The 507,744-nt window shown below is 41.2% G+C and overlaps 5 protein-coding genes and 2 non-coding genes across 17 annotated transcripts in view; 1 reads left to right on the forward strand and 6 right to left on the reverse strand.

The window, feature by feature from the left end:
* The window catches only part of SLCO5A1 (solute carrier organic anion transporter family member 5A1), a 148,026-nt gene extending 139,862 nt beyond the window's left edge, over positions 1 to 8,164 (reverse strand). For both annotated transcript variants that reach the window (XM_043483662.1, XM_043483661.1), the window contains exons 1-2: positions 8,010 to 8,164; positions 4,966 to 6,352 (exon numbers count right to left, since the gene is read on the reverse strand). In XM_043483662.1, coding sequence (XP_043339597.1) covers positions 4,966 to 5,866 — 901 coding nt within the window. In that variant the 5' untranslated portion in view covers positions 5,867 to 6,352; positions 8,010 to 8,164. The remainder of the gene's footprint in view (positions 1 to 4,965; positions 6,353 to 8,009) is intronic.
* A 45,889-nt stretch (positions 8,165 to 54,053) lies between these two features.
* Positions 54,054 to 54,568, forward strand: LOC122451106 (40S ribosomal protein S20-like). Its single transcript, XM_043483663.1, has one exon. The coding sequence runs from the start codon at positions 54,172 to 54,174 to the stop codon at positions 54,529 to 54,531; it is 360 nt and encodes a 119-aa protein (XP_043339598.1). The 5' UTR covers positions 54,054 to 54,171; the 3' UTR covers positions 54,532 to 54,568.
* A 23,715-nt stretch (positions 54,569 to 78,283) lies between these two features.
* On the reverse strand, positions 78,284 to 78,799 carry LOC122451131 (U6 snRNA-associated Sm-like protein LSm5). Its single transcript, XM_043483710.1, has one exon. It carries the CDS (start codon positions 78,786 to 78,788, stop codon positions 78,513 to 78,515), a length of 276 nt encoding a protein of 91 aa, XP_043339645.1. The 5' UTR covers positions 78,789 to 78,799; the 3' UTR covers positions 78,284 to 78,512.
* Positions 78,800 to 81,565: 2,766 nt separating this feature from the next.
* Positions 81,566 to 81,638, reverse strand: TRNAG-UCC. The gene has a single exon. It is a non-coding gene; the product is annotated as a tRNA-Gly (tRNA).
* A 74,191-nt stretch (positions 81,639 to 155,829) lies between these two features.
* PRDM14 (PR/SET domain 14) lies at positions 155,830 to 175,215 on the reverse strand. The gene is made up of 8 exons (XM_043483892.1): positions 175,153 to 175,215; positions 174,011 to 174,735; positions 173,180 to 173,233; positions 172,921 to 173,078; positions 171,698 to 171,968; positions 166,688 to 166,890; positions 161,772 to 161,873; positions 155,830 to 156,061 (listed from the first exon to the last, which is right to left on the reverse strand). The coding sequence occupies exons 2-8, from the start codon at positions 174,708 to 174,710 to the stop codon at positions 155,834 to 155,836; spliced, it is 1,716 nt and encodes a 571-aa protein (XP_043339827.1). The 5' UTR covers positions 174,711 to 174,735; positions 175,153 to 175,215; the 3' UTR covers positions 155,830 to 155,833.
* Positions 175,216 to 203,697: 28,482 nt separating this feature from the next.
* Positions 203,698 to 487,378, reverse strand: NCOA2 (nuclear receptor coactivator 2). Of its 10 annotated transcripts, none has more exons than XM_043483409.1 (24): positions 487,141 to 487,290; positions 383,548 to 383,604; positions 366,946 to 366,995; positions 300,222 to 300,326; positions 297,506 to 297,678; positions 263,325 to 263,428; positions 258,778 to 258,955; positions 256,236 to 256,424; positions 253,538 to 253,639; positions 253,098 to 253,241; positions 249,464 to 249,611; positions 246,184 to 247,453; positions 239,192 to 239,402; positions 236,417 to 236,623; positions 233,248 to 233,463; positions 230,050 to 230,179; positions 221,974 to 222,139; positions 218,983 to 219,261; positions 218,035 to 218,112; positions 216,136 to 216,373; positions 213,798 to 213,975; positions 212,800 to 212,998; positions 208,595 to 208,684; positions 203,698 to 207,555 (listed from the first exon to the last, which is right to left on the reverse strand). In XM_043483409.1, exons 4-24 carry the CDS (start codon positions 300,305 to 300,307, stop codon positions 207,544 to 207,546), a joined length of 4,398 nt encoding a protein of 1,465 aa, XP_043339344.1. In that variant the 5' UTR covers positions 300,308 to 300,326; positions 366,946 to 366,995; positions 383,548 to 383,604; positions 487,141 to 487,290; the 3' UTR covers positions 203,698 to 207,543. The 10 variants fall into 10 exon arrangements, with proteins under 10 accessions (XP_043339344.1, XP_043339345.1, XP_043339341.1 ...); XM_043483410.1 differs by lacking the exon at positions 487,141 to 487,290 and adding an exon at positions 486,743 to 486,873; XM_043483406.1 differs by lacking the exons at positions 366,946 to 366,995; positions 487,141 to 487,290 and adding an exon at positions 487,355 to 487,378.
* Positions 487,379 to 497,954: 10,576 nt separating this feature from the next.
* Positions 497,955 to 498,060, reverse strand: LOC122451524. Its single transcript, XR_006272428.1, has one exon. It is a non-coding gene; the product is annotated as a U6 spliceosomal RNA (small nuclear RNA).
* Between the last annotated feature and the right edge of the window lie 9,684 nt (positions 498,061 to 507,744).

The raw sequence follows: 507,744 nt of genomic DNA on the forward strand, positions 1-507,744 counted from the left end.
ACCGGGCTCTGCGACAAACGAGAGGGGTAAGAGGGGGTGGAAAGTGGGAGGGAGGTTCAAGAGAGAGGGGACATATGTATACCTATGCGGATTCGTGTTGATGTATGACAGAAACCAACACAATATGGCAAAGCAATTATCCTTCAATCAACAATAAATAAATTAAAAAAAAAATATCACCGTGTAGGAAACAAATGGAGTAAGCCCTAAGTGCAAACAGAAGCTGGAGAAGTTAAGGAATTTGTCTAAAGTCTCCTGACCAATTATATTTGGGGGATTTGTCTAAAGTCTCCTGACCAAACTGTGTTTTAGTCTGGTAGAGCCAGACTAAAATATAAATCAGCTGCCTCCTCATCTGGTGCTCTTTCTAAGGCACTGTGCAGACTCTGACCCTTGTCTGGGGTCTGAAGTGACAGCGGACACACCAGGGACACACCGCTTGGCCAATGGCTGCTGGCCCATGGCCAATCATCACCTATCCTGAAAATCATTCAGCTGGAATTGTGGCTTTCTATTTTAGAAAAGCATCCTTTTTTTTTTCTCCTTTTTTAACCTGGTTGGTTAGTCATTCTTTCTTGTTTCCCTGTTTGATTCATGAATTTTGTGCCTTGCAAAAGGTCACATTTTCTCCCTCCTTAAGATCCAATCTCCAATCGTGATGCAGTTGCTAGCCTTACTTCTTCCTACGTACAAAGTTTTCTCTATGCTTGCAGGAGGAGTTAGGGCACTGAATGTGTGTAAAGACTGCTGGGTCACATCTACAACCACATTGCTTCTACATGGAAAGCTGCCAGTATGTTAACACCAAAACTTTCAAAAGATTAAGGTATACATTTAACATTCCATTTCAATGATTTCTTCTTTAATTCAGATTTTGTTTCCGACTGCAATTACTAACCTGCTACCTGCTTTTATTTTCCCGCCCCCTTCTTCTATGGTTGTTATCAGTTAGAAAGACTGACCAAAAAGTTAAGAAATGGGTGGGGAGTGGACAAGGTAATATGGAAGAAGAGGTCTGCAGAAAATCACAATACACACCTAGTTATTTATTATTAATAGGAAAACTTCCATGTCATAATGGGTTAACGCTGCTCACGTGCTAAGAAGATAGTGTGTGTGCTTAGTCACTCAATCATGTCTGACTCTTTGTGACCCCATGAACTGCAGCCCACCATGGGGGCTCCTCTGTCCATGGGGACTCTCCAGACAAGAATACTGGAGTGGGTTGCCATGCCCTCCTCCAGGGGATCTTTCCAACCCAGGGACTGAACCCAGGTCTCCCACATTACAGGCGGATTCTTTACCGTCTGAGCCACCAGGGAAGAAGACAGCAGTCTCCCTGATTTAAATTTGTACGGAGGTAACCTGTAAAAGCTGCTTTAAAGGTCTAAAGAATGGTCTTGTTTTGATTATGTCTTGAGGACGTTAAGCCAGTTCTGCATCCTTCTGCACCACCCAGAACCCTACTGAATGTGACCCATCCTTTGGTTTCAGTGGACTTGCAGAAGTTCAAGGGCTCTGGGGTCAGACGGTGTGGGTTTGACACCCATAACCAAGTCACTTAAGTTCTCTGGGCCTTAGTTTCCTCATTCATAAAAAAGAGGAAACAATTCCCATGTCCTAAGGCCATTGAGAACATTAGATGAAATAACACAGGTAAGATTCCTGGTACTAAAACCACTGGAGCTTTTATCAAGATCCATTTAATACAAAGCAGAACTCCTATGAGTTACATCAAGAATGTATCTGAAGGCAGGCATCAAGAGGTTTTCCCAAAAAATTATTATTAGTCAATATCTAAATGAAGAAGAGGCAGAGAAGATAGGGGGAGGGTGGGAGCAAATCCCATCTGTGGGACTTTCTGCCCCTTTCACATGTCACTTTAGGTATTACCTTAAACTGGAAATATTTCTTCATTACATCGAAGACACCTCAGATGCTGGGCTTGTGTCTCATTTTTTGGTCTTCCCACAAGGAGCACAGTTGCTCAACACTGAATATGCACTTGCTATTTTCCTTCTTGGTGAAAGTGTCGCTCAGTTGTGTCCGATTCTTTGAGACCCCATGACTAGCCTACCAGGCTCCTCTGTCCATGGGATTCTCCAGGCAAGAATACTGGAGTGGGTTGTCATTGCCTTCTCCAGAGGATCTTCCCAACACAGGGATCAAACCCGGTTCGCCCTCATTACAGGCAGATTCTTTACCATCTGAGCCACCAGAAGTCCCTCCCTTCTTGGGGGGGTAACCACCACCAGAAAAGTTAAATCTCAGGGCTCTGACAGCAGATATTCTCTGTGTGGGACTCTGCCTGTGTTTTTCATGAAGCAGATTTGTGTCAGTGGTAGCTAGAAGTGGGTGGGACACCCAAGTTTTCAAAATAAATGGAGGAAAAGATCAGAAAGAATAAAGAAAACAATTGGGATGTTTACAGGGTCAAGATGTCACTCTAAAAACTGCTGGTTGTTTTCAAAGAGAGAAATGTATGTTTACAGTGGAAAGGCCTGACAATCAACCAACTCAACTAAGTGATTAAACTCAACAACACTAGTGAATGGCCAGGTGCATCTAATAGAAAACACACACCACGACCTATGAAGGAGCCTGGCCAAAAACATTTTGCCTGAACTGAATTACACATTTAGACTGAACTTCCAGTTTACAAGAAATATAGAACATGGAGGAACGAGTTAAGTGCACCACAAGGAAATAATCAGATAACTCTAGAATGTAGCATATTCCACAAATTAGCCTTGTCACTTCAAAACGTCTGTGTAGTAGAAACAGAAAAAAAAAGTTGACACACTTTTATAGTTTATCAAATGCTAAGAAAGCAAACAACCAAATGCAATGATTGAATGAATCCTGATTGGCTCGTGGTTTGAAAAAATACACAGCTAAAAAAGACACTGGGTGGACAATGAAGATTTGAATGTGGACTGGACTTTGATAATCAAATGGAATAGTTACTAACTTTCTTAGGGTATTTAAGCTCCTGAGTTATATAAGAGAATGTCCTTATTTTCAGAAGACACGTGCTAAAGCTTAAAGGGACCCACGATTACTTTAAAAAGTCTTAACCTCCTACCCCATATATACATATATATATGTATGTATGAAAAGTGAAAGTCAAGTCGCTCAGTCGTGTCTGACTCTTTGCAACCCCATGGACTGTAGCCTATCAGGCTTCTCCATCCATAGCATTTTCCAGGCAAGAATACTAGAGTTGATTGCCATTTCCTTCTCCAGGAGATCTTCCCAACCCAGGGATTGAACCTGGGTCTCCCGCACTGTAGGCAGATGCTTTACCGTCTGAGCCACTGGGGAAGTCATATGTATGTGTGTGTATATATATACATAGTCTACACAAACACACACAGGTTGATACAGCAAACATGACTATAATGAACAATTATTGAATCTAGGTGGTTGGATATACTGATGTTCACTATACTATTATTTCAACTTTTCTATACATTTGAAAATTTTGTCATAATAAACGTTAGAAAACATGGAGGCAAAAGTAACAAGCAAGGGACTCCCCTGGTGGTTCAGTGGTTAAGAACCCACTTTGCAATGCAGGGAATGTATGTTCAAACCCTGGTGGAGGAACTAAGATTCTGCAGTGCTCCCCAACAAGAGAAGCCAGCACAGTGAGAAGCCCACATGCACCACAACCAAGACTCACCACGGGCCAAAAGTAAAAATTAAAAAGAAAAACAGTAACAAGCAAACTATTCCTCCCCGCCTGAATAAAAATGTCTTTCTCTTGCATTTCATAATAAAGTGAAGTTGCTCAGTCGTGTCCAACTCTTTGCAACCCCATGGACTGTAGCCCACTAGGCTCCTCTGTCCATGGAATTTTCCAGGCAAGAATCCTGGAGTGGGTTGCCATTTCCTTCTCCAGGGGATCTTCCCAACCCAGGGATCTAACCCAGGTCTCCCGCATTGCAGGCAGATGCTTCACACTCTGAGCCACCAGAGAAGCCCAAAGAAGACATTAGCAGAGGATACAAATTATAAAACCCTTTATTTGGGCCAGTTACTGGGGACTACAAAGGGCTCCAACATCCTCTAAGGACAAGAGTTGTCCTGAGGAAAAAGCATAGCCCTCTTCGCTGAGTATCACTTTCACTTCCCTTTCACTGTCCACCAGCTATTACTATTTCAGAAAATAGTAATCATTATTCTCCCAACTCCATGGAACGAAGGGTCTTCAAAACAACAATAAAAACAGCTTTGGATAAACTTTACAACCTGTGAGGTTGCTTCTGCATAAAGATAACCTAGCCATTCGATATCACTTAAGTTTTTTTTCTTGATAGTGACGCAGAGAATATATAAGAAATACAGATACAGAGACAATACAGCCTGTTTCCTGTAGTCTGGGTACTTGCTGCTGTTGGAGGCAGGAAGAAGTAGCAGTGGATGAAAGCTGTCAATGACCTCACTTCACACACCAGTCACTTCTATTCCTTCCTGAGCCCTTTGAGAAGATAAACTTGATAAACTAGAGCTTTTCCAAAGACAGGCAGCAAGAAAGAGAAGCACTACTCCACAAAGTCTGTATTACTTGGGAAAAGCCCAGTGTGAAGTGTGAGTCTGAAAAGTCACAGAACTCTCAACTGTTTAATTCCAGAACTGAAAACACACCACAGGGAGGCTTAAAAACCAAAAAGCAAAGAGAAGCTTACTGCTTAAAGTATACATATATAAAATATGTAACACCATATATTCTCTATAATATCTGCTGCTGCTAAGTGGCTTCAGTGGTGTACGACTCTGGGCGACCCCATAGACAGCAGCCCACCAGGCTCCGCCGTCCCTGGGGTTCTCCAGGCAAGAACACTGGAGTGGGTTGCCATTTCCTTCTCCCCTATAATATCTACCACCCACTAAAATGTGAAAGAAAGTTCTTCTTTTCCATTTTTGAGTCCAAGCTCACGTGAGAGGACAGGAAAGGCTTACCTAGGTACAAGGATGCGTTTTCTTTCTTGACATTGTCATCTAAGTAGGTTGGTCCCAGGGTATAAATAGGTGTGGAGCCCATTCCAATGAGAATCTGTGCGCACACGAATAAAGCCACGTAGACCCAGTGGTCGTTGCCACCCGAGTCCTTCAGGCAGGCGGGAGGCTCCATCTTGACCGAGGAGTTGCCGTTTTGACACAAGCCGTAGTTGGAGGCGGAGGCGTTCAACTCTTGGATCTGGTAGGGCGGCGAGACGAAGTGAGGTAAGGCGAAGAGGGCAGCCCCCACGGCGATGAGGAGACCCCCCACGGCCAGCCACAGGGGCCGCCGGCCCCGGCCGCCGAAGTAGCTGACGAACACCACCACCACCAGGCTCCCAATGTCAAAGCAGCTGACCAGCAGCCCCGACTCGGAGCTCTTCAGACTGTAGCGCCTTTCGATGGTGGTGATGACGCTGCTCAGGTACCCGGAGACCATCAACGCCTGGATGAAGGTCAGAAAGCACATGCAAACCAAGAAGCAACGGGAATCGGTGAGGACCACGTAGAGGCACCTTCTGCCCTGGAGCATGGCCAGGGCGGAGGATACCGACATGGTTTTGCCGATTTCCACCCCGTGGCGACGTTCCGTCAGTCCTGCCGTCTCTGCCGAAGTAGACGGGGCGGAGGGGCTGGGGGCCGGCGGGTAGGGGTCTGACTTCAACTCCTGATGGCTGGGGGCGGGCTCGGAGCCTTCTTCACTCTCGGGACTCAGGTCTGGCGGGCAGGAGGCGCTGTTCAGGGCGGGTAAACTCTGGGACCTGAAGGACTCGGGTTCGCAGTTCTCTTGGACAGCTCCTACCCTGGCGCGCGCTTCCTGCGGCTCTCCCCCCTGGGGCTCCAGCCCAGCGCCTCGGTCCATGGCTCTCAGAATTCAGATTCCGTCGCCGATCGCACTCAAGGACTCCGGAGCTTTGCATCCACCAGCACGAGGGGCTGAAGCCGGGCCCAGGCAGTCGTGCCCACCAGGGACCGGGGCTGGCGATGCAGAGTCGCGCTGTAGGGCATCCTCACCAGCAGGGAGGTGCCCAGTGCATCCTGACCGCAGACGTGGCCCCGAGGCTCCGCAGCCGCGTGCCCCGGAGGGCAGGGGTCCGCGCGGTCCTGCGATGAGCCCAACTTAGGGTCCACCCCGGGCTGGGAGCGCGCAGCAGGATCCTAGCGCGTCCCGGGCTCATCCCCTCCGCCGCTGCCGCTCCGCCTGCCGACCCGAGCGCGTACGCCGGGTGCCCAGCGTGGGGGCGGTTAGCGCTGCTGCCGGGGCCGCATCCTGCCGGGCTGGCTGGGCCAGAGGGGCCCGGTCCTCGCCGCCTCGGCTCGCGACACCCTCGGGTGCAAAGGTGCCAACCTGCAAAGCAGAAGAGAGCGCGGTCAGCGAAGGGCGGCTGAGGCTGGCGTCCCGGCGCCCCCGGCGGACAGCGCTGGGGGACTCGGACGGTCCCAAGTGGGACCGAGGGATGAGCGAGGAACGAAGCCCTGGAGGAGGATTAGGCTGTAGGCAGCAGCCTCTAGAGCCCAAACAATAAGCAGCGGGCGGTCGGCAGAGACCCTCCCTCATTGTCTACGGCGGACCTGCCCCCGTCCCGCCCCTTTTGCCTTAAACAGCGCATCTGCTTTTATATGTTAATAATTATCCACCTGGCAGCTCTGACTCACAAACAGCGTCTTTTATTCCAGTGAACTAATTGCAACCTTTTGGTACTCCTACTCCATTACTCAAAATAGAAGAGGCCCAAAAGAACAAAGGAAAGTTTCTTTCCTTTTTTTTTTTTTTTTTTTACAAGCACGATGCACTCCTAGTCCCTATTTTTTTAAAAGAAAAAAGGGGGAAAGCGAGGTGTGTAGAAACGTGTGTACACACTTGTGTGCAGGCACGTGTGCGCCGACTGGATGCGAATCAGTCTTCTCCATCCATTAGAGACAGACACGCATTCAAAGCCCAAGGCAGCAGCAAAAAGGTCAGCGTGCCTGCCTCTTTATTCCCAACACTAAAAATAACACCCCTGCCCCCCAGCCGCCAGGGAGAACTATTCAATTACAAATACCAGGGGCGTTCGAGGCTGCGGCCCACGCCAAGTCCCAGAGCGCTGCGTCAAGCGAAACCGAAAATCAGTTTGCTTTGCGGAGGGGTGGGGAAGCCACAACCAAACAATGAGACGCGGGAGCGCTGTCACGGCACGCTGGGAGCCCACGGAGCCGGCTCGGCACGCGCGGGCCGGCAGAGAGGTGTGCTATTTACATCCAGCGCACCCAGCGAGCGTGGGCTCGGGGTGCGCGCGCGCCCACACACACATACACACACATACATACACCGGCGTGTCTGTGTAGACACCCCTCGCGCGATCCGGCAACCAGCTTGAATATAACGCGAGTCGAAAACAGGTGTGTCCCCAGGGTAAGCCTACGCCCCTTATCTCGGGACTCCCACTCTATTCCTCCCGCCCCTGAGGGGTTGGGGGTGGGGGAGAGGTGATGTGCACCAGGTGGGAGAGGAGAGCCGGACTTCGCTGCATTGTTTCAAGCGACGCGTTTTTGTGATGGTGCTGAGAAAAGAAAGGAGGAAGGGTAGAGGGAGAAAGGCAGAGAGCTTGGGATCCAGAGGCGGCCGCTCCGGCGTCTCCCTCGGCTCGGCTGGGCCAGCCCAGCTCCCAGATTCCCGGCCTGCCAGCCACTCAGAGCCAGGGCTTCCCCGCCGCCTTCTTGCCGAGGAGCCTTCCCGGGGAACCCCACCGGCGGCGGCGTACAAAGTCGGGGAATCCCGGAAAACTCGCTTCCCCGCGCCCGGGGGAGCGCGCACCCGCACCGCAGCGCACCCGCACCCCAGCGGAGCCTTGGAAGGGCACACAGACCCAGGCGGGCGGCTCTCGGAGCCGGCGTGGGGGCCCGGGGACGACATCTGCGCGCGCGCATACACACACACAGACACACACACGGCCCCGCAGGAGGATAGGACCGCCGGAGACAGCTCGCCGAGCTGCAGGGTCGCACGAGCCGCCGCTACTCACTCGTGAGTCGGCCGGTCAGTCTGGCTGGCTGGGAATGGAGTGGGGGAAGGTGGGGACCTTGGAGGCGCGAGAGTAGTTGGGAGCCTCCTGGGGAGGCAGCCTCGGTCCAGCCGCGAGGAAATCAGTGAATGAGTCTGTGACCCCAGCCTCTGGAAACAAGACACACGCGCACAGACGCGCCCGGAGCCGAGCGGCAGAGGGCGCAGGCGCGCGGGCAGCCGCCCAGCCCAGCCCGGAGGCGGCGAGCCACCGGGCTGCCTTTTTCACCTGAAAGGCGGGGGAGCGCGAGGGGCCCAGGGAGCGGGTCTCCAGAAGTCAGCTACTCAGGCAGAGAGCCCACTCGGAATAAAGAAGCTGAAATTTCTGTTGGTTTATTCCGTGCTGTGGGCACCCACCATGTCTCAGGGACCATAGCAGGTAGATTCTGGGGACCAAAGATGAACAGGACAGGATCCCTGGACCGAGGAAACCTCTGTTTTGTGGAAGCAATACCCTGTAAGTAGCCTAAAACGACACAGTAAATTCTATAAAGGGTGACACTGAAGAACCATTATTATATATCGATTATCCATTATTAACCCATTAGGCCTTCATTTCCAGACAGCAGGAAAGGCATGTACAAAGGCCCTGGGGCACGATGCTGCAAAGAAATCCTGAGTCTCAGGGTGATTGCATTGATGGGGCAGAGAGCTGGCCAGCAAGAGTGGCACACTAGGAAAGGTCAGCAAGGGCTTTATAGGTCCTGCGCTGTCAGCACCGAGGGGCCAGTGACATTCAACTTCAGTTATCAGACACTGGTGGGTGAATGGAGGCCATGTGTGCGTGGAGGCAAGGAGGCAATCTCAGCAATCTCTGAGCAAAATGTGATGTGGTGGTGGTGGAGCATGGACAGGAAGGAACTCCTTGAGAACACTGACAAGGCAGAAGTAGCCAGACTTAGAAGCCGATGTTAACCAGAGTTTGAGATTGAAGTCCAAGGAGAACACAAGCAGAGAAACATGCTCTTGGGGTAAGATGTTTCTCCTTTAAGATACCTTGGCTTTGAAATGCCTCTGGGAAATCTGAGTGTATACACATCCCATAAACCACCAGACATATAACACACAGGCAGTTGGGATTAGGGAAGTGAATTAGGAGGCAACAGCCAGACACGGCATGAGGTGGGTGAGTAAGGAGATCAGAGGAGAGGTAGGCTAAGGACAGGGCCCTGGGGACAGGGTGATCTAAGAGCTTGAGAGGGGAAAAGCTAAGAAAGGAGATTAGAAGCAAGGGTCAGAGAGATCTGTGAAGAATCAGAAAAGAGGGACCAAAAAAAAAGAAAAACAGAAAAGAGAGACCATCACAGAAGCCAGAGGAGAAAAGAACTTTTAAGAAGGGAGTGCTCAGATGCAGGAAAGGCTGCCGAGATGCCAAATAGGGTGATAACGGAAAAGAGCCCATGGGCTGTAGCAAGTGGGAGGACACTGCAGAACTCTGACAGAGGCAGAAGTAACCTAACGAGGGGAGGGGATTGTTCTACATTTACTGGTGACCACACTGACCATCCTGCCATGCCAAAGCCACTTCACTCGCCCCTGGCCTTATCCAGTGAGAGCGCGGGATCCACTTCACAGTGTGATGAGGAAAAGTGGAAAGAGACTACATAACATGGTAAAGGCACATAGCTAGTCTCGGGATGATAAAAAGTCCATGCTCCATAATACTTCGTTCCCCAGGGATGGCGAAAATGAGCTTTTAATCTGTTTTAACAATCGTTTTACTCCAAAATCGATTTTTTTTTTAATTTTCAGATAGAGAAATAAGCTTCCACTGTTTCTCATAGTGCTTTGCATGGCAATTTTAAAGGTCCAAAGATATTACATTATTAATTCTCTCAGGAGAGCCCATTTCATACTGGAAAGCCACATGGGATAGTGAAAAGAGTATAGAATCAACTTGAAATTTTTATCCCAGCTCAGTTATCACAGCCATGAACAATTTATTCAATCGTTATTTGTTTGTCTTGATTTCCTCAGCCAGAAAGTGAGAACAGTATTACACTGAGAGTGCCTGAGAAGGACACAAACATACCTTGAAATGTTTGAGATGTACATACTTTGAAAATGTGCTGTCAAGTCAGTCTTTCTTTTGCTAAGAAAAAAATCCATGCTCTAAAATCCATGCTCTTAACTCTGACTCTATCCTCTCTCCTTTTCAATCATATAGCAGCTTAACTTTTCAGTACATCTTGCATCTTTTAATTATCTCACATGAGCCCAACAACCACTGTATGTACAGCTGATCCTTAGAGAACAAAATATGAAGTCAGCTGACACCAAAAGAACAGTTAGTGCATGCTCTAAGTCCTCATCGAGACAGCCCTGGTCTGGCAACTGCCAAACTGACTGATCAAACAGGACAGACATTGATTCCTCATTCCCTGTCCCTCTCCCGTCTTCTTGAGATCTCCATCAAGCCCACAGTCACTTTTCCACAAACAGGATATATGACTCCAGTTGACACCCTTGCCCGTGATCTTACCTATGTGGCACTTCCTGTACCTTATCACGCCTCTGAGCTTATTCTGGATCCAAACAGAATCAACCTGCCTCCTTTTATGTCCTTCCAGGCTCTGAGGCCCAATCTCTCATTTTAGCCTCAGCCCCAGACTCGAGTAGTTCCACAGCAAATTCAATCTGGGACCAAATCGCATCAGGTGCCAGCAGAGGGCTTCCCTGCTGAAAGTCAAAGAATTGTGTCCCTGCCACATGCTGTTTGCTGCTGCTGCTAAGTTGCTTCAGTCGTGTCTGATTCTGTGCGACCCCACAGACGGCAGCCCACCAGGCTCCCCCATCCCTGGGATTCTCCAGGCAACAACGGGTTGCCATTTCCTTCTCCAATGCATGAAAGTGAAAAGTGAAAGGGAAGTCGCTCAGTCGTGTCCGACTCTTAGCAACCTCATGGACTGCAGCCTACCAGGCTCCTCCGTCCATGGGATTTTCCAGGCAAGAGTACTGGAGTGGGTTGCCATTGCCTTCTCCGGCCACATGCTGTTTATTCATAGTCAATTACCGTAGTTACACCAGAAACAGGTTTTCTTATTGCTACTGCTGCTGCTGCTAAGTCGCTTCAGTCGTGTCTGACTCTGAGCGACCCCATAGGCGGCAGCCCACCAGGCTCCCCCATCCCTGGGATTCTCCAGGCAAGAACACTGGAGTGGGTTGCCATTTCCTTCTCCAATGCATGAAAGTGAAAAGGGAAAGTGAAGTCGCTCAGTCGTGTCCAACTCTTAGTGACCCCATGGACCGCAGCCTACCAGGCTCCTCCATCCATGGGATTTTCCAGACAAGAGGACTGGAGTGGGGTGCCATTGCCTTCTCCAATAGTTGCCACTACTCTAATTGAATTAGGTATTGGTTCTTGAAGAGGGGTAAGTTGTATTTCAAAGGTAACCTTTCATACATACATATAAATTCAATTCAATGTATTTCAATATATATAATAAAAATACAGCTTTGTTGACAGACCCTGAAGAAGTATACAGATCATTGACTTCTGGGATATAATTAAATTACATCTCTATTCTTTTAATTTTTTAATTTTTTGGCCACACAACTTGCAGGATCTTACTTCCTTGATCAGGGATTGATCCTGCACCCTCAGCAGTGAAAGCACAGAGACCTAATGACTGGACCACCAGGAATTCCCCAGATCTCCATTCTTGATTCAAAAAAGTAGTTTACAGTATGACTGATTTCCTCATTTTCTTTTCTTATTTAATTTAATGGGTTTTTATTGAAATATGATTGACATGTAACATTGTATTCATTTTAGATGTACAATCTATTGATTTAATATAGTATGTATCTATTGCAAAATGATCATGGCAATAAGTCTACCTTAGTTACAAATTTCTTTTCCTGTGGTAAGGAGGTACTGTCTTAGCAACTTTCAAATATCCAATATAGTGTGTATGTGTGTATGCTTAGTCACTCCGTCGTGTCCAACTCTTTGCGACCCCATGGACTGTAACCCACTAGGCTCCTCTGTCCATGAGGATGCTCCAGGCAAGAATATTGGAGTGGGTTGCCATGCCCTTCTCCAGGGGATCTTCTCAACTCAGTTATCAAACCCAGGTCTCTCGCATTGCAGGCAGATTCTTTACCATCTGAGCCAACATGGTATTATTGATTATAAGGTTATAAGGTCGCCTCTTAACAGAACTTGGCATTTATACCGTTCATGCTCAGTCGCTAAGTTGTGACCAACTCTTTGCGACTCCCTGGACTGTAGCCCGCCAGGCTCCTCTGTCCATGGGATTTCCCAGGCGAGGATACTGGAGTGGGTTGCCATTTCCTTCTCCAGGGAGTCCTCCCAAACCAAAGATCAAACCCACATCTCCTGCATTGACAGGGGATTCTTTAACACTGAGTCACCAGGAAAGCCCATTTATACCCTTACTGAGAAGTAAATTTCAATCTAGGGAAACAGAAGATGCACAGATCTAGCCCTGGGTCACAGTGATTCAGGCAATCACTCCAGCCCTGAGATTTGAGTATGGTGACACACCATATCACTTTGTTTGTTTTTATTCTGCTGAGTCTTTGTTGAAGAACACTGGGCTGTTTGTTGAGGCACACAGGCTCTCTAGTTGCATGGGCAGGCTTAGATCCCCCACGGCATGGGGGATCTTAGTTCCTTGACCAGGGACTGAACCCGAATCCCCTGCATTGGAAGGAGGATTTCTAACCACTAAACCACCAGGGAAGTCCCCAGCATATCAGTTTTAGGCCTGCAAGTCCCCAACCCAAGAAACCATAGTTTGACGAACACTTGGACACCTGGTTACACTCTGAAGGAGCCAGGAAACCAGGCAGTCCCTCTGGGAATTAGCCAGGACAAGGAAACAATACTATCAACTAGAACCTTCTAGAACCTGCCACCTCCCTTAATAAAAATATGCCAGACACACCAAGGCTAGTAATGAGAAAATTCCCTGAGAAGAAGAGACATTTGTCTGCAGAGATTCGCATTTCCTTCAAAGATTTTTGTCATCACCTCCACTGCCACCTGGGCCTGGGAAAGGAAAGAGATGGCAGAAGCGATCTGCTATGGCCCTCAGCCCCTCTGCACATTCTCTGCAGATGTGTCAAAAATGCAAGACCCTGACCACTCTTCAGCTAGGTCATTTCTCAGGATTGTATTTGCAGCTGGCAACCTTGGAGGGCAAGGCAACCTTCCCAGCTGGACAAAGAGCAGGCTCAGTTCTTTCTTCAGGGCAGCCCCCCAGGCTCAATCCTCCTTCCTAAATGCACAAGAAAGCATCCACAGTGGACCCTCTATCACCCCATGAGACTTAGGCACACAAGGGACTGGAACACACATCTCTCACATAAGTCACAACAGTATTTTTTTGAATGGGTCTCTTAGAATAAAGGAAATAAAAGCAAAAATAAATAAATGGAACCTAATTAAACTTAAAAGCTTTTTTGCACAGCAAAGGAAACCATCAACAAAATGAAAAGACAACCTACTGAATGGGACAAAAGTTTTTGCATATGACACAACTGATGGAGATTATTATTCAACATATAGAAACACATCATAGAACTCAACATCAAAAAAAATTTTTTAATGGGCGGAAGAAGTGAATAGACATTTTTCCAGAAAGGAAATGCAAATGGTCAACAAGCACATGAAAAGATACGCAACATCACTCACTGTCAGTGAAATGCAAATCAAAACCACCATGAAATATCACCTTAAACCTGTCAAAATGACTATCTTCAAAGAGAATACAAATAACAAATGTTGGCAAGGACACAGAGAAAAGGGAACTCTCGTATGCTGTTGCTGGGAATGTAAATTGGTCCAGCCACTGTGGAAAACAGTACAGAGGTTTCTCAAAAAACTAAAAATAGAACTACCATATGACCCAGCAATTCTACTCCTGGTTATATATCTGAAAAAAGTACTAATTTGAAAAGATACATGCACCCCAATGCCCATGGCAGCATTATTTATAATTGCCAAGGTATGGTAGTGTCCACCAACAGATGAATACACACACACACACACACACACACACACACAATGGAATATTACTTGGCCATAAAAAAGGAAATTATTCCATTTGCAGCAGTCCATTTGGATGGACTTGAAGGGCAGTATACCAAGTGAAAGAAGTAAGACAAAGACAAATACTATATGATATGACTTATATGTGAAATGTAAAGATACAAGAAACCAGTGAATATAACAAAAAAAGCAGATTTACAGATAAAAAAAATAAACCTACAATTACTAGTGGGAAGCAGGAAGGGGGAGGGGCAATAAACAGGTGGAGGAATTAGAGGAACAGCCTATTAGGTAAAACATAAGCTACATACATATATTGTACAACACGGGGAATAACTGTCAATAGGGTATAACCTTAAAAACTATGAATCACTATATTGTACACTTGTAACTTATATAATACTATACAGCAACTATATTTTACTTTAAAAAAAATGAAAAGATGAAGCATGCCTGTAGTTAAATATTTAAATGTATTAAAGGATGAAGCAGTCTAAAGACAAACAGTAATGCTTTTGAATAAAAACACAAAACAAGCTGCTCATAGAGCCATCATCTCAATAATGACTGGGATTCAGGTTTTTACGAGATTGCCTAACCTTTCAGTCACTAGCAGTGGTTTCATTCCCAACTCATGACTCCTCCCTAGCCTTCTCTGTATTCCTGTCCTTTACTCGGGAACTTGAGCATCACAGAACAAGCTGACCACGAAGCCCACCCCTCAGGATGCTGCTGCCCGCCTGCCACCACATCCCAGCCCAAGGTTGAGAATAAATGGTCAGCCGTGGGGAGAGACCTGGCTTCACTGCCTCGGAGTCAGTCTTGTAGAGAGAGACCAGGTCAACCCTGGCGTCCTGAGAACCCAAATCACAGTCACCATATAGTAGGATTCTTTTAATAAAAACTCAGAAATGTAGGGGACTCTGCAGAATGACTGGGAGCTCAGAGCTGTCTTTCAAACATTATTTCCTTAATACAAAGAGCTCTTCACAGAATTCACTCAAATCTCCTTCTCTCCTCTGTATCCTCTTTTGTTGATGACATTTTTGATAATTATCTGATTGCAGAAAAACTACACAAATCCAGGTTGACGAGTTATATTAAAAAAAAAAAAAAAGCAAATCTTTTATTTTGTATTGGGGAATAGCAGGGAATAATGTGATCGTTCAGGTGAACAGTAAAGGGACTCAGTCATACACACACACGTATCCATCCTCCCCCCAAACTCCCCTTCCATCCAGGCACCACACGACATTGAGCAGAGTTCCCTGGGCTCTACAGGAGGCCCTTGATGGCTATCCATTTTAAATATAAAGTGCTATATTATTTTTAACTATTACTATTGTTTTGGGCACATGCATGCAGGTGCCTGTATCTCGGGCCTGACTTTTATCCTCCACTCGCTTTGGATGTTGATGATACCCTGATAATTGTTCTTATTTTCTTGGTTGTAACTAATGAATACCAAATGACCCAATACAAGTAGAATGCACCACTTGGACCATCAGGGGAATGATTTTAAAGGATTTAGTGTTCTGCGTGGGGGCTACATAACTTGTCATCAAGGAATAGGATTTAAATGACAAATGAATTATGTTATGTCATCCCCTCTGTGAAAATGAGAGCAGTTAGAGTCTAAATTTAGTTTGCCCAAAGAGAGGAATGACCAGGCGAATAGGCATGTACACAATGGAAATATAACAGCTAAACATCATGATCTTTCTTCCTTCCTTTAGCTGATTTTGTTTGTGAAATTTCACACTAGAGGAAAAATGTGATTTTTCAAAGAGAATAGAACTGTTGTGAAAGTTTGCACATTTCAGTTTCTCCTCTGGAGTTTAAAATATACCTTTCTCTTACTCCACACCAGGAGACCACAGGTTTTTCTGCCATCTAGCACTTCTTCCATTCTGTTTTTTCAAGGAAAATAAGATTGTTTCTCTTCCACCCTCAGTAATGTCAAAACATGCTTTTAGAATGGAGACTCATACAAGTCATGGTGTGCCCTATGGTTCTTAAACTGTTATTTAAATACTGTCATGCCTAGAGAACAGACTGGTGGTTGCCAAGGGGGCAGGGGGAGGGAAGGGATGAACTGGGAGGTTGGGGTTAGCAGATTTCAACTTTCATATACAGAACGGATAAAAAACAAGATCTTCATATATAACACAGAGAACTGTATTCCATATCCTTTGATAAACCCTAATGGAAAAGAATATTTTTAAAAAAGAAGGAAAGGGGGAACAGAGAGAGTAGCATTGACATATATACACTCAGTTCAGTCGCTCAGTCGTGTCCGACTCTTTGCGACCCCATGAATGCAGCACGCCAGGCCTTCCTGTCCATCACCAACTCTTGGAGTCTACTCAAACTCATGTCCATCGAGTCGGTGATGCCATCCAGCCATCTCTTCCTCTGTCGTCCCCTTCTCCTCCTGGCGCTAATCCCTCCCAGCATCAGGGTCTTTTCCAATCAGCTCTTCGCATGAGGCGGCCATGTATACACTACCATGTATCAGACAGGCGGCGGGTGGGAGCTGCTGAATGGCACAGGGCACTCAGCTCAGCGCTCCGTGTTACCCGGGAAGGGTGGGATGGGGACGGGGGAGGCTCCCGAGGGAGGGGATGTATGTATACATGTGACTGATTCGTGATGTTGTACAGCAGAAGCTAACACAACATTGTAAAGTAATTATATTCCAATTAAAAAAAAAGGAATGCTGTCTTTTAGGTTATAAGCATTGGTAAAGAGGGTATCAGTTAAAATATTTAATTCCATAATGCATTGTTAAAAAAAATATGTATCATGGTTTTAAAAAATACTTGATAAAAGAAAGAATGTATATGTATGTATAACTGAATCACTTTGATGTACAGCAGGAATTAATCCACTGTAAAGCAACTATACATGAATAAATAATTTAAAAATAAATACTGTCACAGGCTAAATTGTGTCCTCTCCAAAATCCACAGGTTGAAGCCATAACCCCCTATTCCTCATCCTGTGACTGTATTTGTTAATAGGCTCTCTAAAGAGGTAATGAAATTAAAATGAGGTCATTAGGGTGAGCTCTTCTCCAATATTACTGGTGCCATTTTAAGAACAGGAAATTTGGACACAAACAGGTATAGCAGGAAGACCAAGTGAAGACATGGAAAACCTGGATAGCTCATCTACCAGCCAAGAAGAAAGGCCTCGGGAGAAACCAACCCTCTTGACACCTTGACCTCCAGCTTCCAGCCTCCAGCCTCCAAAGTCATGAGACAATGAATTTCTATTGTTTGAGCCAATTCATGCTCCTTTGTTATGGCAACCCTAGCAAACTAATACAAATATTGATGAAAAGAAAATCAAATATTTAAAAATGATAATAAATAACTTAGTTTAAGGTTTATTCTTAAAAGAATTTTTCAAAATTCTAAACATTTCTCACAGTAAGAAAAAATAAAAACTTTCATAATTCACTTCTCAGAATAAATTCGAAGGAGATGACTTTAAAAAAAAAAAAACCCTATGGTGCCTGTTAGTCAAAGAATATGGTCTATTAGAGTGCATTTTAATGCATGAGAAATGTCACACGATTGATAGGAAAAACTACTGTGATTGGGACATGTTAAAAAATAAAAGCAGTTTATATCAAAGTAATCTAATCCGTGAGGCTTCCCTGGTGGCTCAATGGTAAAGACCCTGCCTGCCAATGCAGGAGATGCAGAATCCCTGGGTCAGGAAGATCCCCTGGAGAAGGAAATGGCAACCCACTCCTGTATTCTTGCATGGGAAATCCCATGAACAGAGGAGCCTGGTTGGCTACGGTCCATGGGGTTAGAAAAAAGTCAGACACGACTGAGCCACTAAACAACAATGTAATCCATAAGTGAGCAATTTAGAAGAAGAAAATAAGTCAAAAGATAAACCCAACTGGAAAAGAAATGAAATATACTGTGTCTAAAATAGAAATGCTAATCACAAATCTGACAACATTCCTAAGATCTGGAAAGCATATAAGAAAGCATAAGGGACTTCCCTGGTGGTCCAGTGGCTAAGACTCCACGGTCCCAAGGCAGGGGATCCAGGTTTGATCCCTAGTCAGGGAACTAGATCCCACATGCTGCAACTAAGAATTCTCATGCCACAACTAAGACCTTGAGCAGCCAAATAAATAAATATAAAAAAGAAAAAGCATATCTCTTGGGGAAAAGTAACAATCCTTTGATTAAAAAGTGATAATATCCAGCAAATTTGGAAAACTCAGCAGTGGCCACACTGGAAAAGGTCAGTTTTCATTCCAATCCCAAAAAAAGGCAATGCCAAAGAATGCTCAAACTACCACACAATTGCACTCATCTCACACACTAGTCAAGTAATGCTCAAAATTCTCCAAGCCAGGCTTCAATAGTATGTGAACCGTGAACTTTCAGATGTTCAAGCTGAATTTAGAAAAGGCAGAGGAACTGAAGAAGGAATTCATAGGGCCAGGACTCCATCTCAGGCCTATCTGTGCTGATCATGCTCGGCTGCCTCTCCAGTGGACTCTGAATCTCTGCTTAGTGCCTGTGGGAATGACAATGGAAGGATAAGACCCCCTCTGGACAGGGGAATCTTGAAGATCACATCCAGGTTACTCACTGCCTAAGAGGAAACATACTGTAATCACCCCTGTCTCCGGACAGGTCATAAAATTTTTCCGTATCTATCGGGATGTAATCACAGGCTTATCGATTATTAACTGGTTGGAACGTGACCACAAGCTTATTGATTATTAACTGTTTGGAATGTAACTGCGGGCTTATTGATTGTTAACTGTTTGAACACATAACACGTGAATGATGGGGTTATTGTAGTTGTATTTACCCTACCTTTGTTTATGTAAGTTTCAATGGAATTGGGGTGGTGGGTTTGGACACGTACACATGGGGAATAAAAGATTTTCACAAATGCTGGTTGGGGTCCTTGGCTAAGAGGAGACTCTGCCTTGGGTCCGCCGGTGTAATAAACTGCACTCCACTATCTGCATTGTCCTTCTGAGTGAGTTTGCTTCCCGGAAAGCAACAGAACCAGAGATCAAATTGCCAACATCTGTTAGATCATCAAAAAAGCAAGAGAGTTCCAGAAAAACATCTACTTCTGCTTTATTGACTATGCCCAAGCCTTTGACTGTGTGAATCACAATAAACTGTGGAAAATTCTGAAAGAGATGGGAATACCAGACCACCTGACCTGCCTCTTGAGAAATCTGTATGCAGGTCAAGAAGCAACAGTTGGAACTAGACGTGGAACAACAGACTGGTTCCAAATCAGGAAAGGAGTACTTCAAGGCTGTATATTGTCACCCTGCTTATTTACCTTATATGCAGAGTACATCATGCAAAATGCTGGGCTGGATGAAGCACAAGCTGGAATCAAGATTGCCAGAAGAACTGTCAACCTCAGATATGTAGATGACACTAGTCTTATGGCAGAAAGTAAAGAAAAACTAAAGAGCCTCTTGATCAAAGTGAAAGAAGAGAGTGAAAAAGTTGGCTTAAAGCTCAACATTCAGAAAACTAAGATCATGGCATCTGGCCCATCACTTCATGGCAAATAGATGGGGAAACAGTGAGAGACTTTGTATTTTTGGGCTCCAAAATCACTGCAGATGGTGACTGAAGCCATGAAATTAACAGATGCTTGCTCCTTGGAAGAAAAGTTATGACCAACCTAGACAGCATATTAAAAAGCAGAAACATTACTTTGCCAACAAAAGTCCGTCTAGTTGAGGCTATGGTTTTTCCAGTAGTCATGTATGGATGTGAGAGTTGGACCATAAAGAAAGCTGACAGACGAAGAATTGATGCTTTTGAACTGTGGTGTTGGAGAAGACTCTTGAGAGTCCCTTGGACTGCAAGGAGATCCAACCAGTCCATCCTAAAGGAGATTAGTCCTGGGTGTTCATTGGAAGGACTGATGCTGAAGCTCAAACTCCAGTACTTTGGCCACCTCATGCGAAGAACTAACTCTTTTGAAAAGATCCTGATGCTGGAAAAGATTGAAGGTAGGAGGAGAAGGGGACGACAGAGGATGAGATGGTTGGATGGCATCACTTACTCAATGGACATGATTTTGAGTAGACTCTGGGAGTTGCTGATGGACAGGGAGGCGTGGCATGCTGCAGTCCATTGGGTCGCAAAGAAATGGACATGACTCAGTTGAACTGAACTGAACATTATCCATGTGTCCATGTGTATCCTCATGTTAGGCTTCTCAAACAGGGGCTGTGTGTCCCCAGGAGCACTGGGCCCCCTGCCAGTGGTAAAGCCACTCAGCAAGGAAGAGACTTTAATTGGGGAGCTGACTGACCAAAAAGATGGCAGGTTAGCACCTCAAAATAATCATCTTATCAGGGTCTGGATGCCAGGTTTTTTTATAGATCAGAGATGGGGGGAAGTGAGGAAGCAAAGTAAAAAGGCTATTAATCTTGCAGACATCTCCTAGAATGGCAAGCCTCAGGCAGGGGATGTGTTAATTTCTTCCTTCCTGCCATCTGAGGTGGACAGCGTTTTAACAAAGGCACTTTAGTTTAATAGTCAGGCAGAGGGGCCAGACTCTCTGAGGCAGGCCATTCGGTATAACAAAAGCAACAAAAAGTCAGTCAAAGAAACAGTTCCACCATGGGGTCAGAATTGGCTTCTTGTCTGCAACACCATCATGGTAAACAGTCCCCTCAAATTACCCAGGAGAGTTGGCAACTTTTGGAACCCTGATTACCTCCAGGCCTACCTTTAATTTCTAAAGATGGTTAGTTTCAGGTATCAGTAAAAAAATAAATAAATAAAAGCAAGAATGATGCAATCCATACTAAAGTGTTAATGATTGATAGCATAATCCCTCAGGCACTGTTTTGTTTGGAAAAACAGATGTGTGGACAATTTAAGAGAACTTCAAACTGCATGGTTGCGGTATTTTTTCCCCCAGGACCTTCTAAATAAAATAAATACACACCTCTTGAGGATAAAACTTGAGGTACCAGATAAAGGTACTTCTTAATCTTTTCAACAAAAGTGCCCTGGTGGAAAGGAGTGGCCCCAGATCCCTGGGAGACTGGAATGCCAGTAGCCCTAAGTAACCTTTTGCAAGTACCACATTTCTTAAAAAGGTCCTGCATTATTAGGGAGAAAAAAAAAATCTGAATTTTCTTTCAATCCCGTAAGACACCTGTTTGTCACATTTTCAAAACTCAATAAATATATTTTCTAGGATGATGCCCCCTGATGAGGAACTAAGATTCCACATGCCATGGAGCAACTAAGCCTGTGACCCAACTACAGAGCCTGAGCTAAAGCCGGTGCTCCACAACCAGAGAGTCCCTGCCACAATTAAAGATCCTGCCCGGCGGGACTAAGACCTGATGCAGCCAATAAATAATTTTTAAAGGATTTAGAAAATATGGATGGTATTGAAGGAGGGAACAGGCAGAACAGGCTCTATCTTGAAAGCAGGACTCCATCTTGGGCCGGACTGTGGACTTTCAGCTATCTGCCCAGTATCTATGGAAATGACCTACCAACTGGAAAACCAGGACCCTGAGAGGAAGAGCCCCAGGGCACCTGCCTAGACTCTTCGCCTAAAAGAACACCCCAATTATCTGTGTAACCAAATAGATTATTCGGTTAATCATACATTCTATTATGCTTATGGCGGAATGACCACAGGCCTATTGATAATTGTCCACTGTTAACTACCTAGGCTTAAGACACATGAATCCCAGCTTAGCTTTGATTGTATCTTTCTTTTCCTTTGTTCAGACTAGTTTCAGGGAATTTGGGGAGGTGGGTTTGGGCACATATATAAAGTTTTCACAAAAACTGGTTGGGGTCCTTGGCTAAGAGGAGACTCTGCCTTGGGCCTGCTAGTGTAATAAACTGCATTCCACTATCTGCATTGTCCTTCTGAGTGAGTTTGTTTCCCAGAACATGTAGCTACAACAGTATGTTTCTGTTTAAGGTTAGAAGAACATTACTGATGCTAAAGGTGAATAAAATGAAAATATCGAAGGCTGCACTGAAGGCAAAAAGAGATTGAAGGCAAAATGAGAAGAGGGCAACAGAGGATGGGATGGTTAGATAGCACCACCGATTCAATGGACATGAGTTTGAGCAAACTCCAGGAGTTGGTGATGGACAGGGAAGCCTGGTGTGCTGCAATCCCTGGGGCCTCAAAGAGTCGGACAAGACTGAGCGACTGAACAACAACAAATGCTACACTGAGGCAGTATAGTTAGCTCCTTGTGTGGCAGATGATTACATTTTTAATATCTACTTATTTATTTGGCTGCACCGGGTTGTAGTTGCAGGATTTAGTTCCCTGACCACCACCAAAGTCCCCATATGGCTACATTTGACCAAAACTCTTTCTGCAACCATCTTCCAGCCCCACTTTCAGGAACTTTCCCAGCCCAGGGACCAGAGGAGCAGGCCAATGTGGTGAAGAACCACACTCTTCTGCAAGTGACTGCTCCAAGCGTAGGTGTGGGGTCAGTAGGGCAACCAGAATCCTTCCCTGGGCTTGTATGAATGGAAGCATGGAGAGAAAACCACCTTTCCTTTTGCATCAGCAAGTTGGAATGTTAAGTCTGGTACTACCTGAGGCCATGCTCCACAGCACATGAAAATTCCAACCTGCAGTGGTGGGGAATGAAGCCTTGCATGGTGAAGACTGATGGAGAGAGAGAGAGTTCTGACGGTAACAGCCGAGTACCTCCTATGAGTTATTTCTGAGCTGAGTGTTTTATGTCCTTCCCTTCTATGTGAGGCAATACATTTCCCCATTTACTAGAGTGATTTGAATTTAGTTTCTGTCACTTGCAACCAAAAGAATCCTGACTAATGTTATGGACTAAATTCTGTATACTGTCACTGTGTTTCTTTGATATGCAGAGTACATCAATGTGAAACGCCAGGCTGGATGAAGCACAAGTTGGAATCAAAACTCTTTTGAGAGTCCCTTGGACAACAAGGAGATCAAACCAGTCAATCCTCAAAGAAATCAACCCTGATTATTCATTGGAAGTGAAGAAGGAATTCATAGGGCCAGGACTCCATCTCAGGCCTATCTGTGCTGATCATGCTCGGCTGCCTCTCCAGTGGACTCTGAACTCTCTGCTTAGTGCCTGTGGGAATGACAATGGAAGGATAAGACCCCCTCTGGACAGGGGAATCTTGAAGATCACATCCAGGTTACTCATTGCCTAAGAGGAAACATACTGTAATCACCCCTGTCTCCAGACAGGTCATAAATTTTTTCCGCATCTATTGAGATGTAATCACAGGCTTATCGATTATTAACTGGTTGGAACGTGACCACAAGCTTATTGATATTAACTGTTTGGAATGTAACTGCGGGCTTATTGATTATTAACTGTTTGAACACATAACACATGAATGATGGGGTTATTGTAGTTGTATTTACCCTACCTTTGTTTATGTAAGTCTCAAGGGAATTGGGGTGGTGGGTTTGGACACGTACACATGGGGTATAAAAGATTTTCACAAATGCTGGTTGGGGTCCTTGGCTAAAAGGAGACTCTGCCTTGGGCCCGCTGGTGTAATAAACTGCACTCCACTATCTGCATTGTCCCTCTGAGTGAGTTTGTTTCCCGGAGAGCGTGGCTATAACAGAAGGACTGATGCTGAAGCTAAAGCACCAATACTTTGACCACCTGATGCAAAGAGCCGACACATTGGAAAAGACCCTGATGCTGGGAAAGATTGAGGGCAGGAAGAGAAGGGGACGACAGAGGATGAGATGGTTGATGGCATCACCGACTCAATGGACACGAGTTTGAGCAAACTCTGGAAGATAGTGAAGGACAGGGAAGCCTGGTATGCTGCAGTCCATGGGGTCACAGAGTCGGACAACAACAACAAATTCTGTCCCCTTTAAGAAAATGCATGTGTTGAAGTCCTAGCACCCAGAATGTGACCTTACTTGGAAATAATGTCTTTCCTGGAGACTCAGATGGTAATGAATCTGCCTGCAGTGCAGGAGACCCAGGTTCGATCCCTCAGTTGGGAAGATCCCCTGGAGAAAGGAATGGCTATCCATTCCAGTATTCTTGCCTGGGAAATCCCATGGACAGAGGAGCCTGGCGGGCTACAGTCCATGGGGTAGCAAAAGAGTCAGAGGCGACTAAGCAACTAAGACTAACAAGTTAAAATAAGAGCATTCAGGTGGGCCCTAATTCAGTAAGACTTATGTCCTTATACAAAGGTGACATTTGGAGACAGACACACAAAGAGAAAACAGCATGTGAAGAATGGAATCAGGCTGCCAGGAGTCAAGCAACCACTGAAGGAAGCAAAGAGAAAAACTGATAACAGAGCCTTCCCTCACAGCCTTCAGAAGAACCAGCCTGGCCGACACCTTAACTCAGACTGCTAGCCTCTAGAACTGTGAGACAATCAGTTTCAGATCTTGAAGTCACTTGGTCTGAAGCACTCTGTTACAGCAGACCTGGTAAATTAATACACCCCCATAACGAGGGCATGGTAGAAACAATTCATACCTAGAGTTGGACAAGATGATGTCCAACGTCTTCCAAATCAGATATGTATAGTTAGCCCACAAGAACCAAAAGTAGAGTCTCTTTTCACTGCAAATGGCAGATGTATAGCTGCTAACTCAGAGACTGCTTTTACAGCCTTCCAAAGGGCCCCACACCTAACCCTCTTGGTCAACCAGGCAGCATTTATTGAAGATGTCTTTATATTCATCCAGTATAAGCAATAAGGAAGAAAAATTATAGAGAGACAATTTTGGAGATGCTTATGAATTATATGGAAAAAATATAATAGACGTGCATAAAGCCACTTCATGCTTCGGTCCATGGGGTCGCAAAGAGTCAGACATGACTTAGGGACTGAACAACAACAACAACATAAACCAAGTTATCAGAGAGCAGTTCATCATCTCTAGGGAAGTGTCTCTGAAGATCCCCAGTACCCCAGTCATGACCCGAACAGAGGCTACAGGAGCCTCATTCCCAAGCATTTTGTTTCCTTTATGTAGAATAAAAATGAACCTCCTAAAAGTAAGAGGAGGTCTTTGTTTAAATTGTTCCTGTGGCCTACATAGTTCTCCAAATATGAAACCTAACTTTAAAAACATGAGAAAAAAATTAAACCAATACCAAGTTTATCTTTTTAACTAGTTTCTGGTTTCCAGGTTATTGGCTTGGGAGACTCCATTAGTCCAACAAGGTTTACATCCCTCACTTGGAATTTGGATGACTCAGTCAAATTCACCTTTGCTAGCTTAAGTAGTAAGGAATTTATTAGAGAGTATTAGCCACCTTATGGAATCTCCAGGAGGGTCAGGAGAGCAGATTTGAGTATTACACAGCCAGAAACATCTAGGAGAATTACAGGACTGTCCCAGCAAGAACTCCAGTGCTGCCAATTCAAGTGACTTGGCACCTCTGATATTAAGGAACAGAACCCTGAAACTCAACCGGAACTGCCCTCAGAAGAACCAAGTACCTCCTCCCCTATCTCCTGTAGGCGCACCTCGCTTTCCTGCCTGGCCACTAGCCACCCTGAGTTACTCCCCCATCCATGTCCCTTGCCAGTGTCCTAGTTCAGCAAAACCAAACGCCTCTGGGTCCCCAGCTGCAAGAGGGTCCAGGGCATGCAGATAGATAATAGCTTCCCAACTCCTTTCCTAAAGGAAAGCATACAAGACGGGTGAACCAATCCACTGTATCTCCCACAAAATTGCCTTCAGAACTAGTTTGTCAACTGTAGGAGAAAACTGTATTTCTGTTTTCTATGTGTGTTCGCTTTGACCGAACACACACACACACACACAAACACTCTTAGTAGATTTGATCAGACACTTCATTTGTATTATTGGCTCTGAAAATCTTTTTAGTCTCCAAAGATGATAGTCCATTCCTCAATTTTGATAGTTTCAACCATAAAGCTATTCAAAAGTGTGTGCTGTAAGATCTGAAACTTTTACCAAAAGATTCCACAAAAGGTTTGGGCAAGAGTGGCAATACTGAAAACAAGTTTTAGCATCCCCAAAATCCTACCCTGGTGGCTCAGATGGTAAAGAATCCGCCTGCAATATGGGAGACCTGGGTTCGATCCCTGGGTTGGGAAGATTCCCTGGAGGAGGGCATGGAACCCATTCCAGTATTGCCTAGAGAATCCCCATGAACAGAGGAGCCTGGCGGGTTATAGACCACGGGGTCGCAACGAGTCAGACTTCACTAAACAACTAAGCAAAGCACAAAATCTTACGTGGAATGGGGACAGCACTCAGAATGGAAGCATTCTAAAATATTTGCTGATGAATCAATCCTATTAGTAATAGACATTCTTCATTGGTGTTACCCTCCAGCCTCCTCCAAGGAAGGCTGCCAAAACACCTGGCAGAGAGCAAAGCTCATCACCATTTGACTTCCTGCCAGAATTCTTACAACCATCAACCTTTCAAAAGAAGCCTCTGGCTAATGGGTCTTGCAGACAAGACTGCGATGACTCAGTACTTTGATGGAAGGCCTCTCATAAAACAAGCAGGCTTTTAAAAAATCACATTATCATTTTCCCCTTTAGTTGAATTGGCCTCTTTTTAAGATTCTAATGACCTAAAATCAAGTTTTAATTTATACATTCCATTGTATATTCTTAGACAGTATTTAGAGCTTGTGCAATTTTGCTCTGTCGGTACAAAGTTCTGGACAATATCCAAACCCTTACTTAAAGTTCAGACTTAGTTCTCCTTTATAGATGCACAGGTAAATGGTTTTACTTCTCATCCTTGTTGTTGTTGTTTAGTCACTAAGTTGTGTCCGACTCTGCAACCCCATGGACTATAGCCTGCCAGTCTCCTCTGTCCATGGGATTCTCTAGGCAAGAATACTGGAGTGGATTGCCATTTCCTCCTCCTGGTCCCAACCCAGGTATTGAACCCACGTCTCCTGCATTAGCAGGTGGATTCTTCACTGCTGAGCCACAAGGAAACCCTTTAACCCTTAGTGTGCATATATTCATTCCTATAAATGCCCATCAGTTTTATGTTGGGAGGAATGAGGCCTATTCAAACCATAATACCTTAAATGATTCAGGAACCATTTTGCAAATATGAATTTATTTGTAAATGACAGTGCATGTCTACCCCCAGGTGGTGTCAGGTCAGCCAGGACCCAGACGGATGAAAACAAGGGACCACAACTACTGACCACTTCATGGGACTGGCTGAGTCATTTCGTTGGTCTCTCAATGACACAAGCCTGTTTCACCTTGTGCATTCTTCTGATTTCACTTAGCACATCCTGGCAGTGTTACTCTACCTCCAATGCCCACTGTAGATTCTCAGTATATCCTGGCCACAAGAGCTCTAAAGAAAAGACAGGCCTCAGTCGGGTAGGCTGTAAATCCCATAAAGTTAAACTTCGGGTCTCTTACTTGCACGACTCCTAACCGTAACCTGGGAGGGTCCCTATACATGGGTTCTCATGTTCCTATGTTTTTATAAAGTTTCCAAAGGGAAGGTGTTTTAACTGTAATCCATGAAGATCTTGGTCTCTCTCCAGTGCGACTTCCTCTCCTGTCTGTTAGCACTGAAACTGCCATGGGCATTCATGGGACCCATGCAAGGGGAGATAAGGCTGGGGCATCATTTTGTTCAGGCTTCACAGGTGGCTCAGTGATAAAGAATCTGCCTGCCACTGCAGGAGATGCAGTTTCGATCCCTGAGTCAGGAAGATCCCCGAGAGAAGGGAATGGCAACCTACTCCAGTACTTTTGCCTATGAAATCCCACAGACAGAGGAGCCTGGCAGGCTACAGTCCCTGGGGTTGCAAAGAGTTGGACACGACTGAGCATCTGAGTATAAGGAAGTATGGAGGCTGAGAGGTCTCGGGATCTACAGTCAGCAAACTAGAGACCCAGGAAAGCAGGTGGAAGAAGTTCTAGATTGAAAGCCAGCAAGTTCAAGACCCAAGAAAAGTTGACTTTTCGGTTCAATCCAAAGGTAGGAAAAGACCCACATCCAGCTCAAACAGTGAAATGGAAAGAGTCCCCTCTTTCCAGCCTTTTCATTCTGTTCGGATCTTCAATTGATTGAATGAGGTCACCCACACTGTGTGTGTATGTATGTGCTGTATGCTTGGTCATGTCCAACTCTTTGTGATCCCATGGACTTTAACCCGCCAGGCTCCTCTGTCCATGGAATTTTTCAGGCAAGAGTACTGGAGTGGGTTGCCATGCCTTCCTCCAGGGGATCTTCCAGGCCCTACATTGGAGACACCAGTTGGCTTTACTCAGCCTACCAATTCAAATGTTACTCTTACCCAGAAACAGTCTCACAGACACACCCAGAAAAATGTTTAGCCAAATGTCTGAGCACCCCATGACCCAGTCAAGTTGACACCTGAAATTAACATCATGTGTACCAAGCCAGAAACCCTGTCAAATCTTACAGCTCACTTGTGACGGGTTCTTACCGGGGATTTCCCCAGATTTGACAGCAATCCTAAAACTTGCATCACATTATCAATAATGAACTGTAAAGCTGAAACAAACTTCTCTGAATTATCAATAATAAAAATAAGTTAACCAGTCACAAAAGAAAAAACTGAGTTTTCTTTTTATTCTCTATTCAGAAAATATGCTAAAATTACTGTCAAATGAAGAAGCAATCAGAGTATGCAGTCAAGAAACTTGGAAGAAAGAGTCCCCTGGTGGTCTAGTGGTTAGGATTCGGGTGTGCTCACTGCCACGGCCTGGGTTCAATCCCTGGTCAGAGACTGGTATTCCTTCAAGCTGCCTGACATGGCCAAAATTTAAAAGAAAAAAGTATCAAAGATGTTTGTCTAGGGACTTCACTGGTGGTCCTGTAGTTAAGAACCCGATTGCAACGTGGGGGATGGAGGCTCTGTCCCTGGTAGTGGAACTAAGATCTCACATGCCCAACCACAACAAAAGATCCCACATAATGCTCAAAGATCTCACATGACCCAACTAAGACCTGATGCAGCCAAATAAATGAATATTAAAAAACAAGATGTTTGTCTAGCAGTTGATTAATACAAAGGATTATGTTACTATTATAATACAACATTGTAAATGAAGTATATTTCCATTTTAAAAATAAAAATATTACGTTATTTTTCTGCCTATAGTAATTGCTAGCTTTTTAAAATTTATAATTTGTTGGGATTTCTTTTGAAGTCTAAGTCAATGTCCTCTTTCACATCTAATTTTTTTTAAGATTTTCAGACTTATTATTTTTTTAATTTCATGTATTTACTCAATGAAAACTTATTGAGCAGCTATTATGTATTTGGTATTATTGTGGTCCTGGTAACAAGGGTAAACAGCTGTTTGGGGACTTAGATATAAAATACAAATTTGGAATGTACTTGGGTTAAATCTGATAGAAGAGCAGTTTGTCTTGGTATTGTGGCTTTGAAAACAAATACAAATACAAAGACAAATACAAAGACTATTTTAGGTGATCCTCCTCCTTGCCCATGTCTTAAGAAAGAACATTGTGAAACTTGGTAACTGTGATTTCTAAACTGTTCACATTTTGGGCCAATTTATAATATTGAAACAAAAGTATTTATCTGCTTCTAAAGCAGATGATCACCAACTCAATAGACATGAATTTGAGCAAACTCAGGGAGATAGTGAAGGACAGGGCACCCAGGCATGCTGCAGTCCCTGGGATGGCAAAGAGACAGACACAACTTAGCGACTGAACAACAACAAAGCAGTTGAAGTAGCTAAAATGGCCCACATCTAATTTTGTGTTCGTAATTTTGTATTATTTTTATTAAAGGTTGTTTCTAATGTTGCCTAAGGAAACATGACCCTTGGCTGGTCTACATCATTTCACAGAATAAACATTTTCAAGCTCTTAAGGCCCTTAGGGGGCCTCCCTGGTGGCTCAGACGGTCAAGAATCTGCCTGCGATGCAGGACACCTGGGTTCGATCCCTTGGTCGGGAAGATCCCCAGAAGAGGGGAAAGGCTATCCACTCAGGCAAGAATACTGTTGCCTGCAGAATCCCATGGACAGAGGAACCTAGTAGGCTGCAGTCCATGGGGTCGCAAAGAGTTGGACACGGCTGAGTAACTAACTCTTTTACTTCTTTCACAAGGCCCTTGGAGATCTTTCTGGTCAAGTTACCTCAACTCCAGCACATTTGGGGTGGGGGGGTGGGGCCCATCCACATGGGCTTGTGGGATCTTAGTTCCCTGACCAGGGATTAAACCCAGGACATGCAGTCAAAGTGTAGAGTCCTAACCTCTGGATCCCCAGGGAACTTCTCAGATTTGAACTTAGATCAGGAGACTCCTCAGCCCCCAGACCAGACTTCTGGTGCAGTCCTAATTTAATCATAGGAATGGCCCTATAATATTATTGTGGATTAGCAGTAGTGCCTACTCACAAAGAGTTGCTGGCCAGGGAGTCCAAGAGATTAATGGTTTGAAATCCTTGGGTAGAAACCTACTGTTTTCATTCTGCTGTGGCAGAGGCATTAAGCCCATTGAATGGTTTAGAGACACAAGGTAAAGAATGGAGGTTATAATCAGACTTAAAACTACTGTGTTGACTTAAATGTCAAGGTCATGCCAGACTAAAAGCTCCTAAATATAGATGCTCTATTTTAAGCAAAATAATCCTTTCTGTTTCCATCCCTTTATGTAAAGTTTGCCCTACATTTTTATTTTTTTTAAGACTTTCTTTAGGCCCTATTATTTAGATAGCAAAAGTCAGGAATGCATCCTAGGACTTTAATTTGCATTTAAATGCTCAAGCGAGAAATCACATCCACCTCTTCTTCTCTGGATTTCCATGGTTGGGAAATCATTGGACCCGAATGATCTTAATATCCCTACTGGCATAAAAATTTGTTTCATTTGGTAAAATAATATAAACCTATCATTTCCTTAGTGTTATCTTATTATGACTTAGTATTTAATGAGAGTCTACAATGGGTAAGCACAGTTATTTGGGTTTTTTAATAGCTGTTATTTTTTAAATGGCTTCAAATGGTTTCTGATACATGGCAATATTTTAATATATGTCACATTTTATTAATTTAATCTCATACTGTTTCATTTCACAGTCTTAGAATCTTGTGTTTTTATGCCTTGCTTCCATATGAGATTTTTTGTTTTTTTAATTAGACTGTGCCATGTGGTTTTTGGGATCTTAATTCCCCCACCAGGGATCAAACCTGAGTCCCAGCAGTGAAAGCACCGAGTCCTAACAACTGGACCACTGGGAATTCTCATCCAATGAGACTGTAAGCTTTGCACCTCAGCTTTGCATCTATTAAAGTATTAAGCAGGTGTAAGATTAAAGTATTAATCTTACATGTATAGGTGGTCTATAAATATTTGCCAGACTAAATGAGCAAAAGCCCAAATTACTTAAATTCTAATAATAAAATACTCTCTGAAGGCAATTTTTAAAGTCAAAGGGAAGTGTAATCTATGGTTACAGAGACATCATTACTGTCTTAGTCCATCTGGGCTGCTATAACAGAATACCATAGACTGGGTGGCTTATAAACTATAGAAACCCCTGGTGAAGGAAATAGCAACCCACTCCAGTATTCTTGCCTGGGAAATCCCATGGACAGAGAAGCCTTCCAATGCAGGAGATGCAGGTTCCATCCCTGGTCAGGGAACTAAGATCCACATGCCGCAACTAAGACCCGACGCAGCCAAATAAATAAATATTTAAACTCTGGGGTAAGTTTTGTCCTACCAGCATTATCTGTCACCCCACTCTTTACTTAAATAACTCATTATCACTGTTTTTAAAAAAATATTTTATTTATTTGGCGGCATTGGGTCCTGGTTGCAGCATGCAGGTTTGTCTCTAGCTGCAGTGTGCAGGCTTAGCTGCCCAGCAGTTTGTGGGATCAGTTCCCCCACCTGGGATCCAACTCTTGTCCCCTGCATTGTAAGGCAGATTCTTAACCACTGGACCACCAGGAAAGTCCCCCACTGACATTCTTTAAGATGAAGCTCAGCAGTCACCTCCTCTCTGAAGCTTTTTCTAACAAGAACTCTCCCAGCAACCACAAAGAGCTGACCACATCCTACTTATTTCTCCAACATGCACTACAGGTACTTTGAAAACACCTTATTGTCTCATTCATTGTCAGTCCATTTCATCTTTTTAGAATAAAACTCCTTGAGAAGCTGATTCATCTTTATATTCACAGTACCTAACTCAGAACTTGACATGCATGAGATGCATAATATTTATTGAATGAATAAATAAACTAGAGTAGAGTGAGGTGAGATTCTAAAGACTGTACTAGATTAAAATCTTACATAGTCAAAAAAAAAAAAATCTTACATAGTCAAATTACTTCTTACATCTCTAAACTGATTCTAAAGGACAGCATACATTTTTTTGGATCTACCAAATCACCTTTTAGGAAGCCAGTTTTTTCCTAACACTAGAACAAATAACCTAATTTTTATTTAAACTACAAACAAAATATTTAGCTTGCATTTCTGCTATATGCATAGCTGCATATTGTAAAAAAAAAAAAAAAAAAGAACAGTAAGGACTTTGTGGGGTGGGAGTGAGGATGGTGGTGTTGGTACCAAGTATGCATATTTGAATTCAGCTAAAAGCATGTAATATAAAATTCCATCATGAATCTCTTACTTACACAAAACAGATACCAGCATAAACTATAAATCCAATGCAGAGCAAAGACTGTCAATAAAGTAGCACTGCTTAAATGATGGGTCCATTTTGATAACCGTAAGTTTCTTTCCTATGTCTGTAAGTCTATTTCTATTCTGTAAATTCATTTGTATTATTTTTTTAGATTCTTCATAAAAGTGATATCATATAATACTTCTGAGTCTTACTTCACTTAGTATGATGATCTCCAGGTCCATCCACGTTGCTGCAAATGGCATCATTTCATTCTTTTTTATGGCTCTGCCATGGCATCTTAATATAAGGTGTGAATTTAACATAAGTCCATCTTAACAGAAATTCTAGAAGACCTGAGAAGAGAAGCAGCTTGGGAGCAGGGAGAGAAGAGAAATCTGAGTTAATTTCTCAGATTAACATTAGAAACTTCCCAAGTCAGGGCAGACCAATTGCAGCAGTGACAGGAAACAGTGCTTGTTAGAACTAGGGTGGCTTCCCCAGTGAATAATCAAATGAAGCTGGTTGATAAGTAAGTAATAGGAACTCAGGAAAGCTAAAGTGAAATTTGTATATAGGCCTGATGCTGGCTGAAGCTAAGTTAGCAAATTAAGTTCTGGGAGAAGCAAGATGGGAAAAAGAAATCTGGCAGGGACCAGGGAACCAGGCATTGAATATCTAAGATGTAGAGACCAAGGTCAGCCTCCTGGATCTGGCTTACAGAAACTGCCTGCCAACATGGTGAGGCAGTCTGGGCTCTCAAAACAATAAGGCCTCAGGACTTCCCTGGTAGTCTGGTGGTTAAGACTCCAAGCTTCCACTGCAGGAGGCACAGGTTCGATACCTGGTCAGGGAAGTTCTGCATGACGTAGCAAGAAATAAATATATAAAATTAAAACTGCTCTGAAAATAAAGTATATTTTTAGAATAAGGCCCTGAGAAATGAGATTCAGTGATGGGAAAAACCAAGTTGAGAAGAAAAAGGTTGCATGAAGGCATGGAATAGAGCCAGGAAAGATTAGACTAGGGTACCATGCTCTATGGCCAGGTTGACCAGGAGACAGCATGGTAGTTTTGGATGAGATGAAAGTTAGCTCTGCCTAAATCAGGGAGGTACATGGAGTAGGAGACAAACTCGGGCAACCAGCTTGATTGTCAGAGACAGTCCCCGAATCTATAGTAACGGATCCCCTTTGTCCAAACTCCTACAGAAAAGCAGGGAGATTAAGATGCCCTGGGGAATTTCAACCATTAGGTGTTGATCAAGGACACAAGGATAAAGGAGATGCTGGAGCAGCCAGAAGGAGAAAATGAAAATCAGTTGATTAACAAGTCGTAAAAGACTACAGCAGAGAGAAGGAAGCTTCAGAAAGACACTCACCATATTTTTAAACGGGAGGGGACAAGGGAATCAATGAAAACACAGGACAATATCCTCTGAAGCAGGCGGTTAGGAGGACAGGGGAGACAAAAGAGATTCAGCTCAACCTCATTCATCGTGCCCATTCTTGTGAGCAGTGCTCACAGGAGGTCTGATGAAGGAAAAAACTGAAACTACTGGCTAAAATGGACTCTGGGGGATTCTCAGTTAACATTCATTAGCATGGAAAACCAAGAACTGGTTGAACAGCACAGTAAGCAGTGAAGTAATGAACAGTCTCAAAATCATTTTTCTGGGGCAGGTGGACTGTCCAAGCAGCTGTGAGGATCAGTTTTTTTAATCATGTGAAGAGAAAACACTAATGATAGAGCAGCAAAGGAAAACGATCTCTCTCGGCTGTTGTTAAAGGACTCAGGGTGCCCTTTGGCTCTGTCTAGTTTCAGAAATTATACACTCAGGATAACTGTGAAGCTCCAAACAAAGAAGCCCTATTTTCCATTCTTCATCTACTCTTACTCCAATCTGGAGAGACAAAAATAGACCGCTGTTATAATACTGGTCATAACAGGGGAGAGAATGCCTCCGGCAAGAACATCAAGGGAAAAAATACATTACCTTCGGATTATAAAAATCACCCTCAGTGGTTTATACAGCATAGACAGAAGGAAAATCCTAGTTTAACACACCAGCAAGTGGGACTGTTTTTTTAAACAAAGCTTTTTAATGAGACAAGTGAATGAAGCTTCATTAAGATAGAAATACCCCCACATGATTCACTCTTCATTTTAATTAAGAACACTGTAAGCAGTTTTCACTTATTTTTCAGAATAATGACTCTGCTTTGTGGACTATTATTTTTCAGAATAATGATTCTGCTTTGTGGACTACTATAGTAATCTCCCAAGTGAAAAGAAAAATGGTGAAAAGATTTTACACAAACTCTTAGGTCCACGTGTGAAGCAGTTTATCATAGACATTTAGACATGTGAATAAATAGTAAGAGTTGCAAAGCTGACACGTACTATTCTGCTCTTATCTTAGTTAGTGCAACCAGAGAACTAAATTAAGAAGATTTTGAACGAAGGTTTCAAGTTTTCATATATGGCCAACCAATACCTGACAAGGGAGCCAAGAACACTCAGTGGGAATAGATGTGTGTGCATGCTCAGTCACTTCAGTCATATCCAACTCTTTGTGACTCTGGACTGTAACCCGCCAGGCTCCGTTATCTGTGGGATTCTCCAGGCAAGAATACTGGAGTGGGTTGCCATGTGCTCCTCTTGGGGATCTTCCCGGCCCAGGGATCGAACCTGCAACTCCAACATCTTCTGCACTGCAGACAGATTCTTTACCCACTGAGCCACCTAGGCAGCCTGGGGGAAAGATGGTCTCTTCAATAAATGGTGATGAAAAAACTCAATATTCACATGAAAAGAATGAAACTGGACCCCTATCTTACACCACTCACAAAAATTAACTCAAAATAGGAGACTTCCCTGGCAGTCCAGTGGTTAAGACTTCGCCTTTCAATGCAGGGGGTGCAAGTTCAATTCCTGGTTGGGGAGCTAAGATCCCAACATGCCTGGAGGACAAGAAACTGAAACATAAAACAGAAACATGATTGAAACAAATTCAATAAGGATTTAAAAAATGGTCCACATCCAAAAAAAAAAAAATAACTCAAGATGGATTAAGGATTTAAATGTAAAACCTGAAGGTTTAAGATTCCTGGAAGAACACAGAAGAAAAAAGGCTCCTTGACATTGGTCTTGGAAATGATTTTTGGCTATGACACCAAAAGCGTGAGTAACAAAAGCAAAAATAAACAAGTGGGTCTACGTCACACTAAAAATGTTCTGCATAGCAGAAGAAACAATCAACAAAATGAAAAGGCAACTTATAGAATGGGAGAAAGTATTTGTAAACCACATATCTGATAAGAGGTTAACATCCAAAATATGAAAGAAACTTATACAACCCAATAGCAAATATAAATAAATTTGACTTTAAAAAGAACAAAAGACTTAAGCAAACATGTCTCCAAAAGAAGACATACAATTGCCAAAAGGTATGTAAAAAGAGTCAACATCACTGATCATCAAGGTAATACAAATCAAAACCAACCACAATGACACATCATCTCACACTTGTTAAAGTGACTATAATCAAAAAGACAAAATATGTGGTGATTGATTTTAACTATAGTTATTGTGGGCTTCCCTGATAGCTCAGTTGGTAAAGAATCCACCTGCAATTCAGGAGACTCCAGTTCAATTCCTGGGTCGGGAAGATCTGCTGGAGAAGGGATAGGCTGCCCACTCCAGTATTCTTGGGCTTCCCTTGTGGCTCAGCTGGTAAAGAATCCATCTGCAGTGGGGGAGACCTGGGTTCGATCCCTAGGTTGGGAAGATCCCCTGGAAAAGGGAAAGGCTATCCACTCCAGTATTCTGGCCTGGAGAATTCCATGGACTGTATAGTCCATGGCTCACAAAGAGTCACAAGTAGTTATTGTAGTAAATATTTCACAATATAAACATATACTGAATTTTGTTGTACACCTGAAACCAATGTAACATTTTATTAATATAATAATTATATCTCAATTTTTTAAATGAAGGGAAAAAAAGACAAGAGATAACAAGTGCTGGTAAAATGTAGAAAAAAGGAAACACTTATGCACTGTCAGTGGGAATGTAAGTTGGTGCAGACACTATGGAAAACAGTATGGATATTCCTCAAAAACTTAACAATAGAACTACCAATTGACTTCCAAGTATATTGGTGGTTAGCGGTTTAGTCATTAAGTCATGTCCGACTCTTGCAACCCCATGAACTGTAGCCCACCAGGCTCCTCTGTCCATGGGATTTCCCAGGCAAGAATACTGGAGTGGGTTACCATGCCTTCCTCCAGGGGACCTTTCCGACCCAGGGATCAGACCCAGGTCTCTGCATTGCAGGCAGATTCTTTACTGACTGAGCTGCCAGGGAAGCCATATCCAAAGGAAATTAAATTACAATCTCAAACAGATAGCTGCACTCTCATATTCATTGTTGCATTGTTTATAATATTCAAGACATGGAAACAGCCTAAGTGTCTATCAACAAGTGAATAGATAAAGAAAATGTGGTGTATACAGTGGAATATCACTTAGCCATAAAAAAAGAATGAAATCCTGCCATTTGTGACAATATAGATGGACCTTGAGAGCATTATGCTATGTGAAATTAATCAGACAGAGAAAGACAAATGTTATATGCTATCAATTATATGTGGGATCTAAAAAAAATAACCAAGAGTAGGTTGGTTGGCTGTTGGGGCAGGGATGTCAGGGAAGGTTGCCAAAGAATAAAAATTTGCAGTTATAAAATGAACAATTTCTGGGGATCTAATGAGCAACATGATGGCTGTAGTTAACAGTATGGTATTAAACACTTGAAAGTAGCCAATCTTAAAAGTCCTCATCACCAAAAAAAGCGGGGGGATAACTATGTGAGAAGACAGATGTATTAACTAATCTTACTGTGGTAATCATTTCTCAATATACACACATATCAAATCACTACATTGCACACCTTCTTCTGGAGAAGGAAATGGTAGCCTACACCAGTATCCTTGCCTGGAGAATCCCATGGACAGAGAAGCCTGATGGGCTACAGTCCATAGGGTTGCAAAGATTTGGACATGACTCAACAATGAATGGGCATGCCTTAAACTTATCCAACATTATATATCAATTATATCTCAATAAAGCTGGAAATAATCTTTTAAATAAAGATTCACAAAGATTTTAAACAAGTTCTTTAGGGTTCTAGAACATTTAACATAACTGTTAACTAACCTACTGTCAGAGGAATAACTAGCCAGAGTCCAACAAGTTGATATATGCAAAAACATCTGTGAACATGCTGTATTGATACAAGGCCCCACTGTTCAGGTTTTGTTTTTTGTTTGGGGGGAGGGATGGTGTGTATCAATATATATTATATTTATTTTTAAAATTCTTTTACAGTATTACAGAATTATAATAACAAAAAGTGTATATGTGTAAGGTGTCAACATGATGTTTTAACATTAAGGCCCCACTATTACTAATATCAGGGCTTTAAAATTTTTTCTAGAATATTGGAATTAAAGAAGAAATAGAGGAAATTCCCTGGCAGTCCAGTGGTTAGGACGCTGCACTTTCACTGCAGTGGGCACGAGTTCAACCCCTAATCAGGGAACCAAGATCCCACAAGCCTCACAGTGCAGCCAAGAAGAAAAAATAGGGATTCCCAAGAAGTGAGGTGTATCCTATATCGTCATCTTTCAGTAACTAATGGCCACCCAAAAATATATTCTCCCATTTAATGAAGAAGAAATATAGGACAAGAAAAATGCACTCAAACTAAGATGTGACTAGACTCATTATGTAACTATCTTTCTAAAAATAAGAAATAAAAATGAGCTCATTGTATTTTCTACAGATTATTTAGATGCCCAAGATGTTGGTTACATCAAAAAGAGCTTTAAGCTTTAAATAAAAAAATATTACATTGTGTATTTATTTGGAATTATGAATCTGGTCACCTCCCACTTTCCAAAGAAAAATATTTAAAGAAAGATTGAGTGTGGGGAATTCCTTGGCTCTCCAATGATTAGACTTTGTGTTCTCAAGACTGAGGGCTGTGGTTCAATCACTGATTGGGAATCTAAGATTCCACAAGTTGTACAGTGTGGTGAAAAAAAAAATAAATGAAATATTTAAAAATAAAAAGATTGGGTATGAGGAGATCCCTAACCTCCTCCACTTCCAATAGAAATAGTCTATTAGACAGATTTAGACATGGAGTAAATTATCTCCACACTGCTGCTAACTATATTTGTTGAGTATAAAAGGTCATAACTGGGACTTCCTTGGTGGTCCAGTGGCTAAGAGTCCATGCTCCCAATGTAGGGGGCTTAGGTTAGATTCCTGGTTAGGGAACTAGATCCCACACACTGCAACTAAGACATGGCACAGTTTAATAAAAAAAAAAAAATTGTAAATAAAAGGTCACATCTTGGGTTTCCCTGGTAGCTCAGCTGGTAAAGAATCCACCTGCAATGCAGGAGACCTGGGTTCGACCCCTGGGTTGGGAAGATCCCCTGGAGGAGAGAATGGAAATCCACTCATGGCTCAGGAAAATAAATAAATAAATAAATATTTTAAAAATAAAATGTCACATCTAAGAGAGGAGAGGAAGAGGAGGAAAAGGAGAGAGTGAGAAGAGAGGAGAGAAATGGTGTATGTAGGACAGAAGCACAATCATATTGAAATAAGAGGCCAGGAAACAGCAGGCAGCTTTCCAACCATGGCATCAGTGGTGGTTAGGGACAGACATAAAAGCCATTGGGAATTAACTAGTTTCAAGACAACAAATGGAACTCTGGCATACAGTTGTCGTTGGCCGGAGAACTGACTCAGCCTTCCAAGTACTGGGGAGGATTTGATTCTTGCCCGCAAACAACTTCCAGTGACCTTGGGAGGAAATGAATCAGGATTCTGGGCACTGATGCAGAATCATCCTTAAAAAGGCTCATTCCTTTTTAAGAAATTACCAAATTGATCAGAATTTGACCCAGCCAGTGGTTTATCTTCTAATTTTAAGTGACAAAAGATGTGACCAGTAATTAGAATTGATTATAGCTAAACATGGACCTAACATTCCAGGTTCCTATGCAATATTGCTCTTTACAGCATCAGACTTTACTTTCATCACCAGTCACAGCCACAACTCGGTGTTGTTTTTGCTTTAGCTCCCTCTCTTCATTCAAAACATCTACTTATGCTTTATTGACTACGCCAAAGCCTTTAACTGTGTAGATCACAACAAACTGTGGAAAATTCTTCAAGAGATAGGAATACTAGACCACCTGACCTTACTCCCCAAAAATCTGTATGCAGGTCAAGAAGCAACAGTTAGAACTGGACATGGAACAACAGACTGGTTTCAAATCGGGAAAGGAGTATGTCAAGGCTATATATTGTCACCCTCTTTATTTAAATTATATGCAGAGTACATCATGCGAAATGCCAGGCTGGATGAAGCACAAGCTGGAATCAAGACTGCCAGAAGAAATATCAATAACCTCAGAAAGGCAGATGACACCACCCTTATGGCAGAAAGTGAAGAATAACTAAAGAGCCTCTTGATCAAAGTGAAAGAGGAGAGTGAAAAAGTTAACTAAAAACTCAACATTCAGAAAATTAAGATCGTGGCCTCCAGTCCCATCACTTCATGGCAAATAGATGAGGAAACAACGAAAACAGTGACATTTTATTTTGGGGGGGCTCCAAAATCACTACAGATGGTGACTGCAGCCATGAAATTAAAAGACGCTTACTCCTTGCTTCCAAGGAGTAAGCTATGACCAACCTAGACAGCATATTAAAAAGCAGAGACATTACTTTGCCAACAAAGGTCCGTCTAGTAAAAGCTATGGTTTTTCCAGTAGTCATGTATGGATGTGAGAGTTGGACTATAAAGAAAGCTGAATGCCGAAGAATTGATGCTTTTGAACTGTGGTGTTGGAGAAGACTCTTGAGAGTCCCTTGGACTGCAAGGAGATCCAACCAGTCCATCCTAAAGGAGATCAGTCCTGAATATTCATTGAAAGGACTGATACTGAAGCTGAAACTCCAATACTTTGGCCACCTGATGCGAAGAACTGACTCATTGGAAAAGACCCTAATGCTGGGAAAGACTGAAAGCAGGAGGAGAAGGGGAAGACGGAGGATGAGATGGTTGGATGGCATCACCGACTCCATGGACATGAGTTTGAGTAGGCTCCGGGAGCTGGTGATGGACAGGGAGGCCTGGCGTGCTGCAGTCCATGGGGTCGCAAAGAGTAGGACACGATTGAGCAACTGAAATGACTGAAACATGAATATGGACATACCTAGGAGGGAATTTGCAAAATAAAAAGTTCTCTTGGAGCTACACGGGGCTTTTTTCTTTGAAAATGTTGTTACATTATTTTTGCCATTTCAAAAGCAAAGTACACGAAAGAAAAAAATGCAATCACACAAAAAAGTCAAAACAACAAAACAATGATCTGTGAGAAAATATTTACAACTTTACATCACAAAGAACTAATATATGAAAAGTTCTTCAAATTTGAGATAAAAGACAAAATTCCAGGGGACTTCCCTGGTGGTCCAGTGGCTAAGACTCTGTGCTCCCAATGCAGGGGGCCAGGGTTCAATCCCTGGTCAGGGAACTTGATCCCACATGCTGCAGCTAAGGCCGGGAATAGCCAAATAAATAAATAAAATAAATAAATATATTAAAAAAAAAAAAAAAAAGACAAAATTCCTATAGGAAAAAAAAAGCTTAAACAGTTTTCAGAAAAAAAGTTCATTTGCTTGTTAACATGTGAAAAAGATGCTTAACTTCTACTCAAAAGAAGAGAAATATAAACTAAAACTATACTGAGGTATAATTTCTCACATATCAGATGGGCAAAAATCCAAAAGCTTGGCAATCTACAGTCCTGGTGACGTTGTGGGGAAACCAGCAGTTTCACACATTGCTGGTGGGAGTAAATTACAGAAACACTTCCCGTTAGACCCAGCAATCTCACTTCTAGGAACCTATCCCATAGATAGATTAACACTAAACAACAGTTTCACAGATTTAGTCATTATAGAATTGTTTGTAATAGCAAAATATTGGAAACACTCAAATGTTCATAGTAAGGAACTGATTAAATAAACTACCCACACAATAAAGTATATTCAGTCATGAAAAAGAATAAGTAAGATTTCTATGTACTGATAAGGAGTGATTTGAGTGGTTTCCAGTATACATTAAGTGAAAGAAATGTACCACAGTATATATCAAATGCTACATCTTATGTAAAAAAGGAGATCAAATAGGAAATATGTATATATGCACATACATATGTGTGCTTTTTTTATTTAGTACTAAAAGATTTATTTTGTTTTATGTTTCTGATTTCAAACATTTGGAAGAAAATGTCCTTTTTAAAATCTGCATTTTCCATATTTTGCAAAAAGAATTCATGCAAACAGGCAGCCTCAAGTTTCTGTTGTCATTATACCCCCACAACCAAGGACTGTCAATTGTAAGCAGTATGTCTCATAAAAAGTTTCATTTAGTTAACAAAAAAGTAACAATAGGTGCACACAGAATTTCATTTTGTATCATTTCATTTTAGATTCCACTTATAAAGGGTGTCATACAATAATTCTTCTGTGTCTGACTTACTTCACTCAGTATGACACTCTCTAGGTCCATCCATTTTGCTGAAAATGACATTATTTCTTTCCTTTTAATGGCTGAGTAATATCCTATTGTATATAATTTTAAATTTAGCTTATTTTTCCAAAAACTCTGGGAAGATAAACCAGAAATGAATACTAAAAAGAGTTAGCAAGTTGGCACAGGGAGATGGAGAGTAGGTAACAGGAAAAAGGAGAGAAATGGAAGCCAAACTTTCTTGAATAGAACTTTTTACACACAGTTTTGTTTTCTGACCCATGTAAATGTTTTGACTGTTAGAAAAACAGATTAAATCAAAGAGATAGCAACCCTAACATTGAGAAGAAAAAGAAACAAACTAATTCTATATCAAATGAGTATCATATTGACACAAAGCAAAAATTAAATTCAAGTGACTTTTATCTATTTATCTTCAATTTAATTTTTTTATCTCTTGGTCCTAAGACATGTGGGATCTTAGTTCCCCGACTGGGGATTGAACCCGTGTCCCCTGCATTGGAAGCACAGAGTCTTAACCACTGGACCAACCACTAGGTAAGTCCCTCAAGTAACTTTTGGAGCATACATTTGGCCTATATATTTCTTACTGGGTTATATTACCACAAATAATTTTTAAATTGAAATAAATAGATATTAAGCAAATATGATAAAATGCTAGCCATTATTAAAGATGATGGATATACGAACTCTTATACTTTCAATTTTTTTGCATATTAGAAAATTCCCATAATAGTTCTGAATTTTTAAGAAAAGCAAAAATATCAACTATGAGGGGGAAAGAGAGAAGGAAAGAGAAAGAATTAAATCAAGAAAGAGAAGAAAAAGAAGAATGGTCCCTCTGTTTTCAATACTAATCTCTGTGAGACTTAAGATTTCTGCTATAAAGATTGCCTATGCTCCCTGGGGAGCAGATGGTCCCCAGCTCCCACCTGCGGACGCTGTACACATCCAGGCAAGAGCATCTCCATGTAGGACCACAGGAGGAGGCTGTGCAGGTTTTGCGATGCACAAAAGTAACATAATAGACGCTGACGATTTTTACATTTATTATTACAGTTTCCAAAAGAGAGACTCTATGAGCTCACCGGGGTCCTGTAAATTAAGTTGAGATTAAGAGAAAAGGAAGTGAACAAATATTCAGGTCCTAAAGGATTAAAGCTTGGAGAAAATGATACAGCACTGTTTTGGTTAACCAAGTTGTGTGTGTGTGCGCGCTAAATCACTTCAGTTGTGTCCCACTCTTTGTGACCCTGTGGACTATACCTGCCAGGCTCCTCCGTTCATGGGATTCTCCAGGCAAGAATACTGGAGTGGGTTGCCATGCCCTTCTCTAGGGGATCTTCCCAACCCAGGAATGGAACCCAGGTCTTCTGTTGCAAGAGGATTCTTTACTGTCTGAGCCACTAGGAAAGCATGCAAACCAAGTTGCTTTGTGCTTAAAGAAAAAAAAAAAAATCCTACAGGAATATTTTATATGATTTCATATTATTGTTATTCCTGTTTCTTAAGAAAATAAAAAGCACTTCTAAAGAGCTGTGTTTAATAAATAATTGATGTTCTTCATATCAGCTCTAATGTTTAAAATGACAGGTCCATACTGTATAGCAGTGGGAACTCTACTCAATACTCTGTAATGGTCTGTATGGGAAAAGAATCTGAAAAAGAGTGGCTGTTTGTATTTGTATAACAGATTCACTCAGCTGTACACCTGAAACTAACGTAACATTGTAAATCAATTATACGCCAATAAAATTATTTTAAATAAATAAATAAAATTACAAGTCCAGACTAATCACGTTTAAGCTTCCCTGATAGGTTTTTCCAGTAGTCATATATGGATGTGAGAGTTGGACTATAAAGAAAGTTGAGGGCCGAAGAATTGATGCTTTTGAACTGTGGTGTTGGAGAAGACTCTTGAGAGTCCCTTGGACTGCAAGGAGACCAAACCAGTCCATCCTAAGGAAATTGGTCCTGAATATTCATTGGAAGGACTGATGCTGAAGCTGAGACTCCAATACGTTGGCCACCTGATGTGAAGAACTGACTCATGGGAAAAGACCCTGATGCTGGGAAAGACTGAAGGCAGGAGGAGAAGGGGATGACAGAGGATGAGATGGTTGGAGGGCATCGCTGACTCCATGGACATGAGTTTATGTAAACACCAGGGGTTGGTGATAGACAGGGAAGCCTGGCGTGCTGCAGTCCATGGGGTTGCAAAGAGCAGGATGTGACTGAACTAAACTGATGTAAACAGGTAAACTGATGTAAACTGATGTAAACAGGTAAAGAACCTGCCTGCAAAGTGGGAGACTTGGGTTCAGTCCCTGGGTTGGGAAGATCCCCTGGAGAAGGGAAAGGTTATCCACTTCAGTATTCTGGCCTGGAGAATTCCATGGACTGCCGGGAGCCAGCACACGAGATCCCACCCAAGACAAGGTCATGAGGAGAAGACCTGACAAGCAAGGCAGATCAGGACTTCAGGGATTTCGAAAAGCTGCCCCGGCACTCACCTTAAAGATGATCTCTGTCTTTCTGATGCTTGCTATATTAGACTACTCCCTAATTTCTGTGACACGGGTAGAAGGCCTTCCCCGATCTCTTTCCAAACAGAATCAACCTAGAACTTTAATTAATATGTCCGCCGGACGGTGGTATCCTATGAAAGGAGTGTTTCAATTTAGACCCCTTTGCTGGCATTCTAGCCTGCTTGGCAAATGCGTACTAATGCACATAACTGCTCACAACACCTTAATCATAAACAGCATAAAGAACCTGATCACATAAAGGCCCTAATAGGCACAGAGCCGTTCGGGAGGTGAGGAAGCCCTATTAGAGAACATAAAAATATTATTCTAAAAGTGGTTAAAGTTAAAGATTTAGAAAAATAAGAGTTTACAATTGTTCATTTTAACCAGGAATGCTAAACAGGGGCTGCCTCACTGGAGCTGCAGAGTCTTTGTGTGGTAAACCTTTTAGATAAATTTAACTGATAACTTCTGCAAAAGGACTGACCTTTGTGTTCATTAAAGAATAGATTGCAGAAAACAGCTTTGCATTCACCTAGGTCATAAAATGTCAATAGGCCCCAAGGCCAGAAGATAATGTACAAGACTCTCACAAAGAAGTATGCAGAAAACACCCTGGTTTCATGAAGGATGAGCCGATGTAATATTAAACTATCTTCCCCTTAAAAATGTACTAACTTAGAATGTAAAAGCTACGGTAAAAAAAAATAAAGATTTGCCAGACTCTGCTGCACATCCCCAGTCTGGTCTCTCTCTCTCTCTTTCTCTCGCCGACGCCGTTCATCCTGAGGGTACCCCTGGATCCTGCCAAGGCTAGACCCCGGCAATGGACTGTATAGTCCACTGGGTCAAAGAGTCGGACATGACTGAGTGACTTTCACTTGCACTTTTCAAACTGTTTTGAAATGTCCTGATGTGCTTGCCGTTCAAACAGCATTAGCCATTTTGAAGAACATGTGATGCCACTGGGATTAAATTTATCAGCTGTAAAAAGGATGCTGATTCAGCATAGGTTTATAGAAGTTGACTATAATTTCTCTTCCCAGCTCCCACACTTTTAATCTGGGAGTTGACCTGATTTATGATAGAAACAGTTCAGAAGGCAACATAAACACAGGAGGAAAAAAGCAATGGGAAAAATCACTAAAAACCTGCATTACTGACAAAACTACAGCAGCAGCCATAAAGTGACTTGGGAATACAAAGTGTCTGGAAGTACTATGTGCATTTAGTCAAAGTAAATTTCATAAACAATAAATGATATCCCCAAATATTTCACCGGCTTAACAAATTTTTAATGAAAGAAAACATCCTAGGTTTCTCTAGCAGGATTAAACCTATGAATAAACCGTATATTAGACAAACCTTCTTCACTTTAAACAGCCTCTTCTTGAATACCTCTTTATTGTTACCAGTTTAAGAATGAAATCAACCAACCTAGAAAAGGATAAAATCCCCACCCCACTCACCATACATTTGAGCCTGAAGGCTTTTGGCAAAAGATTCCCAGAAATCTGTTCAGCTGACCCAGAGATTAACCCATTTATAAATGCATCCAGCCATCAGTGAGTATGCTTTTTGTTCATTTAATGAATACTGGTCTAATGCAAATCTTTATGTAGTGAAAAATAAAGGACCCATTTAATCCCACTCAGGACTTTTTGTTTTGCTCCTTAGTACAAGATTGCCATGGATATGCCAATGTTACTTCCAGAATGACAGATTCCTACAGAACAATTCAAACATACTAATGATGATAGCAGGGTGACAAAGAACTCCAAGCACTTTGCTCCAACCCCATTCACTAGAACTCTTAAAGTCAAAAAAAAAAAAGGTGAAAGATGCAGTCTGAATGCACAATTGAGAATTGCCAAAACCATGTGGTTCTAAGAAAGATAATTTCTTAAATAAAAAGTTAATATTGAATTGCAATTCCATAAGACTGGAGCCATCAAAAAAAGTAAGATCCTCGACTTCATATTTTACCCCGTTTACATTTTCAGTGTTTAGCAAGGTGCCTGTCACATGGTAGGAGGCTGAAACAACAAATAAATGAGTTGATGTTCTAGACTGTAATGGGTGGTGATGCCCTCCTCCAGGGGATCTTCCTGACTCAGGGATTGAACCCAAGTCTCTCATGTCTCTTGCATTAGCAGGTGGGTTCTTTACCATTAGCACCACCTGGGAAGCCCTTGGTCCCTGGTAGGGGAACTAAAAGTCCACATGCCACTCAGTGTAGCAAGAAAAAAAAAAAAAAGCAGCAGCAGCATCTGTGCCAACTGTCCCCTCCCAGAAGGACCACACCCTCAGGCTCCTCCCAACCTTGCCCAGAGTAGCCAGGAATCCTTGTTTGCTGAGTCACCAGCAAGTCCCATTCCAGGGCAGGGAGCCTGACTAGGAACGCCTGCAAATCCCACTCCTTCTCAGACGCACTTGCCCAGTCCAGGGAAGCCACTCCCTGGCAGGGAACAGTGGCTTCTGTCTGCCCTGAGCCATAGAATAATGTCAGTGGTGGCACGTTTTCTATGTTCAGCAGACTCTCGATGACTAAGTTTCCTTTTCTGGGACAAGGATAGTTAAGACTTTGCAGAAAGCCAGTATTTGCTTTCTAATATTATTCAGTTTTAGTACTATATGCCTATTAAACTTCCAAATTCAAAAACAGTCTTCTCCAAGACTTCCAAGGCAGTCCAGTGGTTAAGACTCCATGCTTCCACTATAGGGGGCACAGGTTCCATCCCTGGTCGGGGAACTAAGGCCCCACATGCTGCAGGGCGACCAAAAGAGAAAAAACAAAAATTGTTTTCTCCAATATTCCTTATTTTATTTCTCCAAACACATTTAGAGTTCCGAGAAAAGAAAAAAAATTTTTTTCATAAAACTTAGTTCAGTTCAGTTCAGTCGCTCAGTCGTGCCCGACTCTTTGCGACCCCATGAACTGTGGCATGCCAGGCCTCCCTGACCATCACCAACTCCCGGAGTCCACCCAAACCCATGTCCATCAAGACAGTGATGCCATCCAGCCATCTTATCCTCTGTCATCCCCTTCTCCTCCTGCCCTCAATCTTTCCCAGCATCAGGGTCTTTTCAAATAAGTCAGCTCTTCACATCAGGTGGCCAAAGTATTGGAGTTTCAGCTTCAACATCAGTCCTTCCAATGAACACCCAGGACTGATCTCCTTTAGGATGGATTGGTTGGATCTCCTTGCAGTCCAAGGGACTCTCAAGAGTCTTCTCCAACACCACAGCTCAAAAGCGTCAATTCTTCGGCACTCAGCTTTCTTTATAGTCCAACTCTCACATCCATACATGACCACTGGACAAACCATAGCCTTGACCAGACAGACCTTTGTTGGTATCCTGCAACTCAGTAATTATCGAACATCTTTGAGGGGCTTCCCTTGTGGATCAGCTGGTAAAGAATCTATCTGCAATGCGGGAGACCTGAGTTCAGCCCCTGGGTTGGGAAGATCCCCTGGAGAAGCGAATGGCTACCCACTCCAGTATTCTTGTCTGGAGAATCCCATGGAGCATCTTTAAAAGGCCGATTCAGTGACTGATCTTTCAACCCTCTTAAGTAACCAAATCTAAAGATAATGCCAGTTTGTGTTCATTTGTGGAATTAATAATCCTACACGAACCAGATTCCCTAAATATTTAATAATGTTCACAGACTATGTACCCACACACCCTGGGGTACCACAGGGAACTCACAGAACTTCTTCAATTTTCAAGAGACGCTTGACATCCACCAGACATGACACAACCTGCTAACCTAAGGCAGATCACAGAAAAATATAAATTTTTCTTTCAACTTACATATTTTTTTTTCAAATTGGACAGCAAGGAGATCAAACCAGTCAATCCTAAAGGAAATCAACCCTGAATATTCATTCGAAGGACTGAAGCTCCATTACTTTGGCCACCTGATGTGAAGAGCCGACTCAGTAGAAAAGACTCTGATGCTGGGAAAGATTGAAGGCAGGAGGAAAAGGGGACGACAGAGGATGAGATGGCTGGGTGGCATCACTGATTCAATGAACATGGGTTTGAGCAAGCTCCAGGAGATGGTGAAGGACAGAGAGGCCTGGCGTGCTACAGTCCATGGGGTTGCAAAGAGTCAGACTAAGCAACTGAACAACAACAGTTGCTTGGGCCTAATTACCTAGTGAATGAAACTGGGACATCATGGGCACTGTAAACTGTGAAGGTTTGGGAAACTCAGGCCTACGAGTTTGCCCTTGAAATGTCAGCTTTAGGTATCACATGTTTTATTTTACAATATGCATGTGGTAGTATGCCTAACACATTATATTGTGTGTGTAAATTTTTCTACATAAATAGGTACCGGACTTCAGCAGTTTTACATGTTTTCATGCTTCACCCTTATTATCAACAGTTGACTAATGACTGAATGTTATGTGTGCCCCGAAATTCATATGTTGAAGCCCTGGCCCCAGTGTATTTGAAGGTATATTTGCCTTTGAGAAGGTAATTAGGTTTAGATGAGGTCTTGAGAGTGGGGTCCCCTTGATGAGATTAGCACCCTTATAAAAAGAGGAAGAGACACCATCGAGTTTGCCGCCTCCCCTCCACCTCCACACCCTCTGCTCTGCCACAGGAGGACACAGGAAGAAAGCAGTGGTCTGCAAGCCAGGAAGAGCACTTTCACCAGAAAGGAAACCCCTTGATGGACTTGATCTCTGGCTTCACAGCCTCCAGAACTGTGAGAAAATAAACGTCCGCTGTAATAAGCCAGCCAGTCTGTGGTATTTTGTCACGGCAGCCTGAGCTGACAAAGACATAACATTCTAAAGGAACATAAGAAGAAAATCACGAGAATATGTACAGAGTGGGTCATTGTGAGATGAAGAATGATTGCAAATCAAAGGGACTCCTTTTGCCAAACTAAGTCAATATTCCCTTTACCTAGATGAAGGGAAAACAGAACAAGTCAACCTGATGGAATTGACCAGGACTTCATCCAAGGAGTGATAGGAAGGTGGCAGGGAGGCAGAGGTGGACAACACCATTCCAAGCTGCATGGGCAGAGGTCAAGCCTGTTTTGTTCACAACTGGATTCCAGCGCTTAGCATAGCCCCTGACACACGGTATACACCCAGAAATACCTGCTAAATGAACAACTCTAGCTGGGAGGTTCACAGGGGTATAAGAAGTAAATGCGTTTAAGTAGAAGATAATACTATTAAACATTATTTGAGAGCTGTTTTGTGATTTGTTCTCATTGGTATGTATTTCTTTATTTTTTAAATTGTTTGGCCATGCAGCAAGTGAGATCTTAGTTCCCTAATTAGGGACTGAACCCTGCCCCCTGCATCGGCACAGAGTATTAACCATTGGACTGCCAGGGAAGACCCAGGGTATGTATTTCTGATAACACTCATACTGCTCTGTTTTCAAGGTGTGGTTCGTGACAATTACCACAGACTCAGCTTGGCTTCCTGGTCCCCTCTACAACCTCCCCAACCAGAAGCAGGTTCAAAGTTACCAGAGTTTGGGAACTGCTGATCTAATGGGTTTCTAAATAGTTTAAGTTCCATTTAGACAATTTCGATATGTCATCCAGGATTTATGTAAACTCTGTGCTTCTAGTTCATACAAATCATTAAGAAATTGATGACTTTTGGCAGAGCTTCATAAACACCTGGGAACTCTTTTTTAAGTAACTCATTTTTATTATGAATAAAATGTTCGCTGATAATGGAAAATCTGGAAAATACAGATAAACAATAAGAAGGAAAAAATAATCAAAGATGACCACTGCTAACTTTTTGGAATATACTTGTTAAGTAATTATAAGCAGATATAAAATTTCATTCTTATAAAATTAGAATCTTGTTATATATAGTATGCAGTAAACTAAGTTTTTTTTTCACAAGTCAGTATTTCTTGAACATTTTCCTATGTCAATAAATATTCTTCCATAACATCCTTTTGATGGCTCCATAGTATTTCTTTATATGTGCTGTGCTGTGCTTAGTCACTCAGTCATGTCTGCCCCTTTGAAACCCCATGGACTATAGCCCGCCAGCCTCCTCTGTCCATGGGGATTCTCCAGCTAAGAATACTGGAGTGGGCTGCCAATCCCTTCTCTAGGGGAATTTCCCAATCCAGGAATCTGGGGTCTCCTGCATCGCAGGCAGATTCTTTACCAGCTGAGCTACCTGGGAAGCCCCCATTCCTTATTATATAATAACTCCTAAATGTATTTTTTATCCCAGAAGTTCTCAACCCTACCAGCATATTAGAATTACTGCCCAATCCCTGCCTCAGAACAGTTAATTATGAATCTGGGGGAAGAGGTCCAGCCACCAGTATTTTTTTTAAGCTTCCCAAGAGATTCTAATACGAAGGCAGGATTAAGAAAACAATGATTAATTAAACATTCAGAATTTTTCCAATTTTATGCTTGGACATCAATAAGCACCTTATAGCTAAATCTTTGTCACATTCATAATTATTTCCTTCAAACATCTAAAATGTTTAACATCTGCTAACAGCAAAACTTAAAGAATATTACTGACCACTGCCTAAACACAGGTATATAGGTGTTCACTGCAAAATTCTTTCAACTTTTCTCTATATTTAAAAAGTTCAAACTAAAATGTTAAGGGGAAATTCCTTGGTGGTTCAGTGGCTAAGACTTCGTGCTTTCACTGATGAGGGCCCAGTTTCCACCCCTGGTTGGAGATCTAAAATCTCACAAGTCCCCTGGACATGGCCAAAAAAAGAAAAAATGTTGAGAAAAAATAACATTTAGGGTTTTCCTAAGCAGCCTGAGGTGACCTCTAAAAATGATGCACTATTCACTTGATCCAGAAAATCCCACAAAATCATGCAAATCAAGAGGTTCAAATCTTCCTATTCACTTTAAGAACATTCAGGAAACTGCCCAGGCCACTAAGGGTATGCATAACTGAAAAGCCACCTCGTATCTGAAGGATGGGCTTCCCAGGGTGTTCAGTGTTCAAGAGTCAACCTGCCAATACAGGAAACACAAGCGATGTGGGTTCAATCCCTGGGTCAGGAAGATCCCCTGCAGGAGGCAATGGCAACCCACTCCAGTACTCTTGCCTGGAGAATTCCATGGACAGAGAAGCCTAGCGGGCTACAATCCCTGGGATCACAAAGAGTCAGACACTGCTGAACGACTGAGCACACACACACACATACCTGAAGGATGTCACTTTAAAGAAGCAAAGTGTGCCCTTCGGTCGTTACAATGCTGGAGTTGGTAGGTGTGCGCTGGCCAAACAGTGGCGCTGGACACAGGGTCAGTGGCCCACAAAGAGTGTTGAATTTTTACTGCACGTGCTCAAAAATGCAGAGAGTAATGCTGACCTTAAGGGCTTCAGTGTAGACTCTCTGGTCATTGAGCACATCCTTGTGAACCAAGCCCCCAAGGGGCAGCTCAGGACTTATAGAGCTCATGGTCAGATCAACCCTTACGTGAGCTCTCCCTGCCACTTGGAGGCGATCCTCACTGAAAAAGAACAGATTATTCCTAAACTGGAAGGGGAGGTTGCACAGAAGAAAAAGATATCCCAGAAGAAACTGAAGTATATAAACATGGCCCAGGAATAAATGCCACAAAAAAATAAATGCAAAGAAAAGTAAAAAAAAAAAAAATAATAATAATAACATTTAGAAGTTTCTTAATTAGTAAAAAAAACATATAAGTAATGGTAAATGTTATCCTAATAGTAAGTAACTGGACCTCTAATTCTCCACAACAAAATTTTTAAAATCACAAACATGCTCTTTCTTTTTTTTTCTTTAAACTGTTCATTCTGATTAACAGAATTAACAGAATCGGCTAATTCTAATTAGCCGATGAACAAAGTTGTGATGGTTTCAGGTGAACAACAAAGGGACTCAGCCAAGCACATACATGTATCCATTCTCCCCCAAACTCCCCTCCCATCCAGGCTACCCCATAACACCAAGCAGAGTTCCATGTGCTATACAGAAGGTCCTTGTTGTTATTCATTTTAAATATAGCAGTATGTACAGGCAACCATAATTTCGTTCTCTAGGACTATGAGTCTCTTTCTGTTTTGTTAGCAAGTTCATCCGTATGTCTTTTTAGATTCCACATATAAGGGATGTCACATGCTATTTCTCCTTCTCTGACTTACTTCACTCAGTATGACAATGTCTAGGCCCATCCATGTTGCTGCTAATGGCATTATTTCATTCTTTTTAATGGCTGAGTAATATTCCATTATATATATGTATATGTATATACACATGCACACACACATACATCACATCTTTTTTATCCATTCCTCTGTTGATGGACATTTAGGTTACTTCCATGTCTTGGCTTAAAATAGCAAACAAGCTCTTGACATTACACTTGCAGAATTAGCATCTCCACAGTGGACAGAAAGCCCAAAATGATAGCAAATTCTTCAAGGGAAGGAGTGGTTTTTGCAACTCTGAAGCCTTCACCAGAGAAAATGCTAAGTGGGAAAGTTCAGTCTGTGGATGGTTGCCTCAGAACTCTGCAGATTAACTCTACCATCCAAGGAACCCACCACCCCGGCTCAGTAGACAGAAGATCCACGGTGAACTGTAATCACAGATCTTGCACAGACAACAGTCCACAGGCCAAATGAAATGCAATTAACAGATGTATAATGAAGGCAGTTTCAAAGTCAGGAAGGTTTTCCTAGAAGAGGTTGGTTTGAGTCTGGCCACTTGCACCCTCCCTAAGACCTGCGCCCTCTGTCACCTAAACAAGTGCCCAACAACATTAACAGTGAACCCTGAAGTCAAAGATATTCCAGGTCATTTCTAACAAAAACAAACAGTTCAGTACTTCCCTGGTGGTCCAGTGGTTAAGAATCTGCCTGCCAATGCAGAGGACATAGGTTCAATCCCTGGTCTGGGAAGATTCCACATGCCGTAAAGCAACCAAGCCCGCGCGCCACAGCTGCTGAACCGGTGCTCCAGAGGCCGTGCTCCACGAAGAGAGGAGCCACCACAGTGAGGAGCCCGAGTGCAACTAGAGAGCAGCCCCGGCTCTCCACATCGAGAGAAAGCCCACTCGCAGCAGCAAACACCCAGCATAGCCAAAAACAAATTAATTAATTAAAAAAGAAAAAGAGCTCTTTGAGGAAGACGCGGTCGCCGCTGCAGCGGAGCTCAGTGCCGCCCGCTCTTGTTCCTGACTCACCGCTGTTCGCTCTCGCCGAGGAACAAGTCAGTCAGGAAGCCGCGCCGCAGCCATGGCCTTTAAAGACACCGGCAAGACTCCCGTGGAGCCAGAGGTGGCCATTCACCGGATTAAGATCACCCTCACCAGCCGCAGCGTGAAGTCTCTGGAGAAGGTGTGTGCTGACTTGATCAGAGGCGCGAAGGAAAAGAATCTCAAAGTGAAAGGACCAGTTCGGATGCCTACCAAGACTCTGAGAATAACTACAAGGAAAACTCCTTGTGGTGAAGGTTCTAAGACTTGGGATCGATTCCAAATGAGGATCCACAAGCGACTCATTGACCTGCACAGCCCCTCTGAAATTGTCAAGCAGATCACTTCCATCAGTATTGAGCCAGGAGTCGAGGTGGAAGTCACCATTGCCGATGCCTAAATCAATCTTTTTAATAAATCGATAATCAGTTGTTAAATCTTGTTGACTTTTATTCATAATACTGACAAGTCTTAGAAATAGAGTTGTGTTATGGAATTGATTCCACTTTTTAAGTAGAATAATCAGAATTACATGGAGAGCCTGTGGTGGTTGACCCTGTTTCCATTGTTTTCCAGGTGCCAATAAGCTAGTTTACACATGACAGCATTTGAAAACAGAATTGTGTTAACTGCCACGTGAGATCTTGCTGTTGATGAATATTGGGATTTTTGAACATGTGTGTGGGTTTAACTTTGGAACTGTCAGAGGTGCCTGGGATGATTCTAGTGTGACCAGCTGTGGTTAGAAACCTAGTGTGATAAAAGGCAAGGAACTCAGAAGCTAGATCTTAATATCTAGCCCTGACTCTTGCCCATTTGTCATAACTCCTTTTAAACTTGGCAAATTTCAGTAAGTTGTGGAAACTTTTATAGATACTGGTTCCTTAATTATATTTTAGATGAGAAAATATACAATAAAATATAAAACAATTCTAGTACTTAGATTTAGGTTGTATCTATAGATACATGTTTTATATATACTCCTTGGAATCACTTTTCAGTTAATATATATAGGTCATTCAGTATGAAGCTAAGTTAAGCATTTATATGTTTAGGGCTGAAAAACACATCTTAGGTCAGATTGCATTTATCCAAACCTCCATTGGCATGATACTGGATAACACTGCCTAGCTCCAGGACCCTGCTTATACATTGTATTCCCATTGTGTAGACATAGAAATTGGTTTTTGAGTTTTAATTTGCCTAATGTTATGAGCCTTAATAGCACAGCTGAATCTTAGTGTGCCCCTGGGTTGAGGATCCATCTTGATGTCCCATTGAAAGGTTGAAGTTTTTGCTGTTTATAATTGGGTTGCTATCCTAAACAAATGTATGTCTATTCTGCAAAAGTGTATGACAGGTATATAAGCATTTTAGAAATAATAAAATTTGCCATTCTTAGGATTGCAAAAAACAAAATAAATAAATAAATAAAAAAGAAAAAGAAAGAAACAGGAGTTCAAGTTTAACATCAGACGCAGTGGAATTCAAGTCAAAAGTTGGTCACACTTTGTCTTGACAAAAATGTTACCCACATAGAAGATAGAATCATCATCTTACACCTTTAAAAAAAACTGAAGTGTATGGCATCCGATGGGCTTGCCTGGTGGCTCAGCGGTAAAGAATTTGCCTGCCAATGCAAGAGACACAGTTTCAACCCCTGGGTTGGGAAGATCCCCTGGAGAAAGAAATGGCACCCCACTCCAGTATTCTTGGCTGGAAAATCCCATGGACAGAGGAGCCTACAGAGGACAGAGGAGCCCGAACTGTAGTCGGGCTACAGTTCATGGGGTTGCAAAGAATAGGACACAACTGAGCAAATAAACAATAACAACATGGCATTCGAAGATAAAAAAGCAAAATTGTTAGAAACATATGGGAAAGTGAGGAGTCCCACTACCTCACAGGGGCTATCTGATATGTACAAAACTTAGGAAACTGCATTCTTAGAGGACTATCTTAAAGGAATGTATTTTTGTCCTAAGTATGTAAGGGTCACAGGACTATCAAGTTTGAACCAGATATTTAACAAATCTACTCACGCTTTGACAAGATGGAGATACAAAATGCTGTACTCTCTTAACAGATTCAAGGGTTTCCCTTGTGGCTCAGTGGTAAAGAATCCGCCTGCCAATGCAGGAGACATGGGTTTGATCCTTTGGTCAGGAAGATCCCCCAGAGAAGAAAATGACAACCCACTCCAGTATTCTTGCCTGGGAAATCCCATGGACAGAGGAGCCTGGCAAGCTATAGTCCATGGGGTGGAAAAGAGTCAGACACAATTTAGCAACTAAAAAACAGCAGATTGAAAGAAGAGGAGGGAGGAAGGAGGGGAAGAGGAAAAAGAAGACAGGAAGGGAGAAAAGAAAGAAATGAAATCAATCTGTACTGAGTAGCCAGTAAAACACTAGGTGCCTTCACAAGCCTTAGTTCAAAGCTGCATACCCTTTAAGTCAGGAATAGTCTCCCTGACATTACTCACCAGCAGGGCTGGATTCTTTTTAAAGCCTTAAATCTTTGAACACGAATTAATTTGTCCCCTAAATCCAGGTCTCTCTTAAACAAATGATGTTAATGCCCAAAGGGGGGTTATGAGATCAAGATCTGTGTGCAGAGTTAAATTCCTCCTGCCTCCATTCCAAAATAGATGTCCAAGTAGCTAGCCTTCAAATCTGCTTAAAGGGAGACTTTCCCTTTAACTTTCTATTTCCTGTGTGTGGAACTAGACAGCAGAACAGACACCAAACACCCACTGAAAGTCTGCTGAGTGGTTACAGAGCAGCAATCTTAGGAACTTTCATTGCCTACATTGTATGTTTCTATCTTCCTAGTTTGTATCCAGTAAGAATTAGTTAAAGGAACTAGAAATGTTGGCCCTTTGAAACAGGTGGACATGACTGATACATTTTGATGTTTGAGACGCTGAGATGCTGAGGAGAGATTAGCTCTGGTCTGTGCACACCCAGTTGAGAAGGAAATGGCAACCCACTCCAGTATTCTTGCCTGGAGAATCCCATGGACAGAGGAGCCTGGCGGGCTACAGTCCATAGGGTCACAAAGAGTCAGATACAACTGAAGTGACTGAGCACACATACATGCACACATGTACACATCCAGAGGACAGGCTAGGATGTGGAGGTGGCGGTGAAGCTTCTAGCCTTTAGGATGCTCCCACAACGGGATGGGCTGCCCGGTGAGACGGTGTGTATCCCCCCAGGGAACTATTCCTGCAGAAACTAGAAGACCATCTGTCATGGATGCTGTAACTGGGATTTCTGTCAAAACCGGAAAGGTGAACTAGATCAGTGGTTCCTAAATACCCATGCAGCTAGGACAAACTTTGATCCAAGATAAAACAGTAAAATAAATAAATAAATAAGGAACAATGTCAATATTTTCCCCAACCCTACCTTTATTGAATTTCAAAGTTACTCTTAAGTCTGAGACTACACAAAATTAATCATCCCTAAGCAGAGACATCACTTTGCTGACAAAGGTCCATCTAGTCAAAGCTATGGTTTTTCCAGTAGTCATGTCTGGATGTGAGAGTTGGACCAAAAAGAAAGCTGAGCACCAAAGAGTTGATGCTTTTGAACTGTGGTGTTGGAGACAACTCTTGAGAGTCCCTTGGACAGCAAGGAGATCAAACCAGTCAATCCTAAAGGAAATCAATCCTGAATCTTGATTGGAAGGACTGATGCTGAAGCTGAAGCTCCAAAACTTTAGCCATCTGAGGCAAAGAGCTGGCACTGGAAAAGACCCTGACGCTGGAAAAGATTGAAGGCAGGAGAAGGGGGAGACAGAGGACAAGATGGTTGGATGGCATCACTGACTCAATGGACCTGAGTTTCAGAAAGCTCTGGGAGATGGTAAAGAACAGGGAAGCCTGGCATGCTACAGTCCATGGGGTCGCAAAGAGTTGGACGCAACTGAGCAACTGAAAAACACCTTTTCACTGTGAGAACCTCCACTTTTCTATGAAATGGTGGTTGTTCGAGATGATGGTAGTTGTTACTTTTGATTTTGTGACTCTCAAGGCAAAGGTACAAATAGCATCACTAGGCTGGTTGCCCAAAATTTTTCTTCTACATTAATAGTTCACAGAATTCAGAAGTTAAGGAAGTACTAAACTAGAAAAACCCCAAGATGTCATCAGTGTACCAACGCTCCCTCTGCTTTCACTCTTTGCCTTCAGTTCACTCTCCACGCAGCTACCAGAACAATTCAAGACGTAAATTAGCTTATAACCTTCCCCCCTTGATGGGCTTCCCTAATGGCTCAGTGAGTAAAGAATCTGCCTGCAATGCAGGAGACATCAGAGACTCAGGTTCAATCCCTGTTTGAGGAAGATCCCCTGGAAGAAGAGATGGCAACCCACTCCAGTATTTAGCCTGGATAATCCCATGGACAGAGGAGCCTGGTGGGCTACAGTCCATGGGGTCTCCAAGAGTTGGACACGACTAAAGCAACTTAACTATTTTGTTGTATTTTGTTTCACAGTGAGAGAGGGATCATGGTAGTGTTTGCCTCTTGAGAAGAAGTGGAAGCAATGCTCCAACAGAAGGAAAACATAAAATGGCCAATGTCTCAGAATAGATCACAGACCAAGAAATGATGGTAATAATGATAATACTTATAATTCTAGCTAGGACGTAGATTATTCAGTCCCAGGCCCTCTGTTAAGTTGCTTAATCCTCACCACAACCCTACAAGGAAGATACTATTATTATTCTCATTTTTATTTTGTATTTATTTTGGCTGCATTGGGTTTTAGTTGCGGCACACAGGATCTTCATTGGCGCGTACCAGCTTCTCTCTAGTATCAGTACACAGGCTTAGATGCCCCTTGGCATGTGGGATCTTAGACCCACACCCAGGCATCAAATCCACATTCCCCTGCATTGGAAGGAGAATTCTTAACCACTGGCCCACCAGGGAAGTCCCTTATTCTCATTTTACAGATGAGAAAAACTGACCAATTTAGCTGCAAGTCAACTGTAGAAAAACAAACAAAACAAAAGCCATGACTCTAACATGTTTCTTGCACCTACTGACTTTCATTGGTTGATTTAATGCTCGTTCCAATTTTTTTTTTCCCCTCTCTGTAGCATCTTCTCAGCATGCTTTAGAAAGTGGAGACTGGAGAAATCTTCATTCTTTTCTGACGCAAAGATTAATTCCAGTGACACATATAATCTGCCGTGTCCTACCATTTTCCATAATGCAATGACAATTTTTAACTTTTGTGAGACAAGTTATGCAAATGAGCACAGCCAAAGAGAATGCACAAAACAGGATGCGAGAGCAAAGGAAAATGGAACAATGGTGGCCCTTCCTCTTCTCTTACGGCAGCAACCTGCTGAAAAGAGGCCTCTTGGACAGGCAGAGGGTCAGGATTTTGCACAGCTGCTCCGGATCCGGCTCCAAGCTCTCACTCCCTCTAGGCAAGAGGCCAAGAGCTTCCTTTAATTGACTCCCGCCTGCCCCCATTCATTAACATATGGCCCTCCAACACTGCAATTTGGGAAAGTGCCTCTCCACTCAGAAGGGTGGAGAGTCCCGCCTGGATGTTTAGGAGGCGGCAGGGAGCAGCAATATGGCGAGCTGGCACCTCCGTTCACAGCGCTACTGGTATATGCCTACATGCAATGAGAAGAAAGATATTCCCAGATTAGCTGGCTCATTGACACCTGAAGCAAGATGAGAAGGTGAGGGGGGACAGGAGACACATACTCAGATAGTGTGAAAGACATACTTATCCATTTATCTAAATAATATTAGGAGAATCTCATCCAAAAGAAAAGCAAAGCACTGGGCCTTGACAATCCCACAAAGAAGGCCACAGCAACGGAGCAGAGGGTGCTGACGCGTCCTACGGTCCTAACAGTCACGAAGGGTAGAGGCCAACATTTGACTCTGAGCTCAGGCTGAATCTGAGAGTTTAAGAACTGAGTTTCAGATCAGTTTCTAAATGGCCAGTTTTACTGTATCGGCATTTAGAGCCAAGAAATACATGCCTTTTATAGAACGCGCTTGTGTTCCAGAAAGACGCTGTGCACATCAGCTTCAAATTACTGACCGGCTTTTGTTTCCCAGGGATTCCACATACCATTCTCAGGTGACTTCTGTCCTTTAAAAGACAAGCCATGCGTTTATTCTAAAAAGTAAATGGTTGGGGTGATGGTTGCCTAACTATGTGAAGGTACTTAATGCCACTGAACTAAACACATTTAGAAATGGTTAACCTGGTCAATTTTGTGTTACGTCTATTTTACCACAATTTAAAAAATTTTAACTCGGAAGAAAATGTAAATGAAGACATATTTGAAAGTTTCATCTTTCATGGCAAGGTAAGGAAGCATAATAATGCTGACAATTGTAATTTTCATCAATATATTTCAATTTTAAATGACAAAACAGCAAACAAGGAAGAGTGTTAATAAAACAAATGTGAAATGTTTTGTTTTCAGGCATAATGTCTGCACAGGAAACCACAATTTTTCACCAGCACAGAATGGAGGTTTTTTGGACTGAAGGTTGGACTTAAAACATTGACAGATCTAAAAGTCTTTGAGGAATTTTAACAAATCAGAAATCAAATCTCTTAAAGCCCTGATAAGAAACACTGTACATAAATTAAATTATGAATCATTTTACAAAAATTCCTTAAAAGTTGTCAGATTTCCTTGAGATCATCAATGGAACAGAATAGTCTAGAAATAAACCCAAATTCATTCAGGAATTAAAGATTGACTTTCAAATAAGCAAGGAAAAGAAAGATTAACCAACAAATAATATTGTGTTAAATGAGTAGCCATCTGAAAAAAAAAGAAATAAAGTAAGTGATCCCTACCTTATTTATATACCAAACTAAATTCTAAATGAATCAAAGATTTCAATGTAAACACACACACACATATGCACACAAAAGTATGAGAAGAAAACAAGGAAGATTTTAAAAAATAATCTCAGAATTGGGGAAGCTTTAGTAAGATACAACATCCAAAAGCTGTGAAAAAATATATCAATTAAATCAAAAGGAAGGATAAAATATGAAAAAAATTTGCAACAAATATCACAGACAATAAACAAGTAATTCATTAATGTACAATGAATGCCTAAAATCAGTAAGAAAAAGATCAGTCACCAAAAATAGGTTACAAAGTAGATAAACAGATTATACAAAAGAAATACAAAGGTCTTTTGTACATAAAAACACATGTTCAATTTTACATATAAGAAAAATAATTATAACTACAATGAGATAATATTATGACTTTCATATTGGCAAATACCAAAAATCTGATGACACACCATGTTGGTGAGACAATGAGCAAACTAGCAATTTACCATCTTGATGGTAAAAATATAAATTTATATGACTTCTTTGGAGGCGCTATATGGAAATATTTATCAAAACGTTTAATGCATATTCTGTTTGGTCTCAACATTCCAGATTTAGAAATTGATCCAATAGTTACACTCACACCTATAAGAAATAATATTTATACAAGAATTTTCACTGAAACAACAAAATGTCTGGCTAAAGAATTGCTTAGGAAATGGATATTGTGTAGATCATTAAACAAATTAGGCAGTTCTGTCTATAATATAATAATAAGTGTAATTTAAAAAGCACGGTACAGGACTTCCCTGATGGTCCAAGACTCCAAGCTTCCAATGAAAGGGGCTCAGGTTCAATCCCCGGTCCTGGTACTAAGGTCCCACATGCAAGATGCAGGTGCAAGCCATCCTTTGAGTGTGTGTGTAATATTTAAAAAGATAAACACACACACACACACACATACACACATACCCTTAAATGGGCTGTAAAAGCCTCTGAAATGATATCCAAGGAACAGTGTATCATTTCCAGGGCTTCTGTGAACAAGAAATGAACAGCTAAGGAAATAAGAGAAAAGCTTCCTTTTTAAGCATGAATTCTCAGGCTTTTTTTTTAATTTTTGGCTGCACCCTTTGGCATGAGAGATCTTAGTTTCCGATCAGGGTTCAAAAGCCCGTCCTTGGCACTGGAGGGCAGAGTCTTAACCACTGGACCACCAGGGAAGTCCCTCTCAGGCTTTTTTAATATCTGTATCATCATCAGGTACACAGACTCCCAAAAAATTATTTTAAAGGAAAAATCCATCAATATAAATGTCTTACATGCTAACACTGATTAATTAGCTCCAGATTTGATGGCTGAATTGATATTTTTAGAAAAAAAACTAAAACACAACCCCCACTCCTGACAATACAGGATAAAAAAGAATGAAAACACAGTTTAAAAAAAAAGAGAGGAGTCATGAGAGGCTTCCCTGGTGGCTCAGTGGCAGAGTCCACCTGCCAATGAACTGGCCATGGATTTGATCTGTGGTCCGGGAAGATTCCATGTGCCTCGGAGCGACTAAGCCTGTGTACCACAACTACTGAAGCCCCCGCTCCACAACAAGAAAAACCACCGCAGTGAGAAGCCCCTGTTTGCGGAAACTGGAGAAGACCCATGAAGAGCAACAAAGACCCAGCACAGCCATGAATAAATAAAGTAAAATAAATTTTTTTTAAAAAAGAGGAGTCATGAAAAAAAATTTTAAGAGCAAAGATAAATAAGTAGAATTAAACTCTTCTTTTGTCAAGTGTCTCAAATCCACCAGGATTTTACAAAGCCCTTGGAGCAGGGAGGACAACACGATAATAATCCACATTTAGGAAGTGGAAACTTTTTAAACTGTTTTCAGGTAGAAGTGGTGCACGATTAGGTTTAAAAGCCAGCTCTCAGGTTGTTCTCTCCACCAATCCCTGGGCTATCACCCCAATATAAATATGTGCAGACATCATTCTAATCCCAGGCATGTACTGTTATCAACAATCGGAATTCATCTGGATAGGCAGGCACTGTGGGAAGCAGCTAACAACCCTTCCAATGTGTCCATTAAGAATATTAGCTTTACCTTTTACAGGAAATGTTTTCTGCTGAGGCCAGCCTGCTGGCCATAACCAAGCTCACGTGGAGCCCAGACCTCTGTGCTGTGTCCTGGGAAAGCAAAGGAGACCCAGACAGGTCCCCCAAGATGGGCTGCAGAGCCAAGACTGCCAGGGCTGCTTGCGTCCCCTCCACGTCACCTGCATGCCCCACAACAGTGGGACAGACAGCAGGGAGATGGGACGGAATTACATTCTTGAAAGAGCAGTGGAAAGCACTTGAAATGGTTCAGGCCCAAAGATAAAAGCTCTCGGAGAAAAGAATTTTAATTCTCCCCAGAACACTTTCAAGAGATTATCATACTATAATTATCCATAATTCACTGCTGCGAAGTCTGCTTAGACTCCTCTTTATTGACATGCATGACATAGTGGTATACACGATGGAAATAAAACACAAGACCTGGGGTTATAAGACCGTTCCCCTACCTACTCTCCCAGGTTTATTCACTCCTCACTCCTCTCCTGCAGGAATTCTTCCCACCTCTTCACCTTGCTTGTCCTGTTCCCGGAGTGAGATGCTCTATTTCCATGCTATTGAAGCGTTTTATTGAAACGCTTCCCATCCTTCAAGGCCCATTTCAAATACTAGTCCCTTCCCCAAACCTCCTCTAATTACCTGAGTCTCATGAGATGATAGCTCTGAATTCTAAGACATTTAATATTTTGTATTAAATATATACCTCCATTTTATATATGCATATACACATATATACACAGACACATGTGTATGTATATATCATTTTAAAAGGCAATTAAACATAACAATTAACCATAATAGGCAATTGAACATAATAGTTACGATGGCCTTGGGGTCCTGGAGTTGGAATCCCTGCGCCATCTTTACTGTGTGACCTTGAGGAATTTATTTAACCTCTCTGAGTCACAGTTATAAGACCCAAGTTTAAGAACTATCCATCTCCAAAAATAAAGGAAAGAAGAAAAACTACTATTCATCAATTCATTCATTTGCTCATCAAGTATTTACTAAGAGTCAGTTATGTGACAGGACCCAGAGAACAAAATGAACACAATCTCACCTCCATAAGGATCTAATATTCAAGCAAGATAAGCATGATCTAGATATAGTCTAAGTGGAATCCCACTCATCATAAAATAGCCCACAAATAACCAATAAACAATTTCAAAGGGAAATGACTTTACTGGGTTTCCCAGAACACTTTTAATGATGTTCTCTAGATATGGTAAAGCTATGAGTATGATGATTATTTTGTGAATGCAATTGTTTAAATTTTTAGTGAAATGAGCATATATCCTAGATCCCTAATTTTTTTAATGTTTGTTTCTTTAATTATGATGAGTAATTTATGTTTAACATAAACATTTCTATCTAGGTATCATATAATGTTTTTATACTAATAACACATATCATATGTGAAATAGATCACCAGTCCAGGTTCGATGCATGAGACAGGGTGTTCAGGGCTGGTGTACTGGGATGACCCTGAGGGATGGGATGGGGAGGGAGGTGGGATGGAGGGTCAGGATGGGGAACATATGTACACCCATGGCTGATTCATGTGAATGTATGTCAAAACCCACAATACTGTAAAGTAATTAGCCTCCAATTAAAATAAATTTTTTAAAAATTGGTAAAAAAAAAAAAAAGATATATATATTCAACTTTCTTCTACAGCTAAGGATATTACCAGACTTCAGCCATGGTCCTAGACATACATATGCTGCATCTAAAAGACTACACTCCTGGACATATATCTGGAGAAAAACATGGTCTGGAAGTGTACATGCACCCAAATGTTCATTGCAGCACTGTTTACAATAGCCAAGACTCTCTATCAACCTAAATGTCCATCAAGAGAGAAACAGATAAAGAAGATATGGTACATATATACTATCACTCAGCCACTGAAAAGAATGAAATAATGCCATTTGCAGCAACATAGATGGACATACAGATTGTCATACTGTGTGAAGTAAGTCAAATAGAGAAAAACAGAATATTGTTTACAAGTGGAATCTAAAATAGAACACTAATGAACTTACTTACAAAACAGAAACAGATTCACAGACTTGGAGAAAGAATTTATGGTTACCTGAGGGGTATACCTGCCTCAGGGTATCCTTAAAATTGTTTGAATTTATTTTTAATAAATTTAATGTGTGTTTTTTAGAGTGGCTTGTTTTATTAACACTCAGCAAATATTTGAGTGCTCACTAAACAACGCTCTAAGTGCTAAAAGACAGAATTGGAGATGGGGTGATTTCGAATATTTCAGAAAATGGGTTCCTAATTAATAAAAGTTTTGCCGTAACTACCTCACCAACAATACAATTATTGTATTTGTCTATCTTTTTGACAGCAACATAAAAATACTTCCTCTTATTAGGAGAGCAGCCTGTCTGCCTTTTTCTTGCTTTGTAAAACTTTGCCAGGTTGCAGCTATGCAGGATCCTTTCCTACCTAGCAACTGACAAATAACAACAAAAAAAGAAGAAGAAAAAAACCTTTGCCATTGGCCAGATCTCTTTTTGGAAACAGGCATACATATATTCACTAATGTCAATTTTAGCTACCGGAAACACAGCTTAACAGAGAAGAATATAACTTCTTTTTTTAAGCTTTTCTTTTTTATTGACATATAGTTGACTTACAATATTGTTACTTTCATTACAACATAGTAACTCGTTATTTTTATAAAGCCAACTCATTGGGAAAGCCCCTGATGCTGAGAAAGATCGAGGGCAGGAGGAGAAGGGGATGACAGAGGACGACATGGTTGGATGGCATCACTGACTCAATGGACATGAGTTTGAGCAAACTCTGGAAGATAGCAAAGGACAGGGAAGTCTGGCATGCTGCAGTCCATGGGGTCACAAAAAGTCGGACACGACTGAGTGACTGAGTGACAACATACACCATACAAAGTTATTATAATATTATTGACGATGTTCTTTGTGCTGTACATTACACCCCTATGACTGATTTGTTTTATAACTGGTAGATTGTCATTTTTAATGTTTGTGTTTTTTAAATTTATTTTATTGAAGTAAAGTTGATTTACAATGCTGTATTAATTTCTACTGTACAGCAAAGTGATTTGGTTATACTTTCTTTTTCATATTCTTTTCCAATAGAGTTTGTTGCAGCAACATAGCTTTTTAGAGCACTTTTTTTTTTTAAGAGCACTTTAGCGTCTAACCTGTATGAATGCCCCAGAAGAGAGCATCACAGTCTCTAAAGGAAGAGGAAGAAAGAGAACTTAGTAACACATTCACCCCTCTAATTAACAAGACCTTCTGCTGATCAAGTTCATGTAGCTTCCAGTGGGACTGCTGTTGACAGATTGGAAAAAAACACATTTTAGTGTGAAGTTTTGTTTAAAAACAGTGATTACATGAGAGAGCTTGCGGAGACGAGCCCCCAGGTGTGCCCAGGTTCAGAGAGTGAACCGGCAGCAGTACTTTCAATCTTTTCTAAAGTTCTCGAAGTAATTTTACTCATCTCACATTCATCCTCTCAACAACGCTACATCAAGCTAGCATGATTCACCAAGAGACCTGGCCATAGAAGGATTTAGTGACTTACCCAAGGTCATAGTGAGTTTTCAACAAGTCCAGGAATCAAGTCCAGCTTTCCAGTCTCTGCGGGCTAATTCCCCTCACATGTTGGAAAACATTCTTTCCCTCACCCCGTCTCTCACCCTCTTCTATTCTGAGAGTGTTGATGCCCATGCTGAAAATAGAATCCCACACCACTGCCAAAAACTCCTCCCTTCCCTGACCGAGGGGAGTCGGAAGAGAACAACGGTCCATCAGGCTCCTCTCCCAGGTCCCCCCAGTCAGGCTGCCAGGTTTAGCAAAACAATAATGTTGACTTCCAATTAGATCTAAATTTCAAACAATGAATAGTTGTACAGTACAAGTATGGCCGGTGCAAAATTTGGGACAGACTTATGCTAAACATTTATTTGGTATTTATCTAAAATTTAAATTTAACTGGATGTCCTTTATTGAGGCTGCCAGGCCCCTCTGTCCATGGAATTCTCCAGGCAAGAATACTGGAGTGGGTAGCAATTCCTTTCTCCAGGGGATCTTCCCAACCCAGGGAATCGAACCCAGGCCTCCTGCATTGCAGGTAGATTCTTTATCATTTGAGCCATCAGGGAAAGCCCCCCTGTGTTGTACCTGACAATCCTACACCTACTCATCCCCTTGTGTCCACACACAGGAACACATCAAGGACAGGAAACTCACCCAGGACATAAGAAACAATATGCAGATGTTTAGCAAGGTTGGTCTCAATTATGCCAAATGGTTTTCTACTTCAAAGCTCAGCTAATTAGACTCATAGGTATTTTATAATAAGCTTTATAAAAGATTTGTTTTAATTTTTGTCTGCACTGGGTCTTCATTGCTGCATGCAGGCTTTCTCTACTTGCAGCAAGTCGGGGCTACCCTTCATTGCAGTGCTCAGGCTTCTCACTGCCACGGCTTCTCTTGTTTCGGACACAGGCTCTAGGCGCATGGGCTCCTGTAATTGCTGCTTGTGGGTTGTGGTGCATGGGCTTAGCTGCTCCTCAGCACGTGGGATCTTAGTTCCCCAACCAGGGATAAAACCTGTGACCCTTGCATTGACAGGCAGATTCTTAACCATTAGATCACCAGTGAAGTCCTATAATAAGCTTTTTTCAAAAATAATAAATAAATGCAATAATATTTATGGAGCTTTTTTCTTAACTGCAAAGTTAAGATGTGTGCATTTTCCAAAGATGACTCCAACAGTGTCTTCCACCTTGCTTTTTCCCAATGTGACCAAGAGATGGAGTCTGTGTCCCTTCTCCCTTGAATAGGGATGGCCGGTGACTCTTGACTCAGTAGAAGTAAGAGTGAGACCACACTACTCCCAAAGCCAAATCAGAAAAGGCAGCGTCTGCCTTGCTCACTCTACCATGCACACTTGGGCGTGGTACACTTGGTTCACACTTGGTACATGGTACACACTTGGCCTCTGCTACACTGAGGCTGCCATGCTGGGAGGGAGAGGACGGCCACACAGAGAGGCCACCCGAAGGCCCTCCAGGAGACAGGTCGGTCATCAGAGCATCCCAGGGGTCAGGCATGTGAGCCAAGGAGACCTCAGGTGATTCCGGCCCCTAGCTGTTCAGTCACCCCCAGATGTGGTGTGAAATGTGTTGGAGCAAAGCCAATCTGACCTTTCCAGATTGTTGACACAAACATAGTAAAACTACTCTTGCTTTATGCCAAAAGTTTACCATGGTCTGTAATGCAGCAATAACAACTAAAACGTAACACGTGCTCCTCACAAAAAAATCGAAAAACCTGTAATTCTCTATGTAAAGACAACTGCTTCCAAATTTTGAGCCATGTGCTTCCAGTATTTTCCTAAGGCTATATGCACATTTTTCTTCTTACATGTAGCACGGGTCTGATTTTTTGGCTTCAACAGTATCACTTGGAAAAAAACTCCATCTCACGGAACAATTCTGGTCTTTGATAATAATAACTGTAATAGCTATTACTGCACAATTTAGGTTGCTTCTAATTTTTTATTAGAAACACAGCTGCCTAAACATTCCTATATAAACACAGCTTTCAATTCATCTAAGATTTTCCTAGAAGTCTTAGGTCAGAAGGCTTGGATATTTTTAAAAGATTTTGATACATACAAACTTGCCTCCAGAAACAACCATTTTTAAAAATATTTGTTTATTTATTTATGGCTGTGCTGGGTCTTCGTTGCTAGTTGCATCCGCGGGGGCTACTCTTCCTGTGGTGTGCAGGCTTCTCATTGCCGTGGCTTCTCTTGTTGCGGAGCACAGGCTCAAGGCACATGGGCTTCAGTAGCTGCAGCTCTAGAGAGCTGGCTCAGTAGGTGTGGCCCACCGGCTTAGCTGTTCCTCAGTATGTGGGATCTTCCTAGACCAGGGATCTAACCCATGTCCCCTGCATTAACAGGCAGATCCCTATCCACTGTACCAGAAAGAAGTTCGCTATTCTTCTCATTAATGAGTTTTATCATTTTCTGCCACCAGCAGTAATGTATGATAGCTTCATTTTCATATCCTCACCAGCAACAAATATTCTGATTATTTTAAATTCTGCCAATTTTATGAAGCAAAATGACCCTTCATGGTTATAACACTACAGAGTGAATGTTTTCTCATATTTATTAGTCATTTGCATTTCTTTTTGGCATGAATTGCCTTATGGTCTTTGCCCATCTTTCTACTGGAATATTTGCTGTCTCTTAATGATTTATAAAAGCTCTTTGGCTATTAATTACATTAATCCTCTGTCATATATGTCCAAAAATGTTTGTTAGTGCTTTGCCTTTTGTTGAATATATATTTCAAATGCCAAATCTATTTGAAAGATAAAATAGCATCTATAAAATAGTATTTTTGTGTCCTTGGCTATTTCCTGAAATTGTCAGTTTATTATTGCTAGAGGCATATTTATTAATGTTTATGCAGTTCAAGGGGAGAAACTAAATGCAAGAAATGGACTTGAGCCAAAAAAGCACACATATTGAAACCAAATATTAGAATTCCAGCTGAAATAAAAAGGGAAGTGGCCAAGAACAAATACGTTAATAATAAAACTTATTAGTAGTATAGCAATAATCAACATGTACTTTATATATATTTAATAGTTTATATATGTTTTCTCATATAATTATCACAATAACCATTTAGAGAGGTACTATTTATATTTCTAATTTTTTTGGCCATGCTGCATGGCATTCGAGATCCTACTTCCCTGACCAGGGATTGAACCTGTGTCCCCTGCAGTAGAAGCGGAGTCTTAATCTGGACCATCAAGGAGGTCTCAATATTTCTAATTTATAATTGAGGAAATAAGGCTTAGCAGGGGTCAAATGACTGGTAAATACTACACTCTGAGGCCTGCCTCCTGCCTCAGCCGGAGTGTTAAACGGTAACTAAATATTACCACCTCCTCTCGTCCACTTACTTAACCTCTCCAAGCCTTCCTTGGTCTTTTGAAGATTAAATTACATCATGCTTATACAGTGAATAGCACAGTGCCCAGCACATGATATATCCTCAATAAAAGCTGGTCATAAAAGACAAGTGTTCACAACCATGTGGAGAAGTTGGAACCCTTTTACACAGTTGGGCAAAAGGGTGCAGCCACTATAGAAAACTGTATGGAGGATCCTCAAAAAAATCAAAATAGAATTACCATATGATCCAGCAATCCCACCTCTGAGTATTTATATAAAAAGAAAAACTGAAATCAGGATCTTGAAGAGATATTAGCCCTCCCATGTTCGCTGCAATACTATTGACTATGAATGACGAAGATGTGGAAGCAATCTAACTGTCCATTGATGGAAGAATGGATAAACTATGTTATACCCAGTGTTCATTGCAGCACTATTTACAATAGCCAAGACATGGAAGCAAATTAAATGTTCATCAACAATGAATGGACAAAGAAAGTGTTGTACATATAAATGATGGAATATTACTCAGCCATTAAAAAGAAGGAAATAATGCTATCTGCAGCAACATGGATGGACCTGGAAATTATCACATGAAGTGAAGTCAGAGAAAGACAAGTATCATATGATATTGCTCATATGAAGAATCTTAAAAAAAGAAGATACAAATGAAGTTATTGACAAAACAGAAACAGACTCACACACTTAAAGAACCAACTATGGTTACCAGGAGGTAGAGGTCAGAAGGGAGAGATAGACTGGGAGTTTGGGATTGACATGTACACAATGCAATGTTTAAAACAGATAACCAACAAGGACCTACTGTACAGTACAGGGAATGTGGCTCAATATTCTGTAATAAACTAAATGGGGAAAGAATTTGAAAAAAATAGATACATGTATATGTAAAACTGAATCATTTTGCTATATGCTTGAAACTAAAACAACATTGTTGATCAATTATACTCCAATATAAAATAAAAATTAAAAAAGACAACTATGCTATATACATGCATGCATGCATGGTCAGTTGCTCAGTTGTGTCCAACTCTTTGAGACCCAACGGACTATAGCCCACCAGGCTCCTCTGGCCATGGAATTTTCCAGGCAAGAATACTGGAGTGGGTTGCCATTTCCTTCTCAGGGGATCTTTTTGACCCAGGGATCAAAACAAAACATACATATACTAGATTATTCACCCTTAAAGAAGAAGAAAATCCTATCTCATGCTACACCATGAATGAAGCTTGAAAACCTTATGATCAGTGAAATAAGCCAGTCATGGAAAAATATAAAATACTGCATGACTATGCTTACATGAGGTTCTGAAGTAGTCAAATCCATAGAATCAAAGAGTGGAATAGTGATTGCTAGGTAGAGGGGGGGGAAAGGAAGTTACTAACCGACAGGTAGACAGTTTCAGTTGAGTGAGACAGTAAGCTGTGGAGCTCTGCTATACAGTAATGTATCTGTATGTATCTATACAACAATGGCTACTGTATTATGCATTTAAAATTTTGGGAAGAGGGCAGATCAACTATTAAGTATTCTTATCACAATGAAATTAAATTAAATCAATACAGAGTAGCCTATATGGGACTTCCCTGGTGGTCCAGTGGCTAAGACTCCATGCTCCTAATGCAGGGGGCCCAGGGTCTGATCCCTGGTCAGGGAGCCAGATCCCACAAGCTGAAACTGAAGATCCTGCATGCCACAAATAAGACTCGGCACAGGCAAATAAATAATTATTTTTAAATAATTAGTAACCTTAAGAGTTAAAAAAGAAAATCTGTCATCCTCTTCATTGTCACATGATAATGTCACCAGAAGAGTGGCACCAGCATTTAAACACACCTTTCTACACCGATAGACATTTTTGCCTAATCATGCCCCACCATGAAATTTTAATGCTACAGGTGTGCTATTATGTACTGTGTCCCTTTGGAGGACCACACACCAACGTACTATCTGCTGAAGTAGCGTAGATATTTTTGTCCCCAGGTACCACCCCCTCATCCCAGCAAGAATTGGTTATCATCCCTTGATTTTTCATTTTTGTTTTTGGCCAAATCATATGGCTTGCAAGATCTTAGTTTCCCAACCAGGGATTGAACCCAGGCCAGGCAGGGAAAGTGCTGAGTCCTAACCACTGCACCACCAGGGAAATCCCAGCTGTCAGCTGCTTGGAGTGACACTGTCCTCACCATCCTTCCAAGCCTCCTTCTTTGAGAATGCCTGATTTGTGTTCACCAGAAAAACTGCTGATGAACATGTCTTGCATATCCTTCGATACGTATATCCCAACATGGTTCATCTGAATAACACTGCTGCACAAACCTCAGCAGATGCAGGGCAGTCCACTTAAAACCCAGCCTAATTCAGACAGTTAGAAGCTTCATTAAAACAAATATATAAATGAAGGCAGAATTACTGATCACCTATTTTTCTACCACTTTCAAAGAGGAAAGAGTTGTCACTGATAATTTTTGAAAAGAGGAAACCGGACAAATGATCTTGTCTGGACTAAATCGATATGAAGTTTCATGTGCTTTACCCACCACTGTATAATGTATAATTGATCAAATGATGAAAACTGACAGAAAAGTGATGGCACACAATAGCTGGCAGTTATTAAATCACTGGCTAATGAGTCTTCTGTGATGCACTGCAGATCATATCAAATTCTCTCTGCCTTTTATATTTCAATTTAAACAATCCAATGTTCTGCTCAAGGTCAGAAAGATTCTGTGCTCATTAACTGTGGTGAGGTGGGATTTTTGCTGAGTATTAGAAAATACTAATGATCATTTAACAACTAAAACAGGATAATCCACAGCTGAAAATAGCATCCACAACCAGCTTGGAAAGGGTTCTATGGAAGAAAATGTACTCGGGCAAACAACAGGGACTTGCCACTTTGCCAGAATATTCTTCTTCCTGGTGTGTGTTTTGGACCAACTATTCCTTACATACCAAACACAGCCCTAAACCATCCTCAAATTCTCTCTCTAATGAATTGTGCTTTGGTAGTGAGCCCTCTGTCTACAGTGAGGCAATGGTAACAGAAATAACTGGTTAGGCTCAGATGTCTCAGTCCTGCCTCACTCTTTGCGACCCCGTGGATTGTAGCCCTTAGGTTGCTCTGTCCATGGCATTCTCCAGGCAAGAATACTGGAGTAGGTTGCCATGCTCTCCTCCAGGAGATTTCCGGCGCCTAGAGATTGAACCAGTGTCTCCTGCATTGGAGTGGATTCTTTACTGCCGAGCCACTCTAGAAGCCCCGGAAAGGCACTCCTATTTGTTGTAAGAGTGCTGGTGAGAATATTGGTCACTATATAATCTGATGTCCTCTACAAGACAGGAGAAATGTATCTTTCCTTTCGGCCCCAGGAATGGTTTTCTCCCTCAGTTTCCAGTTTATTTTTAGATACAAACTATGAACAATAGACACCCCCGCTCCCTATCTGCAGATTTGATCTCTGTATTTTCAACTGTTCAAAAGAGACATGCCCAATGGGCCTCAAGTTTAACTCACAGTCACTGCAGAGCTGGGGCGTGGCGGGTGGGGCTGGGATGGATCCGAGACTCGCTAACAAAGGGGTCTGACACCCCAAAGGGCATTAGCCCAGTTTGGCTGTGGGCTGACTCACAGCTTACTCCACCACACTGTCCTGTCCCACCACGCTTTCCCGGCCTCCTGGGGGTTGCTAGAAAACTCGGAGCCTTCTAACGTGAGTTAGAATTCACAGCATCGATTCTGGGTTCAGTAACTTCAGAGCTTCCAGGTGCCCTTCCGAAGGGCGGAGGGTCTGCCCTTTGTCATTTCACCCTGAAAGGACCCCTGAGCTAGGCTTGAGACAGGACAGAAGACAGCAGGATGGACCGCAGGGCCGCTCCACGACCGGAAGTGCTCCCTTCCAGGAAAGAGTTCGTCCTGGAAGAGAGCAGGGATGAGTGAAAACAAAACAGAAGTGGAAATACTCACCTTTCACCCAGATGAACGGGTGGAGGTGGGGGATGGAGGGGGGTTCATGGGGAAGAGTCATCTTTCCGAAGAGAAAGTGTCGATTCCAGCAGTTTCGAAAATCACTTCTGAGTATTTCCAGCAGAGGGCGCTCGGGTATAGGAAAAAAGAACAGCAAAGCACTCTGCAAAGAATTGACTCATCAGAAAAGACCCTGATGCTGGGAAAGATTGAAGGCAGGAGGAGAAGGGGACCACAGGGGATGAGATGGTTGGATGACATCACCGACTGGATGAACATGAGTTTGAGCAAGCTCCCAGAGTTGGTGATGGACAGGGAAGCCTGGCGTGCTGCAGTCCATGGGGTCGCAAAGCGTCGGACACGACTGAGCGACTGAACTGAACTGAAAGCGCTCTGCCTCTTGGGGAAACCCCAAGCCCAGACTGGTTGCCCACCCAGCTCCGGAATTTCTGTGTAGAAGGCACTTGGGGTAACAACATGGGTGGCAGCTGGGAGGGATTCGAGAGTGTGTTTATATATAAAAGGGGGAAGTGGAGTGAAATCGCCCCTAGAAATCCTTGGGGCTTCAACAGCCCTTAGAACAGTTTCTGAAAATAGGAAAAATAGTTCCAGCAATCAGATCTATTGTACTACTAATAATTTTCCCTGATACTCCTATCAGTGTCTTTCTGTACTTTGGACTTCCGCTTAATAAGTTCATTTTAAGTGCCTTCTATGGGTAACCAGGATGTCACATGCTGTGGAGACTTGAAACGTGTAAATCCAGTTCCAGTCCACAATGAGTATATAGTCTAAAAGGGGAGATGAGACAAAGACACAAATCATAGTATTCTGCAAGTCAGAATAGGGCCAACACCATCAGAAAGGCACCAGTAGTTAAGTGACAGTAGGAAAGGAAAGTTTGTGGGTGGATCATGCAGGGGTTGTGGGTTCGATCCCTGGTCTGGGAGCTAAGATCTCACATGCTTCTCCACCAAAAAACAAAACATAAAAACAGAAGTAATGTCGTGACAAATTCAACAAAGACTTGAAAAAAAAAATGGTCCACATTTTACAAAAATCTTTTTAAAAAAAATCATCAGTTAGCCTTGGAGAACTTGATACTAGACCTTCTATGTCTTTAATCCTCATGACAACCATATTATTATCCTCAGATGAAGAAACCAAGCCCGTAGTCACCCATTAAGGGTCCTCGTGGTCAGGATCTCAACCTGAGTTCTGTCCAAGTGAAAAGCCTGTGTTGTTCCCACTTCTCCATCCTGCCTCTCTGGTGTAACACTCTTAGTCATTGTATTTTACTAAAAGACGATGTTTTGAAAGAAAAAGTATTTAAAAGCCAAAGGAAAAAAGCCTCTGCAAACTGTAGGTCTTTGAGGAAGAAGGAAGGGATTTTTAAGATGGTCCTGACGACATATCCAAGAGGCACACGACCTCTTCTCTCTTCCTAGGTATACCTTTCCCCTCTGGAAAACTGCTGGTTACCAGTGTTTTTTGAATGTGTGCTTAGTAAAGCTCAGTCATGTCTGACTCTTTGCGACCCCATGGACAGTAGCCCGCCAGGCTCCCCTCTCCATGGGATTCTCCAGGCAAGAATACTGGAGTGGGTAGCCATGAACAATCATTTTCAGGTGACTTGAGATGAATATCTGAGACCTTTGTCCTTCCTGAAAACCAAGCGTCTTAATAGGAAAATGTCGCGTCGCTTTTCCACAAATCCTGTAGGTGACGCCCATGCACTGGTTTCTGCTGAAGGAAATCAGTGTCGATGTTTCAGGAGTCCTGGTAGGCAAATAAGAGTAGCTCCTTTCATTCCAAGAGAGAAAAGAAAAAAAAAGGAAGAAGTACAGCCTTGCTCCCTGTAACTTCTCCTAGGAAAAAAGTCTCCTTTTTAACAAGGCTTATGTTCACCTGGAGAGACTATAATGGAGAAGTGCCAGCTTCCAGACACCTGAGTCTGACACATATGACCTTGAGTAGACAGAAACCCAACCCTTCTTATGGTTGGGTGTCTCATCCAGACAGTCTCCAAAGTCCCTTCTAACTCATAAATGTTATTTTGTTGCCCCACCCCCACCCCCTGCCTCCGGTCCTGCCAAAAAGAATCTTAAACAGTTCCTAAAGGAAAAAAAAAAAAAAATTGAAAGGAATTTGTAAACTCACACTTGAAAAGGACTATGAAAAAAAAAAAAGAAAAGGACTATGAGGGTGATCCAGGCCAAAATGCCATTCATTCCTGGAATCCTCTGTGGTATCTCCCTCAGAAGGTGGTTGTCCTCCAGGACTCAGCAGTCCACTAATTCACAGGACCCCCTGTATGACCACTGGAAAGTTCTTAATTCTGTTTCCATGCTGGCCATAAGCCTATGTTCTTGAGTAAGTCTCATCCCACCAGTCAGCTCTCCATTTACCAGGAAGCAGCAACCATGCCCCACCACCCACCACCTACTTCTTATACTCACATATAGGCATTCCCCCTCCAGTCTGTCTATATCCCTTTTAATCCTGAATGAAATGCTCTTAGGTAAGTCTAAATTAAGTGAAGTAGAACAAAGCTGTCAACTTCCTTGTTCCAAATACTGTACCTACCTCTATTATTTTACATTATTAATAGCCTCATTGCACTATAGACTCCTAAACAACTCCAGCCAACTAAATCATCTAAAGCTGCATGGTCCAATATGGCAGCCATAAGCCAATCAAGATCGATATTGATATTGAGAAATATCAATAACCTCAGATATGCAGATGACACCACCCTTATGGCAGAAAGCAAAGAGGAACTAAAGAGTCTCTTGATCAAAGTGAAAGAGGAGAGTGAAAAAGTTGGCTTAAAACTCAACATTCAGAAAACTAGGATCATGGTATCCAGTCCCATCACTTCATGGCAAATAGATGGGGAAACAATGGAAATAGTGAGAGACTTTATTTTGGGGGGGTTCCAAAATCACTGCAGATGGTGACTGCGGCCATGAAATTAAAAGACGCTTACTCCTTGGAAGAAAAGTTATGACCAATCCAGATAGCATATTAAAAAGCAGAGACATTACTTTGCCAACAAAGGTCCATCTAGTCAAAGCTATGGTTTTCCCAGTAGTCATGTATGGATGGGAGAGTTGGACTATAAAGAAAGCTGAGAGACGAAGAATTGATGCTTTTGAACTGTGGTGCTGGAGAAGACTCTTGAGCATCCTTTGGACTACAAGGAGATCCAACCAGTCCATCCTAAAGGAAATCAGTCCTGAATATTCATTGGATGGACTGATGCTAAAGCTGAAACTCCAATACTTTGGCTCCCTGATGTGAAGAACTGACTCATTTGAAAAGACCATGATGCTGGGAAAGATTGAAGGCAGGAGGAGAAGGGGACAACAGAGGATGAGATGGTTGGATGGCATCACTGACTTGATGGACATGAGTTTGAGCAAGCTTCAGGAGTTGGTGATGGATAGGGAAGCCTGGCATGGTACAGTCCATGGGGTCATGAAGAGTCGGACACGACTGAGTGACTGCACTGAACTGAACTGATGTTTGAAATAACTTGGATATGTGAATCTACTTTTCCAACAGTAAGTCTTATGAAATCTAAGGACAGATTCAGTATTTCCAGTGAATTTAACTTCTGGATTGAGATATGCCCTAAGTGTAAAATGCACACTGGATTTCAAAGATTTTGTATAAAAATGTCAAGGTATCAATAATTTTTATATTGATTAGTTGTTGAAAGGATATTTTTAATAAATTTGGTTCAATAAAACATATTATCAAAACTAATTTTGTCTGATTCTTTTTATTATTAGATCTACTGGAAAATGTAAAATCATATCTATGGTTTGTAATTTTCTTTTTTTTAGTTCTACCAGTTTATTGCTACCAACCCATCTCCCTCCACCCTCGTGCACACAGGCTCAGTCATGTAACCCCATGGACTGCAGCCCACCAGGCTCCTCTGTCCATGGCCTTTTCCAGGCAAGAATACTGGAGTGGGTTGCCATTTCCTTCTCCATATCTATGGCTTGTAATTTTCTATTAGACCATACTGCTCCAAATTACTCAAAACAACTGCCTGTCTATAAGTCTTTCCCATGCAACTTTGTCCAGTTGAGCTTTCAAATTCCAGTGTTAAAATTTATATTAACCTCTTTTTTTTTTTTTTTTTGAGTGAAAGTAATTACAAGCTTTGTTTCACTGGTTATTGCAGTACAATAAATAAAATGACAGTTAACAAAAACACATTTGTTTTTGTCTTCAAAGAACAAACTGTTCTTTTCCCAATATAATCATGATTAACTTACAAAAGTGGGCATTTACAATGCATCTTCAAAGCATTTCCCTTTAACGGGAAACTTGGCTTCACAGAATACCAACATTAAAAGGTAAAAAAAAAACACTTCTATTCTGTTGTCATTATAAAACAAAACAGAACCTAGCATAAGTCAAGGAAATCCTTTCATACTTCAGGTCCTTCTCCTCCAGGAACCAGCATTGTTATATTATTTCCATTTAGCAAAATTTGATCTAGTTTAGTAATTCTTCTTCCTTCTGGTGTGATTTCAAATTCAGTGACATCTTCCAATACCATATTGACAAAGTCATCAAATCCCAGAAGTGTGCCAACAATCTCCTTATCACTCTTTATCACAATGTGAATTCTTGATCCTATACACTTGTCCACAAGCTCTAGAGGAAGCAGCTGCGACGGGCTAGTGGTCGCGTTAGCCGCCATGCCTACGCCGGAAGTGCTAAAATTTATATTAACCTCTTTTATATTTCTTTCTTAGATCTGACTTGCTATCCTAGCCAGGCAATATGATCTTTTGGAATTTCGATCCCATATATTTACTGTCCCCTTCAACTTCATGTTATCCACAAATCTCATAAGTAAACTTCATTTATATTTATCCAAGTCTTTGGTTAAAATATTGACAAAGTCAAGGCTGAAACATTATTAGAGATCACTTTTCATCTCAGAAACAGCACATTAACTAAACATTACTTTGGATGTGCTTTTTTAAAAAACTAAATAATAACTTTTCTAGTTGTAATAGAGGTCAGGGCTTTCCCATCTTCTATCGTATTGCCCCATCTGCCCATTTCCTGTCAGAGAGTTGCTGGGCAGAAAGCTCAGGGCAGTCAGAGGGGCCTGGGTCAAAGTCGGGGTCAGGGTGAGCCTGGGGTTGGGGACCAGGCATCTAAGCAGACTAACCCCAGCCGTGGCTGAGACAAGGGAGGCTGCAGACCAGGAGAGCAGTGCAACCCAAACAGGGCTGGGCTTTCTGACGATCAGGTAAGAAGTGCTGGGTCTCTGAGGCCAGAACAATGGAATTAAGACCTCCAAGTAAGCTTACTTCCTGGGTGAATATTCAGAGCCAGCCAGCCTTCCCCTCTCTCTCTCATTTCCCCGATCTCCCTTGTCTTAGAGTCAGAGGACCTTAGAGGACTCAGACATTCAAACTTCTGGTCTGTTCTACAACATCCTCAAAAAATTGACAATTTAAGCCATCTGCATGCCTGCTCAGTTGCTAAGTCGTGTCTGACTATAGCCCACCAGGCTCCTCTATCCATGGGATTTTCCAGGCAAGGATACTAGAGTGGGTTACCATTTCCTATTCCAGGAATAATAAAAACTCACTAATTCTCCACCCAGGGATCAAACCTGTATCTCCTGCGTCTCCTGCATTAGTGGGTGGATTCCTTATCATTGCACCACCTGGGAAGTTCTTAACCCATCTGGTCACTGTTAAAACATCTCCACCAGTAGGGGCCTCACTATTTCATTGCAAAAAATAAAATTACTAAGGAGTCCTTCCTTAAATTAAGTGGAAATCTGAGTCCTTATAACTTCAATTTGCTGGTCTTATTTCTGCCTTCTGAATAAACCTAGTTCTTTTTCAACATAGCAGTTATAGTTATGTCTATATAGCTATCTATACATGTCTATATATCTATATCTATCTATTCTAATCAGAACAGTAAGGGATCCTCTCAATTCTTTTCATACCCAGGCGTTCCCTAGCACTTCAGTCATTCTTCTCCGACTTGGTTTCAGATCACATCACCATCCCAGGTGCCCTGGTCCCACACTCTCTAGGGAGTCCATCGATGTCCCTCATAAAGTCCAACACCCAGTACTGAGCACAGTACCCCTGCTGGGTATCACTTCACCTCTCTCCTCTATATTTCCTCTAACATAGACAAATGATTTGAGGCACTCATATTGTGGACACATTGCATTGTGTGAAAGTGCAACTTTCATTGCACTCAAATGCATACATGATTTTATGTAACGTTATTCACCACCTACGTGTTCCCCGCATCTATACCAGACAATGCCGATCAGCATGGCACACTGTTCCCTGGAACTCAGCAGTGTCCTCAGATTCCTTCTTCTTTTTTTTTTTAAATTAAGTTTATTTATTTTTTACTTGAAGGATAATGGCTTTATAGAATTTTGTTGTTTTCTGTTAAACCTCAACATGAATCAGCCATAGGTATACATATACCCCCTCCCTCTTGAACTTCCCTCCCATTTCCCTCCCCATCCCACCCCTCAGATTCCTTCTTAACACTATCTCTGGTCAGCCACTGAAAGCTAATACACAGGTGCAGCCAAGTTAAATCTCCCCTACCCTGTACCTCTGTGGCTGACTTTTATTTGACAAGCCAAAGGCCTTTACATTTATCTTTCATTGAATTTGTTGATATTAGATTTGGCCGATCAAGTCCAGTTTCATCATCTGTATAGCATAGTGCTTAACAGAACATCTGTGACTCCATCCAAATATTTCCTCCTTCATCTCATTTTTCTTTTAGCATTGCTCCCTAATGGTTACTGGAAATTATCTATTTTATTATCTGATGTATTTATTGAATGGACTTTTTATGTTCTCTCTTTAGTTTCAAAGTATTTCCATTTCACATCAAATTAGCTGCTTTGTAAAATTCACATGGCACTGCTTTTTATGTCCATTTCAATTATAAGCTTTTATTGGGAATCCATGGGGTGAAAGCAGTAGCCATCAATATGATCCAAAGTGCAGTGTTCACAACTCTTAAGCTAGCCTGATCCTTTTTTTTCCCTCAAAGCACAGCTTGCAGGCTTGCAGGATCTTAGTTCCCCAACGAGGTATTGAATCCAGACCCTTAGCATTAAAAGGTCGAGTCCTAACCACTGGACCTTCAGGGAATTCCCTGAACTAGCCTGATCCTTAATGTATCACAATAATTTCTTCCCAGGATCAGTAGGCTCCGTGATCTTCAACTAACACTTTCCTGTTTCATTCAAGCCATTAGGGCAGAAGACTTGAATCCTTTAAGAGCATAAACTGGTACCACGCTTGAGTTTTTCCTTTGCTCGGGCTTTCAAAGGACCTTGGGGCCTGCAGATGGAATCTTCTGGTTTTGAACATTTTTAAAATTTATTTTCATTTATTTGTTCATTTGGCTGTTCTGAGTCTTAGTTGTGGCATCCGGGATTTTTATTTGCAGCATGTGGGTTCTAAATTCCCTGACCAGAGATCGAACCTGGGCCCCCTGCATTGGACGTGCAGAGTCTTAGCCACTGGACCACCAGGGAAGTCCCTGATTTTGAATTTTGCCCAACTAGCCACATACACACACACTCAGCAGAGGTAGACAAAGAATCATAACCAGGATCATCTCCTTCCTACAAAATAGACAATAGGGGTTTAATATTCAGTAACAGAAGGTTCTTCTTAGGACCAAGCCAGATCTTTTCAAGATCTCTATTTCAGAATACAAATCTTAGGTCCCTGAAGCAGTATTGCAGTCAAATGATGTCCTTGTGGCTAAGAATGTAGATTTTAGGGACTTCCCTGGTGGTCCAGTGGCTAAGAGTCCAGGCTCCCAATGCAGGGGGCCTGGGTTTGATCCTTGGTCAGGGAACTAGATCCCATATGCCATAGCTGAGAGTTCACTCATTGCAACTAAAGATCCTGTGTGTCGAAACCAGTGCAGCCAAATAAAGTAAATAAATAAATATCTTTACCAAAAAAAAAGTAGATTTTACACACCATTACAGACTCTGTACCACAGAAGGTCAGAATGCATTAAGTAGATGTTGAGTCATCAACCAGCCTTGCTCCCCCATAGACATGCAAACCAGATATTCTAGGAAACAGAATATGATTCACATAATTCCTTCTCCTCCCCCTGTCCTTTACCCAGCCACCGTATTATTGGAGACATGATACTCTGCTAGACAATCTCTACTCTCATTGAAATTACCCAAAGACAACAGTGTGATGAAGTGGTTTGAGCACAGAAGCTGCAAAAAGAGATCCATTTTCCAATCCAACTAGGAGGTTAATGATTATATGTCACTTTGGAAAATCATCACCTCTTTGTCGAAATGAAAACTAAGTCCAAATGCATGTTGCTTTGTGTAGGGTCAGACTCTCTCACCTTTAGGGGGAGAGGTCAAGGCCTCCTTCCCATCGGTACCCCCACCCCTATAAAGGAGCTCTAACAGAGGACAAAACAGCTTCTCCAAGATGCATAATTCAGAAGCACTAGAGAAATTTCCATGGGAGGAAAAATATAGCTCAAAAGGTCCTATGTCCACAAACAAGTGTATGTGAGAGGGACTCTGGGGCCCCTAAAGCTTGTGGGCTTAGCAGGAACCCCTCACCCTGTGGGGCCCAGGCTGATGGAAGCAAGCCCAGAGCAGGTAGATTCCAGCTGGCTCTTTCTGAGTCTTAGGACAGGAAGAAGAATGAAGCCTGAGGTGCTCCTTCTATCTGCCTCAGCTTATCAACAAGAGACACCGGATAGAGATGTGGAGCAAACTTGTAGGAAGAATATATATATATATATTATATGTATGTATGTATATATATATATATATATATATATACACACACACACATATACACATACACACACATATATACATATACACATATACACATACACATACAAAAACACATATACATATTATTGTTGTTGAGTCATGTCCTACTCTTTTATGACCCCATGGACTGTATAGCCCACCAGGCTCCTCTGTCCATGGGATTGCCCAGGCAAGAATACTGGAGTGGGTTGCCATGCCCTTCTCTAGTGGATCTTCCCAACCCAGGGATAAAACCCAGTTCTCCCTGAAACTCATTCCAGTATTCTTGCCTGGAGAATCCTATGGACAGAGGAGCCTGGCAGGCTATAGCTTATAGGGTCGCAAAGAGATGGACAAGTCTGAAGCAACTAAGCACGCATGCATATATATATAATTTAGGCCAATAAACCAAGCATCTCAGTAGGGGCTGGGAAGGGCCTTGGACTGCGGGCCTATGGAAACCTGTCTTCCAAATGATGGGCCTTCTGGAAGCAGACGGTACTGTGAGAGTAAGGAACAGAGGCCCTTAGTCAGGTGAGCTGGGTTTCTGTCTAGGCTCAGCCTCAGACCACTGTGTGACCTTGAGCCTCTGAAACCTCCTATAAAATGAGGATAACAACAGAATCCACCTCAGAGGGGTAAAACTGGAAAGGTTTGAAGCACATAAAGAGATTATCAGCGAGTGAGTGCAGAATGAAGAAGGGAAGGGAGAACCACCTCAGTATTCTTGCCTTGAGAACCCCATGAACAGTATGAAAAGGCAGAAAGATAGGACACTGAAAGATGAAGTCCCCAGGTTGGTAGGTGCCCAATATGCTACTGGAGAAGAGTGGAGAAATAACTCCGGAAAGAATGAAGAAACAGAGCCAAAGCAAAAACAACACCCAGTTGTGGATGTGACTGGTGATGGAAGCAAGTCAAATGCTGTAAACAGCGATATTGCATAGGAACCTGGAATGTTAGGTCCAGGAATCAAGGCAAATTGGAAGTGATCAAACAGGAGATGGCAAGAGTGAACATCAACATTTTAGGAATCAGTGAACTAAAATGGACTGGAATGAGTGAATTTAACTCAGATGACCATTATATCTACTCCTATGGGCAAGAATCCCTTAGAAGAAATGCAGTAGCCATCATAATCAACAAGAGTCTGAGATGCAGTACTTAGATGCAATCTCAAAAAATGAGAGAATGATCTCTGTTCGTTTCCATGGCAAACCATTCAGTATCACAGAAATCCAAGTCTATGCCCCAACCAATCGTGCTAAAGAAGCTGAAGTTGAACGGTTCTATGAAGACCTACAAGACCTTCTAGAACTAACACCAAAAAAGATGTCCTTTTCATTATAGAGGACTGGAATGCAAAACTAGGAAGTCAAGAGATACCTGGAGTAATAGGCAAATTTGGCCTTGGAGTACAAAATGAAGCAGGTCAAAGGCTAACAGAGTTTTGCCAAGAGAACACACTAGTCATAGCAAACACCCTCTTCCAACAACACAAGAGAAGACTCTACACATGGACATCACCAGATGGTCAATACCGAAATCAGATTGATTATTCTTTGCAGCCAAAGATGGAGAAGCTCTATATAGTCAGCAAAAAACAAGATCAGGAGCTGACTGTGGCTCAGATCATGAACTACTTATTGCCAAATTCAGATGTAAATTGAAGAAAGTACAGAAAACCACTAGACCATTCAGGTATGACCTAAATCAATCCCTTATGATTATTCAGTGGAAGTGACAAATATATTCAAGGGATTAGATCTGATAGACAGAGTGTCTGAAGAACTATGGATGGAGGTCCGGGACATTGTACAGGAGGCAGTGATCAAGACAATCCCCAAGAAAGAGAAATGCAAAAAGGCAAAATGGTTGTCTGAGGTGGCCTTACAAATAGCTCTGAAAAGAAGAGAAGCAAAATCAAAGGAGAAAAGGAAAGATATACCCATTTGAATGCAGAGTTCCAAAGAATAGCAAGGAGAGATAAGAAACCCTTCCTCAGTGATCAATGCAAGGAAATAGAGGAAAACAATAGAATGGGAAAGACCAGAGATCTCTTCAAGAAAATCAGAGATAAAAAAAAAAAAAGAAAAGAAAATCTGAGATACCAAGGGAACATTTCATGCAAAGATGGGCATAATAAAGGACAGAAATGGTATGCACCTAACAGAAGCAGAAGATATTAAGAAGAGGTGGCAAGAATACACAGAAGAACTAAACAAAAAAGATCTTCATGACCCAGATAACCATGATGGTGTGATCACTCACCTAGAGCCAGACATCCTGGAATGTGAAGTCACATGGGCCTTAGGAAGCATCACTATGAACAAAGCTAGTGGAGGTGATGGAATTCCAGTTCAGCTGTTTCAAATCCTAAAAGATGATGCTGTGAAAGTGCTGCACTCAATATGGGCAGCAAATTTGGAAAAGTCAGCAGTGGCCACAGGACTGGAAAAGGTCAGTTTTCATTCCAATCCCAAAGAAAGGCAATGCCAAAGAATGTTCAAATTACCGCACAATTGCACTCATCATACATGCTAGCAAAGTAATGCTCAAAATTCTCCAAGCCAGGCTTTAACTGTACATGAATCGTGAACTTCCAGATGTTCAAGCTGGATTTAGAAAAAGCAGAGGAACCAGAGATCAAATTGCCAACATCCATTGGATCATTGAAAAAGCAAGAGAGTTCCAGAAAAAACATCTACTATTGCTTTATTGACTATGCCAAAGCCTTTGGCTGTGTAGATCACAACAAACTGTGGAAAATTCTTCAAGAGATGGGAATACCAGAACACCTGACCTTCCTCCTGAGAAATCTGTATGTAGGTCAAGAAGCAACAGTTAGAACTGGATATGGAATATCAGACTGGTTCCAAATCAGGAAAGGAGTATGTCAAGGCTGTATACTGTCACCCTGCTTATTTAACTTATATGCAGAGTACATTGTTCGAAATGCCAGGCTGGATGAAGCACAAGCTGGAATCAAGACTGCTGGGAGAAATATCAATAACCTTATATACGCAGATGACACTACCCTTATGGCAGAAAGCGAAGAGGAACTAAAGAGCCTCTTGATGAGTGAAAGTGAAAGAGGAGAGTGAAAAAGCTGGCTTAAAACTCGACATTCAAAAAACTAGGATCATGGCATCTGGTCCCATCACTTCATGGCAAATAGACGGGGAAACAATTGGAACAGTGAGAGAGACTTTATTTGTTTGGGCTCCAAAATCACTGCAGATGGTGACTGCAGCCATGAAATTAAAATACTCACTCCTTGGAAGAAAAGTTATGACCAACCCAGACAGCATATTAAAAAGCAGAGACATTAAAAATAAATAAATAAAAAATAAAAAGCAGAGACATTACTTTGCCAACAAAGTTCCGTCTAGTCAAAGCTATGGTTTTTCCAGTAGTCACATATGGATGTGAGAGCTGGACTATAAAGAAAACTGAAAAAAAAAAAAAAGAAAAAAAAGAAAAAAAAAGAAAACTGAGTGCCGAAGAATTGATGCTTTTGAACTGTGGTGTTGGAGAAGACTCTTGAGAGTCCCTTGGACTGCAAGGAGATCCAACCAGTCCATCCTATAGGAGATCAGTCCTGAATAATCATTGGAAGGACTGAAGCTGAAGCTGAAATTTCAGTACTTTGGCCCCCTGATGCGAAGAACTGACTCATTGGAAAAGACCCTGATGCTGGAAAAGATCGAAGGTGGGAGGAGAAGGGGACGACACAAGATGAGATGGTTGGATGGCATCACCAATCGATGGACATGAGTTTGAGTAAGCTCCAGCAGTTGGTGATGGACAGGGAAGCCTGGCGTGCTGCAGTCCATGGGATTGCAAAGAGTCAGACACAACTGAGCCACTGAACTTAACTGAATGGAGGGCAGAATAAGAGCTCCATAAATATTAGCCATTTGATGATAACGAATGTTTCAAGTTGAGGTTAAAACACATTGATTTGGTGGCAGTGTAATCAGAAACTTTAATATTATAAATACCCACAGGGAACCTCAGAAAAAGGAGAGCGTGAGAAGCCAGACTCCCTCGGGCAGCCCACAGAAAGACTATCTCCTAATGGAGAAAGCTTCTGGTAAGCTTCTACTAAATATCTTACTATTGGTTGCATCAATTTCTACCTCCACCCCCAGCAGCAGCAGCTCAGAACCTAGCAAGGAATAAACACTAGATGGTGGTGATTAAAAAAAAAAAAAGTGGAAAATTTATACAAAATCCCTGACCTCATGGTGCTTCTGTTCTGCTGCATGGGGAGAGACAACAGATAAATAAACCTATACAAATTAGATTAAATGGGGTGAGTATCATGAAGAAAAGCAGAGCAAGGTAAGAGAATAGAAGGCACTGGGGTTTCGGATGTAGCAGCTAGAAAGTCTTCTCAGAGGAGACAGCATCTGAGCAGAGAACTGACTGAAGGGAGGAGCAAACTGGGCATGGGGGAAAGGAGCGGGACACGGGAGAGCTTGTGCAAAGGTCCTGAGGCACAGCCTCGGTAGTCAGTGCGTGAGGAGGCTTGTGGGCAGGAGACACGCAAGCGGGCTTGATTAAAAAAGCAACTCACTCCCACACACCTTCACTGGGTGCATGCATGCTAAGTAGCTCCAGTCATGTCCAACTCTTTGAGACCCTATGGACTATAGCCCTCCAGGCTCCCCTGTCCATGGGATTCTCTAGGCAAGAATACTGGAGTGGGTTGCCGTGCCCTCCTCCAGGGGATCTTCCCAACCCAGGGATCAAACCTGTGTCTCTTAAATCTTCTGCATTGGTGGTTTCTTTACCACTAACGCCACCTGGGGAGCCCAGTGTTCCCCCCATCTTTTTTTTTTGATAATGCTCATCCCCTTCTAACAAGCTATAGGTTACTTATGTAGCTTTTTTTTTTTTTTTTTACCAACTCCCCTTGCCAGAATGCAAGAAATCTCATTAGCCTGTTTTACTGATCCATCCCAAGCATCCAGTGCACAGAGCACAGAACATACAGTGAGTACTTGCAGAATGAAGGAGTGACATGCCTTCCAAGATAAACAAGGGGTTAGTTCGAAGGACAATGGAACTTTGGGGAGATTTTGCTCAGGAAAATGACGTAATCAGATTTTTTTTCTTAATGAGAGGCAGAGGATTTTATTTATTCATTTATTTTTATTTTCTATTTGCGCTGGGTCTTTCTTGCTGTTCGAGGGCTTTCTCTAGTTGTGGCGAGTGGAGACTACTCTTCATTGCAGTGCATAGGCTTCTCACTGTGGTATCTTCTCTTGTTGCAGAGCACAGGCTCTAGGGCACACAGGCTTCAGCAGTGGTGGCTCATGGGCCCTAGAACACAGGCTCAATAGTTGTGGTGCACAGACTTAGTTGCTCCACCACATATGGGATCTTCCCACACCAGGGATCAAACCCATGTCCCCCTGTGTTGACAAGTGGATTCTTACCCAGTGTACCACCACAGAAGTCCTCAAGTTTCTGCTTTTGATTGCTTTGGCTACTGTGAGAAAAAAAAGACCAGTGGATGGATGGATAGATGGATATATAACTGAATGAATCCCAGAGTCCATAACTCCTGCTTTTGCAGGAGAGGATTTTTCAGGTGCAATTCAAGCAGGATGCTGCTCTGCTAACACTGAAATTGAACATTATCCTCACTACATCCAGCTTCTACCCTATAGCTCTGAGGGATCCTGGGAGAAAACAGACCAGAGAACTGCAGGGCAGAGCAGTGGGGAGAACCTCACAGGAAGGGGTATGGGGCTTCCAAACGCTAGCAAATATCAACTCTTTAGAACTCTGGCAAGCACAGAGAGACGGTTTCTGTGGCTGGTGTCAGAACAGAAAATGGGAAGTTGCAGACGGGGAGCCAGGAAAGGACCAAGGCAGCCAGGCGATCCAGGCTCAACCAAAAGACACGCCCCACTGAGGGTGCACCAGCTTCTTCTTGAGGAAATAAATGGAGGTTCATGCCAGAGCCAGGCTATAAGGTATTTGCTGTATAGAAACTCATGTTTAAGCCAATGGATTCCCTCAGTTGTGTGGTCCAGCCATTCTCTATCAACCTTTTTATGTTGTTGTAAGATCCTGAATTAAAGAGCTTCTTCAGGTATTGATAAAGTTAACAATCTCATGGGGTGAAGACTACTGAAAATTTCTGTCGTCTGACATCCAGAGTACAGCACCCCTTACAGGATGATCTGGGGGTGTCACTGTGTCCCACACACTTGCATTTCTATTTCAGATTACTTTTATTTTGTAACTTTACTGATTTACAGTGTGGGTTTTATAGCAAAGACTCATGGATATCCCATATGAGACCAGATTCACTTTTTTCCACATTTAATTTTCAAGTGCACAGAATGACTGTTCACCTCATTCCATATCAACACTTGCCCTAATCTGTAGAAAGACAAGGAATGAATGTTCACATATACAGGAAAGAGCGGATGAAGATTTTTCCTCTTCAAAATGCATCTTAAGTCTGTCTTTGCCTCCTTGCTTCTGGCTTCCTCTCGTGGCTTCTAGAATCCCAGGTAAGTGATATTTTACATTTCCTAAAACCTTTTAAAAGCTTGAAGTTTGGTAAATGAGACAGGATTGTCTTTCTCCTTTGGAAGAAGAAATTGCCATCCTGTCTTTTACCTAAATCATTTTATGGGCCATTAATTGAATAGATAATGTTTCTCAGCAAAGGCTGAAGGGTCATTTACCATTTTCAACTTGACAACTACCCGTAATCACAAGAGAGCAATCAGAGAGGTGACACTGAGCTTTTATGAAGAGCACAGACCTGGCTGGCACCGGAAACTTGAATGTTTTAGTCTCTTTTTCTGCAATACACAGGAGATGAGTGACATGATTTCCAATTTCTTCACTATAATGAATCTTTGTTTTAATGGGAAATTCTGGACATCAGAAAGTCAACCAATATAATGCTTTGGTTTTAGAAAACCAGAGGATATGTTTTGCTCTTTGTGATTCAAGAAATAGTTAGACCAAAGGCCAAAGATCCCCGAGTGCCGCAACTACTGAGACTACCCACTCCGGAGCCCACGCAACACAGCGAGAGCCCAGGTGATGCAAGGAAAGATGTCACATGACACAATGAAGATCCTGCTTGCCGCAACTAAGACCCAACACCACTACCAAATCAATCAATAAAATAAGTAAATACTTGGGAAATAAAGGCCAAAGATCTCATCCCAAATACCTATCCCTTGTGCCCTCGACTGTCACTATCTTTTTGGTAGAGTCACGGGGGACACTGAACTGCTTTGTTAGCCAGGGTCAAAACAGACCTGGACCTCTCAGAAAACGACTCTGCAGTGATTAGATAACTAGAATCGAGGAGTGATAGTGACTCTCCTTTTTCGTTTTAACTGAAATATAGTTACGCTTTAATTTATAGTTAATACTTTAATTATAGTTCATGAGCTCCAATACTTTGGCTACCTGCTGCTAACAGCCAACTCGTTGGATAAAACCCTGATGATGGAAAAGATTGAAGGCAAAAGGAGAAGGGGGCAGCAGAGGACAAGATGGTTAGATAGCATCACTGACTCAATGGACATGAATCTGAGCAAATTCTGGGAGATAGTGAAAGACAGGGGAGCCCGGCATGCTGCAGTCCATGAGGCTGCAAAAGTCAGACATGACTAAGCAGCTGAACAATAACAATAGTTAATTAAAAAAAAAAAAAAAATAGTTAATTTACAATATTGTGTGAGTTTCAGGTGTACTGCAAAGTGATTCAGTTAGGTTGGTAGAAAGACAGATATATATTCTTTTTCTAATTCTTTTTCATTGTGGTTATTACGAGATATTGAATATAGTTTCCTGTGCTATACAGTAGGTCCTCATTGTTTATGTACGACTTTCCTTTGAAAAGAAGTCAAACAGGAAAAGGGGGGTTTTAGTCAAAATGCTGAGTTATTGGGATAAAACACAATTTTTTCAAATTGTGTTCTATTTCAAATCACCCTCCAGCACCCCTTCCCTTACCGTTACCCCCACTCCCATAACTTCTGATGGTCTGACAAGACCATGCTTCATTGCATCATAGGAGTCACTAAGGAGGCTTCCTGATGATCCAGTGGCTAAGACTCAAAATGCAGGGGGCCTGGGTTTGATCCCTGGTCAGGGAACTAGATCCCTGTGTGGCAACTAAGACTTGGCACTGCCAAATAAATAAATAAATATTTTAAAAAGAAAATTTAAAAAGGAGTCAATAAGAGCAGAGGGCTTTGACCACCACTGACACGGTCAGTCTCTTCCATCACAGGGGAACAAGCACAGCCTTTTTTTGTTTAATCATGATAAAATATACATAACTTAAAATGTATCATTTCAACCATTTTTTAAGTATACATTTCACAGACACAAGTACATTCATGTTGTTGTGCAACCATTTCCCATCACCAGAACTTTTCATCTTTCCAAACTCAAACTCTGTACCTATTAAACGCTAGCTCCGCATTCTCCCTCCCCTAGTCCTTGGCAGCCAATATTCTACTTATGTCTCTAAAAAATTGTCTGTTCTAGAGACCTCATATAAAAGGAATCATACCATATTTTTTTCCTTTTGTGACTGGCTTACTTCACTTAGCATGTCTCCAAGGTTCACCCATGTTGTAGCAGGTATCAGAACTGATTCCCTTTTTAGGGTGACTAATACTCCATTGTAGTCATAGACCAGATTTTGTTTGTTCATTCATTCATCAGTGGACATCTGAGTTGTTTCTACCTCTGGCTATTGTGAATGATGCTGCTGTCAACAAATATCTGATTTAGCTCCTATTTTCACTTCCTTGGGGTGTTGACCCAGAAGTGGAATTACTGGGTCATATAGAAACTGTTTAATTTTTTTTGTTTTGTCTTGTTTAATTTTTCTAAGGAGCCACCAGCTGTTTTTCTGAGCAGCTGCACCACTGTATCTTCCCACCAGGAATAACACCTTTTTTTATTTTTGGCTGTGCTGCATCTCTGTTGCTGTGCGCAGGTTTCTCCAGTTGTGGCAAGTGGGGGCTCCTCTCCAGCTGTGGTATGCAGGTTGCTCATTGTGGCGGCTTCTCCTGTTGCAGCGCACAGGCTCTAGGCCGTGCAGGCTTCAGTAGTTGCAGCTCACAGGCTAGTAGTTGTGGTGTCGGGGCTTAGTTGCCATGGGGCATGTGGGATCTTTCCAGTTCAGGGATCCAACCCATATCCCCTGCATTGGCAGGCAGTTTCTTTACCACTAAGCCAGCAGGAAAGCCCTCAATAACGTCGTTATGTCTACTTATCAAGGTATCACCAACATCTTTGGTTCCAAAGATCGCCACTTTAAATTCCGCCTTGTTGTCTGTGAAGTAAGCGTTCAAAGACACAGAGAAAAGAAATGACCCTGTAAAGGGACTTGTGAAATTTTCCCCACAGGAGGACTTGCTCAGGGATCAGCATGTGATTGGCTCAGGTGAAGAGACAGTCTCGTCTTGTGTTACACAGCTCAGGAGGAGGAGGAAGAGGAATCCTTCAGGTGACAGCATAAAGCCTGTGGACACACACTGTCTCCATCTAACTTCTGTTTGTGACTCAGATGGTAAAGAATCTGCCTGCAATGCAGGAGACCCAGGTTCGATCCCTGCGTTGGGAAGACCTCCCTGGAGAAGGGAATGGCAACCCACTCCAGTATTTTGCTTAGGAAATCCCTGGACAGAGAAGCCTGGAGGGCTACAGTCCATGCAGCTGCAAAGAGTTGGACACAAGAGAGAGCCTAACACTTGCACTTTCTTTCAACTTCATCTCCTTCTAGATGTCGGCAAGGGCGCTGATACAAAGTCATGAGCAAAACTCACAGAATAAAGTAGGGGATGGGCATCGTTACTGGAAGAGGGGATTAGATTATGATGGAGGACTCAAACTGGCCTGAGACCCACTGGACGGGTAAACATTTCCCATCAGAGCCTGGGAGGGAGGAGAGGATCCTGGGGAAAGTTCCTATCAGTGCTTAAAGAATGAGGACTTATCCAGAGCAAAAGCCCCAGTCAGATTTTTAAGAATTTACACTTCCTTCAACTGACCTGTGTTTTCTCTTAGGAATCTTAAACCCAGGGGTAGAGACTGAGAATAAAACCCATTAGCCAAGGGAGAGACTTGGAGCCTGATAAAAGTTGAGTTGTGTTATCTAACATGCTACTGGAGAACAGAGGAGAAATAACTCCAGAAAGAATGAGGAGATGGAGCCAAAGCAAAAACAACACCCAGTTGTGGATGTGACTGGTGACGAAAGTAAAGTCTGATGCTGTAAGAACAATATTGCATAGGAACCTGGAATGTTAGGTCCAGGAATCAAGGCAAATTGGAAGTGGTCAAACAGGAGATGGCAAGAGTGAACATCACCATTTTAGGAATTAGTGAACTAAAATGGACTGGAATGAGTGAATTTAACTCAGATGACCATTACATCTACTCCTATGGGCAAGAATCCCTTAGAAGAAATGGAGTAGCCATCATAGTCAACAAAAGAGTCCGGAATGCAGTAGTTGGATGCAACCTCAAAAACAACAGAATGATCTCTGTTCGTTTCCATGGCAAACCATTCAATATCACAGTAATCCAAGTCTATGTACCGACCAGTAATGCTGAAGAAACTGAAGTTGAACGGTTCTATGAAGACCTACAAGACCTTCTAGAACTAGCACCAAAAAATGATGTCCTTTTCATTATAGAGGACTGGAATGCAAAACTAGGAAGTCAAGAGATACCTGGACTAACAGGCAAGTTTGGCCTTGGAGTACAAAATGAAGCAGGTCAAAGGCTAACAGAGTTTTGCCAAGAGAACACACTAGTCATAGCAAACATCCTCTTCCAACAACACAAGAGAAGGACTCTACACATGGACAGCACCAGATGGTCAATACAGAAATCAGATTGATTATATTCTTTGCAGCCAAAGATGAAGAAGCTCTATACAATCAGCAAAAACAAGACCAGGAGCTGACTGTGGCTCGGATCATGAACTCCTTACTGCCAAATTCAGACTTAAATTGAAGAAAGTAGGGAAAACCACTAGACCATTCAGGTATGACCTAAATCAAATCCCTTAGAATTATACAGTGGAAGTGACAAATAGATTCAAGGGATTAGATCTGATAGACAGAGTGCCTGAAAAACTATGGTTGGAGGTTTGTGACACTGTACAGGAGGCAGTGATCAAGACCATCTCCAGAAAAAGAAATGCAAAAAGGCAAAATGGTTGTCCGAGGAGGCCTTACAAATAGCTGAGAAAAGAAGAGAAGCTAAAGGCAAAGGAGAAAAGGAAAGATATTCCCATTTGAATGCAGAGTTCCAAAGAATAGCAAGGAGAAATAAGAAACTCTTTCTAGATATCAATGCAAACAAATAGAGGAAAACAATAGAATGGGAAAGACCAGAGATCTCGTCAAGAAAATCAGAGCTACCAAGGGAATATTACATGCAAAGATGGGCACCATAAAGGAAAGAAATGGTATGGACCTAACAGAAGCAGAAGATATTAAGAAGAGGTGGCAAGAATACACAGAACTAAACAAAAAAGATCTTCATGACCCAGATAACCACAATGGTGTGGTCACTCACCTAGAGCCAGACATCCTGGAATGCCAAGTCACATGGGCCTTAGGAAGCATCACTATGAACAAAGCTAGTGGGGGTGATGAAATTCCAGGTGAGCTATTTCAAATCCTAAAAGATGATGCTGTGAAAGTGCTGCACTCAATATGGCAGCAAATTTGGAAAAGTCAGCAGTGGCCACAGGACTGGAAAAGGTCAGTTTTCATTCCAATCCCAAAGAAAGGCAATGCCAAAGAATGCTCAAACTACCATATAATTGCACTCATCTCACACGCTAGTAAAGTAATGCTCAAAATTCTCCAAGCCAGGCTTTAACTGTACATGAATCGTGAACTTCCAGATGTTCAAGCTGGATTTAGAAAAGGCAGAGGAACCAGAGATCAAACTGCCAACATCCGCTGGATCATCAAAAAAGCAAGAGAGTTCCAGAAAAACTTCTGCTTTATCGACTACGCCAAAGCCTTTGACTGTGTAGATCACAACAAACTGTGGAAAATTCTTCAAGAGATGGGAATACCAGACCAGCTGACCTGCCTCCTGAGAAATCTGTATGCAGGTCAAGAAGCAACAGTTAGAACTTGACATGGAAAAACAGACTGGTTCCAAATCAGGAAAGGAGTACATCAAGGCTGTGTATTGACATCCTGCTTATTTAACTAAAATGCAGAGTACATCATGGGAAGTGCTGGGCTGGATGAAGCACAAGCTGGAATCAAGGTTTCCGGGAGAAATATCAATAACTTCAGATATGCAGATGACACCACCCTTATGGCAGAAAGCAAAGAAGAACTAAAGAACCTCTTGATGAAAGTGAAAGAGGAGAGTGAAAAAGTTGGCTTAAAACTCAACATTCAGAAAACTAGGATCATGGCATCTGGTCCCATCACTTCATGGCAAATAGAGGGGAAACAGTAACAGACTTTACTTTCTTGGGCTCCAAAATTACTGCAGATGGTGACTGCAGCCATGAAAGTAAAAGATGCTTGTTCCTTGGAAGAAAAGCCATGACCAACCTAAACAGCATATTAGAAAGCAGAGATATTACTTTGCCAACAAAGGTCCGTCTAGTCAAAGCTATGATTTTTCCAGTAGTCATGTATGGATGTGAGAGTTGGACCGTAAAGATAGCTGAGCACCAAAGAACTGATGCTTTTGAGCTGTGGTGTTGGAGAAAACTCTTGAGCGTCCCTTGGACTGCAAGGAGATCCAACCAGTCCACCCTAAAGGAAATCAGTCTTGAATATTCATTGGAAGGACTGATGTTGAAGCTGAAACTCCAATACTTTGGCCACCTGATGTGAAGCACCGACTCACTGGAAAGGACCCTGATGCTGGGAAAGATTGAAGGCAGGAGGAGAAGGGGACAACAGAGGATGAGATGGTTGGATGGCATCACTGACTCAATGGGCTTGAGTTTGGGTAAGTTCCAGGAGGAGGAGATGGACGGGTTAGCCTGGCGTGTTGTAGTCCATGGGGTTGCAAAGAGTCGGACAAGACTGAGCGACTGAGCTGACTGTGTCATCTAAAAAGTTATCGAAGTAGGAACCTTCTCTTGCTTGGAACCTCTGAACCTTGTTTGGAAATAGTCTTTGCAGATGTAATCAAGGTTGCATAAGGTCATTAAAGTGGTCCCTAATCCAGGTCTGATGCTAAAGGTGAAGCTCCGGTACTTTGGCCACCTGATTCAAAGAACTGACTCACTGGAAAAGACCCTGATGCTGGCAAAGATGGAAGACCAAAGGAGAAGGGGGTGGCAGAGGATGAGATGATTGGATGGCATCATTGACTCAATGACATGGGTCTGAGCAAACTCCGGGAGATAGTGAAGGACAGGGAAGCCTGGTGTGCCACAGTCCATGGGGTCACAAAGAGTCAGACTCGATTTAGCAACTAAACAACAACAATCCACTGAAGGGGAGCCAGTCATGTGACAGTAGATAAAGAGAAGGAAATTACACAAAGGAGGGCCCCTCCCTAGAGGTTTCTGAGAGAGCATGCCTCTGCCAACATCTCCATTTCAGACTTGCAGACACCAGAACTGTGAGAGAATCAGTTTCTTCTGTTTTGGACTTCCCGGGTGGTTCAGGGGTTAAGGCTCCGAGCTTCCAATATAGGGGACTCAGGGAAGATCCCCCATGCCACTTGGTGCGGCCAAAAAAAAAATCTGCCATCTTTTAACCCACCCAGATCATGGGACTTGGTTCTAGCAGCCCAAGGGAAATAACACAAAGCCCAACACAAAGCCCAACACAAATCCCAACACCTAGAAGCCACATCCTGTAACACACATTCACAACATATTGTTTCCATATTTGTTATGAGAGCAGTTGAGTTAGGAGGTTTTTTTAGGAAATGATCTTCTGTCATAATTTCAGATAACCTTAAATATTAATGGGCCTTAAAATCATAATCTTAGTTAATAACTGGTCCCCCCTCATAAGGTTTTCTTTTGGGTACAGAGACATCTTTTCTTCCATTCTTTTTCTTTCTTCCTTTCTTTTTACTGTTAACACTTTAGTTTTTTGTTAAACTTTTTATTTTATGCTGGCGTATGGCCGATTAACAATGTTGTGATAGTTTCAGGTGGACGGCAAAGGGACTTGCCACGTAGATAACATGTATCCATTCTCCCCCAAACTTCTCTCCCATCCAAGCTGCCCCGAACACTGAGCAAAGTTCCATGTGCAGTAGGATCTTGTTGGTTATCCATTTAAAATAGAGCAGTGTGTACAGGTCCATTCCAAACTTCCTGTCTATCCCTTCCCAGCAGTGAGAGCACCAAGTCCTAACCTCTGAACCCTCAGGAAATTGCCTTGATTTACTTTCATATGAAAATTGTAAGCCCCATTTTGTTTAGGGGTTCCTGAATCAGATTCATACAAATTAAAGTCAGGAGTGATTTAACATCATCAGAAGAAAGTGAATGAATTCTACACCCATTTTTATTTCTTTTGAAGAGACAACTTTGCTGGAGGACAATACAAATGGGGTTTCAGAAGCTCATTAGGCTTCCTAAAATTCCCACCCACCATCCCCCTTTCCTCCAGTAGTCAGTTAGTCAGGTCAGTTGCTCAGTCATGTCCAACTCTTTGCGACCCCATGGACTGCAGCACACCAGGCTTCCCTATCCATCACCAACTCCTGGAGCTTACTCAAACTCATGTCCATCAATTGGTAATGCCATCCAACTATCTCAGCTTCTGTCGTCCCCTTCTCTGCCCACCTTCAATCTTTCCCAGCATCAGGGTCATTTCCAATGAGTCAGTTCTTCTCATCAGGTGGCCAAAGTATTAGGAGTTTCAGCTTCAGCATCAGTCCTTCCAATGAATATTCAGGACTGATTTCCTTTAGGGTGGACTGGTTGGATCTCCTTGCAGTCCAAGAGACACTCAAGAGTTTTCTCCAACGCCACAGTTCAAAAACATCAATTCTTTGGTGCTCAGCTTTCTTTACAGTCCAACTCTCACATCCATACATGACTACTGGAAATACCATAGCTATGACTAGATGGACTTTTGTTGGCAAAGTGATATCTCTGCTTTTTAATATGCTATCTAGGTTGGTCATAACTTTCCTTTCAAGGAGTAAGCATCTTTTAATTTCATGGCTGCAATCATCATCTGCAGTGATTTTGGAGCCCAGAAAATTAAAATCAGCCACTGTTTTCACTGTTTCCCCATCTATTTGCCATGAAGTGATGGGACCAGGTGCCATGATCTTAGTTTTCTGAATGTTGAGTTTTAAGCCAACTTTTCACTCTCCTCTTTCACACTTTGATCAAGAGGCTCTTTAGTTCCTCTTTGCTCTCTGCTAAGGGTGGCATCATCTGAGTATCTGAGGTTATTGATATTTCTCCCAGCAATCTCGATTCTAGCTTGTGCTTCATCCATCCTGGCATTTCCTATGATGTACTCTGCATATAAGTTAAATAAGCAGAGTGACAATATACAGCCTTGACTACTCCTTTCCTGATTTGGAACCAGTCTGTTGTTCGGAACCAGTAGTCAGGGAGGGTCTAACAACCTGTTCTTTGCCTTAACAGCTCCTTGAACAGAAAAAAAGGTGAATCTCTGCAGTTCTGTATGTGAAAATAGCATCACAGGTGTTATCACCTGTCTTTTTCTTCTGTGTCATCTGCTTCTTTAACGCAGAAAAGAAATTAAAAATACAGTGAGTGCCAAAGGCATGAAGCATCTATCTAATGAGATATCTGATGAGTTCACTGCTGGGGGTAACTGCAATTAATTGATTAACAGCCTTTGAATTCCATATGATTGGTGAGAAAATACTACAGGACTATAAAATTCCCAGGTGGCTCTAGTGGTAAAGAATACGCCTGCCAATGCAGGAGACATAAGAGATGCAGGTTCGATCCCTGAGTCGGGAAGATCCCCTGGAGGAGGGCATGGCAACCCACTCCAGTATTCTTGCCTGGAGAATCCCATGGACAGAGGAGCCTGGTGGACTACAGTCCATAGGGTCCCAAAGAGTCAGACACAACTATAGCGACTTACCACGCATGCACACACATATCTGGAAGGAACTACAGAATTACCAATGGTAGTAAAAGACCCAGAAGGAGAAATTCACAAAGAATTAGGGGCCAATCCAACATTGATCTCACACTGTGAGTATGTGCAGGGCATTCCAGCCTGATACACTGGACACTCCATGCAGGCCCTGCCACAAACAAGAGACAACATGCCCGTCCCCAGACAAATACTCAGGAAATGATGGTTGTTATCATCTCCCTTGAAAAATACATCTCTCCTGGAAGTTTCCACAAATTCATGAATGTTTAAGTGTAACTTTCATATCTAACAATGTGTGTGTGTATGTGTGTGTGTGTGTGTCCACGCTCAGTCATGCCTGACTCTTTGCAGCCGTATGGCCTGTAGCCTGCCAGGCTCATCTGTCCATGGAATTTTCCAGGCAAGAATTCTGGAATGGGTTGCCATTCCCTACTCCAGCGGATCTTCCCAGTCCAGAGATCAAACCCAAGTTTCCTGCAGTTCCTACACTGGCAGGTAGATTTTGACCACTGAACCACCTGGGAAGCATCTAATGACATACAGACAAAATAACAATAAGCAGCTTACTTCCTTTGACTGCTTGCTAGATTTCAAAGACAATACTGGGGATTTTGCATTAGGAGGTTCAGATGGTAAAGAGTTTGCCTGCAATGCGGGAGATCTGGGTTCGATCCCTGGGTTGAGAAGATCTCCTGGAGAAGGAAATAGCAACCCATTCTAGTATTCTTGCCTGGAAATCCCATCGACAGAGAAGCCTGGCAAGCTACAGTCCATGGGGTCGCAAAGAGTCAGACACGACTGACAAGTTCACTTTCTTTCCTTAATTCTCAGAGCATTTCTCTCATCCAGTTTTATGTTTATTATTCCCATTTTACAGATGAAAAAACTGAAGCATTGGGAGGTTAATTGACTTGCTCAAGGTCATACAAACAGTGTAAGCATGAGGGGGGATGGGAAGAAGGCCAAGGCCAAGCACAAGGCTATGAAAAGAATGACAAAGCCTGCTTTCTGTGTCCTCCACCTCCTCCTCTTGCCCATTAGAAAATTTCTATACAAGTAAAATGTCATTGAGATTTCCTGACACAGATTTCCTGAAACCACTGTTTCATGGTCCTAATAAATGATTGACAAAATGACATAAGGAGAGGGAATTCCCTGATGGTCCAGCGGTTAGGACTTGGTGGTTTCATTGCCAGGGTTCAATTGACCAGGGGTTCAATTGACCAGGGGTTCAATTGACCAGGCGTTCAATCCCTAATCAGGGAACTAAGATCCCACAAGGTGTGCATCGTGGCCAAAAATAATAATAATAATAATAAGTAGAAAGAAAACTTCTCTTGTAAATTTAGGACATTATTTGATGTTTAGCTTGCCTCTTTACATAAAGTAACAAAAAAGTAAACTGTGAATGATTAGACTATATCTGGCACACCATAATTAGTAAGTATTAACATTAGATGAAGAATAAATTATCTAAATGTTTCACTTAACTGTTCCCAGTCAAATCCACAAATGGTGCAATTTGGTGTCTTACGGTGCTATTTTTTAAATCTCGATTTACCCTCATTTTTTAAAACTGAGGGTTTTTTTCCATTGATATACAATATCATGTAAGTTTCAGGTGTCCAACATATTGATCCACAGGTTTTAAAGATTAAACTCCATTTATAGCTATTATAAAATATTGGTTATATTCCCTATGTGTACAATAGACCCTTGTAGCTTATTTACTTTATTCACAGTAGTTTGCACTTCTTAATCCCCTCCCTCTATTTTGCCCTTCCCCTACCCTCTCCCCACTGGTAACCACTAGCTAGTTCTCTACCTCGGTAAGTCTGTTTCTTTTGTGTAATATTCACTAGCTTGTTTCACGGTGCTATTTGAACTAGAGATTATATTGCAACTCCTAATAAACATTTACAACCCCACATAATTTCTATTTCTTTTCCTTCAGTGGCTTTACTACTTGAATGACTAGTAACGTAGCGTAAAGATTTTTTAATTGCTTCTTTTTCTTGCATATTTATTTGCATTCCTAAATTTACTTAACAAAAGGTTTTCTTATTTGCATAGATCAATCTTGAATGCAAAGCCTATAGAATATACTTGCAAGCAGACAATAGCTCTGCGGGGTTAAGGTATTAGAGCATGACTACCTTTGATTGTTAAGAAGATGGGCTAAGTGCTTCTTTTTAACCTAAATAGAGACCCCACGAACACAAAGAACAAAAGTCAGTCACGAGTCCCTGTAACACCTTTACACAGTTAAATGAAAAACTCTGAAAACTCCTAAAAGTCTTTTAAAACTTACCTAAAAAACAAAAAACATCGCTGTCACTCATTGCTACTAACCTCATGGCAGCCACTGCAATTATTTTAACACTCACTAAATAGATTTATTAGGTCATGGTGTTTGGGCCAGGTCTTTGCTAAAGGAACACACAGTCCAATCTGTAGATTATTAACCAAGAGGGTCTATAAGCCCTAACATCTACTGTGACCTTTTTATTTTTTCATGAGACATTCATCAATGAATGGATTAATAGGACCACAAAGGAAAAGTGAAGCATTTGTCTGCAATAGTTCATCCTCTAAAAGAATGATTAACTGACAGAGTCTGTTGAATGCCAAAATCTAACATCTAAATTTTATTCTTTAGCTGATGCAGGTTAAGAAAGCAGTTATAAAATAACCATTTTTATCAGGGGAAAGCATGCCAGGAACTCAAGAGTCAGGGGTTACCATTCCCAATTAATTATCCAGGAAATTTATGAATTTAGTCTTTTATTCATAATATAGCCTAGTTTTCTGATTAAAGTGGGAGTGCTAGTGATTATGGGACTAAAAACAAGATTGAGGCTGTGGGGTTAAAATATTTCACACATGGTTCTGTAATATATGAGTTTTGTTTGATGTGCACACAGTACTTCTGTAACTATACAAAACAAGAATTTTTAAATTAAAAAAAATTTTTTTGGACAAAATGTTGACCTTCACCATTTCTTTCGAGAAAGCAAATGGAATGTATGCAGGATGCAGGTTCTCTTTCAATACATCTAGTCTGCGAAATGTGTAGTTACTATTGTCCCTTTCAAAATTTCTCTGAAGTACACCTTCCCGGGTATCTGATTTTTCCAACTTCTCCTCTCCAGACTCCTCCAAATGTTGTGTTTGTCAGAAGCATCCTTTCTGGTGGTTTTTTTTTTAACTGTACGATGTACAAAGCTGAATGTTAACACTCTTATCTCTCCTCAATGGATAAAAACCAAGTCTGTAAAACTTCAAAGAAGACATAAAGGAGAAGTAGTTTTGAAAACAGAACTGTGACTTGATTACATTATTTTTTCTGATTGCCTGTGTCCAGTTACTTGTGACTTTAATTTACATCTAATTTCCTGTTTTGATTATTACACCATATTTACACAGAGGCTTTAGAAAGTATGGAAAACACCGCTCAATGTGTACCATCAATTAAGATGAATCTCCAATACTTATTTTCCCCTCTCTGAAATGAATTTGAATTTTTCTACCTAAAGAAAAGATCCTGAAAAGAATACTGGAAAAAAAAAAGAATACTGGGCTTTTCCTTTTGACTAAACTTTTTTCTTCATGTTACATGTGCACACTTCACACCGTAAAAAAATAATTCATTTTCACAAACACTCTTTCCTGTATCTGACCTGTCAACCTGACCCGGCTCTTCATGAGTGTGTGGGAACAAGTGGAAATGTTTGTCCATAAATGCATACTAGGTTCCCATCCATTCTCTTGCTGATGGTTGTATTCCAAGAAGCCAGATATAGAAAGTAGCAATGGGATGGGGTGAATTGGGATATTGAGATTGACATATATAAACTATTGATATTATATGTGAAATAGATGACTAATGAGAACCTACTGTATAGCAGAGCGAACTCTACTCAATGCTCTGTGGTGACTTAAATGGGAAAGAAATCCAAAAAAGAAGACACACATATACGTATAGTTGATTCACTTTGCTGTATAGCAGAAAACTAAACATCATTGTAAAGCAATTATGTTGTTGTTTAGTCGCTAAGTCCAGTCAGATTCTTTTCAACCCCCGTGGACTCGGCCAGACTCCTCTGTACATGGAATTTTCCAGGCAAGAATACTAGAGTGGGTTGACATTTCCTTCTCCAGGAGATCTTCCCCACCCAGAGATCAAACCTACATCTCCTTGGAATGTAACCGCGGGCTTATTGATTATTAACTGTTTGAACACATAACACGTGAATGATGGGGTTATTGTGATTGTATTTACCCTTCCTTTGTAAGCCTCAAGGGATTTGGGGTGGTGGGTTTGGACACGTACACATGGGGTATAAAAGATTTTCACAAATGCTGGTCGGGGCCCTTGGCTAAGAGGAGACTCTGCCTTGGGCCCGCCAGTGTAATAAACTGCACTCCACTAAAAAAAAAAAACAAAAAACCTACATCTCCTTAGTTCTTTACCACTGAGCCATCTGGGAAGCCCAAAAGCAATTATATACCAACAAAAATTTTTAAAAAGCATCCTTGTCATAATAGACTGAAACTGTAGGAGCCCATAAACAAATTGCTGATAGATGTTCGTAAACAGTTTTTTTCATTCTGCGTTTCTCTCCATGAATTTTTTAATTGCACGCACACACACACACACACACAGAGTACTGTGCTAAAGTTAAGTGAGCGTTTTGTCCCCTTGCCAGAGGGAAGCTAAGATGCTAGGACGTAATGAGTTTTATTAACGTTCATAATGTCTGCAAAGCAGCTCAGCCTAAGTATCGTATCCCTTTTTAGTCTCTCCCCGAAGACCTACTTACAGGAGCAAGCGCATCGGTGCCTAATTGATCTGCAAAATGCCGGCTGCTGCAACCTCTTCCAGGCACTCGCACGGTTCCTGTACCGTCTCTACCGCCTGCTACGAACCTACAGAGACAGGCTCAGCGCTGCACTGGGATCAGCCAGACCAGACCCGTTCCCCCAGCGTGCGCAGAGCTCATCTGTCTCCAATTGGGATACGGCCCCCGCAAGCCACACACACACTAGGTTAGAATAGCTGCGAGGTTCTCTGGCTGGGACACAAAAACGTCCTAAGTCATTCTCATGATGTGATGGGGGAAAAAAAAGAATTGAAAGCAAAAATGTAATGAAACTTCGAAAACTGAGAAATTGGCTTTTTTTTTTTTTCGATAATTTCGGTGCTTAAGAAAAAGCGGAATTAAAGAGACATTCCTGGGATTCAGCTCTGGGGTGGGGCCGTTGTTGGCTCTCTAATAAGTGACCTTCAGTTAGTACCTTTAATTGAGAAGTCTGGGTCTCTTTTTTGGTACAGATGTGGCTCCATCCTTAGTCTATCAATCGTGACGGCTAATCCCTTCACTGTAGTGAATACAGTTTCCAAGAAGCCACTGGAACTAGAATCAGAGGTTGTCAGAGTGGGAGTTCTCAGATCAGCAGCCCAAGTCTCTGGCAGCTTCTGGGATCCGATTAAAAATGCAAATAATCAGGCTCCACCCAAGATTTTCTGAAACTTGAACTCTGGGGAGTGGTCCCAACCACCCATGATTTAACAAACACTCCCAAGAGAGCCTGAGGCAGGCCTGGATTCCCTGTCTGTTTCCCAAACTGTGTGCCCTGTCTGACTCTTTGTGACCTCATGGACTGCAGCCCATCAGGCCCTCTGTCCATGGGATTTTTCAGGCAAGAATACTGGAGTGGGTTGCCATTCCCTCATCCAGGAGATCTTCCCAACCTGGGGATTGAACCTGCATCTCCTGTGTCCTGCGTTGCAGGTGAATTCTTTACCCACTGAGCCATCAAGGAAGCCTTTCCCAAACTATCCTGGTAATCAAAAAAGAAAAAAAAAAAAATCACCCAGGGCCTTGATTAAACTAAAGATTTCTGGAACCTTCCCTACAGATTCATCCAGTGGAGATTCATTCTGCTCTGGGGTCTGAGCATCTGTTGTAATCAGCAGAGGGGGTTTACTTTTTCTCCTGGGGCAAGTCTGGGGAGCCCTGGATTGAGCTCAGTCTCTATGATTACCTTCCAGGACTGGTTCTTCATGTGTGCTTGAGTGGAACAGTATTTTGAAATAGGGACAGAGAACAGAGGGGAGATTGCAGTGTAGAGGGTGAGGATTAGAACCTGAACTGGAGATGGAGGAAGCTGAAGAGACACTATATGCCCTCAGTGAGGATACCCTTACCAGGAGAGCATGTCCACCTGGGCACATGGCCCCAGGTGAGGAGGTAAGGAAACATGGAAATCAGACACTGGTTAGACTTTGGCTAGGAAGTGAAATGTCTTCCAGGCAAGGAGACAAGGAAAGTAGTGTGTAATTGACCACTTCCTCAGTAGAATTTTCTCAAATCAGGATCCATAATTTAGAGGACTGGGGGCAAGCAGCCTTGTACATTCAGTTGTACATTCACTCCACGTGTACGTTCGACTGTTTTCCACGTGGATGCTGGGAACCATGCCAGTGAGCACAGGGAGAGAAAAAAAAACACCTGGGAATTCCCTGATGGTCCAATGGTTATGACTTCAAGCTTCCACTGAAGAGGCCTGAGTTCCATCCCTGAACAGGGAACTAAGATCCCACAATCCACATAACAGGGTCAAAAAAAAAAAAAAATCAGCCCAGGAGGACCCCAGTCCTCTGCTGACAATTATACCCCTCAGGTTCTTTCTTTCAGTAGCTTTTCAGTCTTACATCCCTTAAGTATGCAAGAATTAAGTCTTATCTATCTCAAGAATTCTGCCCCTTCACAGATTAGCTTAGGGCACAGACAGGACTTAGGGCCGATGCCCAAGTAGAAGAGTGCCTATATTTTAGGCTGTTTAAGAGAGCCCTTAGGGCTGTCTTGTTTGTTTAAATTGGATAGGGAAAAAAATTGGATAGGGAACTGGGTTAGAGGGTATAAAGATAAATAATAAATGAGTGACAGCTCAAGACCACAATTAGGCCAAGGTTAATAAGCCTGAATCCCAGTGGGTAAAGAATCTCTCTTTGGAAGGAGTCACTCCATAAAAGTGTCTCACTGATGTACTTATTGGTATTTCTTTCATTAAAAAAAAAAAATTATTTTCTAGAGGAGAGGGAAGGGTGGAGGGACAAATTAGAGGCATTGGATTAATGGATTAAAAACTACTACATATAAAATAGATAAGCATCAAAGATACACTATATAGCACAGGGAATTATACCCATTATCTTGTAGTAACCTTGGAAGACATCACTAACTCAATGGACAGGAGTCTGAGCAAATTCTAGGAGATAGTGAAGGACAAGGAAACCTGGCATGCTGCAGTCGATGGTACTGCAAAGAGTCGGACACGACTTAGCAATTGAACAACAACAGCAATTAAATATAATTTCTAAAATAAAAATACAAACATTTTAGAAAATTGCTTGGCAGTCCAGTGGTTGCGACTTGGTGCTCTCACTGCCAGAGCCCAGGTTCAATCCCTGGTCAGGGAACTATATGTATGTATAAACATTTTAATGGTACTTGTCAAAAAGCTTTTACTGATTAGGTTGTATAATTCAAAAAACTGGAAATCACGAACCTAGGTTCATTGGAAGGACTGATGCTGAAGCTGAAGCTCCAATACTCTGACTACCTCATTAGAAGTCGCCAAGAGCCAACTCATTGGAAAAGACCCTGATGCAGGGAAAGATTGAGGGCAGGAAAAGAAGGGGGTGACAGAGGATGAGATGGTTGGATGGCATTACTGACTCAATGGACATGAGTTTGAGCAAACTCTGGGAGATAATGAAGGACAGGGAAGCCTGGCGTGAAGCAGTACCTGAGATCGCAAAGAGTCAGACATGACTGAGCTACTGAACAACAGACCCTGGTTTAGACTTGGAGTTAATTCAGGAGGGCTTTGCCCCTTAGGTGCATTGCCTGCCTAAATCAGATGTTCAGTGGGTACTTCTTCTACACTTTCTGTAATAGGCACTGCTGCTGCTGCTGCTAAATCACTTCAGTCGTGTCCAACTCTATGCAACCCCATAGACAGCAGCCCACCAGGCTCCCCCATCCCTGGGATTCTCCAAGAACATTGGAGTGGGTTGCCACACAGGAGGTGTTAAAACATCCAGCTTAAAAATGTCCAGGCTAAAATTATCTGACCTTTCTTTACATCATAGAATCATGGAGCTAAATTCTCCCACTGGCTGTAGCAGATCCAGAATGTTTTCCACGAGGAAAATGCATCCTTGGCCCCACTGGCTTTCTCTGCATCCTCTCAGGGTAGGGAGTGATCTTCCCTCCAGGGCTGGGTCTGCATCTCCATGAAATGAGAGGCTGTGAGTTCTCTCAACTGCTTGAATGGACCTTAAACCCAATGGCTCTGCTGCTAATCACACCCACCCATGAGGTCTGCTCTCCTGGCACTTGTTAGGGACCCAAACTCCAACTCAATGCCCCTAACAAATAGCCAGAGGCTGGTTCAGAGAAATAGGATCCATTTAGAGAATTTTCCAAAATATTCGGAGACTCCCAGTTCTGATCTGACCGTCTGACATTTTCTTCATCCCCAGAGCTGCTGAGAATAGCGAATGGAGACCATAACCTTTTGGGCCTAGTGTTGGTGATCTTGGGCTTACCAGGTGGTTCAGTGGCAAAGAATCTACCTGCCAATGCAAGAGATGCAGGAGACACGCGTTTGAGCCCTGGGTCAGAAAGAGTCCTTGGAGAAGGAAATGGCAGCCCACTCCAGTATTCTTGCCTGAAAATTTCCATGGGCAGAGAAGCTTGGCGGGCTACAGTCCATGGGGTCGCAGAGTTGAACACAACTGAGCACACACACACTAATATTGGTGTTTTTGCTATCAACCGATGTAGAGCGATGTTCTGAGAAGGAGCTCTAAAAATCTAATTATTTCATTTTTATGCAAATATCCTTGGGGATGCCAGAGGAAGGACATTCAGGTGAAGGTCAGAGCAGCGTATGCAGGCTTGGGGAGGGGCTGCCTGGATGCTTAAGGAATAATGGCCAGAAGTCAGGGTGACCCAGGGTGAGAGTGGGAGAAAGGGGCAGGCGTAAGGTCAGAGGGCATGGGGCAGGTTTTGTAAAAATAGCAAAACAAAGAACAGCTTATATACAGACATCGGGGAAAGTTTTAAGAATTGGTGCTATGCTGGAAAGTCATTAAAAAGTCTTTCTAGTGCTTTCCTTTTGTGGTCATCGCTGAAGCACTAGTGGTCAAAGTGAGTTTGAATCCCTTCATGACTTCTGACAAAGCAAGAACATTTAACAGGCATTTTAAAGAAGATTGTCTTTTCATCCTTCCAAAGAGCTGAGACAGGCATAATGTTTGATCCACGCCCAATGGGGAGGAGATGAAGTTCAGGTTGGGCAAAGGCTCTACAGAGGGCAGCAAATTGGCAGAGTAGGGCAGGTTTACAGAAATAAATCAGCTACAGAGACCAAGTGCTGCAGGAGATGTTACAGGCACAGCTGTCCATGGATCAGAGGGAGTGCTTTCACGCAGAAGGTGGTTAACATCACCCCACCTCACCTGGGCAAAGACCTCCGAAAGCTCTTGAACATAAAGCCACATCAAGCCATAAAACGTAGAGGGCGCCGCCAAGGAAGAAACAATTGAAAAGATGCAGGAATAGGGTAATCTTATACACAACTCTCTCACAGATGCTTTTGAACTGTGGTGTTGGAGACGGCTCTTGGACTGCAAGGAGAGTCCCTTGGACTACAAAGAGATCCAACCAGTCCATCCTAAAGGAAATCAGTCCTGAATATTCATTGGAAGGACTGATGCTGCAGCTGAAACTCCAGTACTTTGGCCACCTGATGCAAAGAACTGACTCATTGGAAAAGACCCTCATGCTGGGAAAGACTGAAGGCAGGTGGAGAAGGGGATGACAGAGGATAAGATGGTTGGATGGCCACCGACTCGATGGACATGAGTTTGAGCAAGCTCTGAGAGTTAGTGATGGACAGGGAAGCCTGGCATGCTGCAGTCCTTGGGGGTCGCAAAGAGTCAGACATGACTGAGTGACTGAACTGATACACAACTGTCATTGGAAACTGTTAAAACAGGGACTTCCCTGGTAGTCCAGTGGTGAAGACTCCATGCTTTCAATGGAACCCAACTCAATGTTATGTGGCAGCCTGGATGAGCGGGGAGTTTGGGGAAGAAATAGAAACATGTATGTGTGTGGCTGAGTCCCTTCTATGTTCACCTGAAACTATCACAACATTGTTATTCAGCTGTACCTCAATACAAAGTTAAAATCAATAACAAGAAAACTTTGCATGCTTCCACTGCAGGGGCATAGTTTCGATCCCTGCCCAGGGAACTAAGATCCCACATGCTGCACACACACACACAAAAAGTGTGGGAGCGTATTCTGAAACAGGTTTTGAACTGCTTCCTACAGTTCCAAAGCAATCCTTCCTGATGAACCTGCTCCATGAGACAGCGTGATGAGAAATGCATGTGTGTATCGAACAGAAAACAGAGTGGAGGAAAGAGCTATAGATCAATCATCCATGAAGCAACAGGAGTGAATCTGAAGTCATTAAACATGTTATGCAATAGCTTGAAGCTGTCAAGGGATTTGTGAGTTCACTCCTAACTGAAAAGTGGCTTGTTAAGTGACTTTTCCATCGATGTAACAAGAGGGAGTCACTACTTATCTTCTTTTGGAAAAACAAAAGAAAATGTAAAAGAAAATCTGAGTCCCACTATGACCTTTCCTCCATGCTCTTTTCCTAAACATATTCATTTTCCAGCGTGTTGCTATGTCAACCAGAAGAAAGAAATGGTTAGGTGAGCTCATAAACTCACCTGTAACAATTTGCTTTCTGTGGTTATGAAGTCATCCAAATGATCTACTATGTTGTGGGACTATTAAAAATTGTATTATTTTGTAATCTGTGTATTTTTTTTTCTTTCTTTGTTTTTGTTCTTCTTTGACCATGCTGCACAGATTATGAGATCTTAGTTCCCTGACCAGGGATTGAACCCAACTCCAGCAGTGGAAGCTGAGAGTCCTAACCATTGGACTGCCAGGGAATTCCCTGTAATTATATTTCTTAATCCAAAGACAAAAAAAATTAGTTTAGGATTTTCACTGAACTGAGTAGATAATATAATGGAGCATCATTCTTCTAGAAAAACTAGAGCCCAGTAGGATATGCAGGGTGATGGTTTCACTGTTCTAGATTCTGAAGAAACTGAAAAGAAAAAAAAAAAAAAAGCAAGCCTGTAGGTTTCCTCTGATCTTGTGGGGCCCTAAAGCTTTAGGATGGAGTCACTTAAATTTAAAACAACTTTGTTCATGTCACTAACCATAACTGTCACCAGCACCATCTCTGGATATTCACAAAGACCTTGCCTGATGAAACTCTGGACCTCCTTCTCAAAGTAACCTTGTTAAGTGTATAGAGTACAGAATATTACCCCACAAAACCAATGATATTAAAGAAAACCCTATTCAAGTAGAGACTGTGAACAGAATCAGGGGATCCATGAAGTTGGGTAGGATAATAAATACATTTTTAGTTTCACCAATCTCTAACTGAAATTTATCACTCTCTCAAATGACAAGTGTAGGAAAAGACAGTAGTATAATCATCACTGGAGACTAAGGAAAACCACAGTTTTTTAAAATATCATATTATCATTGTTGTATTCATCTTGACATGTAATTTATATATAAATAATATATATCTAAGTAGATGTGTGCATAATACCTTGAAATTTCTGTGATTAGATCTGCTGCTAAATCTTGTTAAGAATTAAATAGGACTTTCCTGGTGGTTCACTGGCTAAGACTCTGCACTCCCAATGCAGGGGTCCTGGGACTGATCTCTGGTCTGGGAACTAGATCTCACATGTCACAGCTAAGACTCAGTGTGGCCAAATAAATAATCAAAAAAAATTTTTTTAATGGGTGGATCTTAAACTTAAAAAAGAATTAAATAGAAAAGACAATGACTATTTCTTAAAAAGAAAATATATTTAGGTAATCCTGCTGCTGCTGCTAAGTCGCTTCAGTCGTGTCCGACTCTGTGTGGCCCCATAAACAGCCTACTAGTTAACAACTTAGAGGATAAGTTCTTTAACATAGATTAGGTTTTAGAATTTTTATCATATGAAATGCAAGATATTCTAAAGGCTAGTATTCAGGCATCTAGCTCTGTTGTTTTAGAATGTAACTGAAAGTTACAATTTTTAAAAAATCCATAAAAGATTCTTTTTCTTCTGAGGCTGTCACTAAATGTCACTTAACTGTTGAAAACACTTCACTACCCACAGGGGTGATGTGATTCCAGGCTCTAAGCTTCAAATCCACTTTTAGTGGAATTATGTAGCATTTCTCAATAATCCACACTAATTCATAAATCAAATAAGGAAAAACTGCAATGAGAGAACTTTAAAACTTCTAAAAAAGTATCAGTTAGGCAAATAGCTTTTTTTTTTTTTTGGTAAATTGCTTTTGATTTCAAATTGCTTTCTCTTCTCTCTGAGAAGTAAAGGAGGCATACAAACTAAAGATAAAGTTACATTTGTAATTCACTTGAAAGTAAATTGTCTTAATAAACTAATCAGAACAGATCAGCTGGTTTTTCCTTGGAACTACTCAAAAATGGTTTCTTTTCAATCCGAAGAGAAACTGTCTTATTAGATGAAGGTACCATGTAGAGAATAAGATGCGATCAGAAAAAGAAATGTCCTATAAGAGATTTAAGGAGTCGCCTTCAGGAGTCTGATAACAGAGACACTATCCTAGGTAAATCAGATCATTGTCTGAACTGAAAATACTAGTAAGGAAAATGAATTATTTGCTCTAAAGATGCTCAGCTCTCAAAGATTCTTCTTTAAAAAAGAACAGAGAATTTCACTGCTGAAGTAGTAATCGTTTTTTTTTTTTAAAGTTTAAAGGAAAATATAAAAGCAAACTGGCTCATAGCATTAGGAGAAAGTATCTTTTCTTCTCTTAATATTTTCTCCTAAGAAAGTATATTTTCTTCTCTTAACCAGCTCCAAACCTGGGTGGTGCTCTGTTAATAGAAGATATTAAGAAGAGGTGGCAAGAATACCAAGAACTATACAAAAATAATCTTCATGACCCAGATAACCACGATGGTGTGATCACTCACCTAGAGCCAGACATCCTGGAATGTGAAGTCAAGTGGGCCTTAGGAAGCATCACTACTTCAGGTGATGCTAGTGGAGGTGATGGAATTCAAGTTGAGCTATTTCAGATCCTAAAAGATGATGCTGTGGAAGTGCTGCACTCAATATGCCAGCAAATCTGGAAAACTCAGCAGTGGCCACAGGACTGGAAAAGGTCAGTTTTCATTCCAATCCCAAAGAAAGGCAATGCCAAAGAATGCTCAAATTACCTCACAATTGCACTCATCTCACACACTAGCAAAGTAATACTCACAATTCTCCAAGCCAGGCTTCAACAGAACTGTGAACTTCCAGATGTTCAAGCTGGATTTAGAAAAAGCAGAGGAACCAGAGCATATTGCCAACATCCGCTGGATCATCAAAAAAGCAAGAGAGTTTCAGAAAAACATCTATTTTTGCTTTATTGACTACACCAAAGTCTTTGACTGTGTGGATCACAACAAACTGTGGAAAATTCTTCAAGAGATGGGAATACCAGAACACCTGACCTTCCTCCTGAGAAATCTGTAGGCAGGTCAAGAAGCAATAGTTAGAACTGGACATGGAATATCAGACTGGCTCCAAATTGAGAAAGGAGTACATCAAGGCTGTATATTGTCACCCTGCTTATTTAACTTATATGCAGAGTACATCGTTCGAAATGCTGGGCTGGATGAAGCACAAGCTAGAATCAAGATTGCCGGGAGAAATATCAATAACCTTAGATATGCAGATGATACCACCCTTATGGCATAAAGTGAAGAACTAAAGAGCCTCTTGATGAAAGTGAAAGAGGAGAGTGGAAAAGTTGGCTTAAAGCTCAACATTCAGAAAACTAAGATCACGGCGTCCAGTCCCATCACTTCATGGCAAATAGATGGGGAAACAGTGGAAACAGTGGCTGACTTTATTTTTGGGGGTTCCAAAATCACTACAGATGGTGATTGCAGCCATGAAATTAAAAGACGCTTGCTCCTTGGAAGAAAAGTTATGACCAACCTAGACAGCATATTAAAAAGCAGAGACATTCCTTTGCCAACAAAGGTCCATCTAGTCAAGGCTATCATTTTTCCAATAGTCATGTATGGATGTGAGTTGGACTATTAAAAAAGCTGAGCACCAAAGAATTGATGCCTTTGAACTGTGGTGTTGGAGAAAACTCTTGAGAGTCCCTTGGACTGCAAGGATATCCAACCAGCCCATCCTAAAGGAGATCAGCCCTGAATATTCATTGTAAGGATTGATGCTGAAGGTGAAGTTCCAATGCTTTGGCCACCTGATGCAAAGAACTGACTCATAGAAAAAGACCCTGATGCTGGGAAAGATTGAAAGTGGGAGGAGAAGGGGATGACAGAGGTTGAGATGGTTGGGGAAGGCATTACCAACTCGATGGACATGAGTTTGAGTAAGCTCCGGGAGTTGGTGATGGACAGAGAAGCTTGGCATGCTGCAGTCCATGGGGTCGAAAAGAGTCAGACACGACTGAGCGACTGAACTGAACTGAATACCTTGAGGAAACAGTGTGTAGTACTTCACCCCAAAATCACTGTGATAATTACCTTCCTGATGTTCATTTGGGTAAAAATTATCCTTCATTAGATTTATGTTTTCAGATGTTGGGATACTAAATTAGACAGTTGTCTTACTAATAAGCCACTTTGGGTATTATCTGTGACTACCCTACTCAAACCAGTGGTTCAGAAAAAGTGGCTAACAGGGGAGATGTTTGTGGGTATTTGCTAATATCGGTGGTAAGATCAAGGATCCAGGACAGTTCAGGACAGGACAGTTCTGAAAGATGCAATTAAAATGTCACTTTCATAAATAACAAAGGAAAAAAAAAATCTTCCTAACAAGAACTTCTGAACACTGAAGTTCAGCTTCCCTATGCTCTGGGAGATGACTATGTTGGTTTCCCAGGACGCAGTAACAAAAGTCCTACAAAGTGGCAAGCCTAAAGCAAAAGAAATGTATTCTCTCACTGATCTAGGGGTGAAAAGTTTCAAATCAAGGGTGCTGCACTCTTCTGGAAGCATCTAGGGGAGAATCCCAGTCTCTCCCAGCATCTCATGGCTCCAAACATCACTCCAGTCTTTGCTTCTTCTTCATCTGACCTTCTTTGCCTTCTCTTGTCTCTTAGAAGACACTTGTCACTGGACTTAGACCTCACCTGGATAGTCCAGGATGATTTCATTATGAGATCCTTACCTTGTTTACATCTGCAAAGACGCGTTTTTCCAAATAAGGCCACAGTCACAGGTTGTGGAAGTTAGAACAGGGCATATATTTTGTGGGGTCTTCCTGTAACCCACTCTAACTACTGAGTCAACATTTACTCCTTTGGATGATAATAGCTCATCCTCTCAAGAAAGTGATGACACATCACAGCAAAAAAACAAAGGCATCAGGGAGACATGAGGGCAAATGCCTCATTTACACATTGACTTTGAGATTCTGGGTAGATCTTTCATGGTTATCTGTTAGAAAGCCAACTCCTATGGGGTAACAATAATTGGAGCAAGCCACAATAACTATAAGCTAATATATTTTTCTCCTTTCTCTTTTCCTTCCAGTTGACTTTTACTTAAATTTTTATTTTTAGTTGGAGGATACTTGCTTCACCATGATTTGTTGGTTTCTGCAGTACAACAACATGAATCAGCCATAAGTATACATATATCTCCTCCCTCTGACCAAATGTTAATTTAAATGAAGAATCTTTGGTAAAATCTCTTTCCTAGGCTTATCCTTTGTAGCACCTTTTTAGACTCCTGTCCTTTTGTGAGTCTCTGCCCTAAAGGCCTAAAGGCAACCACTCTCTGAGCACTGAATTGCATTTCAACTGATCATCAGGTTTTCATGAAGAATAGACATGATATTTGATCAGTTTCACTCTCTAAATCCAACCCTGTAACTACCACTCAGCCTCTGGACATGCTGCCTTCCATCCCTTCAAACCTTCTGATTGTGTCTCTATTCAGTAATGCTTTCATTTGCCCACAACCATGTGTTCATTAGAAAGCCAAAGTGACAGAGTTGCTTAGCCAGAGGATGTCTGTATTCAGAGTTCAAGCTTAAGTCAATACTATTTGCATGTGTGCTCAAGTCACTCAGTTGTGTTTGACTCTTTGTGACCCCATGGACTGTAGCTCGCCAGGCTCCTCTGCCCAGGGGATTCTCCAGGCAAGAATACTGGAGTGTGTTGCCATTTCCTTCTGCAAGGGATCTTCTTGACCCAGGGATGGAACCCGGGTCTCCCTCATTGCAGGCAGATGCTTTTACATTCTGAACTACCAGGGAAGCCCCAACAGTGATACATAAGTAAAAGTACATTTAAAATTGTAAAAAAAAAAAAATTATTTTTGGCTATAATTTTATAGATAGTAAATAATACCTTATTAATGTGATATTTTGATGGATCATAAGATTTTCCTGGCTCACTTTTCTGTAAGTAAAGGCTGATTTCAAAATGTATACTCTGATTTTCAACTGGTGTAACTGAAAGTCACTCCTCACATATGCAAAATCACAAGCAATTTTTTATAATTTTTCTTTTTAGAAGGACTTTTCTACTGATGTGATGCTTAAGTATCACATGGAAAGTATTCTTATCCATCAAACAACAATCTTTGAATTTAATTTCTATGTCTAAGCCTGAGGACATTGGCTTTGCAATGTTACAGCAGTTTCAAAACCAGAGACCCTAAATTCACTGAAGAATTCCGGGAACTCCCGATATGCTTTACTGTACTGTCCACATGTACGATTTTGTTTTGTAATAATTTACTGATAAAGTTTGCAGGCCAGCGAGGTGTCTCAGGAATGGGCTCTGGGGACAGAAGTACCGGGCACCCCCCCTACTCCAGCTTCTGCTGTTGACGCCACGGGCACAGCCACTAATCAGGGCTGAAGGCCGCGCCTTTGCGACCCTCGCCTCCAGGGCCTGCCCCCCATCCCCGGGCTGGCCCCACCTTAGCGCATGCGCACTGGGTGCCAACCCAACCGCTCAGGGACCCGCTCTTGCCCGCGGGCGGGAGTCCCCACCCAGCTGCCGGGTTTATCGCCACCGTTGCACCATCGGCCTCTACTTACAAAACACAAGTTCCAAGATAAAATTACTGAGAATTTCAAGACTGCAACAGCCTCAAAGCATTAAACCAAGCTCGAGGGCCCTTCTGAGAGGGGGGCGGGAGGTCTCACCACGCCCATGAAATGTCTTGGTTGCATCCGTGATGTTAGCAGGACAATGTGATGCTTGCACCCAGCCTTCACTCTAGAAACGCGTTTTAATATAAGGTGGATTTCAGATGAAACCAAGGAAACTGGGTACTTTTGTCTTTAAAGGTGATGGGATTATACCACTGTTGGGCTGTGTGCTCTTGCGTGAGTGGTTCAACCTCTCTGGGTCTCCGTTTCTTCATTTGTAAAAGATTATAGCATTGTACCATTGTACCTGGTGGCTCAGATGGTAAAAGAATCTGCCTGCAATGCAGGAGACTAGGGTTCAATGTGGGAAAGATCCCCTGGAGTAGGAAATGGCAACCCACTCCAGCATTCTTGGCTGGAGCATTCCATGGACAGAGGAGCCTGGCGGGCTATAGTCCAAGGGGTTGCAAAGAGTCAGGTAAGACTGAGTTACTAACACTTCAAAAGCATTGTACCAGTGTTAATTTCCTGGTTTTTCTCATTGTACCTTGGTTATATAAGAGATGAGCATTATGGAGAAGGAAATGGCAACCCACTCCAGTACTCTTGCCTGGAAAATCCCATGGACGGAGGAGCCTGGTAGGCAGCAGTCCACGGGGTTTCTAAGAGTCGGACATGACTGAGCGACTTCACTTTCACTAATACATAATGTTAAGTTTTGAATTTGAAGATTGTATGTAATATAGGTGCCTATTTATAGTACTTTAGTAATTTATAGTATATCAGAAGGATTTTATTAACATTTCTGGATGTATTGCAGTAGCCAACATAAGTTGCATGCCCTCCTGAAGATGGTTTACTCTGAAATGTAACTTTAAATAAACATTATTCCAAGAAAAAAAAAAAAAAAGATAGGAGCATTAGGGAAAGCTACCTGAATGGTTGATGGGAATTATTTACATTATTTTTGCAGCTTTTCTGGAAATAGAAAATTGTCTCAGCAGTGGATGATGTGGAAGGCAAGGAGCCCCTCTCACCCCGTGGTAGAACCAGAATGCACAGGCCCTGACAAGGCCTGACTTCTACTCAAGGTTTGGTTGTGAGCTAGTTGTATTCTGTCCTGAACACATTGCTTAACTTTTTTCTTTTTTAATTTTTTATTTTATACTGGAGTGCAGTTGGTCAACAGTGCTGTGATACTTTAAGGTGTACAGACACTGCTTAACTTCTAACCCCTTACCTTCCTGGGTAAGGAATGTAGAATGTGGTATTGACTTAGATTCTTTTTTCATTTCTGCTCCTCTGTCCATGGAATTCTCTAGGCAAGAATACTGGGATGGGTAGCCATTCCCTTCTCCAGGGGATCTTCCCAACCCAGGGATTGAACCAGGGTCTCCTGCATTGCAGGCAGATGCTTTTCTGTCTGAGGCACTGAATTAGATTTTTTTTTTTTCTTTCTTTTTTTTTTTTTTTAACTTTCAACCCCAAGGCATGTTGAACCTTAGTTCCCAACCAGAGATGGAATCCATACCCCCTTCATTGGAAGGCAGGGTGTTAACCACTGGACCAGTGGGAAAGTCCCTTGAATAAGATTCTTAATGTCCTTTTTAGCATAAGAACAATTGAAGGGCCTCTAGGGTCTCATTTACCTCTTTAGCTCTTCCTTATTTTGATTTTTTTTTTTTTAACTCATGCTTCTAAGTCTTCCTCACTGGAGGAGGAAATGGCAACCTGCTCCAGTATTCTTGCCTGGAAAATTCCATGGACAGAGGAGCCTGGTGGGTTAAAGTTCATTGGGTCGCAAAGAGTTGGACACGACGGAGCGACTGAGCATACACATAAGCTTCCCTAGCTGTGTTTTCCTTTTATTTTTGTTCCACTCGGTATATCTTGAGAGCATTTGAAGTTAACACTTAGGGACTTGCCTGGTGGTCCAGTGGCTGACTCTGAGCTCCCAATGCAAGGGGGCCCCAGGTTCAATCCTTGGTTGGGAAACTAGATCCCACATGCTGCAACTAACCTTGCATGCCAAAACTGAAGATCCTGTGTGCCACAACTAAGACCTGATGCAGCCAAATAAATAAAATGAAATTTAAAAACTTAGTACTTAAAAATATCCAGCAGTACATTTACAGAAGCACAGCAACCTTTACTGTGGGAGGAAGCGCAATTTCCAGCATATCCTATTGAAAGAAGGTGATGGTCGCCCAGCCATTTCAGCTCAATTCCTGTCCCTCATCCTTGGTGGCAAACTGAAGTCACCTGGGATTCTTCTAAAACTACTAGTGCTCCAGGGCCAGCTCCAGGAGGTTCTGATTTAATAGATTTGTGTGTGATTAGACCAGAATCCACTTTTTATATTTGGTGCATTTGTCATTTCAAAACCATGGCATCACTGACATTATCATCAATTGTATTGAAGCATAATTCAATCTTTTCAAAAAACATAAAATGCTCATGTCATATGACCCCCTATCAAGTATGGTGCAAATTTTATTTGGTACGATGTGTACATTATTGCATGATACAAGAACATGCAATAATGTATACAATGTACCAACTGGAAATTGGTGTCCTTATTGATACTTTTGTTCATATAATGTATGCATAAATACATTTGAGATTATAAACTACAGTGTGACAGGGAGCTAAATTTTTTTGTTACAGCTTTAAGTTAATAAATATCTTTTTCATATGCCATGCAATTCATCCATTTAAGATATACAATTCAGTGGTTTTTAGTATATTGGCTGAGTTGTCAGGGACCTAAAATTTACCCCTTGTTATACAAGACAGCAGGTGTGAAAGACCCAATAATTTCCATTTGATCATGATAAGATTTTTAGCTTTATTTTTTTTTTTCTCTTGCTGTATTATTCTATAAAGCCTGCTTAAAGGAAAGAAGCTAATTACTGGTGATAAACTCATCTTTAATGAAAAGAAATGTCATTAAGGAGAAAAAAAAATGCCAGTTTTCTCTCAGTACTCATTCATCCTCCCTGAAAGGACACAGAACACTTCCAAACTGTGATGATTAGATCCAAAATTTATATGCTCTGCTTTATATACTCTTTGATTAATCCATAACAACCAATTACCATTGCTTACCTTTATTATTAGATTTTCCCAGCACCATTACACTCCTGACTAATGAAAATGCTAAGAGTCTATTAAGAACATGCACAATATCATTCTAGCTAATGCCAAATGGTTAATTGTCTTCAAATTTGAAGGCATGGTCTTACGATATATGTAATCAGTCTATATATGAGTCTATATAAAGCACTTAGAAGAACATTGAACACAAAGTATGTGTTCAATGAGGAGAGTGATCATATCATCTAGAAACCAGGACGCTTTTGAGAGTGAAAGGGGCTGTGCAATTTAATTAGCTCTGATTATTATATACTATCTATTTTGCATAATTCAAATGGTAATACAAACAAATGGCTGTTCTTCATAATATTAATTTATAATTAAATTTTGGAAAGAAATTGCATATAGACTTTTTAAGATTTTCCATTACAATGAAGGTGTGTGTGTATGTGTGTTCAGTCACTCAGTTGTGTCTGAGTCTTTGCAACCCAGTGAACTGCAGCCCACCAGGCTCCTCTGTCCATGGAATTTTCCAGGCAAGAATACTGGAGTGGGTTGCCATTTCTTCCTCCAGGGGATTTTCCCCACCTCGGGATCAAACCCGAGTCTCCTGCATTCACAGGCGGATTCTCTACCACTGAGACACCTAGGAAGCCAGAATGAAGGTACATGTAGATAAACAAAACAAACTGTCCTCTTTGGCTACCACTTTTGAATCACACTGTTCCCCTCATCAAGTCCACAATAGTCACAATACACATTAGTTATCAAACAGCCAATGGATATATGTGTAGAAGCCTCATCAGTTCCCCTTGAGCCAAATGTGCAGATCACTTGGTCTGCAGATGCCAAGCTCTTAAACATTTGGATTTCTTGGGCAATTAATCTGTCACTTTTCGACATGTGATCAATTTTCTAATAATTGAACTTTAAGAGAAATGGGTAGACAATGACTCTTTGTACTCGAGCTGTAAGGAAGCAAAAAGCAAATTAATTTTCCAGGTCATGGGAGCTTCCACCATCAGCACTTCCAGTCATTTTAGGTAGAAATCTTACCAGATGTGTGAGCCTCTTAATAATGGTTTCCAAGACAGCCCAGGTCCTTCTTTTAGGAAATCTCATTTCATGACCAGAAAATATACAGCTACTAGTCAGCCCCGTGCTTTGTACGTTCAAGGAAGAAAGAATATGAGTGCTGTGTTTACTCTCCATGCCAAGAATGAGCATCAGGCAGAATCACCTCCTTATGAATCCTTGACATGGCTGCCTCTGTATAGTCAGGGAAGAAGCCTCTGGAGTTAATATCTCACAAGTTGCTTCTTTATGATTTTCTAGCCTAGAAGTTATGTCCTTTTTTCCTGCTGTGACTCCTAATAGAAGCTGTTCATCTTCACAGCACGTGTCCAAGAAACCCCAGAGTGAGGCACCCATCTTGGCTGGCCACTTATAATTTCACCCTTTTCCCTCACACTCAAGAAAGCATATGAGAGGGACTTCCTTGGCAGTCCAGTGGCTAAGAATTCAGCTTCCAATGCCAGGGACGTGGGTTTGATCCCTGGTCAGAGAACTAAGATCATATGTGCCAAGGAACAACTGAGCCCACAAGCTACAAGTAGAGAGCCCGCACATCACAACTAAGCCAGTGACCACAATGAAGATCCAGCACAGCCCCCCCCAAAAAACACACACACAAAAGAAACCATATTGGAAAGCAAGATAGTAAGAGACATATTTAGCACTTCCCTGGTAGCTCAGAAATGCTAGGCTGGATGAAGCACAAGCTGGAATCAAGATTGCCGGGAGAAATATCAATAACCTCAGACATACAGATGACACCACCCTTATGGCAGAAAGTGAAGAAGAACTAAAGAGCCTCTTGATCAAAGTGAAAGAGGAGAGTGAAAAAGTTGGTTTAAAGCTCAACATTCAGAAAACTAAGATCATGGCATCTGGTTCCATCACTTCATGGCAAATAGATAGGCAAACAGTGGAAACTGTGGCAGACTTTATTTTTGGGGTTTTCAAAATCTCTGCAGATGGTGACTGCGGCCATGAAATTAAAAGACGCTTACTCCTTGGAAGAAAAGCTATGACCAACCTAGACAGCATATTAAAAAGCAGAGACATTACTTTGCCAACAAAGGTCCGTCTAGTCAAGGCTATGGTTTTTCCAGTAGTCATGTATGGATGTGAGAGTTGGACTATAAAGCTGAGCACTGAAGAATTAATGTTTTTGAACTGTGTTGGAGAAGACTCTTGAGAGTCCCTTGGACTGCAAGGAGATCCAGCCAGTCCTTCCTAAAGGAGATCAGTCCTGAGTGTTCATTGGAAGGACTGATGTTGAAGCCAAAGTTCCAATACTTTGGCCACCTGATGCGAAGAACTGACTCATTGGAAAAGACCCTGGAAAAGATTGAAGGTGGGAGGAAAAGGGGACGACAGAGGATGAGATGGTTGGATGGCATCACCGACTCAATGGACATGAGTTTGAGTAAACTCCGGGCATTGGTGATGGACAGGGAGGCCTGGTATGCTGCAGTTCATGGGGTCTCAAAGAGTCGGACATGACTAAGTGACTGAACTGAACTGAACTGGTGGCTTAGGTAGTAAAGAATCTGCCTGCAATGCAGGAGACCCAGGGTCGATCCCTGGGTCAGGAAGATCCCCTGGAGAAGGGAATGGCTACCCACTCCAGTATTCTTGCCTTGAGAATCCCCATAGACAGAGGAGCCTGGCGGGTTACAGTCCATGGGATCGCAAAGAGGGAACAACGCTTTCACTTTTTTTATTTCAAGAGAGATATTATCGTATAGATAATCTCAAATCTCTGATTTTCTTTTTAGGCTAAACAACTTGGGTGTATTTGCAAACTCTGATAAGTTGTTGAAGAAAGACAAATATTTGTGAATTACCTTACAACTTATTATGACCCATTAGTGTGTGTGCTCTTTTTTCCTCAATGGGTCTGCAATGAGGCCACTCTTCCGCTTTCTTTCTAAAATAGTCATTCATTACTTGTTGATTCATTTGTTGTTCTTTCCATGAGCATTTAATGAATATTTACTGTGCTACATACTAGACTTACCAGGTGGCACCAGTGGTAAAGAACCTGCCTGCCAATGCAGGAGATATAAGAGACATGGGTTTGATCCCTCGGTCAGGAAGATACCCTGGAGGAGGACACAGCAACCCACTCCAGTGTTCTTGCCTGGAGAATCTCATGGACAGAGGAGCCTGGTGGGCTACAACAGTCCATGGAGTTGCAAAGAGTTGGACACAACTGAAGCGACTTAGCACCCATACTGAGGAACATGATGTATGAGACCAAAAATCCTGTGCTGCCAACGAGCTCCTATCTAACAAGAGAAATTAGATATGTCAGCAAAAGAAACGGAGATGAAAGTATGAACACATAGACTTGGGTACTGTATCTGATGGATGGACAGATGGCTGACAGCTGAGGATAACTGCTAGGTAGAGATACATATGAGACATCCGAAGGGTCTCTGACTCTCCTGCAGTAGAGAGGTGGTCAGGGAGCTGAGTGTGGGTGAAATGGACCACTCTGCCAGCCAGGCAAGGGCAGGCAGGCCTTCCAGGCAGCACCACAGCCGCGCTCTGTAACCAGCCCTCAGGCCTGGAGCGTCAGTGTCAGTAAATTGACTTACGCCTCAGTGTAGTCTGAAGAGGTAAGAAAGTTTTGATAAATCTGGTGGGATAAGGGTTATAAATTGGATTTCTTTTTTTTTTTTAAGAGTGAAGCCAGGAGACTGCGATAATTTAGAGGAGTGGGATGGGCTGGGAGGTGGGAGGGAGACTCAAGAGGGAGAGGACATATGTATACCTGTGGCTGATTCATGTTAATGGATGGCAGAAACCAACACAATACTGTAAAGCAATTATCCTTCAATTAAAAATAAATATATTTTTTTAAAAAGAAGGAAAAAAAAGGAGTAATAAAGGCATCTGAAGAGATGTGGAAAAAAAGAGTGAAGCCAAGAGAAGATAGAGACTTGGGAGGATTATGAGGGAAAGTGAAAGGGTGTTAGAGATTAGAGGTTCCCCTACTCTGAGTCCTCACTGTCTCATCCCCTGTTCACTTACATACTTTTTCTCCCAGCCCCTCAGCTCCTAGAAGCAGCCAGCTTAATTAAATCTTATTAGTTTTGATCTAAAACCATGGTGATTATTGAATTCCCTAAAATTTCAGGGTTGCAAAAGTACTTCCTTTGCCAAAAGGCTTGTATGTGAATATTCTGACTAGCATTGTTCATGATAGCCAAAAACTTAACTCATGGTATATCTATACCATTGAATATTCTCCATCATAAAAAGGAACAAACCACTGACACTTGCAATAATATGGATGAACCTCAAAAACATTTATTCAGGAAACGAAATCAGATACGTATTGTATGATATATGTATCTACCTATTTTTATGGAATTTCTAAAAAAGGAAAATCTGTAGAGAAACAAAGCATTTTAGTGATCATCTGTGTCTGAAGGTAAGAGTGGGGCTCGATTGCAGATGAGTCAGTGGGGACTTTTGGGGTGACGGGAATATTCTAAAATTGAATTATCGGATTGGTTGCACAAATCTAAATGTATTAGAAATAATTTAACTATGCACTTACCACAGGTAAATTTTATAGTAGGTAATAAATTATACCTCATTTTTAAAATGTACTATCCACTTCCCTATTCTTTTAAGAAAATATATCGAACATTATTAAACTCTTGTCTTCAGAGTCATTGCATAAATATATAGTTATCGGTATAGTGGAATGGTTAGGTGCTAACCTGTGTGATCCTTAGCAAGTTACAAAATCTCCAAAGCCGTCAGATTCCTCACGTGTAAAATGAGAACAGGGACTTCCCTGGTGGTCCAGAGGCTAAGACTCCAAGTTCTCAGTGCAGGGGGCCAGAGTTCGGTCCCCGGTCAGGGTACTAGATTCCACACGCCACAACTAAGAGCTGTCACAGCCAAATAAATAAATAAATAAATTTTTTTTTAAAATGAGGAATCACTTCACATCATTCGAATGGCTATCACCAAAAGGCACACAAATAACAAATGCTGGCGAGGATGTAGAAAAAAGGGAACCATGATACACTGTTGGTGGGAATATAAATTGGTGCAACTAGTATGGAGGTTTCTCAAAAAACTAAAAATAGAACCACCATCTGACCCAGAAATTCCACTCCTGGGCATATATCTGAAAAAAATAAGAACACTTATTCCAAAAGAAACATGTACCCCATTGTTCACAGCAGGATTATTTACAACTGCCAAGATATGGAAGCAACCTAAGAGGTCGTCAATAAATGAATGAACAAAAAAAATGTGATATTTATCTACAATGGTAACTACTCAGCCATAAAAAAAGAAAGAAATTTTGCCAGGTACAGCAACATGGATGGATTTGGAGGGCAGTATGCTAAGGGAAATAAGTCAGACAGAAAAAGATAACTACTGTATGACATGACTTACATGTGGAATCTAAAAAATACAATATAACATAAAAGGAGCAGACTCACATATGCAGAGAACAATTACCAGTGGGCAGGGAGGAGTATTACAGGCCTGGGGAAGTGGATGGTACCCACTATTGGGCATCAAGATATGTTACAAGGATGCACTGTACAACACTGGGAATATAGCCAATCTTTTGTAATAATTATAAGTGGACTGTAACCTTTAAAAACTGTCTAAAAATGTAAACATAAAAAAGTAAATTAACATTAAAAAGTTTAAAATAATCACCATATAATTTTATTTTTTCATTATCAATTCAAAACAGACTTATTAGTTTGAATCTAAATGGGAACCATATCAATAAAACTTGGAAATTAGGAAAGCTCTCCACAAGGCAAGAGACCAGAATATAAAAGAAAGACTTGTATTTAATGTTTACAACCCAGCCATTTTCTCCCACATAAGAGCTTTCAACATAGTGGACTCATGACTTCTTGGCTACACTAGCCCAACCAACTCAACTGCACAGAGAATTGTTTGGGGAGAAAAACAAAATGGAGGCTACTGAGCTAATTATTGTTTATTCTTATGCTATAAGATCAGCTTAAGTTTGGGCCAGTGAGATACAAGAAGTTTGCTAAGAAAACTCCCACAGAAATCCAGCCAATCGTTTAGTCAATGATATTGTGGTGCCATCTACATAATAGAGCGTCGTGGTTAAGAACATGGGTTTGGGAGGCAGACAGAACAGGGTAAGATCCTGGCCCTGCCTTCTTCACTCTGCAGCCATCATGAGCAAATGACTTCACTTTGCTTCCTCACCTATAAAATGGGACAACTGCAGTGGCTACGTTGTGATGATACAGGTGTTGTGTGCAGCGCTTAGAAAACCTGTTCAGTTAGTGTTATGCTCTGAGCTAAGTACAACAGGTAAATAACAACAGTGGACTAGACAGACATGGCCCCAGCCTGGAAGAAACCTTTGCCCTCACAGTATGGAACTAAGATCCTACATGCTGAGTGGCAGGGCCAAGAAAACAGTAAAATAAAACACACACATGCACACAAAACAAAAAATCCATGGGATTATGAAAAGGAGGGCAGAGTTGGTGTCGATAGGCAGAAAAGGGAGAGATTTGTGGTATAGAGGGAGGGTTTGGAGTTGTTGATGGTGAGGTTAATGATAAAAATGGTGATAATTTTATTGTCCCTGTTGTTGTTTGAGATAGGGAGACTAGAGAATGTTTTAAGCGAAAGAAGGAGGGAGAAGCCACTGATTCTGAGGAGGGAGGAATACACAGAGAAGTCTAACCCGAAGCATGAGACTCCCTCTGATAGAACAAAGGGCAAATATTCCCTTTTCCTAGAGGGCAGGAGGACAGATGAGAGCACAGTGTAATTTAAGCATAGAGCGGGCAAGAACGTGAAGGTCTTCTCTTCTTTTTTCTTGCAGTTTTATATTCTATTTTTTTTAACATTACTTTTTGAGATTATGATTTTTTCATCATGATAATTTTGATGACTGAACGATATTCTGTAGCATGAATATATCATAATCTTTTAAAGACTGCAGCATAATTTACAATGTTCTTAGTTTCAAGTGTACTGAAAACAGATTCAGCTATACATATATATATTAATATATCCTTTTTCAGATTCTTTCCCATTAGAGGTTATCTCAAGATATTGAGTAGAGTTCCCTGTGCTATACAGTAGGTCCTCGTTGTTGAACTATTTTATATATAGCAGTGAAAGTGGAAAAGTTAATCAATCAGTCATGTCCGACTCTTTGCGACCCCATGGACTGTAGCCTGCCAGACAACTCTGTCCATGGAATGCTCTAGGCAAGAATACTGGAATGGATTGCCATTCGCTCCTCCAGGGGAATCTTCCCAACCCAGGGATTGAACCTGGGTCTCCTGCACTGCAGGCAAATTCTTTACCATCTGAGCCACCAGGGAAGTCCAATATATAATAGCCTGTATATGTTAATAAAAAACTCCTAATTTACCCCCCCCCCAACTCTATCCCTCAAGGCTCTCTCTTCGGATGGCTCTGTTTTCTCTATGAAACTGTAGATCAGGCAAAATTGCTGATGGCATTAGAAAGATAGGAAGGCTCTTCAGAAGCTTGGAGGTTTGAAATATTCCTTCTAATGAGTGAGAAAGCAAGCTCACCAAGCCAGGGAAGGGGTGGCCAGGCAGAGCTGAGGGTTCACGCGAGGCTGGACATAGCAAGCTCTGAGTAGTATTCAAGAACTTTCTCTCCAGCAGCCCAGGGAGAGGTTGTAGAAGGCAGAATCGGAAGAACCCAATGTTTGGGTTTTTCCTGGTGAATGTGACGAAAGGACAAAGGGGAAAGGGATCGGGCAGGAGAGTGGTTAGAGTTTAGAGGAAATTCAAACCAGACCAGGGAAAAGCAAAAACAGAAGTAGAGATTGAGAAAAAGTGATTGGGGGAGGGTCTAGAGACTCTGGTATTTTACTTTCTGATTTCAGAGGGTAGAGTTCACAACCTGTCAGCAAGAACTCTCTGAAATTGGATGAGAGGGTGGTAGGCCCCTGAGATAAAGAGTTATTTGAAATGGAGGGGGTTTGCTCTTAAATGAGCACATATTAAATGTCAGGCATTATGCTATGAATTGTACACACGGACATAGGAAGGTACTTCACCTTCAAAATAAACCTAAAAGGGATTATTATTTCCATTAAACAAAAATTGTGCTCAGGAAGGCTATTTGCCCATAAGCTACATAGTTTGCCAAAGAGTCCCTTGGATTCAAACTCTGTTCTTACCCTCAGCCCCAAATCTTAGCATTATTCCCAAACTGTTCCAGAAGTCATTTGTTAGAAATAATTCAGGAGAAGGAAATGGTAACCCACTCCAGTATTCTTGCCTGGAAAAGTCCATGGACAGAGGAGCCTGGCAGGCTGCAGTCCATGGGGTTACATGACTGAGCATGTGTGCACAAGGGTGGAGGGAGATGGGTTGGTAGCAATAAAGTGGTAGAACTAAAAAAAAAAAAAAGAAATAATTCAACTCCTTCACATATTTTTTAAACTAGCTTTTAAAAAATTATTTAAAAATTCAAGTCCTAAAAATGGGTATGTTTAAAAAGAAAAGTAAATCTCCACTACTCGAAGTTTCTTAAATTATCCTTCTAGAAATTTCCCTGCATAGATAGGCATATGTGTGTTGTATATACATACATTTACATAAGATGTGCCAGATAAAGTTCTTCACCCTCTTTTTCAAATGTAGCAATATTTCTTGGGAATATTTGCTATAGCACACCTTTTCCCTTTCAGACAAGCCTAATATTCCTGAAAAATTAGTTGCTCAGTCTTGACCGACTCTTTTCAATGCTATGAACTGTAGTCCGCCAGGCTCCTCTGTCCATGGAATTCTCTAGGCAAGAATACTGGAGTGGGTAGCCATTCCCTTCTCCAGAGGCTCTTCCTGACCCCAGGATCAAATCTGGGCCTCCCACATTGCAGGCAGATTCTTTTCACTGTCTGAGCCACCAGGGAAGCCCAATATTCCTGAGGAAGCATAAATTATTTAACCCTATAACAGATTTTAGGTTACTTCCCTTATTTTTCAATTACAAGTAAAGTAGCAATGATTACCCTCCTATACATGCTTTTTTCCATCTCGAATTGAATTTGGGAGTAAGAATGCTAATTACCTCAACACTAATATTGCCGTTATTTTTGAACTTGACAATGCCACATGGCATGTGGGATCTTAGTTCCCCAACCAGGGATAGAACCTGCACCCCCTGCATTAGAAGCCTGGAGTCTTAACCACTGACTGCCACGGAAGTACCTCTTCAACATTATTTAATGACTAAATTGTATTCTACCTCAGTGATTTGAAATGCCCCCTTTTCTCCTATACTGTTCTAAATTCCGAAAGGAATTTTCCTCTATTTCTGTATGCCCTGTTCTCTTTGATCTATATATTCATGCATCATTACTAAATAAACTGTTACACTTTGTAGTTTTATAAAACATTTTGATATCTGTTATGTCTAGGACTCCCTCATTCCTTTATTTATTTTCAAAATTTCCCCAGGGAAATTCCATTTCATTGAATAGATGGACTAATTTAGAGATAGGTCTCATTCACACTTTAGCAAGACAGTAAGAACTAGAGGGGCTCAAGGAATCAGAGATTTGAGAGAGCGAGAGGGGTGGGGCTCAGGAGAAAGAGGGAACATTCAGATGTTAATTAGCTCAATGAGCCCACACAGATGCTAGAGGTCCTGAAAGAGGAGAGGGAAGAGAGAGAGAAAGAGCAAGACAGGGAAGAAGAGGCTTTCACTCCCTGTCCCAGAGATCTGGCTTCTGTTCTCCCCGTTCCCCTGTCTGGGTCTTGACAAAGACACTGGAATTCTGGTTCCTAAACACAATGGACTCTCAGGGCCCTGGGCTAGTCCCCAACATGTACTATAGCAGTGCTTTTGCTGAACCCTCGTTAAGTTGTAAGGCCAGAACCAGTTTGAATGACTGCAAACCTCAGCTCCTTTTTGAGTTTAGTTCATCTCCCCAGGCCAAAAGAGTCCATCCAGTCTGCAGGTGGGTGATGTCTAGACCACACATGAGAATCTCTGCCTTGGCCTTCAAGCATCCTCCACTCCTTTACATGTTCTCCCTCTCCTTAACATCCTCCCCACATTGTCTCTCTTCCTTTCCCATTTGAGTTTCAGAATGGTACAATGAAGTATTGGGGGGAAAGAGGGGTGTGGGAGACAGGCTGAGGGAGACCCAAAGGGAAGAAAAGATTCCCTGAGAATTACCAAGTTGCCATACTACATAATCTCCTTGAGTATATAGCTCTCTACACTTTGTAAGGTCCACGGTACAGTGGTTCACGGTACGCAATGTCTGGAAGCAGAGGTCTCAGTACCTGATGGATAATCAACTACTGAATGGTTTGTTGCTTCTAAATCAAAATTGTGGTAGCCATTAATAACAGCCATAAGTTATCCTAAGGAATTCATTTCTGCAGAACTTGGCAAAGACAAAGTTTGCTATAAATAAGTATAGTTTCATTGACATTTGGTCGAGGGCAAGTAAATTACCCAATGAGGTGATTTATACATTCATTCAACTTAACTCTGATAGGAAGCTGAGCAGCGGTGCTCTGGTCATTGGGTCTGATTTATGTCAAGAAAGTGTACAAAAGAAAATGGAGGTTCTCTATCTCACTCTTGCTCTCTCCCGATCTCCTGTTACTATATAACAGGCATCCTTTTCCTTTAATTACCTTCTTCATGGCTTGAGAGCTTTGATGACTTGATTAAGCCTTGCAGTGCAGTTCCAGTCCCTACCCAGCTGATTAATTAGCCCAAACCTTATTAACTTCCTAATTCTGATCAATAAGGCACTGATGCTAAACTGTGCAAGGGCAAACTAAGGAGGCAATTTTATTGCAAGACACAGAGTCCCTATTGGTTTTTTTAATCATCTTTTTTTGTTTAATCTTACTTTTTAATGCCAACCAGGTTGGAATATGGTAATTCAATAACAGTCCTATGCAGACTACCCACTTTCCAGTCATAACCACTTTGGTTGCTGCACCAGCACTATTTGATGGCACAACTGGGGGAACTTTGCTTAAAAATGCAGGGTCTCTGTTATTCAAGATATTGGATAAGAGTTGCTTACGGCCAGAGAAAGAATATGATGATAACTGATGCAGTCATTTCTTTTCTGCAGGAAAATGACAAAATACGTAGCAAATCTTCCAATATCCTACACCAACACTATTCAATAGAAATATTTTGAATTTTCTAGAAGGCATATTGAAAAAATTAAAAATTAACTAGTGAAATGAACTTCCCTCCCCACTTGCGCTACTGCCCCTGGTAACCACTATTCTATTGTTTCTTTGAGTTCAGCTTATTAAATTATACATATATAAGTAAGATCATACAACATTTGTCTTTTTCTGTCTGATTTATTTCACTTAACATAATGTGTCCTCAAGGTCCATCCATGCTGTTACAAATGGCTCAATTTCCTTCTTATTATGGCCAAATGATATCCCATTGTATGTGTGTGTATATGGTTGGTTGGTCGGTTGGTTTAGTCGCTAAGACCGTGTCTGGTCGCTCTTACGACCCCATGGTGGCCCGCCAGGCTCCTCTGTCTTTGAGATTCTCCAGGCTCTTGCCTGGAGTGGGCTGCCATTTCCTTCTCCGGGGGATCTTCCCGACCCAGGGATCGAACTCGGATCTCCTGCATTGCAGGCAGATTCTTTACCAACTGAGTTACAAAGGAAGCCCATATGTGTATATATACCACATTTTTAAAACCCATTGGTTCATCAGTGGGAGATATAGGTCAAAGGAGACAAGCTTCCAGTTAAAAGATGAATAAATTCAGAGGTTCTAAAATGTACAGCATGATCCAGGGAACCCCACTTTGAGAACCACTGTGGAACTCGGACTGATTTCAACCCATCTCCTTCAGGATATAGAGATCTGTGCAGATGTGACATCCCCTGCCACCAAGGCAGGCTTGTGACTTCGCATCAATTCTGTTTCCCACAGTCACTTTTAGAGCCTGGTCTAGCTTCAACCTTCCAATTGTCCCCCAAATCACATGAAATTCTGAAGTTTAAAAAAAAGACTACGGACTTCACTGGTAATCCAGTGGTAAAGAATCCACCTTCCAAAAAAAAAAAAGAATCCGCCTTCCAATTTGATCCCTGGTCAGGGAACTAAGATCCCACATGCCACTGGGCAGCTAAGCCTGCATGCCACAACTGGAGAAGACTCCCAACCACAATGAAGACCCAGCATAGCCAAAAATATTTTGAAAGAAACTAATAAAGAATAAAATAGATTTTATTTTGAACTTTGAAATCATTTCAGCTCTTTGCATGAGCTGATATGTTGAACTACTTAGCTTGGTGGTGGTCTGTCTCTTTCCACTTTGAAGGGCAGGGTTACAACCTCCTGAAACCTCTGAGAAAGGCTTTACTCACTCCCCTGCTCCTATCCCTCCTCTGCCATTTCGGGTGACTCTTCCCTCTTTCCCCTCATGCCCTCCTCACCTTCCCCTCCCCCCCACCCCCCACCGCCTCGCAGCATTTCTCTCCGGGTTATTTGAGATGCTGTATCTCAGGGCTTGAAGTCCTAAAACTTCCCACTGCATAAAACATAACTGTCGGGACTTGCCTCATGGTCCAGTGGCTGAGACTCCACACTCCCGATGTAGGGGGCCAAGGTTTCATCTCTGGTCAGGGAACTAAGATCCTACATGCAACAACTAAGTGTTCATATGGGTCAACTAAAGATCCTGCATGCTGCAATTAAGACTCAGCAAAATCAAATAAATATAAATATGTACAAAGACATAACTCTCAATTTTTAGGTTGTGACTATTTAAGTCGACAGGCCCTTCCTTCCTATTCTGAAGATTGGGAAAAAAATGATATATTCAAAAACATAATCTTTCTGGGATTTCCCTGGCAGTCCAGTGGTTAAGACTTCACCTTCCAATCAGGGGATGTGGGTTTGAACCCTGGTCAGAGAGCTAAGATTCCACATACATTGTGGCCAAAAAAGCCAAACATGAAACAGAAGCACTATTGTAAAAAAAAATTCAACAAAGACTTTAAAAATGGCCTACATCAAAAAAAAAAAAAAAACAAAACACATAATCTTTCCACTTTGAAAAAGCAACAGAAAAGCTCTTCGTAAAAGACGGGTGATGCTGAGACAGGTCATTAGGGTTTATCAACAGCTATGCATTGCTCTCTCCCAGGTGCAAAGCACTAAGCAAAACTGCTTCAGGTAAAGATGACCATCCTTAGAATAACTCAGAAATATGTTTGGCCCACCAACTCCCATCCTCCTTCCAAATGTTCTCCCCACTTTCCAGCCTGATAGTCACCTCAGGACCTTTGTCAACAAGGCCAGAGGGGCAATCAAAAGTGCCACTCTGGAGTCATGCTTTAAAACTCTTCACTGGTCTTCACAGCTTACAAACCCCTGTCTAATTCTTTTTTTACATGTAATTTATTTATTTTTTTTTTTCCCTCCCTCCCGTAATTTATTTTTAAATACTTATTTTTTATTTATTTGGTTGCACCCAGCTCTTTGTTGCAGTATGTGGGATCTAGCTCCCTGACCAGGGATCAAACCCCTGACCCCCTGCATTGGGAGCTCAAAGTCTTAGCCACCGGACCACTAAGGAAGACCCTCCCCTCCTTAATTCCTGTTTTTTGTCTTTCCCATTCCCAACCATCTATTTTTGGAACTGCTAATACTTTTAGACTTTATCAAGGCAATCCCAAACTCTGTCATTAACAAATGTGTGACCTCAGGCAAGTTTCAGAATTCTCAGCACCTTGGTTGTTAACAGCTTTAAAATGAGACTCAGCATCTTTCTTGGCACCCAAGCAAATGGAGATGAACATTCCCAGAGGTGCTGAAAATTTTGCCTCCCATGGACCCATCCCACAGCCAAGTCTTCAAACTGGAGTGTAACCACCCCTGCAGTGCCCAGAGACTTTTCAGACATCCGTGACCTTGGATGGTCTTAAAGTAATTTAAGTTCCACATCCTTTACTTCCATGGTTATGGAGCTTCCCAATAGCCTGACAAAGGAAAATGCTACTCTTACTCAATGCAAACTAAACTCTGATCATTGCTCCAGGACATAAAGCTTTCCTGGGGCCCCAGAAAGGGAGCTTTTTAAATGACTACTCCAGTCACCTATCTTGCATTTCCTTATATGCTCCTGTCTAGTCATACTTCTATTAAAAGAAAAGCATAGCCTTAGGGCTTCCCTAGTAGTTCAGATGGTAAAGAATCTGTCTGCAAGACAGGAGACCCTGGTTTGATTCCTGGGTCATGAAGATCCCCTGGAGAAGGGATAGGCTACCCACTCCAGTATTCTTGCCTGCAGAATTCTATGCACGGAGGAGCCTGGCAGGCTGCAGTCCATGGGATCGCAGAGTCAGTGAGCGACTTTCACTTCACTTCATAGCCTTAGAAATATGGTGTTTTGGTCTGCTTTGGGTACTTTGATTTTAAATCTAGGTAGACTAAACGGTAGGATAAAGAAAATGTTTGTTTGACTTTGCTTCTTCCAGATCATTTGTCACAGAATGCTTCACTCCTGATAGACAGTCCAAGAGAGTAAGGAAAGGAAGCATTAAAAGGGATGTTAAATGCTAAAAAAACCTCTGATCATTTAAATACAAGCAATTCTTAGATAGTGCATGTGTGCTCAGTTGCTCAGTCATGTCCAACTCTTTGTGACCCCGTGGGCTATCGCCTGCCAGGCTCCTCTATCCATGGAATTTTCCAGGCAAGAATACTGGAGTGGGTTGCCATTTCCCTCTCCAGGAGATCTTCCCCACCCAGGGGTCAAACCTGCATCTCCTGCAATGCAGACAGATTCTTTACTGCTGAGCCACCAGGGAAGCCCTCTTAGATACTGTGCAGAAGTTAAAAATAATGATAGTTCTCTAGAAACTGACAAGAAAGGTACATCCAGACTTTCGGTAAAAATGAAAAACCCAACTGCTACACAGTTATGTGCAACGTGATCCAATAAGTTTTTTAATGACTCTGCAAAATAAAAGTGTATGTTGCCAATAGGGTCTCTATATGCATGTAAATGCATTGACAGATTTCCTGAGAAAACACACTAACGTGTTAAGGAGAAGGGAGCTGGTAATGATGTGAGAAGGGCGAAGGAGACTATTGCTTTACCTGTACTGAGTAATTCTCAGTGAGAATGTTACAAGAATTATTTGTGTAAATAAAGTAATATTTAGAACAGAAAAATAAATACAAGCAATTCTTTTTCAGTTATTTTCCATACTCAATCCTGGACTCAACACTGTGGGAACACATTTAGATATCAAGTTTAACATGTGAACACCCTAGAGAAGGAAATGGCAACCTACTCCTGTTTTCTTGCCTGAAAAATTTCACGGACAGAGGAACCTGGCAGGTTGCAGTCCATGGGGTTGCAGAGTCGGACACAACTGAAGTGACTGGGCAAAGCACTTCAGCAAATATATATTGGGCTTGGTCACTGGGGATATGAAATACTAGGGATATAAAACAAAACGCTGTCATACCTCGGGAAAAAAAATGTGAACAGAATACCCATGGTTTTCCAAGATTAATTTATGGAAAGCGTTAGTCTCTTAGTCCTCAGTCATACCTGACTCTTTGTGACCCTATGGACTGTAGCCTGCCAGGCTCCTTTGTCTATGAGATTCTGCAGGCAAGAATACTGGAGTGTGTTGTCATGCCCTCCTCCGGGGCATCTTCCCTACTCAGGGATCGAACCCAAGACTCCTGCATCTTCTGCACTGCAGGTAGATTCTTTACCCACTGAGTCACCTGGGATTTCAAAACAGCAAAACTCCATAAATTGGGTAACAAGCTTGGCAGGGCTGTGAGGGTACCCTCTTACATTGCCGGGGGGAGTGTAAACTGGCACAGTCCCCTCTGGACCACAATTTGGCAATATCTGTCAGTGTTACACATATTTAACCACATCTGGCATGCATCCAGCTGTCCTTGCACACAAGCGAACGGAGGATGGGCAAGACCATTCACCTGTCTTTTGCTGCCTCAATTATGTTAGCAAACACTGGAAAAAAACAATCCATCGGTCGGAGATAAATGAAATAAACTATGTCATATCCATACAATGGAGTACTACGCAGCTCCAAAAAAGAACGAGAAACCTCTGTGTTCTGATTGGAAAAGGTTTTGAAGACATGTTGATAAACAAGAAAAGTTCACATAGAAGAAAATGTTGAGGAAATAAGACATACATCTGTATTTGTGGAAAGAAACTCTGGAAAGACATCTCAGAAGCTGGTAAAAATGGTTGCTCATGAGAAGTGAAAAGATACTTCACCATATATATTTACCGTATATGTACTTTGTTTTATTTTTAAGTTATGTGAATGTCTTACCTAGTCAAAAAATTTTAAAATTAAAAGGACTCTGCAGTGGGATGCCTGTGTGGAGTTGCAGCTCTAACTTGGGCAGATTACTCTTCTCTCTGTGTTTCAGTTTCCTCATCTGAACAAGAAGTTGAGACGATAACAAAAGCCACCATGAAGTATTTAGAACAGGGCCTGGCACATCAAATTTTTTGAAGGTAAAATTTTAGTCAGGGTGTTTCAAGTTTTAGAAATAAAATATAATCCTATTTTCAGAAAGGGCTTGATATCCATCAATGAGTGAAAAAAAGTACTACTATATTTGAACTAGTAGTGTTCTAAGTATTTAGAAAATACTGAATTCACATTAAAAGCCTGTGTGATAGGAATTATTATCTCAGAAGTTTGTTGCCCCAAATCATACAATTAATTACATCTGTTTCTAACGCCCATGCTCTTAATTACTACACCACTTGCCTGTCAGAAAAGAGGTAGGTTCTTCAATTTGTAAAAGCAAGTAGAATTTCAAATACAATAGCTTAAAAATCTCCAAGCCTAATTACCATATTGGGCAGCATTGTAAGGCTAATACTCTGCTTACAAAGCAATTATGACTGAATGGGGGTGGGGTAGGGTGGGAAGTAGAAAATGTGGGCTTTGCTTTTCAAGTAGTGAGTGCTGTCTTTAAAAACAGCAGAGCAACTGTCAATAGCAAGGGAAAAATTGACGTGGAAAATAACAGAAAAACTATTACCTTAAAGAGAATCTCAGCCAGAAAAATACTTTCAAACTTCAAATGAACTCCTAGTAGTAAATGTAAAATGAAAATGTTATACTGTTCCTGCTTTGATAATCAGGTACCCTCAAGTGGAACATAGAAAATTCCAGTTCTTCTGTTTTAAAATTTGCAGCTATAAGAACTCACAAGAATTGTATTAACAGTTTCACTTACGGGATGCTTTTAGCGAATAGGCATTGTCCTCTTTTCTTCTACTACTCTGCATGAAGTGTAACCTGAAATTAAAGATTTCACAATGAGAGCTTCCTGAAGACTGAGCTCTTACTTAGATTATGTTCATGTTCCTCTTGATTGCTCTTCGTGGCCTAGTCAAATAAACCAAAAAAACCTCATGTGACAATATCTGAAATTAAGGCAGTGATTTTTTTATCCAAAGGATATGCAGCCCTCATCCTATCCAGTTGCTCGGGCTTTCACCTCGTTTGGTCTGGCACAGAAATTAAGTTCATTTTACAGCTCATCACACTCAGCATATGCTCCAACAAATGGATTCCTGTGTCCAGAGACCAGTAAAATCCCTGTCTCCCTTGGGGATTCTGCTATAGCATTTGTTCGAGGACATTAATGGATGTCCTAACCAGTCCATGGTTTCTAAAGCAATGACAACTCAAGGTCATACTCTCAAAATGAGACGTGTTCAATATAAAGACTACAAAAAAATTGTACGTGAGTAGCACATATAGACATTTTTGGTGATGTCAATCAAACATATTGCTTCTTTTTCCAATATGAAATTTAATGGGAACTCTTATTTTAAGAGGCATTTTAAAAATCAACAAATCAATCTCTCATAAGAAGCCTTTTGCATAAGAACCCAATGTTTGCTCAGAGGCATTGAAGGGAAGCCTAACTAGAAATGTGTACCCAGTGAGTGATGAAAAAATGGTCAAGATGATAAACTCTCAAAACTTATGCCCCAAGCTCCCCAAAAGGTTCCATTATGATCTCCATCAAACTATTTCAAATGGAAGTTCAGCAACTCTGTCTTTTAGGCAAAATATTTTTAATAACCTGGAGTTTATTGTTCCATAAACTAAACTGCAGACAGAAGAATGGATGTACTTCAGTACAGGAGTTGGGATTTTAAAATGGAAAATGTTTAGAATAAAGGGACACTTCCCAAGACAAATGGGAAAGAAAAATACAACTTGGAATTTGAGAGAGTGAGCCAAAAAGTCTGCATGGCAAATCATAGAACATATTATAAAACCAAACACCACACTTGTCTCGTGGAAAGGTAGGCCAGTGGATTAAGGCAATGCTGAGTATGAAAGATACACTAACAGAAATATACCAAAAGCAAAAAGAAATGTTCATTTGACTGAACTGGAAGGAAGTAGATGATTTTACCCTATGTATAGCTTGAGCTAATAAATATGAATAGAATTTTTTTACACAGTTTATGGACACACTTCTAATCAACTTAATTATTACTGTCTAGATTTAACTCAATGTCCATATTGTATATTATAAAACCATAAAAGGGCACCCGCATGTGGATTTTTCATGTATGATTTTCAATTACTACAAATCAAACCAGCATGAGATCCAAAGTTAAAAATAGTTACAAATATAGGACTGCCCTGGTGGTCCAGTGGCTAAGACTTCTTGCTTCCAACTCAGGAAGCCTGGGTTCAATTCCTGGTCAGGGAACTGGGTCCCACGTGCCGCAGCTAAGACCTGACACAACCAAATAAATTAAGGAAAAAGTGTAACAAACATGTGATAGTGAGCTTATCAAAACACCATCACTCAGTCCCGTTGAACTGTCTTAGATTTCTGGGTGTCCAAGCTCTCCCGTCCTCTGGAGAAACAGTAGCAGCCACCAGTACATTGTCCTGCATCTCAGACCCCCTCACTACCCCCTCCCTTGGTGGATGGAGGTTCCTAGTAAAATTCAGAACAGGGTTATCTGAACAGAAAGGGACAAAAATTTTATATATATACATATATGTATACACACACACACACACACAGTTTGGGAACTACTGAAATGGCAACAATTATCAGACTCACTGTTTTCTCCATCTCTCATTAAGAGTGTAATAAAAGACAAAAAAAAGGAAAGGAAAGAATGAAAAAAAGTAGATCTATCAGGTAAATGCTAATAAAAAGAAAGCAGATATAATAAATATTATCAGACAAATTAGGACAATCAAGGCTTAAAGTACAAAAAGGGCTAAGGGGAATATTCTATATTCATAAAAGGTATGATCCACCAAGAATAAATAACAGCCAGGCAACTTTACATACCTAGTAACACATATTTAAAATAAGTAAAGTAAAACCCGATAGCAAGAGAAAGTTATTGACAAACCCACAATGGAATGGGAGATTTTAACCTATCACTCAAAAATCAACAGATCAAATGCATACAAAAAATATGCATGCAGATGATTAAGTAACACAATCCAATTAACAGACTTCAATTCATAAACATGCATTTTTTTACCCAACAAAAAATTACACATCCTTTTCAGACACTCACAGTATATTTTGCAACTATTAGCCATGTATTAATTAGGCAGGTAAAAATTTCAATGAATTCCTCAAATTAGAAGTTTACATAGGCCACATTCATTGACTATAATGTACTGAAATTTGAAATTAGAAGTTAACCAAAAAGAGCATCCTTTCCAGAAAACTTTTTTAGTATGTCTTGGGAGGTCTGAGATTTTTGCGAAGTTTTCCTCCGCTCCACACCTTGTTTCCGCCCAGGTTTTGTTTGCTTGCTTTACTATTGTCTTATTTTGAACTCTGACACTGTCCATGTCCGTGATCTTTGTTCAGGGCGCTGGATAACTTCCTGCGCTGACCAGTCACCGCTGCTAAAGCCCCCACTTCTGCGGGGCAGGGAGCCGTGAGGCATGTGGGATGGGAGTTCCTGAGCTCAGAGGGGGGCAAAAACTCTGTGCACACCCACGTGTCCAGGGGCCAGTGGCTGCAACGAGTGGCAGCGACCTCACCCCAAGAGGCGGATGCTACGGACCACGCAGTCCAGTGGAGCCAGAACCAGCCGGGAGATTCCAGCACCCACGGAGGTGAACAGAGATGCCATCAGATCGCGGCCGAGAGCCAGGCGGTCCCCGTAAGATGCTGAAAACTCAGGCCTCGTACAGGATGGAACCCGGGAAAGAAAGAAAGAAAACCCGAGCTTTACATCCGGCCCGGCCCATAGCGCCGTTTTGACGATGCCCTTGCCTGGAGCCCCAAACACCCCAGGAGGACCCTCATTCAGCCTGTGCAGACTTCTCCCAGGGTCGGCCCTGCACTGGGATGAGCCTGGGGTCCCTGCGGTGCTCACGTTTCTTATTGTTCTTCCTTTCCTGAATTACTTACAATTACATCATGCGATCAATCAGAGCGTAAGGAACTTTCCTTCTAGGTCTGCTTATTGTCCTGCAGGAATTGTCCTGCTTATCTTACTCGAATTGTACACTATGATTAAAAAAGAAAAAAAGAAACCGGTCGCCCCATCTCCGTGTGCAGGTAGAGAGCCCCGAGTTAGACCTTTCCTCAAAAGGCGGGTCTCTAGCTGCCGCCTGGGTGGCTCCCCAAAGTTAGGAGACAAGCGGCCCAGCCTCCAGGGTTAGGGCGGTGAGGGGGTGGGGGGCGGGCCGGGTGCAGCCTGGAAGCGGGTGTAGGAGCTCGGATGCCCGTGGCTGCGCGCGGAGCGGGGAGAGGATCCGCGCCCCGCCCCCTCCCCGGTTCGCACTGCAGGATGCGCGCTGACCCCGGCCTCGCTTGCTCGCCCGCCCCGTCTCTGGCCCCAGACGGGCGGCTGGGCTTTCCACTCACCCGGGCTCGGCGGCTTCGGCAGCCGCGGGTGGAGGGGAGGGGGAAGAAGTACGGTGTGGGGTTGGGGAGGGAGAGGAGAAAGGAAGAAGGGGGAGGTTGCGGCTCCCCATGGCCAGAGGCTCAGTTGAGGGTCACCTGTCGTCAGGGCCATTGTCACGACCCCCCGCCACCCCCCGCCACGCCCAAGCAGGGGATGGGGAGGGGCCGGTCACCTGGGACGGACATCCATCCATAAATTCGGTCTGGAGCCCCGCCTGCCCCTGATCCCTTCCAGAACTCCCAGCCTCACTCTAGATTCCTGGTCTCTTGGCCGGGTTAGTCCTCCCTGATGGGGAGACCTCTGGTAGTCCAGGTGAAACCAGGGCCACGCTTTACCCAGGAGGGCTCAGAGTAATAATTATTGGTGGAGGAGACGGGGGAAGAGAGGAGGCAGCTAGAGAAAAAAATTGGGCAAGTATTAACAATAGCTGCTGCTGCAGTCTCCACCCCTGCAGCACACCTGGGCCCACCTGAACCTTACCATTTTCTTACCTGTGTTTGGTCCATTTGTTCCCCTCTAGAAACTGATTCGAATGTAAAACAATCCGGCATGTAGGCAAATCCCTACACGGATGCTCAGCGCAGCTATTTTTAATATTGAGAAATTAGAAGCTACTTAAACGATCAACACTAATTCTAAATCATGGCTCATCCTTTCAGTGGGATTTAACGTGCCCGTTTAAAGTCATTTTTACGGACGGCTACTTTTGGTAAGCAGTGTTCATTATACAGTAAGTGGAGAAGGCGCAGTTTACAAAACAGTTTCTGTTGAATAACGACGTACAGACGTAACCTGGATGGACTGAGACTGGAAAACGGTTACCTGTAAGTGGCTGGATGCGGAGTATCAATTTCCCCCAAAGATGAGAGAAAACAATTACTTCAAAAATCTCGATTCTACTCTTCAGATCCTCTCCCGGTCTTCCTCGCTCCAGGCAGTGGAGTTCTAAGAAGTGGTGGCGTCTGAGGCGGCTGCAGAACATCTCCGGCGCCCCCGCGCAGCCCTTTCCAGCAGAGAACTTAGGCTTCCAAAATACACCCCCGGAAGGGCCCGGGAGGGGTGGAGCCGGCTGGCCTGGGGTCCGGCTGCCTCCGCTCCCGTCTCGCCCCTGGCGCCTTTCCTCCCAGTTTGCTGAATTTGGGACGTGATGGGAAATGACAAGGCCAACGAAACGTCCTCCAATTTGGTGTTTCGGTAGAGCCCGAGAACAAATTTTCCCCCATTCCCTCGGAGATCTCCACCTCGTTGATCTCTTGCGTTCCCACACCTAGAAATCACCCCGAAGGTGATCATTTGCTGGTGGGAGGGACCACGGCAGGCGGGAAAGAAGGATCTCCGAGATTCGGAGCAACTCCCACCCAAGTCCAGAAAACCAGGGAGAGGTGGAACCCAGAGTGGCCACTGGCCACTCCTGGAGACCCAGACAGGAGACGGTGCCCTGGCCATCTGTCCTCAGGTCTCTGGGAACAGTGATGTGTTCCTCATAATCTACCACGTGCCCCCACCCCCAAAAATAAACAATTAGTCTCTCTTTCCACCTCCATTGCCCCACCGGAGGCTGCTGTTTCTTGAGTTTTCAAATTCTTACCAGCTTCGCACAGCAATTTGGCCTCTCCAAACAGGGCCCAAAAAGGAAGGGCTGACAATAACCAATGTTAAGGGAGATTGCACCTTCCTTGCATGTTTGTTTATCTTATCCATGATAAAAATAGTTCAACCGCTTCATTTAATAGACAAGGAAACTGAAGCCCAGTGGACTGACAAGCCAGTCCTGGGGGGCAGGATAGCTTCAGCAAATAAAGACAACCCTGAAAGAATTTAAATAAGGCCTGCTAGGAGGGCTTCCGGGCTAATCCCCCCTGCCTAGTTACTAACTTCTGGCAAATGGTAGTTTCTACCCATCTGTAAGCTCTGTACAGATACATACCTGCTATACAGAGTCTGGGTTCTTTTTTGGCTTCACATTGTGAGCTTTGCCCAATGTCATGCAGTAGGTTTATAGAAAGAATGTTAAACATCCTTTGAAAAAAGTTAAATTTTATTGAACCACCCAACACTCCATTGTATCCACATGCCACCAGCCCTGTTACTGGACATTTATGTTATCATGGTTTTCATTGTCAAAAAACAGTGCTGCAAAGAACACACTGGTTCATAAATCTTTGCATTTCTAACTCTCTACAGAATGGATTTGTAGAATTACAGACATTTTTTAAAAGGCTTGAGACTTCCCTGGTGGTCCAGTAGTTAAAACTCTGCGCTCCCAATGTAGGTGGCACAAGTTTGATTCCTGGTCAGGGAATTAAAATCTCACATCCTTCAAGGTGTGGCCAATTAAAAAAAAAACCAAACACTTTCAGTGCCCAGTGCCTAACTATCTTCTAAGCGCCAGATTATACACTGTATGTAGCAGAATGGGTATGCATTGGCTCTGATCACTGGCAAACGTGAATTTGCTGTGAGTGTATAAAAATGACAAGGTGTAGAAGCAGCCTGCTGGTGGCCATATGAGATCTTGCAGAAGCATCCCAGGATAGAGTAACTTCTTCAAGCTTACCTTGAACACGTCTTATGTTCCCACCAGACTGCCATCCTTCGCCCAACCCCTCCTCCTCCCCAACAGATTTCACCTGGCACATCTGGGCTGTCACCTCTCCACCTCCCATCACAGGGCAAAAGTTCATCATGACTCTTCCCTCCTCGTGTTCACACCCACTGTGCTTTCCCACTTGTTTTTTTGGTTCTGTGTCCTTGTCCTCCCCTCTCCATACCCTGGAGAGGCGGTCACATACCCTGGGTGTCTGCTCTCACTCTTTGGTTCCACATGCACATGTTAAGTCACTTCAGTCTTTGCAACCCTATGGATAGTAGCCCACCAGACTCCTAAGTCCATGGGATTCTCTAGGCAAGTACTGGAGTGGGTTGCCATGCCCTCCTCCAGGGGATCTTCCCCACCCAGGGATCAAACCTGTGTCTCTTAACATCTCCTGAATTGGCAGGCAGGTTCTTTACCACTAGTACCACCTGGGAAGCCACAGTAATGACAATAAAGGGATGGTCAGATCTCATCTTTCCTGTGCTCATCCATTCATTCAATAAATATTGAACCGCCCTGGAACTATGTTTCCAAACACACTTCTTCCAAACACAGAAGAAAATAACAATGATGCTTATCTCTAGCATTTATTGAACACATACTAACTGCCTTAGACATTAAGGATAAGGTTCAGTTCAGTTCAGTTTAGTCACTTAGCCGTGTCCGACTCTTTGCAACCCCATGAACTGCAGCACGCCAGGCCTCCCTGTTCATCACCAACTCCCACGATTTACCCAAACTCATGTCCATTGAGTGGGTGATGCCATCCAACCATCTCATCCTCTGTTGTCCCCTTCTCCTCCCGCCTTCAATCTTTCCCAGCATCAGGGTCTTTCCCAATGAATCAGCTCTTCCCATCAGGTGGCCGAAGTATTGGAGCTTCAGTTTCAGCATCAGTCCTTCCAATGAATATTCAGGACTGATCTCCTTTAAGATGGACTGGTTGGATCTCCTTGCAGTCCAAGGGACTTTCAAGAGTCTTCTCCAACACCACAGTTCAAAAGCATCAACTCTTTGGCACTCAGCTTTCTTTATAGTCCAACTCTCACATCCATACATGACTATTAGAAAGGATAAGGTTAGGTACATGATTTTACTTAATCCTTATATAACTCAATCAGGTAAGTGCTATTATTTCCTGTATTTCACAGATAGTCTACAGAAACTAAAGGTCACATAACTGGTTAAATGGTGGTGTTTAGATCCAAATCTAGGTGGCCAGCACTCAAAGCTAGATTCAAGATGGGTGGGGAGTGCTCCAGGCAGAAGGCAGACAATCAGTGAAGGCCTTGAGGCAGAATGTAATCTGACTTGTTAGAGAGACTTTCTGAAAGCTAGCGGCTGAAGCAGAGTCCTAAGGGAGATTGTGTTTCAGATAGAGGCTGGAGACCTTGTAGGTTAAGGTTAAAATTTTTGGACTGTAACTTGGAAGCTATTAAAAGGCCTCTAGCAAAGAAGTGATTTATATTTTGAAAAGATGCCTCTGGCTAGGAAGGAAGGGATTTGGAGGGGCAAGAATAGATGTTAGAGCTATTGTGTCAGTTGGGGTGGAGATGATGGGCCTCAGGCTTCTGAGATGCAATGTATGAACTGGAGGTGAGGTGTGACTGCCAGGTAGGAACCTGGATAGGAGGTAGTGGGGCCATTCCTAAGATAGGGATCTGGTGGGCTGTCAGACTTGTAGGAAAATCTTTAGTTTAGTTGGACATTTGGCAAAATCAGTTGCCTCCAGGGCACACGGCACACAGTAGTAGGAAGTCAGGTCAAAATGTAGGATGGAGATGTCTATTTAAAGAATCTGCCTGCCAATGCAGGAGCCACCGGGGGCAAGGGTTTGATCTCTGTGTCGGGAGGATCCCCTGGAAGAGGAAATGGCAACCCACTCCAGTATTCTTGCGTGGGAAATCTCAGAGACAGAGGAGCCTGGTGGGCTATAAATACTCAGCACCTAATTTGGATATCTCAGCATCTGTGTGTCTTAGGGACTCGATGGTTGGCGACAGTTTTTCTGGAGTAAAAGTACTGCCCCAATGAGACTCATCTTCGAGGGATCTAGGAAAAGAGCTGGGACTTTGCACACTGGGGTTTTGGGAAGATTAGGGCCCAGAACTTAACAATTAAACAACCACTGGGAGTTCAGGACACTGCAGAGACAGTGTGTAGTGAGAAGAGAAGGCAGGTCTCAGAGGAAACAGAAGTGTCCAGGATCCGAGAGGCACCCGGGTTTCACATGCAGATTCACATCCAATGGAGGTTAGAATAGCCCCGGGGGTCAGGCTTGTAAATTGGGAATGGAAGTAACTATACCCCTCTCTCGGCTCTCCCAATCTGTGGGCTGACTGGCCATCCACCTCTTGCCCCTGTTTAGTTTCAGCAGAACACAATTCTGAAGTGACTTTAAGGGCTCTCTTTGTCATTTCTTTCAAATTTTTACATTTATGTCTCACATAACAAAAGAAAAGGGAGGAGGGCAGAATTTAATGAAAGAACACTTACATGTCATTGTATCCCCTTCCATTACTCCCATTTCTTTCCATGTGCACAGAACAGCCGTGCAATTGAACATTTAAAAACGTCTCTCAGGAAATTCCCTGGTGGTCCAGTGGTTAAGACTTCATCTTCTAATGTAGGGGGTGCAGGTTCAGTCCCTGGTCAGGGAACTAAGACCCCACATGCCTCAGGTCCAGAAAGAAAACCAAAAACATAAAACAGAAGCAACGTTGTAACAAATTCAATAAAGACTTTAAAAATGGTCCATGTCCAGAAAAATCTTTAAGAAAACGTTCATCGAACTGCACTAACAGAAACAGTGAATCCAGTTCTGGTCCCTAATCTTCCCAAAACCCCAGTGTGCAAAGTCCCAGCTCTTTTCCTAGATCCCTCAAAGATGAGTCTCATTGGGGCAGTACTTTTTCTCCCAAAAAAACTGTCGCCAACCATCGAGTCCCTAAGACACACAGGTGCTGAGATATCCAAATTAGGTGCTGAGATACCCAAATTAGGTGCTGAGTATTTATTTCATGAAGGAAGGATGGGAGGAAGGAAAGGAAAGTGGGAAAGAGGGAGAAGAGTCTTGCATAAAAGAGCTCACAGTTTGGTGGTGAAGATCTTTCAATGACTGAAGGATATTTGGTTAAAGGTGATGGTGTACTTATTTCCTACAAACATGGTTGAAGATGGATCTTGATGAGCTTTGGATCACATAGGTGTGCAAATATGAAATGTTTTATATGAGGCGAATAACAGAATATAAGGGCAGGGGGTTTGTGTTTGAAATGAAAAAATACACTTCAGTTATCCTGTATGCTCTCAAAATAGTGTGTGCTGCATGGTAGCAATTCAAGGCAATTTCAGCATGTCTGGTTTTTAGCAGGCTTATCAACCAATCATTAAGGGAGTGAACGTTACACCCAGGGAATGCTGATGGCAGTATTAGCTATAAATAAATAAGCTAGCCATAAATAGATAAGCTAATATGTATAATACCTAAATGAATAGACTTTCCTCTTGTTTCATGGCCTGAAAAGAGCGCAGCTTTTCATTAGACGAATCATTTGAAAATGTGGAAGCTGATACTGCCGCAGCTCAGCGCTCTCTGCCCATTGATAATGGCCTCTGGACCAGCAGTGGGGGTGGGAGACCAATGTCCATTTACTTTTGCCAAGATTGTTATTGAGTGAAACCTTTAATGGGGACATTTACGAGCCCACTCAGCTAAGAGCTCAGGGCGGCCTTAGAATAGTCTTTCCCTCCACCTTGATGGCTCTTAGAGAATCAATACAGGTAATATGTCAGTCGGTGGTCGGCTGTCCCATAAATAGAAAGGTAGAGCTGAAATGGAAACTGACAGGTAGCCACTTAGAGAGAGGGTCTGGGGTAAACACTCCGAAAGTGAAGCTCCTCTCGGGAGTAGGGGAGTGTCCAGCCCTGCATCACAGTCAAGCCTGCGATCAGATAGGCAGAGATTGGGAAGAAAGGCTTAGCTAGCAGGAAAAGCCACTTACAGCTTAGGAAAGGCCTTCTATCGGGGTAATCCCTTTAGAGCCCCAGAACTCATGTTGGGTTGTCTATCTGTAGTAGCTATAGTTGGTCTCATTTGAAAAAAAAAAAAAAAAAAAAACTGTGGTAAAATACACAGAACAAAATTTCCCATTGTAACCTTGCTTTTTTTTTTTTGGCCAGGCCACTCATATTTTGTGAGATGTTAGTTCCCCAGCCAAGGATGGAAACTGTGCCCTCTGCAGTGGAATTGCAAAGTTCTAACCAGTGGAATTGCAAAGTTCTAACCGCTGGATTGCCAGGTAATTTCCCCACCTTCACCATTTCTAACTGTACAGTTCAGGGACATTAAGTACATTCACACTGTGGTACAGCCCTTACCACCCACTTCTAAAGCCCTGCATCTGGCAAAACTGAAGCTCTGTACCCATGACACATTCATTCTCTGTTCCTCACCACCCCAAAACCACCATTCTACTTTCAGTTTGTTTCATTCAGCATCATGTCCTCAGGATTCACCCACATTGTAGCAAGTTGGAATTTCTTCCTTTTTAAGGTGGAATCTTGTTCCATTAGATATTAGATATACAGACCAACTTTATTTATCTGCCCATCAGTTCACAGACACGGGTTGCTTCCACCTTTTGGCTACTGTGTGGTCTCACTTTTGACCCCAAAATCACACAGTCATCTTCTTTCCTGAACTGAAGTGGAAGTCGTTCAGTTGCATCCAACTCTTTGTAACCCCATGGACTGTACATGGAATTCTCCAGGCCAGAATATGGAAGTGGGTAGCCATTCCCTTCTCCACGGTATCTGCCCAACTCAGGGATCAAACCCAGGTCTCCCACATTGCAGGCAGATTCTTTACCAGCTGAACCACCAGGGAAGCCCAAGAATACTGGAGTGGGTAGCCTATCCCTTCTCCAGCGGATCTTCTGAACCCAGGAATTGAACCGGGGTCTCCTGCATTGCAGGAGGCCTCTACCAGCTGAGCTAACAGGTAAGCCCATCTTCTTTCCTAGATAGCAATTAAAAAACAAAAACAGGGCACTTCTCTGGTGATCCAGTGGTTAAGACTCCATGCTGTCTATGCAGGGGGCATGGGTTTGATCCCTGGTCAAGGAACTAAGATCCTTGCAGTATGGCCAAAATATTAAAAACAAAAAAAAACACTCAGAAAACCTTCCTGGAATTCGTAGAAAAATAATGTTTAGTTTGGAGTACCCCAAGCCTCCTCTCCTTCCACCCTCCACACTGAGGGTACATAGGCAAGAGGGTGATTCTTATCTTCAGGTAGGTCTGAGAAACTCGGACTTCCACTCAATAGGAACCCCTTTGCTACTGATCAGCCCCTTTTATTTTGAGTTAGAACATTGCAAGCTCAATGAATGGATGGCTGGTTGTATTAGTATTTCTTTCAAAATAGGAATTCTCAGTCTTGCAGTTTGTCATCTATTATGAGAAACTTAGAGACCAGGCACTATCTCGGATTGAATTAAGTATACAGTTGTAACCACAAACCTACTCTTCTCATTTGACACCTGAAATCAGTTTGAAAACCTGGACTGATAGACCAATTGATGGATGACAGATGGGTTGTAAGATTAGGTGTCCCAGAGAAAATTTCTCATTCTGCATTTAAGCATTTCTGTAATTAAGATAATTCACATGTAGACTTCCAATTTTTAATGTCTCTTGATATTGTGTATTTGCTATTTGTAATGTGCTGCAGTCCATGGAATCACAGAGTTGGACATGACTTAGCAAGTGAACAACAACAAATTTAGATTAAACGCACCCAGTTCTTCCTTTGTATTTCCTCTCCCTCAAATCCTGCCACTCCTTGAAAACAGCAATGGCATACACATCCCCAGGTAACTAGTAGAAGACTTTTCAATTTGTAAGTTGACCAAAGTTGCCAAATTTGGCTCTTTGTAAGTTGCCAAAGTTCCTGACTGGCCCTGTTCAAGGTTCTTCTCCCTGGAAATGCCCCTGGGCATTTGTGAGTCATCAGACTCAGGACCCCCAGGGTGCCCAGATCTGTGGACAGCCTAAGGGGACCTATATTCCAGCACTAGCCTTTCCAGGCCCTTCCTCTTTGGCAAATGGAAAAGACTGGAATCCTAAATCATGCCTGCCTTGCAGACTACCCAGCCCTGGGCTTCTAGTCACCACTGAAGGTTTCAGGCCCTCCAGTTACAGGAATGGGCTTTCCTACTGGTGCAATGGTAAAGAACCGGGAGGATCCCCTGGAGAAGGAAATGGCAACCCACTCCAGTATTCTTGCTTGGGAAACCCCATGGACAGAGGAGCCTGGAGGGCTACAGCCCATGGGGTTGCAAAAGAGTTGGACTTGACTTAGCAACTAAACAACAAGCTATGTATTACATTATCCACTAAAAATGGGCAGGGTGTCTTCCAAGGTTCTTGCTTAGAGGGAGGCTGCTCTGTTTCCCTTAAACATCAAATCTCTTCAGTCCCAAAGCCCCCTGGGGGCAAGCCCAGGGCAGTCTATTCCTGTAACTTTATGTGCATTCGTGCTCAGTCGTGTCTGACTATTTGCGACTCTGTGGACTATGAGCCATGAGGCTCCTCTGTCCATGGGATTTCCCAGGCAAGAATACTGGAGTGGGTTGCCGTTTCCTTCTCCAGGGATCTTTCTGACCCAGCGACTGAACCTGCATCTCCTTCCTTGCAGATGGATCCTGTACCAGTAAGCCACCTGGGCTCTCCTAGTGGAAGAGAATTTTTAATGGAAGGAGTTTCCAAATCAAATGGAAGAGAATTTGGCTCCGGCATCTTTAAGTCAGATAACTAGGGAGAGGGGAATTCACCAGCATGGCTCGGCCTCCCTTCCCTGCTTCAGGCCTTCACAGTCCTGTGGCCATTGGAGGTTGAGAAAATCTTTCCAAAAGAAAAGAGAAGAAAAATCCTTCTGTCGTGAAAAACAAGCTGTCTTCTGCCTCAGTCACCTTGCTACGTCAAATTGGTTAAGAGTGGGGGGAGAAATCACATATTTGGCCATAAAATTGTACCTGGTATTTTTACTAGCATTTAAAAAATAATCAATAGATGTCAAATAAAACACAGCGTAGAAGCAAATGGAAAAACACTTGGCATTTTAAAACAGTTTGTAAAATCAAGAATGGAATTCCAGTCCTTTTGGTATATATTGTTAGCAAACAGATTTCAACGAAAACTGCTGTGCTGTGCTTAGTCGCTCAGCTGGGTCCAACTCTTGCAAACCCACAGACTGTAGCCTGCCAGACTCCTCTGTCCAAGGGATTCTCCAGGCAAGAATACTGGAGTGGGTTGCCATTCCCTTCTCCATTCAATGCAAACTAGTATGCTATAAATAAATCCAGAACAAATAAATAAATAAATAAATAAATAAATCCGGAACAAATTACACAAATTGACAGATGGAATCCAGAACAAATTATACAAATTGATAGACAGAATTTACATAATGTGAAAACAATTTATCCCACATTTTAAGATAATGAAAAAGATGAAAAAGAATGATGGTGAAAGAATACTTTATCCTGAGACAATCTTCTCCATAGACCTTTTTCACTCTAGTTGTAATTAGGGCTAAGTATCATTTCAAAATATTATAATTCAAGGAGTTCCTGGGCAGTCCCAGTGTTTAAAACTCTGCATTTCTACTGCAGGGGGCCCAGGTTTGAACCCTGATCAGGGAACTAAGATCTCACATGCTGAGTGGCATGGCCACACACACACACACACACAAATTATAATTTATTTTTGTTAAAGTTACTTTAAGCCCACAAAACAATAAAGTTTAAATTCTTTTCAGCAATAAAAGGAAGCATCATGTACTTTATTTCCTGAATACAGAACTTCTTTTAAAAATGGAGAAGAGGTGGGAGAGGGGTTCAGGGTGGGGAACACATGTAAATCCATGGCTGATTCATGTCAATGTATGGCAAAAACCACTACAATATTGTAAAGTAATTAGCCTCCAACTAATAAAAATAAATGGAAAAAAAATAGAGAAGACTATTTGTTTCTGATTCCCATACTTTATATAGGGATTATCAATGAGGAAAAAGTTTATTTCTATTTTATAGTATTTTTAACACTTTTTCTTTCAAAGTAAATTTGGCCATTCTATTTTGATACACATTTAACGTATGGCTGTGAGAGTTGGACTGTAAATGTACATCACATGTATGGATGTGAGAGTTGGACTATAAAGAAAGCTGAGCACTGAAGAAGTGATGCTTTTGAACTGTGGTGTTGGAGAAGACTCTTGAGAGTCCCTTAGACTGCAAGGAGATCCAACCTGTCAATCCTAAAGGAAATCAGTCCTGAATATTCATTGGAAGGACTGATGCTGAAGCTGAAACTCCAATACGTTGGCCAGCTGATGCGAAGCACAGACTCATTGGAAAAGACCCTGATGCTGGGAAAGAATGAAGACAGGAGGAGAAGGGGATGACAGAGGATGAGATCATTGAATGGCATCATTGACTCGAAGGACATGAGTCTGAACTAAGCTTCAGGAGTTGGTGATGGACAGGGAAGCCTGGTGTGCTGAAGTCCACGGGGTTGCAAAGAGTCAGACAAAACTGAGTGACTGAACTGAACTGATTTTGATACATATCAATCAACAAAAAAGTCCTGTGATATATTTGAGTTACATGTTTCTATGGAAAGAATTCAAAATATGAATTTGTTCTCCTTAATTTTGGATCTAGTCCATAAGGTAGCAGCATAAGGCATTCTGAAAACACATAGAACTACTGGGTCTTAGTTGCTGTATGTAGGATCTAGTTCCCCAACCAGGGTTCAAACCCAGGCCCCCTGCATTGGGAGTGCCTGGAGTCTTAGTCACTTGACCACTAGGGAAGTCCCAGTATTTGTGATTTTATCTCTATCATACTGTGAATGGTAGTTTCTTTCTTTTTTTTTTTTTGAATGGTAGTTTCTTGAAACCCCAATCTGCCTTGTTCTCTGTGGGTACAAACCAAGCTATGACTTTACGGCCATAACCCTATGAGCCTACCTACTGCAGGCCCTATAGAGTCCCAAACATCTGTCCACTTTGATAGCACTGTTCATTGCAGCCTCCAACTTCTCAAGTCCTAGAAGAGCACCCCGAGGGCCCATTAAGAGCTCCATCAATATCATGGATACCACTTTGAGCCTTATTGTTTTCCCAGGGTTCAGATGTCCCTTTTTATACATTTTTTCCTATAATAAATTAACAGATAATATTTATCATCAAATAAAGACTCAGATAGGAAAAGGAATATAAGCACAGAGATTATCTCATAAGGTCTCTGAATTCCATCAATCAGGTTCATAGCTGTAGAAAAGGTTCCATGTTTCCAACAGTAAAATGACAACTGCGTTCTATGGGTTTCCATTATTCTCAGGAAGAGCACTATTTTGCCTGCCATCTGCATTCTAATGGTTCCTCTTAATGAACCACTTTGTGATTTTACCAAGTCACTAAGCTACTCGGTTTTACCCATTGCTATGTTGCAGGGACTGTGAAGATAGATCACATAAAGCAATGGTTTCTGAACTTTAATATGATAACTGGGTGCCACCCTCAGAATTTCTGATTTAGTAGATATTCAGCAGGGGTAGAGAATTTGCTTTTATAACAAATTTCCAGGCAATTCTGATGCAGCTCGTCCATGAACCACTGAAAGAAAGCATATTTATCTATAATGGAATTTGCATAGTTCTTCCCCCCTTTTGCCTTCATTGACAGGTTAAGAAAAAAGAAATAGATTTAATAAGTATTATACAGAAGGCAGGTTGTTTCATTTTACTTAATTCTCACAACATCCTACAACATAATTATTACCTTATTTTATGGATAAGTCTGTTAAACCTTAAGCATTAAATGGCCTGCCCAGGATTATACAGTGGGGACATGGTGCACAAATGTAAGTTTGGCCAACTCCAAAATCTAGTCTATGCTCTGAGTTCCAACAATGTCTGGCCAACACAATTATGTTAGCTGAAAGTTTTAATACTTTCTACAGAGTGGTTTGTCTTCTACTTTAATTCTTAGTCCATTAAAAAAAAAATTCTTATTGCTTTAAGCTAATCTAAATTATCTTTAGAAATCTGAGTGTACTTTTAAACACAAGAGGGCTTAAGGTAATTACTAATAGGAAGATGTTATGAATTGACTGTATTTTCCAAACAGTGATATAGGTAACGTGATCAATATGACCAAAATTTGTAGAAAAAAGCTTGGATTAATTAAAAAAGGTCCAAAGCATTCCAGTTAGTGTAGGCATGCATGATCCGTATACTAAGGCATTACTTAACATGCATGCATTTTGGAATTAGTGCTAGAAAATAGGAATTTTTTTTTTTTAACCTTTCTCTGCTACTCTTCCAGTTCAAAGAACAGAGTAGTTAATTTGAATTATTCAACTAGTGAAACATTGGCATCACACCAGTTCCTGATGTCTTGCTTTACTACTTGGTTTTAAAATAATGTTCAAATCCATACGGACCGAGAAATATATTTTGAACTAGCAGGCAAAGAAAGGCTGCCTAATTACAGGCTGAGCCCCCTGATCTTTTCAAATGATCATTGTTCTGACTTAATTAACACGAACTAAAACAGTCCTGAAACAACAGGGCACACTCCCATTAGGATAAATTACTCAGAGACCTACTCACCGCAGCCAAGCATTCCCCAGAGAAAAATCTGTCACTGCTTTTTCCACCTGCACTACATCTCTTTTCAAAGGGCTCTGCTGCAGCTGGGAGACCCTCTGAAGGGACATCTGCTCTGTATTGAAATCTCTACATTTGGAAGAGATGTGGACCATGAATAAAGGGTGGAGAAAAACCCATGGTCGATAGAGCCATGACCTAGAGGCTGAGTAGCATGCTTGCCTATGATACAGTTTTATTCTGGTCTCCCATTTTCCATGTGAATATTTAAAAGTTTGCTGTTGCTGGCCCCAAAAGAGGGAAGAATGGATATAGTCAGCAGAAAAATGCTATTTCCTTAGCAGGGTTCATAAGCTGAGCATCACTAGTTCACTAAGAGCCTGGGTTTTGGAGTCAGGCCAACCTAGTTTTGCCCCTTAAGAGGCAAATGCTGGACCACTTCCTTCTTCCTTCAGCCTTGATTTCCTTATCCATCAGGTGGTAAACTCAGTGCTGCCATGTCATAGGCTTCATGATCCACAGATGTTGGCCATTTGGACCCATGTCAGTCAATAAATAAAATAAAAGATTATTCTCAGGACTGCCCTGGTGGTCCAGTGGTTAAGAATCCATCTTGCAATGCAGGAGACACAGGTTTGATTCCCTGGTCAAGAGAGGGAGCCCACATGCGACAGAGCAACTCAGCCCACACACAACTGAGGCCTGACACAGCCAAGTAAACAAATAATTATTTACAAAGAAAGCAAGAAAAGATTATTCTCCACAAGCTTGCATTAGTCTTGTGACAATGTCTGCAAAGGAGCTACAGTTGTCTCTTCATCAGGAATGAAATCATGTTTAAACCTAGAGCAATACAAATACATTTATTTATTTCTTAGCCTATTGCAATTTTTAGCCATTCTTCACTTGGTAATAACATTTCTCTTGAAAGTCCCTTGGACAGCAAGATCAAACCAGTCAATCCTAAAGGAAATCAACCCTAAATATTCACAGGAAGGACTGATGCTGAAGCTTCATTACTTTGGCCACCTGACGCAAAGAGCAGACTCATTGGAAAAGACTGTGATGCTGGGAAAGATTGAGGGCGGGAGGAGAAGTGGGTGACAGAGGATGAGATGGTTGAATGGCATCTCTGACTCAATGGACATGAGTTTGAGCAGACTGTGGGAGATAGTGAAGGACAGGGAAGCCTGGCGCACAGCAGTCCATGGGGCTGAAAAGACTGGGACGTGACTTAGCGACTGAACAGCAACAATAACTTTTCTTCCCCAATTGTTAAAGGTCACAGATGGTGAATGAGTACTTTCTGTGTCCTCCAAGTAATTCTGTTTGGTGCTAAACAAACTATTAACAGACATTTGTCAGTTGACAAGGGAGTGGTAGAAACTAAGGGTTTAAAAAATGAATTCAGGGGACTTTCCTGCTGGTTCAGTGGTTAAGAATCCACCTTCCAATGCAGGGGACACGAGTCCCATACTTGGTGGAGGAACTAAGATCCCACGTGCCACAGGGCAACTAAGTCCAAGAGCTGCAATGAAGACTCAGTGCAGCAAAAAAAGAGTTCAAATAAAACGGGAGCTTAGAGTTCATGTCTGAACACATACTAATGAAGCTCTGGCTTGAATGGATTTTTAAAGAATTTATTCTGTTAAGAAACATAACAGGGGATGGCCACAGACATATTACAATCAGGAGCTGAGACAAATAGTAGAGAAAAATCCTTTTTTTTTTTTTTCAATCAAGAAACCAAAGACTCTGCTTCCTAGTCCCTGAAATGAAATAGTCCCTTTCAGGGCTGATGCTGTGTTTCCAGACCTTTAAGCACTGTTAAACATCAGCCTTTCACTCCTTCTAGGTGAATTCACCCAAACTCCATTCTTGTTAGAAACCGTGAAAAATCATTCCTGCCAAAGCTGTTAAAACTACAGACTTAATAAATCTGGTAAATTCTACTGCTTGGTCAGTTCCATTATTCTGTTTCTCATCTCAATATAACTACCACTGGTTTGTGAGATATACCCATGAACACGAGAAACATCAGGACACATCTAGAGGCCTTGTCCTCAGACATTCTGAGGGTTAGCAGTCTTCATGAGACTTCATGTGGGACTGGAAGGCTTCTTGATCTGAGAAGGTTTTTCCACAGGTGTTACAGGGAGAGCCGTCATCCTCCTTGTGCGAGCGCCGGACATGGCTGTCGTGAGCAGCGTGCGATGCAAAAGATTTACCACAATACTTGCATTTGAAGGGTTTCTCCCCGGAGTGCTGCCTGATATGCGTGCGGAGTATACTAGAGGCAGTGAATTTCTGCAGAGAACAGAAAGCAGAGGAAAAAATAAAATACCATCCACCTGTGAAACAAAGGAGTTAATTTCATTGTGACCGATCCTTGGTGTTGTTTAGTTGCAAAGTTGTGTCCTACTCTTTTGCAACGCCATGGACTGTAGCCTACCAGGCTCCTCTGTCCCTGGGATTCTCCAGGCAGGAATACTAGAATGGGTTACCATTTCCTCTTCCAGGGGATCTTCATGACCCAGGGGTTGAATCCACATTTCCTACACTGGCAGGCGGATCCTTTACCCCTGAGCCACCTCAGAAGCCCCTACTGATCCTGAAATCACCCTTTAGTTCTCCAGTCAACAAATCCTGGGCTTTAATGCTATAAGGCACTCTTGGTCACCAGGAGTAGCCTTAATAAGGAGATGATGGACATGCCACTGGTTACGACAGTGGTCCTTCAATGGCTAAGATCACCTGGGTATCTAGTAAAAAATGCAGGTTGACCTGAGAAGTATGCTCTTTTGGGTAAGAAGGCAGCTGCATTTAAGCAGGTGGTACTGAGATCACACTCCAGGATGATCTGCATTATGGAAGGAACTGCTAACATTGGCCACTGTCTTTGCATACATGGGTACCTTATTGGTTTCTTTCTTCTTCTTTTTTTTTTTTTTAGTTAAACCTTTAGAGTAATAGTGATTCATATGCAGGTAGAAGAAACAATAGAGACTCTGGGTACCCTTTACCCAGTTTCCCCAATGGTTGCATCTTACAACTATAGGATAATATCACAGGCAGGATGTAGTCACTGAAAGAGTCAAGAAAATTAGAGATACCACGGGAACATTTCATGCAAAGAAGGGCACAATAAAGGACAGAAATGGTATGGACCTAGCAGAAGCAGAAGATATTAAGAAGAGGTGGCAAGAATACACAGAAGAACTAAACAAAAAAGATCTTCATGTCCCAGATAACCACAATGATGTGATCACTCACCTAGAGCTAGACATCCTGGGATGTGAAGTCAAGTGGGCCCTAGGAAGCATCACTACGAACAAAGCTAGTGGAGCTGACAGAATTCCAGTTGAGTTATTTCAAATCCTATAAGATGATGCTGTGAAAGTGCTGCACTCAAAATGCCAGCAAATTTGGAAAACTCAGCAGTGGCCACAGGACTAGAAAAGGTCAGTTTTCATTCCAATCCCAAAGAAAGGCAATGCCAAAGAATGCTCAAACTACCACACAATTGCACTCATTTCACATGTTAGTAAAGTAATGCTCAAAATTCTCCAAGCCAGGCTTCAACAGTACGTGAACCCAGAACTTCCAGATATTCAAGCTGGATTTAGAAAAGGCAGAGGAACCAGAGATCAATTGCCAACATCCACTGGGTCATCGAAAAAGCAAGAGAATTCCAGAAAAACATCTATTTCTGCTTTACTGATTATGCCAAAGTCTTTGACTGTGTGGATCACAACAAACTGTGGAAAATTCTTCAAGAGATGGGAATACCAGAACACCTGACCTTCCTCCTGAGAAATCTGTATGCAGGTCAAGAAGCAACAGTTAGAACTGGACATGGAACATCAGACTGGTTCCAAATTGGGACAGGAATACATCAAGGCTGTATATTGTCACCCTGCTTATTCAACTTCTATGCAGAGTACATCATGTGAAATGTTGGGCTGGATGAAGCACAAGCCCGAAATAAGATTTCTGGGAGAAATATCAATAACCTCAGATACACAGATGATGCCACCCTTATGGCAGAAAGTAAAGAGGAACTAAAGAGCCCCTTGATAAAAGTGAAAGAGGAGAGTGAAAAAGCTGGCTTAAAACTCAACATTCAAAAAACTAAGATCATGGCATCTGTTCCCATCACTTGATGGCAAATAGATGGGGAAACAATGAAAACAGTGAGAGACTTCATTTCGGGGGACTCTAAAAATCACTTCAAATGGTGACTGCAGCCATGAAATTAAAAGACACTTCCTCCTTGGAAGAAAAGTTATGACCAGACTAGACAGCATATTAAAAAGCAGAGACATTACTTCATTACTTTGCCAACAAAGGTCCATCTAGTCAAAGCTATGGTTTTTCCAGTTGTCATGTATGGATGTTAGAGTTGGACTATAAAGAAAGCTGAGCACTGAAGAATTGATGCTTTTGAACTGTGGTGTAGGAGAAGACTCTTGAGAGTCCTTTGGACTGCAAGGAGATCCAACCAGTCCATCCTAAAGGAAATCAGTTCTGAATATTCATTGGAAGGACTGATGTTGAAGCTGAAACTCCAATACTTTGGCCACCTGATGCGAAGCAGTGACTCACTGCAAAGACCCTGATGCTGGGCAAGATTGAAGGTGGGCGGAGAAGGGAACAACAGAGGATGAGATGGCTGGATGTCATCACCGACTCAATGGACATGAGTTTGAGTAAGCTCCAGGAGTTGGTGATGGACAGGGAAACATGGCATGCTGCAGCCCACGAGGTTGCAAAGGGTCAGATGTGACTGAGCGACTGGACTGAACTGAACTGAACAGAACATTTCCATCACAAGGACCCTCATGTTGCCCTGTGACAGGCACATATAGTTCCCTTCCACTCCTACTTTTAAGCCATTGCAACCACTAATCTGTTCTCCATTTCTGTAATCTTATTATTTTGAGTATGTTATGTACATGGAAGCATAGAGTATAACCTTTTGGGATCGGCGGTTCTCCACAGAATTTTTTTTGCAGATTCACACAAGTTGTTTCATGTACAACAGCTCATCCTTTATTTAAAAACTATTTATTTATTTTTGGCTGTGCTGGGTCTTCGTTGCTGCGAGGCCCTTTTCTGTCGTTGTGGAGAGTGGGAGTGCAACTACTCTCTAGTTGCGGTGCTCAGGCTTTCCACTGCAGTCTAATCTGGTTGTGAAGCACAGGCTTTAGGTGCATGGATTTCAGTAGTTGTGGTATGTAGGCTCGCTAGTTGCAGCTTCTCGGCTATATAGCACAGACTCAATATTTCGGGCACACAGGCTTAGTTGCTCCGCAACATATGGGATCTTCCTGGATCACGGATCGTTCCCATGTCTCCTACACTGGCAGGTGGATTTTTTACCACTGGACCACCAGAGAAGTCCCAGCTCACCCATTTTGATCGCTGAGAAGAATTCCATGGTGTGGATGTTCCAGTCTGTTTAATCACCTACCCATGGAATGGTATCGGAGTTATTTCCAGTTTGAGGTTTCTATGAATAAAGCTGCTATTAATATTTGTGTACAGGTTTTGGCATTGAACACACAAACTTTCACTGCTCTGGGATAAATGCCCAGGAGAGCAATTGCGGGGTTGAATGGTTGTTACAAGTTTAGTTCTTAAACTACCAAACAGTTTTCCAGAGTAGTTCTACTATTTTAGGTTCACAAGTGCTTTGCTGTTTTTACATGGCCATTACGTTTCTTTCCCTTACTTATAACCTTTCCTCTAATTCATTTCAATACTCTGCTCTGATCTTTGTCACTTTCAAAGTGACATCTCTCTATTTATTAGAGATGTAATGACCCCAATTTGGGAGTCTGCTGACAGTGATACAAAACACCAGGTTAAACCAGTGACCTTGGAGTTTCAGGACTGGGTCCATGTGGGGTTGGACCACTGCTCAGTAAGAAGCACAAGGTGTAGGTGCCTAGGACACCCAGATAAGGACAGTGTCCTTCAGCTTAGGTGACAGGAGTCTAACTAGAAGTCAGAACCTCAGGGCTTCCCTCTGGCTCAATGGTAAAGAGTTCTATCTGCCAAATGCAGGAGACGTAGGTGTGATTGCTGGTCTGGGAAGATCCCACATGCCTAGGAGTAACTAAGCCTGTGTGCCACAATTATTGAGCCTGCTCTCTAGAGCCTGGAAGTTGCAATTACTGAGCCCATGGGCTGCGACTACCGAAGCTTGTGAGCCCTAGAGCCTGTGCTCTGCAACAAGAGAAGCCACTGAAAGCAGCAGCCTGTGCACCACAGCTAGAGAGTAGGTCCTGCTTGCCACAACTAGAGAAAAGCCTGTGTAGCCATGAAGACCCAGCAGAGCCAAAAATAACTAACTAGCTAAAAAAAAAAAAAAAAAAAAATTGGAACATCAAACAGCTCATTTATGACCCAAGTGCATTGAGTCACCCCTTTGGGCATCTCTCATTTCCAGATTAGCCAGAAATTCAAGGTGAGGATCAGAATTAGAACGCCAGGAAGAGGAGGGGTGGTGGGATATTTTGAGCCTGCTCTGGAAATCTGGCAGGAGAACATTGATCCCTCAGGATAGAGTCCTTGTCCAGACAAATCCAGAGCCACCCTCTTTAGGTCTGTGCTAGCTGCACATTGTCTAGTTATGTCTTAGCCCCAATTTGCTACACTGATTATTTCCATTCTATTGACATAGTTTCTTTGGTGGTATCCATTTCCCTAAGCCAGGCAGTTTTATTCCTGTTTTATTCCTCTTTGGGAAGTTTAAAAGTCACCCTGCTGCTGCTAAGTCGCTTCAGTCGTGTCTGACTCTGTGCGACCCCGTAGACGGCAGCCCACCAAGCTCCCCCATCCCTGGGATTCTCCAGGCAAGAATACTGGAGTGGGTTGCCATTTCCTTCTCCAATGCATGAAAGTGAAAAGTGAAAGTGAAGTTACTCAGTCGTGTCTGACTCTTAGTGACCCCATGGACTGCAGCCTACAGGGCTCCTCCATCCATGGGATTTTCCAGGCAAAGTGACCCCATGGACTGCAGCCTACAGGGCTCCTCCATCCATGGGATTTTCCAGGCAAGAGTAGTGGAGTGGGGTGCCATTGCCTTCTCTGAAAAGTCACCCTAATAGAGACTATATTTCTTTCATGGCTACATTATTTTAAAAAAATAAATGGCTTGATGACAGAAATAGCAGATTCCAGTGTATCCAATAAGAATTTCTAAAACGATGGAAATGTTACGTCTGTGCCAATGTGGTGGTCGCCAGCCATCAATGGTGGGACTGTTGAGCACTTGAAATGTGGCTAGTGCCACCGCATTACTAAATTTTATTTCATTTTTAGTAAATTAAATAGCCACATATGGTTAATGGGTCACTACACATTGGACAGCCCAGATGTACCTCATCGAAATAGGACATGAGATGTTTTGGTATAATATTTTTAAAGCGTGGTCAAACTTTTGTTCCTAACCCAGCAACCCCTAACCACGATATATTTGTCTCTTCAGTTTTATAACTTAGTATTCTGTTTAACAAGATTAGATGCTACTTCAGCAAAAGTGCTCTGGCAACCAAGATCAGCAAAATTTAAGAATCTGTACTTAAAAAAAAAAAAGGCAGTCTGTACTTCATGTCTGTTATCCTTGTAATCCTATAAATTTAGGGTCCATTTCATAACAAATGCCTTAAGTGACAATTTGGCAATAGTAGGTTGTATCCGATCATTGTAAGCAAACATGAACATAATCTGGGGTGGAAACTGGGGATGGGCTAATGAATTAATTTACCAGGGACTCATTATAAGCCAGGGTTTGTTCTATAAGTTCTTATCCATGGACACCCAAACAGGTCTCAAGGCAGATTCCTTAAAAGAAGGTTCCACTGAGACTTCCCCGGCAGTTTAGCGGTTAAGACTCTGCCCTTCCACTGCAGGGAGGTGAGATTGACCCCTGGTCGGGGAACTAAGATCCCACATGCTGTGTGCGGTGCACTGTGTGGAGTGGGGAAAAAAAAAAGAAGGTTCCATTTACCTTAGTGCAATACACACAGTGGTAGGGTCTGTCTCCAGAGTGGACTCTCATATGTTTGTTTAGACTGGAAGATTGAGAGAAACACTTCCCGCATGTAGAACACTAAGACAGAAAAGAAAAATAGAGTTGAAACCACAGTTTCCCCCTAAGAAGTTAACTTCGCCATTATGTTTATCTCGGGCGGTGGTGACGGTGGGGGAGAACTACTCTATTTATCCTGTGCACATCTGTAGGCAGAGGATCGAGCAGACGCAGGCTGAGGGTCTAGTTGAGACAGGTGAGGGCATCATAGGATTCTGGGGAAGAATCCGACACCACATTCTGGTCCAGAGCCTACTCAACGCTGTGGCTCCAAGCAATTACTCGAAAGGCTTTGGGTGTCAGCTGCCTAGATATCCAACCCTGGTGTGTAACAGAGGCCTGAGTCTGTCCTGCTCTGTCAACAGGTAGCTGGGTGACCAGAACAAATCAGTTAAACTCGGAGTCTTTGCTCAATTTTCCTCATGGGTAAAATACTTGCCCTGCCTTTCTCACAAGGCTGGGAGGAAATTGCAAGCCCTCAGCCATGAATTCGCCAAGTATTTATGGAGAACCTCTCCACACTCTGCAAGAAGACAAGGAGTAACAATCTCGTGGGAGCGGGGACAGATATGTAGACCAAAGTGGCTACAGGTGACAGATGACGCAAAACACGTACCTACCGAAAAAAAGGGCAATTTTGGGTGAGAGCATGCAGTATAGCCAGCCTCCTGCTATAGGAATGACAGGCAGGAACAGTTCCTGTCATTTCTCTGTGTTCTTGGTTCTGATGACTCCTGTCCAATCTTCTCAGGAATTCTGAACCAGGTAAAAGAAACTACTGGGTTTCTGGACTCTCTTCCGCAGGTGTCCTGATGGGCACACATGGGAGCCTGGGTATTTTTATTATTTTTATTTACTTATTTATTTTAACAATTTTTATTGGAGTAGAGTTGCTTTACACTGTTGTGTTAGTTTCTGATGCACAGCAATATGAATCAGTCACACGTGTGTGTGTGTGTGTGTATATATGTATATACACACACACTCTTTTTTGGATTTCTTTCCCATTTAGGTCACCCCAGAGCACTGAGTTCCCTGTGCTACACAGTAGGTTTTCATAAGTATCTATTTTATACATAGTAGTGTATAGTGTTAATCCCAATCTCCCAGTCCACCCCCCTTCTACTTTGGTATCCATGTCTGCTTTGCAAAAATAGGTTTATCTGAACCATTTTTCTAGAGTCCACATATAAGTGATATTATGTTTGTTTTTCTCTTTCTGACTTGCTTCAGTCTATTTGACTGTCTCTAGGTCTATCCACGTCTCTGCAAATGAACCTAGGTATTTTTAGATGGTGGGATTTGGGGGTGGATTTTAAAAATCTTCTCTAGTTTTTCTTTACTACTTGAAGTTTTAATAAGGAGCATGTATTGACATTGAAAGTGAAGGTCGCTCAGTCATGTCCAAGTCTGTGACCCCATGAACTACACAGTCCAGGGAATTCTCCAAGACTATAATACTGGAGTGGGTAGCCTTTCCCTTCTCCAGGAGATCTTCCCAACCCAGGGATGGAACCTAGATCTCCCACATTGCAGGCGGATTCTTTACCAGCTGAGCCACAAGGGAAGCCCATGTTGTCATTACTAAAGCAAAAATAGTCAGATGTTAAAGTTAACATTGCAAAAAGAACAGATCAAAAAAAAAAAAAAAGAACAGATCAATTTTAAATGAAAGAGAAGCAATTAGAACATGAATCTGTTCTTGGAAATTAAAAATAAACAATGAAAATGTACAGAATAGAAACACTGTATTCAATAGGCTCAGCTGACTGCTAAAGACTAAAACATGACATAAAAATGAAGGCTGAGAACTCTCAGAGAATGCTGATGAAAAAAATTAAAGGTTAATAAGTACAAAGAAGTAGATTCAACCTAACATTTGGCTAAAAGAAGAGAACAAAAATGGAAGATAGATAATAGCCAAGGAAAGTACAAAAGAGGGCCTTCCTTGGTGGTCCAGTGGTTAGGACGTCAAGCTTCCACAGCAGGGGTGAGGGTTCAGTCCCTATTTGGGGAACTAAGATTCTGTAGGCTGAAAAAGAAACCAAATGAAAAAGAAACCCGGAAAGTGCAGGAGAATTCCTCTGAGTTTAGGATCTGTGCCTTCAGATGGAAAGAATACTTTGTCTTTTACTGACTACAAAGTAGGCAGGGGTGAAAAAAAAAAAAAAAAAGGAAGGAAAGAAGAAAGAAACATTTAACACATTCTGTTAAAATGTCAGACATAAACTGACAAACCACAAGACAAATACAAACTAGCCAAGAAAATATATCTTATTTTTTCGATTACTGTTTATCTGAATCACTGAACCACCAGGGAAGGTCTCAGAAAATATAGTTTAAAATGTAAACCTCATAAATAACAAAAATGCAAAGCCAAGCAAGATACCACTTTCCATCTACAAAAATGTGAACGTAAGAAGGATAATATTATTGTAGGAGAGCTGGGGTTACTGACTACATACACTGTAAGCCCAGCTGGTTGGACTGTCTGGAAAGGTGTGTGGTACCTTAATTCAAGTGCCTTAAAATTGTACCTTTGACTCAATCTTTTTACTTTTAGGACTTTACCACAAATAAATAATCAGAAATGAAAAACAGAGTGATTTATATATAATATTGTTCACCGCAGCCATATTGTGGGAAATGCACAAAACAGTGGATTTGTTAAGTACATAAAATCAGTATGACCCCAAGTGTATTAAAAATACATACAAATATAGAAAAAAAAATTATATGTAAAATAACTTTGGGCCATAGCATATCTAGTGGTCTCTGTTTACTTTTTATCTCCAGTGTATATTATTTGCTCATGTTAAAAAATAAAAACTGCAAATAAAAAATAAAATTTTAAGTTTACCAAGTGAAGACATAAAAATCATGCTTGGCCTTATTCTCTATCACACTTCCAGAGAGACTGCAGTTTAATGGTTTCTTTCCAATTGTGCTTCCATTTCTATGTAAACATTATATACAGTGTACATGATATTCTGAGTGACATCATTCCATAAATATCTTGCAACTTGTTTGTGCTTAATAAGCCAAAATTTATATAACCAATTCCCTATTGATTTACATGTAGAATATTGGATAGTATAACTTTTTACTCTGCCAATCTATAGCTGAGAATAAAGGCTGAATTCCAAAGAACTGATGCTTTTGAATTGTGGTGCTGGAGAAGACTCTCGAGAGTCCCTTGGACTGCAAGGAGATCAAACCAGTCCATCCTAAAGGAGATCAACCCTGAATATTCACTGGATGGACTAATGCTGAAGGTGAAGCTCCAATACTTTGGCCACCTGATGCAAAGAGTAGACTCATTGGAAAAGACCCTGATGCTGATGCTGGGAAAGCCTGAGGGCAGGAGGAGAAGGGGGCGACAGAGGATGAGATGGTTGGATGGTATCATTGAGTCAATGGACATGAATTTGAGCAAACTCCAGGAGATAGTGAAGACAGGGAAGCCTGGTATGCTGCAATCTATGGGGTTGCAAAGAGTTGGACATGACTGAGCAACTGAGCAACAATAGGTAGGAAATGATTTCACTGTCTTAATAATTTAAAATATTCTTAGATTTACAAAAACAATTTGAGATAATTGTAAAACTGCTCAGATTTTACAGCTGTATATAACACAGTGATTGTAATATTTCCAGAAGCTTCGCTGTGAAGAGAAGAGCAGTTTTATTTCTTCAAATGAAGTAAAGTGGGGCTGGTAGGAGTCCTGATAGCACTGATGTCTGATCTGAATCTGTCGGTCTGTACCCAAGCCCCATCCTCTTTATCCTAATTAAGACCAGTGGTAGTCAGCACTCTCTTGCACCAAGGCTGGCAGAGCCACCACGCATCCAGAATGGTAGACAATGGCTTCCTAATGCACTAGTGTTTTTTTCTTCCTTACAAAGTCCCTGGCATGGGACAGAAGCCATCCATCCTTTGGACCATGCCTGTAATTATCAATATAATATGCCTGCACATTGGACCTAGAGATTATCATACTAAGCAAAGTAAGTCAGAAACTGGAAGACAAACACCATATGATATCACTACTAGGTGGAATCTAAAACATGACACAAATGAAGTTATCTACAAGACAGAAACAGGCTCACAGACAGAGGTCCTTATAGTTGCCAATGGAGAAGAGGGTGGGGGAGGGAAGGATTGGGAGTTTGGGAATAGCAGATGCAACCTAGTATATATAGGATGGATAGACAACACAGTCCTATTGTATGGCAAGGGGAACTATATTCAATATCCTGTGATAAACCATAATGGAAAATAATATGAAAACGAATGTATACATGTGTATAACTGAGTCACTTTGCTGTATGGCAGAAATTAATACAACATTGTAAATCAACTATGCTTCAATAAAACATTAAAAAAAAAAATGCCTGAACACATTATGGAACAAGGTGTAGTTACCTAAAACCACACGCCAAGGTCCTTCTCAACTGGGATGTCTCAACCCCCGCCCCAACCCCCAATCAACCCCACCTGGAAATAAACCAGATACTTCCACAGTCCTAGGTTCTGCTCACAGCCACCTGTCTACAAGGCCTTTAATGGCCCACATGTAGGACACCCTTCTTCTGCCCCTGTCTACCATGCATCCGCCAGCTTGAATACCCAGACATCGTATCTTGGTCCATGGACCATCACACTTGGTCCATGTCTGCCCTTTCACAGCACTGTCACCTCCTTCAGAGACCCTGTCCCATCCTCCCATCCCAGTAACTTGCACCCAGGAGGCCCTCGGGGTGCAACCAGGGGTTTGGGGAAGAAGCGTGAAGGCAGAGTGCTGGAGAGAGATGGGTCGCTGCCCTAACTCTTACCTTGTGAGGCCGATGCTTCTCATGAACGTGAAGGATGTGGATCCGGAGCCGGTCTCTCTTCTCAAAGGATCGTTTGCATAAAGAACAGGGAAATTTCCTGTCACCCTTGTCCACACAGGGCGTGTACTTTAGATGCTTGTCTCTGTAGTATTTGTAGGTAAATACTTTGCCACATCTTTCACACCTGTACCCTTCTGCAGACTCTGTCAAACACAGGGGAAAAATTTTTAAACAAATACCTAAGTCAAAATAATAGAATAAACCCTCTTGGGCCCAAACATCAGGCTTTGACAGTGACTGACTCACATCACTTCCCCCCACAGTGGATTATTTTTAATACCGATTTCTCATTTGTTTCATGAACACCTCAGCCCACAATCTTTAATAGATGATGACTTTCGTGGGGGCAAGGTAGCATGTGGGATCTTAGTTCCCCGACCAGGGATCGAACTGGCGTCCCCTGCAGTGGAAGTGCAGTCTTAACCACTGGACTGCCAGGCAGGTCTCTGATAACAACTTTTTGAAAAGCATAACCATAAAGCCACTGTCATACCTAATTGTCAAAACCTTATTCCTTAATAGATAGAAACACATATATATTTGTTTATAATACATATACACGCACTTATGTTTGTTTATTTTTCAGTCAGTTGGTTCAGTGTAGGATTCAAAGTCTACATGTTGTCCACAGTTACTATGTCCCTTCAATATCTTAATCTATAGGTTCCTTTTCCTTTTTGTTCCTGAAATATATTTATTGAAGACGCCCTTCACTCCAACCCTATTTATGAGCAGGTCAGTCCTATAGTTACTTCCTAACTGGCCTGTGTTACAAGGTTCATGCACCAAATATCTACTGTATTTGTGATTTTCAGATCAGACTGAGCTACAAGTTCAAGCAGTTCACCCTTTTTGGGCCTTGATGGGCACCCAGAGCTTCTTCCCAGGCTTCACTGAGTGCTGCTCCATTGGACCCCATTTACAAAGACTTAGGTACCCTGTTAGCTAACAATTCATTTCTCTGAGCTTTTGGGGAAGATTCCAGAACTAACATGGGGTTATTTTGATGGCTAATTTAACCCTAACACTTACCGAGTTCAAACCAACAAGTGACACTATCACTGCGTGACAGATAAGACTGAGAAAGGTAAATCCGTTTTCATCAGAGGAAGAGAAAGTGGGGGAGAGGTTAGAGAAGGCGCAGCCAAATCTACCAAAGGAGATGCCAGGCTCAGGGGTGTCTATGTGCTGGGGTGGGGAGGGGGAGGACTGGGGCCACCTACAAAAGCCTTCCTGCTGAGGACACTCTGGATTCCAGAGGATCAAGTGGTTTTGACTATGAATGCATCAATGAAACCTCATTGCCTCTGCCCCAGGGAGGCAGAGAGCAGCCAGGACTGAGTATTATGCAAGAGTGTGTAGGTGGAAATTATTTAGTTAGTTTGGGGACAGCAGGAAAGCTATCCACTGGGGGCTTTGTTAGTCAATAACTGTGTCCTAGGCACATTTAACAGGTGGCTAAGGAAAGAAACCATTTTATTAAGTAAACAAGCAGGAAGGCAGCCACCAGCCCCAGGATGATCCACAGCTCAGTCCCGTCTATCGCTTTCATTGAGGTGCTAATACTCTCAGAACGTCCCCGCTGGGACGGTTTTTGCTCGGAGCTAGAATTTTCATTGGTTAGAAATACCTGGGCTTCCTGCTTCCGGGGTGGGAAAGGGGTTGTATAAAAGACACGGTCAGCGGGTCTTTACAAATTAAAGCCCGAAGGCACACCAAAATTCAGAATAGGGGCTCAATAGTCAATTTGCATAAGAACCACCACTTAGGCAGAAAAGACACAGCACCCTTACTAATTAGGCTTCAGCCGCCTATGTTTTCGGCTCAGGTTCTTGGAAATTTTATCTTAACCTAATTTTGTCCTGTTTCCTTTCCTTCCTCTTCCCTCCCATCTCAATTTTTTTAAGCCAAATGGTTTCCTAAAACTGAAATTGATGCTTTCTGCTCCACCTAGACAACTCTTTAGATAGAGTTTGCTAGTGATTAAGAACTGTCTACACATTCCACACCCCCACCCCCCAAAACACACACTGGGAGGGTCTGCAAACGCAAGATAACCCGCCCACATAGGGCCCCGACCCTTACCTCCCATTCAAGACCTTAAAGGGGAAGGCTCCCACCAAGTCTCAAGGAAAGGCTTGGATAAAACAAAAACAAAAAGTTTCTTTTGAGAGGATAGAAGAATGTTGACTTTTCTTTCCTTCTAATTCTATTCCCAACCACTCTCATTAACAGAAAACCATGAATTTATCCATTAGTCTTCCCAACCAACTGAGCTGTTTACAAGTTCTCTGTCACAAGTTATCATAAATACATATGATTATATGTAATAAGCATCAGATATAATTTGGTTCAGAAGTGTAATACAGGGACTTCCCTGGTGGTCCAGTGGCTAGGACTCTACGCTCCCAATGCCTGGGACCTGGGTTCGGGCCCTAGGTGAGGGCACTAGATCCCAAGTTCTGCTAAAGAACCTGCATGCCACAACTATGATCCAGTGAAGCCAAATAAATATTTAAAAAAAGAAAGAAGTGTAGTACAGGTGGGGTCACTATACCAGGTACTACACCTGCTGGGGTTTCTCCCCACCCCACTGACCATTGCAAGCCCTTAGCCCTGTTGCTTATGATTGTGATTTCTGATGTCATGCTAATATACCATCATTTACTTAATAATTATTCTACTATTGGGCACTTGTTTGTGACTTTTCACAAATAAGAATGATGCTGTATTAAAAATCCCTGTGGACAAAGCTTTTCCTATTGGAGTATTTCCTAAAGATAAATTTCCAGAAGAGTATTACTGATACATCAAAGGTTATGAACGTTTTAATAGCTCTGATACATAGTGCTGAATAACTTTTCAAAAAGATAATGATTCTATTTTGTGAGTTGTCAAGCATGTATCTTTCTCAAATCCATTTTGCACTTCTGTTTCAACAGTGCTTGGGACCTTTTGGGAAGTGACTAAAAAGGCTTGCTTTGGTGCCAAGTATGGGGCAACTGTGAAGTCCAGGCCCCAGAGAATTCTGCCAGCTCACCCCTCACCCTCATCCCCACACCATCCATAAGCTGGGGTACTGAGAAGACAGCTCAACAGCCCCTCATTATTTGGGCTCTAGAAAGAGATTGTTCATCGTTCACCTCTTAATCCTTGGTGAACATATTCTTGCCCTTGCCTTCACTATTCCCCAAGCCTGGATTGTCTTGCCTCTCCCTGACTAAACTGTGGTGAGCATGCGTGCATGCTTAATCATATCTCTCTGCTATCCCATGGACTGTAGTCCTCCAGGCTCCTCTGTCCCTGGAATTTCCCAGGCAGGAATACTACAGTGAGTTGCCATTTCCTACTCCAGGGGATCTTCCTAACCTGGGGATGAAACTTGAGTCTCCCGCATTGGCAGGCAAATTCTTTACCACTATGCCACCTGGGAAGCCCAAAACTCATCCCTTATTTCACCACATCCCTAAGCAGTTTTCCCCAATCTAGTCTAGTCTTCCACCTTCCTTCAATACAGGTGGGAATTCAGAGCAGGAGCTATTAAGGTGTTTACGGTTGTCTCCTGCCCTGAAGGGTCTTAGTCTAGCAGGGAGACATGCATGCAGACCATCACTGCAGTGTGATGAATGCAATTCACATTCTCTTTTCCCTGCTACTTATGACATCTGTCCTAACAGAACAGGATGATGGTCTTCTACCTGGTAACACATATTAATTTGCATTTGTCTGGTCCCACCTATGAGATCACTGGTTCCCAGGCTTTTGTGGTTATAAAAATCAACGGCCCAGAAAGCTTTTTTAAAATGCAAATCCCTAGCGAGTGGGTTGATGGTACTCCAGCTCCCTGCTACTGAAATCTGGTCCAGGGAACAGCAGCAGCAGCATCCCCTAGTAGCTTGATAGAAATGCAAAATCTCCCAGCCTGGAATGAGAATCTGCACCTTCAGAAAGGGCCCCACATGTTAACACAATGCTAAAACTGGAGAGCAAGAGTCTAGCTCCATACTCCTCTAAGTGGACTGAGACCCAGTAAGAAAAACATTTTATATTTGAGACCCAGTTCACACACATCCATGTGAAACAAAAGCCTCACCAAATAATGCTTAAGTGAGATTCATATCAATATTTTCTATTCTATTTTATTCTTATTCTTTTTTCTTCTTTAATGCTGATCTCTACCACCAAATTGATTTCCCACCCTATTAACATTGCAAGCCACCATTTGAAAAACAGTGCTCTCTGTATGGCTGAGACCCTTTGCTGTCCACCTGAAACTCACAACATTGTTAATCAGCTATGCTATTGCTGTTTAGTCACTGAGTTGTGTCCAGCTCTTTTCAACCCCATGGACTGTAGCTCGTCAAGCTTCTCTGTCAAGGGGATTTTTCAGGCAAGAATACTGGAGTGGGCTGCCATTTCCTTCTCCTGGGGATCTTCCCCACTCAGGGATTGAACCTGTGTCTCCTACATTGCAGGCAGATTCTTTACCACTCAGATTCCCTGAGCTACCAGGGAAGATCTAACCAGTCATACTCCAATACAAAATAAAAAGCTTAATTTAAAAAAAAAATTTAATGAAAAAAACAGTGAGTTCCTGAGTTGTGTGAGCCTCTGCAGAGATGAATCAGAAGCTGGCTCATCTAAGGCAGGGGTTGCACCCATTTATTTCACTTTTATTTTACTCTCTGGGAGCAGGTGAAAGGGTAGAAGAAAAGGTATCATGTTGAATAGAAGTAGCGTCAGCAGCTTTGGAAAAAGGAGGGCATCTTCCTTCATCTGGGCAAGACTCATGTGGCTAGAGACGCCCTTGAGTTTGGGGTTGTACGTTAGAGCTGGGAGGCAGATTTCCACAAGCAAGTGGAGAAGCTGCAGGAAGGTGCTGGTCTGGGCAAAGAGCCCAGTCCTTTGACTAAGAGAACCTCACTGGATGAGACAAAGGTGTGCACTCACCTTCGGAGGACCCAGACACCTGCTTCCCCTGCTTGAGGACCTGCAGGCTCACAGGAATGTCCAGAAACTTCTCATAGCAATCTCCATACCACACGAGGAGCTCCTGGTTCTGGTAGATCTCCTTGCAGCTCTCGTAGAAGATCTGCCCTTGACATTGTACTGCCACCAGGTTCTGCTCCGATGGGAAACGGGCACAGTTGACATAGGACATCCAGTTCCCTGCACCTCCTTTCCCATCAATAAAGTGGCTTAACTGACCATCTTCGAAGATCTAAATGGAATCAAACAAACTTTAGAAATGTACCTTTTATTTTTCTTTTGGTTTGACATAGAAAATAAATTTACTTATTAAAAACGTATAATTCAAATCTCACACTTGATCTATTTGAATATATTTATTATCCATATTATTAAGCCTAAATGGGTTTATTACCTGAAAGATATCTGTCTAGGTGGTGTGACATTTTTAAAAGGTTTTTACTTTTCTCACCTCTTGATTCCCAAGTTTCTAGGGTTAGCATATACTAATTTCATAAACAGAAGCAAAAGGAACAGGAGGTTACTTTTAATTCTATCAGTTCAAGACAACCAATTCGTTTGGTCTTTTATCTCAAATGAGTTTTCGTGGGTATTGATGGAGATATAATTTAATTCTTTCTCTCCAGTGGGTAATTCTGCAGTCTTCAATGCTTTGGTATTACAAACAGATCCTGGGAAGTCTGATTTCAGATTATTTTCCTAAAGTATATTCCTCAAAATTCAAGGCAAGGGAGGATAATTTGATACAGTCTGACAAACTGCAATCCTACCATCATGCCTCATACAGAGTTAAGAGTAGCTGTTTTTAAAAATCCCCATTAGACAAATAATAGCAAAAATTTCAAATCTGGTCTTTGTCCTTTTGGGCATATTCTTAGCATCAGGCGGTAATATTTAAAGTATTTATCTATAAATATAACCTAGGGTATTGGGCTCTTTGTATTGGGGGCTAATCTTCAGATGAAAATGCCTTAAGGCACTGAAAAGATACACTGACTCCATGTGGAGGTGCTATCCCTAGCAGCTCCGCAGTTGCCTTCTCTTCTCTTTATGTTGCAAAACAGACAGCACAGGACAGCTGATGACTGCGGAGAGGGTCCCCTCTCCCAGAGGGGCAGAGGCCAGGCTTTATCCCCAGCGACCCTCCTCCCCACTTTCCGACAACCCATCAGAAACAAATTTACCTCCCACATCAGGGAATTGTCTCCGTGTGTCTTGACTTCGCTGGTGTTGACCACTTTACCCTGGAAGGGCCCAAACCTGACTCCTTTGGCCACAAGACTACTGCAGAACACCCCAAAATGTGCGACTTCACCAAACTTCGTCTGCCGGAGGCAGAGACCTAGCGGGAGACCCAGGGTAGGAAAGAAAGCCAGTGAAGAAACCGACTGTTTTTGCTGCTGGTAAAAAAAAAAAAAAATCCAAGCCAGGAGCCCTGCCTACCTTCTGGTAGCTGAAGGGAGTCCTTATCCAGAGTCTGAGGAAGAGAATCAGCCCCTAGAAAAAGCCAGGATTAAATTCTTATTTTTTTTTAATTCTTATTTTTTTAAATAAAAGGAGTTATAAAACGCCTTCATAAGGCGTCTTCCTCCCCACTCTCTAGAGCTTACCATTTGACCCTTCCAGGCTTCCGGCTCCTTTTACATATGCAGTGTCTCATTTTAGACTCAAAAGGACCCTAGTTGGTTAGGTGGTAATTAACCCCCGTTAGCAAATTCAAGGAACTTGAGAATCAGAGGTAATGCTGATTTTGACTAAGGTCAGATGGCTGGAGGGAGACTCCCAGAGTGAATGGCAGCTGGCTCTCACTGAGACAACTTGGGCATCCTGGTAGAATCTGACCCCACCTGATCAGCCCACACACAGCATGAGCTATTTCTCTTAAGACAACCTTGTTGTTTAATCGTTAAGTCGTGTCTGACTCTGCGACCCCATGGACTGTAGCCCGCCAGGCTCCTCCGTCCATGGGATTTTCCAGGCAAGAACACTGGAGTGGGTTGTCATTGCCTTCTCCAGAGGATCTTCCCCATTCAGGGATGGAACCCGCGTCTCCTGCATTGGCACCGGGGAAGCAAAACAACCTTAAGAGTCATGCAGGTAGGGTTTCGGAGGTGAGCCTGGCCTCCGCAGTTCTATCTTCTGATGGAAGCACCCCCCCCCCCCACCTTTGGCACTAGCACACCCTCGGATCCACCGCGAAGCGCCCCTTCCGCCTCCTGCTCCCACCTCTCTTCCCGTTGCCCCGGGCTCCCGCATCATGGGGCCCGCCTTTACCGGAGCTGTCGGTGGGGATCAGGAGGCCCGAGATCGCGTGGTGCAGGTGGGCTGAGTGCTGCGGGCTGGGGATGACCCCGTACAGAACCAAGTGCAGATCTTCCTGGGTGAAGTGGTAGCGGCGAGAAGCATTCTCCTCTCGGTTCACGAGTTTGGGGCCATCCTCAGAGGGCTCGCTGGGGGACCCCGATAACAGCTGCGAGGGCTTCGGCCTCTCAGGTAACAACGAAGTATCCACGGGGGGCGGCGGAACGAAAGTCTCAGGTCCCCAACACTGGCCACCGTCGCTCCGGCCGGCGGTGTGTACCAAGCCCTCGCTGGCGGCGCCGGTAAACTCGCGACTGCCGTTCTGGAAGTGCGGCCCCTCCCTGGGGAGGTGGGGAACTGGGTACCAGGTCGGCAGCTTGCTGTACCAGGGCAGGTCGCACAGAGGTTCCCTCGGCAGGGCCAGGCCCGGGCTCAGCAAGGGAGGCGCGGTCCGGAAGCCGAAGGGGGTCAGAGCCGGGGACGCGGCCAGGGCCTCCAGCGGCCGGAAAGGCTGGAAGCCCTCCTCCGCGGCGGTCAGCGTGTTCCCGTAGAGGCCGTAAGCCGGGAAAGGCGTGTAGTAGGCAGTCAGGTGTTGGGGGCTGCCCTGGAGCCAGTCGGGCGGGTAGTATCCCTTGTCCTGGGGTCCGGTCTCCCCCGGCTGCCGCAGGGCCATCCCCGGGCCACGGCGCTCGGCGGGTCTGCGGAAAAGCAAGCGCGGCCGGGTGAGGGGCGCGGGGCGCTGCAAGACGGCTCCTGCGCGCCCAGCCTCCCCCGCCCGAGTCCAAGGAAACTGGATAAACTTCCCACTTCGGTTCCTCAAGACCTACCCCGCACAAAAACAGCAATTAAAAACACCGCCCCCCTCCCAAACAAAATAGAAACGAAAATCTGCCGGGATTCTGTCCGACACCGAGTTCCGGGTAAGTGTCGCCTTCGCGCTCCCTCTACAGACACACCTTGACCGGGCAGCGCTCGTTTCCAACACCCACGCTCGACGCCCGCCCCAAACCCGGCTCCTGCAAAATGTGCTTCAAGTTCCCTCCTCCGCCCTCTTCCCTGTCCTCCACACTCTCTTTTCCAGGATGGGTCGGAGCCGCAGGACCTCCCCCTCTCACCGGGGCGGGGGCCGAGTGCTAGACCGCGCCTGGGGGCGGGGGGCAGCTCCGGGCGCTCCCGAGTCTCTAGCAGAAAGGGCAGGGCCGAAAGCCCAATCGGATCGCGTAGGAGTCGCGCTCCCCTAGCCCGGCTGCAGGTCCCGGGAGGCCGCTCCGCTGCGAGGCCCGGGTCTGACCCCGAGGACCCCGGCGGTGCCGGCTGCGAAGAGGAGGAGGTGGAAGAAGTGAGTGCCACTTTATTGGCTCCCCTCTCAACTCCGGAGCCAGCGCGGGCTCCCCACGTGCGCCGAGTCCCGCCACATCCCCCAGGTCCCTTGGGAAACTCGCCACCTCGCCCGGGGACTTAGGGATCCTGGGGTGGCCTCTCGGGAGCAGGCGACGAGAACAAGCCCCAGGTCAGGTGGGAGAGAACTGGCTCCAGCCCCCGCGCCGCTGCCGTCCCCACCCGAAAAGGACTGCTTTTTAATGGGCAGAAGTTCACCAAGCCTGGAGGCCGGAGCAGCTTCAGGGCAGGCGGGTCTCGAGGGCAAGATCAATGAGCCCAATAAGGAAACCAAGCGAGGTCGTGACTCAGAAATTAAAGAACACGGGGTCAGGAGAAGAGGTCAGCCACGACGAAGGCATTTACGCGTCCCCTTCTGAGACTCCCCAAAGGCGCTCGGCTCACCCCGAGGACCTGCAACTTGGGGTTGAAAGCCGCTTAAGCGAGTTAAAAAAACAACTCCGAGAGAGCAGAACGACCTGCGCCAGAGACTACTGCCTGCGCTTTCCGACCACCCCGGCGGGCGATAGCCCAGGGCCACAGCTGCACGCGGGGCTCCGCACCCACCTTGGAGAGCGCGCAGCTGGGCTAGCGGACGCGCCGGGTCCGCGGAGGGGCGGCGCGGGTTCAGGATCCGTAGGCTTCGGGCGGGCCCGCAGGGCTGAGCCGGGTTTAAGAGGGCGGCGGGCGGGCGGGGCAGCGGGACCCGTAGAGCGCTAGGGTGGGGAAGGGACGCGGCCCTCGCGGGTCCCCGGGGCGCGGCTCCTCCCCGCCCACCACGGCCATTGGCCGGCGCTGGGCGCGCCCCGCTCCCAGGGGGTCGCGCACTTAACTCTTCACTTCTCCAAACCTCCCCGGGACCCCGGCGGAGAGCGCTCGCCGCCCGCTTTCTGGGGCGGGCACCGGTGCGGCTCCAGGCTGACTGTTGTTCAGTCGCTTAGTCGTATCCGACTCTGCAACCCCAAGGACTGCAGCACGCCAGGCTCCTGTCCATCACTATCTCCTGGAGTTTGCTCAAACTCAAGTCCATTGAGTAGGTTATACCATCCAACCATCTCTTCCTCTGTTGCCTCCTTCTCCTCCTGCCCTCAATCTTTCCAGCATCAGGGAAAGATAAGCCGGCTCTTCACATCAGGTGGAAGTATTGGAGCTTCAGCTTCAGCATCAGTCCTTCCAGTGACTATTCAGGGTTGATTTCCTTTAGGATCGACTGGTTTGATCTCCCTGCAATCCAAGGGACTGTAAAGAGTCTTCTCCTAGGAGCAGCAATAACCGTGGGCAAGTGTGGCCGGGGTCCCAAGACAGGCCCCTGTGCGCTTACATCCACCTGCACCCGCGCCCGTAAGGCTGGGACTCGAGTCCCGGGGTTGCGCCCATGCCTCTCGGCTTCCAGTTCCCAAAAGCCGAGCCTGGCCGAAAGCGGCGTCCAACCCCCAAGACCCGATGGACATTTGTCCCTGACACCTCGTGGGGAGCGGGCATCGCCCCCTCAGGGCTCAGATCCGGATGGTCTCGGCGCCTGTGCCGCTCCCGCGGTTTGGAGGGCGGGGGAGATTACTGAACCGTCTCGGGGCTTTTTACCTCTCCAGCGTCTTTCACTGTCGGAGAACCGGCCCGCGCGCCGCCCGGCGGTCCCTACCCCCGGGGAAGGCACGCCACCTCCGACGCGCGGGGCTTTTCAGACCCAAACCCGGCGCTCAAAGACCGCATTTTTATTCTTCTCGCCGGCTGTTGAGGGAGAGAAAGGAACACTTAGACCCATTCACATTCACACGGGGAAGCATCTAGGGTGGGGGAAACCTTGGTCAGTCCCGGTGACCTTGGGTCAGGTTCCTCGCCGCCCCAGCCGCGGCTTCCTCTTGGCAAAATGGGGCGAGCCTCTAGGCGCGGCGGTGCGGGCTGGAAGGAGAGACGGAGACCCTAATGCCCGGCTTGGCCTCGACTGTCACTAAACCTGGAGGGAAGGAAAGGAGGCGGCATCCATCCGGCCGAGAGAGGCCACCAGAGGTCCTAAAGTCGGTGGAGAGAGGAGGCCTGCGGTGGAGCAGGGCTTCCTCTGTGACCCACCCCACTTACCAGAGCAGCAGCGATGCGGCTGGCGCCCTCTGCTCGAGCCCCGGGGACCTGACCCTGTAGCCTTCGCCGCCCGCGAGGCAGTGCGGGGGGCGGGAGGGCGGGGAGGAAGGCTAGCTCGGGGCCCCGGGTCTTCGAGGGCGCAGGCTGTGCGCGCCCGGCTACTTCTCCAAGCCGCCTGCCACGCCCACGTTAGGGGCCAGGTCACCTCGCCAGCGCGATGCGGTCGGTGTCGCCCGCGCAGCCCCGGGTCCAGACCCGTTTCCCAGTCGCCAGGACCATCTGAGAGGCGGGCGGCGTGGGGTTTTCTCAACAGGGCTGGGATGACAAGGAGCCCAGGATTTCCTTCTCTCCTGGTTCTATACTCTCTGCCTCACCTGAGTTCTTAAGATCTTGGCTGATAGGTGAAAGACATCCGTCGGATCTTGTCCGAGGAGCCTCTGGGGAGGATATTGTACTTGGAAAGGCAGAATAAATTCTGCCGTCTTCCTTCCGGAGGCAAGCACATCCCAGGACCCCCACGACCTCCCTCCATTTACTGTGTCTTCCTTCCTCCCAGACCTCACTCTAGAATTTAAAGACTGATGAGCGTGTACTTGGGTGGTCCCTGGATGTTAGGTCCTCAAGGGACCATTTTTTTAGTGCAGTTGCTCACCGGTGGTAGCTTTAATTTAACCTTGGCAACGTGAACCTTACCTTATAAGTGAACCTTATAAGTCTTGTTCTGCAAAGATTCTAGATTTTTAAATATTTAAAAAATGTATTTTAAATTATAAGCTTGCCTGTTTACATAGTTTAGAGATATTGATAAAAATAAAAAAAATCCCCACCCACCCCTCATCCCTATTCTGCAGAGGTAAAACTGACCAGTGGTTTGATTTATTCCCTACCTCCATTATTTTTTTAAAAGACACCAGACTTTTATTTGTGTTTATATACGGAGGATTAAAAAAAAACAAACAAACCTGGGATTAACTTTTCTCATTAACTGTTAGTTTTGTTACTAACAGTATATTTGTGCTGTTGTTAGTTAGTCCCTAAGTCATGTCTGACTCTTTTGCGACCCCATAGACTGTAGCCAGCCAGGCTCCTCTGTCCATGGGATTTCCCAGGCAAGGATCCTAGAGTGGATTGTCATTTCTTCCTCCTGGGGATCTTGCTGATGCAGGAATCAAACCAAGTTTCCTGCATTAGGAGGCAAATTCTTTTATCACTGAGCCCCCCAGGGAACCTTATAATAGTTGCATGGTGCAGAAGTTCATTTTATGAGTACACCCTTAATTTTTCAGTATCCTCTTACAAAGGTACTTAAGTTGTGACCAGTTTTTCAACACTTCGAGCTGTTACTTCTGGGAACGTTGCTATAGAGATACGTATTTGTACTACTGCCTGCAGAATAAATACCCAGGTGCTAAATCCTTGGATCAACAGGTATCAACAGTGAACATTTTTATAGGTACATGAAGCCATTACCAATTTATGCCTCCATCAACAATGGGTGTGAGTGCCCTGTGTCTCCACACCCTCAACCTAACACTGAATATTGCCAGTCCATTAAAGCAGGGGTCCCCAGCCTCTGGGATCTAATGTCTGATGATCTGAGGTGGAGATGATGTAATAATAGAAATAAAGTGCACAATAAATGTAATGTTTTGAGTCATCCAGAACTGTTCCCCCGCACCTTTCCCCCGCCAGTGGAAAGATTTTCTTTCAGGGAACTGGTCCGTGGTGCCAAAAAGGTTGGGGACCACTGTGTTTAAAGCTGCCATCTCTCACATGGAAAAGTCTATCTTATTCGAATTTGCTTTTTAGTCATTTACCCAACAAAATCCCTGAACACCTTGCTGTCGATGTGCTGGTCACAGAGAATACAATTGTGAGCAAACCAGCTCTGTCCAACCCTGGTCCCCTAAGGGGTCTTATGATGATGATACATATTTGTGTGAATACTTGATGAATGTGTAACTATGAGCTGTGATCCAACGAGAGCAAAGAAGAAAGTATAAAGAAGCAATGTAAGAGAAGAGGAGCATGTCCTGACTTGGGCTGAGAGGACAGGGATGGTTCCCCTGCTCCAGAAAGTGTGAAAGATCTGAAATTAACTAGGTGATGAGAGCAACTGGTCATCACATGTGATTCCAGGTCAGTGGAACACTTGGTGCCAAGGCTCTGACACCTGGAAGGCATGTGACTCACAACAGTTCATGCTAATCCTGAGAGTTTTGAGGCAAGAATTGCAAGTTGGCTGTTCCCTCCTCCTTGGAATTCCTCTTATTCTCTGTTAGAGTTTTCCCTGCCCACAGTGGGGCAGTTGGTCTTCCAGCATCTTTTTTGTTCAAAATGACCCTTTTTATGGAAAGGCATAGAGAACATCTGGGGCTATTCCGGGTGTTTAATTTGAAAACTCACTAACTTGATTAGAGTCTAACTGTTTTTCTTCTCTAACCTCCAATGCTATACATCTATCCCACTCTAGCCATGAAGTATCAATTCTCTGACTTTTGGCTTAAGGCTGTTCATTAAAAAATGAGGATGATGTGACAAGAGTGTCTATTGATCTACCCCCAAATTGTTGCCTAGAGGTAATTTCTAAAATCCTCAGTGAATTTGCTTAAAAAAATTGAATTGATGTCCAGTCAGTCTTCACTCAAAATAAAACAGGTGTTGCCTTCAGTAAGGACTGTACCATGTTTTGTGCTTTCTTTAGTCCCTGTTCTGTTTGACCGACCCCAGGAATACACAGACTGATTTCAAGGTCCTTTCAATCAACTCTTCCTATTCAGCCATGAGCATCTGAAGGAACTGTTAATACATGTGCTGGATGACAGAGTACCTGAAGAACTATGGACGGAGGTTCGTGACATTGTACAAGAGACAGGGATCAAGACCATCCCCAAGAAAAAGAAATGCAAAAAAGCAAAATGGCTGTCTGAGGAAGCCTTACAAATAGCTATGAAAATAAGAGAAACGAAAAGCGAAGGAGAAAAGGAAAGATATGCCCATTTGAATGTAGAGTTCAAAAGAATAGCAAGGAAAGATAAGAGAGACTTCCTCAGTGATCAGTGTAAAGAAATAGAGGAAAACAATAGAATGGGAAAGACTAGAGATCTCTTCAAGAAAATTAGAGATACCAAGGGAACATTTCATGCTAACATGGGCACAATATAGGACAGAAATGGTAGGGACCTAAAAGGAGCAGAAGATAGTAAGAAGAGGTGGCAAGAATACACAGAAGAACTATACAAAAAAGATCTTCATGACCCAGATAACCACAATGGTGTGATCACTCACCTAGAGCCAGACATTCTGGAATGTGAAATCACGTGGGCCTTAGGAAGCATCACTACAAAAAAAGCTAGTAGAGGTGATGGAATTCCAGCTGAGCTATTTCAAATCCTACAAGATGATGCTGTGAAAGTGCTGCACTCAGTATACCAGCAAATATGGAAAACTCAGCAGTGGCCACAGGACTGAAAAAGGTCAGTTTTCATTCCAATTCCAAAGAAAGGCAATGCCAAAGAATGCTCAAACTACCGCACAATTGCACTCATCTCAGATGCTAGTAAAGTAATGCTCAAAATTCTCCAAGCCAGGCTTCAACAGTACGTGTACCTAGAACTTCCAGATATTCAAGCTGGATTTAGAAAAGGCAGAGGAACCAGAGATCAAATTGCCAATATCCGTTAGATCATTGAAAAAGCAAGAAAGTTCAAGAAAAGCATCTATTTCTGCTTTATTGACTATGCCAAAGCCTTTGACTGTGTGGATCACAACAATATATGGAAAATTCTTAAAGAGATGGGAATAACAGACCACCTCACCTGTCTCCTGAGAAATCTGTATGCAGGTCAAGAAGCAACAGTTAGAACTGGACATGGAACAACAGACTGGTTACAAATTAGAAAAGGAGTACGTCAAGGCTGTATATTGTCACCCTGCTTATTTAACTTATGTGCAGAGTACAACATGAGAAATGCCTTGCTGGATGAAGCACAAGCTGGAGTCAAGATTGCCAGGAGAAATATCAATAACCTCAGATATGCAGATGACACTATCCTTATGGCAGAAAGTGAAGAAGAACTAAAGAGCCTCTTGATAAAAGTGAAAGAGGAGAGTGAAAAAACCTGGCTTAAAACTCAGCATTCAGAAAACTAAGATCATGGCATCTGTTCCCATCACTTCATGGCAAATAGATGGGGAAACAGTGAGAGACTTTATTTTTGGGGCTCCAAAATCACTGCAGATGGTGACTGCAGCCATGAAATTAAAAGATGCTTGTTCCTTGGAAGAAAAGCTATGACCAACATAGACTGCATATTAAAAAGCAGAGACATTACTTTGTCAACAAAGGTCCATTTAGTCAAAGCTATGGTTTTCCAATTAGTCTTGTATGGATGTGAGAGTTGGACTATAAAAAAAGCTGAGCGCCGAAGAATTGATGGTTTTGAACTGTGGTGGTGGAGAAGATTCTTGAGAGTCTTTTGGACTGCAAGGAGATCCAACCAGTCCATCCTAAAGGAAATCAGTCATGAATATTCCCTGGAAGGACTGATGCTGAAGCTCCAATACTTTGGCCATCTGTTGCGAAGAACTGACTCATTGGAAATGACCTTAATGCTGGGAAAGATTGAAAGCAGGAGGAGAAGGGGACGACAGAGGATGAGATGGTTGGATGGCATCACCGACTCCATGGACATGAGTCTGAGTAAACTCCGGGATTTGGTGATGGACAGGTGGTCTGGCGTGCTGCAGTCCATGGGGTCGCAAAGAGTCAGACATGACTGAGTGACTGAACTGACTGACTGAGATGATGGAGGTCAAGGAGACTGGGATTATGGCTTCCTTGTACCAGCTTAAATTCTGAAGTTCTTCATATTAGTCATAAAAGACTGACCACTGAATATGAAATTAAAGATTTAATTACATTTGCTGCCCCCTCCCGCTTTCCCTCTTTGTTTTTTTTCTTTCTTTCTTTTTTTTTTTTAAATTTTGACCACATCCTGAGGCATGTTGGATTTTAGTTCCCTCTCCAGGAATGAAATCCATGTCCCCTGCCTTGGAAGGCAGAGTCTTAACCACTGGACCACCAGAGAATTCTTGCTCCTTTGTTTTAAGTTGCTTCAAGGATGAACAATTTTGGTCCTATTGGAAGCTCCTCAAAGTGGTCACTTGGTAAACCGTATCACTTTTGTAAGATATGCACAAGAATTTAGATTGTACCGAGAATAGAATATATTGGTACGTAAGGAACAAGTTTTGATCTTGCTGGACCTGTGGTCTTGGACCCAGCAAGACGACCCCATGCAAATTGATAATGATCTGGGAGAAGTTTTGCTTGTGCACAGCCCCCAGCTGTCTCTGATCACAGACCTAACAACTGCAGCCCCTGAAGACTGAAGCATTGGAGAGTTTTTTTTCCCCTCATAAACCAATTCTCAGGGACATAAAGCTGAGTTGAAAGGATATCAGACTTCACAGGGTTTTTAGATGATTAGACAAGGCAAATTTCATCTACTGAGGGACATTGGCAGGACAAGATTTTAAGCTGGCCAGTCCTCTGGACCTGGTGGGCTTCTGTTCATTGTATATTCTTTGCTCTTTACCCCCTTTTAGTTAACGACATCTTGTAAGACAGGAAAAGCTAACTTTAGATCAAGAGTATCATTTCACTAAGAGTTTTTAGAAACATAGATCTAATCAGAAAATGGAAATTGCAGTGGGTGATACCTAGTTTTCCTGATAGATTGAGGAACATCAAGACATTGGCCTTCAGACCTACTATGTGATTTGCCTCTTTTTTTGGGTCAGGAACCTCAGGTGGAGAGACGCAGGATGAGTCATTAGGTGCCTAAATTCAGGGTCTGGGTGTGTGGTCGGGAGTTGCAGCTAAATCTCCTTGGGGCTTCCAAATTGTGGAAGGCTTCTTCCTCAAATAAAGCAACTTGTGAGAACGCCCCACATGTAATCCTAAAATAGCTTCTCATTAGGGGAAATAAGTGAACAATTTTTTTTTTTTTTTGGTATTTTGGGTTTGGAAGTTTGTAGGATGGGATATCAGAAATGGAATGACTTTGATTAATTGATTTCTCAAGGCCATGGTTGATATAAGTGAGGTGAGGTTCTAACTGAAGAAAGAAGTGATACTCAAAACACAAAACTTTGCACACAGTTGTACGCAAGTAACTAAAAGGGTTGTTCAGATTCAGTATTGTACAACTAATGAGGGTTGGGATTCACAATCACAGTAGTCAAAGCTATAAGTCAAAAAAGTTATAGTCATAAATGCTTTATATATATATACATATATATATCTGTATATATATGTATATATATATAAACTTGAGGCTATTTTTTTTTAAATTATTTACTTATATATTCATGGCTGTGCTGGGTCTTCATTCCTTTCAGTGGGCTTTCTCTAGTTTCGGCGAGCAGAGTCTGCTCTCTAGTTGCGGTACACGGGCTTCTCATTGCATTGGCTGCATTTGTCGTGGATCACAGGCTCTAGGTGCTTGGGCTCAGTAGTTGCTGCTCGTGGGCTCTAGAGCGCAAGCTCAGTAGTTGTGGCTCACAAGTTTAGTTGCTCCGTGGCATGTGGAATCTTCTTGGACCAGGGATTGAACTCTTGAGTCCCCTGCATTGGCAGAAGGATTCTTATTCACTGCACCACCAGGGAATTCCATAAATGCTTTTAATATTCAAATAGGAGAGAAAATAAAATAAGAATTCAAGATAAGAATCTAGAAAAAGAACAATTAAATACCCTTAATGAAATCAGGAAGAAAGAATTCATAAAAAATAAAAACCAACTTCACAGATTGAAAAACTAAAAATAATTGATATATAAATCTGAGAGTTGCTTCTTTGAAAAGATCATTAGAATAGACAAATTTCTGGCAAGAATGATGAAGGGGAAAGGGGGGGAAATATACAGCAGTGGGAATGAGAAAGAAAATATAACCATAGATAAAGATAAGACTGAAATAACTATTAGAGGAGTCCATGTTAATAATTATGTCAGGGGAAGGCAGATAAAGATAGAGAACTTTCAGAGCCTGCTCTCACATTTGTAGGGATAAAGATGGCCAATAAATGGGACACCAAAATCCAACCATATATTAAAAATTTATCATAGAGGACTCTCCTCACGTCCTTGAAGGGTTAATTGCCACCGGAATTGCCCTTCTACTGTGAACAATAGAAACAGGACAAAGTATTTAAATCAACTGCTTTGAGATGTTAAGCTACAGGTGACAGCAGACCTTGATTCCTAAGGAGTTGAGCTTCCAGGATGCAGATCCAGGAAGGAGAACCCCAGACCAAGCCTGACAGTCTTGCTGAGCTGAAGACACGGAGATCAGCAAGGTAGTTAGAATTGTGGGGCCGGATACCACGGGGGGAACTGCATAGAAAGAGAGTTCCAGAGATCTGCAGAGGGATCTCCTTGCCTCTGGGACTGAGTAGTGGCCTGTGCAGATACAAGAAGAAACTATGAGGCAAGGGAAAGAACCCTAGAAAGTGGTAGGACAGATGATTCCAGGGTTACACAGAGCCGAGTATACATCACATCCCAACCAGTCAGAGAAGAGAGACCATACACCCGGGCATTAGCTGAGTACACAGGGCATTGGTTGAGTCCTTAGAAGACCTGAATAGTAGGGGAAAATTAACTCTAAATTAAAAGCTTCTCTGGACTTCCCAGGTGACACTAGTGGTAATTTGGGGGCTTCCCAGGTGGTCCAGCGGTGAAGATTCCACACTCCCAATGCATGGGGCATGGGTTTGATCCCTAGTCAGGGGACTAAGATCCCAAAACTGAGTAGTGTGCCCTCTCTCTCTCTCTTTCTCTCTCTCTCTCTCTCTCTCTATATATATATATTTTACCCCCTTAGATAAAGTATATAAGGAACCAGCAATTAAAGCCATTTCTCTGGTTTTCATTAGTTTTAGAGTTTGTTCTTGTTATAATATGTGACAATTTGTTACATATACAACAGATTTCTCCTTTGTACAAAATGCTTGCCTTCAAAGTGCAGGATTTCTTCTGCTATATTACAGCCACAAAAGGGAGCCAGCTTTGTTTAAAATTCTGTGTCAGTCAGAAGAAAAAATCAAACAGTAATTTTAACAGGGAAAGCTTAATATAAAGAATTATTATCAATACCAAGGGAGTGGAGTGACTAGGGATTTGCTAGGAAGAAGTTAGGAATATAGGAATAGTAAATACAATATATAATAGCAGACATAATTTTATTTAATACTGGATCTAACAGGGCTTCTCAGGTCGTGATAGTGGTAAAGAACCTGCCAGCCAATGCAGGAGACATGAGATGTGGGTTCCATCCCTGGGTCTGGAAGATCCCCTGGAGGAGGAAATGGCAACGCATTCCAACGTTCTCGCCTGGAGAATCCCACGGACAAAGGAGCCTGGTGGGCTAATAGGATCTAGTAGGCATCTCTCACCCCATGAACTGAGACGCAGACCTGTTGGAAAAGGCTCAGCCATTGCTACTGAAAGGCAGACATGTTGCTGTGGTCCACGCCTTGGAGGTTGCTGGACACCCGACCTCTGGCGCTGGCTGGAAATCAGTCTGACAAGCGTGCTGGGGAAGGTTGTTCACAGAGATGTCTCACTGCAGGCACTCTGCTACAAGACCACCCGAGGGAGGTGCTAGGAGGAGCTTCTGGCCACCGACTGTTGCTGGCTGCTGCGTAGGGGTAGGTGGCCCTTGGAGAAGCCAAGCAACTGGTCCGCCCAGATGGCCTCAGAATTAGAAAACGAAGCTCTTTCTTCCTGCAATGCCTCTCCAGCGCCCTCTGCTGATAAAATGTCAGGGCCTGCGGCAACTTATTTGAAGGGCTCAGATTCCTTTTCCTTAAAACACTCAAGTAGGGTGACTTTGGGGCTGAGAGGAAATTAGTGGGGGGAAAAGGTAGAATACAGATGTTTAATGAGCTATAAATTCAATTTTTTAAAATTATTCATTTATTTTTATAATTTTATGTATTTATTTATTTTTTGGCTGTTCTGGGTCTTCATTGCTGCTTGGGTTTTTCTCTAGCTGTGGCGAGCAGTGGTTACTCTCTAGTTGCCGGACGCTGGCTTCTCATTGCCGGGGCTTCTCTTGTTGCTGAGCAGGCTCTCTAGAGCTTCAGTAGCTGCCACTCCCGGGATCTAGAGCACAGGCTCAGTAGTGCACAGGTTTGGTTTTCCCATGGCTTGTGGAATCGTCCTGGACCAGGGATTAGACCCGTGTCTCCTGCATTGGCAGATGGATTCTTCACCACTGAGTCACCAGGGAAGCCCCCAGTTTTGTTTTACTTTTTATTTTATTTATTTTTTAATTTTTAAAATATTTTTTATTTGGCTGCACGGGTCTTAGTTGAGACATCCGGGCTCTTTGATCTTCATTGCAGCCTGTGGGATCTAGTTCCCTGACCAGGGACCGAACCCAGGCCACCTATACTGGGATCACAGAGTCCCAGCCACTGGGCCACCAGGGAAGTCTCTTAGTTTTGTTTCTAAATTGCACATGTGGGGAAGAACTAGTCATGACAAGAACAAGTAAGTTGCTGAGAGGTAGCTCTACTTGCCAACGACCAGCTGGGGGATAGACTGTCACTATTTGGATTGAAGAGCCCAAGAGTGCGGCTGTCTGTGTCTGTCCTCCTCCAGGTCTGCGTATCTGTTGGAGGAGGTGGGAAGGAGATCCTTCTAGCTTAGCAGGGTATTCACACATCTCTACAAACTTGGTCCCAGAGGGTTTCCCTTGGGAGGCTGGTAGCTCTTGATTTCTTCCCCGGGATATACCTTCTTCAATGCCCTAAGTCTCATCCCTGCCCCTTTGAAACATTAAATGCCACCATTTGCATGAAATGTTCTAATGGAAATTAGTTGCTCTGATTTCCTCTAACTTTTTTAATTTGCTTCCTTTGAGGAGCACTATGACTTTGAATCCTACTTTGATTGCTGTGTATAGAATACGAGCAGCTTCCCTGGTGGCTCAGACGGTAAAGAATCCTGCAATGCGAGGGATCTGGGTTTGATCCTTGGGTCGGGAGGATCGCCTGAAGGAGGGCACATCACACAGCACATAGACGATGAGCAGGGCTTCCCAGGTGGTTCAATGGCAAACAATCCGCCTGCCAATGCAGGAGACACGGGTTCAATCCCTGATCCAGGAAGATTCCCCTCGAGGAGGAAATGGCAACTGGCTCCAGTATTCTTGCCTGGGAAGTCCCTTAGACAGAGGAGCCTGGTGGGCTATAGTCTGTGGGGTCACAAAGAGTCGGCCACGACTTAGTGATTCAACAACAGACTATGAGCACATTCATTTTGGTGTCTACCTGCTAAGTGACTTGTTAAATACTTCTGTGACTCAAGGAAGGAATGAGTTACACTGGTTCCCGTCACTTCTTCCCTTCCATCATCCTTTGCACTGCCCCCTTGCCCTTTCTTCCTTCCACCTCTCAGCCAGAAAGGCTCCTGCTCTATCCTGGCTACTGGCTGCAGCCAAGCTGCCCAACTAGACAGAAATGCCACTTTCACTGTCATGCCCACAGAGGTCCATTTTCTTAAGGCGTGTCCCCAGCTGCCTGGGATGGAGTGAAGCACACGCCTGTCAGGGAGCAGAAACGGAAGAAAGGGCTTTAAGTCACTGACTTGCACAGAATGCCACACTGATGCCCAGCAATGTGCTGATGCGCACACCAGTGAGTGGGGCTGACACGACTCTCCAGACTTCGAGGTGCACGGGGGGCTCATCCACGCCCGGAGCCGCTCCTTGGGGCCAGGCCACATGGCGGGGTGCTTTGTGACAGAGCGCCAGGCTACAAGCCGGCAAATCTGGGGGGATGTTTAGACTCCCATCACTCACCAGTTGTGAGTCTTGGGGGCTTCTGGAAGAATCAGGGGAGCCAGTGAAGGAGGATAAACAGAAGCGGACCCTGTTCAGCACAGCAGATCGTAACAACAGAACCGAGCATGACAGGGGGCTGTCAGCCGGGAGGTCTGGGCTTTTCCCATCTCCTGGCCCCCATCCCACACTGCTAGATCCTGTTACTGTGTGTGTGTGTGTGTGTTGTTTAGTCGCTAAGTTGTATCTGACTCTTTGTGACCCCATGGACTGTAGCCCACCAGGCTTCTCTGTCCGTGGGATTCTCCAGGCAAGAATACTGGAGCAGGTTGCCATTTCTTCCTCTAGTGGATCTTCCCAACCCAGGGATCAAACTTGCATCTCTTGCATTGGCAGGCAGATTTTTTTTTTAACCACTGAGCCACCAGGGAAGCCTGTTACACTGCATACACTTTGTAAATATACACACTCGAAGTGAAATGAGTCATCTGTGGGGCAACTTGGAAAAGGATGAAATCAGAGAAAACACTTACTTTTTAATTAGTAACATTTTCTGTTTCTGTGTTTTGTTTTTAAATTCTTCTTGAGTTGTTCAAACCAAAGAGAGCCCAAGAGAGCTTCCCTCTCCTGGAGAAAGGAGTGGCATGAGGATGTCAGTCTGAGGGTGGAGGCAGGTGTGTCTCTTTGGAAAAAGCAAATAAATAGGTCATGAGGGGAAAAAATGGCCCGATTCTGGGAAAGAAAATAAGGGATTGAGAAGAATTCCCTGGCGATCCAGTGGTTAGGACTCTGCCCTTTCACTGCTGAGAGGGGATTGAATACTGAAGAGCCAATGTTCATAAAAATCTGTGATCTGTAGAGATGCTCCCAGAGGCGATAAGTGACTGCAGTGTCTCCTCTCTCTTCTGGGTGCTGCGTCAGACAGCTGGCTTAGGGTTTGGGGCCCCCCAGTGGGGAAGCTCTGTGCTTTCTCTGCACAAGGCCTGTGTGTGTGTTTTCCTGGTTATAAAAGCAGTTCATCACCATTACAAAGTATTTACAAAGGATAGAACGAGTTGAAGGAAAAAAGTAACATAATCTTACCTGCTCTTTTAAAATATTTATCACATTAGAAAAAATAAAGAAAAGTTTTGTAGCAACATTGGTAGTGAAAGAACCAGAGAATACCTCCATTCCAGCTTATTCTTTTTTTGCGTGAATGACTCTCCGCACATCCCTTGTAAACTAGATTCCTTATTCAACTTATTCCTTATTCAGTTCACATCCAAGCTGGTAGCACTCCATTTTATCGCCGATACTGTCATGGCAGCTTCTTGTTATTTTAGGATCAAAATTTCAGAACTTCACTATCTGAAGATATAACCAAGATGCTTATTTGCCAATTTCTTCATTTAGGCCTCTTTTCATCTGATATGTGAAATATAAAATAGCTGTTTTGTGCATCTGAAAAAAAACTTCACTACTATCCAAATAACTAATTAGCATTGATTCACAAATGAATGGCTTCCCAGGTAGCTCAGAGGTAAAGAATCTGCCTGCTGATGCAGGAGACGCAGGAGATGTGGGTTCAATCCCTGGTCAGGAAGATCCCCTGGAGGAGAAAATGGCAACGCACTCCAGTATTCTTGCCTGGAGACTCCCATGGACAGAGGAGCTTGGCAGGCTACAGTCCATGAGGTTGCAAAGAGTTGGACAAGCCTGAAGCAACTGAACATGCACACGACCTTAAATTGGTTAAGGTATTCTTGTATTCTTTATAGTAAAACAAATGATAGTATATGCTTTCCAAAAATAAGATTTGGCAATATGTATTGGGAACCTTTTCATTCCATTTAGAGATGCTTTCCTAAGGCAAATAATCTGCAATACAAAAATCTATAAGCATACAACTTTTTGTGCTATTTATGTTATTGAAAATTTGGAAATTACTTAAGTCAATGGGATATTATGTAGGATATTAACATTAGTAAACTCATTTTTCACTAATATAAGAACATGCTTAATCAAAATAAGAAAAAAAGTAGACTGCAGAAGTTTAATGAACTATAAACTCAGCTTGTTTTTAAATTTCATATGTAAATTAGAGGGAAATACGTCCAAAAAGTGGTGACTCAAAGTCTATTAGAAGTAGCACTACCCCCCCCCCAAAAAAAGGAAGTAACACTCCCCTACTTTTTAAGTTATTACTCCTTTTTTTTTCCCCTGGGCCTTGTGGCTGTGGGATCCTACCTCCCTGACCAGGGATAGAACCCAAGGCCCTAGGTGGTAAAAGCATGGAGTTCTAACTACTTGACCACCAGAGGATTCCCATAACTCCCCACACTTTTCATTCCTCTTCTTTTTTAAACAGTTTACTGTAGGTATTTGGAGAGAACAGAATACCTAGCAAGAAGAAAAAAATCATCATCCCTTCTCTCTCTCTGCAGAGAAACTACTGTTCTTATTCAGGGCTATTTCATATTCAATATTTATGTATTTACATTAAATCTCATTGGTTTCAAAGCTATTCAAAGTTATCTGAAATATCTGAAGCTATTTGAAAACTTTTTTTGCATCTGATTCTTCTTGTGGATAAAATTTAGACAATTTTAGCAAAAATTTAAAAATCCCATTAAAACATGAATGAAATTAAGCCTGTAAATTAGCTGGGAAAATCCAGCATTCTTGGGTTCATCTACTTAAGTCTTTTTTATTACTCTTTTGTAGATTTTTTTATACAATTATCCTTAGGAACTTGATAATTTAATAAAACTGATATTGTGAATGGGAATGTTATATGCAATTATTAACCTCACTTATTTGTATGGATGATAGTGATCATTCTGAGCTGTCTTATGAATTCTCATCTGTTTCTATTGTTTCTGTGGGATTTTCTAGATAAACAAATGATCTGCATGATGGTAGTGTCGTTACCTCCTTTTCATGAATTGTGCAGTCCCATGGTCCTCACTTGTGATCTATCACTGGGTGAAACTGCGTCAGAGGTTTTGGGGTGACCAATCATGCCCCGATGATTCGGCAACATCCCCATTTGTGCTAAGTGATCCTGCTCTTTAACCATCACTCTTTAGAGACCTGATCTAAGGTAGTTCCACCATATTGAATATTTTTCTCCCTGGGACAAGGGATTTAGAATCTGGGACACTGCAGCTGAAGCACCATAATTGCAGCTCCAGAGAGAAAGTCACTGGCTTCTTGCTAGGGTTGCCCCGGGAGCACTGGCTTCTTCTCCTCAGCTGCTTTTTGCTTGTTTCGTTTTGTTGGTAGAAGGAAAGTTGTTTAAAAACCTTTTCTTTTTATTGTAGTATAGTTGTTTTACCATGTTGTGTTCGTTTCAGGTGTACAACAGAATGAATCTGTTACACATATACATGTATCCACTCTTTTAGATTCTTTTCTCGTATAGGTCATTACAGAGTATTGGGTAGAATTCCCTGTGTTATGCAGTAGGTCCTTATTGTCTATCATCTCCTCAACTTCTATATCCTTTTATGAAAACTCTTTGCTCTTTCTTTTCTCTGTGTGTGTCTCTCTTATGTTAAGCTGGAATCAGTTCCAACAGGTTGCCACCAGAAGCAGCTCTAATGTTAAAGTCACCCGAAGTGTGGTGGGTTTTCATGTAGTGTAACACATCTCCATTTCAGTATTCCTTTCCCTCAGACCCCAGAAGTCTGAGGCACTGTTTCAGCCCCATCGCTGAGAACGTGCACAGCCCCAGGCTCCACACCTGTGTTCTCTTCTCAGCGTAGCCCCGACCCTATGTTCAATCATTGCCCCACCCACCCAGATACTTTGCCTCCCCCAAACTTCAGTTTGTCCCAGTACCCGTCCAGGGCAGTGTAAATTTCCTCCAGTGGCCTTTGATCTTTTAAATGTCCATTTGACTCAGGCAAGGATCTACAGACTTTATCCACAGGTGACACATGTAGGGCTGAAACCATTCAACATCCCCCCCCCCCTACTTATGGTGATTCTGTTACCCTTCACACTATGTCCTTTTTTAAAAATTGGAGTGTAATTGCTTTACAATGTTGTGTTAGTCTCTGCTGCAAAACAACATGAATCAGCTATATGTATACACACGCCCCTCCGTCCTGTGCCTCCCTCCCACTCCCCCATCCCACCCCTCTAGGTCATCAGGGAGCACTGAGATGAGCTCCCTGTGTTACGCAGCTGCTTCTCACTTGCTATTTATTTTATACGATACTGTTTATGTCAGTGTCACTCTCCCAGTTCGTCCTATTCTCTCCTCCTCCCCTTCCCTCTGTCCACGAGTCTGCCCTCTACATTTGCATCTCCACTCCTGTCCTGCAAATAGGCTCTTCAGAGCAACTAAGCCCATATACCACACCATCTTTCTAGATTCCATATATATGGATTATATACGACATTTGTTTTTCTCTTTCTGACTTACTTCACTCTGTATGATAGACTCTGGGTTCATCCACATCATTACAGATGACCCAATTTCATTCCTTTTTATGGCTGAGTAATATTCCATTGTATCTATGTACCACATCTTCTTTATCCGTTCATCTGTCAATGGACATTTAGGTTGCTCACATGTCCTGGCTATTGTAAATAGTGCTACAATGAACATTGGAGTATATGAGTCTTTTAAAAAAAGTGTATATATGTATTTACTTGGCTGTGTGGGGTCTTAGTTGTGGCCTGTGAGCTCCAGAGCCCATGAGCTCAGTAATTGCAGTGGCTGGACTTAATTGCTCCATGGCATGTGGGACCTTAATTCTCTAACCAGGAATCAAACCCACATCCCCTGCACTGCAAGGATTCTTAAACACAGGGAAGTCCCTGCCTTTTTGAATTATGTTTTACTCAGGGTATATGCCCAGTAGTGGGATTACTGGGTCATATGGTAGATTTATTTTTCGTTTTTTAAGGAACCTTCATACTGTTCTCTGTACTGCATTCCCACCAACAGTACAAGAGCATTCCCTTTCCTCTGCATCATCTCCAGCATGTATTATTTGTAGATTTTTTTTATGTTGACCATTCTTACTTGTGTGAGCTGATACCACATTAATTTTCATTGAACTATCATTGATTTGGGGCTTCCCAGGTGACTCAGTGGTAAAAAATTCACCTTCCAGTACCAGAGAAACAAGAAACGTGGGTTCTATCCCTGAGTGGGGAAGATCCCCTGGAGTAGGATGGCAACCTGCCATTCTTACCTGAGAAATTCTATGGACAGAGGAGCCTGGAGGGGTGCGTATACTGAGCATAGCGTATAGTTGGTTTACAATGTTGTATTAGTTTCAAGTGTACAACAAAATGATTCATATATATATATATGTATATATATTCTTTTCAGATCTTTTTCCATTTAGATTATCATGAGATATTGAGTATAGTTCCCTGTGCTATATAGTAGGTCCTGTTGGTTATGCTCTGCTCCTTGAAAGACTGCTTTCATGAACTCCAAACTCAGCAAGGGTCCTGAGTTTCTAAGTTCTCTCCTCTAAGGCGTTCTATTCTCTCCATCCTGCCACATCAGTAATCTCGTCTAAGCCCTAGTAGATCCCCTACACCTGTGCATAAATGTCTTCACCATTCAAACTCTTAGGTTACATGAAGAATTCAGCAAATTTCTACTTCCACATAAAGAAAACTGGAAAGGGTATTGCTCTCACCATAACAACAAGAAAAGGTTGGTTAATTATTAATACAAACTCATAACTTGCCATGAATCCCTCAGAGAGTTGAGGTGGCAGGCAGCCAAGTGGCCTGAAATCTAATGATGATAGGTCTCCTACCTGGGGAGCACAGGCGGGAGAAGTACCAAGATGTGAGCTGAACTTTTTTTTTAGGGTTTTCCATATTTTAATTTTTTAAATTCATGTTTCAGTTGGAGCCTAGTTGCTTTACAATGTTGTGTTAGTCTGTGCTGTACAATCAGGTGGGTCAGCTATGTGAATACACAGAGCCCCTCTCTCATGGACCTCCCTCCTAACCCTCTCACCCCACCCCTCTAAGTCGAGAAGATCCCCTGGAGAAGGGCATGGCAACCCACTCTGGTATTTTTTGCCTGGAGAATCCCATGGACAGAGGAGCCTGGTGGACTACAGTCCATGAGGTTGAAAAGAGTTGGACACGACTGAGTGACTAACATTTAAGGTCATCACGGAGCATCCCTAAACTATACAGCGGCTTCTCACTAGCTAGCTATTTTACACATAGTAGTGCATATATGTCCATGCTACTCTCTCAACTCATCCCACCCTTTCTGAGCTAAACTTCTGGACAAATTGCCGTAGGCTGGTGTAGGCTGGTGTAAAAGAATAAGGCTCTTGGGAACCAAGGCTAAAGGCAGGCTTCAGCTTCACCCCACTTGAAGGCTCTTCTCTGAGGATCTCTGCTGGGCTCTTTGAGAAAGCTTTGCTTGGGGTACAGACCTGGAAGAGGGAAGCAGATGGTGCTATAGACACCCTGCCTGCATCTTCTCCCTGGCAGAAAAACACAGGAGAAGGGAGGAGGGCAGCAAATGCTTTTGCCCCCATGGCAGAGGCCAAGACCCACCAGGGCTGGGAGAAGGATCAGAGGAAAACCTTTGTGTCCTGCAAGAGTGAAGAAACAGTCCCAGGGTCGGGTCAATAGAAGTTTCCAACTGCTGGGGGAAGGGCAGGAATCTCTTCCCCAGGAGACCTGTTTAAAAATTAAGGCAAAGTTCAGCTGTGCCGGAGGGAAAGATCACTGAGAAAGGCTTGTCTTCAAGTGCCAGGGCCACAGGGCTTTGCCTAAGACTGAGCCCGAACCAAGGCGGTAACTGCCATCTTCCTTTTCAGCAGGCTGGCAAACACCATGTATCAGGAACAATCCATCTACCATGGAAAGAAGGTAAAAGCATGGGCAGGGACCCCCTTTGCAGTTGGTGTAGGGAAACAAGGTCCGATGAAACCCTAGGGTGCAGGCCCTAAGCCCTGCCTTACCATAACACCAAAGGAGTTTGAAGTTTGTGGTCCATTGCACATAACTATAGACAGAGCCACACCCAAACCCAGCTCCATACCTGATGAGACTGATTCAAACTCCGACCTGAATGGCCTGACAGAAGAAGAGTTATGTCCACTTCTCGTATAAAAGGGGGACTTCCCTGGTGGCTCAGATGGTAAAGAAATGCCTGCAATGTGGGAGACCTGGGTTCGATCCTTGGGTCAGGAAGATACCTTAAAGAAGGAAATGGTAACCCACTCCAGTAAGTATTCTTGCTTGGAGAATCCCATGGACAGAGGAGCCTGGTGGGCTACAGTCCATGGGGTCACAAAGAGTCAGACACAGTTGAGCAACTAACACACACACACTGGTATAAATACAGACATCCCTTAATTTTTGCTTTAGGGCACCTTGCTTTTACAGAAAAAGAAATTACCTCCAGATACTAAGTACCTGTTTTTGCTAACTGAAATAAAGACGAACAGTATTTTTGCTTTTATGAAAAAATGTGAAAGGTGACAATAGTAGGCAGGGTCTGTTTTGCTTTTTTATTTTTTGTTTTGCTCTTTTAGAGGCTACACACCCCTCCCCACTCAGCAGTGAGAGTGGTGCCACCAAGCTCCTACCCCAGGGATTGCATCCAGCTTTTTGGCATCCGGCCACCAGAGCTTGGAACTGTGTCTGCAAGCATCTGGGTTTTATCTGGATTTATTTTGTGCCTCCCTTAGCAAGACGTGTCGTGTAGGGTCAGGCCACTCAAGATGGCTGTTCTCTTGCTCTCTGTCCATCGGCTGCCCAAACAGGGCCTGTGTCACCCACGCCCTACTCACAGGACTGACCTATTGCTTACCCCCAGAAACCAGCTGGTGATTGTTTTTATCAAAGGAGCGATGAGGGCCCGTGCCCCTCTACTGGTTTCCCTGGTAACTAATGAGTACACCTGACATCAATTCCCTAAAACTGGTAATCCCTTCTCCTCTCCGACCCCGGAAGTGAAGAGAGCCCCCCCCCCCACCCCCATATCCTGCCTGCGGTCAGTTGCACACGGTTAGGTATTGTTCCGGGACCTTGATTCAGACAGGTAAGCTACCCCATCTTTTAAACCACTAAGGTCTCTATTACTGACTCTGGGCTCTTTCTTTGGTCTTTTCTTTTTCTTTTTTTTTTTTTTTTAAGTTTTTATTTATTTGGCTGTGATGGATCTTAGCTGCGGGCATGCAGGATCTTAGATCTTAGTAGTGGCACATGGGATCTAGTTCTCTGACCAGGGATCGAACCCAGGTCCCTTGCATTGGGAGCGTGGAGTCCCAGCCACTGGACAACCAGGGAAGTCCCTCAATATTGTTTTTGATTTACGGTCTTGACTGGGGTTCAGTTTTAAAGTTTCCACTTAAAACACTTGGGGATTAGGGAATTGCTCTTGGGAGGTCCAGGGAACCAGTGAGCCCACATGAGTGGGACTTCAGCCAGGGCTCCATTGATTACCTGGCCTCCTGTGCCCCCACTCTAACAGGGGTTCAGGACAATGCTTCTTTTCATGTGGCAGTGTCAACTGAGACCTTGTGTCCATGATCCTCCAAGTGTTGTTTCTTCCCCTTCCCCAGCATACAGTTACCCAAAGGAATAACTGTAGCTCCCTTAGAGGAAGCCTGGGGAATGCTTAGATATTGTGGATACTTGTCATGGTACAGCAGGGTTCTTACTGCTAAGGACCAGGCCACCTCTTCAGTCAATGGGCTGGAATTTGAAAATCGTCTCAGGCCTGAGAACTGAACAAGGAACTGAGACTTCTTAAGGAGGAGGCTGCCTTCAGCGTACTACTCTCCTTTCTGTCCTGTTCCTTCATCTTGTCCTCTTAAGGACATGTTTATCTACTTATAATAATAAATCACACCAACATGAATAGCGCTGATAACAAATGATAGATCAAATCATTCTTTCCTTTTTGACGACAGATGTTAAGTCTAGAGCTCTTAGTAGAGAAGGGTGGGCCACCTCGATAAGCTCAGAGGTTTTGTAGGCTTCAAAATCAGCAGCAACCATCTATTAATAGATTGACAGTCCCCAACCTTTTTGGTAACAGGGACTGGTTTCATGGAAAACAGTGTTTTCACAGACAGAGAGAGGGGGATGGTTTCAGGATGATTCGAGCATGTTACCTTTATTGTGCACTTTATTTCTAATCTAATGCTGCCTCTGACCTGAAAGGAGGTACTAGTCCAAGGCCCAGAGGCGGGGGACCTGTAATCTTGATGTCTCTACCCATGATTCACCCACTCCAGTATTCTCGCCTGGAGAATCCCGTGGGCAGAGGAGTCTGGTGGGCTCCAGTTCACAGGGTTGCATAAGAGTTGAACACAACTGAAGCAACTTAGCATGCATGCACCCACATGTCAGGGGCCCAGGTTTTCCCTATCAGGGCCCTGCCTTCTGCACAACAAACCTGCCTCCATCAAGCATTCTAAAACTGTAATAAGGAGTGCTTCAGCCTGCTGCTCAGCAGTGTCTGCTCTTGCGCTGCAGGAGAGTCTTGGGTGCTGGCTCTGTTGTCTTATTTAGAGTTGTGTGCGTGCATCCTCGGCTGCTTCAGTTGTGTCCAACTCTTTGTGACCCTATGGACCATAGCCTGCCAGGCTCTTCTGTCTGAGGGATTCTCCAGGCAAGAACACTGGAGTGGGTTGCCATGCCCTCCTCCAAGCGATCTTCCTGACCCAGGGATCAAACCAATGTTTTTAATGTCTCCTGCATTGGCAGTCCCATTCTTTACCACTAGCACCACCTGGGAAGCCCATTATTTAGGGTTGCTGCTGCTGCTAAGTCACTTCAGTCGTGTCCGACTGTGCGACCCCATAGATGGCAGCCTGTCGGGCTCTCCCGTCCCTGGGATTCTCCAGGCAAGAACACTGGAGTGGGTTGCCATTTCCTTCTCCAATTATTTAGTGTTAATTGTCCCTTAATGCTCCTCATCAGCATTATCCCTCTCCAGTTCAGTTCAGTCGCTCAGTTGTGTCTGACTCTGCGACCCCATGGACTGCAGCATGCCAGGCCTCCCTGTCCACCAGCTCCCAGGGTTTATTCAAACTCATGTCTATCGAGTCGGTGATGCCATCCAACCATCTCATCCTCTGTCGTCCCCTTCTCTTCCCACCTTCAATCTTTCCCAGCATTAGGGTCTTTTCAAATGAGTCAGTTCTTCCCATCAGGTGGCCAAAGTATTGGAATGTCAGCTTCAGCATCCCTCTGCCAGGCAGCAATTCAACTAGGCAGTAACCAGCCTTCTCCACAGTCTTTGTGGCATCCTTTTTGCCCCAATTTTTTTTTCTCTCAATTATTGAGAGAGAGCTATTGACATCTCAGACTCTTAACTATAGGTTTTAAAAATATTTATTTATTTGACTGCACTGGGTCTTAGTTGTGGCATGTGGGGTTTAGTTCCCTGACCAGGGATTGAACCCAGGCCCCCAACATTGGGACCGTGGAGTCTGGACCACTGGGATATCTACCCCCAGATCATCTGAATGCCTTGCCTCGCCCCATCTCCCGTAGCCTTCCTCTCCGCTGGTATACTTTCTGGGATTCCCACCAGTCAAATCTTCAGGATTTGAGCCACCACCTTATACCAAGGACTGTCTGTGTCATACTTGCGGACCACAATGATGTCTCTCCAACTGACTTTGAGTGAGCCTGTCCCAAGTCCCCTTCTTACTGCCTACTTCCTTTTTAAAAAAAATATTTATTTGGCTGTGCCAGGTCTTAGTTGTGGCGTGTGGAATCTAGTTCCCTGACCAGGGATTGAACCTGGCTCCCCTGCATTGGAAGCTCAGAGTCTCAGCCCCTGGATCACCAGGGAAGTCCCACTGCCTACTTTCTTAGATCACTTAACGTTAGTCTGCACAGTCCAAGAAGCAGTCATCGAGATGGCATTAGAAGTGCAAGTGATTTATTAGGTGCAGTGCTTGTGAGGGAAAGTAAGGAGGAATCCAGGGCAAATCAGAGAAAGGAAGATCCCTTAGGGTGGAGCATGCATCTGAAAAAGCTTGGCAAGTCTGCTTGGAGTCCTTGAGGCAAAGCTGCTCATGGAAGCAGTTCCGTCTCCTGAGAGCGCCTCTGCCGGCTGTTCCTGCTGCGCCCAGTCATGGGCTCGGGGCTGCCAGTGGGGAGTGTGCTGTAGCTGGGCACTGGGTTGACCGCCTTCCCCCTGCACAGCACATCTGGGGTGTGCGTTCATGGCTGCTGTAGTGGCTTTCATTTCCAGGCTTTCCTTGAAACTATGGTTGAACCTCTTCCCTTGTGTTTTAGACAAAGGCACTGAAAGATGTTTGGAAGCTCAGTGTATGTGGGGAGGATCATCAGTTGTGGGCTTCACTGTAATGTGACCTGGGTTTTGTCATGAGCAACCAGGATGTTCATCTCTGTGCGTCTTGCCTTTGCAGCTGCTCAGGTTCCCTTGTGAAGACATTTAGGCAGCCAGGCAGGAAAGTGTGTCTGGGTAGCTAATCTTAGGAAGAGGGATCATCATTCAGACTAGAATTCATCTTATTCGGTATGGTACCATCCCCTGGGTTTCCCTGGTGGCTCAGATGGTAAAGAATCTGCCTGCAATGCAGGAGACCCGGGCTCAGTCCCTGGGTTGGGAAGATCCCCTGGAGGAGGGAATGGCCATCCACTCTAGTGTTCTAGCCTAGAGACTCTCATGGACAGAGGAGCCTGGTGGGCTATGAGTCCATGGAGTGGCAGGGAGTCAGACACAACTGAGCTACTTTCACCATCCCCTAATCACTGTTAAACTTTTCTGGAGAATACACTTCCATTCTGCTGCCCAGGAGGAAGGTTGCCTGTTTGGAGCGATCGGCCAGCTTCTTATCTCGGCTTCTCATGCCCACATCCAGAGGTACCTGCTCATTCCCGAGCCTTTAAGAAATTCCACGGTGAAACTTTTGTTTGCTTCTTGCTGTTACTCTCTCACTTCTGGCTCAGCGTTTAGCTTTGTCATTAGGTCTACAAGTGAGTGACCACTCTTCCATCTGCTTTCAACTGCCAGACTTTGTTGGTTTCTGTTCCTATTACCTTTATCCTTGTGGGTTTATGCTTTTGTAAAAAGGACTTTACTGTCTTAGTGGGATGTGGAGGGATCTGGATTGAAGTCATCCAGTGCTCCATTTTTTTTTTTGTTCTCTTTCTGTGACACAGGACCATGCAAGATCATAGTTCTCCAATCAGGGATGGAATCCTTGCCCCCTGCAGTATAACCACTGGACCATCAGGGAACTTACAATCCTTTTTTTTTTTTTAATTATTTTTTAATAACTGGTGTCTTCAGTAGCCTATTAGCTGGCTTCCATAGAGATGTTTCTCCATAGAGTGAAAGTAAAATCACTCAGTCGTGTCTGATTCTTTGCGACCCTGTGGACCCACCAGGCTCCTCCGTCCATGGGATTCTCCAGGCAAGAATACTGGAGTGGGCTGCCATTTCCTTCTCCAGGGGATCTTCCTGAGCCAGGGATCGAACCCAGGTCACCCACGTTGCAGGCAGATGCTTTAACCTCTGAGCCACCAGGGAAACTCAGTTATTTTCTTGCTGAAAATTCTTTTCCAAAGGTTTCTCATTACACAGACTAAAACCTACATCGCTTGCCTTGGGGGCTGGCCTATGTGACCTCACGTGGTCTGGCCCTGGCTGCTGCTTGGTGCTCATCTCCTACCTCTCACCCCGTCAGTTATCTTCTCCAGTCACACTGGCTTTCTTGCTGTCTTCCAGACAAAAATGTTCTTAATGTTAGTTTGACTTCCCAGGTGGTGCAGAAGTAAAGAATCTGCCTGCAATGTAGGAGACTCATGTCTGGTCCCTGGGTCGGGAAGATCCCCTGGAAAAGGGAATGACAACCCACTCCAGTACTCTTGCCTGGGAAATCCCATGGACAGAGGAGCCCGGCAGGCTACAGTTCATGGGGGTCCCAAAGAGTCAGACATGACTGAGTATGCATGCACACATGTTAGATTATGCTAACACTAGTTTGTTTCCTATTACATTTGCTATGTCTTGACTTTTTTTGACAGAATATTAATTTTTATAAATTTATTTTTAATAATTTTTGTATTTTGTCCTTAAGAATGACTTTACTTTTCCAACAATGTAAACATGTATTTTTCTAGTTTTATATTTCATTATGTTTACACCCTGGATCCATGTTAATATTGTGAGGAAGGGGTTTAACTTGGTATTTTCTCCAAACGTGGCCAACTGTCTCAACACCTTTTTTTTGGGGGGGGAACAGATTCCCACTGATTAGAAATGGCATCTCTATCATATACTTACCTATATACAGCGACCTGTCTCTGGGCTCTATAATCTTCTTCTGAGTTATTTAGCCAGTTCTGTGTAAGAACTCTGCAATGCTCACCGGTATGTTTCTTTTAAAATAATTTTTCTCATTTGTTTATTCACTTTTGGTTGTGCCGGGTCTTTGTTGCTGGCAGGCTCCTCTCTAGTTGTGGCGAGGGGTGGAGGGGAGGGTGGCTACTCTCTAGTTGTGGTGCGAGGGCTTCTCATTAATTGGCTTCTCCTGTTGCAGTGCACAGGCTTCAGCAGTTGTGGCACATGGGCTCAGTAGATGCAGCTCCCAGACTCTAGAGCACTGGCTCAGTTGCTTCTCGGCATGTGGGATCTTCCTGGACAAGGGATCGAACCTGTATCTCCTGCCTTGGTAGGAAGATTCTTTACCACTGAGCCACCAGGGAAGCCCCCTCACCAGTGTTTTAAAATGTTTCTGGAAGTCGTTTTTCTTTTATAACATTTCCATTATTGTGCATCTTATCTTCTAAATGTACACTACTTTTCTGATGTGCACTTGAATTGCAATGATGTAGGGGCAGGAATTGATGTGTTTTTTTTTTTTTATCCTGGGCTTTCCTTTTCTAGGTTCATGGCATGCCTCCCTTGTTCAAGTCTTTTCCATCTTTTAGTAGAACTTCATAGTTTTCTTCATAAAGGTCTTTCCCACTTTATGTTAGGTGTAATGTAATCCTATTTTATGTTTGTTATTGTAAATGGTGGTTTAAAAAACTAGTTATTAGTGTGAGTGGAAGTTAGGGATTTTTTTATGTTCCAGACACCTGATTGAACTTTTCTACTCGTTCTAAGAGCTGGTGCTCAGCTGTGTCCAACTCTTTATGGCCCCATGGACTGTAGACATTGCACCTCTGTCCATGGACTTTTCCAGGCAAGAATGCTAGAGTGGCCTGTCATTCCCTACTCCAGGGGATCTTCTGGATCCAGGGATTGAACCTGCATCTCCTGCAAGTCTCCTGTCCTTGGCAGGATTCTTTACCATTAGTGCCACCTGGGTACCCCTAAAGTGGGTAGGTAGATTTATTTTGGCTTTCCCATAGATGGTTAAATGGGCTGAAAATGTTTTCCCTCCTCTATTCCACCAGTGATACCCATTTCTTTTAAATATTTTATTTGACTTTACCGGGTCTTAGTTGTTGTGGCACACAGATCTTCGATTTTGTCATGGCATGCAAGATCTTTAGTTAAGGCATGTGGAATCTAGTTCCCTGCCAGGGATCGAACCTGGGCCTTCTGTATTGGGAGCTCAGAATCTTAGCCACTGGACCAGGGAAGTCCTGACAACCTAATTTCTTAGCATGGGTAGTGGGCTACTTATTTTGTTCTGATTTCAATTCTTAGTATTTCATCATGAAGTCACAGTGGGATTGTATCAAATAACTTTAAACAACTTTAGGACATTCACTTTGCTGAGTGACTTGACTTTTCCTTGAGATTTTGTCATGTATGGGGGCTGAAATTTATCCTATGCAAATTTATTCAACAGTGTCTATTAAGTTCATCTTTTTTTTTTTTTAATTCTTCTTTTACTTTGCTAATATGGTGAATAGCATAGATTTTTCTCATCATTCATTTCAGTTTTGGTATATTTTAAAAAATAATTCCAGATTTACTATTTCATGTAGTTTATGACCTGGGTTTTAAATATTGTACTTGCATTGCTTATTGACTATTAATAAGCCAATCTATTAAAACCATCATGATTATTCTAATGTGTAAAGTATAACCTTAATAAGCTGGTAAGAAGCCCACATTATTCTCATAAATGTTTTTTGAGAAATGGGAAGGAGAGGTGATAGCATCATTTAGGATTCATTTAGATTCCACCTCTACTTGCCATTAAGTTGTCAGATAATCTCAAGCAAGACATACCGCTCTTGGCTTCAGACTGAAAATCTAGAAAATGGGACATTGAGAGAATAAATGTTAATATGCTGAGAACAGTGCCAACTACTGTATAAGTCTAAGAAATTATTAAACGGCAAGTCAGGTAATTTATGTTTAACTGCAATTGTGAATGAGAATACAATATAAACTCAAGAAAATCTTCAAAGCCATGTAAAACCCGAAGGCATTAAAATTTATTAAATGATGCAATAACAACAGAATTCTTTATTTACAATAGCATTATTTAACATCAAATAAGCAAATAGCATCAGCAAAGCAATATTAACTTGCATAAATGTATTTAAAATTTCTCTTGAATATATCTACCTTTTGCATAAACTGCTCACACTAGAAATACAAACATCAATGCAGGTGAACAAAGTGATGTTTGGAGTCAACTCCATTTTGAAAATAAATCACAACCTGAAACACTGTAAGCTTTCTCCTGAAGAACCATAGTTAATATATTGCTTAATTTTACCCTTGTATAATCTTTTCATATACACACATCTCAGATGCAACTTCATGAGGAACTGTACAAATAAAACCACAAATGGCATAAGAAAAAAAAAAAGACAGTTAAATGTTTGAAGAAATGTATCATCATCACCATTCAACAACATAAAGGTTAAGTGATGATGCACTTATTCAAAAAATTGTACACAGTTCACTATACAAATATAATACATCGGACAGCTATGTAGGAATATACAAGACTTAAAAACAGATCTAAGGCATTATGCTAGATTTTAGCATTTTGAGGTTCTTGCACATAGCTTTTACCTGTAGTAAGAAACTTAAAAGGTTTCGTTTTAGTCTATAAAGAAACACCAGGGAGAAAATTCTAATTAAAATCGAAGCCACTACAGTAATTTTCTTTTGTGCAGAGAATGCTTTGCTCGGAGGCAGCATACTACCATACAAATACTAGAAAATTTTAAATTCACACCAACAATTAATGGCTTAAGTTGCATTTCAAAATTGATTGTGTATCTTTGGGTTCTGCAAGGGGATCTGTGCCACCCATTTCATGTGTTAAGCCCATAGGAACTCCGTTTTTAAACACATTAAAAACTGCATTATATAAACTGCAAAAACATTGCTTTCAATGGTTACAGGCCATAAGAGATACACGTGGGAGGGGGCATCTTCATCTTTTGAGTCCAACAAATTCATTGCAGGAAAACAGCTCACTTCACTTTTTCAACTTACCACGTTACATGAACACGTAGATGAGCTTCACAACCAAGTTAATGTATGTATACTTTTCACATTATGTGTTTTTCACATTTAGTAATATAAGTAAAACACTGATTATTTGTTCTATTAAACGAAAACCGAGTACTCGGTCTAACAAGTTTATTGTGTACACCATGAGAAATACTGATCATGGAGGGACTGGTTTGGCCTTTGCTTCTATCACGATCAATGTGATCAGAGGATTCCTTCACTGACTTTTCTTAATTAGATGTAAAAACCCATGACCTGATCTAAGCCGTAAGAGAACTGATCATCTCTCTTCCTTCAAAATGGCAATGATTATGAATTATTCCCAATGACCGGAATGGGAGGTTTGCAGATCAGATCTGTCTGAACTGGGACTGATAGGAGAACACAGTGGGCAGAGGGTTAAACAAGAAAAGGGACACAGGGATTTTTGGACAGTGTTCTAGTGGAAAGGGACTTCCAACCCAAAGCAAACAAATCCAGCTTAAACTCCATTTTCTCTTCTGTGCTGTGTGAAGTTCAAGTCATTCTAATTCACATGTTTCTAAACATCAACTGGAAACTGGTCATGTGACACCGAGAGTGACGTAAGCCTCATGGTGCCAGTGAGGACTGTGAGCTGGGGCCGATGTCTGCCCGTGTTTCTCCATCACAGTTGGGTGACCCAATGGTTTGGTTGAGAAAAGCAGAGCCTTTTGACGGGGGGACTGTGAATTGGTGGCCCCCAAGAAGTGCTGTTCCTGGGCCACCTTCCTATAGTGAGACCCCCTAAGTGGGAAAAAAAGTAGCGAAATGCAGATTTCCCAGGACATTTCTTTAGCACGGAGCCACGCTTTCAGACTGTCTACTTAACCATTTATCTTTGGGCTATATCTCTTTCTATACTTCCGGTATCTGTCCATATAGACAGAGATACACATAGAAGTAGGGGTAGTTTGTGTATTTTTCACCCTGCCACAAATAAACAATCAAATTTCAAGGAAAAAAGACTTCTCTGCTCCTAAAAGGCCTGGCTAACGAGATATAAAATGCTTTGCTTTTTAGACATCAAAAAGACATCATTCTGAAATTTAGGTAAGAAAGTAGGTGTCTTAGGAGTTGGGGAGAAATAGCTCAAAAAAGGTCACCAGTTTCTTGGTATTACAGTTGTCTGAAACTGATGCCAATTAAGAAAAGATTATTCCCCTACCAGAGTGGGCAAGAAAAACAACCAGAAAAGTGGCCTGCTTAGTAACATGTAGTCTTCCTAAGGTTCATTAAGAAAGAATATAAACATATAAAAATCAAGAATTGGTTTCTACAGCGGCTGCATATCAGATAGATTAGATAAATGACTTATGAGCAGAATCACACGATTTAGAAAATAAAAAGTCTTAAGTCTACAAATTAGGTCTAATCGAGGGCTTGAGAGCCTTTACAAAACACTTTCAGGAGACACTGCTATGAAGATATCTAATTGTAACACTGAAGTACCTCATTTTGGATTCGATTCCACAATATGTATACCTCACAAAAATTACACAATTAAAACACTTAAGTCCTCAACTTAAATTATTGCTTGTTTACATATAAATTGGATTTTATGTACCTTACAAAACTTCAGCTTATTAAGTCAGCACTGCTAAAAAAAACAAAATAAAAAACACATGGCGGAGGTGAACTCTGTCCTGATGCCTGCGGTCAATTTTAAGCACACTATGGTTTTCTCCCGTGTGGGGGCCAGTGTCGCTGGGGAACAGAATGAACACACTTCCCCGGCAGGTGTCCAAAGTCTGATGGGTTTCGAGTCCTAACTTTGCTCCTCTCCTTCCAGTCAATGCATTTTTTCTGGAATTTCAGAGTTAGCGGTTGGTAAGTGGCTGGCAAAACATGGAAGGAAATAATAAAGGGCTTACCTGGTTTCTGTTGCGTTTATTAAAAAAAAAAAAAAAAGAATGAGGGAGGCAGAGGAGGAAGGGAAGGATCAGATGGAAGAAGAGGCACTGATTCAAGCTTCTGATGGATCTAAAGCACATTGAATTTGGAAATCAATTTCTTTTTAATTCATGATTTGGGCGAACTAGTTTGGTTTGAATCAAAGAAATTAAAAAAAAAGAGGAAGAAGGACTTGTTAATGTTAACAGCCCTCCCACAGGCTCTTTTTCATCTGTTCAGGAACTGGAAATGCTTTTCAACACCGTCTTGAGAGCTTTCTACAAAGATACAACTACGATGTCTTGGTCTTCACTTCTTGGGCATGTCTGTACATACGGCACGGTCCATGGTGTCTGTCCTGCTTATCCCAGAGGCAGGCTTAGCTTAAAACATCTTTAGTTTGATTTTTTTTTTTAAAATCTTTTCTTTCCCCCAGATGAAATCTTAATCTTTTGGACTGGTTAGCCAGGGAAAACAAAGCAAGAAACCAGTGTCTGGAGCCAGACAGGAAGAGAACAAGAGCATGGGTTGTTTTCCTTAAATACATACATTTAGATACATTCAATCTGACATGGGTGTGAAGTCTGCCTGTCAACATTTACTCTGCAGGAGAGATCTAAGTTGCACTAAGGTGAATGCAGTGAACAGACTGACAACTGTCCGGACACGAGCTGCAGGCCATCTGTCAACGTGACAGGCGGCTCCTCCAGGAGCAGCCAAGGGACTCGGCCCGTCAGCTCATCTTGCTCGGGCAGGGCTGGATGGCAGGTCGGTTGGGTCTAAACGAAGAGACGCAGCTCTCCAGATTGGTAAGTGTCTTGAGCAAGTGAGCCCAGTCAGCTGAAGAAAGAAGCAACCAGCTACCTTCAGTGTCAGCAGTATTTCTGTGGGAAAATAAGGAGAAAGTTGTGATGGCTCAGAATTTTTGGTAAAACCAGCATGAGGCCCAGCATGAAAACATCAGACTACTTGGTCATTTTAAGTAACGCCAATAACAAAGGTTGCATCCACTTTTTTTTGTTTGTTTTGTAGGAAATTCAACATCAATTCTACATTTTCTCACTTAAGAGAGAACTTGAAAATAGAGTTATCCACTGCTAGGGACAACATTTTCTACCTTAAGAGGCCCCCTCACCTGTGCCAAATTGTTGAGAGCCCTTCCCTTTGTTAACAGGCCTGCCACCAGGCTCCCAACTCAGGTGGGTTCTCAGTACTGTTTCAAGATTTAGTTGGACACAGTAAGATCACTCTTCTTAGAAAAAGTGTTTAAGGTGATAAAGAAATAATATAGGTAAGATTTTAAGATTGTTGCTTAAATAAAATGAAATCTAGAACACTTAGAATAAACTTAGGCTTAATTAAGGGAGAGTGGAGTCTTAGCCACTGAACCAGCAGGGAGGTCCACCCCTAGATCTTCTGAATGCCCTGCACCATATGACCTGCAGGAGCCTTCCCCTTGGAATGAACTTAGACTTAATTAAGGGAGAGAGAACAATCAGAAGCTAGTTCCTCTTCATCCTTCTGAAAATCAAATGTTACAATTCAGAAACAAATCAAAGTTTGTGCTAACATGACTAATTCTCTGCTATTTCATTTTTTGCTTTGCTATTCCATTCCAGGGCAAAATGGGTGTTTTTAAATCATATGCCACCATCAGCTCAATTAAAATGAGCTTAAATAAATAAATAAATTACACAAACATCATTATATATCCAATAAAATTAGATCCCCACCCCCCCCTTTTTTGGAGGCATTGCACAGCATGTAGCTCCTGCATTGGAAGGGCAGGGTCTTAGCCACTGGACCGCTAGGGAAGTCCATGTTACACATTTCTCCTCAGTCTACTGGCTGACAACGTGTCTGTGCCAATTCTAGTCTATGGAATATTCACAGCCATGGGTTTTTTCCTCTGTTGTTTCTTACCCGTGATGCGTCTCCCTCCTGCTTAATCATGTCCATTCCAGGCAGCTGGCTAGGGAAAAGGCCGCCTCCCCTCAGAGCAGGGTCATTCACCTGAGGGCGACAGGACAGGACAGGATGTGGCTTTATCTGGAGAGACATCCATATGCCTACTGGGGAGCAGCCACCCACCAACCTTCTGCTTTGTTTCTAGGAGCAGAATTAGCAGGAGAAAGGATGACAGACAGAAGGCCACCTCCCTTATCTAGTCTCCCACATGCGAGTTCTGGGGGGAGTGTGGAGGGATGTGAAAATGTGCTGCGCTCAGACTCTCAGTCGTGTCCGACTCTCTTCGACCCCATGGACTGTAGCCTGACAGGCTCCTCTGTCCATGGGATTGTCCAGGCAAGAATACTAGAGTGGGTTGCCATTTTCTTCTCTAGAGGATTTTCTTGACCCAGGGATCAAACCCACATCTCTCAGGTCTCCTGCACTGGCAGGTGGGTTCTTTACCGCTAGCATCACCTGAGAAGCCCCTATAAATACACTGGCTGCCTTCACAATTTTTATTTGCATTCTATATAGAAATTCAACAGAGATAATAATATTAGAAACATTCTTATGTCTTTCAGTTCAGGTCAGTCACTCAGTCTTGTCCGACTCTTTGCGACACCATGGACTGCAGCACGCCAGGCTTTCCTGTCCATCACCAACTCCTGGAGCTTGCTCAAACTCAACGTTCATCATGTTGGTGATGCCATCCAACCATCTCATCCTCTGTTGTCCACTTCTCCTCCTGTCTTCAATCTTTCCCAGCATTAGGGTTTTTCTAGTGAGTTGGTTCTTTGCATCAGGTGGCCAAAGTATTGGAGTTTCAGCTTCAGTATCAGTTCTTCTAATGAATATTCAGGACTGATTTCCTTTAGGATTGACTGGCTGGATCTCCCTGCAGTCCAAGGGACTCTCAAGTCTTCTCCAATACCACAGTGCAAAAGCATCAATTCTTCTGCACTCAGCTTTCTTTATAGTCCAACTCTCACATCCATACATGACTACTGGAAAAACCATAGCTTTGACTAGATAGACCTTTGTTGGTAAAGTATGCAGTCTAGGTTGGTCATAGCTCCTCTTCCAAGGAGCAAGCGTCTTTTAATTTCATGGCTGCAGTCACCATCTGCAGTGATTTTGGAGCCCAAAAAGAATAAAGTCTGTCACTGTTTCCCCATCTATTTGCCATGAAATGATGGGACTGGATGCCATGATCTTAGTTTCCTGAATGTTGAGTTTTAAGCCAACTTTTTCACTCTCCTCTTTCACTTTCATCAAGAGGCTCTTTAGTTCTTCTTTGCTTTCTGCCATAGGTTGGTGTCATCTGAGTATCTGAGGTTATTTATATTTCTCCTAGCAATCTTGATTTTAGCTTGTGTTTCATCCAGCCTGGCATTTCAAATGATGTACTCTTCATATAAGTTAAATAAGCAGGGTGACAATATATAGCCTTGATGTACTCCTTTTCTTATTTGGAACCAGTCTGTTGTTCCATGTTGAGTTCTAACTGTTGCTTCTTGACCTGCATATAGATTTCTCTGAAGGCAGGTCAGGTGGTCTGGTATTCCCATCTCTTGAAGAATTTTCCACAGTTTGTTGTGATCTACACAGTCAAAGACTTTGGCGTAGTCAATATAGCAGAAATAGACATTTTCCTGGAATTCTCTTGCTTTTTCAATGATCCAGCAGATGTTGGCAATTTGATCTCTGGTTCCTCTGCCTTTTCTAAATCCAGCTTGAACATCTGGAAGTTCATGGTTCACGTACTGTTGAAGCTGGCTTGGAGAATTTTGGGCATTACTTTGCTAGTGTGTGATATGAGTGCAATTGTGTGGTAGTTTGAGCATTCTTTGGCATTGCCTTTCTTTGGGATTGGAATGAAAACTGACCTTTTCCAGTCCTGTGGCCACTGCTGAGTTTTCCATATTTGCTGACATATTGAGTGCAGCGCTTTCACAGCATCATCTTTCAGGATTTGAAATAGTTCAACTGGCATTCCATCATCTCCACTAGCTTTGTTCATAGTGATGCTATGGCCTAAGGCCTAAGGCCCACTTGACTTCACATTCCAAGATGTCTGGCTCTGAGTGAGTGATCACACCATCGTGATTATCTGGGTCATGAAGGTCTTTTTTGTTTAGTTCTTCTGTGTATTCTTGCCACCTCTTCTTAATATCTTCTGCTTCTGTTAGGTCCATACCATTTCTGTCCTTTATTGTGCCCATCTTTGCATGAAATGTTCCCTCGGTATCTCTAATTTTCTTGAAGAGATCTCTAGTCTTTCCCATTCTGTTGTTTTCCTCTATTTCTTTGCATTGATTGCTGAGGAAGGGTTTCTTATCTCTCCTTGCTATTCTTTGGAACTCTGCATTCAAATGTTATATTTTCCTTTTTTCCTTTGCCTTTAGTTTTTCTTCTTTTCTCGGCTATTTGTAAGGCCTTGTCAGACAACCATTTTGCCTTTTTGCATTTCTTTTTCTTGGGGATGGTCTTGATCACTGCCTCCTGTATAATATTCCTCCGTCCATAGTTCTTCAGGTACGTCTATCAGATCTAATCCCTTGAATCCATTTGTCACTTCCACTGTATAACCATAAGGGATTTGACTTAGGTCATTGCTGAATGGCCTAGTGGTTTTCCAAACTTTCTCCAATTTCAGTCTGAATTTGGCAATAAGGAGTTCATGATCTGAGCCACAGTCAGCTCCCGGTTTTGTTTTTGCTGACTGTATAGAGCTTCTCCATCTTTGGCCACAAAGAATATAATCGATCTGATTTCGGTATTGACAATCTGGTGATGTCCATGTGTAGAGTCTTCTCTTGTGTTGTTGGAAAAGGGTGTTTGCTATGACCAGTGTGTTCTTGGCAAAAGTCTGTTAGCCTTTGACCTGCTCCGCTTTGTACTCCGAGGTCAAATTTGTCTGTTACTCCAGGTAGCTCTTGAGTTCCTACTATTGCATTCCAGTCCCCTATAATGAAGAGGACATCTTTTTTTGGTGTTAGTTCTAGAAGGTCTTGTAAGTCCTCATAGAATCGTTCAACTTCAGCTTCTTCAGCATTACTGGTCGGGGCATAGACTTGGAATACTGTGATATTGAATGGTTAGACTTGGAAATGAACAGAGATCAATTATTCTGTTGTTTTTGAGACTGCATCCAAGTACTGCATTTCAGACTCTTTTGTTGACTATGACGGCTACTCCACTTCTTCCAAAGAACAGCAATATTTCTAGGAACCTGGAATGTTAGGTCCATCCATGAATCAAGGCAAATTGTAACTGGTTAAACAGGAGATTGGGGTCGCAAAGAGTCAGACACGACTGAGCAACTGAACTGAACTGAAACAGGAGATGGCAAGAGTGAACATCGACATTTTAGGAATCAGTGAACTAAAATGGACTGGAATGGATGAATTTAACTCAGATGACCATTGTATCTTATGTCTTTACATGTTTACTTTTTTGAGTGCAAATTAGAACAACGATCGTTTCCCACCCCCTGTCCGTCTTTGGCCATGCTGCGTGACTTGTGGAATCTTAGTTCCCTGACCAGGGACTGAATCTGCACCCTCAGCAGTGAAAGCAGAGTCCTAACCACTGGACTGCCAAGGAGCTCCCTTCATCTGGTTTTATATTTAGGAGAAAAAAACATCAGTTCTTGAAAATCCCCAAATATGAGTTGAATTACTTATAAAACACAGATGATGCATATGGATATAATGATATATTATTACATATTATTTAATACATATAAATATACACATATATTCAATACATACAAAACACCAAATATAATAAATGTTGGTATCATCCTTAAAAAAAAAAAGAAAAATCCCCAAATGTAACTATTTAAGAAAGCACATTTCGTCACTCCATTTTTTGACATTCATTTTTGATACTGCAAAATCCTTCAAATAAGAGAAAAACTTAGAAGACAAGAAAGTTAAGAAATATTTTAAAAGATTTTTGAGCTGTCAGGGATCCTTTTGTGTTTATTTCATCATCAACAAGTATTTCTGTTAATTGTACTAACACTAGTGATGGTAAGGTGAAAAAATACTCTTCAAAATAAATGTGGGAGTTAATGGCAGATGTTAAGCACATGGAAAGACTCATTTAATAGCAGAAACAGACAGGAAGTTGCAATCAGGAAACTGAGGGTGGTTTCTCCTTGGGGTGCTCACCTGCTCGGGACCCATGGAGGACAGCCCTGACGTAGGCACGGAGGTCACTGAGGTCATGCTGATCTGTCCGGTCATCTGGTTCATGTTGCTCATCCCGCCTGTGTTGGTCGCCATGGATACATTGATGTTCATATTGTTATTGTACATGCTGGTGTTCGCCTGCTGTGCGAAGTGTGGAGGGGACTGTTGCGAGAACATGCTAGAAACACAGTGAAAAATTAAAATGTTAGAGCCCTTGGGCAAACAGGGAGGCAGGATGCATAAAGCTAGGCTGAGAGAACCCGGGGAGTGCAGCATGGGGTGATGGCCAGGAGATGGTGAGATCAGAGACGGCAGGGGAAGGGCTCAGCCAAGCTGCAGGGGTCACTGCGTTCTGAGCTGTCCCCAGCATCACCATGCTGGGGTGCTGGACAAAGTCTGGAGGGACACTTTGCACTCTCATGTCTGCACCAGACAAGGTTTCTGTTTGCCTTTATTACCTGCACTGATAGGGGGTTGGGCTTCCGAGGTGGTGCTAGTGGTAAAGAACGTGCCTGCCAATGCAGGAGACGTAAGAGATGTGGGTTCAATCCCTGGGTCAGGAAGACCCCTGGAGGAGGGCATGGCAACCCACTCCAGTATTCCTGCCTGGAGAAGCCCACGGACAGAGGAGCCTGCTGTGCTGTAGTGCTGCAAAGAGCTGGACATGACGGAAGCAACTGAATACGCACACAGGATAGGAGGGTGGCCTCCAGGCCACTGCCTTCCCCGGCCCTTGCTCTCATACACTGGGGGTTCTACCTTCTTGTGGGGGGGGGGGGGCGGGTTCCTTTTAATCCCAAGGCAAAAATATTAAGCTAGGGTTTGGTAAATTCTGGTACCTTCTGCCCTAGGAAAAGCAGATGTTTACTTGGTATTGTTTGCTTAAACAAAGAAGAACTCTCCAGAAGAGAGGCAGGTGGGCTATAGAAAGATTGCCTGGTGATTGTTTCTATCAAAAAGACAGACATGTGGCATACCTGTTTGCACCCATGCTCCCCTGTGCCCACCCGTTCATGTCCGAGGAGGCCTGGTAGGCTGGGTTTGCCTGGGACTGCTGCAGCATGGGGCTCTGGGTGTGCGCCAGCCGGGGTGATATCAGAGGGCTCTGGGGTGCGGTGGCCCCAGTGAAGCCGGGGTCAGGCTGCTGACTTATTCCTTAAAAGACAGAAAAGAAATCCCAAGGAGACTGTTAGTTCTATCTTCGAGGCAGGGGACAAAAGAGAACATTCAAATCAAATACACAAAGAAAATTACTTTCATGAGGGAGGGGACACATGTACATCTATAGCTAATTCATGTTGAGGTATGGCAGAAATCAAAACAATATTGTAAAGCAATTATCCTTCAAATAAAAACAAATTTCTTATAAAAAGAAAACTACTTTCAAATACCCTATCCTGTGCTGGTAAGTTACACACATTTAAAAAAGATTCCAAGTTGGGATAAAATGCATGAAGAAAAACTCTCCATACCTTGGTTCTCTATGGTAATTAGAGGCGTGCCCAGGAGACATATTAACCATCGAGACTAAAGATAAAGAAAATACCATTCTTGCACCATATCCCTTGCAAATCAAGAATGGGTCAAATGTATATATTTCTCTTTGACTGGAAACAGTCTTTCAATGTTTATTTGTCACTACAATTGGATTAAATTGGATTAAAGTTTGGCTCTCTATAAAAAGTCAACACACTTGAATACTTTTTTATTAAATTAAGTTATTGTATGATGGGATAGCTATGTTTTTAAAAATAAGTGACCATGAGAATTCCCTGGCAGTCCAGTGGCTAGGAGTCTCCACTTTCACTGTTATGGGCCTGGGATTGATCCCCAGTCAGGGAACTGGGATTCTACAAGTCACACGGTATGGCTAAAAAATACAAAATTTAAAAAAGTAAGTGCATTCATGATTAGCTTGCTGTGTATTCATAAAGGATACTTGTATAGTATACAAGATTACGTGTATACTACACGAGATTACTTGTACACTATATAAGATTACTTGTACACTATACAAGTATCTGGGATACTTTTGCACTATACAAGACTAACAAGAATAAGAAAAACAAACTCCATGTAAACTTCTTGTTCAGTTTAGAGGCAAATGGTGTTTACATTAAAAGGAAAGAAAGAACTGTGAGCAGACTTTCTTAAATCATCAAAAAAGAAAGAGAGGAAGAGTTGGGAAACAAAGGAGGCAGCTTTTTAGAAAATTTCAGGGATGACATTAAAGTAATCCCATTTTTGCCTAGAAGATTTGTAAAACATGCATATTTAATGACTACTTTAATAAGCTCTGAAAGAAAAACTTAAGATCACACAGGAAAAAGCTGCACATTATCCTTCTGTGTCTTTAAAGAAATAGGAGATGTGAGGTTTCAAGCACCACAAAGACTGGGTAGTTGTTTTTAGAGAACTCTGGTGGGAGATGGGGAGAGTCACTTTGAATGTTAACCCTGATGTAGGCACTTAACTTTTATCAATAATTCAACTATTAACCAAATATGACATGCACACAAATATTAATGTTTATGACACAGCATGCTTGTTTCTTAAGATTGACATTAAACAACAAATCAATACAAAGAAAATGAAGAGCTAGTCCACTGTGGTTTCTGTAAGGCACTTCTGAAGAATTATCAATTCATTAAAGATTTGGTGTAATATTCAAAGTGGAAGTGTTAGTCGCTTAGTCATGTCCAACTCTCTGTGACCCCATGGACTGTAGCCTGCCAGGTTCCTCTGTCCATGAGATTTCCCAGGCAAGAATACTGGAGTGGGTAGCCATTCCCTTCTCCAGGGGATCTTCCCCACCCTGGCATCAAACCCGGGTCCTCCTGTACTGCAGGCAGATTCTTTGCCATCTGAGCCATCAGGGAAGCCTTTGTTTTTCTAAAGTCATAGAAGGTCTGTAACACTTAAAAGGATATACATCTTGCAGCGTTTTGTATCTATCAGTTTGTTTAAGCAGACTCAGAGGTTTTCAAGCACAAGTATACGCACATGCACCTGTGTTTACAGACATGCGTATGTGCTCATGCACATGACTGGCACTCTACACATGCCCACCTAGTCTGGTTATTCTTAAAGTAAGACCTGTGCTCAGAGACAGGGTAGTAGCTGAGCTGAGAGACAGAAGATACTGCACTGGACCTGGGGACTCCTGATGAGCCCCAGCTGCCCTTTCAGGTTTCCTAGCATCCCCTGGTTAGCCAGGTTCATCTGGGACCCACACAAAGAGCTGTGACCCCGGACAGTGGGGGAACCCTGGGAAGAAAGGAGTAGTGAAAGGTGGTGGGGGTCTAGGTCCCGTACCGTAATTTGGAGGGAATGGAAACTGCTGCGCATTTGCCTGGGGGATCCGGGGGTTGCTCATGGTTGCCGGCACGCCACTGGGAGCGACCACGCTGGGAGTCATGTTCAGCCCCTGCCCTCTCATCATCAGAGTTCGCTGCTGAACCTGCTGCTGCTGATGATGCATCTGTCTTTGTCGAAGATGTTGGTTCAGGATTTCCCTCTGTCTCTGGGCCAGCATCTGGGCGTTAATAGGTGCCTGGAATGGGGGTGGGCAATACACAGAGGAAGAAGTGGGGGTGGGCACAGATCGAAAAAGACACTGCATGTTAGAAGCAGGATAACAGAGGGTACAGGCTCACGCAACATTATTTGGAAAATAAAGAGAGAACATTTTAGAGCTGAACAACCGGAGGTGGAGAATGTGAGCCCTGAGTTCTATACACACAGTGAGCAATCGGAACCCTTGCAATGACTGATGTGGGTTAAGTTCAGTGTTACTATCAATAAACTGGAGACTCACTGTGAGAGGACAGCATTAACTACGGGACCCCAAGGTAACATCAGTCCTGTCTGTAAGAAGACTGTGCAGAAACCTTGAAGATGGCAGTTTAGAGGCTCATTAAGGGACATTCAAGTCTAAAGGGACACCAAGTCACTTTGCCGAAAGGTGGCTTTGAAGCACTTGAGAAAAGGCTGAACGGAGGCAGGAAGAATGGGGGTTACGTAGGGAGAGGAGGGTGACAGAGGCCAGAATGGAGGGTGGATGGGAAGGAGGCATGAGGGAAGGGGTACCATGCTTGCTGTCAGCGAGCAGGACAGGCTGGTTATGGATCCTGGCCATACACAGCCGACTTCATCATTCGTGGATTCCGTACTGGCGAGCTGGCCTACCCGCTAACATGTACTTGTCACCCCAGAACCAATACTCACAGCACCATCGTCATTTACGGATATGTGTGGAACAGCAAAAAATGTGAGAAGCCCAACATGCACATCCCCACCCACGGCTGAAACGAGGTGACATGAGTTCTTGTTTCAGCTCTCACGCTGCAGACAAGTGCTCTTCTTGTGGACGACTTAGTTCCACGGTTTTCACACTGCTGTGCTTTTCATCAGGGACTCTGCTGTTTAAAATGGTTCCTCAGACTAGCGCTGAAGGACTATCTAGTGTCCTAAAAAAGTCCAGGAGGCGGATGTGCCTTGTGGGGGAAACTGTGAGTGAGATGAGCTTCATTCAAGCGGGAGTTATGGTGCTGTTGGCTTTGAGTTTGATGTTAATGAATCAACAATATACATTACAAAAGGTGTCCTCAAACAGAAAAACACATGGACTGACTGATGAAAACGTGACCAGAGGCTCAAACAAACTGAACACTTTATTTCTCCTAGGAGCAACGGTTCAATATTTGCCAATTCAGTGTTGGCAGTAACTTTGCTTGCTTGCTTAGTCAGTCCAACTGATTTGCTTGCTCAGTCCTGTCCAACTCGTTGTGACCCTGTGGACCGTAGCCCAGGCTCCTTTGTCCATGTGATTCTCCAGGCAAGAATACTGGAGTGGCTTGCCATTTCCTCCTCCAGGGGATCTTCCTGACTCAGGAACTGAACCTGCATCCCCTGTGGTCTCCTGCGTTGCAGGCAGGTTCTTTACTCACTGAGCCATCAGGGAAACCCAGGACTGAACACAATCAGTGTGAATAATGATAACTGACCATATGGAGCAACAAAAGTGGCAGTGATGGGGAGGGAACCACAAAGGCAAAAGACTAGACCGATAAGCAAATAGCATGACCTCCATCATGTGTATCTAGATCTATGTTATGGCCTTCTAAGTTACTTTACATGGGATATCAAGGGGGAAGAAATGATGAGACAGATTAAGTGGATACAGTGAAAGCTGACAGCTTGTTTGCCCCTTACCTGTGTGGGTACTCCAGGCCTCAGAGTCAAGTTCACGTTTGAAACGTTGCTGATTTGATTCATAAGTGGCTGGCGATTCTAAATGCATATACATGGCAATCAATACACTTTTAAACAGATATATTTTACTTCAAATTCCCACCTCAAGAAACCTCCCCCAGCCCCCAAAACCAACATACACATGCTGCTGGATATTGAAACCACACAGTGTGTAGCTGGATACCCTTGTAAAGCTAGCTATCAAGGGATGCTCCCCACTGCTTGTAGCCGAGAAGTTATTTTGGACAGTTTGGAAAGTACACTGTTTGTAAGGGAGAAAAAGAGTAGAATGATCAGAAGAAGAGCCAAAAGGAAGATTAGGGAAAAAAGCAGAGGGAAAGAAAGAGGGGAGATTTTTAAAGGCTAAATACTGTTATTTACTATATGACAGAAATCTGTCCAGGCTTGCTTCAGTGAGAGCATACTTTCTTGAGCAAAATAACTACTCCACAATGCACTACCCCTCTGCCACCATTCTGCTAAAAGCCACGATTTTGACCACAAGATAGGACTCAGAGCAGGAGCTCCCGGTGTCCTGGGTACTCACTTGGGGCCAGAAACTGTGCTGGGTCCTATCAACCCATACATATAGCCCTAGACTGTTAACAGCCCCATTTTATAGATGGAAACACTGAGGCTTAGAGAACTCAAGGTCAGTCCCTCAGTAAATCACCAAGCTAGGAAATCAGAGGAGAGCTGCTCTAGCTGGAGTGGAGTCAGCAGAGAAGCAAGAAAGAAGGGAAGGAAGAAAATGAGCATGAAAGCTGTACGATCATGGCAACATCTTCACTGTCTTAGGACAGAATGAGACTTAAGCCCCCAAAAGGACCCCCCATTCTTGTGCCATCTCACATCCACCTTCACCGTGTCCCCCCACCCCGACTTTCTGGGTAGTGGCCAGGAACACACCTGCTGTGCTTGGAGGCGATGCTGCAGTTGAAGCCTCAGCTGGTTGGGCTGGCTCTGCACAAGGCCCGTGGGCCTGAGGCCAGGCCGGGGCTGCATGCGGAGGGTGGCGTAACTGGGCCGCTGTCCCATGGTGTGGAAGTTTGGATCCTGCATGGGTGTGTAGCTGCCCTGGGCCATCTGCGCCTGAGACGCATACTGCTGCGGGAACACAGGGGTCTTCTGCTCTAGCATGAGGCTGGAATCCTGATTGGAGAACTGCTCCGGGTCCACACCTTGGCTCTGAAGAGAAAGCCCCCAGATGACCAACACATAAATAAAACCAGCAGAAACTGCAGAGTGAACATAAGACTTTCCTCTCACTGCCCGGTCTCTGAAGCTTCTGCTGTTGTACTTACGGCACAAAAGTACTTCGACCCTGACTCCACTTGTCTTCCGAGAAAATGCCTCTTTGTTCAAAAGAGCCAGTTACTTGAGGCAAGAAGCAGGGTTCAGGCCTGACTCCCAGCAACCCTTCTTCCCAGGGAAGGGGGAAGTGGTCATGAGTATAGAAAGCTTCCTACTCACACCACCAATCTGACTGACCTGAACCTGAAAATGCAAATGTCCCCCAGGTGTGTTCAGTGTTCCGACTGCTATTCACAGCTGTATAAATCACTTCAAGTAGACAACTGCCTTGATACCTGGCTGGGGTCAGCAGTGTTGGGGTGCCCACCGCTATTATTCCCATTTTGCAGACAGTTAAAGTGAGACTTGGAGATGTGTGGTAAACTGCAGCAAGCCTGCCCGGCAGGTAAGGAGTAGGTTCCAGTTGAGTCTGTGATTTACCCCAGTGTGACACGCTGCCTGTATCTGACTGTTTTCTGTGGTTGTCAGAATTCCCTACACGGTCCATGTTCTGCCACCATCTTCTTTCCTTTTTTTTTTTTTGGCTGTGCTGGGTCTTTGTTGTAGTGCAGGGGCTTCTCTAGGTGTGGCACAAAGGGTTAGCTGCCCTGTAGCATGTGAGATCTTAGGTTCCTGACCTGGGATCAAACCCACGTCCCCCTGCCTTGGAAGGTGAATTCTTAACCGCTGGACCCCCAGGGAAGTCCCACCATCTTATTTCCTACTAGATGTGTCTAATGTGTTCGTCCTTCTTGACTTCTTAGAGCTACCCCATCTATCTGCCTCAGAATGGAGTGGGTACAGAAAATCCAGAATTTCCCAGGGGCGACACCTTCAGCCCAGGTGGCCCTAAAATGACCGCAAATCCAGAGGGTGCACTTGGCTCATTCTTCCTTCTGCTACGAACCTCCCAACAGATAGGAGGGAAGGACCCAACTGCAAAATCATCTCTCAGGTGTGCTTTAAGCACAGTAACATCTTAGGTTTTCCTTAAGCTAGTCTACTAATGTGAAAGCAGGCCTGGGGACACCCAGAATCCCGCCCTTAGATCAAGTTTAACCGTGAGAACTGGGCCTATCCTCTTGTGCATAATAGTTTTTAAAATGTGGAGCCCACTCATGGGAACCATCCACTGTTGAATTACTGCTCTAAGTATATCCACAAAACCATCTCAGATCTTGAAGTTTTGGCCCATCTTTAAAAGAGAGAAAGTTTAAGTAATTTCCATTTTTAAAGAAAACACACAACTCTGATGACTACAAATAAAGCCCATTTGTGTTCTACATTTCCCCAACTTTACCTAATAATCATTATTACTATAATTCAGGTAATATAAGGATGGATTTGATGAGACAACATAGAAACACAAATAAAAAAAGAAGACTGAAGATATTAAATGATGAAATGACACCAGTTTTGATAAAAACAATGCCTGAGTCACGCAGCAACCCCAAGAATCACATCTTTAAATGTCACTTAGACGAAACTCAGGGATAACAATGCTGAATGCTAAATTCTCACCAGCACTAAAAGGCAAAGCAAACCAGCCACACAGGAAATACTTCAACTCCATTTTCCTCTCTTGATTTATTCAGGTTATATCATGCAACCTCAAGTCATTTCTTTCCATTCTGCTGTTCTCAGTATGAATTGACAAGTCTTAACTCCCACTTCTGTCTGCTGAATGTGGGGATTATGACAAGACTAGTTTTAATGTTTCAGAGAAAGTCTCCCATGACTCGGCACCACCCTTCTCACAGACCCTCACAACATGTCATACGTCCAGGAAGCAGATCAAATCCTGGAAGGTACTTCTTAGCAGTAAGAAATAAAGATGATTCATGATGAGAAAAGAAGAAGATGGCAGCGAGCCTGTGATCTTTCTACGGGAAAACAGGATGCCTGCTTCATACCAATTGGGCTGCGTAGCCAGACTGAAAAAAGTCCTCCAAGTTATTTCATGAGACTCTGTTAGGTTATTATGTTGTTGCTATAAAGTACTCTTAAATGACTTTATGTCATCAACTAAATCAACTATACAGGCTTCCCTGGTGGCTCAGACGATAAAAGAATCTGCAATGCAGGAGTGGGTTCGATCCCTGGGTTGGGAAGATCCCCTGGAGAAGGGACGTGGGGGAAGCAATATGAGCCCATGAAGATTGGCTAACTTCACCTTTAAAGTGACTTCTGCTAACTTATGTGCAACCTGTTTTAGCCCAAGTAGCTTCCTATCACTAGCTTACAGATATAAGATGAAGGATATGGTTTTAAGATGGAAGGTTCCAGACTGCTGAGACAGCAGTGGTCTGTTCCTGGCCTCTGCTCCTTGTGTGTTCCTCTCTGCCATAGTCAAGTGACCTGGACTTGAGTTACGCCTTTTGGCCCAATAAATCCAAATTACAGGTAAAATTCATTCTTGGTCATTGCCATTCTAGGGCAAAAGTTGATGTGGGAGAAAAAGGAGAGGGGGAGACAGGAAACAGAGCTCCTGGTTACAGGGGAGAGCATGTTCTAAAAAGCCGCCTGCCGTTTACATGCAAGCAGAAGAGAATAGACATCTGTGTGTCCCTGCGAGCTTGGCCTCCGCCAGCCTCGCGGTGCACCCACCTGGCTGACGAGCTCGGGTATCCCCAGGGCTCTGTCGATCTCCTCCAGGCCATCGAAGTTCCTTAAGGCCAGGTACAGCTGGTCCAAAAGAGCGCCTTCATCACTTGGAGACTCCGCTGCGGGATGTGGACACAGCAAGTCGTCGGGAGAGCTGCCGAACGGCTGTCTGTAAAGAGACAAATTTTGTCTCATGCCCACGGAAAACTGAGTTGATTAGAGAACATTTTTTTCCCTCCTTCATAATAAAAGTAGTAAAATACGTTACCCCTCAGACACAAACAACAACCCCACATAATAAATATGTGTTATTTAGTGCCTAACAGAGACAGGGGGCTTCCCTGGTGGCTCGGTGACTAAGAATCCACCTGAGCCAATGCAGGAGGAGATCTGGGTTTGATCCCTAGGTGGGGAAGATCCCCTGGAGGAGGAAATGGCAACCCACTCCAGTATTCTTGCTTGGAGAATCCCCACGGACATAACTCACCAGAAACCTGGTGAGTTATAGTTCATGGGGTTGTAAGAGAGTCAGATACAGCTGAGCAACTAAACAACAGAGATAGGTGAGACACACATTAAGGCATTGGATGTTAAGATCGTCGTTTTTATTGCTCCTGCTCTAAAGCTGGCAAAGCTGAGGTTTGGAGAGCTTGTCAGACTCTGTGGTGGAGAACAGATAGGCAACACTACAAAGCAGGGATTCACCACTGGCCGGGGTGACCACTGTGTTCCCACAAATCCACGATGACTTTTCAGGCATATATACTCATATATTTACTTTGCCCTGAAGTAGTCCAAGGAGTTTCCTGGATTTTAGCAGGAAAGACTAATTGATTACATAGTTTTATTTCTCATGAGGCTTGAATGACCCAACTGAGGGACATAGTGAGCATGAAAGCTCCATTAATTTTTTTGAACTCAGCTGCCGTTAGACAGCACTTGGCTGGACTAACAGGATATTTCTCCGTCGTGCCTAAGTGGGATTTGTAAATATTTATGAAAATCCTCAAGAAGTGTGGCTCTCAGGCTACCAAATTAGTCACGAAAGGTCGACCATGAACATGCAGATTATGTCTGTTACATATTTTAGGCAATAAAACTGTAACACTACACTCCAAATTCAATGGTATAATAAAGTCCTGTGATTTAAATTAACTGACAACCTTGGGGAGTTAAAAAGAGATTCTGAGTGACTCGAATATTGAAAGGGGAGATGATCCTCTAATTTGTCCTCTTAGAGGTACTACATGATGTTTTGTAGACAGTGAAGTTTACAACTAAGCACCCTCATTCTTAGGTCTTCCCTGGTAGCTCAGCTGGTAAAGAATCTGCCTGCAATGTAGGAGACCCCAGTTCGATTCCTGGGTAGGGAAGATCCCCTGGAGAAGGAATAGGCTACCCACTCCAGTATTCATGGCCTTCCCTGGTGGCTCAGATGGTAAAGAATCCACATGCAATATGGGAGACCTGGGTTCGATCCCTGGGTTGGGAAGATCCCCTGGAGGAGGGAATGGCTACCCATTCCAGTATTCTTGCTTTGAGAATCCCCATGGACAGGGGAGCCTGGCAGGCCATGGTCCATTGGGTTGCAGAGTGGGACATGACTGAACGAATAAGCACAGCACCCTCATTCTTACGTGATGATAGAGTCACATGGAGATGACAGGCCATGTTTTCTAAAGCTAGCTCTAGTGCCATTTTGGCCTAGAATCCTGAAATGCTGAGGATTTATGCCAACAGTCAAACAGTTCTAACCCAGTGCACTTAGAAATAATCTACCCTCTTCATTAGCCCCAGTCACCTGTGAAGAAAATCGCCCAGTAGGTGTGCCCCTCATGACACTGTGTGCCCGTAGTCTTTGGCTCTCCGAGCTCACATCCCATGATCTGAGAGATACCATGAGAGGCCTTGCAGCCAGGGCCTCAGTTCTCAGGAAGACATCAAGCACCCGAATAGACCGACCCCCCAGAGGCCCTTCCTGCTTCCATGTGCTCCCAGAATTAACTTTCTAAACACAACTGTGATCAGATTACACTTAGGGGGTGGGAGGAGGGAGCAGATGCAGAACAGTGGCAACAAGGAGGAAAAAAACCACAGCCCTGCATGTCACGGAAGCAAAGGGCAGAGGAAATTCCCCAGAGAGGAAAGACCAACCTTCAGATGCACATTTCATGAAAAAAGAGCTCAAGTCAGCCGAGAGTGGATGCTATTTACCACCTTCTCTTAGGCCTGAGACCTCATTCCCCAAAGATGCTAGTTAATATTTTCTTTCTCGAGCTTTACTTCATAATTTCCAACTTCTGTTTCTTCACAAGCTTTAAATCCCCACACAGCCAGAGCCCCCACCCCAGATCTCTACTATGAAATCGAGTCCCTCTTAAGTGGAGTGAGGCTGCAGGAGCTCTGTGGGAAGGCAGGTGCCCTGTATGCATCTGCCGGCGTCAGCTGGAAGAGGAGACCCTGTCTGGTACTGTGAAAGACCACTCCACTCCAGGGAGGGCACATCCCAATGCTTACAGAGGAAAAAAAAACTACTGCAAACGTTCATTGGCATCTAAGTGATTTCCTACATAATAAAATAACCTATTTTTTGGTTACATGATTTCCTTTCTTTTTCTAATTAAAAAAGTTAAGCTAATGCATGACCTAGATTCCGACTTTGGTCAAAGCCCTCTTCAACTTGAGCTGGGGCCTTGGGGATACTGTCCTGCTTACAGCCTCTCTCTGATTGTCCTGATACGATGCTGCCAGGTTCCTTTTCCCGTTACTGAGCTGACTCACAAATTCCCAGGCCCTGGGACAGGGCGCCGGTGGTGGTGGACACACACACTTCAGTAAAGCCTAACCTGTCCCAGTGTAGAGTACAGCCTATGGCTTCCCTGTGGGTCCCAGGTGCCCTGGGCAACCGGCCTTTTCCTAGAAGATGCTGTATACCCACCATAATGCCAAGACTTCCCATTCTACGTTTCCCACCCTCTTCTCCATCCGCGATCCTGCCCCTGCAGGCTCGGCGAGTCTCCTCCAGTCGCCCCCAGCCGTGCCCACTCTGCACTCGACTGTAGGACTGTGCTGTGCTGACGTGATGCTGGCCTTTACTCACAAGCCTCAGCTGTGCCTGGTGAGCGTCTTTAGTCTCTGTGTTGGCTTGGTATCTGAACTGTGTAAGTTCAGCAAGTTGCCAGTTGGTGAAAATAAAAGGTTCTTGATCTAGCCAGGTTATCATACCTTATGCTCAGAAAAATACGTTTTTATGTTCATAAAAATATATTGCATTGTGGCTTGGTATCATAAATTTGGGCATACCATGAGTTAAACACTTCTTTGAGAAACATCATAATACGTTTGGGTTACAGAAAAGATAGTGATCTGGACTTTCAATTCCACCTTTATAAATGACCGCCAAAATGATGGAGAAAATTTTTTCTTAAATTTTGGGCAATTATAAATATAGTTACAATCTAGATGGTGGCTGACAAATATAGTATTAAGACAAGGATGAAATTCAGAGGAATAAATGGAAGAACACACAGAAGCCCCAGGTTGGCAAAGTAGTAAGGAATGAACTGGCAGAAGATAGGTCCATCATCAATAAAAATCTTTCTTTTTAAAAAAATTAAAAGAAAATGTTATATTCTATTTGAGTATAGCCTATTAATGATGTTGTGATAATTTCAGGTGGACAGCAAAGAGACTCATCTTCTTCAAACCCCTCTCCCATCTAGGATGCCACATAACATTGAGCAGAGTTCCCTGTGTAGGTACTTGTTGGTTATCCATTTTAAATAGATACACGTCCATCCCAAACTCCCTAACTACCCTTCCCTCCCAGCAACCGTAAGTTTGTTCTCTAAGTCTGTGAGTCTCTTTCTGTTTTGTAAATAAATTTATTTGTATAATGTCTTTTTAGATTCCACATACAAGGGATGTCATATGATAAAAAACCTTATTTCTTGAAATCTATACTTTTATTTATAGACTACTAGGACATTAAAGATGGTGATAAGGGGAGTAAGATAAATTCTGAGCTATTGTTTGAGAAACTGGAACATTTACCATCACTTTTTACTTGTATTTTCAAAATTTTGCAAAAAAGCAGCAGCTACTATATGATGAGAAATTAATAGTCAACCAAGGAAACTTTACTCTTAGACACATCACAAACAAAAGAACACCAAATTAACTCAGAAATTCTGAACTTAATGTGAAAGAAAGTCTTTCATGAAAGGCAGCTACTGTTCACTTTTACATACATTCAAGAGAAATCATCAAAAAATCACCTATACATTTGGGGCTATATTTTAAACATCTCTTTTACCTACCAGATGAATAAAAGGAAAAAAAAAAAAACACCCCACAATGAAATGACAGCCAATGGAAATAAAATTATAAATAAATGAGGATGTGAATATGTTAGAAATTTAAGGGCTAAACTACTCTCTTTTTGAAATGTGTATATATAAACTAATGCTGGGTTCATGAAACATGAAAAAATCTATTCCTAAATAGGTAGGCAGTAAAAATATAAAATATTAATGGTGATATTAATACTTACAAAGGGGATTAAAAAAAAACACTGCTTTTCTTTTATTTAAAAAGAGAGATGTGGTTAGAACCCTTGTTGTCCATCATCTCTGAATTTCTATGACAATAAGACTGCTGTAAATTTCGTCATAAATTTCTTCCAACTGAATTATTTAAAATAAAAGAAGAGGAGTTAAGTGGCCAGAAAAGCTGAAATAACTTTAAAAATGGTAAAAACGTTCTGTTCTGTCCACAGAGTTCTTACGCAAAGAAAACCAACAGCACCACCACCAACATGAGAACAGGCTCAGAGCAGAGCCACAGAAATGCCCCAGCAAACTGAACAGTTGGCTCTGTAACTGGCTTCAGCGTGTACTCTGGATTTCTCCCATTTTGCTTTTTAGTTGTCGCTATTGTTTGGCCTCTCTGTGTGGTCTGTGGGATCTTAGTTCCCTGTCCAGGGATCGAACCCATGCCCCCCTGCCATGGAAACGCAGAGTCCTCCTAATCACTTGACTGCCAGGAGGTCCCCATTTTTGTTTTAACAGAACCCTCCTTGACTTGGGCATCACGGAAAATCCCAACTTTGGGCCTAGTTTTCCCCTAGAAACTAATCTTAGATATTTCATCCAAAACCAGCTCTCAGGGGTTGGGTTCACTTTTTCTACTATGTGCAAGTTTTCATGGACATGGGTATGTTTTTTTTTTTTTTGGGTATGTTTTTAACAAACTAAATAAACATATTTAGAAAATGCACATACTCACTGACACCATGAAATCAGACTTAAAGAGCTGGAAGGACCCTGAGAAAGTACCACCTCTAAGGATAACTACAGAGGTTATTTATACAATGCTCTATTCCCAAGCAAACCCAGTGATGCAGGCCACACTCCGTCCTTGGTACCCAGTCCAGTAAGAGCCACTCTGACTACTGTGGTTCTTCTGGTGTTCGCCCCTACGAAGTATAGTGGAGGAGCAGTGGTGCTAGCATCACCTGGGGCTTGTCAGAGACGTAGAATCCTGGACTCCACTCAGAACTGCCATCCAATGAGACCCCGGAAGTGGTGCACAGGCACCTGGGGTCTGAATACACTAGTGGATGTGTATGGTGGATGGAATACAGCTGGTGAGCACCGTCTCTTCTTTATCTCCATAGACAGCTGTTAAGCAGTTGCCCTGGTCTTTTCTTTCAGTGAAATAACTAGTTTCCAGATTTTTCTCACCCAGCCTATTGCTGAGCTCATATTCATCTTATGCTATTTTTATTTTTTTAAAACTTCACTGAGTACCCTGAATCCTGCATCATTCTCTTAAGATACAGAAAGGAAAACAGGCTCCACAACACAATTCTGAGCTACGCAAAAGCATTTCATCCCAGGGTAGGAGTCACTTTAAAACCTGTTCATTTTTTAAAAAACAACAAGCTCTGGAAATATTCTACCCTTGTGAAATTTCATAAACTCTGCTTTTATCATTAGTGAATTTGATAAAAGTACTTTATAATTTTAGATTTGAATAACCTCCAAAGGACAAAACAGTTCAGTCTGCAGTGAGGTCCTCACTAGCCTCCAACCTAAACTCTTTACACAAGCCTCAAGACCAAATTCCTCCAGTTTGTTTCCTAATGTTTACTTCCCAGAACACCCGGCCTGCATCCTTTATGTGCCCACCTGACTCCTGCTTAGCGCACGAATTATCTCCCTGCCTCTGGGCTGTGTGCCCACCCGACTGGCTGAGCAGCGCCGTCACACCGGCCTCAGGGTCACCTGCGAGACACCTGCTTCCAGGGCTTTGCTAACCCTGAGATTGGCGTATGACACAACTGTGATGTCGCCTTTCCAGGGAATAATGGAACAACCACCTTCGAGCTAGAACCTGAGCAACACCTAGGCCCCCGGGGACAGGTGGATTTTATCCTGAAGAGTCGGGGCTCCCTGGGCCACAGCCACAAGAAAAAGCTGATTGTGTGTGTGGGGGTGATGGGTTGCTCTGAGCATGAGCAGAAACCCTCACCCCTGCAGAGACCAACGCAAATTCTCTCCTAAGAAAAAGTATCCTCAGTTTTAACCCCAGATGTTTCATTGACCAAGAGTAACTAGAACTCCCAATGAAAGACTGCCATAATACTCAGGGAAATGGGCCACCAGAAACAAGAGTCAGTCACTGATTTACAACCGCAAGGAATCCAGATACTGGAACTCCCAAATCAAGAAATGTAACAACCAAGGATGAATGTCATGTTTAAAGACATAAAGGTGGAATCAAAAATAAGCAAACCACAAGAGACCATGAAAAATGATAAGGCAAATAGAACTTTTAGGAATGAAGGATGTAATTGGATCAAACATAGCTAAAGAGATAATGAAATATACACATGAATAAATTATCCTCAGTGTAGTACAGAGACAAGGAGATGGAAAATGGAAGATGGATAAAGAAATAAGGAGGGTATGAGTTCTAAAAAAATCTAATGTAGAAAGTTAACGTGTCTTGCCAGAATCCCAGAAAGAACCAATAAAGGAAATGGAGGAGTGGCAGTATATAGAGATAATGGCTAAAATTTCTAGAACTGATGAAACACATGAATTGACAGATTTAAAAAACAAGCACAAGATATACCAAACACCAAGCAGTATAAACAAATCAATTCACACCTAGACACACTACAGTAAAACTACAGAATAGTGGTTACAGAAATAGCTCAAAAGCAATTAGAAAAGATTGCCTACACAGAAACAAAATGATTAGACTGATAATCAGATTTAAAAAAACTCAAACTTGATCATATATACCACTTTCTTTTTCAAAAAACTTCAACAGCTTAAAGAAAAAAGGCTGAATTCTTCAGAGTTTGGAATTTAAGACACTCTATAAATCTGTTCCATTATTAATCTACTCTTCCAGTCAAATCTTCTGATACTTTTTTTTTTTAATGTGGTAAAGTATATGAAGCATAAAACTAGACTATTCTGTTACCCTAAACATATTGTGTTGCTTCTGTAACCTCTAGGCCTCTGATTATACTGCTTTTGCCAGATGAACTGGCTTCCTGCCATCTCTGCCTACTGAAATGATACCTTTCTTGTACCTTTTTTAAAATCTCTTGGTCACACTGTGTGGCATGTGGGATCTTAGTTCCCCAACCAGGGATTGAACTTTTGCCCTCTGCATTGGAAGTATGGAGTCTTAACCACTGGACTCCCAGGGAAATCCCAATGATACCACTTCTCAAGAACTCTGAAGCTTTTCCCAATCACCCCAAGTGAGTGATCACCCCATTTATAGTACATGCTAGCTCATATTAGTTATTAGTCTACATATTTTATTTTCCAACTAAACTGCAGCATCTTTAAAGGCATATGCTCAGTCAGACTGATTTTGGGATTCTCTCCCCTCCCTCACCTCCTGTACTCCCAGACCAGTAAGTGATATAGTTTGAATACATGAAAACTGGTCAGGCACCAAGTGTTTAAACGGATAAGATTAACTTCTGGCCTAGGGCGGAGATAACTCCTGGAACTCGTGAACTCTGCTCTCTGGGACCTTCTGAGTGCTCACCTGTTCTGGTTGGCAAACGGTGCCTGGTCTATTGGCAGAATGCTCTCAGGCCAGGGGGCGGTCTGATTTGGAGGTGCTTGTTGTTGGCTATACTGAGGTCCCCCCATGTTCATCTCCAGTTCAGATGGCCCTGAAAAAGGAGAAGAAAACAACCCCTGAATCTTACAACTTGTAATTAGCGAAGTGTCTATTTCGGCTATGGAATAGAAAGAGAAATACCTGGCTGATAGAAAAGAAATAAATAATAATAATTAGGTGGAAATAAAAAGACAGAATTTTTTTTCTGAAATAGAGCAAAAGGGCAATAAATATCAAGGCTAATCACCCACTTTGAGACTCTAGATGAGCAGTTCTAAACCCCTTGGAATTTTTACGCTAAGTCACTTCAGTCGTGTCTGACTCTATGCAACCCCATGGACTGTAGCCCGCCAGGCTCTTCTGTCTATGGGATTCTCCAAGCAAGAATACTGGAGTGGGTTGCCATGGCCTTCTCCAAGGAGTCTTTATACTCTTATTAATGTACAGGCTTTTGTGTAAGTGGGATGCATCTTACTGCTATATACCGTATTGAAAATTAAAACTGGAAAATAGAAAAAAATGATTCTTAATTCATTTAAAAATCATCATAATAAATCTACTATGTTATAAACAAGACTTTTCTTCCAGTAGTATTGAGATGTAATTGACACACAGCACTATGAGTTTAAGGTGTACAGTACCATGATTTGACTTATATACATCATGAAATAATTATCACATTAAATTTAGTGAACATCCATCGTCTCAACAAATGAAAAAAAAGAAAAAAAATTCTTTTCCTTGTGATGAGAACTCTCAAGAGGATTTACTCTAACAACTTTCATACATACAGCAGTGTTAGTTATATTGATCATGTTGTACACTACATCCCTAGAACTTATCTTATAATGGAAGTTTGTGCCTTTAGACCACCTCCAACCGGCTTGCCTTTCCCTCCCCTCCGGTAACCACAAATCTGACCTGTTTTTCTATGAGTTGTTTGTTTGCAACAGAGATAAGATTTTGTTTAAAGCCAACTCTATTGTGAGTCCATGAGAGAATAATAATATCTTTATATTATTATGAGAATAGTTTTGGCCTTGCAGATCCGCTAAAAGGGCATCAAGGTCCCACACATAATTTTTCGAAGTGCTGGTCTGAGTAAGACAGGAGTAGAAAGGGCTCAGACAACTCAGACATGCTCTTTCTTAGGAATTCTTTGTAGAGGTTTAAAGCTAATGCATGATATGAGCTCTTTAATGATTTTATTATCACTGTCTGTGGACCTGTCTTCCATTACAATAGATACTTTTCTGTTGAGTTCACAGCTTTTATGAGTTTATTAAAAATCAGAGCAATTCAGCTACACAATGAAGCTCATAGAGCCATTTTTCAAGCTCAAAAGCTATGTGTCATTCATGAAGAAAGACTGAGGATAAATGAAATTTCTGGACAGAAAGGATTTACTATGATGATTTTTAAATGAAGGAATTAAGTATTTTAGAAATTTCCCAGTGTATTTTCTGCATGGAAATCTGGCCATTTTTAATTTTTCATGCAAGTCTCAAATTATGTGAATTTACACTTGGGAATCGTGCATTATTAATTGGAAGTACACTCTCTATAGAAAGGTAACATGAATGTCATCTCAGAAACAATAAGCCAAAATGTGCTGAGCAACAACTAGAAAAGAAAACCGATGCCAGGGCAGGATGACCATTCTGCATTATTATGTCAAAACCATTCCGGCATCTTTCCGGTAATGACTTAGCGCTTACTCATCCTACACTGGGCTTCCCCAGTTGCTCAGTGGTAAAGAATCCGCCTGCCAATAATGCAAGAGGTGCAGGTTCCATCCCTGGGTCGGGAAGATCCCCTGGAGGAGGAAATGGCAACCCACTCCAGTATGCTTGCCTGGGAAATCCCATGGATGAGGAGCCTGGCTGGCTATAGTCCATGGGGTGGCAAAGAGTTGGACACAACTTACTGACTAAATAATAACAACATCCTGCACTGTCTAAGTATATGAAAAAGTACACAAACATCACCTTATCTGAATTATGGTAATGGATAAGTGGAAGGTTAGTATGTCAATATTAAGAAACAAGAATGAGCTACATTAAGTTTTTAAAAAAAAAATAATCGTTTATTGAGATAGAATTGACATACTATATACTTAGCTCACTTAAAGTGTATGATTCAGTATCTATTAGTGTAGTTGCAGAACTGTACAACCATCACAATTATCAATTTTAGGACGTTTTCATCCCCCCACCCCCAAAAAACCTCATGATGTAATTAGGAGTCACTCCCCATTCTCCCCACAAAGCCCCAGCCCTAGGAACCCACTAATCTTACTTTATTTACAGATTTGCCTGTTTTGGACATTTCATATAAATGGTATCAAACAATGTGTCTGATCATTAATTTTAATAACGTGAACTGTATCGAAACAGAATTCTAGTGATCCTTATATTTTCTGAGTTGCTCTATAAGACCCTGCTCTTTCAGTGAAGACCTGGGAGAGTCTTGTTTAGGGTGTCTAGTCTGTCTAGGGTGAAATGTGCTGTGCTTAGTCATGTCCGATTCTTTGTGACCCCATGGACTATAGCCCGCCAGGCTCCTCTGTCAGTGGGATTTTCCAGGCAAGAATACTGGAGTGGATTGCCATTTCTTTCTCAAGGGGATCTTCCTGACCCAGGGACTGAACCCGCTTCTCTTACATCTCCTGCATTGGCAGTGGATTCTTCACCACTGTGCCCCACCTAGTCTAGGGCAGTGCCCAGAAGTCTGCATTTTAAGGTCCTGATGACCATGCAGAGTTCGGGACACTGCTGTACTGTTGAAATGCTTCTTTAAAATATCATCTATATGATATTTCTAGTGTCACACTGCAATCCACTCCCTGCAAAAGTTGAAATCAGATAGTTTCAAACAAAAACGAAACATCATAAAGGTAGTGAGTTCTCTTATTTTACTGGAAAACCTGTAATTCTATGGCCCTGTGCAGAGATTTTCAGCAAGATCCCACTTATGATAGCTTGCCACGGGCTGGGTGGGGTGGGGGTGGGGGATTCCCTAAACCGCAAATGACAAGCCTGACAGAACTTAAGGAGCTATTCCTCTCTCCTTCTAAGAATGCATAAAAATGAAAAGCAAAGAGTACAGGAACCACCTTACCCATATTCATGACCTGAGGCTGAAGCATCTGTCTCTGGCCAGGCTGGCTGCTGGGTCTCATGGGGATGCTGGCTGTTGGGTTCCGAATCATACCTCCTTGGATCGGCCGGTTCATGGCATTGCTGGTAGCAGCACAGGTGACCCTCACGGCAGGACTCTGGGGCGCCCACTCCCCAGACGGCATAGTGGGCCGGGCAGCATTGCTGCCAATCATGCCTACAGGCAAGGCAGAGAAGACAGAGATGCGGTGACTGGAAACATAGTCAACATGTAGGAACACTAGACGCTCTTACTCTATACGAGACAGACAGTTGTTCTCAATACACAGTTAACCCGACAGCTCACGCCCTCGCTGGGCCAGATGTGGGCCCTCGGGTAAGAAATACAAGTTGGCAATTACTATGAAGTTTTTCACAACACAGACTTGCCACCCTTTACAGTTCGGAAAAGCTGTTGAAGTTGTTCCCATATGTACTTAGAGACAGGTGCTGTGGCGTGTGGATAACCCCAACTTCCTTCCTCAGGAAGTGAATCACATTAGCTGATATACACGTCAATGCTTTACTTTCCAAAAGGGAGGTGAGGCCAAGAGAAACAAGGTAAGAACTGATAATCGATATTCTAATTCTAAACCCAAATCACAGAGAATATCCCGTGAAGCCTTGGCCAGACTTTAAATCCTCCAATCCCTTTCTGAGCATTACAATTTGTTAAGTTTCAAAGCTGACTGAGACAGCCTTGGAAGCCGGGGAAAAGAAAGCATCTTTCTACTCTGGTTCTTTGTGGTCACGGCAAGGAAGCGCCGGCTGCCTCGGTGTGCCTGGACCTTGTTCCTGGTGATGCAGATCTAGACTGGGTAGGGACAGATTTGTAAAAACCCTCTTACGCTTGAGATGGTAACAGCTGCGTGACCACACACGCCAGCGAGAGGTGCGCTCGCCGGCAGGTCACGTGCTTGCTCTCTCTGGCCCCGGGATGCTGGCGATGGCCAGACGTGGGCTAAAACTCGGTATCCTAAAGGGGCAGAACCCCAAGGGAGGACCCTTCACTCTGAAATGTTTAGTAAAGGATGTGCAACAGTTCCGCTTTCAAAGATGTGGCTTGCGTTGACTTTAAGTATTGAGAACTAAAACAGGGTATATTTCAGAAATGGGGAGAGCGTGTATTGTGGGTAGTTTTCCACTGGTGAAATAAGAATGCACCTCATCAGGGCGATGAAGAGTTAAGTGTAATTAGACTGAACAAGTTAGGACAATATTATATTAGTACATATTTTAAAAACCATTTGAAGACTAGACTTGAATGATATAAAGATATGGGCGAAAGGACATTTTCTTTTTCAAAAAATCTATTATCTAATCAATATAACAAGATTATATAAAGTCTAGAAAGCAGAAGGGAAAATAATCCATAATTTGAAATATTAATGTAATTATAACCAGGGTAGTCTCTTTCACGTTTTTTTTCTTTTTTTTTTTTAAAGCAAAGCACAGACACTGCTTGATCTTTATAGTCTGGATGCCAGTCATCTCCAGGCTGCCTAGATTTGAATATAGGTATGTCCGACAGAGGATGAGATGGCTGGATGGCATCACTGACTCGATGGGCATGAGTTTTGAGTAAGCTCTGGGAGTTGGTGATGGACAGGGGGGCCTGGCGTGCTGCGATTCATGGGGTCGCAAAGAGTCGGACACGACTGAGCGACTGAACTGAACTGAACTGAATGTCCCCAAATTCCTAATGTTTCTCCTAGAAGCCAGATGTTGCATTTCACTGATAAGGAGCCACCTTTAATAAACTACTGGCTCCTTTTCTCTGATAGAATTTCATGTGAGTCAACATTTTACTTATATAAATCAATACTTTATCTTAAAAATAATATAAGATTAATATGGCATTGTTTTTGCAAATAAGTAAGTTAGTGATGTAGTCAGTGTCTGGCACATCTAGTAGGCACCCAGTAAATATTTGCTGACTGAATAAACTATTTTAACACAACACAGCTCACATTTCCCATGTGAACTGCTTACCAACAACAGAAAGTGAAAAAAAAAAGTCCATCTTTTTTCTTTCAACTGAACCCTTATTTTCACTTATCTGAATGGAAATGTGATTATAGGGATGACACACTAAACTAAAAAAAATGCCAAAAATTAAAACCTATGAATATAAGTTCTTTTTAAAACATGTTTCTTTCAATGGCTTTGTCTCCAGTTATAAACAGGGAGCAGGCCTTCATTAGAAAGCTCAGCATGCTAAGGGTGCAGGGTACCCAGAGGGTACAGGCCGTGGTGGTTACAGCCATCAGTGCTGCTGCAACGATTCCCAGCCTGAAGCGGAAGGAGGTTTGGGAGTATGGCAGCTGCTATGGGGATGACCACCACTTAGGAATACGCACGGGAAACCTGGCAGACACCTTAAGCCACAGCAGGTCAAGGGTCAAACTAGATCACAGGCAACCTTAAACATTTTTAAAAATGGAGTTCTTGGATCAGCTACTATTAGGTTAAGCACACTACCATTTAAAATTCATATTCTTAATATTTTTCAGAATGAGAATTGCTATTGTTACAAGTATAAAAGGTTGGTGGAATTTTACACTTCATTCTGAAATTCATGAAACACAAATCATCAATTAATAGGAAGTTTTGGGGTTATCCTGGGTTGGAAAGATCTCCTAGAGAAGGGAATGTATACCCTCTCCCAGTATTCTTGTCTGGAGAATTCCATAGACAGAGGAGCCTGGAAAGCTATAGTCCATGGGGTCGCAAAGAGTCAGACATGACTGAGTGATTAACACTAATACACTTTTGGGGTTATCAGCAGGATCATCACAAAAAGCTAGCAAATTATTCTACATAAACCACTACAAGGTCTAGAATAGTAACTGGAATAGTAGTGAAATAAGTCTTTACTGTAGGATTAGCGAGCGACTAGAACCCTTGTTAAAACAATGATCACAGCATAAAAAGGGTCAGCCTACTGGGATGCTTTCCAATTCTTCATATACCACGCTCACAGTGAAAATCTGCAGAATTTTCTTACATTCAAATGTGTTTCTAGCATAAAAAATTTCACACGAAAAATTCTACTACTTGGATGTGGAGGAATACATCATTAAGTTGAATAACCCACCAATAAAAAGTTAACAGCGCATATGAGCCCTTACCTGTGCTACTGTTCCCTAAATTTCCTTGGTTTCCTATCATCCCTTGATTACCCATCATTCCTGGCTGAGGTATCACTGAGTAGGGACTACTGTTTCTGATTGGTGGGAAAGGTCCAGCACCCGTTGGGCTTTGCAATGTGATGTCAAGTGGGAAATTCTGGTTTGGCAATAACCTGCCCAGTTGCCCTGGTCGTGGGTTATTAAAAGCTAAGGAGAAAACAAATGAAAATTGAAGGTTAATAGAGGATAATGGAAAATAGTAACAGAAGCAGTGTTCAGGGGAAATGTCGTTTGTAAAATCACAAAGGTATGCATGTCTGGGACCAGCTGCTTAGTAAAGACAAATTCACAGACAAAAAAAACATGGGGCGTCCAAACACAGACTTGCAATCTAATCAACACGTCTCTAATTTACTTCTTGACAACCTCACAGAGCAATAAAGCAAAGGAAAAAAAAGAAGGAGAACATGTCTGTTATTTACTGTATATTTTTCTCCCCAATATCAACTTCTAATATTCAACTGTGTTTGCTAAGTAAACTACAAATATGTTTTTCATATATTATTTGAATTTAGAAATACTGTTTTGTCACAGCTGTGAAGCCATAAATATCTCAAATGCACCAAACTTGGACACATGTGGTTTGGACTGAGACTGTCATATTTTAACTGGATTTTCCTAGGAAGAGAATTAGGCTAAAAATGTCTATTCTCACTGAAAGTTGGAAGTCTTTAAGTGTGAACTCTGGTACCGAAAGTCAGTATTAAAGCTTTAAGGTGCTGTTAAATCTTCTAAATACATATTCTTTAAATTCCAGATTTATTTATATTTGAAATGGCTTCTATGATTAGTTTATAAGAGCTTATTGTGTAGTAAGCACTACATCAATGCACTATACTATCACACAGACAACCAGTTATTTGGTAAGTGTTTTTACAAGAACAAAGATATTGTAGATTGCAATTCATAGAACAAATATATAAAATAATATCAAGCAGTTTATTTTCTCTGAATTATATAAACACAGCATGAAACAGAACATTTAAAACATATTAACGTCCTTAACAATCAGTAAGAGAAATAAAATATTTAGAAGAATTATTATTTGGAATGAAAATTATGGATATGCTTAATCTGACTTTCTCAGGTTTAGCTACCTGGATGTTATTCAATAGTCTGAGCAACACCAGGAGATACAGAAAGGAGAGAACCCATGAGTTTCCACACACCCTTTCAGTAACTCCTCTGGACCTTAAGCATAAGCTCGGTAGAGTGTTTCTTACTCACGTCTCAATTCTCTGATTTTGTGATCTCTCATGGGCCATAAGCAACCTTCCATTCCCAAACAAATTGGCAGGTCTGACACATAACCAGCATAAACTCTATTTTGTTTTACCCTTTTCAGAAAGATCAGGAATCACTTTAAGAAAAAATCTATTAATCAAAGATACATTGTAATTTGGTTGATGGTTGCCATTTCTCATTTGAGAACAGATGCTAAGCTTTGCGGAGAAGGCAATGGCAACCCACTCCAGTACTCTTGCCTGGAAAATCCCATGGACGGAGAAGCCTGGTAGGCTGCAGTCCATAGGGTCGCGAAGAGTCGGACATGACTGAGCGACTTCACTTTTACTTCTTAATTTCATGCATTGGAGAAGGAAATGGCAACCCACTCCAGTGTTCTTGCCTGGAGAATCCCAGGGATGGCAGAGCCTGGTGGGCTGCCGTCTATGGGGTCGCACAGAGTCAGACACGACTGAAGTGACTTAGCAGCAGCAGCTAAGCTTTGGGTCAAACTTTGAAGCTTTGAAGAGAGAAAAATCATTATGCTCATCAACCAAGCACTAAAGAGATTCTCTATCTTTCTACAAGTTATGTCCCTCGTTCAGGAAAGATATTTTCTTCTCTTAAAAGCTATTGGATAAAAAAAAAAAAAAAAAAAGCTATTGGATAACTTTAGGGAATTATGAAGTCTGTAAACCAAGTAAGTGTTCTTCACTAAATGAAGAAAGACTTTATCTTAAACCTACAAAAACATAAAATAAAAGGGAATTCCCTGGTGGCCTGGTATTTAGGAAAGGGGCTTTCACTGCTATGGCCTGGATTCAACCTCTGCTTGGGAAACTGAGATCCTGCAAGCTGTGAAGGATGGAAAAAAAGAAAAAGCGATACAAATTGTATCTTATAATCTAAGGTCTTCTAGCTTTATATCACACTAATTAAACTCAAGATGCATTTAGAAACCATTTCTGTGATAAATTTCCATGTAAAACTGATATTTACATGAGGATTCCAAAGAGACAGGACAAGATATTTTTAATGTGTATAGCCCTTTCATATATAAAGATTTATAATTCTGGTTAAGAAATTTTCACTAGTGAGTGTATTATTCCTAAAAAGTCAGCATAACTTTCTAAGTTTCTATCTTTTAAGTGTTTAGTCATTTATTAAGACACATAAAATCTATTTTGAACTCCATTTCTGAAGGCAGTAACTGAAATGAAGAGAAGTATGACAATCATCCAAAGAACTTTTATCTGTGCAGGTCAGTCTCCCTCTGTGTTGACTCTATCAACCACAAGCGCCTGCAGAAAGGCCACACTGACTAGAACCCACTCTGACTACTGTTTTGAAGGGCTGGGACAGTAGATGGTGCTATTTGACCATAGAAACTGTGAAGTGACTAAGCTGTTTGCATCAGATTTCAGTAATCCCTGTTTCTGATGGTGATTACATGGGAATTTCTTGGCATAACCGTCAACACCCCATACTCACTGCTCTGTGGGATTCGCATCGCTGTTTTCTGGGCTCCGACAGGTGTCACGGGGCTGCTTTCGGCCGTGAGTTGCATGAGGTCATTGATGATGGCTTGCTTGTCAACTGATCCAGCAGGGGCGCCTGGCCTCGTGTCCGGGAAAAGCTGCGGTAATTGACTATTCTGCAAATCATCCAAAATCTCCTCCAAGTTGTCCAGCTCACTGCCAGGCTGTGGTTAACAAACAGAAGAGTTTATCCAGTCCTACACAGGCCCATGTGCAATTACAGACCTAATGGGTACAAGGAACCAGAGCCAAATGAGATGTGGACACATGTGAACCTCGGGCCTCACTGTTTATTGATCATCTTTAAAAACAACAACAAAAAATTAAATTGACAAAGGACAAATAATTTAATTTCTTGCTCCTCAATTTCCTCCTTGGTAAAAAGATATGACTGAATTAGAAAGAAAGCTCTCTTCCAGCACTGGGATTCACTGTCGATTTATAAATTCCCCTTCATTTTATGCTAATAATTCAATTAATCATGAGTATGAGTATTTCTAATTAACCATGGGTGTACTAGGATTTACAGTCTAGGCCCAGGTTTAGTGGTTAACTCACTTGAAGAAATAACAACAACAAAAACGGGTGGAAAATATGATCCAAGTTTACACGAAATCAGTATTTAGTAAATGGTCATTTCCCTTTATAACTTTGTTTTTCTTTCCTTTTTCTTTCTTTTTTTTTTTTAAGACCAAGAGGTAAAATGCACAATGAGCTTGAAGTAACCCTGAACAACTCAGCCCTGTCTTTTCCATTTGAGTGGTGTTATTTTTTTTTACTGCTTACACTTTCAGTTTCAAATGACACTGGTTTTCTCAGTCCTCATCAGCTTAGGGGACAAATGCAGGGAGGCAGGAGGTCGTTTCCAATCACTGCATCTATCAAATGACTTTACAGAAGCTGTAAACATGTTTCTTATGGCTTTTCCCTTTATTAAAATAATTTCCTTTCAATTATCAATATTAAAATAACACGGTATGCAGCACCACTATTTCACAGCTAGCGCTTTTCTTCCCGAGACCTCAACTGAATTTATGTTCTTTCAAGTAGAACCTATCTGGGTGCCAAGTATTTAAAACCAGACGGTGCCAACCATGCAAGAAAATGGCTAAGTTAAACCCCAAGATTATTTCCTAGTGAAGAGAGTGGTAAGAATGATTTTCCTGATGTGTAGGTGGAAAAACACGTTAGGTAACTTCCCCAAAGTCACTGATGGACTTTCAATCCTTGACCATGACTAACCCTTTTGTCTACACTAGCAATTCAAATGATATAGTTTACTTAAAGCAGAATGGCTTATAGTTTTATTCTACACACAAGAAGTTGGACTAAGTTTTTTGCAATTTATGGCAAATGTAATATATCTATCTAGAAAGTCTTTTTACTGGACACAATTTCTCACGTAAGAAAGGATACGATGAAGTGATATTTTATTGGACTCTCTGTTTCAGAGTCAACTAGCTTAGCAAGAACTTGGCGATCCATTTTCCAGGAAATTCCTAATGTACTGTTAGAGCAATTATAAGACCATTTTCTAGTTAGTTTAGCCATCTGTTTCTTACAAAAGAGGCAGGGATCAAATTTGGGAGAGCTACATCTTAGGTAAGGATTAGGTTCTGAAGTTAGAATGCTGAAGTATGGACAGACACAGACGAAGTGATCCTCAGAGCTGCTTGGGAAGGAAACATACTGTATGTCCCCCACCCGTGGGCAACACGGCCAGTGGGTGAAAGCACACCACGGCCTCTCTGGCTTGACTCCCAACTGATGAAGTCCACGAGGGAGCCATTCTGCACTGGAAAAGCCTGTAGCTACATTTTCACACCATCGGCGCTTCAAGGGAACCAAGACCAAACCAAACCAAGACAGATCAAATCTGTTGAACGGTGGGCAAAACTGCTCACACAACTTAACCGTTTAATACATACCTATTCTTTTTTTTTCCCTGAATCTGTATGGACAATTTTGTGAAAGTTAAACGTATGTATAAAGTGACTCTGTTGGAAAGCCATCTTTATCATGTTTTGCTGAACATGTAAGGTACAAACAGGAGTACAGTATCAACACCTAACACCCTCCGAGGACAGTGCCCGGGACACGGCAATGGACACTCAGCCAACACGGTTCCTTCAACCATTTAAACCTGTAATTTAAAAAACTTCCTACAATCAACTCAGTTTCTCATAAAATTCCTATAATTTCTCAGAAAAAAAGTCTTATAAAAATTGACAAATATCCTTATAGTTGGGTCTTGAAAATAGCTATGGATGTAAGAAAGAGGTTCTAATAAACTGAAGTTTATTAGAGAGTTTCCCTACTACAGTCTGACTTGTGTGGAGTGTTTTAAAATTGTGTGTGGAGCAGTGAGAGGGTAGGTCATTGGAAGTAATAAGTAATTTCTTGAGAAAGCTTTGCAGATGCCTTGAATGAGAAAGACTCAATACAGATTTATACAAATGATGATAAAAATACAGTATATTAATTTCCTCAATGAAAGCCCTTATATTTGCTCCCAATCCCAGATGTGTGTAAAAGAAAGCTTTTACAATACAGATTGATAGTCTGGACCTAGACTCCTCCCTTTCTTTTTTACCTTTAACTCTTTTCACTCAAATAAAATGACACTTTAAACCATCTTGAATAGAAAAATAACTATCATAGTTTCAAAGAGCTCTGATGACAGGACTCGTGGTTTTTCATTGTGATTTACTCTTGTGTTTAATATATATAAAGAGTAGAAAATAAGGCTAAAATTAATCTCTTTCTCCACATACACGCATTAAAATACATTTGGATGGTTTCAACCAAGTTTTTGGTTCTTTATTTCAAATAATCTGCTAAGTTTCATTCAGTTCACCATCAGAAAAATGCATTATGAAAATTTCTCCACTAGAGTTAATATTGCTTTGCTTGTGTTTATTTCTTGTCAATTTTTGGAGTATACATTTAAATTAATCTAACTGTTTTAAATTTACTTCAAGAAATTTTCTTCTTCAAGTAGAGTATCTATATGCCTTTGGCTGCCTAGCAATAAACTTTGACAACTATAGGCATTTTCTTCTGCAGTCATGGAAGTTCTAGAAGGGGTAGATTTGATCACACTAAGTTTCTGATCAAACATTTCTTCCCTCAAGTTTTTGTAAGCTTTAATTCTCATCAAAAGTTCCTCTAGTTCCTTTCTTAGGCATGATTTCTTCACAAGACAAAAAGATTAATGCCTTCCTTTAAAACGCTTTGCCAAGATACTTCAAAGTTTTGCTTAGGCATCTCTTCGAACGCTCAAATTAGCCACATCAATTTGAAGAGTTGGTTTAAACTATTTCAGGCAGAAAATGAGTCAGAAAGATTTTTGTAAAAGTTCTACAAAATGAAAATTGGACTTGATTTCTGTAATTTTTCATTTTCCTGGTTTTATGAATTTTTCATGTGTCAAATCAATTTGTTCCCTGACGGAAATATAAAGAACATATGTATTTTAATGACATGTATTCTAATAAACTACAAAACAATGTTTCAAAAAATTTTTAAAAAACTGGTAATTTTACCACATTTGCCTAACAGAAAATTGCTTTAAAAAATGGTAACACAGTTCTACCATGTTTGGAGGGAAATTTTCAGGCCACTACCAGTTTAAAATATGGTTTGCTCTTCTAATGGGGCCAAATAGCAAGAAGAAATTCTCCACAGACTATTTCTAAACCCTCATCATAAGTGGCCCAGTAGCATTAAGAAAGCCTAAGAGTACCATTTAGTTAGTATCCTTTACACATGCTCCCTTGTGTAAATAAGTATATAACTTAAGTCAGTGAACATATTGGAAATTTTTCTGTCATTGTTTCCTGTTGGTTATGAAACACTGTAGAAACAAACGTTGTTTAAATACTCTACCCAGTGAAGAATGCTATTTTCGGTATAACAGCGCCATTGAAGTACTTCCTGCCCTTAATAAGTTAGTGATAGGTTAAACACACACTCGATAATAGTTCTTTTCTGAGTCAAAATAACAAGAAAGTTAACTGTGCAGTTCAGGCTCGCTAGCAGTTTATCTTACTAAATAAAAATGTGTTGTGTTCCCTTGAAATGAAAGAAAAGTCTTAGATAAATGTGCCTAGAAGTCAACAGGAGATAGAATCAATCTGTATTTCGGAAAAGTGAAGGAGGGAGGGGAGTGAAAAAATCCTTTTTTTTTTTTCCCTTAAAGTAAGTCATTCTGACTTTGATCTAAATTTAGGTAATGCATACTTCCTGTGGTAACCTTTCTTTTCAAGCTGCAACGTTTTTGATGTTAAAATTGCTCTGAAGCAGTATTTTTGGGGTGGGGTTTTAAATGGGAATGGATAGAAGGTAAAACCAGGAACTGGGTTTCATTAAGAAAAAAATACTGTGTGTGTGTCTGTGTGTATGTCTGTATGTGTCCATTCAAAATGACAGATTAGTGCAGATAATACTCTGTGCTTTAAGTTCCCAAAGTGAGACAGTTTTGATTTAAAAAATGTTCTTATAAATACCAATTAGAAACTGCAAGTGACTCAAGGACTTAAAAAAACCTTCACCTTTGTTAGTTTCTTGTATGAAGTTAATGTAATCATATAGCTAAATATAAAAATGCCAAACAGCACCCCCCTTCCCAGGGCCCTGGGTCCCTAGGGCCTCAGTCCAGGGATAGAAATAAATTCTGTTCCTGGAGGGAGGGCCCAACCATTTAGCCAAGGTGGACCTCGTGAGTCACCATCTTGCCCTCTAGCGTGTGTCAAGAAACCTGAGTGACAGTATCTGTGCCTGCCACTCAGAACTGCCACTAGCCCTGTGTATTCTAATCTAGTAAACCTCGAAAGATTAAAACGTCTGCAGCTGTCAGTATGGTGTGACACAACACTGTATTCAAGATATGGTTGTTAAGTTTCTGCTGAGTCCCCACGTAATGATCTCATAGCATCACAGAGTAGCCGGTGTTGAGAACTCTGCACCAACAGCTAAGTTTAAGCAGCCATCACCAAAGGGGTTTACACGACGATGCAGTTTCCCTCCTGAAGGGCACGAAGCCCTCACGGAATGGTAGTGGTGGGCCAGACATGAGAGTGCAAGATGGACAGAAAGCTCCGTGCTCAGGACCCAGAAGGAGCCCGCTGTCAGAGCCAAGTGTGGCCTCAGCCCCGTGCGGGGGCCCATCAAGCCTCTCCACCCTAGAGCCGCCCCCTGGCTCAGCCTCCACCTACGAGGTCCCCAGGTGACAGCCAGGGGTGCTAACCTCTCCTCTCCCCATGCACACCTGAACCAGCGACACCTAAAATGTCCACTTGCAAAACAAGTTTCAAAGCCAAGTCAGTGAACCATTTTAAGTCAAGAGGTTTGGGCAGCTTCTTCACTTCGAACCCACCATGACTGAAGGCAGTGCTCCTGACATCGTTAACCCAGCCAGTTGCTGATTCCCCAGAAAGCCCCTTAAGCCAAGCCATTATTGTCAGTAATGACTCTTTTTTTTTCATTTTTTTTTAACATAAACAAAAATATTAGACTGTCGGCATTTTCCCTGTGATGTCACTACTTCAGCGTGTCATCAAGGATGACTTTGAATATTATTTTAGCTATCCTGGATTTTTTCCCCAGGGAATTTGTTTTTCAAGTAAGAACACCACCACCTACTATTTCAGTTTTGCACTTATTTTGATATTTGGTGGCTCAGTTACACCAAGACCCAGGACAATTCTACCTCTCCTCTCCTCTTTATTTCCCCTTAAATAAGTTTTTACCGATGGCCTAAGAAATTCTTCAGCATCAAGCGTAAGTCCTGGCCAAGAATAAAGAGAGGTAGAATGACTTTCACTAAGTTTGAAAACCAGCCAGACTCTGATCTTAAAAAGAGAGAAAGGTAAGTAAGAAATCATTTACTTAAGTCTACCCTGACCAAACCCAGTTTCAAGGAAGTGATTGTTTCCAAGTGAGGTGTCTTCTGATACCAGGGGTTGGTAAACCCCAGCTGACCTATGTGCGAAACGCTATTTCTGTATGGCCCATGAGCTAAGAAGGGATTGACAGTTATTAATAATTGAAAAAATTTTCAAAAGAAGAGTATCTTGTGACACATGAAAATTGTGTAAAATTCAAGCATCAGTGCCTGTCGATAAAGTTTGACTGGAACACAGCACACTCACTTGTTCCCCTAACATCTAAGATTGCTTTTGTAGCCCTCCAGTGGCAGAGCTGAATAGCTGTGTTACAGAGTGTGTGGCCAGAAATATTACCATTTGGCTCTTCACAAAATAAAAGTCAGCATCTGCTCTATTCTCTGCCAGCAAAGGTCCATATAGTCAAAGCTATGGGTTTTCCAGTAGTCATGTATGGATGTGAGAGGTGGACCATAAAGAGGGACCACCAAAGAATTGATGCTTCTGTATTATGGTGCTGGAGAAGACTCTTGAAGAGTCCCCTGGACTGCAAGGAGATCAAACCAGTCAATCCTAAGGGAAATCAACCCCAAATATTCACTGGAAGGACTGATGCTGAAGCTAAAGCTCCAAGACTTTGGCCACTTGATGCAAAGAGCTGACTCACTGGAAAGACTCTGATGCTGGGAAAGACTGAGGGCAGGAGGAGAAGAGGGCAGCAGAGGATGAGATGGTTGGATGGCATTATGACTCAATGGACATGAGTTTGAGCAAACTCTGGGAAATAGTGAAGGACAGGGAAGCCTGGTGTGCTGCAGTCTGTTGGGTCTCAAAGCATTGGAGATGACTTAGCAACTGAACAACGACGATTCCATTTTTTGCTAAGTAAGAGTGTTTGGAACTTGTGGCCTCAGTGAGAATTACCTCTGTTTCAAAGCAAGAACCACCAAAGAGGAGGCTTATTTTCATCTAGTCCCCTGAGGCCTCAGCAGGCCCCTTGTGGAGAAATCCCTGATGGCTATGAATCAGTACCCTTGGGAGAACACCCGACAAACCTTACCTGGTCACTGGGCTCGAAGCTCATGTCCTCCTTCTCAGTTTTCATAGCTATTAATTTCGTGTTGCTGGCAGGGTCCGTCTTACTGTCCAGTCGCTCAAGTTTGGGGGTGATTTCTGGTAAACCGATATCTTTAGTATCGTCTTTATCGAGCAGATAGCGAAGTAGTGCATTCTCTTTCTTCTTGGGGCTCACTGGCTCCTGCTTGATGGTTGCCTCGGACCCAGGAGCTGTGCTGCTGGTCTCCTGGCTCAGCTCCTTGCCCGTGGCTTCCGCTGTCAGCTTTGCCAAGTCCACAGGGGAGCTGCTGTCCTGCAGGAGTCTGTGCAAAATCTTATGCTTCTCCTTGAGCGAAGTTCCATGTGTCGACCCGGGGCCTGGCAAGCTGCCTGTGGAGTCCTTGTTGGTGTCCGACAGAGAGCTGGGCAGCGGCGAGGGCTCTATCTGGTCGGATTTGGTGGTCAGCAGCTGCAGGAGTTTGGTCTGCCCCTTGCTGTCGAGGAGTCGGCTCTGCCCGTCGGGTCTCTCACTGCTCCCAGTCGGAGGCAGGCTGGCCTCGCTGGGATCCTTCGGCTCCCCGGGGTGGCAGCTGCTCTCTGCTGGCCCGGTTGGCCCTTCTGGGGGCTCCCCGTAAAGTCCAAAACAGTCTTTGGAGTCTAAGCTCCCCATCTTGCTGAGCTGGGGGGGATTCATATTCACTGGGGAGTTTTGCAGATTGCCCATTTTGAGGTCCGGGGAGGCCAACGACGACCCCAGTGAGACCCCGTGCCCCTCGCTGAGGGCCTGCAGCGCGTTGAGGGAACTGTTGGTGTAGCTATGGCTATTTCCTGTGCTGCTGCAAACTCCCACAGGGGAATGCAAGCTTCCTGCGGGGGAGAACTGACTGGGAGGGATTCGAGGGCTTCCGGCCACCCCGGGGCTCATGCGATGCCTTGGCGAGAGCATGGAGCTGGGCTGTCCTGGATTCAGGCCCGGGCTGCTTTGTGAGGGGCTGTTCATTTTGAGTGCATAGTTACTACCCTGAGGAGTGGTTGCCTGCATGCTCGACACGTGGTTCATTCCCCCGGAACCACCGAACCTGCCCATGGGCATGCCCATCTGTTCTTTTGGGCCGTTCATGGGGAAGTTTATATTGCTACTGAGGGTCATGTCCTGACCAGGGTTCCCGCTGCACATGGCCGGGTGGGCAGGGCTGCTAGAGCTAATTGGATTCAATGGCTTCCCCATCGCTTGTCCAGTCAGATCCGGATTCATTACACATACATTCTGCTCTCTGTAAGATGAGGAAAGACATATAAGATAAAAGGGAAGATACTGAGCAAGTTGTTATTAATTTTCAAAGATGAGATTGCTTCATTTCTTTAAAAGAACGGACAACATGGAAGGAAAAGAAAGATAATACTTTGATGAAACCATCTGCAATTACGGGCAAGATTGAACATGCAGCATTCAGGACCAAGAGGGATGTTTTCCAGTCCATTCATTAAGACGTCTGTGGTTTTACAGAGGGAGTTTGTGTTTAAATTTGACTACTACCATATTGACATCGTAGTTGCTAGACAAGACATTAGCAGGGTTCCAATTACATACTATACCTTGCTCATTAACCGGTATATTATCATGAATAACTGAGAGCTTGTACTGTCTGAAAGAAATGACCCAAGCAAGCATAGCTGTCTTCAATTATTTGCCAGAGATTACAATTCCTAACAAGAGACCCATCTGTGAGCCTGGAGCTTGATGTGGGCTACTTGGCTCAAGATGAATAGTAAACCTTAAGAGGGAAAAAAAAAAAAACCCCGCCCCAACTATTCGAAACTCTCCAAGTTTTCAAGCCAACAAAGTTACCCAAAGTGTTGGGAATTCGGTTACCTGTTTAACAGGTCCCCCGCCTGGGTTCCCCTAGAAGGCCAAGTGAGCGCCTCTCAGACCACATGCGAGGAGTTGCAGATCATCCTTACTCTGGGATCTTAGTCCCTAACTCGCAGGCCACCCCACTTCACGCCTGCACTCAGGGCAGCTTTCTAAGCTAGACGATTTTCCAAGCCCTGTGAACTTCAATTTACAGCTTGGCAGTCACTCGTGAGTTACCAAATGCGTTCACAAATCCAAACAAAACAGGTTTCACAAATTGTCAAACATCAGCTTTCAGTTAGGGAGGAGCAATCTGGCCCATCTGTAATCACTTTCAGATTGTTTCAGTTCGAGGTCGGATTTATTAAGAGTTGGCAAACAGGGCCGCTTGATTTTAATTTCTAAATAACAAAGTACATAATTGAGAAGTGTAATAAAAGGGAACTCTAGAGCAACTTTATATATCTGCTGATAGTACCTCATAAAGTTTTATACAGCACACACATAAATATTTACATAACTTGAAATGCAATCATTTCCCTATATTTGTGCTCTAAAACAAGATGGTTTGTGATAGTTACTTTAAAAATCAACATTCAATTTTCCTCACTTTAATTTTTTGGGAAAATGTTTACTACCTTTCAATTTAAAGTCTAATGCAAAAGGTTAATTTAAAGCTGAGAATAACAATCTAAAATACTCCTTTCTAAGTATATGTATATTTGAAAGTTTAAAATCTAAACACATGGGAGCAGAAGTCATTCTGTATTCCTGCCCTCCATGTGTCACTGCTGGGGACGGATCTGTTTTCCTTAAAGTTAGTGTGAGCTTGTGTTCTAGTTAGGTTTTAAAATTCACTAGTATTGGGAATTCCCCGGTGGTCCAGTGGTTAGGACTCCCAAGTTTTCACTGGCGAGGGCCTGGGTTCGATCCCTGGTCAGGGAACTAAGATCCCACAAGGTGCATGGCTCGGCCAAGAAAATTAAATAAATAAATAAATAAAATAAAATATATTAGTCTTAAGGCTAAAGTTCAAAGTGTAGCCTTAATTTGAATTTCAGCATCAGAAGTTGTCTTTTAGCCAACAGTTTACTTATTTTTCTCTTTTTTTTGATGTGGACCATTTTAAAAGTCGTTATTGGATTTGCTACAACATTACTTCTGTTTCTGTTTTGGTTCTTCAGCCATGAGGCATGTGGGATCTTAGTTTCCTAAACAGGGACCGAACCAACCCTACCCTCTGCACTGGAAGTCTTAAAACCACTGGACCACCAGGGAAGTCCCAATAACAAATCAATTTATATTTACATGACTGGGGCTGGTCAACAGAAATGTCTACCCAAGCTGACAAGCTCTGGGATAAAATCTACTTTTAGACCTTGGCCTCCTGAGCTGGGCAGGGGAGATGGTGTGTCAGAAAGAGGCTTACCTGTGCAGCACATGCAAAGATATCACAAGCTGAGGTTCGTTAGTAGTCTGAGATCGGATGAGCTTGCTCTTCGTTTGGGCAGCCACGAGGGTGCCGTCAGACAAGGAAAAACGGTAGATCTGACTGAATGCCAATCCCTGTCTCAGCACTGCAGGCGAGCAAGGAAGCAGATGTATGGTTAGAAACAAAACTGGGGGTGGGGGCGGGACCAGACATAATAACAGTAATCAGCTTGGTTAAGTTTAATATTTTCCTCCCAGCAGGTTGAAGAGAGTTGTAAGTAATACTTTATGACAGAACATTATCCATTATCCATTTTTAAAAGCATATTTACTTTTCTCTCATGATGCCAATAATTTCAGTATACTGGGTTTTCTTCCCCCCAAATGAAGTTTTGATCCCCCAACTATGTTCTTTTAAAAATCTTCAGTATCATGGTAAGATAGAGTATAAATAATTTATTAGCTCAAAACAAGTTTTGCAATGATTTGTCTGAAACATTAGGAAATAATATGGTGTTATAAACAGGATTACCTCTAAAGGGTACAATGTGCCTTTAATTTCTCTTTAAATCAATACAATAGTAAATATTATGTAAAACTTATGACACTGAATATATCCTCTGAATATTCATCTTGAAGTTACAAACTATTTAATCCATTATATCATATTACCATTCCCCAATTTTGTTTCTCAGTGTGTAAGACATATTATTTCTGTGGTCAGGACAACAGGAAGTAAAACATAAACAACCAGAGGGATCTTTTTCGGAGAAAAAAGAAGGCTAAATGGAAAACGGAAATAATAAAAGCACAACTCTGAGTGACGTGGAATTAGTTTAACATCTGGATAATGACATCAGTTATTTCCATTTTCAGGACTACAGCAGAAAATATAACACTAGGTTAAAATAATTTCTCTCAAAATTTCAGATTTTTCTTTAAAACAACTGCATTTTAAAGCTGTCAAATACTGCATATTAAAAAAAAGAACACTTGATTCGGCCACATGGTTTAGTTATCTTACCTCCTAAACCATTTTAAGACGACTGCCATTTTTTACCACATAATCCTCAGCACAAATTTTGTGGGTGGAATAGTCAGTCCCAAAGTGACCAAGTACATTCATCATTCCATAAAATTACCGAAAGACACACACACACACAGACACAACAGAGGCAGGTGCTGACATACAACGAGGATTCAGACTTTTTGGTAAAATTTCACTTTGAGCAATTTCCCTGGTAAACCCCCTCCGCAGTTCCAGGTAGGGACACACAGTATTTAGGTATCACTTTCTGCCACCAACTGTTGCATGATTCCTCTGAAGTGGCAGTACTGGAAACAAATTATTGTACACATGTGCGTCTGGCTTTCCATACTCAGATGCCAGCCAACGGCAGCAGGAATACCATTTTTATAATAGGACTCGTATTTCCAGTGGCTTATAATTTCAGAATTTTATCCGAACTTGGCAGTGATCCTTTGAGATTTTCCATTACCGTTTGTCTACATCAAGAACTTCCGCTGAGCAGATTTATGTCAGCAAGCTCCTAAATGCATTTAGGAAGCGCCTCCATGTAAACAAAGTCTTCTGGTAGATTTTTATTCAATACTAATGATTACCTGCAATCCGACTTATTTCATACACTTGGATGAAATGTATTTTATACGTGGCAGAGTCTCCTTTCAGTGGGTCCCCTCTGTTTAAACCTAGTGCTGTGCCTAGGACATATGTGCAAACCCTTGTGTAAGGAATCAGGAAGCCACAGGATTAAACATGGGGCATTGCTATTCAGAGCCCCAGGACACTGAACACGGTTGCTGGGGGATTTCTTATTCTTCATTACTGTTCTTTTTATTTTAAACCAGATCTAGTGAAATGACAAGTAAGTTATTTATTTCTGTCAAATGTGGCATCTTTACTTCCTCTTTTTCTTTCCCACTTAAAGAAAAATGCTGGAAGACACAAATGGTTGGATTTAGTGCTTATTTCTAAGAAATGTGGATGAAGAAGATAAAAAGGATAAACAGGATGAGAAAAAATAAGGGTTATTTACCATGACTTATATTTTTTCATAAGCAATCTTAAAAGCATCAACTTTTTAACATACAAACACTATTGATAAATGCCAGAGTTTCAAACTGTGGTGCTGGAGAAGACTCTTGAGAGTCCCTTGGACTGCAAGGGGATCCAACCAGTCAATCCTAAAGGAAATCAGTCCTGAATATTCACTGGAAGGACTGATGCTGAAGCTCCAAAACTTTTTGGCTACCTGATGCATAGAGCCGACTCATTAGAAAAGACCCTGATGATGGGAAAGACTGAGGGCAGGAGGAGAAGGAGGCAACAGAGGGTGAGATGGCTGGATGGCATCACTGACTCAATGGACAAGAGTTTGAGCAAACTCCAGGAGATAGTGTAGGACAGGGAAGGCCAGTGTACTGTTGTTCACGAGGTCTCAAAGAGTCGGACATGACTTAGCAACTGAACAGCAACAACAGAGTCATGGATGCACCTTAAATAGCAGATGACAAACTAAAACTGCATTTTCAATACTGAGTTATAAATTTTTTCTGCAAATACGGAGACAATTTGCCAAGTCCAGTTACAAAGCACAGGGCCCCGTCCCTCAAAGGCAGCGTGGCTCCGATGGAATCCATGCTGGTAACCAAGTGCCCCCACCAGGACACGTGGGGCCCATGAGAGAAGGGTCAGAAGACTGGAAGTGAAAAGTATCTCCCTCCACGATGGAGTCCGCAGTAAGCGCTAAAGGATTTTTTTTTTCTTTGTTCTTGCCAATTCAGCAAAAGACCAGAATGCACTTGAGAAAAAGTGATGCTGCAGAACAGCAGTGGGAGCAGTCGGTGGAGCGATGGCAAGACGACCCTCAGGTCCCTCCAGGGCTCACACTTTCTAATTGAAGGCTCCCAGGTCCGTGTCACCTGCGTCAGTTCCCCATCGACAGCATGGGGGGCAAACATCCACGTCCCTGGGTGGACTGTGGGGATCGAGCAGCCCACAGAAAGGGGGCTGATGCCAGGCAGAGGCCAGGTGCTCAGAGAGGGCTGCTATTATTACTGAAAGACGACTCTGACACTGTGGGCTTAGCTCCAGGTGTCCTATTAACCAACTGTATGACCCCAGACAAGTCACTTCATCTCTTTCTAGAAGTGATGTCTCTTTCTAGACTTCATCTGGAAGGTGGTGGTAGGCCTCAGGATCCCACTGTCACCTCTACCAGGAATTCACCTGTTCTTGCAAATTTCCTTTCATTCTTATTTTCACAGTATCCTTATGATTCAGGTGGTTTTTTTTTTTTTTGCTATTAGAGGGGACCTGAGAGCACCGTCTTACATGTTTAGAAGCCGGAGCACTGAAGAAAATGATCTCGTTCCCTTTCATCTGCCTTTGTGAGAGGTTATCATCCTCAATTTGACTTCCCTCATCACACTCTTAGCCTTACAGTTCCTCCTATTCAGTTTCCCTTTAGATAGCGACAGTCCTGGGCAAGAGTCACCAGATCTAAGCCCCCAGGGTGGGTTCAGGAATCACTGCTGCAGACGGCGCGCTTATGAGAAGGGCTAAGTCAGCAAGACGAACTTCAAGAAGAGTATCACTAAGAGACCATTACCTTCGTGATGATGCCTCTTTGCGTAAGACACAGCCTCGCCTTCGTGCTGCGCGTGGAACTTCTGGATGCACCTCCTCACCAGGTCCTCCCAGCCTGGCTTCATGGCGGCCCGCATGGTGCTGGTGTCCAGGGACGTGATCTTGCCTAGTAAACAACAGCGAGCATTTGACCTACGCACTCATCTATTCTTTAGAGAAATAATTAGATCTTATAAAGATAAAAATTGATTTCTTTAGGAATAGGTAGTGTAAGTGCGTGGACCAGGAGGGTAGAAGGTGAGAAGAAGTGTCCCCCCACTCCCCTCCCCACCTTCAGCTTCTGCCCCAGCAGCAGCTGCTATGCTCAGCTCCTTTATCAGCTTCTAGACCCATTCCTTGCGCTGACAAACACGTAAGTATTCTAGAATGATTTCTTTGCCCTTCTCTGCTGAGAAAATTTACCTTGGAGATCTTGGCGAGTAGTGAAACTTTCTGATGAGGGAAGAGCTGGTCTCTCCTTCATGGGAACTCTTCTAGCCACACAAATCAAGCAGGACTGCAAATCTTCAATCACATACATTGATGGTTATCATAGGAGCCTTTCGCAGTGTTTCAAACAAAATCAAATGCACTTATGACAGCACAACCTTGTAGGTCAGTAAGGGAGAGAGCAACGAGACGCTATGTACCTCTGGTCCTCATCTGGAGTGGGAAGCAGCTGGGGGAGGTTGAGCTATGGGGAGCTGAGGATAAACTGCTGAAGCCACAAGACACGTGATGCAAGCTCATCTGCCATACTACAGTTGACCATCTGAAACCATCTCCCCAGTGGTGCAAATGAATGGAACCCTTATTAACTGGCTGATAGCAACAACCTGCTGAATTCTTAATAAAGCCTACAAATGATGACAACTGAAACTGTCAAGGGTTTTCTCTTTGAGTTTTAGGTTCATTAAGATATCGGAAAACTAGATATACCTTATCCTGAACTATGCTGATGCTCCTACAATGGCAATATGCAATTTATTTATTTATTTATTTTTGAAGTAAAGCATGATACTTTTATTAATACTTTAAAAGATAAGGAAAGACCTTTGTAGAATAATACAAGAACAAGAAGTCATAGGAGAGAGCCAAAGCAAAAGATTAGCTATGAAACTTATCGTTGTTGGTTAGTTGCTAAGTTGTGTCCCACTCTTTCGCTACCCCATGGACTGCAGCCCACTGGGGTCCTCTGTCCATGGGATTTTCTTGGCAAGAAGACTGGAGTGGGTTGCCATTTCCTCCTCCAGGCAATATGCAATTTAAAACAAAGTATATAAACAGAGTCTAGACTCTGATTCAGAGAACAAATCCTAGAAAATGCAGTGTGTCTCAAGTTTAGTTTCTTGGCCATGGCTAGGATTTCACACAACTGATGCTAAGCATTTATTCCTTACCCTACTTCAACTGTTTTATGTGTCTGTGTTCACTTCTGGAGATCAGAAAGGACGTATTTTATCTTGTAACATGCAGAGCACACTGCAAGCCCTTTCAATTTCAAAAGTGCTGGACAAAAGGTTGATTAAAAAAAAGTTTCTTCATATCTTATATCACTGATTTATGATTTTAAATTTGGGAAAGAATGTTTTTAAACATATTCAATAGTAGTGCGTATCACAAAAATAAATGAAATCCTCATCTTCAACATAATAAAAGCTAAATTTTTGAGCAGTTACTATGAGATAGACATCTTTCTAGCTGCTTTATAGGCTACTGATTCATTTAATCCTCTTAACAACTCTATGAGGCAGGCACTAGCATTATCTCCACTTAACAGAGGAGAAGCCAAAGCATGAAGTTTCGGTAACTTGCCCAACATCACAAAATTTTGGGGAAGCGAGGACTTGAACATGAGTGCACCATGGCTCAGAAACCCTACTCTTATTGTTATACTATGTAAACATTCGGAATCAGATTTTAAATGGACAAACATGTTGACATATACAGCACAAAACCATAAATTAGCTCAGCTATAGAATATGGCTTTAGAATATTACAGATGAATTAGCAGCACTTACTCTGTTGCATACAGGAGAATAAAACAGCTTGACATTCCATCTCTACGTAAAAATTTACCTTTGAAAACTATGTATCATCTGTGACAGCTCAATTACTTCCTTTCCAATAAAATTTAAATTAAAAATTACTTACATATTTTTTGAAAAGGGCATTAAATATCTATGCCAATCATGGTCCAGGCATGCTCATTTAATCCTTATTACACTGTGATACTGGAATTGTTGATTTCATGGGTTAAGAGACTACGTGGGTGTTCAGAGAGGTTGAGAAGCTTGCCCACAGTCAGCGCTGGTTCGCAGCTGATGCAGGAGCTGGCCTGTCTGATTACAAGGCCTGCAGTGTTTCCACGGACTGATGGGCCTCGGCTCTTTCCCTTCAGCTACACACACAGGAGGCCATATTCAGCACTGTCCCATATCATAGAGAGCGACAGTCTCAGAGGTGTAGAGCAAGCTCCTCAGAAGGCATAGGCGTGGACACTATATCAGTATCTCTTTAAAGGGAAGCACCTAAGAGCTTACAGTTTGGAACTCTTCTCCCTCTCCCGCTCCCATCTCCATCCTCTCTTATTCTGGATGCAGCATCCATAGACAGACCACAGAAAATTCATTAATCCCTTGCAAGTATACAACAGATGTTCTTTGTATTGTGGGTATTTTCCAAGGTGTGGCTTGGACCTTGCTGCAGATGTTCAGAGATACATAGGATCCCTGAGAGGTTCAATACTAGTGGAATTGCTCTGGCAGGGTAGCTACTAGCCACACGGCGGGTATTTAAATGAAGACTTAACAAAACAGACAATTTGGTCCCCAGTTGCATTATTGACATTTCAGATTCTCAACAGCTACCTGTGGCTAGCAGTGGTTGGGCTGGACATTGAAGATACATAACACTGCCATCATCACAGAAAATTCTATTGGATAGTGCTGTTTTAAAGACTTGATAATTAAATTGATCACAAGAATTGTTAAGTAGGTGAAAAGAACAAAGGAACTGCCTCTAAATTTTCCTTTGTGTGGCCTCTAGTTTCAGATTTAAGTGTGAAAGAAGTAGCACAGGAATGCATGATATTAACGTATCTTAGAGAAGTGGCCCCTACCTTCTCCTTCTTCTTTGATGGACTTTGGTTGAGAGACAGCAAAGCACTGCATAGTTTCATATTTCTGATGTGCTTCCTGGTTATCATGACCTTCCTCTTCTGACTCAGGTAAAGGTTTTACCAGCATCCGACAGTTGAAAGTATGGCTGTTCCGCCTGGGAGGTTCGCCGGACCAAGCTCCCCCGTTCACTGAGCAAAAGGCAAGAGCAACCCAACAGGGTAAACAAACTAGCATTAGACTGGCTTCTGCCAAGTTATCAAAACGGTGTAGGAAACACGCAGTGATTTTACTTTTATATAGTGTTTACACTTTTCTAAGTAACTTCAAAATCTATAGGGGAAGAATGACTGGGTGAATTCTTGGGAAACTTCGTGGGAATCTCAAATGTCTTTCATACTGCTTACTCTTCATCCAGACTCTTTCCCTTCAAGTTCAGGCCCTGATTTCTAACCAGCTCCCTCTTACCCATCCAGCTGGACCTTTCATGTTGCTGAGCACAAGATCTGCCCCCACCACTGTCCATACCCGGTCCCACATGGACCTGTCTCTGCACCTGCTACCTCATCTAAAAGGTGAGGACTTCTCCATGTCTCCTACCCACATGTACTCCTGCTCCAAGGCTTGAGGTCCGCTAGTTATGTAACCAGCAACTCTAGGCATCTCACACTGCTGCTTCTTACTGATCCCTCTTCCCTAAAACTTCACCAAAATTTTAGGAGTATCATCTGTAATTGGGCTGTATCCTTTTTTCCTTCATGTATATTTCTTCATTAAGACTGAAATAATCTTGAGAATACACTGCTAATGTCATTTATTCCTTTTCAATGAAATACTACTATACTGTATCTTCTATTTTCTTATCAATACTTAGGAATTTAATACCAATATATTAAACATATATATTAATTCAAGACAAAGATGATGGATGAGAAGAAAGACATCTCTTTTTTTAAATTTTTGAGATGCATTAGAGAAACCAAAAAGAGAAATAAAAAAGAGCTAGTCATAAGATAAGCAAAGCACTCTCAAAAGTCACTAGCTAGAAAACATCTGAAAGACCAGTTAGGTCCCACAATGCTAACCCCACAGACACTGGGCTGCAGAGGCTGAAAGAAGGAAACAAATCCTGGAGAGAAAAAGGAAATACCAAGTTAACTGCAAGAAACTGCTTTACTGAAGGAACCACAGCTAGCTTTATATAGACATCTGAAAAGTTTATTTTACCGTCAGTATTCTTAAAAGCTTATTTACATAAAGGAGACTACATAGAATAATCAAAGAAAAAAAGACCTCTTATTAACTCAGGTTAATAATAATTTGAAAGTATAAAAAAAATACAATATAAAGTCAGGCAGAGAGCTCTTTAGACAAGTGAATAATAATAGTGAATTAACAAGTACAGGTCCTTTGATGAAGTCATAACATTACTGAAGAGATTTGAAAATACTAGCTATTTGAAATAAGAAATCCCATTTTCTTATTCATTTACTAGAGAATATAATAAAAGGATCTCACATTTTGTATTACTGTTGCAGTCACTTTAAACAAAGGGTTATCCTATTAAAAGAAAAGCTAGCCATAATGGAATGTGAAAGGACCTTTTCCTATTTACTGTGGTGACAATGAGACCAGCTAGTATAAACAGTTTTAAGAAAAGGAACAAAAATATTTGCTAACTCAGGACTTGACTTTATTCTCTACTAAAATATGCACCTCTTTTTAGCCATGAAGATGTTCTTAGCATCATCAGCTTAAGTGAGAATATTAAAAAAGAGCACTGAGTGAGTGGGAACAGTTATGCTCCCCAAGCAGCCATTGAGGTGGGCCCATGCAGTGAATCACCCACTTTAAAATATGGCCCTTTATGATCATGGACACTTTTGGGCAGCATCTCCAGGTCAAGATGAGGAGGGCAGGAAGGGGCAGCAGTGGGTGGGGAAGGAGGCAGTGCGTGGCCAGGTTCCCTGCAGAGCCACTGGAGGGTCTGTGAAGCCAAAGAGCCCATTTCGGGCTCCCAGGCTGAGAGCATCCGAACCGCGACACGCCACTTGTTCCTTCACATTTTATTTTTAGAACGTTGTATACACCCACATCATACTCTTCACAAGCCGGGACTCAAAATAAACTCAATCTCAAGCTTCTCGTGACCTTCTACTTCTTAAGTGGTCATGGAGAAAAAGGACAAAACAGAGTCGGCTGGCACTGGATAGGGTGGGAGGCAATTGGGCACTGTCTTGAAAAAACCCACCAAACAAACCCCATGAAAATAGTTGCCATATGACTGCTTTCCATATGAAGTCCTTTCACTTACTTTAAATATAGGGTCAAAACGATCATTCATAGACCAATATCTACAGATGGCCTTTTCTCCATGACTTCTAAGCGTAAAAAATTTAACACAAGCATCTCTTAAAACAGTTACTGTTATCCCCGACAGACGTAAGAGAGTTCTGTTTCACCTCCTGCTGGCCAAGACGACGTGCGTGTGGGGGCGGGGGTGGTGTGGGGTGGTGAGGAGAGACCCAGAGGACATTCATTTACCTATGGACTTTGGCAGCAGGTTTTTGACGAATTCGGTGTGGTCCCCAACGTGCAGAACGCTATAGACACTTTTGTTCATCAGCTCTTCCTGGTTATACCTTAGGTACTGTGTCACATTCTCTGAAACAAACACAACGTTGCCTTCCAGGTTCACTACAAAGAAGAACCCATCAAGGGCCTACGGGAAGAGGCACAAACTGTGTTAGAAAGACTGCAGCGGAAGGTCACGTGCAACTGTTAAGAAGGGAACGGTCCTTTTAAGAGAAACATGATGCACTCATGGAGAAGAAAAGAGATCTCTCTCCCCCCTCTCTTCGCATTCAGAAACAACGAACACATTTTTCTTGGTGAGATGATTCCATCTTAGAAAGTGGGACAGAGCCTACATCAGGATTTCTTGTCATAAACTAAATGACAAACACTCACCCTGTTACTTTATCAGGAGATAATTACTGCCACGTTAAGAGTATGCAGGCATTTATCTGTATTTTCTGAATGAGATGGATGTACTCCACAAGGCGGAGAACAACTCGTATGTTACTGATCCAGTTCAGAGCTATTACTTTCCTTTGGTATAATTACTCGTGGAATACAATCCGAGGGAGAAGTTACTGATAATTTCCCACAGTTTAAGGATAAATGTCAAGGGAAAAAAAATCAGAAAATTTTGCTAAGCTGCCAAGTCTTAAATGAAAATAATTGAAAATGATCTCAGACCTTTTGAAGCAACATCAATCCCTTATTGTCTGGTGTCAGTGGGGGAAGGTTCTGGGAAGTATGTCTCTGATGTGACAAACCTGTCTTCCTGGGGACCTCAGGCTGAGACTACACAGGGCCTTGGGGTTTAAGTTTCTAACACTGAGGGAAAGAAAGTTAACTAATTGTGCCTGGCTGTATTTCTTTACTCTCCAAGTTGTTAAGACATAGGTTCCTAAATCACTGGAGAGCAGGAGCATTTTTCCTGTGATGGGTGCATGGTTCACTTTGCTATCGTTCCGAAACAGATTAGGGAAGGAGACGAAGGGCGGAGGATCATTTCAGGACATGATAGTAGATATCGACACATTTACTGAGCCTTAAACACACTGTGTCATTTTTACTTTTTTATTTTTTTGGCCGTGCTGTGCAGCTTGTGGAATTTTAGTTCCCTGACCAGTGAGCAAACCTGGGGCCCTTTGCAGTGAGAGCGCAGGGTCCTAACCATTGGATTGTGAGGGAATTTACCACTGTGTCATTTTAACATTCACAATCCTGGAAGGAATGTTCTCCCTTTGCCAATTTACAGAAGAAGGAAAAACTGAGACTCAAAGAGGGTAAGTGATTTGCCCAAGCTCTTGCAACCAGAGCTGGGATGCAAATCCGGGTGGACTGACTCCAAAGCTTGTGCTTTGATTCCCAGGAGGCACAGAGCTCTCCCCCAGCGTTGACCCAGAGCGCCTTCTTGTCACGGTCGCCTGGACAATGCAAAGTCTGGGCGCTCAGTGAGTTTCTCTTAGTTCTGCCTCCTTTCCCTTTTTGATCTGCATTTGTCAGAGCTGTTTCATGGATCAGGGAGCGATTAGGGCTGGATGAGGCTTGATAGTGACCAGGCATTCCTTGGATCAGGGCCAAGGGGTCCACCCAGTTCATGCCAGTTTCTTCAGGCTGTGTATTTCTAGTTTTTCACATGGATGTTTCATGGACACACCAATATAACAATGTGCATGAATGGGGCATAGTGTTTTACTTTTTCCTCTAGTTTGCTTTTTCCTTAAGTTATTATTTAACAGGCTCTTATTCTGTGAGCTTTCTTTGAAATATTTCATCTTTAATTCTATTTTCATGACAAAACTATGCACTGTCTCAAATTAGAACTGACCATAAGGCAACAATGAAAAGTTCTTAAAATATATACATATATGTATGTATGTGTATATATATACACATGTATATGTATACACACACACACGTATATACATATATACAGACACCATTTTGTTTTAAGCTCTTCTTAAATGTTCGCTGTGATGTTCCCATTGGTGTGCAAGCCAAAGCAAGATTGTGTAAATAGCTTTCCATGATAGGTTGGCACCAACTGTTGGAAACCTTGTGTAAGTATGTGCGCATGTGTATATGGGGTATGTAGGGAGGGAGGTCAAGAAGTAAATCAGTTGATTAGTTATGTACTAAGTGTTCTTTTAAACTCACAGCTTTAAACATACCTTGAACAGGGATTGTCATGATAATATTATCTATGGGTCACTTTTGGATGTGCATGTGGCTTCCTACTGCTTTATACAATGGTAAAGATATAATGGAAAGATGAAATTCATTCACCTTTTAAAACTATTTGTTTTCTTAAAGCTCACTATGATATGCTCTGATGAAAAAAAAAAACTGACATTTAGTTTTGTTGCCTAGCAACTACTATGCTATGATGTAAGTATGAGTGTGCATCTATGCCTAGAATGGCTCAATGAGAGCAAGTTTTCTCTGTTTAAATTATTACATGTTAACAGGGAAAAGATGCAAATTCAAACCTTAAGTCTCTAGATTCAAAGCATTACCTCTCACATATTTAGCACTGAAGTCCTGCTATACAGGTGTTTGCTCAATGCACTGAATTCTCAGAAGACTATTTTGCAACAGTGAAAATGTGGATTTGATCTTATGAGATAAGATTCGTTGACATCTAGCAATCTGATTTCTGCAATTAATGAGCTTGCTCTCAAAGAGTTTGAGTCATAGCCTTGTGATTACTGCCAGCATCTCTTTTTAGAAGCCTTGAAAATCTTCCCAAGAGCTTCCACCCTACTTTAAGTCACCCCCAATGTAAGTAATAAACACAGGTATATGGGATTTTCCTAACTGTAATAATTACAATTCCCCATCATTTCCAAATGAATTTTGTTTCCAGTTCTTTCATCGAATTCTAAGAGTCCGCCTAGTTAAGGGTTTTCTCAGCTGCTTCTAAGAACCAAGTAGGAAGCAGCACTCTCTGGCCTTCCAGTGCCTTGTCAGCTCTGGAAAATCAGGTTAAGTGTGTTTTTGCTTTTTCTCTAAAAATTGTTATTACATGTTTTCAAGCCAGTGATAAAAGAGAAATAAGCAGGGCCCAACATAGGGTCCTTTAAAGTCTTTTGGCCAGCAGGGTAGCCCCAAGGGTTGAATTTTGTCGTCTCTAAAAATAAAGACTGGGTCAGACAATCTTTACATTTTTTTCTGTGTCTCCCTAGCCCCATTATACAGTAGATTTTCACAGAATTAGACTTTCTAAAAATAAAAATCATCTTATGCGCCAACTGGTTATCTTTGCTTTAAAAATCCTAATTTCTTCTGTATGTGCGGTGGCTGCCAGTGAAGCAATTCTACAACGGCAATGCTGCAAACCTTCTGGCCATGTGATAATTTTCAATCTCATCATATCATCAGCAGAGTAAATTATCCTGAGAACTGACATAATTTATGTCTCAGGGCTCCTCTGCTTCTTGTTATATATTCACTGACATTTCTTCCCCCTCATCTTACCATAGCCTACATCCAGAATTTTAATTTTGGAATAGGTACAGCAAAGAATTTGATGCTTAATACTGTACTGGGTTAATAAAATAAGAAAGTGGGACTTAACAAATTCTAGATAGTAGTCTGGTCAGGAAGATTCCTAAAGTTAATAAAGAAATGGCAGTTAATCAAGAGGAGGAGATATATGCAATCTCACAGCTGATTCACACTGTTGTACAGCAGAAATGAACACAACACTGTAAAACAATTACATATTATACTCCAATTAAAAAAAAGTTGGCCCCTCTCAAAAAGAAATGGCAGTTAAGGCCACCCATTGCAGTGATGCTTATCTTAAAAGTTCTGAATATTACTTCAATTTTTGTCTTTATGAAACCAATAATCTAGATTCATGTAGCATAAATAAAAAGTGTAAACCTCTATTTGGTCCTCAAATTTTAGCCTGTACACATAAGTATCTGTACTTGCACAGGTGAAAATCTAAGAATTCTGGCAACATTTCAAAACACAATATATCACAGAATTTAACAGGACTTCTGAAAATGAGTGCTTGTGAAATGAATGCTCAACTAGCACTTAAAGTTGGTCAAATTTATATTCTAATCTAGTTATAATTTAATTCTACATTATCAGTTTGAAAGGTATGTAAGCTGGAACCAGGAGTAAATTTTAGATACATATTAGTGAGCTCAAGAGGTCAGTAGTACTTCCATCTTAAGAGTGAAAAGTAAATGTGGATTAGCCTTAAATTATATTCACTTAAAAATGAATTTTGGTTTTTTTTTTAAACTATTTATTTGAGATTGGAGTTTAGCTAATTAACGATGCTGTGATAAGTTTCAGGTGGACAGCCAAGGGACTCAGCCATACGTATACATGTGTCCGTTCTCTCCCTCAAATTCCCCTCCATGCAGGCTGTCCCATAACACTGAGTAGAGTTCCCTGTGCTATACAGTAGGACCTTATTGGTGGTCCATTTTAAATAGAGCAGCATTCACTGAAAGATTAAACAGAATACTGGGAAGATCAACAGCAGGGTGAAATACCTCCAGCATCATTGGCCCCAGCGCATCCTTGTCAATGACCCCCTGCCCCGTGGACGATACGTCTGACTTCTGCACTTCATCGATGTTGGCAGCTGCTGCTTTCTCTGCAACAAACACGAGTGTGAATTAACCAGTGTGCTATTTCAAGGACAGAGTGACACAAGAACATTTTTATTGTTATGACTTAAAAAAAAAAAATCTTCAGCAGGATCAAATCAGACTGTAAAGAGTTAGAGAACATCCCCGCTGCCATGGCACAGGAGAAACTGCTGGAAGTGGGAGCTAGAACATTAACTTTTCACCTCCAGGACCTGTGGCTCAGAGCCCCTTTTAGGCTGCCGATAAAATGAGTTTAGAGGTTTCATGCCAGTCCCCAGCAAGCATTTTTTTTTTTTTTTTAAAGACTGCAAAACTGTTATATGCTGCAGCACAATTAGGGCTTTCTGCAGACTCCCCAGGCAGGTATGACTGACCGGGAGCCTGTAGTTCAGGCTTCAGGAGAGAAATCAGAGATATGTCTGAAGGAATAAAAATGAGTCCTGACCACTGTTGCTGCTTCCACAAGATGCTCCTGTGGCTTTTGGACTGTCCCACCTCTTGTCACCTTCTCATTTAGAATAACCAGAAAGACTGGCCCCTGTCTGGAGGAAGGTGCTTAACGACATGAGGCAGAGAGTGAGACACCCTATCAGGCACTCGGAGAATTTCGATGGCAGCCCTTTCATCTAGTTCAGAGATGCGTAGCCTGGGCTCCTGGACTCAAACGGGCAAAGCAACTTCCCACCAGGCCTGGGAAGACATTCCGTCATGGAAAAGGCTCGTGGAAGAAACAGATGCACAGTCATCAATGTATATGCAAATGGGTTATTTCGAGAACACCAAGAAAAGTTTAAAGCATAACAAGATACATCTCAACAATTTGCTAGAAAACAACACAACACAATGTGCCAATTATTTGTCCTGGAATAAATTATAGCCTTGTTTACACTGCATGTTATCACTGTAATTAAATGCAAGTCAAGAAAACTGTGAGGATGAGATGGTTGGATGGCATCACCGACTCAATGCACATGAGTCTGAGCAGACTCTGGGAGACAGTGAAGGACATGAAGGATAGGGAAGCCTGGTGTGCTGCAGTCCATGGGGTCACAAAGAGTCGGACACGACTGAGAGACTGAACCACAGGAAACTGTAAATCAATTCAGTACTCAGAATCAACTTGCTTTCATGAACTTAGCAGGCCCTGCTTCTTTTTTTTTTGTAACAGAAGATTTTACACAGTATTTGTGAAAGCCTGTAAAGCTTAATTTGTACCTGGGAGCCTATAGAAAATAATTAGGAATTATGCAGGCCCTCTAAATCTTGGTGAAAATCTTCCACATGCATATGTATCAGTGGAAAAGGGAAGAGGGCCTGTGTAGTTCAAGTCTCAGCTCAGCCACTAGTACAAGTCAGAGCATGTCACTTCAACTTTTGGAGGCCTCAGTTCCTGCCTTCTTGCTTCATGGGCTGTGACAGGAGTAAATGGGATATGTAAAACACACTTTAAAAACCAGAAAGTAAGGGCCTTCCCTAGTGTTCCAGTGTTTAAGACTCCGAGCCTCCCATGCAGGGGGTATGGGTTCAATTCCTGGCTGGGGAATTAAGATCCCACCTGTCGTGCAGGACAGCTAAAAACAAGGAAAAACAAAACAAAAAACCCATAAAGTAGCTTACAAATACAACTTACTACTAGCATATCTGTCTTTATTAGCTGCTCCTGACTGAGTTCCAAAGGCAGAGGTTAGAAGCAGGGAGTATCTGTTTTCTCAGTGACTCTGCGACATTCCTGATTCACCTGCTTAGATCTGAATAATTGTGACCGGCTATAAATAGAGCTGTGACTTGTCTAATAGCCTTTATAACTCAGCATGTGAGGATGTGCTAGTCCTCCCTTCATCCTTCCTTGCTGCCCTCCCCAGCTGTCGACTGTAGGTCCCTCGCCCTAGCTGCTGGCTTGGTCTCAGCCCAGTGCTTCAGTCATTCTCACCTAGGGCAGGCGGGATCTCAGGCACTCCTCTTCCCCCTTCCCCATTTTTCCCAGAAATTTTTTCATTGCCAAATAACCCCCAAGTAAATACATATTGGGGCATACTCCCCCCACCCCCAGTTCACTCTGAGAAGCTGTATATTTCTCTTCAGTTTCTGCTCCCTTCCCCACATCAGTCCAGGGACAGGACAGCCACCGTCAGCTGCTGCTTCACCTACTTTTCCTCTGATTTAGCAGCCCTGCCCTGTGAAGTCTCTGCAGGTTTAGGCCTAAAGGATCCCTGAGTTTCATGACTACTGAATCGCAAAAGTCATGTAATAGATATTATAAATGTCTGTGCATTCCCTTTTATTTACTTTTTGTCTTCAATGTGGTGGCATTCAGGTGTAGGAGTGTTAAAACTGTGCAGACTGAGTAATCCTCAGCCTCATTTTAGGGCAAAATAATACAAAATGACAATGTTTCTGATAATCCATTTCCAAGTCCTTTGGTAAAAAAAACCTGAAGAACAGTTGATATACAATATTAATTCAGTTTCTGGTGTGCAATAAAGTGATTCAACATTTTAATACATCATAGTCCACTTCAAGTTGTTATAAAACATTGCCAATAATCCTTGAATTATATATTACCTCCGTGTATCTTATTTCCCAAGTCTTTCAGAGACAATCAATATACTTTGTGAGATATTTACATTTTGAGGATCTGATTATCATGCTGAAGACCCCAAAGTTTCCTGAATCCATTCAGTATTTTGTGGAATTAAAAAATTCAAACTTGGAAAAACTCAATCATGCAGGTTCCTAAACAGTGACAGACTTTCAGACTGGAGTATTCCAAATGTTCTAGCAATTTGTTCAGGCACTGAATTTTTGATGCTTATCAGAAAATACAGAGCATGAGATTATCATTTTCTTTCATCTTTAGGAATCTACAGATCATAATTTAGGTTAAGGGCCTAAAATTTAATGTAAGAGATGATTCAGAGGGGGCAAAACATGTGTTTTGGATCTACTGGAAAGCCTGGATATAAAATAATTATCACCCTAAAAAACTGCAGTCATCAACCATGTCATTCTTTCCCTCTTTCTAACATTCATCTGATACATTTCTGGAAGGAGAAAAGCAGCAGTGAACAGGCGCTCACAGAGAATGCAGGGCTGGCATGAGGAAAACCGGCCAGGAATGCTGTCCATGTGTCTTGGTGTCCTGCTATGTGTTCAGTCATGCTCGCGGTCCAGGTGGGATGAAGGGTCCTTGTGGGATGAGAGGATATATCTTGCTGGGGGCAGGGGGTAGGGGGCATCTACTGAGTCAAATGAGAACTTAGGGCTGTACAGTGAGGAACTAACTTTAAATTCAAAAAAGAGATTTTTTTTTTTTTTTTTTAAAAAAAAAGGCTGGACAGAGATGAAAATACTTCACATCCCCTGTAGTGGTGTTGGATTCTGTGGGTTACGTGAGTGCATGGCAAAAGCAACGGATGTGTGGCATCTGTTCCGGGGGAAATCTCAGCCTGGCCTCTGAAACCAGTGTTCAGGAATGATGGCCAACAATTTGTCTAAGCTGGAATTTTAGGAATCCCGGACTCAGGAGGAAAACAACAAAAAATTTCCCAAGGTCAATCTGAAATTATGTTAGTGTGCAGGCAAAGAAAATTCCAGATGAGGCCACTGAGTATCTGCAAGAGAACTTTTAAAATGTTCAATGTTCACACAATGCCATTCATATATTTACTCAGAGAATGGGAACTGTTCACTACTCATAGAATAAGTAAATAAGAAAAAAAGGGTAAAGAATGTAGGGTCCTTTATGCCTGTCCTCACTGAAGATCTATACATATTTATTTTTATTTTTTGTTAACTTGTCATCTATTCAATGCTGTATTAGATTTGTGCTCTGGCAACTTCTCAATATTAAAATCTCAATAGTATGAAGTGATAGAAAATACACAGAACTATGGCTTTACCAAGGTAATCTGAATCTAACTTAAACTGGCCATGAATTTATATTATTTGGGTACTTTTCATGAAGTAATTACCACCTCTGTACAAAGTTCATTTGGGCTTTATAGTCAAATAGGAGGAAGAAAAAAACTCCTTTGAGGTATCTTGTCATGTTACCCAGACATACATTGGTATTTTGTGGGAGCATTTCAAGAATGAGTATGCTATTTTTATGTCCTAGATATAAATAAGCTTAAATCCTTAGATATATTTATACTTCTGTAAGAACAGCCATTACTATACTAAAACATACTATTTAATATTTTTAAATTAGGCAGTTTTCTCAGTGGTCACAAATTATATTTACTTTTCTATATTTTGCATCCATTAACCATAAAAATATATTGTTACAAAAATATCCTTCAGTAAACTCCACAGTTTACTGAAAGATCATCCCAAATCATTTCAAATGATCAAAACCTTATGAAATCTCATTATTACAGGTGGAACTCTTACACTGAAAAAAGAGATGATAAAACTGAATTTTCAGAGCCTACAAAAAGCTTTCTCCTCCGTGCCCTGCTCTCCAGTTCTTCTGCACTTTGACTATTAAGGTTGTTCTTTTTAGGTAAAGAATATGACCTGAGAGAGTGACAATGAAAACAGTAAGTCTGTCCTTTTCTTCCTCACCCCGCTAAAGACAAAAATGCCATGAAATAGCTTTAGGTCTTTGTAGTAGCCCCATGTTACAAATGCAAAGCTCTGATTAAAGAGACTGTCCAAGGCTGCGGCTGTCATCTTTCTGCTACTGACCCTCCCTCCTGGGGGGGCTGCTCCAAGAGCAAGCCCATCCTTCCTCCCTTCACCGGCACTCTAGAAATCCAATATCAATTAATTAGATTTCCAGTTTCAAAGCAAAGAACAAACCCCATCTCTTTAGGGACTGTGTTAAGATGAGTCATACCACAAACTGGGAGAAAATCATTAATATTATATTCCATACGCTTTTCTTCATAAGTAATTATTACTTGTGCTTTCTCTCAGAACAAAAGGAAAGGTGAGTAGGGAAGCGTTTAATCTCTAGATATTTAAATGATTTGCAAATACAAAGTAAAATTTAAATTTCCTGGTGAGAACAGAAACACACAGAAACTGATTCTAGCAAAAAATTTATTTATCCTTGGGAAAAAAAAGCATATATAGCTATTTTTAAAGTATGAAGTGATGTGTGTATGTTTCTTAAAGACCTTTACATATTCTTAGAGAACATCATTCATTGATTTTGGGTAACTTAGTGAATCTTATAACATTAGAAGGTCTCATCTACTTGTTAATTAGGCAACTGAACTGAGAACATGCACTCCCAGGGCCTTTCTGGAAAATATGGCCAGAACAGATTCCTGCCTCTCACAGGGACGGCAGCCATGGCCCAGGGGACAGTCACATAATTGCTCTAATTCCAGCAGCAGCAGCAGCAGCGACAACCACCAATGACTTAGAAACCTAAGTGCTATTTAATGTCTGCCCATTAGAGGGACATGGTGATATGGTTATTATTTAAGAGGTTTACGCTCTTTCTTTTTCTCTCTCAAAAAAAATCATCTGAATATGGGACTTTGCTGGTTGTCCAGTGGTTAAGACTCCACGATTCCAATGCAGGGTATGTGGGTTCTATCCCTGGTCAGGGAACTAAGATTCCACATGTCATAAATACATAAAAAAATTAAAAAAAAAAAATCATCTGAAGAAGCCATGGAAAACTTGTGGAAATTATCTTTAAAAAGTCAGAACTGAAACAAGTTATCAGTGATTCACTCTGAAAAATATATAACCTGAAAAATAACCCATGGAGTATTTTTACATCTATGCACAGAGAATATTTGAACACTGCCCATGTTTGGATGCCCTGACATGTAACAAGTAAGAGTTGAAAAGTTGTTCCCAAGTTTGGTCAAGTATGAGGAGAGCTGCTTTTATGGAAGCGGTATTATTTAAGGTATTAGCACCTTCAACTAAAAGGGAACCTGATACTTTATGCAGGTTTTGTAATTAATTCCACTGCTTCAAAATGAGTGCAATCGCTCACCCAGATACCTATCAATTTTTCAGAAGACTGACGTCAAAGATGAGTCTAATTACCTCCACAACAAATTTTAACACTTGAGTGGGAATACATCCACAATTTCCACCTTTTCCTGCATTGAGGATTTCAGGTGAAGCGACAGTCCAACCCAGCAGTGCTGGGACCCAGGCCGAGAGTGAGCAGAGAAGTCATTGAGACGATGACAGGCAGTTTCTGGCCAAGCACTACAGATAAAATATTACAGGGAAAGTGATGTAGCATCTCAAAGGTTCTAGAAGGTAAAACCAGAGAATTATGCATCTGCACCCAACTAAAATTAGAAAAGCTGCCATCTGGCTCCGTGAAGCCAGCAGCACATTCTTATTCATTAGGAAGCATTCTGCTAACATAAAAACACAAGGCCCTTCCTGTGCTCTCCAAATGTGTTTATCTTTTCAACATTAATGCACTATATATCATCGGGCTGCTGAAATCTCCTGCCGTGCATATTAAAAACGCACAGCTGCACTTTCTTTGGGAGTGGGAGGAACTTCGGCTCCAAGTCACCTCCCTCTCTTTCTGACTCGGGAGTTTGGTGTTACTGCATCATGGTTTCCCTTCGGCATGAAGGAACAGCAAAGTGAACCCATCTGAAGGATACCTCCTCCAGCCCCCGAGCAAAGCCCTCTGGCTCCCTTGCTTCAAGAGAAAGCAACAAGCTTGGTTTCACTTCCATCAATGGGAAGGTGTAACGGCTGACACGGAACCAACCATCATGCCATAAGTTTGAAATATGCATGTCCTACTTTGAAAACGAATGTACCGCACAGATCAGGAAGAGAAAATGGTAGCCAGAAAAGATTCTGGGTATAACTGGCTAAAGAACGCTTTTGCTTGATAGAACTATCACTGAATCTGCTATCACCAATGTACCATTTTATTTAGCACCCCACTTCAATATTACCTATCAATATTCAATGTATTGATAGGTAAAATTGACAGTGGATAACCTTTCATAGTACACCATGCATGTATATAACTATTTGTCCAGAATCTTTCTTTTACATAATCTATATATGTCTATGAGGTAGGACCTTAAATTTAAAGACAGATCCTGGAAGGCAAAGAACAAAAAGAAATCAGACACAAAGTCAACCACATCGACAGAGAAAAGAAAATTGTTTAAACTTGTGGCAACACGGCTTCAGAAGCACTGCAGGCAGATCAACTCAAAGGCAACAAGCACATGTCATTAAACCCAGGCTGTCAGGATTCATTCATTCTCCATTGTGAGAACGTCGGTCTCTGCCTGCATCTTCTCCAGCAATGGAGTATTAAGAGCTGAGGGCAAAATAAAATCCGAGAACTGCTTGGTTCCAGTTAAGTCTAATTCATAGGGCGCTGACAGCTAAGGCTTTAGGAGTTATCTGAATAAGGAGTGAAGGAATCAGAATTTGCTTAGAAGGCTGAAAGGTAAGATTGAGACCACACAAAGGAAAACAAAAAATCAGTAGGTATGAAAGAAGTGAGAAGTGAGGTGAAGTTTGAATTCAGCACTCATTCAGGATATTTAACGTCAGTCTCTCAAAGGACAAAACTATAAAAAAAAAGTTTCACTTTTCTCAAACACATATGTTAACTCAAGCAATGCCAACAAAATGATACCACAGGAGCATGCAAAGCTTCTCATAAATGGGTTAAAATACGGAAATTACATGAAAAGTTGTTTCTAAAATCCTTAAGAGGACTTTAGCCTAAGTACTAGAAATATTCTATCATTATTCTGTTAATTAGCACAGCATAACTCATCTAATTGTCCTACCTTGAATGTGTGTGTGCTCAGTCACTTCAGTCGTGTCCAGCTCTTTGCAATTCCATGGACTGTTCTCCAGGCAAGAATACTGGAGTGGGTTGCCATGCTCTTCTCCAGGGGATCTTCCCAACCCAGGGATCGAACCTATGTCTCTTACATCTCCTTGTATTGCAGGCAGGTTCTTTACCCACTAAGCCACCTGGGAAGCCCCAGTCCTACCTTACACCCTAGCAATATTTATTATCTCTCTCCCCAGTGGCATGATGCTGTTTGGAGGTTTCAGGTACTTTCTGACTCTTCCATCAGCACCAGATGCCCTCCCACCTGTTCTCTGTGAAGACCAATCATTGTTCCGGAAGCTCATAACAATCAAGCTAACCCCTTCCTCTGCTCCTGCAAGGCCTGGTGCCTAACCAGCCCCTGACCCTGGGGCTGTGAGATGACTGATCTGTTCCCACAGCTGTCCCTTTCACAGTGTTGCTGGCTGCTTGACAACAGAAGTCTTTTTACTCCCTGGCTGGCACACAGTGGGTGCTCAATCATGTGTTAACATTGAACAGTTTTACCACTGGAGCTGAAATTCAGGATATGCAGAATCTAAAACTCACAAGTACCTCTTTAGAAAGAGCTGTTCTGAAGGGCTTCACTGCTTACTTAACATAGTGGGGGTCTAAGGCTCTGACTTTTGTAGTCCAAGTATGAAGTAGAAATAGGATGAGACAGAAGTGAGACTGTGAGTGTTAAGGGCATCAGGACTATCCTGGTGGGGAATGGGGCAGCATTGGGTGGGGTGCTTTGTATTTCTTTCCAGACTCTGGGGATTTTATTAACAAAAAAAACAACATAGCACCTTCTCACTGACCAAAGCACCATCTCTTTCCACACTTCAGAGATGAAGAAAAATAAACAGACCAACTTTATTCATCTGGTAATCTATCATTTAGGAAGTTGCGAATTGCTCCATTAAAAAAAAGGTAGTTTAGGTATCATGGGAGTTTTTAATCTGACTCGGGGATTTTCCTAGCCATGCTTAGCTCTTAAAAAATTATGAGGCAAGCCAGATAGATGTCTACAAACCACCTGTTTGCTGGGGACCCAGGATGGAAGAATGCTTCATCAGATTTCTTGGTCTTCCCACACTGTGGGCTGGGAGAAGCCCTGGCCTCCAAGTAGAAGGTCCCTGTCTGAGCTACATGAGTCATCTGGAAAGTGAGGCTGGGCAGAGGAGGGCTGACATCCCTGGAGAGGCTGGCAAGGATCTTGTCTTATTTAACTTTGGATACTCAGTGACTAACATGAAACTTACCACCTCAATGGTGTCCAATAAAAGCACAGGGTAGAAAGGGGGAGTGGAGGGGGAGAGGCTAGGAAACAAAGAAGGATTGGTCTCTTGACATCCCCTTACCCTTCTCACCAATTCCACCACAAGTTCCCACTTCGTTCAGGGTTCACAGGGCTCCGATCGCAAGCCTCCCTTTCCCTTAGCAGTGGATGTTCAGAGGAATGCCTCTTGTGAGACTGAACACCGCCTAGGACTCGACCTTCCTTTTCCCTGGGGCCATTCTTCCATGCCCACCCCGTGCTCCCACTCGCCTGTCACTGACATGCCTCCTGCTCTGATTCACTTTAGGTCCCTCTTGTCAGACCAGCTGGCCTGCTCTCTCCTCACAGTTTTCTCCCCTCTGGATATTTTCTCCTTCCAGTTTCTCTCTGCAGACACAGGACCTGAAGCTTGTCTCCTAAAGAGACTGGTACAGTGAGTTGTGCAGACCTGCCTCTCCTTTGCCCACTGAGACCCCAACAATCTCACAGGGAGGCACCCACTTCCGGGGTGGGGGGTCTGTCCTGCCTGCCAACCCTGGAACCCCGGGTGCTCACTTGTGCTTGAGTAGTCATGGGGGAACCTTTCGAGCAGGCTTTTTAAAAAGCAGGTGTTCCCAGTTTCAAGCACCTAATGCAGGAAGCTGATAATAGAACATAGAATCATCCAATTTAGAGTCCTGAAACATTAAATTATGTTAAATCATATCACCCTAGTAAAGTGCAGCATTGATAACAATTTGGGAACCTTGCATAAATACATGGAGTAGCACGGCTCTGGTTAATCACAGAAGGCAGGCTCGAGGAGGGCATACTAGCAAGGGGTCGAGGCAATTGGATCTCGAAGTGATCTCAAGGTGAGGCCAGTGTCCCTGGTGAGAGGTCTCCGTGGTCAGACACCAGAGAGGGCCAGGGCCCCCAGCATCTACTTTCTGGGTCACAGGGCACATACAGGGCCCATTGTCAGAGGTGGGCTCCAGAAAATCATACTGTCTGCCACCACCAAAATCTCCTGTGGACAAAAAATCTCTAAAAACTGAAGTTTCATTTAGATCAATTCGGCAGATTAATGACTAAGACATAAACAAATCCCAGGTAATCCCTATGTGAATGTTTAGGGAGAAGAAGAAACAACTAACTACTAAGATGACAGATCTAGTCAAGTCCATTTCAGGCACTTTGAACAATTACTACAAGCAAAGTACATCATTTCTGGTGACCATCAAGCCATCATTCTTGGTTGTTTCTTGTTAGTCCACAAAAATAGAACTTTTGTGATTTTTTTGATCACAAAAAATGATACAGCAAGTATAATTTTTATATCACACAGAAACAGAAGTTTAATCTATTCAAATGTTTGAAATAGCATTTTGATTTGAACTCGTATTTTTACATACCAAAATGTCAGTACCCCTTGCCCCCCAACTAATCTCCAAGAGGTCCTGGACTTTGTGAACTTGGGCTCTGGGGAGAGAGCATAGTGATCAGTGCTGACCATGCAGAGTGACAGAGAGTTGTTATGAACGACTCGTCTCCTGCACGAAGGGCTGTCACCTCAGGATGGCATCTGAACTGTCCAGACCAAACGTGAAGTAAGGCTGGGTAAAAGAAAGGATCTGGCTTGTCTTGAAAGCCAAATATATGCCACTACAGAATTTTTTACAGCAAGGTTTGCCCACACAACAAAGAGAAACTGGATTTGAATTTGCAAATTCCAACACACGTACGTAAAACTGATAGCGGAGAACAACCACTGTACCTTCAGTAAGAGATTGAAAATAAAAGTCCTAGTCGCTCAGTCGTGTCTGACTCTTTGCGATCCTATGGACTGTAGCCCTCCAGGCTCCTCTGTCCATGGGATTCTCCAGGTAAGAATACTAGAGTGGGTTGCCATTCCCTTCTCCAGGGGATCTTCTGAACCCAGGGATTGAACCTAGGTATCTTGCATTGCAGGCAGACTCTTGACCATCTGAGCCACCAGGGAAGCCCAGTAAGAGATTAGGTGAAAAGAAAAGGACTGGGAATAATTTGGGAAGTAGATCTTCTAATTTTCCAAAATAGGAGGTTTCCTTATCATTATCACAGTATCATTATCATTTCCTTATCATTATCACAGTTCAAAAGACATCCTAGAAAACCAATATTTGCTGTTTCATAATGACAACAGCAAAAGATTTGAATTTGTCTTTAAAGTGACCCTTTAAATACTGTGTGGTATAAAATCTCTCCAATTTAAGCAGGAGTGGCACTGAGTTGTCAACCAGCCTTCCACAACTATTTATGGCAGCAGGCAATTAAAGAGAAGACAGGAGTCAGCTTCACACAGAAACTCGTAGGCCTCACCAGGCCGCAGGTGCACAGTGAGGGGCTTAGAAACTATGGTACCTGCGCGTCTGAAAGCCCAGCAAAAGTGTGGACAAGAGGTGACCACAGTTTGCACAATGAGGTTAAAGTGAAATGAACAAAGGTTGACATTTACAGAGACTCCCAAATTTGGTATCCTACCTTTCCCACAATGAAATTCTCTCCTTTCTTTGTATATGGTCTTATGATTCTCCAGTAAATTTTGTCTGCTACAGAAAAAAATTTTGTGATGCCGCTGGTAACTGAGCAGTTCTCTTGGATATTATATGTTATGTCCTCTCAAATACAAAGACTATTTAAAGCAGTCAAATCCACTTGCAAGAAATTTTAAAAGGCATCTGAAGTCTAACAGGGAATTCCTTGGCAGTCCAGCGGTTAAGACTTGGCACATTCACTGCGGGAGGCCCAGGTTCGATCCTTGGTTGGGGAACTAAGACCCTGCAAGCCACATGTGACGTGGCGCCCCACCCTCTCAACCCCCCCCCAAAGTCTGACAATTTTGTTCTCTAACAAAGCTTATGGAAAAGTTTGAGCTACAACTGAAAGATATACACACAGCGAGTGCCACGGCTATTCCCATGGGGAGAAAAAAAATCCTGGGGAGGTTAATCATGATCATCTGTGTTGGCTGTGGCATATATAAAAATTAACTAATTATAAATACGAAGAAGACATAATAGGAATTAACTTACTCCCTATCAAATTTACTGGTTTAAATTGGCTTCAAATTAATTTTTGCTTTACATGTATTAGCTGTGAGAGAGAACTTTTCCTTACCACGCCACAACCCTTCAAATGACGAAATAAAACCTTCATTAGATGTTCTCTCCCTATTTTCACTTTTAATTACCCCGCTTACACTTTCAAATGCCGCATGATTTAGTATGATATTGTCATCAAGACTTCAGTAAAGTTTTACCCAACGGCACTTGGAAATAGGTTTTACTGTCAACACAGATGAACAGTTTGAATTCCAGAAACCTGTTTTTTGGAAACCTTGCCTGCCAGGTGATGGCTAACGTGAGGCAGAGAGAGTGGCCGATAATGACACACATGACAAACGGGCAGGTCCAGTGCTGAGAGCCGCAGCAAGAGCAGACCTAGCCTTTCTTCTGTAGACGGAAAGCCTGAACCAGAAGCTGAGCTCTTCTCATGCCAACTCTAATTCACCTGCCTCTGAACTGGCAGAGGCAATATCCTGTCTTTGATCTGCGTTTTCAAAAAAAATTTTAACAGCATCACTGGACAGTGGGTTTCCCAGAGACTCGAACGGTGGCAGTTATTAGGGCTGTATTGCCAAGGAAAATATTTGGCTGCATGTGGGGTTTCCTGAGAACAAGTTAGTACATGACCTCAATCTTTTCCCCAGCTTATGATAATGCTGTGAGGCGGTGCTGATTCAGCAAAGCAATCCATAATCGCTTGCAAAATGCCCCTGCCTCCCAGGGATGTTATGAGGCTTAATAAGATAATGTATGTGAAGCATTCTGAGTGCCACAGAAGAAAGGCGCTAAGTAATAATATTATTCTGCATTTATAATTACAAGCAGTCTTACAAAGGCAAGAATCCAATAAACCTATTTATAAATTACAAATAAAGACGGTAAATAACAGAATATAAAGGACTGTATAACAAAGAAAAATGTGAAATCAGGCATGTCTAAGAAAGGGAACGGACAGACTTCATCAGGCTAAGTCAAGTGAAAAGGAACAGGAATAGACAAGTTTGTACTAAAAGAAAATTACACCCCTTTGTGATAAAACAGAAATTGAATCAGAAACTTACAAGAAGGTATTTTATTGAAGTTATCTTGAGACATGGCTTGTTACTGAATTAAATTTAGTATCATTTCTATAGCTTTTCTATGAATAAATTTAAATTAAAAAAAATCAATTTCAGTATTAAGAGTAATAAAATCTCTTCAGTTATCTATGGTAACACCAAAACATAAATTTTCACTCTCACTGGGAGAAAACATGAGTACTCTACCAAATGTAAATTTCCTTCCTTTTTAAATATTAAAATAAGATGCCTCTCCACCCCCACCCCCACCCCAACAGCATTAGTCTCTTAGAATGAAAACATTTGTTTTCTGTCTTTCTGGACCAGCCCAAGCAAGGGAACATGACACATGAAAATCCACTTTGACGAAGGTATTTCTAAAACAGCAGGCCAGGCACTGCTGGGTCCTTGGGTGTCACTACCTTTACTGGATAGGCCTGAGGCCTTCTTGGTCCTGGATCCCAGTTGTCATTTACTCCAACTAATCTTCCTGGAATCTCAGGGGAGCCAATTTTTGTTTTTACACTCTGTTCCTCCAAAACACAGCTGTAATATCACTTACTATTCCACATGGAAATCATCTGACTTGATGTGGATCGCCTCATAATTCTCCTGAGACTGTGGAGTCCTTGAGCCGGGGGCTGTATTTTACATTTTTGTATCCCCATCACTTTGCAGTCCATGCTAACCCATGCAGACACTCAGTCAGAGTTTACCTGATTCATGCTCTGGAGAAAGCAATCCAAGGAGAGCTCAGGTGGTCTGGGCAGGTTTGAGGGATCAGCTCCAAGCACACAGATGGTATAAGGCATTTTAGTTTTTAATTTTTCCTTGTAATTTTGTTTTCAAGAAAGTGGTATTTCATGTTTTTAAGGGAAACATAAACACGGTATTAGATGGTGAGGATGCAAAGGTAAAAAAGACAAGCCATGTGCTGCTGTGCGTGCTTGAGGCACTGCTATGGTGTAGCCGAGTGCTGAAATGGGGTGAGCAGATTGTCTCTTTAAAGTGTTGTGGATTTAGGCAATAAAAGAAAAATGAAATTTATAAATTTGTCAGTATGAGGAGTTTTTCTTATTTACTTAGCTAGAAGACTAAGCTTATTTGGAGAGTAAAGTTTAGGATACAGCATTGATCCAGATGCTGAATGAAGAGAAACTAATTATTGAAGATGTTACTAAGAATGCCTTCATCACAGACAGCATGGCAAGAGCTGATATACTTAACTCAAAATAAACATTCATCAACATCCCAGGAACAATGCGCACACCTTAGGATGCTAACAGGGCCTAATTAGTTCTCTGAAGTGTAGCAACCCAAAAGAATTTTGGAAAATAAAAATGTGAAGGTTAATGATCTTTTATATTATCCTCCCAGGATAAACCCAATTGCCAAGGAAATAACACTCACAGGTCTCAAAAATACAAGCCGAGAGCATATGCTATAGGAATAAATAAAGCTTTCAAAATTTCCAAGTAAACCTACTGGGTGAACTTAAGAGAAAAACATCCAATCATCTATAAGATGTATCTGTCCTTTTTAAGAAAACCATGCGTCACTGAGTTAGAAGTGTAGCTAAAACACACAAATGTCTGGATCTTTCCTCTTACTTACCCTAATATGAAAACCAGGAGCTCGATTTGAAAACCTCAATTCCCAAAGAGGAGGATTAAGTATAGTACATGGAAAGAACCAAAGGGGCTCCTCAGATCAGTATATGAAAGAGAAGCAATGTTAAAGAAATTAGCATAATCAACTTACGTATTATAGTACTGTGACTCCACACAAGAATATCTAATATCAGGTCTTTATAGATCCTGACATTGGATTCATAATCTTTCAGGTTCATGATGATTACCTCCCCCATCCCTATCCTGAGGGTCAATTTGAAAAAAAAATTAACTGCTTATAATTTGTAGTTTTTTAAAATATGAAAACAGCTTCATTGTGCCCTGTAGGCAACAAATAGGCATTGATTGTAATCTTACAGTTCTAAGTAATTACAGTATTGAGAGGGGTTTCCCATGTGGCTCTCTTGTGGTTTCCCACGTGGCTCAACAGGTATAGAATCCGCCTGTAATATGGGAGACCTGGGTTTGATCCCTGGGCTGGGAAGATCCCCTGGAGAAGAAAACGGCAACCCACTCCAGTATTTTCGCTTGGGAAATCCCATAAACAGAGGAGCCTGGCAGGTTACAGTCCATGGGGTTGCAAAGAGTCGGGACATGACTTAGAGACAAAACAACTGTATTGAGAAAATGCTTATTGAAGGTAAAACTGTCACGACTTTGAAGCCACTAAGTAGAGACTAAAACTGCAGCTGCCGACATGTTCAGCTGGGTAATGTCAGCCTATCAATAACATTCAGTCCTCACCTCTGCAAGTGCACACAGAGCTTCACTCCCATTTCTTAGCACCTCCATTTAGAATATTTCCTCTGAAATACTGATGAGCCATACTTCAATTCTTCGTGTAACTTAAGATTCACTATTTATCTATGCGGTCTCTGTCTCGTTAAATAGAATTTAAGAGAAGGGAAAGAAGAGAGAAGAACAGACAGATACAAGTGGAATGGTATGGAAGTTCGGGGGACCCACAAGTACCTCCTGTAAGAGCGAAAGAGATTAATTTAGGGTTTTTCTAAAGACAAGATGAAATTGGGAAGAGAGACAAAGCTTGAAATAGAGCTTCATGTATATTTCAGAGAACATCTGGAGTACAATTTATTATGAGTTTTAAAGACTTCCTGAAAGTTTGTGACTTTTCCTTTGCTATTTTCACTTTATCTGTTTCGCTAGCTAAATAATTCCAGAACTGAACATTTACTTCAAAGACAAGAATTACACATAAAGACCTGAATTTTGTGCTGCAGTAGATCAAGGGAGAAGGAAAAAAAAAATGCCAGGAGAAATAAAGAGAGTGGTTAAAACAAGAAATGGAATGGGCAGCAGGTGAAAAGAAGGAAAGAAAGATAACCTTGGCCCAGAGCCTCTGGTTTACTCTGCCAGCGTAAGCTCCTGGCTTTCAGGCTTTTACACCCTCATGTCACCCTCCCCATCACCATGGTCTTGCCCTTCTGGAACTCTCTCCTCTCACAAGAGCCTTGGCATGTGGAAGCCTGGAGGGGGAGGAGTCTAGGAGATCCGACCAGGGCAGAAAGGAAGGAAGGGGCAACCCTGCTCTAGGCCTCTGGAAATCCAGGATCCTCCCAGGAAATACATGCATGTGTTGACTGATTTGCCACTATAGTACCCTGCAATTTGTAAAAAAAACCGGGCCTGCCAGGTGGCACAGTGGTAAAGACTCTGCCTGCCAATGCAGGAGACACAGGAGACATGGTTTTGACCCCCTGGAGTAGGAAATGGCAACCCACTCCAATATTCTTGCCTGGAAAATGTTATGGACTCCTTAGAGGAGCCTGGCGGGCTACAGTTCATGGGGTTGCAAAGAGTGGGACATGACTGAGCAACTAAGCGCATATATACACAGACACACACAGAGTGGTTCCCACCTTTTGGGGTAAGAGGGGGGTCTTTTTTTTTTTTTTATCAATAGTAATATCCATGGAGTCTCACTGGACGGTTATCTATACTTGAAATGACATATAACAGAAACAAAAGATTACAATAAATTTAGTAATACTTCTAGAAGAAACTGCATCCTATTTATCACTACAACATCCCTATAAACCTCACCTACTGAAATATAGCTCTCTATATTAAGAAGTATCCTAGTTAGAAGCAGTAGGTTATAATAGGCTTTATGGAATTGGTCCAGCAATCTCTTCACCAAAACTGTATTGTTCTGATGGAAAAATAACCTTCATTCCAAGCAATTAACTTACCAATAAGCCTTGGGAGGCGGGGAATGGTTTTTAAAGTTGAAAATTCTCTGTCTTTCTTAAGAAACCACAGCAAGAAGGAAAAAAAAAAAGGACTCATTCAATCACAAGGTAAATACATTCATGTAATAAAAGACAAAAGTTATTTCTTTCACTTCTGACAATTTTGGTTCTCTAACAATATTCCAAATAAAATATACTATGTGTTATTTTTTTCTCTAATCTGACATAAAGGATCTACAAATCGAAAACAGTCTATCAAAAGGAAAAAAGTTCTTAAGAGAAGGTGAACTTGATTTTGGGGGGTGGTAGAGGACACTCATGTCTATTCCAATAGGGTCTGCTTTTCTGTTTTCCCTTTCCCTTTTCTCCTTCTATCACTATAATAAGACATATAAAAACTTTGAATCTGACAAAATTGTGGAATGCATATACCTGTCTGATGTATACAGTCTTAAATAAAAAGGATCATCAGTCTACTGAGAAGTACTTCAGGTCTCAAGAAGTAGAAGCTACAGACTCCCCCCCAGACAGCTCAGGAATTCTGCCCTGTCCCCCACCTGGCTCTAATGGGAGTAGAAGGTATCTCAGTTATGAACTTAGGTGAAGAAGCACCACGCTGAATGTCGACATTATTTATTTCACTTTTCTTCCAAAAGATAAGATGTCTTATTTCCAAGACTGACAGGCCCAAAAGCAACCTAACTCTATTACAGGCGATCATAGTTCTAACATTCTTAAGAGCAGGATGCAAGTCCATTTTAATGAACAATTTTTGTCTTCTGGGTACAATTTTCTGTGTGACTATGTTTGAAATGGGACTTTCTTTTGCTCAAAATGACAGGAATGAGAAATATAAGGCAAAAGTACCCTTTCAAACAGCTCTGGCTATCCAAAATGCTATTGTCTAAATATCTGAAATCTACTAAAACCCATTTTCCAGGGGAAAGTTGGCACCGCACATTCTTCCTTTTCAGAACCCATGTTAAAACGCCTTTATGTAGTCTTGTATACAGCGAGGTTCCCATGTGAAACACAGCCGTCATAGCCAGTTCCTGTATGTCACTTCCGGTCAGTAATGAGGTGAGTATGGGAGTGGTCTCAACGACTGTCAGTAAAATCTGTCTTGTTCCCAATATACTCCCTGAAATGGGAGCGGACAGCTGAACAGGTCAAAAGTGCTGTTTCTCTAGAGATTTTTTCTTGTTTACTTGCTGAGTCGTGTCCAACTCTTTTGTGACCCCATGGACTGTGGCCCACCAGGCTCCTCTGTCCATGGGATTCTCCAGGCAAGAACACTGGAGTGGGTTGCCATGCCCTCCTCCAGGGGATCTTCCCAATCCAGGGATTGAACCCACATCTCCTGCAGTTCCTGCATTGGCAGGCAGATCTCTAGAGGTTACACTGGACAAACAAGATAAACAGAGAAAACGAGGAACATTCTCTGACACAGTAATTCCTCATCTGCTCACATCAGGGTACAAAATGGATGCTTTTTTAAAAAAAAAGTTTGATATCCAATTTTCTGGCTAAATACCAAGAAGTCTTCTTTGGCTTAGACAGCAATTTTCTATTTTCTTGGGATCTTTTATAAATTTTTTTTTTTCCTGACAGGAAAAGCAGAGCTGCCTTGAATGTGTATATCATCTTCTGAAATAGGAATCTGCAAAAAATATTCTTCCTAGGAGCTAAGCCCCAGTGTCTCAGTATATCTTAAATTCAACGGATAACTTGCTTACCCAATTCTCTCATAACAACTTCCAAATGGCAGAAGAAAGCGAGTAAACAACAAGTTTATTCTCTTTGGCTCCACCGGGGATACTGGGTGCGAAGCTCAGTAGAGATCTGGATTTCAGTTCTAGTCAGAACACTTGGACTTAAACTCTAGCTTCCCCTTCTATAAAATGGAGTTAATGATAAACCTTCCCTACAGGGTGCTGCAATGGATGAACTGGGATGATGATGTAAGTAAGCGACTGCCCAGCACAGTCAGCACCCCACATGACGTGTAAACCCTCATTTTCACTATGGACACTGACTCTTTTGCTTTTGACCTAGCATAGATCATAAACTTTGCTGGTATCTAGAGAAAGAGCTGCTTTGTAGGGCCCGAAGCTGATACAATTAGAGGGAAGGGAGTCTCTTTAAGAATACAAAATTAGGGGACTTCCTTGGTGGCTCAGAGGATAGGAATTGGCCTGCCAATGCAGGAGACATGGGTTTGATCCCTGGTCTGGGAAGATTCCGCATGGCATGGAGCAACTAAGCCCGTGTGCCCCAACTACCGAAGTCCACACGCCCTAGAGCCACGAGCCACAACAAGAGAAGCCACAGGAGAAGCCTGTGTTCCACAACCAAGGGGAGCCCCCGAAAACCTGCACAGCAACGAAGACCCAGCACAGCCAAAAATAAAATAAAGTCAAAGAACACGCAATTAAGTATGATGCTCATTCTTCTCTATAGAGAATGAGACGAGAAACAGCAGATGCTAGAGCTCTGCAGAAGATTCAGACTTCTCCTTTGGACCTCTCTTTAGGTGATTATCTGAAGTGCTTAGGAGAAAGCTCTTCCTGGAGCAAATGCAGTTTCCCCATCGAGAACCTCACCTCACGGGGATCAGTGCAGGAAGAGGCTCTGAACCTCGAGCTTCATTAGCTTAGTGGTAATTTTGCCTTTGAAAGTATACAATGTAAATTCACAACATATTTCCTATACATAAATTTTAAAATGTATTTATTTTGTTGCTTTGTGCAGTATGTGGGATCTTAGTTCTTGGACCAGGGATTGAACCTGTGCCACGGGCAGTGAAAGCACAGAGTCTTAAATCACTGGACCACCAGGGAATTCCCAATATTTCCTACATTTTTTATGTCATTCATCTGCCTCTTGGAAAAATATGAATTCTCTAAATACAGAGCAACAGTATTCAGAAGGTTTTCATGTTTATGAGAAATTCTTTTCATGGGTCAACAACACCTTGGCATCTTTTTCTTTGCATCCTTTGATACTGAGATAACTAGAAAATGACAATATAGAAGTTAAGTTATTTATCAGTAATTAAATAAGCCTGGTTAGAAACGCACAAGGTTCAGAACATACAGGAACCTGGACTGGAGGCACTTACAACCTAGAATGGCTGTTTGTTGTTACAGTTCCTCAGTTTACAATGCCTCACAGCCCTTGACTGCAGTCCCCATAAGATTTAAGATATTTAACAAAATCACACCTAATCCCCAAACATCAAAATTTCTTCTGTGAATAATTCATGATAAAAACGCCCTGAAAGATCCAGCAGCATCTATTATAAATCTTCATTTTGGCTTTGAGAGTGTTGCTTTTGGAGTTTCTCTGTAGATCAACATTTCCTCTCATAATAAACAAAGGCAAAGTTGAAGACCTGACCACCATTCTCAGAGGGAGGTATGGGACACAGTATGTGTGGATATATTTATACAACATGCTTTTAACATTGCTAAAGAAAAAAATATAGTCGCTTCTTATTATTTCCCACATGGCAGACATCAATATACTCTTGGAAGTCAAAAGAAGTTTTATTTTTTACCTTCTCTGTTTATCCCAGTCTCTCTTGTATCTATATTCACCTATCTATCATAGCGCTTACTAACTTGCTATAATCATTTCTTCTTTTTTTTATAATCACTTCTTCTTTTGCTTAGATCCAAATGCCAGCTTTATCATGTAATAAATGTAGGCACCGCTCTCACTCTAGGCCGAATTCCCAAATCAGGGAGAAGGATATATTTGCTGAGGACAAGGTACTCTAAAAAGGCCTGAATCATGTCTTATTCTGAATGAGTCCCTAGATGGTGGGAACAGTGTTGTACTTCTCTTTCTACCTCTGATGACTTGCACAGCATGTGGCACATAGAAGGCATCTAGAAATAATTATTGAGTTAATAAGAGTTCATCAGGTTTAGGTACAATTGTGGCATGGTCCCTGGTCATTTCCAGACTACACCAGTGGAATTTATTCCATGTGATGCTATTTCAAACAGTCACAGTAGTTCAATAATGAAGGTCCCGACTTGCCTTCTTTTCTTCCCTCCACTAGTCAATTCATATTTTCTTGACGCATATGAAGAAAATCTGAATTTCTTGTTACTTTCACATATTCTCTAAACCCTAGTTTTTGTCAATTATTAATATAAACACTTATTAAATATCCTTACTTGAAAGAATATAAAAATGAACAAGCTGGTGGTCCAGTGGTTAGGACTGGGTGCTTTCACTGTCGAGGACCTGGGTTGGATCGTTGGTTGGAGAATTAAGATCCCACAAGCTGTGCTACCAGGCCGAAAAAAAAAAATCACTCCCCCCGCCCCCACTAAAACAGTAACAAAAACCTCAACAAGCTCTGGTTCTTCCATCAAAAAGTTTACACGGTCATAGGGACTTTTTTGTTTTTTTTTTAAGTTTAAATGATTCCATTATATGCCAAAATGAAATAAACATTTGCAGGAAATCAGTATTGGTACCAATAGGGATGGAATCATAGAAGACAGAGAGACAGAGATGAGTTAAGGTGAGAAAGATAAATTAGTTGCTCTAATAAATTTATTAGAATAAAAATGGGAAAACTAAGGGGTAGAGGTATCACAGGATATGGTGAGGATCTGACAGAGATGACTGGATGCATATGGTGAACAGAAGGGAGAGGAGAAGGTCAATATGACCAGGACCCAGGCGTCTAGCCTAGGGTAAGCACACAACAGGTGATGATGACATGCCCTGAGACTGAGCACAGATCGGACACACCATTCTTATAAGGAGGCAGAGGGGAAAAGCAGTTGTTTGAAATCTGGGGCGCCCGGGGTGATGCCTGACAGGAAGCTGAAAATCTGGATGACGGGGGACTGAATGGCCAACTGTGGGGGGTGGGGACTGGCCAGGACCCTCACTGGGCATCTGTGCAATGACAGGTGTGGCAAGGGCCAAGACCGACAGCTGACAGGGTGTAGCAGAGATGGGAGGCTGAAGGATGGAAGCAAGTAAAACTGGTGAAGGAAGGGGTTTAGTTGGGAAAAGAAAGAAGGTCAAGGGCTAGATGAGGAAGAAAATCCAGCGAATGAGCATGAACAGAGTACAGACCCAAAGTAGAAGTGTTGTCAGGACAGCTGGTCAACAGTGAGACAGCTACTGAGGAGCACATTTAAAAGTAAAAATTTTATGTTATGTATGAAAGTGTCAGTTGCTCAGTCATGTCTGACTCTTTGCGACCTCATGGACTGTAGCCATCAGGCTCTTCTGCCCATGGGATTTTTCAGGGAAGAATACTGGAGCAGGTTGTCATTTCCTTCTCTAGGGGATCTTCCTGACTCAGGCAGGGATCAAACCCACATCTCTTGCATCTCCTGCATTGGAAGGCAGATTCTTTACCACTGTGCCACCTGAGAAGCCATTAATCATCACGGAAATGTAATTCAAAAATCACAGTGAGATGTTAACTCACACCCAGTAGCATGGCCACTATCAAAAAACCAGAAAATAACTGTTGGTGAGGATGTGGAGAAACTGGAATGCTTCTTCACTGTTGGGATATTTATAAAATGGTGCAGACACTACAGAAAAGACTATTATGGGTCCTCAGAAAATTAAAAACTGAAATACTATATGACACAGCAACCCCACTGCTGGATATATATTCAAAAGTATCAAAAATAAGGTCTTGAAGAGTTATTTGCATACCCATGTTCACAGCAGCATTATTCACAATGGCCAATATGTGGAAGGAAACTTAATGTTCACTGATGGATGAATGGGTAAAGAAATGTGGTAAATACATACAATGGAGTATTATTTGGCCTTTTCAAAGAAGATCTTACCATATGCTACAGCATGGATGAACCTTGAGGATATTATGCTAAGTTCAACAAATCAATCACAAAGAGACTATCACTACACCATGTGGTATCTAATCAAACTTAGAGAAACACAAAGTAGAAGGTGGTTGCCAGAAGTTGCAGGGAGGGGAAATGGTGAGCAGATCAATGGGAAAAGCATTTCCATCACGCAAGATGAAAAATGTCTAGGTCTGTTGTACAACAGTGTGCATACAATTTAAAATACAATAATGTACCCTTGAATTGTTAAGAGGGTAAAATTATGATGTATATATAATTTATGCCACAGTTAAAAACTCACCAAACCAGAAAATAAGCCTTCTTTGGAGGACCAATTAAAATAGTTGCCTGTAGAATAATTTATTACTGGATAATTCATCTCAGTCTGAAAACTAGCTGAACCTACAGTACACAAAGACAGTCACATCTCCCTCTTTCTCGTTTTACCAGTACAACAGGTTGGGAAAACAAAACAAAACCAAAACACAAAAAAACCTCAGAAAAATCCTTAAAGCCTAAACCAACCAGAGAATGACAATAAAAAGAACAGCCAAACAGTGGCATTTATGCTATCTTTAATCTATTCCTATATTAAAATCACTTTTAATTTAACTTAAATGCAGAGTACATCATGCAAAATGCCAGACTGGATGAAGCACAAACTGGAATCAAGATTGCCGGGAGAAATATCAATAACCTCAGATATGCAGATAATACCACCTTCATGGCAGAAAGCGAAGAACTAAAGAGCCTCTTGATGAAAGTGAAAGAGGAGAGTGAAAAAGCTGGCTTAAAACTCAACGTTCAGAAAACTAAGATCATGGCACCTGGTCTCATCACTTTATGGCAAATAGATGGAGAAACAATGAAAACAGTGAGAGACTTAATTTTCTTGGGCTCCAAAATCACTGCAGATGGTGACTGCAGCCATGAAATGACACTTGCTCCTTGGAAGAAAAGCTATGACCAACCCAGACAGCATATTAAAAAGCAGAGACATTATTTTGCCAACAAAGGTCCATCTAGTCAAAGCTATGGTTTTCCAGTAGTCATGTATGGTTGTGAGAGTTAGGACTATAAAGAAAGCTGAGTGCCGAAGAATTGATGCTTTTGAATTGTGGTGTTGGAGAAGACTCTTGAGAGTCCCTTGGATTGCAAGGACATCCAACCAGTTGATCCTAAAGGAAATCAGTCCTGAATATTCATTGGAAGGACTGATGTTGAAGCTGAAACTCCAATACTTTGGCCACCTGATGCAAAGAAAAGACTGATGCTGGGAAAGATTGAAGGCCGGAGGAGAAGGGGACAACAGAGGATGAGATGTTTGGATGGTATCACCGACTCAATGGATATGAGTTTGAGCAAGCTCCAGGAGTTGGTGATGGACAGGGAAGCCTGGTGTGCTGCAATCCGTGGGATTGCAAAGAATCAGATATGACTGAGCAACTGAACTGAAAATCACTACATATAAATTCAATTGGGGAAGAAAAAGAAAAGCCCACAAGAAGCTTCATCGGAATAAGATGAGATAGAACAAGAGATGATATGAGATTCAAATCTATACTGGCTGGGAATTAGGAAGTTCTTCTTAAGACATGGGCCCTGAAGAATGAAAACAGTAGGACTCTAATGGGAGTAGACACGAACAGGGAAAGGGAGGACAGCCTGAATGATACAAACGCAAAAAAAACAAAAAAAGAAACCAACAAAAAAGACCCCACCAAGGATGTGTTAGCAACAGTCAGCACACTGGCTAGGCATCTTAGGGAGGACTTACTAATGACAGGGAAGGCAGGAATGTGGCGCTGGACAAGAGCAGTCAGACGTGGATACTGGTGAAGGGGTCATTGGATGTCGTCCTCTCACTCCTCGTTGTGCTCTACCCACCCCACCCCAGTGGCCTATCAAGGTGGGCAGCGGGCAACTGGCCGACAAGGAAGAGGGGGAGAAGCATTCCAGGCAGGAGGCACAGAGGCCACGAAACATGCGCATGCGTGAAGCCAGCATACGTCTTCTAGAAGGGGATGCAAGTTCAGGCAGTTGTGGGATGGAGCACAGAAGCGTACAGCTTGGTGCGGACAGATCACAGGGGGACTTGGGTGTGGCGGTGAGGGTCTTCCTTTGGACTCTGTCACAGTCTCCTGGCAGCTGTTCAAGTTGGGACAGAAGGATCCAGCTGGCGTCCCTTCAGGGGCGTGGGGATTCAGCGAGTATCTCTAGCTGATTCTCGTGGAGGAAAGGCCAGGTATTGCTCCCTCAGGCACAGTGGGAGATACCACTGTTCCCAAGCCCTGCGGTACCAGGGCTAGGGGCAATGGTGTGCTGATGCAACTCCTATGGGCCAGTCAGGGGAGTGCGACATGGGTGGGGTCGGGGGGCTGATGCTCAGCCCAAGGGTCCTTACCTATGTGCCATCAGCTTCTGAATGACGCTGTGCCTTTAGGCCATCAAGGGCAATGCAGTAAGAAACTATAAAATTTTATATTTAAAAATGTCTCGGACTTCCTTGGTGGCTCAGTGGTAAAGAATCCAACGCAGGGGACTCTGATCCTATGCAATGCAATGAGTTTGATCCTATCCAAACCCAATGCAGTGGGTTTGATCCCTGGTCCAGGAGGATTCCACATGCTGTGGGGCAACTAAGCCCGTTGCTGCAAGTACTGGGCCAGCACTCTAAAGCCTGTGCTGCACAACCAGAGAAACCAGAGCAATGAGAGACCCGTGCTCTGCAACTAGAGCAGTCCTGCTCGCCGCAACTAGAGAACGGCCGCATGCGGCGACAAAGACCCAGCACAGACGTGCCTGAACAAATCTTAAAAAAAAAAAAAAAGTCTCCACCTTTGTGCCTAAACTTGCACATCCGAGTTTCTGATTCTGTTTACTATCCCGCTCTCTCTGCTGGTGTCTGTGGGTCTCTCTCGCTGACTTTCTATCTGGTGTTTTCTGCCTGTCACTTCCTCCTCACTCCTTCTAGGTCCTCTCCACAAGTTATAAAAATATATGAAAGGCTTTTTTAAAAAAAATATTGTTTCTTGTTACACACGAGTGAGACATTTTATAGTTCTCATGTTTTCACTTAGTTTTTATTCTTGTTGTTTTATTAATTATGAGCTTTCTATACCCCACCACTGGAATCAGTAGCATTTTAAAAAAAAAAGGGGGGCTTCCCTGAGAGTCCAGTGGTTAAGACTTCGCCTTCCAATGCAGGGGGTGCGAGATTGATCCCTGGTCAGGGAACTAGAGTCTACATGCCTCAAGACCAGAAAACCAAAACATAAACAGAAGCGATATTATAATAAATTTAACAAAAATTAAAAAAATATGTTTAACCACTTTAAAAAAAGCTAAAAAAAAAAAAAAAAAAAAAAAGCTTCTCTTCCTAGAACAGGGTATCTCTAGTGTCTGAAGACCACAGTAGGTGACATCAACAGAACTCTGCTGGAGTTGGTTAGGAATTTCTCATTTTATGGCACTTTCTCCAAATTACAAAATTGCTTCTGGTTCTGTGTTGACTGTCCCATTTGGCTCTGACCTGCCCCTTTCAGCCTCAAATCCAATCAAATGCTTTAATCCATCTTTCTGTAGGCAAACAGTCCAACATCACACACGCCCGGTGCCACAAAGGGCTCTGAGCATGCCTTTGCTCTGCTCCCTGCTGGAAAGCTTCTCTCCTTTCCTCAACCCCCACTCTCTCGTCTATTAAGTCTTACACTTCCAGAGAGGCCCACGTCTACTTTCCTGTCCTCCTTGAAGCCTGCACCAATGTCAGTGCATACAACTAACTCCTTTGTGGTCCATAGCTGCTTGTGTACCAGCTGATTTCCCTCCAGACAAGTGAAAGATCCAAGGAAAAGAACCAAGTACTTATTGACTGTGGGATTCCCCATTAGTGAATAACATTATATCCTGCATATAGTATTTACTCAGTAAAAATTTTATGGAATAGATGTTTGTTCTGGAATGAAATAAACATACACAGTATAGTGTGAGAATTTCTCTTCCTAACAGTACAAGGTGAGCAAGAAAACAAGAGACGCCTGTCTTCTATTAGTGTGTGGAAGCCAGTTTAAGTCTTGAAATGAGAGCCCATGTCATAAATTGTTAAAATCCTAAAGCATTAGGGCACACTGAATTATTTAAATCCTTTTCATCTGAAAGCTGTTAAACATAAAAAAAAACTTCCATATACTTATGGGGGAGAAAAAAAAAAACCCAAACCAAGGAGCTCCTATGAGGAATGAAAGCAAGAATTCCAGTCAGCTCACTAATTTTAAGGATTTCACTCATAGCATGAGCCATTAATCCACATGAAATTCTCAAAGTGAATTATATGCAGATCAGTGGAAAAATCCCTGGAGGAGGAAATGGCAACTCACTCCAGTATTCTTGCCTGGAGAATCCCAGGGACGGAGGAGACTGGTGGGCTACAGCCCACAGGGTTGAAAAAGGCAGACACGACTGAAGTGACTTAGCACGCATGCACAGTGGAAAAATATTTTATCTTCATTAAGAAACTGTAATATCAAGGATATATTGTTGATCCTAGGGGTATTCTCAAACAAGGAAATAAAATTCCTTCATTTCTGGATGCATGGAAACCTGTAACAGTTTCAAGTCTTCAAGAGTAAGTTAGGGCTGGATTTGTTCCTGTGTTGAAGTAAATAAGGAGGAAATGAACACTGCTAAGACTCTTGCCCTCTTTAGTTCTCCTTAAAGCAAGATTCTTGAAACGGTCACTCAGGTAACAGGGATGGGGGGAGCCAATGGCACAGCAGGGGCCACAGAGCCTGGGGAGGGGTGCAGACAGGGTCATAGCAAGCACTAGATTTTGTTTTGCTTTTTTTTTTTTGGCCAGGTTGCAGAGCTTGTGGGATCTTAACAAGGGATGGAACCTGGGCTCTGGCAGTGAGAGCACCGAGTCCAGTGGTGACTGGACCACCAGGGAATCCCCAAGTACCATATCTCTGAGCTTTGTCCTGAATAGATAGCTTCGAAAGGTCTGTTTAAAATCTGTGTTAAAACAAACAGAACCAACGTTGTCAGTAATAGTATGAAGGCTTAAATGTGTAATAGAGAAAACACCCGAAAACAACTTGCTTCTTTATCAATATTGAGTCCTTAGTAAGAAAGCCAAGATTCATTTGGATGAGGATGCCAAGTCCAGTCCATGGAATTCTCCAGGCCAGAATACTGGAGTGGGTAGCCTTTCCCTTCTCCAGGTAAGAAGAGTAGTAACTACTGTTGAGGAAGTCTCTCTATCTGTCAAGCATGAGATTAGATCCTTTATAAACACATTGAACAGACTTCATATGACTGATGTACAGTGGACATTATCATCCCCTTTTTACAGATTAGGAAGTAAAGGCCCAGAGATGTTAGGGAATTCAGTCAGATATAGTCCTACATTGGTAAAGAGAGAGACTGGGTTCACCTGATTTTAAATACACCTCAAGCTCTTAATGAGCTTATTACATTGATGAACTTATTCTGCCAACTGGATTTGGAGCTTGCCTTGGACTATTACACAGTCTACTCTTTTGGCCCACTTTTATGTCTGGCTGGCTGGCTTTGGCCATTTAATCATTAGCAGCATCTTTAGAAGAAATAGGATAAAAAAATCTGACAGTTGAAATTTAAACTATATGTAGTGTGTAAGGGGCCACTATTTTTTTTTTAAACTTAGAAGATATATGTTTTTTAAGTCTAGGTTTCCTATGCATTCTCTAACTGATCAAAGATTAACACCATCAACAATCCTTGCCTGGCAATCCACGACACTGATTTCAGTAGGACTGTATCTACGCGGGCACGCCTGAGAGACGCGGAGTTCACTCGCCTGTCCTTCCAGGGCAATGGATGACTCTGCTGTCACCCTAGGGTTTCATCACAGGGAACATAAGCAATGCCTGGAAGCACCACCCCAAAGTCTGATTCATAGATATCCCAGCCCTGGAAGGGATCTTATATCAGAGCCCTTCTGCTTACTCTGCCTGGTGATAGCTATTAGCTCACACCTAGGCGTTAGCTCTGAATAATTGAATTTCCATCACAAGGTCTTCTTGTATTTAACATGGGGAAAAAGAAGACTGAAAGGAAAAATATAACTTCAATGGGCTCTACATTTTACTTTTATATGCTAGAATTAGGCTGTTTCTCTTACTATTTCCTTGAATTTTTGTATAATGAGCTTATGAATTTGACTCACCTACATTTACAATACAACCTGCACACCCCTATACCCACCAGTGGTACACTGGGAAATGCTTAAAAACCAGCTCCTTGGGAGAAAAATAGTAAGCATCAAAATGTTTATTATGAATTTTACTAGTACAAAGGATTTGGAGTATATAATTTACAAGTGATAATAAAATATATGACACCCTCTGTTGCAAATTCCATAGAGCCAAACGATTCTAACAGAATGTTTGTTGACTTTTGCCAAACTCTTGCCTTATAGCTATCTTATGATTACAAGTGATGAACAGATAGAGTTCTGACACAAATGTTGCTTGAAATTTTCACTTCGGTTAAAGAATAAGACAAAAGTGAAATAATGAAAATGCATGGTTAAGATATTGAACACAAAAATCCAATTGTTTGTCAGTTTGTGACTTTTATGATGACTTGGACAATATTTTTATGTATATTTAATGTTAAAATATTAGATGTTAATTAGAGATTTGCAGTGACCACAACTGCCTAGTATTATATTTCTATCATGTGTCTTATCACATAAGACACAAAGGCCTCTAGAGAAGAGGTAATAGTAAAATGTAGTAAAATAATTAGGAAATGAGGAGCTTTAATCTTCCTACCTTTTTTTTTACTATGTAATTTAATTGTTAAGTCTAAACAATTTTCAATAATGGTTGTGCTTATTAACTGGTTTATAAAATTCTTAAAATTTAACAACTGGCTTTTGATGGTTGACATCAGTTGACTTCAACACACTGCTGCCCCTCACCCTCTCTTAAAATACTCATCTTTTATGCTATGCTCAATTGTAGGGGAAATTTACATGTATGAAGCAATCCATAATCCCAATGCTCTCATACTACAATCAAAATCAAATCATTAGAATAATCACAGTGAGAAACCAGAATGAACTTTTAACAGGTTGCCTGATTCAACAAGGAATTTGCCCTCCAAACCCTGCCTGTACAAATGCAAATTTTTGAAATGTACTTTTTCATTTTTATTGCTATCCACATTCAGAAAAATAATAACAAAAGGGTAAAATAAGTTTCTCCACTGACTGATACATGCATTGCATCCTATATCCAAATATATGCATTAAAATGGCTTCAAATAAAAGGACAAATGCTTTCCAAATAATACAATTCAGTTTAGATTATTATTTTAGAAAAATAAGAATAAGTGTGGCTATGTTGGAGTAATAGAGGAGATATTACCTTAAAAGCCCTTTCCTGATAGCTCAGACTGCAATGCAGAATCTGCCTGCAATGCAGGACACCCAGGTTTGATCCCTGGAGGAGGGAATGGCTACCCACTCCAGTATTCTTGCCTGGAGAATTCCATGGACAGAGGAGTCCAGCAGGCTAGAATCCACGAGGTCATAAAGAGTGGGACTCGACTGAGCAACATTCACTTCACTTGAAGAGGGCAGTGGAGATGTGTTATTAGAACTCCCCTCCTGTTTGGGACATTTTATGCTTCAATTCTATTTTTTAAGAGCACAGAAGTCAGCGAGTATTTTCCATAGAAATTTTTAAATTTAAGTTTCTAGCTAAGGAGTGTGTAATTGGACCCAGTCATCCAAAATTAAATCATTTGTATTTTTCTGTGAAATAGAAGCAGTATTAAGTCTTCCCAGTTAGGGAAAAAAGATAACTTACTACTTATGACTATTCTTTGTAAGTTATGGACGCCACAGATTTTCACCATTTACCAGTATACCACATAGGAAGAAACATCCCGCTTTAGAGTTCAAAAGCAGGGGTCATGGTTCAAGTGCAGACTGTGCGTGCTTGGTCTGCTACCATGAGGTCCACAGCCGTATGATGTTCATGTAGGGCTGGCATCTACCAAACACGGGGCTCAGGAAGTGCTTCAGACAAGGGAGGCTAACTTACTTCGGTAGCTGGTAACCTCCCCTCCAAATCCCCACCCTTTGGGCCATTTAAAAATTATCGTTCATTCTCTGCCTTTATTCCCAGGCCTATGGAATGGGGAGGAGCAGCTGATGGCCGAGCAGACTTGAGTGAAAGACCTCACCTGGCCGGGCCGAGCTGCCCAAGCTTTGGACCAGGGTGGGTTCCTTTCACAGGAGCCCGCCTTCCAGACTGTGCAGCCTTGAGTGTGGGTCTCTTGCAACCCAGCTTAACCCCTCAGGGCAGTGAGGGTTTTATTCACGCTACCACCTGTGACAGCAATACAAATGAAGCCTGGATGATACGGTAAAGATGACGGTTGGATTCTCTCCACATTGACTGGTAGCTGGGTGGGTGAAGCGATGCTGTAAAGGTGATGGTTAGATTCTATTCTCACTGACTGGTAACTGGGCGGGTGGAAGCGCACAGGGAGAAGGAAGGGTCCCATTCTGTCCTTCGTGCTGCTTTTGAACGTTCGCTGGCCGCCAGCTCCTGAGAAAAATCAAGGTGGTGGCACAGAACCACACAGAGTGTCCGCCTCTTGTTGGCGGAGGCTATGCTGAGTCCTCTGGCCCCAGAAAAATGTGACTTTCTTCAAATGACCCTGTAGGGGAGAGTAGGCACAACCATGTCCCCGCCTTTTCCCCCCTCCTTCCATCTGAAAAGGAAGAGCTCACTGTATGAGATTTAAGCATAGATGAAGGAAAAAAGGGGCTTCCCAGGTGATGCTGGTGGTAAAGAACCTGCCTGCTAATGCAGGAGACATAAGAGACGTGGGTTCAACCCCTGGGTTGGGAAGATCCTCTGGAGAAGGAAATGGCTACCCACTCCGGTATTCATGCCTAGAGAATCCCATGGACAGAGAAACCTGATGGGCTACAGTCCAGGGTCGCAAAGAGTTGGACATAACTGAAAGACTTAGCACACAGCACACACGAAGGAAAAAAGATGCCTTTCTTCTGAATATGGGAAAGCTGTCAACTGAATATGTACTAACTACTGTGACAAGTACTTGCTGGGAATGTTTACACAGCTCCTTATTTCTTCAACAACCATGCAACCTAGAGGCTGTGATTCCTAAATTCTATATGAGGAAACTAAGTCGCAGAGAGCAAAAATAATTTGCTCAGGTTCAAAAAGTTTGTAAGAGACAGAACCAGGATTCATGCCTAGCTTCCACCTGGTTTGATTCTAAGGTCCCTGCTCTTTCTAAAAAACAATTTATTAAACTAGTAATAGTCTTAAAATATCAGACTAGTTGAGAAGTGAAAAATATGCTTGGACTTTTCGTTGGGGTTTTAACTTCTGCTTTTCCTTTTCAAAACACGCTACTTTTCAAATTAATGGGAACATTATTATAAGAGGGAGATGTGACAGGGCGTTTATTGTTGCTGCTTCTTGGGTGGTTGTGGTATGCGGCCTTATGATTACACCCACAGTGAAAGTATGGCAGAGTCCCAGCGTGACACATCTTAACGTGTTTTATGGTTTGAAGGGGGGAACACCAAGGTTTTGCAAAACTGTAAAACCTTGTGCAAGACCTTGATAGTAAAACACATACATATGTAACTGTTTTAAAGTGTGGAAGTTTTACCTAAAAATCGGATGTTCGTAAAAATGAACCATTCAAAATCTCCAGAAACACAAAACAAGAAGCTTAGTGATTTCTCCACTGCGATGGTATCAGCACCTAGAAATGTGGCAACTTCAGAGCACTGTAACCTTGAACCAGTTATTTCTTCTAGAAAATTTTGGGACTATGATTTTATCCATTTGCTGATACCAAATTGAGATGAAACTGAGTTGTTGATAACTAGTGAATCTTAAAAGAAAAAGAAGAAGAAAGAGATGAAGGCGACTAAGGCAGGCACTGAATAGACGCTGTGAAAGCTGAACATTACGATGATATAATTTTGATGGAGAAAGCAGGAAATATTCATTTTTAGAGTGGGCTGGTATCAGAATCTGCCTTGTGAATTATATGTGTATGTGTGTTTCAGTTCTTAGAAGATAGAACTATACTTGTAAAATTGTTCTATATAAAACTCAGCTCAATATTATCGGTATGAAAATGGAAAATGTTATGATGAAAATATGCAAACAGGATTTTATGATGGAGGGCAGCAGTCAAAGCTGCAAGCTCACGTGTAGAAACAGACATTATTTTTCTAAAATCTGCCTCTTTTAAATGTTATATAAAAAGCAGATAAAAAAAAAAACCCAATATGAACTCCAAGAGGATGAATTCAAAAACAGATGACAGAAGGTAACAGTCTCCCTGGCCCCAAAGGAAGGCAGTGTATGAACACTTCATGAGCATATATTGGCCCTAGGTGCTAAGACGCTGTTCGTACTTGCCTAATACAATTTTTTTTTTGGCACTACAAAGTCCGATGTGATTTTTAAAATACTATCTTCTTAAATTTTTTTCTGCGGGCAAAAATATCAAAGGAAAGAGGCAGAAAATGAGCTCAGGGAAAAAAAAAAAGACAGACAGACAAGAAAAGCCCAGGAAGAGAGCTGTCATGTTCTGTGTTTCAACTTCACAAAAGAATTCTCTCTCGAGGTTGAGCCTTTCAAATCTCTTGTCATTTGGGATATGAAACTCTAATTTAGTGGCGTGGCCAGTTGAGGCTCAGACTTAAACATGCTGACGAGCTGAAACAAGAGGTGGCTCACTTCCTTACTTCTGGTTTCTATCCTTGCCTGGCTCCTCACTTGCAAATTCTGACAGTCACTCGCTGTGTGAGCTATGAAAATACCAAGGTGGCGTGGGATCAGTGGGCACCTAATTGAGTTTTACTAGATGAAAAGTTACATCACCCTGCCTCACCTTGGCCCCCTCTATCTTTAGGGGACTGTTGAATTTTATACAGAGCCTATTTATAAACCACTGCAAGTGATACCTGCATTCATCTTGCACTGTGACATCATCTTCTCATCAATAATTTAAGCCTAAGAAATGGATTAAAGGGACTCTGAAGGGATTTCTCACACAAGGGAAAACAGAAAGCAACTCAACTCTCCAAAGTATTCATTTGGTCCTCTTACCTTGTTCTTTGATCTGACGAATTTGCTTCACAGTTTCTTTTAAGATTGCACATTTGTCAGGTTTGAAGTTAAAGTTGTCTATGTCGTTAAAATTAGCAAAAATCAGCTCTGCAAGTTCTTCGATATATTTATTTTCCTGTTCACGGTTACGTTTCTCCGTGCTCCTTTTGGGGCTATTATGAAAGAGATAAGAATGCTAACTATGTATGAATACAGAGAGCAAACAAAAGTTACATGTAGAAACATGGAAGTACTTTGGGGGGAAAAATCCTGAATTTGCCCCAAATGTTGCATTTTTTTTGTTTGTTTTTAAATCAACCCTGTCCCAGTTGGTAATTACAAATTCACTTATGCGATCATTTGTTCAATGTGTTTAATGTCTCCCACTTGACCTCACGCTTCACAATGACAAGGATGATCTGCCCAGCACTGTGCTTAAAGCGACACTTGGTACAAACAGGCATCAAATTTATTATTGAATGAAAAAGAGTTTTAGAAATGGAAAGGAGCTCTTGCTTGTAAAAATTTAAGATTAAGAAAGGGAAGTTAAACTAGTTACAACAGGAATAAATAAACTTCACGGCAAAATAATGAAAATAAATCTTTATCACTTCATATACTTCTTTAGGATGTTAATAATTAAACCCAACGGTCTTTTAAGATAATGTTAAAAAACCACAGTGCAGCTAGAAACAAAAGTGAAACTGACCCAGGGTCTCTGTTAACTGTTCAGCTGAATGACAAGCAAAAAGTAAACAAACGGTCCAAGTTCAACTCTAGTTTTAAAATGTTAATGGAAGGGAGGGAAAAATAAAAACTGGCAAGATCTTCTCATCTGAATTTGATGAAAGAGCAAACTCAGAAGTTCCCTTTAATAATTACAGGGTGTCATTTTTTTTTCTCAAATACAGCACAGAGTCCACTGGCTGACATTCAAACAATACAATAAATAAGAAAAGTACACTGTTCAGAGTAACAGCTCGCTATGTTCTTAACATATAATTATTTGTATGTAATACCAATTTATAAAACTTTTTAATTTGTAACATTCATATGCTTGCATTTACATATTAGCATTATTTTCATGAACTAATAAACCTAAGACAGAACACAGTTTCTCTATTTTATAATGATTGCATGACTTGTCCAAGATCACTCAGTGACCAGAACTGGGTTTTGCTAAGTCTCAATTTCACTCCTGGCTTCTACTTTCTTAAGTCTGGAGAAAGGAAGGCCATGGCTGCCATGCACTAAAGAGCCACATTCCAATTCTGAATCCTTCTACCCCTTCCACCTCCCTCCCTCACCCCAGCCCCCAAAGATACCTACTAAATGGCACACGTGTGAGAAGGGGGGCAGGCGTGGTGGGAGCCGTGCACACCCCCAGAACCAGCAGAAGACTGGGGGAGAAGAGGCTCTATTTGCCACCACCTCCTCGGCCAGGACCACGGGCTGTGAAGGCAGTTTGACAGACAGGCTGAGGCTGGCCAGGGAGGACCACAGAATCCAGAGGGTGCACCCAGGAGCCGGGGACTGGGGCTGTAGTGTGGTCAGTGGCCATTCAATCCACTTATTTTGCTTGGCAACTAGATGGGGAAAAGGCTTTCTGCTCTTTCTCCGGCTCCCAGTGCTCTTCCCTAGTATTCCTCACCCAGTCTTTCTATTGGCCATTGAATACAAGTGGCTGTTTAAATGTTAAAAGCATTTACATGATTTCAGTCATCAAAAGAGTGAAGTCTCTCTTCTACCTCTGTTCCCGAGTCTTCATTCCCCCAAATGGGTAACAACTCTTGTGTCTCCTAATTACCCTAAAACCATACAGATTCTTATTTTCTTTTTCTGTAGAAATGGTAGGATACCACACACATTTTCTGAACCTTGCTTTTCCTCTGTAACTATATTCTTAAGAAATTGCTAAATATCAACCCATAAAGAGTGTCCTCACTCTTTTTCAGAGCTATATTGTGTGTGGATGTGTCACAGCTATTTACATAGCTCCCTACAAATGTTCAGGGTTTTCCTAATCTTTTGTGTTTATAATCAGTGTTGCAATGAGTAACCTCATACATAAGTCATTTTGCATGTGTCAACATGTATCACTGGAAAATTCCTAGAAATGGAACTGCTAGTTCAAAGAGGATATACATTTATAATTTTAACAGATACTGCTATACCACCCCATATAGAGGTCATAACAACCCATACTTCTACCCATAATATATAACATGAAACTTGTTTTAAAAAATTATTTTATTCACTGAAGATCCTCAGTCTTTGTAATCAATTCAAAAGCAAAGGGATTTAACGTTTCATTTCTTGCTCTTAGAAGGAAAGAAAGAGAAAAGGAAGGGAAAAAAAAAAGCTGGTACTTCTTAGTATCAAACCTTCTTACTATGGGATCTCTTGTCTTTATGACATTCTAAAAGCAAAAAGGAGTAAAAATGTGAAACAGTCAAGATTATGTAGAATAAACTGGTTTTAAGAATCAGTACACAGGGAACCTAGAGGAAGTATGGAGCATGCCTCTTCTTGTAAGAATAAAATCTGCAACCGATTAGCATATCTATACAAGTTAAATAATACTTATCCAAAGGCTTGACAATTAAGGAGAAAAACCAAGGAAAGCATGTGAATCAGGTGTGAAACAGATATGATAAAACTTCAAATCCAAGGCTCAGGTGTGTGCGGCTCTCCTGGGCCACGGTGAGGGTCTCACCTGGGTCCGAGCTGGTCAGGACATTCCTTGCGCTTCCGCGTCTCTGCCCTGGATGGGTCAGGGGTGTTTTCTCCCATCCCACTCATCTTGAACACATATCAGCAACTGAAACAGCAAACACAGAGAAGGCAAATTAGGGGAGCCAATGGTCAATTCTGCCGACAATAAAAAGAGCTCTGAGTTCAATCAGAAATCTGACAGCAGCAATTAACACACTGTTTTGATTTATGTACATGTATAATTCCTAATGAGAAGACTTTTTTTTTGGTAACCCTGCTTAAGTTAAGCAAATGTCAAGATGAACAATTAGAAAACAAACAAGCCTACCTCAGTGGGCCCACTCTTCCAACAGGAGCTGTATGTCAACAGCACCTGAACTACGATCTGCTAGCCTGGTGTTTCTGCTGCCAGCCTCCAGTTTCAGGAGGAATTGTGCCCCACGTGAGACCTACAGGTGCTGTCAGGGGCTCCTCCCAGTCTCTGTTTGGGGTTGGCCAATGTCACATCGGTACTGCAATCACTCACTCGTGACAAACAGCCCCAGGAAGAGGCAGTGCCTCACCACAAAGCTGTGCTTCCAAATCTGACCGGGTTGCTCTGACACCCCTGTCCTGGCGAGCAATGTCCTTCAAACGGGATCTCCCCGCCCCCCACCAGGCCGCCCTCTCCCAGTGACTCCCTCCCCGAGCAGTGACTTCCTCTCACATCCTGCCACCCAGACGCTACCTCCTTCCCTGATTCTAGCCGCTATCACCGGAAGTCTTAAGATGCACTCAAAAGATCAGGAACATTTTTGACCTTAGTGGGGGAGGCCACTTATTGGCCCACTTGCTGAATTCCTTTCCCTAAGAAAATAAAAGGATATATAGTAAGAGAATCAGGGTGTTCACATGTGTCATTGTGAACACCATCAAAATAACATTTATATCTGCAAATAACAAGAGTGACAGAGATCTACATTTCAAAAGAACTATGCAAAAGGACTGGCAAAGATTTTGAGGAAATGGAAGATGGTTGTTACTCAAGGTGTTTAATAATTGCTCAGCAAAGAAAAAGCCCAGCCCCAAAAGTCTAAGTCAGCATTTAGCAATCTCTCCTTGAGTTCCAATTCTACGCCACCTCCTCCTGCCTTTTGTCCCCCAGGCTTTGAAAACCACCTTCGCCCTCCTTCACTTCCTGAAAAGTGGCTTTTCATCCTATCCAGTCTGGAAGTATCAGAGGTAAGCACGAGTTGGGAGAAGGTCAGGGACTTACAGATGATGCTGGAAGAGTGACAGGTCCATTGAGAGCAAGGACAAGGAGGCAGGTGGGCTAGGAGGGCCAGGCAGGCCTGATGGTGAGAGCACCATCACACACCCATCCAACTGCCCAGCTGCGCCCAGGCTAGGATCTGGGTGCTCCAACCAGCACGCTCATGTCTTCTGGCCTCAACTCCGATCCAAGGGAGTTGGATATATATATATATATATTTTTGAGGAATCACATGTAAGGAGAACCAACAGACACTGGATGAGTTGAGGGAGGTGGTGCTAATTACATTGTATTCCAGAGGCTACATCAGGAGGGGACAATTCTGGAAGCTAGTGTGGCAGGTTCCTGAGGCTGGGAGCAACGTAACTAAGCGCCGAGGCCCTGTGGTGCACTCACAGGTTTGGGCTGATAAGTATAATCTGTATTTAGTTACTGTTCATTTAGCATTTATTCTGCACCAAGCAATTGCCAGATATAATTTAATCAGCAAAAACAGACTAAGAGAAGCTGGAGAGTAAAGAGGCAGGAACCATACCCAAGCTTCACCATGTTAGTTATGGGACCTTAAGACGTTCTCTCTCATGCCTCAATTACCTTTTCTGTAAAATGGGGATAATCATTATCATTCATAGCACAAGGCCATGGAGCGGATCAGCAAAGGGTGGAAGTGGGACTGACACACAGGTTTACATATTCTATTCTTCGCTAAGGGGTTGCTTCATCAAAATAGCCATTCTTCCTCTAATCAGGAGTCACAGGTCAGGCGCGAGAAGCACCAAGATCTGGACTGCCTGGCTCCCATGCTCCAATCCCTACCCCTTCTCTAAATATCATTCACTCATTCCTTCAAAGACTGCCTGCCCACTGCTGTGACTCAGGCTTGGCGTGTGAGGGCCATGAGAAGGGATCTGTCTCTCTAGAAGATGGGGGTGAGGAGAGAAATTTGTGTAGGAGACTTATATAGGAAAAGCTCCACTAAAGAGAAACAGGTGTCCTTTGTCCTGTGAGACACTCTGCCGGTGGGGAGGAAGCAGGGTCTGAGCTGGGCTGTGGGCAGGTAGGTGTGGCAGCTGCTAGGGCATTGCAGGAGGTATAAAAAGTGGGGGGCTTCCCTCATGGTCCAGTGGTTAAGAATCCACCTTGCAATGCAGGGGACACCAGTTCAATCCCTGATCTGGGAAGACCCCACATCTGTGGGGCAACTGGACCCATGTGCCACAACTATCGAGCCTGCGCTCCAGAGTCCGGAAACTACAACTAGTGGGTCCACCTGCAGCAACTACTGAGGCCTACCTGTCCGAGAGCTGGTGCTCCGCAACGAGAGAAGCCACCTCAACGAGAAGCCCGCATGCTGCAACTAGAGAAAGGCCAGCCACAGCAGCGAAGACCAAGCATAGCCCAAAATAAAAGTAAATCCATCAATACTTAAAAGGACAGATGGGGAAGCCAAAACACCAGAACCCAGCTCTGATGACACCTTCCAAACATTCCCTTTCAGTGTTTCTCCTAGAACCACAATTCCCATGGCTTCACTCATGAGCACAAAAACAAACAAACAAACCCAAAAGAATTACTCATCCAATCTGAGTGAGCTCTCAACAAGCGACCTAGGGGATTTCCACCCTGGAAATAGCTTTCTATCAATCAAAAAACATTTTTATCATCAAAATAGAATCCCCAATCTGTAACAAAATACCCCATATAGAAGGTATATGTGATAAGTTTGTTGATAAGAAAGGCCACCCCCCAAAAAGTATTTAATAGTAATCCTATCAGAATGATCAGAAAGCTTCTCGTCATTTAGCTAAAATAAGAGACCAATTTACTTAAAAGTTGTATATACTCAGTTTGGGGATTTAACATTAGTGTCAGCATCATCTACTTTTACTTGTCCCCAAATACATATCAAATAATTGTAACTCTGCATGAAGGGGCAGCAGCGATGCATTTCAACAAAACACCGCAAGCACACATAGAAAAATCACTGAAAATAAAATAAGCTGCCAGGCATAAATTGGGAAATTGGGACTGACATATACACAACACTATATGTAAAGCAGGTAATGTATAAGAACCTACTGTATGGCACATGGAACTATACTCAATACGCTGTAATGACCTAAATGAGAAAAGAATCTAAAAGAGAGTGGCTATATGTATATGCATAACTGCTTCACTTTGCTGGGCATCTGAAACTTACACTGTTCAAATCAACTATACTACAATGAAAATTTATTAGAAAATAAATTGTATATACCGATGAGTTTTAATGAAATTTTGTAGATCAAAGTTAAATATTAATTTCCAACAAAGGGAAGGAGATGGAGAATACAGAAGGGCAGCATTGAAGCTTTAGACATTTTATTTTGTGAGCAGGTGTAAACTAACAGTTTCTTAAACGGTCTGCATGTTTTCAATATTCACATGAAATTAATGTTCTTGAGCATTTCTTTCTGGATTCTGATATGTTCAGTATGAATCATAAAAACTAAAAATGTCACAAGTAAATTCCTGGGTTGTACCTAATGGGAAATTATAGTCATTGAGAATAAGCCAGTTTCTACCAAATACTGGGGGTGGGGGGTGTGTGTGTGAAAGGATGAGACTGGAAAAGAAGTTTCAGTTTGTCCATTCTTGCTATCTAGAGCAAAACAATAGCCTTGCTACTACTGATAGCACATCTTCCCTTACATCCTCTGATGTCAGCCTGTACAAACTAGACAGTAGAGCAAAGAACCAATGTTTGATTTTCTTAAAGTAACAATACTTTGGGCGGGGGTGTGTGAGTAAACAATGTCAGTTTAATGCTTAGCATGATATGATGAAAGCAAAATAATATGTTAACCCTCTGCTGCTGCTAAGTCGCTTCAGTCATGTCCGACTCTGTACAACCCCATAGACGGCATCCCACCGGGCTCCCTGATCCCTGGAATTCTCCAGACAAGAATACTGGAGTGGGTTGCCATTTCCTCCTCCAATGCATGAAAGTGAAAAGTGAAAGTGAAGTTGCTCAGTCATGTCCGACTCGTAGTGACCCCATGGACTGCAGCCTACCAGGCTCCTCCATCCATGGGATTTTCCAGGCAAGAGTACTTGAGCGGGGTGCCATTGCCTTCTCCGTGTTAACCCTCAACACAGCTTAAAAAAAAAAGCACTCTTCTTGCATGAAATTCATCAATGCAACTTATAAGGTGACAAAGCAGGTGTTCACAATACAATCTCATGCCATTAAAACCAGTTAATCATCCAGAATTCATGTAAACGGTAATGTGTATTTTATCTTTTATCGGTACTGGCCATCTTCCAAACAGGGCCTGTAAAACTGTCAGATTTATTACATGCTGAACAAATTCAGTTAAAGAATAAATAAGGATAATACTGTTGCTGAAATCCAAACATAATAAGTGATCAAACATCAGATTTCTACTGCCATTTTCAAGAAACAGTTATAAAACATTAGGCTTGCTATGAAATTCCTACTTGGAGATGAAATTTATAATGAAAGGACACACAGTGCTGTTGAAACAACTTTTCTTATCAAACAGCTAACGTGGGGAGGAGCCGGCTGATAAATCACCCAGCTCTTGATACGAGACCAGAAAGGCTCCTATGTCTCCCAAGGCCTTCCGGCTCTTCTAAATCGCTCTCTACAAGATGCAGGTGACACTATTGTGTCATCTGTGGTCTGATTCTTCATAAACTTAGTAAGGGAAAGAAACACTCAAGGAATACTAAAAGTGTACACACTTCTGTTTGCTTAAACACTTTTGCATTTCTATCCTGTTGAATTCATCATGAGACGATAATCTTTGAGGTCCCTCCACAGCTCAGAAGTCCATCTTAAAAGTTAGATGTATGCATTGTTTCTCTATCACAAGTAAAAAACATCTGTTCATTCTAAACTGTAAACAATTTTTTCCTCAGAGTATACTGTGTTCCCGGAGGGTCTTGGTTTTACAAAAGTGAATCTTCTGGGTCAGACTCTGAAGAAGTGTAAAGAAACACAGCATCGAATGTTGAAAATATACATAATGTGTCTTAAGGATGTAGAGGCTTGAGAAAGGTAGAAAATCAAGTGGGCCAATCCTTAGACGTCAGTTAGATGATACAGCAGTGAAGACAGGGGAGGGGGAAGAAATCACTTTCTAAACAGTGTCAACTAAACAAAATTACCCAAAGCAAACAATATTTTGGCAAGACCCCAACCCTTGGCAGGAGTTAACAAACTTTCCATGCAGTACATACATAGGTTGTATGAAAGGATATATTGTTGGTTCATTCAAACAAGCGGACAAAGAAGCACCACACATACAAATACAACAGAAGCAGGACTATGAGGATTTACTGAAGGCAGGGATGAAAGGACAGAGAAAGAGACCAAACTTTTCCTTCCCATTGGCAAAACAAGCAATGCATTAACACAGTGACAGAAGATACTACTCATTTCAAAACTAAATTTTAGTTAGTAAAATGGTCTATGATTTTCCCCAAAGTGTTACTTTTTACTAGATCTTAAGAACAGTTTTAACTTCATCTTTACCTGACAGTATTTGTTTCTTGCTTTTCATACAATGAAGTTTTAGTTTACCCCATACGTTACAGTGTGTATTTACAGAATGAGACTCACAAAAGCACACGTTAATTCATGGAGTGACAACAGTCAGGTGGCCAAGTTTTAGGAAACTCCCTTCATATAAAACCAGAAGAAAGGGCATCTGATAGGAAACAAACTCTCGGCTTAACTTCACTACCTCTGAGCAGCTTACTCTACACTTGCCTTTTTTAAAGTTAACTGCAATAAGCCAAACACATACTATTATTATCATGAGATGATTTTTCAAAGATAAAACACTTAACAGTTTCCAGTTGGACACAGGAGTCAAAAAAATACCACAGGCTACAACTACAGCTCTTCTCCAAGTAAAACGGCTTCACTACCTACCTCTTCTTACGCTGCTCCTTACTCCACGGGGACAGTAACAACTGTGTATAAACCAACGTTCAGGCTAAAAGTTCCTTCCTCCTCAGTGGGCTGCACTCTTACATTTACTTTTGTATAATGGCCTGAGAGTGGTATATTAGACAGTAACTAGAAGACATATTCCATTTTCTGACTGAAAGTCAATAATCCTCATGAATTTTTTAGCTGAGAGACACTTCAAGATGCCATTGGGAAGACGGTGAGAAACACATTAGGCTGCAAATGTGCGGCAGCAGCTTTTTAACACAGGCTGCAATAATCAAGTAAGTGGCTAAATTCATGTTTGCTGGTTACACAAATATTTTGCTGTAACATTTCCATCATCTCCATCTCTCCAAGAGGGGAAAAATAACCTCTCTGAAAGTCTTCTCTTAGCAAAATTCAGCGCAGAATGTGTCAGGATGAGAGAGCTTTCTAAGGTGTGTGTGTGTGGAGGGAGGGCGGTCGGTCTAGTCTGACATCAGTGGCATAGGACAGTTTCCACTTTCTCAGTTCTCATAGGCTAAGGTCCTTAATCCTTGGTAGTGCAGACGGTAAAGAATCTGCTTGCAACGCAGGAGACCCGGATTCAGTCCCTGGGTTGGGAAGAACCCCTGAAATAGCAACCCACTCCAGTATTATTGCTGGAGAATTCCATGGACAGTCCATGGGGTTGCAAAGAGTCGGACACAATTGTGCGACCAATACACACAAGGTCCTCAATACTGCTTCTATACGCAACTATGTCAGCCGGTGCTAATACAGACAGCCAGGAATAGCAAGACCGGGTTTTAACAAGGCCTCGGATGAGGAATAAGCTTCATGAGGAACACCCAGGGAATAAGCTTCATTCCTTGCATAATGTAAGCACTTCAAGCACGGTGTACTCAGTCCATATTTAATACTTGGAAAACCAGTTCTCACCGAAGGCTTGGTGTTCTGGAAAGAAGTCCTCAGACTAAGAACCACAATGTAGCACTTGTGTTTTGAGTTTCATAACTTGTCCAGATTAAAATTCAATTCTCTTTCTTTATTCTGAAACCCATTTTAAACTTTGAGATTAAAAAAAACCTTCCTAATTTATGAGAAAAACTTACTGAAATGGTTAAGAGCAAGACAGCCTCTACCCACACAAAAAGTATTTATTATTCAGTTGAAAAACATTTTAAAGTCAATGACAATATTCTCCCATAGTGTAATATGTTGATTGTTTTATTATTATTTGGGGGGGGGGGCCTAACATTTATTGGGTACTTACAAGAGTTAAGCACTTTTCTTACTTAAAAACTCATTTTGTTTTTTCTGTATGTGCAAGTACACACACACAGAGACTCATCTCTTACGGATTATCTAACCTCTCTGACCTGTTTCCATAAGTAATTTGTTCGAGTTACACAGATAATAAAGGACAGGTCAGGAGTCAGACTCTGGTGTAATTATAACAGCTATCATTTACTGAGTGCTTATCACCTTGGCAGGTATTCTCTAAGCACTTTATACACAGGTAACACCTTTAGTTCCTGTAACTATGATTATCACCATTTTACAGATGAAGAAACTGAGGTATAAACAAGCCACCGTAAGCTGGGCAAGGCCATATCATTAGAAGTTTCTTAGAGCTCTCATCCGTGAATCCAAACAGCTCCGCAGTTTTTAATCACTACAATCACTCGGATGAGCACCGAGGCTCCTATCCTTTAATGCTTTCACTGAAGAGAGACACAGACTTATGTAAACTATAGAAAGCAGTATATTTTAATTCAATTTGATAAATGCTAAATATCTAATTTAAAAGTATCCTTTTTTTGGCTAAAAATATAGCAGTATCATTGCAAAATGAAAAATACTGTAAAAAATGTGTAGATTCTTTCTTCTATTCATTCAATAAATAATTAATGCAGCAGGCACTGTTGTAGGCATGGAGACGGAGTCTGGAACAAAACAGGCAAGAGCCCCTATCCTGTTAAAGCTCACATTCTAGGGCAAAAAAGAAATCTCCCATCGGCTCATAAGCAATTATACCCTGAAGAAAAATGAAGTATTAGTTATTACTGAATTTATTATGAAGTACTGAAATAATAAAACCAGCTAGGAATTTTCTCTGGCATACAGGAATTCTGAGTTTCATTCAAGATAGAAAAAGCCTTCTTTTCCTACAGAATCAGCAGTATTAATTGGTTAATTTTAAAAGGCAGTTATCAAGTGCAATTATAGAAAATGATACCTACTACTTAAATCATTTCAACTTTAAACATAATACATTTGAGTATCAGTCTCCACTGGGGTTTCATATTGTCTTTCTTGAATAAATCAGACCTATCATTAAGGTATTGTCTACTACTTTCAATTTCTGTTTATTTAAAATATAGTTAGAACTCAGACACTTAAGAGTTCTTATAAATGCTCATGAGGTATAGCTTTCATTATTTTTTGCCAGCCTTTTATAAATGCAGATACATACTTGGGAGCAATTTTGATCCATCTGACTGAGTCTTTTCAAAGTATTTTAGTTTTTATAGAAACATATGTATCTTTTCACACAAACACTTAATCAGTTACATAATATTTATGTGCTTACAATAACAAGGACAACCAGCATAAACCAGTCTGGACTAGAAGTTGACCTTTAGTAGGCATGCAACGTCGCTACAGTGCAGAAGTGTGGGGTGTTCTGTTTTGCCCACCAGCCTGGGGTACTCGGAGCCTAGCATTCTTGGGATTTACAGAGGGAAACACAGATCACATGGTCCTTTCAGCCTATCGGTCCCAATGGAACTTGATTAGTAAAATCAGAATTTATGCAACACTAACCTGAAGGCAGAGGTCATGAAATCATTTAGTAAGTTTCAATGAATTTGTATTACAGCCCATGGATGGTTTTAGGTATCGGCGGATACCAGCAGTGAAAAAAAGAGACCAAGAATTTGTCCATAAGAGAAATAGTGAAACAAATAAACATTTACCATATGAAGTGGTGAACAGAGCTATTTAAAAAAACTAAGGGTTAGGATACAGTATACTGTAGGTGGGGTTGAGGAGTGCCATGTTACCTCGGTGGTCAGGGAAGTTCTCTCTCGATAGGGTGACACCTTCCTAACAGAACTCTAAGATCCAGAATAGAATTTCTTTATTATGCAACCATTAAAACAAAATTCACGTAAAGCTGTACAATGCAGTGGCTAAGAGTATATCCTCTGCTGTCAACTCAGGTTTGGACTCCCTGGAACACCACATATTAGTTGTGTTAATTATACTAATTAAATGCCATTGGACCTAAATTTCTTCACTTCTAGAACTGTAGGAATAATAATACTTTTATAAGGTTGTGGAAAGCATGGAATGTAAAGAGCATAAGACAATGATTGGCACCTAGTAAGGGCTTATTTGGGCTTCCCAGGTGGTGTTAGCGGTAAAGAAACCTCCTGCCAATGCAGGAGATGTAAGAGATGTGGGTTCAATCCCTGGGTCGGGAAGATCCCCTGGAGGAGGGCATGGCAACTCACTCCAGGATTCTTGGCCTGGAGAATTCCATGGACAGAGGAGCCTGGCGGGCTACAGTCCATGGAGTTGCAAAGAGTCAGACATGACTGAGCAACTGAGCACGTACAAGGGCTTATTTAATTGATATATTATTATATGTTGAATTTAATAGCATGTAAATCACTGCGGACGATGACTGCAGCCATGAAATTAACAGACAGTTGTTCCTTGGAAGAAAAGACCAACCTAGGCGGCATATTAAAAAGCAGAGACATTACTTTGCCAACAAAGGTCCGTCCAGTCAAAGCTATGGTTTTTCCACTAGTCATGTATGGATGGGAGAGTTGGACCATAAAGAAGGCTGAGCGCCAAAGAATTGATGCTTTTGAATTCTGGTATTGGAGAAGACTCTTGCGAGTCCCCTGGACTGCAAGGAGATCAAACCACTCAATCCTAAAGAAAATCAGTCCTGAATATACACTGGAAGGACTGATGCTGAAGCTGAAATTCCAATACTTTGGCCACCTGATGTGAAGAGCTGATTCATTGGAAAAGACCCTGATGCTGGGAAAGATTGATAGTAGGAGGAGGAGGAGACGACAGAGGATGAGATGGTTGGATGGTATCACTGACTCGATGGACATGAGTTTGAGCAGGCTCTGGGAGTTGGTGATGGACAGGGAGGCCTGGTGTGCTGCAGTCCAAGGGGTCGCACAAAGTCAGCAAGACTTTGACTTAGAACTGAACTGAAATGCTTATGAAACAATCTAAGTTGATGATGAACTACAGTTAGAGAGAAAAACTAATTTACAGAAAAAAATTAGAGGAAATTTCACCAAAATATTAGCAGCTAAGTTGTTTAATGAAGAACAATGGGTAAAATTTAATTTTTTTATTTCTCCAAATTTTTTTTCATTACAACATCAGATTTTTAAGAGTTTACCAAAAGGAAAAAAGGAGGGAGGAGGAAGACCCGGCTGTGTCACTGGAAAAAAAACAACAAGCAAAACAGATTCTTTTAAATGACCAGCTCTCCAGAATGCAAATCATAAACAAACTGCTTACATGCTATTTTTTAGGAAAAATAGAGCATAAAAAGAGGTCAAGCTACTCTATGGTAAGTGCTATGAAAAATGCCTAAAGTGAATGAAATAAGAAATTGGACCTCATTTTACCATTAAGTATTAGCAATGAAATTTAAAGTATAAATTCTTTCCTTTTACCAAAGGATATTCTCTAATAGTATTCTGTAATTACTGAAACTCAATTACAACCAAATTGTTATATTTTCCAAATTCACCCCAAGTTCTTCTAAATGAGAAAGATGGAGGTTTTTGGTCCTTTTGGACTCATTACTATCTGTTAGTCTTAACTTTTGGAACAATCTCATGTTTTCTCTCTCCCATGGATTCAAGTCTTTTAAAGCAAGGACAATGTCCAAGATGTCCAACAATGTCCATCAGAGTCTTCCAGCAAAGGTTACTCAAATCGTTCTTCCTCCTCAGGAAAATCTCCTCAAGTTCAGCTGGAAAGCCATCCTCTTTGTGTGGGCCTCATAGATTTCACTAGGAAGAAGTAAAGGTTCCCTTCTACTGAATGTTCCCTGGCCCATCACTGTGCTCAGCTGTGCCTGACTCTTGGCGACCCCATGGACTGCAGCACACCAGGCTCCTCTGTCCATGGGATTTTCCAGGCAAGAATACTGGAGTGGGTTGCCATTTCATCCTCCAGGGGATCTCCCTGACCCAGGGATTGAACCTGCATCTCCTGAGTCTCCTGCGTTGGCAGGCAGGTTCTTTACCACTGAGTCACCTGGGAAGCCCCTCCATGGTCCACAGGACATACAATTAGGATAACGCTTCTTTCTCCTGCATCAACAGTTGTTTGCTTCCCAGCGAGGGTCCAGGCCACTGTCCTGGCACCCACACACCACCGCTGCCTCTTGCTCCAGGTTCTGGGTGCCAGAGAGGTAACACTCTCGCTTTACTTTTCTCATTCATGCTCATTTAACGCCAAGCTGTTCTATGGGTTCTTTGTCTCCAGTCAAACGGGAACATGAAGCAAAGGCAAGACATGTCCCGGGTACAAAGTATAGAACCCAAACAAAATGTCTGCGGTTAGAGAAGAAAAAAGTATGTAGTTATATAGCTCCTTTGGGCGGTTTAAATTATGTTTCCCGTATAAGAAGTCTTTTTCTGGAATACTCTTTTTTATGTTCTTTCTCTAGCCTCTGCCACAAAAGTGGAAAGTGAGCAAGGAGGAAAAACTTGGTTTGGTGGGAGGACCGCTGATTCATTTTTTCACCATACAAATTCCGACAAACTTTCTTTTGGTCAGATCGTTACAATAACTCCAAACAGTATTCGCTAGGAGGCAAGGCTGCCATCAAAAACAGAAGGCAGCGCTGGGTCAACAGCACCCCCTCCCCCAACCCAATTTGGTCTTACAAAAATAAGCCAAATTAAGCATTTTTATTTGCAAATAACACATACCTACAGAAGGGCTAACTGAGAATTACTAGACTTTAGAAAGTTATTTACCATGAATTCATTATTTGAAAAGACTTTAAAAATTACCTGGGCACCTGAACATATAAGCCAAAACACTTCCTTTAACCATTTTCTTTTCTCCCGCACATTGGTAATCACCAAAACTAACAACACTTTAGGGGCTTCTCTGGTGGCTCAGGCCATACGGAATTTGCTTGCAGTGTAGGAGACTGGGGTTTGATCCCTGGGTCGGGAAGATTGCTGGAGAAGGGAATGGCTACCCACTCCAGTATTCTTGCCTGGAGAATTCCATGGACAGGGGAGCCTGGCAGGCTACAGTCCATGGAGTCTCAAAGAGCTGGACACAACTGAGTGGCTTTCGTTTTTCAACCATACTTTAGCTTATGAGAGATTTGCACTTCAGTTTAAGTTTCAAACTTGGGACTCACAGCTTTCAGTGGAAGTAATCACATCGTTAGTATCGTGACATACGGGGAAGCCCGATTCTCTGACCTCAGGATCAGAGTGGGTGGGGTGGGGTGGGGGTAGGGTGGTTAGAGAACTTTCTCGACGTGACAGATTGAGAGCACTGTTCTGGAGAGCTGTCAGTGGACAGCAGCTCCAGACACAGAGTTACCGCATTCTGGGAAACTAAAAATACATAACTGAACTCAGGAATGGAGCTTCTAATTACCCTTTTGGTAGTTAATACCAACTTAAACCCAAATGAGTTGACAGTGTGTTACAAATAATAATTTTATGGATTACGTGGTCTCAAATAGGCACTGAAATGATTAAAACAAACTCCTCCTGTTGTAGAATGTGTCATCCTATATTTTTCATATATATATAATTTTGTTTATTTATTTTTGGCTGTGTTGGGTCTTTGTTCTTGTGCAGGGGGTTCGCTAGTTGTGGTGCAAGGGCTTCTCATTGCAGTGGCTTCCTTGTGGTGGTGAATAGGCTCGAGGGCGTGTGGGCTCTAGGGCACAGCTCAGCAGGTGGGGTGCACCGGCTTAGCTGCTCCGCGGCATGAAGGATATCTTCCCAGTTCAGGGTTAGAACCCGTGTCTCCTTCACTGGCAGGTGGATTCTTTACCACTGAGCCACCAGGGAAGCACTTGGTTCTGTACTTTTTATTTCAATTAGTTCTAAAAATGTGTTTGCACTGAGAGAGTAAAATATCATTGTTTTTGTAAAACCTACACCTATGGAAAAAGATCTGTAAGGCCACTGTACCTTATTTAACCATAACTGTAATCAGCATGAAATGAAAACTTGAAGAAAATTAAGATAATTGCTTGACACATCAGAGACACATAACTGCATCATATTCCTTTTTCTAGTATTGGGGCAAAAAGAGAAAGAATTCATTAAGCTGAAACTCAAACTCTGGTTTCAGTTAAGCCAGATGATGTGGAGAAGACTAAGCTTTCGGAGAAATCACAACACATTATATACGTACGTTCACAACACAGGCATATGATTTCTTTAGCTTAGTGTTTTGTTTTAAGGCAGTAATTCAAAATCAAGAGTCACGACTATTAGGGCAAAAACACATTTGGGCCCTGGACAATTTAATAAGGTTAAGTTTCTAATTAATATGGGTCTCTTTTTGGTATTAAAAATATAACCTAAATTAAAGGGTTTTAATTTAAAAATTCTACTTGCATTTCTTTCCTTCTGATGTTCAACTGTGCTGATAATTATTAAGTAGCTGCTTGAGGGCAAATTCCTGGGCTCTCTGGACACTGTAATGTCATCCCTGAGTAAAAAACAGAACTTAACCTCAAGAAGTCAAAGATTTAGGAAGAAGAGACAAGAAGTCAGTAAACTAACGAGGGATACAGCACACAGGAAAATACCAAGTGCTCACAGAGGAGAAATCTCTTCTTGCCAGGGTCGGGGGAGCCTTGGCGAAGGTCTGATGAACGTCTAAGTTGTGTTTTGGAGGAGTATTACATTTCAAAGGGAAGCTGGGATGGTGGTGAGGGTGTCTGAGGACCAGAGATGCTGGGGGACTGCATGGCCATGTGATTTGACAGCTGTGGGGTGGGGGTTTGGGTCTCTCCAACAAGCCTTAACCTCGAGGCCTGCTGAGCGTCACCAACCACTGCCATCAACTTCAGGGGGCAAGTTTTTCCCCCTATTGGTGACCTGAAATCTGATTAACTCAAGAGCAACAATCTGAGAAAGAAGGAAAGAGAGAGAGAAGGCAGAATCCATTTTATTCATTGAACCCATTTACTCACCACATAGTGAGTGTCTACTTCGGAGTGTCAAGATATAGAAAACCTTAGAGGCTAGAATGAGTCGTAGTTCCTGTCGCCTTCCTTGACCACAGGCACAGTGGAAAGTTCTGAGCTCCAGGTGGTTGAGACCACCCTCTGGTCAGTGAGACACATGACCGGTTTGGAAGGGTAGGGAGGAGGAGCAGAGGACCAGCTAAGAGGATACTGCAAGGCTACATACTATACAACGGCACTTACAGGAAACATCCAGAATAAGCAAATCCACAGAAACAGAAAGCAGATCAGTGGTTGCCAGGGGCTGAGGGGAATGGCAGCGCGGGGCTGACTGCTAATCAGAACAGGGTTTCTCTTCATGTGGATGACTGATGACTTGTGGAATAGATAAACGGATGGTTTGCAAGGATTCAGGAAACAAAATAGTGACTATTAACGAGCAAGAGTGATTTCTCTAACAATTCATCACAAATGGAATTGTCCTCCTTCCTTCTACTAAAGAGATTCAAGTAAGATTTCTTAAAGTTTTATTATTTTTCTCAATAAAAGTAATACATGCTCATAGTAGAAAATTTAGAAATATAAAATACTAAAGAATAAATTGCATGTATTCCTATCACACAGAGAATTACCACTAAATTAAAACAATTGGGAATTTTGGGATTGACATGTACACATTGCTGTATTTAAAATAGATAACCAACAGGGACCTACTGTATATCACAGGGAAATCTGCTTAACACCCTGTAAGAACCTAAATGGGAGGAAACTTTGAAAAAGAACAGATACATGTATAAAACTGGCTCACTTGGTATACACCTGAAACTAATACAACACTGTTAACCAACTGTGTTCCAACATAAAATAAAACTTAAAAAATAAAACGGCATGTGTGTCTGTGTGTGTGGGGCACAAACTGCATGTACAATTTTATAGATGCTTCTATCATTTCTAAGATTTTTCAGTGATATTAGTTTTTATAAACATAATTTTTAATGGCTCTATGATATTCTAGCATATAAAGAAACCATAATAGATTTAACCATTTTCTATAATCATTTAATTTGCTTCCATTTTTTACCACTATAAATAACACTGATGAATATCTTTTATTTAAGTACTAATCCACATCATGTGATTAATAATAATCAATAGTCTCAATACAACAGAGCCTCAGAAATGTAATTACTGGATCAAAGGGTGTGACCTTATTTACAGAGATTATATGCACTGTCAAATTATTTTCCAAAAAGGCTGCCTTAATTTATAATCCCGTTAGCAGGATATCTGAGATCTCGTTTAACCAGAATTCACAATAAAGAATATTATGATATTTCACAAAACATTTCACAAATGTTTTGCAAGTTTGAAGACTACGGCATGACCTATTTTCTAATGTAAACTGGTTACTAATAATTTAGTATCTTTCAGATCCTCATGAGCATTTCACGTTTACTTGGATGGGAGAATGTTAAGTCAGGGATCTGGCATGGACACTGCATACTCAGATTGGCAAAGCATCTGATTTACTGCTTCTGTGAAGATGGAGGCAGAAGTGGCTCATAATGAACCACCTGAGGAACTTTCAAAAACATGGCTTTCCAGATTCCACCCCAGACCAATCAGAACTCTCTGCAGAAGGACCCCAGACGGTCAGCGGAAGCCTGCCCAACCCTGACTAGAAAGGAAGAGCAGCACTGAGAACTACTGGGCTTCCCAGGGGGCGCTAGTGGTAAAGAACCCACCTGCCAATGCAGGAGATATAAGAGAAGTGGGTTCAATCCCTGGGTCAGGAAGATCCCTTGGAGGAGGGCATGGCAACCCACTCCAATATTCTTGCCTGGAGAATCCCATGGACAGAAAAGCCTGGCAGGCTACAGTCCATGGGGTCACAAAGAGTCAGACACGACTGAAATGACTTAGCACACACACAAGGGCTGGGAGGTAACAGCAAGTTAGTCAAGGCTGGTGGAGTAACATTCCTGGTGTTAATTAACTGATTATTACAAACAAACAGAAGTCTCCAGTCTAGTTTGTTTTTAATCAATGACTGGGGGGAAAAATTATTTATCAGAGAGGATGATGACACAGAGGATACTTGAGCAATTAAGAGTACTTTTCTGAAAATCTAACATTAGCAAATTAAAAAGGGTTGCACTTGAGCAAACTCTGGGATACAGTGAAGGACAGAGAAGCCTGGCTGGCAGGCTGCAGTCCATGGGATCGCAAAGAGTCAAATACGACTGAGCCACACAACAACAACAATAAATCTTTGTATTATTAAAACAATGGGAACACCTACAAAAATACAATTAAAAAAGGAAAGGAAAATCCCTCACAATCTATTTTAAAATGTTCAGTATTTGAATTGGAGTAGAGGAGAAACTTCTCTCACATATGTTCACCACTATTTTTCTTTTTCTGTCTTGAGTTTCTTTCCAAATACAGTCCATAAGAGTTCTGCTCCATCCTACATCACTTCCTATGCTTCTCAAGTCCCTATACTGTGGTAACCAATTCCCTTACATCCTTAACCAAGGAAGAGGGCTACTTTGGGGGCCCTCCCTTCAGGCCCCCACCCATGGTCCACTCCAACAGAAGCTGCTGGTCCTCTTATAACACATGTCCTGGGAATGGGATGGGGGGGGGGGTTGCCCTCTGCTTTCCTGAGAGCAGGCACCAGGCCAGTGCTCAACGACAAGGGTGACCTTGAATAAAAATCTCCGCTCCTTGGAAACCCATGCCTTAAAACTTCCCCAATTTATGTTCTGGCCTGAGACTGACCAATAGGCCACCTAATCCTTCACCTTCACTGAAAATGCTGGTGTTCAACTAGTTCTTCCTCTCTAGCCCACACCTAGTCCCTACCCTGAATAACCTGATAGATCCTCTTGTCTCAACTCTAGCAGCGGCCACTGCCTCCTGTGACCACACCCAGAACCTTGTTCTCACCCAGAACTGGTACACCTAGAAAGCCACTTCTGGTCCACGGCTTTTGAGCACGCAGACTTGCTTTCTGTCTTCCTCCTCCATAGTAGTCTTCATGGATCTTGCTTTCTGTCTTCCTCCTCCACAGCAGTCCTCACAAATTGAGGCCCTTGCCTCTCTGCTCATCGCATTTCCCTCCCCACCTCCCTGGATTCCCCACCATCAGGCGCCTAATTCACATCTCTTCTCACAGAGTTGCTTTTGCAAAACTTAACATCAAGTTTCCCCGCTCATTCCCACCCCCATAAGTGCGAATATCATACAGTTAAAGGTGGTGAGGGATTTCCTGGTAGCTCAGACAATAAACAGTCTGCCCACAATACGGGAGACCTGGGTTTGATCCCTGGGTTGGGAAGATCCCCTGGAGAAGAGAATGGCAACTCACTCCAGTATTCTTGCCTGGAGAATTCCATGGACAGAGGAGTCTGGTGAGCTACCATCCATGGGGTCACAAGAGTTAGACACGAAAAAAAAAAAAAAAAGAGTTAGACACGACTGAGTGACTCACACACACACAAGGTTGGTGAGGCCCCTCAGACCACTCAAGGTCTCTAAACTTGCCTTACACCCAGAGTCCTGCCCATCGATCCTTTCCTTTGTTCTCTGGTCAGCTCCTTCTCTTAACCCCAACAGGTAAATAGCTTTCCAACAGGTATTTCCAGTTTTTACCACTTTGGCTAACAGCTGATTCATCTGATTATTATTATTATATCCATCTGAATATCAACTTCCTTTTGTTGCTGTTTCGGTCACTAGGTTGCATGAGACTCTTTGCAACCCCATGGGCTGTAGCCCGCCAGGCTCCTCTGTCCATGGGATTTTCCAGGCAAGAATACTGGAGTGGGTAGCCATTTTCTCCTCCAAGGGATCTTCCTGACTCAGGGATCGAACCCGTGGCTTGTGCGCTGCAGGTGGATTCTTTACCGTTGAGCCACCAGGGAATTCCTCCCTTCCTTTTACTCACATAGAAATCCACTGCTCTCTTCAATGCCACTCCTGGTCACTCCTGGCTTCTTGGAGGCCGTGTGACCCCCTCCCCTTGTAAACAACCCCATTTCCTATTTCCCTCCCATTTTCTCTGAATCTTTGCTACTAAAGTTCTCTTCAGCCAATGTCTAACCCCCCCCCCGCCCCCGCTTTTTTTGGCCTATGTTCACCTCTAACTGCACTCAGGTCCATTCCTGTCCTTGAGTTTCAATCCTTCTCCAGCAACCGTACAATCTCACATCTTTCCTTCACATATGGACCTGTCCCAAGACTACAGGCCTGTGCTCCCTTACCCCAAAGAATTTAGAATTCAGATAGATAGATACATTTTAATTTTAGAAAGAGAAAACATGGCATATGCCATATTTCATAACATCCCCACTGGGCCCTGTGTGCACGTTCTGTAATCAAATTCAATATTATTTCTGCAGTGAAATGTATGAATATTCACACTAAGTGGTACAACTGAAGATTATAAGTCATTTCATATCCATTCAGGTCAGGTTTTACCACCAAAGGAGTTATAAAAACCTTTCCTGTTTCGGAGTTTGTTTAATTTTGAGATTCAAGTAAGGGAATACAGGCCTGAGGTTTATTCCTATTCACTTCCACTCACTTCATGATCCAAAACAATTACACCCACCCCCGGCCCCACCTCCACTGAAAATGCCTCCCTTGTCCGTCATGATATTTGAAGGTCGAGTCTAGAGAAAAGGGTGGCACCTGTGTTGTGTGACTTGACCTTTCCGCTGTGTTTGTCATTGTGATCATGTCCATTCAGTGATCCCTTCACAAATCTCTGTCTCCCGAGCCTTCCGTGACATCGTCCTCTATGTAGGTCCTCCCCTTAAACTGCATTATTCTTATAATGGGAGCTTCTGCTTTGGAGTTATCCAGTTATCCATGTCTCCCCCTCCTCAGTTAGCTACTTTTTAAAAATTATTTTTAACAGTGAGGTATAATCAGAAATGGTATGGACCTAACAGAAGCAGAAGATATTAAGAAGAGGTGGCAAGAATACCCAGAAGAACTATACAAAAAGAAATCTTAATGACCCAGATAACCACAATGGTGTGATAACTCACCTAGAGACAGAAATCTGGGAGGGCGAAGTCAAGTGGCCCTTAGGAATCATCACTACAAAACAAGCAAGTGGAGGTAATGGAATTCCAGATGAGCTATTTCAAATCCAAAAGATGAAGATGTGAAAGTGCTACACTCAGTATGCCAGCAAATCTGGAAAACTCAGCAGTGGCCACAGACTGGAAAAGGTCAGTTTTCATTCCAATCCCAAAGAAAGGCAATGCTGAAGAATGTTCAAACTACTGCACAATTGCACTCATCTCACACGCTAGCAAAGTAATGCTCAAAATTCTCGAAGCTAGGCTTCAACAGTATGTGAACCGAGAATTTCTAGATGTTCAAGCTGGACTGAGAAAAGACAGAGGAACCAGAGATCACACTGCCAACATCCACTGGATCACTGAAAAAGCAGGGGAATTCCAGAAAAATATCTAGTTCTGCTTCATTCACTACACCAAAGCCGTTGACTGTGTGAATCACAACAAACTGTGGAAAATTCAAGAGATGGGAATACCTGACCACCTTAGCTGCCTCCTGAGAAATCTGTATGTAGGTCAAGAAGCAACAGTTAGAACTGGACATGGAACAACAGACTGGTTCAAAATTGGGAAAGGACTATGTCAAGGCTGTATACTGTCACCCAGCTTATTTAACTTCTATGCAGAGTACATCATGAGAAATGCCAGGCTGGATGAATCACAAGCTGGAATCAAGATTGCTGGGAGAAATATCAATAACTTCAGATACCCAGATGACACCACCCTGTGGCAGACAGCAAAAAGGAACCAAAGAGCCTCTTGATGAAAGTGAAGAGGAGAGCGAAAAAGCTGGCTTGAAACTCAACAATCAAAAAACTAAGATCATGGCATCCAGTCCCATCACTTCATGCCAAATAGATGGGGAAACAATAGAAACGGTAACAGACTTTATTCTGGGGGCTGCAAAATCACTGCAGATGGTGACTGCAGCCATGAAATTAAAAGATGCTTGCTCCTTGGAAGAAAAGCTATAATAAACCTAGACAGTATATTAAAAAGCAGAGACATTACTTTGCTGACAAAGGTCCGTCTGGTCAAAGCTATGGTGTTTCCAAGTCATGTATGGATGTGAGAGTTGGACTATAAAGAAAGCTGAGCACCAAAAAATTGATGCTTTTGAACTGTGATGTTGGAGAAGACTCTTGAGAGTCCCTTGGACTGTAAGGAGATCAAACTAGTCAATCCTAAAGGAATCGTTCCTGAATATTCATTGGAAGGATTGATGCTGAAGCTCCAGTACTTTGGCCACCTGATTCGAAGAACTGACTCATTGGAAAAGACCCTGATGCTGAGAAAGAATGAAGGTGGGAGGAGAAGGGGACTACAGAGGATGAGATGGTTGGATGGCATCACTAATTTGATGCACATGAGTTTGAGCAAGCTCCAGGAATTGGTGATGGTCAGGGAAGCCTGGCATGCTGCAGTTCTTGGGATCACAGTCTGACATGACTGAGCAACTGAACTGACTGACTGATAATTCAGAAGCCACAAAATTCACTCTTTCAACACATACATTTCAGTGGTTTTAACCTAATCACAGGACAGTGCAACCATCACCGTATCTAACTCTACAGCATTTTATCAACCCAAGAGGAAACTCCATGCTTCTTATGCAGTTATTCCTCAATCCCTCCTCTCTCCCATCCTGGCAACTAGCAGCAGTCTCTGACTTTACGTCTAATTGGGACATGTAATATAAATGGAAACAAAATACATGGTCTTTTACTTGTCACTTCTTTCAATTAGCATGGTGTTCTCAAGGTTCAGGAATACTGTAGTATGTCTGAGTACTTCCTTTTTATGGCCAAATATTTCAATGTATGAAAGTTATACCACAATTTATTTATCTACTCATCACTTAGGACATTTAGGTTATTACTACTTTTCGGCTTATCAAGAATAATGCTGCTGTGGACATCTTTGTACACTTGTACACAGTTCTTGTACACAGCTTCAGTTCTTCTGGATATATACCTAGGAATGGAATGGGTGAGTATACAGTACTTCTACATTTAATTTTTTGATGAACTGCCAGACTGCTTTCCAAAGCAGCAAAGTCTGAGGGTTCCAATTTCTCCATCACCTTCATCAACACTTACTTTAACTTAAAAAAAAAATTATAGTCATCTTACTGGGTATGAAATGGTATCTCACTGTTGGTTTGACCTGCATTTCCCTAGTAACTATGTTGAGCATCTTTTCAAGTGGTTTTTGGCCACTGCATTATCTTCTCTGGAGAATGTCTACTCAAATCTCTGTCTATAGTAAATCAGACTCTGCAGTGACTCTCAGCACCACTCTTGAGAGTGGTTTGAGAAGCTGACCAAAGCCACATGGCTTTGAGAATCTGACCAAAGCCAAAAAGTAAAACTACACAGATGACAAAATGAGGCATACCATTTTCCTAAGAAGTCACTAACCCACCATAAGACCATTCATGAACCTTCCAGATTACTCATCCTCACTTTGTATCAGAGGTTCTCAAACTTCTTGCATATTTGAAGATCACCTGGAGAGCTTTTAAAAAATATCACATTACCACACAATCCAGCAACTCCATGTTTAGGCATGTAATAGAAAAAAACGAAAGCAGGGACTTAAAACAGGTATCAGTTCAGTTGCTCAGTCGTGTCCAACTCCGTGACCCCATGGACTACAGCATGCCAGGCCTCCCTGTCCATCACCAACTCCTGGAGTTTACTCAAACTCCTGTCCATCACGTTGGTGATGCCATTCAACCATCTCATCCTCTGTCATCCCCTTCTCCTCCTGCCTTCAATCTTTCCCAGCATCAGGGTCTTTTCCAGTGAGTCAGTTCTTCGCACCAGGTGGCCAAAGTACTGGAATTTCAGCTTCAGCATCAGTCCTTCCAATGTATATTCAGGACTGATTTCCTCTAGGATAGGCTGGTTGGATCTCCCTGCTGTCCAAGGGACTCTCAAGAGTCTTCTCCAACACCACAGTTCAAAAGCATCAATTCTTTGGTGCTCAGCTTTCTTTATAGTCCAACTCTCACATCCATACATGACTACTGGAAAAACCATAGCTTTGACTAGATGGACCTTTGTTGGCAAAGTAATGTTTCTGCTTTTTAATAAGCTATGTAGGTTGGTCATAACTTTTCTTCCAAGGAGCAAGCATCTTTTAATTTCATGGCTGCAGTCACCATCTGCAGTGATTTTGGAGCCCTCAAAAATAAAGTCTGTCACTGTTTCCACTGTTTCCCCATCTATTTGCCATGAAGTGATTGGACCAGATGCCATGGTCTTAGTTTTCTGAATGTTGAGTTTTAAGCCAACTTTTTCACACTCCTCTTTCACTTTCATCAAGAGGCTCTTTAGTTCGTATTTGCTTTCTGCCATAAGGGTGGTGTATCTGCATATCTGAGGTTATTGACACTTCTCCCGGCAATCTTGATTCCAGCTTGTGCTTCATCCAGCCCAGCGTTTCTCATGATGTACTCTGCATATAAGTTAAATAAGCAGGGCACAGCCTTGACATACTCCTTTCCCTATTTGTAACTAGTCTGTTGTTCCATGTCCATTTCTAACTGTTGCTTCCTGACCTGCATACAGATTTCTCAACAGGCAGGTCAGGTGGTCTGGTATTCCCACCTCTTTAAGAATTTTCCACAGTTTGTTGTGATCCACACAGTCAAAGGCTTTGGCATAGTAAATAAAGGAGAAGTATATGTTTTTCTGGAACTCTCTTGCTTTTTCGATGATCCAATGGATGTTGGCAATTTGATCTCTGGTTCCTCTGCCTTTCTAAATCCAGCTTGAACATCTGGAAGTTCACAGTTCACGTACTGTTGAAGCCTGGCTTGGAGAATTTTGAGCATTACTTTACTAGCCTTATTCACAACAGCCAAAGGGTGGAGACATTCATCCACACATGAATGAACCAAATGCGTGTATACATACAACAGAATACTATTTAGCCTTAAAAAGGGAGGAAATACTGTTACATGCTACAACAATGGGTGAACCATGAAAACCTGATGCTGAGTGAAAGAAATCAGACACAAAAGGCCACATATTATGATTCTACTCATACGAAGAACCCAGAATAGCCAATTTTGTAGAAACAGAAAGTAGAACTGTGGTTACCTGGACCTTGTGGGAGGAAGGGTGAGTACTTATTGTTGAACAGGATGAAAGTTTCTGTTTAGGATGATGAAAAAGTCCTGGAGATACATAGTAATGACAGGTGCATAGGAATGCGAAGGGGTGGTCAGTGCCACTTAACTATTTTTAAAATGTAAATTTTAGTTATGCTTATTTTCCTGTAATTAAAAAAAAAAGAAAACCATGTTTGTATACACACAGACACACACACATACACGACCAGGACACCATCAGTATTTTGTTTAAAAGCTCTCCAATCAATGTAAATATTCAAACAGGGTTAAAAACTGCTGCTTCATACTTTCCTGGATGGTATCACCTATTCCCAAGGGTTCCCAAATCTTTCTTTGCAGCCTTCACTTCTCAAAGCTTCTACCTCATATCTAGCTCAGATGACCCTCTCCCTAAGATTAAATTCCCTTCTATCTTCTAATGGTTTTTAGTTGCTAAGTCATGTCCAACTCTTTTGCAATGGACTGCAGTTCACTAGGCCTATCTTCTAATAGCCTACATATAAAACTATACCATTAACCACATATATCTTAATTATTTATGTCTTTTGCCTTAGCAAATTTTAAGCTTCTGAAAGGTAGAAACTAAGTAGGTTTCATCTTTTTATAACAGACCCATATGCCTGACACACAAATTAATGTTCACGGGATAAACTGCTTTACAAACTGCTATAGAGTCTGAAGCTATTTCATCAAAATAGGGAACATCATTTACTGTGCTATATTCGTATTATTTTATTTGATCTTCATAAAAGCCCCATGAAGTCATTATTATTATGATGTCCCGAAGTACAGAAAAATCAAATGTGTCCAAAGTCAAATACCGCCAACAGGTGGTAGAAGAAACTCCAGAGCCTGCCCTCTGCCTCTACCACTCCGTCTCCTTCCATCCCCTAGCAGAGACACGGGTCTTTTTATCTGTTTATGTGTCACCTTCTTAAGTAGGTATTTCCTTCCAGGATTTTTCTGTTAATTTTTTAAGTTATAATCTTAACAGACAGTTTTGTAGCTTTTCAAAAGTAAAAAAACTTTAGCATTTTACTACACAATCTTCATAACCAGCACAGCGATTACCCACAAAGACAAAGGTAGACACTTACAATGAGACTGAAACAGACAAAAAACAACTGTATGATGTTTTAAATAGGGGAAACTAAGATGATGGTCACTTAGGTGATAACAGTCAGGGGATTTCAGCTGACTACCAGTTTAATATGAATTAACCAAATGACTGGAAGCTAAAAATAACAAATTTACATTTAAATTGCAAGAACAAAAGCAAAATCAGAAACTGTCAATTTGGACAGAAACCTGCAATGCTGTGTTGCTCCAGAACATAGAGATAATAGACGCTAGAGAATTTAGTCAACGAACAGACATTAACCAAGGACTTATTTAAATAAGCAGGGATATGCATGGGGCTGTGTGTGTCTGTTTATTTGTGTGTGTATACGTGGATACATGTGTAAGGTATCCGGTTCCATTACTTGATGGCAAATAGATGGGCAAACAGTGGAAACAGTGGCTGACTTTATTTTTCTGGGCTCCAAAATCACTGCAGATGGTGACTGCAGCCATGAAATTAAAAGACGCTTACTCCTTGGAAGGAAAGTTATGACCAACCTAGACAGCATATTAAAAGGCAGAGACATTACTTTGTTAGCAAAGGTCCGTCTAGTCAAAGCTATGGTTTTTCCAGTGGTCATGTATGGATGTGAGAGTTGGACTATAAAGAAAGCTGAGTGCCAAAGAATTGATGCTTTTGAACTGTGGTGTTGGAGAAGACTCTTGAGAATCTGCAAGGACTGCAGGGAGATCCAACCAATCCATCCTAAACGAGATCAGTCCTGGGTGTTCATTGGAAGGACTGATGTTGAAGCTGAAACTCCAATCCTTTGGCCACCTCATGTGAAGAGCTGACTCATTTGCAAAGACCGTGATGCTGCGCAAGATTGAGGGCAGGAGGAGAAAGGGATGACGGAAGATGAGATGGTTGGATGGCATCACCGACACAATGGACATTGGTTTGGGTGGATTCCGGGAGTTGGTGATGGACAGGGAGGCCTGGTGTGCTGCGGGTACATGGGTTTGCAAAGAGTCAGACACAACTGAGAGACTGAACTGAACTGAACACGTGGATAAACTACTTGGGGAGATGAAACATACAAAGGTAGGAAAACACACTAAGTGTATTGAAGGGCTATTTCACAGAGAAGAGAAATCTTAGATTTGGTAATTAAGTGGTGGATACTACTTTATTTTATTTAATTCTGATACTGTTCCCCGCTTTACAGAGGAAAAAAACAGATTCAAAGATGTTAACTTACTTGTCCAAAGTCTCAGAGTTTTTAAGTTATGCCACTAAGCATCAAACCAAGTTCTGATGAATAAATCCTATTTGATGATGGCACAAGAAAACAGTCTAGTTAAAACATTAGAAAAAAATGAACATATCATCCTTGAAGTTCCTTGAGTTTCTTGGAGTGTAAAGTCCATCACTGGGGACCTTTGGCTGTAACATCAGGGAGGGGCAGACAGCTGACACCAGCATTGCCAGGTAAGATTGACATTCCCACATGTACTTAACTGCTTACCTTCCAGTGTGAACACAGGAACCAAAAGCCATGACCTTACAATGCTATGACATGAACATAGCAGATTTTTCATTCTCTCCTTGAAGCATTACCAAGGAAGCACGTGCTTTCCCTTCCCTGAATTTCCTTTTGAGTTTTCACGTCACTATTTGTTTATCTGTGCGTCATTTCCAGTCCACAGCCTGGTCCCACAACCTCCAGGTTCTGACTGTGGCCAACAGGGAATACAGTGCATTACTTATCTGAAGCACAAAATTATACCGAACTCGGGGGGCTTAGATGTTGAAGACAGTGTCAGGCACCCAGAGACTCAGCTGTGCCCCGCCTCATCTCCACACCAAGTGTGGTTCTTGGTGTCTGGCAACAACTGGGTCAACTTCTCTTTCTCTGGAACATTTGGCTCATAGTAACCCTTGTACAAGAAACAACTTCCCACTTATATCTGTTACTTTGTCTTTCCCCCTTCTTAATCCTAGGTGCCCTGGGAACGTGTATAAGCAAGTACATTAGAAAATTATGCTCCAGAATCTAATTTCAACTGTCATGAGGTTACCTGGCAGTTGAAATAATCTGGAGATGACAGGAGATCAGATCAGGAAGGCCAGAAGCAGCCTCAGGAACGAGCCATTATAGAAATTCTACGTCGGTCCTGACAGAGGCAGCTGTATATAACTCAAGAGTGGTTATCTCTGCTCAACATGTATCTTGGCTTATTATCTAAGTGAGAGCCTAAACTCACAAACCACTGAGTAGAAAAGTCAGGGGATTTAAATTGGCCTTCTAATTTTAATGTGAAGAACATAAAAGCACATGAAGTTCCACAGATCTTCTCGGTCAAGTCACACGGTAGCAGACTCCAGTGTACTCTGTTCTGAATCCAGCCATCCAGGCCAACAGCCCTTCCTAAGGACCCTCCGTGGGCGGCACTAGGAAGCTGTCATCTGCTGCTCACACTGAGGACACCACAGCGATGCCAGGAGACACGGCTCCCCTGGCACTTACCTAGGCACTTGGTCTATACTCCGGCTGCCCCGGGGCTACCAGAGTGACTCGTGAGGAAAAGTCCTGTGCTGACATGGATAGTGGTGATGGGCTGAGGCCGACAGAGTCTCAGAATCTGTGGGATGTGTAAGAGAGGGCTGTTCTGTGGGCAGAGGGAGAAGTTGAAAAGACACACAGGAAGAAACCAGAGGATGAAAATGGGAGAAGGAGCAGTGTATGAGCTAGTGAGGAAGCAGAGGAAAGATGGGCATTGACCGTGATGAGGCTGATGAGCTGGTGAAACAGATGTAGCTGGCAGGGCACACCTTGGTCACCACAGTCAACAAAAACACAATGGTTCTCCACCTTCTCTCCCAGGAAGTTGTGGCATGTGCTCTGCTAGGCCAGATTTCAATTGTTAGGCTATTAAGCAGACATGGAAGTTTTCAATGGGGGCGAATTTGTGGCTCACAAGCTGTAACTCCATCCCTTCTCAACCAAGGCAGACACCCTATGGACAACGCCAGAACTACATCCCCTCACTGGGCTCCGAAGTCAGAGAAAACCTGGCTTGGCTCTTGCTTTCAACATTTACTAGCTCTGCAACCTTGGGAAAGGTACTTAACCTTTCTGGGCTTCAGTTTCAATGTCTGTAAAATTCCAAAATAATACTCATTTCATCAGTTTGTATGAAAATTAAATGACATCAAGTTTAAAAGTACGCACTCTGATATACAAGCTCCATTCAGGCATGAGTGGCCAACAGTTCAAGGTTAGCGGGGAAAAAAAAAGTGAGTGTTTGTCTCTCAATTGTGTCTGACTCTTTGCAACCTCATGGACTGTAGCCCGTCAGGCACCTCTGCCCATGGGATTCTCTAGGCAAGAATACTGGAGTGGGTTGCCATTCCCTTCTCCAGGGGATCTTCCTGACCCAGGGACTGAACTTGGGTCTCCTGCATAGCAGGCAGACTCTTTACTGTCTGAGTCACCAGGGAAGCCCAGTCCAACGTTAATGAATCAATAATACATATATTAAGTAAAGTGTCTTTAAAAAGAAATCTACTCAAAATAAGACTACATGTTGATCAAAGAGCTAAATGTTGTGACCAGAGGCCTGCAGGAACCTAATTCTGTATTTCTCCTAGAAGCAATGGCTTGGTATTTGCTAATTCAGTGTCTGCCCTGACTTCATAGAATGTTAATGCCTGCAAAAAACAAGGATCAAAGATATTAAAGTATTAAAGATAGCACACGGGAGCAGGGGAGAACTTTGGGGCAGGCAGCTAGAACAGTAGGGGGCAGGTAATGAAAGGGCCTTTAATGTCCTACCAAGGGATGTGGACTTCATATCACTTCTAATCTGGTTATTGATAAGAAAATGATGGGCTTGGGAAAGGCCTCAGCTCTCTGCTTCTTGGTGTACCTCTAAGTTCTGGCGCAGATGACTCAGCCCAGAGGAAGACTGCTACGTAATGCCTTGCACACTGCCGTCCTCTGGGCTCAGAGCAGCGCCAGCAACAGAAAATGGTGGGAGCTGCTGACCACCTAGTAGCCACCGGGAAAGTCAGAGGAACAGGTGAAATCAAATTTATTAATGTATTTCAACACATTATATTCAATATGTAATCAATATCCTAAACATGTAATCTTTTCAACATGGAATTAGTATTCTAAATTATTAAGGAGCTATTTTATGTTTTTAAAAAAATATTATTATTTACTTGGCTGCTGGGTCTTAGATGCAGCATGTGAACTCTTAGCTGCAGCATGTGGGATCTAGTTCCTGAACCAGGGCCCCCTGCAATGGGAGCAAGGAGTCTTAGACACTCGATCACCAGGGAAGCCAACCATTTTTTTTTGGGTACTCTGTCTTCAAAGTGAGTGTATCTTGCACTCAATTAAAATAAGCCACGTTTCAAATGGTCAAAAGTTGCTTGTGGCTCGTGGCTCTTATGCTGGGCAGTGAAGGCCTAGTGTACCCTATATATCTCCCAGTGCCTGGTGATCAGTCTTCCCTCTCTTTAAGAATCAGGTCAACCTTTACTTTCTCTGCTAAGTGTCCCCTGAATCCTCTCCCCACCTGAGGGACAGTCAGTTACTCTTCTCCTGTAATAGTAAATACCCTGACAAAATTTTATAATAAACAGTTGCTGAATCAATAGGAGGATTTAAGTACAAGAAAGAAATTGGCCATTTTTGCATTTCAGAAATGGAGACAAAATAGAAATGACAACACTATATCCTTATTTAACTTTCCCACTCTTTAGGAAAAATCCAGTTTCAAAAATTTTGTGAGGTAAAACTTCCCACCACAAATACTGAGGAGAAAGAGTGACACAGGAATCAATAGGCTTGTTCACTACTAAAGCCTGAAGAAGTATAAGGGATCCCTGTCTGGAACACTATGCAGACATGAACTCTCTAGGGAATTTGCCTGGGTGTGAAACAACTGACAACAAATCTTAGGTTACTGGCTTATATTCCAGGGGTGTTCCCAATGTCTGAATACAAGAATCTTAATTTGGATTCTCTGTGGTTTTTATACCTGAATGCTCCATCATAGCAATGCAGTGAGTAATAGACCTTGAAAACAGCAAGGTCTCCATTTGCCAAGAAAAAGAAGTAGCTAAGGAAGAAAATATGTAACACACGTCTTTCAGATCCTACAGCTTCAGAGCTTCCCCTCACCCCACGAGACTGATGCTAATTCAGAGTCCACTTCTTATGCCAATCTCTGCTAACCTCTAATAACACTCTCCCCCACCTCTCACCTTCCTCTAAAGCAGATTTCTGAATCAGAGTTATTTTTCATGAACATGTTTCTTTTCAGTGCAGACAGAACCCCATTTAAACGAAGCTTTAGCAGGGACCCTGGAAAATTAGCTAGCTGTTGCACAAGTTTTTTCACTTCATGAATTTTATATCTCTTTGGATCCCAAAGAATTAAACTGCATCTCAGCTATAGCCTAGTGCCTTAATCCTGCCCAAATCGTCCCAAACTTTGACTTTTGCAAAAAACAAAAATACTCCTAAGAACATGTTTCACTGAGTTTTACAACACTGAGTACTAAGATCACCTTTAATTCCGTCCTTTCTTACCCTATCTTTCCTACAAATTAAAAATCTCTCCAAGAAGCAAACCCCCTCAGCCTGACAAGATTGGACCTGATTATAATACTTGTGGTTAATTATTGTGGTTGAAATTCTGAGCAGGATCTGCAAGCGAGTCATCTGGCTTGTTTAGACACTACCCTGACATCAAAACATGTGTCTTTTAACTCTCAGAAGATAGGGTCTCTTCTCACTCCCCAACCTCTAAAAGTTATGATATTTTTAGATAACACAGTAGATTAATCCTTTCATGAATGTACCTTAAAACTGTAAATGACTGACACTTGATGCCCCAGGAGAAAAACAACACGATCTGAAACCAAAACTATTCTAGTTTCAAGAGAACGTAAATAAAATGACTTTTTTGGGGTGATGATACAAAGGAAATATAAATGGGCACAGATGGAGGCCAGTTAAAACTATCATTCAAAGCTGCTCAGAGAAAAGTCATTGACTTCTGCTCTTTGATTGGCCAAACAAATTTTACAAAAACTCCTCTTAATGATTTATAATTCCTGTAAGATGTAAGATAATTACACAGTGACAGCTGTAAGTTATCTTTTCAGTATAGATCAAACCCCATTTAAATGAAGCTTTAAGAATCTTATTTGCCTTTATTTCTCATAGTGTTTCACAGAATGCCTTGTAGTAATATTAAGTGCTCAATAAAAACACCTTGAACTATTCTAAAATCCTTGGCTTACTTCAAAGACTTTAGATAAGGCAGCAAAATAAAATGAAAGCAAAAAAAAAAAATTAAAAACAAAGAAAGCCCAAATCATCTGGCTATAAAAAGTTCATTATTCAAAAAATTTAAATATATGATACCAGAGACTGTGGGGCTAAAACCATTATGTAATTGTCTTATATCCTACTTCTAAGAATGTTCAGAGAGTCCTACAATTAAAAAATAAACAAATTCCAGAATGATTAAGACCATAGGTAATTAACTGTTTATTTTAACCAAGTTGTCTTTTTATGTAGGCAGACTAAACTAAGGTGCCAATATTTTTTAAAAGAAAATCCCAAATTAGTAAGATTAATAGTCTATTAAACCACACTGTGCTAAAATATAGTCTGTAGATGTTATAAGGAAGAGCATCTCCTATATCTTGTATCATTAAAATTTATGTTTGAACTGCCCTCACCATCATTTCTTGAAGATAATAAAAGGATGAATTCTTTGTAAACTGTCCATGCAGCACATAATGGCCAACTAGAGTTCTTATCTCCATCAGTGTCAATTTCAAAAGGGAGATGTATACAATATAACAATATATGTGGTTTGAAACATACCCACACCCAAAGATGTGTATATCTGGTCTAGAAATTAAATGAAAAACATATTAGTGAATTCATACTGTAAGAGTTAAACCCTTTTCAGATAAAGCTTATGATCATCTTTCACCAATTTCAGATTTTTAAGTACTACACTTCCAAGGTTAAGAGAAAGGGTACAGACTGCTAAGAGAATTAATAGCATTAGCATGAGCAAAAGTGGGCAAGCTTGGTCCAAAGATTAACTGAATGCTCTCAGCTTTCTGCATATAGTAGCAGAAGGATGTAATAAATCAGAGAAAGTTTAGGTATTGTATAAAAATAAATCACTCATTTGAGGCCTCAACCCCCGCCTCCAAATTATTACCTAACCAAAATTTAGATGATTTCAAATTTACTGCAAAGCTCTTTTTTAAGGATAAAAAAATTACAAAAGGATATTGGGGGCAAAAATTAACAGAGATACAAACAGCAAGCTTATATCTATTCCTTAGTGAGTAAAATTTACCTTGGATTCTTCTTTGGAAATTTAAAAAATGCTTACCAGTTCATTTCCTAAGACAAGCAAGAGACTGTATTTGGCCACTGTAAAGAAACCGCAAGAAACCTTTAATTGCTAAATAAACACAAAAGAAACGGACCACAGAAGAATTGATCTGAATCGCGTTTATATCTACTTGATCCTGAGAAGGCTGTCACTGCCTGGTTGTCACACTCAGTTCACCCTTGACAACACACACATCCGATCCACAGGCACACAGAATTCTAAGAACACTGCCAAACGTTAGGTCAGAGCACTTGTGAAACACACCTTGTAATTGTCCACAGCCTCTGTCGTTCAAACCAGAGCCCGGCAGCTTGTCCTGATTTTCACCAGTGAGGTAAATAAAAATACCATACATCACTCTTCCAAACAAAAAAAAAGTAAAACAACCTCACAATTAGCAATTAATTTATTGCCTCAGAGACAAATCTTTTCTGTTAACCCAAACCAACATTATGCCTTGATGTAAACCTGAGCACATGCTGAGCACCCTGCCGCTTACCTCCTCCATCACTTGCTTCTAACGATAGCTGACAAACTAGCCTCACAAATCCTTTTTTAGCTGCTGATCAGACAGATCCCCCTTTGACAATCCAGCATGGTGGAACACTCGAAAATTCTTCCTGCTTCTATTCTATTGCTTGCTCGAAAAACCAGTTTCCTTTTCATTGAGATAATAGCCTTTTCTGTGGTCACATGACTCCGAAGCTACATTAGCAGAGCTTTATGATAATAGACTGAATAAGCCTCTCCCCCCTCCTGTTATTAAGGGGATGTCTCTCTCTCACACACATGTGCAAAATGCACACATGCACTCACATACCCGTGTCTCAAATTATTTATTCTTCTTGGAATGATCATAATACATTTAAAATGTCTACCGTAACATGAAAATACTAAAAATTTCTAGGTCTGCTGCTAAAAATAACTGCTTGATGCAAACACTCTGATGCATGGTCTTTCGTGCAGCAGGAAGCAGCACGCTGGCCACGAAGGCTCTAGTGTATGAAGTGGGACAGAGGAGACCTGTCTGCTCCTGTTCTCTAGAACTTTTGACCCAGTAATATAGAGTTGATACATCTGGCCTCAAGAACACTGGGGGAGACATGATATCTGCCCAAACACTGGTATTTAACTAGTTTCATGTATTAGCAAAACACACGTAAGCACACTTCTTCAACATCAAAATGTATCCTTATTGGAAATGCATCCTATGTAATATTCTAGGTTATTCCACGAAAAAAAATATTACCATGGCCAAAACAATCTTTAAAACATTAAAAAAAAAAAAAAAATCAAAAGGTCTTCTGAGTCTGGCCAATTTGTTTGATTTCTGATAAACGATCAACTTTTGAAACACACATGTGGAAACACTACGTCAGTGCCTGACACACGGTAGTTGGTCCACACTTTTTTTTAATGTCCTTGGTAACAGGTTGAAGTTCTAGGCAAAGAGACAGTGGCAGATGACATTATCTGTAGTCTTTGTTTCCATTAAAAAAAAAAAAAAATCTCTTAAATCTATCAGACAAGCAATTTGGGAAAGGAGTTTAAATGTAAGAATATGCTGAGAAGTGGAAAGCAGAGAGGAAGATGAGCCAAGGAGTGGCCCCAGAAGCAAAGTCATACCACTGAGAGGGTGCTGCTGCTCGTAGACTGAAAATAAGACAGAGAGTCCCACTAAGGCAACGGAGGAAGCTCCATTTGACATTATTTGGGTTTTATTTCTTGCCTTGGTTTTCTCATCTCAAAAACGGAAAACACAGCAGGTATTCTCCTTTTTAAACTTTTCACTGTGCTAAAATACACACAACATTAAAAGCTACCACTTCTGAATGTACAGTTTGGTAGAGCTAAGCCTGTGCACGCGGTTGTGCAATAGTGCTCCCGACCTTTTTCATCTTGCAAAACTGAAACTGCACCCATTAAACAACAACTCCCATTTCCTCTTCCCTCCAGGCTCTGGCACACACCATCTACTTTCTGTTTCTGTGAAATTTAACCACTTTAGACCCCTTGTTTAAGTGGAATCAGACAGTATTTGGTGGTGGTGGTGTGTGTGTGTAGATATGTTAAAGAAGAATTGTTTCAGTACCTGGAGAGCAAGACAGTTTTCACCTCACCAAATCATTTTACACAAACTGCATTATCTGTAAGTAAACCAAGCCAAAAGTATACTCTTTAATATAGGAAAAAACAAAAATTGTTATAGACACAACTAGACAGAAGGAATTATTACCACATAAAAGTTATCTATACAAAAACTCTGTAATTTCTAAGAAGCCCCAAATTTTGATAATTTTAATTCTGAAACTTTTTAGTTTTAATTTAATTAACCACTCGACACACAAATAACCCGAGCAGGATGGAGTGGGTGTTGACTCTCTTCCAGTCACTGGAAGAGACCGGGGTCACTCTGCTGGAACGCAGTCCTAACACCTCACCAAGCCTCTGGTGCCCACACAGGGGTCAGTGAGCAGAGCTTCCATTGAGGACTCCAGCAGAGAAACTGAGAAATCAAGAAAATATATCTAAAACACTCAAACGCTCACACCTGGTGATACTGCATCAAAAAAGACAAAGCACAAAGAACTTTTACAATTTATAAAGACTTTAACAGCCACCTAAATATTTTCATTGTGCACTTAAAATCTAAAATCAATAATCAGCCAGGGCACCATAGGAAATTAATGTTATTATAGGAAACTAACCATAGTAGATATGAGAGAACACTTCTTTTTTTAAAGGAACAGCATAAAAACTACAGGGGGTAGTTTTGTGAAATCCATCCACCTATTTGTCCTTTTTCTGCTCATAACAGCATCAAAGCTTTGGTTATCTTGAGCTAAGGCGAGGTCACAAGCACTCTTTATCACCATGTTGTCCTTTATCAGCTACAATGGAGTTTTCACAAATTATTTCTCAGCCAGTCATGGGCAACCGCAAAATCTGCTGAGAATTCACTGATCAAAACCATCACAGGAAGAAAATGTCTCTTGCCAAAACTTCCAAGTAAAATGTCTTAATCCAGATTCTGCGCTTACGCTCCAAGACATATCGCAGTTAGCAAAGCTGTCCCTCTGTCACGTTTTCTGCTGGCAAGCACAAGTAGGTGAAACTGTCGAGTCCCCTCCTGAGGGTAGGCTGGTGGCTGCAGCAGACCCCAGTTTATCAATTTTAATCCTTTTTCTTCACTAGGGCATAAGTGTTGACAAGGGAATTAGGCTGGATGGTTTGTAAAGCTGTTTCTAGCTTTAAGGTTTCATGATGGTAGTATTTATATAATTGTGATTAATTTCTTAAACCAAAAGTCTGACGAGAAGTCAAACAAGAATTCAATAGAGTAATAAGGTGAAATGTACATTTGGTGCAATAAACAGATGTTAAGAATAAAGTTAAGCATTCTTACCAATGAAAGCCTGGGTTGGGAAGAACCCCTGGAGAAGGAAATGGTAACCCACTCCAGTATTCTTGCCTGGAGAATCCCATGGACAGAGGAGCCTGGCGGGCTAGAGTCCGTGGGGTTGCAAAGAGTCAGACGTGACTGAGCCACTAACACACTCACACCAGTGAAAGCACCTATGGAGCGGACGCTCCCGTCTAGATACACAGCACGGTCACCACCCAACAGAGCGCTCCTGAGCCCACCCCCTCACCCCACCAACAACTCTAACTCTCTGCTATCACAGATTAGTTTAGCTTTTTCTAGAACCTCAAACAAAGGGAATCAGACAATAAGTACTTTTCGTGATTCTTTAGCACCACGTTTTGTGTTATTGCATATATTAATAATCTCCTCTTTTTCAGTGCTCAGGGTAATTCCACTGTGTGACTATATGGCAGTTCATCTACTTTCCTCTGATGGGCATTTGGGCTGTGTCCAGTGGGGGGCTTGTGGTAAACAGAATTCTAAAACGGTTCTGCAAGACTGCCCCACATCCTAAGGTATACACCCTTCATAATCCCCAGCACTGTCAATATGGTGGATTTTCACGCTAATGATTAGGTTATGTTACATGGCACTACTGACTTTAAGGTAGGGAGATTATTGACGTGGTGGTGGTGGTGTTTAGTCGCTAAGTCCCATCCAACTCTTTTCAACCCCATGGGCTGTAGCCCGGCAGGCTCCTCTGTCCATGGGATTTCCCAGGCAAGAATACTGGAGTGGGTTGCCATTTCCTTCTCCAGGGGATATTCCCAACCCAAGGATCGAACCCAGGCCTTCTGCATTGGCAGGCAGATTCTTTACCACTGAGCCATCAGGGAAGTCCAGGGAAGATTACTGAGGCCTAATCATAATGCATTTGCTCCATGGGGGCAGGAGCAGAAGTTAGAAGTCTGAAGCCCGAGAAGGATTCTATACACCTTAGATGACATTAAGATGGAAGAAATCCAATGTCAAGAAAGATGGATGACCTCTAGGTGCAGAGAGTGGCCTTCAGCTAACACCTAGCAAGGACACAGGTTCTCAGTCCCATTGATCCAAGACCCTGAATTCTGCTAACAACAAGAATGAGATGAAAGTGGATTTTCCCCTGAGAGCTTCCAGATGAGAACTCGCTCTTGCTGACACCTTTGTTTTAGCCTGGTGATACTCTCAACAGAGAATCACACCGACGCTGTGCTCAATTTCAAATCTATAGGATGGTGAGCTAATAATTGGGAGTTATTTGTGGTAATCTGTTACTCAGAAAAAGAAACCTAATGAGGGGAAGGGGTGACTATATACAAGTTGCTACCAGTACACACGTGCAAGTCTTTTCATAGACATGTTTTAATTTCGGGTGGGTTAATACCTATGATGGAATTGGTGGCTCGTGGATAAGTATAAGAAACTGTCAATGTGTTTTCTAAGGCAGCTTTACACTCCCACGAGCCATGCATGAGAGATCTGGGTGTCCCACAGCCATACCAACATTTGACATTGTCAGTCTTTTAAATCTGAGCTGAAATTCTACATGTGTCAGCAGCCTTCCCTACACATGGGGCGTGCTCCTTGTTCATCTCCTTCTCTGTAGAGGCTTTGTAACATTTACAGCGAACGACACCACACAAAGCCCTGTTGTGTGTACTCTGTCAGTGTCTCTTAGGGATTAGCTTCCTCTGCACTGGAGCATAAACACTAAAGGGTAGAGATCATGCCTTTATTTCTCTAAATCCTCACCATCGTCTATCCTAGTGCTGCCTCTATAGATTAAACGGTCAAATTTAAGTACTGTCATTTCTTTTTCCTTAAAAAGGTAATTATATAGCAAAATGAAAAAATGCTTTTGAATAGGCCACTTTATAGGGAGGAGAGAGTATGGCCTTGGAACTACATTTTAGTTTGACTCCATTGCTAGACATACAACCTTGAGCAAGTTACTTAACCTCTCTGAGTCGTAGGTTCCCTATCTGTAAATGGGGAAAGTAGGGGGGCCTACACTGTGCTGTTCTTGTGAAGAGTCTACAAATTGTATGGAAAGCAACCAGTCCAGAGTCAGACACGACTGAGGAACAGAACTGAACTAGGCCAGAGCCTGACACAGGAAGACATCAATTGATGGCAGCTATTATTAGCCCTTAGTTTGATATGATGTTCAGCAAAAAGAGAAACATTATAACTTCATACTAAGAAAGGAAGAAATTAGGTGTATGATACCATAGTGAATTTTAATTCCAATATTTAAACCCTTAGTAAAGTTTCCATAATTTTAAAACACAGTAAATTGTTGATAACTTCTAAAACTGGGTGAAGGATACATGAGGGTGGGGGTTATAAGTACTATTCTAAATTTCCATTAAACAAATCTCTAAAACTAGAATTCACTGTACCAAAAAAAATGGTATTTAATTGACAAAGATTTCCTGATGCACTAAGACATTTTATTAATTCAAATGATTAAAAATGAGATAAACCCTGAAGGTGTCACAGTTAACAAGCTGCAGGGTGAATAAACTTTAGGTCATTTATGATATTAATTTGTTAGCCCATTAGCATTGTAACTCTATATTAAACCAAAATATCAGGTTTTGAAAACTTGATAAAATGTTATGGAATAGTTAATCTCTTTGTTAAACACATTGTTAATGCAATAAGGCATCAGTTGCATACATAGTATAAGTCAATAAAGTGAAAAGTAATAACACCCACTTGAACTAGCTGTTTTTATCAGGCACCTGTGCGCATAGAATTATGTCACTTGGCTCTCTGGGCCTTCTTCCTCAAGAGGGGAGCCAGCGATAGAAAGAAGGCCTCTCTGAGAATATGCTGCCTGTGGCTGTCAGCCCGCTAACACTAACTAAAGATTTCACTCTTCTGATATGCAGGGAAGTGCGTCTTCGAGAAGGCCCAACTGTGCTAAGCTAGCTAGCAGCGAGTGCTATTTTGCTGGGTTATTTCCAATAAAAGGCTTATGCAAACAGCAGCACATAAATGTCTATGATACGACTGCAGGAAATTATACCCACACAAAAGACAGCTGAGGAGAAGGACTAGAGAGTACAATCACTTCTAAATACGACTCTGCCAAGTTGCCACTTCATGGAATGAAATAATATACAAATAGCACACTGCATTTCCAGCTCAGCATCTGTGCTTCATCCAAGGACTTGAGAGGTTTTGACTACCGAATCTGATTCTTCCCAATTAGTCCCATGTAAACCATTCCAAAGAGTCGCCCTTAAGAGGTGCATTTATTCTCCGAAGTCACTGAGTATCCCTCGGTTACAAATGAAATTCCTAGGTGATCTGCTAACCAGAATGAATGAGAACCCCAGCCGTCTATCAGGATTTATAACTTTTATTCCTCAGGATTCTAAAAATGCCGAAGGCTCAGGGAGCAGATTAAAGACCAGAAGAATTTGACTCACTGATTAATGCAGCCCTCTGAGATTGGCATTATTCCCCAGAAGGCTCTGATGGGATAAACGACCATTAAGAATTGTAAAGTTGTGGGGCTTAAAAAACAAAACAAAAAATGTGAGGGCCATCTCGTGTTGGGACTCTAGAATTCTTCCATCTCAAATTCCCAACTTTGGATAACTTCGTAGTCTCCGGTTAGATCTTTTCAATTCATAACCTCAGAGCCATTTACATTGTAAGGGGAAAATCTCCCCAGCTGTTCTTAAGAGTTCAGAAAGCAACCAAAGGCCAAGACCAGACCGTACTGTTTCTTTAAAAGGTTAGATGGGAATGAGATTCCAGGGACAAAATGGAAGAACTACACATTTTGACCATGATGGCTAATGGCCTTAAACACATCTTCTTGTCATCTTTAAACCCTGGTAGATTAACCAGGCTTCCTCTTCTCACTCTACCATTCTCTGCCTCCTCTATGTATTAAATTCTCCCAAAGATATTCAAAAAAGAGTGACAGCAATACACACCCAGGACTAGAAGAGCCTGGCTTGCTTTTCTCGCTGGATCATAAAGGAGCGCTATGCAGGTAACTGATAATAAGGTTTTTTGTTTTTTTCTTGACAGTCTGCTTTAACTAAGCTCTGACTGAAAGTTCTCATTGGTTCACAAATTCGGCCATATAAATACAGAGGAGACCAAAAAAAAAAGTCTCTCTTGGTGGAGGTGCTATATTCTGAGGCAGACAGTGAATTATTCATCTGTTCTACATTTCCACGGGCATGAGCGGGACTAGTGACACAAGTCAGAAGTGGGGAGCGTGCGCTGCGTGTAGGGAAGACTACGCCTCACACAGCCCAGCACAGTGCTGTATCTCCACACCACAGCCGGTTCTGGTTCGGCTTCAAGGGGCCCCTGTTAAATGCTTTTAAATGAGGAGGATGATTTCTTCCTTCTCCCCCTCACCCCTGCTTTTTCTTTTCCTGCTTTCTCCTTAGTCGCTCCTTCCTTTCATAATATTAAGATTACTTGCCCTGGTGAGCAAGAGGGTATGTCATAGTAGCCAGTCTAAGAGAAGAGGGGAAATATCATGAGAGGCAAAAAAAAAATGTCATCTTTCCTTAAAGCCTCACAGGCTGCAGCAATAATTTATAACAAAGGAAGAACATGTTTGACACCTGCCCTCATGTCTTTCACTTCTTTCTCGCTCTCGTTTCTTTTGTAGCTGTGGATTAATTCATTTCATTCAACAAGTACTTATTCTGAACAGTGTCATATAAGGTACTAAGTCAGGCAGCGGGGACACAAAAATGGACAGGACAAAAAAATCCCTGTCCTCTAGAGGCCCATCATCAACGAGGGCAAAGAGAGAAGTAAGCAAAATGTATATGATCAGAAATGCCTTCTCAAGATGGGCTATTAGAAGATAGAGAGAGTCAATGCCTAACTTTGAATGGGGAGGGCCAGGGAAGGCTTTAAAGGACAGTAGGACAAGCAGGACTCTATCTAGTGTGTGAGGAAGGGGAGAAAAAGGTGTAACAGCAGGGGAGCGTGACAACACATTTCTCACTCAAGATCCAGTTAAATCCGCATGCTCACAGCCGAAAGGTATTAACGCTTAAAAGAAAGCGGTGAGAGAAGAGGCCGCAGAGGTGGGCATGGATCAGGCTAGGACGAGCCCCGTCTGCAGAGCTAAGGAGGCTGAAATTCATCCTGTGGGGAATGAGGAACCCATGAAAGGGTCTGAGCAGTTGAAGAGATGATTGGTTTTCTAAAAGAGAAAGATTTCCATAGGGAGGAACTTCAAGAAATGATACTATGTGGGGAAGAACAGTCAGAAAATTGTAGCAATAAATCAGTGAGGACTGATGAGACTACACATAAAGAAAGATACCTACACTTATGTCTAACAACACGCCTACAAACAAACCCTCACACATGGTAGAATGGTTTCTGACACAGGGGCCAAGAGTCAATGGGGCCTTCATGTTTGTCATTTCAACAAATGGTTCTGGGAAAGCTGGATATCCACATGCAAAAATAATGATGGTGGACTCTACTTTGAAAAGTGAATGTTGCTCAGTTGTGTCTGACTCTTTGCAACCCCATGGACTAGTCCATGGAAATCTCTAGGCCAGAATACTGGAGTGGGTAGCCTTTCCCTTCTCCAGGGGATCCTCCCAACCCAGGGATCGAATCCAGGTCTCCCGCATTGCAGGTGACTTCTTTACCAGTTGAGCCGCAAGGGAATCCCGAGAATACTGGAGTGGGTAGCCTATCCCTTCTCCAGGGGATCTTCCCAACCCAGGAATCGAACTGAGGTCTCCTGCATTGCAGGCGGATGCTTTACCAACTGAGCTATCAGGGAAGCCATGTTTACCTTACATACACAAAAATTAACTCAAAGTAGATCAAAGACCTAAACATAACAGCTAAAACTATAAAATTCTTACAAAAAAACAGAGGGGGGAAAGTTTCATGACGCTGGATTTGGTAACGACTTCTTAGATATGACATCAAAAGCATACAAAATAAGAGGAAAAAATAGGTAAGTTGGCCTTTATTAAAATAAAACTTTTGAGCATCAAAGGATACTATCAACAGAATGAAAAGGCAACCTATGGAATAGGGGAAAACATTTGCAAATCGTATTTATTTGATAAGGGATTGATACCCAGTATAAAGAACTCCTATAATACAACCAAAACCCCAAACAATTTGATATAAAAAATAGTAAAAGAAATTGAAAACACAGTTCTCCAGAGATATACAAATAACCAAAAAGCACATGAAAAGATGCTCCAACACCACTGGTCATTATGGAAATGCAAATTAAAACTACAAGGAGATATCACTTTACACCCATTTAAATGGTCATTATAAAAAAAAAATATGAAATAAATATTGGCAAGGAGAAATAATGGAGAAAATGGAACCCATGTGCATTGCTGGTGGCAGGTAAACTGGAAAACGGTATGTGATTCCTCCAAAAAAACTAAGCACAGAATTACCATGTAACTCAGCAATTCCACTTCTGGGTTAAGAACCTGAAAGAATTGAAAGCAGAGACTTGAACAGATATTTGTATTTCTATGTTCTTAACAACATTATTCACAATAGCCAAAAGGTGGAAGCAACCCAAATGTTTACTGACAGATGAATGGATAAATAAAATGTGGGGTGTGTATGTATGTACATACATACAAACAATGGAGTATTTTTCAGCTATAAAAAGGAAATTCTGACCTATGCTACAAGATGGATGAGTCCTGAAGACATCCTAAGTGCAATAAGTAAGTCACAAAAAAGATTAGAACCTCTTATATGAGCTTTCTGCTGCTGCTGCTAAGTCGCTTCAGTCATGTCCGACTCTGTGCGGCCCCATAGACAGCAGCCCACCAGGCTAAGCCGTCCCTGGGATTCACCAGGCAAGAACACTGGAGTGGGTTGCCATTTCCTTCTCCAATATGAGCTTTCTAGACCAGTCCAATTCATAGAGGCAGAAAGTACAATGGTAGTTGCCAGGAAATGGGGATGGGGTGGGGTAAGGAATGGGGAGTTAGTGTTCAGGAGGTATAGACTTTCAATTGTGGAAGATGAAAAAGTTCTGAAGATGGGATATTGGTGATGGTTGTACGATAATGTGCATGTACGTAACGCCACAAACATGGACACTTAAACATGGGTACAATGGTAACTTTAGCATGTATATTTGACCAGAATTTTCCTAAAATTCTAATATAGTCATATTTTAGTTAGGCAAGGTCAAAAAATGTCCTCGTATTCAGAGTTTTGCTTATATCTCCTACATTGCTATTACTGCCTCAAGGAAAGAGTGTTCTTTGTCAGCTGCCAAATCATCGTCACCTTTGGGCCCAGTGAAGCCACCTGCTGTGTGCCCAAGGCTTCAGGTGATTTGTGTGAGTTTATTAGTAGTTCATTAAGTAAAATTACCCCCAAACTTAGGAGTACTTTCTGCCAAACCTACAGAAGATAAAACCACACGTCAACTAAGCAAGAGAAGCTCAACGAAAAGGTCAGAGAACAATTTATTCATCATCTCAGAAGTGAGAGAATACAGAACAGGTTGGGTGTCTAAGATCTTCCTTAAGCAGGCCATGAATAGCACACAGGTAACTCTCGATCCTTTGAGCTAACAGAGGATTCCTAATTTACTTCTAATTTTATTTATTTATTTTCCTGTGGAATAGAGTAATTGATATGTGCTAACTGAAAGGCAAAAACACTGGGACACAAAATGAGACTGAGTCTCTCAAGGCTGGACATTGGTATGGAATCTGTGAGGCTTAGCAAATGTACATGTGTGCTCTAGTCGCCCTTCTCCCCTGGCTTGGCAGACACTGCTAATGAATCATTTCTGAGCCTGAGTGCAGGCCTCTCCCTTCTTCTGACCCACCGCCCCCAGGCAGTCACTATAATCGACAGGAACTGGCACCAGAGAAGAAGCCGTGCTTGCTGTCCCAGTACCAGGGTGCTCGTGCCTAAGGATCCCCAAGTGTGCAGGCATCGGGCCAGCCAGGTGCTTCTGTATGTGGCGTCCCCCTGGTTCCTCCAAATTCCATATGAGAGTGGCTTCATCTCCCCCTTTGAGAGATGAAAACACTGAGGCTCGGTGAGGTTAAATAACTTATTCAGGGTTACGCAAATGAAACATTGCAAAACACCAGTTATTAACATTTAGTAGGTACAAATTATATGCCAGCCACTCTGACATGTATTATCTCTTTAATCCTTTCTATAGCCCTGTAACATAGGTATTAATTTATCCCTATTTTACAACTAAGGAAAATGAGGCTTAGAGAGAGGTTTGGTAACCTACTATCAGTCAGATTAGTAAGAACAAAATTTTAACCTCAGACCAGATGAATCCCACATCTCCTGTTTTTCCTCTCTGATGCTCCTGGAAATAAAACTTTATGCTTAAGTTACACTATGCCAAGGCATTATTAGGGGTATAGAGACAATCGCTCAATAAGTTTACAGTATAAAAAAGGAAAAAGCTACTATGCAAATCACTATAACTGCCATTCATCTATTCCTCAACTAATCATTGAGGTCCTTACTATCCGCAGGCACTGTGGATATAGTGGTAAACGTGATAAAAATCCTTGCTCTCCCCACCTTAACAATCTAGAAAGGGCCAATAAACAAGATCAATGAGTAAAAAGATGGTCATATGTGAGCTAGTGCTAAGTGCTAAGGAGGAAAACGAATGGAGAGGGATGAGAAAAGAAGGGAAATTGAGGGCATTTCAGCTAGGGTAGCAAGGACCCTCCTGCTAGGTCTTTAGACATATAGCATGCCTCCATCGCCGGGACAGCCAAAACCACCCCCTCACCTTTCCAAATAGCCATAGGCTATTTCCTGAGAGCCGTGGATACATGTTTGCCAGAAAGTTCATTTGGGTTTTTCTGTAAGATATTCAGGAAAACCCAAATGAACTTTTTGGCCAACCCCAATATTGTCTCACCATTTTTCTTTAAGCCTGGTACAATTCAGCTTCTGTCAGAACACTTTTTTCAAAACTTGGCTTTAATGACACTGCATGAACATGCTTCCTACCTCGCCTCCCTGATCTATGTTGAGTCTACTTCTCTCTGCCACCAAGCCAAGCAAGCAAGCAAACAAAAATACCCAAAAAACCCTATGGCTGTTGTTTGAATGACAATCCTGGTTTTGCTTCTGGCTATAAAGGCACTCCACTGATAAAGCAGCTCCTGTGATCACATCAGTAAAACTGGGACGCGATGGATACTTCCAGCCTCAGGACCTCACTCAGCTCCAGTGCCCAGCTTTCAGCCCACCACTGACCTCTCTCCCAAATGTGAGGACCCCTCGCCTCTCTGAGGAAACTCCTCTTCCTGTCTGCTGCTTTTCAGTTTCTGTCACCCAGTAAGTTTTCTGTAACTATCCCTTCTCTGTCTTCAAGCCCAATCAATTTCCAACATCTACTTTTACAGTTTCTCTTGATCACATCTTCTTCTTTCTAATTCCTCCCTAAGAGTCAGAACTTCCTCATCTCTAAAGTAGGCTTCCCCAGGAACATCTCCAGGTATTCTCCCTTTCTCCACTTACCCTAGGATCAGTATCAAATTTTGGTGCTATGGTCCCTTCATGGTGAACCTGAAGGCAGAAAGCACCGTATACTAAGACCCTCAATTCATTGAGGACTAAGTGCAGTGATGATAACCTTCTATCACAGTTCCTAACATGCAGTAGGGACTAAAAAAAAAAAATGTCAGTTTTCTTTCCTTTTCTCTTATTTCTTATTCCCTGTGAAATTAAACAAGGATCTGGCATTCGGAGGCTTGCACAGTCTACCTGGTTTTCCAGGTTTTCTAAGCAAATGTTCCTCCAGCTCTGTGTTCTCACTTCTGGCCAAGCTGGAGCACCCAGTGCTCTCAGACCTGACAACCATTTGTGCATCTTGTCTCTTTCTGTTGAGAGGGAAGTGTCCCTTGCCATTCTCTGCCTATGTAAATCTTACCGACCCTCCAAAGGTTATTATCAATGGCAACCTCCTCCTGAAGTCACCCCTTAGCCCTTCATACAAGAGATCCTTTGCTATCTCTGTCCCAAGAAATCACCAACTACTCTGACAGCACCTTTCAGTCAATCTAGAAACATGTATTGATCATTTGGTATGTGCCAGGCAATGTATCAGAAACTGAGGACACAAATGTAAAACACTACTATATTCTTTGTATATCCTGGTTATTAATGTTTATGTACTTAATTTACCCTAAGTATATCATAGACTTGAAAGAGGCCCAGCACTATGATTATAAGTTCTTTGATGTCAGAGTCTGTGTATTACTCATCTTTGTATTCTCTACAGCACTTACTCTGATACCTTGGTACATAATAGAAGCTTAAATTGTTAAATTTGATAGTAACCATAACAACTTTGCAGTACTTCAAAAAAACCCATTTTATTCCAGAGACAATTAAGGCATTTAGAGTGAAAAATTAAGTATTACTAAAACATGAGAGAAATTACTATTATTCGTAAAATTTTAGATGAAGAAATAAGTACTACATAGCATTAGGTGCGTAACAGTTTACTATGATTTAAATACAAAGCTAGGACTAGAACACTGTCTCAGACTATGCTCAAATTTCAAAGTCTAAAGAATATGTCAAAGAAACAAATAAGTAAGGGTAAGATAAACTCAGTAGAACCCTCAATCCCGTACTTTTATTGCATGCTTTCATATTTTGTGTTGAGCGGAGACCTGCCATGTAAGTCTTATGACTGGGATAAACTATGCCATATGTAAATGAGAAATTAAAATGCCAGAATAAAGAACAAATTCATTGCACTGTGTCCCTGATTCAGGTGTTAAACTCAAGACTTATTAGTCAGAGGGATGAGCCAAATATAACGTGTGAGGAAAATCTGACAGAAGACATGTACTCTAAGTCGTCTCTTCATATTCAACACCTCTACCAAGAAAGAATTAGAACCACGGCCCTCTAATATGTAAATCAAAAGCAAATAGAAGTCAATTCTCTAGCAGCTTAGATGTTGTAAATATATGAATACACACTCAGAGAGTGGAAATAAATCTTAACATTTCAAAAATATTTCTTGGCTCTAATACTTCCAAGTAGGTAGAGTTTAATGAGGATTAGGGCCTATTTACGCTTCGTGCTGAGGTAGACGCCATACCTAATCATTTGCTTTAAACAGAACAATGAATAAAAAAATTAATAGTTTAAACGTTCAACTTGAGAGTTAAGTATCACAAGCACCATTATATCACCAACTAAGAAAATGAAAAGTATACTAACACCTGTCTCCCACTTTTAAGATACAAAAGGCTATCAATTTGTTTCCATAAAAGCATAATCAATATCACTTACTTTGATAGAAAAATTTATTCCTTAGATGCTCTTGGCTAAAAAATGATTAACAACTGAAAACATTTACAAGGAGCTTAACAAAAGGGAAACAAATCACTGTAATTATTGAAAAATGAACTGGTGAATAGACATTTTACTGGGAAAAGCCATACTATCTGAGTTCATATGATAGATAATGATAAAAATAAAACAGTATGTTACATAAAAGGTGAGTGAGTCTTCAAAGCTAACCCCATTGCTTGCTGACATGACAATATGCTGTAACAGAAAAGATGAAGAAATGATAAAAATCATGGGAAATGATCTCGTTTTAGAGTAAAAAGGTTAGGATGTGGCAAATAGTGAATATGGTGATAAAACACTGCAGTTCAATTTGAGTCTTAATTTAGTAAAACATATAAAGTTAAATTTAAAAAAATTCCGTACACATAGCAGATACTAAGAAGTAATTACAGCAAAAGAAATTAGCCAGTACTTAAATATCAAAGCTTCAAATAAAGTGATTTTAAGAACAGCTAAACTTTATTAAGTGCTTAGTAAGTGCTAAGCCTGGTGCTAAGCCCTTTACACACATTATCTCATTTAATAACAACCCTAAGAATGAGACATTGATCTTTTCCCCATTTTAAACTTTAAGTGTCAGAGCTTGGATTCACACCCAGAATCTGACTTGGTTCTTTACCTATGACAGTAATATATATTGTATTAACATATGGTTCTTTGACCATACAATAATATACACTGTATTAATTTTCATGTAAATTTAATGATCCAACACATACACAGGATAATTAACATGCCCAGTCCTCTTGTAATATGGGTGTATTCATATGCATAGCTCTAATCTATGCATGTTAAAAGTACTTCTACATGGAGAAGAGGAGAGAAGCAAAGTACTGACCATTGGGTCTTGACATGGAAAAAAGAAACCAGGGTCACTCTTTTTGCAGTGCCTTAAATCACAGCCCTGATAGGGGCATGGCTGGGATGCCGCGGAGGAGTGGTGCATCCTGCCAGGCAAACCATGGTCTTTCCACGCACTGAACACGCAACTTTAACAGGCTTATACCAGCTTGCGGAGAGAGGAAGGGCAGGAAGTCAGTGGATACAAGCACAATCTAGCTAAGACAGTGGGTAGCAAATGTGGTAAAAGGGAAAGCCTGACAAGGCTCCCTTAATTTCTGCCTCGATCTGAAAGAAACTATTTCTTTTTTATCTTTAAGGAAACGAAACAGTGAGCAAGCAGAGAATGCATTCTCATATATATGGTACTGTCATTTTTAGAAAAAAAAAAAGCCATATTTATGCCTCTTATTTTTTAAATTGCAAGGTAAGCCTACAGTTTCTGCCACTAATTTCAGCATTTTCCTTTGGTTCTTTAAAAAAAAAAAAAAAAAGGTCAGTTGAATTCTTATTTGACTCAATTACACATATATCTACCAAGGATTAGCTAAAGGTTTGAAAATTTTTAATAGTTTATTAAAAATAATGCAAAGATACACCTACATATCTACCTAGAAGTCAAACTGAACAACCCTAAAAACTGAATCAGAATGTATTTGTTGACATTTTTAAATGGAATAAGGCAAAGGCAAAGTATACATCCCTCTGGCTCAAGATAAATATGTTCCTAAAGTGTATATAAAATACTTTTCACCTATCAAACACGACTTTCCTATTAAATCACATTATTTAATATGCTTCCATGAGAAAGAAAAACCACACTGATGGAGCTAAAAATCTGTAGAAATCTGACCACATGTCTAAGTCTGTATTCCAACATGGCCTGAAAGCCATCAAGCTGAGTTCCATCGGTTTAAGTCAATTACTAGGAAAAGTCAAAAGCAATCAAAAATGATCAGAACATGGCAGGAAAACAACAGGAGCTGATTCCTCTCCATTTTAACCAACAAACTCACACAGCAGGGCCACCCAGACATAAATCATCTCTCTCTCTCTTCCCTCAACAGAGCCCATTAATTAGGATCAGGATTGCATAATCAAGATGTACAAATTATATTTTAAAATGCATCATAAGAAAATTTAAGAGAAAATTTAAAATATTTCATGGAGGTATCATATTTATCAGAAGCTAATTCTTTATCTTTCAGATAATTTTAAGTATGAGTATAGCTGCAACACTTACTAAGGGGTTTTCTTAGGTTCAACTAAATATTCATCACAGCAACATCTGGCCCCAGTCTCCTGAGAAAGAGGTTACAGGGCAGAACAGGGCTTGCCCATCCAGGGAGCTTTAGACCAGGGGTTGGTTGGAGTTGGTTCAACTCACTTCTACACGGGAGGGGTGTATGAGCTGTTCTTTTAGATGCTTCCTGCTCCATAGAAACCAGTATCTCTTTTAACAAGTTCACAGGCAGAGAGCTTCCTAAGTCCTGGTGAGGGAAATACTCCCAGGGAAATATCAGAGCTAGGGCTCCCCCATCTGGTATTGATATTTCATTTTTCCTCCTATGCAAGATGCATTTAACTAATCAGGGGTCATTTTTAGTGAATATAATATTGCCTAGATTCATAGCTGATGCAGTCTTATCAGACTGCCAAAGGAACAGATACTAACAAAAAGTTAAATGCCAACCTGGTACTTCCTTGGTGGTCCAGTGGTTAAGAATCTGCCTGCCAATGCAGGGGACAGAGGTTCGATCCCTGGTCCGGGAAGATCCCACACGCTGCAGAGCAGCTCAGCCTGTGTACCACGGCCACTGAGCCCGTGTGCCTAGAGCCCATGCTCTAGAGCAAGACGAGCTACTGCTGTGAGAGGCCTGCACACCGCAACCGGAGTCGCTCCCACTCACAGCAACTAAAGCAAAGGCCGCGCAGCAATGAAGACCCAGCATCGCCAAAAGTAAATAATAAAGTTCGATATTTTTAAAAAATGCCAACCTGAAGTATTTCAACTATTTCAATAACTATTAATCAATATGAAAAACATAACCCAATAGAAAAATGGGCAAAATATATCACAGGCATTTCAAAAAAACCAAAATGGTCAGTGTACAGTCTCAACAGTAATCAGAGAATATATATTAAAAGTAAAATGGAATACCATTCCACACCCTTAACACTGTCAAAATTTTAATCTTAAGTCACATATCCTACAAACCAGCAATTACCCTCCTAGTAATACCCCAGAGAAATTCTCACATTTACACAAGTTGCCATTCACAAAAACATCTGCTGCTGGAACACTTAGAGCCGTAAAACACTGGAAACAACCCAACTGTTCGTCAAGAGGAAAACGGACAGTTCGTGACATGTCATATAATGGAATACAGGACACTGAACTGACCAGCAAATACACAGACACGAGCTCAAAGCAACGTAAGGTTATAGGGAAAAAAGCAAGCTGCAAAACAAAATGGGCAGTCTGGTATGTTTAATCAAGTTAAAAAATGTTTATATTGGAGCACAGGTGATTAACAATATTGGGCTGGTTTCAGGTACATAGCAAAGTGATTCAGTGATGCATACACACGTATCTTTCTTTCCCCTCTGCCTTGGGGTGGCAGGATCTTAGCTTCCCGACCAACTGAATTTGGGCCCTCAGCAGTGTGAGGACAGAGTCCTAACCCCTGGACCACCAGGGAGTTCTCATCAAGTTTAAAATATACAAAATGACATCAAATATATTATAAACAATCAAACACACAAAGAGTAAAAGTAAAAACAAAAATAAAAAGCATGGGTACAATAAAGAACAAATTCTGAACAGAGTTATCTCTGAGAAAAGAAAGAGAATGCTAGAAATAACCCAAAGAGTTCAAAACAAGTGTTTTTTACCTGGTAAAGAGGAATAAACATTCAAAGTCCAGGTAAGATTTTATCTTTGCAGTTCTTAATCAGAACACACTATACAGATACTGGTTCTTTTTAAGACTGTCATTCTACTTGTAATTCTGTTTCTTGAGCTGAATTTCCCTTTCAAACATCTACCGATTGACTTCCGGATGTCAGGACCTAGGTCCAGCTGGGATGAGGCGTCCACTGTTTTAAATCAAGACTCCGCCTCTCTTCCTCCCGTCTCTCCATTCCCCCCTAAATTCACCCTGGGCACCAGGAACAAAGCCATCAGCATACAATGTCACTTTGGTATTCTCACTCATCAGATCCCGAGATGTCAATCTCTGATGGCAGCCACTGCCTGGAGAATGAAAGGAAAAGGCTTTTAACCCAGCATTTAAAGGTCTCAAAGCAGGCCTTCTCCTCCTCCCCTATACAAAGGGCTCTCTGGCTTTGCTTGTTCCCTTTTCTTCCTCTTCGTTCAAGCTGCGTGTTACATGAGACGTTACATGTTCATCACCTCTCTTCCAGTATCTAAATCTTAGTTATCTTTCAAGACTGGTCACAAGTTTTATCTCCCCACCCCTCCAAGCCCCCTCCCTAATCAATGGGTCCTAATTTGGATTCATTCATCCATTCAAATACTGATTGGATGTCTGCATGCGGCAGGAGGCATATCCCTGGGGGCACTGGTGGGATGCCTATGTATACTACAATGAATTAAAACCCCTTAGTCTTTTTGCTAAAGTCTGTACATCAATCTTGACTATGCTATAAGCTTCTTAAAGGAACGGATTCATTTTTCCCCACACAGGAGCTAACATAGTACTTTGCAGTGATCAGAGTTCAATAAAGATTCTCTGGTTAAATTAATTTTGAAATGAAAAGGTTGTATGATCTAATTTTTTGGCCAAAAACAATTAATGCTTATCCTTGAAACTTTGAATAATGACAACATTTTCTTGAGAAGTATATTTTTACCCAACAAGATTAATGGACTTGGAGTCAGAAGGTCTTGTATTAACTTAGGCTCCACTATATTACCTCTGGCCATAATTCTCTCTGTCTCCATAAAATGAAAATATTCACACCTGTCTGAAGTGTTATGAAGAATGAGTAAATTAGGAAAAGACATGTCATTATGTAAGGAAGAGTCTAGGCTTCCCAGGTGGTTCTAGTGGTAAAGAACTCACCTGCCAATGCAGGAGACACAGGAGACACGGGTTCAATCCCAGGGTTGGGAAGATCCCCTGGAAGAGGGCATGGCAACCCATTCCAGTATTCTTGCCTGGAGAATCCCATGGACAGAGGAGCCTGGCAGGCTACAGTCCAAAGAGTCGCAAGAAGTCAGACAGGACTGAGCACATATAGTTGATTTACAATATTATATTAGTTTTGGGTGTGCAACATAGTGATTCAATATTTTTATAGCTTATACTTCATTTAAAGTTATTATAAAATAATAGCTATATTCCTTGTGCTGTATTAATATATGCTTGTTGCTTATTTATTTTCTACACAGTAGCTTGTATTTCTTAATCCCATACTCCTATCTTGCACCTCGCCCCTTTCCTCGTCACACTGGTAACCTGTGGTTTGTTCTCTATGTGAGATGGTTTCTGATTTGCTGTCTTCATTTGCTTCTTTTACTTTTTAGATTGAAATGACAGCATACACACACGCAAGAATGAGTCTAGTGTTTATCACTTAGTTCAGTAACTATCAGGCTATTCTCAACAGATGCCAACATCCTCACCTCCCACAAGAAGTGTTTATAAAGATTCATTCCCTTTCTGGCAGGTGAGAGAGATGACATCTTTGACCAACATATGAAAGAAAAGAGGACCTATAAAACCAGTCAATTAAAATATTTTAATTATATGCTAAGTAATAATCTCAAGGTCATAAAAGTATTCTATATTTAAAATATCTTTATCATTCTATTTATCACATAAAGTTAAGTACAAATAGTAAATATTTATTACCCTTGTAAAGGACCAATGAAAACGGTGCTTGGAAAAGAATAGAGAATGAGAAAATTGCTCTTTAGAATAAACATGATCTCAATAAACTTTTTACTTCCTTTTACATAAAATCATTTTCTATTTGATTTCCCGTTTGAAGTAGGAAACGCAGAAATCCATTAATGACTGACTGGTTTGCCTAACTGCTTCCTCAGAAGAATTATTAACCTCTGCTATACATCCCTGTTGCTCCTGCTTGGTAGAGCTGCCCAGACGAGAAGCAGCTTTCAAGGAAATCAGTTTCTACAATTTGGAGTCTGCTCATGTGACCTTCATTTGGAGCCCATTCTTGGAACCACCATCTCTCTGTCCTGACTGTCTTAAGTTTCAAGGTCCCCTCCCCACTTTGGCAGTGCCCCAGACCCACTACATCTCTATTTAAGCTACACTCACCCCTGAAAGCTAATTTCTGACCGTTTAGCCTATAGCATATCCTCTAAATTTACTGACACTCAGGGTAGCGACTTTTACATGATATGGCAGCAAACAGAAATGTGCACATTCAGTTTGTTGGCAAAATCTTACATGAGTCATAGTTTGACTATTTCTTCCTAGGTCACGTTTCTATACCACAACGCAAAACCAGGTAACTACTACATAATATTCAAGATTCTGGGCGCTGGTGCCAGACCAGTTCAAGTAGTAGCTGCACTAGATGTGCTGCCTCAGAAAAAATTATTTCACACCTCCATGCCTCAGGTTCTTCTTCCATGAAAGAATAACCACCACCATTACCACCACGACCACCAGCATCACCACCCCTTCTTCCTAAGGGCTGCGGCATGAAATGAGCTGGTAAAACAGCACAGCACCTGATATGAATTCTATACAAATTCTGTACTTTATTTTCCTTTTATTTTTTCAAAAATTTACTTCTTTTTAATTGAAGGATAATTACTATATTGTGTTGGTTTCTGCCATACATCAACACGGATCAGCCCTGGGTATACCAATGTCCCCTACCTCTTAAAATTCTCTACTGTTAAGAGGAAGTAACACCAGTTACTGGAGGAATAGCTGTAAGTATACTTTTAATAATTTAACAGTAAGCTGAGCAAGTATCTTTTTGGTTGAGTAGATTCTTTTAAGCTTAAAAACTGTTAAGTATGATATTAGCTGTCTACTCAGTTCATCTGTTAGGACAAATACTTATAATTTCATTCCTAACAGGTTGAATGTTTTTTACAGGAAAAAGTATTCCCTAGGAAAAAACGTGCAAAGTAGGGAAAGAAGGGAAACACTCATATTTCTACTCAATGAAGATATTACTAACAAAATTTAACAATTTTTAACAAAACGTAATTTAAAAAATCAGTTGTATAAAAATAAATCCTAGCATTCAATTTCACCTAATAGCATCACAAAGTATTATTTTTCATTATTTCCACTTTTGGAAATACAATTTTAATAGTACCATGATATTTCAAATTGAGTTCATATATTTCAAAGCAAACACAGGTAGGCTTTTCTTATGATAACTGTAACCAATATACAAAACACATATTTACATTCTGTCAATCTAAATTCATCCTCAAAAAAAAAAAAAACCTCACAGATATGTCTATGCTGAAACTTTAATTTCCAATCTAATAGCTTGTGGTGCCTTCAGCTCAGTTCAGTTGCTTAGTCATGTCCGACTCTTTGCAATCCCATGGACTGCAGCACGCCAGGCTTCCCTGTCCATCACAGGGTGCCTTAGGTTATACATAAAACGTATGTTACATATGACACATGTTCACCAAAACCTCAATTACAAATTTTACCAGATTCAACACATACCACTTTGTATGATTAACAGCAACCAGTGAAAATGTTTCCTTTACAAAAACAATCAGAGAAGCACTATGGTTTGATAACATAAGCCACTGAGCTGTGAAGGGGAGAATCCGGATTCGTGTCCCAGCACAGCCCACAAGTTAACTACGCAAGAGCCAGAAAATTGTTTACTGACTATAGGTCTTAACTTTAAAGGAATTACATAATTTCCAGGGCCCCTTCCAGCTCTAACAGAAAGATGCTAAGAGATAAAGATGGTTACAGTACCAGCACCTACATGCAAATTACTTACTACCACAGGACGGATGATTCTCACTGACAGAAATCATAACCCAACATTTAGAATTATGTTCAGAGCTATCTCAGACAGCCTGCACTTCCTTGCTATGCAGATTTTCTTTAAAATAAAAAAAAAATAAAATAAAAGTTCTCCTTTAGACTTTCCTCCCGTCTTGGCACCCTGACCTCTCTTTACATAAAACAACTAAAAATTAAAATTAAATATTTACAGTTGCTTTTGTCGAAGAAACTCTGGCTTCCGTGGCACAGAAGAAAACTTATTTTGAAATCTGCTTAGCCAACAGAGTGTCAATACTGTCAGTTCAAATAAATATGCTTGTGCGGTTGATAAAAAAGAACAGTGTATGAAATTATGCTTGAATTCATTTATTTGGAACACATACCTATGAGCAATTAGATAAAAGACAACAATGATGAATTATCTACTCCATATTTATTTACAATGGAGTATCTGCTATGTAGGAGTTTTCAAAGCAGATTAAATAAGCAACTAAAAATCTATGAATGCACTTTAGAATGCTAATTTTGTTAAAACTGTGTTTATTTGTAATATGCAGCAAGAGGGAAGAGACATGTTGAAAAATATATCTTGGCCCATTAAAGAAAGCAACCCAGGCATACGCTTTTTTTTTTTTTTTTAAAGAATTTCCTTGAAGCAAGGAGGAACCTTCTCTCTGCTGTCTTTCAAATAAACATTCACTCCTGGTCCTAATTATAAACAAGATGCAGTACAGTGAATGACAGGTGTACGCTGTCTTTTTTTCCAGTTAATAGAAAATAATACACTCAAAGAAATGGGGCAAAGTCAGCACCAGAGTACTGTCAAGGAGACTGAGCTTATTAATAATAATTTTTTACATGTTGCAACTGACTAAATGTACCTGTAATTGGTACCCTGGTTGTAAATTTAAACTGTTACGCTTATGTAATAAGCAGTCATTATGCGCCTTCTTTTGTGTTCTCTAATGGGAAAACTGAGACGCTCCTTCCCCTTTTTAAATTAAATGCTTGAGTAAAGTATGATTTTTAGGAGAACAAATACTCAACTTCTTACGTTGTAAATTACTAAAAGCTGCTCTCCCCGGACTTGCCTGTGTAGAAACTACAGTGATTAAATGCTTTCCAGAGCTTACATGTTAGTGCTTTCAACATCAAAAACTAAAACCAGGATCATGTCAGCTCTCTGCTCTGCCAAGCTCCAAACACAGAGTGAGCGATCCACAGTGGGCCCGGTCCTGGGCGCTCTGAGAGGGGCAGAAACGCCACGGAGACCCAGGATGACTGGACCGTCTGCTTCGGAACCACGTCTCCGCAGACATGGCTTCTATACATTAAACGGGCAGAACTGACCCTCGTTCCCGAGTCACGGCCTCACCAACGAAGTTCCCAGCGAAAGGCCTTTACTCTCCGCAGAAGAGATTTCAGACAGATTCTACAAACTGAATAAGGAGACTGGAAAAATGTAGGGATTCTGCACATAGGCATAACTACTGAAAGAAAGAAAGTAAGTGTATTTTGAGTCAACTGATTTCCAACTTAGAGAAATTTAGTTGTAAAGAGCTGAAAAATAAAGAGTTGTGAAGACACATTTTTTTGTGTCTTCGTGTATTTCAGAAATGTGTTCAAACTTGGTACACTCTGCAGTCTCTCTGAAACTTCAGGCTTTCTCACTTCTCTTCTCCCATCTGTAAACTGCCTGTAAACTTTCATCACCCGTATCCTGCTGCAGGTACAGACATGGCTAAAACGCATTCAGCCCAGAAGGAGGGCTGTTTACAGAAATTAAGCCACATTCAGTCAAAGCAAAGCGCGTGCTTCAACACGAAGAGCCTACCCCCTCCTCCGAAACATCCTTAGTAGTGTCTGTCTGACTTATCTGCACATCTCTTCTACTCTTCCCTAAGTCTTCTTTGTCATTTTTGCTTCTATTACCCTGAGCTTTTCCTTTCATAACAGGGAGGGAGGAGGGGGGTTCCAGTGGGAGGGGGGTTCCGGAGGGAGAGGACATATGTACACCTGTGGCTGATTGATGTTGATATATGCAGAAACCAACACAATACTGTAACGTAATTTTCTTCCAATTAAAAAAAAAGGTTAGAGAAACTTTCTTCTGACCATAGATTTAATAGCACAGTCTCTTAACCTCCGGGTCTAAAAGCAGAGAATCCCTTCGCTCCACCTCCTAACATCTGTCACAAGAGTCAGATTACAAATCAACTCAAATGAGGGGATCAAGGAGGGTGGAAGTGAAGAGGGAACACGGGAAAAGGAGCAACTTGCTTACTGGTTAGGTCACTGGTAGAAACCATAATATAGTTTCAATTCTTTGACAATCATATCATGGAAAGTAGCATTAAATTGAATGTTTAATGTTTGAAAAAAAGAGAATATTCTAGTTTCCTAAATAGAAATCCTCTTTAAAGAAGTAAAATGGTAATCCTTTTACTGTTCAATCTATGGAGATTTGTTAAAACACATATGAAAAAATGAAGAAAACTGCTCTTTCATTCCCACTTTTTTAAAAGTCACTTTTAATGGCCATCAGAATTATTAACAGAGAAATACATTAGGTACAAACCAACTTATTCATTGTATGCAGCTACTTATGCATTTTATTAGAAAAATAACTTAATCTCTGATGTTTTCTATTTTTAAAACTGACCTGTGTACTGCTTTTAATACTTCTTGATTCTAAATCTTCTGAGATTACTGAAGTAGACAAAGAGATTAATCAGTACCTATTTATGGGTTGCCAAAGTATACTTTTAATTCTTTAAATGCTAAAAGAAGCCTAAGACAGTTGGCAAACATCTCAGAAATCTGAGTCTAAATGGTTTTAACTTATAACTTTATGCCGAACAAACGTATTTCAAGGAAACATTAGACTGAAGCAACAATAAAAACTTGTAAAATGCTGAATATTTTAGGTACTACATGGTTCTCTAATACATACAAACACCCAAAAGGCAATTTAGATCCGACTTTACCCCATTAAAACACTGACGTTCCCAGAGTACGGAGTGTAACCTGATCGTAACTGCTGTGAAGGGGGAGGGCTGACTATACACTAAATCTTGCCATCTGTAGGTGCTTGGCTTTACACAATTCCAGTTTTTGGTGTTTTTAAAAATAGGTTCAAAAGTTTACAGTATATTTTTCTATTTACTACCAGTCACAAAATCCTTTTATGTTATGTCATCCTTAAACAATTATCTGAGCGATTTGGGTATATCCAATCATAAATTTGCACAAGAGCTCTATCCCCAGATCCATTCACATTCATATTATGAACAGTTTTTAATGGTAAAGCAAATAATACTTATTTATATATTTAGGAAAAAAGATTGCTGTTGTTCAGTTACGAAGTCATGTCTGACTCTTTGCAACCCTATGGACTGTAGTAGGCCAGTCTTCTCTGTCCTTCACTGTCTCTCAAACTTGTCCATTGAGTTGATGATACCATCCAACCATCTCATCCTCTGTCATCCCCTTCTCCTGCCCTCAATCTTTCCCAGCATCAGGGTCTTTTCCAAAGAGGATTAAACCTCTCCCAAAAGAATTCTCCCAAAGACACTACTTCTAGAATGTATTATTATTAACAATTATTCTAAGACTCCTATATGAAAATACTGATGGCTTGCAACCCAACAATTCACAAAGATTGTGAACTGAAAAGAATTCATACTCAGGACCTCAATTTTGTTGTTACTAAGTGAACTCTACTTACATTCAAGATGCTCCCTAATTTCCACTCATTTCACCTCTAATGTTCACAAAAGAAACACTGATGCTCTGTCTTCCACAACTGGGACTCAGTATAAAATAGAGAACTGTCACAGTGAGTTAGACCAAACAGATCTAAACTACAATTAAATACATTAAAACATCTGCATATGAGGAGCCCATACACGGCTAATAAAAAGGCCCTTTCACCAAACTAGTAGGTGATCTGTAGTTCTGATGATTTTAAATTAGCAACCACTCCAAAATTCAAAAAAAGGCCAAACAAGCCACTTTCTAAAATTCTCTCACTTTAGGTCTATTTCTCTCCATTACAGTTATCAAATTTCACTTGCCAAACTCTATCCTTAATTAATCACAGGAAATTCCCAGTAAATTGAAATCATCACTATAAATTCAGTAGGAGTAATGTGAAAACACCAAAGGGCAAAATATAGTCTTTAAAAAGAAATAAGACAGCAACAACATACAACTGTGGTTTATCATCTAAAAGAATTGTAGACCTAAAAATATTATATAAAATCACGCAAATTTGAATTCTATTTTCAATATATAAGGAGAATTTAATATTAAAAAAAAAACCCTAAGTCCTATTTCTAAACTGAATAATTTGGCAGTACATATGCTCAACTCCTATCTAAACTATTTCACTAGGAACCTGATATATTAAAATGAGTTAAATCAATGTAGTATTACTCTGATCTTAAAAAAATCCAAGCTGACTGAAGAGGAACAAATTCAGTGAAGAAAATATGAAAGAAACTTTAAATTAATGTTTCTAATTAGCAAAGGCTTCCACACAGACTTCAAAGCAAATTTCCCTCTCCCAATTAATTAGAACATCAACACAAAGAATTAGACTCTAATTGACAATTCTTGCGGAGAACTAAATGTGACCAAACAGCAGAATACATGTTCTCTAATTTTTAAAAACTTGCGACAAAAATCCTATTTAGATAGATAGATAGATGGTGGTTCTTATACTTAAATAAGAACACCTTTGAAAATCATCAAGGCTACGTAGCTGATAGTGTGGCTGAAATATTTTGGCCAAAAAATAAGCTCACTCTGCTCAAAGTAACATTAAACTTTGCAAAGAGCTTTTTGTCAACTTAAATATAATGTAAAATTCTGACTCAAAAGACTTCTGAAAAAAAAATCTAGAATTGTCCCTCTTTCTATTAATGATTCCCTAATTATTACAGACATATTTCAACGTTGGCCATTAACTTAGATAGGAGAATTTTACAATACACGCAGAGAATTCCAACTGCTTCCTCCAAGATAAAAAGAGGCACGATACTAATGTGAAATGGATATGCCTAAATTAAATGGAAAGAGAGAAAAATTAAGAAAGAAATCTGGGACAGGACCCACAACAGCACTGCAATTAAAAAGATAAGGAAAGGAAATTCTCAGGAAACACAAATAAATCCTCCAGCCTCTAAGATGAGGGACTTGCTCTAAGGGGAAAAAGATTAACATTAAAGAAGAGCAAATTGAGGGGATTTTAGAAGCAAATTCAAAAATACTGCAGCAAAGCTTTCTGAGTGCCAAATTTTAAATGTAGGTACCCTTACAATTTTCAAAACAATTCTCTGAAGTTCTGACATGCAGACCTTTTAAAAACACAGATGTCATCAATAGATACATGGTATTTTAAATTTTCTGATAATTTTTCATTCTGTATCATGACATTTTTCCTAATATTTTTCTGTGTCATTTTACAAGTAAAATAATTTTAGAATCAATAACAAAATGATAAAGTATAAACATACTAAAGCGAAAATACCTTGCATTAAAATAATTTCTAAGATTCTTTCCAGGCAGACCTTACAGAGTTTCTCCAACTCCACACTTATTCCTCAATCCCAACCATGGGAAATTCCCTATAAATTCTCATTTCCTTGTTTTCCTTAAAAGACTTCATTGTTTTTTTTTTTTTCCTGATTAGTCCAGTAATCATATCAAAACAAAATGAGACAAAAGGGCAAAAACGGTTTGCAGAATATTTTTGCAATAAAGTGTAAATGACAGAAGTCACCTAAGAGATGAAACACTATACCCTGATCTGTAATTTTATGTACCTTCCTAATTAGAGCATGCTTTCTACCACTCTGCACTTTTGCTCTGCTTCATCATCATCATCATCATCTCTTGCCTTTTTTTTGGTCCCAAGTAATAATCTTTCCTTTTCAAAAAAACAAAAGTTACATAAGAAATTGTTTAAGGATTCGTCTTTGAAGATGTCCAAGATGCTAAAACTTTTCAGTTAAATGAAACTGACCCTGAAAGTATTTTAAACAAGTTCAAAACTCTGCCTGTTAAAATCTTTCTAAACTATATTATATTGTTTCATATCCTTGTTAAAGAGTGTTCTTTTGTAACATATTAATAGTAGTTTTAAAGGTTAGAGAGTTAAGATATTTTCAGTCAGTCAGTCAGTTCAGTCGCTCAGTCGTGTCCGACTCTTTGCGACCCCATGAATCGCAGCACGCCAGGCCCCCCTGTCCATCACCAACTCCCGGAGTTTACTCAAACTCATGCCCATCGAGTCGGTGATGCCATCCAGCCATCTCATCCTCTGTCGTCCCCTTCTCCTCCTGCCCCCAATCCCTCCCAGCATCAGGGTCTTTTCCAATGAGTCAACTCTTCGCATGAGGTGGCCAAAGTACTGGAGTTTCAGCTTCAGCATCAGTCCTTCCAATGAACACCCAGGACTGATCTCATTTAGGATGGACTGGTTGGATCTCCTTGCAGTCCAAGGGACTCTCAAGAGTCTTCTCCAACACCACAGTTCAAAAGCATCAATTCTTCGGCACTCAGCTTTCTTCACAGTCCAACTCTCACGTCCATACATGACCAGTGGAAAAACCATAGCCTTGACCAGACGGACCTTTGTTGGCAAAGTAATGTCTCTGCTTTTTAATATGCTATCTAGGTTGGTCATAACTTTCCTTCCAAGGAGTAAGCATCTTTTAATTTCATGGCTGCAATCACCATCTGCAGTGATTTTGCAGCTCAAAAAAATGAAGTCTGACACTGTTTCCACTGTCTCCCCATCTATTTCCCATGAGGTGATGGGACCAGATGCCATGATCTTAGTTTTCTGAATGTTAAGCTTTAAGCCAACTTTTTCACTCTCCTATTTCACTTTCATCAAGAGGCTCTTCAGTTCCTCTTCACTTTCTGCCATAAGGGTGGTGTCATCTGCATATCTGAGGTTATTGATATTTCTCCCGGCAATCCTGATTCCAGCTTGTGCTTCTTCCAGACCAGCGTTTCTCATGACGTACTCTGCATATAAGTTAAATAAGCAGGGTGACAATATACAGCCTTGACATACTCCTTTTCCTATTTGGAACCAGTCTGTTGTTCCATGTCCAGTTCTAACTGTTGCTTCCTGACCTGCACATGGGTTTCTCAAGAGGCAGGCCAGGTGGTCTGGTATTCCCATCTCTTTCAGAATTTTCCACAGTTTATTGTGATCCACACAGTCGAAGGCTTTGGCATAGTCAATAAAGCAGAAATAGATGTTTTTCTGGAACTCTCTTGCTTTTTCGATGATCCAGTGGTTGTTGGCAATTTGATCTCTGGTTCCTCTGCCTTTTCTGAAACCAGCTTGAACATCTGGAAGTTCACGGTTCACGTATTGCTGAAGCCTGGCTTGGAGAATTTTGAGCATTACTTTACTAGCGTGTGAGATGAGTGCAATTGTGCGGTAGTTTGAGCATTCTTTTTTTTAGGGATTGGAATTAAAAACTGACCTTTTCCAGTCCTGTGGCCACTGCTGAGTTTTCCAAATTTGCTGGCATATTGAGTGCAGCACTTTCACAGCATCATCTTTCAGGATTTGAAACAGCTCAACTGGAATTCCATCACATTCACTAGCTTTGTTCGTAGTGATGCTTTCTAAGGACCACTTGACTTCACATTCCAGGATGTCTGGCTCTAGGTCAGTGATCACACCACTGTAATTATCTGGGTCGTGAAGATCTTTTTTGTACAGTTCTTCTGTGTATTCTTGCCACCTCTTCTTAATATCTTCTGCTTCTGTTAGGTCCATATCATTTCGGTCCTTTATCGAACCCATCTTTGCCTGAAATGTTCCCTTGATATCTCTAATTTTCTTGAAGAGATCTCTAGTCTTTCCCATTCTGTTGTTTTTCTCTATTTCTTTGCATTGATCGCTGAGGAAGGCTTTCTTCTCTCTCCTGGCTATTCTTTGGAACTGTGCATTCAAATGGGAATGTCTTTCCTTTTCTCCTTTGCTTTTTGCTTCTCTTCTTTTCACAGCTATTTGTAATGCCTCTTCAGACAACCATTTTGCCTTTTTGCATTTCTTTTCCTTGGGGATGGTCTTGATCCCTGTCTCTTGTACAATGTCACGAACCTCCGTCCATAGTTCATCAGGCTCTCTATCAGATCTAGTCCCTTAAATCTATTTCTCACTTCCACTGTATATTACTAAATGTTCTACAAATGCTAATTTTAGGTCGAATCTTAAGTTATTAATATTTTATATGCATTTGTTAATCAACAGGATTCTTACTGTCATTTCTTTTTTATGAATATATCATACTTTATCCATTCTCCTGTTGCTACACATTTAAGGGCTTTTTCTCCAGTTTTAAGCTATCTTCTCATTGTTCATTTCTTGATGTATTTTATATGCCTGTTTCTACCAGCTGGTCTTCTGTTTTCTAGATAAACTAAGGGTGATTTTACTCCCATATTCATACTTTTAATAATAACTTTATTCAGATATTCACATATCATACAATTCAAATGGTACCAATTTGTACAATTCAGTGGTTTTCAGTACATTCATAGAATTGTATAATCAACACCACCATCACTTTTAGTACATTTTTATCACTCTGCAAAGAAACCCCATTAGCAACCTCTCTAAATTTCTCCGACCACAGCCCAGTCCCTGGCAACCACTAACCTTTCTATCTCTACCAATTTGCCTATTCTATACAATATGTGGCCTATTATTACTGGCTTCTTTCACCAAACATAATGTCTTCAAGGCTAATCCATTCTGTAGCATGTATCAGTACTTCATTTCTTTTTATTGCTAAATAATAGTATATAGTGTGAATACATCACATTTTATTTATCTTGCTGACAGACATTTGGATTGTTTTCACTTTACGACAATTATGAATAAGGTTGTTATGAGCATTCTCATGTTCATGTTTTTATAAATACAGAAAATCTACCAATCAGTTTTTGCTAATAGCAGAATGGAGATCACAACGACCCTGGGTTATCCAAAGAAGACAAAGTCAGGTCATCTGTAGGACCTGAAATGAGTACTCTACCCCTGAGCCTTCAATTACCACCTTCCAACATGGGTTTGATCCCTAGGTCAGGAATATCCCCTGGTGATGGAAATGGCAACCCACTCTAGTATTCTTGCCTGGGAAATCCCACGGACGCAGGAGCCTGGTGGGCTGCGGTCGATGGGGCTGTGAAAGAGTTGGACATGACTTAGCAACTGAACAACAACACATAACAACCAGACTGCTTTACTACTGCTCAGCCCTGCATATATAACCCATCACCTCCGCCACCAACGCTGTGCTCCCCTTATCATCTCACCTGGATTACGTCAATGGCTTAAATGTGGCTCAGCCTCCAGTGCTGTCCTCCAGCTCAAGTGCGCCAGACCAGAGTATTCGTTCCAGAATACAAATTTCCTCATTTCATTTTCCTGCATCAAACCCTTCAATAGCTCCCCAAGGCACTTAAGATGAAAGTAAAAATGCCTTCCTAAAGAAAAGACTCTCAGATGATCTGGCCTCAACAACCTCTGCGATCCTGACCTCTATGTCTGTGGCATCTATAAGAAATTATTCTGGTTAATTACCCTTTCTCCCCCACTGGACCTTTATACAGCCTGCCCTCTCTGCCTGGAACTGACCCCATGTCCCCATGGGTGCTTCCCTTAGTCACAGAACTGTTTATACTCCACCTTCTTATAGCCATCATTTCTGTGATAATATAAACTCTGAATGAGAAAAATTTGTGATTTTTCTCATAGTTAGTGGTGTGGTGGTTTAGTCACTAAGTTGTGTCTGATTCTTGAGGCCTCCTGGACTATAGCCCACCAGACTTCTCTGCCATGGGATTTCCCAGGCCAAGAATACTGGAGTGGGTTGCCATGTCCTTCTCTAGGGGATCTTCCCACCCTAGGGATCGAACCCGGGTCTCCTGTACTGCGGGTGGATACTTTACTGACTGAGCTACCAAGGAAGCCCCTGTAGTTAGTGGATCTAGTCCAATGAATGGCATAGAGTGGATTCTCAACATGTATTTGTGGTTGTGATCAGAGAATGCTACTTACTGGCCTATTCAATAATTCTGATGAGTAGGTAGGACTTTTTGAGGCTTGGGCTTGAAAAAAGATGAGTGAAAAAACCCCACGAAACAACAAACCTTAATCTTGGCCTAGTCTCTCTCCAGCTGAAGCAAGTAACCCTCCACCATCAGGTTATAGGACGCTATCAGGAAAGAAACATTCTCTTTAAAGGGGAACGCTGGCTGTTAAAATGATGAAGCCAGAGCTGCCGAGGGCCTTTTCTGCCATCACATAAGGTCCTAATTGAAAAAAGAAACCAACACAGAATGAAAGTGGAGACAAAGGAAAGAGAGAAGTTTCTGGATGACATCATATAAATCACCCATCCAGATGTGCCCAGAGCTGGTTGCGGCCTTGGACTTCCCAGATACGTGAGAAAATAAACTCCAGTATGGCTCATACTAGTTTGAGTGTCTTTTGGATGGCCCAAAGATTCCAGGGCTACACAGGAACCATCTACCTGTGTTAGTCTCTAATTAGGCAGCAAAATAAATGACTATACTTATTTTTCATTGCTGGTGCCATTTTACACTATATAAACTAAACATTAGTATAGTTGAAAGCCTAGGCAAAGAATGTGCCCTCCGCTTAGGGATACCCTAGTGGAAGGCAAGATTTCTAGTAACAGAGCTGGACTCCGACTGCTTCCTTTCGGGGGTGAAACAAAGCAAGAAGGTTCCCAGAGCCGGGCAAAAGCCTAAGCCCCCTGGAAACTGGGACGCCTAAAGCTTTCAGGATGATAAAAGCCGGCACCAGAATTAGACCATCTGAGAGCAGACCATGATTCAGTAGGAATCCAGGTTACTTAAAGTCCTGGACAATTTTTTTTTTTTTTAACTGACACAACTACAGGTAAATCAAAATTCATTTGTTTTCCAGGGAATCAACTTGATGGAACTAAAGGATCAGGTTTGGTTATGTAGAATTCTTCCTCATTTCATGTAAGATGTAGAAATACTGAATTTTATACGCAGTCCACCAACTACTTCCTATGGATGAATTAAGAAGGGCAGAGCCAGTTCAGCAGGTGTTCATGAACCCAAACTGGGTGTTCATCTGAGCTACATTTCTTTTCTTAAAAGATAGGGTGAAATATGGAAATTAAGACTTACCTGTGTCCTCAGTGACTCATATGGACTACAGGAGAAAGAACAGTATGAAAAGTCGAAAAACTGGACTTGGGTGCAGGCATCTGCCTGGTACACCCTTGGAGCTTTTCCTGACCAAGTTTCAGTTCTTCCTCACAGGAATTCATCCTATCCTTTACTACCAGGCCCCTTTCTCCTAAAGAGCAGCTTTGCCTTACACCGTTGGTGACTTCCCACTGCATGTGAAATATCAAGGGTGAAGGCCAGTGTGGGCTGAGTAGGAGCAATGTCATACCAGCTCGGGGAGCGGGGGTGGGGATGAGGGGTGCATGCTCAGTTAGCTTGACTGTGGATGCTCATGAGGAAAAGGCTCATGGAGCGTCATGAGTCAGTCATTAAATTGTAGGGGGAAAAATTATATTCGGAACTCTAGGTGTGAAGATGCTTCTCTAGTGACTAAAATCCCTCTGCCATTCAGGAAGCAGAAGCGGTTAGTAATACGGAAAACGTGTGCGCTTCCAGTAGATGAGGGGAAAAGGTAGGGGAACTGCAAGTGGTGGGAGAATATTCCCAGAAGACACTCTAAACTAGAAAATGCATCGCCCCGTTGAATTTTCTTGAGTAGTGGCGACCAATGGAACAATACAGAACAGAATTAGAGGCCTCCCAGCAAAGGGAGACGATCCCCAGGGTCCTGATGATACCACATGGCAGGTGTATTCATAGCTACTCACAGTGTCTGTTTAGAAAAAGCATCAAGCTTCAGAATTCCAGGTTTTCACGTCTGCAAAATGGCAAGTATATAACAAAACCACCATCAGCCTGCTCCTGAGATGATAAATTTGGTTCATTGTTTATTATTCAAAGACCTCCTAAAATATATGACCATAATGTCCTATTTTAGTAAATATGACAATCTAAAGATAATTTCCTCTTCTTCTGTGATTTAAGACCTTGTGCTCCTTAGCACTACCATTCTGAATACTGGATACCAATACAAAACAATGGAACTTCATAAGGGGTAGGAGATAACAAACATGGAAAGTCTCTGGGCCGCCACAAATTCTTAAGTTTGTAAACGCATGTGTTATTTTCTAACTTCTTTTTAGGAAACTCAAGACCAATGTACAGGAAAAATATTATTATTAATTTCAGCATCTCAGCACAGGGCTCATGTTAATCTCAGTTCAGGATACCCAACTAGATGTATACAGATTGATTATAAAGGTTAAGAAAGATATCATGCACACATCTACTAATACAAAAGCACTTATCAAAAAAGGGGGCTGGATGGGCAAGAGAACTCTCCACTGGACTGCATCTGTCCTACCAAGTAATTCCTATGAAATTAGGCAGGTCACTGGATTTGTTTTTTCCCAACCATAAATCTCCCTTGTATAAGTAACAAGATTCTTTCAAAATCCGGGATGGCAGTGTCAGATGGCTAGTGCTGAGTCTGGTGTCATACTGAATCCAAGTGACAGGATCCACTTCTGATGTACTGTGCCATTCAGAGTGACCGCAGGGCCCATTTCTCTAAAATGCTAATATGCTCACTTCGTGTGTATACACTGGGTGGGTTCACTTCATATTGGATTTTCATCTGCACCCCAGAAAGCCCCACCGGCATGGCAAGGCACTGAGAAAAGAAGCGGGGAAAGGCAGGGCTCACCCTCCAGCTCGCAGGCGCAGCTCCACACTGCTCCTCCTCTGGGGAGTGCTTGCTGTGCCCCAATGCTGTTACCTTACTAATTGAGATTATCCATGAAACTGAGAAAAGACTTCCAGAGATGCTCCAGGCAAGAGACCGAAAACAAGTGGGGAACTTACACTAGGCCAGGTATTAGAATCATTGCTTTAGGGATACGCTCCTTACTCCATGGCTTTCCCATCAGTGCAGTGGTCAAGAATCCGCTTGCCAATGCAGGAGATGCAAGAGATGTAGATTCGATCCCTGGGCTGGGAAATGGTAACTCACTCCAGTATTCCTGCCTGCAGAATCCCATGAACAGAGGAGCCTGGTGGGCTACCGTCTACAGAGTCACAAAGAGTCGGACACAGAGAAGGCACGCAGCAGCACGTACACTGTACATTTCATTTCCTCCAAGCCCAAAGCATTTGTAACACCCAACTGATGTGCATTTTAAATGGTCATTCGTGGTTTTTGTTTTTTTAAGATTAACTGCAGGGTCACAATGGACTTCTCTTTGTAATCTTACAGATTCTGATGTATTGAGTCCAGGAAAAAGAAACAGCATAGCCAAGGTCTCACAGCCACTGGCTGGCACCACTCTGATGAACTGCCCATTGGCTCCTATGCAAGTCTGTTTTAGTCCTGCCTTTTCTAATGTAAGACACACAGATCTGAGGACTGGGGCTTAACTTTTTATTTGCTATAGCCACTGCTACAGCAATCAGTTAAAAACAAAAAAAGAAAAAAAAAGTACTAAAGTCTTTATGTAATCTACCTGGCAAATATTCTAAATTAAAGACAACACTGCTAAAACAGCAGTTTTGAATATGCCATAGCATAATACTTATTTCATTCAGTGATATTTTGAGTGACTTTTTTCCCTCGTTCTCAGAAGTTTACTCTCACAAATTTAGAAACATAAATGTTCACAAAGTACTCCTCTGGAATAAATGAGTGACAGAGAGCCCCTCCTTTTACAAAAATCACTCTCTCATCTCCTTAGCAGATGCCTACCAATAACGACAACAACTCTTGACAAAGGCAAGGTACACTGGAAATGTGATAAGATGATGAAATATTCAAATGATTATCTGTTGGAGTCTAAAGGTCACATGCTTAATCACTGTTCAAATCTCTTTTGGCACTTTTTATTACTCAGAACCTCAAGGATTCTGTGCTCCCAACTAACAATTTGTGCAAAGCCCTAGTTGGGACCAAATTTTAAGAATAAATGCCCTTCTCTTTCTTTCATTTCTTTCTTCTCCCCCTAGGAGGAGGCTTGACAGGGTATAAGAGGAAGTGAGGAAGCAATCACAATGAAAGCGAAAGAAAGTGAAGTCGCTCAGTCGTGTCCAACTCTTTGCGACCCCACGGACTGACTATAGCCTACCACGCTCCTCTGTCCATGGGATTTTCCAGACAAGAATACTGGAGTGGGTTGCCATTTCCTTCTCCCGGAGATCTTCCTGACCCAGGGATTGAACGGGGGTCTCCCGCGTTGTAGGCAGACGTTTTACCGTCTGCGCCACCAGACATTTTAGTAAAAATACTCAGTGATTTTCAAGAGGGAGAAGTCCTAGGAAATTGACTTTTTAGGTGCTAACCCATCACTTTTTAAAAGGTTTCTAGCTCTCATCATATTTATTTCTTCTTACAAGGCTAGAAAGGAAAAAATATAAAGGGGAGGAACCTGAACTCTCTGGACCACTCTCGCCTATCTCTACTTTGTTACCCAATGCCTGGTCGATCATTTGTGGTTACCTTGTGAGTTTCATTTCTTAAGTGACTGTACATACATATGGATGTGTGCGTGTGTGTGCGCGCACTATTAAAGGTGATTTCAACTGATTACTGGGCTCCTACTCAGGAAAGAAGGCTTGCCTCTACCCTGTGGCAGTGTAAGTTAAGACTTTTAAGGCTTGAAACAGATAGGAAACATCAGGAGGGAAAAAAAGGAGAGAAAGGGTAGAGTCTATGGTCTGGACAATAGGTACAGCTCAACTGGGAACTGCTGTTGAGATGCTGATCTGAAATTTTCAGAAATGTAACTCAAACTAGACTAGGAACAGGAATCAGAGAAATGAGGAATAGAAGCCGACCATGAGGAGATGGAAGAAAAGGAGGAAGAGCAAACCTAATTTTTAAAAAGCAATGTTCTAAGTGCCAGGCATTGTTCTAACTGCATTATGTGAATAAGCTCAATACAACAAAATCACACAGTAGAAAAACAAGATACGTCTTAGGGAGGTAGGGAGATGGAATTTGAACAGAAAGAATAGATTAGACTCAAGTTGATCTTAACAATAAACAGCCCTCCCTGAAAAGATACATGCACCCCAATGTTCACTGCAGCACTGTCTAGAATAGCCAAGACATGGCAGCAACCTAAATGTCCATCAACAGAGGAATGGATAAAGAAGATGTGGTACATATATACAATGGAATATTACTCCGCCATTAATAAGAATGAAATAATGCCATTTGCAGCAATATGGATGTACCTCAATCAGTTCAGTTCAGTCGCTCAGTTGTGTCTGACTCCTTGTGACCCTATGAACCGCAGCACGCCAGGCCTCCCTATCCATCACCAGCTCCCAGAGCCCACCCAAACTCATGTCCATTGAGTCAGTGATGCCATCCAGCCATCTCATCCTCCGTCATCCCCTTCTCCTCCCGCCTTCAATCTTCTCCAGCATCAGGGTTTTTCCAATGAGTCAGTTCTTCGCATAAGGTGGCCAAAGTATTGGAGTTTCAGCTTTAGCATCAGTCCTTCCAATGTATATTCAGGACTGATTTCCTCTAGGATAGGCTGGTTGGATCTCCTTGCGATCCAAGGGACTCTCAAGAGTCTTCTCCAACACCACAGTTCAAAAGCATCAATTCTTCGGCACTCAGCTTTCTTTACTGTCCAACTCTCACATCTATACATGACTACTGGAAAAACCATAGCTTTGACTAGATGGACCTTTGTTGACAACGTAATGTCTCTGCTTTTTAATACGCTGTCTAGGTTGGTCAGAACTTCCCTTCAAAGGAGTAAGCGCCTTTTAATTTCATGGCTGCAATTACCATCTGCAGTGATTTTGGAGCCCCCCAAAATAAAGTCAGCCACTGTTTCCACTGTTTCCCCATCTATTTGGCATGAAGTGATGGGACTGGATGCCATGATCTTAGTTTTCTGAATGTTGAGCTTTAAGCCAACTTTTTCACTCTCCTATTTCACTTGCATCAAGAGGCTCTTCAGTTCCTCTTCACTTTCTGCCATAAGGGTGGCGTCATCTGTGTATCTGAGGTTATTGATATTTCTCCCGGCAATCTTGATTCCAGCTTGTGCTTCCTCCAGCCCAGCATTTCTCATGATGTACTCTGTATATAAGTTAAATAAGCAGGGTGACAATATATAGCCTTGACATACTCCTTTTCCTATTTGGAACCAGTCTGTTGTTCCATGTCCAGTTCTAACTGTTGCTTCCTGACCTGCACATAGGTTTCTCAAGAGGCAGGTCAGGTGGTCTGATATTCCCATCTCTTTCAGAATTTTCCACAGTTTATTGTGATCCACGCAGTCAAGGGCTTTAGCATAGTCAATAAAGCAGAAATAGATGTTTTTCTGAAACTCTTGCTTTTTCGATGATCCAGTGGTTGTTGGCAATTTGATCTCTGCTTCCTCTGCCTTTTCTAAAACCAGCTAGAACATCTGGAAGTTCACAGTTCACGTACTGCTGAAGCGTGGCTTGGAGAATTTTGAGCATTACTTTACTAGCGTGTGAGATGAGTGCAATTGTGCGGTAGTTTGAGCATTCTTTGGTATTGTCTTTCTTTGGGAGCAGAATGAAAACTGACCTTTTCCAGTCCTGTGGCCACTGCTGAGTTTTGCCAATTACCTAGAGAGTGTCATACTGAGTGAAGTAAGTCAGACAAGGAGAAGGAGAAATATATGACATCCCTTATATGTGAAATCTAAAAAGAAATTATACAAATGAACTTAGTTATAAAACAGAAAGAGACTCACAGACTTAGACAACAAATGTATGGTTGCCAGGGGGAAGGGACAGTTAGGGACTTTGCAATGGTCATGTACTCACTGCTATATTTCAAATGGATAACCAACAAAGACCTATTATATAGCACATGGAACTCTGCTCAATGTTGTGTGCCAGCCTGGATGGGAAGGGGGTTTGGGGGAGAATGGATACCTGAATATGTATGGCTGAGTCCCTTCACTGTTCACCAGTAACTACCACAACACTGTTAACTGGCTATTTCCCAATACAAAATGTTTTTGATGTTAAAAAAAAATAATAAAAATTTAAAAAGAAAAAAAGAATAAAGCGTCCTCAAGACAGGCTTTACTTCAATAACCCTGCATCTTTTCTCTATGTCCAAGGCACCTGCAACTGACTACTCTTAAAAAGTATATAATATCCTTATATTAAAGCAGTAACCATTAACCATTTCGTAAAACCTCTTCAACATGAGGTATTATACTTCAATTAGAGAATCTATCAGATATAATATATTAACCTCTAGTAGGTAAATTAAAATCTCAGAATTTACTTAGAACTTCGTATAAACCCACATATTACGGCTTCTTCCAGATCAACAAGAGCAGGAAAATTGATAAACCAGTTGGACTGGGCGTGGAGTGCAGTAGTCACCATTAAGAGCCTGCACTCTCAGGACACTTTCAGCTCAGATGTAACTAGCAGCTGTTTTTCTGTCTTTGTGGCAATTGAGTCCCATCCATAAAAGACACCCTGTGTTTCTCTTTCATTTCTAGCTACTCCCATTGTAATGATCTAGGAAACACAGCGGAGTTGTAGATGTCACAGCAAGATAGCCACAAGGTCAAGAGTGTGCAGGGGGACCGCCATGGGGCCCAGGGTCCCTCACCTTCCTACACCGTGCACCTGCTACAATACCTTATTCTATATGTGTGGTTACATTGTTTTGTAATCCCATTTATGTAACTTAACATTTGTTCTCCATTTCTCTTCTTACATAAAAGATGTGGGTGGGACAAAGGCCATACATTTTGCTTCTTAAATCTAAACGTTCCTATTTTACTCTGGGCACAATAACTGCCCCAAAATGAAAACAGAGTAACTTGGAAAACCCTGCCAGTTGGCCAGGGAATGAGAAACAAACCAGAGATTCACCTGATCAAGAAGTTCCATTTGCATCACTAAAGGAGGCGACACGATCCGTCTAAGAGGACAGAGTTGAGGAATATATAGTCCCAGCTTCATATTCTAGAGCAACCTGCCCTCTTAAATGACACTGATTAAACTCCATGAGTCTCAGAAATCCCCAAGACAAAATGTGGATAATTTCTCTCATCCAAGCTGAGGGGAGTACAGATTTGATGGAATAATGTATACCTTAAGGACTAGCAGAATGTAGGTATGTAAGAAAAGTTTCTTTCTTAAAACTCCTTTATATTCTGATTTATAAAAATATTTCTACACTTCATTTTTTAAAGATGTGGTCAAGCCATTATTGGAGGGCATATAAAACAAAAAATGTTAAGAGACAACAAACAACCATGAGATACAAGAAATCTGAGAGGTAGATTTCACTAGTGCTTTAAGAAATAGTATGAATTATTAAAATATTAAAGCCTATGTCACAGTATTAATTGAATTATTCTGTATTTGCTTAAAAAACAGCTTTGCAAGAAAAAGGAAACTCAGCTGTGAATAAAGTCAATTTGAGGTGGTAGATAATTAAAACCTCTTTTGTATTTACGGTGAATACTCTGAATTACATCACGACAACTCATAAGCACCTAAAAACATTCTGCACTGATCCTACAGAGAAGCTGTGTGAAAATACTGGAGGAAATCTGACAGGAAGTGGAGCCCAACTATTCAACATTTTGTAAAATGTAAATGCCACATCTGTTCATTTAAATCATGTATATCTAAAATATAATATAGTCAACATGAACAAGAAACTGTACTTCACCCCAAATTAAGCTTTCTGTCAAGTAATTGAAAGAACTCTCTAGTCACTCTAAGAAATATAACTTTTTCTAAATAACAACTGAAATTTGGTTTTGAATGGAACATTTTCTGCTCTTTGTGTGAAAAGGTCCTAGGATTTCTTATTATGGGAAGTCTAGGATATGCCTTTTTAAGATTCTTTTAGAAAACCTATTTTTAAAGAGAGGAACTGAAAAAGAGAGTGAGGTAGTCCTTTTTCCATCCATCAGAACAAAACAACCCATGTTAATAAAACATCTAAATCTAAATCCCATTGAATGAATTATCTGTGTAACCTCATTTGAAGCCAAAGAACAGCTTAACATAATTTTTGTGACCTGCATTTCCCTTTATTAATTAGTGTCAGATAATCATTTCTGATACAGTATACAATTTAGCAACTCCGTGGGCTCACAGAACCTAACTGGGAGAGGGGCACGGCCAATAAAATGCTAAGCCTTGTCACATTTTCCCCTAAACTTAGAAGGTTAGCTTCAAACTTTATTTATTTTGAAACTATTATCTTTTTTGTGTGTCTGGATGGGCTGTTTATTTGTTCTTTATTTTTTAAGAGAACAAACTTTCATAGGCAAAACACTACCAACGACAGACTGGAGTCCCAATTCTGCATCTAAGTAACTAGCTAGTCTAGGTGCACATCACTGGGTAAGTCACTGGATTGCTCATCGCCTTCTTCCCCCCATCTCTAGAGAGAGATTGTAACAGCAGCTATTTCCTAGGCTTCATCTGAGGGTTATGTGGATCAGCACAGGAAGACCTTACAAAACACTACCTGGCACATGATGAGAACAATATGTATGCTAGGAATTACAAACGATCTTTCACTTCCAAGAACTTTCTATTACATTTGCACTAGGATTTAAAGAGCATCTGTGTTGATAATACCTGGTTCCACATTTATGTCTCTGTGCTGAAATCACCTTGCGGAATGGCCTGTAACTGTGACATTTCATCAAATATAAGTAAACTATACATTTAATTACACAGATGCCTTAACACTGAAGTCTTCATTTGTGTTCATGTCCTACTTTCTACCTGTTTGGGGTAGCCTCATAATTATCAATCTTTGGTAATATGAGTTAGTGAGTGAGTGAAAGTCACTCAGTCATCTCGGATTCTTTGCGACCCCATGAACTATAGCCTGCCAGGCTCCTCTGTCCAAGTTATTCTCCAGGCAAGAATACTGGAGTCAGTTGCCATTCCCTTCTCCAGGGGACCTCCCCAACACAGGGATCAAACCCAGATCTCCCGAATTGCAGGCAGATTCTTCACCATCTGAGCCACCAGGGAAATCCCTTGGTAATATAGTAATGCTCTTTTAAATAAAACAAATTTATCTATCTAGTGACTCACTAACACAGAAAAGTTACATGCACATATATGGGCAGCAGTGATGTCAAAAATGTTCTATGAACAAAACAATGAAAAAAAGCAGAACACCAACATGTTGCTCTATGTAATGAAAAAAATTCTAATGAAGTAGGATGCTTCCAACTCAATTTCCTTCACATTCTTGATCCACATCTTTCGAGTACTTCTGACGAAATTCATTTTGTAGTATCTGATGGGATCAGTTAATCAAGTTTCCTTTTCTGAGATAAGAATCATTTTCCTCAACTAATATAGAAGGTAGCACAAAATGTCTTTGCAATTGTTACAAGATTCAATTAAAAGCAGGTGAGTTGAAAGACACCAAGTTCTGTTTCACTACAGACATTACGGCTCATTTGAAAGCTTTGAAAATCAAAAGTGGTTCAGTCTCAAATTCAATCAAAGAGAATTTAGACATGATCAGAACATACTTCAACTCCTGACACAAAGAATTATCCAGAGTTGACCCTCATACAAAACACGTAAAGGTCAAGAACCACATCTTACCAAAAATAATAGTAAATGTTTGTTTTTCCTTTTCTCTCTACCCCTCAAGGTAACCTACATTTATCTCTACTTCAAAACACTGTGAAAACTTTAACTCATGAAACCTCATTGTAGCATATAAACAAATGATCAGGTATGCTATTTTCATAATCAGACTTGAAATTTAGTATGAAACAGGATCCTTTAATCAACAGAGACCTCAGTAAAAGTAATGACAAAAACACTGAAGAAGTACCATAATAGCCAAAGATATCAAATTTGTGGAAATAAATACATAATAAGCAAATGCCTCTCATTTTCTAGGGTCAAGGATGGTCAATAAGTAGGTAAGCGTATAGCTCCTGGTGTGGCATGCCTGGACCCCTCAGGGCCAGAGGATTGCCACCAGGGCAGAATATCCGTGGGGATTATGGCCAACGCTGCAGACATCATTTGGCTGTGGCATTGAACAGTTTTGATGATAGTCACTGTGGTGTCAAAGCAGAAAAGTTTTGTCTTAAAATCAAAAGATGGGAAATAGATAAATAAAATGAGGACACATTATGGTTTAGAGCAATATGGACTGGAATTTAGGATATGTTAAAATCACAATATATTTAATGTATTTAAAAGATAACAGCAGTATGTTACAAAGACTAAGATTTAATATTTTCTCTTTAATGGAAAAGTTTGAGACGGATCTTGACTTATAAATATATCAGTGAACAAGTTCAAAGAAGTAATAACTTACCTGTTAGACAATAAAGATTTTATAAAACTTTGGGAATATTCTGAAGGAGTAACAACAATAAACATCTAACTTCTGCATTAGGGGAAAATTTTAATGTTCCAAAGCATCTAGCTTCAAAGAAAATCTAAAATCAAGATTCCACTGGGTTCATGCACAAAATCTACTATTGTATATAAGTAAAACTCATAAAACCAACTTAATTTGTCTAACAGATGTTTAATTCAAGTCAAAGGAAATTTCCATTTCCATTCCATTCAAATATAATAGCATCAGTAACCACCATACAGTTTTCAAACTTTATCTTATAACCTAGCAAATAGTTTATTTTCTGGACTGTAATAAAACTGCCATATAAAAGGAAGAATTAGAAATCTAGATCAAACAGCCTTTTTAGTGACAAAGAACTCAAAGAAACTGCAAGATAAACTGTTTCCTCCAGCCTTAGTTTTCTCTATTCTAACTTAAGCCACTGATTCAATAATTACAACACAGTTGTTTCTTCAAAGGTATTCTTTCATAGTTTAGGTGAAGAAGTCAAAGTCTTGGTATTCATATAAGCACGGGAAAGTCTTTTACAAGCTCACCCATTCATCTGTCTGATGAAACTTAACCCCAGCTCATCACACCCCTGCTTTTTAGTCCTTTCTCTTCTCAAGGAGGTACAATAAAATTGGGCTCCAATGCCGTGATACTGACAGCTAACAGACTACTCATCATTTAGGTGAAGACCACAAAATTTCAAATGTATGATTTCTGCTCATGTTAGAATTTAACTGGCACCAAAAAGGCAGAAACTGTCGTTAAAGAAAGCAAAGCCCTCAAATTATCAATTCTAAATCAATTCAGTATTTTTGAATACTTCCCAAAGCAGTAAAGGCAAATAAGTCTACAGACTATGGCACAACAATCTCTCAACCTTGCCTGGAGACACATACTTAAGAGATCCTCCGAAACTGGACTACATACATCTATAGTATATGGTTAAATTCTTATTTAGCCATTATTAAATGCTACATATTTCTTCCTTCCCCTTGGCTCTTTTTGGATGGGAAGGCAGAACTGTTGCTGTGACTAGAACAAAATAATATATTTCCACTGACTGAAGAAACCCATGATTCATTCATGAAGTAGCACACAAGGCTCTGACAAACCAAATGTGCAAAACTGCGTTAAAATCACAAGTTTCAAAATTCACCGTTAATGTCTCAGGTTATGGCCACTTTTCCTGAGTCTCAAGCTAGCAACGGAAGTCTCAACAGAAACCTCTATATCCCAACAGCAAAGAAACACAGGAAAAAAGAAAGGTAGGGAGGGATGGAGGGAAGGAGGACGGAAGGCAAGCTCTATGTAATCATTATGGATATGGATAATTTTATAAACAAATGTTTAATTTACCCCTTACATTCAGATGCTATGAACAGTGGAAAACAAGATGCATGATTTGTGCTTCAAAAATAAACTATGAGGTGTTTAATGGAAGCAGCCTGATTTTATTTGCTATTTTCTCTTTAAGGAAATTCTGGCAAGGTCAGCTGACTCAAATTCAACACCTGTCCAGAAAATAACATACATCTGTCACTTCTTCCAAAATGAAAGTGAATGGCATAGCTAAAATTCCTTGTGTGTGTGTGTGTGTGTGTTCAGTTGCTAAGTTATGTCTGACTCTTCGTGACCCCATGGACTGTAGTCCACCAGGCTCCTCTGTCCACAGAATTTTCCAGGCAAGAATACTGGAGTGGGTCACCATTTCCTTCTCCAGGGGATCTTCCTGACCCAGGGATCGAACCCGTCTCTTGTGTCTCCTGCATTGTCAGGCAGATTCTTTACCCTAGTAACTGACCCACATCAAAGGCCATGCACTTGTTACTACGGTGGCACAAATGTGCAATTCTGCTTATCGCAGATTTTCTCCCTAAAGCTAACAACTCTACTGTTCAGGTTAAGTAGAACATACAAGTTTGAATTGAAATCTAAAGGCCAGTAACAAAAAAGGCAAGAGAATATAAGTTTTATTATATAAACGATCTGCAACCAGTTCTCTCCACTCTCAGGCATATATACACCTATGCTACAGATCTCTCCTTCTTTCTCAGAAGATTCTAGCTCCAGCGCTACTTCCTCTAAGACATGCTAACTCAAAAGATCAACACAAGGTATAGGCTGGCAATACTTTTGCATTAGCCATCTAATCCCACAAGGCTGACAGTAGCTTTTCAGAGGAACCTGAAGTGTCATGTATGCATGCTAAGTTGCTTCAGTTGTATCTGACTCTGCGAGCCTATGGACTGTCGCCCACCAGGCTCCTCTGTCCATTAGATGCTCCAGACAAGAAAGAATACTGGAGTGGGTGGTTATGCCCTTCTTCAGGGGACCTTCCCGACCCAGGGATCAATAACACCTCCTGCACTGGCAAGCAGGTTCTTTACCACTAGCGCCACCTGGGAAGCCCTAGACTGGCAGTACTTTTAATTATTTTCAAAGAATATCAATTTTAATTATTTTCAAAGAATATCAAAGAATTTTCAAAGAAGTCATGCTTAGAATTTATCAATTAAAAAAACACAGTGCTCTCCCAGTGAAATCTCTCTACACTGAAATTCAACTTACAGCCCAAGAAACATCCTGATGAATGTTATAAAAAGTCATGTTTTAAAACTGCTGCAACTCTAAATTTTGCTATTCTAGCATTTGAATGAACCATAAAAACCAGATTCTGCCCTATTTCTGGTAAATCTTTCAACAATGCACTGAGCTGACATCACTTTGCTTGTCTGGACCCCTGCTCTACACGCAGACAGCCTGGACTCTCCCAATGTCTCAACTTCATCAAGCACAACACACCTCCCTCCCGGAATGTGCACCTTCAGAGGGGCACACTCTGCAAGCACTGCTGCCCCCGTGCAAACAGGACACTTGCTTATGAGGGACAGCTTTTGCTGTTGTTGCTGCTGCCTTGATCTCTACCATAGATTAAGACTTTCAGCAGCAGCAGACATATAATCAGAAATCGAGGCTCAGTTTTCCCCTCTTTAAGAGAAACATCAGAGAGCCAATTCAATGGGGAAAGAACCTGCAAGGAAATATGGAGTTAAATATGCAGCAGCGCTCCTTTTTCAGTTTAACACATTGGGGTAGGTATTCTTTATATTTCCCACTGCACTTAGGATAGACTAACAGGAAATAAATAATTAATATTCTGAAAGGGAAGAGAGTGAGAAGTAAGGAGGGATGGCCTGAAGGTGAAGGTAAGGAGGGAAGGGAGAAAGGAAAGTTAATGGTGCTGAATGAATGTAGTTTCATGGGGAAAAACTAAACCAAGCTGTTTACATGAATGTGTGCATAAAAAGGGAAGAAAATGGAAGGGAAAAATGCTTTAAAAACTTGCATGTCACACAAATAGTTTCCAACTGTGGCTTTGTGTCAGTAACACCCACTGGAAGATAATTTCAACCTACCAGTAAGCCTGTTTTTTCCTGGGTCCATTCTACGTACAAGGAGCAGACGGTTCTAACCATGGGGTGGGGGTGGGCTCTGGATTCCAGTTTGAATAGCTAAATGGCTGAGGGCATTTTATCAACTGTCAAAATATTTATTTTTCCAAATCACAGTGCCTATACTGCTGACATCTGAAGGAAATACCACCAAAATAGCAATACAATTAAATGCTGGCAGATTTTTGCCTAAAGCATTTAAATATTAATATACTACATTTCTGTTTAGAATAATACTGGTTTTCTCAGATGTGTAGTCAAATCAAGCTGCCTGTCTTCATGGGAATTTACACACCTCTCAGTTAAATCCAACACCTAATCACAAATCTTTTCATGTCTATGAACAAAGAAGGAATTCAAAGTTCAAGAAATACTCATTTCAAATGTATTTTCAACCAGTGGGGACATAATTTCTTTTATGTCTTGATACACTTAATATACTGTTTAGTGTTTAGCACTGAGTATACAGCATACCACAAGAGGTATATCATGCTTTACTGTACTTTGGAGAACTCTCTCTCCATGTTGGTAATGAAGAGTTGAGATCTAACCTAGCATGCATGAACAACCTTCAGCCACCCATCCCATTCTGTCCCCACCCTAGATATCTCTATTGTAGAGAAAATAAACTTATAAATAAATCCACAATATATATGACTCCACAGTGAGCCCAGGTCTCCATAGCAAAGGGAATATTACACTTCAAGGCTACACTGTCAAAATAGATTTATCTAATGCTCCTGTTTTGACTATCAATTCTGAGAAATTTTTATTGGCCAACCTTAAAAATGCTTAAAATGTGAGATTACAATGGCAACACTCACGAAGCTATAGATTAGGAAGCACAGTCCAGCAGCTAAAAAAATTCTTTTTAAATTCAAACTACAGAATTCTCTTCTACTATACTCAAACCTGAAATTTGCATTTACACTCAGAGACAGAATCCTTTATGAAAGTGTGAAGAAGTATACTTAATCATGTTTTCAAATCAAAATTTTAATATACATTCATGTACAGTATCTCATAGGGCTTCTCTGGTGGCTCGGTGGTAAGGAAGCCGCCAGCCAGGGCAGGAAACGCAGGTCCTATCCCTGCATCGGGGAGATCCCCTGGAGGAGGGCATGGCAATCCACTCCAGTATTTCTCTCCTGGAGAATCCCACGGACAGAGGAGCCTGGCAGGCTACAGTCCATGGGGTCACAAAAGAGTCCGACATGACAGAGCGACTAAACAACAACAATATATTATATATTTGAGACTCAAAATATTTCTGTATTATACATCCTACTCAACCTTGAAAAGAAACTAAATAAGGAAAGCTGAAGATCTTTTCGGACCAACTCTGCTTTATCTCAAAGTTATGTTACTTCATTTCTTAAATGATTAAAATAAATCTCCATAGAGACATAAATTATGATACCATCCAAGATAAGGGTTCTAAGTAATTCTATAGTCACAATATTTCACACAACCTGTTCTCTGTAAAAGTGATTTATCCAACAAATCACAGATGCCACTCGTAACATAGTATTTCTAATATTGCAAGGAATAAAGAATTGATTCAGAGGACACCATATTTTTTAAAAAACAACAACAACAAAATGAATCCAAATGGCTTTTTCCCACGCACCTGCCCCCCAAAAGTGAGTATGAAATTAAAGTGCCAGAGTGGGACTTTAAATTGTTTAGGGCATCATTAAATTTCAAATGAGTCGTCATGTTATACAGTTTGAAATAAAGGTTAAAAGACCTACTAATGAAATATAAGCAAAATATTCCAAAATATTTGATTTTAAAATTAATTTTAAGTCCTCAAATATGAATTCTGTGTTCCTATATTACATTTATTGCCACAAATATGCTTGCATTTAAGGCTACTTAGGCAGAAAATGGAGCTCGGGGGTTAAGACCAAAGTCTTTGGAGTGGCAAACTGCCACTTGCTTGATATGACCTTGAAAAAGTCACTTAACCTCTCTCAGCTTCAATTTCCTTATCTGTTATTCTGAAGATAATGAAAAGCACTTACATAATGCCTGGTACACAGTGAGGGAGCTATAAGTAATAACTGCTGTTATTTAGTATTATCAAAGGAATCTCTGCAAGTTGCACTTGCAAATTAGATGTAAATAAGAAATGGCTGTGTAATTCCCAAAATTTAACTTAAAAAAAAAAAAAAAGGCCTAGAGGTTAGACTTACTTCTTTCTATAAATGAAAAACCATGATGGCAAAAGGAGAGACCAGTACCTAAAGAGGGTCAAACAGATCAAAAAACAATGCATACCAAAAATGAAAGGTAACAAGCCAAGAGTGGTGACTAACATCCTGGGACACTTAGGGAACAACCGCCAAGCGCACCAGGTAGCAGCGGTGTCAGCTTACGCACGTGGCTGCTTCAATAGTGAATTCACACATCAACACAGGCGGCAGAAGAGCGGCCCCAAACTACCCTCAGTCTACAGAGAGCACAACTTAAGTAAATTACACTTTGTAGGCACTGACAGGTAGTGGGAAAATTTTAACTTGTTTGGTTTTCAGAGATTAAAACTGGACAGCTAGGGTCCAATAAACTTTGTTCTCCATAAAGTTATCATAAAACATGTCCATCATGGTAGCGTGATGGAGTAAGGAGGTGAGAAGCTCCCACACTTGCGTCAGATTTATCCATCACTTAATCCTAAGAATCTACTAGGGTGGTGACAAAATACAGAATTGGAAGCATCATCCTCTGACTTCTACCCTGATTAATCATACTTGAGTAACACAGGTAATTTCCCTGAGCATTTAAGAGCTCTATACTTAAAAAGTATGTAATAGAAATTAATTTCATATTTAGAAAAAAGTATAAAGAACTATTTCTAGTTTGTATTTACAGATGCAGAGTTCAATGACTCTGAATATAAATCAATTCTTAATATCCATTACCCAGTAATTACTGTAACAAACATTTATTCAGTCTTTCCTATTCAATGAGCACTATTCTAAGGGCTACAGATACTGTTTTTAACAAGACAAAAGTGGCCCCAATGTTCATGGAGCTTATATTCTAGTATGAGAGACTAAAAATAAAAATATATCACATGATCATAAACATTATGATAAAAATAAATCAGAGTTGTGTGATAAGGAGTGATTGAGAAGCTATTTCAGACTGGTTGGACCAGAAGAGCCTGCTCATTAAATCTACCTGTGTAAGACTGAAATTTGCTGCCAAAATCTATAGCAACCATTCTTTCATTTATGTGTAAAAATAAACATACACATTTTGCCAGGCTATGAAATTATAATTTACCTCATCCAACGGGTAAATGTAAGCTCTTCCCAAATACACATAACAAACAGCTATGGTCCTTTTACCTTCAAATATCATTTCCAACACATGGATACTGAATCTTCATAATAAAATAAATGTAGACAAATGTACGACATTTTAAAATTCACATTCATTTTATTTATATACTATATTGCTCAATTGTAAATAATTTAAAATGTTTGATTATACTTAAAAATCAAAATATACCAACAGGAAAGCTTACTCACCTGTGGCTGTACACAGTGCAGAAGATCTATAAATGTGTAGCCAAATCCAAGAGAAATCTGCAATAAAAAGAAATGAAAAAATATGAACAAAAAATGCAGAATCCCATCAGACTCATTAGATTTGGTATGATTTTTAATAACCAATGTAAGTAATACTCATTAATAACATCTCTCTACTCAATAACTCACTGATACCATGTAAATCAAGAAGCAGACTTGCTGCATAACTTTTATTTGTTCACACTAATAAGACACAAGGCCACATTTCAGGGTGAATTATGAGGTGTCAACCCATCAAGTTTTGAGTTCTCGACATAAAACACATTACATTTTCTGGTAACTGCTTGTCTCATCACTAGCACTTCACAAATAAAAGCAGAGAAGGCCAGAGCTACCCATTTTTACACGGCACTCCTAGGCTAATGACCACCCCACGGTAACACAGCGTGGAAGAGATGTTTGCCAAATGAATGAATGAATGATTTAAGTAAATGATTAATTAAGCTAGCATACTGATCTTACTCTGCTGTGATTTACAGTTTGCCTCTATGGAAGAGAATGGCTTGAAATTATTGAAATAAAAATCTGTCAAAACTGCTTAAACAAAGACATTCAAAAGTGAATAACTTAAAAAAAAAAGTCTAGAGCATATTGATGCAATAGGGAATTCCCTGGAGGGTCAGTGGTTAGAACTTGGCTCTCACTCTCAAGGGCCCTAGGTTTGATTCCCTGGTCAGGAACTAAGATCTTGCATGCTGCATGGCAGAGCCAAAACAAATTTTAAAATAACCATAAAAATGATGCTATTTATGGCAATTGGCAGAAGTAAGAATGGATAAGAAAGTAAGAATTGAACATTTTCAATAATGAGGGCAAGAGCTCCCCAAGTTTCTTCTGGGTCTGTACCTTTGAGAAGAAAGAACTTAGCAATGAATGACCATGCACTTCCTTTGACCCACACAAGGGTCACTTACACTGCACCTAAGAAGTTTCCTTCCAAGATGCACGGCCCAGAATACAAACATGGCAAATATATGCCTATGAGATTTTTTCCCCCCATTTATTTTTATTAGTTGGAGGCTAATTACTTTACAATATTGTAGTGGTTTTTGCCATACATTGACATGAATCAGCCATGGATTTACATGTGTTCCCCATCCCGATCCCCCCTCCCCACCTCCCTCCCCATCCCATCCCTCTGGGTCTTCCCAGTGCACCAGCCCTGAGCACTTGTCTCATGCATCCAGCCTGGGCTGGTGATCTGTTTCACCCTTGATAGTATACTTGTTTCAATGCTGTTCTCTCTGAACATCCCACCCTCACCTTCTCCCACAGAGTCTAAAAGTCTGTTCTGTACATCTGTCTCTCTTTTTCTGTTTTGCATATAGGGTTATCGTTACCATCTTTTTAAATTCCATATATATGCGTTAGTATATTGTATTGGTGTTTATCTTTCTGGCTTACTTCACTCTGTATAATGGACTCCAGTTTCATCCATCTCATTAGAACTGATTCAAATGAATTCTTTTTAATGGCTGAGTAATATTCCATAGTGTATATGTACCATATCTTCCTTATCCATTCATCTGCTGATGGGCATCTAGGTTGCTTCCATGTCCTGGCTATTATAAACATTGCTGTGATGAACATTGGGGTGCACGTGTCTCTTTCAGATCTGGTTTCCTCGGTGTGTATGCCCAGGAGTGGGATTGCTGGGTCATGTGGGCCTATGAGATTTTATGTGTACTAATGTTTACCACTCTCGTGTACATTACAGATCTAAGGAAAACTGCACGACTGCTACTGAGCGACTGCTAGCAGCAGGTTTCCGTCTTTACTGGATTTAATCAGCTTCAAGGAATGTTTTTACAAACTGAGCTACTGTACTTTTTTCCCTTCAGGTGACACCAATCTGTAATAATTCATACTCTGAATCATTATCAGGGTTGAGTATTAACTTTCTTCTCAGCCCTTTGTTCTTTAGAATAAATAAAACCTAACAGTAAAAAAAAAACCTAATGTTAATTTAATACTCAAACTACCAATTTAATACTCAAACTGCCATTGTTTTAGGGCACTAGAAACATCTGATTTCATAACCTGAGAGGTCTAAAAGGGAAAGAAATGGGGGAAAATGCACTTTCATTTTTACCAGGACCTGCTTAGGTTGGACGCCATCATATATAAACAAATGCAGCTAAGGAATCAGGCAGAGATGATTCATGAAAAACAAAAGGAAGTCTATATGCAAACAAGAAGTTATCATAGTAAATAAAATGAATAGATTCTCCTCAAGTGGTAGTCCATGAGCAGTGTGCAATAAACTATTACATAATAGGGGTCATCAATTCTTTACAGTGCTCCTGGGGTAAATATACTCATTATGCTGACCTACTTAAGCCCATTCTAATTCTATACCAACAACTAATTTGCTCAAGGACATCACACTAGGCAACAGTCAAGAGTTAAAACTTGTGATATGAGTAGAAATGATGACATTAAACAACTACGGCTTGATCTATACCATTCACAAAGGCTTTTCTGAATGTGCTAATATAAGGAGGAAAAAGTGCTAATGAATCCAAACTAAACAAAGATACATAAAAACATGAAGACAGACGATACATAAAAACATGAAGACCGTATATTATGATACCTTGGTGTGACACTTTTTTACTTTTTTTTGGTGTGACACTTTAAACCAGAAGAACTAATAAAATACTTATAAACAGAGAATTACAAAATGTTTTCTAAGTCACCGTCTCTGTGTCTGTGTGCATGCTTGGCTGTGTCTGACTCTTTGTGATCCTGTGGACTATAGCCCACCAGGCTCCTCTGCCCATGGAAGTAATAGCTATTTAAAGCAACTGTTCGAGCAATTACAATCCTGTAAGAAACGGACATCTTCCTACTCTTCTGTGAGCCCTGACAGATTTCAGGAAGCTCCTTTAAGAGTTTCAAGGGAAGAGGAGCAGACGACTACCCTGAGCCTGGCAGAGTGACAGAAGGACAGAGAGGAACCTTGCAGGAAATGACAGAGGGATACACGTGTCCTCTCTCTTACAACCACTACTATTTCCATTGTATAAATCAAAAAGATAAACCTCCTCTCCATAGAAAAAAAAAGCTGCCTGGAGCAGATACAAGAACTTAGGGCTAAGATCATCCAACAGGTGAGGTTTCAAAACCTGGCTCTCTCACGTGAATACTGCTGCTGTTAATATTTCCATCACAAGCCAGCTGCTTAGGCGTGTGACCTCAAAAATGTTATTGTGGACTCAACTATCAAATGAGGATAATGTCCTCTCTGCACCACCCTGAAAGTATTAAATGAGATAATTACACAAAGCACTTGGTACATGGCAGGCATTACACATAATTATGATTCTGCCAAGTGTGATTGTGCTAAATGCTGCTAGCTGTGACAAGTAACTCAGTACAATGACAAGCCTACCCTAGCCCAAGTAAAACTGATCTTTCCTGAGACGTCTTAATAGATTTCTCTGCCCATCATCGCCCAGGCAGATGCATAAACATGGAGCCTGATGGGATTTTTTTTTTTTTTTCTTTCTTGGCCATCCTGTGTAGCATGCAGGATCTTCGATCCTTGACCAGGGATTGAACCAGTGCCCCCTGCAGTAGAAATGCAGTCTTAACACCTGCACCGCCAGGGAAATCCCCTGATCAGACATTTTTGAATGAGGACTGGCTTTAAAACTAAAAGCGGAAAGATAATGTTAACACCTGATTTCAAATCCTACAATAAAGTTATAATAATCAAAGAGGTAGGGTACTTCCATAAACAACAGAAGAGAACAGAGTCCAAAACAGGTTCACACATTTATATCAATCCGTATTCAATAAAGGTGACACAGTAATTCAGTGAAGAAAGGAGCAGTCTTTCCAAAAAAATGATACCAAAAACTGATTATACATATGAGAGGGAGGAAGAACCTCAACCTTTACCTTGCACTATGGAAAAAATCAACTCAAAATGGATAGCATCACAGATCTAGAAATAAGAGCTACAAAGACTGTAAAAGAAAGCAGTTGGAGAAAATTACTGTGGATTAGGCAAAAATATTTTAGGTATGATACTTAAAGGCATAAAAGAAAAAAAAAACTGTTTAAAGACCATAAAAGAAAAACACAAAACTGAATTCCTTTATAATTAAAACTTCTGGGCTTCCCTGGTGTCTCAGTGGTAAAGAATCCACCTGCCAATGCAGGAGACACAGGTTCGATCCTTGATCTGTGAAGACCCCACATGCTGCAGGGCAACTGAACCTGTGCAACCCAACGACTGAGCTTGTGAGCCCAGGAGCCACAACTACTGAGCCCACAGCCACAACTAGGGAAGTCTGCGCGCCCTAGAGCCTGTGCTCTGTAACAAGAGAAGCCACCACAAGGAGAAGCCCACACACTGCAAGAAAGAGTAGCGACCCCTGGTTGCAACTAGAGAAAGCCACTCGCAGCAATGAAGAGCCCAGCCAAATAAAACAAAAAATTGAAAAATAATAAAGTTAAATCTCCTGTTCTTCAAAAGAAATAATTTAACAAATGAAAACACAAGCTACAGACTGAAAGAAAATACTGGCAAAACAACTATCTGAAAACATGTATGTATTTAGAATATATAAAGAGCTAAATATATAATAAAGGATGTACATAGAATAAAGGACTCTCACAATAATAAAACAGTTCAATTTTTTTAAATGAGAAAAATATGTGAAGACACTATATATATATACATATATATATATAATAAGGAACGTACATCAAAAAATATTGGGTATCATTAGTCATTAGGAAAATGGAAATCAAAATTAAAACAAAATACCATAGCCCATCCAGTAAAATACCCAAAGCATTGCCAAGGATACGGAGAAACTAGAACCTTCCCATTTTATCCCTTGCGGGTGGGAAAGTGCAATAGCACAGTCATTTTGGAAAACAGCTTGGAAGTTTCTCATCATCTAACCCAACTATTTCACATCAAGGTGTGTTTTCATTCATCTCAGGGACAGAGGACCATACAGAGAGTTGTACATGAATGTTCTTATCAATTATGCTGAAAAAAATTCAAAAGTTTCAGTTGGACAATGAATCTTTTTCAGAATGTGATACATTCATACAATGAAATACCACTCAACAATAAAAAGGAATGGATAGCTAACGTTTGCCGCAGCATACATGAGTCTCAAAAACATTTTGCTAAAGAAAGAAGCCGGACACAAAGACAACAGACTACACGATTTCACTTACTTGAAATTCCTAGAAAAAGTAAAACCACAGAGACAGAAAACAGATACGTGGTATCCTGGGTTAGGGAATGCAAGTGGGGACTGACTGAAAACGGCAGCTCACTCCAGTATTCTTGCCTGGAGAATTCCACGGACAGAGGAGCCTGGTGGGCTTCAGTCCACGGGGTCACAAGAGTCAGACACAACTGAGTGACTAAACCAACAACCAACAGTAGCAAATGGTGGTGTGAGCATTTGCCAAGGACAGCGTCAACTAACACAATTACTTTGAGACAAAAAACAAAAGAAAAAGAAATCTGGACTGAGCTAACATCACTTAAAAAAGATTGTTGGCAGCATTAAAGGAATAGGTTGATGATTTTCTAAAAGGCAGGGGAGGGTTAGAAGGAGATACACTTGATATTTTATTTGCTTGTTTAAAAAAATGAATAGTTAGGAATAGAGCCAGAGGAAGGAAAATAAGCCAGAAAGAAAATGAAGTTGTGTGTGTAATAGTGGCTAAGACAACACCTTCTAACTAGTAGTATAAGGGAAGGGCCATATCTTGCTGTTTGGGTTTAATATCACCACAAATAACAACTATCATTGAGAGCTCTGAGCAAAGGGCTTGAGATGTGTTACTTAATTTAATCTTCCTAACAACCCTATGAGGCAGGTACTGCCACTATCATCACTCCTCTGTAGATTCAGAAACTTAACTGAGATGAAGCCCAAGGTCACAGAGCTGATATGGCAGCAAAGCCTGGATCTGAACCCAGAGTCTGACTGCTGAGTCTATTATGCACTTACCCACTAGACTATTATGAAAACTTCAATAATGTTATCATTGTTGGCAATTTGATGTGAAAAAGGTGGCCCAAAATGTGATCGGCCTGAAAACAGCCGCCTTGAGTTTTTGGTATGGTACCAACAAGAGCAGTGTGTTCCTCACGCCACCCAGGCTGACACTATTAATAAATCTGGACATTATTTTTTTCCTGACTCAAATGTAGCCTCATAATTTTCTCAGGATTGCCACCAATTAAAGGAAGTCATCAGGACTTCCCTGGTGACCCAGTGGTTAAAGACTCTAGGCTGCCAATGCAGGGGCGCAGCAGTTTGATCCCTGGTTGGGGAACTAAGATCTCACGTACTATGAGGCACGGCCAAAAAGTTAAAAAGAGAAAAGAGAAAGAGAAAGTCATCAACACCAGTGTCAGTATGCAAAAAATATACTTTCTAACCGTAACGAAACCAACTTAATTTTTGATGGACTACAGAGTACATGGAACCAGCCACTGGAAAGATAACTAATAAAAGGGGAGTCACCATACTTCATGTTCCAACGCAGGTCTTCTTTGTAATTTAGCCAGCACCAGCTCAGTCAACAAGCCAGTCAGACACGTTGATAGAAATGAAGAGGACACATGGGGAAAGGAAGAGAAAGCTAGAGGTACTGATCAAATTACTTGAGATTTTTCAACAGTTCAAGCCAATAATTTTTCCACTTGTTGCTGAAAAGCACCAAAACTCCCAAGCAACTGAACAGAAAACACCTTTATCTCGGCATGTTTCAATTCATGTAACATCAAGAGGAAAGCCTTACTTTCAAGATTTACCTGTGAGAACTACTTCAGATTACTGAATAGGACATTGCATTTATATATATATATAACACATATTTTAGATAAAATATCCATAAAGGCCTTAATAAGGTAAAGAAAGTGTACTACATATACAAGGTAAAATTCTTTCCCAAATATTAAGTTAATGGTGCTAAAAATAACATCTAATCTACAGAAGAATAATGTGTAAGTTAACTGATGAATATACTTCAGACAATATACTTCTATATATATTTTATAGACAAGCTTATGTTTTCTTTCTTTGTTTAAAGAGTTCAATGATTCCTAACCCATGAACTCTTTATACAAGGCACCTAAAACAATAAAACAAACCAGTGAATATAACAAAAAAGACACACAGATATAGTGAACAAACTGGTGGTTACCAAGGGGGAGGGAAGGTAGGAAAGGGCAAGATGGGGGTAAGGGAGCTGGGCATATATCGGAAGAAAAACATGGTCTGAAAGGATACACGAACACCCGTGTTCACCGCAGCACTGCTTACAAGAGTCAAGACACGGAAACAACCTCAACGTCTGTCAACAGAGGCATGAGTAAAGAGTTGTGTTTAGCTAAAGCTGAAATCCCAATACTTTGGCCACCTCATGCAAAGAGTTGACTCATTGGAAAAGACCCTGATGCTGGGACGGATTGGGGGCAGGAGGAGAAGGGGATGACAGAGGATGACATGGTTGGATGGCATCACCAACTCGACGGACATGAGTTTGAGTAAAGTCCGGGAATTGGTGATGGACAGGGAGGCCTGGCATGCTGCGATTCATGGGGTTGCAAAGAGTCGGACACGACTGAGCGATTGAACTGAACTGTAAAATGGAGTATTACTCAGCCATAAAAAGGGATGAAACGGTCCCATCTGCAGAGGTGTAGACAGACCCAGAGGCTGTCATACAGAGTGAAGTAAGTCAGAAAGAGAAAAACACATATGTATAATTTCACTTTTATGTGGAATCTAGAAAAATGATAAATGGACTTATTTGCAAAGCAGAAATAGAGATAAAAGATGTGAAGAACAAATATATGGATACCAAGTGGGGAAGAGGGGATGGGATGAACTGACAGATTGGGACTGACATATATACACTTCTATATATAAAATGTATGACTAATGAGAACATACTGTATAGCACAAGAAACTCTACTCAACGCTCTGTAACGACCTAAAAGGGAAGGAAATGCAAAAGAGAGGGGGTGTATATATGTGTGTACCTGATTCACTCTGCCGTACAGCAGGGACACTACACTGCAAAGCAACTATACTCCAATAAAAGTTAATAAAAATCAAAATAAGAAAGTAAAATGCTTTTCCATGAAAAAAAAAAGAGGGGTACGGGATTAAGATGTACAAGCTACTATGTATAAAATACATAAAGATATACTGCCCAACATAGGGAACATAACCAATACTTTCCAATAACTTATGCGTGCTCAGTCACTCAGCAGTGCCTGACTCTTTGTGATCCCCATGCACTGTAGCAGCCAGGCTCCTCTGTCCCTGGAATTTTTCAGGCAAGAATTCTTGTTTATGTCGCCATTTCCTCCTACAGGGGATCTTCCCAACCCAGGGATCAAACTCACATCTCCTGTGTCTCCTGCAGTGGCAGGGAGATTCCTTACCACTCTGCCACTTGGAAAGCACCATAATAACTACAAGAGGAGTGTAATCTTCAAATACTGTGAAACACTATGCTATAACATGAAAGTTAAATAAAACTGTAAATCATCTATACTTCAATTTTAAGTGAAGAAATTTATGACTTCATAACTTCTCATCCATACCAAGTATTAAAAACTTGTAAGCTACAATTAAAATAGATATGTAGAAAAGGGTATACCGTCTATTTAAAAACTCCTAAGCTATAGGTTACAGCCCGTGGGGTTGCAAAGGGTTGGACATGACTGAGCATACACACACACCCAAGCTACAGGTAGGTACACATATACAATTGATATGTGTGATATGATGAAAAATAAAATACCCATCAAATTCGCACATCTCATACAACCATTCCTTTCAAGTCTGTCTCTCACTCACCATGATCAGAGTTAATATAGTAATGCAACTATCACAAAACACTAACTCTTCAGAGAGCAGTATTCTCACACAGAGACAGACCTAGAAGAAAAATTAACTCAGATGTGGCTGAATGCACATGCCTCCAACTTGGGAGGCGACTGAAGACACTAAACCTGGAGGCGCTAACCCGACACCGCCACTCAAACCCACCGATGCGGCTTAAAGGACAAAAAGCTGGGAGTCTGGGGTGAAGCCCCAAGGAACTCCTCCTTTTAAAAATTATGTAGGAAAGGAACTAACCAAGGAGAATGAGAAGAAATTACCTAAGAGGCGGGAGGGAAACCAGCACAGACTCTGAGAGACGGAGTTCCCGGACAGAGAGGCTGGACAGCACCACTCAAGGCCCCTTAGTGAGAGCTGCACAGTATCTACCTGAGTTAGAGCAACAATCGCTCATGGCTTTCCTAAGAGGAGTTTCATCAGAATGATACAGACATAAAGCAGACTGGAGAAAAGTTACAGTGTTGGCAAGTGATAGGAAAAAAGGATTTGGACACAACATATGCAAATGATCACTATCATGACTAGCTTATATTAAAATTTGGCTCAAGGGGTAAAGAATCTGCCTGCCAATGCACGAGAAACAGGAGATGTGGGTTTGAGCCCTGGGTTGGGAAGATCCCCACTCCAGTAATCTTGCCTGGAAAATTCCATGAACAGAGGAGCCTGGCAGGCTACCGTCCATGGAGTTGCAAAGAGTCAGACATGACTGAGCACACACATCCCCCCAGATTGTGAGCTTCTTGAGGGCAAAGGTAAGGTTTCCTCTGTCTTTGATTAAGAAGACAACCTGTGGTTGGACAGGTGACCTTTTAAACAATGCTCCTGCAGAAGTCCTAGGGCTTTAACTAGGGTGCTCAGCCAAAAACACAAAGTAACAGTCTTGAAGAGAATTAGAGGGGAGAAAAGAAATAGCAATGTATTGGGGAGAAATTACTCTTTCTTAAACATAAAAGAAAGGCTCAGAGATGACTCCCACCAAGACTAGAACATGCCAACCTGTCAACCAACCAGTCTCCCCAAAATAAAAGGCCCCCAAAAACTATGAGTAGAATTTTAATTGTTTTCCTCCCAACAGGGTTGGATCATTTTGGCCTGAATGTTCCCTTCCATCCTCACTGAAATGGGAATAGGTACTGAAGCCTACAGTATACACCAGAAAAGGTGAGGATTACTACAGATTACCAATTTATTTTTTACAATAAATCAGTGTGAGAAGACACATCTACCATCCTTAATGCAATAAAATATAAATCCTGTTATAAATATTAACAACAGAGGAACAAAATCCACTCAGAGAGAGGGAATAAGACTGTGAACTCCTCTCAGAAACTCACCTTCTCCTTGGATGTTCACCCTAACTGCAATGACCACTCTGCTACAAAATGAGACTAGAAGCTTCCCCTCATAACCCTGAGCACAACCCACACAAATCTGCACAATAATTACCTCAGCTGTGGGGTAACAAAAGGAAGTGAATCAGAAGTAACATTAAAACTATATCATCTGAAGGAAAAAACCTCTATGATCTGTCTACAAAGGATGGGGCAGTCTTTAATCTCCCAGTCCCCAGCAGTGTCCTCAAATACCATGACACAGCTAGGGCTCAGCCATTTCAGTTGTGTCTGGCTCTTAGTGACCCTATGGACTGTGGCCCACCAGGCTCCTCTGTCCATGGGATTTTCCAGGCAAGAATACTGGAGGGGGTTGCCATGCCCTCCTCCAGGGGATCTTCCCCACCCAGGGATTGAACCCGCGTCTTCTGCACTGCAGGCAGATTCTTTACTGCTGAGCCACTGGGGAAGCCCCCACATCACAGGAACCCGCGCAAAGCTTCTGTCCACCAAAGCCCCTTCTGAGTTTGTTTCCTCTCTAAGGACCAGCTTCTTCCCCAGATGACTCACTGTCAATTCTCACTCAATTCTCACCCCCTCCAGGGAGGCTGCTGCTTTCAACAGTATATGACCACATTAAGATAATCATCGGTTCAACATAAAAAAGGGAACATTCTTTAAAAAAAAAAAAAACACACACAAAAAAACCAGTATGAAGGAGGGTAAGAGAGTGTCTTCTTTAAAAGGAAGGTGTTATATAATACCCATTTTATAACCAAGAAGAGGTAACACAATTTGTCTAAACCTGAGTCCACCTGGCTCAAGGACCTGTGCCTCTGCAGCTTGATCTACTGAAGACAAAAAAAAGAAGCAAGCACCCAAACAATGGCATGTTAGTTTTCAAGTTGAAAACAGCTCACAGTGTATATTTGTTCACAGGCCTAATTTTGTATCACAGATAAGTTCTTTTTCCCTTGGAGTACAATTAATTTTATGTGATATAATTAAGTGAAGCAGTATTTTACAGAGTTCTAGAAAGACTATGGCATTCCAAAACTGAGACTACTAGGAGAAAAGTACTGCAACTTAAGTTTATCCTTGGAGTACAAGTTAGTACATACTAACTTGTCTAACATACTAACTTGTCATTGTCTCTCTGTCTGTATGATTTCAGAGTCAATCCATGGATCCAACAGTCAGGAAGAAGAAATGTATCAAAAAAAGACACTGGGTCAGAAATTTGATTCATTGTGGGGACCAATACAGAGTTTCCCATTTTGTTAAAAAACTTAGGAGGCAATTTTTCATTCTACTCTGTGTCTGGGTTTCAACAAAAACTTTGAGGCACAGTGAAGAAAATCAGACCCTCTGGCAATGGTATCATTTTGCATCAAAATTTAGGTATGGAAGAAACCTGGAAATATCTATTGTAACTACACCATTTTATGATGCAAAACTGAGGCTCAAAGAGATTAAGTGCCTCTCCTGACAGTGATTGTACTTCCTCTGCCTAAAGGAGTCTCTGTGAACCCAGAAACAAATATTATCCTGAAAACACTGGCCTTGCCCTCATGTTTGAACTGTCTGCTTCGGAAATCATCATCAAATATGTATTGGCCTTCCCACCAAAGGAGAGCATTACATATCCAAAAAGATATGAGAGAGGCTTGTATATTAGTTGTAAATCTAGAATTTACAGGTAAAATATATAACAACACAAGATACAAACACAACTTGAAAGATCTGGAGATGAGCAGTTGAACATGCTGACCAAGCAATGAGAACCACCTTGTGTTAAATATCAGGTGTCAGCCACTTTGATACAAACTTTACACACGTTATTTTTGATGTTTTCCATAAATGGGTATCTATCAAGTCCATTCGTTGGTGAGGAAGGTGAAAATCAGGGAAGGTAAGTGATATCCTCACTGAAGCAAGAGGAAGACCTGCCGGTGGCATCTGGGTCTCTCTGAGCTCAAGATCACCACCACACCCACACCTACTGACCCTCCACCCCACTTCCATCCTGATTCCTTCGTCTTTCGGTCTAGTTTCACTGCTCTGCACTTCATGGTTCACCCAGCTCATTCTCCCCAGAAGAAAAGGTCTGACATCAAGAAGATGCTTTGTAACAGCCAGCAACCACAAAAAACAGCCCCAAGCATCAATTCACCCAGTGAATTCACCCAATACAATCCAATGAATTGCCCTAAAAATGTTTCACTAACAGGATTATTCAATAATTGGCTTGTTGTGCTTATATAAGCAAAGAGAATGGAAGAAACACTATGATGTTGTAGCATAAAAGCTGGAGTGAAGGGAAAAAAACTTAAAGGCTATGACAAAATGAGGATTTTATCTGACATAAGGAATTTCATTTTAACAAGAAAATAAAACAATTCTAAAAGCTAAAGAGGGAGACAGGAAAACAATCTTATTGGTGCTGAAATTTTGCTCAAACTAGGAGCCCCAAAGACTCAGAATGTATATAAATGTCCATGAAACTTTTTAAAATCATATTTTCATTCTGATGACAATCGAAGTTATTTAACAAAGGGATCTGCTAATTCATATGGACAACCATTATACAGCTGATAGCCTACTGCCATTTAATTTCAGTACTTGTTTTTGTGCTTACAATTGGAATTAGAGACTAGTATTATTTTAATGTCTTTGATATCAAGTCTTAATGGACAAAGTTTTCTATAAGTTCAAGAAGAAAAAAATAAGGAAGAGGGGACATGAAATACTGTTACACAGCCAATAATAGCACATGCTGGACTCAAAGGTACCGTAGAGACCTCAACAGGTTGTAAACAGCAAGACTGTCACAGCCACACAATACTGCATGGTTATCAATAATTTAAATCTTATTGATTTGGTAGTTTTATTTATATTTAGTTAGCAAATCTGATTTTGTTTTATAGGTCCTAATGAAACTAAAATCTTTCTGCATTGAAAAGGAATCCAAGTGACATATACTAAAATGGGTGCTTTTCATAAGGGCCATGACACCAGTTCATTTCCCTCATTACTTACATAATAAATATGGCCATAAAATGTGATGAAAAAATCATCTGTGTATGGCTTTTGTTTTTTAAATATTCTGACAAATCAAAATAAGGCTCTACCAATGGTTCCCAAAATATGTCTCTATGTAGCTTAAGAAAAAAGTTTTGAGGATCCTCCTTCATTATTAGATTATGAGCTTATTACTTTTGTGAAACTAAATTTTCCCTTTATTTTCTTAAAAGGTCGTAGTAGATGGTTATTTTTTTTTCATGTAATGACAAAATCCAAAATTTGCCAATCTTATGTCAGTTGCCTAGATTTTTAAATAGCATATGAAATTTTAAAATTGTATATGAAACCATAATCTCTAGGTACCACACTGGCCTACCTGTTATGAAATTTTATACACACACACACACACACATACAGATAGGAATTTCCATCCGGTACCACAGGGAAAAATCATTTTGAACATGAACTTGCATTCAAGAAGTTCTTGTTTCTACCCAAAGATGCTTAACACTTTTCTATTTGTCTCTCTCTCTCTGGTCTGGGGCTAAGAACGCTCAGGTAGTTAAGCCACAACTACAACATGAAGACAGGAAGAGATGACTTATCACGCCCAAGTGCACAGAAGTAGACATTTTGCCGAACACTTCAGGATAAACCACAGCCTAATACGGTTAATAATGATGATGACAAATAGTACATAAAGAACAGAACTATGGAAGACTAACGGTAGCAATAAACTCTTTGCTATTCCTCTCACTGAGAAATGAAGTTTAACTGCCTACCCCTGAAACGACAGTTGCCTTAGTGATTGGCTGGACCAAAAGACTGGCAGAAGTGTTGGAGCCTTGGAGCTCCAGCCTGGAACACTGGAACTTTCTATCTCACAGTCCTGAGCTGCCACACAAACCCGACTACTGTTAAGACACTGTACTGTGAGGAAGCCAAACCTTGGCATGAGAGACGCCATGTCAAAAAGAGAATGAAATGCCTAGCCAGCCCCACACTGTTCGAGCCTCTAGTTCTTGATCTTCCCAGCAGAGACTCCATACACGGGGGAGCAGGGACAAGCCATTCCACCCATGCCATGTCCAAATTCCTAGGTCACACAATGATGAGATGATAATAATAAGTTGTTGCTTTAAGCAACAGATAACCAGAATAAAACTAATCCCCTTTCATAAATACTAATAAAGACTTTAAAGCAAAAATGAAATGTCTCAAGACAGACTAGCTGGAAACTAGAATGGCATCAGACACAAAAGAAGATTCCAACGCATAAAGATAAATATAAATCCATTCATGCAATTATCCAGAAAATATGTATCATACCAAGACTTGTAAACAGGGATATACACAAGCTCTGGAGAGGGTTTAAAAGAAAGAAAAGAAAAAAAAGACCTGCCTTCAAGGAACTTCAAAGCACTATGTATCACAGTGTCTTCTTGCATACTTTCTGATGTTTTTCACAAAAATAACACAATCAACAATTCAGATCAAATAACAGTGCAGATCAATCTTGTAAAGTGACCTAGGGTTTGAGTTCTCCTGTGAGAAGAAAGTCAAGATTGAATCAAAATCCAACAAAAGGTCATTTGTAGTTTGTAGTAAGGAAACATGCCTCAGTTAACTGTAGCATACTCAAATGTTTAGGTTCTCATTTTAGGCTATAAATCCAAGGCATGCGTAACTAATCCTTTTTAATTTTTCTTCATAAAGTATCAGGTTAAAGAACCTTTTAAAGATTAAATTACAAATAGGCCGAGTAGACCTTGGCTACTTTACTGCAGTCAAGGTTTGGGGACCCAGAATGAGCAAAAGCAAGTAAGGTCAGAAGTGAGCTGCTGTTTTAACAAGATTTATTTCTGTCTAGGTGTGCGGCTACTGTTTAAACAAACACATTTATTATTCCAGTGACTAAAATAATTTTAACTGCTTCTTTTATTAAAGCATAGACAGTTTAACCTTTCATAATATTATTCTCAGGATTCTAAAATTATTCACACTTTTTCTATTTGTAGTATTTCTCTATTCAAATTTCATAGGGAGCCGAAATGAACGCAAATAGAGAAAATTCTTCTCCCAGGTATTTTTTAAATACAGGAAAATGTTTGATCTCACACTGTAAAAGAATAAAATGGTAAATAAGTGTGTACATGGCCTCTTGGGCAAAAGACCATGTGTCGTATGTCTTAAAACTCATCAGCACGGAGCACAATGCCTCCATACAGAGTCCTCGGCAAATGTGTGCTGACTGATAACACATTTATTTCTCACTTATTTTTTAAGTGGGGCCAATAAAAATAAGCAGTGCTATTTTCTGTCTTAGTAAGTACTTGAGGCAAAGAAAAAAAGATAACGTTTTTGCACAGCGGTCACAGAGAAACACGTATCTTTCCATTTTTTTCTTCCTAACATTTGAAAAGGCATGGTAGTAGTGGGTATATTAACAAATTCTACATGTCAAAATAGTAAAGGGAAGTAACAGTAAAACAGTAACTTAAATTATAAACGGCCTTGCGTGTATCTTTTCTCTCATAATTCTGATTTTAGAACATTACATGGTAATTTGTCAGAATTCCTGTTTTAAAACATGACACAGAAGAATAAAAATTCTCATGGCTAAAGGGTAATCATTAATATTTTATCCAAAATATACTATAACAGTCAAAACAGAGTACTGAACAAGAATATAATTAGGACCTTCAAAATGATACTACTAATATTCCATTATAAAAGTAACAGTATCAGGGAGGAAACAGCAGGAATCGCTTATTTAACAGGTCTCTCTCCCCTCTTCTGGGCTTCCCTTGTGGCTCAGCTGGTAAAGAATCTGCCTGCAATGCGGGAGAAATGGGCCTGGGTTCAATTCCTGGGTTGGGAAGATCCCCTGGAGAAGGGAAAGGCCACCCACTCCAGTATTCTGGCCTGGAGAATTCCATGTTCTACAGTCCATGGGGGTCACAAAGAGTTGGACAGGACGAAGCGACTTTCACTTTCTTCCCTCTTCTAGATGGGTCTGAAGGTCAGCGCAGTCTGGGTGAGGCAGGAGACCTGGCCAGCTTCCAGGGGGGCCCCTAATGAAGGTCAAGGCCAATCAATAACCAGCCCAAGGCCTCAATTTCCTCAATGATGAGAAGAGACTGGCATGATTGTCTCCAAAGCAGACTTTTAACAAAGTCTACCAACGTCAATCTAAACAGGGTTTTAAGACCCTCCCAACTTCTACTTGCTTCATTAAGGCACAATTATTTCCTGAATCTGACAGATAATCTACAGATTGACTCCTTTTCTGTTATTTTATCTTTACAACAATTCTGGGAGGTAGACTGAGTCGGTAAGTATGGTGTGCATTAAGCAAATGTAAGAAGGGAGAAAAAGTCTCAGCCAAAAAAGACTAGAAATCAGATCTACTGATTCCTGACTCAGCACTTAAATTTCCAGAAAAGCCACTTTAAAATCCACAAGAACTACCAACTAAATTATATGCCAGTATAAAAAGGAAGAAAATATGGTGTTACTTCTAAATGGCTAGACTGCTTCTTTAAATCACAATGTCATATGTCTTAAATTCCCTTAAGATAACAATTTTAGGCCTCTATGTTTCAGAATTAATTTTCAAGATTCCTGGAATAAGAAAACCCCAGTAGCTTAAACACATAATAAAAGTATTACCATATATTAAAGTTTCCTAAACTGATGTATGAAGAAAAGTGAAAGTCTATTGGCAAAGTTGTGTACGACCCTTTGCAACCCCATGGACTGCAGCCTGCCAGGCTCCTCTGTCCATGGGATTCTCCAGGCAAGAATACTGGAGTGGGTTGCCAGTTCCTTCTCCAGGGGATCTTCCTGACCCAGTGATCAAACCCAGATCTCCTGCTTGGTGGGCATATTCTGTACCACTGAGCCACAGGGGAAGCCTAACTGATGTAAGCTAGCTAGCTAAGTCACTTCAGTTGTGTCCAACTCTGTGCAACCCCATAGATGCAGCCCACCAGGCTTCACCGTCCCTGGGATTCTCCAGGCAAGAACACTGGAGGTGGGTTGCCATTTCCTTCTCCAATGCATGAAAGTGAAAAGTGAAAGTGAAGTCACCCAGTTGTGTCCGACTCTTCGCGACCCCATGGACTGTAGCCTACCAGGCTCCTCCGCCCATGGGATTTTCCAGACAAGAATACTAGAGTGGGTTGCCATTGCCTTCTCCGAACTGATGTAAATTCCGTGGCAAAAAGGGGCCCAGGGACTTCCCTAGTGGTCCAGTGGCTAAGAATCTGCCTTGTAGTACAGGGGAGATGGGTTTGATCCCTGGTTGGGGAACTAAGATCCTACATGCATGCATGCCACAACTAAGACCCAGCACAGCCAGATAAACAAATAAATATTTTTTACAAAGGCGGAGGGGGGGGGGCATGGTAAAACCAGTGTTGGAATACAGCATTTGTAAATTGAACAACACACATAAGCTTTTTAGTTTAATGTGGCATTTTCCACAGTTGTTGATCAATACACATTTTGGAATTTTTAAAAAATTAACTGACATTCTAATGCACTTTGGTTGCAATGAACCCCTCTTGGAAAATACTTCTATTATCTTTTAAAAATATATTCATCTGCTAAATAAAACACATAGTTTGTCCTTACTTCGCAAGGATATATATTTTCATATTTTCTGGGGAAAAAAAATGAAGTATCTTACAACTTGTACTTTTAATGTGACAGTGTTTCTTTTTATTTTTTCCTAAAAAGTTGCTCACCTAATATTGTATTTAGAATCAACAGCAACTCAGGATAGAGAACTACGGCAAATCTTCTCATAATCTTAAAATATACTCTCAGTGACACAAATGACCTCATAGTAACAGATTTCCTCCACTTGTCACACTAAATCAAATACCCAGAACTGATGCTTAAGAATCTGAGGGAGGAATCCCAATTCAGATTGAGAGTGTGTTAACAAACACATGTAACTGGGAGAAAATGTTCATCAGAGAAATAACATTTGAATCAATCTTAAACTACTATAGGGATCTGTGTCCAAAGCAGGGAGGGGACATTTACAGGTAAAGATAAAACAAATTACCTTATCACTGATAAGCCCCAGTTAACAGCAGCACGAAGTAACCGTGTGGTTTTTTTGCCCTATTTATAAAATATGGGGTTTATCAAAAAGTTTCTTTGGGTTTTTCTGTAACATCGAATAGAAAAATCTAAACGCACTTTTTGCCCATCCCAATAGTAAACTCTGGGACAAAGGCTAATTATATAATCCGAATTTATCTTGTGCTCATGATTTTGTAAAACTTGATGAATTTAAGTCCCACCAGAATTAGACAATTCTAACCCTTCCTCCAGACAACTCTGAGTTCCCTAACACAAATTAACCAAACACACTTCCTTTGTACTTTCAACTAATAACGTTTAGCATGTCCAAAAATACTTTCAAATGCTTTTGAAAATGTAAGGCAGCTTAGAAACTTGAGCTGTTTTTAGTAATGGTATTTTAAAAGTGGTATAACTTACCACTCCAAGCAAAGAGGTATGACTTGTCACTGGTAATAGCGGTAACATGGAACACTGAAAAGAGCTATTTTGAGAAAATAAGAGATTGGGGCCCAGTCTCGAACCTCACCCTTCCTCTCATGTATACAAAACTTAATGCTTATGTAACACACAAATGAGATTTTTGCTTAAAAATCAACAAAATAGCAGGATAATTTATGTATTTGTCTTTAAAGGTAGATTAAAAAAAATTTTTTTTAGAAACAGAATCAGTCTGTAGTGTTGTCTAGATTTTAGATATTTCTGTTCTTTCTAATCCTTAAATGTTTACACATGTTTCCCCACCCCCACCACCTTATATCTATTTTAGAATTTAGGAAGTCATTCTGTTAACCAGGTCATAAACAGTTTTCAGATACAGAGTAAATTTCAAAAGCTACTTCCTTGTCCATAAATACATGAACAAGTCACATTTTAAAATAAAGCATAGAATATCACAAAAAGACTCACAAGAAGGTATCACAGTATGGTATGTTCACGAACCTATAGTTACCCTATTTTCAGCTATACAGTAAATAAAAGCTACTCCTTTGTGCAAATGAGTAGAGACTTCAAGTGCTCGATTAAGGAGTACTACACATCTAAAACCACTTGAGAAATAATAACAAACAACATTTTTCTGAAGGTCACATCAAAAAGATGAAAGCACCCAAACTCCATGGCATCAAAAGACACAGTGAGAGAAATAATTGAAGAAACCTGCGCTCTGCAGATTGATAGACTGGAACCAAAACCTAGACACATGTTCATCTCAAGTAAAAACACTGGCAAGTAAGGGTCTTGAAATGCTCTTCGAATACGGAAGCCAGCGGCATTTATTTCCTAAATGTAAAATGTAATTTTTAAAAAGTAAGTCTAGTGGAAGTGATCAGCATTTAAGCACTGTGAAACTATTTTTCATCATTTGTTTGGCTTCTTTTCATAGACTGTATTGCATAAATTGTAACTGTATTGCTATGGGTGGGAAGAAGACCACGGCCTCCCTGGCTACCTTCTAACTTTGAGGATGTAGCCATCTCCCATGGATGTGGGTCTCCTAGGTAGATGACAGACGTGCAGCTTTGGTCTGTAATCAATGTTCTCCAGCGGACATTTCCTTCCAGTCCTTTTATCTGAAAGCAGCACAGAGCTGGTAAACCCCGTGGACCCCTGGGGACTGATGCTCCTCCCTCCCAGACACTGGAGCCCCTTCTCATTCATGTCAAAGCCCTCAGTCTCCAGCAAGTTCATACAACAGTGCTGGGTAAAGAAGCTGCGGAGAGTTAATGAAGACAATGCACTGTGCCTCACAGACCACTTCTTGATCATGTATCTTTTAGAAAATGGGTAAACTAGAGCGTAGCTAGTTTGCTGCGACTAGACTGTTGGAACAACAATGATCACCGAGCACAGTCAACAACAGTAAATAGATAGAACTCTTCTAAAAAAAGAAAATGGGTAAGATATTTAATACTGCTTAAAGGATGGATGATCTAGCTTGTTGATAATACAGAAGTCCTTCCATCTGGGACATTTTCCCTCTTATATTTTGGCTATTTCTCTGGGCATCCAACACCTCAAAGGAAAAGAAAGGGTTGAGAAAATGAGGTAAAATTCCACTCTGTGAATTTCATCCCCAGTAAAAGCACTTAAAAAACAAAACAAATATTAATAGAGTAACCTCTTAGAGACCGAAAAGAAAATACACTAAAACCTTAAAAGTGGGTGTGTGAGGATGGCGCCATTTCTGGGTAAATTCTTTAATGTCCACACCTTCTGAATGAAACCATACTGAAACCAGAACAGTGAGAGAAAAGTCGAGAAAGTAAGTTAAAACTAATGATTTCACATATTTTCACTACCTTGAGTTTATTTTCTAGAAGACAAAGAGGAAGTTGCCTATCGAGCTTGACAGTGTCAACAAACACAAAAATATGTCATAATTATTCCCTTCCTCATTGTCTATGTAAAGGAATAAAGGAAATGAAAGCCATGAGTTCACACTCACAAACCAAAACCACAAGAAAAATAATCTAAAACCAGACCATAGGAGGCAGGAGAAAGGCAAAGGTTCTCTAGCCCAGAAGTGATTTTGCAACACTAACAGGGTAAAGCCACATTCCTGCCGCAAGCCTCGTGCTCTCAAAACAGGCCACACAGCTGGCGGTCATGAAAGCTTTCCAGACCGGAACTAAGATAGTAAGAAAACTCAGTGGGTCTCGCGGCTGAACTGCATCCTAAGCTGATTCTGGTGAAAACACCGCCCTGCTGAGGCGCAATTCGATGACAGCCAGAAACTTGGTTCAATAGATGATTATAACTTTCACAGAAAAATCCTGAAGAAACACTGCTTTGAATGAGGACCCCTTTAGTTCATAATGATCTGTCCAAAGTGTTGAAAACACACTTTCTAGAGAGAGTCACCCATGTGATGCACACCACAAGGAGAATGCTTCAGAAAGCATCCAGAGGTAAACTATGTCTGTGTGAATATTAAGAGTGCAGCTTCCTCTGGAAGTCAAAGCACCATGAGGCTGAAAAGGAAGACTGATTCGATCTGGAGCCTGAACTTGGTTTACAAGGGCCCATGGGGTTGTTTAACGAGCTGTTTTAAAGGGACCATGTTTTCACCAAGCCCAGGGAGAGTTCCCTGTGAAACTACTGTGACCGACTCCAAGAAGCAAGACTGTCCTGCACGAACCTCGAACGCTTCAACTTAACTGCCACAGAACACTCTCAAGCAGCACTCTGGTTCTGTTTTCAAAACCCTCAAGAAATTACTCATCCAAAAGAGATTTAAGGAGATACCTAAAGAGCTGGCTGTGCTACATCCATTTTCTTCCTCCCAGAGGAAGTCGTCTTACTAAGACATTCTTCACCAAACAGGAAGTAAAAACAGCATTCTTTCCTATGAGGCTTGACATTTTCTATTGTTGTATCAGGAACTTGATTTTTAAAGCTAGAATGTATTTTATAAATTTGATTCTTAGACAAAATTTTCCTCTAACTTTAAAAAATAAAAGGTTTGAAAAGTGCATAAGATGAGCAAGTGACTAAATCTATTCACAAACTGCCAATAAACTATTTTATCACATCACCTAAATATAATCCTCACTGGAGAAGGGAATGGCAAACCACTCCAGTATTCTTGCTGTGAGAACCCCATGAACAGTATGAAAAAGCAAAAAGATATGACACTGGAAGATAAGCCTCCCAGGTCAGAAGGTGTCCAATAGGCTACAACAGGTGTCCAATAAGAAGAACAGAGGGCAATAAATAGCTCCAAAAAGAATGGACTCAACATTCAAAAAACTAAGATCATGGCATCCGGTCCCATCATTTCAAAGCAAACAGAAGGGGAAAAATTGGAAGCAGTGATAGATTTTATTTTCTTGGGCTCCAAAATCACTGTGGGCACTGACTACAGTGATGAAATTCTGTCAAACGCACACTAAAAGAAAAATCTTTAAAAAAAAAAAAAAAAGACGCTCCTTGGAAGGAAAGCTACGACAAACCTAGACAGTGTATTAAAAAGCAAAGACATCACTTTGCCGACAGGGATCGGTACAGTGAAAGCTATGGTTTTTCCAGTAGTCATGTACGGATGTGAGAGCTCTACCATAAAGAAGGCTGTGTGCTTAGTCACTTCAGTCTTATCCGACTCTGTACAACCCTATGGGCTGCAGCCTACCAAGCTCCTCTGTCCATGGGATTCTCCAGGCAAGAACACCGGAATGGGTTGCTGTGCCCTCCTCCAGGAGATCTTCTGACCCAGGTATTGAACCCGCGTCTCTTACATCTCTTGCATTGGCAGGCAGGTTCTTTACCACACGCCACCTGGGAAACCCAAAGAAGGCTGAGCACTGAAGAAATGATGCTTCCAAACTGTGGTGCTGGAGAAGACTCTTGAGAGTCCCCTGGACAGCAAGGAGATCCAACCAGTCCATCCTAAAGGAAATCAACCCTGAATCGTCACTGAAAGGACTGATGCTGAAGCTCCAATACTTTGGCCACCTGATGTGAAGAGCCGACTCATTGGCAAAGACTCTGACACTGGGAAAGACTGAGGGAAAGGAGAGTGGCAGAGGACAAGATGGTTGGATGACATCACTGATTCAGTGGACATGGGTCTGAGCAAACTCCAGGACACAGTGAAGGACAAGGAAGGGTGGCGTGCTGCAGTAAATGGGATCGCGAAGAGTTGGACATGACTTAGCGAATGAACAGCAACAACAAAATATAATCCTAAGAAAATTATCACATTGCTCATTAAATCTAGGTACACTGATAACGGTTCAGTTCTCACTGAGATCTGCTTCTTTCAACAAAGCCATTATGGCTCTAGGTCTTAGTGAAGACTATTAATATGAGTTGATTCCAATTATAAAGATTTACTGATATTAAGAGAAACAATCGTGGATATAAAATAAATGGCATAGACAAATGTTACAAGCTTCCTTTTCACTTAGAAAGCAGGATTCATTCCAAGTACAAAAAAACTGGATTTCAATAAGCATGATATCAACTGTGCTAAGCTGCTTCTTCCCAATCCAGGGATCAAACCAGCATCTCTTATATCTCCTGCATTGGCAAGAGAGTTCTTTATCACTAGTACCACCTGGGAAGCCCATGACATCAATTATTATATGATAATAAGCAATTTTGTAAGAACAATATGAGTATTTACTAGTATTATTCAAAATGTTTACAGTTACAGCCAGTATTTGAATTTAAGTAGTTTTTCCTCTAGTATCTTCATCACCGAGAGGTATTAAAACATTGTAAATGCATGTAAGGCTTGAAAACCAAAGCATAATTCAAATACTGACTTTTACCATAAGTATGATTCTGAATATGTTAACCTCTCAGTTTCTTCATCTGCAAAACGGGAATAATATAGACCAGCAGTCCCCAAACTTTTTGGCACCACGGACCGGTTTCACAGAAGACAACTTTTCCATGGACGGGGTGTGGGGTAGGGGGGTGGTGTTTGATGGGGTATGATTTGGGGGTGATTCAAGTACATTACATTTATTGTGCACTTTATTTCTATTATTATTACATCAACTCCACCGCAGATCATCAGACATTAGACCCCAGAGGTTGGGGACCCCTGATATAGATCATGTTGAGTTTTTAAAAGTGTAAATAAGAAAACATCTGTAAAGGACATATGGAAGGGTTTGGCAAATAGCAGGCATCTAATACAATAATTACTATAATTATTATTGAAGTTGCAGAAATCGATCAACTAATTTCTAGTAACAGCCACAAAAGAGAAATGTTCATGACCATCAGAAATATTTTCAAGAATTTGTTTTAAAGATGTTTTTAGACTTGAACTTCTAGGTGCCACAAAGTCCAGATGGCATCTCTGTCATTAGGCTGCGTGGTAAGACTCTTCTATTAGGTACTTTCTTGATGTTAGTGAGAGAGAAGCAGGCATTCCATCTCTACTTGAAACACTAGGACTGCCAACTACTGAGTCAGATTTAACTAACTCATAAACTACTCAGACCATGCTAAGCACTTTGGGAGGCTGCGCTGAAATGTCTCAGCAGCTAGTCAGCGAGTATTATGTGTAAGATCGTGTAGTGGAAACTTGGCACACACACTAATGATCAACATAATTCCTGCCCTCAAAGAGTTTACCATCTCAAAGAAATAAACAAAAGAGTAATTAAAGAAAAATGCAAGAAAGTATATTAATTCTTGGTATAAGAGTAGGCTAAAGATGGTTATGGAGAATGATTGGTGGACAACTGATGTTAATTAGAAAAGTCTGAGTCAGTCAGCTTTGCTCTTCAAAACAAGAGAGAAAATAATGGATGACTAATAGATGAAAGGCAGCTATAAATACAAATTACAATTTGGACACTGAATGTAGCCAACAGTACGAAAGCACATCAAAGTAGGATACAACATCAGTAATTACCATAGTGAAAAGCAAAATCATCTGGAGAAGGAAAAGAATAAAAATCAGAAAACTGAGAAAGTTACTCTCAGGGCTGGTAATAGCCTAACCTGGAAATTTAATAAAATTTAAAAAGTATTTGCTATATTGATTCCTTTGCTAATTACTCAATCTAGGGGGGGGGGAAATCATTGCCAAAGGATATTCAATTTATTACCAGAACCAAGTTTCTATAAACCAATGGATAAGTCAAACTGCTGGTTATATGATTACACAGTTATAATTCAACTGTGCCTACCAAACCATCTTTAGATTTTCTGTCATTTGGTGTGACTTTCAAATTTTCTAGGAAAAGATCAAATAAATAAAGCTAATCCTCCCAAGGACCGAATTTTAAAGAATAATGTGTAAAGTGTTAGTTGCTCCGTAGTGTCTGATGCTTTGTGACCCCGTGGACTGTAGCCCACCAGGCTCCTCTTACCCTGGGATTCTCCAGACAAGAATACTGGAGTGGGTTGCCATGCCCTTCTCCAGAGGATCTTCCCGACCCAGGGATCGAACCCAGGTCTCCTGCATAGCAGGTAGATTGTTTGCTGTCTGAGCCACCCAGACAGAATATGTACACACAACTCTTCAAATATTACACAGCAAATAAACAGTATTCCCAGAGCAATTCTGGTCTTCAGTGAGATGAACAAGCTTCCACAGGCAATTCAAGGCCCCACTCCCCAGGGTTAGACCCTCGCTACCCCCAAGACTGGCCCTATGTTGTTTAGTTCCTAAGCTGTGTCTGACTCTTTGGCAATGACCTGTACTGTAGCCCGCCAGGCTCCTCTGTCCATGGGATTTCCCAGGCAAGAATACTGGAGTGGATTGCCATTTCCTTCTCCAGGGGATCCACCCAGATTAGGGATTGAACCCATGTCTCCTGCATTGGCAGGAGGATTCTTTATGGCTGAGTTACCAGGGAAGAAGCCCAACTGGCCCTATATACCACCCTAATTAACTCTACAACTTTTCTTTTCTCCCTCTCCAAATCTGTCTTAATAAAGCATTCCAGTTTCCAAAACTGACATACACGCGCCTGAGATCCACATTCTTAGACAAAATATACCCAGTAAGCTCGTGATGATTCCACCTTAAAATTCTCTATCTTCTCCATCTTATATATTGATAAGATTTATTCTATCTAACTCTAAAAGGATATGCTGAGTTTTATTGTGCTGATTTGTTTTCAAAATCTAGTGCAAAATTTCCATTTCCTTATTTTCTCTGAACTGGTCAAAGACCAGGTGCCAGAAGGTACAAGAAGTCATATTAATATTATCCTTACCCTCACAGGATGCACTCAGTAGATAAACAATCTCTAAGACAAAATCAATACCCTTTCTCACTCATTCCAAGAAGAGCCTGCTATTCGAGGAACCTGCTCCGTAGAGATGCTAGAACAGGTCTTTTGTTTACAAACTTGGCCTCATAACTGGAGCAGCTCTTTCAGATGATATCTGTTCGTTCTCCCTTTAATGAAGCTATTATTCACACTATTCTTCTTAGATTTTCCTTTTTAAGATCATACGATAAAACAAAGTTCATTTTGGAAAACAGAAAAGTAGAAAAGAGAGGGAAATAACATTCACAACCATCCCATACCCTTGAGGTACCTTCTGTTGAAAGTTTAGCTAATATTCTCATTTAGTTTCTCTCTGGTGTTCTTCTATCCATATCTTTAAATATGATTAAATATAATGCTCTACAACAACTCACGGCTCTGCTGTTTTCCCTTACCATAATTGGTGCTATCATAAGAATATAATATCATTTACTTTTCTTCCCTGTTCAGCAGCACTGCTTCCATTGTTTCACTGCTTAGAAACTATATGATGGAAGTCTTTGCACATACATCTTCATCTGGATGCACAAGTACTTTCTTGAAACAGAGTATCAAGAATGGCACTCCTATGTCTAAAGATAAGATCAATTGTAAGGCTTCTGATATATGAAGCCAAAGTAATAATCAGAAAATTCAAATTTATACCACAAACCAGTAGTTCACGAAAACATTCTTTAATCACAACCTAATTAACAAAGGGCAGGCTCTCACTCATTCATTCATTCCTTTTACTAATTTCATACACAGAAAGTGGCATCTCATTGCGATTTTCATTTGTATTTTTTATTTAAGAACATTATCTATTCTTCATAGAGACTAAAATGAGACTTGGCTTTCTCCCAGGATTTTTGACATGGGTGGCCCATGAACTTGGTCTGGTCTTTCTGGCCAAAGATTAGTCACATCTACCTCATCACCTCATAAATGGAGGCCATTACCACCAACATTCTACGCAGTAAAGACTGCTGTCCCTGGACACACCTACCCTCCTGGTGGCAGAAAGCTCAGATGGAGCCACCAGAAAACCAGGCTGGACTAGTCCTTACCCCTCCATAACTACCATGACAAGCCAAGAACACTGGTAAAGGTTTCACAGATTTTCTCAGAACCTTCAACGGTTCTGAATAATACTTTTCTTACTCCTCCTGGCACCTACGATACAGTTCAACGCAGGACTATTTCTGAGTTGCCCAGTACTTAGAACACAAACTGTGAGTCTGTGTATACTATGTACGTAAAGTACTCATGTTCTTTCTCTTCATAATTAAGTTACTACCAGATACACATCAGTCTCTGTAAATATGGAGATGAAGTACACATGCTCTTATCTTCATTGTCTAAGTTTTCCCACATACATGTGAAAGGATAAAGGCATTTCACTGCTATTTGTCCAAACTAGTGAGGGCAAGAAAATGAACACAAATAGGGGCTTCTCTACTGGTCCAGTGGTTAAGAATCAGCCTACCAATGCAGGGGACACAGGTTCGATCCCTGGTCAGGGAAGACCCCACATGCTGTGGAGCAACTAAGCCCATGTGCCACAACTACTGAGCCTGTGCTCTAGAGCCCACGAGCTCCGTGAGCCCTAGAGCCTGTGCTTCAAGAGAATGCCCCACAATGAGAAGCCTGTGTACCGCAACTAGAGAGTAGCCCCCGCTCGCCACAACGAGAGAAAGCCCAAGCAGCAATAAAGACCCAGTGCAGCCAAACAAATAACTAAACCTTTTTTAAAAATTAATACAAATAAAGTAATGGAAAACCGACCCCTCCACTCTTCACATACAGAGAGTGGGGTCGGGGAGGTTCAAGTGTTGTGATTCTAGAATTATACAGAGAACTCAAAGTAACTTGAAGGGCAGATAAAATTATCTGTAACATGGAAGGTTCAGGTGAGGAAAACTGATAGCAAGATTTCCATTTCTTATATTGCTTACCTATGATGAATCATCAACATTGTTGGCTACAGCCTCAGTGATCTGATATTGAAGGTTTTAAGCCCAAATGTAGAGTAAACACACTGGTAGCTCAAAGCTATTTCCCAATAATCAGGCTCTTCCAGGTATACCAAGGTGGACTAGAAGAGGTGACAAAATATTTAGTTCTCAATGGTTTTCAACTTTAAAATAAATTTATTGGTGGTAGCCCATAAACTCAACAGTGACTTACAAGTCAGAAATGGCCTTAAAAAAAGAGAGAGAGAGAGAGAGAAGGCCTCAGCTACCTTCCTGGGGTTCTAATAAATGACTCATTCACTGGGTTTCTCTAGAGACGGCACTCGTGTGGGACAATCAGTAACCAGTCCCGTCCCTGAGAACACTTTACCAGCAACGAATCCACCATCATTGCCTGTGCTTAAGCTTTCCTTGCTTAACTTCAAACTTTTTGATGCCTATTACAAGACTACAGATTTTCCTGAAGTTTGCTCAAGGATATTAATTCATTCTGCTTTGTGCTATCTCTTTCCACATAAGCACATGTGAACAGTCTTCAAATGAACAACAATCTTGCTGTCTATTCCTTTATATTTTGAATACTATCCTTGAGATAAATTGAGTAAAGTATGCCTAGTAAAAGAAGATTAACAGAAAGCAAGACTCCTGTAGGTCTCTCTTCATAAACATAAACCGACCTTCCCATGAGGTCCTTAAAAGAGCCATTCAAATATTGTCCAAAACTTAAGTACCAAACTGCCTGAAATGATTGTATTTCAAAGATATTTACTTTAAAAATTCTTCAACCCATTCTCTGTAGTTAAAAAGAAAAAAAGGCATCAATGGCAACACTAAGTTAATTCAATTAAAAGCCAACCAGTTAAACAAAGCAGCAGCACAATCTGACAATATGATTGTTCACAACTAACCAAAACCCTTTAGCTAAAACAAACCTACTATAGACAGAAATTTACCTGAATCTCCAAAGTCACTTTTAATCTTACTACAGAGAGCAATATCATCCAGTAGATAATATGATTAAACACTGATGTATTAAAAGAGTCTAAAGAACAAAATGAAGATAGACAGACAGGTAAGTTTTAAAGCTGTATTACGTACCAAGTGCTTCCAACAATCCCTGGTGCTTTGGGAGACAGCATTTTAATGAACCAACTTCATGCACGCCATAGGCTCAACCCACATTTCCTGATTTCTATGACAGAGATTGTCATTAGCCTACCAAGATCACCAGGAATGCAGTAACAGTGTGGCCACACTTAAATAAACCTTTCATCTACTTGAGCAAAACAAAAACACTGTGAAACTGGAATGGCAGGTCATACAACTTAGCACTATTATACATTGGTTTCAGATGAGACCAACGTGACTAATCAGCATACCTGAGACTCATACAGGAAAGGCAAACACGTGTAACTTGCACAAACTTGGAAAAATAAGAACTAATCAATTCAAGTAATTTTTCATCAGAATAACTTACTCTGTAAGATTATGTAAGCCATCCACTGAATGAAAGCCTAGATAAAGTCCTAAAGATGAAAGTCTAGATAAAGTTCTACCGATGATATGTAATTTCTATATTTTGATGCAAAAAAAAAAGGACCTAGATTTTCAAGTTATAAAGGTCTTTAACTGGGACTTTCCCAGTGGTCGAGTGGTTAAGTTTCTGTACTCTCAAAGTAGCGGGCACAGGTTCAATCCCTGGTGGGGAACTAAGATCCCCCATGCCAAAGGGTGTGGTCAAAAGAAAATAAATAAAGGTGCTTTTTAAAAAGGGTTTTTGCTGAATTCTATAAGACAATTAGTAAGTCTGTGACATTCTTGGATACAAGCTTTCTTGTCCCCACCAAGTCTCCTTTGTAGACATGGTTTGTAAACTTGATTTCTTCAATAAAGTTCTTTACCATATTAAACTCCTTTAAAATTTCCCTTAAATAAAACTCTAAATGAAACAAGTGGTTTCTAGAAAACTTCAGTTCAGTTCAGTCGCTCAGTCGTGTCCAAATCTTTGCGACCCCATGGACTGCAGCACACCAGACCTCCCTGTCCATCACCAACTACCGGAGTTTACTCAAACTCATGTCCATCGCGTCAGTGATGCCATCCAACCATCTCATCCTCTGTCATCCCCTTCTCCTCCCACCTTCAATCTTTCCCAGCATCAGGGTCTTTTCAAATGAGTCAGTTCTTCGCATCAGGTAGCCAAAGTGTTGGAGTTTCAGCTTCAATATCAGTCCTTCCAATGAATATTCAGGACTGATTTCTTTTAGGGTGGACTGGTTGGATCTCTTTGCAGTCCAAGGGACTCTCAAGAGTTCTCCAACACCACAGCTCAAAAGCATCAATTCTTCAGCACTCAGCTTTCTTTATAGTCCAATTCTCACATTCATACACTTGTCTTTATTATAGAAAAAACTGATCAGTGATTTAAAAAGTAATCAAGGCTTGCTTAGAGAGACAGAAATTAGGGGAAGAATTAGTTGATCAGCAATATTCAAGAACATATACACAACCATTAATCTTTAAATATGAGTAAGAATGTATATTTCACACTAAATACATCTTCATTCTAAAACATAAATTTAAATTTTCATTTCCTTGATATCAAACTCTATATCCTACCAGATTGAATTAAAATTTAAAAGGAGAAAAGATTAATAAGACTAACAATGTTGAATGTGAAGCAAATAGAACCCCATATATTGCTGATGGGAATGAAAACTTATACAAATATTTGAAAAACTGATTGCCAGTTACTACTAAAGCTCAATTTATAGTTTACCCAGGATTTCAATCTTAGGTATATACCCAAGAGAAGAGAGCATAAAACATGCATAAAACTAAAATTATGTAAAAGAATGTTCATAACAGCTTTATTCTTAAAAGCCAAAATATGGAAATGACCCAGATGGCCATCAATAAGACAAATACAAAAATGTTAATATATTCACATAATGGAACACTATATAGCAATGAAAAAGAAGAAATTAAACACTACACTCCAACATGGATGAAACTCACAGATGTTGATATCAGAAGGTTGATATCAGAGAGTACATTCTATTTTTGTAAAGTTCAAGACCAGGAAAAACTAATCGAGGAGGAATCAAGATCTGTGGGGATTGAGAACAGAACAGTGGTTATCTTTTTAAGGATACTGATGACAGTGTGCACACAGAGTCTCCTGGGGTGCTAGAAACGTTCTCTAATATTGATCTGGGTAGTATTCACAAAGGTGTATATGTATTCACATATATATTCAAACTCATCTGAATCATATTTGTCTTACTATTTACTGGCTTCCTGACCTTTATAAGTTATTTAACCCCTTTACACCTAACTGATTCGCAAAGAGTCAGACACAACTGAGCCACTAAACTGAACTGAACTGACAGCTAACTTTTTCCTTTATAGGATGGGGATACCTTAGATACAGAGTTGATCTTTAGATTATAAAGTATTCAAAAAATGGTAACTACTATTACTACCTGTTTTTTTATTTGCACCAACAGAGGATCATGGTAAAAGGATTTTTGAAAACCAATAGTGAAAAGAAATAGCCTACAGTCATGGGAAAACACAGACTCAGGTTTTCAAAATCTGGACAGATCTGATGCCACAGTATAAAAGCAAAACCAATACTCAACAAAAATTCATACACAGTCACAAGAAAAGAAGAAACTATGTATATGGAATCCTAAAAGGTATAAATGTGTACAATATACTTAGGGAAGATTTCTGGTTGAAGTGGTTAGATAAAATTAATGCAATTCTAACACCTAAGACTTGGTTACCTTCAGTTACTTGGAAAAGGCAATACAACGCAAATGAAAAGAATTAATGATTTCTTATTAATTTTAGTAATTTTCTCTCCCAAATAAAATCTTTCAATTAGCTAATTTGTTTTAAAGCCTCTCATACTCATTTACTTAAGAACAGTCAGCATAGGAAATAGTTCTATCACTAAGAAGGGATTTATTTAATCACAAATTGCTCATAACAGCATAGCTCTTAATTATAAAAAGCAAACTCCACATTTAAATTACAACTTTAGCAAAGGTATCACATTAATATATTATTTCCTAGATTTTTTCCTTATAAAAATGGCCCAAATTATTACTTATAAAAACTACAGCATAAAGCTTTCTTACAAAAACAAAACAAAGTAGAATCCTAACTTGACCAATTCAACGCCAGAACACTAAATTTAAAAACTTAAAATAACCTAACCCCATACAGTTCAGCACATAAGTAACTGCAAAAGGTCATTACAATTTTCAAAACACTTACTACAGCTTACAGGAGTCTTTGAATTTATTCTGATTCAAAATTCTAGCTTGCTCAAATGTAAAATGCTACTAAAAATGTTAAACTAATTTGAAAAACTACTATAACTGTATGAATTATATAGAGATGTTTTGCTTTTTATAGCTCTTTTCAGTTCACTAACAAAATTTATAGCTAAAAGTAACTGATATAATCTTGCTTTAAGCTAATCTGTCTGAAATTACTGCTATGTATTAATTTGTGTCAACTTTTAAAACGTCTAAAACTTTGATGTTATTCTCAAATCTACATTTTTTTCCCCTGGCATTAAACTGCATACTAGCAGAGAAACCAAAGTAAAAATCAGGTTTTATCCATGTTCATTTTAAGCTAAGCTTTCATTTTCATTTAAGCTTTATCTTTTTACATTTAAATCTTCTAAAACAAACCTCATCTTCCATAAGGCAGCAAACAAATATATTGTTTAACAAAATCATTAAGATGTTATAGTCCCAGCAAAGGCAGTAAGAAAAAATGCATTTTCACACACAGAAACAAGTTACAGTTCTAAACAATAAACCATGACTTAATATCATGACATGAATAGAGATGCTGAAAAGGTTAGAATGAAAAACCCCCTTGAGGTCAACAGGATTTACTTTTATATTCATGTTACATGTATTCCTTTATTAGGGTTTGAAAAAACACCGCTTATGAAAAGCAGTCACTATGTGATAATGGAGGCCATTTTAAGACTTGCAAATCAACTATTTAACTAAAAACACAGGTATACAGTCAATAGTAACTGGAATTCAAAGAAGTTAGGGATGAAGCCAACAAACTGTAGCTATATAGCTGGACAAAGTAAACAGCCCCCAGATTTTCACATCTCTAGGAATTCTTTTAAAAAGCTAGTCATTTTTTTTTTTGGTTGAAAACACAACTACACTTGCATCTGAGCAGGGAATATGTGTGTTGAGCTTAAGCCTACTATGAATTTAACTGGCTAGGTTTGTAAGCGGGTTTAAAACTACACTCAATTATTAAAAGAAAACCACCTACACTAAAACCTGTTTCACAATACCACGACACACTACAGCATGATTTAGTCTATTTCAAGAATGCTAGTCAGACTAAAACTTTTCCCCAACGTATTCCTAGTTCTAGATATAAAGATGAGTCTTTTTTTCTGTGGAAGTTGATAGAAAATTCTACCAAAATCCCCTTTGACTGTTTTAGTCATAAGTTTTGTTGTTGATACTACTGTTTTCTGAGGAAGGTGGTAAGTACTTTAAAAAAAAAAAAATGTATTTTAAGGTATATGACAAGATATTTTGCTATTTGAATAGATTTTAACAGCAAATGTAATACTTCAATCAAACTAATTTTTTTTCCATTTTAAAAAACTCACAAGTGATCGGTGCTTGCTTTGGTGTTCTGAGAGTACTCTAAGTCTATTTAATCTTTAAAGCTCAAACTCCAGGAGTCCATAGTTCAGAGAAACATGCTTTACAAAACCTGGGAAATGGCTGCTTAATACAGAGAGGAATACAAAGCACTGAAATCATCCCATATCAGAGACAAGAAATACAGTATTCCTCCCCACGGAGGACGGTGCCTGTATTTAGTCATTACCTCAAGTCATCAAAGCAGGCCTGAAAGGTAAGTATTATTACCTTCATTTTACAAAGAAATGGAAAAAACTGAGTCTAAATAACTTGCCTAAAGTCTCACTGCTAGTGGCAAAGCAAGGATTCAAACCTATGATTCCACATTCTCAATTCCACCTTCTTTCCACTCTATCTTTATCCACTGCGATAGTTGGTAGACACATTTATCAAAGAGCTGGCAGGACCGGTCTTCGCCAGTTGCTTACAAGGCATGTTCAAAGACTGGACCTGCTTGTTAGCTGACATTGGTGAATGAACGAAAAGACTCAAAAGGAAATGGAACAAAGTCAAGAATCGTCACAAGCGTGCCCTACTACATCAATGCCTAACCCAGGGCGCATCCGTCCCAGATCCCCTAGCTCTGTACTGCTATTGGGCAGAAGGGTCTCTGGAAGCCTCGGGGAGCAGGAGTGAGGCAGTGAACTCAGCTCTGTCCTCAGTCACAGCAATCGTTTCCCTGATAACCTGCTCAGCTGGGCCCTCTTTCACACGCTGCCAGGCAATGTGCCTGTCCACGCACAGCAACAATGTCAGTGCGTTTCTGAAGGGTCTGCCGTTCACGGGTGTGCCAAGGCACAGACGTTTGAGGACCACTGGCCTGGGTACGTCTGTGGACTCTGAGAGTGAGCGCTGTCTGCCCATGTCAGTTGGGAGGTCCTGAGAGCTATCAGGCTCCCATCAGCTTGCTCAGCCCAGCCATCTCACAACTTCGTGCCCCAATCTGGCACGTCTATTTTCTAAGAGTGGGCATGACTGGTCAGTTGTCCTGTCATGGAACAAATGCTCCCTACATAAATACGCTGACCACTTGTGAATTTCACTTCCTCTTCCTTTTCACCATTTCCTCTGCTTTGTGTCAATCTTCTTTTTGTTTCTGTTGCTACTACCCTCCTTAGCTTGTCCTAATTCTACCATTCAACAAACTTTTCACTAACGAGCTCCTCTCTCTATAAAGTCCCTTCTATACTGCTGCCTTTAAGAGCATTTCTATGCTGCTGATCTTTAAGAGAATTTACATGGAGGGAGACGGACTGGGAGTTTGGGATTAGCAGATGCAAGTTATTACATACAGAATGGAGAAGCAACAATGTCTTACATAGCACAGGGAACTACATTCAATATCTTGTGAAACTGATAAACCATAATGGAAAAGAATATGAAAAAGAATATATGTAAAAAAAATAAAATAGCTTTCATCATCTCAAACTCTTTCAATAGATCTCTACTGTGAATCAGATGTATTCTTAACACATCCACCTAACTTTTAATGCCTAATCTGTATCCTCCCTATTTATCCAACCTAATTTCCTACTTCAGATGGACACCAAAGAACCAAATGGGCCTCTACAATTAAACAATCAGATCAAGTCTGCTTCCTAACCACACGTTTGTGTGCTTAACCTCTGAAGGTGTCAAACCACGTCATTCCCATATTAGAAACCTGCCACAGTTCCCAACTACTGATGGAAATTCAAACCTTTCAACAAGACATAGAAAACTCCCCACGATCTGGCCCTAAAGCATCTCTGCCATCATCTTCTTCCTACAACTAACGTGCTTCCTGTTCTCCAATGACACTGGGCTCTTCGCCTTTCCTGGCAGGGATCTCCCTGGCCTGGCCTGTATGCATCTGTGTCATGATACTCAACATGGATCCAGACCCCCATCATCTCTACCTGGTAACAGCCTCTCCATCTTTCAAATCTCACTTCTGAAAACTGGATCTCTTTATACTGCTTATGAGGCTCTGTCTTAAATTTCAGTTATAATGGTCCACATGCTCTATCTTCTCTTTCAGAGTAGAAAGTTTTCCAGGACAGGGGGCTCTTGCTTGATCTTTACAACAATCCTAATACCTTATAGCACAGGACCTTACTTGAAATACTTGTTGTAACAAGTACTGATAAACACAGTGTACATGGGTCCCTGGCAGAAGGCATCAAATATTCTACCTGGTAGATGTGGTGAGAAATAAAATAAAGCAAAATGACAATAAATAAATAAATAATCAAAAAGTCTCAAAATTATCAGAAAGTCAAAACTTGTAAAAACGCAGACTTCTGCCAGCACTGTGGCACTGGTGCCATCAGCCATCTCTGCCCACATAAACAATGGTCATTCCCTCAGTTGCCCTGAACGTGGTCCCCTCATTCCTGTCTCCATGAGCTCTGCCCACACACACACGCCTCCCCATGCTCCTGATCCCTTCCTTCAGCGTCCATGGTCAGCTTTCTCAGGACTGATGTAACACACTCACAGTCACGCCACAACGTCTGTTCCCTGGAGAGTAGGGCTGAGCTCCGTACTCTCAACCATTGCAAGAGCTGGCTCCTACCAGGATGTGTCTGTCAATGAAAACATTGCAGCTGAACAGACTTTATACTGAATCTGAAAGGTCTGCTGTTGTTTTAATTACGGTAAAATACACATAACATAAAATTCACCATCTTAACCATTTTTATGTGTACAGTTCAGTAGTGAGAAGGGCATTCACACTATTGCACAACCAATCTCCAGAATTCTTTACGTCATGCAAAACTGAAACTCTGTAGTCACAAAACAAAAACTCCCAGTTTGCATTCCTCACTACCCTCATTCCTGGTGATTAGCATTTCACTTTCTGTCTCTATGAACTTACCCTAGGTACCTTATTGGAGTGGAATCACGCCGTATTTGCCTTGCTGTGACTAGCTTATGTCACTCAACATACTGTTGAGAACAGTTTCATCTAACTTGTCAGCATTTGCTTCCTTTTTAAGGCTGAATAATATTCCATTGCAGCTAGAGATCAGTTTATTTATCCACTCATCTCTCAATAGACACTGAGCTGCTTCCCCCTTTTGGATATTATGAGTCATGTTGCTATGAATATAGGTGCACAACTTAAGGTTTATTTTATGAAAACTCGAGAGTCCCTCTGAGGGGCTGTGTGAAAAGAGGAAAACGGTACCTCCAAAGGGAAAAAAAAGTCACCTTAGAAAGCAGCTGAAACTTAGAGACAATAAGTTCCCCTTAAGAATACCGATGGAGACAGGTCTGTGTGTGTGATGATGCCACAGACCAGGAGCTGCTCACAAACTAGGGCTTGTTTGTGTGTGTGCTCACTTGGGTTTGACTCGTTGCGACCTCATGGACTGCAGCCCACCAGGCTCCCCTGTCCATGGAATTTTCCAGGCAAGAATACTGGAATGGGTTACCATTTCCTACTCCAGGGGGTCTTCCTGACCCAGGGATTGAACCCTCATCTCTTGCATCTCCTGCACTGGCAGGTGGATTCTTTAGCACTGCACTGCTAACATAAACTCATTACAATTTTTTAATATGTGGTATGGGCCAAATATTGACATCTTTAAGAGTAATCCTTTGTGCATGTGTAAACACACACATACATATGCGTGCATGCGCCCCCAGCCTTGCTGAGAAGAATCACTAATCACAAACAAGTCCCCACTATTGCTCATCTGGAGCGGGTTAACAAAGTTGTTCTTGAGAAATGAAGCTCCTCTAAACACTGGCACTGGTGAGATTCGGTGTGGGGCTCATATTTTCCATCAGGCAACAGTACTGTCTCTCTGCTTTTTTTCCTTATTCCCAGCTTCCACTGTAAACTTGGACACTGCTCTCTTAGCCTCAGATCTCTAGAATAAGAGGGTAGACTTCATTCTAGATCCAGGAAAGTTTCTACCCAAGGGCTGCTCCTGAAGCCAAATGAAAGCCTCTCACAGTCAGACGCGATCACACTGCCTGCCTCCCAAGAGCTAGCCGAGTTAGATAGTGAGAACTCCAGCCAGCATGCCCCTTCCAGGGCTCCCTGTCCAGTCAGCAAGAGCATGGAAGGATCTGACAAGGGAAAGAATTTCGATTCAACTTTCCATAAAGATCTTTCTGGACAGGAACAGGGGATAATGGTTAAGGGCACAAGTGGTAGGGTCGACAATGGAGGCAGACCACTGAGATCCGCACACCAGCTGAGGGGTCTGACTCCCACGTGCCATCTGCAATCAGAGATGACTATCATGCCCACTTCAACTCAGCAGTGCTATCAGGTTTTAAGTAAACTGAGTTAGTATTACTGAATAAGGCCTGTCCCGTGGCAATCACTATCCCAGCGTTTGTAAAATAAACAGTGTACGTTCTATGAAGAAGATCAATACTACAAAGGAACAATGAAGTCCAGGTTTCCTTGGTGGCTCAGTGGTAAGGAATCAGTCTGCCAATGCAGGAGATGCGGGTTTGATTCCTGGGTCCCGAAGACCTCCTGAAGCAGGGAATGGAAACCCACTCTAGTATTCTTGCCTGGGAAAGCTCATGGACGCAGAAGCCTGGTGGGCTACAGTCCATGGGGTCACAAAAGAGTCAGACACAACTTAGCGACCAAAGCAACAACAATGAAGTCCAGGTACCTCAACCAATTGTTCAATGTGTACATTTCTTGGTACAGATTTGCTAACCACAAATCAAAGTCTCCAACACTAAAGTCGGTAAAACTGATTGCAATGAAGCACACACAGAGGGAAAAGTGTCATAACTGATTTATTACTAATGAATATTATTTAAGACAAGAACATAGATACTACTCATGAATGTTTCTATTTAGCATTTATAACATTACTTGCAAGTTTCATACTTGTTTAGTCTTTTTTTAAAATTTTATTTATTTTTAATTGAAGGATAGTTGCTTTACAATGTTGTGTTGGTTTCTGCCATACATCAATATGAATCAGCCATAGGTATTACGGTCTTTTAATTAGCAAATTCTAACCTCTGCTAAGACAGAAGCCTGGGGAGTAAGCTGTAAGATTTTCCACAACCCTGGCAGACACATAGAGCGAACAAAAAGAAAGACCTTAGGCCAAGTTTTCCAATATTCAAATGCATTCCATTTAATATCAGTCAATACCATGTTGTTTCCTCTATGTATTTTGTGCAAATGTTACATTTCAAGTATGCAACAACTTTTAATTCCATACAGATCTCTTTTTCTATGACAGTGACTTTCAAAGTACAATTGTTAAAACCTTCCAGGATTCTTTTCTCTAAAAAAAAAAAAAAAAAAAAACAACAGTAAAGATTTTTTTTTAATGATGTTAAGATTTGTGGTATTTTTTTTTAATTATTTTTTTATAGTTGGAGGCTAATTACTCACAACATTCAGTGGGTTTTGTATACATTGATATGAATCAGCCATAGATTACACGTATTCCCCATCCCGATCCCCCCTCCCACCTCCCTCTCACCCGATTCCTCTGGGTCTTCCCAGTGCACCAGGCCCGAGCACTTGTCTCATGCATCCCACCTGGGCTGGTGATCTGTTTCACCACAGATAGTATACATGCTGTTCTTTTGAAATATCCCACCCTCACATTCTCCCACAGAGTTCAAAAGTCTGTTCTGTATTTCTGTGTCTCTTTTTCTGTTTTGCATATAGGGTTATCGTTACCATCTTTCTAAATTCCATATATATGTGTTAGTATGCTGTAATGTTCTTTATCTTTCTGGCTTACTTCACTCTGTATAAGGGGCTCCAGTTTCATCCATCTCATTAATGAGGTATTCTTTTTTTAAGTTTGTTGTTATCTTAACCACTACAGAACTCGTTAATACACCTGATACTTCACATGAAACAATATCACACACAGAAGCAGTTATTCAACCAGCCAACTATTTCTAAATGATTTGTCTGTTTTGACAAACTAATGACAGCTAAATTAAGTTCCTTGCAATTTTAAAATTCAAAATATCTGAAATTTTTTTTAAATTAACCACACTAATGCAGTCATTTTCTTCAAGATAGTGAAAATTAATGTAATAGAAAGCAAAACAAAACAGAAAACCCTCAGACAGTCCCTGAGGGCTTGCGGAAAAATCGGAGCTTCTCAGCATCTTTACAAGTCAGTTCTGAATACCTAGTTTTCAGAAAACTCAAAACAACTTTAATTTATTTCTCTTAAACCTTAAAACCTACAAATACTGCTTTATGTTCTTCACAATGTTTATACGAAATCAAATAAAACTACTTTCATATTAAGACAGTTTTAGCTTACCACTGCATTCTCATTAATTTGAAGGAAACCTAAATAAGTTAGCTTCTTTCTCTGATTCTATACCTACAAATACATTTTTATTTAATCATCCCTAACACTAATCTAACACGATTGCTAGATTTTCACATGCTGAATTATGGCCAACCTGATAACATTCTAGAATACATTAAATACTGCCAGGGTGCCAGAACACACACATAGTAATAGTAATACATTATTATTTCATTGTATTTGTTCTTTCATAATGATAGATTTCTCTGTATCCTACAAATTAACATACTTTTCTCTCTTTGCAGTTATTTACACACACACACACACACATACACCTTACACAGTTTAAAATCTCTTCTGGAATACTGTTTGGCTAAGCAGCCAAAATTACAGAAGGTAGATTCCAAATATGCTTTAGAACACATACAAAATAGAAGTAATGTCACTAGATAAAGTACATAAAGATAGTATTTCAGAAATAACAGCTTATAAGCCATTAACCATTAACTTATATTCTATTTCATTACAGGCACTGAGCAGAAAAGATAAATATTTAATATCCTCATATGGTCAATAAATTTGAATTATTTCAGTAGTCACTGCAAATACATTAGCAAATGCCTCTAGCTATAATCCCACAGGTTAGTAAACAATTTTCAAGGGACAATGTGGCTAGGTTACTGACGTTTATTCAATGTCTCAGATCAAATATTCCTTTAAGATTTACATTTTTATCAATGAAGCAGTCTCTGCTTCTGCCCTTCCTGTTCTTTATCATTCTGCCACACATAACACACTTCCAGGATGTCACAAATAACTAAAACAATGGATGAATATGTCTATACCATTACCATCTAAAAAACTGTCCCCAAAGTCAAAGAATCAGTGATGATTTACATTGGCATGTTAAAATGGGTGATGAATGTAAAATGCAGATGACAAAAGAGCCCTATCTCCTCTTTCATTAAGAATCTGAGTCTTGGGAATTCCCTGGCAGTCCAGTGGTTAGGACTTCGAGCTTTCACCGTTGGGGTCTGGGTTCGATCCGTGGTCAGCGAACTAAGATCCTGCAAGCCACAAGGCTGGACCAAAACAAAAAAACCCAAAAGGAGTCTGAGTTTATTTGAAGCTTTCATTCTAATTCAGAGTTAAGGAAAAGTGAAAGGAGATATTCAACATGAGTTCCACAAGAGAAAACAATCTTCCTTAAAAAACGTGTTTCCAGGAGCTTCCCTGGTGGCTCAGTGGTGAGGAATCCACCTGCCGGTGCAGGAGACATGGGTTCAATCCCTGATCCAGAAAGATCCCTCATGCCTCGGAGCAACCAAGTCTGTGTGCCACAACCACTGAGCCCGTATGCCTAGAGCCTGTTCTCCACAAGAGAAGCCACCTCAGTGAGAAGCCTGCTCTCCGCAACTAGAGAAAAGCCCCTGTAGCAACAAAGACCCAACACAGCCAAAAATTGAATCAATTAATTAATCAAATAAATTATTTTTTAAGTGTTTCCAAAACCCTGAGGGTTGACTGTTTGGAACTTGGGACACTCTCTGCTATGAAGTATTGTAAATGGTTATGAGTTTCTCTCATAGCAACAAAGGCCTTTTTAATCCACATATTCTATTTGTATAGCACTAGCAGAGCCTGGTGGGCTGCCGTCTATGGGGTCGCACAGAGTCGGACACGACTGAAGCGATTTAGCAGCAGCAGCAGCATACCTTTACAACTCTGGTGGGGAAGGTTTAAGAGTGGCTGACCACCAGGTGGAGGACAGGAAGTTTTGAATTTGAGGGGGAACACCCACGGGTTAAGAACAGAGGGTACAGCCGGGCTAACCAGTGGACAACCAACCAGTGGTCTGGGCCAGCCTGCTGCCTCTTTCAACTCTGCCCCGAATTTCACTCCTCTAGCAGGCTACAAAACAGACACAGCCTCTCTCTGTCTTCGTTAATTACAAACCCTCCAGATCACGTAAGGACTTCTGCTGCTAATGGCAACAACAGCAGGAGTGTTAAATGGGCCCTCTTCTGTCTCAATTGGGGTTGAGCTCTTTCCTGGAGGCAAACGAAGCTTCATTCCAGGAACTGGGACCAGCCAGCAGAGGAGGAAAGATGACTGGCTGCTCTCTGGAGCAGGGCAGGGCTAAAAGTGAGCCAGAGGCGAGAGAAGTTTCCAACACTGGGCACAGAACAGGGGAGGGAGGCTCCCAAACTGTCAGAAGTCTTGCAAAGTCAATCCAGATTACATAAATCAAGGGCAGCTTATTAACAAAACTTCAGCTATCCCAAAGACAAAACTGAGTTCTAAATAGTAGGATAAAAAATAAAACACTTAACTCTCTCAAAAAGGCAGTTCTTTTATTTCATGTAAAATGTATCCCAAGTGGAGTTAACACTAACATGCTCTTTTCAACTGCTGACGCCAAAGCGGCAGTTTTGTAGTAAATTACAGTGGCCGAGATCATCTACGAGTAATTTGCCGTCCAAGTTCTCCAATCACACCTGGAAACAGTTAAGCCTGTCATGCCGTGTATGTTCATGGTTAGGAAGCAGGGCCTGTGGATTAACCACATCTGAAAAGTTAAATTATCATTTCATATAACTCCAAAGATCACAAATAATACAATATGGTTACTCCCCAGGGGTAAAAAGGCAGTGTGTGACATATGGGGATATAGGGATAAATAATCACTCCAAATCACACAGTTTTCTCAAAGAATTTGTAACTGTGCCATGCACGCTTCATAGATTTTTTTCTCTGCTCAGAAGTTGTCTTCAAATTCTGAAATGTGACTTTTCAGCCAGATAAAATTTCAAAGCATTTTTTAAGAAGGATACTTGGACTAACGGCACGTGCTCCCAAACACTAATGTGTCCTTTCTTCTCTCTACAGAGGCAGGCAGGGGCTGCAGAAACCAGTCAGCACAAAAACAATTAACAGCAGCAATCTGATGGCAACTAAACCTTGACTTATATAAATACATATACTGCTTGGACACATTCCAAGTACCCTGTAAAATCCTATTAAGATGATGAATCGTTCATAATTTAGATTTGTTTTAGCTCTAAACTTCTAAATGCAGCATAAGCATTAAATCCCTCTCACAGAGTCCATGACAAATGCCAACTTACTCTGCATGGTATTTTCTGCTACTGTGCTCCAAAAATCACAGATTTTTTTTTTTAATTGATATTTGCCCGCGGGGGTTCCCTGGTGGTCTAGTGGTTAGGATGTGGTGCTTTCACTGCCATGGCCAGGAGTTCAATCCCTGGTGGGGGAACTGAGATCCCACTAAGCCGCACTCCCTGGGCCAAAATTTAAAAAAACAAAAACATTCACCCGTACTCAAAAGAGATCTTCTCTAACACTCTCAAAAAAAATTTTGAGGGGAAAAAAAAAAATCCCAGTGATTTGCCTAAGGTCAAACAGTGCCAAAGGATGGACTAAAAAGTGACTTTGGGTTCATACAGTCAGCAGGCAGCAGCAGAGTTGAGGCTGAGGACTCTTAATCAGCCTCTCCCCACACCATACTGTAACCCCCACCCTCCAACTCTGTATGACCCTATGGAGAGCAGCCCACCAGGCTTCTCTATCCACAGAATCCTCCAGGCAAGAACACTGGAGTGGGTTGCCATTTCCTTCTCCAATCCCTACCCCCACTACTCCTGTCCAAATACAAAGAACTGCAGTGCTTACTGTCTTGTCATGAAATGACTTTTCCTTCTAAGAGCGCTACCTTTACTATGAGGAATGAGCACCCATGCTACTGTTTAAAGAGAAACAAGCCTATCTGTGCTCATCAGCAGAATGTATGTGGTTTCTTGTGACACTCTTGAAACATACAGAAATCTACCTATGGAATCCTCATACTGTAAATGTTTAAGGATAAAATGTTTCAAAAGGATAACCAACAAGGACCTACTGTGTAGCACAGGAAACTCTGCTCAATGTCATTAGCAGCCTGGAGATGGGGGGTGGGGGCGGTTTGAGGGAGTTTGGATGCATGCTTGGATGCATGCGTTATGGCTGAGACCCTTTGCTGTTCACCGGAAACTACTACAATTGTTACTCAGCTATACCCCAACACAAAATGGTTTTGGTGTTACAATTAAAATTAAAAAGAAGAAATAATCAACTTATCTGTGTTTATCAGCAGAATGTATGGGGTTTCTTGTAACATTCTGAAACATAAGAAATCTGGTGATGGAATCCTTCTCACTGTGAACGTTTAGTAATAAAACGCTTACTGTTCTATTACTAAGGACCAGCAAGGACCTACTGCATAGCACAGGAACTCTGCTCAAGGTTCTGCTGCAGTCTGAATGTGAGGGGGGTTTAGGGGAGAATGGATGCATATATACATGGCTGCGTTGCTTTGCTGCCTACCTGAAACTATCACAACATTGTTAACCAGCTATGCTCATATAAAATGAAAAATTAAAAATAATAAAATGTTCAGTCACAAATAGAACATTTTCACATGAATCTCCTTCTCCAAAACTGCAAAGATCCTGCTTTTCTGGCCCTTGCTCTAGCCATGCCACTGCACCTGCCATTCTGACCTGTTCAATGACTTTTTAATAACTGTTTACAGCCACTGGGCGTAAATATCAAAGTGCTTGCTAAACAGTAATTACTTCACCTTCTCGTAACATCCCTTTTTACAGAGGTAAAGAAACAGCCTCAGATCAAGGCCTGTGTCTGCACTGAGGGCAGTATTTTTCTACTGCTAAAGCTTAAGATGCCGAGTATTATGGAAATGATTATCAATCTGAACACGAGATGCCTGCCTTTTTCCTTTAAAAAGACAAACACTGATATGAGAAATTATTTCTTTTACAAAATATAGAACTTTGCTTATCATTTATATATTTATACCCAGAAGAGTCACTAAACAGAACATATCAAGCAGGCAGCCTGCCCAGAGCCCAGATCATACTAAGTCACAACATATCCAGAAAACAACTGGGCTGGCGAGTCCATCTCTACACTCAAGCGGTTAGGCTGAATAGAAACCTAACTTTTATAAATGGCAGCAGATTAATGCTTAATATAATCCCTATGTACATCTGTCCACTGTGTTCCCAAGTCTTTTATCATAATGGTGTGTCATATATTTAATTTGCCGACAGGCCAGTGGACAGGTTGAACTTCCCTGGTGTCTCAGACAGTGAACAATCTGCTGGCAATGCCGGAGACCCAGGCTCAATCCCTGAGTAGGGAGGAAACCCCTGGAGAAGAGAATGGTAACCCACTCTAGTATTCTTGCCTGGAGAATCCCATGGACAGGGGAGTCTGGCAAGCTACAGTCCATGGGGTTGCAAAGAGTTGGACATGACTGAGCAACTAACACTAGTGGACAGGTTAATTACGATTTTTCAGCTACAAAAGCACGATTTTTGTCTTTACCAATACCACCAATGTAAAATATATTGGCAGATTCACATTAAGTTAGCCTAAACAGTTTTCTTTAAACAGAATAAAATTAATCTCCCCTTCTTAATCATCTTCATTCTGTGGATTAAGGTACAAAGATATTGGGATTCACTTCATACACTTATAAATCCATGCTGAATTCATGTACAGTAAGTTCTATCTGAAAATTTAAAGTATCATCATGGGTTGTTTAAATCTTTTATTTAATAGAAATAACCAAAAGAGGGGGGTTGGGGGTGGGGTCAATCGAGCCCTGATACCACACCAGAAATCAATCAACGTCATCACTCTTGTGATACCTTAGGACTCACTTCCAGCAGAGCTCTATGATGCTATAAAGACAGCACTTGTTAGAAAGATGGTGCCTGTCACCCCAGGAGCCTGCTTGTACACTTGCAGTGACATCGCTAGAAAGGCTCATTTTATAACCCTTCTATACCATTAACTCTAAGTACTGGAATAGTTAAACTTCTTAGGAAGAGAGTATAAGGAGCTTCACTGAAGGCAACTATAAACAACGATAATCATTTCATCCTTTTCAATCAGTATCTGCTGAGTGTCCATACCAATTGCTGAGGCAGTGAAAAAGAGAAAGCAGAGTCAGAAAACAGTTTCTACCTACTAGGAGCTTATAATCCAGGAGGAGATATCAAGCAAGTACCCAAATGGCGATGATACAAAGTGAGCTAAGTACCCGAGAAAGAAAAGGAAGAGCGTTCTGCAGGTCACCAAACCTTGTCAAGAAAGTACGAGATTACCGTTGACAAGCTTCCTGTTAGCAGGTAGAGATGAGGCAAACTGAAGGGCAAACAGCTGAACAAAAACTCAAGCACACAAAACAGATAAAACCCTCAGGCCGGATTGCAGCGAGGATAAAGCAGTGGAGGGGGATCAAGGAAGGAACACTTGGGGGCGCTGTTCTGGAAGACCTAGAAAGCTAAGGAGTTCGGACCTACTTGAGGAGGCTCTGGCTTCAGGTAACCTGAATCTAAAGAGTGGTCTGACCGCCACTGAGTTAGCGAGTGATTAAACTGCTTCTACGTGGAAGATGAACTGGATTCAGCCCAGAAAGGGGGTGGGGGGGTTATTAACAAGCGTCGGGTACAAAGCACGGAGGCTCTGAGAGCAGGCGGTGCGTGGAATGAGGGGTCATCACATCACACACGCCGCTGACACTCTGAAGGCAGGCTGCACAGAGTCTGCAAGTAAGAGTCAAAATGACTGGGATTTTGAGCCTGATGAGTAGCAGTGCCAATTAACAGAAACCAGGAAATCTGGAGGAAGAACTGGTTTGGGCTGAGGGAAGTCAGGAGTTTCCCTTTGGTTTGAGCTGCGCTGAAGGTGTAAGCAAGATACTCGGGAGAAATGCCGAGCAAGCAGTCAGAGATCAGAAGAAAGGTCAAGTTCGGGTTATAAATTTGGGATCCATCTAAATAAAGACGATGGCAAAAGCCTGGATTGGATGAGATCACTAACAAAAAGAGACACTGACTTGGAAGAGAGGGAAATTTTTTTTTTTTTTTTTACCTGTGGGGGATGGAGGGAGGGGAAGAGCAAAGACAAGCTAGAGATGGACACATAGTATTGGCCAGAGACAGGGAAGGTCCATCAACTCCTGAATTCCAAATCCAAGCTCAGCTCAGTTCAGCAGGAGTCAACAGGGCCTGACCATGCAAGCATTAGATGAGAGGTAAAACAATGAACAGTGAACGCCCTACTTTAAAAATGTGATGTCAAGAAAATCAAGCCAAGAAACTGCTGCAAAAAGAACTCAGGAGGGCATATTTATAGTTACAGACACAGCAGAGACTTTCAATAATCACTGAAGAAAACTACGAGCAACTTTATGCCAATAGTTAGAAACAACAAAGAATGGATAACATTCTAGCAAACTATGCATTATCGAAAGTGGCTCAAGCATAAATTAAGAAATAAATTATTTACAAAACAGAAACAGATTCACAGACAGAAAACAAGCTTATAGTTACTGAAGGGGAAGGCAGGGGGAAGGAATAAATTAGGACTTTGGGATTAACAAATACACACTGCTGTATATAAAATGGGGCTTCCCAGGTGGCCCAGTGGTAAAGAAGCTGTTTGCAATGCAGGAGATACAGGCTTGATCCCTGGGTTGGGAAGATCCCTTGGAGGATGAAATGGCAACTCACCAGTATTCTTGCCTGGAAAATCTCATGGACAAAGGAGCCTGATGGGCCCCAGTCCACGGGGTCACAAAGAGTCAGACACAACTGAGCAAACACACATATATAAAATAGGTAAAAACAGTACAAAAACGTGCTGTATGTATAGCACAGGGAGCTGTACTCGATATCTTGTAATAACCAACAATGGGAAAGAATCTGAAAAAGGATATATATAAATATATGTGTATGTGTGTGTATATAACTCAATCACTTTGCTATATACCTGAAACTAACACATCTTAAATCAACTACAATTAAAAAAAAATAAATTTAAAGCCCATAGTAACCATTAAAAATTAATTTTTACTTGAGATCCCTTAAAACATATGATCATATCACTAAATGCAAACTAGGAAAGGAAAAAAAAAAAAGCTTTTGGCAGACAAGGGGGCAGAGAGGACCTTCCGGAAAGGCTACCTAGAAGCCCACCATCACTCTGGGTGGTCTCGTCAGGCCAACTCTACTTCCCAAGTTTTAACAGGAAAAGTGACTGCGTATGCAGTCAGGTCAGCATCCCATCAAATGCTGAGTTCCATGTGACACTAAGGAAGAGCTTCATGTCATTTTCCAAGTGGAAAAAGCAGATCCTAATTATCTCAAATTTTCTTTAATTTTCTATTTTGTATATATCATCTGTGAATCTGATTTTCATTATTTTTTCAATCTATTTTCCACCTTGTAGTACTAATTTCCACAAGTTTACTCTCCAGTATAGAAGAGCGCTCTTTATTATCCTAAACCTGACTCACAAAATTTCTAGAAGCACTCTTACCCCACCCTCCATTCTGACATGATGGTATTTGAGGAATTTACCCAAGACTGTATTATTGTCTTGGGTAAACACTCAGTTCCCAGTTTTACTGGGAACACTCAGTTGTTCCCGACTTTTTGCGACCCCATAGACTGTACCTACTAGGTTCCTCTGTCCATGGGATATTCTAGGCAAGAATACTAGAGTGGGTTGCCATTTCCTTCTCCAAGACTGTATTTTAATAACCTCAATTACACCTTCCTCCTCAGTATTATGCTTTAAGGAACAAGTATTTGCAGTATACTGCTGCAAGTCCAGATACTTCAATATTTTTAATTAACAGAACAACACAGAGCATTTATCTAGGGTGTGTACAAAGCATGGTTTTGCACAATGGCAAGAAGCATGCAAGGTATTCCCACACTTGTCCAAAGAATGTCAAGCACATCACTGATGTACTGATACTGTACTGTACAGCACAGTATCTAGAAGGGAATCTACAACAGCTTACACTCTTATCATGGTTAGAACTACATTCAGGACTCCTCATTTAATAAATGTAATTCATCTGATTTTTCCTTAAACAGACCTCAAAAAACTGTCCCCCACTCGGTTTATTTCATCTCTTCTCACTCATCGTCTGGAATCAGGTTTTCTTCTGTGGTACTTCATTACCCCAAAAGCTTGAAACTGACTGTACACACGCCCCTTCACACCATTTAGAAAAAATACGAAATGAGATTACCTCCAGCGCCACCAAGTCCTCAGAAACCCATAAAAAAAAATCTGGAAAAAAAAAAAAATCCTCCAGAGAAGTGACAGTTGATGACCAACATTTACTTCCTGTTTCTAAGTCAATGTGACTTTGGGAATAAGCATTTCTTCTCCATCTTATAGGAAAACACACACACACACACACACAAATTTATTCCTTTGGGATTAGAACCTTGAAAGGCTTTATAAAATTTACATAAATTATTTTCACTCTCTCTCTCATGAAAGTACTCCAATAATCCCCTAAAATAACTCCAGTTTGCCAATCAGGCAGGCTTTTCTATTGTAAAACCAGACTCAATATTTTTGTTCCAAATCCCAGAATATTAAAATACAGTGAGACTAGCTGACACATGCTTTCCTGCTACACTTCTTCATATTTTCCTATAATGGGACACATATTGACAATCTATCTTTATATTAACATAATTGGAATAAAGGGAAACAGGTTGTACATTCCAGCCAACAGCTCCATAACTCTACTCATTTGTTCTCTCCAAATTAAGCCAAGAAGATTCTAGTTTTTCAACAGTTCTATTTCTGATTTTAAACTAAATTTTAAAAAACGATTCCAATGTATACATGTTTCTATTTTTTCATCCCTGAGTATATAATTTACACATGACTATCAGCCAGTTCCAAGAATTACTAATGAATCTTTACCTGGGTTTTTTTGACTGAAGAGGATTTATCTGAGTTCATTTTTAATGTTTAAAAGTAACTTTTTTATTTGAATTTGGTCCGCTTAATTTCTCATTTACATCTTGCACATTACGCTTTCTTAACTGAGCAATGTTTGATTTTTGTTTTTTAAAAAAAGCATCTTCTATAATCAGGGCTTCTAATTTTTCAAAAGGTCATGAGAAATTTCTGCTCTTGAGTGTGATCCAATTAATTTTTATATTTCATACTTTTCCAAGATACTCAAAACAGATTTTTAAAATAAGCACTAGTATTCAATAATGTTTCTGTATCTTTTTAATTAACTTAATAGATACTTACTAAGAATCTACTATAGTCCAAGTACCTGGTATTTACAGTACAATGATGATTCATTTAATCATGAATAAGTACTATTCTTTTTTTTTTTTTTAAAGGGGAAGGTGAAGCTCAGAGTTTATATGTGGCAAGAGTCAGAATCGGAACTCTTTCAAAAGGTCTTTCTGATGTTGAGATGGATGCTCTTCTTAGCCTACACACTGATATAAAGTTAAATGACACACAGTCCCTACATCCAAGAAGGTCACAGGTTAGAAACAACAAAACAATTCCAACACGTGAGTCCTATCAATTTTCCTAACAAAAGTTTGTATGAGAAGTTTTTCTGAATTTATTTAGAGGTTTTTTTCCTATCTAGATTTACTCAATTAAATTGTGTGCGGCTAGGCAAGTTATTGACTGCCTACTACCCTGAAGGCACTATGTATTAAGAGTTCAGGATGGAGGGAGAGAAGTTAAAAAATATCTTTTACATCATGAACCAATATACACAATGTGTGTGTGTGTGTGTGTGTGTGTGTGCGCGCCAGTCGCTCAGGTGTGTCTGACTCTGTGGCGCCATGGACTGTAGTCCACCAGGCTCCTCTAAGGGATTCTCCAGGCAAGAGTGCCGGAGTGGGTTGCCGTTTCCTTCTCCAGATTACATGGAATAACTGAAACCAAAATTTTGGTACTTACCATTACTACACGTGATATACAATCATCTATCACACTTTTCTTAATGCTGGTCCTAGCATACTAAATAAATTTTAGAATCCATTTACAGGTCACACTCCCCAATCTGCAAAACACTGTCCTATAAAATAGGCTGATCAGACCAAATCTCCACTTTTGCTTCTGACTCAATCTGGCCATTCTTTATAAATAAAGTATTTACAACAGATAATACCCATTAAGACTTATTTTGCTACTATGCCTACTAGTGTTATAACAGATTATTTACACCACCCTACACTTTAATATATTCTCATATTTAATGCTCCACTACTTTTAAGAGCATCAAACTTTTTCTACTTTGAAAATATTTGTTTGTTAGGTCCAAACTATTAAATTTTGCTTTACAAATACTTTTTAATAAATTAACTACAGCAATTTGGTTTAAAGTTATCACAGTGATAGTCTATTACCATCAAAGAAAACATTTAGAAAAACCAACCGACCAGGGTGCTTAAAAGGATCTAAACCATCCTTAAACAGAGTTTAGATAAACCAAACTCTTCAATTTTAGTTCAGTAAATCTTTTTTTAGCATAATGAATGGGAAAGAATTTAGAAATAAAAACGATGTTACACATTTAAAAAACTCTGTAGGTTTAGAGGCTTAAGTGATTTGACCAAAGTCATATATGTCCTTAATCACAGAACTTGCACTAGCTCTCAACTGCTGCTCTATCAGTGGGATCTCTTTCCACTATGCTACACATTGTCCACATCTTACAAAAAAAAAAAAAATCACTATCAACAGCAGCTAACCTTGATATCTGCTTTGTCTAAAATTCTAAAGCAATTATGCTCTGACTTGCACCACTGAAGTATACTTGATTATGCAACCTTGCACACTGTCCTCTAATTGATTCCTCTGTATACATCTTAACTCTTCAGTAAGACCTTTTGCTATGTCTTATAAATAAACTAACCCTTATAAACTATTAAAATGGTAAATGTAATTTAACCACAGGACTACTTTAAAGTCAGTTTCATTTTTAATCTCCTTAATTGCATGCAACGCCTGCCAAGACCTTAGCTCTGGATTCTATCATGTTCTGCAACCATCGGAAAGAAAACCATTTCTCCTCTAAAAAAAGGAATCACTCTCTTTATTTGCAGTCTACCCTCTCCAAGGGCATGAAAAAGTTTTCGATTATAATTACAAAGCGTCACAAATAATATGAAAACATATGTCATTTTCATCTTTTCTCAGACTATAAGGGCACTGTATTTATAAAAATGATGTAAACAGTTATTTTTAAATATCATCACTATATAACTGTATGATATTTATAAATGCCAAATCATAAATCTGATTGAATTTTACAAGTATTTATTTTCATGTTTTGTTGATATGGCTTTAGTTTAAGCTATTTTCAAAAGCTAGAAAGAACAAAATTCACTTCCAATTATAAATCAATTAGAAAGAAGCCCGTGCCTTCTCACAGATTTTCCCAAAGGCAGCTGGGGCAGAAACACAGAGGTGACCTGTGCGTTCTACCCCTCTGGAGGCAGTAACAAACATATTCCCAAAAAGACATGTGCTTTGTAAACATAATATGCAGTCTTAGCACAGGATAGCTGTATCCTATGACTACTACACAGTCATCTGAAATGCATTAAAAAAGGCAAAGAAAAAAAAATTTAAAACGTGACATAATCCTAAATACAACAATTCTGGGAATAGGAACACTTGACCTGCATCTTTGATGAAATTTAAAACTGTATGTTTCTAGACTTCAGTAACAAAATTTCGACAACGGATCCACCAGAAAAATACTGCAATCTTTTCCATGGATATTATTAAAAGTTTAATATTAATAATAACTAAAACAAGCCCCTACTTAATGTTAAAGGCCTCTATGAAAAATACATTTGCCTAACAGCAATCTTAAAAAAATAACAGAACTTTACTCACAAGAGAGTTAAACAAGACATTTATCCTTCTTGTAGAGTGGATTTTGAAGAAGTTGATGGTTTATTATTCTCCGAGATTTGAACAGCTCCAATATAATGAATTTATTTTGAGAAAGATGAGGCTGACGAAAGCCTGTTGTAATTAAAGGTGTTCTGGCACTGTTGTTGGTCCTCAAACGTTTGCTCTGTCAGCTGTCTAAATCCACACTGAACAGTAATTAGCGCACTGTCTATGTTTTAAATGCAAATTCGACAAAATTAAGCTGTTATGTATTGGGAAATGAATACTGATCAAGCCATCAAATGTACTTCTCTGTTACTATAAGATGTCAGCCATATGTATGGCACGTGTCCAGATCAGCCACATTCAGTATGAAGAACATGCAAGAGTATTCAAAACCAGAAGGGAGACTGTGCTGACCTAAGCTAATAAAAACATGCAAATACCCACCTAAAGGGGAACAGATTCTGATGCTTAAACAAAAGAATCAAAGTTAAGAGGTTTCAAGCCTGCCTGTCTCACAAATACTTTCTAAGACAGATATTTGTCCCTTTTTTTTTTTTTGGAGTATAGTTGATTTTCAATGTTGTGTTGGTTTCAGGTGTAGAGTGAAGTGATCGCTTTTACATATATCCACTCTTTTTTAGTGTTAGTCGCTCAGTCATGTCCGATTCTTTGCGACCCCATGGACTGTAGCCCACCAGGCTCCTCTGTCCATGGAATTCTCCAGGCCAAGAATACTGGAGTGGGTAGCCATGCCTTTCTCCAGGGGATCTTCCTGGCCCAGGAATTCCTGGGTCTCCTGCAATGCAGCAGATTCTTTGCCCTCTGAGCCACTAGGGAAGCCCAATCACAAGCTAGAATCAAGACTGCGGGGAGAAATATCAACAGCCTCAGAAATGCAGATGACACTACTCTGATTTGCCACCTGATATGAAGAGCTGACTCAATGGAAAAGATCCTGATGCTAGGAAAGATTGAGAGCAGGAGGAATGGGGATGAGGACAGAGGATGAGATAGTTGGATGGCATCACCAACTCAATGGACATGAGTTTGAACAAACTCCGAGAGATAGTGAAGGACAGAGGAGCCTGGCATGCTAAAGTCCATGGGGTGGGCTGGGGTGGCAAAGAGTTGGACAAGACTTAGCGACTGGACAGTCAGCTCTTTTAGAGTCTTTTCCATATAGGACATTACAGAGTATTGAGTAGAGTTCTCTCAGATATCTGTTCTTTATTTTGACATTTATCAAGCCTCTACTTTGTGTCAGACACCATTTTAGGCATTGTGGACAGGTGGATGGATAAAATGAAGAACTAGCCAACTACCCTCTTGAAACTTTCATTTCATATAAGATGCAAACAGTTGCCTGTCACCCACTAACTCTGAAAGCCTGACTGAAGCAGGAGGCTGAAAAGGTTTGTAAGGCCGTGATGCAAAATTCAACAGAAAAGTTTGGAGTCGAGTCAGCAGTCAAACCTGGTATGGATATCAGGTACAGAAAAAGACGGTGGGAACTTAAATTTGCAGTTTCCATCATAAGGAATTTTTTTTTCATCCTTCTGTCCTACATGTATATCACACAAACATTAATTTAATGACACATGAAGTTTCTCAAACTGAGCTACCCCTTTTGTGATTCTGACTGATACTAGTTCTGTCCACTTCGGTAGAAGTAGAGAACATTGTATTTAAACAAAACTATTTCTACACAGGAGCTAAATGTTTTCACACTTCTCTGACTAAACATACAATTAACAAGGATAATTTTTACCTGCCTTCTTAGAATTTAGAAAGACTATGGGAGAGAATGATTTTATAGTCCTTGTCTCTCTTTTTAAAAGTTGACCTCTTATTTTCTTTCAATAAATGTTCCCGTAGTGAGCACAAACAAAAACACTTAACTCACCATTCTTATAGCAAGAGGGAGAGAAAACATAGCCCTGACAGCTGTCCTCCTAAGAATCACTGATTACAAAAAATTCTGTTATAGAAACTATTGGTCCAATGATTGAAAATGTGAAAAGGGGAAGAATAAAGGCTAGAGAGTTCTGTACACTACATATTTCAATACTGGAAGCATGTTTAATAACTATAAATAAATAATTTTGTTCCCAAAAGCAAGTAAGTCATACTTTCCTGCTGATTAACCCTTTAAAGTCAAAGTCTCAAAAAACAAACTGATTTCCCTGTTAGTTGACTAATACACGAATTGATATAAAAACCAATAGCACAGAAGTAATAATTTCTCCCTATGTTTCTATGATGCTTTGCCAGTTTTTGAGTTTACTGTTACATTCATTACTTCATTTAACATCAAATAGTTGATGGTACGATTAAAATGGCTAGCTACTTTCACCAAACAGGGAACATCATTAAATCTGGATTAAATTCATCTTTTCTTTGCCCTCTAGCTCCATTTTGCTGTCCTATATGTTTTCTTTTAGAGTTATTATATATATCCCCCCCCCCCAATACTGTTCTTCTTTTTCCCCCTACCACCCAAACAGAAGGTAGTTTAATAAATCATTGCTCAATGAGTTTCCTGCGTTTGGACTATGCTTCTCCCACATTATTTTGGCCATCAAATTCTATCATTCAAAATTTATTTTACATGTCCCTTCTGCCAGGGTCCAAGATCAGTGTACAGAAAACAACTGTGTTTCCATATACCAGCAAAGAACAATCTGAAAAGAAAATGAAGAAATAATTTTCCATTTATAATGGCATTTGAAATAAAATATCAAGGGATAAATTAAACCAAACAGGTGAAAGACTTGTACAATGAAAACTACAAAGCACTCGTCAAAGAAATTAAAGACTTAAATATGTATTTTTCCATGATCTTTGTTTTTCTTTTTCTTTTTTTATTGAAGGATAATTGCTTTACAGAATTTTGCTGTTTTCTGTCAAACCTCAACATGAATCAGCCATAGGTACACATGTATCCCCTCTCCTCTGAACCTCCCTCCCGTCTCCCTCCCCACCCCACCCCTCTAGGTTGATACAGGGCCCCTGTTTGGGGTTCCTGAGCCACACAGCAAATTCCCGGTGGCTCTCTACTTTGCACATGGTAATGTAAGTTTCCATGTTACTCTTTTCTTACATCTCACCCTCTCATCCCCTCTCCCTATGTCCATAATGTCCCTATGTCTACTCTCTATGTAAAGACCTAAACAGATGGAAAAACATCCTATGTTCATGGACTGGAAGATTAATATTGTTAAAATGGCAATATTAGCCTAACTAGTCTAATGATTTTATTTCCAATAGCTTTTTTTGCCACTGGAAAACCAACCTTCAACATATTTGAAATCCCAAGGGGCTCCAAAGAGCAACAATATTGGAAAAAGAAGAACAAAGTTAAAAGACTCATACTGCCCAATTTCAAAAGAAAGAACAGTCTATTCAACAATTATTAATAGTGCTGGGACAAAAGGCAATTGGATGTTCACATGCAAAACAATGAAACTGAACAACTATTTCACAAGATATACAAAGATTAACTAAAATAAATCAACAACCTAAATACAAGAACTCAAACCATGGGACTTTCCTGGTGGTCCAGTGACAAGACTCCCAATGCAGGGGACCCAAGTTCAATCCCTGGTCAGGGAACTAGATCCCACATGCCACAACTAAGATCTGATGCAGCCCAATAAATAAATAAATTTATTTTTTTAAAAAAGGAACTAAACCATGAAACTCTTAGAAGAAAACATAGCAGCAAATCTTTGTGGCCTTGGATTTGGCACCAAAAATAAAAGCAAAAATAGATAAATTGGACTTCATCAAAATTCAAAATGCTTGTGCATCAAAGGATTCAACCGAGAAAATGAAAAAACTACAGAAATGGAGAAAAACATTTGCAAATCATATAGTTGATAAGGGTCTAGAATCTAAAATAAAGAACTTTTTTATAATTCAACAACAAAAAGACAAACAACCCTATTAAAAAGTCAGCTGGGACTTCCCTGGCAGTCTAGTGTTTAAGACTCCACTGCAGGGACATGGGTTCAATCCCTGGCCAGGAAACAAAGATCCCACATGCTATGCGACTTTGCAAAAGAAAAAGAGCAAAGGACTTGAACAGATATTTCTTCAAAGAAGCTATACAAGAGGCCAACAGGCACATGAAAAGATGTTCCATATCACTGGTCGTTACTGCTGCTGCTGCTAAGTCACTTCAGTTGTGTCCGACTCTGTGCAATCCCATAGACAGCAGCCCACCAGGCTCCCCCGTCCCTGGGATTCTCCAGGCAAGAACACTGGAATGGGTTGCCATTTCCTTCTCCAATGCATGAAAGTGAAAAGTGAAAGTGAAGTTGCTCAGTTGTGTCCGACTCTTAGCGACCCCATGGACTGTAGCCTACCAGGCTCCTCTGTCCATGGGATTTTCCAGGCAAGAGTACTGGAATGGGTTGCCATTTCCTTCTCCAACCACTGGTTGTTAGGAGAATTCAAATCAAAACCAAAATAAGGTATCACTTCACACCCACAAAAATGGCTACAATCACAAAAACAGATATCATGTCAGTGAGGATGGGAAATAGGAAGCTAGTTGCATTGCTACTGGAAATATAAAATGATGCAGCCACTGTGGAAAACAGTGGGCAGTTCCTCAAAGAGTTAACACAGAATTACCACAGGACCCATCAATTCCACTTCTAGGTATGTATCCCCAAGAAGTGAAAACAGGTACTCAGACAAATACAGGTACACACATATGTTCATAGCAACACTATTCAAAACAGACAAAAGGTAGAAACAGCCCAAATGTCTACTGATGGAAGAATGGGTAAGCAAACTATGGTATACTCAGATGATAGAATATTATTCAGCTGTGAAAAAGATTAACTGCTAATGCATGCTACAGCATGGAAGAAGCTTGAAAATATTGTGCTAAGTAAAAGAGACCAGACATAAAAGGTCACGTACTGTCTGATTCCTTTCATAATGAAATGTTCAGATGAGGTAAATTCAGAGACAGAACAAAGACTGGTGTTTGCAGGGGCTGCCAAGACAGGGAAATGGGAGCAGCTTTTAATGGATACAGAGTCTCCTTCTGGGCTAACAAAAATCTTTTGAAACTAGATAGAAGTAGTTTCCTTCTAATCAACATTGTGCCTATCATTCTATATTTTATTTGCATTTAAAATACATATACCCTGCCCTAAAGCTTTATTTTCCGTGTGAATCATTTTATCTTGTCTTATTCTGTGGTCCTTTTCTCTCTCCGTTCCATCTCTGTTATGCTTCTTTTTTTTCCTAGACTAAACTTTATTTTGCTGAAACCAATTTTGCTATAAACTATTAGGAAAGAAAAGTAGACACAAAAACTCTAAGACACATATGTTGAAGTTATCCCTTTGTTGTTGTTGTTTAGTTGCCAAGTTATGTCTGACTTTTTTGCAACCCCAAGATCTATATAGTCTGCCAGGCTCCTCAGTCCATGGAATTTCCCAGACAAGAATACTGGAGTGGGTTGCCATTTCCTTCTCCAGGGGATCTTCCCGATCCAAGGATTGAACTCACATGTCTTGTACTGGGAGGCGATTTACCACCGAGCCAACAGGGAAGCCGAAAGTTAATCCTACTCTGCATTAACTATAACAAACACAGTTAAATTATTTTTTATTTGGAGTGTATCAATATTCTACACTACATAAAATCTACCTGATGTAATCCAGTAAATTTTTCAGTACACTTTAAATGTCTCTAAAGTCAAATTAGTGTCAATAGATAAATCACAAAGCCTAGAGTAAAACAGTAATGATAGCAAGGGAAATAAGTTGTCACTTTTAGCCATATGTTTACTTTTTAGACAAGTTAGTTATTAGCTAAATGTATTACAATGTAGCATGTATTTTTTCAGTATATTTTAATGAAAATTCACTATTTATACCTTCATATCACCTTTCAAGTTATTAAAGTCAAGACAAAACAACACATAAATGCTGCCCTACAAGTCTTAACTATGAATTTAACTAGCAATACAAACAGCACCCTTATATTTAAAGGGTTGTTAATTACAGTACATGAGACTTTAAAAAAAGGTCAATGGAAGATTTTATGTTCATGGTTATTTCAACCCACCAAGAGATTTTTTTGTAACAAACCTGTTTAAAAGCCACAGTTAAAACAATACCATTTATTTCCACATAATCAGAAGGTTGAAATATCTCTATTATTTAAAATGTTATTTTAAAAATACAGATTCTAATATGGTCTTTGGCCAAACACATCACTTAAATAACAAAAACTTTCTTCAAAGGCCAAATTAAAAAAAAGAAAAAAAAAACTTCATAAAATGAAATTAAAAGTCTATGCCCAAAGCCACCCATGCTAATAACTCTGCATTGTTAAATGGAAGTATGCTGATCCTCATCTTTTATCAATTTTTAACATTAGCTTCTTCATAACAAAACTATGTCTCTACAGAGCATGCATTTACAACGAAAACTGGGAAAGTTCAATTACGTTTGTGAAATTCTAACTCATTTAGATGTGTATACCTAAATTCTAGCACTTTAATGAGGAAAAATGAGAACTTTTTGACATATCACCTATCATTGATGCAAAATACCTCTAAATGTCTACCATTCACAAATGGAATGCCGACACTTGTAAGCAGTTTAATCATTTTTCTAAATGGACGACATATTTTAAGTCTATTCAGTGGCAGTTTTAACAGTGAAGTAGGGGTTAACTGTAATAAGAAACCAAGCCTTCCTTAAGAAGGATCAAGAGGAAATGGTAACTTTTGGAAAATCCCAAATATTTTAAACACAGGAACATACCCAGTTTTGACAAGCTATATGACCATGGCATAAATGCTTCCATCTTCAGTAGCTGTTAAAACAAGCAGTCCTTTCCAGCTCTGACAGAGAACAGAATTCATTTCCCCATACAGCTGCACTGTTTCAGAGCCTGTTAAACCTAAGTGTGACAGGACTGATTTCTTTGGGGGAGCACAGATATTTACTGTATTGTCCTAAAGGACCTGATTTAAAAATAAATAAGGAAAGGCGTGTGTGTGTGTGTGTGTGTGTGTGTGTGTGTGTGTTGGGGGAGATGATAGGAGGAAGAGCAAAGTTAAAGAAAAGAAGGAAATCAACAAGATAATCAAAACCATACGTGGACATTAATGCATACAAGCATATTTAGATGCCTTTTTAAAAGCTTGTTTTTGGTACGGTATTAAGATCAATGCTCAGAACAATGTAGCAAAGAAAAATTGCTAAGTGAGAAAAAAAAAAAACAAAACACATTCTGAGGAGACAGCCAACAGAATTTGCTGTACCACTTAGGAAACCCAATCAGGGGCTCTATCAATCTAGAGGGGTGGGATGGGGCAGGAGACGGGAGGGAGGTTCAAAAGGGAGAGGATATATGTATACCTATGGCTGATTCATGTTGAGGTTGGACAGAAAACAACAAAATTCTGTAAAGCAACTATCCTTCAATAAAAAAATAGATAAAAAAAAAAAAGAATGCCACATAGGCAAAGAGGAGGTAAGCATGAAAGAGTTTAAAGATGAAGAAAATATAGTGGGGGAGGGTAGAACATACGTCAAATGGGAGCTTTAGGACAGGAGGGGGCAACTTGTTCCTGTAAAAATATCAGATAGTAAATATTTTAGGGTTCATGGGCCACAAGAGCTCTGCCAACCCTGTCACTGTCCTGCAAAATGATGCTCTGAAAAATACTCCAAGAAATACTCAACTCTACCACTGTAGTGCAAAGCAGCTGTAGATAATCATGTAAACAAATAAGGCTAGATGTTTTCCAATAAAACTTTACTTACTAAAGACAAAAAACAAAAAACCACACATCCTGGTAGGAAATATTTACAAATCAGCATATCTGATAAGACTTCTGACCAGAATATGGAAAGAACTCTCAAAACTACAAAAAAACCCACATTTTTTTTGATAAGCAAAAGATTTAAATAGGCTCTTCACTAAAGAATATATGCACATAATATATAAGCTCATGATACTTATCTATGAGAAAAGGAAAGTTATGTTCATATGATCTGTAGGCAAAGGTTTACAGCAGCTTTATTCTTAACTGCCAGAACCTGGAAACAACCCACATGTCTTTTAAGTGAATGGATAAACACACTCTGACACAACATACTACAGAATATTATCAACAATAAAAAGGAATGAACCAACACCACAACAGCCAGACCCACAAAGCTGTGAGACCTCATTTCTATGACATTCTAGAAGAGGTGAAAACTACAGCAGCAGATCAGGGCTTGTGAGCTGCTCAGTGCCACGGCTGAAGCTGCCTAAAAAGAGCACCGTAAAATTTAGGGGGGGGGGGCGGGGTGGAATAGAACTGTTCTATGTATAGTAGTTATGTGACGTGTCAAGTCACATCAGTCATGTCTGACTCTTTGCAACCCTATGGACTGTAGCCCGCCAGGCTCCTCTGTCCATGGGGATTCTCCAGGCAAGAACACTGCAGTGGGTTGCCATGCCCTTCTCCAGGGGATTTTTCCCAACCCAAGGATCAAACCTGCGTCTCTTATGTCTTCTGCATTGGCAGGCAGATTCTTTACCACTAGCGCCACCTGGGAAGCCCCTACGTGACTGACTATATCTGTCTGTATGTATTTGTCAAAACACATAGAATTGGACGTTTTTAAATGGATTGTTCTGCATGTAATATATAAATTTTTTAAATGTTCAATATGATGTCAAGAAAATGCTGGCCATTATGAGGAGTGTACTGGAAAAAAGGTACTCTTTACCTTATTAAGGGCTTCCCTGGTGGCTCAGATGGTAAAGCATCTGCCTGCAATGCAGGAGACCCGGGTTCAATCCCTGGGTCGGGAAGATCCCCTGGAGAAGGAAATGGCAACCCACTCCAGTACTCTTGCCTGGAAAATTCCATGGACGAAGGAGCCTGGTAGACTACAGTCCATGGGGTCGCAAAGAATCGGACACGACTGAGCGACTTCACTTCACTTACCTTATTAAAAAACTTTTTCCATCACCTGAATACTATATGCAGTACTGCTAGGTCCAACAATGGCAAAACATAAATAGAGAAGACTGAAAGAATGGTACAAAAATGCTCAAGGGAAAGGGTGCTGCTGTGTGAAACGCAGAGCAGACGTAACTCAAGTCTCTATTGCCAGGAAAAATACAGATGGACAGAACATTAGCTCAGCTGCCAATCTCAGATCACTGGGGGAAAGCTATCACTTAAAGCTTTCGAGTTTTACACTTAAGACTGAGAGCAAACTTAACTCATCTTTCAAACACCGTATACAGAGTAGGAAGGGGATGGGAGAGAAGAAATGGTATAAGCAAGAAAACATGAAATACATGGGGAAAACATTTAATCAACTTTAATTTGAAGATAACAGCAATTCTGACTTTAAAAGGAAAATTATAATTTTTTGGAGAGAAAATGCAGTGAATTGGAAACAGCAAAACAGAGAGTCAAGGGGACCTTGGAGAACTAAAGCAGATGGTATATACTAAAGTCCATAAATGCTGAAGTGTAAAAATGCTAATTAAGAGTTGTACTCTCTCGAGCTGTAAACAAGGAACATGTGAACTTTCAAGTCCATGTGCTAATCCCATAGATGATTATTGTCACGGGGCCATAAATGAAAGAGCTAAGCCTTGAAACCCAATTTGTCTGACAGCACAGCCTAAACTCTTTTGACCACTCTATTATTCATTGCCCCATGACACTTGAAGAACAGTTTTACACCAAAAAACAGAAGGAGCAAGGCAACATTCTACCTTCTAACAGAAGATTCTATAAAATAAACAGTTCTGTTTTGGAGTCCATGCCTATTGGTGTAGGAATTCTGAGGTAGGGATGGTCCCTTCTGTTTGTGTGATCTGATGTGATCATCAGTGTTTGATGCCTATCTGGAGTTTCAGTACAATGGCCAAACAATGTGGTTCTTTACCACAGACCTTTCTAGTTTTTTTTCCATTTTAAGGCATCTCATTTGAGGCAGTTATCCAATAGGGAAAGAGAATAACTGATACAGAAAAATATGTTTACTTCAATCCAATGAATGTTTATGGATTGGATATAACATGCTGGATTGTACCATCAATTTGTATCACAGATGACTTTACAAAACAATCATTTCCTCAGTTGTTGTGACCCCATGGACTATAGTCTGCCAATCTCCTCTGTCCATGGGATTCTCCAGGTAAGAACACTGGAGCGGGTAGCCATTCCCTTCTCCAAGGTATCTTCCTGACCCCAGGGATCGATCCTGGGTCTCCTGCATTGCAGGCAGATTTTTTTTTACCATCTGAGGCACCACGGAAGCCATATAAAACAGATAACACTGTAAATAATAAGTCCAAAGAATAAAGTCCTGTTCTAGTTGGAAACAAGGAATCTCTACATAAAGTCAACCTTATTTGTTCCTTTCTCTGAATATCTGTATCGTTTCTAAATCATCTAATTCAGAACCAAATTATATAGCACACTGCTCTTTTTCAGCCCATAGTGTATTCTTTCACAGGAACACCCTCATCTATGGACTTTTAGAACAATCAAATCCCGTATCTTCCATGGTGCCCATCCATCTCAATCAGATATTTAGAGAAATTTTACTGACACACAGCTGATTTACAATGTGTGTTAATTTCCACTGTGCAGCAAAGTGACTCAGTTACACATATGTCCTGTTTCAAATTTTTACAATATGGCCAAACATAAATGGTTTTAAATGTCTTTCAAGCATTCGACACTACAGATTTCAATGTTATTTCTGCCTCCAGAAATCCCTATTGGTGGCAGTGCAGTTCTCTAAATTTTCTTTCGCAATGTAAAGGAAGACAAGCGAAGGGGAAAATTAATAAATCTGACCATAAAAGAAGATAAATAAAAACATACAGAAAGATATTAATTAGCCAACAAATTCATTTTCGGTGAAAGATCCCTTAACCATCACCATTCATTTTGGTAGAAGATGGAGGGCGAGGTACAGTGAAGGGGAGGAATGAAATGAACAAACACGGAACTGAATCAATGCAAGTCTGCACCTGGGAGGTGAATGGAGGGAGCTTTAAAGAACAGCTCCCCAAACCTGAGTCAGGGGCCTTCCTGCCAGCACCGTCCCTCCACACTGCCATCCCTCGAAAGCCACAGGCTCCATTCCAAGTCTCCACGCGGAATCCGTGCAGCTCCCCAAAACCCTCGTGCCACCACAGTGCTAGCATGACGCATCTGGGGGAAAAAAGCGGGATCTGAAAAGTGAGGGATGCGCAGAGAGGCCAGTCAAAGGATGCTGTTCTAAAGCAGTGAAGGGATGCAGAGAACACTCGGGGACTGGGGTTACAGAGCGTCTACACCGGGAGTCACACAGCACCTAACACAAATTATGAATCTAAGAAATAACAACATTAAGGATATTCAGTGTTTCCATGTGAACTACCTCTAATATGACCTTAGTCACAAATGACTATTCAGAAAGGGCTCAGACTGAAATATTTAGTCCCATACTCAAGGGCTCTGGTGAGGGAAGGAAAAAAAAAACAAAAAACTGTATTTTAATTCTCAATTGCAAGGCTTTTTCCCTAAGCACTTGATTCAGAATTATATTTCCATTACCTGCATGAGTACATGTCTGTAAATAAGATTCAGAAAATAAGAAACACCACCCTATGAAATTAAGCAGTCTTTTTTTTTTTAAGTTTCTTGGGGGGCTTCCCTGGGGGTCTAATGGCTAAGACTCTGCGTTCCCAATGCAAGGGTTTGATCCCTGGTCAGGGAACAAGATCCCACATGCTGCAACTAAGACAAATAAATAAGCCTTTTTTTCTTTTTTAAAGTTACTTGGAAGGTTATCTTAGGGGTACTCACTGCACGCTTGCTATTCCTTCCTAGAATTCTGACATTGCAAAGAAGAGATCTCAGGAGAACTCCAGTGGCTACCATTCCCAGACCTGAGCAGAATACAAGGTAAACTCTGACCCTAAGTTCTGACAATGGAGACACCTTTTACCCCTTAATATGCTAAAGATTCATAAATGCAAAAGACAGATGTGGATTATTAGTGGTCAGTATACTCTAATTCTATGGTCTTCCCAGGTGGCACTAGTGATAAAAAACCTGCCTATGAACGCAAGAGACTTGATAAGAGTTGTGGTTCGATCCCTGGGTCAGGAAGAATCCCCTGGAGGAGGGCATGGCAACCCACTCCAGTATTCTTGCCTGGAGAATCCCCATGGACAGAGGAGCCTGGCAGGTCACAAAGTCCATAGAGTCACAAAGAGTTGGACCTGACTGAAGTGACTTAGCACACACACACACTCTAAATCTAATCACAACATCCTGTAACTGACATGGCAAAGCAGAAATCTCCTATAGTTCTTCGAAAGGAAAAGAAAACCCAATCATGTCTTACTGTATGCATGACCTTCAAAACACCAGACCAACTCCTTGGGTCACGAGGGCAGATTCTTTTTGAGAAAGAAATGCAAGTTACTAGTAACCTAGATTCTTCCCTTTAACCACTGCTATGCCTTTAATACAAACTCCTAAAACCATTCTCTTCTCCCTCTTCTGTAACAGTGACCTTGATTCACCTTCTGCATTTCTTTAAAAGACACTGAATACTGTTCTGAAATGAAATAAATGCAAAATAACAGCATTTGTGAAATTAGTATGAAAACTTTTGTACCGATTTCTGAAGCTCTGTGGGAATAATGGTAGTAAGAGCTACTATTTTTTCTCTTTTTTTCCTCAGGAGGTGGACTACATTTCCAGATACAGTCAAGAGACTACCAACAGAGTAATAGTTACACCAATAACATATATAAATAGCACTGCTGGGAGTAGAACATAGATTGTGGAGTTACTGCACAGAGGGGCCAATAATCACAGTGCTCCAGCTTTTAGTAAAAAACCAGTTCACAAACAGTTTCAATTTAAATGTTTGATAATCAGTTTCCAAGTATTAAGTAGTACCATTTAAACTGTTTGAAAATTCTCTCTATAAAATAATCACATATCTAAAATGTTAAGGATGTTTTGAAAGTTATTTTTTAAAGGGGGCCAATGAAAAACTATTATACAGACCTTGCTAAAATAAAAATAACAGAGGTAACAATAAAACATACCCAAGCCATACTATGACTTCAAGAAGATACTATTCCACCCCCCCACCAAATTCACATGCATAAGACTATATTCTCAACTCTAAATGACATTTGATCAACATTTCTAGTTCTAAAAACCTGACTTTATGAATTCTGTGTGTGGTTTGTGTGTGTGTGTGTGGCCTCATTATGTGCAAGATAGTGTTAAATAGAAGCAGATGCTGTTGAAATGAACATTCGGAAGCAGAAGACACAGGCCTCTGCTCTCAGGAAGATATCAAAGGAAGATCAGGAAGTGAGATAAATAATAAAAGAATTTACTGATGTTCTAAGAACTGTGCAAGTTATGACAGCTTACATACCAAATGGAAGGTATAGAGAACAGCAGCAACAATTTCCTCAAAATGTGAAATAAAAGTGTGCTGGCTTAGTCCAGGAAGTTAAATGAGGCTTAATCTCCTAAGCTGTAAAGCACAAGTAGGATTTGGATAGGCAGAAAGACTCCCAGAACCAAGCATCAGTGAATACTGGCCAAAGAAGTCCGGTTGAGTATAACACATGCGTTCGTGACAAGGAGGCTAAAACATACACAGGATGGGAACTTCAGCCTGGCCCGGTGGCAATTCTAAAACAATGAAAAGTTCAGGGAGGAATTTGAGATAGAGTTTTAAGAAGCATGATCACCAAGGGATGTGAGGGGCAGATCAAAGACCAAAAAAAGTAAATGGTACATAATCAAATAAGGTAAAGAAATACAGCCATTATGTAGGTTTTCAAGTCAAAGAATATCTATTACTGAGGCTAAAGTGACTGGTTATCTGTATCAATGAAATTTATCAATTCTTCACTTTATTCTTTGTATAAAACAGCCTAAGTACAGTTCTGATGTTTTTTAAATTAAAACCTTCCATTGTATTTCTAAAGTGTCATATAACTAATGGTATTTATGCAAAAATCTAATTAAGAAAAATTAGGGTAGTTGTTATTATTGGCACAAAGCCTTTCTCAAAAGGAAATAAATGTTGCTTTACAGTCTTGTTGATTCTGTTAGGCCATAAGGGTGCCATGTGAGCACCAGAAGAAATCAGTTTTTGGTTGGTCAATATAACTAACCCCTCCTAAAACTGAGGATTCACTTTATTATTCCTCGTGGGTAAGTCTAGTTTGGAAATGTACCTGGTTTGTTTATATTAGGTAAATATGCCATTTAAAAACAAAATTAACATCTCTGACATAATAACCACCCAACTGAAATAGTTCAGTTCAGTCACTCAGTCGTGTCCAACTCTTTGCGACCCCATGGACTGTAGCACACCAGGCTTCCCTGTCCATCACCAACTCCCGGAGCTTGCTCAAACTCATGTCCATTGAGTCAGTGATGCCATCCAACCATTTCATTCTGTCATCCCCTTCTCCTGCCTTCAATCTTTTCCAGCATCAGGGTCTTTTCAAATGAGTCAGTTCCTCGCATCAGGAGGTCAAAGTACCGGAGTTTCAGCTTCAACATCAGTTCTTCCAATGAACACCCAGGACTGATCTCCTTTAGGATGGACTGGTTGGATCTCCTTGCAGTCCAAGGGACTCTCAAGAGTCTTCTCCAACACCACAGTTCAAAAGCATCAATTCTTCTGTGCTCGGCTTTCTTTATGGTCCAACTCTCACATCCATATGTGACTACTGGAAAAACTATGGCTTTGACTAGAAGGACCTTTGTTGGCAAAGTGATGTCTCTGCTTTTTAATATGCTGTCTAGGCTGGTCATAGCTTTCCTTTCAAGGAGCAAGCGTCTTTTCATTTCATGGCTGCAGTCACCATCTGCAGTGATTCTGTAGCCCCCCAAAACAAAGTCTGCCACTGTTTCCACTGTTTCCCCATCTATTTGCCATGAAGTGATGGGATCGGATGCCACAATCTTAGTTTTCTGAATGTTGAGCTTTAAGCCAACTTTTTCACTCTCCTCTTTCACTTTGATCAAGAGGCTCTTTAGTTCTTCTTCACTTTCTGCCATAAGGGTGGTGTCATCTGCATATCTGAGGTTATTGATATTTCTCTCAGCAATCCTGATTCCAGCTTGTGCTTCATCCAGCCCAACACTTCTCATGATGTACTCTGCATATAAGGTAAATAAGCAGGGTGACAATATATAGCCTTGACGTACTCCTTTCCCAATCTGGAACCAGTCTGTAGTTCCATGTCCAGTTCTAACTGTTGCTTCTTGACCTGCATAGAGAACTAAACTAAACATACATAGAACTACATAACTAAAATAGTAAATGTTCCAAAAAATAATACTACAGTCCTAAATTAAAAAAAAAAAAAAAGAGGTTTATAATGTTCTTCATACTTTCCATTTCCATCCCACTAACTACATTACACATTTGCTAGTTTCTTCATATTTATCAGTGTACCTAATAAACTTTAGTAATATTTTAAATGCTTTATAATTTTTTGAATTTATTTATTTATTTTATTTGACAGCACTGGGTTTTAGTTGTGGCATGTAGGATCTAGTTCCTTGACCAGGGATTGAACCCAGGCCCCCTGCACTGGCTTAGTCACTGGACCACCAGGGAAGTTCCATAAATTTTTATGTATTATCAAAATGCACAGATTTCACTTAAAATTCATATTCATTTGACACACTGATGTATTCTGAAATAGTCCACATAAATTCAATTTTTGTAACTCATATAGTTTAAACATACTTTGGAAGATGTTCATTTAAGAAAGCCAGTAGTACACCTAGTTCTTTTGTAAAACTGAGATGCACAGATGTAAAGTGAGTATCAGCCCTGATTAACGTGCTGTAGTTTGCTCTTTGTAGATGGTGGTAATAAAAACTGGCTTATAAGCATGGTTTTTTTTTTTTATAAGCATGGTTTTAAAGTACTTCTATCATAAGAGATCAGAGAAGTATTATAAGTTGGAAATTCAGTTTTCTAATTAGTGAATACATGATGCTGAGTCGCGCAAACCCAATTAATCCACAGCAAGTTACACTGCTTGTTCCCCAGCAGGATAAGGTAACAAGACACAGCAGAAGGCACACAATCTTCAAAACCATCCTTCAACGTGCATCTTACTTCTGCCAATGATTCATTTAAGATACAGCCAAACATTCCTAACAATGAACGCACGTGTAGTGGGGACGGACAGGGCTGCTATTACTAACCTCCTAAGAATACCATGAGTCTCAACAAGACAATTCGAGTAGGATTCTGTCCCTTCCCTGCTGGCCTGAGAAGTACAACAAAAAGCTACCAAGTGTGAAAGGCAGAGCAGAGCCTCATCCAGTGCCTCCTTTTTTTCCAGGTTATACGGTGAAAATTGTAAAACACACAGAATAAAAAAGTGAGAGCTAGGAAAAGAAAGCAGAAAAGGGAAGAATATTACTTTGGAAAATTTTAGGCTTTCTTTCATGGAATTTTCTAGGAATTATTTTCCACTTACGTGAGGAAATTATACTTTAAACAAACAGTGAACAACTATGAAATAAAAACTTACTGAAGTTCTGTAAGTATATATACTACTTCAAAAGACCCTTGTATATATACACACACACACAAATACACACACACATATGTATGTCTCTTTACATCCTTTCTACAACAGACTTCTGGCAGCTAAAAGAAGACTTGGGCAGCAAGAGAATCAGCCACTGGGTCTTACAGATCCCTGCTCTTACGAACACCTTCATTTAATTATGACCGTGCTTCTCAGCCACCACTGCTTCACCTGGACACATCCTAAGAGAATATGTTTCAGGGGAAAAAATCAACTCTTCTGGAGAAAAAAAAAAAAAAAAAATCTGAACTTGTGTTATAAAGTAATGGACTTGAGGTGAATGTATCTGCTTCCTCCACTTGAATTGCTTATTTTTTGTTTCTAAGAAATAATACTCTAAAGAAGCGAGAAAAAGAAAAAAATGAGAAAAGACAAAGGGGGGGGATATACCCTAAAGGAACAGAAGCTACGATTAGAAGCTCATGATAAAAAGATTATGCAAGATATCAGTAAAAAAAAAAAGCCCCAAACTGAAGTTTATCAAGACTGGTGTCAGGATCAGCTTTTTAAAATTCTAGACAAGTGATTTAAAATTAAATAAAAATCTCACATAACCTTTATTAGTGTTCTGGGTGATAATGATCCATGATAATGGATAATGGGTGATAATGAAGTTACCTTAAAAATAAAAGGGAAGCACAATGTGTAATATATTTAACACTACTAAACCGTACATTTCAAAACTGTCAAGATGGCAAATTTTACATCTTTTTTACCACAATAATAAAAATAAATAAAGGTAAAGATCCCATAAACCAATTTAGGATTCTTATACACTTAAAACAGTGCCATCATATCTGCAGCAGCAAGGATGGACTTAAGATATTATCATACTAAGTGAAGTCAGTCAGACAGGGAAAGACAAATATATGATTTATTTATATGTGGAATCTAATATATGATAAAGAATAAACTTAGTTACAAAACAGAAACAGATCTACAGTCATAGAAAACAACCTTATGGCTACCACTGGGGTAAGGAGAGGAAGAGATAAATTAGGAGTTTGGGATTAGTAAATACAAGCTACTGCACATAAAACAAATAAACAACAAAGTCCTATTGCACAGCATAGGGAACTATATTCAGTATCTTGCAATAACCTGTAATGAAAAAGAACATATATGTATATATAATACATATATATATACACACACACACGTGTGTATTTGTACATATGTGTGTGTGTTTTATATATATATATATATATAAACCTGAATCACTTTGCTCTACACCAGAAACTAACACATTTTAAATCAACTATACTTCAACTTAAAAAAATTAGAAGCATGGTTAGTTCCTGTTTAAAATATATCACTTGATTGTGTGAAAACACACAAATCAGAAATTCCTCTTATAAAGATACTAAAAAAGATGTTAAGTGATTTATAGAAATTCCTGATGTTCTGATAAAAAGATATTTTATCGTCATAGCAATCAGCACCAACTTGGGTTCTATGAGTACTAACCTGCACAGCCGGATTTTTTAATGTATTTTTTTAAACCACATAAACACAAATATACTACATTTGGGGAAATACATCAGTCCCAAGAGGACATAAAAACTACTGCAGCTTTTAAAATACATTCACTTCACTGGTTTCCTCAATACCCTGAAAGGGAAATTCCCTATCACTTTGGGCCAACATCAGAAGATGTCTTCAGAGAGCTATTCTAAAAATTGTAAGTTTTTTTAAGGTCATTATTAGACAATATGATAGATTCCCTTAACATTAAATTATCAAGTTAAAACTTATTATGTTAAAAAACAATAAATATTCACAAATGTAAATTGTATATGCATGTATTATTTTGTGGCATTTAGGAAAAAACTGCATTGGGTTAAAAATTATCTTAACTATTTTATGTTATGTAATCCCTGCAGGCCAAAGAAAAGTGGAAAAATTAGTGAACTAGATTACTGAGTTATTGGAGAAGGAAAATAAAACAAGGAGAGAGGAAAAAAAGGCAGACATAGGGGTACATTCATTCTGAAACCCTACAGACAAAAAAAAAATTCCACACAGAATTTAAAACAGCATTTCTGGAAACCAAATTCTGTTCTAACACTCTATAAGAGCTCAAAGGTCATCCACCCATACAAAAACCACTACTTAAGTTTTCTCAGTTACTGGAAAAGGAAAGGGAATACTGTGTTTAATACAGAAATTTGAATTTAATATTTTAGCATGTGTTCTGAGGTATTAAAGATTTAGTTAGGAGCTATGCAGAACTAAACAATGAGCAGCAATTCACAAGGAGAACCAACTGCCACATATACTTATTTTGAATCACTTTATGATTTGGCCTATACCATGTTTGTGTCCTGGGAAGGGAGGAGAAGAGAACTCTGAGATTCTCACTGGCATGACCTTCCTCATTTAAACAAAGCATCCAAAACCATGGTTGACCCAAAGCTTGTATTTTATGAACTGTACTAATATTAACAAATGTGTACACAAGTGTGAATAGTTTGCTAAACTTTAACAAACACATAAATGTACATTGATAGTGGAATTAACAAATACATTTCATCAATCCAGAAGTTCCTTCATGACCCTTTATAGTTAATTCCTCACTCCCACTCCAGTCAATCCACTGTCTGACTGCCATCACTATACATTAGTTTTTCCTTTTCTAAATAAATAATGGAAACATACAGTAGTACTTTTAATCAGCATTACCTTTGTGAGCTCCTCCAATGAGGTGGTTATGTTTATCACTAGCCTGAATAGTATTCCACTGTATGAATACTATGATTTACTCAACCATTTATCCTGCTGATGGATAGACATCTGGGTTTTCCCCAGTTTGGGGCTGTTATGAATAAAACCACTAAGAACACACATGTCAAAATCTTTTTGTGGACATGTGTTTACATTCCTCCTAGGTAAATGGTGAGTAATACGGTAAGTACATGCTAAATAAACTCCACGAGAAACTTTCTAAGAAACTGCCAATCTGTTTCCCAGAGCGGCAGTACAGCCGACACCACCACAAGCAAAGACTGAGATCAGATTTGCTTCCAGCTCTCCCCTATGCTTGGTGTTGTCAGGTTTTTTTAATTGAGCTGTGGGTTTCATTTGCATTTCCCTGATGGTTTATGATATCGAGCATTCTTCCATGTGCTTATTGGCCATTTGCATATCTATTTTTTGTGAAGTATCTGTCTAAATCTTTCGAACGTTTTAAAAATTTGGTTTCTTATTGTTAAGTTACAACTGGAGTTTTTCACATATTCTAGATACAAGTCTTCTGGATCGTGAATATTTTCTTCCAGTCTGTGGCTTGCCTTTTCATTTTCTTAACAGTTTCTTTAGAAGAGCAGATGGCTTTGATTCTGATGAAGTCCAATTTATCAATTTTTTTCTTTTGTAGTTAGTGCTTTCTCTGTTCTAAGTAACACTTGCCTATCCCAAAGTTGGTTATGATTTTGTCCTGTTTTCCTCTAACACTTTTAGAGTTTCAACTTTTATGTTTACGCCTATGAGCCGTTTCAAATTAAATTTTATGCACATTATGAGAGAAGAGTCAAGAGGACAAAGTTCAGTTTTTCCCCATACCAATATTCATTGTTTTAATATCATTTGTTGATCAAAAAGCAACTGACCCTATAAGTATGGGTCTATCTGCAAGTTCTATTCTGTTCCATTAATTTATGTCTGTCATTATGCCACCACCATGCTGACTTGAATCTTGAAGCTTTACAAAAAAATTTGAAATCAGATAGTGTAAAACCCTCAAAGCTGTTCTTCACTTTCAAAAACAAATTCTAGTTATCCTAGGGTCTTCACGTTTCCACATGAATTTTAGCACCAGCTTGTCAATTTATATAATTTTTCACTCACTGCTGAGTGGGAATAAAAGTAGCTTGACAAACAATATTAAAAACATAATCCCATTTTAGTTCAACCAAATCTATACGTAAAGGTACATAAAAGAAACTCAAAGTATACATAACACATGAAAGAATTCTCTCTAAAGGGTGATTACAAGAGACTTTTTCCTTTTTGCAGTTCTGTATTTTCCAAAATTGGCAATTTTAAGGAAAAAGTTAAAGGTAATTAAGGAACATAAGCCCATCAGTAACTTAAGTAGGGGGAAAAAGAACTTATGCTCAGTCATACTATTTATTTGCTCTTAATCTCACATATTATCTGTGTAAGCAAAAAAAAAAAAAAAAAGTATGAAAAGATAAACTACAAACTATAGCTCTCGTCAGAAGAGAGAATTGTTGGGAGAAGAATAAAGGGAAAACTTTCACTTTTTATATACTTCATTTTATATACTCCAAAGTTTGTATTGTTATGACCAAATAATATTTTTTATATTTAAGAAAAGTTAAAATATTCATCAATAAAAATAAGATATATGTATCTGTTAACTGAACTGAAGCAATGATGGAAAGATTATCCTAGAGGATGACCACCCAATTTGATGTCGTTTAAATCTTCAGTTAAGAGCATTCGCTGTATGTGTGACTGAATCACTTGGCTGTACACCAGAAACTAACACGACACTGCTAATCAATGACGCTTCAGTGTAAAATTTTCAAAAAATGTTTTAAAGAAGAAGAAAAGAAAAGCCTCTGCTTGGCTAGGAACTTGCCTCTGGCCTCAGGTGAGATAGCTGCTTCAGAAAATCTGAAATGAATTAATCAAATCTCTTGTGGGACGAGAAGCAACCAGAATACACTATTTCAGTAACCCCACTAGGATAGCTAGAAATGAATGCTGAAGGCAAAAATAATGAGATTTAGGAACTAAAGGGCAGTGATTTGATGTACGAGATACTAATGTTAAACATAAACAACATCACAGGTGATTGTGCCATAGCTACTGGTACTCAGCCCACATTATCGATTCAGACGTAGGGACCGATCAGCAAACCATGGTGAACCACTAACAGTGGTGATTTACACTGCAGTTTCACAAATTCTAATACACATCCAAGAAAGAGGGACATGAATAGATTTAAATCTTTAAACTGTTAGCTGCTGCTGCTGCTAAGTCGCTTCAGTCGTGTCCGACTCTGTGCGGCCCCATAGACGGCAGCCCACCAGGCTCCCCCGTCCCTGGGATTCTCCAGGCAAGAACAGTGGAGTGGGTTGCCATTTCCTTCTCCAATGTGAGAAAGTGAAAAGTGAAAGTGAAGTGGCTCAGTTGTGTCTGACTCTTAGTGACCCCATGGACTGCAGCCTACCAGGCTCCTCCGTCCATGGTATTTTCCAAGCAAGAGTACTGGAGTGGGTTGCCATTGTGAAACAAATAGGAATGCAGCATTATTTTAAAGGTCTATGGATAGATGTACTTCATACTAAGCTTCCATAAAAAACAAACCAATGAAATTCAATTTTCATGGACACGGATAAAATCTACTCACCTTAGCCCAAGATAGCTGTGTTACAGATATACTACACAGCACTTATTTAATACTATTTCCTGCCAAAATGTTACTCAGGTATATCTTTCATCTTCAGTTAAGGAACTCAAGGGCCCAGGCTGGGGAAGAGCTGCCTGAAAAAAGTCAGTCTCAGAGTCACTGATGATGCAAGAGCTCAGCTGGCCTGCTCTTGACCCCTGAGCATCCCCCAAGCCTCAGCTAACATCGATGGCACGTCACCATCAATCTAAATTTTGAAAAATATATATTGATTTTCCACAAATGATGATAATGGGTTTTTCTGCAGTAAATGTGCTTATACAATGTTTTCTTCTACACACCAAGATGATGGTCAACACAAAGAATAAAAAAGTGCTTTATGTGTTTTTAAAGACCTATTGGTCAAGCTCCCAAGTGAGTCAAAATTCATACCAAAATATAACAAAAATATTAAAGAAACACCTTGAATAATTCCAACATTGTGAATAACAACTGATTATGTGGAAAAAATTTAAAATATCAATTTTTTTAAAAGAAAAGCTTACTTCCCACATATCAGAAATCTCCTACAATTTTAACACATTTAATTTCTTTGAAATAATTTAAAAAGGAATAGTCTCAGGTAGTTAATTTAGTTAGACACAAATAAGTAAAAATTAATTATTTAGTGTGTTACATTTATTAGTAATAGCCAACATATCCATTTAAAAAGATTAAATCTCTTAATATTTCACTTATCTTTGATCAGTTTGGCAGTTTGAGCCATTTTTCTAAGCAAATCAGGCTGAACAGCTTTTGGGGAAAAAAAACCCTTTACCACATATTTTCAAATAAAACTATCTTTCATGCTGTTGCCTGATGTACTGAAATTTTTAGTCTAAAATTCCAGGCACTGAATTGAAAAGAATGTTTCCCATTTCCATAGTACTGCAAGTAGAAATATGTAAATTAGTTCATGGGCAGAATCATTAATTTAGATAAAAAGTAAAAACACATTAATTGAACACCCAAAATGTGACAGTTCTTGCACAAAATCTAAGATGAGACAGCTGCTACCACTGGAGCTTATAAATCTAAATTAAATGGGCAAAAAAGCAAAGAATTTTAATTTTTCTTATTTTCCAAGGAAATAACAAGTCTGACAGTCAGTGCTCCAATCTTTAAACTGACAATGATAAGTCTGAGTCTCATTTCCATAGGCCGATATTGGCCTAATTATCAGAGCCAAAATCACAGTTGGGGTTTGGGTAGGAAGCAAAAATTCTGACCCAACTTAGAACCACAAGAGATCTGGTGAAATGAATTCCCACTGATTATCTATTTCCTGGAAGATGTGGGTCAGTAACACTGCCTGTTAAGATATTGCTTATTGCTGGTTATCAACAGTCTTGAATAACCACAAACTGATTCTAAATAAGATCTAAATAATTATTTAGCAGTAATTAAATATGCAGACTTTCAAATAGTTTCTTAAAATATTATTTTAAATATATTATATATCATCTGTCAAAAATTTGACAGGAAATTTTGCCTCTAAGTTGAGGGAAATAGAATCGCAAGTTAAAATGAGAAAGGACAACAGCATTTTGAATTTAGGCTCACATGATGTTGCATTTCAGCTAAAATAAGGAGGAATTCTCATAATAATTATCTTCTAAAACACTTCTTAAAAAAATTTAATTAGGAAAAGACTTCTTACAATGTCATTCCATGCAACATCATTATAATGTAGCAGACTGATGCATAACTGGTGCAAAATTGGTGAAGTAGTATGCAAAATGAAATGAGGGGAGTGTGGAAAAGGTCCATGTTTTCAAGGGAGATGGTTCAAGGCTTTCAGTAGAATCTCACAGGGATCTGGCAGCACAAAAAATGTCACTGATTTCTTACATAATCCTGAGGTGTTTATCATTACTTCAAAAATGACAAAATTGAGACTCAAGGAATTTAAAAAGCTTTCTCAAGGTCAACTACTAGTAGCATAAAAGCAAATGAGAATGCAAGTTATTTTAGTTTCAAAGTCCCAGCTCTTTACCTGCTATGCTAAAAAATGACAAGATGAAGAAACTCTTATTCAATCACCTTTGCAAACAGCAACCTGTGATGCTGACCATAATAACAATGACAACAGTGAACATCTGTACACCCTAACTGTACCAGGCACTGCTGTTAGGGCCTCATTTAGTCCCCACAGTAACAGAAGCAGATAACAGGCACATTATTATGACTCCCCTTATAGTTCCTAGGTGGCAGAGCTGTTTTTCAAAACCAGGCAATTCTGGCTCCTTGAACTTTGCTCTTAACCACTAGGTGTGTGACACTCACCTCATGAGGACTCGTGATTGATTAAAGAATAAGGGTAGAAAATTTAAGAAGGTTGTCCTAAATAAATTTCTTTTAAAGAAGTATTTTATTTTTTTAAATTTTATTTGTTTGTTCATGTCAGGTCTTAGTCGTGGCATGTGACCGGGGTGGAACCCAGGACACCTGCATTGGGATTGTGGAGTCTTAGACACTGGACCTCCAGGGAAGGCCTTAGAGTATATTAAAAGATAATTATTATATGGTACTTCCTCCTTTCCAGTGCCAAAGAATATTCAAACTGTTGAACAACTGCACTCATTTCACATGCTAGTAAGGTTATGCTCAAAATCCTTCAAGCTAGGCTTCAACAGTATTTGAACTGAGAAATTTCAGATGTACAAGCTGGGTTTAGAAAAGGCAGGGGAACCAGAGATCAAATTGCCAACATTCGTTGGATCATAGAGAAAGTATGGAAATTCCAGAAAAACATTTAATTCTGCTTCATTGATTACCCGAAAGTCTTTGACAGTGTTGATCACAGCAAACTGGAAAATTCTTTAAGAGGTGGGAATACCAGACAACCTTACCTGCCTCCTGAGAAACCTGTATGCAGGTCAAGAAGCAACAGTTAGATTTGGACGTGGAAAAACTGACTGGTTCAGGATTGGGAAAGGAGTACAACAAGGCTGTATACTGTCACCCTGTTTATTTAACATATATGCAGAGTACAGCATTAGAAATGTCGGGCTGGATGCATCACAAGCTGGAACCAAGACTGCTGGAAGAAATATCACCAACCTCAGATATGCAGATGATACCACTCTAATGGCAGAAAGTGGAGAACTAAAGGGCTTCTCGATGAGGTGAAAGAGGAGAGTGAAAAAACTGGCTTAAAACTCAACACTCAAAACACTAAGATCATGGCATCTAGTCCCATGACTTCCTAGCCAACAGAAGGGGAAAAAGTGGAAGCAGTGACAGATTTTATTTTCCTGGGCTCCAAAATCACTGCGGATGACAGCTGCAGCCATGAAATTAAAAGACACTTGCTCCTTGGAAGGAAAGCTATGACAAACCTAGGCAGCATATTGAAAAACAAAGACATCACTTTGACAACAAAGATCCATATAGTCAAAGCTATGGTTTTTCTAGTAGTCATCTATGGATATGAGAGCTGGATGATAAAGGAGGCTGAGAACTGAAGAATTTATGCTTTCGAATTGTGGTGCTGAAGAAGACTCTTGAGATGGTTGGATGGCATCACCAACTCAATGGACATGAGTTTGAGCAAGCTCCAGGAGATAGCGAAGGACATGGAAGCCTGGCATGCTGCAGTCCATGGGGTCGCAAAGAGTCAGACACCACTTAGTGACTGAACAACAACAATTCTGCCTTATTTAAGCTAAAATGCAATACCATGTAAGCCTAAGTTAAATCAAAAATAGTTTTAAGAACAATCCTCTGTTTCCTAAAAGATCTGCATAAATTCAAGCAATCTAGAAAATCTCCAATCTAGAAAATCTATCATCTTTCACTATAATATTTAATGAGCATAGGAGAAATCTTATGTTTCAGAGTTTACTTAACAAATATAGCCTATGACCCAGGATAGGAAAATCAAAGTTCTCAAAAAAATCTCTAAAAATGTTTGTCAAGTGGTTTCATTCAACCTTTCTAAATCCCCAGCAGAAGTACCCCTTTTCCATGAATGAATCTGGACAAAAGCATTATTGCTTAATGGAGTCATCAGACTGCCTATCCTCTACATTTAGCAGTAGTTCACGTTTTCACTTTTATTTTATCTCTTTCCGCCACAGTTTACTGTATTGCAGACGGCCACTGAGGAAAATGAACCCCAAGGAAAAGTCTTCTTCATGCCAACCAAAACTCTTTAAAAGTTACATATTAAAATTAGCAACAAAACAGAGTATTTGGTCTTTATCCTCTACATAACACTCTGAGTGACCTTTTTTTTTTTTTTTTTTCGCAACTTGACTTTTGATTATATCACTTATTTCCTTGTGTTGATTTAGCTATTATCAATAGCTTGCAAATTAACTATAACTCAAAGAAAGATGACCAACTGATGGTTACAGACTGAAATTCTGTTTTCCCAAATCCCATAGAAGGATATAAAAATGTCAATAATTAGGAAGTTTATATATAACTCACCAAGGTTCAAAACAAGGCAACAGGATTATTTTAATGTGTTTTGAATATGCAAACATGAACACTCAGCATACAGTTTTATCTTCTACAAATAAGATAGGAAATGAATGTTAGGAAGGTTCTTAATGTGGGGGGGGGGGCGGGGAGGGAAGTATCAGAAATACCATAAGCCAATGGCAGCCTAAATAACTTATTAATGTAAAAGCTTTAGAATTATCTTTTATTTCCAGTTTCTTTAGTAGAGTGATACAAATTACTTACCACCTACCTATGCACTTCACATAACTTCTTAAAGAGATGCTACTAGGTTTTACTAAGAATCAGTTTTAAGCCAAGTGTAATTCTGTGTGTCCCTCAAGACAAATTCTAATTCATGCTCTGCTCTCCTCCTCTTCAATTCCTCCCAAGCCTCCCCTATCCACACACATACTTTAAATTCTAAATGACACTAAACACAAGTAAGACTTCACAAGAATTCCATTTTGTAAAAAAAATTCCATTTTCAAACTAATTTTTTTCATTCACTCAACAAATTTATTAGCATCTAAAATATACCAGGCACTGGGCCAAAAATACAAGATGTTTTCCCTCTAGAGCTTAATTCAGTGTTTTTCGTTTTGGCTAGTGGTATGTGGGATCTTTTTTTTTTTGGTATGTAGGATCTTGATTCCCAATCCGGAGATCAAACTTGCACCCCCTGCAGGGGAAGCCTTAACCAATGGACTGCCAGGGAAGTCCCGAGTAGGATTATTAATCTAATATCTACCTTCCCTGGACTGCACATCTGCTTTTGGCGTCCCTTCAGTAGCAAGAGGTTCACTCTGTGAGCCTAACAGCAACACTCTACAATTGCTCCACCAGGAAGCAAAACGTTTAAAAGACTGCACAGCCCAAGACTTTGTTCCATCAATCAGCACCGGTTAACTCACATATTAACACATGAAATCCTGTTCTTTATAAAACTGCTTTATAGGATGAAGTGATATGATCTGGGATTTGCTTCAAAATGGGGGGGGGGGGCGGGCAGTGAAGGTAACAGAGGAGTTGGTTCATAGGAGATCATTATATATGATTATTCTGTCCACTTTTACACAGGTTTAAACTTTTCCCTGGGCCTCCCAAGTAGTGCAATAGTAAAGAACCCTCCTGTCAATGCAGAAGATGTAAAGAGAAGCGCATTCAATCCCTGGGTTGGGAAGATCCCCTGGAGGAGGAAATGGTAACCCACCCCAATATTCTTGCCTGGAGAATCCCACGGACAGAGTCTGGAAGGCTACAGTCTGTGGGATCACAAAGAGTAGGACACAATTAAGCAACTGAGCACACACACACAAACTTTTCCATAGTAATTTTTTTTTTAAATGTAAAAGACCATTACCCAATATAAAGAAAAAATTACCTTCAGGAATTTCAGGAAGCTGCACAGAAAGACAGCACATGAATGATAGAGATGTTTCGATGTCCTTGATTTAACCCACCATGAGATCCTGCATTGGAATCCTAATTACATAAAGAACAAGTTTTACCGTTTCAAGCTGCTCACGTGTTAAACTGAAGGCAGCAGTGCTAACCTCTGTCCCTGAGCACACCCCAGGAGGCCGTGTTGACGGAGGACCCCACCGAGGCACCAAGTTAAAGCTACACAGAAACTAACACTAATCAGGGAAATGTATTTTTGTATTTTCCAGCCTCACAGGTGATGAAATGGAGTTGTTATTGCAACAGCATAGTTACCAAATGTAAAATAATATTTCTTATGCCACTCAAGCTTATAGAGGTAATAGCAGAAGTGTAAAACTGAAGCTGAGTAATGAAGTCTGTAGGATAGGGATCAAAGCTAGATGATTTCTTAAATATAACACACTGTACTTGACATTTCTCAACCTCTGAAGCTCTTGCTTAGAGTCAACAGCTGGTCCAAATACCATACAGTTTTAAGATCTCGTGGCTATATTTAAACGTGACCATAACCACAACAAATAATATTTGCAATGGCATTTTACAGGCTATAAAGCATTTAATCTCTATTTTCTCATTTACTCTTCACAAAATCCTGTGAATTAGGTGAGTTACATGGGGATGTTTTTGAAAACTAAGAATCTGCCTACGCTTCCAACTCATGGGGTCAGGACTCAGAACTGATGCCCAAACATCTAAATCCAAATTCCTTTCATTTTCCATTATCCAAAGCTGCTGAAGAAGCTCATAATTTCATTAAGACACAAAACCTAAATACATGCCAAAAAATTAAAACGTGAGATAAGGTATCAAATGTGTGGTCTGGCCAGTAAGTACTGATGAAAGATCAGGAAGGAAGAATACCACCAATGGATCAAGATACTGGAAAAGGGGTCTTAGAGTCAGTGTAATGTAAGGTATGAGGAGGCCCACCGGACAGGCATGGAGGGCGGCTTTCTATCTGTGCACTTTCACAAACAAAAAACTTTGAAGCTTGCGAGTGGACTCCAATAAGTTAACTGGCTAGAATAAAGAGGCTTACGTCTAAAACATATATTTTGCACAGCAAAGGGAACCATTAACAAAATGACAATGAACGGGAGAAGGTTTTACAAATCATACATCTGATAAGGGATTAATATCTAAAATATAGAATGAACTCACAACTCAACAAAAAAGCAATCTCATTTAAAAATGGGTAGAGGAACCAAACAGGCATTTTCCAAAGGAGACATACAAACAACCAAATGGTATGTGAAAAAGTACTCAACATCACTGGTCATCAGGGAAATGTAAATCAAAACCATAATAAGATGTTACTTCACATCAAAAATCATCAAAAATCCAAGAGATAACAAGTGCTGGTATGGATGTGGAGAAAATCAGAACCAACCCTTGTATACTGCTGATGAGAATGTAAACTGGTGTAGCCACTATGGGAAATAGTACAGAGTCTCCTCAAAAAATTTAAAACAGAAATACCATATGATCTAGCCATTCCACTTCTGGGTTTGTATCTGAAGGAAACAAAATCACTCTCTCAAAGAGATATCTGTACTCTCATGTACACTGCAGCATTTTGTACAACAATCAAACATGCAAACAACCTAAGGACCCATTGACAAGTAAACAAAATTTTCAAATTTTATTCAGACAGGTAGACAGATCCAACAGAATATTATTCGGCCATAAAAAAGGAAATCCTGCCATTTGCAACAACATGGTTGCATCCTGAGGATATTACACTAAGTGTAATTAAGTCAGATAAAGAAAAATACTGTATGATCCCACTTACATGCAGAATTTTAAAAAAAATCAACTCAGCGAAATAGAGAACAGATGGTGTGGGGGGGAGAAGTGCCTCAGTAGAGGGAAATGGGTGAAGGTGGACAAAAGAAACAAATCTCTAGCTATAAGATAAAGTCTGGGGATGTTATGTCTAGATGGTGACTATAGTTAACATTGCTGAGAGTAAATCTTAAAAGCTGTCATTACAAGAAAAAAAATTGTATGTACGGTAACAGATGTTAACTAAACTAATTGTAGTGGTCACTTTGCAATACAGGCATGTATCAAATCATGTTGTACACCTTAAATTAATACAATGGTATATGTCAATCTCAATAAAACCGGGAAAAAAAAGTTTAATTTTTTTTTTTTTTAATTTCAACAAAGAAGGAACAAAGAAGTCTTGGTCATGATGCAATGTAAGTCATGGAAGACCAGGGAATACAAATATCCCATGTTGGGAAGGCTTGAGTATTTGCTGCTCCAAGCCCATCAACCATATCTAGGACATGTATATAGCTATTAGATATTGTTGCTCAGGAATTTCAGAATATGAAACAGGGAAGGAAGTTAGCACATAACTATTCTGAATGAAAATTACAGTTTATTTGTAAAAGCGAGTCTCAGCCAAGTCAAAGCATGCATGCATTTCTTTCTCAACATACCAAGATAGCAAACTGGCACACACCAATTGGTAAATTACAAAACGGTATCACACGCTCCAGAAGGGTTAATACAACTGATTCAAAAAAAGCATTTCGTCCCCCAGAGACGCATTTTCTCACCCTGATTCGCTGCAGGATCAGCTGTGTTAATAATGATGCTTTGTGATTCTGTATCTCGTTCCCTGCTAAAAGCTCAAGTACGAGTTGATATGGCACATCGCAGACGACACAGATGGCACTCCACAGTTCCCACAGCTCTCACTGAATAGCTCATTTGACTCACTAATAAATGTTCCTACTTCAAGATTAAAAACAAATATGAAAAATTAAGAAAAACGGGAGAAAGATAGTAAATTTTCATATCCAATTCAGTGGCATCTAGCTGAAAAGGTAAACTCTAGATGGAGCACCCAGAGCATAAGACAGTTAGTTCCTCCAGATGCTAGTGCACACATGTGTCTCTTCCAGAAAAGTCCTGTCAAGCCACCAGGACGCTGGGAAAGAGGGCTAAGCAGTAAATGAGGTTATGCTAATTCCTATGTGAACACACAACAATCAGACCTAAAAGGAAAAATTCTCACTGAGGAGGAGCTAGACCTGGAATTACATGATCCTTCTGTTTTAGTCCATTAACCTGTAATTACTCACTGAAGGCAGGCCCATGGTCAGAAGCTTGACTAGAAGTGAAGTAACAGATATCAGCCTATGTAACAGGGTCACTCAGATTTATAAAGCATGTTTAAACTGGACTCTTTAAACCAAACACTTTTAAATGGAGAGGAAGACTACAATCATTCTAGAAGTTTCCTTTATGCTGTTCACAAATACCCTGCTCACATTCAACTAATAAGAGAAAGTGTTTGTTCCTTTGAACTTCATGCACAGAGCTTCTAAATGTTCCTCATTGCTAACTCTATCTATCTCATCTCCCCCTGAGGATCTGGAAATTTCCCATTAGGGAACTTAGCTATTAATAAAGTTTCCCCTCACCTCTGCTTAAATCACTGTACTCCATTTGTGTAGTAAATGTGGGTGAACACAACTAAATATGGGCATCCAGCATTGTGATTTGTGAAATGTCAATTGATCTATGGAACAGGCCAGATCTTGAAAAATCCAGAGTGAGCTTATCCCTATGAAAAACAGAATTGTTACTGAAGACCAGATTTAACTAAATGAAGACCACTGAAGTAGAGAAGAGCTAAAGAGACTTGCTTTCCTTGGTAATTAAGGTGGTTTTGTAACGTCTACTTACAGGATTATATTCAAGCTCCAGGAAAAACAAATACCTGATTTAGGGAATTATGTTCAACCACTCTTAGCAAGAACATCTTTCTTTTTTTTCCTGATAAAATCACTGTATTTGAAACCACAATCTGAACTGGTCAAAAATAACATTCAAGTCTTAGGTAGCAGTTTTCTAAAAAAAAAAAAAAAAAAAATAGTGGTTTTAAATTATAATCAAAACCAGACAGATGATTCCAATATTGAGGCATTATATATAGATAGATACATAGATATAGATGTTCCTGAGAAATCTAAGTTATCTCTTTGAATAGGATACCACAGTCCACTTCTAACACCAATACTTAGATATATCAAGCAAGCATTCAATCTTCCATGCTTATGAAATATCAATCTTATGTGTATTTCTGATATTTCCAATATGATAATTAAAATGTTCTACCACCTCTGGGTAGTTTTAAAAATACTGCCCTGAATTTCTCCAAAACATAAGTAAATTTAACTCTCTGCATATAAATCACTCTCCTCTCAATTTCCTGCATAAAACAGTAACTACCATCTTGGAACCACATGGATTTAACAAGGACAAGAAAGTTGGCAGACCACCATTCAACTAATCTTTGTCCTCGCTCCCCACTCCTACCCGTTGAGAACCACTGAATTAGACCTACTAGGGGCTAAGATGCTCTATGATGACAATAATCATTCTGTGATCAGAGTAGCTGCACATTTACTCTAAACAGTTGCTAATTATGAAACAGTTTATGATGACTAAAAAACAGAGTGTGGCATGACTGTCTCCATTTCTGGAACATGCGTTAATTGACAAAGAAAGATGGTTTAAAAAAAACTGGACCACAAATAATTTTGAATACCTAGGTGCTTCTAGTCTTCAGGATTAACTTCCAAAATAATTCCCTGAATAGTCCTCAATTTGCATCTAAAATAATCTGCTCTGAACCACAATCCCAAATAACTAGTCAAGATCTATCGAACACCAGTTAGGGTCAAATACTGATCATTGAAGGAGACTGAGAGTAATCATAACAACAATAGTGGACATTTAAGGAAACTGGGGCACAAGGTCATGCCTGTTCAAGTGACGAAGGCAGACCACAAACCAGGCAGCGTGGCTCTTAAGTGCTACTCCCAGCTGACCTCACAGAATGAAATAAATAAGGAAGGAAGTAAACCTCCTGCGTTCAAGGAACTCCAGAATTCTTGTATTAACAGCTTCCAACAGAACATTCCACACATTTTTAGTCAATTCTCTAAGAAAGATTTTACAACCTTTCTTTCAAGATCTTCAGAGATTTTACTTTTATTTTATCCTTAAAATGGAAAGGCCTTTATCAAAAGACAAGCCTGCAGCTGGTGGTATACAAAATGTCATTAGTTACTTCAGCGTGTGGTTTTCTCATCTTCCTGCTACTGAGAATCTTCTTAATATGTAAGAGTGTGCTCAAATAGTACACAGAGATGGACGTGGGAGGGTCCTGTTTGGTCCTCAACCCCCTACTTATTCTCAGGTTACTGAGATTCCTGGCAAGAAGGGGTCTCAGGGTCTAGACCATAGGACCTTCTGTGGTCCTGTCATCCGACTCCCCACCTTATCTGTCAGGGTCACCTGAAGGGTCTCTTTTTTTAAAAAAAGCAGACACCCTCCCCAACCCCATACTTCTGTAAATCGTGATGAGATCTCGGGATTTCCATTTTGACAAGCAAGATAAACTACCTATGCTCTCTGATATTGGGACCAGCAACTTAGACTGAAACCACATCATCCATGCTTCCAGCATAGGAAAAGCAGCGCCTTTCAACAAAAAAAAATGCTGCCTTCATCTATAACATGATCTGCTGAGGCAGCACCATTCTGGTGCTTTTGAAGGGAAGTGTGTTAATTATTACCCATAACACGAGCAGCTTCCAGGCCTAACTCCCTAGAAATGCTTCTGGTAAAACAAATGGTCCAAAAATATACGTCATTATCATTTAGTCAAAAGTTCTACACAGTAAATACATGAATAGCAAAGAAAGTAACAGAAAGAGGCCACATTTTTTCCCCCTCTATTTGGTTAAAAAAAAAAGAATTCTAGAATTTAAAAAAAAATTTGAGAAAGATTAACGAATATCCCACCATCCTCCTTAGTGATAAACAGAGAACCCTTTACCAGATTTCTTTAAAGTCATGTAATTCATTTTGCCTTCATTAATAATTAAACCTTGAGCCTCACCACTCTTTGAGGCAAACAAGTATAGCCCCCATTCAACAAAAACAGAAATTGGGACTCAGACATATTAAATAAATCACTTGCTCAAGGTGACAGATCCAGTCACAGGTAGTATACACTTCATTATTATTAAATTTATCTTTAAATCATACAGATTTCCTCTGCTCTAAATAAAATCTATAAATTTTTATCAGAAAGTTCTTCTAAACATCTAACTAAAATCTCATCAGAGGAACCATACCTTCTGAGGGATTAAAGAACTATCTGGAGAAGGAAATGGCAACCCACTCCAGTGCTCTTGCCGGGGACGTCCCATGGGCAGAGGAGCCTGGTGGGCTGCAGTTCATGGGGTCGCAAAGAGTCGGACACGACTGAGGAGACTTAGCTGCATCTGCTGCTGCTCATTATATCTCATATTGAATCATTTCATGTATCTCAGGAACAATAAACACTCCTTTCACTGTTCTCTTCTTTTAAAGGAAAGGACAGCAACATTTGAACTCAGCCTGTGACAGACAACAGTTTCCACAGATGACCACACCTCTCATCCCACATGCTCTTCTCATTCAACTTGTAACTTTCCTCCCAAGGTGAGCTGGGATCTGGGGAGGCTTGTGACTAAAGCCTAAGATGTGACTTCTGACGTTAAGTCATAAAATTAGATACAGATTCCTTGGAACTCACTCTTTGAACCCCAGAGGCCATACTGTTAGGAAGCTCAAGCAGATGCAGAGAGGCTGTAATCAGGTATTCTAGCCTATCACTTAGCTGAGGTCCCAGCCAACAGCCTCTGTCCAGCACCAGGTCTGCAAGTGAGCACGTCTTTGGTTGCTTCCAGCACTGAGCCATTGACTGACTCAGCCTTGGACCTGAGTCGTCCACAGAGACACAGGACATCATGGAGTGGATAAGCTGTGTCCATCATGCCTTTTCCCAACGTGGTAACATTCGTGAGCAGAATGCCACCAAGTTTCAGAAGGTATATTAAGCGGCAACAGTAAACAAAACTCTCTAATTCAGAACACAAACAAGAAATGAAAAAGAGGCAAAGGATAAAAAAGCTTCTTTCTGAAGCTTCAAAATAAATCTCCCCAGGGCTGTGCTCTAAAGATTACCTGCTTTACTGATAAGAGTCTGTCAGACTCTCACAGGTCTTAGTGAAAGTTCATGTAAAATAAAAGGAATTAGGAACACACTATATTACTTTCTACCTTCATCCTATGCACATCTCTTTAGAATGCCTTTTCTCTCTGATGAAATCTGCATCAGCCCGTGATGCTCAAATCAAACCAGAGAGCAGCTATGAAGCCTTTCCTCGCCTCACAAAAGGAACTGTTTGCTTCTTATAAAATGTCTGTCCAGCCCTTCTAAGACAATTTTCTATTCTAATGTATATATTATACTGTAATTACTTGTCCACTTGTCTCTTTCCTTCCCTAAACTGTGAGACCTTCGAGGATAGAGCCTATTTCTTTTTTAATCTCTGTGTCCCCAACTCCCAACCCGTGCGGCAGGTAAAGTGCCAAAAAAAAAAGAAAATGGACTGTTCTTTACATTGTAATTTTTTAACATAAACATATACACATACACTCAAAAAGTAACATACAGGCAACAGAAAAAGGCAAGTCTAGTTTGCTGAGCTAGAGCTGGTAGCGAGGGGTCCATGGTTTACAGTGACTGAATAAAGAGACAGATCAGTATCCTAAAAGATTGCATGGACACTCAGGGGAATTTTAGCACATTTCAAATCAGTTTAGTAAACAGGGAAATACTACACATTTTAAAAGCATTTTCTCGTAAATAACTAATGTTAAAATTTGAGGTGCTCAAAGGAATAAAAACCAGAAGCAAAAAAAATAGATACATGAGACCTCATTTTCTGAAAGTTTTGTATAGCCACTATTCTACAGTACTATGACTTTCTTTATTATTAATTTTGCCCCCGCCTCTGTCCCCTCAGTCCTTAATGTCCCTGCTGTTTGGTTACATTTCAGAACTCTAAAGTACTTTCCTGCCAGCTGACCCAAACTGCTACCATGTCACAAATCCACTGAAAAACACAACCACAATACTCTGTTCAACCCTCTCCAAAAGGCCAACATTTTTTGTTTTTAATTGTTTATTTTAATAAGCTCTTCAAGCACCTTCTGCAAGTTTGAGCAAAGATATTCATGAATATATTTCTTTTAAACCATGCTAATGAATTATTTATCTTCTTTATTAATTGACATATAGTTGGTTTACAACGTTTCAAGGGCCAACATTCTTTTCTTAAGCAGCACCATATCAGGTAGCACTAGTGGTAAAGAATCCACCCGCCAATGCAGGGGACACAAGAGATGCAGGTTCCATCCCTGCGTTGAGGAGATCCCCTGGAATAGGAAATAGCAACCCACTCCAGTATTCTTGCCTGGGAAATCCCATGGAGAGAGGAGCCTGGCAGGCTACAGTCCACGGGGTCACAAAGAGCTGGACATGACTGAGCAACTGAACACAGCACCACACTCACAAAATGGCAGAAATGAGGATATCACCTAGTATGTCTGTAAGACATTTCAGAAAAGTCTTGAAAAAAAAAAAAAAATCCAAAAATCAGTCATTTAAATTCTAGTCCCCTTAAAATTGTCTGAATCTGTTAAATACAAAGGCCTATATCCAGTCCTACTTTTCTTACCACTTGGCATCTCTTATGTGTCTCCCAAACTGCCATACTCCAAAACCCCAGGGAACAGTTGTCTCTATGAAGTTACTCCAAAGAAGTGCTTGGTACACAAGCTTTCTATTTAATAGCCAAGTGTGCTATAAAATTAACATCTCAATCTAAACCTCCTCCTGTGCCTAAAACAGAAATCTACAACTTCTAGGAAGAAAGAAGTCCTCAAATTCTCTGACAGTAAGCATTCTCGTAGGCAGGCCTCCCCTCTGTGCCTGCTCCCCTCACAGCATCAGTTGTATGAATCTCCCTATGACTTGTCTGTAGAAAGTATGGCTAGGTTCAAACCTACAGAGACTTCAGAAGGGGTGCACTGAGAAAACATCCCAAGATGTCAATATTTCAAGCAGGAAGTTCTTAGTATTTATGTGCTTCTTCAGCCCTATCAAATCCATTAATATATTTAACAACTTAATTTCTTAGCCCTACTTGAAAAACTGAAGTCTAAACACTGAAAAGATTGGTTGCACAAACAATATGAAAGCACTTAACCTTACTAAACTGTACACTTAAAAAATGGGTAGGGTGGTAAATTTTACATGTATTTCCCCACAATTAAAAAGTTTAATTTAAAAGAATAACCGCTAAAAAACAAAAAAATAAAAAAACAGCATCTAAAAACCCCACAAAACCAACAAACAAAAACTAGGGGAACTGTTGATTATTAACAGAGATTACTGAACCAAATTTCCAAAATGGGAAAGGAGTACGTCAAGGCTACATATTGTCACCCTGCTTATTTAACTTATATGCAGAGTACATCATGAGAAATGCCAGGCTGGATGAAGCACAAGCTGGGATCAAGACTGCCGGGAGAATTATCAACAACCTCAGATATGCAGATGATGCCACCCTTAAGGCAGAAAGTGAAGAAGAACTAAAGAGCCTCTTGATGAAAGTGAGAGAGGAGAGTGAAAAAGTTGGCTTAAAACTCAAATTCAGAAAACTAAGATCATGGCATCCGGTCCCATCACTTCACGACAAATAGACAGGAGAAACAATGGAAACAGTGACAGACTTTATTTTTTTGGGCTCCAAAATCACTGTGGATGGTGACTTCAGCCATGAAATCAAAAGACGCTTGTTCCCTGAAGAAAAGCTATGACCAACCTAGACAGCATATTATAAAGCAGAGACATTACTTTGCCAACAAAGTTCCATCTAGTCAAAGCTATGGTGTTTCCAATAGTCATGTATGGATGTGAGAGTTGGACTATAAAGAAAGCTGAGCACTGAAGAATTGATGCTTTTGAATTGTGTTGTTGGAAAAGACTCTTGAGAGTCCCTTGGACTGCAAGGAGATCCAACCAGTCAATCCTACAGGAAATCAGTCCTGAATATTCATTGGAAGGACTGATGCTGAAGCTGAAACTCCAATACTTTGGCCACCTGATACGAAGAACTGACTTATTGGAAAAGACCGTGATGCTGGGAAAGATTGAAGACGAGAGGAAAAGGGGACGACAGAGGATGAGATGGCTGCATGGCATCACCGAAGCAATGGACATGAGTTTGAGTAGGCTCCGGGAGTTGGTGATGGACAGGGAAGCCTGGCATGCTGAAGTCCATGGGATCATGAAGAGTTGGACACGACTGAGTGACTGAACTGAACCAAATGTAAAGGGGGAGCTTCATTAGATCCTCGTTTGAAACCCAAAGCTGTAACAGACAATTTGGAGAAAACTGGGATGACTGAAATAGTTGATACTTGATGATATAAGTTTTCTTAGGCTTTAAAAAAGGTTTTGTTAGGTTTAATGGTTGTTATTTTGTGTGATTACCTAAGGTAATGCCTTTATTTTATGGCAACATGCTTTCTGGATAAAGGGTCATCTGTAACTTACCTCCAAATAGTTCATGCAATACACACACATATACACACACAGACAAAGTAGAGAAAGAGGGAAAGGAAAAGCATTACACAACACTGAAATGGCTGTTATGTAGCCACTTGTTCTACCACACTATGGAAGCATCACAGCAGCTAAGGCAAAAGAGGCACATGATACTGCACCCATCCCAAAGCACCAGCTTGCGTTTTCACTGAGGTTGGAGACCGTTTCTACTGCTTAATACATAATTGGTTGCTGACAGAATCTGAATAGATGACAGAGAGATAGCCTTCTGACTTATTGTGCAAGTAAAATGATGTCACAAAGCAAAAAAATTACTGTTGAAGTAGAGATTTGGGAAGAAAGTTGAGAACATTTTTATAGGTGTTGTCACAAGTATATATTAATGTGCGGTCTGTAAGGGTTTTGCTCCTTGAATAGTTGTAGAATTTCATTATTTATCTACTGAGACATCAGCCCTTCAAGTGATGCTTTCATTCTCTTTTTTTATCACTTCTTCCATGGAAGTGTTTAAGTGACAGCCCTATACTTTGTTTTCGGTTTATCACCTTTCCAGAACTACCAAATTCCCCCAGTTTTCTTTACCTTTGTTCTCCTCTTTCCACTATAAACTGAGATTATCAATCCCTCTTCTCATCATAGTGTCAAATACTCTGCAGGGGAAAAGTCAGTAAGTCCGATACGGAATATGTTCAGTTTTACTGAGGCAACAAAACCAAAACTTTGTCTTTATTGTTTCTGACTTGAAGTGGACTTCCTTCTTTTTCTATAGAATTTTCTATATAAAATCTATAATCAATGTAATAAGCAACTGACTAATAATCTTCAAATATTGTTGAACTCCGTCTTTTTGTTCTGATTGTACACTCTGCTATGAACTAAGGTCAATCATATAAACTCCCAACAAATTGAGTTTTATATCAAAAGAACTGCTTTCTCAGGAAATCTCTGGCAGTCAGTGGTTAGGGCTCTGTGCTTTCAATGTCGAGAACATGGGTTCAATCCCCGGTTGGGGGACTCAATCCTGCAAGCCACACAGCCAAAAACAGGAGCTTGCATGGTCAACGTGTTCAGAGGAGACCAGAAAGAACAGACTAATAGGTACAAAGGTTCATATAAAGAGTAGAAATATGGGAATACAGCTTTGTGGTAGACCCACCTAGACAGTGTCTGGGAATGTCATTCTATGGTGATTGGGAACTTATTATACAAGGATCAGTCTATTAATGACTTACAGTACAAAAGGTGAATTCATTAAATCAGCCCAAAATACAGTTTAAAAATGAATGATTTTAAGCTGTTCTGTATTCTATGTGAGAGGGGCAAAATGAATGGAAAAAAAAATACATGTATGTGTATACGTATACACACACACACACACACACACACACAGACTCTGTCCTTACTATGTCTCCCAATTGTAGCAAACCAGTAAGAAAACAGGTCCCATTCCCTGTTGTACCTCTTTCATTCAGACAGCAAGTCAGTGCACATAATCATTTAAGCATATCATAGAACACAACTGGAGAAGGAAATGGCAACCCACTCCAGCGTTCTTGCCCGGAGAATCCCAGGGACAGAGGAGCCTGGTGGGCTGCCATCTGTGGCGTCGCACAGAGTCGGACACAACTGAAGCGACTTAGCAACAGCAGCACAGAACACAACAGACAAATTTTAAGGCCAGATTTGTCAAACCATTTGATGCTTTCTCTCCTTGATATTAAACGAGTTTAATATCTATCAAAACATCTAATTTGCTTTACTAACATGTTATGGCCCTCCACTTATTTATCTAAACCTTCACCATAAAGTGTGTATTAAGGAGTCTGGTTCCACTTAAAGTAACAAGTATTATAAACTGACTACTCAGTTTGATCAAGCTGATAAACTAAACAGTCCATCCTTGAAAAATCTCTCAAGCTCCAAGGGCATGGACTTGTTACTCTGGAATTCCTCTATGTAGAAAGCATTAGTGGCTCAGTTGTCTGTGCAACTCCATGGACTGTACCCTGCCAGGCTCCTCTGTCCATGGGATTCTCCAGGCAAGAATACTGGAGTGGGTTGCCATTCCCTTCTCCAGGGGATCTTCCTGACCCAGGGATCGAACCTGGGTCTCCTGCATTACAGCCAGATTCTTTACCATCTGGGCCACAAGGCTTTCATTAATTTACAGATTTCAGCAAGACTACTCTTTTGCATTGGTATTTTCCAACTGCGTGGTTCTAACCCTTTTCTGCCTCAATTAAATGAGTAACTCCCCTGAAGGCCACCTTCAGCTTCCTTCCAAATGCCTTTCCTTTTCTTTTTTCCCCGTTACACACTCAATCCCTTTCTCCAAGTGGATAAACATCTGTGGACCACTGAGGCAGGCCCAGAAAGCCTGGGGTGAGGCTACTAGAGACACCTGACCTTCACGGGGAAATTTCCTTTCTGGGGAAGGGAATGAAGAGGGCCTCCATGACCAGGAAACCCTCTCTGTTCCTCTGGTGAGAAGGCCCTGGCTTCCCTCACTCCTCTAGCACCCGGCCAGGTGAAGACAGGAGCTCGGCCTATGAAAATCATAAGCCCCAGAAGGCCTTCCCTCAACCTACCTGGTCTTTGCCTGCTCTTGGGTGGAGTGGTCCCCTCACTTCTCACCTGTGAAGGGGAAGAAAGTCTCCCAAGTGCTCCGTGTGGTAACCCAGAGTATCAGAGGAGAAGGGCCGCAGGGCTGAGGGGTGCCTGGAGGGAGCTGGCCATCTGCACTGCTGTCTGGGTCCAGGGTCCAGGATTAAGGACGCAGCTCATCTGAACACTCTGCACGCAGGAGCCACCCAGCTCCTGGTGTGAGATCCGGATGGGGACAGCCATTGTGCAGGTGAGCGTCTGGGACTTGGATCCCCTGGGACTTCACCCACCTTCACCTGTCACCGGCTGTCCCTCCTCTGCCCTGCCCTCCCCACCACAGGGTCAGGGCCTGTCTCCAGTGACCATGAGACAGGAGGGAGTGGTGGAGAGCTTCTCCCAGCAGAGTCCCAGCTCACCCGACGGCCTGCGCGCAGGGCCAGGCCAGATGCCCCCTGCCAGCTCCATCCTGACCCACCTTCACTTGCCTCAAGCCCACAGACCTGGGCTTCCCTCCACCTCCCAGCTCTCTCCTCCTGAATGCTTTTTCTCAAAGTGAGAAATTTACTATTATGGTGAGATCATCCATGATTATGAGAACACGGTTTTATGATGTGCGTGTGCTTCACCCAGGAGAGGAGAATGCTCTGGTTTTCTTTTCTAATGTCCTTTGGTGTCCAGGCACTTTTGTTGACTTCTGTCACTGTCAGTTGCCACTGTCAGTATGCTCAGAACACAATGAGTATCATTTTCTTACATTGTATTCAACAGCTTACAGCCTTTAGTTTATTAAACTCTTTAACTGTACACACCTCTTGCTTAAAATACAAGGTAGTACAGCATAGACAGATCTCTATACAACTTTACTTACATGAAGATTATCACGTAAATAATCTTTATATAACTTCACTAGGTTTTATTTATTCTTGCTGTTGGTGTTTAATAGATAAATAGTCGTGTTTGACTCTTGTGCAATGCCATGGACTATAGCCTGCCGGGCTCCACTGTCCATGGGATTTCCCAGGCAAGAATACTTGAGGGGGTTGCCATTTCCTTCTCCAGGGGATCATCCCGACCCAGGGATCGAACCTGTGTATTCTGTATTGGTAGGCAGATTCTTTACTACTGAGCCACCTGGGAAGCTCTGACTTATACTTACTATTTGTTTATTTAAGAAAAGAGTCTGGTGGTGCTAGAATACAATAAAATGACACTTTTTAATGGAAAATATTTCTATATCACACTTTTATAGAAAAATCTTAAGGAATCAAGATAGTCATACATGTTACTTGAAAAGCAACAAGAGCACTATATATGAATCTCAGAAAAGAACTATAGAAATTGAAAATACGACACACTACCAGAAACTCCAGAGAGGCAGGCATTCCTAAGACTTTAGGAATCTGATGAAATTTTCACCAATCTTAAATCATCTTTAGTATTTCCAAGTGAAAGTGAAAGTGTTAGTCGCTCAGTCATGTTCAACTCTGTGCAACCCTATGGACAGGAGCCTGGCAGGCTCCTCTGTCCATGGAATTCTCCAGGCAAGAATACTGGAGTGGGTTGCCATGCCTCCTCCAGGGGATCTTCCCAACCCAGGGATCAAACCCCTCGTCTCCTGTGTCCCCCGCACTGGCAAGTGAATTGTTTACAGTCTGAACCACCAGGGAAGCCCCTTAGTATTTCCAACTTAAAACCAGTACCAATTGTATTGGACCACCAAAGGCAAGGGAAATCATTTCCTGTTTGATTCCTGGACTGATTTTGCAGGTGGGAACAGTCTGCTAGAAAAGCACATCCTCATTTAGATCGGGGCTTCCAGGGGCAAGGGGCTTCCCTGGGGGCTCAAATGGTAAAGAATCCACCAGTAATGTGAGAGACCAAGGTTCGATCCCTAGGTCAGCAAGATCCCCTGGAGAAGGGAATGGCACCCCACTCCAGTATTCTTGCCTGGAGAATTCCATGAACAGAGGAGCCTGACGGGCTGCAATCCATGGGGTCACAAAGAGTAGGGCACAATTGAGCGACTAACACTTTCACTCCCCCCACCCCGCGCCCACTTCCAGGGACAAAGGTCAGCCAGAAGCAAAGGGAACTCCCAGGACCCCGTCACACCCTGCAAGTTAAGCCTTGGGAGATGTGGGATCACATTTCCTAAGGATCCACTAAATGAGTAACAGAAAATACCACGCGTTACATGTTCATCTCTGACAACAGGGCTTCAGAATGGCAGCTAGAACACTAAAGCAGTGCCTGCTGATCCCCACACGTGCACAGGTGAAGAGTTCCCTGAAAGCTCTCCTGGCTCCCTGAAAACAATTGCGCAGACAGAAGAATTCCACAAATAGCAGAGCACAAGTCAGATGACTGAATATATTATCAGCCTCCTTCAGGGACTACAATATCGCAACACCGAGTCACCCGTGCTACATGGATTGCAAAAAATCTGCCAAACATGCATCACACAAACCATCAGCTAACAGCTAAATGTGCTAGGATGAAATATATGTTACAGAAATACCAGTGTTTCATCTGTCCGAAACCTCTATCCCCTAAAAGTTTCTCTCCATCTCTTTTCTGCCTCTCCCCCCACATTCAAGTTTTCTCAAGTTAATTTTCTGAGCTTCTTATTGTGAGAAACAATATGGGACCTGAGTGTGCTTTTGCAAAATACACCCCCACCCCCGTCCTTTTCCCTCGTGGGGAATGACTGAGCCGTGCTTTCCACAAGGACTGGATGGCACACATCCACGCGAGGCTGCAAGGAGGTGTAGCTGGCCAGCTCACTAGTCAGGGAGCAGGGCGAAGGGACCACACTGGCCTGGGTTCAAATTCCTCTCTAGCACTCGGGCTGTGTGACCTCTGGCAGGTTATCTGACAGCTTTGTGCTTCTACTTCCTGAACTGGGAAAGCGGAGTGACAGGAGTGCCTCCCTCACTGTGTTCCTGTGAGAGCCAGACAGGAGTCTATAGCAAAGGGCACCAGGTTTTAAGTGAGCACTCAGTTAAAGATTACCTGTTTTTTACTTCATCCACTTCCATTCGTTATTTTTTGAAAATTAAAAGACAAGAAAGAATCCTGCAATTTAGGACCTGTTAAATACCGGGCTGATGACTAAAAAATCTGGAGACTCTCTGTAGGTCTTAAGGTAAGTATCTGGCCAGGTATAGGCCTGCCTGGAGGCAAGGGTTTGGGAAAGTTACAGGTCTACAGAATTTGCAGGACTGGGTCTGTTCAAACCTATTCATCCTTTTTACAAACTAAACCACCAGACTGGGAGTCCTACAAAAACCTGCAAACACTGCTTTATCACATCCTTAATAGGAAGATGTCCTCGGACTCACCATCCCCTATGAAATTTACAGTGCTTCCCCACTTGGTGGGCAAGGTTCATTTTTCCCCAAAGTTTTGCTCAGAGGCACAGCGGCTTACTCCCCTTCAAACTTCATCTCCTGGAAAGTGAGGGTAGCTTCTACTTCACAGGGTATGGGCGAATGAAAGAAGGCAGCATGCTTCAGAGAGCCCCTAGAAGTTTATGGCACTCCGTGAGAGATGCCATTATCACTTCTGTTGCTGCTCTGCCAATACAGATGTTTCAGCCAAGAGCAAGAGTGCGTTTCATCTAGAAAAACTGACTACCACAGCAGAATACCTGTGAAGGGCTGTGCAAGGGAGATTTTCCACCCTTTAGAAAACTAGGGTGGTAAGACGCAAGATATGTTACTCTTCAAAGCAGCGACAAGACACAAACAATCCACAGAAATCAGAGGTCACCTTTACCCAACTGGAGATCCTCACGCTGACCATGTACAATATGATTTCAGGAAAATAAAACAAAACTAGTTATAAATATTCATACCTTTATTAAAGGAAATCTATTTCTTCATAAGCTAATCAGTCAAGGGGACATTTAACAACCTTTTTTACTATAAACAGTATAATCTTATTTTCGGGGGGGGGGAACCCAAACCCAAATTAAAGCAGAATTATCTGACTCTGTTATATAATTAAAATTACACATTAAAAGAAGAGCAGATCTTTAGTTTGAAAGCAAATCGAACATTAGAGTGGACATGTCCCTCCCCAACCCCTCCCCCACCACAAATTAAAAAAATCATCACCCATTGTGTGTTCCCCCTTTAATCAGAGGATTTTGGCAGTAAACTGCCAAAGCTGGGACACTCAAAACTCATCAAATAACATGAGTAAATGAATGAAACAATGGTTAAATGAAGCAGGAATGCAATAACAAGATCTAAAAAGCCCAAAATGGGAGTTAAGTTGGCCATGGGGAACTCCATCGGGAACTCTTAATAGTTCATAATTGACTGCCTAAAAAACATAAATTCTGCCAGAATTAACAGGTTAACTTCAACTCTTCATGTGCATCTGTCAACTGACACCCAAAGTAAAAAAATTTTTTTTCTTTCAGAACCTTTAACTATTAATAACTATTTAATTATTGCTAATAAGGTCTACCTATAAGCAGCTCTACTCTTTCTTCCTTAAAATTGTCTATTTCCAAAAGCAGGTAAGTCAAATACTTCCACAGGTTCCCTGCTTATTTAATACATCTCTAGAAGTTTCCAAATAGGGAACCAACTGAAAACTCCTAGAATCGATGTTTCCACAATTGCATTACGTCATCACAGTCGCTGGAAGCCAGAAATATGGTCACTGATGAACATTTCATAGGGTAAGTACATAAAATCTTTGCTATAAGAGCCAAGAGTATTATAATCTATCTGCAGACCATGTAGATATTTAATTTCAGATACCTTCATAGCACAATCTTTAAGATTTCCACTCTTCTCCATAATCACACTTGCCTCAGTTTTATAACAACAAGGAAAACTACGCAAGTTTCTAAAATATCCACAAAAGTCACATTCTCACTTCTGTTTAGAAATTACCATCTAGAATCCATCAAGTATGTGTTGTTTTTATACTGTCTGAATTGAGGGCCTGTGACACTAAATCCATATTGTACGGCTTTTCCAGACATTACTTTTAATAGACTTTAAAAAGTAATATGACATAATATTCTTTCTACAGTTAGGAATTCATAAACCCTTCTGCAAGCCTGTAAAAACAAAAAAGGAAATAAACACAAATGCTAAAATCGTTTTTGTTGAGAAAACAAGGCATTTAGAGGTAAAATTAGCTCAACATGTGAAAGTGTATTAAAAAACTGAGTAAGGGGTTTGTTCTATTTTCTCTTAAATGGTTTTCATTATTAGTTTGTAAACAATCTGGTTATTTCATTGCAGGAAAGATCCTGATTCACTGTTCATTTTATGATTTACTATAATAAAAGATCAACACCTTAAAGCAAATGACTTATACTCTCCCTCCTATTCTCTTAATTTAAAATTGATACAGCATATAATAACATAAATGACCAAAACCATAAACACAAAATATTGAAAAATGAATAATGACTTCAAAAGTGGTTTTGCTATAAAAATAGTGAAGCACTAATCATGCATCTAAATATAATATCAATCATGACAAATGGTCAAAATATCAAAGAAAGATACACTGTGCATTTCAGAAAACTAAACTAGAAAAATTGTTTAAAGAGCACCCATTTAAAATCCAATACAACACAATTTTTTCTAAGAAATCCAAGCTGTCAATTTAATGGGTCATCTTTTCAACCGGGTGTGATATGAAACAGCTAAGGTACTGAATCCTTAAATACAGGGTATGTAATTAAAGAACTGCTCATTGGTCCTTTTTCTAAGGTGTGCAAAGCTTTAATAAGATAAACTAGAGGGAGGTTCACGACAGACGGGACATATGTATATCTATGGCTGATTATGTTGACGTATGGCAGAAACCAACACAATGTTGTAAAGCAATTATCTGCCAATAAAAAATAAATTAAAAAAAAAGATATATCTAAAGATAAAGCCAACCAAGGAGCACTGCCCCTTTACGGCCTCACACGGCAGCCCAAGTTCCCCTCTGATCCTGACATTTTAGGTTGCTCAGAACACGCTCCTCTAACACGGAGCAAAAGTCATGTAAATTCTGTGTAACCAATGAAGGATTAAAATCAGAGCTAATCTATCTAACAAATATTAAATTCGTAATTGGTGAGCTCTTTTTCTATCCTCTGCTTCAGTATCCTAATATCTACAACTCCTCTGTTAAGACTGAAATTCCCAGGAGGAGGAAGGCTCAGCTCCAGTCTGCAAGCACACAATGGAATCACAGCTGACGACGCACATCTTTTTCTAGATGTCTCCATATGCTTGAGAGGATTTTTTTTTTTCCCCTAGCCAGGCATTAGGGGACTTGCTACTCACTGCCACTAAGAATCTGAGAACAGTCTCAAGGATTATTGTAGAGAAGGAGTAAAATAATGTGTTGCTCTTGAGCATACAAAAGGCGCACATCAGAGTGACCTTCAGGAACTAAATTAACTAATGACGGGGCGGTTTTGCATGCTGTCAAATGCTGAACGCTGTTTAATTTATAATTCTCCCTACTTCTGGCAGCTAAATGTTTGTTTTATATTCACGGTTTTTTACTATTGTATCACTAAAATAACACCTCCAGGGCTACAACAAAACACGATTAATTTCTGTCTTCATGAACACTTACAATTCTACTGGATTGGGAATTCACATTATGAATCTGAAACCAGTCTATTACACAGAGCACATTGATAAAGTGTGGTAAACACTGTTCCCTAAAAACCCTAAATCTCCTAAAAAGACCCCTCAAATCTTTCTTAGTAACACCAAGTTATTAAAAGCCTGAGAAAGCAGTATACATAAGTAATCACGCACATAAAATGCCTCAAAAAGAAAAAAAAAAGTCCCAAGATTAAATTCATGGGATACTCATCACAAAATGAATAGATGCATTCTCAAGTTAACATTACTCATCTTTTGAACTCCCAAAGATTCTACAAATTCCAGTTGGGAAAAGGAGTCTTGCTGCTGTCAGTGTGCGCTAACCTCCCCAACAAAGAGTAGCACAAACACACACACACACACACATACACATACACACAAAGCATAGCAGCAGCAGCTGCTGTCTTTTTAAAAGACTGCTATTCCCGCAGAGCAACCTATGATCTTTACAAAGAACCAAAGACCTATCCTCCCATTCTGAAAAGTTAGAGTTGAGTAAGTCACTAGACTGCACCCAACAGTGTAAAATAACCAAAGATGTCTCCTAAACTTGCAAACACCAAAAAAGTACCCACACACTGAACCATTCACTAGTGTTTAAGCAAACTAATTTATTTTTAAGAATCTTTTGTGTGGGAGTAATCTGGCAAACTACATTTATTCACTTTTTTTCTGTAGACAAATATTCTTTGACTGGCTTGCTCCTTAAATATCAACGCTTTAGGTTGCAAACAGTGATGCTTTGGTTCCTAACTTCATGTTGTTTACTCAAGAGCAAAAAAAAAAAAAAAACCAAAAAATAAAAATGCATACCATAAACTACAACTTTTTTAAAAAATGTCATCCCAACGCCGAACTTCCAAGTGCACTTTGGAAACTGGCGCTCTAATTAATCAAGGAACCAGTGAAGCCATTACAATCAATGATGCTTTACACTCCCAATAATCAATTGACGTGAAGCTTTCCCGATGCCTTCGTTTTCAGAGCAGCTTTTCAAATTTCATTGTCTCCACGCTGGAGTAGCTAAGTGAAACTGAGACAGAGGTAAACAGATAACTCCTAGGATCCTTAGCACGTAAACGGAGCGCTGAGGTTCGGAACGCGATCACTACAATATATGCCATTTTAGAAACGGGCCTCGGACAGTTACTGCCACATCCTAAGTGCCTTTAGACTTCCTTGTGTCTAAGACAACGTCTCTGGTGGTACCAAAGCAATACAGTATCTCGTGCAATCTGCGTGCTTCCCCGGGTCGGAGGCCCTGTAAGTGACACTACCCCACAGATCTAGAAGTGGGTGACCAGGGATGTACAAGAGTGGATAGCTCTTGGCGTCTCCATGACTCCCCCGCCCTGCCTGCAACTCCGCTCCAACTGGTCCGGAAGAAGCCCCGCCCCCTTCCTTCCTCCGGTCCCCGCGATTGGCTTACCGACACCCGGCAGGTCAATTCCCCGCCTTCGATTGGCTCACTGCCCCATCAGTCACACGCTGCGAGATTCGGGTCGGTGGGAGGGGAAGGCAGTGGAGGAGGTGGAGTGGGAGTGGGATTAGAGGACGAGGTGACGGAGGAGGGTGTTCAGGCTCGGTCCCCGGTTTGGGAAAGTTTCCCCTACGAGTGACAGACCCGGACGGCGCTAGCCCCGGTCCCGCTCCGAGCCGGTGCAGGACGCTCGGGTCCCTGATTCCCGCCCCTCGGTCCCGCAGGCCCCGGAAACCACTAGGGGGAGGGGGGAAGAGGGAGGGACCAGCTAACCAGGGACCGACCCACCCCCGATCTCGGAAGAGGCGCCTCCGGGACTCCCCGGAGGGGCGGGGGGCGGGGAGCGCCAGCGCGCCGCGACGACCCCCGGCCCCCTCCCCCAGCAGCCCCCAGAGGCCCGAGAGAGCAGTGTCCCCGGGCCCGGGGCGTGACCGTCTCGAGCCGGCTGGGAGGGCCCCTCCCGCTTCCCGCCTGGGGCCCTGAGGGCCTGTCCCTTTAGGGGCGGGGAGATGGGGGAGCGAAGAGGGGGCGCTGGCGAGCCAACCCGGAACCTCCCGGCCCGCCTCCCGCCCCCAGCCCCGGCCCCTGCGCGCCTCCTGCACACACGCCCGCACCCAGAAAGTTAAGTCAGGGGCGAGCCCGGCTCGGCGCCGCCGCGCTCCGGCCCCCCGGCTCCCCGCCCCCACCGCGGCCCGGCCTGCTCGGCCCGAGCGCGCCGCCCGCCCCGCCCGCCGCAGCTCCTTCCCGTCCGCGCGCGGCGCCCCTCGCCCCCCGCCCCCGGCGCTGACACGGGCCGGGCCCGGCCGCCGGGCCGCGGATCCCCTCTCCTCCCGACGTCTCACCCCGCCGGCCGCCCCTGACAAGGCGCTTCACCTTCACACACCCCCGAGCACTTCCCGAGTCCTGCCACCCCTCGCCCGGCTCCCACCCTGCGCTGCAGTCGCTCCGCGCTTCCATGAAAGAATGCACCTTCTCGGGCTTCACCTTCCCGTCTCTCAGCCTCGCGCCCCCCGAGGGCGCAGGAGACGCGCTCCCCGCCGACCCGCAACGGGCAGGGGCGGCAGGCGCCGGGGCTCCTCCGGCGGGGGCCGCGCCCGCGCCCCCGGCCTCCGCCGCGCCTCGGCTCTCACCTCTTGGCCGGCGCCGCGGGCTGCAGCCTCCGCCCGCCTCGCGCTCCGGGACTCGTCTCCCGAGCTCTCGCAAAGCGCTGGAGCGCCTCCTTTCTCTCCCAGGGACTCCGCGTCTCCCCGCCGCTTCCCGCCCTCCCCACCCCTCCCCACCCCCCCCCCCAAGTCCCAACTCCCCAGCTTCACGGCGCCTCTCCGGGGATGCAACTCCCGTTTTCCGCGCACCGGGGCAGCGGTTCCCCGCACACAAAACAGCCCTCTCGGCGGCGCGCGGCTCAGCCCGGCTCGGCGCAGGAAGGGCGATCGCGGCCGGGGGGTGGGGACGCGGCGCCCCCCGCCCGTCCGCCGCCCGCCCCCCGCCTCCAGCCCGCCCTCGCGGCCCCCAGGGAAGGAGCGGTTACCGGCTCGGGTCGGTCACGCCGTCAGGTGCCGGCTGCCGTCGGCGCTGACCTTCGCCGCCGAAGCCGTGGCTGAGGCTGCGGCCGCCATGTTCCCGTGTTAATAACTGCTGCCTGGTTGTTTATTTCAATGGAGATCCTCCCCCAACTCCCTCCTCCTCCTCCTCCACCTCCTCCTCCACCTCCTCCTCCTTCTCCTCCGCGTCTCCGCACTTGCCTAGAGACACACAGACCGCGCGAGCTCGCGATCAGGGGAGGGGGCTCGGGAGTTAGGCAGTCCCTCCCTCCGCCTCCCCGGCCGTGGCCGCAGCCGAGTCCTGTCACTGGGGAAAGGACGGGGCGGAAACTTGCGTCCCGCGCCCCCGGGGAGGGGGCAAAGGTGGACGGAGGGTTCTCCCGGGAGCCGACCCTGGCCGCGGACTCTGCAGCATCTCCGTCGGCGGAGTCCTCTTAAGAAGACGACCCGGGGAGAGGTGAAGAGTGAGGAGAGAAGGGAGAGGGGACAAAATGGGTGACGGTAGTAGCAGGGAGGGTGACCTGTGGGTGACTGGAAGCGAGGGGAGAGTAAACAGATGACTCCATGGGAGGGCAAAGGGCAAGTGCCAAAAAAGCGAGCGTATGGGACCGGCCGGGGCTGCAGAGTGGAGGCGGTGGGATCTGAGGTTGCAGACGACCAGGCAGATGCCCCCGCACGAAGATGGGGAGAACGCAGTGCCAGGTTCGCCCCGGGAGGAGCCACCCGTCGGCGCTCCACCGGCGCCCCTCGAGCAGCAGTCGGCACCCCTAGGGCGCACTTCGCACGCCCGCGTCTGCTGCTGCGCCCTGGAGGCGCCTGTCGTCCATCAGTTCTCCCCCGGCTCCTGGGAGAATTGGCTTCTTCCTTGGCGGCCGCCTCTGAAGAGGGGATGGAGGGGCGCGACCGTGCGAGGCGAGCTTAAAAGGGTGCCACCCAGCAATTGCATGATAAAGCAAAAGTGCACACAGTGTAAATAGCCAGACCTGGTTGAGCATTCTCGTCACGACCTGAGTCACAGAAGTTTTTTATTGAAAAGTCCACTTTCTAGACGGAAAGTGATGTTGGGGGGACGCGGGAGAGTTGCCCTGAAGATTCAGAGAGAAGCCTCGTGAAACTCACTTGGATCAGCTTTCTGCCTTGGAAAAGCAAGTTCTTCCCAATCCAGATAACACTTAGGGGAAAAAAAAAAAGAACATTTGTTGAACAGATTTTCTTATTTTTAGTCTTGAAATGAGAAAGGTCACTTGCCATGGACAATAATAGTGTTTATTGAACACTTACTATGTGTTCAGTCACTGGGCTAAGTGATTTCTAGATTTTGATTCTCAAGCCTTACAAAGTAATACCATTTTTATCCTTCACACAAAAAATGAAGTTTAAAGAAGTCGTAGGGTCATAGAGCCAGGAAGTTGGAGAGGATTTGAGCCCGATTCTATCCCAATCCAGAGCCCACACTTTTAATGGTGACTTCAACCTCAATTTTGTGGGAGTAACACAAATTTTCTTTGGAGAAAGAAAAAAATATGTGTGTGTGTTTGACTATGGTAGAAAATGTTTCCAAGTGCTAACAAATTGTTAGCACTGGAGAGTATGAGTGGGTGTGTAGAGGAATAGTAATTCCACTTTTTTTTACACTGTAATGTTTGAAATGTTTGCATTCACCATGTATTAGTTTCATAAACTTTTATAGATTATTTTAATTACATGGCATAACAGAATTAGATTTCTTGAAATCCCAAAGTTCTCAAAAAACTGGGGAAGCAATGGGAATGGAAAGGGTTTTTTTTTATGACCTGTGTTTTTCCACAAATACTTGTCCAGTGTATTCCTACAATGAGGTAGTAATCACCTGAGGTCTGTCACATTGCTGGCCTCCAATTTCCTTTCTTGTCCTCACCCCCAACTTTGAGTTGTGATAAAGGAAAGATTCTCCTTCTGGCTTTCTAGCTCTCCCTTTTTCTGGCAAAGGTCCAGAATTCATCAGTCCTCTGGAGCAGATTTCACACTTTCAAAAACCACCCATGATATCTGTACAAATAAATGACTCCCCATTGCATTTCCATATTACTCCATAAAACTTACTCAAGATGCCTGTTTCTACAAAAATAAAACAAACAAAAAAATCTGACAGCATCGCATAATGAGTTCCATCTCCAGCTGCTAATCAGTTGCCTCCAACCTTGAGGAATCCTATAACTTCTACACTCTAGTACAGCCTCTGGGCTCCCTCAACACTTCATGCCATAGTTATAACAATATTCTGTCTTGTACTGCAGTTGTTTATATATTTGTCTTTCTCTTTCACTAGATCGTAAGCTCTTCAGGACCCATGTCTTTTTCTTGTTTTTACATGCTACAGCTCCTAACTTATTTAATGTTAACTGTTTATGTGAATCTATAAAATGTAAATGACATTATCTGGTCAATCTTCATGTTCATTTCCCCAACTTACCCTCCAGTACCTTGCTCTTAAAACATATTTATGAAAAATGTTTTCAGTATTTTTTAAGAACTTAGATTTCTATAAGACCTCAGAATAATTGTTTAGTAAAACCAGCCATAATTATTGGTGAATTATCATGTGATAATGTAACATGAAAAGGAAGAAAAGTAAATAAACTTATTCAGTCAAAGAAAAAAATGAAAGCAAAGATATAGGAACTGGATATATTACCAACAGAGAACAACCCAATAAGGAAAAAAATGTGGGTGCAAATCAGAAAGGGGAAGGAAATTACTGAAATTTAGTAGAAGCAGAAACAACATACCATGGATAGATGAGGCAAGTAGACACATCAAAAAGAAATGTCAGCCAAATCACAAATGCAACTTAAAGTAATAAAGAAAAATGATAATTTATATAGTTAACAATCCACTTAAGAAAATCAGAACAATGGGAATACTATAGAGCAAGAAATTCTATATTGTCTGCCTTCTCTTCCTCATTCAACTTCAAATTACTCACTTCCTTCATATAGATAAGCTATATAAAAATTGGAAGATTCATTGTGATTTTTGTGTTATTACTACTAGCATGCTTCATGATATAATGAGAGGTAATATGGGGTGGTACACTATATTACAGATGATGGTTGGATGGCATCACTGACTCAATGGACATGAGTTTGAGTAAACACTGGAGTTGGTGATGGACAGGGAGGCCTGGTGTGCTACAGTCCATGGGGTCGCAAAGAGTCGGACACGGTTGAGCAACTGAACTGAACTGAATATAGTGTAGTAAGAAGCGCTATTAAAGATAGGAAAATATATGAACTGGGCTTTGCTTCTTACCATGTGAGTAAATATATCAGTTTCCTCATCTGTATGATTATTAGAAGACTCAAACAAAATGGTATAAATAAATGTGCTTTGTTAACTCTTGAGTTCTTTACACGAATAGAGTATTACTATGTTGACTAGATCTGTGCATAGCATAGACATCTCAGTGTTCAAGTTATAAGAGCAAAAAGCATCGTTCATTATATTTAAGATGTAATCACTGAAGGAGGGAATCAGTTAAAACTGACTGACATTTGATTAGTGGAAAAATCAATTGTTTGGCTAGGTATTTCATTCTTATTGTATGTGCTCTCCAAATCCCTTAAATGTTATAGGTACCATAAATGTGTCTGATACAGGTCAAGCGTACTACATGTATTTTTATTTCTCATCAAAGTAGGCATTATGTGTAATATTATTCATATTTACGTATGAAAATAATTAGGTTCCAGGAAATTAATTTATGCAAGATCGTAGAGCTGTGTTTGCAGCATGGCTGAGAGATTGCACTAAAATTCTTTCCTTCATCACTGAAAATCTCTACTATTCTAAGCAGCAGATTATCTTCATCTTTATGTCCTCAGTACCTATAACAATTATTAAAACATAATGCATGCTCAATAAATGATTCTGAAATGAATGAATCAAAAATGCAGGGTTCCCATCAAACTGCACTACACACAAGACTAAAATCACCACTACTATTTCTTTCACATTTGAAAACACTTTATCTTTAATCACCTACCCAATACAATTCAAATTATTTACCTTATATTCAAGACCTTCTTGAATAAGTGTGACCCAAACTGCTTTTTCTAGCAATGACAGCCACAAAATTTTTAATATACCCTCACTCGTTCCATGGTGTTCTGGAAACAGGCTGACATGGGTTTCAATCTTGGCTCTTACTAACTGTAAACTTAGGCAAGTTATTTAGACTCTCTGCAAATACTATCCTGTGAAATAAGGTAAGAAAATGAAAAGGGAGGAAGGAAAATCATCTTTATTCATGTGACTGTGTACATAAAAAATTCAAAAGAACCTATAACTATTAAAGTAAATGTAAGATCACAGGATACAAGGTCATTAGTCAGAAATATTAGAAATTATATTTCTATATATTAGGAAGAAACAATTAGAAAATGACATTTTTCAAAATATCATTTACAAAACATAAAAAACATCAAATACTTAGGAAAATATTTAACCAAGGATAACCAAGATCTCTACACTGAAAACCAAAAACAATGCTGACAGAAATTTACAAAGGCCTAGATAGAAGGAGAGCTATGTAGTCAGCTCTCCCCAAATTGATCTTTAGATTCATTACAATTCCAATCAAGATTCTGGCACATCTTTTTAGCAAAGATTGAGATGCTAATTCTAAAATTTATATGGAGATATATATATATTATCTAGAACAGCCAAGATAAACTCAAAAACAGGTTGGATAATTTACACTACTGATTTCAATAATCACTGGAGAGCTACAATAATTAAGACAGTGAGAGACTTTATTTTCTTGAGCTCCAAAATCACTGCAGATGGTGACTGCAGGCATGAAATTAAAAGATGCTCCTTGGAAGAAAAGCTATGACCAACCTAGACAACATATTGAAAAGCAGAGACATTACGTTGCCAACAAAGGCCTGTCTAGTCAAAACTATGGTTTTTCCAGTAGTCAGGTATGGATGTGAGAGTTGAACTATAAAGAAAGCTGAGCGCTGAAGAATGGATGCTTTTGAACTGTGGTGTTGGAGAAGACTCTTGAGAGTCTTGGACTGTAAGGAAATCCAACCAGTCAGTCCTAAAGGAAATCAGTCCTGAATGTTCATTGGAAGGACTGATGTTGAAGCTGAAACTCTAATACTTTGGCTACCTGATACGTAGAACTGACTCATTGGAAAGACCCTAATGCTGGGAAAGATTGAAGGCAGGAGGAGAAGGGGACAGCAGAGGATGAGATGGCTGGATGGCATCACCAACTCAATGGACATGAGTTCAAGTAAACTCCAGGAGTTGGTAATGGACAGGGAAGCCTGGCGTGCTGCAGTCCATGGGGTCGCAAAGAGTCAGACATGATTGAGCAACTGAACTGAATATTGGTGTAAAAATAGACAAACAGATCAATGGAACAGAATAGAGAATCCAGAAATAGACCCCCAAATTTACAGTCAATTGATTTTTTGCAAAGTTGTCAAATTCAACAAAGAAAAGAAAGTCTTGTCAATAAATAAGACTGGAACAATTAGATAGCAGTATGGAGAAAATGAATATTGACTCCCTCCTCATGTCATTATACACAAGAATGAATTACAGATTGATCATAGACTTAGATGTAAAAGCTAAAACTATAAACTTGCTAGAAAAAAAAAATGGGTTAATAAGTATCTTTAAAACTTTGGGGTAGACAAAGATTTTTTTTTAACAGGACTTCAACGACACTAATCAGAAAAGAAAAATAAATGATAAATTGGGCTTCATTAAAATGATAAACTTCTCATCAAAAAATACCACAGAGGAAGGGCATAAGTAGTACATGGATGGGGAGAATATATCTGCAACACACAAATCTGGCAAAGTACCTGCACCCGGAATAAGCAAAAAACACTTCTAAATTAACTTTTTTAAAAATCCAATTACAAGATGGAAAAAAAGACCTATAAAGGCACTTTACAAAAGTATGTGAATGGTCAGTAAACATAAGAAAAGATACTCCCCAAGTCATTAGTCATCAGGGAACTAAAGGCAAATTAAAACCATGGGAGATGGGACTTACCCTCTAGAATAGCTAAAATTATAAAGGCTGACAGTCCCTGGTATTGGCAAGAATATGAAGCAATTGGAAGTCATTCATTGCTGGCAGGACTATGCAAACACTTTGGAAAACAGGGTGGCACTTCCTCTTATAACTATATGACCCAGCAGTTCTACTGCTAAGTATTTACCTAAGAAAATATTGATCTGAATGATGATTACATTTGACAATGGTTTGTCAAACTCCACTGAGTAGTACACTTTGGATTTATGTATTTTGCTATCTGTAAATTATACCAGACCAGATTACTATTGACATTTTTTAATGCAATAAAAGAGAAGTTCCTCAGTATAATTAATTGTATATACAAAAAGTCTAAAACAAATGTCATACTCAATGGTGAAACATTTAGAGCTTCTCCTAGACTGGGATAGAGAATTGGAACTAGAATGCCCAGTATTATCATTTGTATTCACTATTGTAAAGGAGATTCTAGTCAATGTGGTAAGGAAAGAAAAATGATGTAACTATCACTAGAGGAAGAAATAAAAGTTCCCCAGGTGGCTCAATAGTAAAGAACCCACCCACCAATGCAGGAGACACAAGAGACGCCGCTTCTGCCCCTGGGTTGGGAAAATCTCCTGAAGAAGGAAATGGCAACCCACTCCAGTATTCTTACCTGGAAAACCCCATGGCCAGCGGAGCCTGGTGGGCTACAGTCCAGGGGGTCACAAAGAGTCAGACACAACTGAGCACACACAAGGAAGAAATAAAACTGTCATTGTTTGCAGATGGCATGAATGTTTATGTAGAAAATCCAAAAGAATCAATGAACTGCTAGAATTAAATTTTAGAAGGTCTCTGGAACAGAAGGTCAATATACAAAATACAATTGCATTTAAAAAAATATTTCAGAGCAGTTTTATGTTCACAGCAAAATTGATTGGCAGGTATAGAGATTTCCCATAAACTCCCCTCCCCCACACATACACTGCTCCCCAATTATGAACATCCCCCACCGGAGTGGTATGTTTGTTACAATACAGTTGCATTTTTATATATTTTAGAAACAGAAAATGAAAACTTGAAACGTAAACTGAAAAGCTGTTTTGCAATATCCATTAAAGCTGAGTATTTCTGCTTTATGACCCAGTAATTCCACTCCTAAGTATATTTCCAGTAGAATTCAATGACAGATGAATGAATAAACTACAGTATTTTTGCACAATGGAATACTATATGGAAGTGAAAATTAATGAATGAGTGATAAAAAAAATAATACAGTACAATATGAGAATCACAGCACACTTGTGTACTCTAATAAGTAAGAACTGGTCAGGTGTTGATCTCATCTCACTTAACACAAAAGTTCATGTGAGTAGGTTGACAGGGAGTCTTAGAACAGGATGTAGGTTCTAGATCATAATCTAAACCCATAAACAGTGTTACTTAAACACTTGGTTAGTTGGTTGGTTGGTTGGTCACATCTTTTTATTTGGCAACCCACTTTAGTATTCTTGCCTGAAAAATCCCATGAACAGAGGAGCCTGGTGGGCTGTAGTCCAGAAGGTCTCAAAGAGTCAGACAAGACTGAGTGACTAAGCATGTAAGGATATAACCTAAAAATTGCCATTTTAACCTTTTTTTAAGTGTACAATTCAGTGGCATTAAGTACATGCACACTGTTTTCAACCACTGCCCATCTCCAGAACGTTCTCATGAAAATATTCTGGACATGGTATTAAGGACTCAGTTTCCAACTCAAGGAATTTCTAAGATCCCATGTATCAGGGAGCTAAAGCACACTCAGAGGGAAAAAAGCTTCCTTCAGTTAAAATGCAAGATTTTTATAAAATCCTGGGTGTGAAGGGGAATGTCTGTGTTCAGTGTTAGCTAGGACAGAAAAATATCTTCATCAAAAAGAATGCATCTGAATAACGACTCTTCTTCCTTCGAACCGTCTTCTTGCTTCTTTTGAAACAGGCTTCTATAAACGTGGACCACTTGACAAATAGTGCTGCTCACCACAGAGCTCTCATTCTAGCAATATTTCTTGGGCTTTAAAATATAACACTCTGTTTTTATTTAACACATTTACAGGGTCAATCAATGTTATATTTTAATTAGTCTTTTATTTATGAATGTCAGTTTTTTACATCCTTGATGAAATGCCTACGCTTTTGGTATATTTGTTTTAATTTTTTTAGCTTTTATCCAAGATGATTATGAAGTTTCAGACACACAACTAACTGAAAGATTGCAATTATTCTCTTGCCCTATCCTCAAACTCTAATATCCTAGTTCTTCACTGAGCAGTAGGCATGTGGATATTTGTTGTTCTTTATAGCTGTCACACCTGTTAGAAATATTATTTTGTGTGTATTTAGTATTTAAAAAAAACATTTAATAAAAAAAACTTTTAAACATTCCTTCTGCGTTATATATTTTATTTAAGCATATTCTTTTGTTACAAAATGAGAAAAGCTAATACTTAGATCTCTTATTTCTTTTGGACTAAGTTTTAAAATAAACTACTAATACTGGAGATTTTCTAATACTCTCAATCCCTGGCTTACATATGGCCGGGGCCAACTAACCACCTAAGGCTGGCAAGATTTTTACTTGACTGGAGTTCCCTTTTCTTTTTGCCTCTCCCTAAAGTTTTTCCCACTCGAGTTTCCTCTTCTCCCTCTCTATTTTAAGCCTCACATACAGCTTTTACTTTCCCCTCATTAACAGTGGTTTCATTCACAATACCACCACTTCCTTGTATCTGAACCCTATGCCTCTCAAGAGTTTAGTTGTTTGTTTCAACCTCTACTGCCATCCTAAGATAAAATACCAAGCACAGGTAAGTTTGAATACTCTTCTGCAGTGTAACCACTAACCTCAAGACTCGCCATTCTAATGTAGACACGCTTAACAGATGCCTTTCCAAATACAGCAGATTAAGTTCTAGTTTTCCACAGAAACACATACGATGGTTATGTTCTATTAGTAATACTATGACTGTGCTATTTTCTATGTCATAGGTTTTAGCAGGCCAGCTCTGAGAATCTAAACCCCTTGCAAAACCTTGTTTCCACAGAAAAATATGTTCTGCCTCATAACCAATCAATGAACAAGTAAACTTTTGAAATAAATCCGTGAGGATTGCCTGTACTTTTCATCTGAGACTTCAAAGCCTTTCACAAAAACATCATTCTTTTTTTTTTTTTCTAAAAAAAGCGCCATTTTGCCATAGCTAATGGTTATTAAAGAACGTGTTATGTTCACAGCTAGGAAGTATATATTAACAACCTTTGGACATGGAGTGCCAGAGATAATGCACAAATTATTACCACGGGTATTGGATATGCTTCTTTCCATTTATTAATTCACTACAAATTTATTGAGTTCTTATTCTGTACAAAGCATTATTCTCAGTACTGGAGACCAAGTAACAAACAAGACAGGCAACAGCCCTATCTTAATGGAATTTACAAATCATGTGGCTCATACTTGGCACTTGGTAAATATTTGTTGAATGAATGATTGAATGTGCCTAAAGAAAACCATTCGCATAGAATAAATATTTATGTTTTGTAAAAATTAAGTGAAATCATTGAACAGAGGGGTGGCAGAATGCAGAATATAAATTAGACAGGGGGAATGTGCTCCAATGGGGCTTCCCGGTGCTTCAGTAAAGAATCTGCCTACAATGCAGGAGATACAGGAGACGTGGGTTCACTCCCTGGACCAGGAAGATCCCCTGGAGTAGGAAATGGCAACCCACTCCAGTATTCTTGCCTGGAGAATTCTATGGACAGAGGGAGCCTGGTGGACTACAGTCCATGGGGTCACAAAGAGTCAGACACAACTGAAGCGACTTAGCACACAGGCATCCTGTGTACAGCTGAAAGCTCACTAACTCCCTAGAAGAGGATCCAAAACCCTTGGGTGATGTTCACTCTTCTTGATATTCTTGTAACTTTATGCTGTAAAGTTAACAATATTTAAATATTATGATTTAAAGTTAATACATTTTAGGGGCTACAATACTGGCGCTTGCATACCTAAAGCCTGTGCTCTGAAACTAAAGAAGCCACTGCAATGAGAAGCCCACACACCACAACGAAGAGTAACCCCCGATCACAACTAGACAAAGTCCATGTGCAGCAACAGACACCCACCACTGCCAAAAAAAAAAAAAAAGGAATGAATAAATAAATAAATATTAGAATAAAGTTAATACATTTTATGTTACATGATAAGGGGATGGGGGAAGAAAACAAAAGTAGACAGACAGGTAGATACACACATACATACAGACACATACTTATACACACAAGCACATTCATAGCAAAAGAAAAGCAAGAAATACGACAGTTACAACCTCATTTCTGTAACTGGTCACATGGTCATAGCTGGTATTGATAACTGTATTCTTTCACTACCCATTACATATTCCTTTCATCCTCACCAAGCAACTTGGCTGGTTGTGGTTCTTTTCTCTCTCTCTCTTTTTTTTTTAAACTGAGATAGAGTTGATATACAATATTTTGTTTCGGGTATATGATCTGTTTGTGTAATAGTGATACACAATTTTTCAAGGTTATATTCCATCCCTTGTCATTATGAAACATTGGCTATATTCCCCGTGCTCTACAGTATATTCTTGTAGCTTATTTATTTTATACATAGTAGTTTGTACATCTTCATCGCTTTCCCCCATCTTGCCCCTCCCCACTTTCGTCTCCCCACTGGTAACCACTAGTTTGTTCTAAAACTATGGGACACTTCATGAATTTGTGTGTCATCCTTGTGCAGGGCACATGTTAGTCTGCTCTGTATCATTCCAATTTTAATATTTGTACTGCTGAAGCAGCACTGTTTGTGGTTTTTTACCCAGTAGAGTGACCCAGACCTTCATTCACGAAGCAGCTGGGCCATTAATAGAGCTGCCTGAATTAGACTGTTGTAGTTTTCCATTGTGGAGAAGGTAATGGCACCCCACTCCAGTACTCTTGCCTGGAAAATCCCATGGACAGAGGAGCCTGGTAGGCTGCAGACCATGGGGTTGCTACGAGTCCGACAGGACTGAGCGACTTCACTTTCACTTTTCACTTTCATGCATTGGAGAAGGAAATGGCAACCCACTCCAGTGTTCTTGCCTGGAGAATCCCAGGGATGGGGGAGCCTGGTAGGCTGCCATCTATGGGGTCTCACAGAGTCGGACGGACACAACTGAAGCGACTTAGCAGCAGCAGCAGCAGTTTTCCATCGACTTTAACCCAGGTTATGTTACTAAGAGCCCTAACAGATCTCCTGAATTCTAGCCACACCCTTCCTTACCTCGTTGCTTGTAGCAGTTCAATTTCCCCTTGGCAATCAGGATCAATTGCTCCAGCCATATAGTAAGTAACCTTTTTTGCCTGTTAACTCAGAGGCTTGAGAAGCCCAAAGTGGCCAGGTAACAGTCTTCACTTCCAGTTCTTGGAATCACTGCTGTGTCCCTGGTGGATGCATTCCTCCTTTTGAAACTAAGACCTCTAGACCAGAAGAACTTACGGTAACAGGGACAGGAAGCAAAATTTTTGTCAGTGGATCACTAGAGGTAGTAGTGAGAGGTTCCCCTACCATTTCCATTCCTTGATTCTTAGACCCATCCCCATGAATTCTGGCTATGAGGGAAATATAGCACCATATACTGGTCACCAAGGTAGAGTGTACATCACCTCCTGGAAAACCTGGCTTCGGTCCTGTAAAGTAGTGACCCTGAGCTGTTCTTGTATTTAACTTTGTCTTCAAAAGGACTTTCCACTATTCTATCAAGCTAACTGCTTCAGGATGGTTGAAGAATAGATATCTATGAGGGGGGACCACTGACACACTTCATTTGTTATCAAGTGAGTTCCTCGTTCAGAAGCAATGCTGTGTAAAACCATGATGGTGGATAGGATAGCCCATTCTGTGGCTACCAGGTCACTTCCTTCCCCAGAGATTCTTGTCATTGCCCAATGGGCTCATGAACAATGTAGTCATGGTGACAACATGAACTTCCATTAACCAAGCCCAACCTGGCTATGGCTACCAAAGAGTGTTCAGTCAGCCAGCCATTGAGACTAACACTGAGTCCCCAATATGGCACCATTCCCAGGGGGAGCAGTCAGCCATCTGGTTGGCAGGTTGCTTACACTGGATCACTTTCATCATGGGAGGGCCAGTGTTGGGTATTTTTGTTGTTGTTGTTGTTTGTTCATTTTTGGCTATGCTGCATGACTTGTGGCATCTTAGTTCCCCAACCAGGAATCAAACCTGAACCCCCAGCACTGAAAGCACCAACTCCTAACCAGTGGACTGCCAGGGATTCCTTCTTTGCAATATTTTGCTTAAAAAAAAAAAAAAAAATATATATATATATATATATATATATATATATATATATATATATATAAATGAAACAGCAGTTTCAACAATCTAACTCAACTTTTTTTTGTGACCAAAAATCTAGTACTCTATTAACAATACAGTAGTTATAATAATAAAAAATGAAGAAGTCTTATTCATAAATTGCTGTTGGCTGGACCCAGGTTCGATCCCTGGGTTGGGAGGATCCTCTGGAGGAGGAAATGGCAACCCACTCCAGTATTCTTGCCTGGAGAATTCCATGGACTGAGGAGCCTGGCGGGCTACAATCCATGGAGTCACAAAGAGTCAGATATGACTGAGCGATTAACACAGATAAACATACTGTCAGCAATGAGGTACATCTGTAGTACTAAACTGAGAGCTATATTCAGTATGCTTTCTATCATACTGTTGTCAGTGCCAAGCTGAGAAATTTTGGATCCCCATAGGAATAATTTCAAGATTTCTTATAGTATGGTGGAATTTTGTAGGATTTTATAAAGAACAAGATAATCAGATTCTTTACTGAGTAAATTCTCCCAGTGTGTTTGGCTTGATTTCACTGTTGGCTTTTCTTTGATCTTTACTAGGTTTTTCATGCTAAATTTTAAATAGGGACATTTTTGCAATTCTTTAAGAAGTTTTATTTCCAGTCTGCTCCCTCCTAAAATTGTTTTTCAAATGAAACAAAATGATATATTTTTTAAATGATATATTTTATATAGCATATTTTAAATAAATAATAAACAGATTTTTTGTTAATGGCATATATTTTCCAGTCTCATTCTATTATACACATTACTCTGCTTTTATTTTTCTTCCCTTTAATATATCATTAACTTGTGATATTATTATATATACTTGAACTCTATTTTGGAATGATTATGGTTTCTTCATGAGACATTCTTGAGGTTTTTTGCTTTTTTTCCTTTCCTACAAATTGTTTCTGTTCTACTCTTGGTCTGTCCCATTGGCCCTTTATCATATATTTTTATTGCTTATTTACTTTTAATGTAACTTTGTTAACTATCATTTCCTTTCATTCTGAATGATTTTAAGAAAAATCTCTCAATATGAGTTTTTCTCTTTTACACCGATGTTTCTATGCATGCATACTCAGTTGTGTCTGACTCTTTATGACCCTATGGACCTCAGCCGACCAGGCTCCTCTGTCCATGGGATTTCCCAGGCAAGAATAGAGAAGTGGGTTGCCATTTCCTCCTCCAGGGGATCTTCCCAAGCCAGGGATCAAACTCGCATCTCCTGCTTTGGCAGGTGGATTCTTTGCCACTAAGCCACTTGAACTAGCCTTTGTCATTTCAAGGCCCCCTCAAATTTGACCTCAACTTTAAACAACCTTCCATTTTCTATTGATAAAACTGTGGTGTTAGTCTACACACATAACTTATATAGTGTTTCATGTATAACTTCCAATTAAACAAGAATTATTATAATTTTTTAACTTGGTTTCGATATAATACATGCATACACGTCTCTATCATACCACAGATGGCACTCCCTCATATTTACTAGAGCACTTTTTTTCCTACTAGTAGATAATAAGCCCCATGAAAACAAGGAGCATATGTCAACCTCTAGTGTCTGGCACAGTGTAGGTTTTTAATGAATGAAGAATAAATGAATAAATGAATGAATGAAAACCATTAGTTGTATAATTTCAGGGGTCTCTTCCAAAAAAATACTTCCCCTGTCAGCCAACTGGACTTATTTTAAAACAAAAATATCCTTAGAAATCACACTCGTTTTAATCTATTCATCCGAGGCAGAAGTTGTCAATCCTGTTTGAGGAAGAGAACCATGTGCTCATCCCAATAAAAATAAATTAGGAGCTCCTACATGATTCTAAGGGCTTCCCTGGTGGCTCAGACGGTAAAGAATCCTCCTGCAATGCGGGAGACCTGTGTTCGGTCCCTGGGTTGGAAAGATCCCCTGGAGGAGGGCAACCCACTCCAGCATTCTTGCCTGGAGAACCCCCGGGACAGAGGATCCTGGGGGCCTACAAACCATAATGTCGCAAAGCGTGGGACATGACTGAGTGAACACAGTACAGCGCAGGTGATTCTAAAGTGCAGGGAAGGTTGAGAACTGCTAGGCTAAGATAGAAATAACTGATGGCAGGTTCTAAGGTACAAGGAAAGCAAAAAATTAGGATCCTAATGACTTGAGGAGAGAAGTTCTTTGTTGGAGGTAGGGCTTGAGGGGCAAGGAGTTTGCAATGAGCCCAACTTGTCCTCCAAGAGGCTGGAGGTGGCTGGAGAGAGAGGTATTTTTTAAAGTATCTATCGTCTTGAAAAATTAAGAGGAAGAGATTATAAGTCCTTTTTAAAGAGACAAACTTTGAAGAGGAAGGAATTTAAAATTTAAATTTAAAAGTGAAGTCAGAGGTTCCAACAATTGCTAATAAAAGGGCCCTTTGAGTTCCTTGGGCTTTTTACAAAAATACTCCCCAGGCTCACAAATACTGCAGGCAGACTGCTTATACAGATGAAAAGTAGAGTCTAAAGAATAAATGTTGACAGCAGAACTTGAGAGAAGAAAAACTGTTTTAAAGAATTAGTAGTCCCCAATTTGTGTCTATACTATAATTACAACAACATAGAAACTATATGTGAATATGTTTTATTTTTATTACTTATTTATCTGTTTACTTAGGTTACACCACGTGGTTTGCAGGATCTTATTTCACCAACCAGGGGTTGAACCTACGCCCTCAATGAGAGCACTGAGTCCTAACCATTAGACAACCAGGGAACTCCCAACTATGTGTGACTATGGATTGAACAAGAAAAGAAGAGTGTTGATGTTAGACAACTGGCATGTTGAGGTGTATTGAACTTGAAGCCTGAAGTTCTAGTTCCTACTTAGCTGCTAATCTGCTGTGCTTCCTTGGGCAGGTGTATTCACTTCTCTGGGGCTTAATTTCCTGACCTGAAAATTGAAAGCCTCAACTAAATCAGTGTTTCTTGCAAGGTTTCTCTAAAAAGAGTAAATAAATGCAGCCCCAAGGTCAATAAGGGGGAGCCTGAAGCACTCTCTGTAAGTCCAATTTTTTTTTGAAGTCTCCTATTTTGCCTTAAAAGTCCACATCCCAGTATGTGAATTGCATCTCAGTTAAACAGTTTTTTTTTTTCCCCAAGTTCATGTACTTTATATTCTTTAGTCTTTGTGTTTTTTTTCTTTTAAATACAGCTGAGCTTGTATTGTATTTTATACTCTGGTTTTTTTCACAAAGTATTATATCTTTCACATTTTATATATGTCATTAAAATGCTGTTCCTTTTCTTTTCATAGCTTTCCAATATTCCATCATATGACCGTATTATGCTGCATTACTGTCTCTTAATTTGGGATATTCATGTTACAGTACAGCGTGTTTCTGCCACCAAGCTGCCTTAATTCCAGTCTGCTTGGATCTGTGAAGAGCCTGAGATTTCTTTATAGTTTCTAATTGAATCCTCTGAAGTGCAGAGCTTGGAAAATGAAAAAAATTTTTTTTCTCTTATTGCTGCCATGTGTGAAGTGGTCTCTTGGTGACGTAAGTTGTAATTCATTCTTTCTTGAGATCTCACTGCTAAAAGTGGGGAAGAAACTAACGCTTACTGAATCTGGACTGTTTTTGTAAAGGTTATTACAGGTCATCCACCCAGTGAGGTAATGAATATCCCACTTCATGTAATAATAAGCTGAGACTCAAACGATTGGGCTGGCTGACTAATGATGTGCAGTACCTGCGATTAAATGGGATCTGATCTCCCCCAGATCTGTTCCAGGCCATCCTGTTCACCACGCTTTGGACCCACAGCAGTAAGAGAGCGAGCATAGCTACCCTGCACTTCCCTCTGTTGGCTCTTTTTTTCTTTTTTAATTGAAGTGTATAGATTGTCAATATTATGTTTGTTTCAGGTGTACAACACAGTGATTTAATATTTTTATAGATTATATTCTGTTTAAAGTTGGCCTTCCCTGGTGTCTCAGATGGTAAAGAATCTGTCTGCAATGCAGAAGACCTGGGTTCAGTCCCTGAGTTGGGAAAATCCCCTGGAGAAGGGAATGGCTACCCATTCCAGTATTCTTACCTGGAAAGTCCCATGACAGAGGAGCCTGGTGGGAGCTGGACATGACTGAGTGATGAACACTAAACACTAACATCAGTTCAGTTCAGTAGCTTAGTTGTGTCCGACTCTTTGCGACCCCATGAACTGCAGCATGCCAGGCCTCCCTGTCCATCACTAACTCCTGGAGCTTGCTCAAACTCATGTCCATAGTGATTTAATATTTTTATAGGCTATATTCAATTTAGAGTTATTAAAAAATAATGGCTATATTCCTTGTGCTGTACAGTCTGTCCTTATTGTTAATTTTTTTATTCATAGGAATTTTTACCTGTGAATCCCCTCTCCCTATCTTGCCTCAACCTCCTTTCTTCTCCTCTCCTGGTAGCCACTAGCTGTTCCTCTAGTCTGTGAGTCTCTTTCTGTTTTGTTATATACATTTGTCTGTTTTATTTTTAAGATTTCACCTGTAACTGTTAACATAGAGTACTTGTCTTTTCCACCTACCTTATTTCACTGAGTTTAACACCCTCCTAGGTAAACTGCTTTTTTGCACCTGTCAGCAATAAAGGACAGAAATGGTATGGACCTAACAGAAGCAGAAGATAGTAAAAAGAGGTGGCAAGATACACAGAAGAACTATACAAAAAAGATCTTCATGACCCAGATAATCATGATGGTGTGATCACTCACCTAGAGCCAGACATCCTGGAATGCGAAGTCAAGTGGGCCTTAGGAAGCATCACTATGAACAAAGTCGTGGAGGTAATGGAATTCCAGGTGAGCTATTTCAAATCCTAAAAGATGATGCTGTGAAAGTGCTGCACTCAATATGCCAGCAAATCTGGAAAACTTAGCAGTGGCCACAGGACTCGAAATGGTCAGTTTTCATTCCAATTCCAAAGAAAAGCAATGCCAAAGGATGTTCAAATTACTGCACAATTGCACTCATATCACATGTTAGTAAATTAATGCTCACAGTTCTCCAAGGGAGGCTTCAACAGTACGTGAACTGTGAACTTCCAGCTATTCAAGCTGGATTTAGAAAAGACAGAGGAACCAGAGATCAAATTGCCAACATCCGTTGGATCACAGAAAAAGCAAGAGAGTTCCAGAAAAACATCTGTTTCTGCTTTATTGACTATGCCAAAGCCTTTGACTGTGTGGACCACAACAAACTGTGGAAAATTCTGAAAGAGATGGGAATAGTAGACCACCTGACCTGCCTCTTGAGAAATCTGTATGCAGGTCAAGAAGCAACAGTTAGAACTGGACATGGAAGAACAGACTGGTTCCAAATCAGGAAAGGAGTACGTCAAGGCTATATTTTGTCATCCTGCTTGTTTAACTTATATGCAGAGTACATCCTGAGAAACGCTGGGCTGGCTGAAGCACAAACTGGAATGAAGATTGCTGGGAGAAATATCAATAATGTCAGATATTCAGATGACACCCTTATGGCAGAAAGTGAAGAAGAGCTAAAGAGCCTCTTGATCAAAGTGAAAGAGGAGAGAGAAGAAGTTGGCTTAAAGCTCAACATTCAGAAAACTAAGATCATGGCATCTGGTCCCATCACTTCATGGCAAATAGATGGGGAAACAATGGAAACAGTGAAAGACTTTATTTTTGGGGGCTCCAAAATCACTGTGGATGGTGACTTCAGCCATGAAATTAAAAGACACTTGTTCCTTGGAAGAAAAGCTATGACCAACCTAGACAGCATATTAAAAAGTGGAGACATTACTTTGCTAACAAAGGTCCATCTAGTCAAGGCTATGGTTTTTCCAGTAGTCATGTGTGGATGTGAGAGTTGAACTATAAAGAAAGCTGAGCACTGAAGAATTGATGCTTTTGAACTGTGGTGTTGGAGAAGACTCTTGAGAGTCCCTTGGACTGCAAGGAGATCCAACCAGTCCATCCTAAAGGAAATCAGTTCTGAATATTCATTGGAAGGACTGATGCTGAAGCTGAAACTTCAATACTTTGGCCACCTGATGCGAAGAACTGACTCATTGGAAAAGACCCTGATGCTGGGAAAGATTGAAGGCAGGAGGAGAAGAGGATGATAGAGGATGAGATGGTTGGATGGCATCACCGACTCAATGGATGTGAGTTCGAGTAAACTCTGGGAGTTGGTGACGGACAGGGAGGCCTGGCGTGCTGCAGTTCATGGAGTCGCAGTGTCTGACATGACTGAGCGACTGAACTGAACTGAACAGCTTATCTATTTGCCAATCTCTTTTCTTGGCAGTGCGTTAGTTCCTCCTACAATTAGAATCTCATTTTGGGGGACTTCCCCTGTGTTCCAGTGGCTAAGACTCCATATTCCCAGTGCAGTGGAGCTGGGTTTGATCCCTGGTCAGGCAGCTAGATCCCACATGCCTCAGCTGAGAGTTCACATGCCACAGCTAAAGAACCTACACACTGAAACTAAGACCCAGAACAGTCAAATAAATAAATAAAAAATTTTTTAAACTCATTTTTTGATGAGGGTCTTTGTCATGCAGCAGGTAGTTTTTTTTCCTCAAAGGATAAATAAATTAAGGATTGTTTTAATGCATAGAGCAGGGGTTAGTAAACTTTTTCTGTAAAAGGGCAGATAGTGACTATTCTAGACTTTGTAGAACATAAGATCTCATACATATGAGGTCATAAATGTCAGTTCCAGCAACTCAACTCTGCCTTTTCAGTGGAAGAGCAGTCACCCACTACTGTATGTAATAATGGATGTGGCTATGTTCCAATAAAACTTTATTTAGGGGCACTGAAATCTGAATTTCATATAATGTTCAGTTCCCTCAAAATTATTATTCTTTTGACTTTTTTTCATCCATTAAAAAAATGTAGAAATCCATCCTTGCAGTAAGGATTATTGTTGTTGTTTTTTAGTCAATCAGTCATGTCCAACTATTTTGCTACCCCACGGACTGCAGCCCGCTAGGTTCCTCTGTCCATGGGATTTTCCACGGCAAGAATACTGGAGAGGGGATCTTGCAGACCCAGGGAAGGAACCTGCATCCCCTGCATTGGCAGGCAGATTTTTTACCACTGAGGCCCCTAGGAAGCCCAAAGTATAATCAATCAATTTCTCCTAATACCTGTTATTGTCCTTCACCCAAATCCAATCCTCCCTTTCTTCCTTGTCCAGCCTCAACTTCAAGGTCAATCCTGACACTGTCTTCCTTTCATAGGCCCTCAGGGTCTGGTTTTCAGCAACCTGTGGTGTCTGCTTTTTTTGTTTGTTTGTTTTTGCTGAACTGCAAGGTATGTGGGATCTCAGCTCCCCAACTGGGGATTGAACCTGGGCCCCTGCAGTGAAAGCACCAAGTCCTAACCATTGGACCACCAGGGAATTCCCAACAGAGTGGTGTCTTGAAGTCAGCCAGGAAACAACAATGAGGTTGCCTGAGGAGGGGCGGTGGGGGGTGGAGGGGAAAGGGGGATGGGTAGGAACTCTGAAGAGTTAAACCCCATACCCTCCCCCAAGGTTGCACAGCCCCTGAGGGCAGTCCCTCTGCCAGAGCCAAGCTCTGGCCTGGTGATGCCTTCAGGGGATTTGTGTGTCGCTCCAGCCTAGAGCATTTCTCCAAGCTTAAATCTGGGTCCACAACACATCTGCTCTTCCAAGCACCAGGCACAATCAGAAGAGGGAATAAAAATGGAGCTGAATTTCCAAAGTTTTCTGGGCCACTGTCTCCACTTCTCTCAGCTCTTTCAGGTGTATTTTTCATGGAGTAAATCTAGGTAGAGATAAAAATTAGATACCAAGTACACAGCAAAAGCTCTTCTCTTTCTGTAGTTGGATAATTTGGGCTTTCTGAGCTGAGAAAAGAGATGACCTAATACTTCCTACCAGGAAATAACAGGTTCGGGAAATAGACAAATAATTTTGTCCCACTGCAACTGATAAGCTGAACTAAGGTGCTGTTAAAAGTACCAAACGTATGTCAGAGCAAGCCTAAGGTATAAATCATATGACACAATTTTTTTTTTTTTTTAATTAGTTGGAGGCTAATTACTTCACAACATTTCAGTGGGTTTTGTCATACATTGACACGAATCAGCCATAGATTTACACGTATTCCCCATCC

Source organism: Cervus canadensis, chromosome 12 (genome assembly GCF_019320065.1).
Source record: "Cervus canadensis isolate Bull #8, Minnesota chromosome 12, ASM1932006v1, whole genome shotgun sequence".
Lineage (NCBI taxonomy): Eukaryota > Metazoa > Chordata > Mammalia > Artiodactyla > Cervidae > Cervus > Cervus canadensis.

Bases quoted from the DNA above. Each gene is read 5' to 3' on its own strand.
- LOC122451106 (XM_043483663.1), top strand. From the start codon at position 54,172: ATGGCCTTTAAAGACACCGGCAAGACTCCCGTGGAGCCAGAGGTGGCC.
- LOC122451131 (XM_043483710.1), bottom strand. From the start codon at position 78,788: ATGGCGGCTAACGCGACCACTAGCCCGTCGCAGCTGCTTCCTCTAGAG.
- PRDM14 (XM_043483892.1), bottom strand. From the start codon at position 174,710: ATGGCCCTGCGGCAGCCGGGGGAGACCGGACCCCAGGACAAGGGATAC. The intron at 173,234-174,010 runs GTAAAGGCGGGC...GGCTTTTTCTAG, and splicing joins GATCCCCACCGACAGCTCCG to GGGCTGATTCTCTTCCTCAG. The intron at 161,874-166,687 runs GTAAGAGTTAGG...TTTCTGTCTTAG, and splicing joins AGAAGCATCGGCCTCACAAG to TGTTCTACATGCGGGAAGTG.
- NCOA2 (XM_043483406.1), bottom strand. From the start codon at position 300,307: ATGAGTGGGATGGGAGAAAACACCCCTGACCCATCCAGGGCAGAGACG. The intron at 297,679-300,221 runs GTGAGACCCTCA...CTTTCATAATAG, and splicing joins CCTGACCAGCTCGGACCCAG to CCCCAAAAGGAGCACGGAGA. The intron at 212,999-213,797 runs GTATGCCACATG...CTGTGTTTCTAG, and splicing joins GGGAGCATGGGTGCAAACAG to CATGTTCTCGCAACAGTCCC.